The sequence below is a fragment of the Ranitomeya variabilis genome, chromosome 2 (genome assembly GCF_051348905.1).
Source record: "Ranitomeya variabilis isolate aRanVar5 chromosome 2, aRanVar5.hap1, whole genome shotgun sequence".
Taxonomy (NCBI): domain Eukaryota; kingdom Metazoa; phylum Chordata; class Amphibia; order Anura; family Dendrobatidae; genus Ranitomeya; species Ranitomeya variabilis.
The window spans coordinates 354,485,140-355,061,855 of record NC_135233.1 but is presented as its reverse complement, the minus strand read 5'-3'; the positions used below and the strand labels follow the sequence as shown (position 1 = coordinate 355,061,855).

The window sequence follows — 576,716 nt, the reverse complement described above, 5'->3', positions numbered from 1 at the left end:
AACACCAGGGAGCGTCAGACATCGTTAGTAGGCCGTAACCACCAATTTTTTAAAAAACAGCACTTAATGAGAGCCAGAAGGTTGAAGCTCAGATTTAGACAGTGGAGGACAACACCAGGGAGCGGCAGACACCGTTAGTAGGCCGTAACCACCAATTTTTTAAAAAACAGCACTTAATGAGAGCCAGAAGGTTGAAGCTCAGATTTAGACAGTGGAGGACAACACCAGGGAGCGGCAGACACCGATAGTAGGCCGTAACCACCAATTTTTTAAAAAACAGCACTTAATGAGAGCCAGAAGGTTGAAGCTCAGATTTAGAAAGTGGAGGACAACACCAGGGAGCGGCAGACACCGTTAGTAGGCCGTAACGACCAATTTTTTAAAAAACAGCACTTAATGAGAGCCAGAAGGTTTAAGCTCAGATTTATACAGTAGAGGACAACACAAGGGAGCGGCAGACACCGTTAGTATGCCCCAACCACCAAATTTTTTTTAAAAAGCACTTAATGAGAGCAAGAAGGTTGAAGCTCAGATTTATACAGTAGAGGACAACACCAGGGAGCGGCAGACACCGTTAGTATGCCCCAAACACCAAATTTGTTTTAAAAAGCACTTAATGAGAGCCAGAAGGTTGAAGCTCAGATTTAGACAGTGGAGGACAACACCAGGGAGCGGCAGACACCGTTAGTAGGCCGTAACCACCAATTTTTTTAAAAACAGCACTTAATGAGAGCCAGAAGGTTGAAGCTCAGATTTAGACAGTGGAGGACAACACCAGGGAGCGGCAGACACCGTTAGAAGGCCGTAACCACCAATTTTTTAAAAAACAGCACTTAATGAGAGCCAGAAGGTTTAAGCTCAGATTTATACAGTAGAGGACAACACCAGGGAGCGGCAGACACCATTAGTATGCCCCAACCACCAAATTTTTTTAAAAAAGAACTTAATGAGAGCCAGAAGGTTGAAGCTCAGATTTAGACAGTGGAGGACAACACCAGGGAGCGGCAGACACCGTTAGTAGGCCCTAACCACCAATTTTTTTTAAAAAGCACTTAATGAGAGTCAGAAGGTTGAAGCTCAGATTGATACAGTAGAGGACAACAGCAGGGAGCGGCAGACACCGTTAGTATGCCCCAACCACCAAATTTTTTTTAAAAAGCACTTAATGAGAGCCAGAAGGTTGAAGCTCAGATTTAGACAGTGGAGGACAACACCAGGGAGCGGCAGACACCAATAGTAGGCCCTAACCACCAATTTTTTTTAAAAAGCACTTAATGAGAGCCAGAAGGTTGAAGCTCAGATTTATACAGTAGAGGACAACACCAGGGAGCGACAGACACCGTTAATATGTCCCAACCACCAATTTTTTTTTAAAAAGCACTTAATGAGAGCCAGAACGTTGAAGCTCAGATTTAGACAGTGGAGGACAACACCAGGGAGCGGCAAACACCGTTAGTAGGCCGTAACCACCAATTTTAAAAAAAACAGCACTTAATGAGAGCCAGAAGGTTTAAGCTCAGATTTATACAGTAGAGGACAACACCAGGGAGCGGCAGACACCGTTAGTATGCCCCAACCACCAATTTTTTTTAAAAAGCACTTAATGAGAGCCAGAAGGTTGAATCTCAGATTTATACAGTAGAGGACAACACCAGGGAGCGGCAGACACCGTTAGTATGCCCCAACCACCAAATTTTTTTTAAAAAGCACATAATGAGAGCCAGAAGGTTGAAGCTCAGATTTAGACAGTGGAGGACAACACCAGGGAGCGGCAGACACCGTTAGTAGGCCCTAACCACCAATTTTTTTTTAAAAAGCACTTAATGAGAGCAAGAAGGTTGATGCTCAGATTTATACAGTAGAGGACAACACCAGGGAGCGGCAGACACCGTTAGTATGCTCCAAACACCAAATTTGTTTAGAAAGCACTTAATGAGAGCCAGAAAGTTGAAGCTCAGATTTAGACAGTGGAGGACAACACCAGGGAGCGGCAGACACTGTTAGTAGGCCGTAACCACCAATTTTTTTTAAAAAGCACTTAATGAGAGCCAGAAGGTTGAAGCTCAGATTTATACAGTAGAGGACAACACCAGGGAGCGTCAGACATCGTTAGTAGGCCGTAACCACCAATTTTTTAAAAAACAGCACTTAATGAGAGCCAGAAGGTTGAAGCTCAGATTTAGACAGTGGAGGACAACACCAGGGAGCGGCAGACACCGTTAGTAGGCCGTAACCACCAATTTTTTAAAAAACAGCACTTAATGAGAGCCAGAAGGTTGAAGCTCAGATTTAGACAGTGGAGGACAACACCAGGGAGCGGCAGACACCGATAGTAGGCCGTAACCACCAATTTTTTAAAAAACAGCACTTAATGAGAGCCAGAAGGTTGAAGCTCAGATTTATACAGTAGAGGACAACACAAGGGAGCGGCAGACACCGTTAGTATGCCCCAACCACCAAATTTTTTTTAAAAAGCACTTAATGAGAGCAAGAAGGTTGAAGCTCAGATTTATACAGTAGAGGACAACACCAGGGAGCGGCAGACACCGTTAGTATGCCCCAAACACCAAATTTGTTTTAAAAAGCACTTAATGAGAGCCAGAAGGTTGAAGCTCAGATTTAGACAGTGGAGGACAACACCAGGGAGCGGCAGACACCAATAGTAGGCCCTAACCACCAATTTTTTTTAAAAAGCACTTAATGAGAGCCAGAAGGTTGAAGCTCAGATTTATACAGTAGAGGACAACACCAGGGAGCGGCAGACACCGTTAATATGTCCCAACCACCAATTTTTTTTAAAAAAGCACTTAATGAGAGCCAGAAGGTTGAAGCTCAGATTTAGACAGTGGAGGACAACACCAGGGAGCGGCAAACACCGTTAGTAGGCCGTAACCACCAATTTTTAAAAAAACAGCACTTAATGAGAGCCAGAAGGTTTAAGCTCAGATTTATACAGTAGAGGACAACACCAGGGAGCGGCAGACACCGTTAGTATGCCCCAACCACCAATTTTTTTTTAAAAAGCACTTAATGAGAGCCAGAAGGTTGAATCTCAGATTTATACAGTAGAGGACAACACCAGGGAGCGGCAGACACCGTTAGTATGCCCCAACCACCAAATTTTTTTTAAAAAGCACATAATGAGAGCCAGAAGGTTGAAGCTCAGATTTAGACAGTGGAGGACAACACCAGGGAGCGGCAGACACCGTTAGTAGGCCCTAACCACCAATTTTTTTTTAAAAAGCACTTAATGAGAGCAAGAAGGTTGATGCTCAGATTTATACAGTAGAGGACAACACCAGGGAGCGGCAGACACCGTTAGTATGCTCCAAACACCAAATTTGTTTAGAAAGCACTTAATGAGAGCCAGAAAGTTGAAGCTCAGATTTAGACAGTGGAGGACAACACCAGGGAGCGGCAGACACTGTTAGTAGGCCGTAACCACCAATTTTTTTTAAAAAGCACTTAATGAGAGCCAGAAGGTTGAAGCTCAGATTTATACAGTAGAGGACAACACCAGGGAGCGTCAGACATCGTTAGTAGGCCGTAACCACCAATTTTTTAAAAAACAGCACTTAATGAGAGCCAGAAGGTTGAAGCTCAGATTTAGACAGTGGAGGACAACACCAGGGAGCGGCAGACACCGTTAGTAGGCCGTAACCACCAATTTTTTAAAAAACAGCACTTAATGAGAGCCAGAAGGTTGAAGCTCAGATTTAGACAGTGGAGGACAACACCAGGGAGCGGCAGACACCGTTAGTAGGCCGTAACCACCAATTTTTTAAAAAACAGCACTTAATGAGAGCCAGAAGGTTGAAGCTCAGATTTATACAGTAGAGGACAACACAAGGGAGCGGCAGACACCGTTAGTATGCCCCAACCACCAAATTTTTTTTAAAAAGCACTTAATGAGAGCAAGAAGGTTGAAGCTCAGATTTATACAGTAGAGGACAACACCAGGGAGCGGCAGACACCGTTAGTATGCCCCAAACACCAAATTTGTTTTAAAAAGCACTTAATGAGAGCCAGAAGGTTGAAGCTCAGATTTAGACAGTGGAGGACAACACCAGGGAGCGGCAGACACCGTTAGTAGGCCGTAACCACCAATTTTTTTTAAAAAGCACTTAATGAGAGCAAGAAGGTTGAAGCTCAGATTTATACAGTAGAGGACAACACCAGGGAGCGGCAGACACCGTTAGTATGCCCCAACCACCAATTTTTTTTTAAAAAGCACTTAATGAGAGCCAGAAGGTTGAAGCTCAGATTTAGACAGTGGAGGACAACACCAGGGAGCGGCAGACACCGTTAGTAGGCCGTAACCACCAATTTTTTAAAAAACAGCACTTAATGAGAGCCAGAAGGTTTAAGCTCAGATTAATACAGTAGAGGACAACACCAGGGAGCGGCAGACACCGTTAGTATGCCCCAACCACCAAATTTTTTTAAAAAAGAACTTAATGAGAGCCAGAAGGTTGAAGCTCAGATTTTGACAGTGGAGGACAACACCAGGGAGCGGCAGACACCGTTAGTAGGCCGTAACCACCAATTTTTTTTAAAAAGCACTTAATGAGAGCAAGAAGGTTGAAGCTCAGATTTATACAGTAGAGGACAACACCAGGGAGAGGCAGACACCGTTAGTATGCCCCAACCACCACATTTTTTTTAAAAAGAACTTAATGAGAGCCAGAACGTTGAAGCTCAGATTTAGACAGTGGAGGACAACACCAGGGAGCGGCAGACACCGTTAGTAGGCCGTAACCACCAATTTTTTAAAAAACAGCACTTAATGAGAGCCAGAAGGTTTAAGCTCAGATTAATACAGTAGAGGACAACACCAGGGAGCGGCAGACACCGTTAGTATGCCCCAACCACCACATTTTTTTTAAAAAGAACTTAATGAGAGCCAGAAGGTTGAAGCTCAGATTTAGACAGTGGAGGACAACACCAGGGAGCGGCAGACACCGTTAGTAGGCCGTAACCACCAATTTTTAAAAAAACAGCACTTAATGAGAGCCAGAAGGTTTAAGCTCAGATTAATACAGTAGAGGACAACACCAGGGAGCGGCAGACACCGTTAGTATGCCCCAACCACCACATTTTTTTTAAAAAGAACTTAATGAGAGCCAGAAGGTTGAATGTTATGACCCCAATGGCGAGGGTCTCAGAGGAACGTGGAAGTCTGCAGAATACAAAAATGCAGCTCATAGGGCAGTGGTAACTGGGTTGACCATATATCTACTCCTAACGCCAACACTAGAAGTAGCCGGGGATCATTCCTACGTTGATTCTAGATGACACGCGCCAGCCGGAGAATCTAGCTACCCCTAGTAGAGGAAAACAAAGACCTTTCTTGCCTCCAGAGAAGGGGACCCCAAAGCTGGATAGAAGCCCCCCACAAATAATGACGGTGAGGTAAGAGGAAATGACAAACACAGAAATGAACCAGGTTTAGCACAGAGAGGCCCGCTTACTAATAGCAGAATAAAGAAAGGTAACTTATATGGTCAACAAAAACCCTATCAAAATCCACACTGGAAATTCAAGAACCCCCGAACCGTCTAACGGTCCGGGGGGAGAACACCAGCCCCCTAGAGCTTCCAGCAAAGGTCAGGATATAGATTTGCAACAAGCTGGACAAAAATACAAAACCAAAACAAATAGCAAAAAGCAAAAGGCAGACTTAGCTGATATAACTGGAACCAGGATCAGTAGACAAGAGCACAGCAGACTAGCTCTGATAACTACGTTGCCAGGCATTGAACTGAAGGTCCAGGGAGCTTATATAGCAACACCCCTAACTAACGACCCAGGTGCGGATAAAAGGAATGACAGAAAAACCAGAGTCAAAAAACTAGTAACCACTAGAGGGAGCAAAAAGCAAATTCACAACAGTACCCCCCCCTTAGTGAGGGGTCACCGAACCCTCACCACGACCACCAGGGCGATCAGGATGAGCGGCATGAAAGGCACGAACTAAATCGGCCGCATGAACATCCGAGGCGACCACCCAGGAATTATCCTCCTGACCATAGCCCTTCCACTTGACCAGGTACTGAAGCCTCCGCCTGGAGAGGCGAGAATCCAAGATCTTCTCCACCACGTACTCCAACTCGCCCTCAACCAACACCGGAGCAGGAGGCTCAGCAGAAGGAACTACAGGCACAATGTACCGCCGCAACAAGGACCTATGAAATACATTGTGAATAGCAAACGACACAGGAAGATCCAGACGAAAAGATACAGGATTAAGGATTTCCAATATCTTGTAAGGCCCAATAAAACGAGGTTTAAATTTGGGAGAGGAGACCTTCATAGGAACAAAGCGGGAAGAAAGCCACACCAAATCCCCAACGCGTAGTCGGGGACCCACACCGCGGCGGCGGTTGGCAAAGCGCTGAGCCTTCTCCTGTGACAACTTCAAGTTGTCCACCACATGATTCCAGATCTGCTGCAACCTATCCACCACAGAATCCACCCCAGGACAGTCAGAAGGCTCCACATGACCCGAAGAAAAGCGAGGATGGAAACCAGAGTTGCAGAAAAAAGGCGAAACCAAGGTGGCGGAACTAGCCCGATTATTAAGGGCAAACTCAGCCAACGGCAAGAATGTCACCCAATCGTCCTGATCAGCAGAGACAAAACACCTCAAATAAGCCTCCAAAGTCTGATTGGTTCGCTCTGTCTGTCCATTAGTCTGAGGATGGAAAGCAGACGAAAACGACAAATCAATGCCCATCCTACTACAAAAGGATCGCCAGAACCTGGAAACGAACTGGGATCCTCTGTCTGACACAATATTCTCAGGGATGCCGTGCAAACGAACCACGTTCTGGAAAAACACAGGAACCAGATCGGAAGAGGAAGGCAGCTTAGGCAAAGGAACCAAATGGACCATCTTGGAGAAGCGATCACATATCACCCAGATAACGGACATGCCCTGAGATAGCGGAAGATCAGAAATGAAATCCATGGAGATATGTGTCCAAGGTCTCTTCGGGACAGGCAAGGGCAAGAGCAAACCGCTGGCACGAGAACAGCAAGGCTTAGCTCGAGCACAAGTCCCACAGGACTGCACAAATGACCGCACATCCCTTGACAAGGAAGGCCACCAAAAGGACCTGGCCACCAGATCTCTGGTGCCAAAAATTCCCGGGTGACCTGCCAACACCGAGGAATGAACCTCGGAAATGACTCTGCTGGTCCACTTATCCGGGACAAACAGTCTGTCAGGTGGACAAGACTCAGGCCTATCAGCCTGAAATCTCTGCAACACACGTCGCAGATCCGGAGAAATGGCTGACAAGATAACTCCATCTTTAAGAATACCAACAGGATCAGCGACTCCAGGAGCATCAGGCACAAAGCTCCTAGAAAGAGCATCGGCCTTCACATTCTTTGAACCTGGTAAATACGAGACAACAAAATCAAAGCGGGAGAAAAACAATGACCAGCGGGCCTGTCTCGGATTAAGGCGTTTAGCAGACTCGAGATACATCAGATTTTTGTGATCAGTCAAGACCACCACACGATGCTTAGCACCCTCGAGCCAATGACGCCACTCCTCAAATGCCCATTTCATGGCCAACAACTCCTGATTGCCCACATCATAATTTCGCTCGGCAGGCGAAAACTTCCTAGAGAAAAAGGCACAAGGTTTCATAACAGAGCAACCAGGGCCTCTCTGCGACAAAACGGCCCCTGCCCCAATTTCCGAAGCATCCACCTCAACCTGAAAGGGAAGTGAGACGTCAGGCTGGCACAAAACAGGCGCCGAAGTAAACCGGCGTTTCAACTCCTGGAAAGCCTCCACGGCAGCAGGAGCCCAGTTAGCTACATCGGAGCCCTTCTTGGTCATATCCGTCAAAGGTTTCACAATGCTAGAAAAATTAGCGATAAAACGACGGTAGAAGTTAGCGAAGCCCAAGAACTTCTGAAGACTCTTAACTGACGAGGGCTGAGTCCAATCAAGAATAGCTCGGACCTTGACTGGGTCCATCTCCACAGCAGAAGGGGAAAAAATGAACCCCAAAAAGGGAACCTTCTGTACACCAAAGAGACACTTAGAGCCCTTGACAAACAAAGAATTTTCACGCAAAATTTTAAAGACCAACCTGACCTGCTCCACATGCGAATCCCAATTATCAGAAAAAACCAAAATATCATCCAGATAAACAATCAAAAATTTATCCAGATACTTCCGGAAAATGTCATGCATAAAGGACTGAAAAACTGAAGGCGCATTGGAGAGCCCAAAAGGCATCACCAAGTACTCAAAATGACCTTCGGGCGTATTGAATGCGGTTTTCCATTCATCACCTTGCTTAATGCGCACAAGGTTGTACGCACCACGAAGGTCTATCTTGGTGAACCACTTGGCACCCTTAATCCGGGCAAACAAGTCAGACAACAGCGGTAAAGGATACTGAAATTTGACAGTGATCTTATTTAAAAGCCGATAATCAATACAAGGTCTCAAAGATCCGTCCTTTTTTGCCACAAAAAAGAATCCCGCACCAAGAGGGGAAGAAGACGGACGAATATGTCCTTTTTCCAGAGACTCCTTGATATATGAACGCATAGCGGTATGTTCAGGTACCGACAGATTAAACAGTCTTCCCTTAGGAAATTTACTGCCTGGGATCAAATCTATAGCACAGTCACAGTCCCTATGAGGAGGCAGTGCACTGGACTCAGACTCACTGAAGACATCCTGATAATCAGACAAATACTCCGGAACTTCCGAAGGCGTAGAAGAAGCAATAGACACAGGCAGGGAATCCTCATGAATACCACGACAGCCCCAACTTGAGACTGACATAGCCTTCCAGTCCAGGACTGGATTATGGGTCTGTAACCATGGCAGCCCTAAAACGACCAAATCATGCATTTTATGTAAAACCAGGAAACGTATCACCTCGCGGTGTTCAGGAGTCATGCACATGGTAACCTGAGTCCAATACTGCGGTTTATTTGCTGCCAATGGTGTAGCATCAATACCCCTAAGAGGAATAGGATTTTCTAATGGTTCAAGAGTAAATCCACAGCGCTTAGCAAATGAGAGATCCATGAGACTCAGGGCAGCACCTGAATCTACAAACGCCATGACAGGATAAGATGACAGTGAGCAAATCAAAGTTACAGACAGAATAAATTTAGGTTGCAAATTACCAACGGTGACAGGACTAACAACCTTAGCTATACGTTTAGAGCATGCTGAGATAACATGTGTAGAATCACCACAGTAGTAGCACAAGTCATTCCGGCGTCTATGAATTTTCCGCTCATTTCTAGTCAGGATTCTATCACATTGCATTAAATCAGGTGTCTGTTCAGACAACACCATGAGGGAATTTGCGGTTTTTCTATCACATTGCACCGAATTAGATGTCTGTTCAGACAACACCATGAGGGAATTTGCGGTTTTGTGCTCCCGCAACCGCCGGTCAATTTGAATAGCCAGTGCCATAGTATCATTCAGACCTGTGGGAATGGGAAAACCCACCATAACATTCTTAATGGCTTCAGAAAGGCCATTTCTAAAATTAGCGGCCAGTGCACACTCGTTCCAATGTGTCAGCACGGACCATTTCCGAAATTTTTGGCAATACACTTCAGCCTCGTCCTGCCCCTGAGACATAGACAGCAAGGCCTTTTCTGCCTGAATCTCAAGATTGGGTTCCTCATAAAGTAAACCGAGCGCCAGAAAAAACGCATCAAGATCAGCCAATGCCGGATCTCCTGGCGCCAGCGAAAAAGCCCAATCCTGAGGGTCGCCCCGTAAGAACGAAATAACAATTTTTACTTGCTGAGCAGAATCTCCTGATGAACAGGGTCTCAGGGACAAAAACAATTTACAATTATTCACGAAATTCCTAAACTTAAACCTGTCTCTGGAAAACAGTTCAGGAATCGGTATTTTAGGTTCTGACCTAGGATTTCTGATAACATAGTCTTGTATGCCCTGCACACGAGTAGCCAGCTGGTCCACACTTGTAATCAAGGTCTGGACATTCATGTCTGCAGCAAGCATAGCCACTCTGAGGTAAAGGGGAAGAAGAAAAAAAAAAAAAACTCAGAATCTTCTTTCTTATAATCCCTCTTCTGCAATGCATTAAACATTTAATACTGGCCTGGCAAACTGTTATGACCCCAATGGCGAGGGTCTCAGAGGAACGTGGAAGTCTGCAGAATACAAAAATGCAGCTCATAGGGCAGTGGTAACTGGGTTGACCATATATCTACTCCTAACGCCAACACTAGAAGTAGCCGGGGATCATTCCTACGTTGATTCTAGATGACACGCGCCAGCCGGAGAATCTAGCTACCCCTAGTAGAGGAAAACAAAGACCTTTCTTGCCTCCAGAGAAGGGGACCCCAAAGCTGGATAGAAGCCCCCCACAAATAATGACGGTGAGGTAAGAGGAAATGACAAACACAGAAATGAACCAGGTTTAGCACAGAGAGGCCCGCTTACTAATAGCAGAATAAAGAAAGGTAACTTATATGGTCAACAAAAACCCTATCAAAATCCACACTGGAAATTCAAGAACCCCCGAACCGTCTAACGGTCCGGGGGGAGAACACCAGCCCCCTAGAGCTTCCAGCAAAGGTCAGGATATAGATTTGCAACAAGCTGGACAAAAATACAAAACCAAAACAAATAGCAAAAAGCAAAAGGCAGACTTAGCTGATATAACTGGAACCAGGATCAGTAGACAAGAGCACAGCAGACTAGCTCTGATAACTACGTTGCCAGGCATTGAACTGAAGGTCCAGGGAGCTTATATAGCAACACCCCTAACTAACGACCCAGGTGCGGATAAAAGGAATGACAGAAAAACCAGAGTCAAAAAACTAGTAACCACTAGAGGGAGCAAAAAGCAAATTCACAACAGTTGAAGCTCAGATTTAGACAGTGGAGGACAACACCAGGGAGCGGCAGACACCGTTAGTAGGCCCTAACCACCAATTTTTTTTAAAAAGCACTTAATGAGAGCCAGAAGGTTGAATCTCAGATTTATACAGTAGAGGACAACACCAGGGAGCGGCAGACACCGTTAGTATGCCCCAACCACCAAATTTTTTTTAAAAAGCACTTAATGAGAGCCAGAAGGTTGAAGCTCAGATTTAGACAGTGGAGGACAACACCAGGGAGCGGCAGACACCGTTAGTAGGCCCTAACCACCAATTTTTTTTAAAAAAGCACTTAATGAGAGATTATCAGATTTATACAGTGGAGGACAATTTGAATTAGGGACTGCAGACAGACTTAGTAGGCTGTCCCCTGTGGACCATGCATCCACCACATTAACCCATTGCGCCGTAATGGACACGTAACCTTCCGTGGCCATGCCTACAGGTCCATGCGTCTGTTGTCAGGTGCACCTTTGTACTCACAGATTACCAGAGTGCATGGACAATGCGGTCTTTTACATGCTGGTGGAGGGTTGGGATGGTTTTTCTCGCAAAAGAACTGTCGACTGGTTAGCTTGTAGCATGGTACAGCGTAGTCCATCATGGCTTTATTAATATTAAATAAAATATATAAATAGGCTCTATGAACTTTTAACCCCATAAGCCCCGAGGGTGGTTTGCACGTTAATGGCCAGGCCAATTTTTACAATTCTGACCACTGTCCCTTTATGAGGTTATAACTCTGGAACGCTTCAACGGATCTTGGCGATTCTGACACTGTTTTCTCGTGACATATTGTACTTCATGTTAGTGGTAAAATTTCTTCGATATAACTTGCGTTTATTTGTGAAAAAAACGAATATTTGGCGAAAATTTGGAAAATTTCGCAATTTTCCAACTTTGAATTTTTATGCCCTTAAATCACAGACATATGTCACACAAAATACTTAATAAATACCATTTCCCACATGTCTACTTTACATCAGCACAATTTTGGAACCAAAATTTTTTTTTGTGACGGAGTTATAAGGGTTAAAAGTTGACCAGCAATTTCTCATTTTTACAACACCATTTTTTTTTAGGGACCACATCTCATTTGAAGTCATTTTGACGGGTCTATATGATAGAAAATACCCAAGTGTGACACCATTCTAAAAACTGCACCCCTCAAGGTACTCAAAACCACTTTCAAGAAGTTTATTAACGCTTCAGGTGTTTCACAGGAATTTTTGGAATGTTTAAATAAAAATGAACATTTAACTTTTTTTCACACAAAATTTATTTCAGCTCCAATTTGTTTTATTTTACCAAGGGTAACAGGAGAAAATAGACCCCAAAAGTTGTTGTACAATTTGTCCTGAGTACGCTGATACCCCATATGTGGGGGTAAACCACAGTTTGGGCGCATGGCAGAGCTTGGAAGCAAAGGAGCGTCATTTGACTTTTCAATGCAAAATTGACTGGAATTGAGATGGGACGCCATGTTGCATTTGGAGAGCCCCTGATGTGCCTAAACATTGAAACCCCTAACAAGTGACACCATTTTGGAAAGTAGACCCCCTAAGGAACTTATCTAGATGTGTGGTGAGCACTTTGACCCAACAAGTGCTTTACAGAATTTTATAATGCAGAGCCGTAAAAATAAAAAATCATATTATTTCACAAAAATGATCTTTTCACCCCCAATTTTTTATTTTCCCAAGGGTGAGAGAAGAAATTGGACCCCAAAAATTGTTGTGCAATTTGTCCTGAGTACGCTGATACCCCATATGTGGGTGTAAACCATTGTTTGGGCGCAGGGCAGAGCTCGGAAGGGAAGGAGCGCCATTTGACTTTTCAATGCAAAATTGACTGGAATTGAGATGGGACGCCATGTTGCATTTAGAGAGCCCTTGATGTGCCTAAACATTGAAACTCCTAACAAGTGACACCATTTTGGAAAGTAGACCCCCTAAGGAACTTATCTAGATGTGTGGTGAGCACTTTGACCCAACAAGTGCTTTACAGAAGTTTATAATGCAGAGCCGTAAAAATAAAAAATCATATTTTTTCACAAAAATGATCTTTTCACCCCCAATTTTTTATTTTCCCAAGGGTAAGAGAAGAAATTGGACCCCAAAAATTGTTGTGCAATTTGTCCTGAGTACACTGATACCCCATATGTGGGTGTAAACCATTGTTTGGGCGCAGGGCAGAGCTCAGAAGGGAAGGAGCGCCATTTGACTTTTCAATGCAAAATTGACTGGAATTGAGATGGGACGCCATGTTGCGTTTGGAGAGCCCCTAATGTGCCTAAACATTGAAACCCCCCACGAGTGACACCATTTTGGAAAGTAGACCCCTTAAGGAACTTATCTAGATGTGTGTTGAGCACTTTGACCCAACAAGTGCTTCACAGAAGTTTATAATGCAGAGCCGTAAAAATAAAAAATCATATTTTTTCACAAAAATGATCTTTTCACCCCCATTTTTTTATTTCCCCAAGGGTAAGAGAAGAAATTAGACCACAAAAGTTGTTGTGCAATTTGTCCTGAGTACGACGATACCCCATATGTGGGTGTAAACCATTGTTTGGGCGCATAGCAGAGCTCAGAAGGGAAGAAGCGCTATTTTACTTTTCAATGCAAAATTGACTGTAATTAAGATGGGATGCCATGTTGCGTTTGGAGAGCCCCTGATGTGCCTAAACATTAAACCCCCCCACAAGTGACACCATTTTGGAAAGTAGACCCCCTAAGGAACTTATCTAGATGTGTTTTGAGAGCTTTGAACCCCCAAGTGTTTCACTACAGTTTATAACGCAGAGCCGTGAAAATAATTTTTTTTTTTTTTTTCACAAAAATGATTTTTTAGCCCCCAGTTTTGTATTTTCACAAGGGTATCAGGATAAATTGGACCCCAAAAGTTGTTGTCCAATTTGTCTGGAGTACGCTGATACCCCATTTGTGGGGGGGGACCACTGTTTGGGCGCATGACAGAGCTCGGAAGGGAAGGAGCGCCATTTGGAATGCAGACTTAAATGGATTGGTCTGCAGGCGTCACGTTGCATTTGCAGAGCCCCTGATGTACCCAAACAGTACAAACCCCCCACAAGTGACCCCATATTGGAAAGTAGACCCCCCAAGGAACTTATCTAGATGTGTTGTGAGAACTTTGAACCCCAAGTGTTTCACTACAGTTTATAACGCAGAGCCGTGAAAATAATTTTTTTTTTTTTCACAAAAATGAAATTTAGCCCCCAGTTTTGTATTTTCACAAGGGTATCAGGATAAATTGGACCCTAAAAGTTGTTGTCCAATTTGTCCTGAGTATGCTGATACCCCCTATGTGGGGGGGAACCACTGTTTGGGCGCATGACAGAGCTCGGAAGGGAAGGAGCGCCATTTGGAATGCAGACTTAAATGGATTGGTCTGCAGGCGTCACGTTGCATTTGCAGAGCCCCTGATGTACCCAAACAGTACAAACCCCCCACAAGTGACCCCATATTGGAAACTAAACCCCCCAAGGAACTTATCTAGATGTGTTGTGAGAACTTTGAACCCCCAAGTGTTTCACTACAGTTTATAACGCAGAGCCGTGAAAATAATTTTTTTTTTTTTTCACAAAAATGAAATTTAGCCCCCAGTTTTGTATTTTCACAAGAGCCGTGAAAATAAAACATATTTTTTTTCCCACAAAAATGATTTTTAGCCCCCCAAATTTTTATTTTCCCAAGGATAACAAGAGAACTTGGACCCCAGAAGTTGTTGTTCAATTTGTCCCTAGTACGCTGATACCCCATATGTTGGGGTAAACCCCTTTTTGGACGCACGGGAGAGCTCGGAAGGGAAGGAGCACTGTTTTACTTTTTCAACACAGAATTGGCTGGAATTGAGATTGGACGCCATGTCGCGTTTGGAGAGCCCCTGATGTGCCTGAACAGTGGAAACTCCCCAATTCTACCTGAAACCCTACCCCTAACCTCACCCCTAACCGTTTACTGAACATTTTCTGACAGTCATAAGTGCCACGTATATAAGTGCCACGTATATAAGTGCCACGTATTTAAGAGCCACGTATTTAAGTGCCACATATTTAAGTGCCACGTATTTAAGTGCCACGTTATTTCAGTGCCACGATATTTCAGTGCCACGTATTTCAGGCACTGAAAAATACGTGGCACGTAAATACTTCAGTGCCACGATATTTCAGTGCCACGATATTTCAGTGCCACGTATTTCAGTGCCACGTATTTCAGGCACTGAAAAATACGTGGCACGTAAATACGTGGCACGTAAATACGTGGCACTGAAATACGTGGCACTTAAATACGTGGCACTTATATACGTGGCCACTGAAATATCGTGGCACTTATATACGTATATACGTATATAAACGTATATTTCAGTGCCACGTATTTCAGTGCCACGTATTTCAGGTTAGGGGTAGGGTTAGGGGTAGGGTTAGGGGTAGGGTTAGGGTTTTTTGTTTTTTTCTTGTTTTCTTGTGTTTTTCTATAAAAACGCATGCGTTTTACCGCGTTTACATGCATTTTTTCACACATGCGTTTTTTTAAAAAAACGCATGCAGATAAGAACGCAAGTGTGAAACCAGACTAAAAGACGCTTTTTATAGCAAAAAAGTTTTTGTGTCTCCACATTTTGAGACCTATAATTTTTCCACATTTTGGTCCACAGAGTCATGTGAGGTCTTGTTTTTTGCGGGACGAGTTGACGTTTTTATTGGTAACATTTTCGGACACGTGACCATTTTTTATCACTTTTTATTCCGATTTTTGTGAGGCAGAATAACCAAAAACCAGCTATTCATGAATTTCTTTTGGGAGAGGCGTTTATACCGTTCTGCGTTTGGTAAAATTGATAAAGCAGTTTTATTCGTCGGGTCAGTACGATTACAGCGATATCTCATTTATATCATTTTTTTATGTTTTGACGCTTTTATACGATAAAAACTATTTTATAGAAAAAATAATTATTTTGGCATCGCTTTATTCTGAGGACTATAACTTTTTTATTTTTTTGCTGATGATGCTGGATGGCGGCTCGTTTTTTGCGGGACAAGATGACGTTTTCAGCGGTAACATGGTTATTTATATCCGTCTTTTTGATCGCGTGTTATTCCACTTTTTGTTCGGCGGTATGGTAATAAAGCGTTGTTTTTTGCCTCGTTTTTTTTTTTTTTTTTCTTACGGTGTTTACTGAAGGGGTTAACTAGTGGGCCAGTTTTATAGGTTGGGTCGTTACGGACGCGGCAATACTAAAAATGTGTACTTTTATTGTTTTTGTTTGTTTTTTTTAGATAAAGAAATGTATTTATGGGAATAATATATTTTTTTTTATTATTATTTATTTAGGAATTTTTTTTTTTTTTTTTTACACATGTGGAAATTTTTTTTTTTACTTTTTTACTTTGTCCCGGGGGGGACATCACAGATCGCAGATCTGATAGTGTGCACAGCACTCTATCAGATCCGCGATCATACTTTCATCGGAGCAGGCTGCAGCTTTCATCTGCAGCCTGCTCCGACCCGGAAGTGCTCCCTGCAGGACCCGGATACAGCCCCTCGGCCATTTTGGATCCGGGGCCTGCAGGGAGAAGACGTTCGGTACGAGGTGAGTACATCACCTTGTACCGATCGTCTCAGGGAAGCACGCAGGGAGCCCCCTCCCTGCGCGATGCTTCCCTGTACCGCCGGTACACCGCGATCATGTTTGATCGCGGTGTGCCGGGGGTTAATGTGCCGGGGGCGGTCCGTGACCGCTCCTGGCACATAGTGCCGGATGTCAGCTGCGATATGCAGCCGACACCCGGCCGCGATCGGCCGCGCTCCCCCCGTGAGTGCGGCCGATCGCGTATGACGTACTATCCCGTCACCGGGAATTAAGGCCCACCCCACCTCGACGGTATAGTACGTCATACGGGCTTAAGGGGTTAAATAGGTTCCAGGGGTACATGGGCAGCATTGGTGTGGTCAGCGGAGGAGGATTGCAAGGAGGGACCGCAGACAGGCTTACTAGACCTAAAATAACTAAAAATAGGCTCTATGCAGTTTTAAATAGGTTACATGGATACACAGGCAGCATTGTGGTCAGTGGAGGAGGATTGCAAGGAGGGACCGCAGACAGGCTTACTAGGCCTAAAATAACTAAAAATAGGCTCTATGCAGTTTTAAATAGGTTACATGGATACACCGGCAGCATTGGTGTGGTCAGCGGAGGAGGATTGCAAGGAGGGACCGCAGACAGGCTTACTAGGCCTAAAATAACTAAAAATAGGCTCTATGCAGTTTTAAATAGGTTACATGGATACACAGGCAGCATTGTGGTCAGCGGAGGAGGATTGCAAGGAGGGACCGCAGACAGGCTTACTAGGCCTAAAATAACTAAAAATAGGCTCTATGCAGTTTTAAATAGGTTACATGGATACAAAGGCAGCATTGTGGTCAGCGGAGGAGGATTGCAAGGAGGGACCGCAGACAGGCTTACTAGGCCTAAAATAACTAAAAATAGGCTCTATGCAGTTTTAAATAGGTTACATGGATACACAGGCAGCATTGTGGTCAGTGGAGGAGGATTGCAAGGAGGGACCGCAGACAGGCTTACTAGGCCTAAAATAACTAAAAATAGGCTCTATGCAGTTTTAAATAGGTTACATGGATACACAGGCAGCATTGTGGTCTGCGGAGGACGATTGCAAGGAGGGACCGCAGACAGGCTTACTAGGCCTAAAATAACTAAAAATAGGCTCTATGCAGTTTTAAATAGGTTACATGGATACACAGGCAGCATTGTGGTCAGCGGAGGACGATTGCAAGGTGTGTCTGACACAGTTAGTACTCACAAAAAATAAATAGATGTTAATGTCTCGCAAATAGTGTTGAGCATTCCGATACCGCAAGTATCGGGTATCGGCCGATACTTGCGGGTATCGGAATTCTGATACCGAGATCCGATACTTTTGTGGTATCGGGTATCGGTATCGAAACAACATTAATGTGTAAAATTAAGAATTAAAATAAAAAATATTGCTATACTCACCTCTCCGATGCAGCCTGGACCTCACCGAGGGAACCGGCAGCGTTCTTTGCTTAAAATGCGCGCTTTTACTTCCATCCGTGACGTCACGGCTTGTGATTGGTTGCGTGCCGCCCATGTGGCCGCGACGCGACCAATCACAGCAAGCCGTGACGTAATTTTCAGGTCCTCAATGCCCAATTCTAGGCATTCAGAAATTTAAAATTACGTTCCGGCTTGTGATTGGTCGCGTCGCGGTCACATGGGCGACGCGACCAATCACAAGCCGTGACGTCACGGGAGGCAGGAGACGCGCGCATTTTTAAAATTACGTAATTACGTGACGTAATTTCAGGTCCTCAATGCAGAAATAGGCATCAGGACCTGAAATTACATCACGGCTTGCTGTGATTGGTCGCGTCGCGGTCACATGGGCGGCACGCAACCAATCACAAGCCGTGATGTAATTTTAAAAATGCGTGCGTCTCCTGCCTCCCGTGACGTCACGGCTTGTGATTGGTCGCGTCGCCCATGTGACCGCGACGCGACCAATCACAAGCCGGAACGTAATTTTAAATTCCTGAATGCCTAGAATTAGGCATTGAGGACCTGAAAATTACGTCACGGCTTGCTGTGATTGGTCGCGTCGCGGCCACATGAGCGGCACGCGACCAATCACAAGCCGTGACGTCATGGAAGGAAGTAAAAGCGCGCATTTTAAGCAAAGAACGCTGCCGGTTCCCTCGGTGAGGTCCAGGCTGCGTCGGAGAGGTGAGTATAGCAATATTTTTTATTTTAATTCTTTATTTTACACATTAATATGGATCCCAGGGCCTGAAGGAGATTTTCCTCTCCTTCAGACCCTGGGAACCATCAGGAATACCATCCGATACTTGAGTCCCATTGTCTTGTATTGGTATCGGGTATCGGTATCGGATTAGATCCGATACTTTGCCGGTATCGGCCGATACTTTCCGATACCGATACTTTCAAGTATCGGACGGTATCGCTCAACACTACTCGCAAAACAACATAAAAAAAAAAAAAGTGTGGCATACTTAGGTACAGGGGTGGGCTCATCTGCTGAGTTTCTGACATAGTAATTTGGCAGTAAGTATTTACTGGTGTCAATATAGGACACTGACCCAGACTACTTTAACTGGCATCATAGATGTCAACAAATTGGTATTGTCAGTGCCAGGCATTGAATGATGTCAGCGCATAGACTAAACATTGGTGGAGCTGTGAGAGATAATTTTGCACGTGGTAGAGCACAGTTTGAGCTGGGGGGGTGAACTCTCTTGTGGCCGGCGGTACCGTCCCAGGGCCCCTCATGTTACAACGGTGTGTCTGACGTTGGGTGCGCGCCACCACCGCCAGAGACACTTTATTGTACTATGAGGGACCCAGTGGCAGTGCCTTCGACCAAAAGCGGGCACACCCACCTCTTCAGACAAACGGCACTCTAACTGGTGCTTGCGCCAAGTGGCGAGACCACGGCCCCATGAGGGGAGTTTTCCCATTGAGGGAGGTGTAACCATGTCATATGCTGGACAAACAGCTGCTGCAAATTAAGAGATTGGAACACTCAGTAAGACCAGTCCACAAGCAAGACCTTTTTATAGGAAAGCTAGGTGTCAGCCGGGAAAGGTGGGGCAAAATAATTTGAAATCCAGGAGTGGTTCATTTTAATGAAGGTTAGATCATCCACATTTTGGGTAGCCAGACGAGTCCTTTTTTCGGTTAATATTGAACCAGCAGCACTGAATACTCTTTCTGATAGCACACTAGCTGCTGGGCAAGCAAGCTCCTGCAATGCATATTCAGCCAATTCAGGCCAGGTGTCTAATTTGGATGCCCAGTAATCAAATGGGAATGACGGTTGAGGGAGAACATCGATAAGGGATGAAAAATAGTTAGTAACCATACTGGACAAATGTTGTCTCCTGTCACTTTGAATAGATGCTGCAGTACCTGTCCTGTCTGCGGTCATTGCGAAATCACTCCACAACCTGGTCAGAAAACCCCTCTGTCCAACGCCACTTCTGATTTGTGCACCTCTAACACCTCTGCCCTGTAGCCTCCTGCAGCTCGTGTGAGAACCATCACCGGCGCTGTGTGCTGGGAATGCCTGAATCAAACGGTCTACAAGAGTAGCTTGTTTGGTTGCTAATATTTGTTCGAGGTTCTCATGTGGCATAATATTTTGCAATTTGCTTTTATAGCGAGGGTCAAGGATGCAGGCCAACCAGTAATCATCATCGCTCATCATTTTAATAATGCGTGGGTCCCTTTTGAGGATACGTAAGGCATAATCCGCCATGTGGGCCAAAGTTGCAGTTGTCAAATCTGCGGTTGTGCTGGTTTGAGGGGCAGTTACAGGCAAATCTACGTCACTTGTCTCCCTTAAAAAAACAGAACCCGGCCTTGCAACACCACTGATTTCTGTTGGCCCAGGAGAAGCTTCCTCATTAAAAAAGTACTCATCCCCATCATCCTCCTCGTCCTCCTCTTTGCCCGCTACCGCGTCCTTTACACGGCCCTGACCAGACAATGGCTGACTGTCATCAAGGCTTTCCTCTTCTTCGGCTGAAGACGCCTGCTCCTTTATGTGCGTCAAACTTTGCATCAGTAGACGCATTAGGGGGAAGCTCATGCTTATTATGGCGTTGTCTGCACTAACCAGCCGTGTGCATTCCTCAAAACACTGAAGGACTTAACACAGGTCTTGTAGCTTCGACCACTGCACACTTGACAACTCCATGTCTGCCATCCAACTGCCTGCCCGTGTATCCTCCCACAAATACATAACAGCACACCTCTGTTTGCACAGTCTCTGAAGCATGTGCAGTGTGGAGTTCCACCTTGTTGCAACGTCGATGATTAGGCGATGCTGGGGAAGGTTCAAAGACCGCTGATAGTTCTGCATAGGGCTGGAGTGTACGGGCGAACGGCGGATATGCGAGCAAAGTCTGCGCTCTTTGAGGAGCAGGTCGGGTAACCCCGGATAACTTTTCAGGAAGCACTGCACCACCAGGTTTAAGGTGTGAGCCATGCAAGGAATGTGTTTCAGTTGGGAAAGGGATATGGCAGCCATGAAATTCCTTCCGTTATCACTCACTACCTTGCCTGCCTCAAGATGTACAGTGCCCAGCCATGACTGAGTTTCTTTCTGCAAGAACTCGGACAGAACTTCTGTGGTGTGTCTGTTGTCGCCCAAACACTTCATTGCCAATACAGCCTGCTGACGCTTGCCACTAGCTGTCCGATAATGGCACACCTGGTGTGCAACAGTGGCAGCTGCAGATGGAGTGGATGTGTGACTGCGGTCTGTGGACGAGCTCTCGCTTCTGCAGGAGGACAAGGAAGAGGAGGAGGGGGGGCGAACGCCTACAGCCAACTCTTTCCTTGACCGTGGGCTAGGCAGAACTGTCCCAATATTGCTGTCCCCTGTGGATCCACCACATTCACCCAGTGTGCCGTGATGGACACGTAACGTCCCTGGCCATGCCTACTGGTCCATGCATCTGTTGTCAGGTGCACCTTTGTAGTCACAGACTGCCTGAGTGCATGGACGATGCGGTCTTTAACATGCTGTTGGAGGGCTGGGATGGCTTTTCTAGAAAAGAAGTGTTGACTGGGTAGCTCGTAGCGTGGTACAGCGTAGTCCATCAGCGCTTTGAAAGCTTCGCTTTCAACTAACCGGTGGGGCATCATCTCCAATGAGATTAGTCTAGCAATGTGGGCGTTCAAACCCTGTGTACGTGGATGCGAGGATGAGTACTACCTTTTCCTAACAAGAGTCTCATGTAGGGTGAGCTGGACTGGAGAGCTGGAGATCGTGGAACTAGCGGTGGTGCCGGTGGACATGGCAGACTGAGAGAGGGTTGGAGATGGTATTCTTGCCGGTGCCCTACATGCAGTGTTTCCTACTACGAACCTGGTGATTCCCTGACTGCTTTGGCCTGGCGACGAAAGCTGCACAGATACTGCAGGTGGTGCGGGAAATGGTGGGCTTACAGTGAGGGAAGGGATGTAGCGTTGCTGACTAGCTTCATTGGTCGAGGGTGCTGCAACCTTTAGGCACGTTTGGTAGTTAGTAGTGTTGAGCGATACCGTCCGATACTTGAAAGTATCGGTATCAGAAAGTATCGGCCGATACCGGCAAAGTATCGGATCTAATCCGATACCGATACCCGATATCAATATAAGTCAATGGGACACCAAGTATCGGACGGTATCCTGTATGGTTCCCAGGGTCTGAAGGAGAGGAAACTCTCCTTCAGGCCCTTGGATCCATATCAATGTGTAAAAGAAAGAATTAAAATAAAAAATAGGGATATACTCACCCTCTGACGCGCCCTGGACTTTACCGCCGTAACCGGGAGCCGTCTTATCTAAGAATGCGCGCTTGAAGGGCCTTAGATGACGTCACGGCGCTCTGATTGGTCCATAGCGGTCGCGTGACCGCTACGCGACCAATCACAAAGCCGTGACGTCACATAAGGTCTTTCAAGCGCTTGAAATACCTTAGAAGACGTCACGGCTTTGTGATTGGTCGCGTAGCGGTCACGCGACCGCTACGGACCAATCAGAGTGCCATGACGTCATCTAAGGCCCTTCAAGCGCGCATTCTTAGGTACAACGGCTCCCGGTTACGGCGGTAAAGTCCAGGGGCCACCGGAGAGGTGAGTATATCCCTATTTTTTATTTTAATTCTTTCTTTTACAAATTGATATTAATCCCGATACCGATTCCCGATACCACAAAAGTATCGGATCTCGGTATCGGAATTCCGATACCGCAAGTATCGGCCGATACCCGATACTTGCGGTATCGGAATGCTCAACACTAGTAGTTAGTCCAGGCTTGCAAATGCATGGTGGATAAATGTCTATGCATGCAACTTGTATTTAGACTTTTAAGATTCTGACCTCTGCTTAAGGTAGTTGAACATTTTTGACAGATGACTTTGCACTGATCATTTGGATGTTGTTTAAAAAAATGCACTCTTTCTACTATCGGATACCTTTTCAGGCATTGCAGACTGAGCTTCTTTAACCGGATGGCCACGCTGTCCTCCAACTGGTTTTGGTTTTGCCACGCGTTTTTGGCCAGATATGGGCCCGGCAGATGGAACCTGTTGTGATGTCGATGCCTGCTGCTGCTCCTCCTCCACTTCAGAACTACTGCCGCCTGCACCCTGTTCCCCCAATGGCTGCCAATCGTGGCCAACAACTGGGTCATCTATGACCTCCTCTTCTATCTCGTGTGCAACTTCGTCTGTGTCACCGTGTAAGCCGGTGGTAGAGCATTCGTGACGGGGCACCATAGTCTCAGCTGGGTTTGATTCTGGCTCAGTACACTGTGAGGGCAATGTTCTGGTCTGAGTCAAAGGAACAGCATAGTAATCTGGCTGTGGCTGTGCATCAGTGCACTCTATGTCCGATTCAACTTCTAATGGGCATGGCCTGTTAACTGTTTCACTGTCTAACCCAGGAACGGTATGTGTAAAGAGCTCCATGGAGTAACCCGTTGTGTCTCCTGATGCATCCTTCTCTCTTGTTCTGGGTGAAGAAGACAAGGAAGCGACTTGTCCCTGACCGTGAACATCCACTAACGACGCGCTGCTTTTACATTTTGCACTTTCAAAAGAGGAGGCAAAAGAGCTAGAGGCTGAGTCAGCAAGGAAAGCCAAAAATTGTTCTTGCTGCTCCGGCTTTAAAAGCGGTTTTCCTACTCCCAGAAAAAGGAGCGTTCGAGGCCTTGTGTAGCCAGACGACGAACCTGGCTCAACAATTCGAGACTTAGGTGCTGTACTTCTTTTACCACGACCACCTGATGCTCCACCACCACTACCATCATTACCAGCTGACAATGACCGCCCACGGCCATGACCTCTTCCACCAGACTTCCTCATTGTTTGCAAAACGTAACCAAAGTAATGGTATTTGTTACTGTAAAACAACTTATAAGGTGAACTCTAACTTCTGTAGGATTTATATACACCTTTATAGGTGGCTGACACTGAAAGGAAAACCAGGCCCAATGTTACACACTAGGTTTTCTGTGCCCCAATAATTTGAGACAGATGGCACACACACGACCGGCACTCAAGCAGAAATGCCAATCTTAATCTTCCACTATTTATTTTTTTCAGGGAGAATTAAAAAAAAAAAAAGGCCCAGTATTACACACTGGTTTTCGGTGGCACACAATGAGAGACAGATGCCACACACAACACTGGCACAGAGGCAGACTTGCCAATCTTTATCTCCCACTATTTATTTATTTTTTTACAGGGAGAATTTAAAAAAAATAAATTATGGCCCAGTATTACACACTGGTTTTCGGTGGCACACAATGAGAGACAGATGCCACACACAGCACTGGCACAGAGGCAGACTTGCCAATCTTTATCTCCCACTATTTATTTATTTTTTTACAGGGAGAATTTACAAAAAAAAAAAAAAAGGCCCAGTATTACACACTGGTTTTCGGTGGCACACAATGAGAGACAGATGCCACACACAGCAATGGCACAGAGGCAGACTTGCCAATCTTTATCTCCCACTATTTAATTTTTTTTTTTTCAGGGACAATAAAAAAAAATAAAAATAAATAAAGGACCAGTATTACACACTGGTTTTCGGTGGCACACAATGAGAGACAGATGCCACACACAACACTGGCACAGAGGCAGACTTGCCAATCTTTATCTCCCACTATTTATTTATTTTTTTACAGGGAGAATTAAAAAAAAAAATTATGGCCCAGTATTACACACTGGTTTTCGGTGGCACACAATGAGAGACAGATGCCACACACAGCACTGGCACAGAGGCAGACTTGCCAATCTTTATCTCCCACTATTTATTTATTTTTTTACAGGGAGAATTTACAAAAAAAAAAAAAAAAAGGCCCAGTATTACACACTGGTTTTCGGTGGCACACAATGAGAGACAGATGCCACACACAGCAATGGCACAGAGGCAGACTTGCCAATCTTTATCTCCCACTTTTTAATTTTTTTTTTTCAGGGACAATAAAAAAAATAAAAATAAATAAAGGACCAGTATTACACACTGGTTTTCGGTGGCACACAATGAGAGACAGATGCCACACACAGCAATGGCACAGAGGCAGACTTGCCAATCTTTATCTCCCACTATTTAATTTTTTTTTTTTTCAGGGACAATAAAATAAAAAAATAAAAAATAAAGGACCAGTATTACACACTGGTTTTCGGTGGCACACAATGAGAGACAGATGCCACACACAGCAATGGCACAGAGGCAGACTTGCCAATCTTTATCTCCCACTATTTATTTATTTTTTTTCAGGGAGAATTAAAAAAAAAAAAAAAAAAAAAAAGGCCCAGTATTACACACTGGTTTTCGGTGGCACACAATGAGAGACAGATGCCACACACAGCACTGGCACAGAGGCAGACTTGCCAATCTTTATCTCCCTGCAGTAATCTCAGAAAAGTATGGCAGGCAGCTATAAAAAGGACTGCTGCACACAAAAGTGTGGACAAACAAACAAGATATCTGTGCAGAAAGGAACAACAGGATTTGTGCTTTGAAAAAAGCAGTTGGTTTGCACAGCGGCGTACACACACAGCAATGCAGCTATCAGGGAGCCTTCTAGGGCAGCCCAATGAGCTACAGCGCTGAGGAAAAAAAAATGTAGCTTCCACTGTCCCTGCAAACAAAAGGTTGTGTTGGACAGTGGAAATCGCTACAGCACAAGCGGTTTGGGGGTGAATGTACCCTGCAAAACACTATCCCTGCTTCTGACGAAGCGGCACCTCTCCCTACGCTCAGATCAGCAGCAGTAAGATGGCAGTCGGCGGGAACGCCCCTTTATAGCCCCTGTGATGTGGCAGAAAGCAAGCCAATCACTGCAATGCCCTTCTCTAAGATGGTGGGGACTGAGATCTATGTCATCACGCTGCCCACACTCTGCGTCCACCTTCATTGGCTGAGAAATGGCGCTTTTAGCGTCATTGAAACGCGACTTTGGCGCGAAAGTCGCGTACCGCATGGCCGACCCCACACAGGGATCGGGTCGGGTTTCATGAGATTCCGACTTTGCCAAAAGTCGGCGACTTATGAAAATGAACGATCCGTTTCACTCAACCCTAGTCATTACTAGTGTTCAGCGATACCTTCCAATATCGAAAAGTATCAGTATCGGATTGGATCGGCCGATATTCAAAAAATATCGGATATCGCCGAAACCGATACCCGATACCAATGCAAGTCAATGGGACCAAAATATCGGAATTAAAATAAACCCTTTCTTTCCTTGTAGGTTCATTCTACAAGAAGGAAAACAATAAGAATAATGTAGGATGTAATGGGGGAGGTGGCGGAGACATGAAAGGCATAGAGGTTTAGCCCAATCAAATAGAATAGCAGGAATTTTTTTTTTTTTAAGACATTCGGAGTTACAAAGATATTGACTGTTAAGATTTTTTTTATTTTGTCAGATATTGATGTTTCACTACTTCCATGCCCTTCACCTTCTTTTTTACTTCTCCGACGCTTTCTTCTTCATCATCCTCAGCAGCAGCATCTTTGACATCAACTTCTTCTTCACCTTATTCATCTTCTTCTTAACCTTCTTCCTATTATTATTTTTGTTACATTCTTCATATTCTTTTTATTAAACTATTATTCTTCTTCATATTCTACTTCTTCATCATATTCTTATTTGTGACAGGCATTCCTGTAGTTGTTATCTATAAAAGTTTGAAGATTACACCTTCCGTTCTGCCTGTCACAAAAGAGTTACAACAGGATTTGTCTGCGTTCAGCTAGGCCTGCAGCAGCAGGCTTTTTCCAGGGGCACCACGAGGAGGAACGGACTCACCCCCATACACTGCTTAGTCTTCTTCTGCTTATAATTTAGATAATATCTTTTGCTCTGATGTTTAGTCTTATGCTTAATGTTCTTCTGCTCTTTGTTCTGCAGCTTCTTGTTCTTCTGCTTCTCGGTCTCCAGGGTCATCGTCTCCAGGGTCATTGTCTCCGGGGTCATCGTCGTCTTTGGGGTGGTCTTCAGAGTCGTCGTCTCCAGGGTCGTCGTCTCTGGGGTCGTAGTCTCTGGGGTTGTCGTCATCTTAGGGGTGGTCTTCAGGGTTGTTGTCTTTAGGGTCTTGAACTTGGAAATGTAGCAGAAGGTACAAGAAGGCTGAGAAAATGCCGAGAACAAGCTGATCGAACTGGAACCCGGATGGCTACCCGAAGGTCCAAGAGCCAATGGAACTACCGAGGACCAGCTGACATTACTGGAACCCGGTTACTAAGCAGGAGGTACCCGTGCCAGAAAGCACTACCAAGGACCACCTGACGTTGGTGGAACTCGGATACCCAGAAGGAGTCCCCTGTCATGATCTCAATGGCAAGAGATCATAGCATCAGCATATATAGGAACTAGCTCTTGGAAGATGGAAACTGAGCTGACCATGAACTAAACCTAACGCACAACTAGCAGTGGCCGGGTAGCATGCCTACGTTGATTCTAGATGCCCAGCACCAGCCGGAGGACTAAATAAAGCTAGCAGAGGAAAATATTAGTCCTAGCTCACCTCTAGAGAAATACCCCGAAAGGAGACAGAGGCCCCCCACATGTATTGGCGGTGAATCAAGATGAAATAACAAACGTAGTATGAAAATAGGTTTAGCAAATTTGAGGTCCACTTACTACATAGCAGAAGACAGAAAGGACACTTTCATGGTCAGCTAAAAACCCTATCAAAACACCATCCAGAAATTACTTTAAAACTCTGGCATTAACTCATAACACCAGAGTGGCAATTCCTGTTCACAAGAGCTTTCCAGACACAGTAACGAAACTACAGCTGTGAACTGGAACAAAAATGCAAAAACAAACATGGACAAGAGTCCAACTTATCTAGTAGTTGTCTAGGAGCAGGAACAAGCACAGAGAGGCTTCTGATAACATTGTTGACCGGCAAGCAACTAACAGAGCAGCAAGGTTATATAGCGACTCCCACATCTTGATGGGAACAGGTGAACAGATAAGATGAAGACACCAGTTCAATTCCACCAGTAGCCACCGGGGGAGCCCAGAATCCAAATTCACAACAGTACCCCCCCCCTCAAGGAGGGGGCACCGAACCCTCACCAGAACCACCAGGGCGATCAGGATGGGCCCTATGAAAGGCACGAACCAGATCAGAGGCATGAACATCAGATGCATTCACCCAAGAATTATCCTCCTGGCCGTATCCCTTCCACTTGACCAGATACTGGAGTCTCCGTCTGGAAACACGAGAGTCTAAGATTTTCTCCACAACGTACTCCAACTCACCCTCAACCAACACCGGAGCAGGAGGCTCAACGGAAGGCACAACCGGTACCTCATACCTGCGCAATAATGACCGATGAAAAACGTTATGAATAGAAAAGGATGCAGGGAGGTCCAAACGGAAGGAAACAGGGTTAAGAATCTCCAATATCTTATACGGGCCGATGAACCGAGGCTTAAACTTAGGAGAAGAGACCCTCATAGGGACAAAACGAGAAGACAACCACACCAAGTCCCCAACACGAAGACGAGGACCAACGCGACGACGGCGGTTAGCAAAAAGCTGAGTCTTCTCCTGGGACAACCTCAAATTGTCCACCACCTGCCCCCAGATCTGATGCAATCTCTCCACCACAGCATCCACTCCAGGACAATCCGAAGATTCCACCTGACCAGAGGAAAATCGAGGATGAAACCCCGAATTACAGAAAAACGGGGACACCAAAGTGGCAGAGCTGGCCCGATTATTGAGAGCGAACTCCGCCAATGGCAAAAAAGCAACCCAATCATCCTGGTCAGCAGACACAAAACACCTCAGATATGTCTCCAGGGTCTGATTAATCCGCTCAGTCTGGCCATTCGTCTGAGGATGGAAAGCGGACGAAAAAGATAAATCTATGCCCATCCTAGCACAGAATGCCCGCCAAAATCTAGACACGAATTGGGTCCCTCTGTCAGAAACGATATTCTCAGGAATACCATGCAAACGAACAACATTTTGAAAAAACAGAGGAACCAACTCGGAAGAAGAAGGCAACTTGGGCAGAGGAACCAAATGGACCATCTTAGAGAAACGGTCACACACCACCCAGATGACAGACATCTTCTGAGAAACAGGCAGATCTGAAATAAAATCCATCGAGATGTGCGTCCAAGGCCTCTTAGGAATAGGCAAGGGCAACAACAATCCACTAGCCCGAGAACAACAAGGCTTGGCCCGAGCACAAACGTCACAAGACTGCACAAAGCCTCGCACATCTCGTGACAGGGAAGGCCACCAGAAGGACCTTGCCACCAAATCCCTGGTACCAAAAATGCCAGGATGACCTGCCAACGCAGAAGAATGAACCTCAGAGATGACTCTACTGGTCCAATCATCAGGAACAAACAGTTTATCAGGTGGGCAACGATCAGGTCTATCCGCCTGAAACTCCTGCAAGGCCCGCCGCAGGTCTGGAGAAACGGCTGACAATACCACTCCATCCTTAAGGATACCTGTGGGCTCAGAGTTACCAGGCGAGTCAGGCTCAAAACTCCTAGAAAGGGCATCCGCCTTAACATTCTTAGAACCCGGTAGGTATGACACCACAAAATTAAACCGAGAGAAAAATAATGACCAGCGCGCCTGTCTAGGATTCAGGCGCCTGGCGGTCTCAAGATAAACCAAATTTTTGTGGTCAGTCAATACCACCACCTGATGTCTGGCCCCCTCAAGCCAATGGCGCCACTCCTCAAAAGCCCACTTCATGGCCAAAAGCTCCCGATTCCCAACATCATAATTCCGCTCAGCGGGCGAAAATTTACGGGAAAAGAAGGCACAAGGCCTCATCACGGAGCAGTCAGAACTTTTCTGTGACAACACTGCCCCAGCTCCGATCTCAGAAGCGTCGACCTCAACCTGAAAAGGTAGAGCAACATCAGGCTGACGCAACACAGGGGCAGAGGAAAAACGGCGCTTAAGCTCCCGAAAGGCCTCCACAGCATCAGGGGACCAATCAGCAACATCAGCACCCTTCTTAGTCAAATCGGTCAATGGCTTAGCAATATCCGAAAAACCAGCAATAAATCGACGATAAAAGTTAGCAAAGCCCAAAAATTTCTGAAGACTCTTAAGAGAAGAGGGCTGCGTCCAATCACAAATAGCTTGAACCTTGACAGGATCCATTTCAATGGAAGAGGGGGAAAAAATATATCCCAAAAAGGAAATCCTCTGTACCCCAAAAACACACTTAGAACCCTTCACACACAAAGAATTAGACCGCAAAACCTGAAAAACCCTCCTGACTTGCTGGACATGAGAGTCCCAGTCATCCGAAAAAATCAGAATATCATCCAGATACACAATCATAAATTAATCCAAATAATCGCGAAAAATATCATGCATAAAGGACTGGAAAACTGACGGAGCATTTGAAAGACCAAAAGGCATCACTAAATACTCAAAGTGGCCCTCGGGCGTATTAAATGCGGTTTTCCACTCATCCCCCTGCCTGATTCGCACCAAATTATACGCCCCACGAAGGTCAATCTTAGAGAACCACTTGGCCCCCTTTATGCGAGCAAACAAATCAGTCAGCAACGGCAATGGGTATTGATATTTAACAGTGATTTTATTCAAAAGCCGATAATCAATACATGGTCTCAAAGAGCCGTCTTTTTTTGACACAAAGAAAAAACCGGCTCCTAAGGGAGATGACGATGGACGAATATGTCCCTTTTCCAAGGACTCCTTTATATATTCACGCATAGCAGCATGTTCAGGCACAGACAGATTAAATAAACGACCCTTTGGGTATTTACTACCCGGGATTAAATCTATGGCACAATCGCACTCTCGGTGCGGAGGTAACGAACCAAGCTTGGATTCTTCAAAGACGTCACGATAGTCAGACAGGAACTCAGGAATTTCAGAGGGAATAGATGATGAAATGGAAACCACAGGTACATCCCCATGAGCCCCCTTACATCCCCAGCTCAACACAGACATAGCTTTCCAGTCGAGGACTGGGTTGTGAGATTGCAGCCAAGGCAATCCTAGCACCAAATCATCATGTAGATTATACAGCACCAGAAAGCGAATAATCTCCTGGTGATCCGGATTAATACGCATAGTTACTTGTGTCCAGTATTGTGGTTTATTATTAGCCAATGGGGTGGAGTCAATCCCCTTCAGAGGAATAGGAGTCTCCAAAGGCTCTAAATCATACCCACAGCGTTTGGCAAAGGACCAATCCATAAGACTCAAAGCGGCGCCAGAGTCGACATAGGCGTCCGTGGTAATAGATGACAAAGAGCAAATCAGGGTCACAGATAGAATAAACTTAGACGGTAAGGTGCAAATGGAAACAGATTTACCAAGCTTTTTAGTGCGCTTAGAGCATGCTGATATAACATGAGTAGAATCACCACAATAGAAACACAACCCATTTTTCCGTCTAAAATTCTGCCGCTCGCTTCGGGACAGAATTCTATCACACTGCATACTCTCTGGCGATTTCTCAGTGGACACCGCCAGATGGTGCACTGGTTTGCGCTCCCGCAAACGCCTATCGATCTGAATAGCCATTGTCATGGACTCATTCAGACCCGCAGGCACAGGGAACCCCACCATAACATCCTTAATGGCATCAGAGAGACCCTCTCTGAAAGTCGCCGCCAGGGCGCACTCATTCCACTGAGTAAGCACAGACCATTTACGGAATCTTTGGCAGTAAATTTCCGCTTCATCTTGCCCCTGAGATAGGGACATCAAAGTTTTTTCTGCCTGAAGCTCCAAATGAGGTTCGTCATAAAGCAACCCCAAGGCCAGAAAAAACGCATCCACATTGAGCAACGCAGGATCCCCTGGTGTCAATGAAAAAGCCCAGTCTTGAGGGTCGCCCCGGAGCAAGGAAATCACAATCCTGACCTGCTGTGCAGGATCTCCGGCAGAGCGAGATTTCAGGGACAAAAATAATTTGCAATTATTTCGAAAATTCTGAAACCCAGATCTATTCCCCGAGAAAAATTCCGGCAAAGGAATTCTCGGCTCAGATACAGGTGCATGACAAACAAAATCTTGCAAATTTTGTACCTTCGTGGCGAGATTATTCAAACCTGCAGTTACACTCTGAAGATCCATTGCAAACAGGTGAACACAGAGCCATTCAAAGGAGAGGAAAAAAAAAGAAAAAAAAAAAATTTCAGCAGACTACTTATTTCTCTCCTTTCTCAGCCAAGGATTTTAACCCTTTAGTGGGCCGGTCAAACTGTCATGATCTCAATGGCAAGAGATCATAGCATCAGCATATATAGGAACTAGCTCTTGGAAGATGGAAACTGAGCTGACCATGAACTAAACCTAACGCACAACTAGCAGTGGCCGGGTAGCATGCCTACGTTGATTCTAGATGCCCAGCACCAGCCGGAGGACTAAATAAAGCTAGCAGAGGAAAATATTAGTCCTAGCTCACCTCTAGAGAAATACCCCGAAAGGAGACAGAGGCCCCCCACATGTATTGGCGGTGAATCAAGATGAAATAACAAACGTAGTATGAAAATAGGTTTAGCAAATTTGAGGTCCACTTACTACATAGCAGAAGACAGAAAGGACACTTTCATGGTCAGCTAAAAACCCTATCAAAACACCATCCAGAAATTACTTTAAAACTCTGGCATTAACTCATAACACCAGAGTGGCAATTCCTGTTCACAAGAGCTTTCCAGACACAGTAACGAAACTACAGCTGTGAACTGGAACAAAAATGCAAAAACAAACATGGACAAGAGTCCAACTTATCTAGTAGTTGTCTAGGAGCAGGAACAAGCACAGAGAGGCTTCTGATAACATTGTTGACCGGCAAGCAACTAACAGAGCAGCAAGGTTATATAGCGACTCCCACATCTTGATGGGAACAGGTGAACAGAGAAGATGAAGACACCAGTTCAATTCCACCAGTAGCCACCGGGGGAGCCCAGAATCCAAATTCACAACAGTCCCCTAAGCCAAAGGCTCTGCCTGGAACCAGCTGACGGTACTGGAACCAGGATGGGGAGCAGAAGGTAGAAGAGCAAAAGACACTGCCGAGAACCAGCTGTCGGTACTGGAACCCGGATGGGTAGCCGAAGGTACAAGAGCCAATGGAACCAGCTGATGGTACTGGAACCAGGGGGACCTATTCAAGATTGTATTCCTACAGCCCCAACTAGCGGTGTTGGAGCCCAGGGTCAGCAGGGGGAGCAGACTCTAGGCCGAAGCCTGCACTTGAGACAGTTTAACATCTGTTGGAGTGTCAGCATGGCGGTCGCAGGACACATTGCCGGATACACAGCTGGGGATCAGCTGACGTTACTGAAACCCAATAACACGGCAGCAAGTGTTGACTGTGCAAACAGCACTTCCAGGCAGCAACTAGCGGTGTTGGAGCCCAGGGGCAGCAGGAGGAGCAGAGTGCAGGCCGAAGTCTGCACTCGAGGATGTTTAATATCTGATGGAGTGTCAGCGTGGCGGTCGCAGGACACATTGTTGGCTACACAGCAGGGGAACAGCTGGTATTACTGAACCCCACTGACACAGTGGCAAGTGTTTTTCTCTGTGCAGCCAGCACTTCCGAGCACCAACAGGTGGTGTTAGAGCCCAGGGTCAGCAGGAGGAGCAGAGTGTAGGCCGAAGCCTGCACTGGATGCAGTTTAATATCTGTTGGAGTGTCAGCGTGGCGGTCGCAGGACACATTGCCGGATACACATCTGGGGATCTGCTGAAGTTACTGAAACCCAATAACACGGCAGCAAGTGTTGACTGTGCAAACAGCACTTCCCGGCAGCAACTAGCGGTGTTGGAGCCCAGGGGCAGCAGGAGGAGCAGAGTGTATGCCTAAGCCTGCACTCGAGGCAGTTTAATATCTGATGGAGTGTCAGCGTGGCGGTCGCAGGACACATTGCCAGCTACACAGCAGGGGAACAGCTGGCGTTACTCAACCCCACTGACACAGTGGTGAGTGTTTTTCTCTGTGCAGCCAGCACTTCCGAGCACCAACTGGCGGTGTTAGAGCCCAGGGTCAGCAGGAGGAGCAGAGTGTAGGCCGAAGCCTGCACTGGAGGCAGTTTAATATCTGATGGAGTGTCAGCGTGGTGGTCGCAGGACACATTGCCAGATACACAGCTGGGGATCAGCTGATGTTGCTGAAACCCAATAACAGAGGAGCAACTGTTGACTGCAGACAGCACTTCCGAGCACCAACTGGCAGTGTTAGAGCCCAGGGAAAGCAGGAGGAGCAGGCTAGAGTTATTGCCGCAACACAGCAGGGGAACAGCTGGCATTACTGAACCCCAATAACCCAGCAGCAAGTGTTGACTGTGCAGACAGCACTTCCAGGCAGCAACTGGCGGTGTTGAAGCCCAGGGAAAGCAGGAGGAGCAGAGTGTAGGCTGAGGCCTAAATGGAGCAAGTGGAAAGGGAACCTTTAACCCCCCCCCAGGTGTTTGTAGCTGAAAGAGACAACTTGTTCAGCACTGATGCTGCAAAAGGAAAAGGTGGCTCTTTTAATTATGCTCCTTGCAAACGCAGAACTAAACACTTATAAAATGTGTCCCCTGATACTGTGAAACCGTCCCGGAGGTAGGACTTTCCTTCCTAATGGTATGCAGCACAGCCGTTATTCCTACCCCCTTGGCGCCATGCACCGCCTCCTCAGCGTTGTTTGAATCTGTCCTGGAGCCTGCGCTGTTAGGTTCAACCTTGGCCATGCGCAGTTACTGCTGCCCGTCTTCTGACATCATTTGTTGTCAGGCTGGCTGCGCCTGTGCGGCCGCGCTGCCCGAGATCCCGCCTCGCAGTGTCATCTAATGTAATCACACTGCAGGCGTGGGATCCATGGGCATACGCAGTGCATATCTTCGCTTCTCACTCATCTCCTTTTGGATTCTTCAGATTGTGCGGCGTCACAACCGTGGCATGCTAGTAGGGATCAGCTGATGGTGCACAGTCTGAAGAAGGCGGAGGGAGATGAGTGAGAGCCTGAGGTGAAGATATGCACTGTGCATGCCCATGGATCCCAGGCCTGCAATATGATTAAACCAGAAGAGACTGCGAGGCGGGATCTCGGGCAGCGCGGCCTGGACTGGCCCACAGGCCCAGTCCGCCTGACACTAAATGATGTCAGAAGACGGGCAGCGTAAACTGTGCATTGCCAAGGTTGAACAAAACAACGCAGGCTACGGGACAGATTCAAACAACGCTAAGGAGGTGGCGCATGGCGCCAAGGGGGTAGGGATGATGGCTGTGCTGCATCCCATTAAGAAGGAAAGTCCCATCTCTGGGACGGTTTTACGGTATCAAGGGACACATTTCATAAGTGTTAAGTTCACAGTGGTGAGTGTTTTCATCTGTGCAGCCAGCACTTCCAAGCACCAACTGGCAGTGTTAGAGCCCAGGGTCAGCAGGAGGAGCAGAGTGTAGGCCGAAGCCTGCACTCAAGGCAGTTTAACATCTGTTGGAGTGTCAGCGGGGCAGTCGCAGGACACATTGCCGGATACACAGCTGGGGATCAGCTGACATTCCTGAAACCCAATAACACTGGGTCATGTGTTTTGACTGTGCAGACGGCACTTCTGAGCATCAACTGGCGGTGTTGGAGCCCAGGGATTACAGTTCAAATGGTAGAAACATGAACGCAACAGGAGACATGGATACTGTAGCCAACCAATTATTTAATCTGGAAGAGGAGTGGCAAATTCCTGTGAGATCCAGGCCTTGTTCATTTTCAGAAAAGTAAGCCGGTCAACGTTATCGGAGGATAGTCGCATTCAACGGTCTGTTAGTACACCACCTGCTTCACTAAAGACGCTTTCCGATAATACACTAGCAGCAGGGCAAGCCAGCACCTCCAATGCATACTGGCTTATCTCTGGCCATGTATCCAGCTTAGAGACCCAAAACTTGAAGGGAAGAGCCGTCTGGGAGTACAGTAAGAGGGCAAGACATGTAGTCTGTCACCATCTGATGGAAACGTTGCCTCCTGCTGACTGGAGCCGCCTGTGATGGTGTAGACATTTGTGGCAGGCACAAAAAAACGATGCCACACTTGAGCCATACTGGTCTTGCCTTGTGCTGAGGCACTGCTTATGCTCCCTCTTTGTGCTGAGCTTCCTCCACTGCCTCGACGCACTGAGCTGCTTTGTAAAGCACTAGCAGCACTGCTCTCAGTTGGACTGGAGAAGATGATGGAATTCATCAGTGTGTCTTGGTACTCCCGCATTTTACGCTCCCGGTTCAACGGTGTTATGAGGCTTTGTAAGTTGTCCCAGTAGCGAGGATCTAGGAGGGTGTACACCCAATAATCAGCCGTGTTGAGAATGTGGGCGATGTGGCGGTCATTTCTCAGGCACTGCAGCATGTAATCAACCATGTGCTGCAGACTGCCAACTGGCCAAGAAACGCTGTCCCCTGCTTGAGGCGTGATCTCTGCCTGCTCTGCATCACCCCACCCTCGCTCTACACACTGACTATTGGAGAATTGTGTAACTCCCTCCTCTGGACCAATGTCTTCCTCCCCCATTGACTCCTCCTCATCCTCCTCACAAAGTGACCACTGACTAGGCCTTTGTGAGGAACCACGTAGCGCTGACTGTCCAGAAGCTGTTGGAATTGGTGACTCCTCATCCTCCAACTCTTCCACAACATCATCCCTTAGCGCTTGCAGTGTTTGTTGAAGCAGGCAGATGAGGGGGACAGTCATGCTGACTAGTGCATCATCTGCACTCGCCATCCGCGTGGAATTATCGAAGGAACACAAAACCTGGCAGACGTCCTTCACAGTGGCACACTCAGTGGTTGTGAAATCTGAACGGCGCAAACTGCAACTTCTTTGTGCCTGATGTAGCTGGTGCTCCATTACTGCTTGCTGCTGCTCACACGACCGCTCCAACATATGTAATGTGGAATTCCACCTGGTGGGTAGGTCACATATGATGCGATGTTCTGGAAGGCGGAATCGGCGCTGCAGAGCTGCAATGCGGGATCTTGCCATGCTGGAACGAAGCAAGTGAGCACACTCTAGGCGGACCGGATAGACCCTCAGAAAACTCTGCACGACCAAGTTGAGCACATGTGCCAGTCATGGGATGTGAGTGAGGTTGCCTAGGGCAAGAGCTGCCACCAGATTTCGGCCATTTTCACACACTGCCATGCCTGGCTGGAGATTCGCTGGCACAAACCACACGTCGCTCTCCTGCTTGATGGCATTCCAGAGCTCCTGCGCTGTGTGGCTTCGATTCCCCAAAGAAATTAATTTCAAGATGGCCTGTTGACGTTTGGCCACAGCTGTGCTCATATCGGTCGTAACAGGAAAACGTTCACGGGTCCATGTGGAGGTGGACTGTGACTGCTCCTGCAGCGATGATTCTGAGGAACTTGTGTATGACGAGGAGTCAATGCGTACAGACTGGATTCCTGCAATCCTTGGAGTTGGCAGAACACGTCCTGCCCCACTCGCACGATCTGTACCCGGCTCAGCAACATTAACCCAATGGGCAGTGAGGGAAAGGTATCGTCCCTGTCCATGGTGACTGGTCCATGCATCGGTGATGAGGTGGACCTTGCTACTGACGGCGTTCAGTAGCATTTGTTTTATGTGTCCCTCCACATGCTTGTGCAGGGCAGGGACGGCTTGCCTGCTGAAATAAAAGCGGCTGGGCACATTTTATCATGGGACTGCCAATGCCATCAAGTTACGGAAGCTGTCAGTCTCCACCAGCCTGAACGACAGCATTTCAAGGGACAGTAGTTTTGCAATGCCAGCATTCAGAACCTGTGCTGGGGGGTGGTTTGCCGAGAATGGCCACCTTTTCTCCCATGCCTGTGCTACCGATGGCTGTAGACTGGGCTGGGAGTGTGAGGATGACTGGGAACGTGGTGCTGTGGGTGGAATTACAATGGGTCTGTGGACAACAGTGCCAGAGGTTCTTCCATGGCGATCTTGTGAGGAATGTTATGATCCTTAGTGGTTGAGGATCACAAATTACTCCAGCTAAGTAACATACATAGTACAAGCTCTAGGGAAGTGGCAAACTGGACTGACCGCAAATCTGAACCTATCCAAACACACTAAAGTAGCCGGTGAACGTGCCTAAAAATCCTAGACGTCTCGAGCCAGCCTGAGGAACTAACTACCCCTAGAGAGAAAGAAAGACCTCTCTTGCCTCCAGAGAAATAATCCCCAAAGAAATAGAAGCCCCCAACATATAATAACGGTGAGGTAAGAGGAAGGCACATACACAGGGGTGAAAACAGATTTAGCAAATGAGGCCCACTAATACTAGATAGCAGAAAATAGTAAAGGGGTCTGTGTGGTCAGTAAAAAACCCTTACAAAATATCCACACTGAGATTTCAAGAACCCCCGCACCAACTAACGGTGTGGGGGGGAGAAACTTAGTCCCCTAGAGCAACCAGCAAGCGAGGAAATCACATTTTAGCGAGCTGGACTAAAAACATAATAAATGCTGATAATCAAAAAATGATCAAACAAAAACTTAGCTTGTCTTGGAGAGACTGGGAGCAAGGTAGTCACAAGGAATCTGAAGAGCACTGAATACATTGAGAGCAGGCAAGGAACTGAGTATCCAGGTGAACTAAATAGGAAACCAACCAAGGATAACGAACCAGCTGATGCTGCCAACCTGCAGAAAGACAACACTACACAGTACCGCTTGTGACCACTAGAGGGAGCCCAGAAACAGAGTTCACAACAGTACCCCCCCCTTGAGGAGGGGTCACCGAACCCTCATCAAGACCCCCAGGGCGATCAGGAAGAGCCGCGTGGAAGGCACGAACCAAATCGGCCGCATGAACATCAGAGGCGACAACCCAGGAATTATCCTCCTGACCATAGCCCTTCCACTTCACCAAATACTGAAGCCTCCGTCTAGAGATACGAGAATCCAAAATCTTCTCCACCACGTACTCCTATTCGCCCTCGACCAGCACCGGAGCAGGAGGCTCAACAGAAGGAACCACAGGTACCACATACCTCCGCAACAAAGACCTATGGAACACATTATGAATGGCAAACGATGCTGGGAGATCCAAACGAAAAGACACCGGGTTAAGGATTTCCAAGATCTTATAAGGACCGATGAAGCGAGGCTTGAATTTAGGAGAGGAGACCTTCATGGGAACATACCGAGAAGACAGCCACACCAAATCCCCAACACGAAGTCGGGGACCCACACCGCGGCGGCGGTTGGCAAAGCGCTGAGCCTTCTCTTTTGACAACCTCAAATTGTCCACCACATGGTTCCAAATCTGCTGCAACCTATCCACCACAGAATCCACCCCAGGACCGTCAGAAGGCTCAACCTGACCCGAGGAAAAACGAGGATGGAAACCAGAATTGCAGAAAAAAGGCGAAACCAAAGTAGCAGAACTAGCCCGATTATTAAGGGCAAACTCAGCCAATGGCAAAAAAGTCACCCAATCATCCTGATCAGCAGAAACAAAACATCTCAAATAAGTTTCCAACGTCTGATTAGTTCGCTTGGTTTGGCCATTAGTCTGAGGATAGAAGGCCGACGAAAAAGACAAATCAATGGCCATCTTAGCACAAAAAGTCCGCCAAAACCTGGACACAAACTGGGATCCTCTATCAGACACAATATTTTCAGGAATGCCGTGCAAGCGAACCACATTCTGAAAAAATAGAGGAACCAAATCGGAGGCAGAAGGCAACTTAGGCAAGGGCACCAAATGGACCATCTTGGAAAAACGATCACACACCACCCAGATGACAGACATTTTCTGAGATACCGGAAGATCCGAAATAAAATCCATGGAAATGTGCGTCCAAGGCCTTTTCGGAATAGGCAAAGGCAAAAGCAAACCGCTGGCACGAGAACAGCAAGGCTTAGCCCGAGCACAAATCCCACAAGACTGCACAAAGGAACGAACATCCCGTGACAAGGAAGGCCACCAGAAGGACCTAGCCACCAAATCTCTGGTACCAAAAATCCCAGGATGACCCGCCAACACCGAAGAATGAACCTCGGAAATAACTCTGCTGGTCCATCTATCCGGGACAAACAGTCTCTCTGGTGGACAACGATCAGGTCTATCCGCCTGAAATTTCTGCAGCACTCGTCGCAAATCTGGGGAAATGGCAGACAAAATCACTCCCTCTCTGAGAATACCAGCCGGCTCAGAAACTCCCGGAGAGTCAGGCACAAAACTCCTAGAAAGTGCATCAGCTTTCACGTTCTACGAACCTGGCAGATATGAGACCACGAAGTTGAAACGGGAGAAAAACAACGACCAACGAGCCTGTCTAGGATTCAGGCGCTTGGCAGATTCAAGGTAAATCAGATTTTTGTGATCAGTCAAGACCACCACACGATGTTTAGCTCCTTCGAGCCAATGTCGCCACTCCTCAAATGCCCACTTCATAGCCAACAACTCCCGATTACCAACATCATAATTCCGCTCGGCAGGCGAAAACTTTCTTGAAAAGAAAGCACATGGTTTCATCACAGAGCCATCAGAGCTTCTCTGCGACAAAACAGCCCTTGCTCCAATCTCAGAAGCATCAACCTCGACCTGGAAGGGGAGAGAAACATCTGGCTGACATAAGACTGGAGCTGAAGAAAACCGGTGCTTCAGCTCCCGAAAGGCCTCCACGGCCGCAGGGAACCAATTAGTCACATCAGAACCCTTCTTGGTCAAATCCGTCAAAGGTTTAACCACGCTAGAAAAATTAGCGATGAAATGACGGTAAAAATTAGCAAAACCCAAGAACTTCTGAAGACTCTTAACAGACGTGGGCTGAGTCCAGTCATGAATAGCCTGGACCTTGACTGGGTCCATCTCCACAGTAGAAGGAGAAAAAATAAAACCCAAAAAGGAGACCTTCTGTACTCCGAAGAGGCATTTTGAGCCCTTCACAAATAAAGCATTAGCACGCAGGACCTGAAACACCATCCTGACCTGCTTCACATGGGACTCCCAATCATCAGAAAAGACCAAAATGTCATCCAGATAAACAATCATAAATTTATCCAGATATTCTCGGAAGATGTCATGCATGAAAGACTGAAACACAGAAGGAGCATTAGAGAGTCCAAAAGGCATCACCAAGTACTCAAAATGGCCTTCAGGCGTATTAAATGCTGTTTTCCATTCATCTCCCTGCTTAATGCGCACAAGGTTATACGCACCACGGAGATCTATCTTGGTGAACCAACTGGCACCCTTAATCCGAGCAAACAAATCAGACAATAGTGGTAAAGGATACTGAAATTTGACTGTGATTTTATTCAGAAGACGATAATCTATACAAGGTCTCAACGAACCGTCCTTCTTGGCCACAAAAAAAAATCCTGCACCAAGAGGGGAAGAGGATGGGCGAATATGTCCCTTCTCCAAAGACTCCTTTATATAACTCCGCATCGCGGCATGCTCTGGTATAGACAAATTAAAAAGTCGTCCCTTAGGGAATTTACTACCAGGAATTAAATTTTTAGCACAGTCACAATCCCTATGAGGGGGCAGGGCACTGGACCTGGGTTCATCAAATACATCCTGGTAGTCAGACAAAAACTCAGGGACCTCAGAAGGAGTGGAAGAAGCAATAGACACCAACGGAACATCGCCATGAATTCCCTGACAACCCCAACTTGACACAGACATAGCTTTCCAATCTAAAACTGGATTATGAGCCTGCAGCCATGGCAGACCCAAAACGACATCATGCAAATTATGCAGAACAAGAAAGCGAATCACCTCCTGATGTACGGGAGTCATGCACATGGTCATTTGCGTCCAATACTGAGGCTTATTCTCAGCCAATGGCGTAGCATCAATTCCCCTCAGAGGAATAGGAAATTCCAAAGGCTCCAGGACAAAACCACAGCGTCTGGCAAACGACAAATCCATCAGATTCAGGGCAGCACCCGAATCCACAAAAGCCATAACCGGGTAGGATGACAAAGAACAAATCAAAGTAACAGACAAAATAAACTTAGGCTGCATAGTACCAATGGTGAAGGGTTTAGCGATTTTTTTTAAGCGTTTAGAGCATGCTGAGATAACATGAGTAGAATCACCACAGTAAAAGCACAACCCATTTTGACGTCTATGACTTTGTCGCTCAATTCTGGTCAGAGTTCGGTCTCATTGCATAGACTCAGGTCTCTGTTCAGAAAATACCGCCAAAGGATGAGCAGATTTGCGCTCCCGCAAACGCCGATCAACCTGAATGGCTAAAGCCATAGAATCACTCAGACTTGTAGGGGTGGGAAACCCCACCATAACATTCTTAACGGCCTCAGAAAGACCTTCTCTGAAATTTGCAGCCAAGGCACACTCATTCCATTGAGTAAGCACCGACCATTTCCGAAATTTTTGACAATACACCTCTGCTTCATCCTGACCTTGAGAGATAGCCAGCAACGCTTTTTCTGCCTGATTCTCAAGATTAGGCTCCTCATAAAGCAGTCCAAGAACCAGAAAAAATGCATCTACATTAAGCAATGCAGGATCTCCTGGCGCCAGAGAGAAAGCCCAATCTTGAGGGTCGCCATGCAACAAGGAGATAACAATTTTAACTTGCTGAGCGGAATCACCAGAGGAACGAGGTCTCAGAGATAGAAATAACTTACAATTATTCTTAAAGTTTAGAAACCTAGATCTATCACCAGAAAACAATTCAGGAATGGGTATCTTTGGTTCTGACATAGGGCTATGAATAACAAAATCCTGAATACTTTGCACCCGTGCAGTCAGATGATCCACACTAGAAGTCAGAGTCTGAAAATTCATGTCTGCAGCTGAGCTCAAAACCACCCAGAGTTCAAGGGGATGAAAGAAGCTAAACAGACTGCAGCAAAGGAAAAGCGGGAGGAAAAAAAAAATGTACTCAGGTATTCTTTTTATCCCACTTCTGCGATGCATTAAACACTTTTGTGGCCTGCTCTACTGTTATGATCCTTAGTGGTTGAGGATCACAAATTACTCCAGCTAAGTAACATACATAGGACAAGCTCTAGGGAAGTGGCAAACTGGACTGACCGCAAATCTGAACCTATCCAAACACACTAAAGTAGCCAGTGAACGTGCCTAAAAATCCTAGACTTCTCGAGCCAGCCTGAGGAACTAACTACCCCTAGAGAGAAAGAAAGACCTCTCTTGCCTCCAGAGAAATAATCCCCAAAGAAATAGAAGCCCCCAACATATAATAACGGTGAGGTAAGAGGAAGGCACATACACAGGGGTGAAAACAGATTTAGCAAATGAGGCCCACTAATACTAGATAGCAGAAAATAGTAAAGGGGTCTGTGTGGTCAGTAAAAAACCCTTACAAAATATCCACACTGAGATTTCAAGAACCCCCGCACCAACTAACGGTGTGGGGGGGAGAAACTCAGTCCCCTAGAGCAACCAGCAAGCGAGGAAATCACATTTTAGCGAGCTGGACTAAAAACATAATAAATGCTGATAATCAAAAAATGATCAAACAAAAACTTAGCTTGTCTTGGAGAGACTGGAAGCAAGGTAGTCACAAGGAATCTGAAGAGCACTGAATACATTGAGAGCAGGCAAGGAACTGAGTATCCAGGTGAACTAAATAGGAAACCAACCAAGGATAACGAACCAGCTGATGCTGCCAACCTGCAGAAAGACAACACTACACAGTACCGCTTGTGACCACTAGAGGGAGCCCAAAAACAGAGTTCACAACAGAGGAAGCTGTGTGCGAGCTGGAGGAAGAGGCTACAACACGAGCTGAAGAGGTGGTTGGTGCCGCTGTAGGTTGGCCTAGGTCTTCAGTGTGTTTTTGTAACTCCACCCGTGCTTGGTCCGCACATGTTTCCACATATTTGTGGTATTGAGGTTGCTGACATTTCTCCCTCTTTTGACTTTGTGATGACACATCTTGCACTTGACAAAACAAATGTCATCTGCAACTGTGTCAAAAAAGGACCAGGCACTGCAAGACTTGGGAGCGCCCGTTTTGGCTTTTGGAAGAGGCATGCTCCTAACGGGTGCCAAAGTGGAGGCTACAGGCTCCGCAGTCTTCCCCCTCCCTCTCCCTCTTTGGGCCGTTTGGGGAATCTCTTCCTCAGAGATGCTTCCACCACCTTCCTGTACCTCACGCCATGACGGGTCAAGGACCTCATCGTCAACACTACCCTCTTTCACCAACTGCTTCCCCTGGGTAGTCTCGGCAGCACAGTACGCACCTAAAAGTGGCACCTGAGTCTCATAATCAGATGCGTACTGAGGTGTGCTGACCGGAGGCAGTGGTCCACCAGTCTCTTCAGAGTCAGAGAGACAAAGCTGTTGGGCATCACTGCATACTGCCTCTTCCATTTCTCCAATGCTGCTTGGCTGGCCCTCTCTTTCCAAGCCAAGAGATTCAGAGAACAGAAGTAGAGATGGCTCCTCTCCTGGGCTCTATGACTGCCTGGACAATTTGGCAGGTGGTGAACAGACAGATGGGTGCTCTCCAGTCCTCTGTGCCCGAGAGGATGTGGCACTAATTGAAGTCGGTGCGTTAGCTGCCATCCATCCGGCAACGACTTCAATTTGTTCTTCACGCAGCAGCGGTGTACGGCGATCTCCTACAAAGCTGCACATGAAGGACTGTTCCCTGATGAAACTGGGTGATGATGAGTCATCGGTGACCGCAGCAGGCACAGAATCCCCATGTCCTCTCCCTGCTCCAAGCCCATGCCCACGTGCCTTACTCCCTGCCTTCTTCATCTTGGTTGACTGATAAAGATAAGCAGAAAAGTACTAAGGGCTAAGTGTGCTTATTCCTGAACAGCTCCTAACAGGTATAAGAAACACTAATTTTCTAAAGTGTGGACTAGACTTTAATATGAGCTAATGTGGCCTACACAACTGTAAAGTGGTGTGTTTGGTGAACTTTATTATTATTTTTTTTTTTTGCAGAACTGACTACAGAGTGAGCTGCACTCACACGGAGACCATGCAGACAGCCGTAAACGGCGCTGCAAGGCCAAAAAAAGCTCCTCTATGTAATCCTATATAGTGTTTTTCCACAATCTAGTTGGATACGGATGGAAAGCCACTAATAGGAAATATTTGAAAAAATTTTCAGCAGGCTCCACTAATTGCAAAAAAGGACAATGGATTGAACAGTATGAGGCAGTGACGCACCCTGAGCTGATGACAACCGGCTGTGGCTGCGGACAGACTACAGAGCTATGTGCACTCACACAGAGACCGTGCAGACAGCCGTAAACGGCGCTGCAAGGCCAAAAAAACCTCCTCTGTGGTATCCTATGTAGTGTTTTTCCACAATTTAGCTGGATATGGATGGAAATCCACTTATAGGAAATATATTAGAAAACATTTTCAGCAGGCTGCGCTAATTGCAAAAAAGGACAATGGATTGAACAGTATGAGGCAGTGACACACCCTGAGCTGACTACAACCGGCTGTGGCTGCGGACAGACTACAGAGCAATGTGCACTCACACAGAGACCATGCAGACAGCCGTAAACGGCGCTGCAAGGCCAAAACAAGCTCCTCTATGTAATCCTATGTAGTGTTTTTCCACAATTTAGCTGGAAATGGATGGAAAGCCACTAATAGGAAATATTTGAAAAATTTTCAGCAGGCTGCACTAATTGCAAAAAAGGACAATGGATAGAACAGTATGAGGCAGTGACGCACCCTGAGCTGACTACAACCGGCTGTGGCTGCGGACAGACTACAGAGCAATGTGCACTCACACACACAGAGACCTTGCAGACAGCTGTGAACTGCGCTGCAAGGCAAAAGCAAGGTTCTCACAAAGCGGTTGCTAAATTAGCCTGGGTAAAGCACAATGAAGTAAATCGCTATCTCTAAACTGGCCCTCAGTCAGAACACAGCGTCCTGTCCCTAACTGAATTCACAGCAGAGTGAGCCCAAAATGGCAGCGGCGACTTTTATAGTGCATCATGACATCATTTCAGCAGCCAATCACAGCCATGCCAGTAGTTACATGCCCACCATGCAGAACAGGATGGGCCCACACTTCTAATCATTCCTCATTGGCTGAATTCGGGCACATTTAATTATGGGAATTTCTGATTCCGGTATCCGATATACTGAAAGTATCGGAACTCGGTATCGGAATTCCGATACCACAAATATCGGCCGATACCCGATACTTGCGGTATGGGAATGCTCAACACTAGTCATTACGAGCTCATATGCACCAAAAATGTCTAGGTTCTTGTTTATTTAGGTGGCGGAAAAAATTCCAAAGTTTCTTTAAGAAAAATTGCGCCATTTTCCGAGACCCAGAGCATCTCTATTTTTTGTGATCTCGGGTTGGGGGAGGGCTTATTTTTTTGCGTGCCGAGCTGATGTTTTTATTTATATCATTTTGGTGAAGATACGATGTTTTGATTGCTCGTTATTGCATTTTATTGCAGTATCGCGGAGACCAAAAAATGTAATTTAGGCATTTTGACTTTTTTCTCACTATGCCATTTATTGATCAGGTTAATCCTTTTTATGGATAGATCATGCGATTCTGAATATGGCAATACCAAATATGTGTATGTTTGATTTTTTTGCATTGTTTTATTTTGAATGGGGCAAAAGGGGGTGATTTAAACTTTTATATTTTTAAATTTTTGAAACCATTTTTTTTAAACTTTTGGCATGCTTCATGTTAGGTGTCAAGTTCCTCTGCACAGGGGGAATCTTGAGCCATCTCCGCTGCGGTCTCCCATTCTTCTCCTGCTGCAGAGGAGCTTGCTCAGCAGAGACCTCAGTCCCAGCGTCTGGCTCAGCCTGATATGGTGCGGATGGTTATTGCTACCTTTCCAGGCTCAGACATTGTAGCCAGTACTGGTCAGCGGCGAGCAGACATCGCTGGGACTAAGTCCTGCTTTTCCCCTTCTGAGCATGCCCAGGATAAGACCTCTCCTTGGAGGTCGGGGGTCACATGCTCAGGTACTGCAACAGCTCCCATTGGTCCTCTAGGAAGGTCCTGAAGTTGCTGCAGCTATAAAAGGTTCACATGGCCGCATGGCCATGCGCTAGTATCAACTAACTTATGTGTTCTGTGCCAGTGTGATCATAGGGTTCGGCTGAAATAAGCCCCTAGCGTGTGCTATTCTGACTGCATGACCACTGTTCGCTTTATTTGGTAGCTGTGTTTCTCTGTGAGGTTAACAGGGCACAGCGTTCTCTTGTCTTTAGTGACTCTGTGAAGTAACAGAGTTCACTTATACCACCATATAGTACCATCAGCTACTAGCAGCGGGTTTTACTCCTGCACGGTGGACCCCGGGTTGCGAACGCACCGATTATTCTATAAATATATATTTGGTGCATTCTGCCAAACCCTAACACTTTAATAGTCTCCATGTGAGACTAGAAGCTACCATAACCCGATCGGCTCTGTTACATACATACAGGCGATGGTCAAATCACTTGTATGTAGCAGAATACCTCACTTTCTATGAGCGCCAACCACCGGGCGGTGCACACAGCAAGCCGGCAGTGACAACCATAGTGGTCTCCATGAGACCTCTGGTTGTCATGCCAACCTATCAGTGACCCGCGATCAAGTGACGGGGGTCACCGATGGCCCGGAAGCACCCATTAAATGCCACTGTCAGAGTTTGAAAGCGGCATTTAATGGGTTAACAGCCATGGGTGGATCGCGATTCCAGCCGCGGATGTTCTGAGCACATGTCAGCTGTTCAAAACAGCTGACATGTGCCAGAAACATGTGGGCTCACCGCCAGAGCCGACATCAAAGCAGGAGACACGACATGTGCCGTGCTAATAGGGCGCATGTCGCAAAGTGGTTAAAGGCATAGTAATCTTAGTGTATGCAAACTTTTAACTTTGCAGCAAGTAATAAAAATGCCTTAAAATATTTTTTCTCTCTCATTATTCTGGTATATTGCAAAAATAATAATTATGGTAATTGACCTAATACGGGAAAGGTTTATTCTGATTTCATTTCAGATATTGAGGAGGGCAACTGTTGTGAATTCCGCTCTTGGGCTCCCTCCGGTGGTTATAAGTGGTAATGTTGTGAGTTCTGATCTTGGGCTCCCTCCGGTGGTTATAAGTGGTACTGCTGCTCCTTTGGATTTCAGCAATTATCAGGTGCGTCCACTTATTACCAGTTCTGATTGGGCTATTTAATCTGGCTAGACCCTTTCCTTAGTGCCAACTGTCAATTGTTCTTTGGTGGATTCACATCTCTGCTTGGATTCTCCTGCTATTCTGACCAAATCATCAAAGATAAGTCCTGGCTTGGTTTTTTGCAGTCCACATGCTGTGGACTTAATAGTTCAGTGCATTTTATGTTTTCTCTTGTCCAGCTTTGTCAGTATGGATTTAATCAGTTAAGCTGGAAGCTCTGGAGAAGCAGATTTACCCTCCACACCTTTAGTCAGGTGTGGAGATTTTTGTAATCTCTGTGGTGGATTTTTCTAGTATTTTAATACTGACCGCACAGCATTCTGTCCTGTACTTTCTATTTAGCTAGAGTGGCCTCCTTTGCTAAATCCTGGTTTCATTCTGCGTTTGTTATTTTCCTCTCCTCTCACAGTCAATATTTGTGGGGGGCTGTCTATCCTTTGGGAATTTTCTCTGAGGCAAGATAGCTTTCCTGTTTCTATCTTTAGGGGTATTTAGTCCTCAGGCTGTGACGAGGTGTCTAGGCAGTGTTAGGAACATCCCACGGCTACTTCTAGTTGTTGTGTTAAGTTCAAGGTCTGCGGTCAGTACAGGTACCACCTCCTCCAGAGCACGTCCCATGTTGCTCCTAAACCACCAGATCATAACAGTATAACTGGCCAACAATGAGTTAAATGCATCTCAAAAGAAGGAAAGAAAAGTTCTGAGCCATTTTTTTTTCTGCAGTCTGTTATGTCTTTCCTTTCCTCTTAATCTCTGGGTAGTTCAGGACTTTGGCGCTGGCATGGATGTTCAGGGTTTGTCTTCTCGTGTGGATCAACTTGCTGCAAGAGTACAGGGTAGTCTAGATTATGATGTTCAGACTCCGGCTTTAGAGCCTAGAATTCCTACTCCTGATTTGTTTTTTGGGGACAGGTCCAAGTTTTTGAACTTTAAAAATAACTGCAAACTGTTTTTTGCTCTGAAACCCCGTTCCTCTGGTGATCCCATTCAGCAGGTTAAAATTGTCATATCTCTGCTGCGTGGTGATCCTCAAGACTGGGCATTCTCCCTTGAATCAGGGAATCCGGCATTGCTTAATGTAGATACATTTTTTCAAGCGCTAGGATTATTGTATGACGAACCTAATTCAGTGGATCATGCAGAAAAGACCTTGTTAACCCTGTGTCAGGGTCAGGAAGCGGCAGAATTATACTGCCAGAAATTTAGAAAATGGTCTGTGCTCACTAAATGGAATGAGAATGCTTTGGCAGCAATTTTCAAAAAGGGTCTTTCTGAAGCCGTTAAAGATGTTATGGTGGGGTTCCCCACGCCTGCTGGTCTGAGTGATTCTATGTCTCTGGCCATTCAGATTGATCGGCACTTGCGCGAGCGCAGAGTTGTGCACACTATGGCGTTGTCCTCTGAGCAGAGTCCAGAGCCTATGCAGTGTGATAGGATTTTGACTAGAGCTGAGTGGCAGGGATTCAGACATCAGAATAGGCTGTGTTTTTACTGTGGCGATTCTGCTCATATTATTTCTGGTTGCCCTAAGCGTACTAAGAGAGTCGCTAGGTCTGTTACCATCAGTACTGACCAGCCTAAATTTCTCTTATCTGTGACCTTGATCTGCTCATTATCGTCATTTTCTGTCATGGCATTTGTGGATTCAGGCGCTGCTCTGAACTTAATGGACTTAGAATTCGCCAAGCGTTGTGGTTTCTCCTTGCAGCCTTTGCAGAACCCTATTCTTTTGAGGGGTATTGATGCTACACCTTTGGCCAAAGATAAACCTCAGTTTTGGACACAGCTGACCATGTGCATGGCGCCAGCACATCAGGAAGATTGCCGTTTTCTGGTGTTGCATAATTTGCATGATGTTGTTGTACTGGGTTTTCCATGGTTACAGGTACATAATCCGGTGCTGGATTGGAAATCTATGTCTGTGACTAGTTGGGGTTGTCAAGGGGTTCATAGTGACGTTCCTTTGATGTCAATTTCCTCTTCCCCCTCTTCTGAAGTTCCTGAGTTTTTGTCGGATTTCCAGGATGTATTTGATGAGCCCAAGTCCAGTTCCCTTCCTCCACATAGGGACTGTGATTGTGCTATTAACTTGATTTCTGGCTGTAAGTTCCCTAAGGGCCGACTTTTCAATCTGTCTGTGCCAGAGCATGCCGCCATGCGGAGTTATGTTAAGGAGTCTTTGGAGAAAGGGCATATTCGGCCATCTTCGTCACCATTGGGAGCGGGATTCTTTTTTGTTGCCAAGAAGGATGGCTCCTTGAGACCCTGTATTGATTACACTGGTCAACAGCATTTTTGGTGCCAAAGATATTTCATCGAATTTAGGGTATTTTGGGGGTGCTGATTCTGAATATGTCATCAGTTTTGCCAGATTGGCTCAAGTTTTTGAGATTTTTGGTATCTTATTTATAGCACTTGTTGGTAAATGCGACGCATCATCTCATTAATTTCTTTGGATTAGTGCTTGAACTGAGCAGTTCTCAATATAGTTTTGTGTTAATTAGTGTTCTAAAAGTTTGTTCATAGCTTGATTTTTGCACTAACTTTATGTTGTTGTCTGTTTTCCAGTGAAAAGCATGAACTCATCAAGAAGAAGTTGTCTTAACGATCCAGACTCATTCTGTTACATTTGTGGTGAATACACACTGCCAAAACATAGAAGAAACATAATAGACTTCGTAAAAAAAGTGTATTTTGCCTATTTTGGGGTTATGCTTGGGGACCAAGACAAGTTTTGGGCACCACACATAGTGTGCAAAGCATGTATCGAATTATTACGAAAATGGAGCAAAGGACAAAGAAAAAGCTTCAAATTTGGTGTTCCAATGGTGTGGAGAGAGCCAAAAAATCATCATGATGACTGTTATTTATGGTAAACACAGGTACAGGCACATCTTCACAATGATGGACAGTGTCATGTTCTCAATGGCAAGAGAACATAGCATCAGCATATATAGGAACTAGCTCTTGGAAGATGGGAACTGAGCTGACCATGAACTAAACCTAACACACAACTAGCAGTGGCCGGGTAGCATGCCTACGTTGATTCTAGATGCCCAGCACCAGCCGGAGGACTAAATAATGCTAGCAGAGGAAAATATTAGTCCTAGCTCACCTCTAGAGAAACCCCGAAAGGAGACAGAGGCCCCCCACATGTATTGGCGGTGAATTAAGATGAAATAACAAACGTAGTATGAAAATAGGTTTAGCAAATTTGAGGTCCACTTACTACATAGCAGAAGACAGAAAGGACACTTTCATGGTCAGCTGAAAACCCTATCAAAACACCATCCAGAAATTACTTTAAAACTCTGGCATTAACTCATAACACCAGAGTGGCAATTCCTGTTCACAAGAGCTTTCCAGACACAGTAACGAAACTACAGCTGTGAACTGGAACAAAAATGCAAAAACAAACATGGACAAGAGTCCAACTTATCTAGTAGTTGTCTAGGAGCAGGAACAAGCACAGAGAGGCTTCTGATAACATTGTTGACCGGCAAGCAACTAACAGAGCAGCAAGGTTATATAGCGACTCCCACATCTTGATGGGAACAGGTGAACAGAGAAGATGAAAACACCAGTTCAATTCCACCAGTAGCCACCGGGGGAGCCCAGAATCCAAATTCACAACAGTACCCCCCCCTCAAGGAGGGGGCACGGAACCCTCACCAGAACCACCAGGGCGATCAGGATGGGCCCTATGAAAGGCACGAACCAGATCAGAGGCATGAACATCAGATGCATTCACCCAAGAATTATCCTCCTGGCCGTATCCCTTCCACTTGACCAGATACTGGAGTCTCCGTCTGGAAACACGAGAGTCTAAGATTTTCTCCACAACGTACTCCAACTCACCCTCAACCAACACCGGAGCAGGAGGCTCAACGGAAGGCACAACCGGTACCTCATACCTGCGCAATAATGACCGATGAAAAACGTTATGAATAGAAAAGGATGCAGGGAGGTCCAAACGGAAGGAAACAGGGTTAAGAATCTCCAATATCTTATACGGGCCGATGAACCGAGGCTTAAACTTAGGAGAAGAGACCCTCATAGGGACAAAACGAGAAGACAACCACACCAAATCCCCAACACAAAGCCGAGGACCAACACGACGGTGGCGGTTGGCAAAAAGCTGAGTCTTCTCCTGGGACAACCTCAAATTGTCCACCACCTGCCCCCAGATCTGATGCAATCTCTCCACCACAGCATCCACTCCAGGACAATCCGAAGATTCCACCTGACCAGAGGAAAATCGAGGATGAAACCCCGAATTACAGAAAAACGGGGACACCAAAGTGGCAGAGCTGGCCCGATTATTGAGAGCGAACTCTGCCAATGGCAAAAAAGCAACCCAATCATCCTGGTCAGCAGACACAAAACACCTCAGATATGTCTCCAGGGTCTGATTAGTCCGCTCGGTCTGGCCATTCGTCTGAGGATGGAAAGCGGACGAAAAAGATAAATCTATGCCCATCCTAGCACAGAATGCCCGCCAAAATCTAGACACGAATTGGGTCCCTCTGTCAGAAATGATATTCTCAGGAATACCATGCAAACGAACAACATTTTGAAAAAACAGAGGAACCAACTCGGAAGAAGAAGGCAACTTGGGCAGAGGAACCAAATGGACCATCTTAGAGAAACGGTCACACACCACCCAGATGACAGACATCTTCTGAGAAACAGGCAGATCTGAAATAAAATCCATCGAGATGTGCGTCCAAGGCCTCTTAGGAATAGGCAAGGGCAACAATAATCCACTAGCCCGAGAGCAACAAGGCTTGGCCCGAGCACAAACGTCACAAGACTGCACAAAGCCTCGCACATCTCGTGACAGGGAAGGCCACCAGAAGGACCTTGCCACCAAATCCCTGGTACCAAAAATGCCAGGATGACCTGCCAACGCAGAAGAATGAACCTCAGAGATGACTCTACTGGTCCAATCATCAGGAACAAACAGTTTATCAGGTGGGCAACGATCCGGTCTATCCGCCTGAAACTCCTGCAAGGCCCGCCGCAGGTCTGGAGAAACGGCTGACAATACCACTCCATCCTTAAGGATACCTGTGGGCTCAGAGTTACCAGGCGAGTCAGGCTCAAAACTCCTAGAAAGGGCATCCGCCTTAACATTCTTAGAACCCGGTAGGTATGACACCACAAAATTAAACCGAGAGAAAAATAATGACCAGCGCGCCTGTCTAGGATTCAGGCGCCTGGCGGTCTCAAGATAAATCAAGTTTTTGTGGTCAGTCAATACCACCACCTGATGTCTGGCCCCCTCAAGCCAATGGCGCCACTCCTCAAAAGCCCACTTCATGGCCAAAAGCTCCCGATTCCCAACATCATAATTCCGCTCAGCGGGCGAAAATTTACGGGAAAAGAAGGCACAAGGCCTCATCACGGAGCAGTCAGAACTTTTCTGCGACAACACTGCCCCAGCTCCGATCTCAGAAGCGTCGACCTCAACCTGAAAAGGTAGAGCAACATCAGGCTGACGCAACACAGGGGCAGAGGAAAAACGGCGCTTAAGCTCCCGAAAGGCCTCCACAGCGTCAGGGGACCAATCAGCAACATCAGCACCCTTCTTAGTCAAATCGGTCAATGGCTTAGCAATATCCGAAAAACCAGCAATAAATCGACGATAAAAGTTAGCAAAGCCCAAAAATTTCTGAAGACTCTTAAGAGAAGAGGGCTGCGTCCAATCACAAATAGCTTGAACCTTGACAGGATCCATTTCAATGGAAGAGGGAGAAAAAATATATCCCAAAAAGGAAATCCTCTGTACCCCAAAAACACACTTAGAACCCTTCACACACAAAGAATTAGACCGCAAAACCTGGAAAACCCTCCTGACTTGCTGGACATGAGAGTCCCAGTCATCCGAAAAAAATCAGAATATCATCCAGATACACAATCATAAATTTATCCAAATAATCGCGAAAAATATCATGCATAAAGGACTGGAAAACTGACGGAGCATTTGAAAGACCAAAAGGCATCACTAAATACTCAAAGTGGCCCTCGGGCGTATTAAATGCGGTTTTCCACTCATCCCCCTGCCTGATTCGCACCAAATTATACGCCCCACGAAGGTCAATCTTAGAGAACCACTTGGCCCCCTTTATGCGAGCAAACAAATCAGTCAGCAACGGCAATGGGTATTGATATTTTACAGTGATTTTATTCAAAAGCCGATAATCGATACATGGTCTCAAAGAGCCGTCTTTTTTTGACACAAAGAAAAAAACGGCTCCTAAGGGAGATGACGATGGACGAATATGTCCCTTTTCCAAGGACTCCTTTATATATTCTCGCATAGCAGCATGTTCAGGCACAGACAGATTAAATAAACGACCCTTTGGGTATTTACTACCCGGGATTAAATCTATGGCACAATCGCACTCTCGGTGCGGAGGTAATGAACCAAGCTTGGATTCTTCAAAGACGTCACGATAGTCAGACAGGAACTCAGGAATTTCAGAGGGAATAGATGATGAAATGGAAACCACAGGTACATCCCCATGAGCCCCCTTACATCCCCAGCTCAACACAGACATAGCTCTCCAGTCGAGGACTGGGTTGTGAGATTGCAGCCAAGGCAATCCTAGCACCAAATCATCATGTAGATTATACAGCACCAGAAAGCGAATAATCTCCTGGTGATCCGGATTAATACGCATTGTTACTTGTGTCCAGTATTGTGGTTTATTATTATCCAATGGGGTGGAGTCAATCCCCTTCAGAGGAATAAGAGTCTCCAAAGGCTCTAAATCATACCCACAGCGTTTGGCAAAGGACCAATCCATAAGACTCAAAGCGGCGCCAGAGTCGACATAGGCGTCCGTGGTAATAGATGACAAAGAGCAAATCAGGGTCACAGATAGAATAAACTTAGACGGTAAGGTGCAAATGGAAACAGATTTATCAAGCTTTTTAGTGCGCTTAGAGCATGCTGATATAACATGAGTAGAATCACCACAATAGAAACACAACCCATTTTTCCGTCTAAAATTCTGCCGCTCGCTTCGGGACAGAATTCTATCACACTGCATACTCTCTGGCGACTTCTCAGTGGACACCGCCAGATGGTGCACTGGTTTGCGCTCCCGCAAACGCCTATCGATCTGAATAGCCATTGTCATGGACTCATTCAGACCCGCAGGCACAGGGAACCCCACCATAACATCCTTAATGGCATCAGAGAGACCCTCTCTGAAAGTCGCCGCCAGGGCGCACTCATTCCACTGAGTAAGCACAGACCATTTACGGAATCTTTGACAGTAAATTTCCGCTTCATCTTGCCCCTGAGATAGGGACATCAAAGTTTTTTCTGCCTGAAGCTCCAAATGAGGTTCGTCATAAAGCAACCCCAAGGCCAGAAAAAACGCATCCACATTGAGCAACGCAGGATCCCCTGGTGTCAATGAAAAAGCCCAGTCTTGAGGGTCGCCCCGGAGCAAGGAAATCACAATCCTGACCTGCTGTGCAGGGTCTCCGGCAGAGCGAAATTTCAGGGACAAAAATAATTTGCAATTATTTCGAAAATTCTGAAACCCAGATCTATTCCCCGAGAAAAATTCCGGCAAAGGAATTCTCGGCTCAGATACAGGTGCATGACAAACAAAGTCTTGCAAATTTTGTACCTTCGTGGCGAGATTATTCAAACCTGCAGTTACACTCTGAAGATCCATTACAAACAGGTGGACACAGAGCCATTCAAAGATTAGAAGGAGAAAAAAAAAAAAAAATTCTCAGCAGACTTCTTATTTCTCTCCTTTCTCAGCCAAGGATTTTAACCCTTTAGTGGGCCGGTCAAACTGTCATGTTCTCAATGGCAAGAGAACATAGCATCAGCATATATAGGAACTAGCTCTTGGAAGATGGGAACTGAGCTGACCATGAACTAAACCTAACGCACAACTAGCAGTGGCCGGGTAGCATGCCTACGTTGATTCTAGATGCCCAGCACCAGCCGGAGGACTAAATAATGCTAGCAGAGGAAAATATTAGTCCTAGCTCACCTCTAGAGAAATACCCCGAAAGGAGACAGAGGCCCCCCACATGTATTGGCGGTGAATTAAGATGAAATAACAAACGTAGTATGAAAATAGGTTTAGCAAATTTGAGGTCCACTTACTACATAGCAGAAGACAGAAAGGACACTTTCATGGTCAGCTGAAAACCCTATCAAAACACCATCCAGAAATTACTTTAAAACTCTGGCATTAACTCATAACACCAGAGTGGCAATTCCTGTTCACAAGAGCTTTCCAGACACAGTAACGAAACTACAGCTGTGAACTGGAACAAAAATGCAAAAACAAACATGGACAAGAGTCCAACTTATCTAGTAGTTGTCTAGGAGCAGGAACAAGCACAGAGAGGCTTCTGATAACATTGTTGACTGGCAAGCAACTAACAGAGCAGCAAGGTTATATAGCGACTCCCACATCTTGATGGGAACAGGTGAACAGAGAAGATGAAAACACCAGTTCAATTCCACCAGTAGCCACCGGGGGAGCCCAGAATCCAAATTCACAACAGGACAGGCCTTCTTGCAGATTCCATGTTACTCCCATTTTCGTTTCTTATGCTTATTGAATCCTTGCACTTGCACTGCACAGAAATAACAGTCATCATGATGATTTTTTGGCTCTCTCTACACCATTGGAACACCAAATTTGAAGCTTTTTCTTTGTCCTTTGCTCCATTTTCGTAATAATTAGATACATGCTTTGCACACTATGTGTGGTGCCCAAAACTTGTCTTGGTCCCCAAGCATAACCCCAAAATAGGCAAAATACACTTTTTTTACGAAGTCTGTTATGTTTCTTCTATGTTTTGGCAGTGTGTATTCACCACAAATGTAACAGAATGAGTCTGGATCGTTAAGACAACTTCTTCTTGATGAGTTCATGCTTTTCACTGGAAAACAGACAACAACATAAAGTTAGTGCAAAAATCAAGCTATGAACAAACTTTTAGAACACTAATTAACACAAAACTATATTGAGAACTGCTCAGTTCAAGTACTAATCCAAAGAAATTAATGAGATGATGCGTCGCATTTACCAACAAGTGCTATAAATAAGATACCAAAAATCTCAAAAACTTGAGCCAATCTGGCAAAACTGATAGCATATTCAGAATCAGCACCCCAAAAATACCCCAAATTCATTAAAATATTTTGGACACCAGAAAAAATTTTTTTTTTTGTTGACCTGTGTTATCGCCTTCTTAATAAGATCACGGTCAAATTTCAATACCCTTTGCCTTTGCTTTCTGATTTGTTTGCTAGGATTAAGGGTGCTAGTTGGTTTACTAAGATTGACCTTCGAGGGGCGTATAATCTTGTTCGTATTAAACAGGGTGACGAATGGAAAACTGCATTTAATACGCCCGAAGGCCATTTTGAATACCTTGTGATGCCTTTCGGGCTTTCTAATGCTCCATCTGTATTTCAGCCCTTCATGCATGATATCTTCCGGAATTATCTTGATAAATTCATGATTGTACTGTATATTTGGATGATATTTTGATTTTTTCCGATGATTGGGAGTCTCATGTGAAGCAGGTTAGGATGGTATTTCAGATCCTTCGTGATAATGCTTTATTTGTGAAGGGGTCTAAGTGCCTATTTGGAGTTCAGAAGGTTTCTTTTTTGGGTTTCATTTTTTCTCCCTCGTCTATAGAAATGGATCCTGTTAAGGTCCAGGCCATTCATGATTGGATTCAACCCACATCTCTGAAGAGCCTTCAGAAATTTTTGGGCTTTGCTAATTTTTATCGCCGTTTCATTGCCAACTTTTCCAGTGTGGTTAAGCCCCTGACCGATTTGACAAAGAAAGGCGCTGATGTGACGAATTGGTCCTCTGCGGCGGTTGCTGCCTTTCAGGAGCTTAAACGCCGATTTACTTCTGCCCCTGTGTTGTGTCAGCCGGATGTTTCTCTTCCTTTTCAGGTTGAGGTTGACGCTTCTGAGATTGGGGCAGGGGCCGTTTTGTCTCAGAGGAATTCTGATGGTTCTTTGATGAAACCGTGTGCCTTCTTTTCCAGAACGTTTTCGCCTGCTGAACGCAATTATGATGTCGGCAATCGGGAGTTGTTGGCTATGAAGTGGGCATTTGAGGAGTGGCGACATTGGCTTGAGGGAGCCAAGCACCGCATTGTGGTCTTGACCGATCATAAGAATCTGATTTACCTCGAGTCTGCCAAGCGGCTGAATCCTAGACAGGCTCGATGGTCCCTGTTTTTCTCCCGTTTTGATTTTGTGGTCTCGTATCTTCCGGGTTCTAAGAATGTTAAGGCTGATGCCCTCTCTAGGAGTTTTTTGCCTGATTCTCCTGGAGTCCTTGAGCCAGGTGGCATTCTCAAGGAAGGGGTGATTCTTTCTGCCATCTCCTCTGATTTACGGCGGGTTCTTCAGGAATTTCAGGCTGATAAACCTGACCGCTGTCCAATGGGGAAACTGTTTGTTCCTGATAGATGGACTAGTAAGGTAATTTCTGAGGTTCATTGTTCTGTGTTGGCTGGTCATCCTGGGATTTTTGGTACCAGAGATTTGGTTGCTAGGTCCTTTTGGTGGCCTTCCTTGTCACGGGATGTGCGTTCTTTTGTGCAGTCCTGTGGGACTTTAGCGCGGGCCAAGCCTTGCTGTTCCCGCGCTAGTGGGTTGCTTTTGCCTTTGCCGGTCCCTGAGAGGCCTTGGACGCATATTTCCATGGATTTTATTTCAGATCTTCCTGTTTCCCAGAAGATGTCTGTTATCTGGGTGGTTTGTGATCGGTTTTCTAAGATGGTCCATTTGGTACCTTTGCCTAAATTGCCTTCCTCCTCTGATTTGGTTGCGTTGTTTTTTCAGCATGTGGTTCGTTTGCATGGCATTCCAGAGAATAGTGTGTCTGACAGAGGTTCCCAGTTTGTTTCTAGGTTTTGGCGGGCCTTTTGTGCTAGGATGGGCATTGATTTGTCTTTTTCTTCAGCATTTCATCCTCAGGCAAATGGCCAAACTGAATGAACTAATCAGACCTTGGAAACGTATTTGAGATGCTTTGTGTCTGCTGATCAGGATGATTTCTTGCCGTTGGCCGAGTTTGCCCTTAATAATCGGGTTAGTTCGGCTACTTTGGTTTCGCCCTTCTTTTGTAATTTTGGTTTTCATCCTCCTTTTTCTTCAGGGCAGGTTGAGCCTTCTGATTGTCCTGGTGTGGATTCTGTGGTGGACAGGTTACAGCAGATTTGGACTCATGTGGTAGACAATTTGACGTTGTCTCAGGAGAAGGCTCAACGTTTTGCTAACTGTCGTCGATGTGTTGGTCCCCGGCTTCGGGTTGGGGATTTAGTCTGGTTATCTTCTCGTCATGTTCCTATGAAGGTTTCTTCCCCTAAGTTCAAGCCTCGGTTTATTGGTCCTTATAAGATTTCTGAGATTATCAATCCTGTGTCTTTTCGTTTGGCCCTTCCAGCCTCTTTTGCCATCCATAATGTTTTCCATTGATCTTTGTTGCGGAGATATGTGATGCCTGTTGTTCCCTCTGCTGATCCTCCTGCCCCAGTGTTGGATGAGGGGGAGTTGGAATATGTGGTTGAGAAAATTTTGGATTCTCGTTTTTCGAGGCGGAGGCTTCAGTATTTTGTCAAATGGAAGGGTTATGGCCAGGAGGATAATTCTTGGGTTGTTGCCTCCGATGTTCATGCTGCCGATTTGGTTCGTGCTTTTCACTTGGCTAGTCCTGATCAGCCTGGGGGCTCTGGTGAGGGTTCGGTGACACCTCCTCAAGGGGGGGGTACTGTTGTGAATTCCGCTCTTGGGCTCCCTCCGGTGGTTATAAGTGGTAATGTTGTGAGTTCTGATCTTGGCCTCCCTCCGGTGGTTATAAGTGGTACTGCTGCTCCTTTGGATTTCAGCAATTATCAGGTGCATTCACTTATTACCAGTTCTGATTGGGCTATTTAATCTGGCTAGACCCTTTCCTTAGTGCCAGTTGTCAATTGTTCTTTGGCGGATTCACATCTCTGCTTGGATTCTCCTGCTATTCTGACCAAATCATCAAAGATAAGTCCTGGCTTGGTTTATTGCAGTCCACATGCTGTGGACTTAAGGGTATGTGCACACGTCCGGATTTCTTGCAGAAATTTCCTGAAGAAAACCGGAAATTTTCTGCAAGAAATCCGCATTTTTTTTGCTGTTTACTGTTTGACAAGTGTGACCAACTTTTTACTATAGATGCAGCTTATGCAGCATCTGTAGTAAAAGATAGAATGTTTAAAAATAATAAAAAAAATGGTTATACTCACCCAGACATCTCATCAGCGGCGTCCGTTTCTCTTCCTATAGCTGGTGTGTGCGCGCAGGACCTTCCATGACTTCGCGGTCATGTGAGCGGTCACGTGAGCGGTCACATGACCACTCACGACCAATCACAAGACAGTGACGTCATCGGCAGGTCCTTCACCACACAGCAGCTATAGGAACCGAAGCGGCAGCATGCAGCGGTGAGGCAGGAAGACATCGAGGGTGAGTATAGGACTATTTTTTATTTTAATTCTTTTTTTTTTACCAATTATATGGTGCCCAGTGCGTGGAGGAGAGTCTCCTCTCCTCCACCCTGGGTACCAACCGCACATAATCTGCTTACTTCCCGCATGGTGTGCACAGCCCCGTGCGAGAAATAAGTAGATCAATGGACTCCTAGGTGTGCGGAATCCTCGCAATTCCGCATTTTTAATGAACATGTTGCTTTTTTTTCCGCGATGCGATTTTTTCGTGGAAAAAATCGCAACATTTGCACAAAAAATGCGGAATACACTGTAAATAATAGGAGGCATATGTTAGCGTTTTTTTCGCGTTTTTATCACGTTTTTATAGCGAAAAAACACGAAAAAACGCTAAAAATCCTGAACATGTGCACATGGCCTAATAGTTCAGTGCATTTTATGTTTTCTCTTGTCCAGCTTTGTCAGTATGGATTTATTCAGTTAAGCTGGAAGCTCTGGAGAAGCAGATTTACCCTCCACACCTTTAGTCAGGTGTGGAGATTTTTGTAATCTCTGTGGTGGATTTTTCTAGTATTTTAATACTGACCGCACAGCATTCTGTCCTGTACTTTCTATTTAGCTAGAGTGGCCTCCTTTGCTAAATCCTGGTTTCATTCTGCGTTTGTTATTTTCCTCTCCTCTCACAGTCAATATTTATGGGGGGCTGTCTATCCTTTGGGGATTTTCTCTGAGGCAAGATAGCTTTCCTGTTTCTATCTTTAGGGGTATTTAGTCCTCAGGCTGTGACGAGGTGTCTAGGCAGTGTTAGGAACATCCCACGGCTACTTCTAGTTGTTGTGTTAAGTTCAAGGTCTGCGGTCAGTACAGGTACCACCTCCTCCAGAGCACGTCCCATGTTGTTCCTAAACCACCAGATCATAACAGGCAACTTGCATATGTATTTTTTTATATAGTGTATGTAAACTTCTGGTTTCAACTGTATGTAGGATTTCTATCTTTTTTGATAACCTGGGACCTACTTCATTTAATTGGACTTTACATCCACATCTTGATCAGCACTGTAGCACTATTGGCACCTTATCATAGGCATTGACACTTTATAAATTTGTTTTGTGAATATTTTACCTATACCTCTGCAAATGTTGGAGATGCCCATGATGCAGTATAATTCATATTTGTGTTCTATGGATTATTACTTTGTTTATGGATATCTCAGCTTTTTTTCATATTATTTGCCAAATCTACATTTGGTCTGTTATTTTTCTTCCTGTGAGGGGTTGTAGTACCTAGGATCACCTAGGGATTATCAGGGTGAGACGACGGTGAGCAGGGGCACCATAAATTGCGTGCTTGATTTAGGGTGCCAACCTCTGAGGTTGGGAAGGGTAATTAATGAGTGACATTACTAGGGGAGGTATTAAGGTTCCATTCCCTCCCAATGAAACAAAAAGTGAAATATTTAAAGGGGTCTGAATACTTTCTGCACCTACTGTATGGCCTAGTACATTTATTTATTTGGTTATTTTTGTAGTTGCACTTATTTACAATTTTTGTGTTTGATCTGGAACATATATCAAAGTTCCTTTTTAATAAAGGTATTAATAAAGTACTGTATTTATTTTTAATGAATGAGATTGTTTCCAGAATAGTGATGGGAATGAAGTGCGAGCACTTGTTTCCTTTCATTCATAGCTAAAGAAGTTGTACACTATTTGAACATCCCCTTCTCATATCCCATGCTTGGCCCTGATAAAATAAAAAAGCTTATACTCACCTCCTGTGCCGGCGCCATTTCAGCGGTGTTGGCACTCACGTTCCTGGGGCTCTTGTGCAGTTGCTATGTAAAGTCAGCCTGGCACCCAATCAGCGCTGGCCTCACTGGCCCCGCCTACGGACAAATTGAACATCACGAGGAAGTCAGGGCTGCGGCTGCTCTCTCACTTCCTCTTGATGTTTGATTTATACATAGGCAGAGACAGTGAGGACAGCGCTGATTGGACACAAGGATCACCTATCATAACAATCGCACAAGACCCCCAAGAACACGAATGCTGACACTGCTGGAATGGCACCGGCACAGGAGGTGAATATAAGCTTTTTTATTTAATTGGTGCCAAACATTTAGATCAAGAAGGGGTTTGTTATGATCCTTAGTGGTTGAGGATCACAAATTACTCCAGCAAGGTGACTAAACAAAGGACAAGCTCTAGAGAGGTGGAAAACTGGACTGACCGCAAAACTGAACCTATCCAACCACACTAGAGGCAGCCGGTGAATGTGTCTAAAATCCTAGACGTCTCGAGCCAGCCTGAGGAACTAACTACCCCTAGAGAGAAAGAAAGACCTCTCTTGCCTCCAGAGAAATAATCCCCAAAAGATATAGAAGCCCCCAACAGATAATAACGGTGAGGTAAGAGGAAGGCACATACACAGAGGTGAAAGCAGATTCAGCAAAAGAGGCCCACTAATTCTAGATAGCAGAAAATAGAAAAGGGGTCTATGCAGTCAGTAAAAAACCCTTACAAAATATCCACACTGAGATTTCAAGAACCCCCACACCAACTAACGGTGTGAGGGGAGAAACTCAGTCCCCTAGAGCAACCAGCAAGTAAGAAATCACATTTTAACAAGCTGGACAAAAAACATGATGAACGCTGATAATCAGAAACTGAACAAAAACTTAGCTTGTCTTGGAGAGACTGGGAGCAAGGTAGTCACCAGGAAACTGAAGAGCACTGAATACATTGATAGCAGGCAAGGAACTGAGTATCCAGGTGAGCTAAATAGGAAACCAACCAAGGATAACGAACCAGGTGATGAAGCCAACCTGCAGAAAGACAACACTACACAGTACCGCTTGTGACCACTAGAGGGAGCCCAAAAATAGAGTTCACAACAGGGGTTGTCCTAGTAGAGGACAACCTCTTTAAGCCATGCTTTAATCCTCAATGTGAGGGTGACACTTTCCTTCTTAAGAGATGGCTTTATGAATTTTAATTACCATAACCTCTATGATAATAGGTGACTATTATGATTTACAGGGTTTTCTGAGGAATAGTTAGCCAAGTAATGGTTTCAGTAAGTGAAACATGGCAGGTTCAATGACCAATGAACTTTTAGGATGCCTTATTTAAACCTCCAGTTTCTATGATAATGAGCTCATCTTCTATGATTCTGACCTGGCTCCTTTCCTAACAGTATATTTAATTAACCTCTGGATGCCATACTGGATTGACCCAAGGTCTGACTTTTCTCTCTTCCTATTGTTACTGCCTGGCCTCCGGTTCTCAGACTCAATTTTCTGCCTTGGCTATTGATTCCTATTTTGTCCTTCCAATCTCTCTGATTCTGACCTGGCTTTTTAAATATTTCCTTCAACTCGCTCCACCAGCCATCAGCTACTTTGTAAATTTCACTGAATCCCTGTATCTGTGAAAGACCAGGTTGGTCCTGCATCCTGCTGAACAAAATGGTTTGTGCAATGTCTGTCCATGAAAGTCCACTCGTCGTAAAGTACATAGAAGGCTAGCCAAGTTTTTATAAGTAAACAGTTAAAGCTATCTTGGGTTCTATATATTTCATCTGCAATTTATTTTTTATTTCTTCATTGCAGTTGTTTGATATCTTTCCTGGAATAATGTATTATTTACCTGGGCCACACAAAAAAATATTTAGTCTTCTCAAACCTCTTGGAGATGCTGTGGAAGAATCAGTTAGAAGCCACCAAAAAACAGCTTGCCCTCGAGATTATATTGATTGCTTTCTTCTTTGCATGAAGCAAGTAAGTGGACACCTAAAAATGACTGTAAATTAAATTTTTATGTTTTTTGAAAACTCATATGTAAAGAATCTACTATAAAATTGTCTAAGGGTCACTTCCGTCTGTCTGTCCTTCTGTCTGTCTGTCACGGTTATTCATTCGCTGATTGGTCTCGCCAGCTGCCTGTCATGGCTGCCACGACCAATCTGCGACGCTCACAGTCCGGAAGAAAATGGCCGCTCCTTACTCCCCGCACTCACTGCCCGGCGCCCGCATACACCCCTCCGCTCACCGCTCACACAGGGTTAATGCCGGCGGTAACGGACCGCGTTATGCCACAGGTAACGCACTCCGTTACCGCTGCTATTAACCCTGTGTGACCAAGTTTTTACTATTGATGCTGCCTATGCAGCGTCAATAGTAAAAGTGTCTAATGTTAAAAAAAATAAAAAATCATTATATACTCACCTTCTGCTGCCTTCCCCGCTCCTTGCCACCCTCCGGTAACCGCTCTGTGCAAGCGGCAGGTTCCGGTACCAATTATCGTATGGCAGAAGGACCTGCCATGACGTCACAGTCATGTGACCGCGACGTCATCACAGGCCCTGCGCAAGCAGGACCTGTCATTACGTCACGGTCATGTGACCGCGACGTCATCACACCCTGGGACCAGAAGCTGCCGCCTGTACCGCGCACAGGCGACAGAACTACAAGTATGGTGAGTATGTTCGAACTACAAGGGGACTTCGGATCGGAAGGTGAGTATGTTTATTTTTTATTTTTTACCCTGTCACTTACGTGGCTGGGCAATCTACTACATAGCTAGGCAACATACTATGTGGCTGGGCAATATACTACGTGGCTCTGTGCTGTATACTACATCGCTGTGCAATATACTACGTCACTGGGCAATATACTACATGGCTGGGCAATATACTACGTGACTGGGCAATATACCACGTGACTGGGCAATATACTACATGGCTGGGCAATATACTATGTGGCTGGGCAATATACTACGTGGCAGGGCAATATACTACGTGGCTGGGCAATATACTACATGACTGGGCAATATTCTATGTGGCTGGGCAATATACTATGTGGCTGGGCAATATACTACATGGCTGGACTACATTCTACGTGACTTGGCATTATACTACATGGCTGGGCTATATACCACGTCGCTGGGCAATATACTATGTCACTGGGCAATATACTACATGGCTGGGCAATATACTACGTGGCTCTGTGCTGTATACTATGTCACTGGGCAATATACTAAGTCACTCGGCAATATACTACGTGGCTGGGCAATATACTACGTGGCTGGGCAATATACAAAGTCACTGGGCAATATACTACGTGGCTGGGCAATATACTACGTCACTGGGCAATATACTACGTGACTGGGCAATATACTACGTGGGCTGTGCAACATACCACGTGGACATGCATATTCTAGAATACCCGATGCGTTAGAATCTAGTTATATTATAATAGGTTAGTCAAGATAGATATGCAATATACTGCTAATTGAAACTTATATATAAACAGATAGGTAAGTCAGTGCTATTTATCGGACTATCATACAGAGAGATCAAGGTACTGCTATGAAGTCCAAGATAAGGGGAGTGACCTGACACTAACACTTTTCCATAGTGACAACCGCTGTCAATATTTCATACTTACTTATTCCCAAGGAACCTATGGAGGCTTCTGGAAAATATAGATACAGTACTTCACAGACTTGGAAAAGATCTAATTTGATGCCTCAGAAGCCTTCCAGTACCTCTGGAAAACCATCTCCCCCAAACATTTTTCATTTCATTTTGTAAAATTGAGCTTTGCCATCCAGATTCACCTTTTGTGAACAGTAAAGGAGCATTGTGGGGCTTGACCTGCCAGAAAGTGTTGAGACTATGTAAGTTAAAAAAATAATCTTATGAAGCTAATTTGAAAAGTTGGCAAGTGTGTTACATGGTATAGTAGGAGGGATATAGACAGGGACAGTTTAGGCAAATTGTGGCCCTAGGCAAAATTCAAATTGGGGTCACAGATTCTGAACTATTGCACTAACAACAGCATTACAGTCAATTCAGTGAATTGAAGTGAGTTTTGAGCTAGTATCAACATTTTTAAGAGCCAAGAAGCCATTCACATAACAAAGACAACATTTCTGTCCAAGGAGGGGACCATGCACACCCGGATGGGGATGAGGGGGCCATATATACCAGGATGGGGATGAGGGGGCCATGCGTACCAGGATAGGGGAGAGTTGATCATGTATACCAGGATGAGGATGAGGGGCCATGCATATCAGGATTGGGGACATATATATACCAGGATGGGGGATATTAGTACAGAATTGACCACATTTTTTGCATCCCATTTTTTCTGTTTTCCTTTTCTAAAACCTAGGGACATGACTACAATATGGGGACCAGGATATGGGGCCATAAATACAATATTGGGACATAACTACAATATGATGCACATTTGTTATCACCACATCATAACGACCCAAGCTCTAAATAAATAAAAAAAACATAGCAAACATGTTCAAAAGGTGTGCAGAAAAAAAAATGGTACCACTAAAAATGTCACTTTGTCCTTCAAAGAATGCGGCCCCCCAAATTAATTTTTTTTCTATATGCGGCCTATGTACCCTTTGAATTTGAGACAATTGGTCTAATAGGAGGTCAGCCAAGCACTGTGCTCAGCAACCTCTGGTGCTCCCATTAAGAATGAATGGACTGATGGTGCACACGATCGATCTCCGCTCCATTCAGCTGGGTCTTTGCTCTGATTCTTGGGATTGGTGTGGGCCATGGCAGTTGGACCCCGGAGATCTGAAAATAATCCCGCGGATAAGTGATGTTTTCTAATCTTGAGAACCCCCTTGAACAGGGTTGTCTGGGCTAAATATAATATTACATGGTGGCTTGGATTCACTACAAATAACTAAATGATTGATACTTGCTGTCACTCATCACGAACCTGCACAGGCCACTCTGTGATGTGCGCTGGCATCAAGAGTGATGACGTCACTGATCAGGATCCTGCACAGGCCACTCTGTGGTGTGCGCTGGCACCAGGAGTGATGATGTCACTGATCAGGATCCTGCACAGGCCACTCTGTGGTTCGCGATGGCTTCAGGAGTGATGATGTCACTGATCAGGATCCTGCACAGCCCGCTCTGTGGTGTGCGCTGGCACCAGGAGTGATGACATCACTGTTATCTCTGACCACAGGACCACTGCGTTCTGTAATAAGCTGCAGAAGTCAGATGACTTGAGCAGAGCGCCATTATGAAAATATACGAAGATAGATCATACAAGTCACCTGGCTGATGCAGCTTATGGTCTTGCTCACATTAGCGCATAATCTAAAGTTATACTATGGGTTAACATAGACCTGAATAAGAAGACAATGGCAGGGTCCAGCGAGTGCTCCACAAATTGGACCATATGCACCTGTACAAGTCTATGGATGCATGTAAGATGTTATCCGAGTGCAGTCTGATGTACGCACACAGAGACTATGGAGAAGATGGAGAAATTAAGTTCTCTGTCTTCACTGCATCTGCATCTGTGATACCATTCTCTCATGTGAGAGAATCGGATCACAGGAACTGACACTCTGCTTAAACTCTGATGAGAGATTGTGTTGAGTGTCATTAGGATAATCGGTGCAATTCTCTCGCTAGTGTGAATGAGTCCTAAAACGCAGTGTTCCTGTGGCTAGCGATCACAGTGACGTCATCAGTCCCGGAGCCAGCGCACACCACAGAGCGGCCTGTGCAGGATCCTGATGATTGACAGCAGGTATCAATCATTTGTTTTATATTATTTTGTGGGGGGGGGGTTGTCATTTTTGTTATGTTTATTACATTGGAGGTTTGTGTTGCTGTGCAGTGTGTGACTGGTGTGGAGGTGCAGTGAAAAAGCTCATCAGTGATGTAGCGTTGTCTACATGGGAAAACTTCTCCTGGGTGGCAGCACAGCTATTGTAATGTGTACTGTCAGGCGCTGCTGTACAGCCTCAGGACTACGTCAGTGGTCAGGTGTCACATAGTAAGGTCCTGATGCTGAACAGCAGCCATCAGGACACAGTATAAATGATAACCCTGAAGCCTGCAGCAGTGAGGATGGATGGCCATAGCAGAAGAACAAGAGAACATGCAGAGCGCAGGTCAGGTCAGTATAACATGCCTGACTGCTTCTACCTCCAAGATCGCAGCCGACATTACAATAAATAACACAAGGCAGCGCACGGAAAGGCTTGCATTGAAAAACAGATTAGATGCACTTATATCTGCCTCTTCTGCAAAGCAAAGAACTGCCTTGTGCTCCATTGTGGAACCAGCAGGGGGCCCTTTCTGTGCCTGGGATCCTTAGGCAGCTGCCTGGTCTGCCTGCCCATAACGCCATCCCTGGATATAGATATCTCTTTTAGCGGTCATCTGTACAGAACTGGACCACAGTGAAGGAACCACTGCAAACAATAGCTCTCACTCTGGTGGATCAGGCCTGACCATTACACAGCCATTCATTTGATGTCATTCTACATCTTCTCTCCATAGTTTTATCATGTTACTTATCAGACTATGAATATGTAGAGGTAGACACCACTGTATCAAAGGAAAATCTCAGAACAAAGTAAGATTTGGAATAAAAATATGTATATATGTAGTAATTGAATATTTACATGCCTATTTATGGTGGAGCTTCATTGAGACCCAAATTTCTAGCAACAACAAAGAAGAATCTAGAGGTGATCACATTTTCCCAAGATTCAAATTTGCCAAAATGCACAGATTTTATAATTAAATTAAAATTTACAGCAAAGTTACGCTTTGCAAATGTAATGTCTGTACAGACCCCAAAGCATAATGACCATTGGGAGTAGGGTTGAGCGAAACGGGTCGTTCATTTTCAAAAGTCGCCGACTTTTGGCAAAGTTGGGCTTCATGAAACCCGATCCGACCCCTGTGCGTGGTCGGCCATGCGGTACGCGACTTTCGCGCCAAAGTCGCGTTTCAATGACGCGAAAAGCGCCATTTCTCAGCCAATGAAGGTGAACGCAGAGTGTGGGCAGCGTGATGACATAGGTCCTGGTCCCCACCATCTTAGAGAAGGGCATTGCAGTGATTGGCTTGCTGTCTGCGGCGTCACAGGGGCTATAAAGGGGCGTTCCCGCCGACCGCCATCTCACTGCTGCTGCTCTGAGCTTAGGGAGAGGTTGCTGCCGCTTCGTCAGAAGCAGAAATAGCGTTAGGCAGGGTCCATTAACCACCAAACCGCTTGTGCTGTAGCGATTTCCACTGTCCAACACCACCTTCAGTGTGCAGGGACAGTGGAAGCTACATTTTTTTTTTTTTTCCTCAGCGCTGTAGCTCATTGGGCTGCCCTAGAAGGCTCCCTGATAGCTGCATTGCTGTGTGTACGCCACTGTGCAAACCAACTGCTTTTTTCAAAGCACAAATCCTCTTGTTCCTTCCTTTCTGCACAGCTATCTTTTTTGTTTGTCCACACTTTTTATTTAATTTGTGCATCAGTCCACTCCTTATTGCTGCCTGCCATACCTGGCTGAGATTACTGCAGGGAGATAGTAATTGTAGGACAGTCCCTGTTTTTTTTTTTTGTGGGAGATTAAGATTGGCATTTCTGCTAGAGTGCCATCCCTGTGTGTGCCATCTCTCACTCAGTGGGCCATAGAAAGCCTATTTATTTTTTTGCTTGATTTGGGTTCTAAAATCTACCTGAAAAAAAATCACTACATCAATCAGTGGGAGAAAAATATTGGCCTCAGGGCTTGTGTGCCACTCCTTACTCCTCTGTGTGCCATCTCTCACTCAGTGGGCCATAGAAAGCCTTTTTTTTTTTTTATTATTTGGTTTCTAAATTGTCCCTGAAAAAATCATTTTATCTTATTTGGTTTCTAAAGTCTCCCTGAAAATAAATAAATAAATAAAACAGTGGGAGATTAATATTGCCCTTTCTGCTTGTGTGCCAGTCTTGACTCCTGGGTGTGCCATCTCTCTCTCTCAAATTATGGGCCATAGAAAGCCTATTTATTTTTTTGCTTGATTTGGGTTCTAAAATCTACCTGAAAAAAAATCACTACATCAATCAGTGGGAGAAAAATATTGGCCTCAGGGCTGGTGTGCCACTCCTGACTCCTGTGTGTGCCATCTCTCACTCAGTGGGCCATAGAAAGCCTTTTTATTTTTTTGCTTGATTTGGGTTCTAAAATCTACCTAAAAAAAATCACTACATCAATCAGTGGGAGAAAAATATTGGCCTCAGGGCTTGTGTGCCACTCCTGACTCCTGTGTGTGCCATCTCTCACTCAGTGGGCCATAGAAAGCCTTTTTTTTATTATTTGGTTTCTAAATTGTCCCTGAAAAAATCATTTTATCTTATTTGGTTTCTAAAGTCTCCCTGAAAAAAAAAAAAAAATAAAACAGTGGGAGATTAATATTGCCCTTTCTGCTTGTGTGCCACTCCTGACTCCTGTGTGTGCCATCTCTCACTCAGTGGGCCATAGAAAGCCTATTTATTTTTTTGCTTGATTTGGGTTCTAAAATCTACCTGAAAAAAAATCACTACATCAATCAGTGGGAGAAAAATATTGGCCTCAGGGCTTGTGTGCCACTCCTGACTCCTGTGTGTGCCATCTCTCACTCAGTGGGCCATAGAAAGCCTTTTTTTTTTATTATTTGGTTTCTAAATTGTCCCTGAAAAAATCATTTTATCTTATTTGGTTTTTAAAGTCTCCCTGAAAAAAAAAAATAAAATAAAACAGTGGGAGATTAATATTGCCCTTTCTGCTTGTATGCCAGTCTTGACTCCTGGGTGTGCCATCTCTCTCTCAAATTGTGGGCCATAGAAAGCCTATTTATTTGTTTGCTTGATTTGGGTTCTAAAATCTACCTGAAAAAAAATCACTACATCAATCAGTGGGAGAAAAATATTGGCCTCAGGGCTTGTGTGCCACTCCTGACTCCTGTGTGTGCCATCTCTCACTCAGTGGGCCATAGAAAGCCTATTTAGTTTTTTGCTTGATTTGGGTTCTAAAATCTACCTGAAAAAAAATCACTACATCAATCAGTGGGAGAAAAATATTGGCCTCAGGGCTTGTGTGCCACTCCTGACTCCTGTGTGTGCCATCTCTCACTCAGTGGGCCATAGAAAGCCTTTTTTTTTATTATTATTATTTGGTTTCTAAATTGTCCCTGAAAAAATTATTTTATCTTATTTGGTTTCTAAAGTCTCCCTGAAAAAAATAAAAAAAAATAAAACAGTGGGAGATTAATATTGCCCTTTCTGCTTGTGTGCCACTCCTGACTCCTGTGTGTGCCATCTCTCACTCAGTGGGCCATAGTAAGCCTATTTATTTTTTTGCTTGATTTGGGTTCTAAAATCTACCTGAAAAAAAATCACTACATCAATCAGTGGGAGAAAAATATTGGCCTCAGGGCTTGTGTGCCACTCCTGACTCCTGTGTGTGCCATCTCTCACTCAGTGGGCCATAGAAAGCCTTTTTTTTTGTATTATTTGGTTTCTAAATTGTCACTGAAAAAAATCATTTTATCTTATTTGGTTTCTAAAGTCTCCCTGAAAAAAAAAGAAAAAAAAAAAAAATAGGTGGGAGATTAATATTGACATTTGTGCTTGAGTGACAGTCCTGCGTGTGTGGCATCTCTGTGATTTGGTGCCACAGAAAACAGAGTGTGTAACGTTGGGCCTGATTTTCCTTGTGGTCTCACCAACCTGTAAAGGGATATTGAAATCATACTGAAGTTATAGCTCATCGTGTAAGTTGTTTGACAGCAACAAATAAAGTTACTTTGGTTAAGTTTTTAAAACAATGAGGAAGTCTGGTGCAAGAGGTCATGGCCGTGGGCGTTCATTGTCAGCTGGTAATGATGGTAGTGGTAGTGGAGCATCAGGTGGTCGTGGGGATAAAAATATTCCACCTAAGTCTGGAGCTGTGGAGCCAGGTTCGTCGTCTGGCTACACAAGGCCTCGAACACTCTCTTTTCTGGGAGTAGGAAAACCGCTTTTAAAGCCGGAGCAGCAACAGCAAGTTTTGGCTTACCTTGCAGACTCAGCCTCTAGCTCTTTTGCCTCCTCTTCTGAAACTGGTAAATGTAAAAACAGCGCGTCGCTTGTGGATGTTCACGGTCAGGGACAAGTCGCTTCCTTGTCCTCTTCAGCAAAAACAACAAGAGAGAAGGATGCAGCAGGCGACACAACGGGTTACTCCATGGAGCTCTTTACACATACCGTCCCTGGCTTAGAAAGTGAAACACTTAACAGGCCATGCCCATTACAAGTAGATTCTGACATGGAGTGCACTGATGCACAGCCACAGCCAGAGTACTATGCTGCTCCTTTGACTCAGACCACAACATTGCCCTCTCAGGGTACTGATCCACAATCAGACCCTGATGAGACTATGTTGCCCCGCCACGAACGCTATACCACCGACCGACACGGTGACACAGACGAAGTTGCACACGAGCTCGAAAAGGAGGTAATAGATGACCCAGTTGTTGACCCCGATTGGTAGCCATTGGGGGAACAGGGTGCAGGTGGCAGTAGTTCAGAAGCGGAGGTGGAGGAGGGGCTGCAGCAGGCATCAACATCGCAACAGGTTCCATCTGCCGGTCCCATATCTGGGCCAAAACGCGTGTCAAAGCCAAAACCTGTTGGAGGACAGCGTGGCCATCCGGTTAAAGCTCAGTCTGCAATCCCTGAAAAGGGATCCGATGCTAGGAAGAGTGCAGTCTGGCATTTTTTTAAACAACATCCAATTGATCAGCGCAAAGTCATCTGTCAAAAATGTTCAACTAGCTTAAGCAGAGGTCAGAATCTGAAAAGTCTCAATACTAGTTGCATGCATAGACACTTAACCACCATGCATTTTCAAGCCTGGACTAACTACCAAACGTCCCTTAAGGTGGTAGCACCCTCGGCCAATGAAGCTAGTCAGCAACGCAACATCCCTTCTGTCACTGCAAGGCCACCATTTTCCGCACCACCGGAAGTATCTGTGCAGGTTTCTTTGCCAGCCAAAAGCAGTCAGGGTCAGGGAATCACCAGTATTGTAGGAGGAAATATTGCATCTAGGGCACCGGCGGAAACAATACCGTCTCCAACCGTCTCTCAGTCTGCCATGTCCACCGGCACACCCGAAAGTTCCACGATCTCCAGCTCTCCAGTCCAGCTCACCCTACATGAGACTCTGGTTAGAAAAAGGAAGTACTTATCCTCGCATCCGCGTACACAGGGTTTTAACGCCCACATAGCTAGACTAATCTCGTTAGAGATGATGCCCTACCGGTTAGTTGAAAGCGAAGCTTTCAAAGCCCTGATGGAGTACGCTGAACCACGATACGAGCTACACAGTCGACACTTTTTTTCCAGAAAAGCCATCCCAGCCCTGCACCAGCATGTTAAACAGCGCATCGTCCATGCACTCAGGCAATCTGTGAGTACAAAGGTGCACCTGACTACAGATGCATGGACCAGTAGGCATGGCCAGGGACGTTATGTGTCCATCACGGCACACTGGGTGAATGTGGTGGATGCAGGGTCCACAGGGGACATCAATTTCGGGACAGTTGTGCCTAGCCCACGGTCTAGGAAACAGTTGGCTGTAGGCGTACGCACCCCCTCCTCCTCCTCCTCGTCCTCCTGCAGAAGCGACAGCTCTTCCACAGACCGCAGTCGGCCAACCACTCCATCGGCAGATGACACTGTTGCACACCAGTGGTCCCATTATGGGTCAGCTACTGGCAAGCGTCAGCAGGCTGTATTGGCTATGAAGTGTTTGGGTGACAACAGACACACCGCGGAAGTTCTGTCCAAGTTCTTGCAACAAGAAACGCAGTCGTGGCTGGGCACAGTAGATCTTGAGGCAGGCAAGGTAGTGAGTGATAACGGAAGGAATTTCATGGCTGCCATCTCCCTTTCCCAACTGAAACACATTCCTTGCCTGGCTCACACCTTAAACCTGGTGGTGCAGTGCTTATTGAAAACTTATCCTGGGTTCTCCGACCTGCTCCTCAAAGTGCATGGACTTTGCTCACATATCCGACGTTCGCCTGTACACTCCAGCCGTATGCAGACCTATCAGCGGTCTTTGAACCTTCCCCAGCATCGCCTAATCATAGACGTTGCAACAAGGTGGAACTCAACACTGCACATGCTTCAGAGACTGTGCCAACAGAGGCGGGCTGTTATGTTTTTGTGGGAGGATACACATACACGGGCAGGCAGTAGGATGGCAGACCATGGAAGATGGAGTTGTCTGGTGTGCAGTGGTCGAAGATACAAGACATGTGTCAAGTCCTTCAGTGTTTTGAGGAATGCACACGGCTGGTTAGTGCAGACAACGCCATAATAAGCATGAGCTTCCCCCTAATGTGTCTGCTGATGCAAAGTTTGACGCACATAAAGGATCAGGCGTCTGCACCAGAGGAAGAGGAATGCCTTGATGACAGTCAGCCATTGTCTGGTCAGGGCAGTGTACAGGACGAGGTAGCCGGCGAAGAGGAGGTGGAGGACGAGGAGGATGATGGGGATGAGTATATTTTTAATGAGGAAGCTTTCCCGGGGCACTGGAAATTGGTTGCGTTGCAAGGCCGGGTTCTGGTTTTTTGAGGGACACAAGGGACGTAGATTTGCCTGAAACTGCCCCTCAACCAATCACAACCAGAGATTTGACAACTGGAACTTTGGCCCACATGGCGGATTATGCCTTACGTATCCTAAAAAGGGACACACGCATTACGAAAATGATGAACGATGACGATTACTGGTTGGCCTGCCTCCTTGATCCACGCTATAAAGGCAAATTGCAAAATATTATGCCACATGAGAACTTGGAACTAATATTAACAACCAAACAATCAACTCTTGTTGACCGTTTGCTTCAGGCATTCCCAGCACACAGCGCACGTGATCGTTCTCACACGAGCTCCAGGGGCCAGCAGACTAGGAGTGTTAGGGGTGCACACATCAGAAGTGGCGTTGGACAGAGGGGTTTTCTGACCAGGTTGTGGAGTGATTTTGCTATGACCGCAGACAGGACAGGTACTGCTGCATCAATTGAAAGTGACAGGAGACAACATTTGTCCAGTATGGTTACTAACTATTTTTCATCCCTTATCGATGTTCTCCCTCAACCGTCATTCCCATTTGATTACTGGTTAGACACCTGGCCAGAATTGGCAGAATATGCATTGCAGGAGCTTGCTTGCCCGGCAGCTAGTGTCCTATCAGAAAGAGTATTCAGTGCTGCAGGTTCAATATTAACCGAAAAAAGGACTCGTCTGGCTACCCAAAATGTTGATGATCTAACATTCATTAAAATGAACCACAACTGGATTTCGAAATCTTTTGCCCCACCTTGCCCGGCCGACACCTAGCTTTCCTATGAAAAGCTCTTGCCTGTGGACTACTGTGAATTACTTTTCTAATGTCTAATTTGCTGCAGCTGATTGTCCAGCATACGACATGTTTACACCTCCCTAAATGGCCAAACTCCCCACACGGGGCCGTGGTATCGCGACTTGGCGCAAGCACCCGTGAGACTGCTGTTTGTCTGAAGAGGTGGGTGTGCTCGCTTTTGGTCGACGGCATTGCTACTGGGTCCCTCATAGTACAATAAAGTGTCTCTGGCGGTGGTGGTGCGCACCCAACGTCAGACACACTGTTGTAACATGAGGGGCCCTGGACCTGTACCGCCGGCCACAAGAGAGTTCACCCACCCCCAGGTCAAACATTGCTCTACCACTTCCACAGTTATCTCTCACACTTCCACCAATGTTTAGTCTATGCGCTGACATCCTTCCATACCTGCCACTGACAATACCATTGTGTTGACATGTATGATGGTACTTAACATAGTCAGGGGCAGTGTCCTCTATTTACCACAGTAAATACTTTGCGCTAAATTAGTAGGTCTGAAACAACGCAGAGGATCCCACCCCTGAACCTAATGATTGCACCCTTTAGTGTTTTTGTTTTGTTTTAATGCGAGACATTCACATTTATTTGTTGTTTTGGACTACTAACTGGCAGACACTCATTACAATCGGCCTCCGTTGACCAGACCACTGCTGCCCGTGTACCCCTGGAACCAATTATAAAGTGCCTACAGCCAGCCCATTTTATTATGTTAGGCCTTTGAAGCCTGTCTGCGGTCCCTCCTTCCACTAGGCCTCCACTGACCAGACCACTGCTGCCCGTGTACCCCTGGAACCTATTTTACAGTGCATAGAGCCTGGCCATTTTATTATGTTAGGCCTTCGAAGCCTGTCTGCGGTCCCTCCTTCCACTAGGCCTGCACTGACCAGACCACTGCTGCCCGTGTACCCCTGGAACCTATTTTACAGTGCATAAAGCCTGCCCATTTTATTATGTTAGGCCTTCAAAGCCTGTCTGCGGTCCCTCCTTCCACTAGGCCTCCACTGACCAGACCACTGCTGCCCGTGTACCCCTGGAACCAATTATAAAGTGCCTACAGCCTGCCCATTTTATTATGTTAGGCCTTCGAAGCCTGTCTGTGGTCCCTCCTTCCACTAGGCCTCCACTGACCAGACCACTGCTGCCCGTGTACCCCTGGAACCAATTATAAAGTGCCTACAGCCTGCCCATTTTATTATGTTAGGCCTTCGAAGCCTGTCTGCGGTCCCTCCTTCTACTAGGCCTCCACTGACCAGACCACTGCTGCCCGTGTACCCCTGGAACCAATTATAAAGTGCCTACAGCCTGCCCATTTTATTATGTTAGGCCTTCGAAGCCTGTCTGCGGTCCCTCCTTCCACTAGGCCTCCACTGACCAGACCACTGCTGCCCGTGTACCCCTGGAACCAATTATAAAGTGCCTACAGCCAGCCCATTTTATTATGTTAGGCCTTCGAAGCCTGTCTGCGGTCCCTCCTTCCACTAGGCCTCCACTGACCAGACCACTGCTGCCCGTGTACCCCTGGAACCTATTTTACAGTGCATAGAGCCTATTTTTTTTATTTTATTTAATATTAATAAAGCCATGATGGACTACGCTGTACCACGCTATGAGCTACCCAGTTGACAATTCTTTTGCGAGAAAAGCCATCCCACCCCTCCACCAGCATGTTAAAGACCACATTGTCCTTGCATTCTGTCAATCTGTGAGTCCAAAGGTACACCTGACAACAGACACATGGACCTGTAGGCATGGCCACGGAAGGTTACGTGTCCTTTGTGGTGCAATGGGTTAATGTATTGGATGCATGGTCCACACAGGGGACAGCCTGGTAAGTCTGTCTGCAGTCCCTAATTCAAGTTGTCCTCAAATGAATAAATCTGAGCTTCCACCTTCTGGCTCTCATTAAGTGCTGTTTTTTAAAAGATTGTTGGTTCCGGCCTACTAACGGTGTCTGCCCCTGCCTGGTGTTGTCCTCCACTGAACAAAGCTGAGCTTCCACCTTCTGGCTCTCTTTAAGTGCTGTGTTTTTAAAAATAGGTGGTTATGGGCCTACTAACGGTGTCTGCCCCTGCCTGGTGTTGTCCTCCACTGAACAAAGCTGAGCTTCCACCTTCTGGCTCTCATTAAGTGCTGTTTTTTAAAAAATTGGTGGTTCCGGCCTACTAACGGTGTCTGCCCCTGCCTGGTGTTGTCCTCAACTGAATAAAGCTGAGCTTCTACCTTCTGGCTCTCATTAAGTGCTGTTTTTTAAAAGATTGTTAGTTCCGGCCTACTAACAGTGTCTGCCCCTGCCTGGTGTTGTCCTCCACTGAACAAAGCTGAGTTTCCACCTTCTTGCTCTCTTTAAGTGCTGTGCTTTTAAAAATAGGTGGTTATGGGCCTACTAATGGTGTCTGCCCCTGCCTGGTGTTGTCCTCAACTGAACAAAGCTGAGCTTCTACCTTCTGGCTCTGATTAAGCTATTTTATAAAAAAAATGGTGTTTAGGGCCTACTAACGGTGTCTGCCCCTGCCTGGTGTTGTCCTCAACTGAATAAAGCTGAGCTTCTACCTTCTGGCTCTTATTAAGCTTTTTTTTTTTTTTTTTTTAATTGCTGGATGGGGCCTAATACCTCTGTTTGCTGCTCCCTGGTGTTTGTCCTCAACTGAATAAAGCTGAGCTTCTACCTTCTGGCTCTCATTAAGTGCTGTTTTTTAAAAAAATTGGTGGTTCCGGCCTACTAACGGTGTCTGCCCCTGCCTGGTGTTGTCCTCAACTGAATAAAGCTGAGCTTCAACCTTCTGGCTTTTGGCCTACAGTAGCAAATATTAAACTGCATTTGGCCTATTAGTGTGTTTGGGCCCTTAAAACAGTGTCTGCTGCTCCTGGGTTTGCTACTCCACTCAACAAAGCGATGCCGCCTGTTTAGTCCTGTTACCAATTTTGAACTGCATTTAGCCTACTTTATTCTTTGGCCCTATATCTGTTTCCTCCTCATCCTGCCCATTCCCCAGCCACTGCTAGATGAGTCTGCTGGTACATTGACCTAGACCACTACATTCCCCTTGCACTCTACACAGCCAGAATCTGACCCTGCTGAAAGTAAGGTTCCCCTTCCCGCATGTTATACCACCTTACACAGGGACAAAGAGGAAGGTGCAGATGAAAGTGCAGGTTCCTTCATCAGGTGGGGGGGCATACTCGTTGGCGACGTCACTGGCACAGGGCCCCTCAGAGTACGCAAAAGTGTCGCTGCTGGTGGGAGGCGCCCCCGCCGTGCAAACACACCGCTGTACTTTGAGGGGCCCTGTGCCAGTGCCAATGCCAACGAGGGGGCCTCCCTGCTTGCTTAGGATCACAGCACTTGCAAACTTGACATACTTACCTCTCCCTGCTCCACCGCCGTGACGTAGTCCACGTTTCCTGGGCCCACTAAAAGCTTGAACCAGCCCTACCCTCAACAACTTTTGCAAAATGACCCCCAAGTTCCAATGCCCAACTATTATTATAAAGTTAATTAAGATTGACAAGCTTCAGAAACAAGAGTGGATTTTTTAGCATTAAAATGGGCACTGTAGGTGTTTTCCTGGCCTCCACTCACTGCCGACTATGCTTCCCCATTGACTTGCATTGGGTTTCGTGTTTCGGTCGATCCCCGACTTTTCGCGATAATCGGCCGACTGCACTCGACTCGACTCTGGACAAAATCGGGTTTCACAAAACCCGACTCGATCTTAAAAAAATGAAAGTCGCTCAACCCTAATTGGGAGTAAATAAAAAAAATAATTATTCACTAGAGGTGCTGTCTCCAGAGCCTGCAGTTTGGTCCTCAGCTCCTCTTCTTTTCCTCTGTTCTGTGTCCTCTTCAGTTTCTTCAGTCCTGGCTGTGGCTCCACTTCAGCTATACATCTGAATGAAAACACTGTGTGTTGAGACATCATAGGGAGAGATCAAGATGGAAGCCATGGACTGGATTGAAGACAACAGGATGCATGCAATGGGATAAGGGGAATAGAGAAGGAGAAAAATGAGGCTATGGGGACAGGTGAGCAAAGACGTGTGTTCTATTTTTTTTATGGTTTTGCCTTGCTGTCTGCTGATCAGCAAAATGGCAGCTGAAGCTTGGTGCCATTTTCCTGAATTCACGTAGAGTGAATTGAAAAAAATCTATGTTCTAAGAATGCAAATTTTTGTAATTGAGAATTAAATTAGACATGATTATAGTGTTGAGCATTCCGATAACGCAAGTATCGGGTATCGGCCGATATTTGCGGTATCGGAATTCCGATACTGAGTTCCGATATTTTTGCGAAATCGGGAATCGGGATCGGAATGCATATTCATGTGTAAAATAAAGAATAAAAATAAAAAATAGGGATATACTCACCCTCTGACGCGCCCTGGTAGTAACCGCTGCAACCGGCAGCCTCCATTCCTAAGAATGAGCGAGTGAAGGACCTGCGATGACGTCGCGGTCTTGTGATTGGTCGCGTGAGCGGTCACATGAGTGGTCACGCGACCAATCACAAGCCGCCACGTCATCGAAGGTCCTTCACTCGCTCATTCTTAGGAACGGAGGCTGCCGGTTGCAGCGGTTACTACCAGGGCGCGTCAGAGTGTGAGTATATCCCTATTTTTTATTTTTATTCTTTATTTTACACATGAATATGGATCCCAGGGCCTGAAGGAGAGTTTCCTCTCCTTCAGACCCTGGGAACCATCCAGGATCACTTCGATATTTGTGTCCCATTGACTTGTATTGGTATCGGCGATATCCGATATTTTTCGGATATCGGCCGATACAATCCGATACCGATACTTTCAAATATCGGAAGGTATCGCTCAACACTAGACATGAATAAATTTGTTCATCTCCAACCACAACCATTGTTTTATGTCTATATGGACAGAACTATAAAAAACAGCCCATCATCCTTATTCAGTCTCAATGCAAAATCTGAAACACATGATAGCACTGTTGGGTCTCCTCAGGCACCAGGGCCCAATTGCGACTGCTTTCTCTTCACTCTGTAGAACTTTGTTCTGGGTCCAAGATCCAAAATATGATTATATTACATATGAAGTAAAATATATTGACACATTACAGCATTACTTAAAAACTTTTAGGGTAGCATCGCATTCAAAACTAATAGTGATGAGCGAGTGTACTCTTTGCTCGGGTTTTCCCGAGCATGCTCGGGTGACCTCCGAGTATTTATGACTGCTCGGAGATTTAGTTTTCATTGGGGGCAGCTGAATGATTTACAGCTGCTAGACAGGCTGAATACATGTGGGGGTTGCCTGGTTGCTAGGGAATCCCCACATGTAATTAAGCAGGCTAATAGCTGTAAATCATTCAGCTGCCGGGATGAAAACTAAATCTCCGAGCAGTCATAAATACTCGGAGGTCACCTGAGCGAGTGCACTCGCTCATCACATCAGTGCACCTTTTGCATGGCTAGCAGTTCAGTGAACCTTCACATCTACTTGTTTTGTATCCAACTCCACCCCTGTCCTCCTTCATTGACAACTGTGGTGTGGAGGTGCACTCTCCTGGTCTACCATGCCAAAGATGGGCTGACCGACTGCACTTGATTTACATAGTCAAATTTTGCTTACAGACTCCCTTTACAGACTCCCTTTATGTTCTCCATGGTCAAGTTGTACTCAAGAAAAATGAATTGAAAGATTGAAACCTTTGGGTTGTTTTTTTACAGGAAGAGAAGAATGACAATACAGCTTTTACCATACCAAATCTTGTTGCAACTATATATAACATGTTCCCTGGTGGTGTTGAGACTACTGCAATTACAGTAAACTTTGGTTTCTTAATACTTGCAAAGTATCCTGAGATACAAGGTAAGTAGTCAGGTGTATATTATCTGGATCTGGTAACTCCATATATTCCCTTTAAATGTTCAAGATGGCCTTTCGAAACAGATTCAGGACAACCCAATATGTCCCTAGAAAACTCCTCACAGTGGTAATTGTCATTCACATGGCTGCAATATATTTTCAGGTTATGACATATTATTTCAAAGACATTAATAGATTTTTGCAAAATAGGAGGATAAAATGAAAAATGAAAAATTCATATCTATAATTTGGAGATGATGTATTGGCTAACTCACCATTCCCCCTCAAAGAGTTGAGTGCCTGAACTGAGAATTAGACTCTCATTGATCTGATATTGAGGACTTATATTTATGATATGCTAACAATATTGTAATCCTGAAAACCCTTCAACCTTTCCATTCTTTTATGAATACCATACAGTAAATAATATCCAACTGATATTGCATAACCATTTTTGAGTTGCCGAAGTGAAAATCATCTTCAATTATTATTGCTAATTTCAGATGAGCAAATCATATCTTGATTAATAAAATTTGAGCCAAAGTTGCTAAAAACTTCAGATTCCATGAAATGTTTAACGTTTTTCGCTTTAATTTGCATGAATCCAGCAAAATGCTGGCCGACTGGACAAAATTTTTACTGATTAAAGTGAATCTGCCCAAAACTAATTATCTGATATTGATTCCTTTTCATTTTGTATCTATCTCCATCGGTTTTCATTTCTATGCAAGACATTGTAGAAGCTTGAAACAGCATAAGCCGACTATCTGTACATTTTATTTATTAACCTACAGATAAAGCACATAAGGAGATTGACAAAGTGATTGGACGAGAGAAGGAGCCCAGGGCAGATGACAGGAACCATATGCAGGGCCGTATTTAGAGTTTATGCTGCCCTAGGAACTTTTATTTCTGCCTCCCACTTTGGTGAGTATGACACTATCGACAGTGACTTTGGAAAGAATCCCTGATGTGAAAGTCGCCTTTTGCAGCAGATCGGGCAGTTTTTCTGCATCTGCCGCGTAACGGATCACTTACAGCAACACTGCGTTTGGCTTCATTCATTCCCTATGGAATTTGCGGCACTTGCTGTGGTCTGGTAAATGCGGTACCATACCTCCCAACTTTTGAAGAAGGGAAAGAGGTATAAGTTTGCGGCGCACGTAGTGCGCCGCTGCAAATTTTAGGCCACACCTCTGACCACACCCATTTCACAACTAGTTGCACCGATATCCACGTCCCAACCACACCCATTTAGCACTGCTGATCACACTGCTTCATAAACAATAATTATAAACAAAAAAATTTGGGCACACAGTGCTCGATACTGTATAATGGCCACACATGATGCTCCATACTGTATAATGGCTATGCAGTGCTCCACATGCTGTATAATGGCCCTACATGATGCTCAATACTGTATAATGAATAGACAGGGTATGGGTGCACCGCCATATAACAATAAGACAAATGATGGGTGCAAAATCAGTAGTTAAACTGAGACAGAAAACAAGAAAAAGCCTACTGGTAAATATGCACACCAATAATATAAGTAACATGAATAAAATACAAAACTGCTTTTATTTAGACAATCCAATAACATCACATACAGTTAAAACACAATTAAAAAAATTACATCATCCATAATACACAAAGGTAGAGATCAAATGACAATATGTGCTGTGTGAAGGTCCCCCCACATAAAGCGTACCCTTACCCCAAACTACTGGCTCATGGGAGAATGCAAGCCGAAAAAAGGGGGCCTATATACCGTGCTGAATGGCCACACGCCGAAAGGCTATGTAAAACTGATGTGTAGCCATGACCCTAATGGCACAATGCAGGGCCAGACAGAATGGGGAAGGGAAAGGAAAAAGGGAAATAAAGGGTTAAAAATAACCCATGCAATGAAAGGACCAGCTAGATCTCAGAACTGTAAGAGGAGGAAACCCTCCATACAAATACAACCTGGTGTAATATGGCGATGCCGACGCGTATCGCCTGGCAAGCAGGCTTCCTCAGGGAAGATGTCCCTGAGGAAGCCTGCTTGCCAGGCGATACGCGTCGGCATCGCCATATTACACCAGGTTGTATTTGTATGGAGGGTTTCCTCCTCTTACAGTTCTGAGATCTAGCTGGTCCTTTCATTGCATGGGTTATTTTTAACCCTTTATTTCCCTTTTTCCTTTCCCTTCCCCATTCTGTCTGGCCCTGCATTGTGCCATTAGGGTCATGGCTACACATCAGTTTTACATAGCCTTTCGGCGTGTGGCCATTCAGCACGGTATATAGGCCCCCTTTTTTCGGCTTGCATTCTCCCATGAGCCAGTAGTTTGGGGTAAGGGTACGCTTTATGTGGGGGGACCTTCACACAGCACATATTGTCATTTGATCTCTACCTTTGTGTATTATGGATGATGTAATTTTTTTAATTGTGTTTTAACTGTATGTGATGTTATTGGATTGTCTAAATAAAAGCAGTTTTGTATTTTATTCATGTTACTTATATTATTGGTGTGCATATTTACCAGTAGGCTTTTTCTTGTTTTCTGCCAATACTGTATAATGGCCACACATGATGCTCAATACTGTATAATGGCCACACATGATGCTCCATACTTTATAATGGCCACACATGATGCTCTATACTGTATAATAGACACACATGATGCTCCATACTGTATAATGGCCACACATGATGCTCAATACTGTATAATGGCCACACATGATGCTCTATACTGTATAGTGGCCACACATGATGCTCCATACTGTATAATGACCCCACATGATGCTCCATACTGTATAATGGCCACACATGATGCTCCATACTGTATAATGGCCCCACAATGCTCCATACTGTATAATGGCCACACATGATGCGCCATACTGTATAATGGCCACACATGATGCTCAATACTGTATAATGGCCACACATGATGCTCTATACTGTATAATGGCCACACATGATGCTCCATACTGTATAATGAACCCACATGATGCTCAATACCATATAATGGCCACACATGATGCTCTATAGTGTATAATGACCCCACATGATGCTCAATACTGTATAATGCCCCCTCCCATCTTGTATGCATGGCCCATCTCCCCCGATCCTGTATGCATGGCTCATCTACCTCCCATCCCATCCTGTATGCATGGCTCATATCCCCCCTCCTGTATGCATGGCTCATCTCCCTCCCATCCCATATGCATGGCTCATATCCCCACCCACCTCTTCTCTATGCATGGCTCATCTCCCCCCCATCCCATCCTATATGCGTGGCTCATATTCCCCCCTCCTGTATACATGGCTCATATTCCCCCCTCCTGTATGCATGGCTCATATTCCTCCCTCCTGTATTCATGGCTCATCTCTCAACCCCCCCCGCTCCTGCTCCCATCTTGCATGGCTTGGCTCCCTGTCCTCCTTCATCCCCCCATCCCTTGTCCCCCATCCCCCCGTCCTTCATACTCACTTTTCCCACACCGCATGGTCGCGCCGAACAACCCTCTATCACTGTCCCGACTCCAGGCGCAGCACCTTCTTCGTGCATGAGCGGTCATGTGGTACCGCTCATATGCCCATATTCATGATCTTAATGAGCGGTACCATGTGACCGCTCACTCAGGACGAGCTGCAGGCGCTGAGACCAGGCATTGCTGGAGCAGGGTGAGTATGACGTCTTCAAGGAGGGTGGGAGGCATGCAGGCGGGCGAGCGGATGGCCGGTGGGCGGTCGGTCGGGAGGTGCCCTCAAGTGCCTAGTGGCAAATACGGCTGTGACCATATGCCTTATACAAATACTTTCCTACATGAGATACAGAGATATAGTGATGTCCTCCCAATGGGTGTAGTTCGATCCACCGCAAGGCATGTGAACTTTCATAACCACGACATCCCCAAGGTAAGCCTATGCTATTAATGTAGTGACATCAAGAATAAGAATGGATTTTTCAAGAGGGCTTCCAACTGTGTTAGTTTCAACAATGGGGAAACATAATTGGGCAACGTTCACCAAGTTATATAGATCTTCCTAAATTTTGAAACTACTAACACATTTTTTGCATTTGAAAGATAAGTTGTTATGACCCCAATGGCGAGGGTCTCAGAGGAACGTGGAAGTCTGCAGAATACAAAAATCCAGCTCATAGGGCAGTGGTAACTGGGTTGACCATATATCTACTCCTAACGCCAACACTAGAAGTAGCCGGGGATCATTCCTACGTTGATTCTAGATGACACGCGCCAGCCGGAGAATCTAGCTACCCCTAGTAGAGGAAAACAAAGACCTTTCTTGCCTCCAGAGAAGGGGACCCCAAAGCTGGATAGAAGCCCCCCACAAATAATGACGGTGAGGTAAGAGGAAATGACAAACACAGAAATGAACCAGGTTTAGCACAGAGAGGCCCGCTTACTGATAGCAGAATAAAGAAAGGTAACTTATATGGTCAACAAAAACCCTATCAAAATCCACACTGGAAATTCAAGAACCCCCGAACCGTCTAACGGTCCGGGGGGAGAACACCAGCCCCCTAGAGCTTCCAGCAAAGGTCAGGATATAGATTTGGAACAAGCTGGACAAAAATACAAAACCAAAACAAATAGCAAAAAGCAAAAGGCAGACTTAGCTGATATAACTGGAACCAGGATCAGTAGACAAGAGCACAGCAGACTAGCTCTGATAACTACGTTGCCAGGCATTGAACTGAAGGTCCAGGGAGCTTATATAGCAACACCCCTAACTAACGACCCAGGTGCGGATAAAAGGAATGACAGAAAAACCAGAGTCAAAAAACTAGTAACCACTAGAGGGAGCAAAAAGCAAATTCACAACAGTACCCCCCCCTTAGTGAGGGGTCACCGAACCCTCACCACGACCACCAGGGCGATCAGGATGAGCGGCATGAAAGGCACGAACTAAATCGGCCGCATGAACATCAGAGGCGACCACCCAGGAATTATCCTCCTGACCATAGCCCTTCCACTTGACCAGGTACTGAAGCCTCCGCCTGGAGAGGCGAGAATCCAAGATCTTCTCCACCACGTAATCCAACTCGCCCTCAACCAACACCGGAGCAGGAGGCTCAGCAGAAGGAACTACAGGCACAATGTACCGCCGCAACAAGGACCTATGAAATACATTGTGAATAGCAAACGACACAGGAAGATCCAGACGAAAAGATACAGGATTAAGGATTTCCAATATCTTGTAAGGCCCAATAAAACGAGGTTTAAATTTGGGAGAGGAGACCTTCATAGGAACAAAGCGGGAAGAAAGCCATACCAAATCCCCAACGCGTAGTCGGGGACCCACACCGCGGCGGCGGTTGGCAAAGCGCTGAGCCTTCTCCTGTGACAACTTCAAGTTGTCCACCACATGATTCCAGATCTGCTGCAACCTATCCACCACAGAATCCACCCCAGGACAGTCAGAAGGCTCCACATGACCCGAAGAAAAGCGAGGATGGAAACCAGAGTTGCAGAAAAAAGGCGAAACCAAGGTGGCGGAACTAGCCCGATTATTAAGGGCAAACTCAGCCAACGGCAAGAATGTCACCCAATCGTCCTGATCAGCAGAGACAAAACACCTCAAATAAGCCTCCAAAGTCTGATTGGTTCGCTCCGTCTGTCCATTAGTCTGAGGATGGAAAGCAGACGAAAACGACAAATCAATGCCCATCCTACTACAAAAGGATCGCCAGAACCTGGAAACGAACTGGGATCCTCTGTCTGACACAATATTCTCAGGGATGCCGTGCAAACGAACCACGTTCTGGAAAAATACAGGAACCAGATCGGAAGAGGAAGGCAGCTTAGGCAAAGGAACCAAATGGACCATCTTAGAGAAGCGATCACATATCACCCAGATAACGGACATGCCCTGAGATAGCGGAAGATCAGAAATGAAATCCATGGAGATATGTGTCCAAGGTCTCTTCGGGACAGGCAAGGGCAAGAGCAAACCGCTGGCACGAGAACAGCAAGGCTTAGCTCGAGCACAAGTCCCACAGGACTGCACAAATGACCGCACATCCCTTGACAAGGAAGGCCACCAAAAGGACCTGGCCACCAGATCTCTGGTGCCAAAAATTCCCGGGTGACCTGCCAACACCGAGGAATGAACCTCGGAAATGACTCTGCTGGTCCACTTATCCGGGACAAACAGTCTGTCAGGTGGACAAGACTCAGGCCTATCAGCCTGAAATCTCTGCAACACACGTCGCAGATCCGGAGAAATAGCTGACAAGATAACTCCATCTTTAAGAATACCAACAGGATCCGCGACTCCAGGAGCATCAGGCACAAAGCTCCTAGAAAGAGCATCGGCCTTCACATTCTTTGAACCTGGTAAATACGAGACAACAAAATCAAAGCGGGAGAAAAACAATGACCAGCGGGCCTGTCTCGGATTAAGGCGTTTAGCAGACTCGAGATACATCAGATTTTTGTGATCAGTCAAGACCACCACACGATGCTTAGCACCCTCGAGCCAATGACGCCACTCCTCAAATGCCCATTTCATGGCCAACAACTCCCGATTGCCCACATCATAATTTCGCTCGGCAGGCGAAAACTTCCTAGAGAAAAAGGCACAAGGTTTCATAACAGAGCAACCAGGGCCTCTCTGCGACAAAACGGCCCCTGCCCCAATCTCCGAAGCATCCACCTCAACCTGAAAGGGAAGTGAGACGTCAGGCTGGCACAAAACAGGCGCCGAAGTAAACCGGCGTTTCAACTCCTGGAAAGCCTCCACGGCAGCAGGAGCCCAGTTAGCTACATCGGAGCCCTTCTTGGTCATATCCGTCAAAGGTTTCACAATGCTAGAAAAATTAGCGATAAAACGACGGTAGAAGTTAGCGAAGCCCAAGAACTTCTGAAGACTCTTAACTGACGAGGGCTGAGTCCAATCAAGAATAGCTCGGACCTTGACTGGGTCCATCTCCACAGCAGAAGGGGAAAAAATGAACCCCAAAAAGGGAACCTTCTGTACACCAAAGAGACACTTTGAGCCCTTGACAAACAAAGAATTTTCACGCAAAATTTTAAAGACCAACCTGACCTGCTCCACATGCGAATCCCAATTATCAGAAAAAAACAAAATATCATCCAGATAAACAATCAAAAATTTATCCAGATACTTCCGGAAAATGTCATGCATAAAGGACTGAAAAACTGAAGGCGCATTGGAGAGCCCAAAAGGCATCACCAAGTACTCAAAATGACCTTCGGGCGTATTGAATGCGGTTTTCCATTCATCACCTTGCTTAATGCGCACAAGATTGTACGCACCACGAAGGTCTATCTTGGTGAACCACTTGGCACCCTTAATCCGGGCAAACAAGTCAGACAACAGCGGTAAAGGATACTGAAATTTGACAGTGATCTTATTTAAAAGCCGATAATCAATACAAGGTCTCAAAGATCCGTCCTTTTTTGCCACAAAAAAGAATCCCGCACCAAGAGGGGAAGAAGACGGACGAATATGTCCTTTCTCCAGAGACTCCTTGATATATGAACGCATAGCGGTATGTTCAGGTATCGACAGATTAAACAGTCTTCCCTTAGGAAATTTACTGCCTGGGATCAAATCTATAGCACAGTCACAGTCCCTATGAGGAGGCAGTGCACTGGACTCAGACTCACTGAAGACATCCTGATAATCAGACAAATACTCCGGAACTTCCGAAGGCGTAGAAGAAGCAATAGACACAGGCAGGGAATCCCCATGAATACCACGACAGCCCCAACTTGAGACTGACATAGCCTTCCAGTCCAGGACTGGATTATGGGTCTGTAACCATGGCAGCCCTAAAACAACCAAATCATGCATTTTATGTAAAACCAGGAAACGTATCACCTCGCGGTGTTCAGGAGTCATGCACATGGTAACCTGTGTCCAATACTGCGGTTTATTTGCTGCCAATGGTGTAGCATCAATACCCCTAAGAGGAATAGGATTTTCTAATGGTTCAAGAGTAAAACCACAGCGCTTAGCAAATGAGAGATCCATAAGACTCAGGGCAGCACCTGAATCTACAAATGCCATGACAGGATAAGAAGACAGTGAGCAAATCAAAGTTACAGACAGAATAAATTTAGGTTGCAAATTACCAACGGTGACAGGACTAACAACCTTAGCTATACGTTTAGAGCATGCTGAGATAACATGTGTAGAATCACCACAGTAGTAGCACAAGCCATTCCGGCGTCTATGAATTTTCCGCTCATTTCTAGTCAGGATTCTATCACATTGCATTAAATCAGGTGTCTGTTCAGACAACACCATGAGGGAATTTGCGGTTTTGCGCTCCCGCAACCGCCGGTCAATTTGAATAGCCAGTGCCATAGTATCATTCAGACCTGTGGGAATGGGAAAACCCACCATAACATTCTTAATGGCTTCAGAAAGGCCATTTCTAAAATTAGCGGCCAGTGCACACTCGTTCCAATGTGTCAGCACGGACCATTTCCGAAATTTTTGGCAATACACTTCAGCCTCGTCCTGCCCCTGAGACATAGCCAGCAAGGCCTTTTCTGCCTGAATCTCAAGATTGGGTTCCTCATAAAGTAAACCGAGCGCCAGAAAAAACGCATCAAGATCAGCCAATGCCGGATCTCCTGGCGCCAGCGAAAAAGACCAATCCTGAGGGTCGCCCCGTAAGAACGAAATAACAATTTTTACTTGCTGAGCAGAATCTCCAGATGAACAGGGTCTCAGGGACAAAAACAATTTACAATTATTCACGAAATTCCTAAACTTAAACCTGTCTCCGGAAAACAGTTCAGGAATCGGTATTGTAGGTTCTGACCTAGGATTTCTGATAACATAGTCTTGTATGCCCTGCACACGAGTAGCCAGCTGGTCCACACTTGTAATCAAGGTCTGGACATTCATGTCTGCAGCAAGCATAGCCACTCTGAGGTAAAGGGGAAGAAGAAAAAAAAAAAACTCAGAATCTTCTTTCTTATAATCCCTCTTCTGCAATGCATTAAACATTTAATACTGGCCTGGCAAACTGTTATGACCCCAATGGCGAGGGTCTCAGAGGAACGTGGAAGTCTGCAGAATACAAAAATCCAGCTCATAGGGCAGTGGTAACTGGGTTGACCATATATCTACTCCTAACGCCAACACTAGAAGTAGCCGGGGATCATTCCTACGTTGATTCTAGATGACACGCGCCAGCCGGAGAATCTAGCTACCCCTAGTAGAGGAAAACAAAGACCTTTCTTGCCTCCAGAGAAGGGGACCCCAAAGCTGGATAGAAGCCCCCCACAAATAATGACGGTGAGGTAAGAGGAAATGACAAACACAGAAATGAACCAGGTTTAGCACAGAGAGGCCCGCTTACTGATAGCAGAATAAAGAAAGGTAACTTATATGGTCAACAAAAACCCTATCAAAATCCACACTGGAAATTCAAGAACCCCCGAACCGTCTAACGGTCCGGGGGGAGAACACCAGCCCCCTAGAGCTTCCAGCAAAGGTCAGGATATAGATTTGGAACAAGCTGGACAAAAATACAAAACCAAAACAAATAGCAAAAAGCAAAAGGCAGACTTAGCTGATATAACTGGAACCAGGATCAGTAGACAAGAGCACAGCAGACTAGCTCTGATAACTACGTTGCCAGGCATTGAACTGAAGGTCCAGGGAGCTTATATAGCAACACCCCTAACTAATGACCCAGGTGCGGATAAAAGGAATGACAGAAAAACCAGAGTCAAAAAACTAGTAACCACTAGAGGGAGCAAAAAGCAAATTCACAACAATAAGTGATCTATGGTGGTTTGAGGTTAATACTAGTGATGAGTGAATGTGCTCGCCGCTATTCGTTACTCGCGCGAGTATCGGGGAACTCGCCAAGCAGCGAGACTTTCCGGCATTATTTGGCGGTAACTACAGTCTCCACCCAGCAGTTTTGGCAGACTTTAAAGACACAATCACGGTGCAGGGATTGTCTGCCAGGCCATGAAATGCCGCAGCCATCTTTGTTGTGGTCGTGCAGTGATTGGCTGGGCTGTACAGCATCATCCCGAGTGTAAGAGGCCTGACGCTGCACTGCTTGCCGCATTCTGTTCCTGTTTTAGCGAGAGTAGGGAGAGCTGCTGCCGAGATAGGGTCAGAATCATGGTTTTTAGAGGTAGTGTAGGTCTGCAACTCTTACATCCACAACTCCTGAGAAACCAACAGTCCTTTTTAGGGCTAATTCGTGGGTCCCGATATTGCAGCTTTAGGCATGCAGGGCACAGCATATCCACATCAGTGCAAGGCCTGCAGGCACTGTATGTGCGTCCATTGCTTCCACTGCATCCTTCCCAAAGCTCCATAACTGCCTGCTGCCTGTGGATGTGGAAGACGAGGTGGTGGATGACATAGTGACTAACCCAACCTGGAAGAAGGACATGCATAGCGAGGACTGCAGCACAAATGGGGAAGGAGGCATCTCCACCCAACAGGCAGAAAGAAGCAGTATGGTGATCACAGACAGAAGGCGTGCATCCGTTCCCCGTAACACCAACATGAGTGAAGTTGCCATTCCACCTGTGAGATCTTCCCGAGTCTGGCTATTTTTTAAAGACTCTGCTGATAACCCCAAACAGGCCATTTGCAGCACCTGCCATGCCCGCACCAGCGGGGGTAGCAAAACAAACTGCCTGACCACCACCAGCATGATCAGGTACATGTAAGCAATGCACCCGACTTTGTGGGCTGAACCACAGGCTCCAGGAACACTGCCTGCTGGTCACACCATTGCTTCTTCCACTGTTTTACGTAGAAGCCAATCCCCAGTACACCGTGCATGTGAAGATGCCTCTAGCCCTGCACCTGTTGTGGCCCACAGTCAAGCAGCACCATCAGGAAGCGCGTTCACATCCTTGTCCCAGCACAGCATTCAGTTGTCTATAACCCAGTCTTTGGAACGCAAGCGGAAATACCCAGCCAACGCCCCACAGGCCACAGTCCTCAATTCTAATATTTCCCTTCTTCTTGCACTAGAAATGCTGCCTTTTAGGCTTGTTGAGACAGAAGCTTTCCGCAACCTGATGACGGCGGCCGTCCCAAGGTACTCGGTCCCTAGTCACCACTATTTCTCCCGGTGTGCCGTACCTGCATTACACCAGCATGTGTACCACAACATTACCCGTGCCCTCAACAATGCTGTTACCGGGAAAGTCCACCTAACCACGGACACATGGATAAGTGCTTGTGGGCAGTGACAGCACATCTCAATGATGGCACACTGGGTTAACATAGTGGAAGCCGGGACCCAGTCGGAACTTGGGATGGAACACATCCTCCCCATGCCGAGGATTGCTGGCCCTACATCAATCAGGGTTGCCCCCACAGTCTACAGCTCCTGCACCTCCTCCTCTTCATCCTCCATCTCTGAAATCAACACATCAGTCAGAAGCTGGAAGCACTGCAGCACTGCCTCAGCCAAGCGGCAACAGGCTGTGCTGAAGCTAATCTGCATAGGTGACAAACCGCACAATGCAGAAGAGTTGTGGACAGCGCTGAATGAGCAGTCAGATGTTTGGATGACACCGCAAGGTGAGCTCACACACGTACCTTGCTTGGCCCATGTGCTTAACCTCGTGGTTCAACGTTTTCTGAAAAGCTACCCGGAGCTGCCGGATCTGCTAGTGAAAGTACGCCATCTGTCTGCCCATTTTAGAAAGTCAGCCACAGCTTCAGACGCCCTTGCCATGCTTCAGCAGCGGTTTCAGCTTCCAGCTCACCAACTGTTGTGTGATGTCCCCATGCGCTGGAACTCTACGCTGCATATGTTGGAAAGGATTTCTGAACAGAAGAGGGCCGTTGTTGACTACCAACATCAACAAGGCCGTCGAATTTCTGGTTAGACTCCACACATAAGACCTCAGGAGTGGACATGGATGTCAGACATATGTAACATCCTCTAAAACTTTGAGGACTGCTCCAATATGTGAGCGGCGATGATGCCATAATTAGCATCACCATCCTGCTTCTAAGCATTCTGAAAAACTCTCTGCTCACAATCAAGGAGGATGCCTTGCAGGCGGAGCACGAGGACATGGAGCAAGGAAACATACAGGGGGATTACACTCAGCCCAGCCTCATGTCTTCTCAATGTGGATTGGTAGGCAATGAGGAGGAGGAGGAGGAAGAACAGGAGCTACTTTCATGCGCTATAGACGGTACATCTGTATTAGCTTCTGTTCAGCGGGGATGGCTTGAGGACAGGGAGGAGGAGGATGAGGAGGAGGAGGACAGCATGGTCTGTCATCCTGTTGGTGAGGACACAGAAGTCTTGCCTATTAGCAGTCTGGTATGCATGGCTGACTTTATGTTGCGCTGCATTTCACGTGACCCTCGTATTATCAAAATTTTGGATGACACTCATTACTGATAGGTGACACTTCTAGACCCATGCTGCAAGGAGAACTTTCAATCTCTTCTGCCTGAGGCAGAGAGGTGTACTAAAATGCTGCAGTACCACAGGGCCCTTGTAGCAGAATTACTTCGAAAATTCCCATGTGAGAACACTGGCAGCAGACATCAGAGTTTGTTGTACAACCAAGGACTCCAAGCGAGAGACACAGAAGTACAATCTAGCTCAGGCAGGGGAACAATGGCCAAGTTTTGGGACAGTTTTCTCAGACCCTCCCATCATGGCAGCACAGAGGCAAGGGGTGCTGTCAAAAGAAGTGCAATGTTTGGGAAGATGGTGAGGGAGTACCTTGCAGATCGGACAAACGTCCTCCGTAATCCCTCTGTGCCTTTTAATTACTGGGAATCCAAGCTGAACACATGGCATGAACTGACTCTCTTCGCCTTGGAGGTCCTGGCCTGCCCTGCTGCTAGCATTCTGTCAGAGAGTGTTTTTAGTGCCGCTGGTGGAATTATAACAGATAAGCGCATCTGCCTGTCAACTGAAAATGCTGACAGGCTGTCTCTTATAAAAATGAACAAGGCCTGGATTGGGAAAGACTTCTGTACACCACTAAGTGAAACCAGTGAAACATAACCTCAAATACATTCTCTCTTTTGGGGAGGTGTATTCTCATGCACCTCTTCACAACCACACATGGGTATACGCTTCCAAATTTCATCTGTTTGTTCTTATCCTCCTCCTTATCCTCATCCTCCTCTTCCAGAACCACTATATCACCAGCATGAACGTGCTCTGTACGGTGCATTTTGGCCAAGGGTGCTGTGATGGCACTCTTTTATTTTTTAAATAAAGGACAACACATTGGGGAATTGGGCAGGACATTACATTGGGCCTACTTCATAACTCTGTCTCCTGCAATCTGTCCTGTACCTGCCAGTAGATCACCAGGGTGAATGTGGTCTGTACGGTGCATTTTGGCCAAGGGTGCTCTGATGGCACTCTTTTATTTTTTTAGAATATGACAGCACATTGGGGAAATGTTCATGTAATTACATAGAGCCGACTTCTTAACTCTGTCTACTAGTGTTGAGCATTCCGATGCTGCAAGTATCGGGTATCGGCCGATACTTGCTGTATCGGAATTCCGATACCGGGATTCCGATACTCTTGTGGTATCGGGTATCGGGTATCGGAACAACATTAATGTTAAAATGTGTAAAATAGAGAATTAAAATAAAAAATATCGCTATACTCACCTGTCCGACGCAGCCGGGACCTCAGCGCAGGAACCGGCAGCGTTGTTTGTTTAAAATTCCCGCTTTTACATGGTTACGCGAAGTCCCGGCTTGTGATTGGTCAGGGCGGCCATGTTGCCGGGCCGCGGACCAATCACAGCAAGCCGTGACGAAAATACGTCACGGCTTGCTGTGATTGGTCCGCGTCCCGGCAACATGGCCGCCATTAACCAATCACAAGCCGTGACGTCACGGGAGGCTGGAAACGCGCTCATTTTAAAAAGGGCGCGTGTCCAGCCTCCCGTGACGTCACGGCTTGTGATTGGTTGCGTCGCGGTCAACCAATCACAAGCCGGGAGGCTGGACACGCGCCCATTTCAAAATGAGCGCGTCCAGCCTCCCGGCTTGTGATTGGTTGATCGCGGCGCAACCAATCACAAGCCGTGACGTCACGGGAGGCTGGACACGCGCCCATTTCAAAATGAGCGCGTCCAGCCTCCCGGCTTGTGATTGGTTGATCGCGGCGCAACCAATCACAAGCCGTGACGTCACGGGAGGCTGGACACGCGCCCATTTTAAAATGAGCGCGTGTCCAGCCTCCCGTGACGTCCCGGCTTGTGATTGGTCAGGGCGGCCATATTGCCGGGACGCGGACCAATCACAGCAAGCCGTGACGTAATTTCGTCACGGCTTGCTGTGATTGGTCCGCGTCCCGGCAACATGGCCGACCTGACCAATCACAAGCCGGGAATTCACGTAACCAAGTAATAGCGCGATTTTTAAACAAACAACGCTGCCGGTTCCCTCGCTGAAGTCCCGGCTGCGTCGGACAGGTGAGTATAGCGATATTTTTTATTTTAATTCTTTCTTTTACACATTTATATGGTTCCCAGGGCCTGAAGGAGAGTTTCCTCTCCTTCAGACCCTGGGAACCATCAGGGATACCGTCCGATACATGAGTCCCATTGACTTGTATTGGTATCGGGTATCGGTATCGGATTGGATTCCGATACTGTGACGGTATCGGCCGATACTTTCCGATACCGATACTTTCAAGTATCGGACGGTATCGCTCAACACTACTGTCTACTGCAATCTAAAATGTACCTGCCACTAGATCACCAGGGTGAACGTGCTCAGTACTGTTATAGGCCGTTGAAGTTTGGGCTAGGGGCATGCGATGGCACTAGTGTATTTTTAAAAAAGGTACCCCATTGGGGAATTGTTTGGCAGATCATGCACTGCATTAAAAGTCTCAGAGACCCACACCACTACATTGGCCCTAATGTTGTGAATTCTGTTCTCGGACTCCCTCCTGTGGTCATGAATGGTACTTTGGTTGGTTCTGCTCTTGGACTCCCTCTGGTGGCTTCGAGCGGAACTGCTGGTCACTGAGGTTGGCTTTATCAGCTGCTCTCGTTTATTGCTATGCTGCTTCCCTATTTAACTCCACTCAGATCGTTACTTCATGCCAGCTGTCATTGTTTCAGTATTTGTTCAGATCTCTCTTGGACTTCTCTGAGGACCTGTCTACTCCAGCAGAAGCTAAGTCTTTGCTAGTTCATTTGTTGTTACTACTAATTTCTAGTCCAGCTTACTATCATGATGTTCCCTTGCTAGCTGGAAGCTCTGGGGTGCAGAGTGGCACCTCCACACCGTGAGTCGGTGTGGGGAGCCTTTTTGCTTACTCTGCGTGGTTTTTTGTAGTCTTTTGTGCTGACCGCATAGATCCCTTTTCTATCCTCTGACTATTTAGTGAAATCTGGCCTCCTTTGCTAAAACCGGTTTCATTCCTGTGTTTGTGACTTTCCTCTTAACTCACAGTCAATATATGTGGGGGTCTGCCTTTACCTTTGGGAATTTCTCTGAGGCAAGGTAAGGCTCTATTTATATCTTTAGGTGTAGTTAGCTCTTAGGCTGTGAAGAGGTGTCTAGGAAGAGTTAGGTACACTCCACGGCTATTTCTAGTTGTGTGTGATAGGAGTAGGGTTGCGGTCAGCAGAGTTCCCACTTACCCAGAGCTAGTCCTGTTTTTGAATTTACTCATCAGGTCATTCCGGGTGCTCCTAACCACCAGGTCCATAACACCCTAATTCTTAACTCTGTCTCCTGCAATGTCTCTTCCTTATCACCGACGATATGACCAGGGTGCACGTACTTAGTACTTTTATAGGCCGGAGATTTTTGGGCATGGGTGCTGTGGAGGCACTATTTCATTTTGTAAAAGCAGGATCCCACATTGGGGAATTGGGCATTACATTACATTGGGCCTACTTCTTAAGTCTGTTTCCTGCAATGTGTCCTTTAACTGCCACTAGATAACCAGGGTGCACGTGCTCAGTACTGTTATAGGCCAGTGAATTTTGGGCAAGTGGGATGTGATGGCACTATATTTTTAAGTCCAAAAAGGACAACACATTGGGGAATTGGGCATGGCATTTCTTTGGGCCTACTTCTTAACTCGGTCTCCTGCAATCTGTCCTGTACCTGCCAGTAGATCATAAGGGTGAACGTGGTCTGTACTTGGCATTTAGGTCTAGGGGCTGAAATGGCACTATATTTTTAAGTCTAAAAAGGACCCCACATTGGGGAATCGGTCATGGCATTCCATTGAGCCTACTTCTTAACCCTGTTTCCTGCAATGTCTCTTGTGTAACTGCCACTAGATCACCAGGGTAAACGTGCTTTGTACTGTTATAGGCCGGTGAAGTTTGGTAAAGGGAGGCTGTGGTGGCATTAGTCTATTTTTACAAAAGGTACCCCCATTGGTGAAACCACATCCTTGATGGAAAACACTTCATAACATTTGTGTACCTTAAAGAGCTCACTTGAAAAGCTCCTTTTTGTGTTGCCTGGTTGCGAACATTGAACACAATACACCTCATATAAATTTGATAAAACAATGCTGTTACTTTGCCTCAGTAGTTCATTAAAAATATAGCTTTGTCCACTATATTTGTTTCTCTCCTTGTGAGACCTTAACTTTGTCTGCCTCAAATGTACAAATGGAGAATATACAAATGGTGATTTGTATACATGATTGAAATACTGTATACCGAATGCATTCAGACAATCACATAGCTGCAGTTCTTGTAAAACATTTAGAGATGTGACAGACAATGCTCATAGTGACACAATCTTGATAAATGTTTGTTTATTCACTTCACAAACAGTTCTAAGCCTCTTTATATTTGCTGTTTGTCATTGTAAAACATTAAGGATTACTGAAACTATGCCGGTGGTGATTTGATCTAAATCGTTGTGGCTTTTATTTTGTAGGAGTTTATGGCCCCTCGTTTGATGACTCCATATCATCTCATTTTCATCCAATTTTGAAAAGTGGCCACTTTAAGGTGAGGGTGAAACTAGAGTTACTACATAGTGTTATTCACTATATGAGACCAGAGAAACATGACTAAGACAGATGCCAAAACTGGGGTACCTGTGCATGTACAGTGTGCTGATACCTGCATAATTGGGGACGCCCATGCAGTGTAAGTAATCTCCCAGGGGTTCTCTGTCTTGGTGTTGCTTCTCTGATATTCCAGACAGATGATGTTTAAAAGCCTCTTAGTGACGATCTAGCTATACTGTATGTAGTTAATCTTCATATATACGTAATCACTATATTTATTTAATCCTTATATGTACCATATATACTCGAGTATAAGCCGACCCGAGTATAAGCCGACCCTCCTAATTTTGCCACAAAAAAACTGGGAAAACTTAATGACTCGAGTATAAGCCTAGGGTGGAAAATGCAGCAGCTACTGGTAAATTTCAAAAATAAAAATAGATACCAATAAAAGTAAAATTAATTGAGACATCAGTAGTTTAAGTGTTTTTGAATATCCATATTGAATCAGGAGCCCCAAATAATGCTCCATACAGTTCATGATGGCCCCATAAGATGCTCCATACAAAATACGCCCCATAAAATGCTCCAAGCAGTTTATGATGGACTCCATAAGATGCTCCATATTAAAATATGCCCCATATAATGCTACAAAAATGTTGATTACGACCCCATAAGATGCTCCACACAGACATTTGCCCCATACAATGCTCCACAAATGCGGATTATGGCCCCATAAGATGCTCCATAGAGATATTTTGCCCCATATAATGCTGCACATGGCCCCATAAGATGCTCCATAGAGATATTTGCCCCATATAATGCTGCACATGGCCCCATACAGATATTTGCCCCATATAATGCTGCACACGGCCCCATAAGATGCTCTATACAGATATTTGCCCCATATAATGCTGCACATGGCCCCATACAGATATTTGCCCCAAATAAAACTGCACATGGCCCCATACAGATATTTGCCCCATATAATGCTGCACATGGCTCCATAAGATGCTCAATACAGATATTTGCCCCATATGCTGTTGCTGCGATTAAAAAAATAAAAAATTACATACTCACCTCTCAGGCCGCTGGCACTTGCTATATTCACCTGCTCCCCGTACCAGCGCTGACCACTGGTGTGTCTTCCCCGTCCTCTGCACTGACTGATCAGGCAGAGGGCGGCGCGCATTAATCGAGTCATCGCGCCCTCTGACCTGAGCGTCAGTGCAGAGGACGGGGAAGACGCAGCGGCGCCGACGGTGGAATGGGGAGCAGGTGAATATCGCGCACTGCCCCCATCATACTCACCTGCTCCTGGCGCTATCCCTTCACGTCTGTTCCCCGGCGCCGGCAGCTTGTTCCTGTAGTGAGCGGTCACATGGTATCGCTCATTACAGTAATGAATATGCAGCTCCACCCCTATGGGAGTGGATTCGGGTCCATATTCATTGCTGTAATGAGCGGTACCATGTGATTGCTCACTACAGGAACAAGCTGCCAGCGCTGAGAAACCAGGGACACCGCGCCAGGAGCAGGTGAGTATTATTACACAGCTGCCGCTCCCCCTCCCCTGCAGACCCCTGGGTATGACTCGAGTATAAGCCGAGAGGGGCAATTTCAGCCTAAAAAAATAGGCTGAAATTCTCGGCTTATACTCGAGTATATACGGTACTTATTAACCTGTGTATGTTAACACATACAAAAGTGTACACACTCACACTATTCAATCTTACAATTCCCAGAATTTTGTAGTTTGCAATAAAATTGCCTTGTATTGCAAGTATTTGCCTTTTTTAAAGCCGTATCTGAACCTTAGTGTTAAAAAACATGTCAAATAAAATTGCAAAATTCTCCTGTAAATAATTGTGAAAAGAGGGAACCAGCATACTATTAAAAAATAAGAGTGAATTTTCCTGGGCCCATCCAGTATGTGGGTTCCAAGGCCTAATGGAGTGCATATGACTGACTATGCAGCAGGGCTGCCCTTGCCGCCAATGTATAAAACAAAGAAGTATGGAGCTCAAAATGCATATTGTAAAGTGGATTTTCCTGGGCCCATCCAGTATATGGGTTCAAAGGCTTATTGGGGTGCATATGAATTGGTAGCAGGGCAGGCCTTGAATTCAATGTGTGCTCCATACTCCTTTGTTTTATACATTGGTAGGAAGGCCAGCCTTGCTGCATAGTCAGTCATATACACCCCTTTAGGCCTTGGAACCCAAATAATAATAATAATAATTTTATTTATATAGCGCCAACATGTTCCGCAGCGCATTACAAATTATAGAGGGGATTTGTACAGACAATAGACATTACAGCATAACAATAATCCCAGTTCAAAATAGATACCAAGAGGAGTGAGGGCCCTGCTTTCAAGCTCACAAACTATGAGGAAAAAGGCGAGACACAAGAGGTGAATGGTAACAATTGATTTGTTGTTCGGACCAGCCACAGTGAAGGATCGAGTGTTCATGTAAAGCTGCATGAACCAGCTAACAGCCTAAGTATGTAGCAATGCAGACACAGAGGGCTATTAACTGCATAAATTGTATGAGAACATGATGCGAGGAACCTGATTTTGGTTTAACTTATATGAATGGGCCACACAGGAGTAATTAGGTTAATGCGTTGAGGCTTTAGGCCACTCTGAACAAATGCGTTTTTAGGGCACGCTTAAACCTGTTGTGATTGGGGATTAATCGTATTAACCTGGGTAGTGCATTCCAAAGAATTGGTGAAGCACGTGATAAGTCTTGGAGACGGGAGTGGGAAGTTCTGATTATTGAGGATGCAAACCTCAGGTCATTATCAGAACGGAGAGCACGGGTAGGGTGGTAGGCTGAGCCGAGGGAGGAGATGTAGGGTGGTGCTGAGCCATAGAGCGCTTTATGAATGAGGGCAATAGTTTTGTACTGGATTCTGGAGTGGATGGGTAACCAGTGTAATGACTGGTGCAGGGTAGAGGCATTGGTAGATAGGGCCCAGGAAAATCCACTTCACAATATACATTTTGTGCTCCATACTCCTTTGTTTTATACATTGGGAGCAAGGCCAGCCCTGCTGCATAGTCAGTCATATGCACCCCATTAGATCTTGGAACCCACATACTGGATGTGCCCATGAAAATCCACTTCACAATATGCATTTTGTACTCCCGTACACCTTGGTTTTATACATTGGCGGCAAGGCAAGCCCTGCTGCATAGTCAGTCAAATGCACCTTAATAGGCCTTGGAACCCACATACTGGTTGGGCCCAGGAAAATCCACTTCAGAATATGCATTGTGTGCTCCATACTCCTTTGTTTTATACATTGACAGGAAGGCGAGTCCTGCTGCATAGTCATATGCACCCCATTAAGCATTGGAACCCACATACTGGATGGGCCCAGGAAAATTCACTCGTATTTTTAATAGTATGATGTTTCCCTCTTTGCACAATTATTTACAGGAGAATTTTGCAATTTTATTTGACATGTTTTTAGCATTAAGGTTCAGATACGGCTTTAAAAAAGGCAAATACTTGCAATACAAGGCAATTTTATTGCAAACTACAAAATTCAAGGAATAATATGATTGAATACTGTGAGTGCGTACACTTTTGTATGTGTTAACATACACAGGTTAATAAGTACATATAAGGATTAAATAAATATAATGATTATAATAATAATAATAATTTTATTTATATAGTACCAACATATTCCGCAGCACTTTACAAATTATAGAGAGGACTTGTACAGACAATAGATATTACAGCAATTACAGTGATTATGTATATATGAAGATAAACTACATACAATATAGTTAGATCATCACCAAGAGGCTTTTAAACATCATCCGTCTGAAATATCAGAGAGCAACACCAAGACAGAGAACACCTGGGAGCTTGCCTACACTGCATGGGCATCCCCAATTATGCAGGTATCAGCACACTGTACGTGTACAGGTACCTCAGTTTTGGCATCTGTCTTAGTCATGTTTCTTATATAGTGAATAACTGTCATGTCGGACACTGTTCAGACCAGGTCGCCCGACAGACAGCGGTAATTCCGCTTTTGACCACTATTTGCTCATTGACGTCTGCTAGATTTTATCTAGCTGTTCTGGGGTTAATTTACCTAATCCTTGGGTTGGAAGCTGGGCCATTCCCATGGCCTTTAAATAGTTCTCCTGTTCATTGGGCGTCGCCGATTATAGCTTCTGTCTTGTGCGTTGTTATCTCGGTCTGGAGTGGAGAGCTGGTTGTTGGAGATTCGTTGCTGGTGGTGTATTTTCCTCTGTCTTATTTACTCCTTCCTATATTTGTATTTATTTTCCCCTGCACATTTATAGTGTATTCCTGAGTGACTGCGGCGTGGTGTATATTTTCCTTTATCCTTGTCTGTGCTAACTGTGGGTATTGGAATATTACCTCTTCACTGGGTGGAGGTCGGAGGTATCAGCCTAGGGTTAAAACAGGAGTCAGGGTGAGGTTCGAGGCCTGGACATGCACACCATCAGTGTAAACTCCAGGTAGAGGGTCAGTCCGGATTTCCCTAGTCTGAGGGAAACTGCAGGGGCCCGGGTTTTTAGCTCTCGCTCACCTAGCATCCCCGTGACATTCCCCGAGACATTATAACCGGCCCAACAACAAAAAAAGGGTTTGTTTTTTTTGTGTTTTGTCATGGATCCCATGACTTCCATAACCCGCCAGTTGGAGGCGCTGTCCCTACAGGTCACTGAGTTGAGGGGGGCAGTGCAGCAACAGGGACTAGCAGTATCTAATGTGCAGGCTGGAGCGACAGGTAGAGTTGCTGAGCCTAAATTTCCTTTGCCTGAAAGATTTACTGGGGAACGCAGTAAATTTGTTTCTTTTCATGAAGCTTGCAAACTATATTTCCGCATGCGCCCGATCTCCTCGGGTAATGAGGCTCAGCGTGTGGGCCTGGTGTTGTCATTGCTAAGCGGGGATCCCCAAGCATGGGCGTTTTCTTTGCCATCTGATTCTGTTGCATTTGACTCTGTGGAGAGTTTTTTTTCTTCTCTTGGGAAAATCTACGATGAACCTGACAGAATGGCTCTAGCAGAATCTAAGATACGCACTATTCACCAGGGGGAGCGAGTTGCAGAGGATTACTGTTCTGAATTTCGTCGCTGGGCGATCGATACACAATGGAATGATCCAGCATTGCGGTGTCAGTTTATACATCGGATTTCTGGAAGGGTTAAAAAAGCCCTTCTGATGTACGAGACTCCTGTTTCTCTAGATTCCGCCATGAATCTGGTTGTCTGCATTGATCGTCGTTTGCGTCAGGGGGAGCATGAGACGCCGCCTGTGTGAGAAGTTTTAGGTTCACGTGAGGTTGCTGCAGGTGAGCCCACGGAACCTATGCAAATCGCAGGGGTGTCACATGTCAAGCGTCAAGCCCCTGAGCTCAGGAGGCAGGGAGCCTGTTTTTACTGTGGTAAAACTGGTCATTTTATTAACATCTGTCCTCTGCTGTCTAGGAAAAACGCCACGGTGGAAAACTTCTAAGCTCAGAGGGTGTGGAGTTGACCAATCTGAGCTTATGTATATCCTCCATGGTGGTTTCTCAATGCATGCTCCCTGCTAAGGTTTTTATTGCTGGCAGTGAGCTGCCAATTACTGTTTTTGTGGATAGTGGTTCAGCCACAAATCTCATTGATGAGGAGTTTGCGCGCACAGCAGGTTTTAGGATTGAAAAACTGTCTCATCCTATCCGCGTGGTCGCCATCAATGCTGCTCCTCTCTCTCAGGGGGAGATAACTGAATTTGTGGCTGAGGTGAAACTCCACATAGGAGTTCTACATTCCGAGTGGGTTACATGTAAGGTGCTCAGGAATCTTCCTGCTCAGGTGGATTTGGGTTTTCCTTGGTTGTCTATGCACAACCCGGTAATTGACTGGAAAACTCAGGACATAATTCGGTGGAGCGAGTTCTGCCAGGAGAATTGCCTGGCCACATGTGTGGCTGCGGTGACTTCAAGCGTTCCGGAGTCACTTCTGGATTTTGTGGATGTGTTCTCTGAGAAGGGTTGTTCAGAGTTGCTGCCACATCTTCCTTATGACTGTTCTATCAGGTTTAAACCAGGGGCCAAATTGCCTAAAGCAAGGATGTTTAACATCTCCGGTCCGGAGAGACAAGCGTTAAAAGATTACATTGCTGAAAACTTGAGCAAAGGGCACATCAGGCCGCCATCCTCGCCGGTGGCAGCAGGGTTCTTCTTCGTGAAGAAGAAAGATGGCGGATTACGCCCGTGTTTGGATTTCAGGGAGTTGAACCAGATTACGGTTCGTGATCCATACCCCTTGCCTCTGATACCAGATTTGTTCAACCAGGTGGCAGGTGCTAAGTGGTTTACCAAACTTGACCTCAGGGGGGCGTACATCCTCATAAGAGTCCGTCAAGGTGATGAGTGGAAGACGGCTTTTAATACCCCTGAGGGTCATTTTGAAAATTTGGTGATGCAGTTTGGGTTGACTAATGCACCTGCAGTGTTCCAACATTTCATTAATGATGTGTTCTCGCATGTTTTGGGGAAATTCGTTATCATGTATCTAGATGACATTCTCATATATTCTTGCGACCGTGATGCTCATTTAGATTATGTCAGGCAGGTGTTACAGCTTCTCAGAGAGAATAAGCTGTATGCTAAACTTGAGAAATGTGTATTTTCTGTTCAAGAGTTGCCTTTCTTGGGTTATATTGTGTCTGCTTCTGGGTTTAAAATGGATGCCGCTAAGGTGCAGGTGGTGCTGCATTGGGAACGTCCTGATAACCTGAAAGCACTTCAGCGGTTCCTTGGGTTTTTTAACTACTATAAGAAATTTATCAAGGATTTTTCCATCATTGCTAAACCGCTAACTGACATGACTAAAAAGGGTACCAATTTCTCCGTTTGGCCTGAGGCTGCTGTGCGCGCATTTGAATTTCTTAAGAACAGTTTGTTTCAGCCCCCATTCTTGTGCAGCTAGACGTATCTAAACCCTTTGTTGTGGAAGTCGATGCGTCTGAGGTTGGTGTGGGGGCGGTACTATCTCAAGGCTCATCTTTGAGTGGTTTACATCCGTGTGCCTATTTCTCCAAGAAACTGTCGTCCGCCGAACGTAACTACGATATTGGCAACAGGGAGTTGTTGGCAATTAAGTTGGCCTTTGAGGAATGGCGACACTTCTTGGAGGGGTCGGTACATCAGGTTACTGTTATTACCGATCATAAGAATCTGCTGTATTTGGAGTCAGCCAAGCGTCTGTCCCCCAGGCAGGCTCGCTGGGCATTGTTTTTCACGCGGTTCAATTTTGTGGTCACTTTCAGACCGGGGTCTAAAAAACACTAAGGCGGATGCTCTGTCCAGGTGTTTTCCGGGGGGAGAACCTCGGGAGGATCCAGTACCCATCCTCCAAAAGGGTGTTGTGGTTTCGGCTCTCACTACTGAGGTTGAGGCTGAGATTGCCGAGGCTCAGGAGGAGGTACCATCTGAGCTTCCCATCAACAAATCTTTTGTACCACTTCATCTCCGCCTAAAGGTTTTGGCGGAGCATCATGATGCTGTCCTGGCTGGCCACCCAGGGGTTAGAGGTACTTTGGAGTTGGTGTCACGTCGGATTTGGTGGCCCAAGATCCGACAGGACGTGGTCTCATATGTGTCAGCTTGTACCACGTGCGCTAGGGCTAAGACGCCCCGCTCCTGTCCTGTTGGCACACTACTTCCTCTTGAAGTACCTAGTAAGCCATGGACGGAAATTTCTATGGATTTCATCACTGATTTGCCCTCATCAGCTGGGAACACGGTCATCTTGGTGATTGTTGATCGGTTTTCTAAAATGTCACACTTTGTGTCTGCCTTTGTTGCCTAACGCTAAGACTCTGGCTCAGGTATTTGTGCAGGAGGTGGTCAGACTTCATGGGGTTCCATCTGACATCATGTCTGATAGGGGGTCTCAGTTTGTGGCAAAATTTTGGAGAGCATTTTGCTCACGGCTGGGGATCAAGTTATCTCATTCTTCGACGTTTCATCCTCAGTCAAATGGTCAGACTGAGCGTATGAAAAAAAAAATTTGGAACAGTACTTATGCTGCTTTGTCTCTGATAACCAGGAGGAGTGGTCTACCTTTCTTCCTTTGGCTGAGTTTGCCATCAATAATCACCGCCAGGAGTCGTCTGGGGAGTCTCCGTTTTTTTGTGTTTATGGGCTACATCCTCAATTTTGTACCTTGAGTCAGAGGGGCTCTTCTGGCATTCCGGAGGAGGACCAGTTGGGGACACAATTGTCATCAGTCTGGAGGAGAGTTAAGCAGCGCCTGTTAAGTGTGGGTGCTAGGTACAAGAGTGTGGCTGACAGTAGGCATGTGCCAGGTCCGGACCTGAGTGTGGATGACTAGGTGTGGTTATCCACAAAAAACAAGACTCAAAATACCGTCCCTTAAATTGGGTCCACGGTTTATTCGTCCATTTAGGGTCACCGCCGTCATTAACCCAGTAGCGTACCGATTGGAGCTCCCTGCGGTGTATAAGATACACAACGTGTTCCACAGGTCTCTTCTAAAGAAGGTGGTGGGTTCTGTGGACGCAGCGCCTATGCCACCTCCAGTCTTGGTGGATGGCAATTTGGAATTTGAAGTCTCCAAGGTGGTTGACTCTCGTGTAGTGCGTCGCACTTTACAGTACTTGGTAAACTGGCGTGGTTATGGGCCTGAGGAGAGGTCCTGGGTACCAGCCTCAGACATTCATGCAGATCGGCTGGTCAGGTTTTTTCATCGTCGCCATCCAGACAAGCCGTGAGGGCTCTGGGGTCCCTCGTAGAAGGTGGGGTACTGTCATGTCGGACGCTGTTCAGACCAGGTCGTCCGACAGACAGCAGTAATTCCGCTTTTGACCACTATTTGCTCATTGGCATCTGCTAGATTTTATCTAGCTGTTTCGGGGTTAATTTACCTAATCCTTGGGTTGGAAGCTGGGCCATTCCCATGGCCTTTAAATAGTTCTCCTGTTCATTGGGCGTCGCCGATTATAGCTTCTGTCTTGTGCGTTGTTATCTCGGTCTGGAATGGAGAGCTGGTTGTTGGAGATTCGTTGCTGGTGGTGTATTTTCCTCTGTCTTATTTACTCCTTCCTATATTTGTATTTATTTTCCCCTGCACATTTATAGTGTATTCCTGAGTGACTGTGGCGTGGTGTATATTTTCCTTTATCCTTGTCTGTGCTAACTGTGGGTATTGGATTATTACCTCTTCACTGGATGGAGGTCGGAGGTATCAGCCTAGGGTTAAAACAGGAGTCAGGGTGAGGTTCGAGGCCTGGACATGCACACCATCAGTGTAAACTCCAGGTAGAGGGTCAGTCAGGATTTCCCTAGTCTGAGGGAAACTGCAGGGGCCCGGGTTTTTAGCTCTCGCTCACCTAGCATCCCCGTGACATTCCCCGTGACAATAACACCATGTTGTAACTCTGGTTTCACCAACACCTTCAAGTGGCCTCTTTTCAAGGTTGGATGAAACAGATATCATGGAGTCATCAGACGAGGGGCCATAAACCCCTAAAAAATAAAAGCCACAAGGATTTAGATCAAATCACCACCGTCATATTTTCAGTAAACCTTAATGTTTTACAATGACAAACAGCAAATATATAGAGGCTTAGAACTGTTTGTGAAGTGAATAAACAAACATTTATCAAGATTATGTCACTATGAGCATTGTCTGTCACATCTCTAAATGTTTTACAAGAACTGCAGCTATGTGACTGTCTGAATGCATTCGGTATACAGTATTTCAATCTTGTTTACAAATCGCCATTTGTATATTCTCCATTTGTACATTTGAGGCAGACAAAGTTAAGGTCTCACAAGGAGAGAAACAAATATAGTGGACAAAGCTATATTTTTAATGAACTACTGAGGCAAAGTAACAGCATTGCTTTATCAAATTTATATGAAGTGTATTGTGTTCAATCTTAGCAACCAGGCAACACAAAAAGGAGCTTTTCAAGAGAGCTCTTTAAGGTACAAAAATGTTATGAAGTGTTATCCAACAAGGATGTGGTTTCACCAATGGGGGGTACCTTTTGTAAAAATAGACTAGTGCCATCACAGCCCCCCTTGACCAAACTTCACCGGCCTATAACAGTACAAAGCACGTTTACCCTGGTGATCTAGTGGCTGTTAAACAAGAGACGTTGCAGGAGACAGAGTTAAGAAGTAGGCCCAATTTAATGTAATGCCCAATTCCCCAATGAGGGGTCTGGTTTTTACAAAATGAAATAGTGCATTCACAGCCCCCATGCCCAAAAATCACCGGCCTATAACAGTACTGGGCACGTGCACTGTTGTGAAATTGGATTCTGGGCTCCCCCGGTGGCCACTTGTGGAATTTAACTTGTGTGCATCATCCCCTCTGTTCACCTGCTCCTATCAGGATGTGGGAGTCGCTATATAACCTTGCTCCTCTGTCAGTTTCATGCCGGTCAACAATGTAATCAGTAGCCTTTCTGTGCATGTTCCTGCTACTAGACAACTCCCAGCTAAGTTGGACTTTTGTCCTTGTGTGTTTTTGCATTTTGTTCCTGTTCACAGCTGCTGTTTCGTTACTGTGTCTGGAAAGCTCTTGTGAGCGGAAATTGCCACTCTGGTGTTATGAGTTAATGCTAGAGTCTTAAAGTAATTTCTGGATGGTGTTTTGATAGGGTTTTCTGCTGACCATGAAAGTGCCCTTTCTGTCTTCATGCTATCTAGTAAGCGGACCTCGATTTTGCTAAACCTATTTTCATACTACGTTTGTCATTTCATCTTAAATCACCGCCAATATATGTGGGGGCCTCTGTCTGCCTTTTGGGAAAATTTCTCTAGAGGTGAGCCAGGACTGTCTTTTCCTCTGCTAGGATTAGGTAGTTCTCCGGCTGGCGCTGGGCATCTAGGGATAAAAAAACGTAGGCATGCTACCCGGCCACTTCTAGTTGTGCGGCAGGTTTAGTTCATGGTCAGCATAGTTTCCATCTTCCAAGAGCTAGTTCTCATATATGCTGGGCTATGTTCTCTCGCCATTGAGAATCATGACAGTGCACCCTGGTCATCCAGTGGCAGTTAAAGGACACATTGCAGGAGACAGACTTAAGAAGTAGGCCTAATGTAATGTAATGCCCAATTCCCCAATGTGGGGTCCTGTTTTTACAAAATGATATAGTGCCTCCACAGCCCCCAGTGCATTCATAGCCCCTGTACCCAAAAACCACCGGCCTATAACACTACTGAGCACATGCACCCTGGTCATGTCGTCGGAGATAAGGAAGAGACATTGCAGGAGACAGAGTTAAGAATTAGGGCCAATGTAGTGGTGTGGGTCTCTGAGACTTTTAATGCAGTGCATGATCTGCCAAACAATTCCCCAATGGGGGTACCTTTTTAAAAAAATACACTAGTGCCATCGCTTGCCCCTAGCCCGAACTTCAACGGCCTATAACAGTACTGAGCACGTTCACCCTGGTGATCTAGTGGCAGGTACATTTTAGACTGCAGGAAACCGAGTTAAGAATTCAGCCCAACGTAATGCGATGCCCAATTCCTCAATGTGTTGTCCTTTTTTAAAAAAATAAAAGAGTGCCATCACAGGCCCCTTGGCCAACATGCACCGTACAGAGCAAGTTCACCCTGGTGATCTACTGGCAGGTACAGGACAGATTGCAGGAGACAGAGTTAAGAAGTAGGCCCAATGTTATGTCATGCCCAATTCCCCAATGTAAAATCCTTTTTTTTTTAAAAAATCAAAGAGTGCCATCACAGGCCCTTTGGCCAACATGCACCATACAGAGCACGTTCACCCTGGTGATCTACTGGCAGGTACAGGACAGATTGCAGGACATCGAGTTAAGAAGATGGCCCAAAGTAATGTCATGCCCAATTCCCCAATGTGTTGTCCTTTTTTAAAAAAATAAAAGAGTGCCATCACAGCACCCTTGGCCAAAATGCACCATACAGAGCACGTTCACCCTGGTGATATACTGGTTCTGGATGAGGGGAATGAGGATAAGGAGGAGGATAAGAACAAACAGACCAAATTTGGAAGCGTATACCCATGTGTGGTTGTGAAGAGGTGCATGAGAATACACCTCCCCAAAAGAGAGAATGTATTTGAGGTTATGTTTTGCTGTTTTCACTTGGTGGTGTACAGAAGTCTTTCCCAATCCAGGCCTTGTTCATTTTTATAAGAGTCAGCCTGTCAGCATTTTCAGTTGGCAGGCGGATGCGCGTATCTGTTATAATTCCAACAGCGGCACTAAAAACTCTCTGACAGAACGCTAGCAGTAGGGCAGGCCAGGACCTCCAAGGCGTAGAGAGCCAGTTCATGCCACATGTTCAGCTTGGATACCCAATAATTAAAAGGCACAGAGGAATCACGGAGGACTTTTGTACGATCTGCAAGGTACTCCCTCACCGTCTTCCTAAATAGCACCCCTTGCCTCTGTGCTGCCACGATGGGAGGGTCTGAGAAAACTGTCCCAGAAATAGGCCATTGTTCCCCTGCCTGAGCTGGATTGTACTTCTGTCTCTCTCGCTTGGAGTCCTTGGTTGTACAACAAACTCTGGCGTCTGCTGCCAACGTTCTCACATGGGAATTTTCGAAGTAATTCTGCTACATGGGCCCTGTGGCACTGGAACATTTTAGTACACCTCTCTGCCTCAGTCAGAAGAGATTGAAAGTTCTCCTTGTAGCATGGGTCTAGAAGTGTCAGCAACCAGTAATGAGTGTCACCCAAAATTTTTATAATCCGGAGGTCACGTGAAATGCAGCGCACCATAAAGTCAGCCATGCATGCCAGACTGCTAACAGGCAAGACTTCCATGTCCTCACCAACAGGACGACTGACCATGCTGTCTTCCTACTCCTCATCCTCCTCCTCCCTGTCCACAGGCCATCCCTGCTGAACAGAAGCTAATACAGATGTGTTTGAAGTACCATTTATAACGCATGAAAAGTAGCTCCTGTTCTTCCATCTCATCCTCCACATTGCCTACCAATCCACGTTGAGAAGACATGAGGCTGGGCTGAGTTTAATCCCCCTGTATGTTTCCTTGCTCCATGTCCTCGTGCTCCGCCTGTAATGCATCCTCTTTGATTGTGAGCAGAGAGTTTTTCAGAATGCTTAGAAGCTGGATGGTGATGCTAATTATGGTGTCATCGCCGCTCACCATATTGGTGCAGTCCTCAAAGTTTTGAAAGATGTTACATATGTCTGACATCCATGTCCACTCCTGAGGTCTTATGTGTAGAGTCTGACCTGCAATTCAACGGCCTTGCTGATGTTGGTAGTCAACAACGGCCCTCTTCTGCTCGCAAATCCTTTCCAGCATATGCAGCATAGAGTTCCATCGCGTGGGGACATCACGCAACAGTCGGTAAGCTGGAAGCTGAAAGCGCTGCTGAAGCACGGCAAGGGTGGCTGAAGCTGTAGCTAACTTTCTAAAATGGGCAGATAGATGGTGTAGTTTCACTAGCAGATCCGGCAGCTCTGGGTAGCTTTTCAGAAAATGTTGAACCACGAGGTTAAGCACATGGGCCAAGCAAGGTACGTGTGTGAGCTCACCTTGCCTCAGAGCCGCCACCAGTTTACGGCCATTGTCACACACGACCATGCCTGGCTGTAGGTTCAGCGGTGTCATCCAAACATCTGACTGCTCTTTCAGTGCTGTCCACAACTCTTCTGAATTGTGTGGTTTGTCACCTATGCAGATTAGCTTCATCACAGCCTGTGAAGGAGGATCAGGGTGAGGAATATCCTGGCCACATTCATGGCTACTCAGACTTGATCATGTGGAAGACAAGGTGGTGGTGGTGGTGGCTAAGTGACTGGAAGCATTATTCGCTATCCAACCAACTACAGTTTCACACTGCTCTGGCTTCATTAGTGATGTGCTGCGGTCCCCTAGAAACTGGGACAGGAAGGTTGAGCGAGAAGATGTGGGTCTTTGTTGTTGCCCACTTTCACCTTGCCCACGGCCTCGTGCTCTGGATGCACCATCCCTTGCCCCTTGCCTTAACCATTTTAAATGGACTACTGCACTATTTCAAATGCTCAACACAAATGTCTTTATTACTAGCGAAATAATATGTGATCAGTATGCCTGCAAATCTACAATTTTTCAAACCAAACACCAGGCAGGCCTCAGCCTGACCTAACAGACTGTATAAAATGTTTAGTTTTTTTTTTTTTTTTAAAGTTAATTTATGTGAAATAGTGCTGTATAGAAATTGAGTATCACACAGCCAAAAAATAAGTACACCGGCCTCCAATGAATGCCAAACTTAGAGCACAGAGATATATGATGGCTGTAACGGAAATACCACACTGGTAAATCTGTGGCCTTTCAATTTTTTGGGATGCTAAATAGCACTGTATAGAATTTGAGCATCACACAGCCACAAAGTAAGTATACTGACCTCCAATGCCCAAATATAGAGCACAGAGATTTATGACGGCTGTAACGGAAATACCACACTGGCAAATCTGTGGCCTTTCAATTTTTTTGGATACTAAATCGCGCTGTATAGAATTTGAGTATCACACAGCCACAAAATAAGTGCACCGACCTCCAATGCCCAAACTTAGAGCACAGAGATATATGACGGTTGACGGCTGTAACGGAAATACCACACTGTTAAATCTGTGGCCTTTCAATTTTTTTGTATGCTAAATAGCGCTGTATAGAATTTGAGTATCACACAGCCACAAAATAAGTACACCAGCCTCCAATGCCCAAACTTGGAGCACAGAAATATATGACTGCTGTAACGGAAATACCACACTGGCAAATATGTGGCCTGTCTTTTTTTTATAAAATGTAAAATACTGCTGTATAGAATTAGAGTATCAGACAGCAAAATAAAAGAGGTACACCGGCCTACAATGCACAAACTTGAAGCACACAGATGTATGAGGGCTGTCACGGAAATGCCACACTGGCAAATATGTGGCCTGTCTTTTTTTTATAAAATGCAAAATACTGCTTTATAGAATTAGAGTATCACACAGCAAAAAAAGAGGTACACCGGCCTACAATGCACAAACTTAGAGCACACAGATATATGAGGGCTGTCACAGAAATGCCGCACTAGCAAATATGTTGTTAGGGCTAGCGGAGCGCACTGAGTAATGAGAGATAGATACGAGGTGCGTTCGCAGCCTGGGGGCCACCATGCAGAGATACCTGCTGCTAAGTAATGGCGAATGGACACTAAGCTCACACGTAGGTTAACCTCACCCTGTTTGAAATGTAAGCAACCTCTATTGCTTCACAGGGTCGAGCTGTACACAGAAAACTATTACCCTAACTAGGGTTGTGCTTGCTCTTAACTCTTCTGTGCTCACCGCACACATGAAGGAACCAGATGCTAAGCCTAGGATAATTGCCCCCACTGACGCTAGCTGCCTGCCTGAGTGTACAGCCCCAGAACTAAACAGACTCTCCACATATGACTGAGTGGTAGAGTATCCACTGGCAACAGCCAAACACAATTGATACTAGCGCATGGCCGTGCGGCCATGCAAACCTTTTACATAGCTCCCAACCGTCCCTCATTGTGCGGGATTGTCCCGGTTTTCAGCCTCTGCCCCGCACTCCCGCATGGGACGCTCTAATCCTGCGGCGCAGACAGCAGGACCGACACGCCCCCTTGTATAGTTAAGCCATGCCCCGGGCCCTTACCGTCTGTATGGCTGCCTGCTTTCTGCGCACAGGACCTGTGATGAGGTCACAGGAGGGGAGGAGTCAGCGGTCACATGATCGGCAGATCGGGACCTCCATGGATTGCAAGACTTGCTGCCACCTTGCCACATGGTCTTGCAGGAGGTAAGTAATGCCTTTTATGGGGTCAGGAGGTGTACAGTGTGGATGTAGCAGAGCCGTGTGTGTACGAGGTGTGCGGAGCGGAGCTGTGTGTGCGCGAGGTGTGCGGAGCGGAGCCGTGTGTGTGCGCGAGGTGTGCGGAGCGGAGCCGTGTGTGTGTGTGTGCGCGAGGTGTGCGGAGCGGAGCCGTGTGTGTGTGTGTGCGCGAGGTGTGCGGAGAGGAGCCGTGTGTGTGCGCGAGGTGTGCGGAGCGGAGCCGTGTGTGTGCGCGAGGTGTCTGGAGTGGAGCAGTGTGTGTACGAAGTGTCTGGAGCGGAGCCACGTGTGTACGAGGTGTATTGAGCGGAGCGCGTGTGTACAGAGCGGAGCCGTGTGCAAAGTGTACGGAGACTTGCTGCCACCTTGCCACATGGTCTTGCAGGAGGTAAGTAATGCCTTGTATGGGGTCAGGAGGTGTACAGTGTGGATGTAGCAGAGCCGTGTGTGTACGAGGTGTGCGGAGCGGAGCCGTGTGTGTACGAGGTGTGCGGAGCGGAGCCGTGTGTGTACGAGGTGTGCGGAGCGGAGCCGTGTGTGTACGAGGTGTGCGGAGCGGAGCCGTGTGTGTACGAGGTGTGCGGAGCGGAGCCGTGTGTGTACGAGGTGTGCGGAGCGGAGCCGAGTGTGTACGAGGTGTGTGGAGCGGAGCCGTGTGTGTACGAGGTGTGCGGAGCGGAGCCGTGTGTGTACGAGGTGTGCGGAGCGGAGCCGTGTGTGTACGAGGTGTGCGGAGCGGAGCCGAGTGTGTGCGAGGTGTGCGGAGCGGAGCTGTGTGTGCACGAGGTGTGCGGAGCGGAGCCGTGTGTGTGCGCGAGGTGTGCGGAGCGGAGCCGTGTGTGTGTGTGCGCGAGGTGTGCGGAGAGGAGCCGTGTGTGTGCGCGAGGTGTGCGGAGCGGAGCCGTGTGTGTGCGCGAGGTGTGCGGAGCGGAGCCGTGTGTGTGTGCGAGGTGTCTGGAGTGGAGCAGTGTGTGTACGAGGTGTCTGGAGCGGAGCCACGTGTGTACGAGGTGTATTGAGCGGAGCGCGTGTGTACGGAGCGGAGCCGTGTGCAAAGTGTACGGAGTGCAGCCGCGTGTGTAGGAGTAGCTATGTGTGGCCATTATATGGTACGAAGTATCATGTGCAGCCATTATACAGTATGGAGCATCATGTGCGGCCATTATACAGTATGGAGCATCATGTGCGGCCATTATACAATATGGAGCATCATGTGCGGTCATTATACAGTATGGAGCATCATGTGCAGCCAATATACAGTATGGAGCATCATGTGCAGCCAATATACAGTATGGAGCATCATGTGTGGCCTTTATACAGTATGGAGCATCATGTGCAGTCATTATACAGTATGGAGCATCATGTGCGGTCATTATACAGTATGGAGCATCATGTGCAGCCAATATACAGTATGGAGCATCATGTGCAGCCAATATACAGTATGGAGCATCATGTGCAGTCATTATACAGTATGGAGCATCATGTGCAGTCATTATACAGTATGGGGCATCATGTGCAGTCATTATACAGTATGGAGCATCATGTGCAGTCATTATACAGTATGGGGCATCATGTGCAGTCATTATACGGTATGGAGCATCATGTGCGGTCATTATACAGTATGGAGCACTGTGTGGCCATATTTTTTTGTTTATAATTATTGTATATGAAACAGTGTGATCAGCAGTGCTAAATGGGTGTGGTTGGGACATGGATATGGGTGTGGCTAATTATGAATGGGTGTGGTCAGAGGCGTGGCCTAAAACTTTATCCCTCTTTCCCATCTTCAAAAGTTGGGAGGTATGCCTTTTATAGTTGTAGCTCTTCAGGACCTTTCTAGAGGACCAATAGAAGCGGCTACAGGACCTGAGCGTGTGACCCCCGACCTCCAATTGAGAGGTCTTCCCTTGGGCATGCTCAGAAGGAGAGAAGCAGGACTTAGTCCCAGGAGCGCCTGCTCACCGCCGAACTGTACTGGTTACAATGGCTGAACTTGGAAGGGCAGCAGTAACCAAATGTGTAGTATCTGTCCAAGCCAGGCGCTGAGAACGACATCTCCGCTTAGCAGGCTGCACTGCGGTTGGAGAAGAATGGGAGACTGCAGTGGACAGGGTTCGAGATTCCCCCCGTGCAGTAGCAGGAACTCGACTCCTAACATTACCCCCTCTCCTAGGGCCTCGCTATGCTCAAAGGCCGCAATGAGCAACGGAGCCCGAATGTGCTCCCCAGGTTCTGTCCTCAGGGCCGTGACCCTTCCAGCCCACCAGATGGTATTTTTTGCCACGCACCACCTTGCACCACAAGATAGAGTTCACCTCGTACTCATCCATGGACTAACCTGATGTCCCGGCAGATGACTCGGAAAACCAGGACATATAGACGGGCTTTAAGAGGGATACATGAAAAGTTTCGGTGATACCTAGGCATGGAGGAATAGCCAGATAGTAGACCACAGGGTTAACCTGTTCCAGAACCTTGAAAGGGCCTATGTAGCAAGGCGCAAACTTAGTGGACTCAACTCGCAGCCTGATGTTACGGGCGGAGAGCCACACTAAGTCGCCTGGAGCAAAGGTCGGAGTGAGGCGCCGGTGTGCATTGGCAGAAACCCTCATTCTCTCCTTGGAGGCCCGGATGGCATCCTGTGTGCGGTCCCAAAAGTCACTACCTCCACCGCCCAGTCTGCTACCCTAGAATCGGTGGATGACACGGGCATGGGCACATGGACACGTAGATGCTGGCCGTAATTGAGGAAAAATTAACTCTGCCCGGTGGAGTCGGCTGCGGCGTTGTTCAAAGCAAATTCCGCCCAAGGTAACAAAGATGCCCAGTCATCCTGCCTGGTGGAGACAAAATGTTGCAGGTATGTGACCAGAGTCTGGTTGGCCCTCTCTACCAAACCCATTTGTCTCGGGATGGTACCCAGAAGAGAGGTTCAGCTCAATGCTGAGTAAACCACAGAGCTCTTTCCAAAACCGAGACGCAAAATGGGGACCCCGGTCACTGGCAATTTTGTCAGGAATGCCATGTAGACAGAAAACATGTTTAATGAACAATGCTACCAAGGCCCATGCAGAAGGTAACTGTGGAAGCGGCACCAAGTGCACCATTTTAGAAAAATGATCGGTTACTACCCAGATAATGGTGCAGCTACGAGACCTGGGTAAGCCCACTACGAAGTCCATCCCGACCATCTCCCAGGGCCTGTCTGCCACCGACAGGTGATAAAGTAGCCCAGCAGGCCGTTGCTGAGAAGACTGATTCTTGGCGCAGGAGATGCACACCTGAATATAGTCTCTAACGTCACGGGCCATATGCGGCCACCACTACGTCCTCGCCAGAAGCTCAGATGTACTTTTGATCCCAAAATGTCCACCCACCCTGGACGAATGAGCCCAAGAGAGAACCTCTGGTCGCAACTTGGTTGGCACGAAAGTCTTTCCCAGAGGGACAGACTCTAGCGACACTGGAGCCACAGTTCTCAGACTCTCAGAGGGAACAATAAGCCGAGGCTCCTCCGACGACGACGATACCACCGAGCAGGAAAGAGCATCAGCACGAATGTTCTTCTCCCCAGATGGGAAATGAAGGGTGAAGTGGAAACGGGAGAAGAACAGGGACCATCTGGCCTGGCGAGAATTCAGCCCCCGGGCTGTCTGCAAATATACCAAATTCTTCTGGTCGGTGTAGACTTGGAAGGGATAGCAAGCCCCTACCAGAAGGTGTCTCCATTCTGAAAAAGCCAACTTCATAGCTAGCAACTCCCTGTCCCCGATGGAGTAATTCCTCTCTGCGGGTGAGAAGGTCTTAGAGAAAAAGAAGCAAGGTTGCTTCCGACCTTGAGCATCCTTTTGGAAGAGGACTGCTCCTGCACCGACAGATTAGGCATCCACCTCCATTATGAAAGGTTTATCTACATCGGGGCGTTGTAGAATGGGAGCGCTAGCAAAATGGGACTTAATAGAGAGGAAGACCTTGGAGACCTCCTCCGACCACAATTTGGGATTTGCTCCTTTTTTGGTGAGGACAACCAAAGGAGCTACCAAAGTTGAGAAGTGGGGAATGACTTGGTGATAGTAATTAATGAACCCCGTAAAGCGCTGCACCGCTTTGAGAGAATGGGGTTCCTGCTAGTCCATCACAGCCTGTAGCTTGACAGGATCCTTAGCCAATCCCTGGGTGGAGATGATATAGCCAAGGAAAGGCAAGGACTCCTGCTCAAACACATACTTCTCCAACTTGACATAGAGGGAGTTTTCCCATAGGAGGTCGAAGACTTTGCAAACATCTCTCCGGTGGGAGTCTATATCTAGATGAGAATATCATCCAGATAGACTCTGGAGAGTAGATGAGAATATCATCCAGATAGACTACAATCGAGGTGAAGAGCATATCTGGGAAGATATCGTTCACAAAGTCTTGGAAAATGGCTGGGGCATTACAGAGTCCGAAGGGCATCACCAGGTATTCATAGTGCCCATCCCTGGTGTTAAAAGCCACCTTCCATTCATCCCCCTCATGGATGCAAATCAGGTTGTAAGCACCCCGCAGATCTAGTTTAGTAAATACCCTTGCTCCCTGAAGCCTATCAAAGAGCTCAGATATCAGGGGCAGTGGGTATTTGTTCTTAACGTTGATGGCGTTAAGACCCCTGTAATCAATGCATGGTCGTAATTCTCCGTTGTTCTTCTTCTGCACAAAGAAGAACTCTGCCCCTGCAGGTGACACTGACTTCCTAATGAATCCTCTTGCCATATTCTCCTGTATGTACTGAGACATTGCCTCCATCTCTTGGAGAGATAATGGGTAGACTTAACCCCGGGGAGGCTCAGCACCAGGCAAGAGGTCAATAGGACAATCATAGGGGTGGTGAGGCGGAAGGGTCTCTGCAGCCCTTTTGGAGAACACATCCGCATAGGGCCAATATTGCTTGATGAGAGAGGAAAGATATGCGGGTACCTCAGTAGTAGCAACCTGAACGCACTCCCTCTGGCATCTACCCTCACAAGATTCACTCCATCCCAAAATTCTGCCTGTGGACCACTCAATATGAGGGGAGTGGTACCGTAGCCAAGGTATCCCTGACAGGACCTCGATCAATTCCCTTGGGAATGACTAGCAGGGAGATAATCTCCTGATGGGATGGAGACATGGATAAAGTAAATGGGATGGTCTGGTGTGTAATCTGTGAGGGCAGTGTCGACCCATTCACCACTCGTACGGTCACTGGTTTGGCGAGCGTTACCAGGGGTATTGCGTGTCGTTGGGCGAAGGCAGATGACATAAAATTCCCTCCGCCCCGGAATCCATGCAAAGCTCTACCAAAAGAGTGGATGAGCCTATAGTAATTGTGCCCTTAAAAGGACAGTTTGGAGGAAAACGTTGCCGTGTCTAGTGTACCTCCTCCTACAACCACTAGAAGCTGACGTTTTCCCGACCACTGAGAACATCTGGAGGCAAGATGTCCTGACTGCCGGCAGACATAACAGACCTTGAGTGCACGAGCGATTCGGAACTTAGATACCGCTCATGACACCTCCATGGCCTCATGTGACTCGGGCACCTGGACCGGAGATCTCAAAGTTTTGGCGAAAGTGGGAGCAAGCCGAAACCTCTGCCTACACTGGGCTCGCTGTTGTGAATTCTGCTCTTGGGCTCCCTCCGGTGGTTGTAAGTGGTAGCGCTGCTGTCTCTGAATCGCAGCATTTATCAGGTGTGTTCATTTTTGCAATTTTGACTGGGCTATTTAGTCTTGCTTCACCCTTTAGTCAGTGCCAGTTGTCCATTGTTCCTGGAGGATTCACATCCCTGCCTGGTCTCTTCTGCTTTGCAGTTCATTTCAACAAAGATAAGTTCTGGCCTTGATTTTTGCTGTCCACATGCTGTGGCCTTATTGTTCAGTGCTTTTCCATGTTTTAGTCTTGTCCAGCTTGGTCTGTATAAGGATTTGTTTAGCCAAGCTGGTATCTCTGGAGATGCAGATATACCCTCCATATCTTTAGTTAGCTGTGGAGATTTTGTATTTTCTGTGGTGGATATTTTCTAGTGTTTTAATATTGACCGCATAGTACTCTGTCCTATCCTTTCTATTTAGCTAGAAGTGGCCTCCTTTGCTAAATTCTCATTTCAGTCTGTGTATGTTTTTTCCCTCTCCTCTCACAGTCAATATTTGTGGGGGGCTGTCTATCCGAGATGTCTAGGGAGCGCTAGGTACATTCCACGGCTACTTCTAGTTGCGGTGTTAAGTTCAGGGTCTGCGGTCAGTACAGGTACCACCTTCTCCAGAGTACGTCTCATGCTGCTCTTAGGCCACCAGATCATAACAGTACAACTGGCCAACAATGAGTTAACCGCATCTCAAGAAGGGAAGGAAAGTGCTGAGCCATTTTTTTTTCTGTAGTCTGTTGTGTTTTTTTTTTTTTCTTCCCTCTTTACCTCCGGGTGGCTCAGGAGTTCGGCGCTGGCATGGATGTTCAGGGATTGGCTTCTCATGTGGATCAACTTGCTGCTAGAGTACAGGGTATTTCCGATTATTTCGTTCAGACTCCGGTTTTAGAGCCTAGAATTCCAACTCCGGTTTTTTTTTTTGGAGATAGGTCCAAATTTCTGAGCTTTAACAATAACTGTAAACTGTTTTTTGCTCTGAAACCCCGTTCCTCTGGTGATCTGTTGTGAATTCTGTTGTGGGTTCTGCTCTTGGGCTCCCTCCGGTGGTTATAAGTGGTAGTGCTGCTGTTTGTCCTTCACAGCAGTCATCAGGTGCATCCACTTCGGAGGGGGCTATTTAGTCTGGCTTCACCCTTTAGTGAGTGCCAGTTGTTCATTGTTTCTGGAGGATTCACATCCCTTCCTGGTCGCTCCTGCTTGCAGTTCATTTCTACAAGTTCTGCTTGTTTTTCTGCCCACATGTTGTGGGTCTCATTGTTCAGTGCTTTGCATGTTTTTTCTTGTCCAGCTTTATCTGTGTAAGGATTTATACAGCCAAGCTGGAAAATCTGGAGAGGCAGATTTACCCTCCATGTCTCTAGTTAGATGTGGAGTTTTTTGTATGATCTGTGGTGGACATTTCATAGTATTTTAATACTGACCGCATAGTTTTCTGTCCTATCTTTTCTTTCTAGCTAGATTGGCCTCCTTTGCTAAATTCTGTTTTCAGCCTGTGTATGTTTTTTCCTCTCCTATCACAGTCAATATTTGTGGGGGGCTGCCTATCCTTTGGGAATTTTCTCTGAGGCAAGATAGCTTTCCCTTTTCTATCTATAGGGTTAATTAGTCCTCCGGCTGTGTCGAGGTGTCTAGGATTGGTAGGTACATCCCACGGCTACTTCTAGTTGCGGTGTTAAGTCCAGGGTCTGCGGTCAGTACAGTTACCACATTCTCCAGAGTACGTCTCATGCCGCTCCTAGGCCACCAAATCATAACAGTGATCCCATCCAGCAGGTTAAAATTGTTATATCTCTGCTGCGTGGTCACCCCCAGGATTGGGCATTTGCCCTGGAACCTGGGAATCCGGCGTTGCTTAATGTAGACGCCTTTTTTTTAGGCACTTGGGTTATTGTATGACGAACCTAATTCAGTGGATCATGCTGAGAAGACCTTGTTGGCCCTGTCTCAGGGTCAAGAAGTGGCAGAATCATATTGCCAGAAGTTTAGAAAATGGTCTGTACTGACTAAATGGAATGAGGATGCCTTGGCGGCAATCTTCAGAAAGGGTCTTTCTGAATCCGTTAAAGATGTTATGGTGGGGTTCCCCACGCCTGCTGGTCTGAGTGATTCTATGTCTCTGGCCATTCAGATTGATCGGCGCTTGCGCACGCGCAGAGTTGTGCACACTATGGCATTGTCTTCCGAGCGGAGTCCTGAGCCTATGCAGTGTGATAGGATTGTGTCTAGAGCTGAACGACAAGGATTCAGACGTCAGAATAGGTTGTGTTTTTACTGCAGCGATTCTGCTCATGTTATTTCTGATTGCCTTAAGCGTACCAAGAGAATTGCTAGTTCTGTTACCATCAGTACTGTACAACCTAAATTTCTGTTATCTGTGACCCTGATCTGCTCATTATCGTCATTTTCTGTCATGGCATTTGTGGATTCAGGTGCCGCTCTAAACTTAATGGACTTAGAATTTGCCAGACATTATGGTTTTCCCTTGCAGCCTTTGCAGGGTCCTATTCCTTTGAGGGGCATTGATGCTACACCGTTGGCTAAAAATAAACCTCAGTTTTGGACACAGCTGACCATGTGCATGGTGCCAGCCCATCAGGAAGATTGTCGTTTTCTGGTGTTGCATAATTTGCATGATGCTATTGTGCTGGGTTTCCCATGGTTACAGGTGCATAATCCGGTATTAGATTGGAAATCTATGTCTTTGACTAGTTGGGGTTGTCAGGGGGTTCATGGTGACGTTCCTTTGATGTAAATTGCCTCCTCCCCCTCTTCTGAAATTCCTGAGTTTTTGTCAGATTTCCAGGATGTATTCAATGAGCCCAAGTCCAGTTCCCTTCCACCGCATAGGGACTGTGATTGTGCTATTGACTTGATTCCAGGCTGTAAGTTCCCTAAGGGCCGACTTTTCAACCTGTCTGTGCCAGAACATACCGCCATGCGGAGCTATGTTAAGGAGTCCTTGGAGAAGGGGCATATTCGGCCATCTTCTTCACCATTGGGAGCAGGTTTTTTTTTTTTGTCAAAAAAGATGGCTCCTTGAGACCCTGTATTGATTATCGCCTCTTGAATAAGATCACGGTCAAATTCCAATACCCTTTGCCTTTGCTTTCTGATCTGTTTGCTAGGATTAAGGGGCTAGTTGGTTTACTAAGATTGACCTTCGAGGGGCATATAATCTTGTTCGTATTAAGCAGGGTGACGAATGGAAAACTGCGTTTAATACGCCCGAAGGCCATTTTGAATACCTTGTGATGCCATTCGGACTCTCTAATGCTCCATCTGTGTTTCAGTCCTTCATGCATGATATATTTTGGAATTATCTTGATAAATTCATGATTGTATATTTGGATGATATTTTGATTTTTTCAGATGATTGGGAGTCTCATGTGAAACAAGTCAGGATGGTATTTCAGATCCTTCGTGATAATGCCTTGTTTGTGAAGGGGTCTAAGTGCCTCTTTGGAGTACAGAAGATTTCTTTTTTGGGCTTCATTTTTTCTCCCTCATCTATAGAAATGGATCCGGTTAAGGTTCAGGCCATTCATGATTGGATCCAGTCCACTTCTGTGAAGAGCCTTCAGAAATTTTTGGGCTTTGCTAATTTTTATCGCCGTTTCATTGCCAACTTCTCCAGTGTGGTTAAACCCCTGACCGATTTGACGAAGAATGGCGCTGATGTGACGAATTGGTCCTCTGCAGCTGTTTCTGCCTTTCAGGAGCTTAAACGCCGATTTACTTCTGCCCCTGTGTTGCGTCAGCCGGATGTTTCTCTTCCTTTTCAGGTTGAGGATGACGCTTCTGAGATTGGGGCAGGGGCCGTTTTGTCTCAGAGGAATTCTGATGGTTCCTTGATGAAACCGTGTGCCTTCTTTTCTCAAAAGTTTTCGCCTGCGGAACGCAATTATGATGTCGGCAATCGTGAGTTGTTGGCTATGAAGTGGGCATTTGAGGAGTGGCGACATTGGCTTGAGGGGGCCAAGCACCGTATTGTGGTCTTGACCGATCATAAGAATCTGATTTATCTCGAGTCTGCCAAATGGCTGAATCCTAGACAGGCCCGATGGTCCCTGTTTTTCTCCCGTTTTGATTTTGTGGTCTCGTATCTTCCAGGTTCTAAGAATGTTAAGGCTGATGCCCTCTCTTGGAGCTTTTTGCCTGATTCTCCTGGGGTCCTTGAGCCGGTCGGTATTCTGAAGGAAGGGGTGATTCTTTCTGCCATCTCCCCTGATTTACGACGGGTTCTTCAGGAATTTCAGGCTGATAAACCTGACCGCTGTCCAGTGGGGAAATTATTTGTTCCTGACAGATGGACTAGTAAAGTGATTTCAGAGGTTCATTGTTCTGTGTTAGCTGGTCATCCTGAGATTTTTGGTACCAGAGATTTGGTTGGTAGGTCCTTTTGGTGGCCTTCTTTGTCACGGGATGTGCGTTCTTTTGTGCAGTCCTGTGGGACTTGTGCGTGGGCCAAGCCTTGCTGTTCCCGCGCTAGTGGGTTGCTTTTGCCTTTGCCGGTCCCTGAGAGGCCTTGGACGTATATTTCTATGGATTTTATTTCGGATCTTCCGGTTTCCCAGAGGATGCCAGTTATCTGGGTGGTTTGTGACTGGTTTTCTAAGATGGTTCATTTGGTACCTTTGCCTAAGTTGCCTTCCTCTTCTGATTTGGTTCCGTTGTTTTTTCAGCATGTGGTTCGTTTGCATGGCATTCCGGAGAGTATTGTGTCCGATGGAGGTTCCCAGTTTGTTTCTAGGTTTTGGCGGGCCTTTTGTGCTAGGCTGGGCATTGATTTGTCTTTTTCTTCTGCATTTCATCCTCAGACAAATGGCCAAACAGAGCGAACTAATCAGACTTTGGAAACTTATTTGAGATGCTTTGTGTCTGCTGATCAGGATGATTGGGTGGCTTTCTTGCCATTGGCTGAGTTTGCGCTTAATAATCGGGCTAGTTCTGCTACCTTGGTTTCACCCTTCTTTTGTAACTCTGGTTTTCATCCTCGTTTTTCTTCGGGGCAGGTTGAGCCTTCTGATTGTCCTGGGGTGGACTCTGTGGTTGACAGGTTGCAGCAAATTTGGGCTCATGTTGTTGACAATTTGGTGTTGTCTCAGGAGGGGGCTCAGCGTTTTGCTAACCGTCGTCGGTGTGTTGGTTCCCGGCTTCGGGTTGGGGATTTGGTCTGGTTGTCTTCCCGTCATGTCCCTATGAAGGTTTCTTCCCCTAAGTTTAAGCCTCGGTTTATTGGCCCTCATAGGATTTCTGAGATTATCAATCCAGTGTCTTTTCGTTTGGCCCTTCCAGGTTCTTTTTCCATCCATAATGTTTTTCACAGATCTTTGTTGCGGAAATATGTGGTGCCCGTTGTTCCCTCTGTTGATCCTCCTGCCCCGGTGTTGATTGATGGGGAGTTGGAGTATGTGGTTGAGAAGATTTTGGATTCTCGGTTTTCGAGGCGGAAGCTTCAGTATCTTGTCAAATGGAAGGGTTATGGTCAGGAGGATAATTCTTGGGTTGTTGCCTCCGATGTTCATGCTGATGATTTGGTTCGTGCCTTTCATTTGGCTCGTCTGGATCGGCCTGGGGGCTCTGGTGAGGGTTCAGTTCAGGGGGGGGGTACTGTTGTGAATTCTGCTCTTGGGCTCCCTCTGGTGGTTGTAAGTGGTAGCGCTGCTGTCTATGAATTGCAGCATTTATCAGGTGTGTTCACTTTTTGCAATTTTGACTGGGCTATTTAGTCTTGCTTCACCCTTTAGTCAGTACTAGTTGTCCATTGTTCCTGGAGGATTCACATCCCTGCCTGGTCTCTTCTGCTTTGCAGTTCATTTCAACAAAGATAAGTTCTGGCCTTGATTTTTGCTGTCCACATGCTGTGGCCTTATTGTTCAGTGCTTTTCCATGTTTTTGTCTTGTCCAGCTTGGTCTGTATAAGGATTTGTTTAGCCAAGCTGGTATCTCTGGAGATGCAGATATACCCTCCATATCTTTAGTTAGCTGTGGAGATTTTGTATTTTCTGTGGTGGATATTTTCTAGTGTTTTAATACTGAACGCATAGTACTCTGTCCTATCCTTTCTATTTAGCTAGAAGTGGCCTCCTTTGCTAAATTCTCATTTCAGTCTGTGTATGTTTTTTCCCTCTCCTCTCACAGTCAATATTTGTGGGGGGCTGTCTATCCTTTGGGGATTTTCTCTGAGGCAAGATAGTTTTCCCTTTTCTATCTCTAGGGGTAATTAGTCATCCGGCTGTGTCGAGATGTCTAGGGAGCGCTAGGTACATTCCACGGCTACTTCTAGTTGCGGTGTTAAGTTCAGGGTCTGCGGTCAGTACAGGTACCACCTTCTCCAGAGTACGTCTCATGCCCGCTCTTAGGCCACCAGATCATAACAGCTCGCTCCAACCTTCGTTCATTAAAACGAAGATCTATACAAGTAGATACGGCTATTAGCTCCTCCAGTGTGGCAGGGAACTCCCTAGTGGCCAAAGCGTCCTTCACATGGTCAGCCAGCCCCCTCCAAAATACAAGGATGAGGGCTTTATCCAACCACTCCAGCTCAGATGCTAAAGTCCAAAAGTGGACGGCAAAATGGCTGACCATGGATGAGCCCATAGTCAATGCCAACAGTTGGAGCGCCGTGTCATGGGTGACTCGAGGTCCTAAAAAGACCTGCTTCAGAGTGCTCAAGAACAGCAGAGCATTCTGCACCACATGATTGCCACACTCCCACAAAAGTGTAGCCCACTCCAACGCCCTGTCCGACAGGAGAGATATAATAAATCCCACCTTTGCCTGCTCTGTGGGAAAGCGTGCAACCAGGAGCTCGAGGTGTATTGCGCCCTGGCTCACAAAACCCCTACAAGATTTACTATCACCAGAGCATTTATCTGGCAGCGGAAGGCGAGATAAAGTCGGAACAGGGGTGGCAGTGGACAAACATGCTGCAGCCACACTAGCAGCCTGAACAGCTACGGCGGTAACATCCACAGCTGAGGTTGTACGCTCGAGAGCCGCCAACCTGCCCTCCAGCTGCTAGATGTTCCGCAGCAGTTGCTGTTTGTCTGCCATTACTAGCTAGACCCTGGTGCTAGTATACTGTTAGGGCTAGCGGAACGCACCGAGTAATGAGAGTTAAAAACACAGATACACCCCCAAAAAATACTCAAGATAAAATATAGTGTTTTTCATAAAAAAATATTTTTAGATATAAAGTCGTAGTGTACTGTGAACGATAGTGGATACAACTAAAAAATGAGAGAACAATCAAAGCAACATAGAGCATGAAACACCAAAGAGCATACAGGCTGGAATACGATTAAAAAATGACTTTATTAATAAAAAGTGGCAAATAATTAATTTTAAGATACTTATGTGCACAAGACAGGACAAAAGAAATCATAAAATATATAGATGGTATATAATGTAATCAAATAGCAGCAACCCAGATTCACAAAAATATATATATACTACTCAGCTGTGCATATCATAGTGTACAATAGATAAAAATTCATAATATAGCGTGCATAAAATATAAATAACTCATTTAATGTGTGGCTAATGAATTGCCAAGAATATGTGCAAAGATAAGTGATATGTGCAAAGACAGCAAGACAAAAAGACTTAACAAAGGTCACTATATCCAAATCCACAGTAGGAAATAAAGTGCAAAGTGGTACAAAAAATTCTAGGGTTGCTGAGTCCCGTGGCTGCGCACCCCGACGTGCGTTTTGGAACAACTTCCTGACGAAGTGGATTTGGATATAGTGACCATTGTTAGGTCTTTTTGTCTTGCGGTAGCGCCCAAGGGTAGCGCCCAATTCAGGGGTCCTCAGTACCGGGTAAGATCCTGCTCCTAGTGGTGTCTCAGTGGGGGGATATTTTTTGACGCCAGTGGGTTTTTTACTCATGTCTCTCCACGAACATTCCACATATTAATCCCCACTCTGGGCTGTGTGTTAGCTAGACTTTTATAGTAAAATCCATAATTGGCATGATTGTGACAAATAGGTTATTGTCGTAGGCTTCACAGCTTGGTGTTTCTGTAGGGGGCTTCTGGAGATTATGGATCCTTCACTTATGCACAATTACATGTACTGATGTTACCTTTTGGTGTCTTTGTTTGGTGTGTTTTTTTAATGTGTGTAAATTTTAATGAACTTTTCTAATAAACTTTGAATAAATAGTTTTATAATGCTCCTGCTGTCCTCCTGTGTTGGCATAGATACGAGGTGCGTTCGCAGTCCGGGGTCCACAGTGCAGAGATACCTGCTGCTAAGTAGTGGCGGATGAACACTGAGCTCACACGTGGGTTAACCTCACCCCGTGTGAAATGTAAGCTACCTCTGTTGCTTCACAGAGTCGTGCTGTACACAGAAATGTATTACTCTATCTAGGGTTGAGCTTGCTCTGGAACTCTTCTGTGCTAACCGCACACATGAAGGAACCAGATGCTAAGCCAAGGATAATTGCCCCCACTCATGCTAGCTGCCTGACTGAGTGTACAGCCGCAGAGCTAAACAGACTCTCCACATACAGTATGACTGAGTGGTAGAGTATCCACTGGCAACAGCCAAACACAATTGATACTACCGCATGACCGTGCGACCATGCGAACCTTTTATACTTGTAGCTCTTCAGGACCTTCCTAGTGGACCAATAGAAGCCGCTACAGGACCTGAGCATGTGACCCCCGACCTCCAATGAGAGGTCTTCCCTTGGGCACGCTCAGAAGGAGAGAAGCAGGACTTAGTCCCAGGAATGCCTGCTCGCCACCGAACAGTACTGGTTACAATGGCTGAACTTGGAAGGGCAGCAGTAACCAAATGTGCAATATCTGTCTGAGCCAGGCGCTGAGAACGGCGTCTCCGCTGAGCAGATTCCACTGCGGCTGGAGAAGAATGGAAGACCACCGCAGACATGGTTCAAGATTCCCCCCGTGCAGTGGCAGGAACTCGACTCCTAACATATGTGGCCTCTTTTTTTTATAAAATGCAAAATACTGCTGTATAGAATTAGAGCATCACACAGCAAAAAAAGAGGTACACCGGCCTACAATGCCCAAACTTGGAGCACGCAGATATGTGAGGGCTGTCACGGAAATACCACTCTGGCAAATATGTGGCCTGTTTTTTTTTATAAAATGCAAAATATTGGTATATAGAATTAGAGTATCAGACAGCAAAAAAAAGAGGTACACTGGCCTACAATGTACAAACTTGGAGTACGCAGATATAAGAGGCCTTTTACGGTGAATTTAACCCCTTAGTGACAGAGCCAATTTGGTACTTAATGACCGAGCCAATTTTTACAATTCTGACCACTATCACTTTATGAGGTTATAACTCTGGAACGCTTCAACGGATCCTGCTGATTCTGAGACTGTTTTTTTGCGACACATTGTACTTCATGTTAGTGGTAACATTTCTTCGATATTACTTGCGATTATTTATGAAAAAAATGGAAATATGGAGAAAATGTTTAAAATTTTGCAATTTTCAAATTTTTTATTTTTATGCCCTGAAATCAGAGAAATATGTCACAAAAAAGAGTTAATAAATAACATTTCCCACATGTCTACTTTACATCAGCACAATTTTGGAGAATTTTTTTTTTTTGTTAGGGAGTTATAAGGGTTAAAAGTTGACCAGCAATTTCTCATTTTTACAACACCATTATTTTTTTAGGGACCACATCACATTTGAAGTCATTTTGAGGGGTCTATATGATAGAAAATAACCAAGTGTGACACCATTTTAAAAACTGCACCCCTCAAGGTGCTCAAAGCCACATTCTAGAAGTTTATTAACCCTTTACGTGCTTTACATGAACTGAAACAATGTGGAAGGCAAAAATGAACATTTAACTTTTTTTTGCAAACATTTTACTTCAGAACCATTTTTTTTATTTTCACAAGTGGAAAACAGAAATGTAACCATAAATTTTGTTGTGCAATTTCTCCTGAATACGCCGATACCCCATATGTGGGGGTAAACCACTGTTTGGGTGCACCGCAGAGCTTGGAAGAGAAGGAGTGCCGTTTGACTTTTTCAATGCAGAATTGGCTGGAATTGAGATCGGATGCCATGTCACGTTTAGAGAGCCCCTGATGTGCCTAAACAGTAGAAACCCCCCACAAGTGACACCATTTTGGAAACTAGACCCCTTAAGGAACTTATCTAGGTGTGTGGTGAGCACTTTGAGCCCCCAAGTGCTTCACAGAAGTTTATAAAGTAGAGCCGTGCAAATAAAAAATCGCATTTGTTTACACAAAAATGATCTTTTTGCCCCCAAATTTTTATTTTCACAAGGGTAACAGGAGAAATTAGACCACAAAAGTTGTTGTGAAATTTCTCCTGAGTACGCCGATACCCCATATGTGGGGGTAAACCACTGTTTGGTCGCACTGCAGAGCTTGGAAGAGAAGGAGTGCCGTTTTACTTTTTCAATGTAGAATTGGCTGGAATTGAGATCGGACGCCATGTCGCGTTTGGAGAGCCCCTGATGTGCCTAAACAGTGGAAACCCCCCACAAGTGACACCATTTTGGAAACTAGACCCCTTAAGGAACTTATCTAGGTGTGTGGTGAGCACTTTGAGCCCCCAAGTGCTTCACAGAAGTTTATAAAGTAGAGCCGTGCAAATAAAAAATCGCATTTGTTTACACAAAAATGATCTTTTTGCCCCCAAATTTTTATTTTCACAAGGGTAACAGGAGAAATTAGACCACAAACGTTGTTGTGAAATTTCTCTTGAGTACGCCGATACCCCATATGTGGGGGTAAACCACTGTTTGGTCGCACTGCAGAGCTTGGAAGAGAAGGAGTGCCGTTTTACTTTTTCAATGTAGAATTGGCTGGAATTGAGATCGGACGCCATGTCGCGTTTGGAGAGCCCCTGATGTGCCTAAACAGTGGAAACCCCCCACAAGTGACATCATTTTGGAAACTAGACCCCTTAAGGAACTTATTTAGATGTGTGGTGAGCACTTTAAACCCCCAAGTGCTTCACAGAAATTTATAAAGTAGAGCCGTGAAAATAAAAAATCCTTTTTTTCCCCTCAAAAATGATTTTTAGCCTGCAATTTTTAATTTTTTCAAGGGTAACAGTAGACATTGGACCCCAAAATCTGTTGACCAGTTTGTCCTGAGTACGCTGATACCCCATATGTGGGAGAGGCACTGTTTGGTCACTCATCGGGGCTCGGAAGGGAAGGAGCGCCGCTTGGAATGCAGACTTTGATGGGATGGTCTGCGGGCGTCATGTTGCATTTGCAGAGCTCCTGATGTACCTAAACAGTAGAAACCCCCCACAAGTGACCCCATTTTGGAAATTAGACCCCCAAAGAAGCTTATCTTGATGTGTGGTGAGCACTATGAACCCCCAACTGCTTCACAGAAGTTTATAATGTAGAGCCATGAAAATAAAAAAATCATATTTTTCCACAAAAATGATTTTTCACCCACAAATTTTTACTTTCACAAGGGTAACAGGAGCAATTGGACCCCAAAATTTATTGTGTAATTTATGCTGAGTAGGCTGGTACCCCATATGTCGGGGTAAACCACTGTTTGGGCGCATGGCAGAGCTCGGAAGGGAAGGAGCGCCGTTTTGGAATGCAGACTTTGATAGAATGGTCTGCGGGCGTTATGTTGCGTTTGCAGAGCCCCCGATGTACCTAAACAGTAGAAACCCCCCACAAGTGACCCCATTTTGGAAACTAGACCCCCCAAGGAACTTATCTAGATGTGTGGTGAGAACTTTGAATGCCCAAGTGCTTCACAGAAGTTTATAATGCAGAGTCGTGAAAATACAAATAAAAAATTTTTTCCACAAAAAAGATGTTTTAGCCCCCAAATTTTTATTTTGACAAGGGTAACTAGAGAAATTGGACCCCAAAAGTTGTTGTCCAATTTGTCCTGAGTACACTGATACCCCATGTGTGGTGGGAACAACTGTTTGAGCGCATGGCAGAGCTCGGAAGGGAAGGAACACCATTTTGGAATGCAGACTTTGATAGAATGGTCTGCTGGCATTATGTTGCGTTTGCAGAGACCCTGATGTACCTAAACAGTAGAAACCCCCCAAAAGTGACCCCATTTTGGAAACTAGACCCCCCAAGGAACTTATCTAGATGTGTGGTGAGAACTTTGAATGCCCAAGTGCTTCACAGAAGTTTATAATGCAGAGTTGTGAAAATAAAAAATATTTTTTTTTCCACAAAAAAGATTTTTTAGCCCCCAAGTTTTTATTTTCACAAGGGTAACAGGAGAAATTGGACCCCAAAAGTTGTTGTCCAATTTATCCCAAGTATGCTGATGCCCCATATGTGGGTGTAAACCACTGTTTGGGCGCACGGCAGAGCTCAGAAGGGAGGGAGCACCATTTGACTTTTTCAGCGCAAAATTGGCTGTGGCGTTTTGAGACCCCCTGATGTACCTAAACAGTGGAAACCCCCCAAATCTAACTCCAACCCTAATCCCAACACACCCCTAACCCTAATGCCAACCCGATCCATAATCCTAATCACAACCCTAACGATAATCACAACCCTAACCCCCAAAAAAACATAACCCTAATCAGAACCCTAAATCCAACACACCCCTAATCCTAATCTCAACCCTAACCTCAAACCTAACCCTAATCCCTATACACCCCTAATCCCAACCCTAACCTTAACCCTAATCCCAAACCTAACCCTAATCCCAAACGTAACCCTAATGCCAACCCTAATCCAAACCCTAATCCCAACTCTAACCCTAACTTTAGCCGCAACACTAGTCCTAATTTTAGCCCCAACCCTAGCCCTAACTTTAGCCCCAACCCTAATCCTAACTTTAGCCCCAACCCTAACCCTAAATTTAGCCCCAACTCTAACCCTAGCCAGCAGATCATGGCGGGCGCACTGCGCATGCTCCCACCATTTTCTTACCGAAGGAAGAAGCCAGCGGCCAGGAGAGGACACAGAAGGACCCAGGGACACCGGTAAGTATGATAGGGTCCCCGAATCCCCCTATTTCTCTGTCCTCTGATGTGCGATCACATCAGAGGACAAAGAATTACACATCGCTCTTTTTTTTTTTTTTTTGCGGTCACCGGTAAACAGTTAATTACTGGCGATCGCAAAACAGGGGTCGGTAAAAACCAACCCCGATCATGTTCTTTGGGTCTCGGCTACCCCCGGCAGCCGAGACACCAAAGATCTCCCGGGTGCCGGCCGGCGCATGTGCCCGCCATTTTTTTGCCAGGAGAAAATGGCTGCGGCCATCAGGAGCCACGAGGAGCACCAGGGGTGACAGGTGAGTATGGGGGGGCTATCTGGGGCGATCGGTGACCCCATTTCTCTGTCCTCTGATGTCCGATCACATCGGAGGACAGAGAAATTAAATGGGAAATCGTGGTTTTTTGGTTTTTTTTGCGACCGCCGGTAAACGGTTAATTACCAGCGATCGCAACTCGGGGGTCGGTAAAAAAAAACCAGAATCATGTTCTCTGGGGTCTCGGCTACCCCTGGTAACCGAGACCCCAGAGAAAATCCCACTCTGGGGGGCGCTAATCACTTTTTCCACAGCGCCGTTAATTAACGGCGCTGTGGTTTAAGTACCCTTAACTGCCGCTGTTAAAAGGTGTATAGGCGGTCGTTAAGGGGTTAAAACAAACAAAAAAAGTGGCGCAAGGCTAGCACACACAACTATGCTATGTATGCCTGACAAACTAGGATTTTTCAACAGGCCTCAGTCTGACAGAACAGACTGTATATTTTTGTTTTTTGGGGCTGAATTTTTTTTTTTTTTTAAAGTATATAGTAATGAAGCTGCAGCTGCAGAAGCAGCAGCAGACAGTTATGGAGCTTTGGGAGGGATGCAGTGGCAGCAATGGACGCACATACAGTGCATGCAGGCCTTGCACTGATGTGCATATGCTGTGCCCTGCCTATCTAGCGCTGCAATATCGGGACCCACGAATTAGCCCTAAAAAGGACTGTTAGTTTCTCAGGAGTTGTGGATGTAAGAGTTGCAGACCTACACTTCCTCGAAAATCCACGATTCTGAACCTATCTTGGCACCAGCCCTCCCTACTCTCGCTGAAACCGGAACAGAATGTGGCGAGCAGGGCGGCGCCAGGTCTCTTATACTCAGGATGATGCTGTACAGCCAAGCCAATCACTGTACAACCACAACAAAGATGGCTGCGGCGTTTCATGGCCTGGCAGACAATCCCTGCACCATGATAGGGTCTCTAAAGTCTGCCAAAAACGCGGGGTGGAGACTGCAGTTACCGCCGAATAATCCCGGAAATGCTTGCTGTTCGCCGAGTACACCGAGCATAGTGATACTCTGGCGAGTAACGAGTAGTGGCGAGCACGTTCGCTCATCACTAGTGCAAACTCAATATTTCTGAACTTTTTAAGCACAGCCATCTTTTAGATTTTGTAAACTATCCAGAGAAATTTCCACTTTCTGCCCATGTACATAATGTACAGTGAAGGATACAATATATAGTGGCGTTTCCACAAGTTGTAACATACAGTATATCTACAGGTGCCCAATGTCTACATATCAATTCTCTCTACTGAGGCAGTTATAGGATTCCTTATAAGTGTCCAATTAGGTCCTCCCACACTAGTGTGGACTATGTAGACCACTGACTTCAAGTGTACAGGATGGAAATGGTCCTCCAAGAGTTTCCCTGTCAACGTGACACAAAAGACATCCGGTAAGGAATTGAAACGTTGTAAAAACCACCCATTCTGGGGTGAATATCGGAGTCTGTAAACTGTGTCTGTGAGGTCAGAAGGAAATTTTGAAGAATGGATGTAAAGAACAGGAAGAGCTCCATGCCGGCCAAACCTTCTCCAATACATAATCTCTTCCCTGTGGGGAGAAAGAAGAAATAGCATCAAATATACAGAAGACCTTTGTATTTTGATATGTATAAAATCTCTCATAACTCCTAGCATTGGGCAATATCCTTCTACTAATCACCACGGCCGACTGCCGTATTTTGCTGTCATCAGCATTGTCATGGCTTGTCACACATGGACAAGTCACCATAACAGACAAACACCGAGTTATTCCACATGGGGGACATTCCTCACGAATTGATATCACCACTCTGGCCCATCACGGTCACTTATCCATCTATGGTCACAATTCCATTCATATTTTAACACGAGCTGAGAGGTTTCCTGTCCATTCAATGGATAATATCTTATATGTAGGATTTTATTAGTTATTTCCTTTGTTTACCAGTAATGAAGGAGTTTTATTAAAATTTGTACACATGACAGGAGTGCACTAATATATCTCCTCTAAGCAGGTAGCACTTAGATCATCAACTGTGTGGACCTCAGCTAATATAGTCTAAAAACAACACCAAGTGGAACATATTGCATATAATTGAGTAAATTAGCTACTTTCTTTATAGCCCATAGTCATACATGTACTTTAATGCACAGCACATAGTCAACCATGTAGCATTATGACTATGGGCACCGTGTACTCACTGATTTAAAAATATATAAATACTCACCTTCCCTCTGCTCCTCCATCCGTGTGATGTCCTCTTCAGAAGTTTGCAGCTGACTTCACCGTGCAAGCAACAGGAACGTATGATGTCACTGCCATGCACCCCCAGTCACATGCATGTCAAAGTCAGATACTGCCCTCTGATTAGCCAGCCACGTATATTGTGGTGCACAGAGCTAATGGGTCTGTGCACTGCAATATACTCCAGCTGAATGTGCATCTGATGACGTACATCCAGCTGAAGTAGGAGCTTGTGATGGCGGGTCCTTCACACCTGACTAAAACAGATTGGTGGATCAAATTGAATTAAAATTGATACGATGACTTCTACTTATTATAATTCCCCTTACCCTTATTAGTTTTTGCATACTCCATATGTCTACTAATTTGCATGCTGCCATTTTTCCATTTTATAAGTCAGAAAAACATTTAGTAAGAAAATCTTGCCAATTCTGCATGGAAAGCAAGAAATATGTAGTACTGTTTTTACTTGACTTTTGGATATGGGATGGACCCCACTCCTTCTTAAAACCACCATAACTACTGTAAACCTAGGTACTAAAATAAATACACAAACACATTATTTTGGTTGTCAAAATGGCCACAGCTTTTATTCAAATCACAGGATTAAATAATCACAGTAGGAGTCAGGTGGAGTGCTAGTACATTGGGATTCACAAGTACTGCGATATCCCCATCTGTCTGACATACAGCACCAGGACAGACAGCCATAAAGGGGCGGCACGCACTGGCTTGCCATTCAAGCAGAGCCAGTAAACTTTCAGGGCACCAATGACCCTATTATCCTCACTCCTGTGCTTAACCACTGTGCCCGCCCCTGATTGATGTTACCATTACAACGTCCTTGAGGCTGGCCACCAAAGCCGAGCCTGCTCACCACCATGAGGTTTTACATCCTCTATTAGTTAAAATGAGTCCACCTTAACTTGTCTGCAACTTCCACCTGACTCCTAAACCACAAAGCCGTGACGGGTTAAATATTCCAAGTCTCATTTGACACCTTTTTTTTTTTTTTTTTTATAAATAATTAAATCATTTTTGTAAACTTAAAAACTAGAAGTCCCTGCAAAAGCATTAATGGGACTAAACTTGGCAAACCCCCGACTCACAAAGAGTCATCCTACAGCGCTCAGGAGAGGAAAAACCCCCTGTGGAGGAAACCTCCAGGGAACCATGGCTGAAGGATTGCCCTTCCCTTGGGCTTAGAAGGTTACCACAAATAATAACTCTTTATAGCCAATATACAATTGAACATGGTACAAGATATACAATGACAAATTCAAAAATACAATGAAAAATTTATCATTATACAAGCAATAATTAAAAAGTTTAAGGACAAAGATTATAAACAGGGCGGGAGGGCGGGTAATGTTTCCTCCTGTCCATCCTGTGAGAGAGAGAGGGAGAGCCAGAGTTGCCTCCCCTATATAAGCCCCACCCTCCTCACAGTAATACACCAGGCACAAACATCTAAACTTCCTCTTAAAGCAACAACACTCTTGTTTAAAATCTACACCGCAATACAAACAAAAGCTGCAGGAGTTCTCGGTCCACCCATCCCCAAGTCATGTCCACCTCCATCTAGTCTCCGGTGGTTTCTTTTCAGCAAGAACGTGAACATCCTAAGAATTGAAAGTCTGACGCATGATCGTGTGCTCATGCTGAATTTTAATTTTTAATGTAAGGATGGGGTTTTAGAAACCCATAGAAATTCTTCCTTGTGCATATTTACCTAAAGAAAAGGGTACAAAGGCCTCATTTCTTTTAAAATTTCCCTCAGAATCCAAGAAATGGTTAGTATTAAATTTGCCCGGGGGAGCGAAATACGTGGGATCTTCAAGTACAGAACATAACAAGGTACAGACTCCTGTACCGTACAACATAAAAATAGGAAAACTCATGAACTTTTTGCATTCTTGAATTCTAAGTCGTTAAATAAGTCTGGATCAAAATGTACAGTATACTAAATAAAAAATACAATATTTACTTTATGTGATACCATTGTAATGGGTAATTGTGGAAGGTAGACTAGAAAATGTCATACATTTACAAAAAATATGCCAGAGCTCTGGTCAAGCTGGAAGACAGAAAAAGAGCCAGGACAGTTTCCCAGCATGCCTGACTCAACCAAATCACTAATTATTTCATCATGGAATTCCAAACTATCATGTGTTAGGGCTAGCAGAACGCACCAAATAATAAAGAGGTAGATATGAGGTGCGTTCGCAGCCCGGGGTCCACCGTGCAGAGATGGTAACTGCTGCAGAGTAATGGCGGATGGACACTTGCTCACACGTGGGTTAGACTTCCCCCAGTGTGAATGGAAGTGAACTCTGTTGCTTCACAGAGTCGCCAAAATACACTGCGCCCTGTTAACAGTCACAGGGTGCAGCTGCAAGACACTAGTGGGATCCCTATGAATTACCCCCAGTAAGCTGGTGATTGGACTCGCTCTGACCCTCGGTGGTTTTTGAGCCCGCGTCTGAGGACACCCCGAGTCAGATGCAGAGTCCAAGCGGGAATTCCCACCCTACACTGACAGGCTGTCAGGAAAGCGCACTGATTACGCACGGTATCGTACAGACGGGCACTGCAAAAAGGCACTGTAATGTGTGCTACATGTGCAGGTAGCACTTTCGGGCGCTATATAGCTTCCACCATTCGCGAGCAGTCAACAACACAAGGAATGGGAATGATTAAGGAGTTTTCATCCATTGACAGTAATTCATCTACACACACACATTATCAAGTTTATACTAGCGCATGGCCGTGCGGCCATGCAAACCCTTTATAGCGGAAGCTCTCCGGGACCTTCCTAGTGATCCAATAGGAGCTGCTACAGGACCTGAGCATGCGACCCCCGACCTCCAATGAGAGGTCATCCCTTGGGCATGTTCAGTAGAGGAAAAGCAGGACTTAGTCCCAGGAGTGTCTGCTCGCTGCTTATCAGTGCTGGTTACAACAGCTGGACCTGGATGGGCAGCAGTAACCAAGCGCACAGTATCTGACTGAGCCAGACGCTGGGACCGATGTCTCTGCTGAGCAGGCTCCACTGCGACTGGAGAAGAATGGGTGACCGCAGTGGACATGGTTTGAGATTCTCTCTGTGCAGCGGTGGGAACTCAACACCTAACATCATTTTTGCTCTTGCTCTGTTTATTACTTTCTTTTGCCAGATCCAATCATTATGCAAGTTCTGCAAACTCAGAGCCAGATGCAAAGCACAGCCTCGGGAAACTTCACACAATATTTGTGATGATCCAATGTATTTTCCCTGTATCCAACATATCAGCACATACTGAACAAAGAGAGAGAGCACCAAGTAGATGCAAGGAATTGTAGAGGCATGGTTGACCAGCAGAATGCCTTGACCATCTTGGTCGGTGTCATTACTTTTATGCTCACCTTATTTTTCTGTAAGCATTTATGGAAGAGGAGAAGGATGCCACCTGGACCTCTCCCATTGCCAATTTTGGGTAACTGTCTCCTGATCTGGTCAGGGGGATTGGTGCAATGCTTAAAAAAGGTAAGTTTGTTCCCAGTATCAGCTTCTTCTTACAGTTTGTCATGTGAGGTTGCAATGTGATAATCACCATAACCTATATGTTGATATTCGAAATTACTGCTGGCATGGACACTATAACATATTAGACCTCCATTTATTCAGTGGTGTCACCTAGTCAAATATCAGTCTGTTCCCATTGAAGACGGATCTATTGCAGATAGATACATAGTAGACCAACACCACTATAAAAAGACCAACTAATACCTCTATATCAAGAATATTACTGCCAACCTTTCTGGTAGGATCATCAGTTACATCTGCTAAGCTTAGAGCCACAGATGATTTTGCATTTGAGGCTTATGACTACCATAAATCTTACATTTATAGCAATATTGTTACATTATTTTAAGTATATAATCTGGCTTTAGTCACTGTAACACAGTGTTAACTTAGGTATTGTGACATTGCTTTTGTGGAACTGTGCAGGATGTTTCTTGTAGTCTATGATGGTGGCCACTAAGTCTAAAATTGTTATTTGGCCAACTGTAAAAAAGTTCTTGAAAAACATGTCCATAACTTTGCAGAGTGATAGTCTATGGACAGGTGTCCCCAGTGGAAATCCCACAAAATATTACAATTTTCTCTGCAACCCCCAACAATGCGCTACCCTGACACTAGAATCAATTGTTTGTGCATTTTAATCATTTATAAACATGAGACAACTCCTTGTACTATGGACAATGCAAAAGTATGCAATAGTAAAATAGAAAAGTTACCTTCTAAGAAGGATTCTGATACTTACTTTCACAGTTGGCTGAGAAGTTTGGCCCCGTTTATACTTTCTACTTTGGCTCAAGACCTACGCTTGTTCTGACTGGATACACGACAGTAAAGGAGGCACTAGTTGAATTGGGAGATGCTTTTACTAATCGACCCAGTTTAGCACTTTTAGATCGTATGTTTCGCAATGGAGGTAAGTTTACTGGGAATAAATTTGTTGCTAATGGTGGTTATTAGTGATGAGCGAGCTTACTCGGTACTGCTGGTTACTCACCCAAGCGTCGCTATACTCGCGGTACTCACTGAGCACCGAGCATTTCTTTGACTATTCGGCGGGAGTTAGGGTCTCCGTTCTGCATTTTAGGTGCTCTTTAGAAAGATAAAAAAATGAAGAATCCAGCTCAACGAGGTAGTGAAAAAACCTTTTCTTTATTCACTTAGAAAATGTGCTCTGTGGAGGATAAATACGTCAGCAATAAAAAGGAGTAAAATGCGATATCAAAGCATTTCTGGTGACCAAGCACCGTTATTCATGATATTCATCATCCAACAAGCACATTTTCTAAGTGAATAAAGGTTTTTTCACTACCTCGTTGAGCTAGATTCTTCATTTTTTTCATTCCTCCACGCCCTGATACAGCGGCTCCGTGCTCCGAGCTTCCAAGGATGTCGATTATGGTGAGCTGGACTTTGTTTAAGCTCTTTAAAGCGCCAATCAACGTGTAGGGATTGTGTGCCATGCACTGTAATGCCGCAGCCATCTTTGTTGTGGTATTATTGTGATTGGCTGGCCGCACAGCATCATCAGCTCTATAAGAGACTGGATGCCTCCCTGCTCGGCGCATTCAGTTCCGGAATCATACAGTGAAAGGACAGCTGCTGCTGAGATAGAGACAGATTTGTGCTTTTATTAATGTGGGTAAAGCATCATTGAATCCACATATCCAGCTAAACCAATAGTCCTTCTAAGGACTAATTAAGGAGTATATAGATTGCAGTGCTAGGTAGGCAGGGGAGTGTATGTGCATATATACACATCGGTGCAAGGCATGCAGGCACTGTATGTGTAATAATTATAGGGGATAACTCAGGAGACTCTTTGCGTGGAACAAGACAACTACAGGACACAGTTTTATAAGTGGTAAAGTCTATATTATCACACTGTGATTCAAACAGGTGCAGAGAGAAACTCAAGTCCACAACACTTGGTGCAAATAATAAACGCAGCTTAGCAGTCTATAGGAAACGTCAGAGGAAAATGCAATCAAGCAAAAAGTCTATGAAGCACAGTTATTCTTGAGGAAACTTGACACGAATAAATCCTTGTCTTAGTCCAAACACAGATAGATATGCTTATAAGGCAGTTCAAATCATATCTTAGGTAAACCAGGGAGGCCTGGTTAATAGTCTCAGGTTATTGCAGAGCAGAAGCAGCTTACATGTCCAGCAAATGCAGATGAAGTAAACACGAGCAGCAGATGAAGGAGGATTACTGGAAACTTGTGTATGCAGTTCCTAGTGCAGTTCCTACTCAGAGCAGAGTAGCAGGATCACCACACAGGTTCACAGGAGCAGGTGTATAGCCAGGGATTAATCAGAGGTCAGGAGCTGGATGCAAGGCAGAATACTCTAGCACAGACTGAAGGCTGGGGTGGAGTTTTATAGCAGGAAGACAGTGCACATGAGACCAAAGACGCCATCTTGGAAAAGGGCAGTAATGCGCAAAAGGTAAAAAATGTTCAGAGTCCTGACAGTCTGTGGATATACAGTATAAATATCATTGCATATATCAAAAGGGCCCATTACTGTCTGCTGCTGCCTATTACATATATATGTAGCTCCAGGTATCAGTGGCTAGAAATTTTTTTGCATCTTAACCCCTTTACCCCCAAGGGTGGTTTGCACGTTATGGATCGGGCCAATTTTTACAATTCTGACCACTGTCCATTTATGAGGTTATAACTCTGGAACGCTTCAACGGATCCCGGTGATTCTGGCACTGTTTTCTCGTGACATATTGTACTTCATGATAGTGGTAAAATTTATTTGATATTACCTGCATTTATTTGTGAAAAAAACGGAAATTTGGCGAAACTTTTGAAAATTTCGCAATTTTCCAACTTTGAATTTTTATGCAATTAAATCACAGAGATATATCACACAAAATACTTAATAAGTAACATTTCCCACATGTCTACTTTACATCAGCACAATTTTGGAACCAAAATTTTTTTTTGCTAGGGAGTTATAAGGCTTAAAATTTGACCAGCAATTTCTCATTTTTACAACACCATTTTTTTTTAGGGACCACATCTCATTTGAAGTCATTTTGAGGGGTCTATATGATAGAAAATACCCAAGTGTGACACCATTCTAAAAACTGCACCCCTCAAGGTGCTCAAAACCACATTCAAGAAGTTTATTAACCCTTCAGGTGTTTCACATAAATTTTTGGAATGTTTAAATAAAAATGAACATTTAACTTTTTTTCACAAAAAATTTACTTCAGCTCCAATTTGTTTTATTTTACCAAGGGTAACAGGAGAAAATGGACCCCAAACATTGTTGTAAAATTTGTCCTGAGTACGCCGATACCCCATATGTGGGGGTAAACCACTGTTTGGGCGCATGGGAGAGCTTGGAAGGGAAGGAGCGCCGTTTGACTTTTCAATGCAAAATTGACAGGAATTGAGATGGAACACCATGTTGCGTTTGGAGAGCCACTGATGTGCCTAAACATTGAAACCCCCCACAAGTGACACCATTTTGGAAAGTAGACCACCTAAGGAACTTATCTAGATGTGTGGTGAGCACTTTGACTCACCAAGGGCTTCACAGAAGTTTATAATGCAGAGCCGTAAAAATAAAACAAACATTTTTTCCCACAAAATGACGCTTTCAGTGGTACCATGGTTATTTTTATCTGTCTTTTTGATCGCGTTTTATTCCACTTTTTATTCGGCGGTATGATAATAAAGCGTTGTTTTTTGCCTCGTTTTTTTTTTTCTTACGGTGTTTACTGAAGGGGTTAATTAGTGGGACAGTTTTATAGGTTGGGTCATTACGGACGCGGCGATACTAAATATGTGTACTTTGGTTTTTTTTATTTCGATAAAGAAATGTATTTATGGGAATAATATATATATTTTTTTCTTTATTTTGGAATTTTTTATTTATTTTTTTTTTTACACATGTGGAAATTTTTTTTTAAACTTTTTTACTTTGTCCCAGGGGGGGACATCACAGATCGGTGATCTGACAGTTTGCACAGCACTCTGAGCAGGCACTCGGTAAGCCACCTCCCTCCCTGCAGGACCCGGATGCCGTGGCCATCTTGGATCCGGGACCTGCAGCGAGGAAGGAGGTAGAAGACCCTCGGAGCAACGCGATCACATCGCGTTGCTGCGGGGGTCTCAGGGAAGCACGCAGGGAGCCCACTCCCTGCGCAATGCTTCCCTATACCGCCGGCAGACCGCGATCATGTTTGATGTTTGTGCCGGGGGTTAATGTGCCGGGGGCGGTCCATGACTGCTCCTGGCACATAGCGCCGAATGTCAGCTGCGATAGGCAGCTGACACCCGGCCGCGATCGGCCGCAGTCCCCCGTGAGCGCGGCCGATCGCGCTGGACGTACTATTCCGTCCTTGGGAAATAGGGCCCACCCCACATGGACGGAATAGTACGTCCAATGACAGAAAGGGGTTAATACTGCTTATTTTATTCCAAAGCAATCCATACCCCCTTTTTCTCCATTTGCTTATTGACACTACACACTACAGCCAGATCATTTTAATACTATAGTGTGAAAATCCAGCAATTTTAAACGGCTTTGGCTGTCGCATCTGAGTGCGCAGAAAATTCTGGCATTGCGCTAAATATTTTACAATTTTAGTCCTCCGAAGAATTTTTTGGGTAGCGTCATAAGCCTACTTATTGACACAATTTTAGTGCTCCCCCTAAAAAAAAAAATCCAGGCCACATATTTAACAGTGTGCTATCTCTGTCAGAAGCCTGATAAATCTGTGGGCTACAAATTGTGGCATTTCAAGGCTACATTCCCCTTTTTTGCCGTGTCTTACCCTAGTTCAATAAACTATTTTGGGGTAAAAAATGTACAAATAAAGGCCACATTTTGAAGAGTCTGATATCTGTGTCACGTGCCAGATCCAGCTGTGGGCCACAAATTGTGGCATTTCAGGGCTACATTCTCCTTTTTTGCCTGTGTCTTACTGTAATTCTATACAGTATTTTTTGTTAAAAAAAACAAACATACAGGCCACATATTGAATAGTGTGGTATCTCCATCAAATGCCTCCTCTATCTGTGGGCTAAAAAATTGTGGCATTTGAGGTCTCCTGTGAACTGGTTTTCCCGTGTCTTACCCTAGTTATTAACAACATTTTTAAAAAAAAGCTACATTCCAGATAATTAAAACTGTGGTTTTTAGGGACACTGATCACATATAAGTTTCCTCCAAATTCAGCCATTGGTAGTGAATAGGGTTGAGCGAAACGGGTCGCCCATTTTCAGAAGTCGCCGACTTTTGGCAAAGTCGGGTTTCATGAAACCCGACCCGACCCCTGTATGGGGTCGGCCATGAGGTCGGCGATCTTCTGAATCTGGTATCGGAATCCATATTTAAGTGTTAAATAAAGAATCAAAATAAAAAATATTGATATACTCACTCTCGGACGCGCCCTGGTACTAACCGGCAGCCTTCCTTCCTAAGAATGAGCGCGTGAAGGACCTGCGGTGACGTCGCGGCTTGTGATTGGTCGCGAGCGGTCACATGGGCGGTCACGCGACCAATCACAAGCCGCGACGTCATCTAAGGTCCTTCACGTGCTCATTCTTAGGAAGGAAGGCTGCCGGAAAGAAGCAGGCGCGTCCGAGGGTGAGTATATACCGAATAGGAATATACTCACCCTCGGAGCCTTCAGTTCCGAGCACAGCCTTCAGTTGTCCATACCCCAGTCATTGGAACGCAAGCGGAGATATGCAGCCAAGACCCCACAGTCCACAGTACTTAATTCACACATTTCTCATCTGCTAGGCTCAAAATGTTGCCTTTTAGCTCGTGGAAATGGAAGTTTTCCGCAGCCTGATGGGGGCGTCCGTCCCAGGGTACTCAGTTGCCAGCCACCACTATTTCTCCCGGTGTGCCATACCGGCATTACACCAGCATGTGTCCCACAACATTAGCCATGCCCTCATCAATGCTGTTATTGGGACAGTCCACCTATCCACGGACAGGACACAAGTGCTTGTGGGCAGGGACAGTACATTTCACTGACGGCACACTGGGTTAACATAGTGGAAGCCGAGACCCAGTCGGACCTTGGGATGGAAGACGTTCTTCCAACGCTGAGGATTGCGGGCCCTACGTCAATCATGGTTGCCCCCACAGTCTACAGTTCCTGCACCTTCTCCTCCTCCTCTTCATCCTCCATCTCTGAAATGAGCACATCAGTCACAAGCTGGAAGCACTGCAGCACTGCCTCAGCCAAGTGGCAACAGGCTGTGCTGAAGCTAATTTGCTTAGGTGAAAAACCGCACAATGCTGAAGAGTTGTGGACAGCTCTGAAAGAGCAGTCAGATTTGTGTCTGACACCACTGAACCTACAGCCAGGCATGGTCGTATGTGACAATGGCTGGAACTTGGTGGCGGCTCTGAGGCGAGGTGAGCTCACACACATTCCATGCCTGGCCCATGTCCTTAACCCCATCGTTCAATGGTTTCTCAAAGCTACTGCTAGTGAAAGTACGCTATCTGTGTGCCCATTTTAGAAAGTCAGCTACATCTTCAGCCGCCATTGCTGTGTTTCAGCAGTGTTTGCAGCTTCCAGCTCATTGACTGGTGTGTGATGTCCCCACGCATTAGAACTCTACACTGCATATGTTGGAAAGGATTTGTGAGCAGAAGAGGGCAGTTGTTGACTACCAGCATCAACAAGGATGTAGATAATCAGTTCAGACTTCACACATAAGACCTCAGGAGTGGACATGGATGTCAGACACATGTACTGTACCATCCTACAAAACTTTGAGGACTACACCACTTCTCTGCATTCTGAAAAGCTCTCTGCTCACAATGAAAGAGGGTGCATGCAGGCGGAGCACGAGGACATGGAGCAAGGAACCATAAAGGGTGATTACACAGAGCCCAGCCTCATGTCGTCCCAACTTGAACTGGTAGACAATGAGGAGGAGGAGGTGAAGGAGGAGGAGGACAGCATGGTCAGTCATCCTGTTGATGAGGACACGGAAGTCTTGCCTGTTACCAGTCTGGCACATATGGCTGGCTTTATGTTGCACTGCCTTTCCCATGACCCTCGCAATTTTTGGTGACACTCATTACTGGTTGGTGACACTTCTAGACCCATGCTACAAGGTCGACTTTCAATCTCTTCTTCCAGAGGTAGACAGGTGTACTAAAATGGTGCAGTACCAGAGGGCCATTGTTGCGGAATTACTTAAAAAATTCCCATCTTGTTTCTAGTTTTGAACAAAAATGTATCAGTGATCCAATGGGAAGAGGAACAATATATTTAATCTATTCGATTATTAACCCACCTCATGATCGAGAAAAATTAAAATTCATGATGCAGTGGGAGGAGGAGATGGGATTTGAATTGGCACTGGAGGACTGGGGATTTTGCTGCGACACATTGTCCAAGGGTAGTCACCAATCTTCCCTTGTGGAGACCTCATTAAAAGTTCTCCCTCGATAGAACTTATCTAGTGCCAACTAAACTCCATAGTATACATCCACACGTCTCAAACTTGTGTTTTTGAGGCTGTAACCTACCTGGGGATATGAAACACATATGGTGGATGTGTCCAACAGTTTTGACTCTATGGCATCAGATAAATCTCTTGGTGAACCAATTACTTGGTAAAAACATCAATCCAGATGTCTCCATTTTCCTCCTTGGGACAAGACATTCATCTCTTCCTAAAAGTCTTTATAAATTAGTAAACTTTCTCTTTATGGCTACCAAAATACATGTAGCAATGAAATGGAATCTCCAACACTATCATTACTGTCTGTTAAAGAAAGGATGAATAAAATGATGCTGTATGAACGCATTGAAGCTACTAGAAATGATGTGTGGGATCAATTTTTCAAGATTTGGTGTCAATGGATGGACTTGGAGCCTAACCTACATATGGACCAGACGCTTCATCTATCTCCATAACAACTTGGGACTGAGGAGATGAAGATCTATGCATAGAATCTTTTTGCTTCTTCAACCATCATTTACCCCTGTTTCACAGCCCGGATGGGAATCTAACGGCGATGGGTACTGTGGTTTTTGAAAGGTTAATAATTCGTTATAATGTTCGCTGTGGATTTACTACTTCCCTTCCCTACTGTTTTACCCTTTTGTTGTCTTTGTAATATCTTTCCCCCTGTCAGTTATAAGATTGTGTTCTTCTTTTTTTTTAAGCTATAAACTCCCCTGTGAGGGAGTGTATCTTTATTATATAATGTTCTTGTTATAGTTAAAACTTCAATAAAAACTTCTTGAAATTAAAAAATTCCCATCTGAGAACGTTGGCGGCAGACATCATAGTTCATTGGATAACCAAGGAGTACTAGTGAGAGAGACACAACTCTAATCCAGCAGAGGCAGGGGAACACTTGCAAAGTTCTGGTAGAGTTTTCTCAGACCCTCCCATCGCCCAGGCACAGAGGCAAGGGGTACTGTACAAGGAGTGCAATGTTTGGGAAGATGCTAAGGGAGTACCTTGCTGACCGTACCAACATCCTCCGTGATTCCTCTGTGCCTTTTAATTATTGGGTATCCAAGCTGGACACACGGCAATTAACTGGCTCTCTACGCCTTGGAGGTCCTGGCCTTCCCTGCCACTATTGTTTTGTCAGAGTGGGTTTTTAGTGCCGCTGATGGAATTATGACTGATAAGCGCATCTGCCTGTCAACTGAAAATAGAATGAGACTTACTGGTAATTCGGTTTCTAGTAACCCACTACAACAGCACACCTGGAGGATGTTACCTCTTTCCTAATAGGGACAGGAAAAGAAAAAAGGTTAAATAACCTCTCCCTCATCCTCCCCTTAGTGTTATTATTAAGGACCACAGGAGAAGGAATGCTTCAAATTGTATTTTATTATATTATATATTATATTATATATCCCTACTTACACCCGCCAGCCAGCAGCCTCCAAGCTCCTGACCCTTACCTCATCCTTTGGACTTACTCAGTGGTCCTCCACAGCCACCCACACAGATGGACATACACTAGACCTCATCTTCACCCGCCTCTGTTTCTTATCTAATCTCACAACCTCTCCCTTCCCCCTATCTGACCACCATCTACTCACCTTCTCATCATTGTCCTCCTCACCCACCCCCCATGTCGAGCTAGTACCACATCCTCGCAGAAACCTTGCACACCTAGACATTCACAGACTCTCAGACTCTCTTCTACCCCTGTCCTCCATATCTTCACTCGACGACACGGATAGCACCACCGCTTTCTATAACTGCACCCTCAGCCGTAGACTCAGTTGTCCCTCTCATACATGTCAAAGTGTGACAAATCAATAGGCAACCCTGGCATAACAACCTCACCGAAAAAACTCCGACAAGCATCCAGGGTTGCGGAGCAGCGTTAGAAAAAAAACACGCCTGCCAGATGACTTCACCGCTCTCAAACAAGCTACACTTGCCTTCAAACTAGTCCTCACTTCTGCTAAACAGATCTATTTCAGTAACCTTGTATCTTCACTATCCTACAACCCAAAACAACTGTTCAGCACATTTAACTCTCCCCTCTGCCCGCCACTGCCACCTCCAACTCCCCTCATCTCTTCTGAGGACTTTACCACCTACTTCAAAAACAAGATCGACCAAGCAAGGCCAACCGTTACTGTTCTGCCACCCCAACCACTCCATATACCAGACCTCTGCCCTTCCCCAATAACTTCCCTCTCCAACGTCACTGAAGGAGAACTTACTCGCCTCCTTTCCAAATCACACCTCACCACCTGTGCACTTGACCCCATCCCTTCCCACCTGCTCCCCACCCTCACTAACACGCTCATTCCAGCCCTAACCCATCTCTTCAACCTATCGCTATCTTCTGGTTCTTTCCCCTCTGCCTTCAAACATGCCACCATCACACCCATCCTCAAAAAAGCTAACTTTGACCCAACTGCTATGCCCAGCTATCGCCCCATATCACTGCTCCCGTTTGCTTCCAAACTCCTTGAGCAGCATGTGCATGGTCAACTTTCCTCCCACCTCTCATCTAACTCTGGCTTCTGCCCCCACCACACCAACGAAACTTCTCTGACCAAAATAACTACAGTAATGACTTACTCACAGCCAAAGCTAACAGACAGTTCTCCATCCTCCGCCTTCTCGACCTGTCCTCTGCTTTCGACATAGTCAACCACTGCCTACTACTACAGTTTCTTTCTTCCCTTGGCAACAAAGGCCTTGCCCTGTCTTGGATTTCCTCATACCTTTCTGACCGCATATTTAGCGTTTCCCACTCCCACACTACCTCCTCACCCCGCCCCCTCTCTGTTGGAGTCCCTCAAGGCTCTGTTCTAGGGCCCCTACTTTTTTCCATCTATACCTTTGGCCTAGGACAACTCATAACATCCCATGGCTTCCAGTACTACCTATATGCGGACGACACTCAGATCCACCGCTCTGGCTCAGATGTCGCCTCTCTTCTGTCCAGAATCCCGGAGTGTCTGTCAACCATATCCTCCTTCTTCAACTTGCGATTCCTAAAACTCAATGTGGACAAAACCAAACTCATCATCTTTCTCCCATCTCGTGTATCTCCCCTACCTGATCTATCTATTATGGTAAACGGCATCACACTCTCCCGCACCTGAAATCCACTGCCTCGGGGTAAATCTCGATTCTGCCCTGTCCTTCAAACCACACATCCAAACTCTTGCCCCCTCCTGTCGCCTCCAACTCAAAAATATTGCCAGAATATGTCCCTTCCTCAGCCCACAATCTACTAAAACTCTTGTGCATGCCCTCATCATCTCCCAACCTCGATTACTGCAACACTCTCCTCTGTGGCCTCCCCGCTAACTCCCTTGCACCACTCCAGTCTGTCCTCAACTCTGCTAATCCACCTCTCTCCTCACTACTCCCCTGCTTCTCCCCTCTGCAAATCCCTCCACTGGCTCCCAATTCCCCAACAAATCCAGTTCAAACTACTTACACTGATCTATAAAGCCATCCACAACCTATTCCCTCCCTATATCTCTGAACTAATCTCCCACCATCTTCCCTCACGTAATCTTCGATCCTCCCAAGATCTCCTACTCTCCTCCACACATCTATTCAATCCTCACACAACCGCCTCCAAGATTTCTCCCGAATATCCCCCATCCTCTGGAATTCCACGCCTCAACACGTTCGATTATCCACCACCATCGGATCCTTCAGACAGAACCTGAAAACCCATCTCTTCAGAAAAGCCTACAGCCTGAAATAACCATTCTACCGCTTCTCCAACCACCTGCGCTGCCACCTCACCAACCACCCGAGCTGCCTCCCCACTAACCACCCAAGCTGCTACCTCACCAACCACCCGAGCTGCTGCCTCACCAACCATCTGAGCTGACTCCTCACCAACCACCCGAGCTGCTGCCTCACCACCACCAGAGCTGCCGCCTCACCACCACCAGTGCAGCATCACACCGACCTCCTGTCTCTCCCCCATTATCCCAAAGAATGTAAGTCCGCAAGGACAGGGTCCTCTCCCCTCTGTACCAGTCTGTCATTGTAAATTTGTTTACTGTTAAAGATATCTATAACCCTGTATATAACCCCTTTTCACATGTACAGCACCATGGAATTAATGGGGATATATAAATAAATTATAATAATAATATTTATTCATTAAAGAACGTAAAGTAAAGGGAGGGATTACTCCTGCTGTCGTGGTGGTTACTAGAAACCGAATTACCGGTAAGTCTAATTCCATTTTCTCTAGTAACCCCCCACGACAGCACACCTGGAGCAGTACCCAAGAGTAATATTTAGGGAGTGACTATAGCTCTAAGGACTTTTTCTCCGAAGGCCAAGTCCTCTTTTGACATCAAGTCTAGCCTGTAATGTTTGGTAAATGTATGGACCGAGGACCATGTAGCAGCTCTGCATATTTGCGCCATAGAAACACTGCCTTTCTCAGCCCACGAGACAGCTGTTGCTCTGGTAGAATGGGATGTAAATTTCTCTGGCGGTGGAAGGTCCTGGAATTGATAAGCCTCCAAGATTGCTCTCTTGATCCAGTTGGCGATCGTAGACTTGGAAGTCTTCTTCCCTTTATTTTGACCTTGAAGATGAATGAACAAGTTCTGATCCTTCGTAATTTTCTCCGAAGCTTGGAGATAATGAAGTACTATTCTTTGAACATCCAAAGTGTGGAACTGTTCTTCTTCCTCATTTCTTGGCTCTTGATAGAAGGAGAAGAGAATTATCTCCTGTACTTGTGGAATTCAGAGACGACCTTTAGAAGAAAGGATGGATCCGTGATCCGAGCTTCCAAGGATGTCGATTATGGTGAGCTGGACTTTGTTTAAGCTCTTTAAAGCGCCAATCAACGTGTAGAGATTGTGTGCCATGCACTGTAATGCCGCAGCCATCTTTGTTGTGGTATTATTGTGATTGGCTGGCCGCACAGCATCATCAGCTCTATAAGAGACTGGATGCCTCCCTGCTCGGCGCATTCAGTTCCGGAATCATACAGTGAAAGGACAGCTGCAGCTGAGATAGAGACAGATTTGTGCTTTTATTAATGTGGGTAAAGCATCGTTGAATCCACATATCCAGCTAAACCAATAGTCCTTCTAAGGACTAATTAAGGAGTATATAGATTGCAGTGCTAGGTAGGCAGGGGAGTGTATGTGCATATATACACATCGGTGCAAGGCATGCAGGCACTGTATGTGTAATAATTATAGGGGATAACTCAGGAGACTCTTTGCGTGGAACAAGACAACTACAGGACACAGTTTTATAAGTGGTAAAGTCTATATTATCACACTGTGATTCAAACAGGTGCAGAGAGAAACTCAAGTCCACAACACTTGGTGCAAATAATAAACGCAGCTTAGCAGTCTATAGGAAACGTCAGAGGAAAATGCAATCAAGCAAAAAGTCTATGAAGCACAGTTATTCTTGAGGAAACTTGACACGAATAAATCCTTGTCTTAGTCCAAACACAGATAGATATGCTTATAAGGCAGTTCAAATCATATCTTAGGTAAACCAGGGAGGCCTGGTTAATAGTCTCAGGTTATTGCAGAGCAGAAGCAGCTTACATGTCCAGCAAATGCAGATGAAGTAAACACGAGCAGCAGATGAAGGAGGATTACTGGAAACTTGTGTATGCAGTTCCTAGTGCAGTTCTTACTCAGAGCAGAGTAGCAGGATCACCACACAGGTTTACAGGAGCAGGTGTATAGCCAGGGATTAATCAGAGGTCAGGAGCTGGATGCAAGGCAGAATACTCTAGCACAGACTGAAGGCTGGGGTGGAGTTTTATAGCAGGAAGACAGTGCACATGAGACCAAAGACGCCATCTTGGAAAAGGGCAGTAATGCGCAAAAGGTAAAAAATGTTCAGAGTCCTGACAGTCTCTGGATATACAGTATAAATATCATTGCATATATCAAAAGGGCCCATTACTGTCTGCTGCTGCCTATTACATATATATGTAGCTCCAGGTATCAGTGGCTAGAAATTTTTTTGCACCTTAACCCCTTTACCCCCAAGGGTGGTTTGCACGTTATGGACCGGGCCAATTTTTACAATTCTGACCACTGTCCATTTATGAGGTTATAACTCTGGAACGCTTCAACGGATCCCGGTGATTCTGGCACTGTTTTCTCGTGACATATTGTACTTCATGATAGTGGTAAAATTTATTTGATATTACCTGCATTTATTTGTGAAAAAAACGGAAATTTGGCGAAACTTTTGAAAATTTTGCAATTTTCCAACTTTGAATTTTTATGCAATTAAATCACAGAGATATATCACACAAAATACTTAATAAGTAACATTTCCCACATGTCTACTTTACATCAGCACAATTTTGGAACCAAAATTTTTTTTTGCTAGGGAGTTATAAGGCTTAAAATTTGACCAGCAATTTCTCATTTTTACAACACCATTTTTTTTTAGGGACCACATCTCATTTGAAGTCATTTTGAGGGGTCTATATGATAGAAAATACCCAAGTGTTACACCATTCTAAAAACTGCACCCCTCAAGGTGCTCAAAACCACATTCAAGAAGTTTATTAACCCTTCAGGTGTTTCACATAAATTTTTGGAATGTTTAAATAAAAATGAACATTTAACTTTTTTTCACAAAAAATTTACTTCAGCTCCAATTTGTTTTATTTTACCAAGGGTAACAGGAGAAAATGGACCCCAAACATTGTTGTAAAATTTGTCCTGAGTACGCCGATACCCCATATGTGGGGGTAAACCACTGTTTGGGCGCATGGGAGAGCTTGGAAGGGAAGGAGCGCCGTTTGACTTTTCAATGCAAAATTGACAGGAATTGAGATGGAACACCATGTTGCGTTTGGAGAGCCACTGATGTGCCTAAACATTGAAACCCCCCACAAGTGACACCATTTTGGAAAGTAGACCACCTAAGGAACTTATCTAGATGTGTGGTGAGCACTTTGACTCACCAAGGGCTTCACAGAAGTTTATAATGCAGAGCCGTAAAAATAAAACAAACATTTTTTCCCACAAAATGACGCTTTCAGTGGTACCATGGTTATTTTTATCTGTCTTTTTGATCGCGTTTTATTCCACTTTTTATTCGGCGGTATGATAATAAAGCGTTGTTTTTTGCCTCGTTTTTTTTTTTCTTACGGTGTTTACTGAAGGGGTTAATTAGTGGGACAGTTTTATAGGTTGGGTCATTACGGACGCGGCGATACTAAATATGTGTACTTTGGTTTTTTTTATTTCGATAAAGAAATGTATTTATGGGAATAATATATATATTTTTTTCTTTATTTTGGAATTTTTTATTTATTTTTTTTTTTACACATGTGGAAATTTTTTTTTAAACTTTTTTACTTTGTCCCAGGGGGGGACATCACAGATCGGTGATCTGACAGTTTGCACAGCACTCTGAGCAGGCACTCGGTAAGCCACCTCCCTCCCTGCAGGACCCGGATGCCGTGGCCATCTTGGATCCGGGACCTGCAGCGAGGAAGGAGGTAGAAGACCCTCGGAGCAACGCGATCACATCGCGTTGCTGCGGGGGTCTCAGGGAAGCACGCAGGGAGCCCACTCCCTGCGCAATGCTTCCCTATACCGCCGGCAGACCGCGATCATGTTTGATGTTTGTGCCGGGGGTTAATGTGCCGGGGGCGGTCCATGACTGCTCCTGGCACATAGCGCCGAATGTCAGCTGCGATAGGCAGCTGACACCCGGCCGCGATCGGCCGCAGTCCCCCGTGAGCGCGGCCGATCGCGCTGGACGTACTATTCCGTCCTTGGGAAATAGGGCCCACCCCACATGGACGGAATAGTACGTCCAATGACAGAAAGGGGTTAATACTGCTTATTTTATTCCAAAGCAATCCATACCCCCTTTTTCTCCATTTGCTTATTGACACTACACACTACAGCCAGATCATTTTAATACTATAGTGTGAAAATCCAGCAATTTTAAACGGCTTTGGCTGTCGCATCTGAGTGCGCAGAAAATTCTGGCATTGCGCTAAATATTTTACAATTTTAGTCCTCCGAAGAATTTTTTGGGTAGCGTCATAAGCCTACTTATTGACACAATTTTAGTGCTCCCCCTAAAAAAAAAAAATCCAGGCCACATATTTAACAGTGTGCTATCTCTGTCAGAAGCCTGATAAATCTGTGGGCTACAAATTGTGGCATTTCAAGGCTACATTCCCCTTTTTTGCCGTGTCTTACCCTAGTTCAATAAACTATTTTGGGGTAAAAAATGTACAAATAAAGGCCACATTTTGAAGAGTCTGATATCTCTGTCACGTGCCAGATCCAGCTGTGGGCCACAAATTGTGGCATTTCAGGGCTACATTCTCCTTTTTTGCCTGTGTCTTACTGTAATTCTATACAGTATTTTTTGTTAAAAAAAACAAACATACAGGCCACATATTGAATAGTGTGGTATCTCCATCAAATGCCTCCTCTATCTGTGGGCTAAAAAATTGTGGCATTTGAGGTCTCCTGTGAACTGGTTTTCCCGTGTCTTACCCTAGTTATTAACAACATTTTTTTAAAAAAGCTACATTCCAGATAATTAAAACTGTGGTTTTTAGGGACACTGATCACATATAAGTTTCCTCCAAATTCAGCCATTGGTAGTGAATAGGGTTGAGCGAAACGGGTCGCCCATTTTCAGAAGTCGCCGACTTTTGGCAAAGTCGGGTTTCATGAAACCCGACCCGACCCCTGTATGGGGTCGGCCATGAGGTCGGCGATCTTCTGAATCTGGTATCGGAATCCATATTTAAGTGTTAAATAAAGAATCAAAATAAAAAATATTGATATACTCACTCTCGGACGCGCCCTGGTACTAACCGGCAGCCTTCCTTCCTAAGAATGAGCGCGTGAAGGACCTGCGGTGACGTCGCGGCTTGTGATTGGTCGCGAGCGGTCACATGGGCGGTCACGCGACCAATCACAAGCCGCGACGTCATCTAAGGTCCTTCACGTGCTCATTCTTAGGAAGGAAGGCTGCCGGAAAGAAGCAGGCGCGTCCGAGGGTGAGTATATACCGAATAGGAATATACTCACCCTCGGAGCCTTCAGTTCCGAGCACAGCCTTCAGTTGTCCATACCCCAGTCATTGGAACGCAAGCGGAGATATGCAGCCAAGACCCCACAGTCCACAGTACTTAATTCACACATTTCTCATCTGCTAGGCTCAAAATGTTGCCTTTTAGCTCGTGGAAATGGAAGTTTTCCGCAGCCTGATGGGGGCGTCCGTCCCAGGGTACTCAGTTGCCAGCCACCACTATTTCTCCCGGTGTGCCATACCGGCATTACACCAGCATGTGTCCCACAACATTAGCCATGCCCTCATCAATGCTGTTATTGGGACAGTCCACCTATCCACGGACAGGACACAAGTGCTTGTGGGCAGGGACAGTACATTTCACTGACGGCACACTGGGTTAACATAGTGGAAGCCGAGACCCAGTCGGACCTTGGGATGGAAGACGTTCTTCCAACGCTGAGGATTGCGGGCCCTACGTCAATCATGGTTGCCCCCACAGTCTACAGTTCCTGCACCTTCTCCTCCTCCTCTTCATCCTCCATCTCTGAAATGAGCACATCAGTCACAAGCTGGAAGCACTGCAGCACTGCCTCAGCCAAGTGGCAACAGGCTGTGCTGAAGCTAATTTGCTTAGGTGAAAAACCGCACAATGCTGAAGAGTTGTGGACAGCTCTGAAAGAGCAGTCAGATTTGTGTCTGACACCACTGAACCTACAGCCAGGCATGGTCGTATGTGACAATGGCTGGAACTTGGTGGCGGCTCTGAGGCGAGGTGAGCTCACACACATTCCATGCCTGGCCCATGTCCTTAACCCCATCGTTCAATGGTTTCTCAAAGCTACTGCTAGTGAAAGTACGCTATCTGTGTGCCCATTTTAGAAAGTCAGCTACATCTTCAGCCGCCATTGCTGTGTTTCAGCAGTGTTTGCAGCTTCCAGCTCATTGACTGGTGTGTGATGTCCCCACGCATTAGAACTCTACACTGCATATGTTGGAAAGGATTTGTGAGCAGAAGAGGGCAGTTGTTGACTACCAGCATCAACAAGGATGTAGATAATCAGTTCAGACTTCACACATAAGACCTCAGGAGTGGACATGGATGTCAGACACATGTACTGTACCATCCTACAAAACTTTGAGGACTACACCAAAATGGTGAGCGGTGATGACGCCATAATTAGCGTCACCATCCCACTTCTCTGCATTCTGAAAAGCTCTCTGCTCACAATGAAAGAGGGTGCATGCAGGCGGAGCACGAGGACATGGAGCAAGGAACCATAAAGGGTGATTACACAGAGCCCAGCCTCATGTCGTCCCAACTTGAACTGGTAGACAATGAGGAGGAGGAGGTGAAGGAGGAGGAGGACAGCATGGTCAGTCATCCTGTTGATGAGGACACGGAAGTCTTGCCTGTTACCAGTCTGGCACATATGGCTGGCTTTATGTTGCACTGCCTTTCCCATGACCCTCGCAATTTTTGGTGACACTCATTACTGGTTGGTGACACTTCTAGACCCATGCTACAAGGTCGACTTTCAATCTCTTCTTCCAGAGGTAGACAGGTGTACTAAAATGGTGCAGTACCAGAGGGCCATTGTTGCGGAATTACTTAAAAAATTCCCATCTTGTTTCTAGTTTTGAACAAAAATGTATCAGTGATCCAATGGGAAGAGGAACAATATATTTAATCTATTCGATTATTAACCCACCTCATGATCGAGAAAAATTAAAATTCATGATGCAGTGGGAGGAGGAGATGGGATTTGAATTGGCACTGGAGGACTGGGGATTTTGCTGCGACACATTGTCCAAGGGTAGTCACCAATCTTCCCTTGTGGAGACCTCATTAAAAGTTCTCCCTCCACAGAACTTATCTAGTGCCAACTAAACTCCATAGTATACATCCACACGTCTCAAACTTGTGTTTTTGAGGCTGTAACCTACCTGGGGATATGAAACACATATGGTGGATGTGTCCAACAGTTTTGACTCTATGGCATCAGATAAATCTCTTGGTGAACCAATTACTTGGTAAAAACATCAATCCAGATGTCTCCATTTTCCTCCTTGGGACAAGACATTCATCTCTTCCTAAAAGTCTTTATAAATTAGTAAACTTTCTCTTTATGGCTACCAAAATACATGTAGCAATGAAATGGAATCTCCAACACTATCATTACTGTCTGTTAAAGAAAGGATGAATAAAATGATGCTGTATGAACGCATTGAAGCTACTAGAAATGATGTGTGGGATCAATTTTTCAAGATTTGGTGTCAATGGATGGACTTGGAGCCTAACCTACATATGGACCAGACACTTCATCTATCTCCATAACAACTTGGGACTGAGGAGATGAAGATCTATGCATAGAATCTTTTTGCTTCTTCAACCATCATTTACCCCTGTTTCACAGCCCGGATGGGAATCTAACGGCGATGGGTACTGTGGTTTTTGAAAGGTTAATAATTCGTTATAATGTTCGCTGTGGATTTACTACTTCCCTTCCCTACTGTGTTACCCTTTTGTTGTCTTTGTAATATCTTTCCCCCTGTCAGTTATAAGATTGTGTTCTTCTTTTTTTTTAAGCTATAAACTCCCCTGTGAGGGAGTGTATCTTTATTATATAATGTTCTTGTTATAGTTAAAACTTCAATAAAAACTTCTTGAAATTAAAAAATTCCCATCTGAGAACGTTGGCGGCAGACATCATAGTTCATTGGATAACCAAGGAGTACTAGTGAGAGAGACACAACTCTAATCCAGCAGAGGCAGGGGAACACTTGCAAAGTTCTGGTAGAGTTTTCTCAGACCCTCCCATCGCCCAGGCACAGAGGCAAGGGGTACTGTACAAGGAGTGCAATGTTTGGGAAGATGCTAAGGGAGTACCTTGCTGACCGTACCAACATCCTCCGTGATTCCTCTGTGCCTTTTAATTATTGGGTATCCAAGCTGGACACACGGCAATGAACTGGCTCTCTACGCCTTGGAGGTCCTGGCCTTCCCTGCCACTATTGTTTTGTCAGAGTGGGTTTTTAGTGCCGCTGATGGAATTATGACTGATAAGCGCATCTGCCTGTCAACTGAAAATAGAATGAGACTTACTGGTAATTCGGTTTCTAGTAACCCACTACAACAGCACACCTGGAGGATGTTACCTCTTTCCTAATAGGGACAGGAAAAGAAAAAAGGTTAAATAACCTCTCCCTCATCCTCCCCTTAGTGTTATTATTAAGGACCACAGGAGAAGGAATGCTTCAAATTGTATTTTATTATATTATATATTATATTATATATCCCTACTTACACCCGCCAGCCAGCAGCCTCCAAGCTCCTGACCCTTACCTCATCCTTTGGACTTACTCAGTGGTCCTCCACAGCCACCCACACAGATGGACATACACTAGACCTCATCTTCACCTGCCTCTGTTTCTTATCTAATCTCACAACCTCTCCCTTCCCCCTATCTGACCACCATCTACTCACCTTCTCATCATTGTCCTCCTCACCCACCCCCCATGTCGAGCTAGTACCACATCCTCGCAGAAACCTTGCACACCTAGACATTCACAGACTCTCAGACTCTCTTCTACCCCTGTCCTCCATATCTTCACTCGACGACACGGATAGCACCACCGCTTTCTATAACTGCACCCTCACATCAGCCGTAGACTCAGTCGTCCCTCTCATACATGTCAAAGTGTGACAAATCAATAGGCAACCCTGGCATAACAACCTCACCGAAAAAACTCCGACAAGCATCCAGGGTTGCGGAGCAGCGTTAGAAAAAAAACACGCCTGCCAGATGACTTCACCGCTCTCAAACAAGCTACACTTGCCTTCAAACTAGTCCTCACTTCTGCTAAACAGATCTATTTCAGTAACCTTGTATCTTCACTATCCTACAACCCAAAACAACTGTTCAGCACATTTAACTCTCCCCTCTGCCCGCCACTGCCACCTCCAACTCCCCTTATCTCTTCTGAGGACTTTACCACCTACTTCAAAAACAAGATCGACCAAGCAAGGCCAACCGTTACTGTTCTGCCACCCCAACCACTCCATATACCAGACCTCTGCCCTTCCCCAATAACTTCCCTCTCCAACGTCACTGAAGGAGAACTTACTCGCCTCCTTTCCAAATCACACCTCACCACCTGTGCACTTGACCCCATCCCTTCCCACCTGCTCCCCACCCTCACTAACACGCTCATTCCAGCCCTAACCCATCTCTTCAACCTATCGCTATCTTCTGGTTCTTTCCCCTCTGCCTTCAAACATGCCACCATCACACCCATCCTCAAAAAAGCTAACTTTGACCCAACTGCTATGCCCAGCTATCGCCCCATATCACTGCTCCCGTTTGCTTCCAAACTCCTTGAGCAGCATGTGCATGGTCAACTTTCCTCCCACCTCTCATCTAACTCTGGCTTCTGCCCCCACCACACCAACGAAACTTCTCTGACCAAAATAACTACAGTAATGACTTACTCACAGCCAAAGCTAACAGACAGTTCTCCATCCTCCGCCTTCTCGACCTGTCCTCTGCTTTCGACACAGTCAACCACTGCCTACTACTACAGTTTCTTTCTTCCCTTGGCAACAAAGGCCTTGCCCTGTCCTGGATTTCCTCATACCTTTCTGACCGCATATTTAGCGTTTCCCACTCCCACACTACCTCCTCACCCCGCCCCCTCTCTGTTGGAGTCCCTCAAGGCTCTGTTCTAGGGCCCCTACTTTTTTCCATCTATACCTTTGGCCTAGGACAACTCATAACATCCCATGGCTTCCAGTACTACCTATATGCGGACGACACTCAGATCCACCGCTCTGGCTCAGATGTCGCCTCTCTTCTGTCCAGAATCCCGGAGTGTCTGTCAACCATATCCTCCTTCTTCAACTTGCGATTCCTAAAACTCAATGTGGACAAAACCAAACTCATCATCTTTCTCCCATCTCGTGTATCTCCCCTACCTGATCTATCTATTATGGTAAACGGCATCACACTCTCCCGCACCTGAAATCCACTGCCTCGGGGTAAATCTCGATTCTGCCCTGTCCTTTAAACCACACATCCAAACTCTTGCCCCCTCCTGTCGCCTCCAACTCAAAAATATTGCCAGAATATGTCCCTTCCTCAGCCCACAATCTACTAAAACTCTTGTGCATGCCCTCATCATCTCCCAACCTCGATTACTGCAACACTCTCCTCTGTGGCCTCCCTGCTAACTCCCTTGCACCACTCCAGTCTGTCCTCAACTCTGCTAATCCACCTCTCTCCTCACTACTCCCCTGCTTCTCCCCTCTGCAAATCCCTCCACTGGCTCCCAATTCCCCAACAAATCCAGTTCAAACTACTTACACTGATCTATAAAGCCATCCACAACCTATTCCCTCCCTATATCTCTGAACTAATCTCCCACCATCTTCCCTCACGTAATCTTCGATCCTCCCAAGATCTCCTACTCTCCTCCACACATCTATTCAATCCTCACACAACCGCCTCCAAGATTTCTCCCGAATATCCCCCATCCTCTGGAATTCCACGCCTCAACACGTTCAATTATCCACCACCATCGGATCCTTCAGACAGAACCTGAAAACCCATCTCTTCAGAAAAGCCTACAGCCTGAAATAACCATTCTACCGCTTCTCCAACCACCTGCGCTGCCACCTCACCAACCACCCGAGCTGCCTCCCCACTAACCACCCAAGCTGCTACCTCACCAACCACCCGAGCTGCTGCCTCACCAACCATCTGAGCTGACTCCTCACCAACCACCCGAGCTGCTGCCTCACCACCACCAGAGCTGCCGCCTCACCACCACCAGTGCAGCATCACACCGACCTCCTGTCTCTCCCCCATTATCCCAAAGAATGTAAGTCCGCAAGGACAGGGTCCTCTCCCCTCTGTACCAGTCTGTCATTGTAAATTTGTTTACTGTTAAAGATATCTATAACCCTGTATATAACCCCTTTTCACATGTACAGCACCATGGAATTAATGGGGATATATAAATAAATTATAATAATAATATTTATTCATTAAAGAACGTAAAGTAAAGGGAGGGATTACTCCTGCTGTCGTGGTGGTTACTAGAAACCGAATTACCGGTAAGTCTAATTCCATTTTCTCTAGTAACCCCCCATGACAGCACACCTGGAGCAGTACCCAAGAGTAATATTTAGGGAGTGAATATAGCTCTAAGGACTTTTTCTCCGAAGGCCAAGTCCTCTTTTGACATCAAGTCTAGCCTGTAATGTTTGGTAAATGTATGGACCGAGGACCATGTAGCAGCTCTGCATATTTGCGCCATAGAAACACTGCCTTTCTCAGCCCACGAGACAGCTGTTGCTCTGGTAGAATGGGATGTAAATTTCTCTGGCGGTGGAAGGTCCTGGAATTGATAAGCCTCCAAGATTGCTCTCTTGATCCAGTTGGCGATCGTAGACTTGGAAGTCTTCTTCCCTTTATTTTGACCTTGAAGATGAATGAACAAGTTCTGATCCTTCCTAATTTTCTCCGAAGCTTGGAGATAATGAAGTACTATTCTTTGAACATCCAAAGTGTGGAACTGTTCTTCTTCCTCATTTCTTGGCTCTTGATAGAAGGAGAGGAGAATTATCTCCTGTACTTGTGGAATTCAGAGACGACCTTTAGAAGAAAGGATGGATCCAGGTGCAGAATAAGTCGGTCTTCTAGGATTTTCATGTAGGGCTCATTGATTGAGAATTATTGAAAACGATAAGTCGGTATAGTAATCTAACACTTTATTCACAAAAACTAATACCTAAAAATATTTCTTTATTAATGAAAACTACTAAAAGCTTGTTAGACAAATAACCACAAACCCACAACTAAAAAAATGACAATGACTCCTAATGTACCCTATCACTCCCTAATATACCCTTCCTGACAGCGGAGGTTGGCACCCTACCTTGTTCGAAAATTGGCGCCCCCACTCACCGGCGGCTCACCCTAGATCCACTCTATTGAACCCTAAATAGAAGATTGCTATGTAGTCCATAAAATGAGATAAACCGGTACAACCATAAGCGTGCCGCACAGAAGAAGAAAGTGAAGGGTAATCAAGGAGAAAAATATTAACTAGATTTACAGAAGCAGATCCAATTTATCTTGCCTCTTACACATGGAGCCAATAATACCTTAAATATAAATACATGACTTATAAATGAAAATCCAGAAAAGTGGCTAGTAGCTAAGGTGAAAATATTGATAAGAACTTGGGGAGACCTAATCTAGCTAACCCTTACAAACCCTAGTGTCACTGCCCCTGCCTGACAGCGGAGGTTGACACCCTACAAATACACGCCAGTGGCGCCCCCGCTCCCGTCGGCTGACCCTTGGTCACCCTACACATTTACCCTATCACCTCCTAAGATAACAGGGGTGGTGGGAGTACCACGTGTGTGTGGAAAAATAAGGGGGGGGAGAAAAAAGAGGTGCAAAGGACAGCGTAACAGATAAATAAATAGGACAGGCCAAAAGGAATAGTCAATAGCGGTATCTCATATTATATCGGTAATTGCATGGTGTATACATGTGTCAGACCAATTATGGATTGCAAAAAAAAAAAAAAAAAAGGGCAACCCTTTTAAAGTCAAAAACTAGGGATGATACCCTGGCTGACAAAGCCTAAGTCGGTTTGTATAGACCGCACTAGTTTGATATTATTACACAGTCGCTCAATAGGTGTATGAATCCTCTTGAAAACTGCGTACTGTTATCTGGGGTCAGAGAGTCATACACAGGTGCCTCAAAAAGACAATAATAATAGCTTTTAAGTCTAAGTGGGTTTAGATAAACCACCCTAGTTTGATATTATTGCACAATCGCTCAGCACGTGTATGAATCCTTTGAAAAACTGCGTACTGTTATCTGGGGTCAGAGAGTCATACACAGGTACCTCAAAAAGACATTAATGATAGTTTTTAAGCCTGATTTTTAACCATTAGAGGTACGTCACACTCTGCCTTTGGAGACATTAGTTTACTGAATCTGTGTGGGGATTGCTGGTTACTGTCATCTTATGAATGTAGAGTGTGACGTACCTCTAATGGTTAAAAATCAGGCTTAAAAACTATCATTAATGTATTTTTGAGGTACCTGCGTATGACTCTCTGACCCCAGATGACAGTACGCAGTTTTTCAAAGGATTCATACACGTGCTGAGCGATTGTGCAATAATATCAAACTAGGGTGGTTTATCTAAACCCACTTAGACTTAAAAGCTATCATTATTGTCTTTTTGAGGCACCTGTGTATGACTCTCTGACCCCAGATAACAGTACGCAGTTTTCAAGAGGATTCATACACCTATTGAGCGACTGTGTAATAATATCAAACTAGTGTGGTCTATACAAACCGACTTAGGCTTTGTCAGCCAGGGTATCATCCCTAGTTTTTGACTTTAAAAGGGTTGCCCTTTTTTCTTTTTTTTTTTGCAATCCATAATTAGTCTGACACATGTATACACCATGCAATTACCGAAATAATATGAGATACCCCTATTGACTATTCCTTTTGGCCTGTCCTATTTATTTATCTGTTACGCTGTCCTTTGCACCTCTTTTTTCTCCCCCCCCCTTATTTTTCCACACACACGTGGTACTCCCACCACCCCTGTTATCTTAGGAGGTAATAGGGTAAATGTGTAGGGTGACCAAGGGTCAGCCGACAGGAGCGGGGGCGCCACTGGCGTGTATTTGTAGGGTGTCAACCTCCGCTGTCAGGCAGGGGCAGTGACACTAGGGTTTGTAAGGGTTAGCTAGATTAGGTCTCCCCAAGTTCTTATCAATATTTTCACCTTAGCTACTAGCCACTTTTCTGGATTTTCATTTATAAGTCATGTATTTATATTTAAGGTATTATTGGCTGCGTGTGTAAGAGGCAAGATAAATTGGATCTGCTTCTGTAAATCTAGTTAATATTTTTCTCCTTGATTACCCTTCACTTTCTTCTTCTGTGCGGCACGCTTATGGTTGTACCGGTTTATCTCATTTTATGGACTACATAGCAATCTTCTATTTAGGGTTCAATAGAGTGGATCTAGGATGAGCCGCCGGTGAGTGGGGGCGCCAATTTTCGAACAAGGTAGGGTGCCAACCTCCGCTGTCAGGAAGGGTATATTAGGGAGTGATAGGGTACATTAGGAGTCATTGTCATTTTTTTAGTTGTGGGTTTGTGGTTATTTGTCTAACAAGCTTTTAGTAGATTTCATTTATAAAGAAATATTTTTAGGTATTAGTTTTTGTGAATAAACTCATTGATTGAGAGCCTGTAGTTCATCCACTCTCCTGGCTGTAGTTATTACTACCAGGAAGGTGGTTTTCCAGGCATGTTTGTCCATGCTTATTGACGATAAGGGCTCCCAAGGTGGAAGTGTGAGTCCTTTCAAGACTATATTTGAGGTCCCAGGATGGAACTAGGTTCATAGCTCTTGGAGATATGCAGGATGCTGCCATCATAAACTTTCTTATCCATCTGTGGTCGGCTAAATACTGGTCAAAATATGAGCTTAGGGCCGCCACCAGGACCTTGAGGGTGCTGAGTCTGAGACCCTTCTCCAGCCCATACTGTAAAAAATCCAAGATTCAGGCTAAGTTCGGCTGGTGTGGGTTAGGCCGTTCGAGAGCACTCCATGTGATAAATGTCTTCCATATCTTCTGGTAGATGGAGTTGGTCACTGCCTTTCAGCTTTTTTGTAGAGTCCTAATTACTTTTTCTGACAGCCCTCTGGTCCTCAGAATTGAGAATTCAGAAGCCAGGCCTTCAGTTGTAATCTCTCGGGATCCGGATGAAGTATTGGCCCTTGAAAGAGAAGGTCGTTGACCGGAGGTAGTTCTATCAGTCAATCTACTCTTAGGTTGGTAAGGGTTCCGATTAAGTTTCTTTTGGGCCAGAATGGAGCCACCAGGATTACCTTGACCCTTTCTCGCCTTATTTTTTGTAGGACTCTTGGTAGAGTTGGTAATGGAGGGAAGGCATAAGCCAGCTTGAATGTCCATGGTTGGGCTAACGCGTCTACCCCTAGGCCGGGATCGGATGGAACTAGTGAGTAATACTGGTCCACATTTGTGTTCTGACCGCTTGCGAACAGGTCCACCTCTAGCTGACCCCACCTTCTGGTCAGTATCTGAAAGAACTCTGGGTCTAGACCCCATTCTCCTGCATGGATCTTTGTTCTGCTCAGGAAATCGGCCTGTATATTTATTTCCGCTTTTATGTGTAGAGCAGACAGTGAGAGAAGGTGTTCTTCTGTCCACGAAAATATTCTGGCTGATATTGCTTTCAGATCCCTGTGTCTTGTACTTCCCTGATGGCGAAGGTGTGCAACTGTTGTCATGTTGTCCGATTATATCTTTTAGAAAAGCCGCGGAGACACCATCATGTGTTTCTCAACGCAAGCAATGAATTGCCAGGTCTTTCACCGGGAAGGAACAACCACGGGAAGGGCAGCATCCAATAAAGGAAAACCACCTATGCCAAAACATGGTATCCATCCACAGACAGCTGTTTCTGGGTATTTGCCCCTCATCAGTGTGGAGTAGGAAACTGGCTATTAGGAGCAGTGCCTAGTGAAAAGGCTATGAACATAAGGATGAATGACCTCGGGGAGATGAAAACATCCAACACCGTGGAGACACCATCACGTGTTTCTCAATGCAGTGATCCAGAACACTGCCCCCATCCCTTATGGGAAATATGCAAATGCATGTAGGAAAGCCGCGGAGACACCATCACGTGTTTCTCAACGCAAGCAATGTAGCCAGGTCTTTCACTGGGAAGGGACAACCACGGGAAGGGCAGCATCTAATAATGGAAAACCACCTATACCAAAACATGGTATCCATTAACAGACAGCTGTTTTGGGGTATTTGCCCCTCATCAGTGTTGAGTAGGAAACTGGCTATTAGGAGCAGTGCCTAGTGAAAAGGCTATGAACAGAAGGATGAATGACCTCAGGGAGATCAAAACATCCAACACCACGGAGACACCATCACGTGTTTCACAACGCAGTGATCCAGAGCACTGCCCCATCCCTTATGGAAAATATGCAAATGCATGTAGAAAAGCCGCGGAGACACCATTACGTGTTTCTCAATGCAAGCAATGAATAGCCTGGTCTTTCACCGGGAAGGAACAACCACGGGAAGGGCAGCATCTATTAAGGGATGGGGCAGTGTTCTGGATCACTGCGTTGAGAAACACGTGATGGTGTCTCCACGGTGTTGGATGTTTTGATCTCCCCGAGGTCATTCATCCTTATGTTCATAGCCTTTTCACTAGGCACTGCTCCTAATAGCCAGTTTCCTACTCCACACTGATGAGGGGCAAATACCCAGAAACAGCTGTCTGTGGATGGATACCATGTTTTGGCATAGGTGGTTTTCCTTTATTGGATGCTGCCCTTCCCGTGGTTGTTCCTTCCCGGTGAAAAACCTGGCTATTCATTGCTTGCATTGAGAAACACGTAATGGTGTCTCCGCGGCTTTTCTACATGCATTTGCATATTTCTCATAAGGGATGGGAGCAGTGTTCTGGATCACTGTGTTGAGAAATACATGATGGTGTCTCTGCGGTGTTGGATGTTTTGATTTCCCCGAGGTCATTCATCCTTATGTTCATGTCCGATTATATCTTGACATGGGAATCGTGGACCAAAGTCACTGCTGCTTTGAAGTCCTCCTCTATCGCTTTTAGTTCTCTAAAGTTTGAGGATCGTTGGCTTATTTCGTTTGACCAGCATCCTTGTAGCATGTGCTGGTATACCATGGCTCCCCATCTTCTCCTGCTGGCATCTACTCTTATAGTGATCGCTGGGTCTTGCGACCAGGGAACTCCTCTAGTTAAGTTCTTCTTTTGTAGCCACTAGGGTTGAGCGAAACGGATCGGTCATTTTCATAAGTCGCCGACTATTGGCAAAGTCGGCGTCTCATGAAACCCGACCCGATCCCTGTGTGGGATCGGCCATGCGGTACGTGACTTTCGCGCCAAAGTCGCGTTTCAATGATGCTAAAAGCGCCATTTCTTAGCCAATGAAGGTGGACGCAGAGTGTGGGCAGCGTGATGACATAGATCTGAGTCCCCACCATCTTAGAGAAGGGCATTGCAGTGATTGGCTTGCTTTCTGCTGCGTCACAGGGGCTATAAAGCGGCGTTCCCGCCGACCGCCATCTTACTGATGCTGATCTGAGCGTGGAGAGAGGTTGCTGCCGCTTCGTCAGAAGCAGGGATAGTGTTAGGCAGGGTACATTCACCCCCAAACCGCTTGTGCTGTAGCGATTTCCACTGTCCAACACCACCTTTTGTTTGCAGGGACAGTGGAAGCTACATTTTTTTTCCTCAGCGCTGTAGCTCATTGGGCTGCCCTAGAAGGCTCCCTGATAGCTGTGTTGCTGTGTGTGTACGCCGCTGTGCAAACCAACTGCTTTTTTCAAAGCACAAATCCTGTTGTTCTTTCCTTTCTGCACAGCTATCTTGTTTGTTTGTCCACACTTTTGTGTGCAGCAGTCCTTTTTATAGCTGCCTGCCATACTTTTCTGAGATTACTGCAGGGAGATAAAGATTGGCAAGTCTGCCTCTGTGCCAGTGCTGTGTGTCGCATCTGTCGCTCATTGTGTGCCACAGAAAACCTAGTGTGTAATACTGGGCCATTTTTTTTATTAATTCTCCCTGAAAAAAATAAATAAATAGTGGGAGATAAAGATTGGCAAGTCTGCCTCTGTGCCAGTGCTGTGTGTGGCATCTGTCTCTCATTGTGTGCCACAGAAAACCTAGTGTGTAATACTGGGCCATGTTTTTTTTAATTCCCTCTTAAAAAAATAAATAAATAGTGGGAGATAAAGATTGGCAAGTCTGCCTCTGTGCCAGTGCTGTGTGTGGCATCTGTATCTCATTGTGTGCCACAGAAAACCTAGTGTGTAATACTGGGCCATTTTTTTTATTCTCCCTGAAAAAAAAAAAATAGTGGGAGATAAAGATTGGCAAGTCTGCCTCTGTGCCAGTGCTGTGTGTGGCATCTGTCTCTCATTGTGTGCCACAGAAAACCTAGTGTGTAATACTGGGCCATTTTTTTTAAATACTCCCTGAAAAATATAAATAAATAGTGGGAGATAAAGATTGGCAAGTCTGCCTCTGTGCCAGTGCTGTGTGTGGCATCTGTCTCTCATTGTGTGCCACAGAAAACCTAGTGTGTAATACTGGGCCATTTTTTTTTAATTCCCTCTGAAAAAAATAAATAAATAGTGGGAGATAAAGATTGGCAAGTCTGCCTCTGTGCCAGTGCTGTGTGTGGCATCTGTCTCTCATTGTGTGCCACAGAAAACCTAGTGTGTAATACTGGGCCATTTTTATTTTTTTTTTAATTCTCCCTGAAAAAAATAAATAAATAGTGGGAGATAAAGATTGGCAAGTCTGCCTCTGTGCCAGTGCTGTGTGTGGCATCTGTCTCTCATTGTGTGCCACAGAAAACCTAGTGTGTAATACTGGGCCATTTTTATTTTATTTTTTAATTCTCCCTGAAAAAAATAAATAAATAGTGGGAGATAAAGATTGGCAAGTCTGCCTCTGTGCCAATGCTGTGTGTGGCATCTGTCTCTCATTGTGTGCCACAGAAAACCTAGTGTGTAATACTGGGCCATTTTTTTTTTTATTCTCCCTGAAAAAAAATAAATAAATAGTGGGAGATAAAGATTGGCAAGCCTGCCTCTGTGCCAGTGCTGTGTGTGGCATCTGTCTCTCATTGTGTGCCACAGAAAACCTAGTGTGTAATACTCGGCTGTTTTTTTTTTTTTTAATTCTCCCTGAAAAAACAAAAAATAGTGGGAGATAAAGATTGGCAAGTCTGCCTCTGTGCCAGTGCTGTGTGTGGCATCTGTCTCTCATTGTGTGCCACAGAAAACCTAGTGTGTAATACTGGGCCATTTTTTTTTAATTCTCCCTGAAAAAAAAAAAATAAATAGTGGGAGATAAAGATTGGCAAGTTTGCCTCTGTGCCAGTGCTGTGTGTGGCATCTGTCTCTCATTGTGTGCCACAGAAAACCTAGTGTGTAATACAGGGCCATTTTTTTTTTTTTTTTAATTCTCCCTGAAAAAAAATAAAATAGCTGGAGATAAAGAATGGCAAGTCTGCCTCTGTGCCAGTGCTGTGTTGAATCTGTCTCACATTGTGTGCCACAGAAAACCTAGTGTGTAATACTGGGCCATTTTTTTTTTTTTAATTCTCCCTGAAAAAAATAAATAAATAGTGGGAGATAAAGATTGGCAAGTCTGCCTCTGTGCCAGTGCTGTGTGTGGCATCTGTCTCTCATTGTGTGCCACAGAAAACCTAGTGTGTAATACTGGGCCATTTTTTTTTTTTAATTCTCCCTGAAAAAAATAAATAAATAGTGGGAGATAAAGATTGGCAAGTCTGCCTCTGTGCCAGTGCTGTGTGTGGCATCTGTCTCTCATTGTGTGCCACAGAAAACCTAGTGTGTAATACTGGGCCATTTGTTTTTTTTTTTAATTCTCCCTGAAAAAAAATAAATAAATAGTGGGAGATAAAGATTGGCAAGTCTGCCTCTGTGCCAGTGCTGTGTGTGGCATCTGTCTCTCATTGTGTGCCACAGAAAACCTAGTGTGTAATACTGGGCCATTTTTTTTTTAATTCTCCCTGAAAAAAAAAAATAAATAGTGGGAGATAACGATTGGCAAGTTTGCCTCTGTGCCAGTGCTGTGTGTGGCATCTGTCTCTCATTGTGTGCCACAGAAAACCTAGTGTGTAATACTGGGCCATTTTTTATTTTTTTTTAATTCTCACTGAAAAAAATAAATAAATAGTGGGAGATAAAGATTGGCAAGTCTGCCTCTGTGCCAGTGCGGTGTGTGGCATCTGTCTCTCATTGTGTGCCACAGAAAACCTAGTGTGTAATACTGGGCCATTTTTTTTTAAATTCTCCCTGAAAAAAAAAATAAATAGTGGGAGATAAAGATTGGCAAGTCTGCCTCTGTGCCAGTGCTGTGTGTGGCATCTGTCTCTCATTGTGTGCCACAGAAAACCTAGTGTGTAATACTGGGGCATTTTTTTTAATTCTCCCTGAAAAAAAAAATAAATAGTGGGAGATAAAGATTGGCAAGTCTGCCTCTGTGCCAGTGCTGTGTGTGGCATCTGTCTCTCATTGTGTGCCACAGAAAACCTAGTGTGTAATACTGGGCCATTTTTTTTAATTCTCCCTGAAAAAAAAAATAAATAGTGGGAGATAAAGATTGGCAAGTCTGCCTCTGTGCCAGTGCTGTGTGTGGCATCTGTCTCTCATTGTGTGCCACAGAAAACCTAGTGTGTAATACTGGGCCATTTTTTTTTTTAATTCTCCCTGAAAAAAATAAAATAAATAGTGGGAGATAAAGATTGGCAAGTCTGCCTCTGTGCCAGTGCTGTGTGTGGCATCTGTCTCTCATTGTGTGCCACAGAAAACCTAGTGTGTAATACTGGGCCATTTTTTTTTTAATTCTCCCTGAAAAAAAAAATAAATAGTGGGAGATAAAGATTGGCAAGTCTGCCTCTGTGCCAGTGCGGTGTGTGGCATCTGTCTCTTATTGTGTGCCACAGAAAACCTAGTGTGTAATACTGGGCCATTTTTTTTTTAATTCTCCCTGAAAAAAATAAATAAATAGTGGGAGATAAAGATTGGCAAGTCTGCCTCTGTGCCAGTGCTGTGTGTGGCATCTGTCTCTCATTGTGTGCCACAGAAAACCTAGTGTGTAATACTGGGCCATTTGTTGTTTTTTTTAATTCTCCCTGAAAAAAAAAAAATAAATAGTGGGAGATAAAGATTGGCAAGTCTGCCTCTGTGCCAGTGCTGTGTGTGGCATCTGTCTCTCATTGTGTGCCACAGAAAACCTAGTGTGTAATACTGGGCTGATTTTTATTTTTTTTAATTCTCCCTGAAAAAAAAAAATAGTGGGAGATAAAGATTGGCAAGTCTGCCTCTGTGCCAGTGCTGTGTGTGGCATCTGTCTCTCATTGTGTGCCACAGAAAACCTAGTGTGTAATACTGGGCCATTTTTTTTTTAATTCTCCCTGAAAAAAAAAAAAAATAGTGGGAGATAAAGATTGGCAAGTCTGCCTCTGTGCCAGTGCTGTGTGTGGCATCTGTCTCTCATTGTGTGCCACAGAAAACCTAGTGTGTAATACTGGGCCATTTTTTTTTTTAATTCTCCCTGAAAAAAAAAAATAAATAGTGGGAGATAAAGATTGGCAAGTCTGCCTCTGTGCCAGTGCTGTGTGTGGCATCTGTCTCTCATTGTGTGCCACAGAATACCTAGTGTGTAATACTGGGCCATTTTTTTTTTAATTCTCCCTGAAAAAAATAAATAAATAGTGGGAGATAAAGATTGGCAAGTCTGCCTCTGTGCCAGTGCTGTGTGTGGCATCTGTCTCTCATTGTGTGCCACAGAAAACCTAGTGTGTAATACTGGGCCATTTGTTTTTTTTTTAATTCTCCCTGAAAAAAAAAATAAATAGTGGGAGATAAAGATTGGCAAGTCTGCCTCTGTGCCAGTGCTGTGTGTGGCATCTGTCTCTCATTGTGTGCCACAGAAAACCTAGTGTGTAATACTGGGCCATTTTTTTTTTAATTCTCCCTGAAAAAAAATTAATAAATAGTGGGAGATAAAGATTGGCAAGTCTGCCTCTGTGCCAGTGCTGTGTGTGGCATCTGTCTCTCATTGTGTGCCACAGAAAACCTAGTGTGTAATACTGGGCCATTTTTTTTTTAATTCTCCCTGAAAAAAAAAATTAAATAGTGTGAGATAAAGATTGGCAAGTCTGCCTCTGTGCCAGTGCTGTGTGTGGCATCTGTCTCTTATTGTGTGCCACAGAAAACCTAGTGTGTAATACTGGGCCATTTTTTTTTTAATTCTCCCTGAAAAAAAAAAAAAATTAGTGGGAGATAAAGATTGGCAAGTCCGCCTCTGTGCCAGTGCTGTGTGTGGCATCTGTCTCTCATTGTGTGCCACAGAAAACCTAGTGTGTAATACTGGGCCATTTGTTTTTTTTTTTAATTCTCCCTGAAAAAAAATAAATAAATATTGGGAGATAAAGATTGGCAAGTCTGCCTCTGTGCCAGTGCTGTGTGTGGCATCTGTCTCTCATTGTGTGCCACAGAAAACCTAGTGTGTAATACTGGGCCATTTTTTTTTTAATTCTCCCTGAAAAAAATTAATAAATAGTGGGAGATAAAGATTGGCAAGTCTGCCTCTGTGCCAGTGCTGTGTGTGGCATCTGTCTCTCATTGTGTGCCACAGAAAACCTAGTGTGTAATACTGGGCCATTTTTTTTTTTTTAATTCTCCCTGAAAAAAATAAATAAATAGTGGGAGATAAAGATTGGCAAGTCTGCCTCTGTGCCAGTGCTGTGTGTGGCATCTGTCTCTCATTGTGTGCCACAGAAAACCTAGTGTGTAATACTGGGCCATTTGTTTTTTTTTAATTCTCCCTGAAAAAAAATAAATAAATAGTGGGAGATAAAGATTGGCAAGTCTGCCTCTGTGCCAGTGCTGTGTGTGGCATCTGTCTCTCATTGTGTGCCACAGAAAACCTAGTGTGTAATACTGGGCTGTTTTTTATTTTTTTTTAATTCTCCCTGAAAAAAATAAATAAATAGTGGGAGATAAAGATTGGCAAGTCTGCCTCTTGGCCAGTGCGGTGTGTGGCATCTGTCTCTCATTGTGTGCCACAGAAAACCTAGTGTGTAATACTGGGCCATTTTTTTTTTAATTCTCCCTGAAAAAAAAAATAAATAGTGGGAGATAAAGATAGGCAAGTCTGCCTCTGTGCCAGTGCTGTGTGTGGCATCTGTCTCTCATTGTGTGCCACAGAAAACCTAGTGTGTAATGCTGGGCCATTTTTTTTTTTTAATTCTCCCTGAAAAAAAAAAAAATAGTGGGAGATAAAGATTGGCAAGTCTGCCTCTGTGCCAGTGCTGTGTGTGGCATCTGTCTCTCATTGTGTGCCACAGAAAACCTAGTGTGTAATACTGGGCCATTTTTTTTTTAATTCTCCCTGAAAAAAAATAAATAAATAGTGGGAGATAAAGATTGGCAAGTCTGCCTCTGTGCCAGTGCTGTGTGTGGCATCTGTCTCTCATTGTGTGCCACAGAAAACCTAGTGTGTAATACTGGGCCATTTTTTTATTTTTTTTTAATTCTCCCTGAAAAAAAAAAAATAGTGGGAGATAAAGATTGGCAAGTCTGCCTCTGTGCCAGTGCTGTGTGTGGCATCTGTCTCTCATTGTGTGCCACAGAAAACCTAGTGTGTAATACTGGGCCATTTTTTTATTTTTTTTTTAATTCTCCCTGAAAAAAAATAAATAAATAGTGGGAGATAAAGATTGGCAAGTCTGCCTCTGTGCCAGTGCTGTGTGTGGCATCTGTCTCTCATTGTGTGCCACAGAAAACCTAGTTTGTAATACTGGGCCATTTTTTTTTCTTTTAATTCTCCCTGAAAAAAAAAATAGTGGGAGATTAAGATTGGCATTTCTGATTGAGTGCCGGTCCTGTGTGTGCCATCTGTCTCAAATTATTGGGTCACAGAAAACCTAGTGTGTCATACTGTTAATTTTTTTTTTTTTTTCAATTCTCCCTGAAAAAAAAAAATAGTGGGAGATTAAGATTGGCATTTCTGATTGAGTGCCGGTCGTGTGTGTGCCATCTGTCTCAAATTATTGGGGCACAGAAAACCTAGTGTGTCATACTGTTAATTTTTTAGTTTTTTTTTTAATTCTCCCTGAAAAAAAAATAGTGGGAAATTAAGATTGGCATTTCTGCTTGAGTGCCGGTCCTGTGTGTGCCATCTGTCTCAAATTATTGGGGCACAGAAAACCTAGTGTGTCATACTGTTAATTTTTTTGTTTTTTTTTTAATTCTCCCTGAAAAAAAAATAGTGGAAGATTAAGATTGGCATTTCTGCTTGAGTGCCGGTCCTGTGTGTGCCATCTGTCTCAAATTATTGGGGCACAGAAAACCTAGTGTGTCATACTGTTAATTTTTTTTTTTTTTAATTCTCCCTGAAAAAAAATAGTGGGAGATTAAAGATTGGCATTTCTGCTTGAGTGCCGGTCCTGTGTGTGCCATCTGTCTCAAATTATTGGGGCACAGAAAACCTAGTGTGTAACATTGGGCCTGATTTTCCTTTCAGTGTCAGCCACCTATAAAGGTATATATAAATCCTACAGAAGTTTGAGTTCACCTTATAAGTTGTTTTACAGTAACAAATACCGTTACTTTGGTTACGTTTTGCAAACAATGAGGAAGTCTGGTGGAAGAGGTCATGGCCGTGGGCGGTCATTGTCAGCTGGTAATGATGGTAGTGGTGGTGGAGCATCAGGTGGTCGTGGTAAAAGCAGTACAGCACCTAAGTCTCGAGTTGTTGAGCCAGGTTCGTCGTCTAGCTACACAAGGCCTCGAACGCTCCCTTTTCTGGGAGTAGGAAAACCGCTTTTAAAGCCGGAGCAGCAAGAACAAGTTTTGGCTTTCCTTGCTGACTCAGCCTCTAGCTCTTTTGCCTCCTCTTCTGAAAGTGCTAAATGTAAAAGCAGCGCGTTGTTAGTGGATGTTCACGGTCAGGGACAAGTCGCTTCCTTGTCTTCTTCACCCAGAACAAGAGAGAAGGATGCGTCAGGAGATACAACGGGTTACTCCATGGAGCTCTTTACTCATACCGTTCCTGGGTTAGACAGTGAAACAGTTAACAGGCCAGGCCCATTAGAAGTTGAATCGGACATGGAGTGCACTGATGCACAGCCACAGCCAGATTACTATGCTGTTCCTTTGACTCAGACCAGAACATTGCCCTCGCAGTGTACTGAGCCAGAATCAAACCCAGCTGAGACTATGGTGCCCCGTCATGAACGCTATACCACCGGCTTACACGGTGACACAGATGAAGTTGCACATGAGATAGAAGAGGAGGTCATAGATGACCCAGTTGTTGACCCCGATTGGCAGCCATTGGGGGAACAGGGTGCAGGCGGCAGTAGTTCTGAAGTGGAGGAGGAGGAGGAGCCGCAGCAGGCATCAACATCACAACAGGTTCCATCTGCCGGGCCCGTTTCTGGCCAAAAACGCGTGGCAAAACCAAAACCAGTTGGAGGACAGCGTGGCCATCCGGTTAAAGAAGCTCAGTCTGCAATGCCTGAAAAGGTATCCGATAGTAGAAAGAGTGCAGTCTGGCATTTTTTTAAACAACATCCAAATGATCAGCGCAAAGTCATCTGTCAAAAATGTTCAACTACCTTAAGCAGAGGTCAGAATCTTAAAAGTTTAAATACAAGTTGCATGCATAGACATTTAACTAACATGCCTTTGCAAGCCTGGACTAACTACTAGTGTTGAGCGATACCGTCCGATACTTGAAAGTATCGGTATCGGAAAGTATCGGCCGATACCGGCAAAGTATCAATTCTAATCCGATATGATACCCGATACCAATACAAGTCAATGGGACTCAAGTATCAGACGGTATCCCTGATGGTTCCCAGGGTCTGAAGGAGAGGAAACTCTCCTTCAGGCCCTGGGATCCATATTACTGTGTAAAATAAAGAATTAAAATAAAAAATATTGCTATACTCACCTCTCCGACGCAGCCTGCACCTTACCGAGGGAACCGGCAGCCTTCTTTGCTTAAAATGCGCGCGTTTACTGCCTTCCGTGACGTCACGGCTTCTGACTGGTCGCGTGCCGCCCATGTGACCGCGACGCGACCAATCACAACAAGCCGTGACGTAATTTCAGGTCCTGAATGCCTAATTCTAGGCATTCAGGATTTGAAAATTACGTCACGGCTTGTGATTGGTCGCGTCGCGGTCACATGGGTGGCACGCGACCAATCACAAGCCGTGACGTCACGGAAGGCAGTAAACGCGCGCATTTTAAGCAAAGAAGGCTGCCGGTTCCCTCGGTAAGGTGCAGGCTGCGTCATAGAGGTGAGTATAGCAACACTTTTTATTTTAATTCTTTATTTTACACATTGATATTAATCCCGATACCGATTCCCGATATCACAAAAGTATCTGATCTCGGTATCGGAATGCTCAACACTACTAACTACCAAACGTGCCTAAAGGTTGCAGCACCCTCGGCCAATGAAGCTAGTCAGCAACGCTACATCCCTTCCCTCACTGTAAGCCCACCATTTCTCGCAACACCTGCAGTATCTGTGCATCTTTTGTCTCCAGGCCAAAGCAGTCAGGGAATCACCAGGTTCGTAGTAGGAAACACTGCATGTAGGGCACCGGCAAGAATACCATCTCCAACCCTCTCTCAGTCTGCCATGTCCACCGGCACCACCGCACGATCTCCAGCTCTCCAGTCCAGCTCACCCTACATGAGACTCTTGTTAGGAAAAGGAAGTACTCATCCTCGCATCCGCGTACACAGGGTTTGAATGCCCACATTGCTAGACTAATCTCATTAGAGATGATGCCTTACCGGTTAGTTGAAAGCGAAGCTTTCAAAGCGCTGATGGACTACGCTGTACCACGCTACGAGCTACCCAGTTGACACTTCTTTTCTAGAAAAGCCATCCCAGCCCTCCAACAGCATGTTAAAGACCGCATCGTCCATACACTCAGGCAGTCTGTGACTACAAAGGTGCACCTGACAATCAGATGCATGGACCAGTAGGCATGGCCAGGGACGTTACGTGTCCATCACGGCACACTGGGTGAATGTGGTGGATGCAGGGTCCACAGGGGACAGCAATATTGGGACAGTTCTGCCTAGCCCACGGTCATGGAAACAGTTGGCTGTAGGCGTTCGCCCCCCCTCCTCCTCTTCCTCGTCCTCCTGCAGAAGCGAGAGCTCGTCCACAGACCGCAGTCGCACATCCACTCCATCCGCAGCTGCCACTGTTGCACACCAGGTGTGCCATTATGGGACAGCTAGTGGCAAGCGTCAGCAGGCTGTATTGGCAATGAAGTGTTTGGGCGACAACAGACACACCGCGGAAGTTCTGTCCGAGTTCTTGCAGAAAGAAACTCAGTCATGGCTGGGCACTGTACATCTTGAGGCAGGCAAGGTAGTGAGTGATAACGGAAGGAATTTCATGGCTGCCATAGCCCTTTCCCAACTGAAACACATTCCTTGCCTGGCTCACACCTTAAACCTGGTGGTGCAGTGCTTCCTGAAAAGTTATCCGGGGTTACCCGACCTGCTCCTCAAAGTGCGCAGACTTTGCTCGCATATCCGCCGTTCGCCCGTACACTCCAGCCGTATGCAGAACTATCAGCGGTCTTTGAACCTTCCCCAGCATCGCCTAATCATCGACGTTGCAACAAGGTGGAACTCCACACTGCACATGCTTCAGAGACTGTGCGAACAGAGGCGTGCTGTTATGTATTTGTGGGAGGATACACGGGCAGGCAGTTGGATGGCAGACATGGAGTTGTCAGGTGTGCAGTGGTCGAAGCTACAAGACCTGTGTCAAGTCCTTCAGTGTTTTGAGGAATGCACACAGCTGGTTAGTGCAGACAACGCCATAATAAGCATGAGCATCCCCCTAATGCGTCTGCTGATGCAAAGTTTGAAGCACATAAAGGAGCAGGCGTCTGCAGCCGAGGAAGAGGAAAGCCTTGATGACAGTCAGCCATTGTCTGGTCAGGGCCGTGTAGAGGACACGGTAGCGGGCGAAGAGGAGGAGGAGGAGGATGGGGATGAGTACTTTTTTAATGAGGAAGCTTCTCCTGGGCCAACAGAAATTAGTGGCGTTGCAAGGCCGGGTTCTGGTTTTTTAAGGGAGACAAGTGACGTAGATTTGCCTGTAACTGCCCCTCAAACCAGCACAACCGCAGATTTGACAACTGGAACTTTGGCCCACATGGCGGATTATGCCTTACGTATCCTCAAAAGGGACCCACGCATTATTAAAATGATGACCGATGACGATTACTGGTTGGCCTGCATTCTTGACCCTCGCTATAAAGGCAAATTGCAAAATATTATGCCACATGAGAACCTCGAACAAATATTAGCAACCAAACAAGCAACTCTTGTAGACCGTTTGATTCAGGCATTCCCAGCACACAGCGCCGGTGATGGTTCTCACACGAGCTGCAGGGGGCTACAGGGCAGAGGTGTTAAAGGTGCACAAATCAGAAGTGGCGTTGGACAGAGGGGTTTTCTGACCAGGTTGTGGAGTGATTTCGCAATGACCGCAGACAGGACAGGTACTGCAGCGTCTATTCAAAGTGACAGGAGACAACATTTGTCCAGTATGGTTACTAACTATTTTTCATCCCTTATCGATGTTCTCCCTCAACCGTCATTCCCATTTGATTACTGGGCATCCAAATTAGACACCTGGCCTGAATTGGCAGAATATGCATTGCAGGAGCTTGCTTGCCCAGCAGCTAGTGTGCTATCAGAAAGAGTATTCAGTGCTGCTAGTTCAATATTAACCTAAAAAAGGACTCGTCTGGCTACCCAAAATGTGGATGATCTAACCTTCATTAAAATGAACCACTCCTGGATTTCAAATTATTTTGCCCCACCTTTCCCGGCTGACACCTAGCTTTCCTATAAAAAGGTCTTGCTTGTGGACTGGTCTTACTGAGTGTTCCAATCTCTTAATTTGCAGCAGCTGTTTGTCCAGCATACGACATGTTTACACCTCCCTCAATGGGAAAACTCCCCCACACGGGGCCGTGGTCTCGCCACTTGGCGAAAGCACCCGTTAGAGTGCCGTTTGTCTGAAGAGGTGGGTGTGCCCGCTTTTGGTCGACGGCACTGCCACTGGGTCCCTCATAGTACAATAAAGTGTCTCTGGCGGTGGTGGCGCGCACCCAACGTCAGACACACCGTTGTAACATGAGGGGCCCTGGGACGGTACCGCCGGCCACAAGAGAGTTCACCCCCCCAGCTCAAACTGTGCTCTACCACGTGCAAAATTATCTCTCACAGCTCCACCAATGTTTAGTCTATGCGCTGACATCATTCAATGCCTGGCACTGACAATACCAATTTGTTGACATCTATGATGCTAGTTAAAATAGTCTGGGTCAGTGTCCCATATTGACACCAGTAAATACTTCCAAATTACTATGTCAGAAACTCAGCAGATGAGCCCACCCCTGTACCTAAGTATGCCACACTTTTGTTTTTTTGTTTTGTTGTTTTGCGAGGCATTAACATCTATTTATTTTTTGGGAGTACTAACTGTGTCAGACACTCCTTGCAATCGTCCTCCGCTGACCACACCAATGCTGCCTGTGTACCCATGTAACCTATTTAAAACTGCATAGAGCCTATTTTTATTTATTTTAGGCCCAGTAAGCCTGTCTGCGGTCCCTCCTCGCAATCGTCCTCCGCTGACCACACCAATGCTGCCCGTGTACCCATGTAACCTATTTAAAACTGCATAAAGCCTATTTTTATTTATTTTAGGCCCAGTAAGCCTGTCTGCGGTCCCTCCTTGCAATCGTCCTCCGCTGAACACACTAATGCTGCCTGTGTACCCATGTAACCTATTTAAAACTGCATAGAGCCTATTTTTATTTATTTTAGGCCCAGTAAGCCTGTCTGCGGTCCCTCCTCGCAATCGTCCTCCGCTGACCACACCAATGCTGCCCGTGTACCCCTGGAACCTATTTAAAAGTTCATAGAGCCTATTTATATATTTTATTTAATATTAATAAAGTCATGATGGACTACGCTGTACCACGCTACAAGCTAACCAGTCGACACTTCTTTTGCGAGAAAAGCCATCCCAACCCTCCACCAGCATGTAAAAGACCGCATTGTCCATGCACTCTGGCAATCTGTGAGTACAAAGGTGCACCTGACAACAGACGCATGGACCTGTAGGCATGGCCACGGAAGGTTACGTGTCCATTACGGCGCAATGGGTTAATGTGGTGGATGCATGGTCCACAGGGGACAGCCTACTAAGTCTGTCTGCAGTCCCTAATTAAAATTGTCCTCAATTCAGGTTTTCGGGCTTTTATGAAAAATAGGAAACTGCATTTGGGCTACTAGTTTGGTTGGGGCCTACTAACGGTGTCTGCCGCTCCCTGGTGTTGTCCTCCACTGTATAAATCTGAGCTTCAACCTTCTGGCTCTCATTAAGTATTTGTTGGTAAAAATTGGTGGTTGGGGCCTACTAACGGTGTCTGCCGCTCCTGGGTGTTCTCCTTCTCCTGAGTGTTCTCCTCCTCCTTGGTGTTCTCCTCCAGGTTTCCTTGTCTGAGCTTCAACCTTCAGGCTCTCCTTAAGTATTTTTAAATGTAACACTACAGTTGCCATACTACTTGGGTTGGGGCCTATGTTATGGTTCTCAATGGCAAGAGAACATAGCCCAGCAAACATAAGTACTAGCTCTTGGAAGGATGGAAACTAAACTGACCATGAACTAAACCTGCCGCACAACTAACAGTAGCCGGGTAGCGTTGCCTACGTTTTTTATCCCTAGATGCCCAGCGCCGGCCGGAGGACTAACTAATCCTGGCAGAGGAAAATATAGTCCTGGCTCACCTCTAGAGAAATTTCCCCGATAGGCAGACAGAGGCCCCCACATATATTGGCGGTGATTTTAGATGAAATGACAAACGTAGTATGAAAATAGGTTTAGCAAAATTGAGGTCCGCTTACTAGATAGCAGGAAGACAGAAAGGGCACTTTCATGGTCAGCTGAAAACCCTATCAAAATACCATCCTGAAATTACTTTAAGACTCTAGTATTAACTCATAACATCAGAGTGGCAATTTCAGATCACAAGAGCTTTCCAGACACAGAAACGAAACTACAGCTGTGAACTGGAACAAAATGCAAAAACAAACGAGGACTAAAGTCCAACTTAGCTGGGAGTTGTCTAGCAGCAGGAACATGCACAGAAAGGCTTCTGATTACAATGTTGACCGGCATGGAAGTGACAGAGGAGCAAGGTTAAATAGCGACTCCCACATCCTGATGGAAACAGGTGAACAGAGGGGATGATGCACACCAGTTCAATTCCACCAGTGGCCACCGGGGGAGCCCAAAATCCAATTTCACAACAGTACCCCCCCCCCCCAAGGAGGGGGCACCGAACCCTCACCAGAACCACCAGGGCGATCAGGATGAGCCCTATGAAAGGCACGGACCAGATCGGAGGCATGAACATCAGAGGCAGTCACCCAAGAATTATCCTCCTGACCGTATCCCTTCCATTTGACCAGATACTGGAGTTTCCGTCTGGAAACACGGGAGTCCAAGATTTTTTCCACAACATACTCCAACTCGCCCTCAACCAACACCGGAGCAGGAGGCTCAACGGAAGGCACAACCGGTACCTCATACCTGCGCAACAATGACCGATGAAAAACATTATGAATAGAAAAAGATGCAGGGAGGTCCAAACGGAAGGACACAGGGTTAAGAATCTCCAATATCTTGTACGGGCCGATGAACCGAGGCTTAAACTTAGGAGAAGAAACCCTCATAGGGACAAAACGAGAAGACAACCACACCAAGTCCCCAACACAAAGCCGAGGACCAACCCGACGCCGGCGGTTGGCAAAAAGCTGAGTCTTCTCCTGGGACAACTTCAAATTGTCCACTACCTGCCCCCAAATCTGATGCAACCTCTCCACCACAGCATCCACTCCAGGACAATCCGAAGATTCCACCTGACCAGAAGAAAATCGAGGATGAAACCCCGAATTACAGAAAAAAGGAGACACCAAGGTGGCAGAGCTGGCCCGATTATTGAGGGCAAACTCCGCTAAAGGCAAAAAAGCAACCCAATCATCCTGATCTGCAGACACAAAACACCTCAAATATGTCTCCAAGGTCTGATTCGTCCGCTCGGTCTGGCCATTAGTCTGAGGATGGAAAGCAGACGAGAAAGACAAATCTATGCCCATCCTAGCACAGAATGCTCGCCAAAATCTAGACACGAACTGGGTTCCTCTGTCAGAAACGATATTCTCCGGAATACCATGCAAACGGACCACATTTTGAAAAAACAGAGGAACCAACTCGGAAGAAGAAGGCAACTTAGGCAGGGGAACCAAATGGACCATCTTAGAGAAACGGTCACACACCACCCAGATGACAGACATCTTCTGAGAAACAGGAAGATCCGAAATAAAATCCATCGAGATGTGCGTCCAGGGCCTCTTCGGGATAGGCAAGGGCAACAACAATCCACTAGCCCGAGAACAACAAGGCTTGGCCCGAGCACAAACGTCACAAGACTGCACAAAGCCTCGCACATCTCGAGACAGGGAAGGCCACCAGAAGGACCTTGCCACCAAATCCCTGGTACCAAAGATTCCAGGATGACCTGTCAACGCAGAAGAATGAACCTCAGAAATGACTTTACTGGTCCAATCATCAGGAACAAACAGTCTACCAGGTGGGCAACGATCAGGTCTATCCGCCTGAAACTCCTGCAAGGCCCGCCGCAGGTCTGGAGAAATGGCAGACAATATCACTCCATCCTTAAGGATACCTGTAGGTTCAGAGTTACCAGGGGAGTCAGGCTCAAAACTCCTAGAAAGGGCATCCGCCTTAACATTCTTAGAACCCGGCAGGTAGGACACCACAAAATTAAACCGAGAGAAAAACAACGACCAGCGCGCCTGTCTAGGATTCAGGCGTCTGGCGGACTCAAGATAAATTAGATTTTTGTGGTCAGTCAATACCACCACCTGATGTCTAGCCCCCTCAAGCCAATGACGCCACTCCTCAAAAGCCCACTTCATGGCCAAAAGCTCCCGATTCCCAACATCATAATTCCGCTCGGCGGGCGAAAATTTACGCGAGAAAAAGGCACAAGGTCTCATCACGGAACAATCGGAACTTCTCTGCGACAAAACTGCCCCAGCTCCGATTTCAGAAGCGTCGACCTCAACCTGAAAAGGAAGAGCAACATCAGGCTGACGCAACACAGGGGCGGAAGAAAAGCGGCGCTTAAGCTCCCGAAAGGCCTCCACAGCAGCAGGGGACCAATCAGCAACATCAGCACCCTTCTTAGTCAAATCAGTCAATGGCTTAACAACATCAGAAAAACCAGCAATAAATCGACGATAAAAGTTAGCAAAGCCCAAAAATTTCTGAAGACTCTTAAGAGAAGAGGGTTGCGTCCAATCACAAATAGCCTGAACCTTGACAGGATCCATCTCGATGGAAGAGGGGGAAAAAATATATCCCAAAAAGGAAATCTTTTGAACCCCAAAAACGCACTTAGAACCCTTCACACACAAGGAATTAGACCGCAAAACCTGAAAAACCCTCCTGACCTGCTGGACATGAGAGTCCCAGTCATCCGAAAAAATCAAAATATCATCCAGATACACAATCATAAATTTATCCAAATAATCACGGAAAATGTCATGCATAAAGGACTGAAAGACTGAAGGGGCATTTGAAAGACCAAAAGGCATCACCAAATACTCAAAGTGGCCCTCGGGCGTATTAAATGCGGTCTTCCACTCATCCCCCTGCTTAATTCGCACCAAATTATACGCCCCACGGAGATCTATCTTAGAGAACCACTTGGCCCCCTTTATGCGAGCAAACAAATCAGTCAGCAGTGGCAACGGATATTGATATTTAACCGTGATTTTATTCAAAAGCCGATAATCAATACACGGTCTCAAAGAGCCATCTTTCTTAGCCACAAAGAAAAAACCGGCTCCTAAGGGAGATGACGAAGGACGAATATGTCCCTTTTCCAAGGACTCCTTTATATATTCTCGCATAGCAGCATGTTCAGGCACAGACAGATTAAATAAACGACCCTTAGGGTATTTACTACCCGGAATAAAATCTATGGCACAATCGCACTCCCGGTGCGGAGGTAATGAACCAAGCTTAGGTTCTTCAAAAACGTCACGAAATTCAGTCAAGAATTCAGGAATCTCAGAGGGAATAGATGATGAAATGGAAACCACAGGTACGTCCCCATGCGTCCCCTTACATCCCCAGCTTAACACAGACATAGCTTTCCAGTCAAGGACTGGGTTATGAGATTGCAGCCATGGCAATCCAAGCACCAACACATCATGTAGGTTATACAGCACAAGAAAGCGAATAATCTCCTGATGATCCGGATTAATCCGCATAGTTACTTGTGTCCAGTATTGTGGTTTATTACTAGCCAATGGGGTGGAGTCAATCCCCTTCAGGGGTATAGGAGTTTCAAGAGGCTCCAAATCATACCCACAGCGTTTGGCAAAGGACCAATCCATAAGACTCAAAGCGGCGCCAGAGTCGACATAGGCATCCGCGGTAATAGATGATAAAGAACAAATCAGGGTCACAGATAGAATAAACTTAGACTGTAAAGTGCCAATTGAAACAGACTTATCAAGCTTCTTAGTACGCTTAGAGCATGCTGATATAACATGAGTTGAATCACCGCAATAGAAGCACAACCCATTTTTTCGTCTTTAATTCTGCCGTTCACTTCTGGACAGAATTCTATCACATTGCATATTCTCTGGCGTCTTCTCAGTAGACACCGCCAAATGGTGCACAGGTTTGCGCTCCCGCAGACGCCTATCGATCTGGATAGCCATTGTCATGGACTCATTCAGACCCGCAGGCACAGGGAACCCCACCATAACATCCTTAATGGCATCAGAGAGACCCTCTCTGAAATTCGCCGCCAGGGCGCACTCATTCCACTGAGTAAGCACAGCCCATTTACGGAATTTCTGGCAGTATATTTCAGCTTCGTCTTGCCCCTGAGATAGGGACATCAAGGCCTTTTCCGCCTGAAGCTCTAACTGAGGTTCCTCATAAAGCAACCCCAAGGCCAGAAAAAACGCATCCACATTGAGCAACGCAGGATCCCCTGGAGCCAATGCAAAAGCCCAATCCTGAGGGTCGCCCCGGAGCAAGGAAATCACAATCCTGACCTGCTGAGCAGGATCTCCAGCAGAGCGAGATTTCAGGGACAAAAACAACTTGCAATTATTCTTAAAATTTTGAAAGCAAGATCTATTCCCCGAGAAAAATTCAGGCAAAGGAATTCTAGGTTCAGATATAGGAACATGAACAACAAAATCTTGTAAATTTTGAACTTTCGTGGTGAGATTATTCAAACCTGCAGCTAAACTCTGAATATCCATTTTAAACAGGTGAACACAGAGCCATTCCAGGATTAGAAGGAGAGAGAGAGAGAGAAAGGCTGCAATATAGGCAGACTTGCAAGAGATTCAATTACAAGCACACTCAGAACTGAAGGGAAGGGGAAAAAAAAAAAAAAAAAATCTTCAGCAGACTTCTCTTTTCTCTCCTTTCTCTGTCAATTAATTTAACCCTTTTTGGCCGGTCAAACTGTTATGGTTCTCAATGGCAAGAGAACATAGCCCAGCAAACATAAGTACTAGCTCTTGGAAGGATGGAAACTAAACTGACCATGAACTAAACCTGCCGCACAACTAACAGTAGCCGGGTAGCGTTGCCTACGTTTTTTATCCCTAGACGCCCAGCGCCGGCCGGAGGACTAACTAATCCTGGCAGAGGAAAATATAGTCCTGGCTCACCTCTAGAGAAATTTCCCCGATAGGCAGACAGAGGCCCCCACATATATTGGCGGTGATTTTAGATGAAATGACAAACGTAGTATGAAAATAGGTTTAGCAAAATTGAGGTCCGCTTACTAGATAGCAGGAAGACAGAAAGGGCACTTTCATGGTCAGCTGAAAACCCTATCAAAATACCATCCTGAAATTACTTTAAGACTCTAGTATTAACTCATAACATCAGAGTGGCAATTTCAGATCACAAGAGCTTTCCAGACACAGAAACGAAACTACAGCTGTGAACTGGAACAAAATGCAAAAACAAACGAGGACTAAAGTCCAACTTAGCTGGGAGTTGTCTAGCAGCAGGAACATGCACAGAAAGGCTTCTGATTACAATGTTGACCGGCATGGAAGTGACAGAGGAGCAAGGTTAAATAGCGACTCCCACATCCTGATGGAAACAGGTGAACAGAGGGGATGATGCACACCAGTTCAATTCCACCAGTGGCCACCGGGGGAGCCCAAAATCCAATTTCACAACAGTACCCCCCCCCCAAGGAGGGGGCACCGAACCCTCACCAGAACCACCAGGGCGATCAGGATGAGCCCTATGAAAGGCACGGACCAGATCGGAGGCATGAACATCAGAGGCAGTCACCCAAGAATTATCCTCCTGACCGTATCCCTTCCATTTGACCAGATACTGGAGTTTCCGTCTGGAAACACGGGAGTCCAAGATTTTTTCCACAACGTACTCCAACTCGCCCTCAACCAACACCGGAGCAGGAGGCTCAACGGAAGGCACAACCGGTACCTCATACCTGCGCAACAATGACCGATGAAAAACATTATGAATAGAAAAAGATGCAGGGAGGTCCAAACGGAAGGACACAGGGTTAAGAATCTCCAATATCTTGTACGGGCCGATGAACCGAGGCTTAAACTTAGGAGAAGAAACCCTCATAGGGACAAAACGAGAAGACAACCACACCAAGTCCCCAACACAAAGCCGAGGACCAACCCGACGCCGGCGGTTGGCAAAAAGCTGAGTCTTCTCCTGGGAAAACTTCAAATTGTCCACTACCTGCCCCCAAATCTGATGCAACCTCTCCACCACAGCATCCACTCCAGGACAATCCGAAGATTCCACCTGACCAGAAGAAAATCGAGGATGAAACCCCGAATTACAGAAAAAAGGAGACACCAAGGTGGCAGAGCTGGCCCGATTATTGAGGGCAAACTCCGCTAAAGGCAAAAAAGCAACCCAATCATCCTGATCTGCAGACACAAAACACCTCAAATATGTCTCCAAGGTCTGATTCGTCCGCTCGGTCTGGCCATTAGTCTGAGGATGGAAAGCAGACGAGAAAGACAAATCTATGCCCATCCTAGCACAGAATGCTCGCCAAAATCTAGACACGAACTGGGTTCCTCTGTCAGAAACGATATTCTCCGGAATACCATGCAAACGGACCACATTTTGAAAAAACAGAGGAACCAACTCGGAAGAAGAAGGCAACTTAGGCAGGGGAACCAAATGGACCATCTTAGAGAAACGGTCACACACCACCCAGATGACAGACATCTTCTGAGAAACAGGAAGATCCGAAATAAAATCCATCGAGATGTGCGTCCAGGGCCTCTTCGGGATAGGCAAGGGCAACAACAATCCACTAGCCCGAGAACAACAAGGCTTGGCCCGAGCACAAACGTCACAAGACTGCACAAAGCCTCGCACATCTCGAGACAGGGAAGGCCACCAGAAGGACCTTGCCACCAAATCCCTGGTACCAAAGATTCCAGGATGACCTGTCAACGCAGAAGAATGAACCTCAGAAATGACTTTACTGGTCCAATCATCAGGAACAAACAGTCTACCAGGTGGGCAACGATCAGGTCTATCCGCCTGAAACTCCTGCAAGGCCCGCCGCAGGTCTGGAGAAATGGCAGACAATATCACTCCATCCTTAAGGATACCTGTAGGTTCAGAGTTACCAGGGGAGTCAGGCTCAAAACTCCTAGAAAGGGCATCCGCCTTAACATTCTTAGAACCCGGCAGGTAGGACACCACAAAATTAAACCGAGAGAAAAACAACGACCAGCGCGCCTGTCTAGGATTCAGGCGTCTGGCGGACTCAAGATAAATTAGATTTTTGTGGTCAGTCAATACCACCACCTGATGTCTAGCCCCCTCAAGCCAATGACGCCACTCCTCAAAAGCCCACTTCATGGCCAAAAGCTCCCGATTCCCAACATCATAATTCCGCTCGGCGGGCGAAAATTTACGCGAGAAAAAGGCACAAGGTCTCATCACGGAACAATCGGAACTTCTCTGCGACAAAACTGCCCCAGCTCCGATTTCAGAAGCGTCGACCTCAACCTGAAAAGGAAGAGCAACATCAGGCTGACGCAACACAGGGGCGGAAGAAAAGCGGCGCTTAAGCTCCCGAAAGGCCTCCACAGCAGCAGGGGACCAATCAGCAACATCAGCACCCTTCTTAGTCAAATCAGTCAATGGCTTAACAACATCAGAAAAACCAGCAATAAATCGACGATAAAAGTTAGCAAAGCCCAAAAATTTCTGAAGACTCTTAAGAGAAGAGGGTTGCGTCCAATCACAAATAGCCTGAACCTTGACAGGATCCATCTCGATGGAAGAGGGGGAAAAAATATATCCCAAAAAGGAAATCTTTTGAACCCCAAAAACGCACTTAGAACCCTTCACACACAAGGAATTAGACCGCAAAACCTGAAAAACCCTCCTGACCTGCTGGACATGAGAGTCCCAGTCATCCGAAAAAATCAAAATATCATCCAGATACACAATCATAAATTTATCCAAATAATCATGGAAAATGTCATGCATAAAGGACTGAAAGACTGAAGGGGCATTTGAAAGACCAAAAGGCATCACCAAATACTCAAAGTGGCCCTCGGGCGTATTAAATGCGGTCTTCCACTCATCCCCCTGCTTAATTCGCACCAAATTATACGCCCCACGGAGATCTATCTTAGAGAACCACTTGGCCCCCTTTATGCGAGCAAACAAATCAGTCAGCAGTGGCAACGGATATTGATATTTAACCGTGATTTTATTCAAAAGCCGATAATCAATACACGGTCTCAAAGAGCCATCTTTCTTAGCCACAAAGAAAAAACCGGCTCCTAAGGGAGATGACGAAGGACGAATATGTCCCTTTTCCAAGGACTCCTTTATATATTCTCGCATAGCAGCATGTTCAGGCACAGACAGATTAAATAAACGACCCTTAGGGTATTTACTACCCGGAATAAAATCTATGGCACAATCGCACTCCCGGTGCGGAGGTAATGAACCAAGCTTAGGTTCTTCAAAAACGTCACGAAATTCAGTCAAGAATTCAGGAATCTCAGAGGGAATAGATGATGAAATGGAAACCACAGGTACGTCCCCATGCGTCCCCTTACATCCCCAGCTTAACACAGACATAGCTTTCCAGTCAAGGACTGGGTTATGAGATTGCAGCCATGGCAATCCAAGCACCAACACATCATGTAGGTTATACAGCACAAGAAAGCGAATAATCTCCTGATGATCCGGATTAATCCGCATAGTTACTTGTGTCCAGTATTGTGGTTTATTACTAGCCAATGGGGTGGAGTCAATCCCCTTCAGGGGTATAGGAGTTTCAAGAGGCTCCAAATCATACCCACAGCGTTTGGCAAAGGACCAATCCATAAGACTCAAAGCGGCGCCAGAGTCGACATAGGCATCCGCGGTAATAGATGATAAAGAACAAATCAGGGTCACAGATAGAATAAACTTAGACTGTAAAGTGCCAATTGAAACAGACTTATCAAGCTTCTTAGTACGCTTAGAGCATGCTGATATAACATGAGTTGAATCACCGCAATAGAAGCACAACCCATTTTTTCGTCTTTAATTCTGCCGTTCACTTCTGGACAGAATTCTATCACATTGCATATTCTCTGGCGTCTTCTCAGTAGACACCGCCAAATGGTGCACAGGTTTGCGCTCCCGCAGACGCCTATCGATCTGGATAGCCATTGTCATGAACTCATTCAGACCCGCAGGCACAGGGAACCCCACCATAACATCCTTAATGGCATCAGAGAGACCCTCTCTGAAATTCGCCGCCAGGGCGCACTCATTCCACTGAGTAAGCACAGCCCATTTACGGAATTTCTGGCAGTATATTTCAGCTTCGTCTTGCCCCTGAGATAGGGACATCAAGGCCTTTTCCGCCTGAAGCTCTAACTGAGGTTCCTCATAAAGCAACCCCAAGGCCAGAAAAAACGCATCCACATTGAGCAACGCAGGATCCCCTGGAGCCAATGCAAAAGCCCAATCCTGAGGGTCGCCCCGGAGCAAGGAAATCACAATCCTGACCTGCTGAGCAGGATCTCCAGCAGAGCGAGATTTCAGGGACAAAAACAACTTGCAATTATTCTTAAAATTTTGAAAGCAAGATCTATTCCCCGAGAAAAATTCAGGCAAAGGAATTCTAGGTTCAGATATAGGAACATGAACAACAAAATCTTGTAAATTTTGAACTTTCGTGGTGAGATTATTCAAACCTGCAGCTAAACTCTGAATATCCATTTTAAACAGGTGAACACAGAGCCATTCCAGGATTAGAAGGAGAGAGAGAGAGAGAGAAAGGCTGCAATATAGGCAGACTTGCAAGAGATTCAATTACAAGCACACTCAGAACTGAAGGGAAGGGGAAAAAAAAAAAAAAAAAATCTTCAGCAGACTTCTCTTTTCTCTCCTTTCTCTGTCAATTAATTTAACCCTTTTTGGCCGGTCAAACTGTTATGGTTCTCAATGGCAAGAGAACATAGCCCAGCAAACATAAGTACTAGCTCTTGGAAGGATGGAAACTAAACTGACCATGAACTAAACCTGCCGCACAACTAACAGTAGCCGGGTAGCGTTGCCTACGTTTTTTATCCCTAGACGCCCAGCGCCGGCCGGAGGACTAACTAATCCTGGCAGAGGAAAATATAGTCCTGGCTCACCTCTAGAGAAATTTCCCCGATAGGCAGACAGAGGCCCCCACATATATTGGCGGTGATTTTAGATGAAATGACAAACGTAGTATGAAAATAGGTTTAGCAAAATTGAGGTCCGCTTACTAGATAGCAGGAAGACAGAAAGGGCACTTTCATGGTCAGCTGAAAACCCTATCAAAATACCATCCTGAAATTACTTTAAGACTCTAGTATTAACTCATAACATCAGAGTGGCAATTTCAGATCACAAGAGCTTTCCAGACACAGAAACGAAACTACAGCTGTGAACTGGAACAAAATGCAAAAACAAACGAGGACTAAAGTCCAACTTAGCTGGGAGTTGTCTAGCAGCAGGAACATGCACAGAAAGGCTTCTGATTACAATGTTGACCGGCATGGAAGTGACAGAGGAGCAAGGTTAAATAGCGACTCCCACATCCTGATGGAAACAGGTGAACAGAGGGGATGATGCACACCAGTTCAATTCCACCAGTGGCCACCGGGGGAGCCCAAAATCCAATTTCACAACAGGCCTAGTAACGGTGTTCTCCTCCTCCTTGGTGTTCTCCTCCTCCTTGGTGTTCTCCTCCAGGTTTCCTTGTCTGAGCTTCAACCTTCAGGCTCTCATTAAGTATTTTTAAATGTAACACTACAGTTGCCATACTACTTGGGTTGGGGCCTAGTAACGGTGTTCTCCTTCTCCTTGGTGTTCTCCTCCTCCTTGGTGTTCTCCTCCAGGTTTCCTTGTCTGAGCTTCAACCTTCTGGCTCTCATTAAGTATTTGTTGGTAAAAATTGGTGGTTGGGGCCTACTAACGGTGTCTGCCGCTCCTGGGTGTTCTCCTCCTCCTGAGTGTTCTCCTCCTCCTTGGTGTTCTCCTCCAGGTTTCCTTGTCTGAGCTTCAACCTTCAGGCTCTCATTAAGTATTTTTAAATGTAACACTACAGTTGCCATACTACTTGAGTTGGGGCCTAGTAACGGTGTTCTCCTCCTCCTTGGTGTTCTCCTCCTCCTTGGTGTTCTCCTCCAGGTTTCCTTGTCTGAGCTTCAACCTTCAGGCTCTCATTAACCCCTTTCTGACATCTGACGTACTATCCCGTCGAGGTGGGGTGGGCCCGTATGACAACCGACGGGATAGTACGTCATACGCGATCGGCCGCACTCACGGGGGGAGCGCGGCCGATCGCGGCCGGGTGTCAGCTGCCTATCGCAGCTGACATCCGGCACTATGTGCCAGGAGCGGTCACGGACTGCCTCCGGCACATTAACCCCCGGCACACCGCGATCAAACATGATCGCGGTGTACCGGCGGTATAGGGAAGCATCGCGTAGGGAGGGGGCTCCCTGCGGGCTTCCCTGAGACCCCCGCAGCAACGCGATGTGATCGCGTTGCTCCAAGGGTCTCCTACCTCCCTCCTCGCCGCAGGTCCCGGATCCAAGATGGCCGCGGCATCCGGGTCCTGCAGGGAGGGAGGTGGCTTACCGAGCGCCTGCTCAGAGCAGGCGCTGGTAAGCCTGCAGCCCTGCACAGCAGATCGCCGATCTGTAATGTCCCCCTCTGGGACAAAGTAAAAAAGTTAAAAAAAAAAATTTCCACATGTGTAAAAAAATAAATAAAAAATAAATTCCTAAATAAAGAAAAAAATATATATATTATTCCCATAAATACATTTCTTTATCAAAAAAAAAAACAATAAAAGTACACATATTTAGTATCGCCGCGTCCGTAACGACCCAACCTATAAAACTGTCCTACTAGTTAACCCCTTCAGTAAACACCGTGAGAAAAAAAAAAAAAAAAGTGGCAAAAAACAACGCTTTAATACCATACCGCCGAACAAAAAGTGGAATAACACGCGATCAAAAAGACAGATATAAATAACCATGGTACCGCTGAAAACGTAATCTTGTCCTGCAAAAAACGAGCCACCATACAGCATCATCAGCAAAAAAATAAAAAATTTATAGTCCTGAGAATAAAGCGATACCAAAATAATTATTTTTTCTATAAAATAGCTTTTATCGTATAAAAGCGCCAAAACATAAAAAAATGATATAAATAAGGTATCGCTGTAATCGTACTGACCCGAAGAATAAAACTGCTTTATCAATTTTACCAAACGCGGAACGGTATAAACCCCTCCCCCAAAAGAAATTCATGAATAGATGGTTTTTGATCATTCTGCCTCACAAAAATCGGAATAAAAAGCGATCAAAAAATGTTATGTGCCGGAAAATGTTACCAATAAAAACGTCAACTCGTCCCGCAAAAAACAAGACCTCACATGACTCTGTGGACTCAAATATGGAAAAATTATAGCTTTCAAAATGTGGTAACGCAAAAAATATTTTTTGCAATAAAAAGCGTCTTTCAGTGTGTGACTGCTGCCAATCATAAAAATCCGCTAAATAACCCGCTATAAAAGTAAATCAAACCCCCCTTCATCACCCCCTTAGTTACGGAAAAATAAAAAAATAAAAAAAATGTATTTATTTCCATTTTCCCATTAGGGTTAGGGCTAGGGTTAGGGTTAGGGCTATGGTTAGGGCTAGTTTTAGGGTTAGGGCTAGGGTTATTGCTAGGGTTAGGGTTAGGGCTAGGGTTAGGGCTAGGGTTATTGCTATTGTTAGGGCTAGGGTTAGGGCTAGGGTTAGGGCTAGGGTTATTGATAGGGTTAGGGCTAGGGCTATGGTTAGGGCTAGGGTTATTGCTAGGGTTAGGGCTAGGGTTAGGGCTAGGGTTAGGGCTAGGGTTGAGGCTACAGTTAGGGTTGGGGCTAAAGTTAGGGTTAGGGTTTGGATTACATTTACGTTTGGGAATAGGGTTGGGATTAGGGTTAGGGGTGTGTCAGGGTTAGGGGTGTGGTTAGGGTTACCGTTTGGATTAGGGTAAGGGGTGTGTTTGGATTAGGGTTTCAGTTATAATTGGGGGGTTTCCACTGTTTAGGCACATCAGGGGCTCTCCAAACGGGACATGGCATCCGATCTCAATTCCAGACAATTCTGCGTTGAAAAAGTAAAACAGTGCTCCTTCCCTTCAGAGCTCTCCCGTGTACCCAAACAGGGGTTTACCCCAACATATGGGGTATCGGTGTACTCAGGACAAATTGGACAACATCTTTTGGGGTCCAATTTCTCCTGTTACCCTTGGGAAAATACAAAACTAGGGGCTAAAAAATAAGTTTTGTGGGAAAAAAAAGATTTTTTATTTTCACGGTTCTGCATTGTAAACTGTAGTGAAACACTTGGGGGTTCAAAGTTTTCACAACACATCTAGATAAGTTCCTTGGGGGGTCTAATTTCCAATATGGGGTCACTTGTGGGGGGTTTCTACTGTTTGAGTACATCAGGGGCTCTGCAAATGCAACGTGACGCCGGCAGACCAATCCATTTAAGTCTGCATTCCAAATGGCGCTCCTTCCCTTCTGAGCTCTGTCATGCGCCCAAACAGTGGTTCCCCCCCACATATGGGGTATCAGCATACTCAGGACAAATTGGACAACAACCTTTGGGGTCCAATTTATTATGTTACTCTTGTAAAAATACAAAGCTGGGGGCTAAAAAATCATTTCTGTGAAAAAAAAGAGGAATTTTTATTTTCACGGCTCTGCGTTATAAACTGTACTGAAACACTTGGGGGTTCAAAGCTCTCAAAACACATCTAGATAAGTTCCTTTGGGGGTCTACTTTCCAAAATGGTGTCACTTGTGGGGGGTTTTAATGTTTAGGCACATCAGGGGCTCTCCAAACGCAACATGGCGTCCCATCTTAATTCCAGTCAATTTTGCATTGAAAAGTAAAATAGCGCTCCTTCCCTTCCGAGCTCTGCTATGTGCCCAAACAGTGGTTTACCCCCACATATGGGGTATCGTCGTACTCAGGACAAATTTCACAACAACTTTTGTGGTCTAATTTCTTTTCTTACCCTTGGGAAAATAAAAAAATGGGGGCGAAAAGATCATTTTTGTGAACAAATATGATTTTTTATTTTTACGGCTCTGCATTATAAACTTCTGTGAAGCACTTGTTGGGTCAAAGTGCTCAATACACATCTAGATAAGTTCCATAAGGGGTCTACTTTCCAAAATGGTGTCACTTGTGGGGGGTTTCAATGTTTCGGCACATCAGGGGCTCTCTAAACGCAACATGGCGTCCCATGTCAATTCCAGTCAATTTTGCATTGAAAAGTCAAATGGCGCTCTGCTATGCGCCCAAACAGTGGTTTACCCCCACATATGGGGTATTAGTGTACTCAGGACAAATTGTACAACAACTTTTGGGGTCCATTTTCTCCTGTTACCCTTGGTAAAATAAAACAAATTGGAGCTGAAATAAATTTTGTGTAAATAAAAATGAACATTTAACTTTTTTTCAAACATTCCAAAAATTCCTGTGAAACACCTCAACAATTTCTTGAATGTGGTTTTGAGCACCATGAGGGGTGCAGTTTTTAGAATGGTGTCACACTTGGGTATTTTCTGTCATATAGACCCCTCAAAATGACTTCAAATGAGATGTGGTCCCTGAAAAAAAATGGTGTTGTAAAAATGAGAAATTGCTGGTCAATTTTTAACCCTTATAACTCAATAACAAAAATAAAATTTGGTTCCAAAATTGTGCTGATGTAAAGTAGACATGTGGGAAATGTTACTTATTAAGTATTTTGCGTGACATATCTCTGTGATTTAAGGGCATAAAAATTCAAAGTTGGAAAATTGCGAAATTTTCAAAATTTTCGCCAAATATCCATTTTTTTAACAAATAAACGCAAGTTATATCGAATAAATTTTACAACTATCATGAAGTACAATATGTCACGAGAAAACTTTGTCAGAATCGCCAAGATCCGTTGAAGCGTTCCAGAGTTATAACCTCATAAAGGGACAGTGGTCAGAATTGTAAAAATTGGCCTGGTCATTAACGTGCAAACCACCCTTGGGGGTGAAGGGGTTAAGCATTTTTAAATGTAACACTACAGTTGCCATACTACTTGGGTTGGGACCTAGTAACGGTGTTCTCCTCCTCCTTGGTGTTCTCCTCCTCCTTGGTGTTCTCCTCCAGGTTTCCTTGTCTGAGCTTCAACCTTCTGGCTCTCATTAAGTATTTGTTGGTAAAAATTGGTGGTTGGGGCCTACTAACGGTGTCTGCCGCTCCTGGGTGTTCTCCTCCTCCTGAGTGTTCTCCTCCTCCTTGGTGTTCTCCTCCAGGTTTCCTTGTCTGAGCTTCAACCTTCAGGCTCTCATTAAATTTTTTTAAATTTAACACTACAGTTGCCATACTACTTGGGTTGGGGCCTAGTAACGGTGTTCTCCTCCTCCTTGGTGTTCTCCTCCTCCTTGGTGTTCTCCTCCAGGTTTCCTTGTCTGAGCTTCAACCTTCTGGCTCTCATTAAGTATTTGTTGGTAAAAATTGGTGGTTGGGGCCTACTAACGGTGTGTGCCGCTCCCTGGTGTTGTCCTCCACTGTATAAATCTGAGCTTCAACCTTCTGGCTCTCATTAAGTATTTGTTGGTAAAAATTGGTGGTTGGGGCCTACTAACGGTGTCTGCCGCTCCCTGGTGTTGTCCTCCACTTTATAAAGCTGAGCTTCAACCTTTTGGCTTTCGGCCTATAGTAGCAGATATTAAACTGCATTTGGCCTTCAACTTTGGTTGGGCCCTACTAACGGTGTGTGCCGCTCCCTGGTGTTGTCCTCCACTGTATAAAGCTGAGCTTCAACCTTCTGGCTCTCATTAAGTATTTGTTGGTAAAAATTGGTGGTTGGGGCCTACTAACGGTGTCTGCCGCTCCCTGGTGTTGTCCTCCACTGTATAAATCTGAGCTTCAACCTTCTGGCTCTCATTAAGTATTTGTTGGTAAAAATTGGTGGTTGGGGCCTACTAACGGTGTGTGCCGCTCCCTGGTGTTGTCCTCTACTGTATAAATCTGAGCTTCAACCTTCTGGCTCTCATTAAGTATTTGTTGGTAAAAATTGGTGGTTGGGGCCTACTAACGGTGTCTGCCGCTCCCTGGTGTTTTCCTCCACTTTATAAAGCTGAGCTTCAACCTTTTGGCTTTCGGCCTATAGTAGCAGATATTAAACTGCATTTGGCCTTCAACTTTGGTTGGGCCCTACTAACGGTGTGTGCCGCTCCCTGGTGTTGTCCTCCACTGTATAAAGCTGAGCTTCAACCTTCTGGCTCTCATTAAGTATTTGTTGGTAAAAATTGGTGGTTGGGGCCTACTAACGGTGTCTGCCGCTCCTGGGTGTTCTCCTCCTCCTGAGTGTTCTCCTCCTCCTTGGTGTTCTCCTCCAGTTTTCCTTGTCTGAGCTTCAACCTTCAGGCTCTCATTAAGTATTTTTAAATGTAACACTTCAGTTGCCATACTACTTGGGTTGGGGCCTAGTAACGGTGTTCTCCTCCTCCTTGTTGTTCTCCTCCTCCTTGGTGTTCTCCTCCAGGTTTCCTTGTCTGAGCTTCAACCTTCTGGCTCTCATTAAGTATTTGTTGGTAAAAATTGGTGGTTGGGGCCTACTAACGTTGTGTGCCGCTCCCTGGTGTTTTCCTCCACTGTATAAATCTGAGCTTCAACCTTCTGGCTCTCATTAAGTATTTGTTGGCAAAAATTGGTGGTTGGGGCCTACTAACGGTGTCTGCCGCTCCCTGGTGTTGTCCTCCACTTTATAAAGCTGAGCTTCAACCTTTTGGCTTTCGGCCTATAGTAGCAGATATTAAACTGCATTTGGCCTTCAACTTTGGTTGGGCCCTACTAACAGTGTGTGCCGCTCTAGGGTGTTGTCCTCCACTGTATAAAGCTGAGCTTCAACCTTCTGGCTCTCATTAAGTATTTGTTGGTAAAAATTGGTGGTTGGTGCCTACTAATGGTGTGTGCCGCTCCATGGTGTTGTCCTCCACTGTATAAAGCTGAGCTTCAATCTTAAAGCTCTCGTTAAGTAGTTGTTTTTAAAATGTGTGGTTGGGCCCTTAAAACGGTGTCTGACGCTACTGGGTTTTCTCCTGTTTTGTTGTCCCGACCTTCAATGTTCAGGCTTTCGGCTTACATTTTAAATAATTAAACTACAGTTGGCCTACTACTTTGGTTGGGCCTAGTAAAGGTGTGTGCCGCACCTTGGGGTTGTCCTGTGTTATTTTCCTGACCTTTAATCTTCAGGCTTTCGGCCTTCATTTGTAATATTAAACTGCATAGGGCCTACTAGTGTGGTTCGGCCCTACTAATGGTGTCTGTCTGCCGCTCATGGGTTTTCTTGCAAAGTTGAAATACTTACCTCTCACTGCTCCACCGCTGTGACGTAGTCCACGTTTCCTGGGCCCACTAAAACCTTGAACCAGCCCAACCCCCCACAACTTTTGCCAAATGACCCCCAATTTCCAATGCCCAACTATTATTATAAAGTTAATTAAGATTGACAAGCTTCAGAAACAAGAATGGATGTTTTTGGCATTAAAATGGGCACTGTAGGTGTTTTCCTGGCCTCCACTCACTGCCGACTATGCTTCCCCATTGATTTGCATTGGGTTTCATGTTTCGGTCGATCCCCGACTTTTCGCGATAATCGGCCGACTTCACTCGACTCGACTTTGGACAAAGTCGGGTTTCGCGAAACCCGACTCGATCTTAAAAAAATGAAAGTCGCTCAACCCTAGTAGCCACCATGTCAATGAGGACTTTACATGCAGTGGTATTCGGATCTTGTTGTCTTTAGATTCTGGGGTCCATCCCAGTTTGCCAAGACATGAGTCTGAATTGTCCTGGTGTGGGCTTGTGCCCATGCTACCATCTGGACGCAGAATGTCATGGATCCGAGAACCGACATAGTTCATCATAATGATACTATTTATTTTTCCCACGACATCTTTATCTTTGCTGTTAGCAATATTTTTTTTTTCTGGGCAAGAAAGATGTTTGGCTGTGTGAGTCTAGTATGACTTCTAAAAATGTTTTTGTTGTTGATGGAACCATATCCGATTTTTTGTGATTCACTATCCAGCCTAGGGATGATAAGATCTGGACTGTCGTCTGAAGATGTTCTTGTAGCATGGGTACTGAGGGAGCCACTACCAAGAGGTTGTCGAGGTATGGGATTATGCAAATACAATATGTTGACCTCTGATGTAAGCCATAACCTCGGCCATGATCTTTGTGAAGATCCTTAGGGCTGAGGATAGTCCAAAAGGGAGGACGCTGAACTGGAAATGGTCTATGTCTTTTCCCCTGGCGACTGCAAATCTTAGGAATTTTTGATAAGTTGGATGGATTGGGACGTGATAATATGCGTTCTGTAGATGTATAGTCACCATGACAAAATTTTGTCCTTTCAGAGGTACTGTTAACCTGACAGATTCCATCTTGAATCTTCTGTATGCTACATATCGATTTAGGTGCTTCAGGTTGATTATGATCAGAAGAGACCCGCTTGCTTTTTTTTTATCAGGAATAGGTTTGAATAATGTCCCCTGTTCCTTTCGTTCTTCGGGACTATGGAGTTTACATTGGCGATTAATAGGTCTTCTACTCCTAATCAGGGTGGATTGTAGTCTTGGCATGGATACACATGTTGTTTTTAATGTTCTTTGAGGATATGAGACAAACTCTATCTTTATCCCCTCTCTGACTGATCTTAGGGTCCATTGATCATAGCAGATTTTTTGCCAGTATGGGAGGAAGTTTGAGATAGGACCCCCCACTGTGATGGCCTCATTGTTTTCTTTGTTTTTGGGGGTGGGGAAGAAAAAGATTCCTGTCTTTTCCCCCTTTTGGATAGCTCTAATGCAACTGACTTGCCCTTCCACCTGTACTGAGGAGCATGCTCTTGTTAAGAGCGGAAGGGTCTTTTCCTAGGGTTTCTAGGCTCTGGTAATGTTTTCTTTTTGTCTGAGGCCTTTTCTAATATTTCATATGAGGCCCAACCAAACATATATTTCCCCTTGAAAGGAACAGAGCACAAAGTCATATCCCCAGACCAAGATCTTAGCCAAAGTGCTCGCCTCACTGAGTTTGATAACCCTGATGATCTCGCTGCCACTCTCACTGACTCTGCAGAGGCATCTGCTAGAAAGCCTGTCACATTCTGGAAGAGAGGTAGGGAAGCTAGAATATCTTCTCTGGGAGTACCTGAGGACAGGTGCTCCTCCAGTTGTCCCAGCCAGCGGTACATTTATCTAGTCACACAGGTAGATACTGCATTGGTATACCAACAACAGAAACGTTGATCTCTGTGTTGAAAATATTTTACTGTATTATAAACCCATGTTTAAATCAGCATATAATTCAGAGATCTCAATAAAAGAGTAAGGGGATTTTTTAGTGAAAAAATATACAATTTGTATTATACATATTTAAAATAATAAACAGACAAAATTACCAATGGCATTCATGTGAGAAGCAGCTAAAACTCACTTGCACTGTAAAAGTTTAAAAATATAGTGCCAGGCCATAGAGAAACAATGGTGTCTCAGTGGGCACTATTATGCACTATTGTATCGGGTGGTGAACAAAAAGGCACTATATTTTTTACTAAAAAAAAAAGAGGCTCCTGCGTGTGTCACGGACACTGTAGCACAGGGTGATCATCATGTCTCAAGGTAAATTCATATATACTTAAACTTTGGGTTATCTCCTAGACATCGTGAATGAATCGGCTTACTAATGACAACTGCTCTATTGGGTCATGACGGGGAGCAACTGGAAGCCATATAAGGCAGACCTAGGCTATACTATACTATATAGAGCTTCTGATTGCTTTAGTGTTATAGCGTGTGACTATTTTTCACACAGCTAGTACACTAACCCCTGAATCTGACCTACTAATCAGTGTCATATGATATAAATGATACATCATATTCATGCCTTTTTGTTCACCACCCGATACAATAGTGCATAATAGTGCCCACTGTGACACCATTGTTTCTCTATGTCCTGGCAATATATTTTTCAACTTTTACGGTGCCAGTGAGTTTTAGCTGCTGCTCACATGAATACCATTGGTAATTTTGACGCATCAAAAAAAAGGGGGAAAACTGCCTAGATCAATGGCAAAGCTTCAACAATAATATTAACATCAAAAAACGGACATAGAAGCAACTAGCCATGAAATTACAAATCTTTATTTAGAACATATATAAAAACAATTTTTATTAAATATGCAAAAAACTGGGTCTTATGTGTTGCTTTGCATTGTCTCACTTGCTTCATACAAAGTGTCATATTCCCTTATTATATCTGATTCCCTGAATAGCCCGTTTTTTTAGGGTACTTTCACACTAGTGTTTTTTTCCTCCGTTGCAATGCGTCGTTTTGGAGAAAAAACGCATCCTGCAAAAGTGCTTGCAGGATGCGTTTTTTCGCCATAGACTTACATTAGCGACGCAGTGCGACGCATTGCCACACGTCGCAACCGTCGTGCGACGGTTGCGTCGTGTCACGTCGGTCCGTCGTCAGCAAAAAAACGTTGCTTGTAACGTTTTTTGCAGCGTCGAGACCGTCTTTTCCGACCGCGCCTCACAATGGGGCAGCGGATGCGTTGTAATAATGCATCCGCTGCCCCCGTTGTGCAAAATAATCACACTGTCCGTCGGCACGTCGGGCCGACGCATGGCGACGGCCCCGTGCCTACGCCAGTGTGAAAGTAGCCTTACATCTATCCCTTTGCGTTTATTGTGAACTATTTATCCTGGGATACGCATTGTTAAGAAATATACTTGGATCCATTAGCATGTGCATGTTGCCTTTGTTACATGATTTACATAATAGGTAGGCTTTTTTTGGGCTCCCTCAAATGCACTGTCATAATACCATAAGGCTTTGTGCTTGGCATATACTTACCTTTTGTACCCAATTATGAACTGTTCGGATATTTAATGATACTATAACTTATTACCTCTTCTGGTGGTTTCTTTTGCATATTTCTATCCCCACTTTTTTGCATATTTGATAAAAATTGTTTTTATGTATGTTCTAAATAAAGATTTGTAATTTTATGGCTAGTTGCTTCTATGTCCGTTTTTTTATGTCAACATTGGTAATTTTGTCTGTTTATTATGTTAAATGTGTATAATAAAAGTTGTATATTTTTTCACTAAAAATCCCCTTACTCTTTATTGAAATCTCTGAATTATATGCTGATTTAAACATGGGTTTATAATACAGTAAAATATTTTCACCACAGAGATCAAACTTTCTGTTGTTGGTATAGTATATTGGGCCTAAAGTGGTAGAATTCCGTCTTGGCCACGGTAATCGTGTTGTAGGTTATATATAGATACTGCATTGTTGTTTAATAAAGATGCCGACATTTCCCATGACTTTCTCAGTAGTCCATTAGTCTTACATTCCAGAGGGTCCTTCAACTGGGAGGCATCCTCAAATGGCAGTGCGGTCTTTTTGGCTACCCTAGCAATCTGGACGTCCACTCTTGGAATTTCCAATCAGCATGAAGCTGTCTCATCATCTACCGGGAATCTGTACTTCATCTCTGCTGGAGTGGTCAGCCTCTTCTCTGGGGATTCCCACTCTTCTAGGACCAGGTCCCGGATATTCTTATGAATGGGAAACACATACTTTTTCTTAGAAGGGAGACTCCCCGAACATCTCTTCCTGTACTGACTGGACAGTCCTCTCTTCCTCAATTTCCATAGTCTTGCTTACTGCTATGAGGAGTTGCTCTATATCACTTGATGAGAAGTAATATCTCTCTTGCTGGGAAGCCTCTGGGTCTAGAGATATTTCACCCTCTTCTGGAGGCTCGTCTGATGTTTCCTCCAGAGAGTCCTAATATCATTCTTCCTCTGGATTAAGCTTCCTCCTCTTAGCTTCAGGAGGGGCACTAGGAGAGGGTGTGGGCTGGGAAAGGGCCAGGGAGATTTTATTCTTGTGCTGGATTAAGCCCTTAATCTTTTCCATCAAGGATGGTTGCTCTTCCCTGATGACTTTTCTGTGCACTCTTTGCATAATGTTTTCTTATACGAAGAGGACAATCTTTTCGTACAGACTGCGCATTTGCGTGAAGTCTTAGGTTTGCTTCCTGATGCATGTTCTTTGTCCCCCTGCAATAAAGGGGAGAAGGAATTATAAGATTGCAACCTGCATCAGGAAGTGGACTATTTACTGGGGTCGGGATGGTGCTGGGATCTGCAGATGCAGTGCGAGGTAGCTGACACAGTGGTCCTACCTGAGATGTCTTCCTGTCCGGGGCTCTTATATAGGTGACCGGACTGCAGCACCTGTCTTCTTGATCTTCTTGATCAGAGGACCTCCTCCCTCTGATGTCCAGGTGTGCGGCGGGGAGCCCGCCGACACCATCCGCGCTGTATTCATTATGCGTTCCAGTATGGAACACAAAAGGACATTTCTTGTATGCCAAAGCCGGCTGGCGTCTGACGTCACATCATGCTGCCAGCTTCAGATCGGAAGTCTCCGAGCACCGCGCGACATGCTGTCCACAACGCCGAAGGAGGAGAGGGACTGGAGACCTTTGAGGCCCTCCAGCCGAAGAATGCCCGGCTTATGAGTTTTTCTTCCCCTCGGTGATCGTTACCGGCACAGTACACCTGGGATTACCTCTTCATCCCTAGTAAGGACAGGAAAGAACACTGAGGGAAAGATGAGGGAGGGGTTATTTAACATCTTTGTCATTTTCTGTCCCTATTAGGAAAGGGGTAACATCCTCCAGGAGTGCTGTCGTGTGGGGTTGCTAGAGAAAATGCTGACAGGCTGACTCTTACAAAAATAAACAAGCGCTGGATTGGGCCAGACTTCTCTACACCACCGAATAATAACAGCGAAATATAACCTCCAATACAGTGTATTTTTTGGGGAGGTGTATTCCAATGCACCTCTTTACACCCACACATGCGTATATGATTCCTGATTTTGCCGATTTCGTGTTATCTTCCTCCTTCTCCTCATCCTCATCATCCATCACCACTAGAATACCATGGTGAATGTATTACGTGATGCTACAGCCACTCTATTTTTTGGCAAGAGTGGTTATTAGTGTTGAGCGATAACTTCCGATATTCAAAAGTATCGGTATCGGATTGGATCGGCCGATATCCAAAAAATATTGGTTATCGCAGATACTGATACCCGATACCAATGCAAGTCAATGGGACACAAATATCGGAATGTAAATAAGCCCTTTCTGTCCTTCTACATCCTCTTCCGGAGGGGGGAAGAGTGTGGGCAATGCGTGGGCGGTGCGTGGGCGGACATTGTGAGTGTCTGTGTGTGAGGGCGGGGTCTGTGCGGGCCTGCCAGGGATGTGTACCTGCCTACTGGGGCTCTCTGGGGTCTGTGCAGCGTGCTGGGGCTCTGTGCGGCGTGCGGGTGTCTTTGCGGCATGCGGGGTGTCTCTGTGCTGCGTGCGGGGTCTCTGTGTGGTGTGCGGGGTCTCTGTGCAGCGTGCGGGGTGTCTCTGCGGTGTGCGGGGTGTCTCTGCGGCATGCGGGGTGTCTCTGCGGCATGCGGGGTGTCTGTGCGGCGTGCGGGATGTCTCTGCGGTGTGCGGGGTGTCTCTGCGGCGTGCGGGGTCTCTGTGTGGCGTGCAGGGTGTCTCTGTGCGGCGTGTGGGGGTCTCAGTGCAGGTATCGTCCGATGGGACTACAAGTTCCATCGGACGATGCCTGCTACACTGACAGTGATTGACACATTAGCCAATGATGGGACAGTAGTAGTCCCATCATCCGGCTAATGTATTGAATGAAAAAAAAAAAAATACTCCATACATACATACACTATGTTCCAAATTATTATGCAAATTACATTTTTATCAGATTTTCCTAAATGGTCAGTGCAAATGACAGTCAGTCTCATAAAAGTCATCACCCGTTAGATTATACATCGAATTTTATTGAAAAAACCTCCCAATGATAACAGTATAATCTCCAAAATGAATAAAAACTCAAAATGCACTGTTCCAAATTATTATGCACAGTAGAATTTCTAAACATTTGATATGTTTTAAAGAACTGAAAATGCTCATTTGTGGAATTTGTAGCATTAGGAGGTCACATCCACTGAACAAAAAAGCTATTTAAGGCCAAAACATCCCAACAGGCCAAGTTACATGCTAACATAGGACCCTTCTTTGATGTCACCTTCACAATTCTTGCATCCATTGAACTTGTGAGTTTTTGGAGAGTTTCTGCTTGTATTTCTTTGCATGAAGTTGGAATAGCTTCCCAGAGCTGCTGTTTGGATGTGAACTGCCTCCCACCCTCATAGATCTTTTGCTTGATGATCCTCTAAAGGTTCTCTATAGGGTTGAGGTCAGGGGAAGATGGTGGCCACACAATGAGTTTCTCCTTTTATGCCCATAGCAGCCAATGACTCAGAGGTATTCTTTGCAGCATGAGATGGGGCATTGTCAGCATGAAGATGATTTTGCTCCTGAAGGCACGTTTCTGCTTTTTAGACCATAGAAGAAAGTTGTCAGTCAGAAACTTTATATACTTTGCAGAGGTCATTTTCACACCTTCAGGAACGTTAAAGGGCCTTACCAGCTGTTTCCCATGATTCTGGCCCAAAACATGACTCCTCCACCTCCTCGCTGATGTTGCAGCCTTGTTGGGACATGGTGGCCACCCACCAACCATCCACTACTCTATCCATCTGGACCATCCAGGGTTGCTCGACACTCATCAGTAAACAAGACTGTTTGGAAATTAGTCTTCATGTATGTCTGGGCCCACTGCAACCATTTCTGCTTGTGAAAACTGTTTAGGGGTGGCCGAATAGTAGGTTTATGCACCACAGCAAGCCTTTGAAGGAGCCTACACCTTGAGCTTCAAATATCTGTTTGCTGCTTTGTAATGGCTTTTTAGCAGCTGCTCTCTTTATCCGATGAACTTGCCTGGCAGAAATCTTCCTCATTATGCCTTTATCAGCACAAACACATTTGTGCTCAGATACAGCCACAAATCTCTTAACAGTACGATGATCATGCTTATGTTTTTGGAAAATTTCTAATGTTTTCATCTCTTCACCAAGGCATTGCACTATTTGATGCTTTTCAGCAGCAGAGAGATCCTTTTTCTTTCCCATGTTACTTGAAAACTGTGACCTGCTTAATAATGTGGAACATCATTTTTAAGTAGTTTTCCTTTAATTAGAATCACCTGGAAAACCAATTATCACATGTGTTTAAGATTGATTTCAGTGTTCCATTGAGCCCTGAGACACAATACCATCCACAAGTTTATTTGAAAAACAAAACAATTAAATCTTTATGACACTTAAATCCAATTTGCATAATAATTTGGAACACAGTGTACATACATACTACATACATACATACTACATACACACTACATACAGTACATTCATACATTACATACATGACATACATATAGACATACAGTACATTAAACATAGATTACATACTCACCATTACTTGTCATTTTGATCCCCGAAGCCAGTGTCATCTGTAAAAAAGATGAAAAAAACAAACAACCAATATACTCCCTGTCCACAGAAATCTACGAGTGTCCGACGACGATCTCCCGTGGAGAACGGCAGCAACAGCTGTTGCAACCGCTCTCCAGGGGCCCCAGAAACACAATGACAGGAGGAAAGTATTCCTCTGCCGCTGTAAAAAAAAGTCCCTAGTCTCACTTTATGGAATTGCTGGCTGAGAAATTTTCCCAGGCAGCAATTGCCATAAAGTGAGACTTTGAACTTTAGTAACCTCAGTGATACACTGCAGGAGCCATTGTCTCCTGTCAGTGTGTCACTGAAGGTCCTATTGAGCAGTGACATCACCCGATGTCACTGTTCTATAGGGGAGATCATCGTGGGACTCTCGTTATTAATTGGACTACGGCGGACAGGTAGTATGCTGTTTATTATTTTACGTTTTTTGCAGGCACTGAAGTATGGTAAGTATGGTGAAATGAAGAATAATAAAATACTTTTTCCTAATGTGTGCATGTTTTATTAACCATTTACTACTATTGGATTAATAATGGATCGGTGTCTTATTGACGCCTCTCCGTTATTAACCCTGCTTAATGTCACCTTACAATAGCAAGGTGACATTAACCCCTTATTACACCATATCCCACCGCTACACGGGAGTGGGAAGAGAGGGGCTAAGTGCCCCTTACAGATGCGCCATTTCTGGGGTAGCTGCGGACTGGTATTTGTAGCCTGGGGGGGCAATATCCATGGCCCCTCTCTAGGCTATGAATATCAGCCCGCAGCTGCCTGCATAGCCTTTCTGGCTATAACATATAGACAGCTGCGGGCTGATATTCATAGCAGGCTACAAATATTGGCCCCCGGCCGTCGGCTTTCCCCCTCTGGCGCAGAAAGTTGCGCGGGAGCCCACGCCGTTTTTTTCCGTTTTTTTTTTCTTAATTCTACGCTCATAAAGGCCTGTTTCACACTTGCGTCGGTACGGGTCTGTCGCTATGCGTCGGGCCGATGTACCGAAGCACGTTGTGAAATTTGTGTACGACATGGGCAGCGGATGCAGTGTATTAAACGCATCCGCTGCCCCTTCTGAAGTGCGGGGAGGAGGGGGCGGAGTTTCGGCCACGCATGCGCGGTAGAAAATGGCAGATGGGATGGACAAAAAAAGTTCACTTGAAACGTTTTTCCGTGCCGACGGTCCACCAAAACACGACGGATCCGTTGCACAACGGACGCGACGTGTGGCCATCCATCGCTAATACAAGTCTATGGGAAAAAACGCATCCTGCGATCACATTTGCAGGATCTGTTTTTTTTCCGCCAGATCTGTTTTTTTCCGCCAGATCCGTTTTTTCCACCGGATCCGTTTTTTCCACCAGATCCGTTTTTTCCGCCGGATCCATTTTTTCCGCCGGATGTGTTTTTTCCACCGGATTCGGTTTTTCCGCCAGATCCATTTTTTTCCGCCGGATCCGTTTTTTCCGCCGGATCCGTTTTTTCCGCCAGATCCGTTTTTTCCACCGGATCCGTTTTTTACGCCAGATCCGGGTTTTTTACGCGAAATCCTTTTTTTTCTGCCAGATCCTTTTTTTTTCTCATAGAGTTGTATTAGCACCGGATTGGGCCTGATGGCCACACGTTTCATCCGTTTTTTGCAGGATCCGTCAAAAAAGCTGTTTCCGCTGGACGGAAAACACATACAAAGAAACGATTTTTCTGTCCGGCGAAAAAACGCACAGCGACGGATCCAGCAAAAAGCAGATGAAACAGATGTGAAATGATGAATCCGGCCTCCGAATCCATTTTTTCATGCATGTTTCCATTCAAATCATGAACATTTTCCATTTATTTATTTCCAAAAAATGCATCAAAACCGGTAAAAAAACGGAACGAAAACTGCATCAAAAACAGCATCAAAAACCGCATCAAGCATCAAAAACAGCATCTAAAACCGCATCAAAAACGGCACCAAAACCTGCACCAAAAACTGCACTAAAAACTGCATAAAAAACTGCACCAAAAACTGAACCAAGAACCAGCATCAAAACCTGCACCAAAAACTACATGTCGTGTTTTGGCGGACCGTTGGCACGAAAACAACGTTCAAGTGAACTTTTTTGTCCATTGCGTCCGCCATTTTCTACCGCGCATGCGTGGCAGAAACTCCGCCCCCTCCTCCCAGGACTTCAGAATGGGCAGCGGATGCGTTGAAAAACTGCATCCGCTGCCCATGTTGGGCACAAATTTCACAACGTGCGTCGGTACGTCGGCCCGACGCATAGCGACGGACACGTACCAAGTGCAAGAGGCCTTTATGAGCGTTGAATTAAAAAAAATGGAAAAAAACGGCGTGGGCTCCCGTGCAATTTTCTGCGCCAGAGAGGGAAAGCCGACGGCCGGGGGCCAATATTTGTAGCCTGCTATGAATATCAGCCCGCAGCTGTCTGCGTAGCCTTTACTGGCTATTAAAATAGGGGGACCCCCAAAAAAATGACGTGGGGTCCCCTATATTTTATAGCCAGAAAGGCTATGCAGACAGCTGCGGGCTGATATTCATAGCCTAGAGAGGGGTCATGGATATTGCCCCCCCGGCTACAAATACCAGTCTGCAGCTGCCCCGGAAATGGCGCATCTGTAAGATGCGGCAATTCCGGCACTTAGCCCCTCTCTTCCCACTCCCGTGTAGCGGTGGGATATGGGGTAATAAGGAATTAATGTCACCTTGCTATTGTAAGGTGACATTAAGCCGGGTTAATAACGGAGAGGCGTCAATAAGGCGCCTATCCGTTATTAATCCAATAGTAAGAAAGGGTTAAAAAAACACGCACACATTAGGAAAAGGTATTTTCATATTCTTCATTTCACCATACTTACCATAATTCAGCGCCTGCAAAAAACTTAAAATAATAAACCGCATACTACCTGTCCGCCGTAGTCCAATTAATAACGAGTGTCCCACGACGATCTCCCCTATAGAGCAGTGACATCGGGTGATGTCACTGCTCTATAGGACCCTCAGTGACACACTGACAGGAGACAATGGCTCCTGTAGTGCATCACTGAGGTTACTATAGTTCAAAGTCTCACTTTATGGCAATTGCTGCCTGGGAACATTTCTCAGCCAGCAATGCCATAAAGTGAGACTAGGGACTTTTTTTTTACAGCGGCGGAGGAATACCTTCTTTCCGTCATTGTGTTTCTGGGGCCCCTGGAGAGCGGTTGCAACAGCTGTTGCTGCCGTTCTCCTTGGGAGATCGTCATGAGACACTCGTGGATTTCTGCTGACAGGGAGTATATTGTTTGTTTGTTTTTTCATATTTTTTACAGATGACACTGGCTTCGAGGAACAAAATGACAAGTAATGGTGAGTATGTAATCTATGTTTAATGTACTGTATGTCTATATGTATGTCGAGTATGCAATGTATGAATGTACTGTATGTAGTACGTATGTAGTATGTATGTATGCAGTATGTATGTAGTATGTATGTAGTATGTATGCATGTAGTATGTATGTATGTAGTATGTATGCAGTTATGTAGTATGTATGCAGTATGTATGTATATAGTATGTATGTAGCATGTATGTATGGATGTATGCAGTATGTAGTATGTATGTATGTAGCATGTATGTAGCATGTATGTAGCATGTATGCAGGATGTATGTAGCAAGTATGTAGCATGTTTGTAGCATGTATGCAGCATCTATGCAGCATGTATGTAGCATGTATGCAGTATGTATGTAGCATGCATGCAGCATGTATGTAGCATGTATGCAGCATGTATGTAGTATGTATGTAGCATGTATGCATTATGTATGTATGTAGTATGTATGTATGTAGTATGTATGTTTGTAGTTTGTATGTATGTATGTAGTATGTATGTAGTATGTATGTATGTATGTAGTATGTATGGAGTATGTATGGATTATGTATGGAGTATTTTTTTTTTCATCACTCAACACATTAGCCGGATGATGGGACTACTACTGTCCCATCATTGGCTAATGTGTCAATCACTGTCAGTGTAGCAGGCATCGTCCGATGGGACTTGTAGTCCCATCGGACAATGCCCACACTGAGACCCCTCACGCCACACAAAGACCCCTCATGCCGCACAGAGACCCCGCACAGAGACACCCCGCATGTCGCAGAGACACCCGCATGCCGCACAGAGACCCCGCACGCTGCACAGAGACACCATGCACACCGCAGAGACACCCCGCACACCGCACAGAGACCCCACACACCACACAGACACCCTGCATGCCGCAAAGACACCCTGCATGCTGCAGAGACAACGCACACCGCACAGAGACCCCGCACGCCACACAGAGACCCCACACGCCGCAGAGACACCCCGAATGCCGCACAGAGACCCCGCATGCCACACAGAGACACCCCGCACGCCGCACAGAGACACCCGCATGCTGCACAGAGACACCGCACGCCGCACAGACACCCTGCACAGAAACACGCCACACAGAGACAACCCGCATGCCACATAGAGCCCCGGCACACACGCAGAGAGCCCCACGGTCCCGCAGAGACACCGCCCGCAACGCACACATGCAGTCTCCGCCCACGCACCGCCCACACTTCATTATACTGCATAATTTCACTATAGGAACTTCCGATTCCGATTTCCGATATCGCAAAAATATCGGAATTAGGAATCGGAATTCCGATACAGCAAATATCGGCCGATACCCGATATTTGCAGTATCGGAATGCTCAACACTAGTGGTTATGATGCCCGTAAATAATTAAAAAAAATGTGTACCCCCCATGGGGAATTGTTTGTCAGCCCATACACTTAGTGTATAGGCATTCAAAATATAGGAGACCCGCTCCTTTAAATTGGCAATCGATTCTTAGGAGGACATCCTCCACTTGTCTTCAGACACAACCAGTAGAACACGAGGCTGAACATATTCGGTGATGCTGCAGCCACTCTATTTTTTGGCAAGGGTGTTTATGATGCCCATAACTAATTTTAAAAAAATAAAACATTGGACACCCCATGGGGAAATGTTTGCCAGCCCATACACTTAGTGTATAGACATTCAAAATATAGGAGACCCGCTCCTTTAACTTGGCAATAGATTGTTAGGAGGACATCCTCCACATGTCTTCAGACACCACCATTGGAACACAAGGGTGAATGTATTCTGTGATGCTGCAGCCACTCTATTTTTTGGCAGGGGTGTTTATGATGCCCGTAGCTGATTTTTTTTTTTTTTTTAATTGGACACCCCTTTGGGAAATGTTTGTCAGCCCATACTCTTAGTGCATGAGCATTCAAAATATAGGAGACCCGCTCCTTTAAATTGGGAATGGATTCTTATGAGGACATCCTCCACGTGTCTTCAGACACCACCATTGGAACACGAGGGTGAACGTATTACGTGATGCTGCAGCCACTCTATTTTTTGGCAAGGGTGTTTATGATGCCCATAACTGATTTAAAAAGAAAAATTGGACACCCCTTTGGGAAATGTTTGCCAGCCCATACAATTAGTGCATGGGCATTCAAAATATAGGAGACCCGCTCCTTTAAATTGGGAATAGATTCTTAGGAGGACATCCTCCACGTGTCTTCAGATACCGCCACTAGAACACGAGGGTGAACGTATTCCGTGATGCTGCAGCCACTCTATTTTTTGGCAAGGGTGTTTATGATGCCCGTTAATACTTTATATAAAAAATTAAAATGTGTACCCCCGAGGGAAAAGTTTGTCAGTCCACACACTTAGTGTATGGGCAATACAACTATAGTAGACCTGCTCCTTTATAATAGGAAAAAAAATTATTAGGCCCTCCTCCACATCTCTTTCAAGGGGCATTAGAGTTCCTCCAAATTTTTGGCAGACCTTGCATTCAATGCATAGGACAACAATATGGGAGGCCACTTTCTTAGAATGGGAAAATATTTTCAGGAGGCCCACTTCTACATCTCTTCCAAGGCTTATTGGAGTGTTTGTAACTTTGGGGCAGGTAAGGCCTTGCATTCAATGCATAAGCAAACTGTATGGAAGTACCAAATGAATAATGTGAACTTGGTTTTCTTGTGGCCATGCAGTATGTGGGCTCCAAAGGCTTATTGGGATGTGTGTAACTTTGGGGCAGGGCAGGCCTTGCATTCAATGCATAGGTAAACACTATGGAAGACCAACTTTCTTATAATGGGAACATTTTTTCAGGAGGCCCTCCTGTACATCTCGTGAAATAGATATTGGGGTGTGTCTTAATTTTTGGCAGCCCAGCCACTCACTGCATAGGCAATAACAGTATAGGAGACCCACTGTATAATAATGGCCATTTAAGAATATTAATGCTGCCTGATTCCCCAATAAAAATAGGCTTTGTGACTTTAAGAGTCCCTCTTTCATAAATGAAGCAAGACGTGTCTCCTGTGTCAAACACCACATGGTCAGCTAAGGTTGTTAAATGAAACAATTACATTTCCCAGTGAATGCCTTTGTCTTGGTTGAAAGCAATGCTAAAGTTGAAAAACGTATTAAAAACGCTAAAGCCCAAGTGGTGAAGGAACATTTTTGTTTTGGGTTAATTATTTTGCCTTATGTAAAATTCATTACCCTGGAAAGGATGTTCCTTAACATATTTCACAGGAAAATCTGTTTTGCTTTAGTTTTTGTATGTTTTTGGGTGCGCCTATAAAAATGGTGTAAGACTCTGACCACATTGCTCAAACCTGTGATCTGGGTGTTAGAAATGCTTCCAGGGGCATTTCCCATGATATTCCCATGTCATTTGAGTATTGTTTCCATCCTTGTCAGATGTTTTTATACCTTAAAAGAACCCCCGGGGGAATCACAGTAAAAATGCTCGGATTGTCCATAGACTTCCATTGGGCTCTTTGTTCTGGCCGAGTACCAGAGTATTACAAATTGCTTGACCCGAGCAACGAGCACCCGAGTATTTTAGTGCTCGCTCATCACTAGTGGTTATATCATACGAGTTTCTTAGTAGATTTATACCTTATACCTATAACTAAGGAATATCAAATGAACTTTTCATTGGCAAATTGAGCCATATTATGTACATTTCATATTTGTCCTTTTCTTTTAAGGATTGACGCTCGCCAATGATGAAACCTGGAGTCAACTGAGACTTTTTTCTCTCACAACCCTCAAAGATTTTGGAATGGGTAAAAAGAGTTTAGAAGAACCTCTACAAGAAGAGGCAAAGCACCTTGTGGATCATTTCACAAGATTGAATGGTAGGTTTGTCAAATGTAGTGTCACCGGGCAGTAATGGGAAAGCAGAAGATGAGGAATCTGGGTCCCTGAGCTGCTCCTCAGGCTAGGGGGAGCCCTGTCTTTCATTAACTTGGGGGTACCCTTGAAGGTAGGGAGGCACAAGTCACCGACGTGTCTCTATCTCCTTTTAAACCCTGAGCTAAACCCCCACCCCAGGAGGAGAACAATGTAAACAGCACTACAAAACAAATAAGCAGGATAACACAATATGAGAGTGAGGGGAACACAATACCAAAAGGGGAATGCGCAAATAACAAAGGGACAAGGTAACTCAGCACTTAGCTTGTGCACACTGCAGCTAAACTCCACACCACAGATAGCACAGCAACAAGACTCCAAACACCAGACTTGGCTAACACCAGGGAGCTGCTCCTGCTAGGTTGGTCTCCAGAAAAGACCTGTATAACCAACAGTCAGCTGATGCATCAGGTGAACTTTTGAAGGAAAGTGGGGGTGGTCACCAACTGCATCAGCAAAATCAGCAGCAATGTAATTACACCAGCGGCCACCGGGGGGGGACTGAGATCAACCCCCGATAGCCTGAAAGGAAAAATGTTTTAATCTGAGAGGCCAGATCTGCCACAGATCCAAACATGGATTGTGACAGTACCCTCCTTTTAATGAGGGACCTCTGAACCCTCAACACCGGACCTCACCAGACAACAACCTATGGTGAGGATGCCTCGATCCACCAGAGTTCACCTCAGTGGTCACCTGATCCTCGGGTTTATGGCAAATGTGGCCTGATGGAAATGCCAACAACGTAGGCTCTGGAGGCACCTCAAATCTCCGGAGCGCCGACCTGGGGAATAAGTTGTGTACATGCATAACTGGGGGTAAGTCCAACTGAAAAATCCCCAGACTGAGAATGGCTGACACCCGATATGGCACAATCACCCTGGAACTCTAGGTCCCAGTTACCCACTTCCATCTGAAGTTTTTGGTGGACACCCATATGTACTCATTTACACACAGGTCCGGACCTGAACGTTTATTGCCATGCATACATTTGCCACAAGACGGTAAATTCTTTGAGGAATTGACAAAAGAAGTGTCCCCCTGTGTCACCACACTCACACCCCACAATGCTCAGAGGGAACCACCACCCTCCCCTGACCCCTCCTCCTAAGGGGACTCTGACACTCAGGGTAAGCATGTGGTGAGTGTTAAGTAAAAATGGAGGAAATATACACTCACTGGTCGCCTCCCTCCACACAACCAGGGGGACGCGGCTTCTTAGGTGGTACAGGTATTTTGGCGTGAGCTGGGCAGACACGATGAAATGACCAGTCTGCCCACAGTGAAAACATGCCCCCACACCATGGCAAACCACAGGCAACCCTGGGGCACATTTGGTGTATGTCTCTCCCTCAAGTGTCTATCTACCCAGATAGCAAGAAACATGGCAGCTTCCAGCGACCAGGGGGAGGCGTACTGCACAAGAGTATCAAGCAACCTTGGAGACAGACCCTGCCTAAAATGGCTCCTAAAAGCAGGGTCATTCCACTGCGTGTCGGTGGCCCACCTCCTGAACTCCGAGCAGTACTCCTCAGCCGGCCAACCCCCTTGCTTGATTTTACGCAGTCTGGATTCCCCATCGGGATCCCCATACACAAGCGCCAAAGCTGCAAAAAACTCGTCCACCGACCGTAATGATGGAGAACCGGCCAGCAGGGAGAAAGCCCAGGATTGGGTATCACCCTTAAGAAAGGAAGATTATAATCCCCACACACTGTTCCTCACTCCCTGATGAACAAGGGCAGAGCCTGAAGTACAATTTACGGGCTTCCTGAAAAAACAAAAATTTATCTCTACTTCCAGAGAACCTGACAGGAAGAGATATCTTGGGTTCTTGTTGAACATGCACCTGGGCCGAAGCCTAAAAACCCACCAACTGCTGCAGCTGCTGCACCACCTCACAAAGGACCCCCTAAACTCCTTGGTGAGGGTCTGAAGCAGTTGAGCAAAGGCCTGCATTTGAGCCATGGCTCACCAGAAAAAATGGGATGGTTGGTTATAATGTCACAAAAGTGACTGACCAGGTATGAAACAACCCAACCATAGGTCGGTCACCAACAGCCTAACAAACAAGGGAACACCGGGGACACAGTAACAATGGTAGGCCCTGACAATAGGGAATGGGGAAATGGACACCTCCTGCACTCACCTGAGGTTGTTCCCTAATCTCCCTAAGCATCCCTATATGGGTTCTTTCACCCCGTCACCGAGCAGAATACCTAATCCCTCACTTGCCCCTGCTCCTATCCCCGAGTAGGGAATTAGCAAGTGAAGACACTGGTCCCACTGCTGCACTAAGACAACACAAGGTAAGGTAAGATAAACACCACGGGGAAAAAGAAACACAAAACAACACTTAGCTTTTCTCTGCTGAATTGCACCGCACAGCAGAGTAAGGCACCAAATTACAGCATTCAGCTGAAGCACCACTGAATCAGCAACCTACAGACTTCAGCATTGCTGGTATCCAAAAGGACCTGTATTACCAACAGTCAGCTGATGCATCAGGTGACCTTTTGAAGAAAGGTGGGAGTGGTCACCATCTGCATCAGCAAACTCAGCAGCAATGTATTTACACCAGCGGCCACCAGGCAGAACTGACATTAACCCCCAATAGCCTGAAAGAAAAAAATCTTTAATCTGAGAGGCCAGATATGCCATAGATCCAAACATTGATCGTGACATGTAGTTAAGACCATAGCTATGCGTAGGAGGTTAAACTATTAAAGACATAGAAACATTGGAATCAAGAATAGATTTCTTAATTTTAGAGAAGGGTTGCATGGAGACAATATGGGCAACTGAAGTTCCTACAGCTTCATAGTATCTTAAAAAAACAAATTATTCCATAGCCAAGAAGTATTGAATAAGTGTCAGAGACAATCCCAAATAATCAAATTAAACCAAAACAGTAAGAGGTGCAAAGAATTTCTCACTAAGAAAAAATACTTTAATAATATAAAGAAAATATATAATGCCATTTAATGTTTCATTTAAAATGACAGAGTAACTCTGTGGAGGGCTACAGACACAAGCTCAGTTTGCACTGTACGACTGTTATACCTTACACATGCCTAAATTCTGTGTTCCTGTGGAAAATAAAAGGCCAAACATAAGTGTTGAAAAGACTTACAAAGTGCTAGTGTAGCGGAGCTTGGCTGTGGTGATGCCCTAATATCCCAAAGCGCGTTTTACCCAGCTTTGTCAGGTGGCATGTTTTAAAGGAACAGAAAGGTAAGTATATAGGTGGACTCAATTGACCAGCAACCTAGTGCATAATAAAACAATTAGTGCACTGAATGTCATAGATATCACAGGTGCAGGATGGAGCATATGTTGAGATGACATGGGCAACACATACGTTGTCCAAACCATCACTATAGTAAGAAGCCTTTGCCCACCGGGACTTTGGTTTCATTACCATGGGAAATGTGTCCCTGGAAACATGGACAACGCCATGATGATAGTATGGACATTTTTCTACCAAAAACATTTGTTTTTAGTAAATGATCAATCTGCTTTCTGCTGTATTGTTGTTATTCACATGCAAAATTACTGCGTAATTAAAACATTCCATTCAAGGCTAACATTATTTCTTCCTTTAGAGCAGCCTGTTGACCCCAGCAACACTCTGATGTTTGCATCTTCTAATGTCATTGCAAACCTAGTATTTGGATCACGCAAATGCTATGATGACAAAAGGTGGAAGAAAATTCTACAGAATATTCGTGATTCTTTTCAACTCATCTCATCCATTTGGGGACAGGTGGGAATTTAATTTTGCAACTATAAATGCACTAAGAAGAGGCTGTCATTAAGGAGGACCTGACATGTCCATGGATTATGTGGATGTTCCAATGATTTCTGTAAAAACTGTGTTATGCTTTAGTACCATCTTTTGATCTTATTTTTATATATTCTTGTTCAAAAATATTCCTCTACTGTTCTTGTCACCTCTGCCAGAGGAAGTCACTCTGTCCCTCTTTGCAGAGTTGAGGTATTGACAGTACTTGATGATGACACAGATATCCCTCCCCCGCTGTTACCACATTGTCACAAGCCTGAACTCTACAGTCTCCAATTGTCAGAACAATTTTTGCAATTGACTGACAGTTGATGGATGAGTACACAATTGCTTTCTCTACTAGGTCGGATATTGGGGATATATGAGAATAAATGTATAGATTAATACATATCCAATTTAAATCCAAGGAATATATATAATCCTTTACAGTCACTGCCAAGCTCCATAATAACTCAAGAAAACTAGTTGCCACCACCAATTGATTATATAGGCTTTTTCGACTCCCCATTTTACATAGTAACATAGTTAGCAAGGCCAAAAAAAGACATTTGTCCATCCAGTTAAGCCTATATTCCATCAGAATAAATCCCCAGATCTACGTAATTCTAAATAACCTACCGTATATACTCGAGTATAAGCCGAGATTTTCAGCCCAAATTTTTGGGCTGAAAGTGCCCCTCTCGGCTTATACTCGAGTCATGATCGGTGGTGGGGTCGGCAGGTGAGGACTGTCATATACTCACCTAGTTCCGGCGTTCCTGTCGCTCCCCCTGCCCGTCCCACGGTCTCCGGGTCCCGCAGCTCTTCCCCTGAGCAGTCACGTGGGACCGCTCATTAGAGAAATGAATAGGCTGCTCCACCTCCCATAGGGGCGGAGCCGCCTATTCATTTCTCTAATGAAGCGGTGCCGGTGACCGCTGATAGAGGAAGAGGCTGCGGCACCGAAGACCAGCTGTCCGGGGGAAGGAGCGGGTCGCCGGGAGCAGGTAAGTATCGCATATTTACCTTCCCTCGTTCCACACGCCGGGCGCCGCGCCATCTTCCCGGCGTCTCTCTCTCCGCACTGACTGTGCAGGTCAGAGGGTGCGATGACGCATATAGTGTGCGCGGCGCCCTCTGCCTGATCAGTCAGTGCAGAGAGACTCCGGGACGGGACGCTGAGGAGCTGCAAGCAAGAGAGGTGAGTATGTGTTTTTTTTTTTTTTTATTGCAGCAGCAGCAATGGCACAGGTTTATGTGGAGTATCTATGGGGCAACGGTGCAGAGCACTATATGGCACAGCTATGGGGCAACGGTGCAGAGCACTATATGGCACAGCTATGGGGCAACAGTGCAGAGCATTATATATATGGCACAGCTATGGGGCAACGGTGCAGAGCACTATATGGCACAGCTATGGGGCAACGGTGCAGAGCATTATATATATGCCACAGCTATGGGGCAACGGTGCAGAGCACTATATGGCACAGCTATGGGGCAACGGTGCAGAGCATTATATATATGGCACAGCTATGGGGCAACGGTGCAGAGCATTATATGGCACAGCTATGGGGCAATGGTGCAGAGCATTATATATATGGCATAGCTATGGGGCAACGGTGCAGAGCACTATATGGCACAGCTATGGGGCAATGGTGCAGAGCACTATATATATGGCACAGCTATGGGGCAACGGTGCAGAGCACTATATGGCACAGCTATGGGGCAATGGTGCAGAGCATTATATATATGGCACAGCTATGGGGCAACGGTGCAGAGCACTATATGGCACAGCTATGGGGCAATGGTGCAGAGCATTATATATATGGCACAGCTATGGGGCAACGGTGCAGAGCATTATATATATGGCACAGCTATGGGGCAATGGTGCAGAGCATTATATATATGGCACAGCTATCTATGGGGCAACGGTGCAGAGCATTGTATATATGGCACAGCTATGGGGCAACGGTGCAGAGCATTATATATATGGCACAGCTATGGGGCAATGGTGCAGAGCATTATATATATGGCACAGCTATCTATGGGGCAACGGTGCAGAGCATTGTATATATGGCACAGCTTTATGTGGAGCATCTATGGGGCCATAATGAACGGTGCAGAGCATTATATGTGGCACAGCTGTTGTGAAATTGGATTTTGGGCTCCCCCGGTGGCCACTGGTGGAATTGAACTTGTGTGCATCATCCCCTCTGTTCACCTGTTCCCATCAGGATGTGGGAGTCGCTATTTAACCTTGCTCCTCTGTCACTTCCATGCCGGTCAACATTGTAATCAGAAGCCTTTCTGTGCATGTTCCTGCTACCAGACAACTTCCAGCTAAGTCGGACTTTTGTCCTTGTTTGTTTTTTGCATTTTGTTCCAGTTCACAGCTGCAGTTTCGTTTCTGTGTCTGGAAAGCTCTTGTGATCTGAAATTGCCACTCTGATGTTATGAGTTAATACTAGAGTCTTAAAGTAATTTCAGGATGGTGTATTGATAGGGTTTTCAGCTGACCATGAAAGTACCCTTTCTGTCTTCCTGCTATCTAGTAAGCGGACCTCGATTTTGCTAAACCTATTTTCATACTACGTTTGTCATTTTCATCTTAAATCACCGCCAATATATGTGGGGGCCTCTGTCTGCCTTTCGGGGAAATTTCTCTAGAGGTGAGCCAGGACTATATTTTCCTCTGCCAGGATTAGTTAGTCCTCCGGCCGGCGCTGGGCGTCTAGGGATAAAACGCAGGCTACGCTACCCGGCTACTGTTAGTTGTGCGGCAGGTTTAGTTCATGGTCAGTTTAAGTTTCCATCCTTCCAAGAGCTAGTTCCTATGTATGCTGGGCTATGTTCTCTTGCCATTGAGAACCATAACAGTTTGACCGGCCCACAAAGGGTTAAATTAATTGGCAGAGAAAGGAGAGAAAAAAAAGAAGTCTGCTGAAAAATTTTTTTTTTTTTTTTTCCTTCAGTTCTGAGTGTGCTTTCAATTGTATCACTTGCAAGTCTGCCTATATTGCAGCCTTCCTCTCTCTCTCTCCTTCTAATCCTGGAATGGCTCTGTGTTCACCTGTTTAAAATGGATATTCAGAGTTTAGCTGCAGGTTTGAATAATCTCACCACGAAAGTTCAAAATTTACAAGATTTTGTTGTTCATGTTCCTATATCTGAACCTAGAATTCCTTTGCCTGAATTTTTCTCGGGGAATAGATCTTGCTTTCAAAATTTCAAAAATAATTGCAAGTTGTTTTTGTCCCTGAAATCTCGCTCTGCTGGAGATCCTGCTCAGCAGGTCAGGATTGTGATTTCCTTGCTCCGGGGCGACCCTCAAGATTGGGCTTTTGCATTGGCTCCAGGGGATCCTGCGTTGCTCAATGTGGATGCGTTTTTTCTGGCCTTGGGGTTGCTTTATGAGGAACCTCATTTAGAGCTTCAGGCGGAAAAAGCCTTGATGTCCCTATCTCAGGGGCAAGATGAAGTTGAAATATACTGCCAAAAATTCCGTAAATGGTCTGTGCTTACTCAGTGGAATGAGTGCGCCCTGGCGGCGAATTTCAGAGAGGGTCTCTCTGATGCCGTTAAGGATGTTATGGTGGGGTTCCCTGTGCCTGCGGGTCTGAATGAGTCCATGACAATGGCTATCCAGATCGATAGACGTCTGCGGGAGCGCAAACCTGTGCACCATTTGGCGGTGTCTACTGAGAAGACGCCAGAGAATATGCAATGTGATAGAATTCTGTCCAGAAGCGAACGGCAGAATTTTAGACGAAAAAATGGGTTGTGCTTTTATTGTGGTGATTCAACTCATGTTATATCAGCATGCTCTAAGCGTACTAAGAAGCTTGATAAGTCAGTTTCAATTGGCACTTTTCAGTCTAAGTTTATTCTATCTGTGACCCTGATTTGTTCTTTATCATCTATTACCGCGGATGCCTATGTCGACTCTGGCGCCGCTTTGAGTCTTATGGATTGGTCCTTTGCCAAACGCTGTGGGTATGATTTAGAGCCTCTTGAAACTCCTATACCTCTGAAGGGGATTGACTCCACCCCATTGGCTAGTAATAAACCACAATACTGGACACAAGTAACTATGCGAATTAATCCGGATCATCAGGAGATTATTCGCTTTCTTGTGCTGTATAATCTACATGATGTGTTGGTGCTTGGATTGCCATGGCTGCAATCTCATAACCCAGTCCTCGACTGGAACGCTATGTCTGTGTTAAGCTGGGGATGTAAGGGGATGCATGGGGACGTACCTTTGGTTTCCATTTCGTCATCTATTCCCTCTGAGATTCCTGAATTCTTGTCTGACTATCGTGACGTTTTTGAAGAACCTAAGCTTGGTTCATTACCTCCGCACCGGGAGTGCGATTGTGCCATAGATTTGATTCCGGGTAGTAAATACCCTAAGGGTCGTTTATTTAATCTGTCTGTGCCTGAACATGCTGCTATGCGAGAATATATAAAGGAGTCCTTGGAAAAGGGACATATTCGTCCTTCGTCATCTCCCTTAGGAGCCGGTTTTTTCTTTGTGTCTAAGAAAGATGGCTCTTTGAGGCCGTGTATTGATTATCGGCTTTTGAATAATATCACGGTTAAATATCAATATCCGTTGCCACTGCTGACTGATTTGTTTGCTCGCATAAAGGGGGCCAAGTGGTTCTCTAAGATAGATCTCCGTGGGGCGTATAATTTGGTGCGAATTAAGCAGGGGGATGAGTGGAAAACCGCATTTAATACGCCCGAGGGCCACTTTGAGTATTTGGTGATGCCTTTTGGCCTTTCAAATGCCCCTTCAGTCTTTCAGTCCTTTATGCTTGACATTTTCCGTGATTATTTGGATAAATTTATGATCGTGTATCTGGATGATATTCTGATTTTTTCGGATGACTGGGACTCTCATGTCCAGCAGGTCAGGAGGGTTTTTCAGGTTTTGCGGTCTAATTCCTTGTGTGTGAAGGGTTCTAAGTGCGTTTTTAGGGTTCAAAAGATTTCCTTCTTGGGATACATTTTTTCCCCCTCTTCCATCGAGATGGATCCTGTCAAGGTTCGGGCTATTTGTGATTGGACGCAACCCTCTTCTCTTAAGAGTCTTCAGAAATTTTTGGGCTTTGCTAACTTTTATCGTCGATTTATTGCTGGTTTTTCTGATGTTGTTAAACCATTGACTGATTTGACTAAGAAGGGTGCTGATGTTGCTGATTGGTCCCCTGCTGCTGTGGAGGCCTTTCGGGAGCTTAAGCGCCGCTTTTCTTCCGCCCCTGTGTTGCGTCAGCCTGATGTTGCTCTTCCTTTTCAGGTTGAGGTCGACGCTTCTGAAATCGGAGCTGGGGCGGTTTTGTCGCAAAGAAGTTCCGACTGCTCCGTGATGAAACCTTGTGCTTTTTTTTCTCGTAAATTTTCGCCCGCCGAGCGGAATTATGATATTGGGAATCGGGAGCTTTTGGCCATGAAGTGGGCTTTTGAGGAGTGGCGTCATTGGCTTGAGGGGGCTAGACATCAGGTGGTGGTATTGACCGACCACAAAAATGTAATTTATCTTGAGTCCGCCAGACGCCTGAATCCTAGACAGGCGCGCTGGTCGTTGTTTTTCTCTCGGTTTAATTTTGTGGTGTCATACCTACCGGGTTCTAAGAATGTTAAGGCGGATGCCCTTTCTAGGAGTTTTGAGCCTGACTCCCCTGGTAATTCTGAACCTACAGGTATCCTTAAGGATGGAGTGATATTGTCTGCCGTTTCTCCAGACCTGCGGTGGGCCTTGCAGGATTTTCAGGCGGATAGACCTGATCGTTGCCCACCTGGTAGACTGTTTGTTCCTGATGATTGGACCAGTAAAGTCATTTCTGAGGTTCATTCTTCTGCGTTGGCAGGTCATCCTGGAATCTTTGGTACCAGGGATTTGGTGGCAAGGTCCTTCTGGTGGCCTTCCCTGTCACGAGATGTACGAGGCTTTGTGCAGTCTTGTGACGTTTGTGCTCGGGCCAAGCCTTGTTGTTCTCGGGCTAGTGGATTGTTGTTGCCCTTGCCTATCCCGAAGAGGCCTTGGACGCACATCTCGATGGATTTTATTTCGGATCTTCCTGTTTCTCAGAAGATGTCTGTCATCTGGGTGGTGTGTGACCGTTTCTCTAAGATGGTCCATTTGGTTCCCCTGCCTAAGTTGCCTTCTTCTTCCGAGTTGGTTCCTCTGTTTTTTCAAAATGTGGTTCGTTTGCATGGTATTCCGGAGAATATCGTTTCTGACAGAGGAACCCAATTCGTGTCTAGATTTTGGCGGGCATTCTGTGCTAGGATGGGCATAGATTTGTCTTTCTCGTCTGCTTTCCATCCTCAGACTAATGGCCAGACCGAGCGGACGAATCAGACTTTGGAGACATATTTGAGGTGTTTTGTGTCTGCAGATCAGGATGATTGGGTTGCTTTTTTGCCTTTAGCGGAGTTTGCCCTCAATAATCGGGCCAGCTCTGCCACCTTGGTGTCTCCTTTTTTCTGTAATTCGGGGTTTCATCCTCGATTTTCCTCCGGTCAGGTGGAATCTTCGGATTGTCCTGGAGTGGATGCTGTGGTGGAGAGGTTGCATCAGATTTGGGGGCAGGTGGTGGACAATTTGAAGTTGTCCCAGGAGAAGACTCAGCTTTTTGCCAACCGCCGGCGTCGGGTTGGTCCTCGGCTTTGTGTCGGGGACTTGGTGTGGTTGTCTTCTCGTTTTGTCCCTATGAGGGTTTCTTCTCCTAAGTTTAAGCCTCGGTTCATCGGCCCGTACAAGATATTGGAGATTCTTAACCCTGTGTCCTTCCGTTTGGACCTCCCTGCATCTTTTTCTATTCATAATGTTTTTCATCGGTCATTGTTGCGCAGGTATGAGGTACCGGTTGTGCCTTCCGTTGAGCCTCCTGCTCCGGTGTTGGTTGAGGGCGAGTTGGAGTACGTTGTGGAAAAAATCTTGGACTCCCGTGTTTCCAGACGGAAACTCCAGTATCTGGTCAAATGGAAGGGATACGGTCAGGAGGATAATTCTTGGGTGACTGCCTCTGATGTTCATGCCTCCGATCTGGTCCGTGCCTTTCATAGGGCTCATCCTGATCGCCCTGGTGGTTCTGGTGAGGGTTCGGTGCCCCCTCCTTGAGGGGGGGGTACTGTTGTGAAATTGGATTTTGGGCTCCCCCGGTGGCCACTGGTGGAATTGAACTTGTGTGCATCATCCCCTCTGTTCACCTGTTCCCATCAGGATGTGGGAGTCGCTATTTAACCTTGCTCCTCTGTCACTTCCATGCCGGTCAACATTGTAATCAGAAGCCTTTCTGTGCATGTTCCTGCTACCAGACAACTTCCAGCTAAGTCGGACTTTTGTCCTTGTTTGTTTTTTGCATTTTGTTCCAGTTCACAGCTGCAGTTTCGTTTCTGTGTCTGGAAAGCTCTTGTGATCTGAAATTGCCACTCTGATGTTATGCGTTAATACTAGAGTCTTAAAGTAATTTCAGGATGGTGTATTGATAGGGTTTTCAGCTGACCATGAAAGTACCCTTTCTGTCTTCCTGCTATCTAGTAAGCGGACCTCGATTTTGCTAAACCTATTTTCATACTACGTTTGTCATTTTCATCTTAAATCACCGCCAATATATGTGGGGGCCTCTGTCTGCCTTTCGGGGAAATTTCTCTAGAGGTGAGCCAGGACTATATTTTCCTCTGCCAGGATTAGTTAGTCCTCCGGCCGGCGCTGGGCGTCTAGGGATAAAACGCAGGCTACGCTACCCGGCTACTGTTAGTTGTGCGGCAGGTTTAGTTCATGATCAGTTTAAGTTTCCATCCTTCCAAGAGCTAGTTCCTATGTATGCTGGGCTATGTTCTCTTGCCATTGAGAACCATAACACACAGCTTTATGTGGAGTATCTATGGGGCCATAATGAACTGTGCAGAGCATTATATGTGGCACAGCTTTATGTGGAGCATCTATGGGACCATAATGAACGGTATGGAGCATCTATTTTTAATTTTGAAATTCACCGGTAGCTGCTGCATTTTCCACCCTAGGCTTATACTCGAGTCAATAAGTTTTCCCAGTTTTTTGTGGCAAAATTAGGGGGGTCGGCTTATACTTGGGTCGGCTTATACTCGAGTATATACGGTAATAACTGTAAGATACAATATTGTTACACTCCAGGAAGAAATCCAGGCCTCTCTTGAAACCCTCAACTGAGTTCGCAATCACCACCTCCTCAGGCAAGGAATTCCAGATTATCACTGCCCTAACAGTAAAGAATACTCTTCTATGTTGGTGAAAAAACCTTCCCTCCTCCAGACGCAGAGAATGCCCCCTTGTGACTGTCACATTCCTTGGTATAAACAGATCCTTGGAGAGATATTTGTATTGTCCCCTTATATGCTTATACATAGTTATTAGATCGCCTCTCAGTCGTCTTTTTTCTAGAATAAATAATTCTAATTTTGCTAATCTCTCTAGATATTGTATTTCCCCATCCCCTTTATTAATTTTGTTGCCCACCTTTGTACTCGCTCTAGTTCTATTATATCCTTCCTGAGCACTGGTGCCCAAAACTGTACACAGTACTCCATGTGTGGTCTAACCAGGGATTTGTACAGATGCAGTATAATGCTCTCATCATGTGTATCCAGACCTTTTTTAATGCACCCCATGATCCTGTTTCCTTGGCAGCTGCTGCCTGGCACTAGCTGCTCCAGGTAAGTTTATCATTAACTAGGATCCCCAAGTCCTTCTCCATGTCAGATTTACCCAGTGGTTTCCCGGTAAGTGTGTAATGGTGATATTGATTCCTTCTTCCCATGTGTTTAACCTTACATTTATCATTGTTAAACCGCACCTGCCACCTTATTGCCCAAGTTTCCAACTTATCCAGATCCATCTGTAGCAGAATATTATCTTCTGTTGTATTGATTGCTTTACATAGTTTTGTATTATCTGCAAATATCGATATTTTACTGTGTAAACCTTCCACCAGATCATTAATACATATGTTGAAGAGAATAGTTCCAAGCACTGACCCCTGCAGTACCCCACTGGTCACAGCGACCCAGTTATAGAATATACCATTTATAACCACCCTCTGCTTTCTATCACTAAGCCAGTTACTTACCCATTTACACAAATTTTGCCCCAGGCCCATCATTCTCATTTTGTGTACCAACCTCTTGTGTGGCACGGTCTTAAACGCTTTGGAAAAATCAAGATATACCACGTCCAATGACACACCTTGGTCCAGTCTATAGCTTACCTCTTCATAAAAACTGATTAGATTGGTTTCACAGGAGTGATTCACCATAAACCCATACTGATATGGAGTTAAACAGTTATTTTCAATGAGATAATCCAGAATAACATCCCTCAGAAACACTTCAAATAATTTGCCAACAGAGTTTAGACTTACTGGCCTATAATTTCCAGGTTCACTTTTAGAGCCCTTTTTGAATATTGGTACCACATTTGATATGCGCCAGTCCTGTGGAACAGACACCATCGCTATAGAGTCCCTACATATAAGAAATAATAGCTTGTCTATTACATTACTTAGTTCTCTTAGTACACGTGGGTGCATGCCATCTGGACTCAGAGACTTATCTGTTTTAATCTTATTTAGCCGGTTTCGCACCTCTTCTTGGGTTTGATTGGTGACCCTTAATATAGGGTTTCCTTTGTCTCTCAGCACTTCACCTAGCATTTTATTTTCCACCATGAATACCATGGAGAAGGTGTTTAATACATTAGCTTTTTCCTCATCATCTACAACCATTATTTCCTCACAAGTTTTTAAGGGCGTACACTTTCACTTATGATTCTTTTACTATTGATATAGTTGAAGACCAGTTTGGAATTAGTTTTACTCTCCTTAGCAATGTGTAAAGATTATAAGGGATAACTCAGGAGACTCTTTGCATGGAACAAGAAAACTACAGGACACAGTTTTATAAGTGGTAAAGTCTATATTATCACATTCATAATTCAAACAGGTGCAGAGAGTAACTCAAGTCCACAACACTTGGTGTAAATATTAAACGCAGCTTAACAGTCTATAGGAAACTTCAGAGGAAAATGCAATCACGCAGAAAGTCTATGAAGCACAATTATTCTTGAGGATACTTGACACGAATAAGTCCTTGGTAGTCCAAACACAGATAGATATGCTTATAAGGCAGTTCAAATAATATCTTAGCACAACCAGGGAGGCCTGGGTAAAAGTCTCAGGTTTAAGCAGAGCAGCAACAGCTTACATGTCCAGCAAATGCAGATGGAAACAAACACAAGCAGCCAGATGGAGGATTACTGGAAACCGATGTATGCAGCAGAAACTCAGAGCTGAGTAGCAGGATCTCCACACAGGTTCACAGGAGCAGATGCAGGTGCAAAGCCAGGGAGTCATCAGGAGCTGGATGCAAGGCAGAATACTCTAACACAGACTAAAGGCTGGGGTGGAGTTATATAGCAGGAAGACACAGTGCGCATGAGACCAAAGATGCCATCTTGGAAAAGGGGAGTAATGCACAAAACGTAATCAAAATGTTCAGAGTCCTGACACAAAGTGTGACTCTGTTTCCTTCTTTGCAGCTTTAATTAGCTTTTTAGGTAAAGTATTTTTCTCCCTATAGTTTTTTAGTGCTTCAATGGTGCCATCCTGCTTTAGTAGTTTAAATGTTTTCTTTTTGCTGTTAATTGCCCCTCTTACTTCTTTGTTTAGCCACATTGGGTTTTTCCTATTTCTTGGCCTTTTATTCCCACAAGGTATAAATGGCTTACGGTGTTTATTTAGGATGTTCTTAAAAATTTCCCAAATAGTATCTGTATCCTTATTTCTGAGGACATTGTCCCAGTCAACCAGATTAAAGGCATCTCTAAGCTTCTCCAACTTTGCCTTCCTAAAGTTCAGTGTTTTTGTGACTCCCTGACAAGTCTCCCTAGCGAAAGACGAGAAATTGTACAATATTGTAGTCGCTGTTTCCTAGATGCCCGACGACCTGCAGATCTGTTATTCTGTCAGGTCTATTAGATAGTATTAGGTCTAAAAGTGCTGTTCCTCTGGTTGGATACTACAACAATTGTGAAAGATAATTTTTCTTGGTTATTTCTAGAAATCTGTTGCCTTTATGGTTTTCGCAGGTCTCTGTTTTCCAGTTAATATCCGGGTAGTTAAAGTCCCCCATAACAAGGACCTCTTTATGGGTTGCAGCTTCACCTATCTGCCTTAGTAGTAGACTTTCCATGATTTCTATTATATTTGAGGGTTTGTAGCAGACCCCAATGAGAATTTTTTTATTATTTTTCCCTCCATTTATTTCTACCCATATCGACACGACATCCTCATTTCCTTCGCTAATATCCTCCCTTAAAGTGGACTTTAGACAAGACTTTACAAAAAGACAAACCCTTCCTCCTCTCTGATTTTTACGATCCTTTCTAAACAGACTGTAACCCTCTAAGTTAACTGCCCAGTCATATTTTTAATCTAACCATGTCTCGGTTATTCCCACTATGTCATAGTTAGCTGTAAATATTTCTGCTTCTGGTTCTTCCATCTTGTTTGTCAGGATTCTGGTGTTTGTGAGCATGCAGTTAAAAGGATTTTGTTTTGTTCCAATCTCCTTCCTGTTGATTGTTTTAGAAATTTTCTTACCTCCCTTGTGAGTATGTTGTCTTGGGTCTTCTTTGCCGCACCTCATAACCTTCATCAGTATATTTCTGCCTTCATGTTCGAGTCTAATGTTTTTCTTCCTGTCCCCTCTTCTTCCAGTTTAACACCTTTCTGACATCTGATGTACTATCCTGTCCATGTGGGCTGGGCCCGTATGACCATGGACAGGATACTACGTCGAAGTCGATCAGCCGCGCTCATGGCCAATCGGGTGTCACACTAAGTGCCAGGAGCTGTCACGGACCACTCTCGGCACATTAACTGTTGTGAATTCCGTTCTTGGGCTCCATCCTGTGGTTGCGAATGGTATTTTTGGGAGTTCTGCTCTTGGGCTCCCTCTGGTGGTTTCAAGTGGAACTTAGCAGCTGTGTTCACTAATCGGTTTCCTGGCCTTGTTATTTAACTGGGCTTTTGGCTTTAGTGGATGCCAGCTGTCAATGTATTTCCTGTGGATTCAGTCCTTTCCTGGAAGTTCTCTGTTGGCCAGTCCATTTTCAGCTTAAGATAAGTCTGCTACTTTTGGGGTGTTTCCCTGCTTATGACCTTCTGTTCAGTTCAATTTATGTCTCTTTTGTCCAGCTTGTCATTATGAAATATTCCGGCTAGTTGGAAGCTCTGGGGTCGCAGATTTGCCCCTCCACACCGTGAGTCGGTGTGGTGGTTATTTTTGTAAACTCTGCGTGGACTTTTAGTTTTTATACTGACCGCACAGTAGCCTTTTCTATCTCTGTCTATTTAGATAGTTTGGCCTCCTTTGCTAAAAAATCTATTTTCATTTCTGAGTTTGTCATTTTCCCTCTCCACTCACCGTCAATATTTGTGGGGGGCTATCTTCCTTTGGGGGTTTCTCTGAGGCGAGATAGCTTTCCGTTTCCATCTTCAGGGGTAGTTAGTTCTTAGGCTGTGCAGAGGCGTCTAGGCAGAGATAGGAACGCTCCACGGCTATTTCTAGTGTTGGTTTTAGGAGTAGGGATTGCGGTCAGTAAAGTTACCACCTCCTCAGAGCTAGTCCTATTTTTGTTTTACCCACCAGGTCATTTCAGCGCTGCTCCTTAGCGAGTCCATGATTGGTTTTGCCCACCAGGTCATCTCAGTACCGCTCCGTACCCACCAGGTCATAACAGTACAGCTGGCCCACAATGTGTTAAATGCATCTCAAAAGAGGGAAGAGAAAGTTCTGAGTCATTTTTTTTTGTGTTGCTTGTTTTGTCCTTTTTTTCCCTTGATTTTTGGATGGTGCAGGAGCTTGGTGCTGATATGGAGGTTCAGGGTTTGTCTGCGCGTGTTGATCATCTCGCTGCAAGGGTACAGAGTATCCAAGACTATGTTCTTCAAACTCCTGTTTCTGAGCCTAGAATTCCTATTCCTGATTTGTTTTCTGGGGATAGATCTATGTTTTTGAATCTTAAATATAATTGCAGATTATTTTTTGCTCTGAGACCCCGTTCCTCTGGTGACCCCATTCAGCAGGTGAAGATTGTTATTTCTGTTACGTGGCGACCCGCAGGACTGGGCATTCTCCCTTAAGCCAGGGAATCCTGCATTGCTCAATATAGATTCGTTTTTTCAAGCACTTGGACTGCTTTATGACGAACCCAATTCTGTGGATCAGGCAGAAAAAATTTTGCTGGCTCTGTGTCAGGGTCAGGAAGCAGTAGAGATATATTGTCAGAAATTTAGAAAGTGGTCTGTGCTTACAAAATGGAATGAGGATGCCCTGGCGGCTATTTTCAGAAAGGGTCTTTCTGAAGCTCTTAAAGATGTTATGCTGGGGTTTCCCACGCCTGCTGGTTTGAACGAATCAATGTCTCTGGCCATTCAGATTGATCGGTGCTTATGTGAACGTAAGGAGATGCACCATATGGCGGTGTCCTCTGGGCAGAGTTCTGAGCCTATGCAATGCGATAGGGTTTTGACGAGAGCAGAACGGCAGGAGTTCAGACGTCAGAATGGGCTGTGTTTTTACTGTGGTGACGCTGCTCATGCTATCTCTGACTGCCCGGAGCGAGCTAAGAGGGTTGCTAAGTCAGTTACCATCGGTACTTTACAGCTTAAATTTCTCTTGTCTATTACCCTGATTTGCTCATTGTCGTCCTTTTCTGTAATGGCATTTGTGGATTCTGGCGCTGCCCTGAATTTAATGGACCTGGAATTTGCCAAGCGCTGTGGTTTTTCCTTGGAGCCGTTGCAGAGTCCTATTCCCTTGAGGGGGATTGATGCTACGCCATTGGCCAAGAATAAACCTCAGTACTGGACACAGTTAGCCATGTACATGGCTCCAGCACATCAGGAAAATATTCGCTTTTTGGTGTTGCATAATTTGCATGATGTGGTTGTGCTGGGGTTTCCATGGTTACAGGTACATAATCCAGTGCTGGATGGGAAATCTATGTCTGTGACTAGTTGGGGTTGTCAGGGGATACATAGTGATGTTCCTCTGATGTCAATTTCCTCATCCCCTTCTTCTGAAGTTCCTGAGTTTTTGTCAGATTTCCAGGATATATTTGAGCAGCCTAAATCCAGTCCTCTGCCTCCTCATAGGGACTGTGATTGCGCTATTAATTTGATTCCTGGCTGTAAGTTCCCTAAGGGTCGACTTTTCAATCTGTCTGTGCCAGAGCAAACCGCTATGCGGACTTATGTAAAAGAGTCCTTGGAGAAGGGGCATATTCGCCCGTCTTCGTCACCGTTGGGAGCAGGGTTCTTTTTTGTTGCCAAGAAGGATGGCTCCTTGAGGCCCTGTATAGATTATCGCCTTCTCAATAAGATCACGGTCAAATTCCAGTACCCTTTGCCTTTGCTCTCTGATTTGTTTGCTCGGATCAAAGGGGCTAGCTGGTTTACCAAGATTGACCTTCGAGGGGCGTATAATCTGGTCCGCATCAAACAGGGTGATGAATGGAAAACAGCATTTAATATGCCCGAAGGCCATTTTGAATATCTTGTGATGCCTTTCGGGCTCTCTAATGCTCCATGTGTGTTTCAGTCCTTTATGCATGATATTTTCCGGGAGTATTTGGATAAATTTATGATTGTATATTTGGATGATATTTTGGTTTATTCCGATGATTGGGAGACTCATGTGAAGCAGGTCAGGATGGTATTTCAGATTCTTCGTGCTAATACACTGTTTGTGAAGGGGTCTAAGTGCCTTTTTGGAGTTCAGAAGGTTTCTTTTCTGGGGTTCATTTTTTCTCCCTCGGCTATTGAAATGGACCCTGTTAAGGTCCAGGCTATTTATGATTGGACTCAGCCCACATCTGTGAAGAGCTTTCAGAAATTTTTGGGCTTTGCTAATTTTTATCGCCGCTTCATTGCTAATTTTTCTACTGTGGTTAAACCTCTGACCGATTTGACCAAGAAAGGTGCAGATGTGGTGAATTGGTCCTCTGCGGCTGTGGAGGCCTTTCAGGAGCTTAAGCGTCGTTTTACTTCTGCCCCTGTGTTGTGTCAGCCAGATGTTTCTCTCCCTTTTCAGGTTGAGGTTGACGCTTCTGAGATTGGGGCAGGAGCTCTTCTGTCTCAGAGAGGCTCTGATGGCTCTGTGTTGAAGCCGTGTGCTTTCTTCTCCAGAAAGTTTTCGCCTGCTGAGCGTAATTCTGATGTCGGCAATCGGGAGTTGTTGGCTATGAAGTGGGCAGTCGAGGAGTGGCGACATTGGCTTGAGGGAGCCAAGCATCGTGTTGTGGTCTTGACCGACCATAAGAATCTGATTTACCTTGAGTCGGCCAAGTGCTTGAATCCTAGACAGGCTCGGTGGCCTTTGTTTTTCTCCCGTTTTGATTTTGTGGTCTCGTATCTTCCGGGATCTAAGAATGTGAAAGCTGATGCCTTGTCTAGGAGTTTTTTGCCTGATTCTCCTGGAGTCCGTGAGCCGGCTGGTATTCTCAAGGAGGGGGTGATTCTTTCTGCTATCTCCCCTGATTTGTGGCGGGTGCTTCAGGAGTTTCAGGCTGATAGACCCGACCGCTGTCCTGTGGGGAAATTGTTTGTTCCTGATTGATGGACTAATAAGGTGATTTCTGAGATCCATTGTTCGGTGTTGGCTGGTCATCCTGGGATCTTTGGAACCAGAGATTTGGTTGCCACGTCCTTTTGGTGGCCTTCTTTGTCACGGGATGTGCGTTCCTTCGTGCTTTCCTGTGGGATTTGTGCCCGGGCTAAGCCCTGCTGTTCTCGTGCTAGTGGGTTGCTTTTGCCCTTGCCTATCCCTGAGAGGCCCTGGACGCATATTTCCATGGATTTTATTTCCGATCTTCCTGTGTCTCAGAAGATGTCTGTCATCTGGGTGGTTTGTGACCGGTTTTCGAAAATGGTCCATTTGGTACCTTTGCCTAAGTTGCCTTCCTCCTCTGATTTGGTTCCTTTGTTTTTCCAGCATGTGGTTCGTTTGCATGGTATTCCGGAGAATATTGTGTCCGACAGAGGTTCCCAGTTTGTTTCTAGGTTTTGGCGGTCCTTTTGTGGTAGAATGGGCATTAATTTGTCTTTTTCTTCGGCATTTCACCCTCAGACAAATGGACAGACGGAGCGAACCAATCAGACCTTGGAAACCTACTTGAGATGCTTTGTGTCTGCTGATCAGGATGATTGGGTTACCTTCTTGCCGTTGGCCGAGTTTGTCCTTAATAATTGGGCTAGTTCGGCTACTTTGGTTTCGCCTTTTTTTTGCAATTTCGGTTTTCATCCTCGTTTTTCTTCAGGGCAGGTTGAGCCTTCGGACTGTCCTGGGGTGGATTCTGTGGTGGACAGGTTGCAGCGGATTTGGACTCATGTGGTGGACAATTTAACATTGTCTCAGGAAAAGGCTCAACGTTTTGCTAACCGCCATCGGTGCGTTGGTCCCCGGCTTCGGGTTGGGGATTTGATCTGGTTGTCTTCTCGTCATGTTCCTATGAAGGTCTCTTCCCCTAAGTTCAAACCTCGTTTTATTGGTCCTTATACGATTTCGGAAATTATCAATCCGGTGTCTTTTCGTTTGGCCCTTCCAGCTTCGTTTTCCATTCATAATGTGTTCCATAGATCCTTGTTGCGGAGATATGTGGTGCCCATGGTTCCCTCCGTTGACCCTCCTGCTCCGGTGTTGGTTGAGGGGGAGCTGGAATATGTGGTGGAGAAGATTTTGTATTCTCGTCTTTCAAGGCGGAAACTTCAGTATCTGGTCAAGTGGAAGGGTTATGGCCAGGAGGATAACTCTTGGGTTTTTGCCTCTGATGTCCATGCTGCCGATTTGGTACATGCTTTTCATTTGGCTCGTCCCGATCGGCCTGGGGGCTCTGGTGAGGGTTCGGTGACCCCTCCTCAAGGGGGGGGTACTGTTGTGAATTCCGTTCTTGGGCTCCATCCTGTGGTTGCGAATGGTATTATTGGGAGTTCTGCTCTTGGGCTCCCTCTGGTGGTTTCAAGTGGAACTTAGCAGCTGCGTTCACTAATCGGTTTCCTGGCCTTGTTATTTAACTGAGCTTTTGGCTTTAGTGGATGCCAGCTGTCAATGTATTTCCTGTGGATTCAGTCCTTTCCTGGAAGTTCTCTGTTGGCCAGTCCATTTTCAGCTTAAGATAAGTCTGCTACTTTTTGGGTGTTTCCCTGCTTATGACCTTCTGTTCAGTTCAATTTATGTCTCTTTTGTCCAGCTTGTCATTATGAAATATTCCGGCTAGTTGGAAGCTCTGGGGTCGCAGATTTGCCCCTCCACACCGTGAGTCGGTGTGGTGGTTATTTTTGTAAACTCTGCGTGGACTTTTAGTTTTTATACTGACCGCACAGTAGCCTTTTCTATCTCTGTCTATTTAGATAGTTTGGCCTCCTTTGCTAAAAAATCTAGTTTCATTTCTGAGTTTGTCATTTTCCCTCTCCACTCACCGTCAATATTTGTGGGGGGCTATCTTCCTTTGGGGGTTTCTCTGAGGCGAGATAGCTTTCCGTTTCCATCTTCAGGGGTAGTTAGTTCTTAGGCTGTGCAGAGGCGTCTAGGCAGAGATAGGAACGCTCCACGGCTATTTCTAGTGTTGGTGTTAGGAGTAGGGATTGCGGTCAGTAAAGTTACCACCTCCTCAGAGCTAGTCCTATTTTTGTTTTACCCACCAGGTCATTTCAGCGCTGCTCCTTAGCGAGTCCATGATTGGTTTTGCCCACCAGGTCATCTCAGTACTGCTCTGTACCCACCAGGTCATTACAATTAACCTTCGGAACACTCATCATGTACGATTGCAGCGTTTCAGTGGCAAAGAGAAGCATCGGTCAGGGAGGGGGCTCCCTGCGTGCTTCCCTGAGACCCTCAGAACAACGCGATGTGATCACGTTGTTCCGAGGATCTCCTTCCTGCAGGCCACCAGATCCAAGATGGCTACGGGGTCCTTCCGGGTCCTGTGAGGAGGTGGCTTCTCAGTGCCTGCTGAGAGCAGGCACCGACAAGCCTCCTTCACTACCTGTCAGATCGCTAATCTGACACAGTGCTGTGCAAAGTGTCAGATCAGCGGTCTGACTTCATACAGTCATTTACCACTCTTGGACAATATAAAAAAGTAGAAAAAAAATATTTTACTGTGTAAAAGTATTTTTAAAAACATTCCTAAATAAAGAAAAAAAATATTCTTCCAAAAATAAATTTCTTTATGTAAATAAAAAACAATAAAAGTACACATATTTAGTATCGCCGCATCCGTATCGACCCGACCTATGAAACTGTCACACTAGTTAACCCCTTCAGTGAACACCGTAAAAAAAAACAGGGCAAAAAACAATGCTTTATCATTATACCGCCGAGTAAAAAGTGGAATAACACGCGATCAAAAAGACGGATATAAATAAACATGGTACCGCTGAAAATGTAATCTTGTCCTGGAAAAAACGAGCCACCATACAGCATCATCAGCGAAAAAATACAAAAGTTATAGCTCTCAGAATAAAGCAATGCAAAAACTATTATTTTTTATATAAAATAGTTTTTATTGTATAAAAGCGTCAAAACGTAAAAAAGATATAAATGAGGTATCACTGTAATCACACTGACCCGAAGAATAAAACTTCGCTATCAATTTTACCACACGCGGAACAGTATTATTGCCCCACCCAAAAGAAATTCATGAATTGCTAGTTTTTGTTCATTCTGCCTCCCAAAAATCATAATAAAAAGCTATGAAAAAATTTAATGTGCCTAAAAATGGTACCAATAAAAATGTCAACTCGTCCCACAAAAAACAAGACCTCATAAGACTCTGTGTGCAAAATGGAAAAATTATACAGTACAGACCAAAAGTTTGGACATGGCATATATATCATTACCAGCTGTTTCCAGCCAGCTAACGCTCGGCACGCTCATTGCTATCTAATTAACGCTGCTGGTGATTAAACTAAAGTAAATAATGACAACATTCAATAGTGGTTACTAGGGTTGAGCGACTTTCATTTTTTTAAGATCGAGTCGGGTTTTGCGAAACCCGACTTTGTCCAAAGTCGAGTCGTGTGCAGTCGGCCGATTATCGCTAAAAGTCGGGGATCGACCGAAACACGAAACCCAATGCAAGTCAATGGGGAAGCATAGTCGGCAGTGAGTGGAGGCCAGGAAAACACCTACAGTGCCCATTTTAATGCCAAAAACATCCATTCTTGTTTCTGAAGCTTGTCAATCTTAATTAACTTTATAATAATAGTTGGGCATTGGAAATTGGGGGTCATTTGGCAAAAGTTGTGGGGGGTAGGGCTGGTTCAAGGTTTTAGTGGGCCCAGGAAACGTGGACTACGTCACGGCGGTGGAGCAATGAGAGGTAAGTATGTCAAGTTTGCAAGTGCTGTTATCCTAAGCAAGCAGGGGGGGCCCACTCGTTGGCATTGGCACTGGCACAGGGCCCCTCAAAGTACAGCGGTGTGTTTGCACGGTGGGGGCGCCTCCCACCATCAGCGACACTTTTGCGTACTCTGAGGGGCCCTGTGCCAGTGACGTCGCCAACGAGTATGCCCCCCCACCTGATGAAGGAACCTGCACTTTCATCTGCACCTTCCTCTTTGTCCCTGTGTAAGGTGGTATAACATGCGGGAAGGGGAACCTTACTTTCAGCAGGGTCAGATTCTGGCTGTGTAGAGTGCAAGGGGAATGTAGTGGTCTAGGTCAATGTACCAGCAGACTCATCTAGCAGTGGCTGGGCAATGGGCAGGATGAGGAGGAAACACAGATATAGGGCCAAAGAATAAAGTAGGCTAAATGCAGTTCAAAATTGGTAACAGGACTAAACAGGCGGCATTGCTTTGTTCAGTGGAGTAGCAAACCCAGGAGCAGCAGACACTGTTTTAAGGGCCCAACCACACTAGTAGGCCAAATGCAGTTTAATATCTGCTACTATAGGCCAAAAGCCTAAAGACTGAAGCTCAGCTTTATACAGTGGAGGACAACACCAGGGAGCGGCACACACCGTTAGTAGGCCCCAACCAAAGGTGAAGGCCAAATGCAGTTTAATATCTGATACTATAGGCCGAAAGCCTAAAGATTGAAGCTCAGCTTTATACAGTGGAGGACAACACCAGGGAGCGGCACACACCGTTAGTAGGCCCCAACCAAAGTTGAAGGCCAAATGCAGTTTAATATCTGATACTATAGGCCGAAAGCCTAAAGACTGAAGCTCAGCTTTATACAGTGGAGGACAACACCAGGGAGCGGCAGACACCGTTAGTAGGCCGTAACCACCAATTTTTTAAAAAACAGCACTTAATGAGAGCCAGAAGGTTGAAGCTCAGATTTAGACAGTGGAGGACAACACCAGGGAGCGGCAGACACCGTTAGTAGGCCGTAACCACCAATTTTTTGTTAAAAAAGCACTTAATGAGAGCCAGAAGGTTGAAGCTCAGACAACGCAACCTGGAGGAGAACACCAAGGAGGAGGAGAACACTCAGGAGGAGGACAACACCCAGGAGCGGCAGACACCGTTAGTAGGCCCTAACCACCAATTTATTTAAAGAAAGCACTTAATGAGAGCCAGAAGGTTGAAGCTCAGATTTAGACAGTGGAGGACAACACCAGGGAGCGGCAGACACCGTTAGTAGGCCGTAACCACCAATTTATTTAAAGAAAGCACTTAATGAGAGCCAGAAGGTTGAAGCTCAGATTTAGACAGTGGAGGACAACACCAGGGAGCGGCAGACACCGTTAGTAGGCCGTAACCACCAATTTTTTGTTAAAAAAGCACATAATGAGAGCCAGAAGGTTGAAGCTCAGACAACGCAACCTGGAGGAGAACACCAAGGAGGAGGAGAACACTCAGGAGGAGGACAACACCCAGGAGCGGCAGACACCGTTAGTAGGCCCTAACCACCAATTTATTTAAAGAAAGCACTTAATGAGAGCCAGAAGGTTGAAGCTCAGATTTAGACAGTGGAGGACAACACCAGGGAGCGGCAGACACCGTTAGTAGGCCGTAACCACCAATTTATTTAAAGAAAGCACTTAATGAGAGCCAGAAGGTTGAAGCTCAGATTTAGACAGTGGAGGACAACACCAGGGAGCGGCAGACACCGTTAGTAGGCCGTAACCACCAATTTTTTGTTAAAAAAGCACTTAATGAGAGCCAGAAGGTTGAAGCTCAGACAAGGCAACCAGGAGGAGAACACCAAGGAGGAGGAGAACATTCAGGAGGAGGACAACACCCAGGAGTGGCAGACACCGTTGGTAGGCCGTAACCACCAATTTATTTAAAGAAAGCACTTAATGAGAGCCAGAAGGTTGAAGCTCAGATTTAGCCAGTGGAGGACAACACCAGGGAGTGGCAGACACCGTTAGTAGGCCGTAACCACCAATTTATTTAAAGAAAGCACTTAATGAGAGCCAGAAGGTTGAAGCTCAGATTTAGACAGTGGAGGACAACACCAGGGAGCGGCAGACACCGTTAGTAGGCCCTAACCACCATTTTATTTAAAGAAAGCATTTAATGAGAGCCAGAAGGTTGAAGCTAAGATTTAGACAGTGGAGGACAACACCAGGGAGCGGCAGACACCGTTAGTAGGCCCTAACCACCAATTTTTTGTTAAAAAAGCACTTAATGAGAGCCAGAAGGTTGAAGCTCAGACAAGGCAACCTGGAGGAGAACACCAAGGAGGAGGAGAACACTCAGGAGGAGGACAACACCCAGGAGCGGCAGACACCGTTAGTAGGCCCTAACCACCAATTTATTTAAAGAAAGCACTTAATGAGAGCCAGAAGGTTGAAGCTCAGACAACGCAACCTGGAGGAGAACACCAAGGAGGAGGAGAACACTCAGGAGGAGGACAACACCCAGGAGCGGCAGACACCGTTAGTAGGCCCTAACCACCAATTTATTTAAAGAAAGCACTTAATGAGAGCCAGAAGGTTGAAGCTCAGATTTAGACAGTGGAGGACAACACCAGGGAGCGGCAGACACCGTTAGTAGGCCGTAACCACCAATTTATTTAAAGAAAGCACTTAATGAGAGCCAGAAGGTTGAAGCTCAGATTTAGACAGTGGAGGACAACACCAGGGAGCGGCAGACACCGTTAGTAGGCCGTAACCACCAATTTATTTAAAGAAAGCACTTAATGAGAGCCAGAAGGTTGAAGCTCAGATTTAGACAGTGGAGGACAACACCAGGGAGCGGCAGACACCGTTAGTAGGCCGTAACCACCAATTTTTTGTTAAAAAAGCACTTAATGAGAGCCAGAAGGTTGAAGCTCAGACAAGGCAACAAGGAGGAGAACACCAAGGAGGAGGAGAACACTCAGGAGGAGGACAACACCCAGGAGCGGCAGACACCGCTGGTAGGCCGTAACCACCAATTTATTTAAAGAAAGCACTTAATGAGAGCCAGAAGGTTGAAGCTCAGATTTAGACAGTGGAGGACAACACCAGGGAGCGGCAGACACCGTTAGTAGGCCCTAACCACCAATTAATTTAAAGAAAGCACTTAATGAGAGCCAGAAGGTTGAAGCTCAGATTTAGACAGTGGAGGACAACACCAGGGAGCGGCAGAAACCGTTAGTAGGCCATAACCACCAATTTTTTGTTAAAAAAGCACTTAATGAGATCCAGAAGGTTGAAGCTCAGACAAGGCAACCAGGAGGAGAACACCAAGGAGGAGGAGAACACTCAGGAGGAGGACAACACCCAGGAGCGGCAGACACCGTTGGTAGGCCGTAACCACCAATTTTTTTAAAGAAAGCACTTAATGAGAGCCAGAAGGTTGAAGCTCAGATTTAGACAGTGGAGGACAACACCAGGGAGTGGCAGACACCGTTAGTAGGCCGGTACCACCAATTTATTTAAAGAAAGCACTTAATGAGAGCCAGAAGGTTGAAGCTCAGATTTAGACAGTGGAGGACAACACCAGGGAGCGGCAGACACCGTTAGTAGGCCGTAACCACCAATTTATTTAAAGAAAGCACTTATTGAGAGCCAGAAGGTTGAAGCTCAGATTTAGACAGTGGAGGACAACACCAGGGAGCGGCAGACACCGTTAGTAGGCCGTAACCACCAATTTATTTAAAGAAAGCACTTATTGAGAGCCAGAAGGTTGAAGCTCAGATTTAGACAGTGGAGGACAACACCAGGGAGCGGCAGACACCGTTAGTAGGCCGTAACCACCAATTTTTTGTTAAAAAAGCACTTAATGAGAGCCAGAAGGTTGAAGCTCAGACAAGGCAACCTGGAGGAGAACACCAAGGAGGAGGAGAACACTCAGGAGGAGGACAACACCCAGGAGCGGCAGACACCATTAGTAGGCCCTAACCACCAATTTATTTTAAAAAAGCATTTAATGAGAGCCAGAAGGTTGAAGCTCAGATTTAGACAGTGGAGGACAACACCAGGGAGCGGCAGACACCGTTAGTAGGCCGTAACCACCAATTCATTTAAAGAAAGCACTTAATGAGAGCCAGAAGGTTGAAGCTCAGATTTATACAGTGGATGACAACACCAGGGAGCGGCAGACACCGTTAGTAGGCCGTAACCACCAATTCATTTAAAGAAAGCACTTAATGAGAGCCAGAAGGTTGAAGCTCAGATTTAGACAGTGGAGAACAACACCAGGGAGCGGCAGACACCGTTAGTAGGCCCTAACCACCAATTTTTTGTTAAAAAAGCACTTAATGAGAGCCAGAAGGTTGAAGCTCAGACAAGGCAACCTGGAGGATAACACCAAGGAGGAGGAGAACACTCAGGAGGAGGACAACACCCAGGAGCGGCAGACACCGTTAGTAGGCCCTAACCACCAATTTATTTAAAGAAAGCACTTAATGAGAGCCAAAAGGTTGAAGCTCAGATTTATACAGTGGAGGACAACACCAGGGAGCGGCAGACACCGTTAGTAGGCCGTAACCACCAATTTATTTAAAGAAAGCACTTAATGAGAGCCAGAAGGTTGAAGCTCAGATTTAGACAGTGGAGGACAACACCAGGGAGCGGCAGACACCGTTAGTAGGCCGTAACCATCAATTTATTTAAAGAAAGCACTTAATGAGAGCCAGAAGGTTGAAGCTCAGATTTAGACAGTGGAGGACAACACCCGGGAGCGGCAGACACCGTTAGTAGGCCCTAACCACCAATTTATTTAAAGAAAGCACTTAATGAGAGCCAGAAGTTTGAAGCTCAGATTTAGACAGTGGAGGACAACACCAGGAGCGGCAGACACCGTTAGTAGGCCCTAACCACCAACTTTTTTTTAAAAAGCACTTAATGAGAGCCAGAAGGTTGAAGCTCAGATTTATACAGTGGAGGACAATTTGAATTAGGGACTGCAGACAGACTTAGTAGGCTGTCCCCTGTGGACCATGCATCCACCACATTAACCCATTGCGCCGTAATGGACACGTAACCTTCCGTGGCCATGCCTACAGGTCCATGCGTCTGTTGTCAGGTGCACCTTTGTACTCACAGATTGCCAGAGTGCATGGATAATGCGGTCTTTTACATGCTGGTGGAGGGTTGGGATGGCTTTTCTCGCAAAAGAAGTGTCGACTGGTTAGCTTGTAGCGTGGTACAGCGTAGTCCATCATGGCTTTATTAATATTAAATAAAATATATAAATAGGCTCTATGAACTTTTAAATAGGTTCCAGGGGTACACGGGCATCATTGGTGTGGTCAGCCGAGGATGATTGCAAGGAGGGACCGCAGACAGGCTTACTAGGCCTAAAATAAATAAAAATAGGCTCAATGCAGGTTTAAATAGGTTACATGGATACACAGGCAGCATTGTGGTCAGTGGAGGAGGATTGCAAGGAGGGACCGCAGACAGGCTTACTAGGCCTAAAATAAATAAAAATAGGCTCAATGCAGTTTTAAATAGGTTACTGTTATGGACCTGGTGGTTAGGAGCACCCGGAATGACCTGATGAGTAAATTCAAAATCGGGACTAGGTCTGGGTAAGTGGGAACTCTGCTGACCGCAAACCTATTCCTATCACACACAACTAGAAATAGCCGTGGAGCGTACCTAACTCTCCCTAGACGCCTCTTCACAGCCTAAGAGCTAACTACACCTAAAGATAGAAATAGAAGCCTTACCTTGCCTCAGAGAAATTCCCCAAAGGTAAAGGCAGACCCCCACATATATTAACTGTGAGTTAGGAGGAAAGTCACAAACATAGGGATGAAACAGGTTTAAGCAAAGGAGGCCAGATTTCACTAAATAGTCAGAGGACAGAAAAGGGATCTATGCGGTCAGCACAAAAGACTACAAAAAACCACGCAGAGTAAGCAAAAAGACTCCCCACACCGACTCACGGTGTGGAGGTGCCACTCTGCACCCCAGAGCTTCCAGCTAGCAAGGGAACATCATGATAGCAAGCTGGACTAGAAATTAGCAGTAACAACAAATGAACTAGCAAAGACTTAGCTTCTGCTGGAGTAGACAGGTCCTCAGAGAAGTCCAAGAGAGATCTAAACCAATACTGAAACAATGACAGCTGGCATGAAGTAACAATCTGAGTGGAGTTAAATAGGGAAGCAGCATAGCAATAAACGAGAGCAGCTGATAAAGCCAACCTCAGTGACCAGCAGTTCCGTTCGAAGCCACCAGAGGGAGTCCAAGAGCAGAACCAACCAAAGTACCATTCATGACCACAGGAGGGAGTCCGAGAACAGTATTCACAATAGTACCCCCCCCTTGAGGAGGGGTCACCGAACCCTCACCAGGGCCACCAGGCCGATCAGGACGAGCCAAATGAAAGGCACGAACCAAATCGGCAGCATGGACATCGGAGGCAACAACCCAGGAATTATCCTCCTGACCATAGCCCTTCCACTTAACCAGGTACTGAAGCTTCCGTCTCGAAATACGAGAATCCAAAATTTTTTCCACCACATACTCCAACTCCCCCTCAACCAACACCGGAGCAGGAGGATCAATGGAGGGAACCATAGGCGCCACGTACCTCCGCAACAACGACCTATGGAACACATTATGGATGGCAAAAGAAGCTGGAAGGACCAAACGAAATGACACAGGGTTGAGAATTTCAGAAATCTTATAAGGACCAATGAAACGAGGCTTAAACTTAGGAGAAGAAACCTTCTTAGGGACATAACGAGAAGACAACCAAACCAAATCCCCAACACGAAGTCGGGGACCAACACAACGACGGCGGTTAGCGAAACTTTGAGCCTTTTCCTGGGACAACGTCAGATTGTCCACTACGTGAGTCCAAATTTGCTGCAACCTGTCCACCACAGAATCCACACCAGGACAGTCAGAAGGCTCAACCTGCCCCGAAGAAAAACGAGGATGAAAACCAGAATTGCAAAAAAAAGGCAAAACCAAAGTAGCCGAACTAGCCCGATTATTAAGGGCGAACTCAGCCAATGGCAAGAAGGTCACCCAATCATCCTGATCAGCAGAAACAAAGCATCTCAGATAGGTTTCCAAAGTCTGGTTGGTTCGTTCGGTTTGGCCATTTGTCTGAGGATGGAAAGCCGAAGAAAAAGACAAATCAATGCCCATCTTAGCACAAAAGGACCGCCAAAACCTAGAGACAAACTGGGAACCTCTGTCCGACACAATGTTCTCCGGAATTCCATGCAAACGAACCACATGTTGAAAAAATAATGGCACCAAATCAGAGGAAGAAGGTAATTTAGGCAAGGGTACCAAATGGACCATTTTAGAAAAGCGATCACAAACCACCCAGATGACAGACATCCTTTGAGAGACAGGAAGATCTGAAATAAAATCCATGGAAACATGTGTCCAAGGCCTCTTCGGGACTGGCAAGGGCAAAAGCAATCCACTGGCACGAGAACAGTAGGGCTTAGCCCGAGCACAAGTCCCACAGGACTGCACAAAAGAAAGCACATCCCGTGACAAGGAAGGCCACCAAAAGGACCTAGCCACCAAATCTCTGGTACCAAAAATCCCAGGATGACCAGCCAACACCGAGCAATGAACCTCAGAAATAACTCTGCTAGTCCATCTATCAGGGACAAACAATTTCTCCGCTGGACAACGGTCAGGTCTATCAGCCTGAAACTCCTGCAGCATCCGCCGCAAATCAGGGGAGATGGCAGACAGAATTACCCCCTCTTTGAGAATACCAGCCGGCTCAGGGACTCCCGGAGAATCAGGCACAAAACTCCTAGAAAGGGCATCCGCCTTCACATTCTTAGAACCTGGAAGGTATGAGACCACAAAATCGAACCGGGAGAAAAACAGCGACCATCGAGCCTGTCTAGGATTCAACCGCTTGGCAGACTCGAGATAAGTCAGATTTTTGTGATCCGTCAAGACCACCACGTGGTGCTTGGCTCCCTCAAGCCAATGTCGCCACTCCTCGAAAGCCCACTTCATAGCTAGCAGCTCCCGATTGCCAACATCATAATTACGCTCAGCAGGCGAAAACTTTCTAGAAAAGAAGGCACATGGCTTCATCACAGAGCCGTCAGAACTTCTTTGAGACAAAACAGCCCCTGCTCCAATCTCAGAAGCATCAACCTCAACCTGAAAAGGGAGCGAAACATCTGGCTGACGCAACACAGGGGCCGAAGAAAAACGACGTTTCAGCTCCTGAAAAGCCTCAACGGCCGCAGAGGACCATTTCACCACATCAGCACCTTTTTTGGTCAAATCAGTCAAAGGTTTAACCACACTAGAAAAATTAGCGATGAAGCGACGGTAAAAATTAGCAAAGCCCAGGAATTTCTGGAGACTCTTCACAGATGTAGGTTGAGTCCAATCATAAATGGCCTGAACTTTAACAGGATCCATCTCGATAGTAGAAGGGGAAAAAATGAAGCCCAAAAAGGAAACCTTCTGACCTCCAAAGAGACATTTAGACCCCTTCACAAACAAGAAATTAGCACGAAGGACCTGAAACACCATTCTGACCTGTTTCACATGAGACTCCCAATCATCCGAAAAGACCAAAATATCATCCAAATATACAATCATGAATCTATCCAGATACTTTCGGAAGATGTCATGCATAAATTACTGAAACACAGATGGAGCATTTGAAAGCCCGAATGGCATTACCAGGTACTCAAAATGGCCCTCGGGCGTATTAAATGCTGTTTTCCATTCATCGCCCTGTTTAATACGCACAAGGTTATACGCCCCTCGAAGATCTATCTTGGTGAACCAACTAGCCCCCTTAATCCGAGCAAACAAATCAGACAGCAGAGGCAAAGGGTACTGAAATTTGACCGTGATTTTATTGAGAAGGCGGTAATCTATACAGGGTCTCAGAGAACCATCCTTCTTGGCCACAAAAAAGAACCCTGCTACCAACGGTGATGAAGACGGGCAAATATGCCCTTTCTCCAAGGACTCCTTTATATAACTACATAGCGGCGTGCTCTGGCACAGAAAAATTAAAAAGTCGGCCCTTAGGAAACTTACTACCAGGAATCAAATTTATAGCACAATCACAATCCCTATGAGGGGGTAGGACACTGGATTTGGGCTCATCAAATACATCCTGGTAATCCGATAGAAACTCAGGGACTTCAGAAGGAGTGGAAGCAGAAATTGACACCAACGGAACATCGCCATGTACCCCTTGACAACCCCAACTAGACATAGACATTGATTTCCAATCCAATACTGGATTATGAACCTGTAGCCATGGCAAACTCCAAGTCCATCAAATTCAGGGCAGCGCCTGAATCCACAAATGCCATAACCGAGTAGGATGACAAAGAGCAAATCAGAGTAACAGACAAAAGAAATTTAGGCTGTACAGTACCAATGGTGACAGACCTAGCGAACCGCTTGGTGCCCTTAGGACAATCAGAGATAGCATGAGTGGGGTCACCACAGTAAAAACACAGCCTATTCTGACGTCTGTGTTCTTGCCTTTCAGTTCTGGTCAAAGTTCTATCACATTGCATAAGCTCAGGCCTCTGCTCAAAGGGCATCGCCAAATGGTGCACAATTTTGCGCTCACGCAAACGCCGATCAATTTGGATGGCCAAGGACATTGATTCATTCAAACCAGCAGGCGTGGGGAACCCCACCATAACATCCTTAAGGGCTTCAGAAAGACCCTTTCTAAAAATTGCTGCCAGGGCACACTCATTCCATTGAGTAAGCACAGACCATTTTCTAAACTTCTGACAATATATCTCCGCTTTATCCTGACCCTGAGAAAAGCTAGCAAGATTCTCTCTGCCTGATCCACTGAATTCAGTTCGTCATAAAGCAATCCAAGCGCCAGAAAAAACGCATCTACATTAAGCAATGCAGGATCTCCTGGTGCAAGGGAGAATGCCCAGTCTTGAGGGTCGCCACGCAACAAAGAAATAATAATTTTTACTTGCTGAATGGGGTCACCAGAGGAGCGGGGTTTCAAAGCAAGAAACAGTTTACAATTATTTTTGAAATTCAGAAACTTAGATCTATCCCCAGAAAACAAATCAGGAATTGGAATTCTAGGTTCTAACATCGGATTCTGAACTACATAATCTTGAATGCTTTGTACCCTTGTAGTGAGATGATCCACACAAGAGGACAGACCTTGAATATCCATATCTACACCTGAGTCCTGAACCACCCAGAGATTAAGGGGAAAAGAGAGACAAAACACACTGCAAAGAAAAAAAAATGGGTTCAGAACTTCTCTTATCCCTCTTTTGAGATGCATTAACACTTTCGGGCCAGCTGTACTGTTATGGACCTGGTGGTTAGGAGCACCCAGAATGACCTGATGAGTAAATTCAAATTCGGGACTAGCTCTGGGTAAGTGGGAACTCTGCTGACCGCAACCCTACTCCTATCACACACAACTAGAAATAGCCGTGGAGCGTACCTAACTCTCCCTAGACGCCTCTTCACAGCCTAAGAGCTAACTACACCTAAAGATAGAAATAGAAGCCTTACCTTGCCTCAGAGAAATTCCCCAAAGGTAAAGGCAGACCCCCACATATATTGACGGTGAGTTAAGAGGAAAGTCACAAACACAGGAATGAAACAGGTTTAAGCAAAGGAGGCCAGATTTCACTAAATAGTCAGAGGATAGAAAAGAGATCTATGCGGTCAGCACAAAAGACTACAAAAAAACACGCAGAGTAAGCAAAAAGACTCCCCACACCGACTCACGGTGTGGAGGTGCCACTCTGCACCCCAGAGCTTCCAGCTAGCAAGGGAACTGTCATGAATCCCCAATGGCTAGGGATAGCACAGGACAAGCAAAGTATAACAAATATCGGACGAGCTCTAGGGTGATGGAACCTGGGCTGACCGCTGCCCTACGCCTGACAAACGCAACTAGAGATAGCCAGGGAGCGTTCCTACGTTGGTTCTAGACACCACGCACCAGCCTAAGAGCTAACTAGTACTGCAGAGAAAACAAGACCTCACTTGCCTCCAGAGGAATTAACCCAAAGGTATAGTTGCCCCCCACATGTATTGACGGTGAAATGAGAGGAAGGCACACACATAGAGATGATGTATATAGCTTTAGCAAATAGAGGCCCGCTGAAAACTAGAAAGCAAAATGATACAAAAGGGGACTGAGCGGTCAGCAAAAAACCCTAATTAAAAAAACCATCCTGAGATTACAAGAACCCATGTGCCAACTCATGGCACATGGGGAGAACCTCAGTCCACTAGAGCAACCAGCTAGCATAGAGACATTCTAAGCAAGCTGGACCAAAAACCAAACAACTGAAAACCAGCACTTAGCTTATCCTGAAAGATCTGGGAGCAGGTAGGCAGGAACCAAACAGAGCACATCTGAACACATTGATAGCCGGCAAGGGAAATGACAGAAAGGCCAGGTAAAATAGGAAACACCCAGCCTCTGATGGACAGGTGGAAACCAAAGGCCGCAACCCACCAAAGTCACCCAGTACCAGCAGTAACCACCAGAGGGAGCCCACCAACAGAATCCACAACAGTACCCCCCCCTTGAGGAGGGGTCACCGAACCCTCACGAGAACCCCCAGGGCGATCAGGGTGAGCTCTATGGAAGGCGCGGACCAAATCAGTCGCGTGAACATCGGAGGCGACCACCCAGGAATTATCCTCCTGACCATAACCCTTCCACTTAACCAAATACTGGAGTTTGCGTCTGGAAACACGAGAATCCAAGATCTTTTCAACAACATACTCCAATTCTCCCTCCACCAGCACCGGAGCAGGAGGCTCGACCGAAGGAACAACGGGCACCTCATACCTCCGCAACAACAACCGATGGAACACATTATGAATAGCAAACGATGCTGGGAGATCCAAACGAAAAGATACAGGGTTAAGAATCTCCGAGATCCTATAAGGACCGATGAACCGAGGCTTGAACTTAGGAGAAGAGACCTTCATAGGGACAAAACGAGAAGACAACCACACCAAGTCCCCAACAAGAAGTCGAGGACCCACGCGGCGACGGCGATTAGCAAACTGCTGAGTCTTCTCCTGAGATAACTTCAAATTGTCCACCACCTGATTCCAAATCTGATGTAGCCTGTCCACCACCACGTCCACTCCAGGACAATCCGAAGATTCCCCCTGACCAGAGGAAAAACGAGGATGAAACCCCGAATTACAAAAAAAAGGAGAGACCAACGTGGCAGAACTAGCCCGATTATTAAGAGCAAATTCGGCCAGTGGCAAAAAAGCAACCCAGTCATCCTGATCAGCAGAAACAAAACACCTCAAATAAGTTTCCAAGGTCTGATTAGTTCGCTCCATCTGGCCATTCGTCTGAGGATGGAATGCAGACGAGAAAGACAAATCAATGCCCATCTTGGCACAAAACGTCCGCCAAAATCTAGACACAAACTGGGATCCCCTGTCAGAAACGATATTCTCCGGAATCCCATGCAAACGAACCACGTTCTGAAAAAACAAAGGAACCAACTCAGAGGAGGAGGGTAACTTAGGCAAGGGCACCAAATGAACCATCTTAGAAAAGCGGTCACACACAACCCAGATAACGGACATTTTCTGTGAAACCGGGAGATCCAAAATAAAATCCATGGAAATGTGCGTCCAAGGCCTCTTCGGGATGGGCAAAGATAACAACAACCCACTAGCCCGTGAACAGCAAGGCTTAGCTCGAGCACACACTTCACAAGACTGCACAAAGGTACGCACATCCCTAGACAAGGAAGGCCACCAAAAAGACCTGGCCACCAAATCTCTTGTACCAAATATTCCAGGATGACCAGCCAACACAGAAGAATGGACCTCGGAGATGACTCTACTGGTCCAATCATCCGGAACAAACAGTCTTTCTGGTGGACATCGATCCGGTTTATCCACCTGAAACTCCTGCAATGCGCGTCGCAAGTCTGGGGATACGGCGGACAATATTACCCCATCCCTAAGGATACCAGCAGGCCCAGTGTCTCCAGGAGAATCAGGCACAAAACTCCTGGAAAGAGCATCTGCCTTCACATTCTTTGAACCTGGCAGGTATGAAACCACAAAATTGAAACGAGAAAAAAATAATGACCAACGAGCCTGTCTAGGATTCAAACGCCTGGCAGACTCAAGGTAAATGAGATTCTTGTGATCAGTCAAGACCACCACTCATCACCCTGTTTTATCCGCACCAGATTATACGCACCACGAAGATCTATTTTAGTGAACCACCTAGCCCACTTAATGCGAGCAAACAAATCAGAAAATAATGGCAATGGATACTGGTATTTGACTGTAATCTTATTCAGAAGGCGATAATCTATACAAGGCCTCAGGGAACCATCTTTTTTTGCCACGAAAAAAAAACCTGCTCCCAGAGGGGACGAAGATGGACGAATATGTCCCTTTTCCAAGGACTCCTTAATATAATTCCGCATAGCAGTATGCTCTGGCAGTGACAGATTAAATAAACGACCCTTAGGGAACTTACTGCCAGGAATAAATTCTATAGCACAGTCACACTCTCTATGAGGAGGGAGCGAATTGAGCTTAGGCTCCTCAAAAACATCCTTATAATCTGACAAAAACGCAGGGATCTCCGAAGGAGTCGATGAAGCGATAGAAATCGGAGGTGCATCATCATGAACCCCCTGACATCCCCAGCTCCGCACAGTAATTGTTTTCCAGTCCAGGACAGGATTATGAGTTTGTAACCATGGCAGACCAAGCACTAGTACATCATGTAAATTATACAGTACAAGGAAGCGAATCACCTCCTGATGAACGGGAGTCATGCGCATGGTCACTTGTGTCCAATACTGCGGTTTATTCATAGCCAATGGTGTAGAATCAATTCCCTTCAGAGGAATAGGAACTTCCAGAGGCTCTAGACTAAAACCGCAGCGTTTAGCAAATGACCAATCCATAAGACTCAGGGCAGCGCCTGAATCCACATAGGCATCGACGGAAATGGAAGACAGTGAAAAAATCAGAGTCACAGACAAAATGAACTTAGACTGCAGAGTATCAATGGCAAAAGATTTATCAACCCTTTTTGTGCGTTTAGAGCATGCTGATATAACATGAGCTGAATCACCACAATAAAAACACAAACCATTTTTCCGCCTATAATTTTGCCGTTCACTTCTGGACTGAATTCTATCACATTGCATAGTCTCAGGTGCCTGTTCAGAAGACACCGCCAACTGGTGCACGGGTTTGCGCTCCCGTAAACGCCGATCAATCTGAATGGCCATAGCCATAGACTCATTCAGACCTGTAGGCGCAGGGAACCCCACCATAACATCCTTAATGGCCTCAGAAAGACCATTTCTGAAGTTTGCAGCCAGGGCGCACTCATTCCACTGAGTAAGCACCGACCATTTCCGAAATTTCTGACAATATATTTCCGCTTCATCATGCCCCTGAGAGAGGGCTAATAAAGCCTTTTCAGCCTGAATCTCTAGGTTAGGTTCCTCATAGAGCAATCCCAATGCCAGAAAAAACGCATCCACACTGAGCAACGCAGGATCCCCTGGTGCCAATGCAAATGCCCAATTCTGAGGGTCGCCCCGTAGGAACGATATAACAATCTTGACCTGTTGAGCAGGGTCTCCAGAGGAGCGAGATTTCAAAGAGAGAAACAATTTACAATTGTTCCTGAAATTCAGGAAGGTAGATCTATCTCCAGAAAAAAACTCTGGAATAGGAATTCTAGGTTCAGACATGGGAGTGTGAACAACGAAATCCTGTATGTTTTGAACCTTAGCCGCGAGATTACTCAGGCTGGAAGCCAAACTCTGGACATCCATGATAAACAGCTAAGATCAGAGCCATTCAAGGGTTAAGAGGAGGTAAGAAGCAGCTAGACAGCAATTAAGGGCTAGGCAGCAAAACTCTGAAGGAAAAAAAAAAAATTTTTCCTTGAACACTTCTTTTCCTCCAGCTTCAGCCCAAACAATTAACACTTTGTGGGCCGGCTATACTGTCATGAATCCCCAATGGCTAGGGATAGCACAGGACAAGCAAAGTATAACAAATATCGGACGAGCTCTAGGGTGATGGAACCTGGGCTGACCGCTGCCCTACGCCTGACAAACGCAACTAGAGATAGCCAGGGAGCGTTCCTACGTTGGTTCTAGACTCCATGCACCAGCCTAAGAGCTAACTAGTACTGCAGAGAAAACAAGACCTCACTTGCCTCCAGAGGAATTAACCCAAAGGTATAGTTGCCCCCCACATGTATTGACGGTGAAATGAGAGGAAGGCACACACATAGAGATGATGTATATAGCTTTAGCAAATAGAGGCCCGCTGAAAACTAGAAAGCAGAATGATACAAAAGGGGACTGAGCGGTCAGCAAAAAACCCTAATCAAAAAAACCATCCTGAGATTACAAGAACCCATGTGCCAACTCATGGCACATGGGGAGAACCTCAGTCCACTAGAGCAACCAGCTAGCATAGAGACATTCTAAGCAAGCTGGACCAAAAACCAAACAACTGAAAATCAGCACTTAGCTTATCCTGAAAGATCTGGGAGCAGGTAGGCAGGAACCAAACAGAGCACATCTGAACACATTGATAGCCGGCAAGGGAAATGACAGGCCAGGTAAAATAGGAAACACCCAGCCTCTGATGGACAGGTGGAAACCAAAGGCCGCAACCCACCAAAGTCACCCAGTACCAGCAGTAACCACCAGAGGGAGCCCACCAACAGAATCCACAACAGGGAACATCATGATAGCAATCTGGACTAGAAATTAGCAGTAACAATAAATGAACTAGCAAAGACTTAGCTTCTGCTGGAGTAGACAGGTCCTCAGAGAAGTCCAAGAGAGATCTAAACCAATACTGAAACAATGACAGCTGGCATGAAGTAACGATCTGAGTGGAGTTAAATAGGGAAGCAGCATAGCAATAAACGAGAGCAGCTGATAAAGCCAACCTCAGTGACCAGCAGTTCCGCTCGAAGCCACCAGAGGGAGTCCAAGAGCAGAACCAACCAAAGTACCATTCATGACCACAGGAGGGAGTCCGAGAACAGAATTCACAACAGGTTACATGGATACACAGGCAGCATTGTGGTCAGTGGAGGAGGATTGCAAGGAGGGACCGCAGACAGGCTTACTAGGCCTAAAATAAATAAAAATAGGATCAAGGCAGTTAGAGTTATCTCGCAGGGGTACACAGGCAGCATTGTTGTGGTCAGTGGAGGAGGATTGCAAGGAGGGACCGCAGACAGGCTTACTAGGCCTAAAATAAATAAAAATAGGCTCAATGCAGTTTTAAATAGGTTACATGGATACACAGGCAGCATTGTGGTCAGTGGAGGAGGATTGCAAGGAGGGACCGCAGACAGGCTTACTAGGCCTAAAATAAATAAAAATAGGCTCAATGCAGTTTTAAATAGGTTACATGGATACACAGGCAGCATTGTGGTCAGTGGAGGAGGATTGCAAGGAGGGACCGTAGACAGGCTTACTAGTTATCTCGCAGGGGTACACAGGCAGCATTGGTGTGGTCAGCGGAGGATGATTGCAAGGAGTGTCTGACACAGTTAGTACTCACAAAAAATAAATAGATGTTAATGTCTCGCAAAACAACAACAACAAAAAAAAAGTGTGGCATACTTAGGTACAGGGGTGGGCTCATCTGCTGAGTTTCTGACATAGTAATTTGGCAGTAAGTATTTACTGGTGTTAATATAGGACACTGACCCAGACTACTTTAACTAGCATCATAGATGTCAACAAATTGGTATTGTCAGTGCCAGGCATTGAATGATGTCAGCGCATAGACTAAACATTGGTGGAGCTGTGAGAGATAATTTTGCACGTGGTAGAGCACAGTTTGAGCTGGGGGGGGTGAACTCTCTTGTGGCCGGCGGTACCGTCCCAGGGCCCCTCATGTTACAACGGTGTGTCTGACGTTGGGTGCGCGCCACCACCGCCAGAGACACTTTATTGTACTTTGAGGGACCCAGTGGCAGTGCCGTCGACCAAAAGCGGGCACACCCACTTCTTCAGACAAACGGCACTCTAACGGGTGCTTGCGCCAAGTGGCGAGACCACGGCCCCGTGGGGGGAGTTTTCCCATTGAGGGAGGTGTAAACATGTCGTATGCTGGACAAACAGCTGCTGCAAATTAAGAGATTGGAACACTCAGTAAGACCAGTCCACAAGCAAGACCTTTTTATAGGAAAGGTAGGTGTCAGCCGGGAAAGGTGGGGCAAAATAATTTGAAATCCAGGAGTGGTTCATTTTAATGAAGGTTAGATCATCCACATTTTGGATAGCCAGACGAGTCCTTTTTTCGGTTAATATTGAGCCAGCAGCACTGAATACTCTTTCTGATGGCACACTAGCTGCTGGGCAAGCAAGCTCCTGCAATGCATATTCTGCCAATTCAGGCCAGGTGTCTAATTTGGATGCCCAGTAATCAAATGGGAATGACGGTTGAGGGAGAACATCGATAAGGGATGAAAAATAGTTAGTAACCATACTGGACAAATATTGTCTCCTGTCACTTTGAATAGATGCTGCAGTACCTGTCCTGTCTGCGGTCATTGCGAAATCACTCCACAACCTGGTCAGAAAACCCCTCTGTCCAACGCCACTTCTGATTTGTGCACCTCTAACACCTCTGCCCTGTAGCCCCCTGCAGCTCGTGTGAGAACCATCACCGGCGCTGTGTGCTGGGAATGCCTGAATCAAACGGTCTACAAGAGTAGCTTGTTTGGTTGCTAATATTTGTTCGAGGTTCTCATGTGGCATAATATTTTGCAATTTGCCTTTATAGCGAGGGTCAAGGATGCAGGCCAACCAGTAATCGTCATCGCTCATCATTTTAATAATGCGTGGGTCCCTTTTGAGGATACGTAAGGCATAATCCGCCATGTGGACCAAAGTTCCAGTTGTCAAATCTGCGGTTGTGCTGGTTTGAGGGCAGTTACAGGCAAATCTACGTCACTTGTCTCCCTTAAAAAAACAGAACCCGGCCTTGCAACGCCACTAATTTCTGTTGGCCCAGGAGAAGCTTCCTCATTAAAAAAGTACTCATCCTCATCATCCTCCTCGTCCTCCTCCTCCTCTTCGCCCGCTACCGCGTCCTCTACACGGCCCTGACCAGACAATGGCTGACTGTCATCAAGGCTTTCCTCTTCCTCGGCTGCAGACGCCTGCTCCTTTATGTGCGTCAAACTTTGCATCAGCAGACGCATTAAGGGGATGCTCATGCTTATTATGGCATTGTCTGCACTAACCAGCCGTGTGCATTCCTCAAAACACTGAAGGACTTGACACAGGTCTTGTAGCTTCGACCACTGCACACCTGACAACTCCATGTCTGCCATCCAACTGCCTGCCCATGTATCCTCCCACAAATACATAGCAGCACGCCTCTGTTCGCACAGTCTCTGAAGCATGTGCAGTGTGGAGTTCCACCTTGTTGCAACGTCGATGATTAGGCGATGCTGGGGAAGGTTCAAAGACCGCTGATAGTTCTGCATACGGCTGGAGTGTACGGGCAAACGGCGGATATGCGAGCAAAGTCTGCGCACTTTGAGGAGCAGGTCGGGTAACCCCGGATAACTTTTCAGGAAGCACTGCACCACCAGGTTTAAGGTGTGAGCCAGGCAAGGAATGTGTTTCAGTTGGGAAAGGGTTATGGCAGCCATGAAATTCCTTCTGTTATCACTCACTACCTTGCCTGCCTCAAGATGTACACTGCCCAGCCATGACTGAGTTTCTTTCTGCAAGAACTCGGACAGAACTTCCGCAGTGTGTCTGTTGTCGCCCAAACACTTCATTGCCAATACAGCCTGCTGACGCTTGCCACTAGCTGTCCCATAATGGCACACCTGGTGTGCAACAGTGGCAGCTGCGGATGGAGTGGATGTGTGACTGCGGTCTGTGGACGAGCTCTCGCTTCTGCAGGAGGACGAGGAAGAGGAGGAGGGGGGGCGAACGCCTACAGCCAACTCTTTCCTTGACCGTGGGCTAGGCAGAACTGTCCCAATATTGCTGTCCCCTGTGGACCCTGCATCCACCACATTCACCCAGTGTGCCTTGATGGACACGTAACGTCCCTGGCCATGCCTACTGGTCCATGCATCTGTTGTCAGGTGCACCTTTGTAGTCACAGACTGCCTGAGTGCATGGACGATGCGGTCTTTAACATGCTGTTGGAGGGCTGGGATGGCTTTTCTAGAAAAGAAGTGTCGACTGGGTAGCTCGTAGCATGGTACAGCGTAGTCCATCAGCGCTTTGAAAGCTTCGCTTTCAACTAACCGGTAGGGCATAATCTCTAATGAGATTAATCTAGCAATGTGGGCGTTCAAACCCTGTGTACGCGGATGCGAGGATGAGTACTTCCTTTTCCTAACAAGAGTCTCATGTAGGGTGAGCTGGACTGGAGAGCTGGAGATCGTGGAACTAGCGGTGGTGCCGGTGGACATGGCAGACTGAGAGAGGGTTGGAGATGGTATTCTTGCCGGTGCCCTACATTCAGTGTTTCCTACTACGAACCTGGTGATTCCCTGACTGCTTTGGCCTGGAGACAAAAGCTGCACAGATACTGCAGGTGTTGCGGGAAATGGTGGGCTTACAGTGAGGGAAGGGATGTAGCGTTGCTGACTAGCTTCATTGGCCGAGGGTGCTGCAACCTTTAGGCACGTTTGGTAGTTAGTCCAGGCTTGCAAATGCATGGTGGATAAATGTCTATGCATGCAACTTGTATTTCGACTTTTAAGATTCTGACCTCTGCTTAAGGTACACATAAATTAGAGCGTCAGTAAATAACTGCACATTACGACTCAATATATCATGGCTAACTAGGAGGAACAAGAGTCAAATGAACTAAACAAAAAAGGTACCATAAAACTGTATTTATTAGAAAATATGTAAAACACTAAAAGACATCATATATATTGTATCACAAAAGTGAAATGGTGACTAAATCAAAGTGCGCCAAAAGTTCCAGATACATAGGACAGTACTCTCATATCCTAATTATTGCGGTAACTGCAGTTTATATCACATGTGTGACAGCCATTGCTTAGTATGTGTGCTCACATGTGTGAAATAGTGGCAACACATCCTCCACTATACAGCACACTATACATTGCCATGCCGCATTTACCGTATCACATCCAAAGACATAACCATATTAAAGTGCAGGGATTGATTTACCCATAGATGTCAGTGGAGGTCCGTCCTAGTCCTGGATACGTGCCCCGACGCGCGTTTCGCGTTGGTATGTGACCGCTTCCTCAGGGGGTGTGGCTAATAAGGCATCCTAGCCCATCTTATATAGTGACTAAATTAAGTCATGTGACAATATTATTAATTACCGGTGCGCTAGTGTGAGCCGCAGGAAGACGCCGCCGCCGTATCCAAGCCCTACACCATGTGACTAGATCCCCGTCACGTGAGCGGGTCGGCGCCACGCCCACAACACGCAACAAGGAATCGTCAGCAGGAGATGGGCGCAGAGCGGCAAGCAACATGCGCCTGCGCATAAGATGACAAGTGCTTTGTGCGAACGTAAGTATATCAAAAATAAAAGTAAACAATTACATACATAACAAGTGCTGGGTAACTGCGCATGCGTATGACACCTGTATATTGCATGAAATTATCAAAACCTGGTGTCCCACCGGACAGCATCCACATACTCCAGGAGAATGACAAAGGGAGCGCGCAGTTACACAGCAAAAGTGAGTGAAAATAAAAAATGATAACATACCATAAATATGATGTAATACCACTTTAACAAACAACATCAAAACACTAAAACATGCTGAAGATATGAATAGAAAGACTTTACTGGAGGACCATACATTAAAGAATATATATAAGTTCCATAACCCATATATAAATATATCATAGTTAAGATCGTTGGGACAGGTCCATACGTTGATGTTTTCCAGACAGGGGAATTTTTATACTTCATAGTCTCATATTAGTCCACCCCAATGTTCAGATGTTCATCTCGTCTCAAGACCTTAGTTGTGGTTATCCATATTCTGTTCTTACTCCGTCCATTCCCAGTCTCAAGAGTCTCATAGGCATAATCAAAAGCATGAACCAACTAAAAAATATATGGACAAAAATACCAAATTAAAAGCTGACAGGCAGATGGCAAAGAAAACAGGATAGGCAATTCCTGGACTCAAATTTTTAAAGGAAGGAAGAAAATCCATGTGTCTCATTAAGGCCATTAGGTGTAAGGGTACCAAGGGTGGTGATCCAGCGACACTCACGTTGTGCCAAAATGTGTTTGATATCACCACCCCTGATACCACCACCCCTGATACCACATTGAATATGATCAATCCCACGTGCCATAAATGATTTGGGATTACAGTCATGATACTGCTTATAGTGGCGTGGTATGGTCTTCAATTTTAATGGGTCCATTACCCCTTTTGCCGCCACTATATCACGTACGTGTTCTCGCACCCGTGTGCCAAGTCGGCGTGATGTTAGTCCGATATAGACCTTCGGACATCCACATACAGCGTAGTATATGACCTGTGTGGTGTTACACGTAATGTGATGGTTGATAGTGAAAATCCTTTCACTATCCACAGATTCAAAAGTGGTAATACGGCTAATATTGGGACACGATATACAACCACCGCATGGAAAACAGCCCCTAGGTGGCCCACTGGATCCAAAATTAAATCCCACACGTTTAGGAACATAGTGGCTGGACACTAGTAAGTCCCTCAAACTTTTACTCCTCCTAGCGGTCATGGAGGGGTATTCATGCAGATATTTGGAGAGTAAAGGATCACTCTTGAGGATCCCCCAATGTTTCTGGAGGCAACTCCTCATCGTATTCCACTCTCCATTAAAAGTAGAGATAAACCTTACAGTGTCCTGTTGTTCACACTTTTTCTTATTAAGGTTACCTTTGGAGCACAATAGTTCGTCACGTGAAGTGGATTTGGCTCTCAGGTACCCCTTTCTAATGTTCCTGTTGCTGTATCCCCTATTTTGAAATCTAACCTTGAGATCTGCCGCCTGGATCTCAAATTTAGTATCAGAAGAGCAGATCCGCTTCATTCTGAGATGCTGGCCAACTGGGATGGCTGAGATGGTACTATAAGGGTGACCCGAGTCCGCATGTAACAGGGAGTTGACCGAGGTGGACTTCCTGAACACATCAGTTTGTAAATTACGTTGACCATCAACCTCAATTTTGATGTCCAGGAAGTCCACATCGGTCTTACTCATCTGATAAGTTAATTTGATGTTAAGTGAATTACTATTCAATTGTTTCATGAATTCATGTAGCGTGTCCTCGGGCCCCTGCCATATCATGAACAGGTCATCGATATAGCGCAGCCAGCACTGCACATGGTCCGCGGCCTGCGGCCCCCCCTCCCCAAAAATTCCCCTCTCCCAGTACCCCAGAAAGAGGTTAGCGAAGGAGTGCGCACAGGCCGCGCCCATGGCAGTGCCACGCTGCTGCAAATAAAAAACATCCTTGAATACAAAGAAATTCTTAGTCAGAATGAAAGTCAAAAGATCCATGACCAGGTCACACATGGCACCATCCCAGTTGCTGGCATCCAGAAAGAAGCGGACAGCTTCCAAGCCATCACTGTGGCCGATGGAAGTGTACAAGGATTGTACATCTGCAGTGACAAGATACATGTTGTCCTCCAATTGAATCCCATTGATCCTACGGAGGACGTCCGATGTGTCCCTGGCATAGGAGGGGAGTGACTCAACCAAAGGTTTCAAATAATAATCAACAAATTTGCATATAGGGTCACTCAAGCCTCCCATACCAGAGACAATCGGACGCCCTGGTGGGTCAATGGGATTCTTGTGAATTTTGGGGATAAAGTAAAGGGTGGGAATCTTGGGGAATTTAGTCAGTAGGCCATCAAACACCTTTTTAGGAATGATACCCCTATCAAGAGCATCCACCAAAATGCTCTCCAGTTCATGAGAGAACTTAGTCACTGGATTAGAATCCAATTTTTTATATGTATCTCTATCTCTAAGATGCTTAGACGCCTCTTTCTCATAAAGAGCACTGGGCCAGATAACCACATTTCCCCCCTTGTCCGCTGGTTTTATCACTATATCGTCATAGTTCCTAAGTTGTTCAAGGGCTATTCTTTGATTGGCCGTTAGATTATCACATTTACGTCTGGTGGATATCCTTTGAAAGTCCCGAACAACCATTTTAGTAAAGATATCCACCGCTGGGCTTAAGGACAAAGGGGGAAATGTGGTAGATCTGGGGCGACAATCATGAGGGAAAGTGCTTACTGTGCCAGTGGTTTGCTCATCCAGGAGATCCTCAAGCGCCATCAACGCCTCCCTCTCAATTTCATCAGTTTTAGGTTCCGCATCACCTTTCTCAAATAATTTTTTAAGGATCAATTTCCTTGAGAACAGGTATAAGTCTTTGGTGGCTGTAAAAAGATCAAATTTATTAGTAGGGGAGAAGGTTAAACCCCTTTGTAATACATCCAGTTGATGACCGGTGAGGACATGGTGGGAAAGATTAATTACCTCAAGGCCTTTTTTGTCCTTCTTTTGCTGTTGGTTCCCTTGAGGATTTTTACGTCTCCCACCATTTCTCTCACGGTTAAATCCAGAATTGCGTAGATCATAAAATCTTGGTTGTGACTTATTAGATTCCTCACTAGAGGTTATAGAGACCACAGAGGCAGATCTGGAGCGAGAGGATCCCCTGGACTGACGGGCTCTCCTGTTCCATCTATACATGGTATTAGACTGATGATCATTCATGTCTCTCTGGAACTTCCTAGATTTAGTGTCACAGATCATCTTTTCCCACTTGGCAAATTCGTTTTCTAACTCTGTATTAAACTGAGCCAGAGCCTCATGAGACAGATCATGCTTGAGTTTAGTCTGGAGCTCTTCAATATCTTTATCAAGAGTCTCTAAATTCGTGTGGTTGTTTTGGGCCAATAGTTGCATAAACCCTCTAGAACACCCAGTGGCCAATTCCTCCCATTTGTGTTTAAAACTGGCATCATCCACCTCAAAAGAGGGGAATACTTGTATCCTGAGTCCCCTAGGTATAAGGCCTTTCTCCAAATACTTATTCAAAAACGCCCGATTCCACCATATCCTCAGGCGTTTGTTGAGAAGGTCTTTCAATTGCCTGAAAATCTCCTGTTTATCTCTGCCACTGCCCGTCAAGGACGCACCAGGATCGTCACAGAAAACATCATTAAGTTGTGTCAGCCACGTTAATTCACGGGCTTTGTAATCCATATTGACACTGACTTTGGTTGCTGTAAAACATACAGAAATGAGCATATACATAAATTAGAGCGTCAGTAAATAACTGCACATTACGACTCAATATATCATGGCTAACTAGGAGGAACAAGAGTCAAATGAACTAAACAAAAAAGGTACCATAAAACTGTATTTATTAGAAAATATGTAAAACACTAAAAGACATCATATATATTGTATCACAAAAGTGAAATGGTGACTAAATCAAAGTGCGCCAAAAGTTCCAGATACATAGGACAGTACTCTCATATCCTAATTATTGCGGTAACTGCAGTTTATATCACATGTGTGACAGCCATTGCTTAGTATGTGTGCTCACATGTGTGAAATAGTGGCAACACATCCTCCACTATACAGCACACTATACATTGCCATGCCGCATTTACCGTATCACATCCAAAGACATAACCATATTAAAGTGCAGGGATTGATTTACCCATAGATGTCAGTGGAGGTCCGTCCTAGTCCTGGATACGTGCCCCGACGCGCGTTTCGCGTTGGTATGTGACCGCTTCCTCAGGGGGTGTGGCTAATAAGGCATCCTAGCCCATCTTATATAGTGACTAAATTAAGTCATGTGACAATATTATTAATTACCGGTGCGCTAGTGTGAGCCGCAGGAAGACGCCGCCGCCGTATCCAAGCCCTACCCCATGTGACTAGATCCCCGTCACGTGAGCGGGTCGGCGCCACGCCCACAACACGCAACAAGGAATCGTCAGCAGGAGATGGGCGCAGAGCGGCAAGCAACATGCGCCTGCGCATAAGGTGACAAGTGCTTTGTGCGAACGTAAGTATATCAAAAATAAAAGTAAACAATTACATACATAACAAGTGCTGGGTAACTGCGCATGCGTATGACACCTGTATATTGCATGAAATTATCAAAACCTGGTGTCCCACCGGACAGCATCCACATACTCCAGGAGAATGACAAAGGGAGCGCGCAGTTACACAGCAAAAGTGAGTGAAAATAAAAATAAAAAAAATTAAAAAAAACGTGACGGGGATCTAGTCACATGGGGTAGGGCTTGGATACGGCGGCGGCGTCTTCCTGCGGCTCACACTAGCGCACCGGTAATTAATAATATTGTCACATGACTTAATTTAGTCACTATATAAGATGGGCTAGGATGCCTTATTAGCCACACCCCCTGAGGAAGCGGTCACATACCAACGCGAAACGCGCGTCGGGGCACGTATCCAGGACTAGGACGGACCTCCACTGACATCTATGGGTAAATCAATCCCTGCACTTTAATATGGTTATGTCTTTGGATGTGATACGGTAAATGCGGCATGGCAATGTATAGTGTGCTGTATAGTGGAGGATGTGTTGCCACTATTTCACACATGTGAGCACACATACTAAGCAATGGCTGTCACACATGTGATATAAACTGCAGTTACCGCAATAATTAGGATATGAGAGTACTGTCCTATGTATCTGGAACTTTTGGCGCACTTTGATTTAGTCACCATTTCACTTTTGTGATACAATATATATGATGTCTTTTAGTGTTTTACATATTTTCTAATAAATACAGTTTTATGGTACCTTTTTTGTTTAGTTCATTTGACTCTTGTTCCTCCTAGTTAGCCTCTGCTTAAGGTAGTTGAACATTTTTGACAGATGACTTTGCGCTGATCATTTGGATGTTGTTTAAAAAAATGCTAGACTGCACTCTTTCTACTATCGGATGCCTTTTCAGGCATTGCAGACTGAGCTTCTTTAACCGGATGGCCACGCTGTCCTCCAACTGGTTTTGGTTTTGCCATGCGTTTTGGCCAGATACGGGCCCGGCAGATGGAACCTGTTGTGATGTTGATGCCTGCTGCGGCTCCTCCTCCTCCGCTTCAGAACTACTGCCGCCTGCACCCTGTTCCCCCAATGGCTGCCAATCGGGGTCAACAACTGGGTCATCTATGACCTCCTCTTCTGTCTCGTGTGCAACTTCGTCTGTGTCACCGTGTAAGCCGGTGGTATAGCGTTCGTGACGGGGCACCATAGTCTCAGCTGGGTTTGATTCTGGCTCAGTACACTGCGAGGGCAATGTTCTGGTCTGAGTCAAAGGAACAGCATAGTAATCTGGCTGTGGCTGTGCATCAGTGCACTGCATGTCCGATTCAACTTCTAATGGGCATGGCCTGTTAACTGTTTCACTGTCTAACCCAGGAACGGTATGTGTAAAGAGCTCCATGGAGTAACCCGTTGTGTCTACTGACGCATCCTTCTCTCTTGTTCTGGGTGAAGAAGACAAGGAAGCGACTTGTCCCTGACCGTGAACATCCACTAACGACGCGCTGCTTTTACATTTAGCACTTTCAGAAGAGGAGGCAAAAGAGCTAGAGGCTGAGTCAGCAAGGAAAGCCAAAACTTGTTCTTGCTGCTCCGGCTTTAAAAGCGGTTTTCCCACTCCCAGAAAAGGGAGCGTTCGAGGCCTTGTGTAGCCTGACGACGAACCTGGCTCAACAACTCGAGACTTAGGTGCTGTACTGCTTTTACCACGACCACCTGATGCTCCACCACCACTACCATCATTACCAGCTGACAATGACCGCCCACGGCCATGACCTCTTCCACCAGACTTCCTCATTGTTTGCAAAACGTAACCAAAGTAACGGTATTTGTTACTGTAAAACAACTTATAAGGTGAACTCTAAATTCTGTAGGATTTATATACACCTTTATAGGTGCCTGACACCGAAAGGAAGACCAGACCCAATGTTACACACTAGGTTTTCTGTGCCCCAATAATTTGAGACAGATGGCACACACTATTTTTTTTTACAGGGAGAATTTATAAAAAAAAAAAAAATGGCCCAGTATTACACACTGGTTTTCGGTGGCACACAATGAGAGACAGATGCCACACACAGCAATGGCACAGAGGCAGACTTGCCAATCTTTATCTCCCACTATTTATTTATTTTTTTACAGGGAGAATTTACAAAAAAAAAAATGGCCCAGTATTACACACTGGTATTCGGTGGCACACAATGAGAGACAGATGCCACACACAGCAATGGCACAGAGGCAGACTTGCCAATCTTTATCTCCCACTATTTATTTATTTTTTTACAGGGAGAATTTACAAAAAAAAAATGGCCCAGTATTACACACTGGTTTTCGGTGGCACACAAGGAGAGACAGATGCCACACACAGCACTGGCACAGAGGCAGACTTGCCAATCTTTATCTCCCACTATTTATTTATTTTTTTACAGGGGGAATTTACAAAAAAAAAAATGGCCCAGTATTACACACTGGTTTTCGGTGGCACACAATGAGAGACAGATGCCACACACAGCACTGGCACAGAGGCAGACTTGCCAATCTTTATCTCCCTCTATTTAATTTTATTTTTTTTTCAGGGAGAATTAAAAAAAAAAAAAAAAAAGACCCAGTATTACACACTAGGTTTTCTGTGGCACACAATGAGAGACAGATGCCACACACAGCACTGGCACAGAGGCAGACTTGCCAATCTTTATCTCCCTGCAGTAATCTCAGAAAAGTATGGCAGGCAGCTATAAAAAGGACTGCTGCGCACAAAAGTGTGGACAAACAAACAAGATAGCTGTGCAGAAAGGAAGGAACAACAGGATTTGTGCTTTGATAAAAGCAGTTGGTTTGCACAGCGGCGTACACACACAGCAACGCAGCTATCAGGGAGCCTTCTAGGGCAGCCCAATGAGCTACAGCGCTGAGGAAAAAAAAATGTAGCTTCCACTGTCCCTGCAAACAAAAGGTGGTGTTGGACAGTGGAAATCGCTACAGCACAAGCGGTTTGGGGGTGAATGTACCCTGCAAAACACTATCCCTGCTTCTGACGAAGCGGCACCTCTCCCTACGCTCAGATCAGCAGCAGTAAGATGGCAGTCGGCGGGAACGCCCCTTTATAGCCCCTGTGACGCAGCAGAAAGCAAGCCAATCACTGCAATGCCCTTCTGTAAGATGGTGGGGACTGAGATCTATGTCATCACGCTGCCCACACTCTGCGTCCACCTTCATTGGCTGAGAAATGGCGCTTTAAGCGTCATTGAAATGCGACTTTGGCGCGAAAGTCGCGTACCGCATGGCCGACCCCACGCAGGGATCGGGTCGGGTTTCATGAGACGCCGACTTTGCCAAAAGTCTGCGACTTATGAAAATGAACGATCCGTTTCGCTCAACCCTAGTGGTTTTGCAGGTGGTAAATTAACTTAAAATGAAGTTAATAATAATTGAGGTAATGGGTGGGGGGGCGGGATTATGTGTGGTAATGTGGTGGGGGCGGGATTATGTGTGGTAATGTGGTGGGGGCGGGATTATGTGTGGTGATGTGGTGGGGGGCGGGATTATGTGTGGTGATGTGGTGGGGGCGGGATTATGTGTGGTGATGTGGTGTTAGGGAGGGATTATGTATGGTGATATGGTGGGGGCGGAATTATGTGTGGTGATGTGGGGGGGCAGAATTGTGTGTGGTAATGTGGTGGGGTACGTGATTATGTGTGTTAATGGGGTGGGGGCGGGATTGTGTATGGTAATGTGGTGGGGGGGCTGGATTTTGTGTGGTAATGGGGTGGGGGGCGGGATTGTGTGTGGTAATGTGGTGGGGGGTGGGATTATGTGTGGTAATGGGTTGGGGGGAGGTATTGTGTGTGGTAATGTGGTGGGGGGGTGGGATTATGTGTGGTAATGGGGTGGGGGGCGGGATTGTGTGTGGTAATCTGGTGGGGGGCGGGATTATGTGTGGTGATGTGGTGGGGGCAGGATTGTGTGTGGTAATGTGGTGGGGGCGGGATTGTGTGTGGTAATGTGGTGGGGGGCGGTATTGTGTGTGGTACTGTGGTGGGGGCAGGATTGTGTGTGGTAATGGGGTGGGAGGCGGGATTGTGTGTGGTAATGTGGTAGGTGTGGGATTGTGTGGTAATGTGGTGGGGGGTGGGATTATGTGTGGTAATGTGGTGTGGGTGGGATTATGTGTGGTAATGTGGTGGGGGGCAGGATTTTGTGTGGTAATGTGGTGGGGGGCGGGATTATGTGTGGTAATGTGGTTGGGGGCAGGATTGTGTGTTGTAATGTGGTGGGGGGGATTGTGTGTGGTGATGTGGTGGTGGGGCGGGATTGTGTGTGGTAATGTGGTGGGGGCAGGATTATGTGTGGTAATGTGGTGAGAGCGGGATTATGTGTGGTAATGTGGTGGGGGGCGGCATTATGCGTGGTAATGTGGGGGGGCATGACTGTGTGGTAATGTGGTGGGGGGCGGGATTGTGTGTGGTAATGTGGTGGTGGGGTGGGATTATGTGTGGTAATGTGGTGGGGGCAGGATTGTGTGTGGTAATGTGGTGGGGGGCGGGATTGTGTGCTAATGTGGTGGGGGGTGAGATTATCTGTGGTATTGTGCAGGGGCGGTGTTATGTGTGGTAATGTGATGGGGGCGGGATTATGTGTGGTAATGTGGTGGGGGGAAGGATTATGTGTGCTAATGTGGTGGGGGGCTGGATTATGTGGGGTGATGTGGTGTAGGGGCTGGATTATGTGTGGTGATGTGGTGGGGGGATTATGTGTAGTGATGTGGGGGGGCGGGATTATGTGTGGGGATGTGGTGGGGGCGGGATTATGTGTGGTAATGTGGTGGGGGGCGGGATTATGTGTGGTAATGTGGTGGGGGCTGGATTATGTGTGGTAATGTGGTGGGGGGCAGGATTATGTGTGGTGATGTGGTGGGGTCGGGATTATGTGTGGTGATGTGGTGGTGGGGCGGGATTGTGTGTGGTAATGTGGTGGGGGCAGGATTATGTGTGGTAATGTGGTGAGGGCGGGATTATGTGTGGTAATGTGGTGGGGGGCGGGAATATGTGTGGTAATGTGGTGAGGGGCGGCATTATGTGTGGTAATGTGGGGGGGCATGACTGTGTGTGGTAATGTGGTGGGGGGCGGGATTGTGTGTGGTTATGTGGTGGTGGGGCGGGATTATGTGTGGTAATGTGGTGGGGGCAGGATTGTGTGTGGTAATGTGGTGGTGGCGGGATTGTGTGCTAATGTGGTGGGGGGTGGGATTATCTGTGGTATTGTGCAGCGGCGGTGTTATGTGTGGTAATGTGATGGGGCGGGATTATGTGTGGTAAAGTGGTGGGGGGAGGGATTGTGTGCTAATGTGGTGGGGGGCTGGATTATGTGGGGTGATGTGTGTTGTGAATTTACCTTTTGGCTCCCTCTAGTGGCTACTAGTGATTTGACCCTGGGTATGTCATTCATCCCTTGTATGCTCACCTGGGTCGTTAGGTCAGGGGTGTTGCTATATAAGCTCCCTGGACCTTCAGTTCAATGCCTGGCAACGTTGATATCAGAGCTAATCTGTAGTGCTCTTGTCTACTGATCCTGGTTCCTGCTTGATTAAGCTAAGTCTGCTTTCTTGCTTTTTGCTATTTGTTTTGGTTGCATTTTTGTCCAGCTTGTATATTATCTGTTTCCTGACCTTGCTGGAAGCTCTAGGGTGGCTGGTGTTCTCCCCCCGGGCCGTTAGACGGTTCGGGGGTTCTTGAATCTCCAGCGTGGATTTTGATAGGGTTTTTGTTGACCATATAAGTTATCTTACTACATTCTGCTATTAGTAAGTGGGCCTCTCTTTGCTAAAATCTAGTTCATCTCTGTGTTTGTCATTTCCTCTTAACTCACCGTTATTATTTGTGGGGGGCTACTATCCTACTTTTGGGGTCTATTCTCTGGAGGCAAGAGAGGTCTTTGTTTTCCTCTTCTAGGGGTAGTTAGTCCTCCGGCTGGCGCGAGACATCTAGCGACCAACGTAGGCATGTTCCCCGGCTACTGCTAGTGTTGGCGTTAGGAGTAGATATATGGTCAACCCAGTTACCACTGCCCTATGAGCTGGATTTTTGTACGTCGCAGACTTACTTGTTTCTCTGAGACCCTCGCCATTGGGGTCATAACAGTTTGCCAGGCCTTGAACTGAAGGTCCAGGGAGCTTATATAGCAACACCCCTGACCTAACGACCCAGGTGAGCATACAAGGGATGAATGACATACCCAGGGTCAAATCACTAGTAGCCACTAGAGGGAGCCAAAAGGTAAATTCACAACAGTGGTGTTGTCTGAACAGACACCTGATTTAATGCAATGTGATAGAATCCTGACTAGAAATGAGCGGAAAATTCATAGACGCCAGAATGGCTTGTGTTACTACTGTGGTGATTCTACACAAGTTATCTCAGCATGCTCTAAACGTCTTACTAAGGTTGTTAGTCCAGTCGCCATTGGTAATTTGCAACCTAAATTTATTCTATCTGTAACTTTGATTTGCTCACTGTCATCGTATCCTGTCATGGCGTTTGTGGACTCGGGTGCTGCCCTGAGCCTTATGGATCTGTCATTTGCCAAGCGCTGCGGATTTGTTCTTGAGCCATTGGAAAATCCTATCCCTCTTAGGGGTATTGATTCTACGCCATTGGCAAAAAATAAACCGCAGTTTTGGACACAGGTTACCATGTGCATGACTCCCGAACATCGGGAGGTAATACGTTTTCTTGTTCTGCATAAAATGCATGATTTGGTTGTTTTGGGTTTGCCATGGTTACAGACCCATAATCCAGTCTTGGACTGGAAGGCTATGTCAGTGTCAAGTTGGGGCTGCCATGGAATTCATGGAGATTCCCTGCCCTTGTCTATTGCTTCTTCTACGCCTTCGGAAGTTCCGGCGTATTTGTCTGATTATCAGGATGTCTTCAGCGAGTCTAAGTCCAGTGCACTGCCTCCTCATAGGGAATGTGACTGTGCAATAGATTTGATTCCTGGCAGTAAGTTTCCTAAGGGGAGACTGTTTAATCTGTCGGTACCTGAACATACCGCGATGCGTTCATATATCAAGGAGTCTCTTGAGAAGGGGCATAGCCATCCTTCTTCTTCCCCTCTTGGTGCGGGATTCTTTTTTGTGGCCAAAAAGGACGGATCTTTGAGGCCTTGTATTGACTATCGGCTTTTAAATAAGATTACTGTCAAATTTCAGTATCCTTTGCCGCTGTTGTCAGATTTGTTTGCCCGGATTAAAGGTGCCAAGTGGTTCACCAAGATAGACCTTCGTGGTGCGTACAACCTTGTGCGCATTAAGCAGGGCGATGAATGGAAAACCGCATTCAATACGCCCGAAGGTCATTTTGAGTACTTGGTGATGCCATTCGGTCTCTCTAATGCACCTTCAGTTTTTCAGTCCTTCATGCATGACATTTTCCGGAAGTATCTGGATAAATTTTTGATTGTTTATCTGGATGATATTCTGTTTTTTTCTGATGATTGGGACTCGCATGTGGAGCAGGTCAGGATGGTTTTTGAGATTCTGCGTGAAAATTCTTTGTTTGTAAAAGGCTCAAAGTGTCTCTTTGGTGTACAGAAGGTTCCCTTTTTGGGGTTCATTTTTTCCCCTTCTGCTGTGGAGATGGATCCAGTCAAGGTCCGAGCTATTCATGATTGGACTCAACCCTCGTCAGTTAAGAGTCTTCAGAAGTTCTTGGGTTTTGCTAACTTCTACCGTCGTTTTATCGCAAATTTCTCTAGCGTTGTTAAACCGCTGACGGATATGACCAAGAAAGGCTCTGATGTAGCTAACTGGGCTCCTGCTGCCGTGGAGGCTTTCCAGGAGTTAAAACGCCGGTTTACTTCGGCGCCTGTTTTGTGCCAGCCTGACATCTCACTTCCCTTTCAGGTTGAGGTGGATGCTTCGGAGATTGGGGCAGGGGCCGTTTTGTCGCAGAGAGGCCCTGGTTGCTCTACTATGAGACCTTGTGCCTTTTTCTCTAGGAAGTTTTCGCCGGCAGAGCGAAATTATGATGTGGGCAATCGGGAGTTGTTGGCCATGAAGTGGGCATTTGAGGAGTGGCGTCATTGGCTCGAGGGTGCTAAGCATCGTGTGGTGGTCTTGACTGATCACAAAAATCTGATGTATCTCGAGTCTGCTAAATGCCTGAATCCTAGACAGGCCCGCTGGTCATTGTTTTTCTCCCGTTTTGACTTTGTGGTCTCGTATTTACCAGGTTCTAAGAATGTGAAGGCCGATGCTCTGTCTAGGAGCTTTGTGCCTGATGCTCCTGGAGTCGCTGAACCTGTGGGTATTCTTAAGGAAGGAGTTATCGTGTCTGCTATTTCTCCAGATCTGCGACGTGTGTTGCAGAGATTTCAGGCTGGTAGGCCTGACTCTTGTCCACCTGACAGATTGTTTGTGCCTGCTAGATGGACCAGCAGAGTCATTTCCGAGGTTCATTCCTCAAGGTTGGCAGGGCACCCGGGAATTTTTGGCACCAGAGATCTGGTGGCCAGGTCCTTTTGGTGGCCTTCCTTGTCAAGGGATGTGCGGTCATTTGTACAGTCCTGTGGTACTTGTGCTCGAGCTAAGCCTTGCTGCTCTCATGCCAGCGGGTTGCTCTTACCCTTGCCTGTCCCGAAGAGACCTTGGACACACATCTCTATGGATTTCATTTCTGATCTTCCGGTGTCTCAGGGCATGTCTGTCATCTGGGTGATATGTGATCGTTTCTCCAAGATGGTCCATTTGGTTCCTTTGCCTAAGCTGCCCTCCTCTTCTGATCTGGTTCCTGTGTTCTTCCAGAACGTGGTTCATTTGCACGGCATTCCTGAGAATATTGTGTCGGACAGAGGATCGTTTGTTTCCAGGTTCTGGCGATCCTTTTGTGGTAGGATGGGCATTGAGTTGTCGTTTTCATCCGCTTTCCATCCCCAGACTAACGGACAAACGGAGCGAACTAATCAGACTCTGGAGGCTTATTTGAGGTGTTTTGTCTCTTCTGATCAGGATGATTGGGTGACCTTCTTGCCGTTGGCTGAATTTGCCCTTAATAATCGGGCTAGTTCCGCCACCTTGGTTTCGCCATTTTTCTGCAACTCTGGTTTCCATCCTCGTTTTTCCTCGGGACATGTGGAGCCTTCTGACTGTCCTGGGGTGGATTCCGTGGTGGATAGGTTGCAGCGGATCTGGGGGCATGTGGTGGACAACTTGAAGTTGTCACAGGAGAAGGCTCAGCGTTTTGCCAACCGCCGCCGCGGTGTGGGTCCCCGACTTCGCGTTGGGGATTTGGTATGGCTGTCTTCTCGATTTGTTCCTATGAAGGTCTCCTCTCCCAAATTTAAGCCTCGCTTCATTGGTCCTTACAAGATATTGGAAATCATTAATCCTGTATCCTTTCGCCTGGATCTTCCGGTGTCGTTTGCCATCCACAACGTATTTCATAGGTCCTTGTTGCGGCGGTACGTTGTGCCTGTGGTTCCTTCTGCTGAGCCTCCTGCTCCGGTGTTGGTTGAGGGCGAGTTGGAGTACGTGGTGGAGAAGATCTTAGATTCTCGTCTCTCCAGGCGGAGGCTTCAGTACCTGGTCAAGTGGAAGGGCTATGGTCAGGAGGATAATTCCTGGGTGGTCGCCTCTGATGTGCATGCGGCCGATTTAGTTCGTGCCTTTCACGCCGCTCATCCTGATCGCCCTGGTGGTCTTGGTGAGGGTTCGGTGACCCCTCACTAAGGGGGGGTACTGTTGTGAATTTACCTTTTGGCTCCCTCTAGTGGCTACTAGTGATTTGACCCTGGGTATGTCATTCATCCCTTGTATGCTCACCTGGGTCGTTAGGTCAGGGGTGTTGCTATATAAGCTCCCTGGACCTTCAGTTCAATGCCTGGCAACGTTGATATCAGAGCTAATCTGTAGTGCTCTTGTCTACTGATCCTGGTTCCTGCTTGATTAAGCTAAGTCTGCTTTCTTGCTTTTTGCTATTTGTTTTGGTTGCACTTTTGTCCAGCTTGTATATTATCTGTTTCCTGACCTTGCTGGAAGCTCTAGGGTGGCTGGTGTTCTCCCCCCGGGCCATTAGACGGTTCGGGGGTTCTTGAATCTCCAGCGTGGATTTTGATAGGGTTTTTGTTGACCATATAAGTTATCTTACTACATTCTGCTATTAGTAAGTGGGCCTCTCTTTGCTAAAATCTAGTTCATCTCTGTGTTTGTCATTTCCTCTTAACTCACCGTTATTATTTGTGGGGGGCTACTATCCTACTTTTGGGGTCTATTCTCTGGAGGCAAGAGAGGTCTTTGTTTTCCTCTTCTAGGGGTAGTTAGTCCTCCGGCTGGCGCGAGACATCTAGCGACCAACGTAGGCATGTTCCCCGGCTACTGCTAGTGTTGGCGTTAGGAGTAGATATATGGTCAACCCAGTTACCACTGCCCTATGAGCTGGATTTTTGTACGTCGCAGACTTACTTGTTTCTCTGAGACCCTCGCCATTAGGGTCATAACAGTTGTGGTGTAGGGGCTGGATTATGTGTGGTAATGTGGTGGGTGGTGGGATTATGTGTGGTAATGTGTGGGGGAGGGATTATGTGTGGGGATGTGGTGGGGGGGCGGGATTATGTGTGGTAATGTGGTGGGGTGCGGGATTATGTGTGGTATTGTGGTGGGGGCTGGATTATGTGTGGTAATGTGGTGGGGGCGGGATTATGTGTGGTAATGTGTTGGGGTCGGGATTATTTGTAGTGATGTGGTGGGGGGCGGGATTATGTGTGGTGATGTGGTGGGGGGGCGGGATTATGTGTGGTGATGTGGTGGGGGGGCGGGATTATGTGTGGTGAAGTGGTGGGGGGGCGGGATTATGTGTGGTGATGTGGTGGGGGCGGGATTGTGTGTGGTAATGTAGTAGGTGTGGGATTGTGTGAGTAATGTGGTGGGGGGCAGGATTGTGAGTGTTAATGTGGTGGGGGGGATTATGTGTGGTAATGTGGTGGGGGGCGGGATTATGTGTGGTAAAGTGGTGGGGGCGGGATTTTGTGTAGTAATGTGGGGGGATGACTGTGTGGTAATGTGGTGCAGGGGCGGGATTGTGTGTGGTAATGTGGTGGTGGGGCGGGATTATGTGTGGTAATGTGGTGGGGGCAGGATTATGTGTGGTAATGTGGTGGGGGTGGGATTATGTGTGGTAATGTGGTGGGGGCAGGATTATGTGTGGGGATGTGGTGGGGGGGCGGGATTATGTGTGGTAATGTGGGGGGCGGGATTATGTGTGGTTATGTGGTGGGGGCTGGATTATGTGTGGTAATGTGGTGGGGGGCGGGATTATGTGTGGTTTTGTGATGGGGTTGGGATTATGTGTGGTGATGTGGTGGGGGGCGGGATTATGTGTGGTAATGTGGTTGGGGCTGGATTATGTGTGGTAATGTGGTGGGGGGCGGGATTATGTGTGGTAATGTGTTGGGGTCGGGATTATGTGTGGTGATGTGGTGGGGGGCGGGACTATGTGTGGTAATGTGGTAGGGGGTGGGATTGTGTGTGGTAATGTGGTGGGGGGATTGTGTGTGGTAATGTGGTGGGGGGCGGGATTATGTGTGGTGATGTGGTGGGGCGGGATTGTGTGTGGTAATGTGGTGGGGGCGGGATTGTGTGTGGTAATGTGGTGGTGGGCTGTATTGTGTGTGGTAATGTGGTGGGGGCAGGATTGTGTGTGGTAATGGGGTGGGGGCGAGATTGTGCGTGGTAATGTGGTAGGTGTGGGATTGTGTGTGGTAATGTGGTGGGGGGTGGGATTATGTGTGGTAATGTGGTGTGGGTGGGATTATGTGTGGTAATGTGGTGGAGGGCAGGATTTTGTGTGGGAATGTGGTGTGGGTGGGATTATGTGTGGTAATGTGGTGGGGGGCAGGATTTTGTGTGGGAATGTGGTGGGGGCTGGATTATGTGTGGTAATGTGGTGGGGGCGGGATTATGTGTGGTAATGTGGTGGGGTCGGGATTATGTGTGGTGATGTGGTGGGGGCGGGATTATGTGTGGTAATGTGGTGGGGGGCGGGATTATGTGTGGTAATGTGTTGGGGTCGGGATTATGTGTGGTGATGTGGTGGGGGGCGGGACTATGTGTGGTAATGTGGTAGGGGGTGGGATTGTGTGTGGTAATGTGGTGGGGGGATTGTGTGTGGTAATGTGGTGGGGGGCGGGATTACATGTGGTAATGTGGTGGGGGGCGGGATTGTGTGTGGTTATGTGGTGGGGGCGGGATTGTGTGTAGTAATGTGGTAGGGGCCGGATTATGTGTTGTACTGTGGTGGGGGGTGGGATTATATGTTGTAATGTGGTGGGGGCGGGATTATGTGTGGTGATGTGGTGGAGCGGCGGGAGTATGTGTGGTGATGTGGTGGCGGCGGGATTATGTGTGATGATGTGGTGGGGGGCGGGCTTATGTGTGGTAATGTGGTAGGGGGCGGGATTGTGTGTGGTAATGTGGTGGGGGGATTGTGTGTGGTAATGTGGTGGGGGGGTGGGATTATGTGTGGTAATGTGGTGGGGAGGCGGGATTGTGTGTGGTAATGTGGTGGGGGCAGGATCGTGTGTGGTGATGTGGTGGAGGGGCGCCACTCTGGGTCCGATTTGGCAGGCGGCGCCACTCTGGGTCCGATTTGGCGGGCGGCGCCACTCTGGGTCCGATTTGGCGGGCGGCGCCACTCTGGGTCCGATTTGGCGGGCGGCGCCACTCTGGGTCCGATTTGGCGGGCGGCGCCACTCTGGGTCCGATTTGGCGGGCGTCGCCACTCTGGGTCCGACTTGACGGGCGGCGCCACTCTGGGTCCGATTTGGCGGGCGGGGGCACTCTGGGTCCGATTTGGCAAGCGGGGGCACTCTGGTCCGATTTGGTGGGCTGGGTCCGATTTGGTGAGCGGGGCAATAATGATAAGACTACAGATAGTGCTTTGTAATTGTGCTGTACTGTCACTTTAAGAGCTGATATTATCTGACAAAACTTGTGACCTGGTGGGCTGGTAGAGTTTATAGGCGTTGGCATAGTAACTGGGTCTCACTGCACATATCAATGAGGTAATCAGCCAGGTGGCAGTTATTTTTAGAAATTGCCTCAGAAATCAGGCCCATTATAAACGTATTGGAAAATTTCCCTATTGAAATGCATTGAGACACTTTTTTCAAACGCAAATTGCGCCAAAACTACAAATCCGATCGACACAAAAAATACTTAGCACACCTCTCAGGAACGCTGGCTTCGAAATGACACCTCACTGGAGTCTGTGAGTTTAGCGGTTCGGGCCGCATTACGTGCGGACTGAATAATAATAATAAGAATAAGAAGTTTACCACGGTGGAATAACAGTATAGTGCTTTGTTCCAAAGCACTATAAATAAGAAGTTTACCACGGTGGAATAACAGTATAGTGCTTTGTTCCAAAGCACTATAATTATACTAGACTATAATGTCAAACCTTAAATCAACAGCTCAAAATCAGACGGGAAGTACCTCATATTCCCTATTCATACCTAGGGGAAAAAGAGTTTGAAGTGTGAAAATCCAAAAGGATTCTCGCTCTTTCAGCTTAGCGACTCTATTTCCACCCCGTCTAAGTGGAGGAATACTCTCAAGGATTTGGAATCTCAGTTGAGAAATTGAATGTCCCGCTGATATAAAATGTGCGGGGACCGGTAACAGTGTGTATCCACAACGAATCGTAGATTTATGCTTAGAAATGCGGTCTCGGATATGTTGGGTAGTTTCTCCAACATATCCGAGAACGCAAGGACATTTAATCAAATAAACGACGTATGAAGAATCACATGTGAAAAACCCTCTGATGGGGAATGATTTACCAGACCGTGGATGTGAGAAGGTTTCACCTTTTGTGACGTTTGAACACTGCGAGCAATGTAGACACGGAAATGTGCCCCTTCTTTGTGTCATCAGTGTGGTTTGTCTAAGATCCCTCCTATTAATACCAACATCTGCTTTCACCAAGATATTGCTAATATTTTGTGACTTCTTATAGCATAATAGTGGTGGTGTCATAAATTCAGGGATAGTGGGGTAAGCTTTCTGTAATAATGGCCAATGTTCCAAAATGGAACCTTTCAAATAGTTCGTATAAGGATGATAAGTAGTAACACAAGCCACTCTCTTCGTCTTTTGGGGACGCATTTCAACTTGGTCAGTGGCTCTATTCAAAACCGAGGGGGGGTAACCACGTACCCTAAATTTAGTTTGCATCTCCTGAATCCGTTGTTGTCTCACATCTGGTCTGGTGACAATACTTTTAATGCGTTCAATTTGTGACTTAGGTAAAGATCTTTTTACATGAATGGGATGACAACTAGAAAATTCCAATAAACTATTCCTGTCAGTACTTTTCGTATATAAATCAATGTCTAGTGTCCCATCCTCCTTCAGAATCACCAATGTATCCAAAAAGCTCACTTTCTCGACATCCTTTACCATGGTGAATGTCAAATTGGGTATCATAGAGTTCATATCAAAGAGAAATTGTGTAAGGGATGACTCATCACCGCTCCATATCAAGAAGACATCGTCTATAAATCTCTTCCAACACACTGAGTGTTGGATATACAAATGATGTGTCTAGACAAATTTTTCTTCAAAAAAAGCCATAAAGATATTTGCATATGGAGGCGCGACATTGGACCCCATCGCGGTCCCGACCTTCTGGAGGAAGAACTGATCAGCAAACATAAAGAAATTCTTAGATAAAACTAGATCTAGCATGGTCAGGCAAAATTCCTTTTGCATCACAGAAAAATCAGTATATGTATCAAGGAACCATTGGATAGCATGGAGACCTTTAGTATGATCAATACTGGTATACAAATTGTTCACGTCCATGGTGACGAGAAAACATCCCTGTGATATGGTACCCATTGATTTGAGATACTGTAAGAAATCAGTAGTGTCCCTAATAAAGGAGACAATATGTGTAAGTAAAGGAGTTAGAATTTTTTCAATTGTTCTAGCTATTGGTGATAATAAGGACCCAGTGGATGCCACAATCGATCGCCCTGGGGGATGTGTTGGATGTTTGTGAATTTTGGGTAACACATAAAAAACCGGGATTACCGGATGCATATTACACATGAATTCGCCAAGTTTAGAATCAATCACATTTTGATCTTTATACACTTTTACCAACTGTTGGATCTTTAGAAAGATCTCTGGAGTAGGGTCTCTGTCCACAGGTAAATAAGTCACCTTGTCATTTAAATGTTGGAAAACAATAGTGTTGTAATATGAACTGTCCATGACAACAATCGCACCCCCCTTGTCAGCCGGTTTGATAGTAATAGACTTGTTATTCTTCAAACTGTCCAAAGCTCTCTTTTCAAGGGGGGTGCAATTTCTCTTAATGGGCATAAGACCCTGACTAATTTGAGCACATTTATTTTGAATGTCCTGTGTTACCAATGAGATGTATGTCTCCACCGGGTGATTGGATTTAGGTGGATTGTAACTGCTTGGTACAGACAGATTCAAACCTCTAAGGCTAAATGCACTGTGTGTTGTACCAGAGGAAAAGTTCAAGTTGCGATTGCTGGAATCAGCCGTAGAGAAGTGTACTTTCAATCTGAGGTTTCTAAAGAAACGTTGAAGTTCCTGATGTAGTTGAAATTCGTTAAATGATGGGGTAGGACAAAAGGAAAGCCCCTTTTGTAGGACAGCTAGTTCAGGCGGTGAGAGATTGTATGAGGAGATGTTATAGACCAATTGGTCCCTACCTGAGACCGGGTTCTGATTCTGGAGCTGACGTCGACTGATTCCGGAACCCCTCCTCGTCGGTCTCTGTTGGACCGACCTCGCCTTTGCTCTAAAAAAGGAAAGGTATCACGAGGGTTAGAGTCGTTATCAGAGCTGGAGGAGGCAGTAGAGTATCCACGTCTAAATTGTCGACGATCCCTCTGAGCGTTATAATCACGCCATTTGTATACAGTTTTGCGGTGATAATCCTCAGTGTCCCGTAAGAATTTTAAACGTTTCCTGTCCTGCAGTTGATTCCTAAATTCATCAATAGTTTTCTCAATTTTCTGTTTCATACCATCGAATTTCTCAGTGGATAATGTATCACGTAGTTGTTGATGAGTAACTTCTAATTGTTTCTCTACCTCAGAGATCTCTTTCTGAAGATATTCTATGGTTAGAATCATAATGTCCATCGAACACTTATTAAGGATACCTTCGAATTTGGAACAAAAATCTGGTTTATCTGAAAAAAGAGTCGGGCGTAAGGCTACGCGTAGTCCCCGTGGTATGCGTTTCACCTTATGATATTCTGCCAGAGTCACATAATGCAGTTCAAGCGCTGTTTTCTTTCTAAGTTCACGTTCCCAATCTCTTGTACGTATCTATTCAACCGGAGTATGTAAAAATTCACCAGGGATATTAACACGGGAGATGATTTCATCGGCCTCCACTTGGCCATATGAAAGTGTGCTAAATGCCATAATAAGAAAAAATCCTAAGGTGCTGCCCTCTCAAAAATATCAAAGTATTATGGAAACAGGAGGGGCGCACTCTCTATATAAGTAGAAGGTGCTCAGAGAGACAAATATTCAATATTTCTATGAAAAACCTCTGGCACTCAAAAAACGAACGACTTTATTTAGGTTTTTGAAAAAAATGGATTTATTCACTACCGGTCATATTAAACAGACAATCTCCAACGTTTCGGCTATATATAAGCCTTTTTCAAGGAAATCTAAAATAATAAACAATAAACCATCATTCAACAAATGATATATCATACAGTACAATTTAGCTCATTATCTGTATATATTAGGTGTCGAATCATGCCGCAGAGTAGTGAGAAATCCTAAGGAAAGAAACACACTGAAAGTGAGTAAAAAGATATCTATAATTCACATGAGGAAAGTGAAACAAGTATAGATAAAACGACCATAAGCCATATGCACCCCATGGAGGCTTCAGAAAATCAAGCTGCAAGAAAACAGATGAAAAAAGTAAAAAAGTAAAAAACAAAGAAACCACGTGCAGTGATAAGTAGTTATGTCCAGTGAACAAACCGGGTGTACACCATACACTGTGTCCTAGATGATACCTGAATACTGGTCAAGAACGTTTAGAAGCTCAAAGGGAATCAGCCAATCCTATTGTACAAAGTAAACAGGAACGCTCTAATAGACAATGGGGTAATAGAAATAACAAAGAGATCCTGGGGCATAGATACCTTAATCCATGAATGTCCTAGGGAGACCTGTGTGCGTGCTAGCCTGTAGTGAAGAGTAGTGCCGTAAAGCAGGTATAAATGCTGTAAGTGCCGGTACGTCACTTCCGGTCACAGCAAATGCTCTATGTGAAGCTAAATTCAAAGCGAAAGCTAGCGCATGCGCAGTATGAATAAAGGTGAGACATTACAAACGAGGATTGCAAGATACGGCCTAATGCTATATATAGCCGAACGGCTAGGTAAAATAGCGTTACAGTGATATGGGAGACTACCAGCATCATATGAAATCATACCCTAGGAACACAAATGTTCCTAGAACTGAAATATGAACTAAGAAACTACAGGGGTCAAAGATAACTAAGGTAATGGTTTATGAATAAAAAGAAAAAAGAAAAAAGAGGAACGCATACACTATTAGTACATACCTGAGTCAAAGATATAAAAGGAGAAAATGAAGAACACCCATACTACAGTGTGATGGGAGGCCCAGATGAGTAGAAAAGGATATATTAGGAAAGAAAATAACAAGAAAACAAGGAAAAAACATAAAAATCCAAATATCAAGTATAAACAGCAGTTATGCAACTATAAACATATCATGGTGAATCCTTATATATGAACAGTGGTATACAATTTAGGGACCGTGTCCTCAAGTAAGAAAACAAATTGAGTAGAAGAAAATTCGGATCAAGAAGGCATCTAAAAGAGAATTAGAGATATGATTATACTAGACTATAATGTCAGACTTTAAATCAACAGCTCAAAATCAGATGGGAAGTACCTCATATTCCCTATTCATACCTAGGGGAAAAAGAGTTTGAAGTGTGAAAATCCAAAAGGATTCTCGCTCTTTCAGCTTAGCGACTCTATTTCCACCCCGTCTAAGTGGAGGAATACTCTCAAGGATTTGGAATCTCAGTTGAGAAATTGAATGTCCCGCTGATATAAAATGTGCGGGGACCGGTAACAGTGTGTATCCACAACGAATCGTAGATTTATGCTTAGAAATGCGGTCTCGGATATGTTCGGTAGTTTCTCCAACATATCCGAGACCGCAAGGACATTTAATCAAATAAACGACGTATGAAGAATCACATGTGAAAAACCCTCTGATAGGGAATGATTTACCAGACCGTGGATGTGAGAAGGTTTCACCTTTTGTGACGTTTGAACACTGCGAGCAATGTAGACACGGAAATGTGCCCCTTCTTTGTGTCATCAGTGTGGTTTGTCTAAGATCCCTCCTATTAGTACCAACTAGTGTTGAGCGATACCGTCCGATACTTGAAAGTATCGGTATCGGAAAGTATCGGCCGATACCGGCAAAGTATCGGATCCAATCCGATACCGATACCCGATACCAATACAAGTCAATGGGACTCAGGTATCGGACGGTATTCCTGATGGTTCCCAGGGTCTGAAGGAGAGGAAACTCTCCTTCAGGCCCTGGGAACCATATTAATGTGTAAAAGAAAGAATTAAAATAAAAAATATCGCTATACTCACCTGTCCGACGCAGCCGGGACCTCAGCGAGGGAACCGGCAGCGTTGTTTGTTTAAAATTCGCGCTTTTACTTGGTTACGTGAGGTCCCGGCTTGTGATTGGTCAGGGCGGCCATGTTGCCGGGACGCGGACCAATCACAGCAAGCCGTGACGAAATTACGTCACGGCTTGCTGTGATTGGTCCGAGTCCCGGCAACATGGCCGCCATTAACCAATCACAAGCCGTGACGTCACGGGAGGCTGGACATGCGCGTATTTTGAAAAGCGCGCGTGTCCAGCCTCCAGTGACGTCCCGGCTTATGATTGGTCACGGCGCCATGTTGCCGGGACGCGGACCAATCACAGCAAGCCGTGACGAAATTACGTCACGGCTTGCTGTGATTGGTCCGCGTCCCGGCAACATGGCCGCCATTAACCAATCACAAGCCGTGACGTCACGGGAGGCTGGACACGCGCGCTTTTCAAAATACGCGCATGTCCAGCCTCCCGTGACGTCCCGGCTTGTGATTGGTTAATGGCGGCCATGTTGCCGGGACGTCACTGGAGGCTGGACACGCGCGCTTTTCAAAATACGCGCATGTCCAGCCTCCCGTGACGTCCCGGCTTGTGATTGGTTAATGGCGGCCATGTTGCCGGGACGTCACTGGAGGCTGGACACGCGCGCTTTTCAAAATACGCGCATGTCCAGCCTCCCGTGACGTCACAGCTTGTGATTGGTTAATGGCGGCCATGTTGCCGGGACGCGGACCAATCACAGCAAGCCGTGACGTAATTTCGTCACGGCTTGCTGTGATTGGTCCGCGTCCCGGCAACATGGCCGCCCTGACCAATCACAAGCCGGGACTTCACGTAACCAAGTAAAAGCGCGAAATTTAAACAAACAACGCTGCCGGTTCCCTCGCTGAGGTCCCGGCTGCGTCGGACAGGTGAGTATAGCGATATTTTTTATTTTAATTCTCTTTTTTACACATTATTACATTAATGTTGTTGCGATACCCGATACCCGATATCACAAAAATATCGGATCTCGGTATCGGAAATTCCGATACAGCAAGTATCGGCCGATACCCGATACTTGCAGTATCGGAATGCTCAACACTAGTACCAACATCTGCTTTCACCAAGATATTGCTAATATTTTGTGACTTCTTATAGCATAATAGTGGTGGTGTCATAAATTCAGGGATAGTGGGGTAAGCTTTCTGTAATAATGGCCAATGTTCCAAAATGGAACCTTTCAAATAGTTCGTATAAGGATGATAAGTAGTAACACAAGCCACTCTCTTCGTCTTTTGGGGACGCATTTCAACTTGGTCAGTGGCTCTATTCAAAACCGAGGGGGGGGTAACCACGTACCCTAAATTTAGTTAGCATCTCCTGAATCCGTTGTTCTCTCACATCCGGTCTGGTGACAATACGTTTAATGCGTTCAATTTGGCGGGCGGCGCCACTCTGGGTCCGACTTGACGGGCGGCGCCACTCTGGGTCCGATTTGGCGGGCGGGGGCACTCTGGGTCCGATTTGGCAAGCGGGGGCACTCTGGTCCGATTTGGTGGGCTGGGTCCGATTTGGTGAGCGGGGCAATAATGATAAGACTACAGATAGTGCTTTGTAATTGTGCTGTACTGTCACTTTAAGAGCTGATATTATCTGACAAAACTTGTGACCTGGTGGGCTGGTAGAGTTTATAGGCGTTGGCATAGTAACTGGGTCTCACTGCACATATCAATGAGGTAATCAGCCAGGTGGCAGTTATTTTTAGAAATTGCCTCAGAAATCAGGCCCATTATAAACGTATTGGAAAATTTCCCTATTGAAATGCATTGAGACACTTTTTTCAAACGCAAATTGCGCCAAAACTACAAATCCGATCGACACGAAAAATACTTAGCACACCTCTCAGGAACGCTGGCTTCGAAATGACACCTCACTGGAGTCTGTGAGTTTAGCGGTTCGGGCCGCATTACGTGCGGACTGAATAATAATAATAAGAATAAGAAGTTTACCACGGTGGAATAACAGTATAGTGCTTTGTTCCAAAGCAGATTCAAACCGCTAAGGCTAAATGCACTGTGTGTTGTACCATTTGTATATCCAACACTCAGTGTGTTGGAAGAGATTTATAGACGGTCTTCTTGATATGGAGCGGTGATGAGTCATCCCTTACACAATTTCTCTTTGATATGAACTCTATGATACCCAATTTGACATTCACCATGGTAAAGGATGTCGAGAAAGTGAGCTTTTTGGATACATTGGTGATTCTGAAGGAGGATGGGACACTAGACATTGATTTATATACGAAAAGTACTGACAGGAATAGTTTATTGGAATTTTCTAGTTGTCATCCCATTCATGTAAAAAGATCTTTACCTAAGTCACAAATTGAACGCATTAAACGTATTGTCACCAGACCAGATATGAGACAACAACGGATTCAGGAGATGCAAACTAAATTTAGGGTACGTGGTTACCCCCCCTCGGTTTTGAATAGAGCCACTGACCAAGTTGAAATGCGTCCCCAAAAGACGAAAAGAGTGGCTTGTGTTACTACTTATCATCCTTATACGAACTATTTGAAAGGTTCCATTTTGGAACATTGGCCATTATTACAGAAAGCTTACCCCACTATCCCTGAATTTATGACACCACCACTATTATGCTATAAGAAGTCACAAAATATTAGCAATATCTTGGTGAAAGCAGATGTTGGTATTAATAGGAGGGATCTTAGACAAACCACACTGATGACACAAAGAAGGGGCACATTTCCGTGTCTACATTGCTCGCAGTGTTCAAACGTCACAAAAGGTGAAACCTTCTCACATCCACGGTCTGGTAAATCATTCCCCATCAGAGGGTTTTTCACATGTGATTCTTCATACGTCGTTTATTTGATTAAATGTCCTTGCGTTCTCGGATATGTTGGAGAAACTACCCAACATATCCGAGACCGCATTTCTAAGCATAAATCTACGATTCGTTGTGGATACACACTGTTACCGGTCCCCGCACATTTTATATCAGCGGGACATTCAATTTCTCAACTGAGATTCCAAATCCTTGAGAGTATTCCTCCACTTAGACGGGGTGGAAATAGAGTCGCTAAGCTGAAAGAGCGAGAATCCTTTTGGATTTTCACACTTCAAACTCTTTTTCCCCTAGGTATGAATAGGGAATATGAGGTACTTCCCGTCTGATTTTGAGCTGTTGATTTAAAGTCTGACATTATAGTCTAGTATAATCATATCTCTAATTCTCTTTTAGATGCCTTCTTGATCCGAATTTTCTTCTACTCAATTTGTTTTCTTACTTGAGGACACGGTCCCTAAATTGTATACCACTGTTCATATATAAGGATTCACCATGATATGTTTATAATTGCATAACTGCTGTTTATACTTGATATTTGGATTTTTATGTTTTTTCCTTGTTTTCTTGTTATTTTCTTTCCTAATATATCCTTTTCTACTCATCTGGGCCTCCCATCACACTGTAGTATGGGTGTTCTTCATTTTCTCCTTTTATATATTTGACTCAGGTATGTACTAATAGTGTATGCGTTCCTCTTTTTTCTTTTTTCTTTTTATTCATAAACCATTACCTTAGTTATCTTTGACCCCTGTAGTTTCTTAGTTCATATTTCAGTTCTAGGAACATTTGTGTTCCTAGGGTATGATTTCATATGATGCTGGTAGTCTCCCGTATCACTGTAACGCTATTTTACCTAGCCGTTCGGCTATATATAGCATTAGGCCGTATCTTGCAATCCTCGTTTGTAATGTCTCACCTTTATTCATACTGCGCATGCGCTAGCTTTCGCTTTGAATTTAGCTTCACATAGAGCATTTGCTGTGACCGGAAGTGACGTACCGGCGCTTACAGCATTTATACCTGCTTTAAGGCACTACTCTTCACTACAGGCTAGCACGCACACCGGTCTCCCTAGGACATTCATGGATTAAGGTATCTATGCCCCAGGATCTCTTTGTTATTTCTATTACCCCATTGTCTATTAGAGCGTTCCTGTTTACTTTGTACAATAGGATTGGCTGATTCCCTTTGAGCTTCTAAACGTTCTTGACCAGTATTCAGGTATCATCTAGGACACAGTGTATGGTGTACACCCGGTTTGTTCACTGGACATAACTACTTATCACTGCACGTGGTTTCTTTGTTTTTTACTTTTTTTACTTTTTTCATCTGTTTTCTTGCAGCTTGATTTTCTGAAGCCTCCATGGGGTGCATATGGCTTATGGTCGTTTTATCTATACTTGTTTCACTTTCCTCATGTGAATTATAGATATCTTTTTACTCACTTTCGGTGTGTTTCTTTCCTTAGGATTTCTCACTACTCTGCGGCATGATTCGACACCTAATATATACAGATAATGAGTTAAATTGTACTGTATGATATATCATTTGTTGAATGATGGTTTATTGTTTATTATTTTAGATTTCCTTGAAAAAGGCTTATATATAGCCGAAACGTTGGAGATTGTCTGTTTAATATGACCGGTAGTGAATAAATCCATTTTTTTCAAAAACCTAAATAAAGTCGTTCGTTTTTTGAGTGCCAGAGGTTTTTCATAGAAATCGTGTTTGTCACTGTCCCCTGTGTTGTTCCATCTGCAGTGGTGAAGCTATCGCTCTTGCCGGCCAGTGCCCTCGCCATGGCAGTGCTAGGTGACGGTGAGGGATGAGGTTCCTGATGGTGGTGGGAGGAAGAACTCAGTGCTTTAGGAGAGTGCAGGGTCAGGCTCAGTTTTGAGCAGGAGGTGTCCATCCATCGTTTCCCTATCAGTAGGGCCTTCCTCTCCCCTTTTCCATTCCATTGTGTGTGTCGTGCCATCTGCCGACTTACCCCCCCTCCCCCGGGTCGTTATATGGTTATTAGTGTTGAGCGATACCGTCCGATACTTGAGAGTATCGGTATCGGAAAGTATCGGCCGATACCGGCAAAGTATCGGATCTAATCCGATACCGATACCCGATACCAATACAAGTCAATGGGACTCAAGTATCGGACGGTATTCCTGATGGTTCCCAGGGTCTGAAGGAGAGGAAACTCTCCTTCAGGCCCTGGGATCCATATTAATGTGTAAAATAAAGAATTAAAATAAAAAAATATTGCTATACTCACCTCTCCGACGCAGCCTGGACCTTACCGAGGGAACCGGCAGCGTTGTTTGCTTAAAATGCGCGCTTTTACTTCCGTGACGTCACGGCTTGTGATTGGTCGCGTGCCGCCCATGTGGCCGCGACGCGACCAATCACAGCAAGCCGTGACGTAATTTTCAGGTCCTGGATGCCTAATTCTAGGCATTCAGGATTTTAAAATTACGTTCCGGCTTGTGATTGGTCGCGTCGCGGTCACATGGGCGACGCGACCAATCACAAGCCGTGACGTCACGGGAGGCAGGAGACGCGCGCATTTTTAAAATTACGTCACGGCTTGTGATTGGTTGCGTGCCGCCCATGTGACCGCGACGCGACCAATCACAGCAAGCCGTGACGTATTTTCAGGTCCTGAATGCAGAAATAGGCATCAGGACCTGAAATTATGTCACGGTTAGTTAAGCTGGAAGCTCTGGGGAAGCAGATTTGCCCTCCACACCGTTAGTCAGGTGTGGAGATTTTTTGTGTAAACTCTGTGATGGATTTTTCTAGCTTTTAATACTGACCGCACAGTATCCTTTCCTATTCTGTCTATCTAGTTAGAAGTGGCCTCCTTGGCTAAATTCTGTTTTCATTCTGTGTATGTCATTTCCCTCTCCACTCACAGTCCATATTTGTGGGGGGCTGTCTGTCCTTTGGGAGCTTTCTCTGAGGCAAGATAGCTTTCCTGTTTCCATCTTTAGGGGTAGCTAGTTCTCCGGCTGTGATGAGATGTCTAGGGAGTGACAGGAACATTCCACGGCTACTTCTAGTGTTGTGTTAGGTTCAGGAACTGCGGTCAGTAAAGATACCATCTCCTCAGAGCTTGTCCCATGTTGCTCCTTAACCACCAGGTCATAACAGTACATCTGGCCAACAGTGTATTGAATGCATCTCAAAAAAGGGAAAAACAAAGTTCTGATCTATTTTTTTTTCTCTGCAGCCTGTTTTGTCTTTTTTTTCCCCTTAATCTCTGGGTGGTTCAGGATTTTGGCGCTGACATGGATGTTCAGGGTTTGTTTTCTCGTGTGGATCAACTTGCTGCAAGGGTACAGAGTATCCAAGATTATGTTGCTCAGACTCCGGTTTTGGAGCCTAGAATTACTACCCCTGATTTGTTTTTTGGGGATAGATCTAAGTTCTTGAACTTTAAAAATAACTGCAGATTGTTTTTTGCTTTGAGACCCCGTTCCTCTGGTGACCCCATTCAGCAGGTGAAAATTGTCATCTCTCTGCTGCATGGAGACCCTCAGGATTGGGCATTCTCCCTTGAGTCAGGGGATCCGGCATTACTTAATGTAGACGCATTTTTTCAAGCGCTCGGATTACTGTATGATGAACCTAATTCTGTGGATTAGGCAGAAAAAACATTGTTGGCCCTGTGTCAGGGTCAGGAAGCGGCAGAAGTATACTGCCAGAAATTTAGAAAATGGTCTGTGCTCACTAAATGGAATGAAGATGCTCTGGCTGCAATTTTCAGAAAGGGTCTTTCTGAAGCCCTTAAAGATGTTATGGTGGGGTTCCCCACGCCTGTTGGTTTGAACGAATCTATGTCTCTAGCCATTCAGATTGATCGGCGCCTGCGCGAGCGCAAGGTTGTGCACCATATGGCGGTGTCCTCTGAGCAGAGTCCTGAGCCTATGCAATGTGATAGGATTTTGACTAGAGTAGAACAGCAGGAATTCAGACATCAGAATAGGCTGTGTTTTTACTGTGGTGATTCTGCTCATGCTATTTCTGATTGCCCTAAGCGTACTAAGAGGGTCGCTAGGTCTGTTACCATTAGTACTGTGCATCCTAAATTTCTCTTGTCTGTTACCCTGATTTGCTCATTATCGTCCTTTTCTGTCATGGCATTTGTGGATTCAGGCGCTGCACTGAATTTAATGGACTTAGAGTTCGCCAGACGCTGTGGTTTTTCCTTACAGCCTTTGCAGAGCCCTATTCCCTTAAGGGGAATTGATGCGACACCATTAGCCAAGAATAAACCTCAGTACTGGACTCAGCTGACCATGTGCATGGCTCCAGCACATCAGGAAGATTGTCGTTTTCTGGTGTTGCATAATTTGCATGATGTGGTTGTACTGGGTTTTCCATGGTTACAGGTACATAATCCAGTGCTGGATTGGAAATCCATGTCTGTGACTAGTTGGGGTTGTCAAGGGGTACATAGTGACGTTCCTTTGATGTCAATCTCCTCTCCCCCCTCTTCTGAAGTTCCTGAGTTTTTGTCGGATTTCCAGGATGCATTTGATGAGCCCAAGTCCAGTTCCCTTCCTCCTCATAGGGACTGTGATTGTGCTATTAACTTGATTCCTGGCTGTAAGTTCCCTACGGGCCGACTTTTCAATCTGTCTGTGCCAGTGCATGCCGCCATGCGGAGTTATATTAAGGAGACCTTTGAGAAGGGGCATATTCGGCCCTCTTCGTCACCGTTGGGAGCGGGATTCTTCTTTGTTGCCAAGAAGGATGGCTCCTTGAGACCCTGTATTGATTATCGCCTTCTTAATAAGATCACGGTCAAATTCCAATACCCTGTACCTTTGCTTTCTGATTTGTTTGCTCGGATTAAGGGGGCTAGTTGGTTTACTAAGATTGACCTTCGAGGGGCGCATAATCTTGTTCGTATTAAACAGGGTGACGAATGGAAAACTGCATTTAATATGCCCGAAGGCCATTTTGAATACCTTGTGATGCCATTCGGGCTCTCTAATGCCCCATCTGTGTTTCAGTCCTTCATGCATGATATCTTCCGGAATTATCTTGATAAATTCATGATTGTATATTTGGATGATATCTTGATTTTTTCCGACGATTGGGAGTCTCATGTGAAACAGGTCAGGATGGTATTTCAGATCCTTCGTGCTAACACTTTATTTGTGAAGGGGTCTAAATGCCTATTTGGAGTTCAGAAGGTTTCTTTTTTGGGTTTTATTTTTTCTCCCTCGGCTATAGAAATGGATCCTGTTAAGGTCCAAGCCATTCATGATTGGATTCAACCCACTTCTGTGAAGAGCCTTCAGAAATTTTTGGGCTTTGCTAATTTTTATCGCCGTTTCATTGCCAACTTTTCCAGTGTGGTTAAGCCCCTGACCGATTTGACGAAGAAAGGCGCTGATGTGATGAATTGGTCCTCTGCGGCTGTTGAGGCCTTTCATGAGCTTAAACGTCGATTTACTTCTGCCCCTGTGTTGCGTCAGCCGGATGTTTCTCTTCCTTTTCAGGTTGAGGTTGAAGCTTCTGAGATTGGGGCAGGGGCTGTTTTGTCTCAGAGAAGTTCTGATGGTTTTTTGATGAAACCATGTGCATTCTTCTCCAGAAAGTTTTCGCCTGCGGAGCGTAATTATGATGTCGGCAATTGGGAGTTGTTGGCTATGGAGTGGGCATTTGAGGAGTTGCGACATTGGCTTGAGGGAGCCAAGCACCGCATTGTGGTCTTGACCGACCATAAGAATGTGATTTACCTCGAGTCTGCCATGCGGATGAATCCTAGACAGGCTCGATGGTCCCTGTTTTTCTCCCGTTTTGATTTTGTGGTCTCATATCTTCCGGGATCTAAGAATGTTAAGGCTGATGCCCTCTCTAGGAGTTTTTTGCCTGATTCTCCGGAAGTCCTTGAGCCGGTTGGTATTCTCAAGGAGGGGGTGATTCTTTCTGCCATCTCCCCTGATTTACGGCGGGTACTTCAGGAATTTCAGGCTGATAAACCTGACCGCTGTCCAGTGGGGAAACTGTTTGTTCCTGATAGATGGACTAGTAAGGTAATCTCTCAGGTTCATTGTTCGGTGTTGGCTGGTCATCCTGGGATTTTTGGTACCAGAGATTTGGTTGCTAGGTCCTTTTGGTGGCCTTCCTTGTCGCGGGATGTGCGTTCTTTTGTGCAGTCCTGTGGGACTTGTGCCTGGGCCAAGCCTAGCTGTTCCCGCGCTAGTGGGTTGCTTTTGCCTTTGCCAGTCCCTGAGAGGCCCTGGACGCATATTTCCATGGATTTTATTTCGGATCTTCCTGTTTCCCAGAAGATGTCTGTTATCTGGGTGGTTTGTGACCGGTTTTCTAAGATGGTCCATTTGGTACCTTTGCCTAAATTGCCTTCCTCCTCTGATTTGGTTCCATTGTTTTTTCAGCATGTGGTTCATTTGCATGGCATTCCGGAGAATATTGTGTCTGACAGAGGTTCTCAGTTTGTTTCTAGGTTTTGGCGGTCCTTTTGTGCTAGGATGGGCATTGATTTGTCTTTTTCTTCGGCGTTTCATCCTCAGACAAATGGCCAAACTGAGCGAACCAATCAGACCTTGGAAACTTATTTGAGATGCTTTGTGTCTGCTGATCAGGATGATTGGGTGGCCTTCTTGCCGTTGGCCGAGTTTGCCCTTAATAATCAGGCTAGTTCGGCTACTTTGGTTTCGCCTTTTTTTTGTAATTTTGGTTTTCATCCTCGTTTTTCTTCAGGGCAGGTTGAGCCTTCTGATTGTCCTGGTGTGGATTCTGTGGTGGACAGGTTACAGCAGATTTGGACTCATGTGGTGGACAATTTGACGTTGTCTCAGGAAAAGGCTCAACGTTTTGCTAACCGCCGTCGGTGTGTTGGTCCCCGGCTTTGTGTTGGGGATTTAGTTTGGTTATCTTCTCATGTTCCTATGAAGGTTTCTTCCCCTAAGATCAAGCCTCGCTTTATTGGTCCCTATAAGATTTCTGAGATTATCAATCCGGTATCTTTTCGTTTGGCCCTTCCTGCCTCTTTTGCCATCCATAATGTTTTCCATAGATCTTTGTTGCGGAGATATGTGGTGCCTGTTGTTCACTCTGTTGATCCTCCTGCCCCGGTGTTGATTGAGGGGGAGATGGAATATGTGGTGGAGAAGATTTTGGATTCTCATTTTTCGAGGCGGAGACTTCAGTATCTTGTCAAGTGTAAGGGTTATGGCCAGGAGGATAATTCTTGGGTTGTTGCCTCCGATGTCCATGCCGCCGATTTGGTTCGTGCCTTTCACTTGACTCGTCCTGATCGGCCTGGGGGCTCTGGTGAGGGTTCGGTGACCCCTCCTCAAGGGGGGGGTACTGTTGTGAATTCCGTTCTTGGGCTCCCTCTGGTGGTTGTAAATGGCACTTTTGTGAATTCTGCCCTTGGGCTCCCTCCAGTGGTTTTAAGTGGAACTGCTGCTCCTTGTATTTAGTTTAGCAGCTGCTTCCACTGATCGTCTCTCCTGCTCTGCTATTTAGCCTGGCTCTGATCTTCAGCCAGTGCCAGCTGTCAATGTTTCTTGGTTGGATTCAGATCTCTCCTTGGATTTCCTTGATAGTCGGTCCTGTTCAGCAAAGATAAGTCCTTGCATGTTCATTTGTTGTCCTCTTGCTGTGGACTTAATCATTCAGCTAATTTTATGTTTGCTCTAGTCCAGCTTGTCAGTATTCTATATTCAGTTAAGCTGGAAGCTCTGGGGAAGCATATTTGCCCTCCACACCATTAGTCAGGTGTGGAGATTTTTTGTGCAAACTCTGTGATGGATTTTTCTAGCTTTTAATACTGACCGCACAGTATCCTTTCCTATTCTGTCTATCTAGTTAGAAGTGGCCTCCTTTGCTAAATCCTGTTTTCATTCTGTGTATGTCATTTCCCTCTCCACTCACAGTCCATATTTGTGGGGGGCTGTCTGTCCTTTGGGAGCTTTCTCTGAGGCAAGATAGCTTTCCTGTTTCCATCTTTAGGGGTAGCTAGTTCTCCGGCTGTGATGAGATGTCTAGGGAGTGACAGGAACATTCCACGGCTACTTCTAGTGTTGTGTTAGGTTCAGGAACTGCGGTCAGTAAAGATACCATCTCCTCAGAGCTCGTCCCATGTTGCTCCTTAACCACCAGGTCATAACAGTCAACCATACAGAAAGAACACCTGCTGCTCGGTAATGGCAGACTATATGGCGGCATAATGAGAATACACACGGGTTAGCTTTACCCGGTATGAAGGAAGCGAACCCTGTTGCATCACAGGACCACCATACCTGTTATGATCCTTAGTGGCTGAGGATCACAGAAAGAACTAGCTAAGTTACTGAACATAGAACGAGCTCTAGGGAGGTGGTAACTGCACTGACCGCAAAACCTGATCCTAACCAAACACACTAAAGGCAGCCGGTGAACGTGCCTAAATTCCTGGACGTCTCGACGCAGCCTGAGAAACTTGCTACCCCTATAGAGAAAGTAGGACCTCACTTGCCTCAGAGAAATGACCCCAAAGATATAGTAAGCCCCCAACAAATATTAACGGTGAGGTAAGGGGAAAATACAAAACGTAGAAATTAAAACAGATTCAGCAAATGAGGCCCACTAATACTAGATAGCAGAAGACAGGCAGGGAACTGTGCGGTCAGTAAAAAACCCTATACAAAATATCCACGCTGAGAATACAAGAACCCCCACACCAACTAATGGTGTGAGGGGAGAAACTCAGCCCCCTAGAGCTACCAGCAAGCAAGGAAATCACATATTAGCAAGCTGGACAAGAACAAGTAAATAACCAAACAGAAAACTTAGCTTCTCTTGAAGAGACTGATAGCGAAGGAATTCAGGAGAGATCAAGATAGCACTGAATACATCGACAGCAGGCAAACACTGAAAGTCCAGGTGAGCTAAATAGGAAACCAGCTAACAGATAACGAGACAGCTGATCCGCCTCAGACCTGCAGAAAGACACAAAGAGCCACCAGAGGGAGCCCAAAGACAGCACTCACACAGTACCACTTGTGACCACAAGAGGGAGCCCAAAAACAGAGTTCACAACAGTACCCCCCCTTGAGGAGGGGTCACTGAACCCTTATCAAAACCCCCAGGGCGATCAGGATGAGCCACATGGAAGGCATGAACCAAATCGGCCGCATGAACATCAGAGGCGACAACCCAGGAATTATCCTCCTGACCATAGCCCTTCCACTTAACCAAATACTGAAGCCTCCGTCTAGAAATACGAGAATCCAAGATCTTCTCCACCACGTACTCCAATTCGCCCTCAACCAGCACCGGGGCAGGGGGCTCAACAGAAGGAACCACAGGCACCACATACCTCCGCAACAAAGACCTATGGAACACGTTATGAATGGCAAACGACGCTGGGAGGTCCAAACGAAATGACACCGGGTTAAGGATTTCCAAAATCTTATAAGGACCGATGAAGCGAGGCTTGAACTTAGGAGAGGAGACCTTCATAGGAACATACCGAGAAGACAGCCATACCAAATCCCCAACACCAAGTCGGGGACCCACACCGCGACGGCGGTTGGCAAAGCGCTGAGCCTTCTCCTGTGACAACTTCAAATTGTCCACCACATGGTTCCAAATCTGCTGCAACCTATCCACCACAGAATCCACCCCAGGACAGTCAGAAGGCTTAATCTGACCCGAGGAAAAACGAGGATGGAAACCAGAATTGCAGAAAAAAGGCGAAACCAAAGTAGCAGAACTAGCCCGATTATTAAGGGCAAACTCGGCCAATGGCAAAAAAGTCACCCAATCATCCTGATCAGCAGAAACAAAACATCTTAAATAAGTTTCCAAGGTCTGATTAGTTCGGTTTGGCCATTCGTCTGAGGATGGAAGGCCGACGAAAAAGACAAATCAATGCCCATCTTAGCACAAAAAATCTGCCAAAATCTGGACACAAACTGGGATCCTCTGTCAGACACAATATTTTCAGGGATGCCGTGCAAGCGAACCACATTCTGAAAAAATAGAGGAACCAAATCGGAGGAGGAAGGCAACTTAGGCAAGGGCACCAAATGGACCATTTTGGAAAAACGATCACACACCACCCAGATGACAGACATTCTCTGAGAGACTGGAAGATCCGAAATAAAATCCATGGAAATGTGCGTCCAAGGCCTCTTCGGGACAGGCAAAGGCAAAAGCAAACCGCTGGCACGAGAACAGCAAGGCTTAGCCCGAGCACAAATCCCACAGGACTGCACAAAGGAACGCACATCCCGCGACAAGGAAGGCCACCAGAAGGACCTAGCCACCAAATCTCTGGTACCAAAAATCCCAGGATGGCCTGCCAACACCGTAGAATGAACCTCGGAAATAACTCTGCTGGTCCATCTATCTGGGACAAACAGTCTCTCTGGTGGGCAACGGTCAGGTCTATCCGCCTGAAATTTCTGCAGCACTCGTCGCAAATCTGGGGAAATGGCAGACAAAATCACTCCCTCTCTGAGGATACCAGCCGGCTCTGAAACTCCCGGAGAGTCAGGCACAAAACTCCTAGAAAGAGCATCAGCCTTCACGTTCTTCGAACCAGGCAGGTACGAGACCACGAAATCGAAACAGGAGAAAAATAACGACCAACGAGCCTGTCTAGGATTCAGCCGCTTGGCAGACTCGAGATAAATCAGATTTTTGTGATCAGTCAAGACCACCACACGTTGCCTAGCTCCCTCGAGCCAATGTCGCCACTCCTCAAATGCCCACTTCATAGCCAACAACTCCCGATTACCAACATCATAATTCCGCTCGGCAGGCGAAAACTTTCTTGAAAAGAAAGCACAAGGTTTCATCACAGAGCAATCAGAGCTTCTCTGCGACAAAACAGCCCCTGCTCCAATCTCAGAAGCATCAACCTCGACCTGAAAAGGAAGAGAGACATCAGGCTGACACAAAACTGGAGCCGAAGAAAACCGGCGCTTCAGCTCCCGAAAGGCTTCCACGGCCGCAGGAGACCAATTAGTCACATCAGAACCCTTCTTGGTCAAATCCGTCAAGGGTTTAACTACGCCAGAAAAATTAGCAATGAAGCGACGATAAAAATTAGCAAAACCCAAGAACTTCTGAAGACTCTTAACAGATGTAGGCTGAGTCCAGTCATGAATAGCCTGGACCTTGACTGGGTCCATCTCAATAGTAGAAGTGTTATGGAAATATTAGGGTTGGATAAATATATCCCTGTGTGTGCTGCGGCCGCTCCCAATTAGACTGAGTATTTTGAGCGCTCATCAAGAATGGACTGTACACAACTGTGACAGAACAACATTCCATCAATACTGATACTTTATTGTACATACATAGTTTTATATTTTCACATAGAAATGAGTGGTTAGGGGTTGTCAGGGGTGTTTAGTTAATTATCATATTGTCTAGCTCCTCTGTCATTGGTCATCTAAACATATATGGAATATTGTGATTAATGCTCATATGACTGCTGATTAAGCAACCGAACTTGAGTTCTGTGTCTAGGACAAAGTGGAGAGACTTGATCAGCAGTCACCAAACATCTGACTCTCTTCTGCTTTTAGGGGTGGAAAACCCCATATGATCTGTCTGGGTTTTATCAGGCTTATATCAGTTCAGTTCGTGTCAGCCATTTTAAACCATTGATTATAATATATATATTAGCTGTGAGCATATAAGTATATATTTGATTATAGAGGAGTATACATGCAAGTGAGATCTACATGATATATATATTTCTATCACAAGCCCCCCTTAGATATCACTTGCCCTAATCCTAGCCTCCTGTCCCAAAGCGCTGCAACTCTTTTGTGCTGTTGGCGAACTGACACAAGCCTAACGCCTGTGCCCCACTCCATACAGACTTTTCGCAAATGGGCGGTCAGGAGATCTGTCCCTAACGGGGGTTCGTTGCAATCAGTCTCTTAGTCAATAGCATGTGTAGTGAGCGATGTGCAGTCTTTATCAGGTAGGTCATCTCTTCGGTCAGGCAGGGCATCCACGACATCATTCTGGCTTGGGTGTCATCTTCTGGTAGGGGAGCTTTCTTGCCATGCGATGAGTGGATCCAAGTGGGTCTTCCCTCCAGTTTCACAGAGTTTGGTGTCATCAGCAGCACTTGAGCAGGACCATCAAATCTGGGATCGAGTGGTGTTCTCCTTACAAGCTTTTTCACCAACACCCAGTCTCCTGGCTTCTAGGAGTGCATACCGGACACTGAATCTGGATCTGGCAATGAAGAAAAAAACTCGAGAATGGATGTTAGCAAGTTTCTTGGTGATTTCAATTACATAAGCAGACAAAGTATCATATTGCATAATCAGCTGCTAAGGGAAAGGATACCCCTAACCTGGGACTAGACACAAACAAAATTTCATATGGTGACAGCTTTTCTGGGCCTCTGGGAGTGTGCCTAACACTGAGTAGTGTGATTGGGAGTGTGTAGGCCTAAGTCTGACCTTACTGCTGACTAGATCTCTCATGTGAGGTCTGCTGTGAATGCAGGTCCCTGGTCACTCTCTATCACTTCTGGGACCCCATAGCTGCATTTCTCGTCTCTGAGAGTAGCTTCTTTGCAGTAGTCTTTGCTGACTGGTTCCTCACGGGGAAAGCTTCTGGCCATCCTGAGAACACGTCCACGACCACAAGGGCATATTCGAATCCTCCACTTGGCGGCATCTGGATGTGGTCTATCTGGATCCTCTGGAAGGGGTACAGTGGTCTGGCAAGACGATGTGTGGGAACTTTCTTCATTCTCCCAGGGTTGCATTTGCCACAGGTCAGACAGCTGTTTATGAACTTGGCTGTTAGGGTGGAGATTTCTGGAGTGAACCAGTAAGCACCAATCGGATCATTCATCTGTGTCTTTAATCTGTGTGTGGGCCCATGTGCCCACTGGACCACCATAGGGTACATGCTTCGGGGTAAACAGGGTTTGTAGTCCATTTAGTATACCCTTTCTTCTTCATGTGTTGCTCACTTCTGCATCCAGCATTCCTTCTTGTCCTTTGGGGCTTGCTCTTGCAACTTTTTTGAGCAGATCCCAGGATGTCATCTTGTCAGGTTTCCTGTCTTCAGCCGTCCTGTAGTAGCCGTCCGGCTCTACGACCTCTTTCACTTGTCCATATTGTCTTTCCTTGACTGTTTCTTTGGCTGCCATATCCGCCATGTTGTTGCCTCGTGCCCCTACTGTGTTCAGTTTTCCATGCGCTTTGACTTTTAGCATTGTCACCACTTTTGGAAGTTGAAGTGTGTTCAGCAGGTCCTTAATGGCTCCATTGATGCTTCACGGTTGTTCCGCTGGCTGTTATGAAGTCCCTTGCAGCCCAGATGGGTCCGAAGTCGTGTGCTATGCCATGCAAGTACCTTGAATCGGTATACATTTTCTCAGTCTTGTCTTCTGCCATCTGGTAGGCCTTCATCAGCGCTATCAGTTCTGCTTCCTGGGCTGACAGACTGGGCGGCAGACTTCTGGACCACAGGATCTCTTGATTGCTGGTCGCTGCACCTCCCGTGTGGAATCTTCCTTCATCATCTGCAAATCTGGAGCCATCCACATAGAGGATCAACTCTGGGTTGGTCAGTGGCTCTTCTGCCACCTTGGGTAGTCCTGCTGTTTCCTCTTGCATGATGCTGAAGCAATCATGGTCTTCCGTCCGGAGCAAATTCAGATCCCTGCAGAAGGTATCATGCAGATTTTGATCAGACTTTTTATCTGAGGATCCGTATCTGTATCCCCCCTTGGGAGTGGGAGTAGAGTGGGCGGATTTAGGACTGTGCATCTGGAGATGGTGACATTGTTGGGCAGGAGTAGAGAGCACTGGAGGCGAAGATGCCTGGCGGTGGAGAGATGTTTTAGCTGGGTTTGGTTGAGGATTGCTGAGATGTCATGCAGAGCCAGGATTTCCAATGGTTTTTCCACTGATGTCAGTAGTCCTGTCCAGGAGGGCGTGTGCTGCAACTGCTGCTCTCATGCGGGAGGAAGAGGCTTCCCTTGCACCTGGATCCAGGCAAGCTGAAAAGTAGTCCGAAAGTCTCTTCTTTCCCCCCTGAAGCTGTGTCAGGACTCCAGTAGCAAGGCCTTCTTTTCTCATTAAGTAGAGACGGAATGGCTTCTCGTAGTCAGATATGCCTAGTGCTGGCAGAGACTACAGAGCCTTTTAACTTCTTGAACGAACTGAAGGCCACATCTCTCTGGAGGAACGGGGTCACGCTGACGTATTCACACAGAGGCTGCATTAGGACGGAAGCATCAGGGATCCAGGCTCTGCAATACGAAACTAGACCAAGGAAGGCCTGTAGCACCTTTGGAGTTGTTGGAGGAACCATCTTCTCCACTGTGGTCCTCCGGTCATCTGTCAGGTGTTTCGCCTGGTGAGCAATACAGTGTCTCTGGAACGTAACTTGCTTCAGACACCACTGGACTTTGTTCTTTGAGATCTTGCAGTGCTGCTCCGCCAGGTAGAGTAGGAGATACAAGGAATGGGCTTTATTTACACGTGTCAAAGTCAACTGCACAAAGGAGTAGATTGTCCATGTATTGTAGCAGGGTTACTTCTGCTTGTTCTGTGACTCAGTTGGTGAGAACTGTGGACATTGCTTTGGTGAACTGTGAAGGGCTGTTCTGGGCCCACTGTGGCATCACTGTCCATGTGTGGTGTCCCCCCTGGTGCATTAAGGCAAACAGGAACTGGTCATCCGGGTGAAGGGGGAACACTGGAGAAAACCTTAGTCAGGTCGGTCACTGTGAACACTTTTGCTGTGGCAGGCACATTCGAGAGCAGAGTGTGCGGATTCGGCATAATTGTTTCAAACTCTGTGGCGTCATTCAAAGCTCTCAGGTTATATACCATTCTGAACTTGGCTGGCTCTCCTTTTACAGTCTTTTTCTTGACGGGGAAAAGCGGGGTATTGCAAGGCGATGTGCGAGGAACAATGATTCCTATTTCCAGGTAGACCTTCAGTTGGTCAGAGGCAGCTTGACTCTATGCCTGGCCTGGGCCTTACGAGGGTACGGGGTACATGGCTTGAGTGACACCCGTACTGGGGCAACTTGAGGTTTTCTCATGTGCTGGGGTCCCTTAGACCATAGACTTTCTGGTACTACATCCAGTACCTCCTTGGGTAGGCCTCATCAATTGTTTAATGTTCTTGTAGGGCCGCCAGCATGACTCTTCTCGGGTCAGGGATGAAGAAAGTGTCACTGTCCCATCTTCCTGGAACACTGTGGTTGCCTTCAGCTTCTGCAGTAGGTTCGCTCCCAGCAGGTTGAGTGGCAGGTCCTTTACACCACAAACTGGGACAGGATAGAGTGTCCTGGCTGAGTGCACACGCTCAGTGGCTTTGTAAGCTGAGAATGTCTGACTTGACCATCAATGCCCATGCGAGACACAGAGGATTCTGATAGGCAGGTGGGATCAGCGAGTTCCACAGGTGTCATCACACTTCTGGCTGCACCACTTTGGATCTGACAACGCCATCCACTTTTAAAGGTAATTTGAGGTATTGGTCCTGCAGATGAAGTTTTACATGTCAGGAGCATAGTGTCTTGCGGGCCTGGCTTGCTTGCCTTTGTCCTATGGACGGGGTACTTCACTGCTTTCTGCACTTCCTCCTTGACCTGTTTCTCTGGACCAACTCTTGGGTTGCATGAGTCCAGTCTCTTCGGGGGCGTGAGTGCTTTGCACTGGTTCTGGAAATGGCCAAACTTGCCACAGATGTAACACTTGACACTTCTTCTGTCTTTGTAGGGTGGTTGCACTTCCAGGTTAGTAGTCACCATGAGAGGGGCTGTCTTCTGCACCCCTGGTTGGGACTCAATCCCTTTGGCTACTGTGGACAACGGCATGATGGGTACTGTAGCGGCAGCGGGGTCCGGCCTGCTGATTGAAGCTGCGGTGGTAAGACGGGGCCTGCAGGTGCATTCGTGACAAGGCCCGGGGTGCCATGGGACCGGTGGCTGCATCCAACCCAAGGTCTTGGGGCGTTACAGGGGCTGTGGCTGCATCTGCCGTCACTTCTTACCCCTGGTCTGACATAGCTTCTCCCCTTTGCTAACCTTATTGAGGTCGGTGTCTCCTCTCTGGAGTCTGCAGCGGTTCTTCTGGTGTGTTGGTCGGCACTTTGCAGCGTCTTCACCTCTGGCTCCCCTTCTGGTGTTCTCAGCAGCACGGCACCCTTTTCCTTCTTTGTGCTCTTTTGTGGTGCTATAATGGTGGCAATTTTGGTGACAATCGGCAATAAACAGTCTCCTAGGCGCACATAAAACATTTTTTCTGGGTCAGTCCACTGCTATTGACCTGTTCCTAGGCCTAGCCACTATCAGTGGTTTCCTGATTGGCTGTCTCAGTCCATGCCCAAAGGCCTGTGTATCTGGTCATGAATGGTAAAGCCCAAGTCTTGGGATACTTGCATTACTCTGCAATTAAACTTCTTTACAGACTCTGTCTTTTCTTGGCTCATGTCATGTAAGCTGAGGGCCTGTCCGGCCAGCCTGCCTTTGGCCCACTCTCTGAGTTGTTCAATTAGCTGTGGCCCTGACTTCCAAGCATGTACGTCTGATTCTGCTGGAAGTTTGAATTGTTCCTTCATGATTGGCCAGAGTGCATCACCTGCTTCTATTTTCATTCATGGCCCAGAGATCATTCCAGATGGCTGCATATGTTTGCTGCTTCTGCTACTCTCTTCGGTAAAATGGCATGGGATGCATCCCTGGGTCTGGAAGATTGTCATCTGACTTGAAGTGCAGTGCACATAGTGTAATGGTGGTGCCTCTATCTGCCCCTGCATTCTTGGTGCCTGTGGGTTTCTTTTCTAGTACTAGACAGCATGTATGATGTTCCCTCTTCATCTTCATCAGAGGAATAGTTGTGATAGCTTGTACTGGGGTCGTACACTGACTGATTTTGGACTTAGAAGTTGCTTTTTTATGTGAGGATGTCTCCCCCCTTGCTGAAGCTATGATGGATTAGGCTTATAGTTTCATGTTGGTGTGAATGTAGGCAGCTCTGACCGGTGCAGAAGCTGTACATTATCAATACATAGTGATATCAATGTTCATGTAAAACCTTAGGGGTTACAATATTGTTGACTGTGAAATGAGGTAACGGAGGATCTGTCAGTGAGCTCGTTCTGATATCACTCCACCCCCTCTGCACCCAGGGCTGAGCTGACTGCTGCCTGACGTGTCTGGGGCTGCCCACTGTAGGGGGGGCTTTCACCTTCTCTCCCCGATATCACAACTGGCAATGGCTGGACTGTGCCAGGGACACCTTGTGCTGTAAGCACCATGTTGTTTGAATTGGGCGTTGGCCCAGCCGGCAACAAGGAGGGAAAAAGAGGAAGAAGGAGGGGGAGGGGTTGAGGAGTGAGACAAAGGAATAGTAGGAGGGGAGAGAGAATGTGGAGAGAGAGGGAGGAGAAGAGAGGAGAGAGAGAGAGAGGGGAGAAAGGTGTGGTGGGGGAGTGGAGAAGGAGGGAGGAGAAGATGGAGGGTGGAGAAGGAGGGGAAGAGAGAGAAGAGAAAAAATGTGGAGGAAGAGGAGAGGAAAGGAGAGAGAATGCGGACAAGAAAAGACTGACAGGGAAAAAAAAAAAAAAAAGAGGATAGATGAGAACAACAAGAATAATAGAGAGGAGCAATTATGCCTTCTCCCTGTAGGGAGAGACGGGGCGCACCACATACTGTGCAAAAATAACTACCTATACCATGGATTCTGCTAAAAGCAGACTGTGCAGATTCTCCCATCTCATACCCACAAAAATCACTTCCTGGTTTGCTCACATAACTTTCTGTATCACCTAAACGATGTAAGCTCTGCTGCCACTTCATACCATGTATTAGTATTCAGCAATCTAACATCAGCTACTGTAACTTCCCTTATTTTCCTTCTACGTCATGCCATTCCGCAGCTTGAAATCTGCCATTCTAATGAATTTCACGTACTTTATACCTTCCAAAATCTACACATACTTAATACCTTCGTGTTCTGTCACTTTCTACTGACTTTCCTGTTGCTCGGCCACTCTATTCCCCATGGCAAAAGCAAAAAAAAAAAAAAAAAAAAAAAACACATAAAAATGAAAAAAAACAGTGCTAAATAATAAAAAACTTCTAAAAATGAGTATATAAAACACTAAGAAAAACTCAAAACTTTGATACAAGAGGAAAAAATTTTTTTTTTTTCAAAAATAAAATAAATAAAAAAATAAAAAGGTAAAGAGATTGAAGATTGAGGAAAACTTAATTAAAAAACTTTAAAATGCCGCAAAAAGAAAGACCCTTTAAGAGAGTAAAAAAAAAATTAAAAATTAAAACGGCTTTTCTCTTTTTTTTTTTTTCCTTTAGAATCTCTGCGCTCAAATGCAGTCAGAGACACACTTCCTCTTTTACTCCGTATGCCATTGCAATAATATCAAATGTCACTAAAATCACGTTTCTGAAAACACTTATGTCACATCAAAAATGATAGATACAACTTAAATTTCACTTCTTCACAAAAAAAACTACACATACCCAGCATTGCAGCTGAAAACAGTCCGGAAAAAAAATGTGACAGTTTGATTTACAATGCATATCTCTCTGCTAAACAGCACGGAGAAAGAGGAAGTTCGGACAAGAGAACTATTTCTGCTTCTTAAAGCGGCAATAGTACATGACACAAACAGACAGATAGACAATCCGAGAGATGCCCTTTTAAATTCTGTGACACATGCAGGTTGCGCTGGGAACAGACTACTGCCAATCGCACTGGACGCACCTGCGCCCGGGCCACCTGAGTGCTTGAGAAGCACAACAAGCGGGAAATCTACCACCCCGGTCCGGACGTCCTGACTGGATCGCCGGCACTACGGGAATCTGCAGTAGCCCTCTTAAGTTATCACTACCCGTGCCTGGAACATGGGACTACCTGCCCCGGAACTCTGCGTGTTCCTCCTATGCACGGGAATCCTGCAATAACTTATCGAGCGATTTGACCTCCTGCGGTCTGTTTCTCAGCAATCACAAACAAAAGTCACTTTTCCTTCCTCTCTCGGATTTTACACAAAACATATACACGGTCCACAGCAGACACCTCCCAGGGTGGATTCGTGGCTATGGATTTTTTACACTACCTGGGAATTTGTGACCACATCTTACCGGCAAGAGGCATAGACAAGGACTGGGCACAGGGGACTTTCAGGTAAGATGATAACATTTTCTTACCTTACTTATGGAGCTGCGCAGTCTCCTGCCCCTGTGCCAGGCCACGCTACAGCTTCCGTATCTCCGGTTAGAAGGATCCCGTGCGTTTCATCCGAGCCGTTGGGCGCCATTTGTTATGGAAATATTAGGGTTGGATAAATATATCCCTGTGTGTGCTGCGGCTGCTCCCAATTAGACTGAGTATTTTGAGCGCTCATCAAGAATGGACTGTACACAACTGTGACAGAACAACATTCCATCAATACTGATACTTTATTGTACATACATAGTTTTATATTTTCACATAGAAAGGAGTGGTTAGGGGTTGTCAGGGGTGTTTAGTTAATTATCATATTGTCTAGCTCCTCTGTCATTGGTCATCTAAACATATATGGAATATTGTGATTAATGCTCATATGACTGCTGATTAAGCAACCGAACTCGAGTTCTGTGTCTAGGACAAAGTGGAGAGACTTGATCAGCAGTCACCAAACATCTGACTCTCTTCTGCTTTTAGGGGTGGAAAACCCCATATGATCTGTCTGGGTTTTATCAGGCTTATATCAGTTCAGTTCGTGTCAGCCATTTTAAACCATTGATTATAATATATATATTAGCTGTGAGCATATAAGTATATATTTGATTATAGAGGAGTATACATGCAAGTGAGATCTACATGATATATATATTTCTATCACAGAAGGAGAAAAAATAAAACCCAAAAAGGAAACCTTCTGTACTCCGAAGAGACATTTTGAGCCCTTCACAAATAAGGCATTAGCACGCAGGACCTGAAATACCATCCTGACCTGCTTCACATGGGACTCCCAGTCCTCAGAAAAGACCAAAATGTCATCCAGATACACAATCATAAATTTATCCAGATATTCTCGGAAGATATCATGCATGAAGGACTGGAACACAGAAGGAGCATTAGAGAGTCCAAAAGGCATCACCAAGTACTCAAAATGGCCTTCGGGCATATTAAATGCTGTTTTCCATTCATCCCCCTGCTTAATACGCACAAGGTTATACGCACCACGAAGACCTATCTTGGTGAACCAACTGGACCCCTTAATCCGAGCAAACAGATCAGATAATAATGGCAAAGGATACTGAAATTTGACCGTGATTTTATTTAGTAGACGATAATCTATACAAGGTCTCAGAGAACCATCCTTTTTGGCCACAAAAAAGAATCCTGCACCAAGAGGGGAGGAGGATGGGCGAATATGTCCCTTCTCTAAAGACTCCTTTATGTAACTCCGCATCGCGGCATGTTCTGGTACAGACAAATTAAAAAGTCGTCCCTTAGGGAACTTACTACCAGGAATCAAATTTATAGCACAATCACAATCCCTGTGAGGAGGCAGGGCACCGGATCTGGGCTCATCAAATACATCCTGGTAGTCCGACAAAAACTCAGGAACCTCAGAAGGAGTGGAAGAAGCAATTGACACCAAAGGAGCATCGCCATGAATCCCCTGGCAACCCCAACTTGAAACAGACATAGCTTTCCAATCCAGAACTGGATTATGGGCCTGCAGCCATGGTAGACCCAAAACGACAACATCATGTAAATTATGCAGCACAAGAAAACGAATCACCTCCTGATGTACAGGAGTTATGCGCATGGTCACTTGAGTCCAATACTGAGGCTTATTCTCAGCCAATGGTGTAGCATCAATTCCCGTCAGTGGAATAGGGAATTCTAAAGGCTCCAGAACAAAACCACAGCGCCTGGCAAACAACAAATCCATCAGGTTCAGGGCAGCACCTGAATCCACAAAAGCCATAACCGAGTAGGATGACAAAGAACAAATTAAAGTAACAGACAAAATGAATTTAGGCTGTATAGTACCAACGGTGACAGATTTAGCGATTTTTTTTACGCGCTTAGAGCATGCTGAGATAACATGAGTTGAATCACCACAGTAAAAGCACAACCCATTTTGACGTCTATGATTTTGCCGCTCAATTCTGCTCAGAATTCGGTCACATTGCATAGACTCAGGTCTCTGTTCAGAAAACACCGCCAGATGGTGCGCAGATTTGCGCTCCCGCAAACGCCGATCAATCTGAATGGCCAAAGCCATTGAGTCATTCAGACTTGCAGGCATGGGGAACCCCACCATAACATTCTTAATGGCTTCAGAAAGACCTTCTCTGAAATTGGCAGCCAGGGCACACTCATTCCATTGAGTAAGCACCGACCATTTCCGAAATTTTTGACAATACACCTCAGCTTCATCCTGGCCCTGAGAGAGAGCCAGCAAGGCCTCTTCTGCCTGGTTCTCAAGATTAGGTTCCTCATAAAGCAAACCAAGCGCCAGAAAAAATGCATCCACATTCAGCAATGCAGGATCTCCTGGCGCCAGGGAGAAAGCCCAATCTTGAGGGTCGCCACGTAACAGGGAGATAACAATTCTAACTTGCTGAGTGGAATCACCAGAGGAACGAGGTCTCAAAGAAAGAAATAATTTACAATTATTCTTAAAATTCAGAAACCTAGATCTATCTCCAGAAAACAACTCAGGAATAGGTACTTTTGGCTCAGACATAGGACTGTGAACAACAAAATCCTGAATGCTTTGCACCCTTGCAGCAAGATGATCCACACTAGAAGTCAGACTCTGAATATCCATGTCTGCAGCTGAACTCAAAGCCACCCAGAGATTAAGGGGATGAAAGAAGCTGGACAGACTGCAGCAAAGGGAGAGGGAAAAAAAAATTGTACTCAGGACTTCTCTTATCCCACTTCTGCGATGCATTAAACACTTTCAGGCCTGCTGTACTGTTATGATCCTTAGTGGCTGAGGATCACAGAAAGAACTAGCTAAGTTACTGAACATAGAACGAGCTCTAGGGAGGTGGTAACTGGACTGACTGCAAAACCTGATCCTAACCAAACACACTAAAGGCAGCTGGTGAACGTGCCTAAATTCCTGGACGTCTCGACGCAGCCTGAGAAACTTGCTACCCCTATAGAGAAAGTAAGACCTCACTTGACTCAGAGAAATGACCCCAAAGATATAGTAAGCCCCCAACAAATATTAACGGTGAGGTAAGGGGAAAATACAAAACATAGAAATGAAAACAGATTCAGCAAATGAGGCCCACTAATACTAGATAGCAGAAGACAGGCAGGGAACTGTGCGGTCAGTAAAAACCCTATACAAAATATCCACGCTGAGAATACAAGAACCCCCACACCAACTAACGGTGTGAGGGGAGAAACTCAGCCCCCTAGAGCTACCAGCAAGCAAGGAAATCACATAGTAGCAAGCTGGACAAGGACAAGTAAATAACCAAACAGAAAACTTAGCTTCTCTTGAAGAGACTGATAGCGAAGGAATTCAGGAGAGATCAAGATGGCACTGAATACATCGACAGCAGGCAAACACTGAAAGTCCAGGTGAGCTAAATAGGAAACCAGCTAACAGATAACGAGACAGCTGATCCACCTCAGACCTGCAGAAAGACACAAAGAGCCACCAGAGGGAGCCCAAAGACAGCACTCACACAGTACCATTTGTGACCACAAGAGGGAGCCCAAAAACAGAGTTCACAACACATACCGCACAGAGAGCGCAAGGAAAGAGTCACAGAACTCTGTCCCAAGGCTCAGGGAAGGAGTTCCTCTAGACCTCTTGCGCTTGACACTGCTACTGTGGTGTAAGGGATAGAGCTAAGCTAATAATTTACCGCACAAAAGTGCGTACAGCGCCACTCTGGCGGACACCACTAACTACCCTAACTAGGGCCAGGAAAGCGCACTATTTGCGCACGGAGCCGCACTGGCAGTCGCTGCTAAGAGAGGCAGTATTGTGTGCTAGATGTGCAGGATGCACTGTCAGGCCCTAGGTAGATACCACCATTCACGAGCAGGCAACAACTCAAGGGATGGGTATGATTAGAAGCTTTCATCCATCGACAGGCATACATCCTCACAAACACAATAGCAAGTTTGCACTAGCGCATGGCCGAGCGACCATGCAAACCTTTTGTAGTAGTAGCGCTCTGGGACCTTCCTGATGGTCCAATAGGAGCCTCAACAAGATCTGAGCATGTGACCCCCGACCTCCAATGGGAGGTCGTCCCATGGGCATGCTCAGTATGGGAAAAGCAGGACTTAGTCCCTGAAATGCCTGCTTGCTGCTGATCAGTGCTGTCTACAAAGGCAGAGCCTGGAAAGGCAGCAGTAATCAAGTGCACAGTATCAGCTTGAGCCAGATGCTGGGATCTACGTCTTTGCTGAGCAGGTTCCACTGCAGCTGGAGGAGAATGGGCAGTGGACATGGTTTGAGATTCCCCATGTGCAGTGGCAGGAACTCGACACCTAACATTACCCCCCTCCTAGGGCCCACCTCCTTGGGCCTCACTACGTTCAAAGGCTGCAATGGGTAGCGGAGCCCGAATGTGTTCAGCAGGCTCCCAGGACCTGTCCTCTGGGCCATGACCCTTACAATCCACAAATAGAATCTTTTGCCACGCACCACCTTACACCCCATGATGGCGTTCACCTTGTAATCATCTGTGGACGAACCCGATGTCCTGGCAGATGACTCAGAAAACTGGGACATGTGAACGGGCTTTAGGAGGGACACATGAAAGGTGTTGGTGATGCCTAGACGTGGAGGAAGGGCCAGACGGTAGCCCAAACTGTTAACCCATTCCAGGACCTTGAAGGGACCCAAGTAGCGAGGTACAAACTTAGAGGACTCAACTCGCAGCCTGATATTACGGGCGGAGAGCCACACGAAGTCGCCAGGAGCAAAGGTCGAAGCAGGGCACCGATCTGCATCAGCAGAGGACCTCATTCTCTCCTTGGAATCCCAGATGGCATCTTGAGTGCGGTCCCAAATGTCACGTGCCTCCACAGCCCAGTCTGCCACCCTGGAATCGGCGAAAGACACGGTCATAGGCACAGGAACCCACGGATGCTGGCCGTAGTTAAGGAGGAATGGGGTCTGTCTAGTGGAGTCGGCTACGGTGTTGTTTAGCGCAAACTCCGCCCATGGTAGCAAGGATGCCAAGTCATCCTGCTTGGCTAAAACAAAATGTCACAGGTATGTGATCAGGGTCTGGTTGGCCCTCTCTACCAACCCATTCGTCTCGGGATGGTACGCTGAAGAGAGGTTGATCTAGATGCTGAGTAAATGACAAAGCTTTCTCCAGAACTGAGATGCAAACTGGGGACCCCCGTCACTGACAATTTTGTCTGGCAAACCGTGTAGGCGAAAAACATGCTTGATAAACAACGCCACCAAGGCCCGTGCAGAAAGTAGATGTGGAAGAGGCACCAAATGCACCATTTTGGAAAAATGATCGGTGATTACCCAAATGATGGTGCAGCCACGGTACTTGGGTAAGCCCACCACAAAGTCCATCCCGGCCATCTCCCAGGGCCTGTCCACCACTGGCAGGGGGTAAAGTAACCCAGCAGGCTGTTTTCAAGGAGACTTATTCTTGGCGCAGGAGACACACGCCCAAATATAGTCTCCAACGTCACGGGCCATCTGTGGCCACCAGTACGTCCTAGCCAGAAGCTCAGATGTCCTTTTGATCCCAAAGTGTCCACCAAGCCTGGAATAGTGAGCCCAAGAGAGAACCTCTGGTCACAAATTTGATGGCACAAAACTCTTGCCCGGGGGCACAGACTCCAGAGAAACTGGGGCCACGGTCATTAGGCTCTCAGAAGGGATAATAAGCCAAGGTTCCTCCTCCTCTGCTGACGATACTATGGAGCGGGAGAGAGTGTTGGCACGAATGTTCTTCTCCCTGGAGAGAAAATGAAGGGTGAAATGGAACCTGGAGAAGAACAGGGACCATCTAGCCTGGCGAGAATTTAGCTGCTGGGCAGTCTGTAAATACACCAAATTTTTGTGGTCAGTGTAAACTTGGAAGGGAAAGCGAGCCCCCTCCAGGAGGTGTCTCCACTCCAAGAAGGCCAACTTCATAACTAGCAACTCCCTGTCCCCGATGGAATAATTCCTCTCTGCTGGTGTGAAGGTCTTGGAGAAGAAGAAGCAAGGATGCTTCAGACCCTGAGCATCCTTCTGGGAGAGGACTGCTCCAGCACCAACGGAAGAGGCATCCACCTCCATGATAAATGGTTTATCAACAGGGTGATGTAAAATGGGAGCGCTAGCAAAATGGGACTTAATAGAGAGAAAGGACTTGGAGACCTCCTCCAACCACAATTTGGGATTTGCTTCCTTCTTGGTGTTGGCAAGGTACCTAAATTGAGAAGTGGGGAATGAACTGGCGATAATAATTAATGAACCCCACAAAGCGCTGCACCGCTTTGAGAGAATGGGGTTCCTGCCAGTCCAACACAGCCTGCAGCTTGGCAGGATCCATGGCCAATCCCCGGGCGGAGATGATATAGCCCAGGAAAGGCAAGGACTCCTGCTCAAACACACACTTCTCCAACTTGGCATAGAGGGAGTTTTCCCGTAGGAGGTTGAAGACTTTGAAAACATCTCTCCGGTGGGAGTCTATATCTGGAGAGTAGATGAGAATATCATCCAGATAGACTACGACCAAGATGGTGAGCATATCCCGGAAGTTATCATTCACAAAGTCTTGGAAAATGGCAGGGGCATTACAGAGCCCGAAGGGCATCACCAGGTATTCATAGTGCCTGTCCCTGCTGTTAAATGCCATCTTCCATTCCTCCCCCCACAGATGCGAATCAGGTTGTAAGCACTCCGCAGATCAAGTTTAGTAAATACCCTCGCTCCCAGCAACCTATCTACTACCTCTGATATCAGAGGCAGAGGGTATTTGTTCTTAACAGTGATGGCGTTGAGGAAAGATCTGCGGGTATTTCAGTAGTAGCAACCTGAACGCACTCCCTCAGACATCTACCCCCACAAGAATCACACGATCTCAAAATTCTTCCTGTGGACCACTCTATATGTGGGGAGTGGCAACGTAACCAGGGTATCCCAAGTAGGATCTCATCTATCCCCTCAGGATATACTAGTAAAGAAATAATCTCCTGATGGAATGGAGACATAGAAAGAGTAAATGTGATGGTCTGGTGTGTTATCTGTGAGGGCAGTGTCGACCCATTCACCACTCTTACGGTCATTGGTTTGGCAAGCCAAGGGTTATTGCGTGCCGTTGGCGAAGGCAGAAGACATGTAGTTGCCCTCCGCCCTGTATTCCATGCAAAGCTCTACCATATGAGTGGATGAGCCTATAATAATTGTCCCCTTGAAGGACAGTTTGGAGGTAAACGTTGCCGTGTCTAGTGTACCTCCTCCTACAACCACTAGACACTGATGTTTTCTCAACTGCTGTGGACATTTCCTAGCATCATTTCCAGACTACTGGCATACAGGACAGATCTTGGGTGCATGAGCGGTTCGGGACTTAGACCCCGCCGTGACACCTCCATGGCCTCAGGTGGCTCGGACACCTGGACCGGAGATTCCAGAGGTTTGGTGAAGGTGGGAGCCAGGCGAAACCTCTGCCTACAATGGGCTCGCTCCAACCTTCGCTCTTTAAAACGAAGGTTGGTGCGGGTAGATATAGCTATTAGCTCCTCTAGTGTGGCAGGAATCTCCCTAGTGGCCAAAGCGTCCTTCACATGGTCAGCCAGTCCCCTCCAGAACACTGGGATAAGGACTTTATCCGACCACTCCAGCTCAGATGCCAATGTCCGGAAGTGGATAGCAAAATGGCTGACCATGGACGAACCCTGTATCAATGCCAGCAGTTGGAGCGCCGAATCGTGGGTGACACGAGGTCCCATAAAGACCTGTTTCAGAGTGTCCAGTAACCTTGGAGCACTCTGCACCACATGATTGTCACGCTCCCACAGCGGCCTTGCCCACTCCTTCGCCCTGCCCGATAGAATGGATATAATAAATCCCACTCTAGCCCTTTCTGTGGGAAAACATGCAGCCAGGAGCTCAATATATATGGCACACTGGCTCACGAATCTCTGACACAACTTACTGTCACCAGCAAACTTATCCGGTAACGGGAGACCGGACAATGTCGGAGCAGCGGTGGCAGTGGACAAACTGGCTGCAGCCACGCTGGCAGCCTGAACAGTGACTGCGGTGATATCCACGGCCGAGGTTGTGTGCTCAAGAGCCGCCAACCTATCCTCCAGCTGCTGGATGTACCTTTGCAATCGCTGATCGTCCGCCATTACAAGCCAGACCTTGGCGCTAGTATAATGTTAGGACTGGCGGAATGCACCAAATAATAATTATTCGGCACTTCAGCGTGGAGGGAGCTTAGTCGCAGCTTCCCTTCAGCTCTTCCTCTCCTTTGCTTCTTCTCCCCTATCAGTCTCCTACAGACTGCTCTGTTTCCCTCCCTGTTTCAAGGAGCTGTAGAAATACTTGTCTGCATGGCCTCAGCTTTCCACTCCTCATTCTCCTCTCACAGACTGACCTCTAACTCCTCCTCCAGCAAGAATATATAGGGAAGTTCCCCTGAATCAGGGTCTAGAGCTCCCCTTTCTGGCCTGGAGTCAGAACAGTGCTGCATGTACTAGTTACCAGTTAAAGGGATCCTTCCTCACTTCCAAGCATGGCATCCCCAAGAGGAAAGCAATGCCACTGTAAAAACTGGTTACCTGGGGTGTTACATGTGGCTTAAAGACTTTTTCAATAGCAGTAACCTTGAGGTGATTAGTGTTGCCAGGATGTGTTGTTTTGCAATGATTAGACACTGATATTAAGGGTCACGGGGCTTGCCGCTTCTAAGAGGTGTTTTCTGATCCTTCTTTTTAATGGACCTATGGTGAATCCCACATACTGAAGATTACACATGACACCATTCCACAAGATAAATAAGTCCCTTTCCGAGACCCCTAGCATCTCTATTTTTCATGATCTTGGGTTGGTTGAGTGCTTGCTTTTTGGATGCCAAGCTGCCATTTTTATTTATATCATTTTGGTGCAGATACACTCTTTTGATCGCTCATTATGGCATTTTAATGCAATATCGAGGCGACCAAAAAAAAGTAATTCTGGCATTTTGACTTTTTTTCTCGCTACGCCGTTTAGCGATCAGGTTAATCCTTTTTTAATGATACATCGGGCGATTCTGAATGCAGCGATACCAAACATGTGTATGTTTGACTTTTTTTATTGTTTTATTTTGAATGGGATGAAAGGGGGGTGATTTAAACACCGTAAATACTCGAGTATAATCTGAGATTTTCAGCCCATTTTTTAAGGCTTTTTTAGGCTGAAAGTGCCCCTCTCAGCTTATACTCGAGTCAACCCCACCAGTAGCACTATATGGGACAAATGTTTCTATGGAGCATCTTATGGGGCCATATTCAACCTTTATGCAGCATTGTATGGGGCAAATGTTTCTATGGAGCATCTTATGGGGCCATAATCAACCTTTGAGCAGCATTATATGGGGCATATTTTTGTATAGAGCATCTTATGGGGCCCATCATATACTTTATGGAGCATTATATGGGGTGTATTTTGTATGGAGCATTATATGGGGCCCATCATGAACTGTATGGAGCGTCATATGTGGAGTATTTTGTATGGAGCATCTTATGAGGCTCCTGATTCAATATGGGTATTCAAAAACACTTAACCTACCGATGTCTCAATTAATTTTACTTTTACTGGTATCTATATTTATTTTTGAAATTTATCAGTTGCCGCTGCATTTCCCACCCTAGGCTTATACTCGAGTCATTAAGTTTTCCCAGTTTTTTTGGCAAAATTAGGGGTCTATGCTTATACTTGGGTAGGCTTATACTCGAGTATATACAGTATATATATTTTTTTATTTTTTTTAATGTTTTTATAAACTTTTTTTTTTTACTTTTGGCATGCTTCAATAGTCTTCATGGGAGAGTAGAAGCTGCCATAACCCGATTGGCTCTGCTACTGTACATACAGGTGATGATCAGATCACCTGTATGTAGCAGAATATCTCACCACTTGCTATGAGCGCCGACCACAGGGCGGTGCACACAGCAAGCCAGCAGGGACAATCATAGAGGTCTCCAGGAGACCTCTGGTTGTCATGCCAACCCATCAGTGACCAGTGATGATGGGTGAAAGATTTGGGCGGATTCCATCCGTGGCTGTTCCGGGCACATGTCAGCTGTTGCAAACAGCTGACATGCTGGGAAAGAAGTGGGCTCACTGCCAGAGCCCATATCAAAGTGGGAGACACGACATGCGCCGTACTAGTACAGCACATGTCTCAAAGTGGTTAAAGGCATAGTAATCTTAGTGTATGTAAATTTTTGACTTTGCAGTAAGTAATAAAAATGCCTTAAAACATTTTGTCTCTCATTATTCTGGCATTTTGCAAATATTAATAATTATGGTAATTGACCTAAAACAGGAAAGGTTTATACTGATTTCATTTCGGATGTTGATAAAAACATGCAGATGTAGCTTTTTATATAGTGTATGTAAACTTCTGTTTCAACTGTATGTGGGGTTTCTATATTTTTTGATAAGCTGGGACCTACTGCATTTAATTGGACTTTATAACCACATCTTGATTAGCACTGTAGGACTATTGGCACCTTATTAGAGGCATTGACACTTTATAAATTTATTTTGTGAATACTTTACCTAAGCCTCTGCAAATGTTGGAGATGCCCATTATGTAGCATAATTCATATTTGAGTTCTATGGATTGTTACTTTGTTTATGGATATCTCAGCTTTTTGTCAAATTATTCGCCAACGCAATGTCTGGTCTGATATTTTTGCCTCCTGTGAGGGGTTGTAGTACCTAGGATCACCTAGGGATTATCAGGGTGAGACGACGGTGAGCAGGGGCGCCATAAATTGCATGCTTGATATAGGGTGCCAACCTCTGAGGTTAGGAAGGGTAATTAATGAGTGAAATTACTAGGGAAGATATTAAGGTTCCCTTCTCTCCCCACCTACCTACAAACTCTAATTTGATATATGGCTTAGGATATTTATTTATTTGGTTAATTTTGTAGTGAAACTTATTTACAATTTTTGTGTATGATCTGTAACATACATCGTAGTTCCTTTTTAATAAAAGTATGAATAAAATACATGTTTTTAATGGATGAGGTTGTTTCCAGAATAGCGATGGGAATGAAGTACGAGCCCTTGTTTCCTTTAATTTGAGAGCAGACTGCGGGATGCAGTGACAAGAGACACAGCAAGGGTTACCAATTTTACTTAGCACAGGTATACTCCATGCATGGAGGTAAACAGATAAATGGGGGCAATAAGCAGTTCAGAAGTAAAGGATATACTGGTTGAAGGAACAACGGGTACAATAGAACCAATAATCCGGGTAGGATTAACTTATCCAGTCAGTCGGTTCTCAGGCTGTGGGGTTGCAAGACATGGCATCAACAACGGCTGATGCAGGGTTGTTTCGGCGGAGTCCTACAGATAACGATGATCCGTCTTCTGGTGGCAGCGGTTAAGGTACCGTTACACTAAACGACTTACCAACGATCACGACCAGCGATACGACCTGGCCGTGATCGTTGGTAAGTCGTTGTGTGGTCGCTGGGGAGCTGTCATACAGACAGCTCTCTCCAGAGACCAACGATCAGGGGAATGACTTCGGCATCATTGAAACTGTCTTCAACGATGCCGAAGTCCCCGGGTAACCAGGGTAAACATCGGGTTACTAAGCGCAGGGCCGCAGGGTGCTTTGCTTTACGGCCGGCGCTGACAGTCAGTGCGGGAAGCTGACTGCGGGGGACGTGACAGACATCGGAATGTGAGTATGTACTGTTTTTTTTTTTTTACTTTTACAATGGTAACCAGGGTAAATATCGGGTTACTAAGCGCGGCCCTGCACTTAGTAACCCGATATTTACCCTGGTTACAAGTGAACACATCGCTGGATCAGCGTCACACACGCCGATCTAGCGATGACAGCGGGTGATCAGCGACCAAAAAAAGGTCCTGATCATTCCCTACGACCAACGATCTCCCAGCAGGGGCCTGATCGTTGGTCGCTGTCACACATAACGAGATCGTTAAGCGGGATCGTTGCTACGTCACCAAAAGCGTGACGTTGCAACAATATCGTTAACGAAATCGTTATGTGTGAAGGTACCTTTAGTCTCTGATATCTTCCACTGAGCTGCTAGTCCATATACGGATGCGGTGGAGAGGATACGGGTCACAGCATGGCTTGAGCCTAAAATGGCTCAGCAAATATAGACTGGAGGGTCAGAGCACAGATGACAGTCACACACCCGGTCGTTGTCAGTCAGCACACGCTCGGTACTCACGTGCCCGAAGTGTTCTGCACCTTGCTCTGTGAAGGCGGGAACGCTGTCTGTCTCTGTGCACAGTCGTTTGCAGGCCCCAGTTCCTTGGGAGTGGTATGTAGTAGTCCGGGATTTCTCAATGTGATACAGGCAACACAATTTTTCCATCACTCGTCCCTGAAAACAGACGCCCTGGTCAGAATGAATTCTCTTTGGTCAGCCGTACACTTGAATGAAGTCTCTGCAAATGGCCTGCGCCACCAATTCAGCAGTCTGGTCCCGTGTCGGGGTCACCACAGCAAATTTGAAGAAGTGGTCGGTCATCACCAGACAGTGTTCATATCCAAGATGAGCCGGGCCTGCAGTCTAGTAGTCAATCATCAATACCTCTAAGGGAGCAGAAGTCATGATGGTCTGTGTAGGAGCCCTCTGTTCCAGAGGTTTAGCTAGCTCACAGCTTCTTCATTACCGACAGGCCTCATCTACCACAGCTTTCAGCCGAGGATGATGGACTAACTTCTGCAGCAACCAGAACATCTTCTCCGGGCAAAAGTGAGCCTCTCTTTTGTGAGCCTCTGTGCCCGCCTGGTGATGCAGTGTTTCGGGTAGCACCATTTGCCACGTGATTACCAGTTCTTGGGTCAACTGGACTTTCTGATACAATAGACCATCTTCCAGTTGGAGCCTTTCCCACTGCCGAAGGATCGGCAGAGTTCCTTGAGACAGGGTGTCCCTCTCCTTTTGGTTGGGAAGTTATTTCAGAGCTACCCATTGCCTGATTCGAGCAAGTTCCCTATCTACCTGCTGATGTCGTACCCAGTTTTCATGGGATCATCCCAGGGTGCATCTTCTAGGCATCTCCTCTTCTGTCCCTGCATAGCAACCACCATCCTGGTGGAATTACGGAATTCAGGGATTTCTTCAGCTTCCAGTTCCTCATCTTGGTTAGGTCCAGGTCGCTCTTGCATCACTCGGGATAAAGCGTCGGCATGTGGGTTCTCAGATTCTTTCCGATAGGCGATCTTATATCTTTACTTGGCCATGCAGGCCAACCATCGCTGCTCCACAAAAGCTGGCCCTATCTGGACTTCAACTCCTTCGAGTGGGATACAGACTCGGATAGGCAGAGTGAGCACATTTTGACAAGGTGGGACGACAAGGTTATCGGTGGCCAGGACGATCACCTTACCCAATGTTTTTCCTTTACTCGAGGTCTCTTGGGCCTGGGCCATCCGGATTAACTGCTGAAACACTTTCTTCTGAGGGGTGCAAGGGCTCCACCGATTCAGGAACACATCTGTTGTCTCATTGACCAGGATGTTTCCAAGTTCTTTCAACACGTTCATCCCTAAAGTCACAGCGGGGCTATTGCCAGGGTCCTGAATCGTCAACACGACTTTCTTGCCCACATTTTTCCCACACACAGTGATTTGCATCCAGACCACCTCTGCGACCGGGATGAGCAACTGATTAACCGCTGTCAACTTGATCACGGGGCCTCATTCAGGTGGCATCGTCTGGGGAAAATGACTTCTGAAGTAGGTCTCAGGCATAGTGGTCACTTGAGAACAGGTATCAACTAAACAACGGATGGCCCCACCATTCATTTCAGCCCAAATGAGAGGACTCAGGGAAACTAAACCGTTGGGTCATCTTGCTCTCCTCCTTGACTTTTCAGGTTCCGGGCCATCTCACCCAGCCACGAAGCCTCCTAGTTTAATGGATGATGGTGGAGAAGTCTTCCCCATCGTGCACATCCCCAAGCAAAATGGCCAGTGCCTCCACAGTTGTAACAGGTCGGCTGCTCTTCTAGGCGGAGGCGTTCTCATTTCCCAGTGAGGCTTGGGGTCATTTCTGCCCCCAGAGGGGTTCAGGGGTGCTGAAGGTTTCTTCTTCAAATCAGACCATTCCTCTCGCATATCCTGGATCTCTTTCTGAAGCTCTCACCCAACTTGGTTTGGTGGCTAGTGAAATGGAGACCTCCCCACTCTGGACCTTCCCCATTTGGACTATCAGCCCCTGCTCTTGCTCAGGTGCACGCGCTTCGGCCACAACTTCTAAAAACGACAAACGTGGATTTACCCACAAGCGCTCTCGCAAAGCTTGTTTAAGCAGCACATCTCCAAAGCCTGTCACTAACTGATCCTGCAGAACTATATCAGGGAATTTCTACATTTACGCCCTATCGTTTAGCGATCGCAGCATGGATCGCATTCTTGTAGTGTGTCATGGTCTCCCCCTCCCTTTGGACATGGCTAAACAAGCACATGCAAAATTCTCCAATGTTTGTGGGGTCTCCGTGCATTTCCTCTAAGATTTGTAACACTTTGTTGAAGGTGTCTTGCTTATGGGGGGCCGGAACATGACAGAGCTTCTCGCCTCTCTGTCCAAGGTCATCATTGCAATCTCTGCCTCTATTGCAGGGGTCATGGGGTGTATCCTCAACATACCCCTGACCCATTCTGTCTAGTCCCATAGTATGGTGTTGTTCCCTTTAAATTTTGGGAGGTTACTCAACATTGTCCCCAATGAGATGCTGGCCCTTGGGGCACCCCCAACCGCTTGGTCTGTCTCCTGGGTGCCAGTGGACTGCATCCTATTGACTACACCAAGTGAAAGCAGGTTGACGGACAAGAGACAGAGCAAGAGTTAAGAATTTTACTTAACACAGGGATATTCAATGCAGGAAGGCTGACGTGGGGTTGTTCTGGTAATGTCATGCAGATAACAATGATCCTGTCATGCTCACGCCCTGACTGGTGGGCGTGAGCTCAGGGGGTTTGTGGCCCCACTGTGCCACAAACCAGACTACCCTGGAAGGGGCGTGACTATGACAGCTGCCAGGGTTTTTGCTGGAGCCTCTGATGGTGAGGTCAGGCTTTTGCAGCAGGCAGCTGCCAGGTGCTACTCCAGGGTGGTGTCTGGCTGTGGCTGCTGATCCCACTTGAGAGACAGGAACACTATCAGGAACACTATGACAGGTGCCGGCGACTGGCAGATGAGCACTGCTGAAACTTGGATGAGTAGGCAAGCAGGCATGGCAGAGAACACAGGGCTGGCAGGCACGGCAGAGAACACAGGGATGGCAGGCATGGCAGAGAACACAGGGATGGCAGGCATGGCAAAGAACACAGGGCTGACAGCCACGGCAAAGAACACAGGGCTGGCAGGAATGGCAGAGAGAGGGCTGGCAGGCATGGCAGAGAACACAGGGCTGGCAGGCATGGCAGAGAACACAGGGCTGGCAGGCAAGGCAGAGAACACAGGGCTGGCAGGCATGGCAGAGAACACAGGGCAGGCAGGCACAGCAGATAACACAGGGCTGGCAGGCACGGCAGAGAACACAGGGCTGGCAGAAACAGTGTATGAAGGTGTGGTGTATGAAGGAACAGGTAGGGACCTGTTCACACAGAAGTCGCATGTATGGAAACAAGCAGGAAGGAATGGAGTGGAAAGGAACAGGTTGGGACCTGTTCGTACAGGAGATGCAGGTACGGAAACAAGCAGGAAGGAATGGAGTGTGAAGGAACAGGTTGGGACCTGTTCACACAGGAAGAGAACGGCAAGGCTGCGGATAGGAATAGTAGAGCAGCAAGAGATGGGGCAGCAACAGAAGCTAAGCAGAGCAGAACCACAAGGAATGTGGAGAGGAGCTGCAGCAAGAGGTTTCTGCAGCAGCAAAAGCTAAGCAGAGCGGAACCGCAAGGAATGCGGAGAGGAGCTGCAGCAAGAGGTCTTTGCAGCAGCAGAGCAGAGTAGAACGGAGCAGAACCACAGGAGAGCGGAGCAGAGGCAAAGCTGCAAGAGAGCGGAGCCCAGGCAAAGTCACAAGGGTTCAGAGCAGGCAGAGCTGCAAGAGTGCGGAGCATAAGCAGACTGAGAAGACAAGGAAAAACACAGCAGGGAAGGAAGACACAGACAAGGAGAAAGAGATAGGACTAAGTTCAGACAAGGTAATGGAACAAGACAAGGAACAAGAACAAAGACACAGGGACCAGGATATTCTGCCTCCTGGAGGGTGGACAACAAGATCAAGGCAAGAACACTGAGAAAAGCCTCTAGAGAGGGAGTAACACAGAGCAAGGCCTGGCAAACTCAGACGCTAAACACAAACTGAACAAACAGATTGCACAGGCCCAGTCCACTGGGTGGAGCTGCACTAAATACTGGAGGTCTCTTGGTAATTGGTCAGGAACAGATTAGATTCCTATAAGAACCAGAGAGTTCAGGCGACACCCCCCTATGCACACAGCCAGGAAGCATGCAAAGAGCAGAGGCACAGAATATGGAGCTGGCAAGAAACAGAAACCACATCATGACCTGGAGCAGTGGGTAAGATAGTGTGAGAGATGAGAGGCTATGCCGTGATGCCAGCAGAGTTGTTACAGATCCGTCTTCTGGCGGCAGTGGTTAATCTCTGATATCTTCTGCTGAGCTCCTAGTCCATATACTGGTGCAGTGGAGAGGATAACAGGTCGCAGCAAACCTAATGTGGCTCGGCAAATATAGACTGGAGGGTCAGATTGCAGATAACGGTCACACAGGCAGCACATGAGCGGTACTCACGGGCCCGAAGCGTTCTGCACCTTGCTCTGTGAAGGACAGCGGGGACTCTGCCCATCTCTGTGCACAGTCTCTGTGGGTGGTAGCGAGGATGCTCGGGCTTGGGACGTGCTGCTGCAGGGTTCGAAGGCTGGAGCACTCAATTCTCTCTGCTGCGCTCTGTCTGTTCCCGCCAAATCTGACCGCTTCCACACACACGGAGTACACATAAAATGCAAGGGATACATCGCAACTACAAAAGCATTTACCCAAAGGCAATCAAAAAAACCGCTCTGCAGCAACCAATCACATTCAGCAAACGGGAAAAGTTTCTCTAGCGCAATCTGTCCTACCTCCATGTCTCTCTCTCATATGTGAGATGAACCGCGGAGGTGCCGTGTCACATGTAGTCAATGACTTCATTACCTGTAAGACTGACCATATTGTTTTTTGTCCTTGTAGGCGCTTTTACATCGGCAAAACTATCCGGCCGATGTACGTCCGTTTTCGAGAACATTGCAGGTCGGTAGTAACGGGAAAAGGGGTCCTGCGGTTCATCTCACATATGAGAGAGAGACATGGAGGTAGGACAGATTGCCTTACCTTTGCCGGTGTAGAAAGAGTTGTTCTGCCGATCCAGGGTGGCGATTTGGATAATCTGCTCCTGAGGTGTGAAGCCAGGTGGATCCTGCGCAGTAGCGCTATGGGTCCGCTTGGCTTCAATGATAGAGTCGACATGTCTATTTTCCTGTAGGTGGCGCTAGAGAAACTTTTCCAGTTTGCTGAATGTGATTGGTTGCTGCAGAGCGGTTTTTTTGATTGCCTTTGGGTAAATGCTTTTGTAGTTGCGATGTATCCCTTGCATTTTATGTGTACTCCGTCAATTTGTTTACTGTTTTTAAAAATGTTTTTAATATGTGCTTTTTGTAGTTTTTGGTTTGTGGGAGGGACTGAGCGGTGGGGTGTGTCCAGGCTGGTGCACTATATCCGCTGCTGGGTCCTGAGCACAAATCGACCCGTAGAAGCGCAGGACTAGCGCGAAACGGCCGTTGTCCACCCCTGCTCCCTCTCTCCCCCGGCCTCCTACCTTTCTCTGGATGTTACGTTGTTAATAAAGAAGTGATTTTACAGAAGACCGGTGAGTGCCTTCGTTACTCTCTCTCATTAAGACTATTTGGATATGGACTTGGTTTCAACAGAGGAGCACCCGAGGTCATGTGTGTTGGTGTACTGAGGAGTTACATCGGGTATCCCCACAAAAAGTTTTTCTTTGGTTTTTGGACTGCGGGTCAGTGCCGCTCTTTCTTTAATTTTGCGTGTATATATGTATATATACACTCACCGGCCACTTTATTAGGTACACCATGCTAGTAACGGGTTGGACCCCCTTTTGCCTTCTGAACTGCCTCAATTCTTCGTGGCATAGATTCAACAAGGTGCTGGAAGCATTCCTCAGAGATTTTGGTCCATATTGACATGATGGCATCACACAGTTGCCGCAGATTTGTCGGCTGCACATCCCAAAGATGCTCCATACAAGGCAGGATGGATCCATGCTTTCATGTTGTTTACGCCAAATTCTGACCCTACCATCCGAATGTCGCAGCAGAAATCGAGACTCATCAGACCAAGCAACGTTTTTCCAATCTTCTACTGTCCAATTTCGATGAGCTTGTACAAATTGTAGCCTCAGTTTCCTGTTCTTAGCTGAAAGGAGTGGTACCCGGTGTGGTCTTCTGCTGCTGTAGCCCATCTGCCTCAAAGTTCGACGCACTGTGCGTTCAGAGATGCTCTTAGGCCTACCTTGGTTGTAACGGGTGGCGATTTGAGTCACTGTTGCCTTTCTATCAGCTCGAACCAGTCTGCCCATTCTCCTCTGACCTATGGCATCAACAAGGCATTTCCGCCCACAGAACTGCCGCTCACTGGATTTTTTTTCTTTTTCGGACCATTCTCTGTAAACCCTAGAGATGGTTGTGCGTGAAAATCCCAGTAGATCAGCAGTTTCTGAAATACTCAGACCAGCCCTTCTGGCACCAACAACCATGCCACGTTCAAAGGCACTCAAATCACCTTTCTTCCCCATACTGATGCTCGGTTTGAACTGCAGGAGATTGTCTTGACCATGTCTACATGCCTAAATGCACTGAGTTGCCGCCATGTGATTGGCTGATTAGAAATTAAGTTTTAACAAGAAGTTGGACAGGTGTACCTAATAAAGTGGCCAGTGAGTGTATATATATTTGTATATATTTAGGTAATGGTATTGCTACATGATTATATGTATTACCTCCTGGTACTGCTACACTAATGAGTGTATAACTGTTTTCTGTATAACAATTTATTTCTATATATTGTATTTTGTACTTTTGATAGGGAAAATGTAATGTTCATGTTTGGCCACTAGATGGGGGCATTATAGTGTACAGAGCTTCCAGCTAGCATATAGTGTAGGAAAGGGTTAACTGTAGGAGGGGCTGCTGAGTAGTAAGTCTAGAGAGATGTTTAGATAGAGGAGAGAAGGGTCCGAGCGCCTGCACCATCCACATGGGTCTTAGGCCCAGTATGCATCAGCAGGCCCATAATGTTTGAAGAAGCAGTGAAGTCCAGTCATCCGGGTGTCTCTAGAAGAGAAGCACAGTGTCAAGTGGCAGTGTTGCAGCAGTGTGAAAGAGAAGGAAGGAAACAGTCCGTGAAGAATACAGGGGCACAGATTGTCCAATATGTGGCAGGTTATTGCGTGGGCAGATGCCTTTAGATCTGGGTCAAAACAGACGAGGGAATTCCCAAATACAGTGAGTCTGGACACTGTCTGGATGTGAAAAGGATTTGAAAAGAAGCACAGGGAAAGCTGGAAATGTATGTGATGTGCAACCTGATGTAAATGCTGTGACGCTTGGATGTAGTGAGAAATGAAGACAGTAAAGTTGCCCAGTTTCAAGTTGAAATGGACTGTGTCTCTAGTCTTACAAAATCGTCTGCAGACAGCCTTCAGTGACACAGAGGATAATCTAGCAATGCTAGACTTGAAGACACAGGTATGTTGACTAAGAAGCTATATATTCAAGTGAGGGAAGGCCAGGGTGTGTAGGAGCAGCAGTCCTCAGCCACGACTACCGCCCTTCCGGACCCTTACACTTGTCGTAGTCAGCAGGATGCTGACAACATGCAGCGTGGGAATGCTATGTATAATGACATTGATGTGACAAGAAAGGATGCGACTACCTGGCCATGCGGAGAAACCGCAAAGAAAGAAAAAGTGCAAGTAATTGCTATGCTTAAAGATGAAGATTTTGTGGATGCTTTTGAAATGCCGGATGTGACTAACAAACAGGACTTGACTTATATTGTGGAAAAGACTGACATAGTGGTGGCCAAGATGACGGCCATGAAGATGGCAGGAAATGGCGCCAAAACAGAAGAAAAAAAATTGACCTTCCATTTCGTGGGCATTTCAGTACGCTAATGGCGCTAAAATCCACCTGTCAATGTCCCCAGGTCCGCCCCTGGTGAGTGCAGATGAAGAAAAGAAGACCTCGCCCTCCTCTACAGAATTCCAAAAAATGGTTGGAGCAGTCAGGGACATCCCCATCTGGAAATGGGTGGAGCCCAGAAGAGAACTGTGGGTGCTGCTGCACAGCACCATATTGTGATCTGGGACCAGCAGCGATGGAACACTCATGCACCCGTAGCTGTCAAGGCATAGGCCGCATAGAGTGGAGTTGGCAGCAGGAGGAACAGAGGAACCAGCCTGGCAGAGCGTGGGAAGACAGTGTTGGGTTTCCTACTCACCAGCTCCCGAAGTGGTCTTCAGTAGGGTTGAGCGAAACGGATCGGTCATTTTCATAAGTCACCGACTTTTGGCAAAGTCGGGTTTCGTGAATCCCAACCCGATCCCAGTGCGGGGTCGGCCACGCGGTCGGCGATCTTTGCGACAAAGTCGCGTTTCGTATGACGCTTTCAGCGCCTTTTCTCAGCCAATGAAGGTGGACGCAGAGTGTGGGCAGCGTGATGACATAGGTCTCAGTCCCCACATCTTAGAGAAGGGCATGGCAGTGATTGGCTTGCTCTCTGCAGCGTCACAGGGGCTATAAAGGTGCGTGCACACCGACTGCCATCTTACTGCTGCCGAGCTGAGCATAGAGAGAGGTTGCTGCCGCTTCGTCAGAAGCAGGGATAGCGTTAGGCAGGGTACATTAACCCCCAAACCGCTTGTGCTGTGGCGATTTCCACTGTCCAACACCACCTTTTCTTTGCAGGGACAGTGGAGGCTAGATTTTTCTTCATCACCTCTGTAGCTTATTGGGCTGCCCTAGAAGGCTCCCTGATAGCTGCATTGCTGTTTGTACGCCGCTGTGCAAACCAACTGCTTTTTTAAAAGCGCAAATCCTGTTGCTCCTTCCTTTCTGCACAGCTATCTTGTTTGTTTGTCCACACTTTTGTGTGCAGCAGTCCTTTTTATTGCTGCCTGCCATACTTTTCAGAGAATATTGTAGGGAAATAGTGATTGTAGTACAGTCCCTATATATATATATATATATATATATATATATATATCTTCCAGTCACTTTCTGCCAATGAAACTGTGTAGTGTAAAACAGTGGGCTTGTATTTTTCTGCACTGTCCCACACCTAAAAAGGGAGATTTATATTGCCAATCAGAGCATCTGTGCCATTCCTGTCTGTGGTATCTCTGTCAGTCATTTTCTGCCACAGAAACTATACTGTAATACAGTGGGCCTGATTTATTCACTAGTCTCCCATATAAAAAAAAGGGAGATTAATATTGCCAAATCTGTGCAACTGTGCCAGTCCTGTCTGTGGTATCTCTGTCAGTCATTTTCTGCCACAGAAACTATACTGTAATACAGTGGGCATGATTTATTCACTAGTCTCCCATATAAAAAACAAAAAGGGAGATTAATATTGCCAAATCTGTGCATCTGCGTCAGTCCTGTTATCTCTGCCAGCCTCTTTCTGCCAATCAAACTGTGTAGTGTAATACAGTGGGCCAGATTTTTCTGCTGTCTCCCACACATAAAAAGGGAGATTTCTATTGCCACTGAGTACATCTGCGTCATTCCTGTTTGTGGCATATCTGCCAGCCACTTTCTGACACTCAAACTCAGTAGTGTAATACAGTGGGCCTGATTTTCCCAGCAGTCTCCCACACCTATAAAGGGAGATTTAAATTCACAACAAGTTTACGTACACCTTCTACCTGGTTTTACAGTACCATATAATGGTTGTTAGTTAAGTTACATTTTTCCAAGAATGAGTAAGTCTGGTGGAAGAGGTCATGGCCGTGGGCGGTCATTGCCAGCTGGTAGTGATGGTAGTGGTGGTAGTGGTCGTGGAGCATCAGGTGGTCATGGGAAAAGCAATATAGCACCTAAGTCTCGAGTTGTTGAGCCAGCGTCATCGTCTGGCTACACAAGGCCTCGAACGCTCCATTTTCTGGGAGTAGGAAAACCGCTTTAAAAGCCGGAGCAGCAGGAAAAAGTTTTGGCTTTCCTTGCTGACTCTGCCTCTAGCTCTTTCGCCTCCTCTTCTGAAAGTGCAAAATTTAAAAGCAGCACGTCGTCAGTGGATGCTCCCGGTCAGGAACAAATTGCTTCCTTGTGTCCTTCACCCAGAACAACAGTGAAGGATGCATAAGGCGACACAACAGGTTACTCCGTGGAGCTCTTTACACATACCGTGCCTGGGTTAGAAAGGGAAATTGTTAACAGGCCATGCCCATTATAAGATGAATCGGACATGGAGTGCACAGATGCACAGCCACAGCTAGATTGTTCTGCTGTTCCATTGACTCAGATCACAACATTGCCCTCGCAGTGTACCGAGCCAGAATCTGACCCTGATGAGACCATGATGCCCCGTCCCGAACGCTATAGCACCGGCTTACACGGTGACACAGAGGAAGGTGCACAGGACATAGAAGAGGAGGTGATAGATGACCCAGCTGTTGACCCCGATTGGCAGCCATTGGGGGAACAGGGTGCCGCTGGCAGTAGCTCTGAAGGGGAGAAGGAGGAGCCACAACAGGCATCAACATCGCAACAGCTTTCATTTGGCAGGCCCGTATCTGGCCAAAAAGTAGTACAGTGTGCAATGCCTGAAAAGGTATTCAATAGCAGGAAGATTGCAGTCTGGCAATTTTTTAACCAAGATCCGAATGATCAGTGCAAAGTGATCTTTCAGAAATGCTCAAGGACCTTTAGCAGAGGTCAGAATGTCAAAAGTTTAAATACAACTTGCATGCGCAGACATTTAACCACCATGCACTTGCAAGCCTGGACTAGCTACCAAACGTCCCGTAACATTGTTGCACCCGCTCAGAATGAAGGTAGTCAGCAACGCTACAGTGCTTCCCTCACTGTAAGCCCACCGGTTAGGACACCACCAGCAGCAAATGTGGAGGTATCGTCGCAAGGCCAAAGCAGTCAGGGAATCAACAGGTTCTTGGTAAGAAACATTGTATGTAGGCCAACAGCAAGAATAACATCACCAACCCTCTCTCAGTCTGCCATGTCCACCACCACCCCTGCTAGTTCCACCATATGCAGCTCTCCAGTCCAGCTCACCCTACAAGAGACTCTCGTTAGGAAAAGGAAGTACTCATCCTCTCATCCGTGTACACAGGGTTTGAATGCCCACATTGCTAGACTAATCTCGTTAGAGATGATGCCCTACCGGTTGGTTGAAAGTGAAGCTTTCAAAGCCCTGATGGCCTACGCAGTGCCACACTATGACCTACCCAGTCACCACTTCTTTGCGAGAAAAGCCATCCCAGCCCTCCACCAGCATGTCAAAGACCGCATTGTCCATGCAGTCAGGCAATCTGTCAGTAGAAAGGTGCACCTCACAACAGATGCATGGACCAGGGGGCTACAGGGCGGACCACTGCACTCTCTGAGACCTACAATGGGTAAGCATTGATGTCAGCGATATATATTACATATTATTAAGATCTGGGTGGTGTCTCTTTTTGTACTGTTGAGATAAGAGCTGGATTCTGTCTGTATTTAAGCACCAGCAATAATGGAATCCCCCCTTATACTATATACTGACAAATGCCATACCAAGTCTTACATATGCTAGCAGTGTTCCTTCCTTTGAGTGCTCAACTGTTGTTCCTCTAGATATTTGTTTTCTGTATGTTATTACAATAAATGTTTAATAAAAATTATTTCTTTAAGTAGACGTGTTGGTGATATTTGTACTCTTTCTCTTCTGTGGAAAAAAAGATGCATGGACCAATAGGCATGGCCAGGGATGTTACGTGTCCATCACGGCACACTGGGTTAATGTGCTGGATGCAGGGTCCACAGGGGACAGCCATATTGGGACAGTTCTGCCTAGCCCACGGTCTAGGAAACAGTTGGCTGTAGACGTTCGCCACCCCTCCTCCTCCTCCAGGAGAAGCGAGAGCTCGTCCACAGACCGCAATTGCAAGACCACTCCATCCGCAGCTGCCAGTGTTGCACACGAGGTGTCCCATTATGGAACAGCTAGTGGTAAGCGTCTGCAGGCTGTGTTGGAAATGAAGTGTTTGGACGACAACAGACACACCGCGGAAGTTCTGGCCGAGTTCTTGCAGAAAGAAACTCTGTCATGGCTGGGCAGTGTACATCTTGAGGCAGGCAAGGTAGTCAGTGATAACGGAAGGAATTTTATGGCCGCCACAGCCCTTTCACAACTGAAACACATTCCTTGCTTGGCTCACACCTTGAACCTGGTGGTGCAGTGCTTCCTGTAAAGTTATCCGGGGTTACCAGCCCTTCTCCTGAAGGTGCAAAGACTTTGCTTGCACATCCGCCATTCGCCCGTACACTCCAGCAGTATGCAGAACCATCAGCGATCTTTGAAGCTTCCCCAGCACCGCCTAATAATCGATGTTGCAACAAGGTGGAACTCCACACTGCACATGCTTCAGAGGCTGGGCGAACAGAGTCGTGCTGTTATGTATTTGTGGGAGGATACACATACACGGGCAGGCACTTGGATGGCAGACATGGAGTTGTCAGGTGTGCAGTGGTCGAAGCTACAAGACCTGTGTCAAGTCCTTCAGTGTTTTGAGGAATGCACACACCTGGTTAGTGCAGACGACGCCATCATAAGCATGAGCATCCCCCTAATGGGTCTGCTGATGCAAAGTTTGACGCACATAAAGGAGCAGGCGTCTGCAGCTGAGGACGAGGGAAGCCTTGATGACAGTCAGCCATTGTCTGCTCAGGGAAGTCTCCTGGACGAGGTGGCGGATGAAGAGGAGGAGGACGAGGAGGATGATGGGGATAAATATTTATGGGAGGAGGAAGCTTCTCAGGGGGCAATAGAAACTGGTGCAAGGTCAGGGACAGGGTTTTTGAGGGAGACAAGTGATGTTGATTTTCCAGAAAGTGCTCCTCAACCCAGCACAAGCAGTGAATAGACACTTGGAACATTGGCCGACATGGCGGATTATGCCTTGCGTATCCTAAAAAGGGACCCCCGCATTATCAAAATGATGACCGATGACGATTATTGGTTGGCCTGCCTCCTGGTCCACGCTATAAAGGGAAATTGCAAAATATCATGCCACATGAGAACCTTGAGCAAATATTGGCTACCAAACAAGCAACTCTTGTAGACCGCTTGGTTCAGGCATTCCCAGCACACAGCGGCAGTGATGGTTCTCACACAAGCTGCAGGGGGCAACATGGCAGAGGTGTTAGAGGTGCACAAATCAGAAGTGGCGTTGGACAGAGGGGTTTTATGACCAGGTTGTGGAGTGATTTCGCAATGACCACAGACACGACAGGTACTGCAGCATCAATTCAAAGTGACAGGAGACAACATTTGTCCAGTATGGTTACTAACTATTTTTCCGCCCTTATCGATGTTCTCCCTCACACGTCATTCCCATTTGAATACTGGGCATCCAAAATAGACACCTGGCCTGAATTGGCAGAATATGCTTTACAGGAGCTTGCTTGCCCAGCTGCTAGTGTGCTATCAGAAAGAGTATTCAGTGCTGCTGGTTCAATACTAACCGAAAAAAGGACTCGTCTGGCTACCCAAAATGTTGATGATCTAACCTTCATTAAAATGAACCAATCATGGATTTCTAATTATTTTGCCCCACCTTTCCCTGCTGACACCTAGCTTTCCTGTAAAAAGGTCTTGCTTGTGGACTCGTCTTACTGACTGCTCCAATTTCTCCATTTGCAGCTGTTGTATGTCCACCATAGGTCTTTTTTACACCTCCCTAAATGGGCTGACTCCCCCCACGGGGCCGTGGTCACCACTTGGCAAAAGCACCCATGCGAGGTGGTTGTGCCCACTTTTGGGCGACGGCACTGGCACAGGGTCCCTCATAGTACAATGAAGTGTCTCTGGCGGTGGTGGTGCACACCCAACGTTAGACACACCGTCGTAACATGAGGGGCCCTGGGCCAGTACCGCCGCCCACGAGAGAGTGTTCCCCCCCCTAGCTCAAACAGTGCTCTACCACTTGCAAAATTACCTCTCACTGCTCCACCACTGTTTAGTCTGTGCTGTTAAATCCTTCAATGGCACTGCCAATACCAATTTGTTGACATGATTGATGCTAGTAAAAATATTCAGGGGCCCTGTCCTACATTTACACCAGTTAATACTTTGCGCCAACTACCACTGTCTGCAAGTAAGCAGAGGAGCCCACCCCTGTACCTAGGTATGCCACCTGTTTATTTGTGAAATTTTTTTTTTGCCAGACATTAACCTCACTTTATTATTTTGGCCTACTAACTGTGTCAGACACTCCTTACAGTTGTCCTCCACTGAACAAAGCTAGGCCGCCTGCTTACTCCTGTAACCTATTTTTAACTGCATTTTGCCTATTACTTTTTTGGCCCTACTAACTGTGTCTGCCCATCGGTGCAATCGTCCTCCGCTGACCACACCAATGCTGCCTGTGTAATCCTGTAACCTATTTAAACCTGCATAGAGCCTACTTTTTTGTTTTAGGCCTAGTAAGTCTGTCTGCGGTCCCTCCTTGCAATCGTCCTCCGCTGACCACACCAATGCTGCCTGTGTACCCCTGTAACCTATTTAGACCTGCATAGAGCCTACTTTTTTGTTTTAGGCCTAGTAAGTCTGTCTGCGGTCCCTCCTTCCAATCGTCCTCCGCTGACCACACCAATGCTGCCTGTGTACCCCTGTAACCTATTTTAACCTGCATAGAGCCTACTTTTTTATTTTAGGCCTAGTAAGTCTGCGCCACTCCTTCCAATTGTCCTCCGCTGACCACAGCAATGCTGCCTGTGTACCCCTGTAACCTATTTAAACCTGCATAGAGCCTACTTTTTTATTTTAGGCCTAGTAAGTCTGTCTGCGGTCCCTCCTTTCAATTGCCCTCCGCTGACCCAACCAATGCTGCCTGTGTACCCCTGTAACCAATTTAAAACTTCATAGAGCCAACTTTTTTATTTAACGCATACTACCTTTGTCTGTCTGCGCCACTCAATACCGCTGTCCTCCACTGAAAAACCTGAGCTTCAATCTTCAGGCTTTCGACCTGTATTTAGAATTTTACACTGCATTTGGGCTACTAGTTTGGGTGGGCCTACTAACGGTGTCTGCTGCTCCTTGGTGTTCTCCTGCGCTTTTCTCCTGAGCTTCAATCTTCAGGCTTTCGGCCTGTATGTAGAATTGTAAACTGCATTTGTGCTACTAGTTTGGGTTGGCCTACTAACGGTGTCTGCCGATCCTTGGTGTTGTCCTCCACGGAAAAAAGCTGAGCTTCAATCTTCAGGCTTTCGGCCTGTATTTAGAATTTTAAACTGCATTTAGGCTACTAGTTTGGTTGGGCCTAGTAACGGTGTCTGCCGCACCTTGGTGTTGTCCTGTGTTATTTTCCTGAGCTTCAATTTTCAGGCTTTCGGCCTACATTTTTAATATTAAACTGCATTTGGCCTACTAGTGTGGTTGGGCCCTACTAACGGTGTCTGCCGCTCCTGGGTTTTCTACTCCACTGAACTAAGCAATGCCGCCTGGTTTGTCCTGTTACCAATTTTGAACTGCATTTAGCCCACTTTATTATTTGGGCCTATATCTGTGTTTCCTCCTCATCCTGCCCATTGCCCAGCCAGTGCTAGATGAGTCTTGTGGTACATTGACCCAGACGACTACATTCCCCTTGCACGCTACACAGCCACAATCTGACCCTGCTGAAAGTCAGGCTCCCATTCCCGCATACTATACCACCTTACACGGTGACAAAGAGGAAGGTGCAGATGAAAGTGCAGGTTCCTTCATCAGGTGAGGGGGCATACTCGTTGGCGACGTCACTGGCACAGGGCCCCTCAGAGTACACAAAAGTGTCGCTGCCGGTGGGAGGCGCCCCCCCGTTCAAACACACCGCCGTACTTTGAGGGGCCCTGTGCCAGTGACAATGCGAACGAGTGGGCCCCCCCTGCTTGATCAGGATCATAGCACTTGCAAAGTTGAAATACTGACCTCTCCCTGCTCCACCACCGTGATGTACTCCGCGTTTCCTGGGCCCACGAAAAACTTAGCCAAATCACCCCCAATTTCCAATCCCTAACTATTGTTATAAGGTAAATATAGATTGACAAGCTTCAGTAACAAGAATTAATGTTTTTGGCATTAAAAGGGCACTGTAGGGGTTTTCCTGTCCTCCACTCACTGCCGACTTTGATTCCCCATTGACTTGCATTGGGTTTCGTGTGTCGGTCGATCCCCGACTTTTCGCGATAATCGGTCGATTTCACTCGACTCGACTTTTGACAAAGTCGGGTTTTGCGAAACCCGACTCGATCCTAAAAAAGTAAAAGTCGCTCAACCCTAGTCTTTAGCGCGGGAGTGGCGGCTGCTGGAGCCTGTGTTGCGGCACAAGAAGGAGGAACCTTTGCTGGAGCTTAATCCACCACTGGTGGAGTGTGCAGGCACAGCTGCTGAAGAATATGGTGGGCCCAGGACGAGCCCAGTCAGCAACAGCCAGCAGGAGAGGGTGAGTGTAACTCAACCCCTGACCCCATATGGATGGTCCCTGCCATGGGCGTCGACATCGGGGGCTGTTGTCCATCCCAGTGTACTTGAAGGGGGGTCTGTGACTTGGCCTTATTCATCAGAGGGCCGTCCTGTGCCCCACGTTGCTATGTCCTTGGGTGCCTCTTAATTCCATCGTCCCGTAGAGGGTCCCTTCCCAACTCCTGGGCAGGCTGCCTGGATTGAAGGAGTAATAGAGCAAAAGAAGCAGCGAGAAAAGGAGTTGTGGGCTGAATTGCGTCAACCTGGAGGGGGCGCTCTGGCTGGTCGACGCACCTGTGGCAGGCTAGTGTACACCGACGTTAGCCAGGGATTTGGATTCATCCGTGAGGACAGGACTGACGCAAAGATATGCGTCAATGCTGCGTCAGTAAAATTTGGGAAACCTTTACGGGAAGGTGACCGAGTGACAATTTTCAAGGAGGACTGCCCCCGAGGGTATTATGCAATTGTGGTCACCCTTGAGGAGCTAGATGACCTGGGATTTTGTCCAGGACCAGAGCGGGCTCAGTTAACACCTGACACTCAGGCAACTACAATGCCTACTCAGTCCTTCATTGCTTCATTGCAACCCACGACTTCTGCAGAGTCTTCCTCAGCCCAAAACAGGGCATGGAACTCAGTTTCTTTTGGAGCGGCATGGGATGCATGCTGTTGATCTGGGAAGACTTTGTTCTTGTACTTATGAAAACATATTGTGCACGCTGCACCTGTAACAAAAATGGCACTGTTCTGCGTTCCTGGGGGCGATGGAGCCCTGGACTGCTCACCAAAGTAAGGGAGTAATGTGGCCGGAAGACCAGAACTGAACTTTGTTTTCCTATTTGTTTTCGTTGCGCCTGTTGCACCCTTTCTACTTGAATGCAGGACTAGATCCCTGGACTAACGGACCAGGTGCGGCTTCAGAACAGACTGTGGATCAGGCAGCACTCACAAGGTACACAAGACAGAGCCATTCTCAAAGGAAGGGGGAACACCCTTTTCAAAGACTGTAGACCTCATGGCAGGGTCTACTCTTATCTTACACATAAGAGATTTAACTGTTCTATATAAGAAGAACTTTGCTCACATTGAGCTATTGTACATATAGTCTCCTACCTCAGTTTCCTTCCCTGCATGGAATATTACTTGTATATAATAAAAGGTGTTGGGTCAATGGTCAGGGATAACCATTCTGGAAGGGGGCATGTAGTAGGGTTGGGGTAAGCCATCCTAAACGCCGCCCCTTAAGCACGTTCCGGCTGGGTGTGTATATATGTATATATATATATTTGTATATATTTAGATAATGGTATTGCTACATGATTATATGTATTATCGCCTGTAAGTAATGGTACTGCTACACTAATGAGTGTATGACCGTTTTCTGTATAACAATTTATTTCTATGTATGGTATTTTGTACTTTTGATAGGGAAAATGTAATGTTCATGTTTGGCCACTAGATGGGGCATTATAGTGTACAGAGCTTCCAGCTAGTGTATAGTGTAGGAAAGGGTTAACTGTAGGAGGGGCTGCTGAGTATTAAGTCTAGAGAGATGTTTAGCTAGAGGAGAGAAGGGCCCGAGCGCCCGTACCATCCACATGGGTCTTAGGCCCAAGACGTCTCAGAAGGCCCGTAACGTATCAAGAAGCAGTGAAGCCCAGTCATCTGGGTGTCTTTAGAAGAGAAGCACAGTGTCAAGCAGCAGTGTTGCAGCAGTGTGAAAGAGAAGGAAGGGAAGGAAACGATCCAGGAAAAGTACAGGAGTGCAAATTGTCCAATATGTGGCAGGTCATTTCGTGGGCAGATGCCATTAGATCTGGTGTGAAACAGAAGAGGGAATCCCAAATACAGTGAGTCTGGACAAGGAGGACACTGCGCACCACCTAAGGTGTTATTACCCCATTAGATACCGGAGGATGTGAAAAGAAGTGCAGGGAAAGCTATATATGTATGTGATGTGCAACCTGATGTAAATGCTGTGACACACTTGTATGTAGTAGAAAATCAAGACAGTAAAGATGCCCAGTTTCAAGTTGGAATGGACTGTGTCTCTATTCTTACAAATTAGTCTGCAGACAGCCTTCAGTGGCACAGAGGAGAATCTGGCGATGCTGGGCCTGAAGACACGGGTATTTTGACTAAGAAGCTTTATATTCAGGTGAGGGAAGGCCAGGGTGTGCAGGAGCAGCAGTCCTCGGCCACGGCGACAGCCCTGCCCGACCCTTACACTAGGTCTGACTTTTATCTCTACCTACTGTTACTGCTTGGCTTCCAATTCTCAGACTCATTTTTTTCTGCCTTGGCTATTGATGGTTTGTGCAATGTGTGTCCATGAAAGCCCACTCATTGTAAAGTACATACAGTTGTGGCCAAAAGTATTGACACCCCTGCAATTCCGTCAGATAATACTCAGTTTCTTCCTGAAAATGATTGCAAACACAAATTTTTTGGTATTATTATCTTCACTTATTTGTCTTAAATGAAAAAAAACAAAAGAGAATGAAGCAAAAAGCTAAACATTGATCATTTCACACAAAACTCAAAAAATGGGCCAAACAAAAGTATTGGCACCCTCAGCCTAATACTTGGTTGCACAACCTTTACCCAAAATAACTGTGACCAACCGCTTCCGGTAACCATCAATGAGTTTCTTACAATGCTCTGCTGGATTTTTAGACCATTCTTCTTTGGCAAACTGCTCCAGGTCCCTGATATTTGAAGGGTGCCTTCTCCAAACTGCCATTTTTAGATCTCTCCACAGGTGTTCTATGGGATTCAGGTCTGGACTCATTGCTGGCCACCATAGAAGTCTCCAGTGCTTTCTCTCAAACCATTTTCTAGTGCTTTTTGAAGTGTGTTTTGGGTCATTGTCCTGCTGGAAGACCCATGACCTATGAGGGAGACCCAGCTTTCTCACACTGGGCCCTACATTATGCTGCAAAATTTGTTGGTAGTCTTCAGACTTCATAATGCCATGCACACGGTCAAGCAGTCCAGTGCCAGAGACAGCAAAGCAACCCCAAAACATCAGGGAACCTCCGCCATGTTTGACTGTAGGGACCGTGTTCTTTTCTTTGAATGCCTCTTTTTTTCTCCTGTAAACTCTATGTTGATGCCTTTGCCCAAAAAGCTCTACTTTTGTCTCATCTGACCAGAGAACATTCTTCCAAAATGTTTTAGGCTTTTTCAGATAAGTTTTGGCAAACTCCAGCCTTGCTTTTTTATGTCTCGGGATAAGAAGTGGGGACTTCCTGGGTCTCCTACCATACAGTCCCTTTTCATTCAGATGCCGACGGATAGTACGGGTTGACACTGTTGTACCCTCGGACTGCAGGGCAGCTTGAACTTGTTTGGATGTTAGTCGAGGTTCTTTATCCAACATCCGCACAATCTTGCGTTGAAATCTCTTGTCAATTTTTCTTTTCCGTCCACATCTAGGGAGGTTAGCCACAGTGCCATGGGCTTTAAACTTCTTGATGACACTGGGCATGGTAGACACAGGAACATTCAGGTCTTTGGAGATGGACTTGTAGCCTTGAGATTGCTCATGCTTCCTCACAATTTGTGTTTGCAATCATTTTCAGGAAGAAACTGAGTATTATCTGACAGAATTGCAGGGGTGTCAATACTTTTGTCCACAACTGTAGAAGGCTAGCCAAGTTTTTATAAATAAACTGTTAAAGCTATCTTGGGTTCTATATATTTAATCTGCAATTATTTATTTTTTATTTCTTCATTTCAGTTGTATACTATCTTTCCTGGAATCATGTATTATTTACCTGGGCCACACAATAAAATATTTAGTCTTCTCAAACCTCTTGAAGATGCTCTGGAAGAAATGGTTAGAAGCCACCAAAAAACACTGGATCCAGCTTGCCCTCGAGATTTTATTGATTGCTTTCTTCTCCGCATGAAACAAGTAAGTGGACACCTGAACATGACTGTAAATTCAATTTTTATGTTTTCTGAAAACTCATATGCAAAGAATTATATTATAACTACATGGTAGCTCGATTCTAACGCATCGGGTATTCTAGAATATGTATGAAGTTTATTTATGAAGATTTTAGAATAATACATTGATTGAATGAATGATTGAATGATTGATAATACATTGACCAATTAGCGAAGCGTGGTTCAAATCCTGCGCCAAATCGCAGCCGGACTGCACCTGTCGCTGATTGTTCGCGGCTGGCCATGTAGTATATAACAGGCCACGTAGTATATTGCACAGCCACATAGTATATTGCACAGCCACGTAGTATATAGGAAAGCCAAATAGTATATAGCACAGCCCACGGAGTATATAGCACAGCCCAAGGAGTGTATAGCACAGCCACGTAGTATATAACACAGCCCACGGAGTATATAGCACAGTCACGTAGTATATAGCACATCCCATGGAGTGTATAACAGCCCACAGAGCATATAACACAGCCACGAAGTTTATAACAGCCCACGTAGCATATAACACAGCTCATGTAGTACATAACAACCCATGCACGCAGTATATAACACAGCCCACGTAGTGTATAACACAGCCCACGTAGTGTATAACACAGCCCACGAAGTCTATAACACAGCCCACATAGTGTATAACACAGCCCATGTAGTGTATAACACAGGCCACATAGTGTATAGCACAGGCCACGTAGTGTATAGCACAGCCCACGTAGTATATTGCACAGCCCACGTAGTATATTGCACAGCCCATGTATTATATTGCACAGCCCACATATTATATTGCACAGCCCACGTAGTATATTGCACAGCCCACGTATTATATTGCACAGCTCACGTATTATATAGCACAGCCCACATATTATATTGCACAGCCCACGTATTATATTGCACAGCCCACGTAGTATATTGCACAGCCCACGTATTATATTGCACAGCCCACGTATTATATTGCACAGCCCATGTAGTAGATTGCACAGCCCACGTATTATATAGCACAGCCCACATATTATATTGCACAGCCCACGTATTATATTGCACAGCCCACGTATTATATAGCACAGCCCACATATTATATTGCACAGCCCACGTATTATATTGCACAGCCAACGTATTATATAGCACAGCCCACGTAGTATATTGCACAGCCCATATAGTATATAGCACAGCCCACGTATTATATTGCACAGCCCACGTATTATATTGCACAGCCCACGTGTTATATAGCACAACCCACATAGTATATTGCAGAGCCCACGTATTATATTGCACAGTTCATGTAGTATATTGCACAGCCCACGTAGTATATAGCACAGCCCATGCAGTATATAGCAATGTGGGCATCATATCCCTGTTAAAAAAAATAAATAAAAAATAGTTATATACTCACCTTCCATTGGCCCCGCATCCAGGCAAAGCGGTTACCGACGCTCCGGTGACCGCTCCATCATATCCCTGTTAAAAAAAATAAATAAAAAATAGTTATATACTCACCTTCCATTGGCCCCGCATCCAGGCGAAGCGGTTACCGACGCTCCGGTGACCGCTCCATGCATTGCGGTCTCGCGAGATGATGACGTAGCAGTCTCGCGAGACCGCTATGTCATCATCTCGCGAGACCACAATGCATATAGCGGTCACCGGAGCGTCGCGAGGAGCGGGGAAGGCCTGTTCCTGATCCGGGGGCCGACGGACGTTGAGTATATAACAATTTTTTTTTTTTTTATTATTTTTAACATTAGATCTTTTAACTATTGATGCCGCATAGGCAGCATTAATAGTTAAAAATTGGTCACACAGGGTTAATAGCAGTGGTAACGGAGTGTATTACACCGCGGCATAATACGGTCCATTACCGCTGCCATTAACCCTGTGTGAGCGGTGACTGGAGGGGATTATGGAGCGGGCACTGACTGAGGGGAGGAAGGAGCGGCCATGTTGCCGCTGGACTGTGCCCGCCGCTGATTTGTCGTGGGCGTTTTGCCACGACCAATCAGCGACTTGGATTTCCATGACAGACAGAGGCCACGACTAGGGTTGAGCATTCCGATACTGCAAATATCGGGTATCGACCGATATTCGTTGTATCGGAATTCCGATACCGAGTTCTGATATTTTTGCGATATCGGAAATCGGAATCGGAAGTTCCTATAGTGAAATTATGCAGTATAATGAAGTGTGGGTGGTGCGTGGGCGGAGACTGCGTGTGTGCGTGTGTGCGTGTGCGGGTGGTGTCTGTGCGTGACCGTGGGGCTCTCTGCGTGTGTGCCGGGGCTCTATGCGGCGTGTTTCTGTGTGGCATGCAGGGTCTCAGTGCGGGGTGTCTCTGTGCGGCGTGAGGGGTCTCTGTGTGGCGTGCGGGGTCTCTGTGCGGTGTGGGGGTGTCTCTGTGTGGTGTGCTGGGTGTCTCTGTGCGACGTGCGGGTTGTCTCTGTGCGGGCATCGTCCGATGGGACTACAAGTCCCATCGGACGATGCCTGCTACACTGACAGTGATTGATACATTAGCGAATGATGGGACAGTAGTAGTCCCATCATCCGGCTAATGTGTTAAATGATGGAAAAAAATACTACATACATACTACATACATACTGCATATATACATACTACATACATACATACTACATAAATACTACAAACATACTACATACATACTACATACATACTGCATACTACATACTACATACATACATACATACTACATACATACTACATACATACTACATACATACATACTACATGCATGCATACTACATGCATAATACATACTACATACATACTACATACATACATACTACATGCATACATACTACATACATGCTACATGCTACATACATGCTACATACATGCATACTACATACATACTGCATACATACTACATACATCCATACATACTACATACATGCTACATACATACTACATACATACATACATACTGCATACATACTACATACATACTGCATACAGTACATTCATACATTACATACATGACATACATATAGACATACAGTACATTAAACAAAGATTACATACTCACCATTACTTGTCATTTTGATCCCCGACGCCAGTGTCATCTGTAAAAAATATGAAAAAAACAAACAACCAATATACTCCCTGTCTGCAGAAATCCACGAGTGTCCCACGACGATCTCCCGTGGAGAATGGCAGCAACAGCTGTTGCAACTGCTCTCTAGGGGCTCCTGGAACACGATGACGGAGGAAGGTATTCCTCCGCCGCTGTAAAAAAAAAGTCCCTAGTCTCACTTTATGGAATTGCTGTATGAGAAATTTTCCCACGCAGCTTTTTGCCATAAAGTGAGATTTGTCCTAAGGTAACCTCAGTGATGCACTGCAGGAGCCATTGTCTCCTGTCAGTGTGTCACTGAGGGTCCTATAGAGCAGTGACATCACCCGATGTGACATTAACAGCAAGGTGACATTAACCCCTTATTACCCCATATCCCACCGCTATACGGGAGTGGGAAGAGAGGGGCTAAGTGCCCCCCGGCTACAAATACCAGTCCGCAGCCGCCCCGGAAATGGCACATCTGTAACATGCGCCAATTCCGGCACTTAGCCCCTCTCTTCCCAGTCCCGTGTAGTGGTGGGATATGGGTTAATAAGGGGTTAATGTCACCTTGCTATAGTAAGGTGACATTAAGCCGGGTTAACAAAGGAGAAACGTCAATAAGACGCCTAACTGTTATTATTCCAATAGTAAGAAAGGGTTAATAAAACATGCACACATTAGGAAAAAGTATTTTAATATTCTTAATTTCACCATACTTACCATACTTCAGCGCCTGCAAAAAAACGTAAAGTAATAAACCGCATACTACTTGTCGCCGTAGTCCAATTAATAACGAGTGTCCTGTTATGACCTGGTGGTTTAGGAGCAACATGGGACGTGCTCTGGAGGAGGTGGTACCTGTACTGACCGCAATTCCTGAGCTTAACACACACACTAGAAGTAGCCGTGGGATGTTCCTGTCACTCCCTAGACACCTCGTCACAGCCGGAGGATTAATTAACCCTAAAGATAGAAACAGGAAAGCTATCTTGCCTCAGAGAAAATCCCCAAAGGTTAGACAGCCCCCCACAAATATTGACTGTGAGTAGAGAGGGAAATGACATACGCAGAATGAAACTAGGATGTAGCAAAGGAGGCCAGTCTAGCTAGATAGATAGAACAGGACGGAATACTGTGCGGTCAGTATTAAAACTAGAAAAATCCACCACAGAGTTTACAAAAATCTCCACACCTGACTAAAGGTGTGGAGGGTAAATCTGCTTCCCAGAGCTTCCAGCTTAACTGAATAAATCCATACTGACAAGCTGGACAAGAAAAAACATAGAAAGTGCAGAACGATTAAGTCCACAACAAGTGAACTGCAAAAGAACAAAGCAAGGACTTATCTTTGCTGAACAGGTCAGAATATCAGGAAAATCCAAGCAGAGATGTGAATCCAAGCAGGAACCATTGACAACTGGCACAGGCTGAAAGATAGAACCAGGTTAAATAGCCGAGCCAGAAAGACAATCAGTGGAAGCAGCTGCCGACTACTAATTCCAAGGAGCAGCAGTACCACTTAAAACCACCGGAGGGAGCCCAAGAGCAGAACTCACAAAAGTGCCACTAACAACCACCGGAGGGAGCCCAAGAGCGGAATTCACAACAGTACCCCCCCCCTTGAGGAGGGGACACCGAACCCACACCAGAGCCTCCCGGCCGATCAGGGAGAGCCAAGTGAAAAGCACAAACCAAATCGGCGGCGTGAACATCGGAGGCAACAACCCAAGAATTATCCTCCTGGCCATAACCCTTCCACTTGACAAGATACTGAAGCCTCCGCCTCGAAAAACGAGAATCCAAAATTTTCTCAACCACATATTCCAACTCCCCCTCAACCAACACCAGGGCAGGAGGCTCAACCAAGGGAACAACGGGCACCACATATCTCCGCAACAAAGATCTATGGAAAACATTATGGATGGCAAAAGAGGCTGGAAGGGCCAAACGAGAAGACACCGGATTGATAGTCTCAGAAATCTTACAAGGACCAATAAACCGAGGCTTGAACTTAGGGGAAGAAACCTTCATAGGAACATGACGAGAAGATAACCAGACTAAATCCCCCACCCGAAGCCGGGGACCAACACACCGACGGCGGTTAGCAAAACGTTGAGCCTTTTCCTGAGACAACGTCAAACTGTCCACCACATGAGTCCAAATCTGCTGCAACCTGTCCACCACAGAATCCACACCAGGACAATCAGAAGGCTCAACCTGCCCCGAAGAAAAACGAGGATGAAAACCAAAATTACAAAAGAAAGGCGAAACCAAAGTAGCCGAACTAGCCCGATTATTAAGGGCAAACTCGGCCAACGGCAAGAAAGCCACCCAATCATCCTGATTAGCAGATACAAAGCATCTCAAATAGGTTTCCAAGGTCTGATTAGTTCGCTCAGTTTGGCCATTTGTCTGAGGATGAAACGCCGAAGAAAAAGACAAATCAATGCCCATCCTAGCACAAAAGGACCGCCAAAACCTAGAAACAAACTGGGAACCTCTGTCAGACACAATATTCTCCGGAATGCCATGCAAACGAACCACATGCTGAAAAAACAATGGAACCAAATCAGAGGAGGAAGGCAATTTAGGCAAAGGTACCAAATGGACCATTTTAGAGAACCGGTCACAAACCACCCAAATAACAGACATCTTCTGGGAAACAGGAAGATCCAAAATAGAATCCATGGAAATGTGCATCCAGGGCCTCTCAGGGACCGGCAAAGGCAAAAGCAACCCACTAGCGCAGGAACAGCAAGGCTTGGCCCGGGCACAAGTCCCACAGGACTGCACAAAAGAACGCACATCCCGCGACAAGGAAGGCCACCAAAAGGACCTAGCAACGAAATCTCTGGTACCAAAAATCCCAGGATGACCAGCCAACACTGAACAATGAACCTCAGAAATTACCTTACTAGTCCATCTATCAGGAACAAACAGCTTCCCCACTGGACAGCGGTCAGGTTTATCAGCCTGAAATTCCTGAAGTACCCGCCGTAAATCAGGGGAGATGGCAGAAAGAATCACCCCTTCTTTAAGAATGCCAACTGGCTCAAGAACTCCAGGAGAATCAGGCAAAAAACTCCTAGAGGGCATCAGCCTTAACATTCTTAGATCCCGGAAGATACGAGACCACAAAATCAAAACGGGAGAAAAACAGGGACCATCGAGCGTGTCTAGGGTTCAGCCGCTTGGCCGACTCGAGGTAAATCAAATTCTTATGATCAGTCAAGACCACAACGCGGTGCTTGGCTCCCTCAAGCCAATGTCGCCACTCCTCAAATGCCCACTTCATAGCCAACAACTCCCGATTGCCAACATCATAATTGCGCTCCGCAGGCGAAAACTTTCTTGAAAAGAAAGCACACGGTTTCATCAAAGAACCATCAGAATTCCTCTGAGACAAAACGGCCCCTGCCCCAATCTCAGAAGCGTCAACCTCAACCTGAAAAGGAAGAGAAACATCCAGCTGACGCAACACAGGGGCAGAAGTAAATCGGCGTTTAAACTCCTGAAAGGCCTCTACAGCCGCAGAGGACCAATTCGTCACATCAGCGCCTTTCTTCGTCAAATCGGTCAGGGGTTTAACCACACTGGAAAAGTTGGCAATGAAACGGCGATAAAAATTAGCAAAGCCCAAAAATTTCTGAAGGCTCTTCACCGATGTGGGTTGAATCCAGTCATGAATGGCTTGGACCTTAACAGGATCCATTTCTATAGACGAGGGAGAAAAAATAAAACCCAAAAAAGAGACCTTCTGAACTCCAAATAGGCACTTAGACCCCTTCACAAATAAAGCATTATCACGAAGGATTTGGAATACCATCCTGACCTGCTTCACATGAGACTCCCAATCCTCGGAAAAAATCAAAATATCATCCAAATACACAATCATGAATTTATCAAGATAATTGCGGAAAATATCATGCATGAAGGACTGAAATATAGAAGGAGCACTAGAAAGCCCGAAAGGCATCACAAGGTATTCAAAATGGCCTTTGGGCGTATTAAATGCAGTTTTCCATTCGTCACCCTGTTTAATACGAACAAGATTATATGCCCCTCAAAGGTCAATCTTAGTAAACCAACTAGCCCCCTTAATCCGAGCAAACAAATCAGAAAGCAAAGGTAAAGGGTATTGTAATTTGACCGTGATCTTATTCAAGAGGCGATAATCAATACAGGGTCTCAAGGAGCCATCCTTCTTGGCAACAAAAAAAAATCCCGCTCCCAATGGTGACGAAGACGGCCGAATATGCCCCTTCTCCAATGACTCCTTGACATAACTCCGCATGTCGGCATGCTCTGGCACAGACAAATTGAAAAGTCGGCCCTTAGGGAACTTACAGCCAGGAATCAAGTCAATAGCACAATCACAGTCCCTATGTGGAGGAAGGGAACTGGACTTGGGCTCATCAAATACATCCTGGAAATCTGACAAAAACCCAGGGACCTCAGAAGAGGGAGAAGAGGAAATTGACATCAAAGGAACGTCACTATGTACCCCTTGACAACCCCAACTAGTCACAGACATAGATTTCCAATCCAGCACCGGATTATGTTCCTATAACCATGGAAAACCCAGTACAACAACATCATGCAAGTTATGCAACACCAGAAAACGGCAATCTTCCTGATGTGCTGGAGCCATGCACATGGTCAGCTGAGTCCAATACTGAGGTTTATTCTTGGCCAACGGTGTAGCATCAATGCCCCTCAAAGGAATAGGACTCTGCAAAGGCTGCAAGGAAAAACCACAGCGCCTGGCGAATTTCAAGTCCATCAAGTTCAGGGCAGCGCCTGAATCCACAAATGCCATGACAGAAAAGGACGATAATGAACAAATCAGGGTCACAGATAAGAGAAATTTAGGCTGTACAGTACTGATGGTAACATACCTAGCTACCCTCTTAGCACGCTTAGGGCAATCAGAAATAACATGAGCAGAATCACCACAGTAAAAACACAGCCTATTCTGACGTCTGAATCCCTGCCGTTCTGCTCTAGTCAAAATCCTATCACATTGCATAGGCTCAGGACTCCGCTCAGAGGACACTGCCATATGGTGCACAACTTTGTGCTCGCGCAGGCGCCGATCAATCTGAATGGCTAGAGACATAGATTCGCTCAAACCAGCAGGCGTGGGGAACCCCACCATAACATCTTTAAGGGCTTCAGAAAGACCCTTTCTGAAAATTGCTGCCAGAGCATCCTCATTCCATTTAGTGAGCACAGACCATTTTCTAAATTTCTGGCAGTATAATTCTGCCGCTTCCTGACCCTGACATAGGGCCAACAAGATTTTTTCTGCATGATCCACAGAATTAGGTTCGTCATACAATAATCCGAGTGCTAGAAAAAATGCGTCTACATTAAGCAATGCCGGATCCCCTGATTCAAGGGAGAATGCCCAGTCCTGAGGGTCACCACGCAGCAGAGAGATGACAATTTTAACCTGCTGAATGGGATCACCAGAGGAACGGGGTTTCAAAGCAAAAAACAATTTGCAGTTATTTTTAAAGTTCAAAAACTTGGATCTATCCCCAAAAAACACATCAGGAGTAGGAATTTTAGGCTCTAAAGCCGGAGTCTGGACAACATAATCTTGGATACTCTGTACTCTTGCAGCAAGTTGATCCACACGAGAAAACAAACCCTGAATATCCATGCCAGGGCCAAAATCCTGAACCACCCAGAGATTAAGAGGAAAAAAAAGACCAAACAGACTGCAGAAAAAAAAATGGCTCAGAATTTTTTTTTCCTTCTTTTGAGATGCATTTAATTCATTTTTGGCCAGTTGTACTGTTATGACCTGGTGGTTTAGGAGCAACATGGGACGTGCTCTGGAGGAGGTGGTACCTGTAGTGACCGCAATTCCTGAGCTTAACACACACACTAGAAGTAGCCGTGGGATGTTCCTGTCACTCCCTAGACACCTCGTCACAGCCGGAGGATTAACTAACCCTAAAGATAGAAACAGGAAAGCTATCTTGCCTCAGAGAAAATCCCCAAAGGTTAGACAACCCCCCACAAATATTGACTGTGAGTAGAGAGGGAAATGACATACGAAGAATGAAACTAGGATGTAGCAAAGGAGGCCAGTCTAGCTAGATAGATAGAACAGGACGGAACTATTAAAACTAGAAAAATCCACCACAGAGTTTACAAAAATCTCCACACCTGACTAAAGGTGTGGAGGGTAAATCTGCTTCCCAGAGCTTCCAGCTTAACTGAATAAATCCATACTGACAAGCTGGACAAGAAAAAACATAGAAAGTGCAGAACGATTAAGTCCACAACAAGTGAACTGCAAAAGAACAAAGCAAGGACTTATCTTTGCTGAACAGGTCAGAATATCAGGTAAATCCAAGCAGAGATGTGAATCCAAGCAGGAACCATTGACAACTGGCACAGGCTGAAAGATAGAACCAGGTTAAATAGCCGAGCCACAAAGACAATCAGTGGAAGCAGCTGCCGACTACTAATTCCAAGGAGCAGCAGTACCACTTAAAACCACCGGAGGGAGCCCAAGAGCAGAACTCACAAAAGTGCCACTTACAACCACCGGAGGGAGCCCAAGAGCGGAATTCACAACAGTGTCCCATGAAGATCTCCCCTATAGAACAGTGACATCGGGTGATGTCACTGCTCTATAGGACCCTCAGTGACACACTGACAGGAGACAATGGCTCCTGCAGTGTATCACTGAGGTTACATGAGTTCAAAGTCTCACTTTATGGCAAAAAGCTGCCTGGGAAAATTTCTCATACAGCAGTGCCATAAAGTGAGACTAGGGACTTTTTTTTTACAGCGGCAGAGGAATACCTTCCTCCGTCATTGTGTTCCTGGAGCCCGTAGAGAGCGGTTGCAACAGCTGTTGCTGCCGTTCTCCATGGGACATCGTCGTGGGACAGCGGACTGAAATATATAAGTCAAAAAGATTAAGGTTTGCACCATAACTTACCAAGAATGATTACTCTAGGGCAGTGTTCCTCAACTCCGGTCCTCAAGAGCCACCAACAGGTCATGTTTTCAGGATTTCCTTAGTATTGCACAGTAGGGTTGAGCGACTTTCACTTTTTTAGGATCGAGTCGGGTTTAGCAAAACCCGACTTTGTCAAAAGTCGAGTCGAGTGAAATAGTCTGATTATCGCCAAAAGTCGGGGATCGACCGAAACACGAAACCCAATGCAAGTCAATGGGGAAGCATAGTCGGCAGTTAGTGGAGGCCAGGAAAACACCTACAGTGCCCTTTTTAATTGCAAAAACATCCATTCTTGTTACTGAAGCTTGTCAATCTTAATTTACTTTATAATAATAGTTAGGCATTGGAAATTGGGGGTCATTTGGCTAAAGTTGTGGGGGGTAGGGCTGGTTCAAGTTTTTTGTGGGCCCAGGAAACGCGGACTACGTCATGGAGGTGGAGCAGTGAGAGGTAAGTATTTCAACTTTGCAAGTGCTGTGATCCTGAGCAAGTGGGGGGCACACTCGTTCGCATTGGCACTGGCACAGGGCCCCTCAAAGTATGGCGGTGTGTTTGCATGGCGGGGGCGCCTCCCACCGGCAGCGACACTTTTGCATACTGTTCTGTCCTCACTAAATGAGGCAGGCTCATGTAGCTATCCAGTCAGCTAAACCGCTATACCGGGGTCCAATAAGGAGACTGTGGTTGAGTCTGTGCTTTATTAAACGTAGTGGTATATTGATGCGGTGAAACTGTGAACAATGATATACATAGAATCAGTGCATGGTAGGGAACAAATACATAATACACATGATATACATTATGCATAACATTTAGAAGGCTAGTAACTGAACTAGGAGTGCAACTGGTTAAGCTAGGCTAATATAGAGCAGAAATATCTACAGAGAGGATAAAGACATACCGGCAATGCAATCGCAAGGGGGATGAAGTGTAAGCGTCTTCCCTGGAAGGCAAACTAGAGGAAGTGAATGAAACTGGAGGGAAATGTGGGCTGAGCTACCATAATGCATTGCAAGGGAGAATCAGACATAAAAAATACATAACAGAAAAATACAACTGTCAACATGACTCTGACCGCTAGAGGGAGCCAAAGCACTACAAATAAAGGTATGAATATATATCAAGTCCTGTATACTGGCTGAGAAACTGCAAATTATGCAAACACATAATTGGAGGTAACAAATTAGATGGCGGAGACAGAACACATACTATGAGGGGCCCTGTGCCAGTGACGTCGCGAAGAGTATGCCCCCCCACCTGATGAAGGAACCTGCACTTTCATCTGCACCTTCCTCTTTGTCCCTGTGTAAGGTGGTATAATATGCGGGAAGAGGAATCTGAATTTCAGCAGGGTCAGATTCTGGCTGTGTAGAGTGCAAGGGGAATGTAGCGGTCTGGGTCAATGTACCAGCAGACTCATGTAGCACTGGCTGGGCAATGGGCAGGATGAGGAGGAAACAGATATAGGCCCAAAATTGTTAACAGGAGTAAACAGGCGGCACTACTTTGTTCAGTGGAGGAGAACACCAAGGAACGTCAGACACCGTTAGTAGGCCCAACCAAACTAGTATCCCAAATGCAGTTTCATCTTAAAAATATAGGCCGAAAGCCTGAAGATTGAAGCTCAGGAAAAAAAAAAACAGGAGAACAGCAAGGAGAGGCAGACACCGTTAGTAGGCCCCAACCAAACTAGTTTCCCAAATGCAGTTTCAAATTAAAAATATAGGCCGAAAGCCTGAAGATTGAAGCTCAGCTCTGTTCAGTGGAGAACACCAAGGGAAGGCAGACACCGTTAGTAGGGCCCAACCAAACTAGGAGACCAAAAGCAGTTTAAAATTTTTAAATATAGGCCAAAAGCCTGAAGATTGAAGCTCAGCTCTGTTCAGTGGAGGAGAACACCAAGGAGAGGCAGACACCGTTAGTAGGCGCCAACCAAACTAGTAGGCCAAATGCAGTTTAAAATCTGATATAGGCCGAAAGCCTGAAGATTGAAGCTCAGCTATATTCACTGGAGGAGACAAGCAAGGAGCGGCAGACACCGTTAGTAGGCCCAACCAAACTAGTATCCCAAATGCAGTTTCATCTTAAAAATATGGGCCGAAAGCCTGAAGATTGAAGCTCAGGAAAAAAAAAACCAGGAGAACACCAAGGTGCGGCAGACACCGTTAGTAGGCCACAACCAAACTAGTATCCCAAATGCAGTTTCATATTAAAAATATAGGCCGAAAGCCTGAAGATTGAAGCTCAGCTCTATTCAGTGGAGGAGAACACCAAGGAGAGGCAGACACCGTTAGTAGGGCCCAACCAAACTAGGAGGCCAAAAGCAGTTTAAAATTTTTAAATATAGGCCGAAAGCCTGAAGATTGAAGCTCAGCTCTGTTCAGTGGAGAACACCAAGGAGCGGCAGACACCGTTAGTAGGGCCCTACCAAACTAGGAGGCCAAATGCAGATTAAAATTTTTAAATATAGGCTGAAAGCCTGAAGATTGAAGCTCAGCTCTGTTCAGTGGAGAACACCATGGAGAGGCAGACACCGTTAGTAGGGCCCAACCAAACTAGGAGGCCAAAAGCAGTTTAACATTTTTAAATATAGGCCGAAAGCCTGAAGATTGAAGCTCAGCTCTGTTCAGTGGAGGAGAACACCAAGGAGAGGCAGACACCGTTAGTAGGGCCCAACCTAACTTGGAGGTCAAAAGTAGGGTTGAGCGAAACGGATCGTTCATTTTCATAAGTCGCCGACTTTTGGCAAAGTCGGCGTCTCATGAAACCGACCCGATCCCTGTGTGGGGTCTGCCATGCGGTACGCGACTTTCGCGCCAAAGTCGCGTTTCAATGACGCTAAAAGCGCCATTTCTCAGCCAATGAAGGTGGACACAGAGTGTGGGCAGCGTGATGACATAGATCTCAGTCCCCACCATCTTAGAGAAGGGCATTGCAGTGATTGGCTTGCTTTCTGCCGCGTCACAGGGGCTATAAAGGGGCGTTCCCGCCGATCGCCATCTTACTGCTGCTGATCTGAGCGTAGGGAGAGGTTGCTGCCGCTTCTTCAGAAGCAGGGATAGTGATAGGCAGGGTACATAAAGCCACAAACCGCTTGTGCTGTAGCGATTTCCACTGTCCAACACCACCTTTTGTTTGCAGGGACAGTGGAAGCTACATTTTTTTTCCTCAGCGCTGTAGCTCATTGGGCTGCCCTAGAAGGCTCCCTGATAGCTGCGTTGCTTTGTGTGTACGCCGCTGTGCAAACCAACTGCTTTTTTCAAAGCACAAATCCTGTTGTTCCTTCCTTTCTGCACAGCTATCTTGTGTGTTTGTCCCCACTTTTGTGTGCAGCAGTCCTTTTTATAGCTGCCTGCCATACTTTCCTGAGATTACTGCAGGGAGATAAAGATTGGCAAGTCTGCCTCTGTGCCAGTCCTGTGTGTGGCATCTGTCTCTCATTGTGTGCCACCGAAAACCACTGTGTAATACTGGCCTTTTTTTTTTTTTTTCTAAATTCTCCCTTTTAAGAAAAAAATAATTAGTGGGAGATAAAGATTGGCAAGTCTGCCGCTGTGCCAGTCCTGTGTGTGGCATCTGTCTCTCATTGTGTGCCACCGAAAACCACTGTGTAATACAGGCCTTTTTTTTTTTTTTTCTAAATTCTCCCTTTTAAAAAAAAAATGCTTAGTGGGAGATAAAGATTGGCAAGTCTGCCGCTGTGCCAGTCCTGTGTGTGGCATCTGTCTCTCATTGTGTGCCACCAAAAACCACTGTGTAATACTTGGCCATTTATTTTTTTGGGTAAATTCTCCCTTTTAAAATAAAAAATAATTAGTGGGAGATAAAGATTGGCAAGTCTGCCTCTGTGCCAGTCCTGTGTGTGGCATCTGTCTCTCATTGTGTGCCACCAAAAACCACTGTGTAATACTTGGCCATTTTTTGGGGGGGGGGTAAATTCTCCCTGTAAAAAAAAATAATTAGTGGGAGATAAAAATTGGCAAGTCTGCCTCTGTGCCAGTCCTGTGTGTGGCATCTGTCTCTCATTGTGTGCCACCAAAAACCACTGTGTAATACTTGGCCATTTATTTTTTTGGGTAAATTCTCTCTTTAAAAAAAAAATAATTAGTGGGAGATAAAGATTGGCAAGTCTGCCTCTGTGCCAGTCCTGTGTGTGGCATCTGTCTCTCATTGTGTGCCACCAAAAACCACTGTATAATACTTGGCCTTTTTTTTTTTTGGGGTAAATTCTCCCTGTAAAAAAAAAAAATTAGTGGGAGATAAAGATTGGCAAGTCTGCCTCTGTGCCAGTCCTGTGTGTGGCATCTGTCTCTCATTGTGTGCCACCGAAAACCACTGTGTAATACTTGGCCATTTTTTTTTGGGGGGGGGTAAATTCTCCCTGTAAAAAAAAAAAAAATTAGTGGGAGATAAAGATTGGCAAGTCTGCCTCTGTGCCAGTCCTGTGTGTGGCATCTGTCTCTCATTGTGTGCCACCGAAAACCACTGTGTAATACTTGGCCATTTTTTTGGGGGGGGGGTAAATTCTCCCTGTAAAAAAAAAATAATTAGTGGGAGATAAAGATTGGCAAGTCTGCCTCTGTGCCAGTCCTGTGTGTGGCATCTGTCTCTCATTGTGTGCCACCGAAAACCTAGTGTGTAATATATATATATATATATATATATTTTTTTTTTACATTCTCCCATAAAAAAAAAAAATAGTGGGAGATTAAGATTGGCATTTCTGCTTGAGTGCTGGTCCTGTGTGTGCCATCTGTCTCAAATTATTGGGGCACAGAAAACCTAGTATGTAACATTGGGCCTGATTTTCCTTTCAGTGTCAGGCACCTATAAAGGTATATATAAATCCAACAGAAGTTTGAGTTCACCTTATATGTTGTTTTACAGTAACAAATACCGTTACTTTGGTTACGTTTTGCAAACAATGAGGAAGTCTAGTGGAAGAGGTCGTGGCCGTGGGCGGTCATTGTCAGCTGGTAATGATGGTAGTGGTGGTGGAGCATCAGGTGGTCGTGGTAAAAGCAGTACAGCACCTAAGTCTCGAGTTGTTGAGCCAGGTTCGTTGTCTGGCTACACAAGGCCTCAAACGCTCTCTTTTCTGGGAGTAGGAAAACCACTTTTGAAGCCGGAGCAGGAGGAACAAGTATTGGCTTTCATTGCTGACTCTGCCTCTAGTTCTTTCGTCTCCTCCTCGGAAAGTGCAAAATGTCAGAGCAGTGCATCGTCAGTGGATGCTCCCGGTCAGGAACAAGTCGCTTCCTTGTGTCCTTCACCCAGAACAACAGTGAAGGATGCGTCAGTCGACAGAACAGGTTACTCCATGGAGCTCTTTACACATACCGTTCCTGGGTTAGACAGTGAAACAGTTAACAGGCCATGCCCATTCGAAGTTGAATCGGACATGGAGTGCACAGATGCACAGCCACAGCCAGATTACTATGCTGTTCCTTTGACTCAGACCAGAACATTGCCCTCGCAGTGTACTGAGGCAGAATCAAACCCAGCGGAGACTATGGTGCCCCGTCACGAACGCAATACCACCGGCTTACACGGTGACACAGACGAAGTTGCACACGACATAGAAGAGGAGGTCATAGATGACCCAGTTGTTGACCCCGATTGGCAGCCATTGGGGGAACAGGGTGCAGGCAGCAGTAGTTCTGAAGCGGAGGAGGAGGAGCCGCAGCAGGCATCAACATCACAACAGGTTCCATCTGCCGGGCCCGTATCTGGCAAAAAACGTGTGGCAAAACCAAAAGCAGTTGGAGGACAGCGTGGCCATCCGGTTAAAGAAGCTCAGTCTGCAATGCCTGAAAAGGTATCTGATAGTAGAAAGAGTGCAGTCTGGCATTTTTTTAAACAACATCCAAATGATCAGCGCAAAGTCATCTGTCAAAAATGTTCAACTACCTTAAGCAGAGGTCAGAATATTAAAAGTCTAAATACAAGTTGCATGCATAGACACTTATCAACCATGCATTTGCAAGCCTGGACTAACTACCAAACGTCCCTAAAGGTTGCAGCACCCTCGGCCAATGAAGCTAGTCAGCAACGCTACATCCCTTCCCTCACTGTCAACCCACCATTTCCAGCACCACCTGCAGTATCTGTGCAGCTTTCGTCGCCAGGCCAAAGCAGTCAGGGAATCACCAGGTTTGCAGTAGGAAACACTGCATGTAGGGCACCGGCAAGAATACCATCTCCAACCCTCTCTCAGTCACCCATGTCCACCGGCACCACCGCTAGTTCCACGATCTCCAGCTCTCCAGTCCAGCTCACCCTACATGAGACTCTTGTTAGGAAAAGGAAGTACTCATCCTCGCATCCGCGTACACAGGGTTTGAACGCCCACATTGCTAGACTAATCTCATTAGAGATGATGCCCTACCGGTTAGTTGAAAGCGAAGCTTTCAAAGCGCTGATGGACTACGCTGTACCATGCTATGAGCTACCCAGTCGGCACTTCTTTTCTAGAAAAGCCATCCCAGCCCTCCAACAGCATGTTAAAGACCGCATCGTCCATGCACTCAGGCAGTCTGTGACTACAAAGGTGCACCTGACAACAGATGCATGGACCAGTAGGCATGGCCAGGGACGTTACGTGTCCATCACGGCACACTGGGTGAATGTGGTGGATGCAGGGTCCACAGGGGACAGCAATATTGGGACAGTTCTGCCTAGCCCACGGTCAAGGAAAGAGTTGGCTGTAGGCGTTCGCCCCCCCTCCTCCTCGTCCTCCTGCAGAAGTGAGAGCTCGTCCACAGACCACAGTCGCACATCCACTACATCCGCAGCTGCCACTGTTGCACACCAGGTGTGCCATTATGGGACAGTTAGTGGCAAGCGTCAGCAGGCTGTATTGGCAATGAAGTGTTTGGGCGACAACAGACACACTGCGGAAGTTCTGTCCGAGTTCTTGCAGAAAGAAACTCAGTCATGGCTGGGCAGTGTACATCTTGAGGCAGGCAAGGTAGTGAGTGATAACGGAAGGAATTTCATGGCTGCCATAGCCCTTTCCCAACTGAAACACATTCCTTCCCTGGCTCACACCTTAAACCTGGTGGTGCAGTGCTTCCTGAAAACTTATCCAGGGTTACCCGACCTGCTCCTCAAAGTGCGCAGACTTTGCTCGCATATCCGCCGTTCGCCCGTACACTCCAGCCGTATGCAGAACTATCAGCGTTCTTTGAACCTTCCTCAGCATCGCCTAATCATCGATGTTGCAACAAGGTGGAACTCCACACTGCACATGCTTCAGAGAGTGTGCGAACAGAGGCGTGCTGTTATGTATTTGTGGGAGGATACACGGGCAGGCAGTTGGATGGCAGACATGGAGTTGTCAGGTGTGCAGTGGTCGAAGCTACAAGACCTGTGTCAAGTCCTTCAGTGTTTTGAGGAATGCACACGGCTGGTTAGTGCAGACAACGCCATAATAAGCATGAGCATCCCCCTAATGCGTCTGCTGATGCAAAGTTTGACGCACATAAAGGAGCAGGCGTCTGCAGCTGAGGAAGAGGAAAGCCTTGATGACAGTCAGCCATTGTCTGGTCAGGGCCGTGTAGACGACGCGGTAGCGGGCGAAGAGGAGGAGGAGGACGAGGAGGATGATGGGGATGAGTACTTTTTTAATGAGGAAGATTCTCCTGGGCCAACAGAAATTAGTGGCGTTGCAAGGCCGGGTTCTGTTTTTTTAAGGGAGACAAGTGACTTAGATTTGCCTGTAACTGCCCCTCAAACCAGCACAACCGCAGATTTGCCAACTGGAACTTTGGCCCACATGGCGGATTATGCCTTACATATCCTCAAAAAGGACCCACGCATTATTAAAATGATGAGCGATGACGATTACTGGTTGGCCTGCATCCTTGACCCTCGCTATAAAGGCAAATTGCAAAATATTATGCCACATGAGAACCTCGAACAAATATTAGCAACCAAACAAGCTACTCTTGTAGACCGTTTGATTCAGGCATTCCCAGCACACAGCGCCGGTGATGGTTCTCACACAAGCTGCAGGGGGCTACAGGGCAGAGGTGTTAGAGGTGCACAGATCAGAAGTGGCGTTGGACAGAGGGGTTTTCTGACCAGGTTGTGGAGTGATTTCGCAATGACCGCAGACAGGACAGGTACTGCAGCATCTATTCAAAGTATTATTGAAATCCACCGCACTCCCTGTGTGGAATATATTAGAAACAAAAGGATTTTTTTGAAATTTGCTAATTTATTCAAGTGAAAAACAGAAAATCAAATGTGACAGATCAAATAGTAGGCAGTATAAGCGACTGAGTGATTGACGTTTCGACCCTCCCGGGTCTTAAGGTACTGTCACACAGTGCAATTTTCGTCGCTACGACGGCACGATCCGTGACGTCGCAGCATCGTATGATTATCGCTCCAGCGTCGTAGACTGCGGTCACACTTTGCAATCACGGCGCTGGAGCGATGCCGAAGTCCCCGGGTAACCAGGGTAAACATCGGGTAACTAAGCGCAGGGCCGCGCTTAGTAACCCGATGTTTACCCTGGTTACCAGCGTAAACGTTAAAAAAACAAACAGTACATACTTACATTCCGGTGTCTGTCCCCGGCGTCTCAGCTTCTCTACACTGTGTAAGCACCATAGCCGGAAAGCAGAGCGGTGACGTCACCGCGTCACCGCTGTGCTCGCTTTCCGGCCGGCAGGCGCTCACACAGTGCAGAGAAGCTGAGACGCCGGAGGACAGACACCGGAATGTGAGTATGTACTGTTTGTTTTTTTTAACGTTTACGCTGGTAACCAGGGTAAACATTGGGTTACTAAGCGCGGCCCTGCGCTTAGTTACCCGATGTTTACCCTGGTTACAAGCGAACACATCGCTGGATCGCTGTCACACACAACGATCCAGCGATGTCAGCGGGTGATCAAGCGACGAAAGAAAGTTCCAAACGATCTGCTACGACGTACGATTCTCAGCAGGGTCCCTGATCGCTGCTGCGTGTCAGACACTGCGATATCGTAACGATATCGCTAGAACGTCACGAATCGTACCGTCGTAGCGATCAAAATTGCACTGTGTGACAGTACCCTTACTCTAAAGTCGCACTTAATCCAGGATTTATGAGTGGCTCTTATGGTAATGAGGATGTTATCCCTGTAGTGTCAAGGGGCAGGTACAGTCTTTTTGATACCAGGTATGGCCTGATAGTTGATTTTTCTCTGAGTATGACCTTGCTGAGGAATAGCAGCGGTGCATCAGCGTCTTGCTGTTGTTTGTATATGCGATTCAAATAGAAAGTTGGTATGTCACTGGAGACAACCTTTTTTGCAGGTGCCAATGTATCAGCCTTAAATTGCTGGTAAGTTGTATGTGGTTTAATGGATTTGCCAGTTCTGGATAAAGCCTTGAAGAGGGGTAACAGCGGCGCATCTGCGTCTTGCTGGTGGACATGTAGGCTTAGTACCCTTAGTCGATGGGGGATAGCGCTCCTGCGTCCTGTGGGAAGGTCTATTCAAAGTGACAGGAGACAACATTTGTCCAGTATAGTTACTAACTATTTTTCATCCCTTATCGATGTTCTCCCTCAACCGTCATTCCCATTTGATTACTGGGCATCCAAATTAGACACCTGGCCTGAATTGGCAGAATATGCATTGCAGGAGCTTGCTTGCCCAGCAGCTAGTGTGCTATCAGAAAGAGTATTCAGTGCTGCTGGTTCAATATTAACCGAAAAAAGGACTCGTCTGGCTACCCAAAATGTGGATGATCTCACCTTCATTAAAATGAACCACTCCTGGATTTCAAATTATTTTGCCCCACCTTTCCCGGCTGACACCTAGCTTTCCTATAAAAAGGTCTTGCTTGTGGACTGGTCTTACTGAGTGTTCCAATCTCTTAATTTGCAGCAGCTGTTTGTCCAGCATACGACATGTTTACACCTCCCACAATAGGAAAATTCCCCCCACGGGGCCGTGGTCTCACCACTTGGCGCAAGCACCCGTTACAGTGCTGTTCGTCTGAAGAGGTGGGTGTGCCCACTTTTGGTCGACGGCACTGCCACTGGGTCCCTCATAGTACAATGAAGTGTCTCTGGCGGTGGTGGTGCGCACCCAACGTCAGACACACCGTTGTAACATGAGGGGCCCTGGGACGGTACCGCCGGCCACAAGAGAGTTCCCCCCCCCCCAAGCTCAAACTGTGCTCTACCACGTGCAAAATTATCTCACTCAGCTCCACCAATGTTTAGTCTATGCGCTGACATCATTCAATGCCTGGCACTGACAATACCAATTTGTTGACATCTATGATGCTAGTTAAAGTAGTCTGGGTCAGTGTCCTTTATTGACACCAGTAAATACTAGCTGCCAAATTACTTTGTCAGAAACTCAGCAGATGAGCCCACCCCTGTACCTAAGTATGCCACACTTTTTTTTTTTGTTGTTTTGTGAGACATTAACATCTATTTATTTTTTGTGAGTACTAACTGTGTCAGACAATCCTTGCAATCCTCCTCCGCTGACCACAATGCTGCCTGTGTATCCATGTAACCGATTTAAAACTGCCATGAGACTAATTTTTGTTATTTGAGGCCTTCGTTAGCCTGTCTGCGGTCCCTCCTTGCAATACTCCTCCACTGACCACAATGCTGCCTGTGTATACATGTAACCGATTTAAAACTGCCATGAGACTAATTTTTGTTATTTGAGGCCTTCGTTAGCCTGTCTGCGGTCCCTCCTTGCAATACTCCTCCACTGACCACAATGCTGCCTGTGTATCCATGTAACCGATTTAAAACTGCCATGAGACTAATTTTTGTTATTTGAGGCCTTCGTTAGCCTGTCTGCTGTCCCTCCTTGCAATACTCCTCCACTGACCACAATGCTGCCTGTGTATCCATGTAACCGATTTAAAACTGCCATGAGACTAATTTTTGTTATTTGAGGCCTTCGTTAGCCTGTCTGCGGTCCCTCCTTGCAATACTCCTCCACTGACCACAATGCTGCCTGTGTATCCATGTAACCGATTTAAAACTGCCATGAGACTAATTTTTGTTATTTGAGGCCTTCGTTAGCCTGTCTGCGGTCCCTCCTTGCAATACTCCTCCACTGACCACAATGCTGCCTGTGTATCCATGTAACCGATTTAAAACTGCCATGAGACTAATTTTTGTTATTTGAGGCCTTCGTTAGCCTGTCTGCGGTCCCTCCTTGCAATACTCCTCCACTGACCACAATGCTGCCTGTCTATCCATGTAACCGATTTAAAACTGCCATGAGACTAATTTTTGTTATTTGAGGCCTTCGTTAGCCTGTCTGTGGTCCCTCCTTGCAATACTCCTCCACTGACCACAATGCTGCCTGTGTATCCATGTAACCGATTTAAAACTGCCATGAGACTAATTTTTGTTATTTGAGGCCTTCGTTAGCCTGTCTGCGGTCCCTCCTTGCAATACTCCTCCACTGACCACAATGCTGCCTGTGTATACATGTAACCGATTTAAAACTGCCATGAGACTAATTTTTGTTATTTGAGGCCTTCGTTAGCCTGTCTGCGGTCCCTCCTTGCAATACTCCTCCACTGACCACAATGATGCCTGTGTATCCATGTAACCGATTTAAAACTGCCATGAGACTAATTTTTGTTATTTGAGGCCTTCGTTAGCCTGTCTGCGGTCCCTCCTTGCAATACTCCTCCTCTGACCACAATGCTGCCTGTGTATCCATGTAACCGATTTAAAACTGCCATGAGACTAATTTTTGTTATTTGAGGCCTTCGTTAGCCTGTCTGCGGTCCCTGTTGTGAATTCTGTTTTTGGCTCCCTCTGGTGGCTACTGGTGGTACTGGCTTACTTTTGTCTTTTATTTCCAGTGCACCTGTTCCCATCAGGTATTGGGAGTTTCCTATTTAGTCTGGCTTTTCAGTCATTCTAGTGCAGGCTGTTACCTGCTCCAAGTCTGCAATTCAGCTAAGTTGGATCTTCTGCATTTTTTGTGTTTGTTTGTCCAGCACGCATTTATATTCTCTTGCTGCTGGAAGCTCTAGTGATCTGAAATTACTACTCCGGTGTCATGAGTTGATATCAGAGTTAAAGTAATTTCAGGATGGCTTGTGAGGGTTTTTAGGTGACCGCGAAGTCCTCTTTTGTATCTTCTGCTATATAGTCAGAGGGCTTCTCTTTGCTGAACCTATATTCATACTACGTACGTGTTTTCCTCTTACCTACCCGTTATTATATGTGGGGGGCTACTATCACTTTTGGGGTTTCCCTGGAGGCAAGCCAGGTCTGTGTATTCCTCTACTAGGGGTAGCTAGATCTCCGGCTGGTGCGAGACGTCTAGGGATAAAACGTAGGCACGCCCCCCGGCTACTATTAGTTGTGTGTTAGGTTCAGTATCGCGGTCATCTGAGATTCCATCATCCTAGAGCTAGTCCGTTTTTGCCTAAGTCCCTGCCATTGGGAATCATGACAGTATTGCCGGCCTGAATGTATTAAAGGTATTGGCTGAAGAAAGAGAGAAAAAAGAAGTTTCTGACACCTTTTTTTTTTTACTCAGAAGTTCTGTCTAGCCATAATTGCAATCTGCTGGTTTTTTTTTTTTTTTTTTCTCTCCTCTTAATCCCTGAATGGCTCAGATCTCAGCTGTTGAGAAATGGATATCCAGAGTTTAGCTTCAAACCTGAATACTCTTGCTTCTAAAGTTCAAAATATCCAAGACTTTGTTATACATGCTCCTATGTCTGAACCCAAGATTCCTATACCTGAGTTTTTTTCTGGAGATAGATCTCGTTTTTTGAATTTTAAGCACAATTGTAAATTGTATCTTTCTTTGAGGCCTTCGTTAGCCTGTCTGTGGTCCCTCCTTGCAATACTCCTCCACTGACCACAATGCTGCCTGTGTATCCATGTAACCGTTTTAAAACTGCCATGAGACTAATTTTTGTTATTTGAGGCCTTCGTTAGCCTGTCTGCGGTCCCTCCTTGCAATACTCCTCCACTGACCACACCAGTGCTTCCCGTGTACCCCTGGAACCTATTTAAAAGTTCATAGAGCCTATTTATATATTTTATTTAATATTAATAAAGCCATGATGGACTACGCTGTACCACGCTACAAGCTAACCAGTAGACACTTCTTTTGCGAGAAAAGCCATCCCAACCCTCCACCAGCATGTAAAAGACCGCATTGTCCATGCACTCTGGCAATCTGTGAGTACAAAGGTGCAACTGACAACAGACGCATGGACCTGTAGGCATGGCCACGGAAGGTTACGTGTCCATTACGGCGAAATGGGTTAATGTGGTGGATGCATGGTCCACAGGGAACAGCCTACTAAGTCTGTCTGCAGTCCCTAATTCAAATTGTCCTCAACTCTCTAAATCTGAGCTTCAACCTTCTGGCTCTCATTAAGTGCTGTTTTTTTAAAAAATTGGTGGTTAGGGCCTACTAACGGTGTCTGCCCCTCCCTGGTGTTTGTCCTCAACTGTATAAAGCTGAGCTTCAACCTTCTGGCTTTCGGCCTATAGTATCAGATATGAAACTGCATTTGGCCTTCAACTTTGGTTACGGCCTACTAACGGTGTCTGCCGCTCCCTGGTGTTTTCCTCAACTGAATAAATCTGAGCTTCAACCTTCTGGCTCTCATTAAGTGATGTTTTTTAAAAAATTTGGTGGTTAGGGCCTACTAACGGTGTCTGCCCCTCCCTGGTGTTTGTCCTCAACTGTATAAAGCTGAGCTTCAACCTTCTGGCTTTCGGCCTATAGTATCAGATATTAAACTGCATTTGGCCTTCAACTTTGGTTACGGCCTACTAACGGTGTCTGCCGCTCCCTGGTGTTTTCCTCAACTGAATAAATCTGAGCTTCAACCTTCTGGCTCTCATTAAGTGATGTTTTTAAAAAAATTTGGTGGTTAGGGCCTACTAACGGTGTCTGCCCCTCCCTGGTGTTTGTCCTCAACTGTATAAAGCTGAGCTTCAACCTTCTGGCTTTCGGTCTATAGCATCAGATATTAAACTGCATTTGGCCTTCAATTTTGGTTACGGCCTACTAACGGTGTCTGCCGCTCCCTGGTGTTGTCCTCCACTGTATAAAGCTGAGCTTCAGTCTTTAGGCTTTTGGCCTATAGTAGCAGATATTAAACTGCATTTGGCCTACTAGTGTGGTTGGGCCCTTAAAACAGTGTCTGCTGCTCCTGGGTTTGCTCCTCCACTGAACAAAGCAATGCCGCCTGTTTAGTCCTGTTACGAATTTTGAACTGCATTTAGCCTACTTTATTATTTGACCCTATATCTGTGTTTCCTCCTCATCCTGCCCATTGCCCAGCCACTGCTAGATGAGTCTGCTGGTACATTGACCTAGACCACTACATTCCCCTTGCACTCTACACAGCCAGAATCTGACCCTACTGAATGTAAGGTTCCCCTTCCCGCATGTTATACCACCTTACACAGGGACAAAGAGGAAGGTGCAGATGAATGCAGGTTCCTTCATTAGGTGGGGGGGCATACTCGTTGGCGACGTCACTGGCACAGGGATCCTCAGAGTACGCAAAAGTGTTGCTGCTGGTGGGAGGCGCCCCCGCCGTGCAAACACACCGCTGTACTTTGAGGGGCCCTGTGCCAGTGCCAATGCCAACGAGTGGGCCCCCCCTGCTTGCTTAGGATCACAGCACTTGCAAACTTGACATACTTACCTCTCACTGCTCCACCGCCGTGACGTAGTCCACGTTTCCTTTGCCCAATAAAACCTTGAACCAGCCCTACCCCCCACAACTTTTGCCAAAAGACCCCCAATTTCCAATGCCCAACTATTATTATAAAGTTAATTAAGATTGACAAGCTTCAGAAAACAAGAATGGATGTTTTTTGCATTAAAATGGGCACTGTAGGTGTTTTCCCGGCCTCCACTCACTGCCGACTATGCTTCCCCATTGACTTGCATTGGGTTTCGCGTTTCGGTCGATCCCCGACTTTTAGCGATAATCGGCCGACTGCACTCGACTCGACTCTGGACAAAGTCAGGTTTCACAAAACCCGACTCGATCTTAAAAAAATGAAAGTCGCTCAACCCTAGTCAAAAGCAGTTTAAAATTTTTAAATATAGGCTGAAAGCCTGAAGATTGAAGCTCAGCTCTGTTCAGTGGAGGAGAACACCAAGGAGCGGCAGACACCGTTAGTAGGGCCCAACCAAACTAGGAGGCCAAATGCAGTTTAAAATTTTTAAATATAGGGCGAAAGCCTGAAGATTGAAGCTCAGCTCTGTTCAGTGGAGAACACCAAGGGGAGGCAGACACCGTTAGTAGGGCCCAACCAAACTAGGAGGCCAAAAGCAGTTTAAAATTTTTAAATATAGGCCGAAAGCCTGAAGATTGAAGCTCAGCTCTGTTCAGTGGAGGAGAACACCAAGGAGAGGCAGACACCGTTAGTAGGCGCCAACCAAACTAGTAGGCCAAATGCAGTTTAAAATCTGATATAGGCCGAAAGCCTGAAGATTGAAGCTCAGTTTTGTTCAGTGGAGGAGAACACCAAGGAGCGTCAGACACCGTTAGTAGGCCCCAACCAAACTAGTAGGCCAAATGCAGTTTAAAATCTGATATAGGCCGAAAGCCTGAAGATTGAAGCTCAGCTTTGTTCAGTGGAGGAGAACACCAAGGAACGGCAGACACCGTTAGTAGGCCCCAACCAAACTAGTAGGCCAAATGCAGTTTAAAATCTGATATAGGCCGAAAGCCTGAAAATTGAAGCTCAGCTATATTCAGTGGAGGAGACAAGCAAGGAGCGGCAGACATCGTTAGTAGGCCCAACCAAACTAGTAGCCCCAATACAGTTTTCAAATTCCGATAGGCTGAAAACCTGACAGTTGAAGGTCAGCTTTTTTCAGAGGAGAACAGCTGTATTGAGTGGCGCAGACAGACACAGGTAAAAGGCCTTAAACAAAAAAGTAGGCTCTATGCAGGTTTAAATAGGTTACAGGGGTACACAGGCAGCATTGGTGTGGTCAGCGGAGGACGATTGCAAGGAGGGACCGCAGACAGACTTACTAGGCCTAAAATAAAAAGGTAGGCTCTATGCAGGTTATTATATGTTACAGGGGTACACAGGCAGCATCGGTGTGGTCAGTGGAGGATGATTGCAAGGAGGGACCGCAGACAGACTTACTAGGCCTAAAATAAAAAAGTAGGCTCTATGCAGGTTAAAATAGGTTACAGGGGTACACAGGCAGCATTGGTATGGTCAGCGGAGGACGATTGCAAGGAGGGACCGCAGACAGACTTACTAGGCCTAAAACAAAAAAGTAGGCTCTATGCAGGTTTACATAGGTTACAGGGGTACACAGGCAGCATTTGTGTTGTCAGCGGAGGACGATTACAAGGAGGGACCGCAGACAGACTTACTGGGCCTAAAACAAAAAAGTAGGCTCTATGCAGGTTTAAATAGGTTACAGGGTTACACAGGCAGCATTGGTGTGGTCAGCGGAGGACGATTGCACCGAGGGGCAGACACAGTTAGTAGGGCCAAAAAAGTAATAGGCAAAATGCAGTTAAAAATAGGTTACAGGAGTATGCAGGCGGCTTAGCTTTGTTCAGTGGAGGACAACTGTAAGGAGTGTCTGACACAGTTAGTAGGCCAAAATAATAAAGTGAGGTTAATGTCTGGCCCCCCCAAAAATTCACAAATAAACAGGTGGCATACCTAGGTACAGGGGTGGGCTCCTCTGCTGACTTGCAGACAGTGGTAGTTGGCGCAAAGTATTAACTGGGGTAAATGTAGGGCAGGGCCCTTGAATATTTTTACTATCAACAATCATGTCAACAAATTGTATTGGCAGTGCCATTGAAGGATTTAACAGCACAGACTAAACAGTGGTGGAGCTGTGAGAGGTAATTTTGCAAATGGTAGAGCACTGTTTGAGCTGGGGGGGAACACTCTCTCGTGGGCGGCAGTACTGGCTCAGGGCCCCTCATGTTACGACGGTGTGTCTGACGTTGGGTGTGCACCACCACCGCCAGAGACACTTCATTGTACTATGAGGGATTCTGTGCCAGTGCCGTCGCCCAAAAGTGGGCACACCCACCTGTTTAGCCAAACGGCACTCGCATGGGTGCTTTTGCCAAGTGGTGACCACGGCCCCGTGGGGGGAGTCAGCCCATTTAGGGAGGTGTAAAAAAGACCTATGGTGGACATACAACAGCTGCAAATGGAGAAATTGGAGCAGTCAGTAAGACGAGTCCACAAGCAAGACCTTTTTACAGGAAAGCTAGGTGTCAGCTGGGAAAGGTGGGGCAAAATAATTAGAAATCCATGATTGGTTCATTTTAATGAAGGTTAGATCATCAACATTTTGGGTAGCCAGATGAGTCCTTTTTTCGGTCAGTATTGAACCAGCAGCACTGAATACTCTTTCTGATAGCACACTAGCAGCTGGGCAAGCGAGCTCCTGTAATGCATATTCTGCCAATTCAGGCCAGGTGTCTATTTTAGATGCCCAGTAATCAAAGGGTAATGACGTGTGAGGGACGACATCGATAAGGGAGGAAAAATAGTTAGAAACCATACTGGACAAATGTTGTCTCCTGTCACTTTGAATCGATGCTGCAGTACCTGTCGTGTCTGCGGTCATTGCAAAATCACTCCACAACCTGGTCATAAAACCCCTCTGTCCAACACCACTTCTGATTTGTGCCCCTCTAACACCTCTTGCATGTTGCCCCCACCTCTTGCATGTTGCCCACTTCTGATTTGTGCCGCTCTAACACCTCTTGCATGTTGCCCCCCCTGGGAATGGCTGAACCAAACGGTCTACAAGAGTTGCTTGTTTGGTAGCCAATATTTGCTCAAGGTTCTCATGTGGCATGATATTTTGCAATTTCCCTTTATAGCGTGGATCCAGGAGGCAGGCCAACCAGTATTTGTCATCGGTCATCATTTTGATAATGCGGGGGTCCCTTTTTAGGATACACAAGGCATAATCAGCCATGTGGGCCAATGTTCCAGGTGTCAAATCAATGCTTGGGCTGGGTTGAGGAGCACTTTCTGGCAAATCCACAACACTTGTCTCCCGCAAAAAAACTGTACCTGACCTTGAACCACCAACATTTTATATTCCCCCCTGAGATGCTTCCTCCTCCCATAAATAATCATTCCCATCTTCCTCCTCCTCCTCCTCTTTGTCCGCAACCTCATCCCCGAGACTTCCCTGAGCGCACAATGGCTGACTGTCATCAAGGCTTCTCTCCTCCTCGGCTGCAGACACCTGCTCCTTAATGTGCATCAAACTTTGCATCAGCAGACGCATTAGTGGAATGCTCATGCTTATGATGGCGTTGTCCGCACTGACCAGCCGTGTGCATTCCTCAAAACACTGAAGGACTTGACAGAGGTCTTGGAGCTTCGACCACTGCACAGCAGACAACTCCATGTCTGCCATCCAACTGCCTGCCCATGTATGTATATCCTCCCACAAATACATGACAGCACGCCTCTGTTTGCACAGCCTCTGAAGCATGTGCAGTGTAGAGTTCCACCTTGTTGCATCGTCGTCGATTATTAGGCGGTGCTGGGGAAGCTTCAACGATCGCTGATGGTTCTGCATACGGCTGGAGTGTACGGGCGAATGGCGGATGTGAGAGCAAAGTCGTCGCACCTTGAGGAGCAGGGCTGGTAACCCCGGATAACTTTTCAGGAAGCACTGCACCACCAGGTTCAAGGTGTGAGCGAGGCAAGGTATGTGTTTCAGTTCTGAAAGGGCTATGGCAGCCATAAAATTCCTCCCGTTATCACTGACTACCTTGCCTGCCTCAAGATGTACACTGCCCAGCCATGACTGAGTTTCTTGCTGCAAGAACTCACCCAGAACTTCCACGGTGTGTCTGTTGTCGCCCAAGCACTTCATTTCCAACACAGCCTGCTGACGCTTACCACTAGCTGTTCCATAATGGGACACCTCGTGTGCAACACTGGCAGCTGCGGATGGAGTGGTCGTGTGACTGCGCTCTGTGGATGAGCTGTCGCTTCGGCTGGAAGAGGAGGAGGAGGAGGAGGAGGAGGAGGGGTGGCAAACGTCTACAGCCAACTGTTTCCTAGACCGTGGGCTAGGCATAACTGTCCCACTGTCGCTGTCCCCTGTGGACCCTGCATCCACCACATTAACCCAGTGTGCCGTGATGGACACGTAACATCCCTGACCATGCCTACTGGTCCATGCATCAGTTGTGAGGTGCACCTTTCTACTGACTGATTGCCTCAGTGCATGAAGAATGCGGTCTTTGACATGCTGGTGGAGGGCTTTGATGGCTTTTCTTGAAAAGAAGTGTCGACTGGGTAGCTCATAGCGTGGTACTGCGTAGGCCATCAAGGCTTTGAAAGCTTCGCTTTCAACCAAGCGGTAGGGCATCATCTCTAACTAAGTCTAGCAATGTGGGCGTTCAAACCCTGTGTAAACGGATGAGAGGGTGAGTACTTTCTTTTCCTAATGAGAGTTTCTTGGAAGGTGAGCTGGACTGGTAAGGTGCATATGGTGGGACTTGCGGTGGTTGTGGTGGTGGACATGGCGGATTGAGAGAGGGTTGGTGATGGTATTCTCGATGTAAGCCTACATGCTGTGTTTCCTACCAATAAACTTGTGATTCCCTGACTGCTTTGCCCTAGCGACGACACCTCCACATTTGCTGCTGTTGTTGTTCTAACCGGTGGGCTTACAGTGAGGGAAGGAATGTAGCGTTGCTGACTAGCTTCATTGTGAGCGGGTGCAACAACGTTACGGGACGTTTGGTAGCTAGTCCAGGCTTGCAAGTGCATGGTGGTTAAATGTCGAAGCATGCAAGTTGTATTTAAACTTTTGACATTCTGACCTCTGCTAAATGTCCTTGAGCATTTCTTACAGATCACTTTGCACTGATCATTCGGATCCTGGTTAAAAAATTGCCAGACTGCACTCTTCCTACTATTGAATACCTTTTCAGGCATTGCACACTGTGCTACTTTAACCAGATGGCCACGCTGTCCGAAAAATGGTTTTGGTTTTGCCAAACTTTTTTGGCCAGAGACGGGCCTGCCAGATGAATGTAAATGTGATGTAGATGGCTGCTGCTGATCCTCCTCCTCCGCTTCTCAGCTACTGCCAGCGGCACCCTCTTCCCCCAATGGCTGCCAATCTGGGTCAACAACTGGGTCATCTATCACCTCCTCTTCAATCTCATGTTCAGCTATCTCTGTGTCACCGTGTAAGGTGCTATAACGTTCGGGAATGGGCACCATCGTCTCATCAGGGTCAGTTTATGGCTCAGTACACTGCGAGGGCAATGTAGTTATGTGAGTCAATGGAACAGCATGACAATCTAGCTGTGGCTGTGCATCAGTGCACTCCATGTCCGAATCATCTTCCAGTGGGCTGTTAACTATTTCCCTTTCTAACCCAGGCACCGTATGTGTAAAGAGCTCCATGGAGTAAACTGTTGTGTCGCCTGATGCATCCTTCACTGTTGTTTTGGGGGAAGGACACAAGGAATCAACTTGTTCCTGACCGGGAGCATCCACCGATGACTGGCTACTTTTTAATTTGAACTATCCGAAGAGGAGGAGAAAGAGCTAGACGCAGAGTCATCAAGGAAAGCCAAAACTTTTTCCTGCTGCTCCGGCTTTAACAGCGGTTTTCCTACTCCCAGAAAAGGTAGCATCAGAGGCCTTGTGTAGCCAGACGATGACGCTGGCTCAACAACTCGAGACTTAGGTGCTATTTTGATTTTCCCTCTCCCACCCGATGCTCCACCAGCACCACCATCAGCATTACCAGATGGCAATGACCGCCCACGGCCATGACCTCTTCCACCAGCCTTCCTCATCCTTGGGAAAATGTAACCAAACTAACAACCGTTATATGGTACTGAAAAACAAGGTAGAAGGTGTATGTTAACTTGTTGTGAATATAAATCTCCCTTTTTATGTGTGGGTGAGTGCTGAATAAATCAGGCCCACTATATTACAGTATAGTTTCTGTGGCACAAAATGACTGACAGAGATACCACAGACACGACTGGCACAGATGCACAGATTTGGCAATATTATTCTCCCTTTATTTTTATTTTTTTGGAGGAGACTAGTGAATAAATCAGGCCCAATGTATGACAGTATAGTTTCTGTGGCACAAAATGACTGACTGAGATACCACAGATACGACTGGCACAGATGCACAGATTTGGCAATATTATTCTCCCTTTTTTCTTTATTTTTTTACTAGCTGAAGAGCCCGGCGTTGCCTGGGCATAGTAAATATCTGTGGTTAGTTATAGCACCTCACTTCTCTTATTTTCCCTTCACGCCTGTCATTTTCCCCATCACATCTTTCATTTTCCCCCACACATCACTCATTTTCTCCCTCACACCTCTCATTTTCCCCCTCACTCCTCTTATTTTCCCCCTCACTCCTCTCATTCCCCCCTAACACTTGTCATTTCGACCTCACATCTGTCATATTCCGATCACTCCACTATATTCCCTCACTCCTCTCATTTTGCACTCACACCTTTTCATTTTCACCTCACACCTCTCATTTTCACCTCAGTATATACATGTTTGTCATCTCCCTTATATATAGTATACACCTGTATGTCATCTCCTGTATATAGTATATACCTGTATGTCATCTCCCCTGTATATAGTATTTACCTGCTGTGTGTCATGTCCTCTGTATATAGTATATACCTGTATGTCATCTCCTCCTATATATAGTATATACCTGTATGTAATCTCCTCCTGTATATAGTATATACCTGTGTGTCATCTCACCTATATATAGTATATATCCGTGTGTCATCTCCTCCTGTATATAGTATATACCTGTATGTCATCTCCTCCTATACATAGCATATACCTGTATGTCATCTCCTCCTGTATATACTATATACCTGTAGGTAATCTGCTCCTGTATATAGTATATACCTGTGTGTCATCTCCTCCTGTATATAGTATATACCTGTATGTCATCTCCTGCTGTATGTAGTTTGTACCTGTATGTCATCTCCTCCTGTATATAGTATATACCTGTGTGTCATCTCTCCTGTATATAGTATATATCTGTGTGTCATCTCCTCCTGTATATAGTATATATCTGTGTGTCATCTCCTCCTGTATATAGTATATACCTGTGTGTCATCTCCCCTGTAAATAGTATATACCTGTATGTCATCTCCTCCTGTATATAGTATATATCTGTATGTCATCTCCTCCTGTATTAGACCTCGTTCACACGTTATTTGGTCAGTATTTTTACCTCAGTATTTGTAAGCTAAATTGGCAGCCTGATAAATCCCCAGCCAACAGTAAGCCCACCCCCTGGCAGTATATATTAGCTCACACATACACATAATAGACTGGTCATGTGACTGACAGCTGCCGGATTCCTATATGGTACATTTGTTGCTCTTGTAGTTTGTCTGCTTATTAATCAGATTTTTATTTTTGAAGGATAATACCAGACTTGTGTGTGTTTTAGGGCGAGTTTCGTGTGTCAAGTTGTGTGTGTTGAGTTGCGTGTGGCGACATGCATGTAGCGACTTTTTGTGTGTCGAGTTGCATGTGACAGGTTAGTGTAGCAAGTTGTGTGCAGCAAGTTTTGCGCATGGCGAGTTTTGCGTGTGGCGAGTTTTATGTGTGGTGCCTTTTGAGTATGTGCAAGTTTTGTGTGAGGCAACTTTTGCATGTGTTGCAACTTTTCTGCATGTGGCAATTTTTCCGCGTGTGCAAGTTTTGCGTGTGGCGAGTTTTCCATGAGGTGAGTTTTGCACGTGTGGCGAGTTTTGCATGTGGAGAGTTTTGCGCGTGGCGAGTTTTGAGCGGCGACTTTTGTGTTTCGACTTTTATGTGGCGAGGTTGGTGTATGTGTGGTGAAATGTGCGCTGAGGGTGGTATATGTGTTCGAGCACGTGGTAGTGTGTGGCGCATTTTGTGTGTGTGTTCATATCCCCGTGGTGGTGTGGTGATTATCCCATGTTGGGGCCCCACCTTAGCAACTGTACAGTATATACTCTTTGGCGCCATCGCTCTCATTCTTTAAGTCCCCCTTGTTCACATCTGGCAGCTGTTAATTTGCCTCCAACACTTTTCCTTTCATTTTTTCCCCATTATGTAGATAGGGGCAAAATTGTTTGGTGAATTGGAAAGCGCAGGGTTAAAATTTCACCTCACAACATAGCTTTGACGCTCTCGAGGTCCAGACGTGTGACTGTGCAAAATTTTGTGCCTGTAGCTGCGACGGTTCAGATGCCAATCCCGGACATACATACATACATACACACACACACACACACACACACACACACACACACACACACACACACACACACACACACACACACACACACATACACACATACATACACACACACACACACACACACACACACACACACACACACACATACACACATTCAGCTTTATATATTAGATATGGGAGACTAATGAATAAATCAGGCCCTCTATATTACAGTATAGTTTCTGTGGCACAAAATGACTGACAGAGATACCACAGACACGACTGGCACAGATGCACAGATTTGGCAATATTATTCTCCCTTTATTTTTATTTTTTGGGAGGAGACTAGTGAATAAATCAGGCCCACTATATTACAGTATAGTTTCTGTGGCACAAAATGACTGACAGAGATACCACAGTCACGACTGGCACAGATGCACAGATTTGGCAATATTATTCTCCCTCTTTTTTTTTTATATACAGGTCCTTCTCAAAAAATTAGAATATAGTGTTAAATTTCATTATTTACCATAATGTAATGATTACAATTAAACTTTCATATATTATAGATTCATTATCCACCAACTGAAATTTGTCAGGTCTTTTATTGTTTTAATACTGATGATTTTGGCCTACAACTCCTGATAACCCAAAAAACCTGTCTCAATAAATTAGCATATTTCAACCGTCCAATCAAATAAAAGTGTTTTTTAATAACAAACAAAAAAACCATCAAATAATAATGTTCAGTTATGCACTCAATACTTGGTCGGGAATCCTTTGGCAGAAATGACTGCTTCAATGCGGCGTGGCATGGAGGCAATCAGCCTGTGACACTGCTGAGATGTTATGGAGGCCCAGGATGCTTCAATAGCGGCCTTAAGCTCATCCAGAGTGTTGGGTCTTGCGTCTCTCAACTTTCTCTTCCCAATATCCCACAGATTCTCTATGGGGTTCAGGTCAGGAGAGTTGGCAGGCCAATTGAGCACAGTAATACCATGGTCAGTAAACCATTTACCAGTGGTTTTGGCACTGTGAGCAGGTGCCAGATCGTGCTGAAAAATGAAATCTTCATCTCCATAAAGCATTTCAGCCGATGGAAGCATGAAGTGCTCCAAAATCTCCTGATAGCTAGCTGCATTGACCCTGCCCTTGATGAAACACAGTGGACCAACACCAGCAGCTGACATGGCACCCCACACCATCACTGACTGTGGGTACTTGACACTGGACTTCAGGCATTTTGGCATTTCCTTCTCCCCAGTCTTCCTCCAGACTCTGGCACCTTGATTTCCGAATGACATGCAAAATTTGCTTTCATCAGAAAAAAGTACTTGGGACCACTTAGCAACAGTCCAGTGCTGCTTCTCTGTAGCCCAGGTCAGGCGCTTCTGCCGCTGTTTATGGTTCAAAAGTGGCTTTACCTGGGGAATGCGGCACCTGTAGCCCATTTCCTGCACACGCCTGTGCACGGTGGCTCTGGATGTTTCCACACCAGACTCAGTCCACTGCTTCCTCAGGTTCCCCAAGGTCTGGAATCGGTCCTTCTCCACAATCTTCCTCAGGGTCCGGTCACCTCTTCTCGTTGTACAGCGTTTTCTGCCACATTGTTTCCTTCCAACAGACTTACCATTGAGGTGCCTTGATACAGCACTCTGGGAAGAGCCTATTTGTTGAGAAATTTCTTTCTGGGTCTTACCCTCTTGCTTGAGGGTGTCAATGATGGCCTTCTTGACATCTGTCAGGTCGCTAGTCTTACCCATGATGGGGGTTTTGAGTAATGAACCAGGCAGGGAGTTTTTAAAAGCCTCAGGTATCTTTTGCATGTGTTTAGAGTTAATTAGTTGATTCAGAAGATTAGGGTAATAGGTCGTTTAGAGAACCTTTTCTTGATATGCTAATTTATTGAGACAGGTTTTTTGGGTTATCAGGAGTTGTAGGCCAAAATCATCAGTATTAAAACAATAAAAGACCTGACAAATTTCAGTTGGTGGATAATGAATCTATAATATATGAAAGTTTAATTGTAATCATTACATTATGGTAAATAATGAAATTTAACACTATATGCTAATTTTTTGAGAAGGACCTGTATATGGGAGACTAGTGAATAAATCAGGCCCAATGTATGACAGTATAGTTTCTGTGGCACAAAATGACTGACAGAGATACCACAGACACGACTGGCACAGATGCACAGATTTGGCAATATTATTCTCCCTTTATTTTTATTTTTTGGGGGGAGACTAGTGAATAAATCAGGCCCACTATATTACAGTATAGTTTCTGTGGCACAAAATGACTGACAGAGATACCACAGACAGGCGCAGATGCACAGATTTGCCAATATTAATCTCCCTTTTCAGGTGTGGGACAGTGCAGAAAAATACAGGCCCACTGTTTTACACTACACAGTTTCAGGGGCAGAAAGTGGCTGGAAGATATATAAAAAAAAAATAAAAGGGACTGTACTACAATTACTATCTCCCTACAATAATCTCAGAAAAGTATGGCAGGCAGCAATAAAAAGGACTGCTGCACACAAAAAGTGTGGACAAACAAACAATATAGCTGTGCAGAAAGGAAGGAGCAACAGGATTTGTGCTTTTAAAAAAGCAGTTGGTTTGCACAGCAGCATACAAACACCAATGCAGCTATCAGGGAGCCTTCTAGGGCAGCCCAATAAGCTACAGAGCTGATGAAGAGAAATCTAGCCTCCACTGTCCCTGCAAAGAAAAGGTGGTTGTTGGATAGTGGAAATCGCTACAGCACAAGCGGTTTGGGGGTTAATGTACCCTGCCTAACGCTATCCCTGCTTCTGACGAAGCGGCAGCAACCTCTCCCTATGTTCAGCTCAGCAGCAGTAAGATGGCGGTCGGCTTGCATGCCCCTTTATAGACCCTGTGACGCCGTAGAGAGCAAGCCAATCACTGCCATGCCCTTCTCTAAGATGGTGGGGACCGAGAGCTATGTCATCACGCTGCCCACACTCTGCGTCCACCTTCATTGGCTGAGAAAAGGCGCTGAAAGCGTCATACGAAACGTGACTTTGGCGCGAAGATCGCCGACCGCGTGGCCAATCCCACGACTTTTGAAAATGTTCGATCCGTTTCGCTCAACCCTATTGCACAGGTGATTGAATACTTGCCTGTCCAGGTGATGCAATTATCACCTGTGCAATACTAAGGAAATCCTGAAAACAAGACCTGTTGGTGGCTCTTGAGGACTGGAGTTGGGGAACACTGCTCTAGAGCATAGTAACTGCATTGCTGCCATAGAAAATGGGAGAAAAAGTTGAAAAAAAGCACTATATAGTGTATATATGAAATATGCATCTGCAAAAATTGCTATAAAAAAAAAGGTTCTTAACCCATAGACCTGCCAATATATGCATGCCCAATTGCCACATCAAGGCATCCTTTTTAAATTAGGTCTCTGTCCTGTAATGTCACCTCTCTTGGGCAAAAAGGCCTACAATTTATGGGGCAGGAATAGACCAGCTAATCTGCTTAAAATCACCTGTGAGTAGTGTTGAGCATTCCGATACTGCAAATATCGGGTATCGGCCGATATTCGCTGTATCGGAATTCCGATACCGAGTTCCCAGGCATGTGCGGTGCGTATGGTTCCCACGGTCTGGAGGAGAGGAGACTCTCCTTCAGGCCCTGGGATCCATATTCATGTAAAAAATAAAGAATAGAAATAAAAAATTTGGATATACTCACCTCTCCGACGGACCTTGGCTCTCACCGGTGCAAGCGTCTGCCTCCGTTCCTAAGAGTGCAGTGAGAGAGTGAGTTTCCTCTCCTTCTGACCCTGGGAACCATCCAGGATAGCTTCCGATATTTGTGTCCCATTGACTTGTATTGGTATCGGGTATCGGTATCGGCGATATCCGATATTTTTTGGACTAGCTATTGAACCCGTTCTATGCCCGGGTGGCGAGCATTTATATTGGTATATGGTCACCATCCTGGTATGTGCTGCTCCCATCTTGCTCTCCCATCCTGTCATGTGCTGCTCCATCCTGCGTCCCCATCCTGTCATGTGCTCCCATCCTGCGCCCCCATCCTGTCATATGCTGCTCCATCCTACACCCCCATCCAGTCATGTATGTGCCCCCATTCTGTCATGTGCTCCCATCCTGTGCCCCATCCTTTCATGTGCTGCTCCCATCGTGCACAATCATTCTGTCATGTGCTGCTCCCATCCCGCGCCCCCATTCTGCCTGTTCCTGTTTCCATTCTGCCATATGTTGCTCCCATCTTTCTCTCTCCGGCTCTACTGCCCGAGTGCGGCTGTGCTGAGTGCGGGCGGCTGTGCTGAGTGCGGGCGGCTGTGCTGAGTGCGGGCGGCTGTGCTGAGTGCGGGCGGCTGTGCGTGGCTGTGCTGAGTGCGGGCGGCTGTGCGTGGCTGTGCTGAGTGCGGGCGGCTGTGCGTGGCTGTGCTGAGTGCGGGCGGCTGTGCGTGACTTTGCTGAGTGCGGGCGGCTGTGCGTGGCTCTGCCGAGTGCGGGCGGCTGTGCTGAGTGCGGGCGGCTGTGCGTGGCTGTGCTGAGCGCGGGCGGCTGTGCGTGGCTGTGCTGAGTGCGGGTGGCTGTGCTGAGTGCGGGCGGCTGTGCGTGGCTCTGGTGAGTGCGGGCGGCTGTGCGTGGCTGTGCTGAGTGAGGTCGGCTGTGCGTGGCTGTGCTGAGTGCGGGCGGCTGTGCTGAGTGCGGGCGGCTGTGCTGAGTGCGGGCGGCTGTGCTGAGTGCGGGCGGCTGTGCGTGGCTGTGCTGAGTGCGGGCGGCTGTGCGTGGCTGTGCTGAGTGCGGGCGGCTGTGCGTGGCTCTGGTGAGTGCGGGCGGCTGTGCGTGGCTCTGGTGAGTGCGGGCGGCTGTGCGTGGCTCTGGTGAGTGCGGGCGGCTGTGCGTGGCTCTGGTGAGTGCGGGCGGCTGTGCGTGGCGGTGGTGAGTGCGGGCGGCTGTGCGTGGCTCTGGTGAGTGCGGGCGGCTGTGCGTGGCTCTGGTGAGTGCGGGCGGCTGTGCTTGACTGTGGTGGTGCGGGCGGCTGTGCGTGGCTCTGGTGAGTGCGGGCGGCTGTGCGTGGCTGTGCTGAGTGAGGTCGGCTGTGCGTGGCTGTGCTGAGTGCGGGCGGCTGTGCTGAGTGCGGGCGGCTGTGCGTGGCTGTGCTGAGTGCGGGCGGCTGTGCGTGGCTGTGCTGAGTGCGGGCGGCTGTGCGTGACTCTGCTGAGTGCGGGCGGCTGTGCGTGGCTCTGCTGAGTGCGGGCGGCTGTGCTGAGTGCGGGCGGCTGTGCGTGGCTGTGCTGAGTGCGGGCGGCTGTGCGTGGCTGTGCTGAGTGCGGGTGGCTGTGCTGAGTGCGGGCGGCTGTGCGTGGCTCTGCTGAGTGCGGGCGGCTGTGCTGAGTGCGGGCGGCTGTGCTGAGTGCGAGTGGCTGTGCGTGGCTGTGCTGAGTGCGGGCCGCTGTGCGTGGCTGTGCTGAGTGCGGGCGGCTGTGCGTGGCTGTGCTGAGTGCGGGCGGCTGTGCGTGGCTCTGGTGAGTGCGGGCGGCTGTGCGTGGCTCTGGTGAGTGCGGGCGGCTGTGCGTGGCTCTGGTGAGTGCGGGCGGCTGTGCGTGGCTCTGGTGAGTGCGGGCGGCTGTGCGTGGCGGTGGTGAGTGCGGGCGGCTGTGCGTGGCTCTGGTGAGTGCGGGCGGCTGTGCGTGGCTCTGGTGAGTGCGGGCGGCTGTGCTTGACTGTGGTGGTGCGGGCGGCTGTGCGTGGCTCTGGTGAGTGCGGGCGGCTGTGCGTGGCTGTGCTGAGTGAGGTCGGCTGTGCGTGGCTGTGCTGAGTGCGGGCGGCTGTGCTGAGTGCGGGCGGCTGTGCTGAGTGCGGGCGGCTGTGCTGAGTGCGGGCGGCTGTGCGTGGTTGTGCTGAGTGCGGGCGGCTGTGCGTGACTCTGCTGAGTGCGGGCGGCTGTGCGTGGCTCTGCTGAGTGCGGGCGGCTGTGCTGAGTGCGGGCGGCTGTGCGTGGCTGTGCTGAGTGCGGGCGGCTGTGCGTGGCTGTGCTGAGTGCGGGTGGCTGTGCTGAGTGCGGGCGGCTGTGCGTGGCTCTGCTGAGTGCGGGCGGCTGTGCTGAGTGCGGGTGGCTGTGCTGAGTGCGAGTGGCTGTGCGTGGCTGTGCTGAGTGCGGGCGGCTGTGCGTGGCTCTGGTGAGTGCGGGCGGCTGTGCGTGGCTCTGGTGAGTGCGGGCGGCTGTGCGTGGCTCTGGTGAGTGCGGGCGGCTGTGCGTGGCTCTGGTGAGTGCGGGCGGCTGTGCGTGGCGGTGGTGAGTGCGGGCGGCTGTGCGTGGCTCTGGTGAGTGCGGGCGGCTGTGCTTGACTGTGGTGGTGCGGGCGGCTGTGCGTGGCTCTGGTGAGTGCGGGCGGCTGTGCGTGGCTGTGCTGAGTGAGGTCGGCTGTGCGTGGCTGTGCTGAGTGCGGGCGGCTGTGCTGAGTGCGGGCGGCTGTGCTGAGTGTGGGCGGCTGTGCTGAGTGCGGGCGGCTGTGCGTGGCTGTGCTGAGTGCGGGCGGCTGTGCGTGGCTGTGCTGAGTGCGGGCGGCTGTGCGTGACTCTGCTGAGTGCGGGCGGCTGTGCGTGGCTCTGCTGAGTGCGGGCGGCTGTGCTGAGTGCGGGCGGCTGTGCGTGGCTCTGCTGAGTGCGGGCGGCTGTGCGTGGCTGTGCTGAGTGCGGGTGGCTGTGCTCAGTGCGGGCGGCTGTGCGTGGCTCTGCTGAGTGCGGGCGGCTGTGCTGAGTGCGGGCGGCTGTGCTGAGTGCGAGTGGCTGTGCGTGGCTGTGCTGAGTGCGGGCGGCTGTGCGTGGCTGTGCTGAGTGCGGGCGACTGTGCGTGGCTGTGCTGAGTGCGGGCGGCTGTGCGTGACTCTGCTGAGTGCGGGCGGCTGTGCGTGGCTCTGCTGAGTGCGGGCGGCTGTGCTGAGTGCGGGCGGCTGTGCTGAGTGCGAGTGGCTGTGCGTGGCTGTGCTGAGTGCGGGCGGCTGTGCGTGGCTGTGCTGAGTGCGGGCGGCTGTGCGTAACTGTGCTGAGTGCGGGCGGCTGTGCGTGACTCTGCTGAGTGCGGGCGGCTGTGCGTGGCTCTGCTGAGTGCGGGCGGCTGTGCTGAGTGCGGGCGGCTGTGCGTGGCTGTGCTGAGTGCGGGCGGCTGTGCGTGGCTGTGCTGAGTGCGGGTGGCTGTGCTGAGTGCGGGCGGCTGTGCGTGGCTCTGCTGAGTGCGGGCGGCTGTGCTGAGTGCGGGCGGCTGTGCTGAGTGCGAGTGGCTGTGCGTGGCTGTGCTGAGTGCGGGCGGCTGTGCGTGGCTGTGCTGAGTGCGGGCGGCTGTGCGTGGCTCTGCTGAGTGCGGGCGGCTGTGCGTGGCTCTGCTGAGTGCGGGCGGCTGTGCTGAGTGCGGGCGGCTGTGCTGAGTGCGAGTGGCTGTGCGTGGCTGTGCTGAGTGCGGGCGGCTGTGCGTGGCTGTGCTGAGTGCGGGCGGCTGTGCGTGGCTGTGCTGAGTGCGGGCGGCTGTGCATGGCTCTGGTGAGTGCGGGCGGCTGTGCGTGGCTCTGGTGAGTGCGGGCGGCTGTGCGTGGCTCTGGTGAGTGCGGGCGGCTGTGCGTGGCTCTGGTGAGTGCGGGCAGCTGTGCGTGGCGGTGGTGAGTGCGGGCGGCTGTGCGTGGCTCTGGTGAGTGCGGGCGGCTGTGCGTGGCTCTGGTGAGTGCGGGCGGCTGTGCTTGACTGTGGTGGTGCGGGCGGCTGTGCGTGGCTCTGGTGAGTGCGGGCGGCTGTGCATGGCTGTGCTGAGTGAGGTCGGCTGTGCGTGGCTGTGCTGAGTGCGGGCGGCTGTGCGTGGCTCTGGTGAGTGCGGGCGGCTGTGCGTGGCTCTGGTGAGTGCGGGCGGCTGTGCGTGGCTCTGGTGAGTGCGGGCGGCTGTGCGTGGCTGTGCTGAGTGCGGGCGGCTGTGCTGAGTGCGGGCGGCTGTGCGTGGCTCTGGTGAGTGCGGGCGGCTGTGCGTGGCTCTGGTGAGTGCGGGCGGCTGTGCGTGGCTCTGGTGAGTGCGGGCGGCTGTGCGTGGGTCTGGTGAGTGCGGGTGGCTGTGCGTGGCTCTGGTGAATGCGGGCGGCTGTGCGTGGCTCTGGTGCGTGCGGGCGGCTGTGCGTGGCGGTGGTGAGTGCGGGCGGCTGTGCGTGGCTCTGGTGAGTGCGGGCGGCTGTGCGTGGCGGTGGTGAGTGCGGGCGGCTGTGCGTGGCTCTGGTGAGTGCGGGCGGCTGTGCGTGGCGGTGGTAAGTGCGGGCGGCTGTGCGTGGCTCTGGTGAGTGCGGGCGGCTGTGCGTGGCTCTGGTGAGTGCGGGCGGCTGTGCGTGGCTGTGCTGAGTGCGGGCGGCTGTGCTGAGTGCGGGCGGCTGTGCGTGGCTCTGGTGAGTGCGGGCGGCTGTGCGTGGCTCTGGTGAGTGCGGGCGGCTGTGCGTGGCTCTGGTGAGTGCGGGCGGCTGTGCGTGGCTCTGGTGAGTGCGGGCGGCTGTGCGTGGCTCTGGTGAGTGCGGGCGGCTGCGTGGCTCTGGTGAGTGCGGGTGGCTGTGCGTGGCTCTGGTGAGTGCGGGCGGCTGTGCGTGGCTCTGGTGAGTGCGGGCGGCTGTGCGTGGCTCTGGTGAGTGCGGGCGGCTGTGCGTGGCTCTGGTGAGTGCGGGCGGCTGTGCGTGGCTCTGGTGAGTGCGGGCGGCTGTGCGTGGCTCTGGTGAGTGCGGGCGGCTGTGCGTGGCTCTGGTGAGTGCTGGCGGCTGTGCGTGGTTGTGGTGAGTGCGGGTGGCTGTGCGTGGCTCTGGTGAGTGCGGGCAGCTGTGCGTGGCTGTGCTGAGTGCGGGCGGCTGTGCTGAGTGCGGGCGGCTGTGCGTGGCTCTGGTGAGTGCGGGCGGCTGTGCGTGGCTCTGGTGAGTGCGGGCAGCTGTGCGTGGCTCTGGTGAGTGCGGGCGGCTGTGCGTGGCTCTGGTGAGTGCGGGCGGCTGTGCGTGGCTCTGGTGAGTGCGGGCGGCTGTGCGTGGCTCTGGTGAGTGCGGGCGGCTGTGCGTGGCTCTGGTGAGTGCGGGCGGCTGTGCGTGGCGGTGGTGAGTGCGGGCGGCTGTGCGTGGCAGTGGTGAGTGCGGGCGGCTGTGCGTGGCTCTGGTGAGTGCGGGCGGCTGTGCGTGGCGGTGGTGAGTGCGGGCGGCTGTGCGTGGCTCTGGTGAGTGCGGGCGGCTGTGCGTGGTGGTGGTGAGTGCGGGCGGCTGTGCGTGGCTCTGGTGAGTGCTGGCGGCTGTGCGTGGCGGTGGTGAGTGCGGGCGGCTGTGCGTGGCTCTGGTGAGTGCGGGCGGCTGTGCGTGGCTCTGGTGAGTGCGGGCGGCTGTGCGTGGCTCTGGTGAGTGCGGGCGGCTGTGCGTGGCGGTGGTGAGTGCGGGCGGCTGTGCGTGGCTCTGGTGAGTGCTGGCGGCTGTGCGTGGCGGTGGTGAGTGCGGGCGGCTGTGCGTGGCTCTGGTGAGTGTGGGCGGCTGTGCGTGGCTCTGGTGAGTGCGGGCGGCTGTGCGTGGCTCTGGTGAGTGCGGGCGGCTGTGCGTGGCGGTGGTGAGTGCGGGCGGCTGTGCGTGGCTCTGGTGAGTGCGGGCGGCTGTGCGTGGCGGTGGTGAGTGCGGGCGGCTGTGCGTGGCTCTGGTGAGTGCGGGCGGCTGTGCATGGCGGTGGTGAGTGCGGGCGGCTGTGCGTGGCTCTGGTGAGTGTGGGCGGCTGTGCGTGGCGGTGGTGAGTGCGGGCGGCTGTGCGTGGCTCTGGTGAGTGCTGGCGGCTGTGCGTGGCGGTGGTGAGTGCGGGCGGCTGTGCGTGGCTCTGGTGAGTGCGGGCGGCTGTGCGTGGCGGTGGTGAGTGCGGGCGGCTGTGCGTGGCTCTGGTGAGTGCGGGCGGCTGTGCGTGGCGGTGGTGAGTGCGGGCGGCTGTGCGTGGCTCTGGTGAGTGCTGGCGGCTGTGCGTGGCGGTGGTGAGTGCTGGCGGCTGTGCGTGGCTCTGGTGAGTGCGGGCGGCTGTACGTGGCAGTGGTGAGTGCGGGCGGCTGTGCGTGGCGGTGGTGAGTGCGGGCGGCTGTGCGTGGCGGTGGTGAGTGCGGGCGGCTGTGCGTGGCGGTGGTGAGTGCGGGCGGCTGTGCGTGGCTCTGGTGAGTGCGGGCGGCTGTGCGTGGCGGTGGTGAGTGCGGGCGGCTGTGCGTGGCTCTGGTGAGTGCGGGCGGCTGTGCGTGGCGGTGGTGAGTGCGGGCGGCTGTGCGTGGCTCTGGTGAGTGCTGGCGGCTGTGCGTGGCGGTGGTGAGTGTGGGCGGCTGTGCGTGGCTCTGGTGAGTGCGGGCGGCTGTGCATGGCGGTGGTGAGTGCGGGCGGCTGTGCGTGGCTCTGGTGAGTGCGGGCGGCTGTGCGTGGCTCTGGTGAGTGCGGGCGGCTGTGCGTGGCGGTGGTGAGTGCGGGCGGCTGTGCGTGGCTCTGGTGAGTGCTGGCGGCTGTGCATGGCGGTGGTGAGTGCGGGCGGCTGTACGTGGCTCTGGTGAGTGCGGGCGGCTGTGCGTGGCTGTGCTGGGGGCCTGAGCAGGCGGGGACACCGGCGCGCTGTGGGGGTCAGGTGCCGGAGTCGCCGCTAGCTCAGGCCCCCGGCACTTGCTATATTTACCTGTCCCCCCGTTCCACTGCTGCGCGTGGCTCCATCTTCCGGGTCCTGTCCTCTGGCTGTGACTGTTCAGTCAGAGGGCGGCGCGCATTAAGCGCGTCATTGTGCCCTCTGAACTGAACGTCTCAGGCAGAGGATGTGGAGGACGGAGGCTCGCGCAGCGGTGGAACGGAGGACAGGTAAATATACTCACCCTCCTGGCTCCGTGGCTCGTCCCTGCTTCTCAGTTGGAGATCGCGGTGTGCGTTCAGTGCTTACGCATACCGCGATCTCCTGGGAGCGTCACTCTGTGGGGTCCAGACTGCGCCGGCGCTTGCGCTTGCGCAGTCTATAAAGGCTTCGGACAGAGTGACGCTCCCAGCGTTATATTATAGATATCGGCCGATCCAATCCGATACCGATACTTTTGAGTATCGGAAGGTATCGCTCAACACTACCTGTGAGTAATGGGAGCGGAAGTGCACATGTCCAAAAGGCTTTGATACAAATAGACAAAAAGAAGGACCAGCACATCAAAAAGAAGGACCAGCACATCTAAGCTAGTGTGAATAGGTGCCAACCAAAGAATGCATATGAGTCAAAAAGATTAAGGTTTGCACCATAACCTACCAAGAATGATTACTAGAGCATAGGAACTGCATTGCTGCCATAGATAATGGGAGAAAAAAATGAAAAAAGCGCTATATAGTGTATATATGAAATATGCATCTGCAAAAAATTGCTATGAAAGAAAGAAGGTTCTTAGCGCATAGATTGGCCAATACATTGGCAAAAAAACCTACAATTTATGGGGCAGGAATGAACCAATTTGCCCAAGAGAGGTGACATTACAGGACAGGGAGCCAATTTACGAAGGACGCCTTGACGTGGCATTTGGGCACATATATTGGCCAATCTATGCGCTAAGAACCTTCATTTTTTCACAGCAATTTTTGCAGATGCGTATTTCACATATACATTATATAGCGCTTTTCTCAATTTTTTCTCCCATTTTCTATGGCAGCAATGCAGTTCCTATGCTCTAGAGCAGAGGTGTCAAACTGCATTCCTCGAGGGCCACCAACAGGTCATGTTTTCAGGATTTCGTTAGCATTCCACAAGGTGCTGGAATCATTCTGTGCAGGTGATTAAATTATCACCTGTGCAATACAAGGAAATCCTGAAAAAATGACCTGTTGGCGGCCCTCGAGGAATGCAGTTTGACACCTCTGCTCTAGAGTAATCATTCTAGGTAAGTTATGTTGCAGAACTTAAACTTTTTTACTTATATGCTTTCTTTGGTTAGCTTAGATGTTCTGGTCCTTCTTTTTGTCTATTTGTATCAAAGCGGACTGAAATAGTCAGACAGATCCCAAAACAAGGCAGGGAAGATTAACCCCTGCATGTAAGTAATGCACGCCAGGGCCGTGGGGTACCGGGCACCGGGTCCGGTGTTCACAGGAGACGTCACGGTGGCAACCCGGTCCGTGGCCCTGGGCACCCATGTAAAAGGGGATAGTTGAATAAAGTTTATATCAAAGCCAATAGTAGAAAGAACGCCAAAGCACTCACCGATCTTGCAGTTGCAGAAATGCTTTATTACTTCATACAAAAATCATCTTCACGGCATACGGGAGGACGGGCAAAGTGCAGGAGTGCAGCGGACGAGACAACGGCCGTTTCGCGCCCACTAACGGAGCTTCAACGGGTCTAAGTCAGGAGGGAAGTGACGCGGTATACATAGGTGAGTATGATTAATCTCCACCTGCGTCAAGTCTCTGCCTGACCACAGAAAAGTGCATAGTGTGTTTAAAAACAATATAAAAACATGTCTAAAGCACAGACCTGACTATAGCAAAGTCAATTCATTAATCGGAATCGAGAAATAAATGTACAATTCTATTTCTATCATACAACATATAGGATCAAGCATATTGGCGTCATAAGCGACGTCAATTCTAGATGGAATTATTCTTCTTATTATCACGTTTCGCAGACTCTGTGGGAGAGGGGAAGAAAAAACATGCAAAAACATATGAATTACTATTATAATGCAATGTATAACTGCTGATGAATAAAGCCATAGAGCAACACAAAACGAAAAGGAGGGGAATGATATTTCAAAGAAAAATGGACATATCTATTTTATCATTCATACCGGCTGGGCCAGTGGCTCGGGTGCGCATGATCCACTTGGCCTCAGTACGTAATAATGTTTTATGGAGGTCACCTCCCTGGACTGGAAGTGAAACTCTTTCCACTCCTGCAAAGGTTAAAACATCGGAGTTCCCTCCATGACTCTCTCTGACATGCTGAATAAGTCTGGGGACGCCTTTCCCTGATGAAATTGACTTAAGATGTTCTCTGAACCGTATGTACAATTTACGGATGGTTTTACCAATGTAAAATCTTCTGCAAGGACAGAACAAAACGTACACGACATGATCTGTCTTGCAGGAAATGAATTGCTGCACAGTATGCGTAATGGGGCCGATGTTTATGATTTGGCCTGTGGCATGGAACCTACAATATCGACAATGGCCACATTGAAAATTACCTTTAGGGACAGAACGTTCCAACCAAGTGGTGTGATTATTGGTTAGACCCGTTGAAGCGCCGTTAGTGGGCGCGAAACGGCCGTTGTCTCGTCCGCTGCACTCCTGCACTTTGCCCGTCCTCCCGTATGCCGTGAAGATGATTTTTGTATGAAGTAATAAAGCATTTCTGCAACTGCAAGATCGGTGAGTGCTTTGGCGTTCTTTCTACTATTGGCTTTGATATGGACTTTCATGTTTCCACGCTAGCACCGCCGGTCTCCACCGCTCAGTCTGGCACCTTCTGACATACTCCACGCTGCTGTGTTCTCTCATTTAGTGGAGCTGTGCTGCTCTTACTCTCCCTCCTCTCTTGAATAAAGTTTATGTTCGTGACGCCACCTGTGGTATTCGGTCAGTGGGGACCGACGCTGCTTTAAGGGGTTCGCTGGGGTGATGTTATGGCAGCTAGATGGTATAACTTCCCACAGGTTAAGTATATCCCCAGGGCTCCCGGTGTGTAGATGGTGAATGGTGCAGTAAAGAACGAGGACACAGGTTTGCAGTCTCTTTACCTGGTTTACTGAAGACTTCAGGCAGCCACAGTCCAGGGCACCAGATCACAGGGCAGCAGGGTCCGGCCGGCTTGAAAGCGAATCCAGAGTCGCCTTTACCAGGAGCAGTTAAAAGCCTTCCTCTAGTGGTGTTGTAGTCCCTTGCTGCCTATGGCTTCAGATAAGGTCCTCACAGTTATTCTCTCTGTGCCCCGTATACAACCCCTGGCAAAAAAATGTGGAATCACCGGCCTTGGAGGATGTTCATTCAGTTATTTAATTTTGTAGAAAAAAAGCAGATCACAGACATGGCACAAAACTAAAGTCATTTCAAATGGCAACTTTCTGGTCCATGACAAGGCTCCAACCTGCAAAGCTGATCTGGCAACAGCAATCAGAGAAAGTTGGAGCCAGATTGTTGAAGAGTGCTGTTTGAAACTCATTAAGGCTACTTTCACAGTAGCATCGTGCACTGCACGTCGCAATGCGGCGCACCGACGCATAATGTGGAAGCGCCGCACAACGGGGGAAGCGGATGCTGTTTTTCAATGCATCCGCTGCCCGATTGTGAGGTGCGGGGAGGCGGGGGCGGTGTTCCGGCCGCGCATGCACGGTCGGTAATGCTGCAGACGTCGCACCAAAAAACGTTACATGTAACGTTTTTGGTGGCGACGGTCCGACGCAACACCTGGGTCTGTTTCTTTGTTCCTCAGTTTATCAGGGCATACTTTGAGGTGGTCTCTGGATACTGCAGTTGAAGTTTCTCCTCCATCTTTACTTATAAGGCATTCTTTTGTGTTGTCAAAGTTTGAAGGAAGGATAGTATACGGTTCTGCTTCTCATTGATCATCAAGTTTGTGCAGTCTTTTACGTTTTAGCACTTGTTCACCTGGTGACAAGGGAATTGCAGGGGCACGTTGGTTATAGTCTCTCTCTTGCTTTTGTCTCACTTGTGATAAACTTCTTTCAACGCACCCTTGTACTTGGCGATACTTTTGTTACCTCTCGGTATCCCAATCTGTATCAGGTGAGGTATTTTCTGGGGTTAGGACTCCCATGTCTAGATCAACTGGTAGTTTGCTAGATCTTCCTCTCATCAGGTATGCTGGAGTGCACTTGGTGGGATATGGTTATAAAAGTCTACCAAGTCTGGCAACATTTCTGGCCATTAGTTCCTTTCATGTAGAGGCAATGTCTTCAGTAGGTCATTCACTAAACATGGTGGTAAACATCCCACCTCTACCCTCCCTTATCCTCCCTTCTTTTGAAGTCCACACTGTCCCCATCTACTCCCCCTACAATCTCCAAATGGCCGTCATATACTGACCTCCGGGCCCGAACACTGCCTTTATTGATCAATTCTCCACCTGGCTCCTTCACTTTCTCTCTGCTGACATTCCCACCATCATCATGGGTGATTTCAGCATCCCCATTGACACGCCCCAGTCAACAGCCTCCAAACTCATGTCCCTTACTTCATCCTTTGGACTTACTCAGTGGTCCTCCTCAGCCACCCACACAGACGGACACACATTAGACCTTGTCTTCACCCGTTTCTGCTCTCTATCTAACTTCACAACCTCCCCTCTCCCTCTATCTGACCACCATCTACTCACTTTCTCATCCCTGTCCTCCTCACCTATCACTAGTGTTGAGCGATACTGTCCGATACTTGAAAGTATCGGTATCGGAAAGTATCGGCCGATACCGGCAAAGTATCGGATCTAATCCGATACCGATACCCGATACCAATACAAGTCAATGGGACACCAAGTATCGGACGGTATCCTGTATGGTTCCCAGGGTCTGAAGGAAAGGAAACTCTCCTTCAGGCCCTGGGATCCATATCAATGTGTAAAAGAAAGAATTAAAATAAAAAATAGGGATATACTCACCCTCTGATGCGCCCTGGACTTTACCGCCGTAACCGGGAGCCGTTGTACCTAAGAATGCGCGCTTGAAGGGCCTTAGATGACGTCACGGCGCTCTGATTGGTCCGTAGCGGTCGCGTGACCGCTACGCGACCAATCACAAAGCCGTGACATCACCTAAGGTCTTTCAAGCGCTTGAAATACCTTAGAAGACGTCCGCAGCTTCTGATTGGTCGCTTAGCCCTTAGGTGACGTCATGGCTTTGTGATTGGTCGCGTAGCGGTCACGCGACCGCTACGCGACCAATCAGAAGCTGCGGACATCTCCTAAGGTATTTCAAGCGCTTGAAAGACCTTAGGTGACGTCACAGCTTTGTGATTGGTCGCGTAGCGGTCACGCGACCGCTACGGACCAATCAGAGCGCCGTGACGTCATCTAAGGCCCTTCAAGCGCGCATTCTTAGGTACAACGGCTCCCGGTTACGGCGGTAAAGTCCAGGGGCCGCCGGAGAGGTGAGTATATCCCTATTTTTTATTTTAATTCTTTCTTTTACACATTGATATTAATCCCGATACCGATTCCCGATACCACAAAAGTATCGGATCTCGGTATCGGAATTCCGATGCCGCAAGTATCGGCCGATACCCGATACTTGTGGTATCGGAATGCTCAACACTACCTATCACCCATGTCCAGCAACATGCGCACCCATGCAGGAACCTCGCACACCTAGACACCCACACACTCTCTGACTCTATCCTACCACTAGCATCCATATCCTCACTCCACAACAAAGACACTGCCACTGCTTTCTACAATGCCACTTTTGCATCAGCTATTGACATGGTCGCCCCTGTCATGCATAGCAGAGTGCGACAAACCATTAGACAACCCTGGCACAATAACATCACTAAAAAGCTTTGGCAAGCATCCAGAATTGCAGAACGACGTTGGAAGAAAACTCATTCGCGAGATGATTTCACTGCACTCAAACAAGCAAAACTCGCATTCAAATCAGCTCTCACCTCTGCTAAACAGGCCTACTTCACAACCCTCATATCTTCCCTATCCCACAACCCCAAACAGTTGTTCAACACTTTTAACTCCCTCCTCCACCCACCACTGTCCCCTCCGAGTTTCCAAATCATTGCTGAGGACTTTGCCACGCACTTCAAAAATAAGATCGACCAATCAAGGCAAATCTTTGTCGTCAAACCACCACAACCCCTTTGTATTACCAGACCAATGCTCAAACCCCCTAACTTCCCTCTCCAAAATCACTGAAGGGGAGCTTGCTCATCTTCTCTCAAAATCATACCTCACCACTTGTGCACTTGACCCCATCCCATCCCACCTCCTCCCCAACCTCACCACCACACTAATCCCATGTTTAACCCATCTCTTCAACCTATCACTAACTTCTGGTACCTTCCCCACTGCTTTCAAACATGCCACAATCACACCTATCCTCAAAAAGCCATCCCTAGACCCAAGCGCTATATCCAGCTATGCCCCATATCTTTGCTCCCATTTGCATCCAAACTCCTTTGAGCAGCACGTCCAAGCTGAACTTTCCCCTCACTTTGCATCTATCTCTCTCTTCGACAACCTACAATCTGGCTTCCGTCCCCACCATTCCAATGAGACTGCCCTGACCAAAATTACTAACAACTTACTTACAGCCAAAGCTAACAGACAATTCTCTATACACCTCCTTATAGACCTGTCCTCTGCCTTTGACACAGTTGACCACTGCCTCCTACTACAGATCCTCTCTTCCTTTGGGGTCAAAGACCTTGCCCTATCTTGGATCTCCTCATACCTTACCAACCACACATTTAGCATTTCCTACTCCCTTGCCACCTCTCCACCTCACCCCCTCTCTGTTGGTGTCCCTCAAGGCTCTGTCCTTGGGCCCTTACTCTTCTCAATCTATACACTCGGCCTGGGACAACTCATAAGGTCTTATGGCTTCCAGTACCATCTATACGCTGGTGACACTCATATGTATCTCTATGGCCCAGATGTCACCTCTCTGCTCTCCAGAATCCCGGAGTGTATATCAGCCATATCCTCCTTCTTCTCTTCTCGCTTCCTCAAGCTCAATGTGGACAAATCTGGACTAATTATCTTTCCTCCATCTCGCATATCTTCCCTACCTGATCTATCTATCAAAATAAATGAAATTACACTTTCCCCTGTCCCCAAAATCCGCTACCGCAGAGTAACCCTGGACTCTGCCCTGTCCTTCAAACCGCACATCCAATCTCTCGCCACCTCCTGTCGTCTCCAGCTCAAAAATATTTTCAGAATCCGTCCTTTCTTCAACCCTCACTCTACCAAAATGCTTGTGCATGCCCTAATCATCTCCCGCCTCGACTATTGCAAAATCCTCCTCTGTGGCCTACCTTCTAGCACTCTAGCTCCCCTCCAGTCCATCCTTAACCCCTTTACCCCCAAGGGTGGTTTGCACGTTAATGACCAGGCCAATTTTTACAATTCTGACCACTGTCCTTTTATGAGGTTATAACTCTGGAACGCTTCAACGGATCCCAGTGATTCTGACACAGTTTTTTCGAGACATATTGTACTTCATGATAGTGGTAAAATTTCTTTGATATTACCTGTGTTTATTTGTGAAAAAAAAATGGAAATTTGGCGAAAATTTTTAAAATTTCGCAATTTTCCAAATTTCAATTTTTATACAATCAAATTACAGAGATATGTCACACAAAATACTTAATATGCAACATTTCCACATGTCTGCTTTACATCAGCTCAATTTTGGAACCAAAATGTTTTTTTGTTAGGGAGTTATAAGGGTTAAAAGTTGACCAGCAATTTCTCATTTTTACAACACCATTTTTTTTAGCGACCACATCTCATTTGAAGTCATTTTGAGGGGTCTATATGATAGAAAAAAACCCAAGTGTGACACCATTCTAAAAACTGCACCCCTCAAGGAGCTCAAAACCACATTCAAGTTTATTAACCCTTCAGGTATTTCACAGGAATTTTTGGAATGTTTAAATAAAAATGAACATTTAACTTTTTTTCACAAAAAATTTACTTCAGCTCCAATTTGATTTATTTTACCAAGGGTAACAGGAGAAAATGGACCCCAAAAGTTGTACAATTTGTCCTGAGTACGCCGATACCCCATATGTGTGGGCGCATGACAGAGCTCAGAAGCGAAGGAGCGCCATTTGACTTTTCAATGCAAAATTGACAGGAATTGAGAAGGCACGCCATGTTGCGTTTGGAGAGCCATTGATGTGCCTAAAACATTAAAACCCCCCACAAATGACACAATTTTGGAAAGTACAACCCCTAAGGAACTTATCTAGATGTGTGGTGAGCACTTTGACCCATTAAGTGATTCACAGAAGTTTATAATGCAGAGCCGTAAAAATAAAAAATCATATTTTTTCACAAAAATGATATTTTCACCCCCAATTTTTTATTTTCCCAAGGGTAAGAGAAGAAATTGGACCTCAAACGTTGTTGTACAATTTGTCCTGAGTATGGTGATACCCCATATGTGGAGGTAAACCACTGTTTGGGCGCATGGGAGAGCTTGGAAGGGAAGGAGCGCCGTTTGACTTTTCAATGCAAAATTGACAGGAATTGAGATGGGACGCCATGTTGCGTTTGGAGAGCCACTGATGTGCCTAAACATTGAAACCCCCCACAAGTGACACCATTTTGGAAAGTAGACCCCCTAAGGAACTTATCTAGATGTGTGGTGAGCACTTTGACCCATTAAGTGATTCACAGAAGTTTATAATGCAGAGCCGTAAAAATAAAAAATCATATTTTTTAATAAAAATTATCTTTTCGCCCCCAATTTTTTATTTTCCCAAGGGTAAGAGAAGAAATTGGACATCAAAAGTTGTTGTACAATTTGTCCTGAGTACGCTGATACCCCATATGTGGGGGTAAACCACTGTTTGGGCGCATGGGAGAGCTCGGAAGGGAAGGAGCACTGTTTTACTTTTTCAACGCAGAATTGGCTGGAATTGAGATCGGACGCCATGTCACGTTTGGAGAGCCCCTGATGTGCCTAAACAGTGGAAACCCCCCAATTATAACTGAAACCCTAATCCAAACACACCCTAATCCCAACGTTAACCCTAACCACACCCCTAACCCTGACACACCCTTAACCCTAATCCCAACCCTATTCCCAACCGTAAATGTAATCCAAACCCTAATCCTAACTTTAGCCCCAACCCTAACTGTAACCTTAAACCTAGCCCCAACCCTAACCCTAGCCCTTACCCTAGCCCTAACCCTTGTCCTAACCCTAGCCCTAACCCTAGCCCTAACCCTAGCCCTAACACTTGCCCTAACCCTAGCCCTAACCTTAGCCCTAACCCTAACCCTGTTATGACCCCAGTGGACAGGGTCTCAGAGGAACGTGTAAGTCTGCAAGATACAAAAATCCAGCTCATAGGGCTGTGGTAACTGGGTTGACCAAATAGCTACTCCTAACGCCAACACTAGAAGTAGCCGGGGATCATGCCTACGGTGATCGCTAGATGACTCGCGCCAGCCGGAGAATCTAACTACCCCTAGGAGAAGAAAACAAAGACCTCTCTTGCCTCCAGAGAAAGGGACCCCAAAGCAAGATACAAGCCCCCCACAAATAATAACGGTGAGGTAAGAGGAAATGACAAACACAGAAATGAACCAGGTTCAGCAAAGAGAGGCCAGCTTACTAATAGCAGAATATAGCAAGATAACTTATCTGGTCAACAAAAACCCTATAAAAATCCACGCTGGAGATTCAAGAACCCCCGAACCATCTAACGGTCCGGGGGGAGAACACCAGCCCCCTAGAGCTTCCAGCAAAGGTCAGGATACAGATAGGAACAAGCTGGACAAAAATACCAAACAAAACAAAAGCAAAAAGCAAAGAAGCAGACTTAGCTTGAAAAACAGGAACCAGGATCAGAGGACAAGAGCACAACAGATTAGCTCTGATTTCAACGATGCCAGGCATTGAACTGAAGGTCCAGGGAGCTTATATAGCAACGCCCCTGAACTAACGGCCCAGGTGAGGATATAGAAAAAGACAGACGCTCCAGAGTCAAATCACTAATGACCACTAGAGGGAGCAAAAAGCAAAATCACAACAGTACCCCCCCCTTAGTGAGGGGTCACCGAACCCTCACCACGACCACCAGGGCGATCAGGATGAGCGGCGTGAAAGGCACAAACTAAATCGGCCGCATGAACATCAGAGGCGACCACCCAGGAATTATCTTCCTGACCATAGCCCTTCCACTTGACCAGGTACTGAAGCCTCCGCCTGGAGAGACGAGAATCCAAGATCTTCTCCACCACGTACTCCAACTCGCCCTCAACCAACACCGGAGCAGGAGGCTCAGCAGAAGGAACCACAGGCACAACGTACCGCCGCAACAAGGACCTATGAAACACGTTGTGGATAGCAAACGACACAGGAAGATCCAGGCGAAAGGATACAGGATTAAGAATTTCCAATATGTTGTAAGGACCAATAAAACGAGGTTTAAATTTGGGAGAGGAAACCTTCATAGGAACAAAGCGGGAAGAAAGCCACACCAAATCCCCAACACGTAGTCGGGGACCCACACCGCGGCGGCGGTTGGCAAAGCGCTGAGCCCTCTCCTGTGACAACTTCAAGTTCTCCACCACAAGATTCCAGATCCGCTGCAACCTATCCACCACAGAATCCACCCCAGGGCAGTCAGAAGGTTCCACATGACCCGAAGAAAAACGAGGGTGGAAACCAGAGTTGCAGAAAAACGGCGAAACCAAGGTGGCGGAACTAGCCCGATTATTAAGGGCAAACTCAGCTAACGGCAAGAAGGTCACCCAATCGTCCTGATCAGCAGAGACAAAACACCTCAAATAAGCCTCCAAAGTCTGATTAGTTCGCTCCGTCTGTCCATTAGTCTGAGGATGGAAAGCAGACGAAAACGACAAGTCAATGCCCATCCTACTACAAAAGGATCGCCAGAATCTGGAAACGAACTGGGATCCTCTGTCTGACACAATATTCTCAGGGATGCCGTGCAAACGAACCACGTTCTGGAAAAACACAGGAACCAGATCGGAAGAGGAAGGCAGCTTAGGCAAAGGAACCAAATGGACCATCTTGGAGAAGCGATCACATATCACCCAGATAACAGACATGCCCTGAGACACCGGAAGATCAGAAATGAAATCCATGGAGATATGTGTCCAAGGTCTCTTAGGGACAGGCAAGGGCAAGAGCAACCCGCTGGCACGAGAACAGCAAGGCTTAGCTCGAGCACAAGTCCCACAGGACTGTACAAATGACCGCACATCCCTAGACAAGGAAGGCCACCAAAAGGATCTGGCCACCAGATCTCTGGTGCCAAAAATTCCTGGGTGACCTGCCAACACCGAGGAATGAACCTCGGAAATGACTCTGCTGGTCCACTTATCAGGCACAAACAGTCTGTCAGGTGGACAAGAATCAGGCCTATCAGCCTGAAATCTCTGCAACACACGTCGCAGATCTGGAGAAATAGCTGACAAGATAATACCATCCTTAAGAATACCAACAGGTTCAGCGACTCCAGGAGCATCAGGCACAAAGCTCCTGGAAAGAGCATCGGCCTTCACATTCTTTGAACCTGGTAAATACAAGACAACAAAGTCAAAACGGGAGAAAAACAATGACCAGCGGGCCTGTCTAGGATTCAGGCGTTTAGCAGACTCGAGATACATCAGATTTTTGTGATCAGTCAAGACCACCACACGATGCTTAGCACCCTCGAGCCAATGACGCCACTCCTCAAATGCCCATTTCATGGCCAACAACTCCCGATTGCCCACATCATAATTTCGCTCCGCAGGCGAAAACTTCCTAGAGAAAAAGGCGCAAGGTCTCATAACAGAGCAACCAGGGCCTCTCTGCGACAAAACGGCCCCTGCTCCAATCTCTGAAGCATCCACCTCAACTTGAAAGGGAAGCGAGACATCAGGCTGGCACAAAACAGGCGCCGAAGTAAACCGACGTTTCAACTCCTGGAAAGCCTCCACGGCAGCAGGAGCCCAATTAACCACATCGGAGCCCTTCTTGGTCATATCCGTCAAAGGTTTCACAATGCTAGAAAAGTTAGCGATAAAACGACGGTAGAAGTTAGCGAAACCCAAGAACTTCTGAAGACTCTTAACTGACGAGGGCTGAGTCCAATCAAGAATAGCTCGGACCTTGACTGGGTCCATCTCCACAGCAGAAGGGGAAAAAATGAACCCCAAAAAGGGAACCTTCTGTACACCAAAAAGACACTTTGAGCCCTTGACAAACAAAGAATTTTCACGCAAAATTTTAAAGACCATCCTGACCTGCTCCACATGCGAGTCCCAATTATCAGAAAAAAACAGAATATCATCCAGATAAACGATCAGAAATTTATCCAGATAGTTCCGGAAAATGTCATGCATAAAGGACTGAAAAACTGAAGGGGCATTAGAGAGCCCAAAAGGCATCACCAAGTACTCAAAATGACCTTCGGCGTATTGAATGCGGTTTTCCATTCATCCCCTTGCTTAATGCGCACAAGGTTGTACGCACCACGAAGGTCTATCTTGGTAAACCACTTGGCACCTTTAATCCGGGCAAACAAGTCAGACAACAGCGGCAAAGGATACTGAAATTTGACAGTGATCTTATTTAAAAGCCGATAGTCAATACAAGGCCTCAAAGATCCGTCCTTTTTAGCCACAAAAAAGAATCCCGCACCAAGAGGGGAAGAAGACGGACGGATGTGTCCTTTCTCCAGAGACTCCTTGATATATGAACGCATAGCGGTATGTTCAGGTATCGACAGATTAAACAGTCTTCCCTTAGGAAATTTACTGCCTGGAATCAAATCTATTGCACAGTCACATTCCCTATGAGGAGGCAATGCACTGGACCTGGACTCGCTAAAGACATCCTGATAATCAGACAAGTACTCCGGAACTTCCGAAGGCGTAGAAGAAGCAATAGACACAGGCAGGGAATCCTCATGAATACCACGACAGCCCCAACTAGACACTGACATAGCCTTCCAGTCAAGGACTGGATTATGGGTCTGTAACCATGGCAGCCCCAAAACAACCAAATCATGCATTTTATGTAGAACGAGAAAACGTATCACCTCGCGGTGTTCAGGAGTCATGCACATGGTAACCTGTGTCCAATACTGCGGCTTATTTTCTGCCAATGGCGTAGCATCAATACCCCTAAGAGGGATAGGATTTTCTAATGGTTCAAGAATAAAACCACAGCGCTTAGCAAATGAGAGATCCATAAGACTCAGGGCAGCACCTGAATCTACAAACGCCATGACAGGATAAGATGACAGTGAGCAAATCAAAGTTACAGACAGAATAAACTTAGGATGCAAATTACCAACGGTGACAGGACTAACAACCTTAGATATACGTTTAGAGCATGCTGAGATAACATGTGTAGAATCACCACAGTAGTAACAAAAGCCATTCCGGCGTCTATGAATTTTCCTCTCATTTCTAGTCAGGATTCTATCACATTGCATCAAATCAGGTGTCCGTTCAGACAACACCATGAGGGAATTTGCGGTTTTTCTATCACATTGCATCACATCAGGTGTCTGTTCAGACAACAACATGAGGGAATTTGCGGTTTTGCGCTCCCGCAACCGCCGGTCAATTTGAATAGCCAGGGACATGTGTCATGATCTCCATGGCCAGAGAACTAGCATAAGCCTCTATAGGAACAAGCTCTTGGAAGATGTAACTGTACTGACCATGAACTAAACCTACCGCATCATCTAGAAGTAGCCAGGTAGCATGTCCTACTTTTTATCCCTATATGCCCAGCGCCGGCCGGAGAACTAAATAATGCTAGCAGAGGGAAATATAAGACCTGACTCACCTCTAGAGAAATGCCCAAAAGGAGACAGAAGCCCCCCACATATATTGGCGGTGATATGAGATGAAACAACAAACGCAGCAGGAAAATAGTTTTAGCAAATTTGAGGTCCGCTTTCTAGATAGCAGAAGACAGAAAGCATACTTTCATGGTCAGTAGAAAACCCTAACAAAACACATCCAGAAATTACTTTAGGACTCTGGCATTAACTCATAATACCAGAGTGGCAATTCCTGATCAACAAGAGCTTTCCAGACACAGTAACGAAACTGCAGCTGTGAACTGGAACCAAAATACAAAAACAAAACATGGACGAATGTCCAACTTATCTAGTAGATGTCTGGGAGCAGGAACAAGCACAGAGAGGCTTCTGATAACATTGTTGACCGGCAAGCATCTAACAGAGAAGCCAGGTTATATAGCGACACCCAGATCTAATCAGAACAGGTGAACAGGGAAGATGATGTCACAAGTTCAATTCCACCAGTAGCCACCGGGGGAGCCCAGAATCCAAATTCACAACAGTACCCCCCCCTCAAGGAGGGGGCACCGAACCCTCACCAGAACCACCAGGGCGATCAGGATGGGCCCTATGAAAGGCACGAACCAGATCAGAGGCATGAACATCAGATGCAGTGACCCAAGAATTATCCTCCTGGCCGTATCCCTTCCACTTGACCAGATACTGGAGTCTCCGTCTGGAAACACGGGAGTCTAGGATTTTTTCCACAACGTACTCCAACTCACCCTCAACCAACACCGGAGCAGGAGGCTCAACGGAAGGCACAACCGGTGCCTCATACCTGCGCAATAACGACCGATGAAAAACGTTATGAATAGAAAAGGATGCAGGGAGGTCCAAACGGAAGGAAACAGGGTTAAGAATCTCCAATATTTTATACGGACCGATGAACCGAGGCTTAAACTTAGGAGATGAGACCCTCATAGGGACAAAACGAGAAGACAACCACACCAAATCTCCAACACAAAGCCGAGGACCAACACGACGGTGACGGTTGGCAAAAAGCTGAGTCTTCTCCTGGGACAACTTTAAATTGTCCATCACCTGCCCCCAGATATGATGCAATCTCTCCACCACCGCATCCACTCCAGGACAATCCGAGGATTCCATCTGACCGGAGGAAAATCGAGGATGGAACCCCGAATTACAGAAAAACGGGGAAACCAAGGTGGCAGAGCTGGCCCGATTATTGAGGGCGAACTCCGCCAATGGCAAAAAAGCAACCCAATCATCCTGGTCAGCAGACACAAAACACCTCAGATATGTCTCCAGGGTCTGATTAGTCCGCTCGGTCTGGCCATTAGTCTGAGGGTGAAAAGCAGACGAAAAAGACAAATCTATGCCCATCCTAGCACAAAATGCCCGCCAAAATCTAGACACAAATTGGGTTCCTCTGTCAGAAACGATATTCTCAGGAATACCATGCAAACGAACAACATTTTGAAAAAACAGGGGCACCAACTCGGAAGAAGAAGGCAATTTGGGCAGGGGAACCAAATGAACCATCTTAGAAAAACGGTCACACACCACCCAGATGACAGACATCTTCTGAGAAACAGGCAGATCTGAAATAAAATCCATCGAGATGTGTGTCCAAGGCCTCTTAGGAATAGGCAAGGGCAACAATAATCCACTAGCCCGAGAACAACAAGGCTTGGCCCGAGCACAAACGTCACAAGACTGCACAAAGCCTCGCACATCTCGTGACAGGGAAGGCCACCAGAAGGATCTTGCCACCAAATCCCTGGTACCAAAAATTCCAGGATGACCTGCCAACGCAGAAGAATGCACCTCAGAGATGACTTTACTGGTCCAATCATCAGGAACAAACAGCCTATCAGGCGGACAACGATCCGGTCTATCCGCCTGAAACTCCTGCAAGGCCCGCCGCAGGTCTGGAGAAACAGCTGACAAGATAACTCCCTCCTTAAGAATACCTGTGGGGTCAGAGTTGCCAGGTGAATCAGGCTCAAAACTCCTAGAAAGGGCATCCGCCTTAACATTCTTAGAACCTGGTAGGTACGATACCACAAAATTAAACCGAGAAAAAAATAATGACCAGCGCGCCTGTCTAGGATTCAGGCGCCTGGCGGTCTCAAGATAAATCAAATTTTTGTGGTCAGTCAATACCACCACCTGATGTCTGGCCCCCTCAAGCCAATGGCGCCACTCCTCAAACGCCCACTTCATGGCCAAAAGCTCCCGATTCCCAACATCATAATTCCGCTCAGCGGGCGAAAATTTACGGGAAAAGAAGGCACAAGGCCTCATCACGGCGCAGTCAGAACTTTTCTGCGACAACACTGCCCCAGCTCCGATCTCAGAAGCGTCGACCTCAACCTGAAAAGGAAGAGTCACATCAGGCTGACGCAACACAGGGGCAGAAGAAAAACGGCGCTTAAGCTCCTGAAAGGCCTCCACAGCATCAGGGGACCAATTAGCAACATCAGCACCCTGTCTAGTCAAATCGGTCAATGGCTTAACGACATCCGAAAAACCAGAAATAAATCGACGATAAAAGTTGGCAAAGCCCAAAAATTTCTGAAGACCTTTAAGAGAAGAGGGCTGCGTCCAATCACAAATAGCTTGAACCTTGACAGGATCCATCTCAATGGAAGAGGGAGAAAAAATATATCCCAAAAAGGAAATTCTCTGAACCCCAAAAACGCACTTAGAACCCTTGACACACAGAGAATTAGACCGCAAAACCTGAAAAACCCTCTTAACTTGCCGGACATGAGAGTCCCAGTCATCCGAAAAAATCAGAATATCATCCAGATACACTATCATAAATTTATCCAAAAAATCGCGGAAAATATCATGCATAAAGGACTGGAAGACTGAAGGGGCATTAGAAAGACCAAAAGGCATCACCAAATACTCAAAGTGGCCCTCGGGCGTATTAAATGCGGTTTTCCACTCATCCCCCTGCCTGATCCGCACCAAATTATACGCCCCACGGAGATCAATCTTAGAGAACCACTTGGCCCCCTTTATGCGAGCAAACAAATCAGTCAGCAACGGCAATGGGTATTGATATTTAACCGTGATTTTATTCAAAAGCCGATAATCAATACATGGTCTCAAAGAGCCGTCTTTTTTTGACACAAAGAAAAAACCGGCTCCTAAGGGAGATGACGATGGACGAATATGTCCCTTTTCCAAGGACTCCTTTATATATTCTCGCATAGCAGTATGTTCAGGCACAGACAGATTAAATAAACGACCCTTTGGGTATTTACTACCCGGAATTAAATCTATAGCACAATCGCACTCACGGTGCGGAGGTAGTGAACCCAGCTTGGGTTCTTCAAAGACGTCACGATAATCAGACAGGAACTCAGGGATTTCAGAGGGAATAGATGATGAAATGGACACCAAAGGTACGTCCCCATGAGTCCCCTTACATCCCCAGCTCAACACAGACATAGCTCTCCAGTCAAGGACTGGGTTGTGAGACTGCAGCCATGGCAATCCCAGCACCAAATCCTCATGTAGATTATACAGCACTAGAAAACGAATAGTCTCCTGGTGATCCGGATTAATACACATAGTCACTTGTGTCCAGTATTGTGGTTTATTATTAGCCAATGGGGTGGAGTCAATCCCCTTCAGAGGAATAAGAGTTTCCAAAGGCTCTAAATCATACCCACAACGATTGGCAAAGGACCAATCCATAAGACTCAAAGCGGCGCCAGAGTCGATATAGGCGTCAGTAGTAATAGATGACAAAGAGCAAATCAGGGTCACAGACAAAATAAATTTAGACTGTAAAGTGCCAATGGAAACGGATTTATCAAGCTTTTTAGTACGCTTAGAGCACGCTGATATAACATGAGTAGAATCCCCACAATAGAAACACAACCCATTTTTCCGTCTAAAATTCTGCCGCTCGCTTCTGGACAGAATTCTATCACACTGCATGCTTTCTGGCGTCTTCTCAGTGGACACCGCCAGATGGTGCACAGGTTTGCGCTCCCGCAGACGCCTATCGATCTGAATGGCCATTGTCATGGACTCATTCAGACCCGCAGGCACAGGGAACCCCACCATAACATCCTTAATGGCATCAGAGAGACCCTCTCTGAAAGTAGCCGCCAAGGCACACTCATTCCACTGAGTAAGCACAGACCATTTACGGAATCTTTGGCAGTAAATTTCAGCTTCATCTTGCCCCTGCGATAGGGACATCAAAGTTTTTTCTGCCTGAAGTTCCAAATGAGGTTCCTCATACAGCAAGCCCAAGGCCAAAAAAAACGCATCCACATTGCGCAACGCAGGATCCCCTGGTGCCAATGCAAAAGCCCAGTCTTGAGGGTCGCCGCGGAGCAAGGAAATCACAATCCCAACCTGCTGTGCAGAGTCTCCAGCAGAACGAGATTTCAGGGACAAAAATAGCTTACAATTATTTCTAAAATTCTGAAAGCTAGATCTATTCCCTGAGAAGAATTCCGGCAAAGGAATTCTCGGCTCAGATACCGGAGCATGAATAATAAAATCTTGCAAATTTTGTACTTTCGTGGTGAGATTATTCAAACCTGCAGTTACACTCTGAAGATCCATTATTAACAGGTGAACACAAAGCCATTCAAAGATTATAAGGAGAGAGAAAAAAAAGAAAGACTGCAGCATAGACAGACTGGCAAGTGATCCAATTAAGAGCACAGAGGAAAAGAAAAAAAAAAAAAAAAAACTCTCAGCAGACTTCTTATTTCTCTCCTTTCTCAGCCAAGGATTTTAACCCTTTAGGGGGCCGGTCAAACTGTCATGATCTCCATGGCCAGAGAACTAGCATAAGCCTCTATAGGAACAAGCTCTTGGAAGATGTAACTGTACTGACCATGAACTAAACCTACCGCATCATCTAGAAGTAGCCAGGTAGCATGTCCTACTTTTTATCCCTATATGCCCAGCGCCGGCCGGAGAACTAAATAATGCTAGCAGAGGGAAATATAAGACCTGACTCACCTCTAGAGAAATGCCCAAAAGGAGACAGAAGCCCCCCACATATATTGGCGGTGATATGAGATGAAACAACAAACGCAGCAGGAAAATAGTTTTAGCAAATTTGAGGTCCGCTTTCTAGATAGCAGAAGACAGAAAGCATACTTTCATGGTCAGTAGAAAACCCTAACAAAACACATCCAGAAATTACTTTAGGACTCTGGCATTAACTCATAATACCAGAGTGGCAATTCCTGATCAACAAGAGCTTTCCAGACACAGTAACGAAACTGCAGCTGTGAACTGGAACCAAAATACAAAAACAAAACATGGACGAATGTCCAACTTATCTAGTAGATGTCTGGGAGCAGGAACAAGCACAGAGAGGCTTCTGATAACATTGTTGACCGGCAAGCATCTAACAGAGAAGCCAGGTTATATAGCGACACCCAGATCTAATCAGAACAGGTGAACAGGGAAGATGATGTCACAAGTTCAATTCCACCAGTAGCCACCGGGGGAGCCCAGAATCCAAATTCACAACAGACATGGTATCATTCAGACCTGTGGGAATGGGAAAACCCACCATAACATTCTTAATGGCCTCAGAAAGGCCATTTCTAAAATTAGCGGCCAGTGCACACTCGTTCCAATGTGTCAGCACGGACCATTTCCGAAATTTTTGGCAATACACCTCAGCCTCGTCCTGGCCCTGAGACCTAGCCAGCAAGGCTTTCTCTGCCTGAATCTCAAGATTGGGTTCCTCATAAAGTAAACCGAGCGCCAGAAAAAACGCATCAATATCAGCCAATGCCGGATCTCCTGGCGCCAACGAAAAAGCCCAATCCTGAGGGTCACCCCGTAAGAATGAAATAACAATTTTTACTTGTTGAGCAGAGTCTCCAGACGAACAAGGTTTCAGGGAAAAAAATAATTTACAATTATTCCTGAAATTCCTAAACTTAAATCGGTCTCCTGAAAACAGTTCAGGAATCGGAATCTTGGGTTCAGACCTAGGATTTCTGGTAACATAATCTTGTATACCCTGCACACGAGCGGCAAGCTGGTCCACACTTGTAATCAAGGTCTGGACATTCATGTCTGCAGCAAGCTTAAGCCACTCTGAGGTAAAGGGGAAAAGAAAAAAAAAAAAATGAGAGAGGGAAAAAAAAAAATCAAAATTTTCTTTCTTATAATCCCACTTCTGCAATGCATTAAACATTTAATACTGGCCTGGCATACTGTTATGACCCCAGTGGACAGGGTCTCAGAGGAACGTGTAAGTCTGCAAGATACAAAAATCCAGCTCATAGGGCTGTGGTAACTGGGTTGACCAAATAGCTACTCCTAACGCCAACACTAGAAGTAGCCGGGGATCATGCCTACGGTGATCGCTAGATGACTCGCGCCAGCCGGAGAATCTAACTACCCCTAGGAGAAGAAAACAAAGACCTCTCTTGCCTCCAGAGAAAGGGACCCCAAAGCAAGATACAAGCCCCCCACAAATAATAACGGTGAGGTAAGAGGAAATGACAAACACAGAAATGAACCAGGTTCAGCAAAGAGAGGCCAGCTTACTAATAGCAGAATATAGCAAGATAACTTATCTGGTCAACAAAAACCCTATAAAAATCCACGCTGGAGATTCAAGAACCCCCGAACCGTCTAACGGTCCGGGGGGAGAACACCAGCCCCCTAGAGCTTCCAGCAAAGGTCAGGATACAGATAGGAACAAGCTGGACAAAAATACCAAACAAAACAAAAGCAAAAAGCAAAGAAGCAGACTTAGCTTGAAAAACAGGAACCAGGATCAGAGGACAAGAGCACAACAGATTAGCTCTGATTTCAACGATGCCAGGCATTGAACTGAAGGTCCAGGGAGCTTATATAGCAACGCCCCTGAACTAACGGCCCAGGTGAGGATATAGAAAAAGACAGACGCTCCAGAGTCAAATCACTAATGACCACTAGAGGGAGCAAAAAGCAAAATCACAACAAACCCTAACCCTAGCCCTAACCCTAACCCTAATGGGAAAATGGAAATAAATACATTTTTTAAATTTTTTAATTTTTCGCTAACTAAGGGGGTGATGAAGGGGGGTTTGATTTACTTTTATAGCGGGTTTTTTAGTGGATTTTTATGATTGGCAGCCATCACACACTGAAAGACGCTTGTTATTGCAAAACATATTTTTTGCGTTACCACATTTTGAGAGCTATAATTTTTCCATATTTTGGTCCACAGAGTCATGTGAGGTCTTGTTTTTTGAGGGACGAGTTGATGTTTTTATTGGTGACATTTTCAGGCATGTGACATTTTTTGATCGCTTTTTATTCAGATTTTTGTGAGGCAGAATGACCAAAAACCAGCTATTCAAGAATTTCTTTTGGGGGAGGCATTTGGTAAAATGGATACATCAGTTTTATTCTTCGGGTCAGTACGATTACAGCGGTAACTCATTTATATCATTTTTTTATATTTTGGCGCTTTTATACGATAAAAACTATTTTATAGAAAAAATAATTATTTTTGCATCGCTTTATTCTGAGGACTATAACTTTTTTATTTTTTCTTTGATGACGCTGTATCATGGCTCTTTTTTTTGCGGGAAAAACGTGAAAAAAACGCAGAATTAATGAACATGCTGCGTTTATTACCGCGATGCATTTTTTTTTGCGGAAAAAACGCATCATGTGCACAAAAATTGCAGAATGCATTCTAAATGATAGCATGCATAATGGATGCATTTTTAATTAGTTTTTATAGCGTTTTTATCATGAAAAAATGCGAAAAAAGCGCGAAAAACCTGAACGTGTGCACATACCCTCACTCTGCTGCCTGACTAATTAATCTCTCTCCTCGCTACACTCCTGCTTCCCCTCTTTGCAAATCCCTTCACTGGCTCCCAATTTCCCTAACACTGACCTACAAAGCTATCCATAACCTTTCTCATCCGTATATTTCCAAACTAATCTCTCAATATCTTCCCTCACGTAATCTCTGGTCCTCCCAAGTAGAGTTGAGCGACTTTTACTTTTTTAGGATTGAGTTGAGTTTCGCGAAACCCGACTTTGTCAAAAGTCGAGTCGAGAGAAATCGGCCGATTATCGCGCAAAGTCGGGATCGACTGAAACACGAAACCCAATGCAAGTCAATGGGGAAGCATAGTCAGCAGTGAGTGGAGGACAGGAAAACACCTACAGTGCCCATTTTAATGTCAAAAACATCAATTCATGTCACTTAAGCTTGTGAATCTTAATATATCTTATAATAATAGTTAGGCATTTAAAATTGGGGGTCATTTGGCTAAAGTTGTGGGGGGGTAGGGCTGGCTCAAGATTTTCGTGGGCCCAGGAAACGCGGCCTACGTCACAGCGGTGGAGCAGGGAGAGGTCAGTATTTCAACTTTGCAAGCGCTGTGATCCTGAGCAAGCAGGGGGGGGCACACTCGTTCGCATTGGGACTGGCACAGGGCCCCTCAAAGTATGGCGTTGTGTTTGATGGCGGGGGCGCCTCCCACCGGCAGGGACACTTTTGCGTACTATGAGGGGCCCAGTGACAGTGACGTCGCCAACGAGTATGCCCTCCCCACCTGATGAAGGAACCTGCACTTTCATCTGCGCCTTCCTCTTTGTCCCCTTGTAAGGTGGTATAGTATGCGGGAAGGGGAACCTGACTTTCAGCAGGGTCAGATTCTGGCTGTGTAGAGTGCAAGGGGAATGTAGTGGTCTGGGTCAATGTACCAGCAGACTCATGTAGCACTGGCTGGGCAATGGGCAGGATGATGAGGAAACACAGATATAGGCCCAAATAATAAAGTGGGCTGAATGCAGTTCAAAATTGGTAACAGGACTAACCAGGCGGCATTGCTTTGTTCAGTGGAGGACAACTGTAATGAGAGGCAGACACAGTTAGAAGGCCCAAATAATAAAGTGGGCCAAATAAAGTTCAAAATTGGTAACAGGAGTAAACAGGCGGCACTGCTTTGTTCAGTAGAGGACAACACCAGGGAGCCGCAGACACCGTTAGTAGGCCCAACCCAACTAGTATCCCAAATGCAGTTTCATATTAAAAATATAGACCGAAAGCCTGAAGATTGAAGCTCAGCTTTGTTCAGTGGAGGACAACACAAAGGAGTGGCAGACACCATTAGTAGGGCCCAACCAAACTAGTCGGCCAAATGCAGTTTAAAATTTGTAAATATAGGCCGAAAGCCTGAAGATTGAAGCTCAGCTTTGTTCAGTGGAGGACAACACCAGGGAGCGGCAGACACCGTTAGAAGAGCCCAACCAAACTAGTAGGGCAAATGCAGTTTAATATCTGATAATATAGGCCGAAAGCCTGAAGATTGAAGCTCAGCTTTGTTCAGTGGAGGACAACACCAGGGAGCGGCAGACACCATTAGTAGGCCCAACCAAACTAATATCCCAAATGCAGTTTCATTTTAAAAATATAGGCCAAAAGCCTGAAGATTGAAGCTCAGCTTTGTTGAGTGGAGGACAACACCAAGGAGCGGCAGACACCGTTAGTAGGCCCAACCAAACTAGTATCCCAAATGCAGTTTCATATTAAAAATATAGGCCGAAAGCCTGAAGATTGAAGCTCAGGAAAAAAACCAGGAGAACAACAAGGAGCAGCAGACACCGTTAGTAGGGCCCAACCAAACTAGTAGCCCCAATGCAGTTATCAAATTCCTATAGGCTGAAAACCTGACAATTGAAGTTCAGCTTTTTTCAGAGGAGGACAGTTGCATTGAGTGGCGCAGACAGACACAGGTAGTAGGCCTTAAACAAAAAAGTTGGCTAAATGCAGTTTAAAAAAGGTTACAGGGGTACACAGGCAGCATTGGTGTGGTCAGCGGAGGACAGTTGGAAGGAGTGGCGCAGACTTACTAGGCCTAAAATAAAAAAGTAGGCTCTATGCAGGTTTAAATAGGTTACAGGGGTACACAGGCAGCATTGGTGTGGTCAGTCAAGGACAATTGCAAGGAGGGACCGCAGACAGACTTACTAGGCCTAAAATAAAAAAGTAGGCTCAAAGCAGGTTTAAATTGGTTACAGGGGTACACAGGCAGCATTGGTGTGGTCAGCGGAGGACAATTGGAAGGAGTGGCGCAGACTTACTAGGCCTAAAATAAAAAGTAGGCTCTATGCAGGTTTAAATAGGTTACAGGGGTACACAGGCAGCATTGGTGTGGTCAGCAGAGGATGATTGCAAGGAGGGACCGCAGACAGACTTACTAGGCCTAAAATAAAAAAGTAGGCTCTATGCAGGTTTAAATTGGTTACAGGGGTACACAGGCAGCATTGGTGTGGTCAGCGGAGGACAATTGGAAGGAGTGGTGTAGACTTACTAGGCCGAAAATAAAAAAGTTGGCTCTATGCAGGTTTAAATAGGTAAAAGAAGTACACAGGCAGCATTGGTGTGGTCAGCGGAGGACAATTGGAAGGAGTGGTGCAGACTTACTAGGCCTAAAATAAAAAGTAGGCTCTATGCAGGTTTAAATAGGTTACAGGGGTACACAGGCAGCATTGGTGTGGTCAGCAGAGGATGATTGCAAGGAGGGACCGCAGACAGACTTACTAGGCCTAAAATAAAAAAGTAGGCTCTATGCAGGTTTAAATTGGTTACAGGGGTACACAGGCAGCATTGGTGTGGTCAGCGGAGGACAATTGGAAGGAGTGGTGTAGACTTACTAGGCCTAAAATAAAAAAGTTGGCTCTATGCAGGTTTAAATAGGTAAAAGAAGTACACAGGCAGCATTGGTGTGGTCAGCGGAGGACGATTGAAAGGAGTGACCGCAGACAGACTTACTAGGCCTAAAATAACAAAGTAGGCTCTATGCAGGTCTAAATATGTTACAGGGGTACATAGGCAGCATTGGGGTGGTCAGCAGAGGACAATTGCACCGAGGGGCAGACACAGTTAGTAGGGCCAAAAAAGTAATAGGCAAAATGCAGTTAAAAATAGGTTACAGGAGTACGCAGGCGGCCTAGCTTTGTTCAGTGGAGGACAACTGTAAGGAGTGTCTGACACAGTTAGTAGGCCAAAATAATAAAGTGAGGTTAATGTCTGGCCAAAAAACTGGTGTAAATGTAGGACAGGGCCCCTGAATATTTTTACTAGAAACAATCATGTCAACAAATTGGTATTGGCAGTGCCATTGAAGGATTTAACAGCACAGACTACACAGTGGTGGAGCAGTGAGAGGTAATTTTGCAAGTTGTAGAGCACTGATTGAGCTGGGGGGGGAACACTCTCTCGTGGGCGGCGGTACTGGCCCAGGGCCCCTCATGTTACGACGGTGTGTCTGACGTTGGGTGTGCACCACCACCGCCAGAGACACTTCATTGTACTATGAGGGACCCTGTGCCAGTGCCGTCGCCCAAAAGTGGGCACACCCACCTGTTTAGCCAAACGGCACTCGCACGGGTGCTTTTGCCAAGTGGTGACCATGGCCCCGTGGGGGGAGTCAGCCCATTTAGGGAGGTGTAAAAAAGACCTATGGTGGACATACAACAGCAGCAAATGGAGAAATTGGAGCAGTCAGTAAGACGAGTCCACAAGCAAGACCTTTTTACAGGAAAGGTAGGTGTCAGCAGGGAAAGGTGGGGCAAAATAATTAGAAATCCATGATTGGTTCATTTTAATGAAGGTTAGATCATCAACATTTTGGGTAGCCAGATGAGTCCTTTTTTCGGTCAGTATTGAACCAGCAGCACTGAATACTCTTTCTGATAGCACACTAGCAGCTGGGCAAGCGAGCTCCTGTAATGCATATTCTGCCAATTCAGGCCAGGTGTCTATTTTGGATGCCCAGTATTCAAATGGGAATGACGTGTGAGGGAGAACATCGATAAGGGAGGAAAAATAGTTAGAAACCATACTGGACAAATGTTGTCTCCTGTCACTTTGAATTGATGCTGCAGTACCTGCCGTGTCTGCGGTCATTGCGAAATCACTCCACAACCTGGTCATAAAACCCCTCTGTCCAACGCCACTTCTGATTTGTGCACCTCTAACACCTCTGCCATGTTGCCCCCTGCAGCTCGAGTGAGAAACATCACCGCCGCTGTGTGCTGGGAATGCCTGAACCAAACGGTCTACAAGAGTTGCTTGTTTGGTAGCCAATATTTGCTCAAGGTTCTCATGTGTCATGTGGCATGATATTTTGCAATTTCCCTTTATAGCGTGGATCCAGGAGGCAGGCCAACCAGTAATCGTCATCGGTCATCATTTTGATAATGCTGGGGTCCCTTTTTAGGATACGTAAGCCATAATCCGCCATGTGGGCCAATGTTCCAGGTGTCAATTCACTGCTTGTGCTGGGTTGAGGAGCACTTTCTGGAAAATCAACATCACTTGTCTCCCTCAAAAACCCTGTACCTGACCTTGCAACACCACCAGTTTCTATTGCCCCTTGAGAAGCTTCCTCCTCCTATAAATATTCATCCCCATCATCCTCCTCATCCTCCTCCTCTTCGTCCGCCACCTCATCCAGGAGACTACCCGGACCAGACAATGCCTGACTGTCATCAAGGCTTCCCTTGTCCCCGGCTGCAGATGCCTGCTCCTTTATGTGCGTCACACTTTGCATCAGCAGACGCATTAGGGGGATGCTCATGCTTATGATGGCGTCGTCTGCACTTACCAGGCGTGTGAATTCCTCAAAACACTGAAGGACTTGACACAGGTCTTGTAGCTTCGACCACTGCACACCTGACAACTCCATGTCTGCCATCCAACTGCCTGCCCGTGTATGTGTATCCTCCCACAAATACATTACAGCACGCCTATGTTCGCACAGCCTCTGAAGCATGTGCAGTGTGGAGTTCCACCTTGTTGCAACGTCGATTATTAGGCGGTGCTGGGGAAGCTTCAACGATCACTGATGGTTCTGCATACGGATGGAGTGTACGGGCGACCGGCGGATGTGCGAGCAAAGTCTTCACACCTTCAGGAGCAGGGCGTTTAACCCCGGATAACTTTTCAGAAACCACTGCACCACTAGGTTCAAGGTGTGAGCCAGGCAAGGAATGTGTTTCAGTTGTGAAAGGGCTATGGCAGCCATAAAATTCCTTCCGTTATCACTGACTAACTTGCCTGCCTCAAGATGTACACTGCCCAGCCATGACTGAGTTTCTTGCTGCAAGAACTCAGACAGAACTTCCGCGGTGTGTCTGTTGTCGCCCAAACACTTCATTTCCAACACAGCCTGCTGACACTTACCTCTAGCTGTTCCATAATGGGACACCTCGTGTGCAACACTGGCAGCTGCGGATGGAGTGGTCGTGCGACTGCGGTCTGTGGACGAGCTCTCGCTTCTGCTGGAGGACAAGGAGGAGGAGGAGGGGTAGCGAACACCTACAGCCAACTGTTTCCTAGACCGTGGGCTAGGCAGAACTGTGCCACTATGGCTGTCCCCTGTGGACCCTGCATCCACCACATTAATCCAGTGTGCCATGATGGACACATAACGTCCCTGGCCATGCCTACTGGTCCATGCATCTGTTGTGAGGTGCACCTTTCTACTGACAGATTGCCTGAGTGCATGGACAATGCGGTCTTTCACATGCTGGTGGAGGGCTGGGATGGCTTTCCTCGCAAAGAAATGTCGACTGGGTAGGTCATAGCGTGGTACTGCGTAGGCCATCAGGGCTTTGAAAGCTTCGCTTTCAACCTACCGGTAGGGCATCATCTCTAATGAGATTAGTCTAGCAGTGTGGGCGTTCAAACACTGTGTATGCGGATGAGAGGATGAGTACTTCCTTTTCCTAATGAGAGTCTCTTGTAGGGTGAGCTGGACTGGATAGCTGCATATGGTGGAACTAGCAGGAGTGGACATGGCAGACTGAGAGAGGGTTGGTGATGGTATTCTTGCTGTTGGCCTACATACAGTGTTTCCTACCAAGAACCTGGTGATTCCCTGACTGGTTCGGCCTTGCGACGATACCTCCACATTTGCTGGAGGTGTTGTCATAACCGGTGGGCTTACTGTGAGGGAAGGAATATAGCGTTGCTGACTAGTTTCATTGTGAGTGGGTGCAACAACATTACGGGATGTTTGGTAGTTAGTCCAGGCTTGCAAGTGCATGGTGGTTAAATGTCTATGCATGCAACTTGCATTTAAATTTTTGACATTCTGACCTCTGCTAAAGGTCCTTGAGCATTTCTTACAGATCACTTTGCACTGATCATTCGGATCTTGGTTAAAAAATTGCCAGACTGCACTCTTCCTACTATCGAATACCTTTTCAGGCATTGCACACTGTGCTACTTTAACCGGATGGCCACGCTGTCCTACAACTGTTTTTGGTTTGGACACACAATTTTGGCCAGATACGGGCCTGGCAGATGAAAACTGTTGCGATGTTGATGCCTGCTGCGGCTCCTCCTCCTCCGCTTCAGAGCTACTGCCAGCGGAACCCTGTTCCCCCAATGGCTGCCAATCGGGGTCAACAACAGGGTCATCTATCACCTCCTCTTCTATGTCCTGTGCACCTTCCTCTGTGTCACCGTGTAAGCCGGTACTATAGCGTTCGGGAGGGGGCACCATAGTCTCATCAGGGTCAGATTCTGGCTCAGTACACTGCGAGGGCAATGTTGTGATCTGAGTCAATGGAACAGCATAATAATCTAGCTGTGGCTGTGCATCTGTGCACTCCATGTCTGATTCATCTTGTAATGGGCTGTGAACTATTTCCCTTTCTAACCCTGGCACGGTATGTGTAAAGAGCTCCATGGAGTTAACTGCAGCGTCACCTGCCGCATCCTTCACTTTTGCTTTGGGTGAAGTACACAAGGAAGCGACTTGTTCCTGACCGGGAGCATCCACTGACGACGTGCTGCTTTTAAATTTTGTACTTTCCGAAGAGGAGGCGAAAGAGCTAGAGGCAGAGTCAGCAAGGAAAGCCAAAACTTTTTCCTGCTGCTCCGGCTTTAAAAGCGGTTTTCCTACTCCCAGAAAAGGGAGCGTTCGAGGCCTTGTGTAGCCAGACGAAGACGCTGGCTCAACAACTCGAGACTTAGGTGCTATATTGCTTTTCCCACGACCACCTGATGCTCCACGACCACCACCACTACCATCATTACCAGCTGGCAATGACCGCCCACGGCCATGACCTCTTCCACCAGACTTCCTCATTCTTGGAATAATGTAACCAAACTAACAACCATTATATGGTACTGTAAAACCAAGTAGAAGGTGGACGTAAACTTGTTGTGAATTTAAATTTCCCTTAATAGGTGTCGGAAAGTGCTGGGAAAATCAGGCCCACTGTATTACACTACACAGTTTCAGTGGCAGACAGTGGATGGCAGATATGCCACAAACAGGACTGAAGCAGATGCACTCAGTGGCTGTATAAATATCCCTTTTTATGTGTGGGAGAATGCAGAAAAAAATCAGGCCCACTGTATTACACTACACAGTTTCAGTGGCTGACAGTGGCTGGCAGATATGCCACAAACAGGGCCGACGCAGATGCACTTTGTGGCAATATAAATCTCCCTTTTTATGTGTGGGAGACAGCAGAAAAAATCAGGCCCACTGTATTACACTACACAGTTTCAGTGGCTGACAGTGGCTAGCAGATATGCCACAAACAGGACGAACGCAGATACACTTTGTGGCAGTATAAATCTCCCTTTTTATGTGTGGGAGACAGCAGAAAGAAATCAGGCCCACTGTATTACACTACACAGTTTGAGTGGCAGAAAGTGGCTTGCAGATATGCCACAAACAGGACTGACACAGATGTACTTTGTGGCAGTATTAATCTCCCTTTTAATTTGTGGGAGACAGCAGAAAAAATCAGGCCCACTGTATTACACTATACAGTTTCAGTGGCAGAAAGTGGCTGGCAGATATGCCACAAACAGGACTGACGCAGATGTACTTTGTGGCAGTATTAATCTCCCTTTTAATTTGTGTGAGACAGCAGAAAAAATCAGGCCCACTGTATTAGACTACACAGTTTCAGTGGCAGACAGTGGCTGGCAGATATGCCACAAACAGGACTGACGCAGATGCACACAGTGGCAGTATAAATCTCCCTTTTAATTTGTGAGAGACAGCAGAAAAAATCAGGCCCACTGTATTACACTACACAGTTTGAGTGGCAGAAAGTGGCTTGCAGATATGCCACAAACAGGACTGACGCAGATGTACTTTGTGGCAGTATTAATCTCCCTTTTAATTTGTGGGAGACAGCAGAAAAACTCAGGCCCACTGTATTACACTACACAGTTTCAGTGGCAGAAAGTGGCTGGTAGATATGCCACAAACAGGACTGACGCAGATGTGCTTTGTGGCAGTATTAATCTCCCTTTTAATTTGTGTGAGACGGCAGAAAAATCAGGCCCACTGTATTACACCACACAGTTTGAGTGGCAGAAAGTGGCTTGCAGATATGCCACAAACAGGACTGACACAGATGTACTTTGTGGCAGTATTAATCTCCCTTTTAATTTGTGGGAGACAGCAGAAAAAATCAAGCCCACTGTATTAAACTACTCAGTTTGAGTGACAGAAAGTGGCTGACAGATACGCCACAAACAGGACTGACGCAGATGCACTCAGTGGCAGTGTAAATCTCCCTTTTTATGTGTGGGAGAATGCAGAAAAAATCAGGCCCACTGTATTACACTACACAGTTTCAGTGGCAGAAAGTGGCTGGCAGATATGCCACAAACAGGACTGACGCAGAAGCACTCAGTGGCTGTATAAATATCCCTTTTTATGTGTGGGAGAATGCAGAAAAAATCAGGCCCACTGTATTAGACCACACAGTTTGAGTGGCAGAAAGTGGCTTGCAGATATGCCACAAACAGGACTGACGCAGATGTACTTTGTGGCAGTATTAATCTCCCTTTTAATTTGTGGGAGACAGCAGAAAAAATCAGGCCCACTGTATTACACTACACAGTTTCAGTGGCAGATAGTGGCTGGCAGATATATTAAAAAAAAAAAAAGGACTGCACTACTATAACAATCTCCCTACAATGATCTCAGTCAGGACAAGTATGGCAGCCAGCAATAAAAAGGACTGCTGCACACAAACGTGTGGACAAATAAACAAGATAACTGTGCAGAAAGGAAAGAGCAGCAGGATATTTGCTTTTAAAAAAGCAGTTGGTTTGCACAGCGGCGTACACACAGCAACGCAGCTATCAGGGAGCCTTATAAGCTGCAGAGCTGATGCACAGAAATCTAGCCTCCACTGTCCCTGCAAAGAAAAGGTGGTGTTGGACATTGGAAATCGCTACAGCACAAGCCCACACTCTGCGTCCACCTTCATTGGCTGAGAAATGGCGCTGAACTCGTCATATGAAACGCGACTTTGGCGCGAAGATCGCCGACCACGTGGCTGATCCCACACTGTGATAGGCTCGAGTTTCACGAAACCCAACTTTGCCGAAAGTCGGCGACTTATGAAATTGACCGATTCGTTTCGCTCAACCCTACTCCCAAGTCCTCCTTCTCTCCTCCATGCTTATTCGCTCCTCACCCAATCGCCTCCAAGACTTCTCCCGAATATCCCCCATCCTCTGGAATTCTGTGCCCCAACACGTCCGGTTATCCACCATATTTGGATCCTTCAAAAGAAACCTGAAAACCCACCTCTTCAAAGAAGCTTACAGCCTGTAATGACCACATGGCCACCTCAACACCATTGGAGCTACTGCAACCCTCGACCTACTGTCTCTTTCCCCATAATCCTGTAGAATGTAAGCCCACGAGGGCAGGGTCCTCTCCCCTCTGTATCAGTCTGTCATTGTTAGTTTTGTTTACTGTAAGTGATATTTGCATTTTGATGTAACCCCTTCTGATGTACAGCACCATGGAATTAATGGTGCTATATAAGTAAATAATAAATAAAAAAAATCACTACTTGGTTCATCTTTTCGCACATTCCGTTGGTTTGCGGGTGATACGGATTTGTTCTGATTTTTTTGCATCCATACAGGTAGCAGAATTCTTGAAATACTTCCGCTTCAAAGCCTGGTCCTTGATCAGTGAGTACTTTTTCAGGATATCCATGGGGTCTGCAAAAGTGTTGCTTGAAGGTTTTGGCTGCTGTCTTTGCTGTCTGGTCCTTGACAGGTACTACTACCAGGAATCTGGAGTAATGGTCTACAGTGGTCAGAGCATAGACATAACCTGACCGGTTTGGTGTTAGCTTCACGTAGTCTAAGGCAACCAGTTCAAATGGCTGTTTGGTCACTATGGGCTGTAGGGGAGCCCTCTGGCTGTCACGGTCCTAACTGCGCAGGCTACATGGGCCACACTCTCGGCACCACTTTTCGATGGCTTTCCTCATGCTCATCCAGTAGAACCTTCCACGAAATAGGATCGCTAACTTCTTCCATCCAAAGTGTCCTGCTCCATTGTGGTATGCTTCCAGAACCATTGGCACATCTTGTCTTGGGACCACTATCTGCCAGACCAGCTCGTGAGTGTGTGGGTCAATACTCCTCTGACACAGCTTACCATCATACATAAACAGTCTGCCTTTCTCTTTCCACAGCTGTTGAGTCTCTTGTGGAGCATCTGGACTAGGGTGCGAACTGGCTTGCGCCAGCAGCTCCTTGACCAGATGGACCATGGGGTCACTGTCCTGTGTCTCTGCCCACCCATGGTGGGACAATGGGTTCAGAGTGGCTTCTTGCTTGTTTATGTGCCTGTTCCTCACATAATGGGAATACTGAGTTGCCTTAGGGCGATGGAAAGCTGGCAACTCTATTTCTTTGATTGTTTCTGAATCTTCTCCTATCTCTGGCAAGTTGGGCATCCTGGACAAGGCATCGGCATTCCCATTCTTGTGCCCTGCATGGTACTTGATGGTGAACTCATAATTGGACAACCGGGCCATCCTTCGCTGCTCAAAGGCAACTAGTTTTGCAGTCTCCAGTGAGTCAGCGGATTGTTGTCCGTGTAGACCTTGAATCTTGCTGAGGCCAGGTAGTGCTTGAACCTCTCTGTCACTGCCCAGACGATAGGGAGGAACTCCAGCTTAAAGGAAATGTAGTTCTCGAGGTTCCTTTCAGTGGGGCGAAGTTTCCTGCTGGCCTAGGCAATTGCCCTTTCTTTGCCTTTCTGTACCTGGGACAACACGGATCCCAGTCCCATGTTGCTGGCGTCCTGGTACAGCACAAATGGTTGGTCATATTCAGGGTAAGTCAGTACCTCATCTCCCGTGAGAGTCAACTTCAATCAAGTGAAGGTTCTCCTCAGCCCGTCGTCCCAGTCAAATGGAGCATTCATACCCTTCATTTTCTTGGATTGGCCCACTAACAGGTCTTGCAGTGGTGCGGCTTTCTTAGTGAAGTCTTTGATAAATCTTCTGTAGTAGCCTACCAACCCAGAGGAACTGCTGGACTTCATGGAGGTTGCTGGGCTTTGGCCAGTTTCTGATCACAATAACCTTGTCAGGGTCTGGTGCCACTCCTTCGGGGCTCACCACATGGCCCAGGTACTGTACGTTGGGCTTTAACAGGTGACATTTAGATGGTTTTACCTTCAAGCCAAAGTTGGACAGAGCTTCAAACACCTCAGCCAGGTGCTTCAGATGGTCCTCATAAGTCTTGGAGAAGACATCGTCCAGGTACAGCAAGATGGTTTCGAAATTCTTGTGCCCAAGACAGCACTTCATCATTCTCTGAAATGTTCCTGGGATGTTGCACAGTCCGAGCGGCATGTAGTTGAATTTACAGAGACCCATCGGTGTGGTGAAGGCCGTCTTTTCCTTATAAGCCTCTGCCTCGGGATCCTGCCAGTACCCACTGGTGAGATCCAAGGTAGAGAAGCAGTTAGCAGATTTTAAGGCAGCTAATGACTCTTCTATTCTGGGCAATGGGTATGCGTCTTTGTGTGCAATGCGGTTTATCTGCCTATAATCTACACACATTCTCCTGGTGCCGTCCTTTTTTCTGACAAGGACTAATGGAGCTTCCCAGGGGATACTGTTATGATCGAACTGGTGGTTAGGAGCACTAGAAATGACCAGATGAGCAAACTAGTAATACAGGACGAGCTCTGGGAAGTGGGAGCTCTGCTGACCGCAACCCCTAATCCTATCACAACAACTAGAAATAGCCGTGGAGCGTTCCTGACTCTGCCTAGACGCCTCTTCACAGCCTAAGAGCTAACTACCCCTAAAGATAGAAAATACAGCCTACCTTGCCTCAGAGAAATTCCCCAAAGAAATAGGCAGCCCCCCACACATATTGACTGTGAGTTAAGATGGAAGTTACAAACACAGGAATGAAATAGGTTTCAGCAAAGGAGGCCAGACTTGAACTAAACAGACTGAGGATAGAAAAGGTATCTTTGCGGTCAGCATAAAAAACTAACAAAAAAACCACGCAGAGTATGCAAAAGAAAGCACCGCACCGACTCACGGCACGGTGGTGCCACTCTGCATCCCAGAGCTTCCAGCTAACAAGACAAAATCATAATAGCAAGCTGGACAAAAACACAGTGGTAACAAATAAGCTAGCGGGGACTTAGCTTTTGCTGAAGTAGACAGGTCATCTGAAAAATCCAAGAGAACTGAACCAGTACTAGGACATTGACAGCTGGCATCAAGTAACGATCTGAGTGGAGTTAAATAGAGCAGCCAGCCAAGGCCTGAACGAGGTCAGCTGGGGAAGGAACCTCAGAACCAGCAGCTCCACTCACAACCACCAGAGGGAGTCCATGGACAGAACTCGCCGAAGTACCATTCATAACCACAGGAGGGAGTTCGAGAACAGAATTCACAACAGGATACAACTATCTCTGATTACCCCAGCCTCTTTCATCTGTCATAACATGTCTTTGGAACACTGATAATGAGCTGGAGGTACAGGCCAGTATCTCTCCTTAATGGGCAGATGATCCCCCCTGGGGATATGATGTTGTATCCCTTTTACCTGCCCAAAATCTAGTGGGTGTTTGCTGAATACCCGCTCATACTCATGGACCACTCGGTAAGCCCCTTGTTTTTGGTGTGAAGGTGTAGAATCAGTGCCCACGTGTAATTTCTAACACCAATCTTCCATTTGTCCTGCAGAGCCATTGTCCTAGGCCTGATTGGACGGGACCAAGGGTTCTTTTGCCTGTATTACACTATTATCAACAGTAAACAGTTTGGCAAGTGTGGCATATCTGGTTAGGTGGACCTCCTTCTCCTCACAGTTAAGGACACGTACTGGTACCCTCCCCTTGCGGACTTCAACCACCCCTCTGGCTGTCAAAATTGTGGGCCTACTATCTGAATACACAGGCTCTACCAGGGCCTGGTAGTCTTTATTTCTGAGGCCTATTGCTGCCCGACACTATATTAACAGTTCACTCCTGGGGGGTATTGCGATGGGGATCGAATCACTCACTGTGGCACGGCCAATTTCTTCACCAGATAGTTCTATCTGCTGTCTCTGCACCAGAGCTCTGATTTCTTTCTGCAGGACACGTTGTTCACTGGAACCAGCAGTTTTGGCCACCTGTTGCAATAAGACAATAACCTCTGCATGACAATTTTCTAGGACATTAATACCAATGGTCATTATGGGGTTACGTTCACGTCGGTCAGTATCAATAATCAACTTTCCTTGGGCCTTTAATTCTACCCGCCCCACCTTAATGGTGACCTATTTGTACCCCACCTGTGGCAACGATTGACCATTACGGGCTACTATTATCAAATCATCATCTGGGCCATGGGTAATGTCTGTGTCAGCCCAGTACCGTTCATATAGAATGTAAGGCATTGTCTTCACCTGAGAACCGGTGTCCAATAAAGCGTTCATCGGGATGCCGTTGATCACAAAAGGGAGGACCGGTCGTCCTCCAATGTATTTGACTCCCAAATTTTGTGGGCCTAGTCCTCTTATTCCTGGGGGTTGGCCCTCTGCCCCAGGGGTCGCTCGTTGAAATGACAGTACCTTGCGATGCATCCTGCCTGGTCGCACCGGCATCAGATGGGTCGTCCGTCCTGATGATAACGATCTTAGTCTCTGCCTCAGGCTGGCGGGATCCTCTTCTGTCGTCGCCAGGGGAAATCCTCCAGTCTAGAAGCCAGCTTGATCTTCTCTTTTGGCGATTCCTGTAGGGACTGCACGGTTTTAACTAGTGCAGCTGCGCTTTTAGTCAGTTCCTTAACCTGGAGGCGTAGTCTTGTCAAAGAATCATTATCCAGGATCTGTGCATCAGCCTCAACTGAGACCTGATGGCAGGGCTCCACCTCCTGATGGCTCTCTGCTCAGGTCACCTGACTGCTGTAGCTTATTACATAATGCAGCAGTCCTGTGATCAGAAATCACAGTGACATCATCACCAGAGATTTGCGAATGTGGATTTAGATTCGGTTGCAAATACGATCGGACTCGAATATTGTTTTTGCAATATTCGTTGAACACAGCCAAACTTCATTAGAGTCAATGGGAATAGAAATTACCGAACATGTTTGGAACCGAACATAAGACATACATTTGGCCCTAGTAGTGTTCAAATATGGCCCGAATATGTCAAAATCAAATTCGGGTCCAAAATCTGAACAAATTCGCTCATCTATAGTCATCACTCCCAGTGCCAGTGCACAGCACAGAGCGGCCTGTGCAGGATCCTGATAAGTGACAGCAGGTATCAATCTTTTTTTTAATATAATTTTGTGTGTGTTTGTTTTTTCAATTTTTGTTATGTTTATTACATTGGAGGTTTGTGATGCTGTGCATTGTGTAACTGGTGTGGAGGTGCAGTGAAAAAAACTCACCAGTGATGTAGCGTTTGTCTACATGGGAAAAATTCTACTGGATGGCAGCACAGCTACTGTACTGTGTCCTGACAGGCACTGCTGTACAGCCTCAGGACTACGTCATTGGTCAGGTGTCACATAGTAAGGTCCTTACGCTGAACAGCAGCCATCAGGACACAGTATAAATGATAACTCTGAAGTCTGTAGGAATGAGGATGGATGGCCATATATCAGAAGAACAGGAGAACATGCAGAGCGCAGGTCAGGTCAGTATAACACGCCTGACTGCTTCTGCCTTTAAGAGCCTTGTGCTCCATTGTGGAACCAGCAGGGGGACCCTTCTGTGCCTGGGGGTCCTAGGCAGCGGCCTAGTCTGCCTGCCCATAACGCTGGCCCTGGATATAGATATCTCTGGTGGCGGTCATCTGTACAGAACTTGACCATAGTGAAGGAACCACTGCAAACAATAGCTCTCACTCTGGTGGAACAGGCCTGTTCAAACATTACACATCCATTCATTTGATGTAATTTTACATCTTCTCTCCATAGTTTTATCATGTTACTTACTATCAGACTATTAATATGTAGAGAGACCTGTTGTGAATTTGGATTCTGGGCTCCCCCGGTGGCTACTGGTGGAATTGAACTGGTGTCTTCATCTTCTCTGTTCACCTGTTCCCATCAAGTTGTGGGAGTCGCTATATAACCTTGCTTCTCTGTTAGTTGCTTGCCGGTCAACAATGTTATCAGAAGCCTCTCTGTGCTTGTTCCTGCTCCTAGACAACTACTAGATAAGTTGGACTCTTGTCCATGTTTGTTTTTGCATTTTTGTTCCAGTTCACAGCTGTAGTTTCGTTACTGTGTCTGGAAAGCTCTTGTGAACAGGAATTGCCACTCTGGTGTTATGAGTTAATGCCAGAGTTTTAAAGTAATTTCTGGATGGTGTTTTGATAGGGTTTTCAGCTGACCATGAAAGTGTCCTTTCTGTCTTCTGCTATGTAGTAAGTGGACCTCGAATTTGCTAAACCTATTTTCATACTACGTTTGTTATTTCATCTTAACTCACCGCCAATACATGTGGGGGGCCTCTGTCTCCTTTCGGGGTATTTCTCTAGAGGTGAGCTAGGACTAATATTTTCCTCTGCTAGCTTTATTTAGTCCTCCGGCTGGTGCTGGGCATCTAGAATCAACGTAGGCATGCTACCCGGCCACTGCTAGTTGTGCGTTAGGTTTAGTTCATGGTCAGCTCAGTTTCCATCTTCCAAGAGCTAGTTCCTATATATGCTGATGCTATGTTCTCTTGCCATTGAGATCATGACAGTTTGACCGGCCAACAAAGTGTTAATTGTTTGGGCTGAAGCAGGAGATAGAGAAGTGTTTAAGGGAAATTTTTTTTTTTTTTTTCCCTTCAGAGTTTTGCTGCCTAGCCCTTAATTGCTGTCTAGCTGCTTCTTACCTCCTCTTAACCCTTGAATGGCTCTGTGTCCACCTGTTTGTAATGGATCTTCAGAGTGTAACTGCAGGTTTGAATAATCTCGCCACGAAAGTACAAAAATTGCAAGATTTTGTTTGTCATGCACCTGTATCTGAGCCGAGAATTCCTTTGCCGGAATTTTTCTCGGGGAATAGATCCGGGTTTCAGAATTTTCGAAATAATTGCAAATTATTTTTGTCCCTGAAATCTCGCTCTGCTGGAGACCCTGCACAGCAGGTCAGGATTGTGATTTCCTTGCTCCGGGGCGACCCTCAAGACTGGGCTTTTTCATTGACACCAGGGGATCCTGCGTTGCTCAATGTGGATGCGTTTTTTCTGGCCTTGGGGTTGCTTTATGACGAACCTCATTTGGAGCTTCAGGCAGAAAAAACTTTGATGTCCCTATCTCAGGGGCAAGATGAAGCGGAAATTTACTGCCAAAGATTCCGTAAATGGTCTGTGCTTACTCAGTGGAATGAGTGCGCCCTGGCGGCGACTTTCAGAGAGGGTCTCTCTGATGCCATTAAGGATGTTATGGTGGGGTTCCCTGTGCCTGCGGGTCTGAATGAGTCCATGACAATGGCTATTCAGATCGATAGGCGTCTGCGGGAGCGCAAACCAGTGCACCATCTGGCGGTTTCCACTGAGAGGTCGCCAGAGAGTATGCAGTGTGATAGAATTCTGTCCCGAAGCGAGCGGCAGAATTTTAGACGGAAAAATGGGTTGTGTTTCTATTGTGGTGATTCTACTCATGTTATATCAGCATGCTCTAAGCGCACTAAAAAGCTTGGTAAATCTGTTTCCATTTGCACCTTACCGTCTAAGTTTATTCTATCTGTGACCCTGATTTGCTCTTTGTCATCTATTACCACGGACGCCTATGTCGACTCTGGCGCCGCTTTGAGTCTTATGGATTGGTCCTTTGCCAAACGCTGTGGGTATGATTTAGAGCCTTTGGAGACTCCTATTCCTCTGAAGGGGATTGACTCCACCCCATTGGCTAATAATAAACCACAATACTGGACACAAGTAACTATGCGTATTAATCCGGATCACCAGGAGATTATTCGCTTTCTGGTGCTGTATAATCTACATGATGATTTGGTGTTAGGATTGCCTTGGCTGCAATCTCACAACCCAGTCCTCGACTGGAGAGCTATGTCTGTGTTGAGCTGGGGATGTAAGGGGGCTCATGGGGATGTACCTGTGGTTTCCATTTCATCATCTATTCCCTCTGAAATTCCTGAGTTCCTGTCTGACTATCGTGACGTCTTTGAAGAATCCAAGCTTGGTTCGTTACCTCCGCACCGAGAGTGCGATTGTGCCATAGATTTAATCCCGGGTAGTAAATACCCAAAGGGTCGTTTATTTAATCTGTCTGTGCCTGAACATGCTGCTATGCGAGAATATATAAAGGAGTCCTTGGAAAAGGGACATATTCGTCCATCGTCATCTCCCTTAGGAGCCGGTTTTTTCTTTGTGTCAAAAAAAGACGGCTCTTTGAGACCATGTATTGATTATCGGCTTTTGAATAAAATCACTGTTAAATATCAATACCCATTGCCGTTGCTGACGGATTTGTTTGCTCGCATAAAGGGGGGCCAAGTGGTTCTCTAAGATTGACCTTCGGGGGGCGTATAATTTGGTGCGAATCAGGCAGGGGGATGAGTGGAAAACCGCATTTAATACGCCCGAGGGCCACTTTGAGTATTTAGTGATGCCTTTTGGTCTTTCAAATGCTCCGTCAGTTTTCCAGTCCTTTATGCATGATATTTTTCGCGATTATTTGGATAAATTTATGATTGTGTATCTGGATGATATTCTGATTTTTTCGGATGACTGGGACTCTCATGTCCAGCAAGTCAGGAGGGTTTTTCAGGTTTTGCGGTCTAATTCTTTGTGTGTGAAGGGTTCTAAGTGTGTTTTTGGGGTACAGAGGATTTCCTTTTTGGGATATATTTTTTCCCCCTCTTCCATTGAAATGGATCCTGTCAAGGTTCAAGCCATTTGTGATTGGACGCAGCCCTCTTCTCTTAAGAGTCTTCAGAAATTTTTGGGCTTTGCTAACTTTTATCGTCGATTTATTGCTGGTTTTTCGGATATTGCTAAGCCATTGACCGATTTGACTAAGAAGGGTGCTGATGTTGCTGATTGGTCCCCTGATGCTGTGGAGGCCTTTCGGGAGCTTAAGCGCCGTTTTTCCTCTGCCCCTGTGTTGCGTCAGCCTGATGTTGCTCTACCTTTTCAGGTTGAGGTCGACGCTTCTGAGATCGGAGCTGGGGCAGTGTTGTCGCAGAAAAGTTCTGACTGCTCCGTGATGAGGCCTTGTGCCTTCTTTTCCCGTAAATTTTCGCCCGCTGAGCGGAATTATGATGTTGGGAATCGGGAGCTTTTGGCCATGAAGTGGGCTTTTGAGGAGTGGCGCCATTGGCTTGAGGGGGCCAGACATCAGGTGGTGGTATTGACTGACCACAAAAATTTGATTTATCTTGAGACCGCCAGGCGCCTGAATCCTAGACAGGCGCGCTGGTCATTATTTTTCTCTCGGTTTAATTTTGTGGTGTCGTACCTACCGGGTTCTAAGAATGTTAAGGCGGATGCCCTTTCTAGGAGTTTTGAGCCTGACTCGCCTGGTAACTCTGAGCCCACAGGTATCCTTAAGGATGGAGTGGTATTGTCAGCCGTTTCTCCAGACCTGCGGCGGGCCTTGCAGGAGTTTCAGGCGGATAGACCTGATCGTTGCCCACCTGATAAACTGTTTGTTCCTGATGATTGGACCAGTAGAGTCATCTCTGAGGTTCATTCTTCTGCGTTGGCAGGTCATCCTGGCATTTTTGGTACCAGGGATTTGGTGGCAAGGTCCTTCTGGTGGCCTTCCCTGTCACGAGATGTGCGAGGCTTTGTGCAGTCTTGTGACGTTTGTGCTCGGGCCAAGCCTTGTTGTTCTCGGGCTAGTGGATTATTGTTGCCCTTGCCTATTCCTAAGAGGCCTTGGACGCACATCTCGATGGATTTTATTTCAGATCTGCCGGTTTCTCAGAAGATGTCTGTCATCTGGGTGGTGTGTGACCGTTTTTCTAAGATGGTCCATTTGGTTCCTCTGCCCAAGTTGCCTTCTTCTTCCGAGTTGGTTCCTCTGTTTTTTCAAAATGTTGTTCGTTTGCATGGTATTCCTGAGAATATCATTTCTGACAGAGGGACCCAATTCGTGTCTAGATTTTGGCGGGCATTCTGTGCTAGGATGGGCATAGATTTATCTTTTTCGTCCGCTTTCCATCCTCAGACGAATGGCCAGACCGAGCGGACTAATCAGACCCTGGAGACATATCTGAGGTGTTTTGTGTCTGCTGACCAGGATGATTGGGTTGCTTTTTTGCCATTGGCGGAGTTCGCTCTCAATAATCGGGCCAGCTCTGCCACTTTGGTGTCCCCGTTTTTCTGTAATTCGGGGTTTCATCCTCGATTTTCCTCTAGTCAGGTGGAATCTTCGGATTGTCCTGGAGTGGATGCTGTGGTGGAGAGATTGCATCAGATCTGGGGGCAGGTGGTGGACAATTTGAGGTTGTCCCAGGAGAAGACTCAGCTTTTTGCCAACCGCCACCGTCGTGTTGGTCCTCGGCTTTGTGTTGGGGATTTGGTGTGGTTGTCTTCTCGTTTTGTCCCTATGAGGGTCTCTTCTAAGTTTAAGCCTCGGTTCATCGGCCCGTATAAGATATTGGAGATCCTTAACCCTGTTTCCTTCCGTTTGGACCTCCCTGCATCCTTTTCTATTCATAACGTTTTTCATCGGTCATTATTGCGCAGGTATGAGGTACCGGTTGTGCCTTCCGTTGAGCCTCCTGCTCCGGTGTTGGTTGAGGGTGAGTTGGAGTACGTTGTGGAGAAAATCTTAGACTCCCGTGTTTCCAGACGGAGACTCCAGTATCTGGTCAAGTGGAAGGGATACGGCCAGGAGGATAATTCTTGGGTGAATGCATCTGATGTTCATGCCTCTGATCTGGTTCGTGCCTTTCATAGGGCCCATCCTGATCGCCCTGGTGGTTCTGGTGAGGGTTCGGTGCCCCCTCCTTGAGGGGGGGGTACTGTTGTGAATTTGGATTCTGGGCTCCCCCGGTGGCTACTGGTGGAATTGAACTGGTGTCTTCATCTTCTCTGTTCACCTGTTCCCATCAAGTTGTGGGAGTCGCTATATAACCTTGCTTCTCTGTTAGTTGCTTGCCGGTCAACAATGTTATCAGAAGCCTCTCTGTGCTTGTTCCTGCTCCTAGACAACTACTAGATAAGTTGGACTCTTGTCCATGTTTGTTTTTGCATTTTTGTTCCAGTTCACAGCTGTAGTTTCGTTACTGTGTCTGGAAAGCTCTTGTGAACAGGAATTGCCACTCTGGTGTTATGAGTTAATGCCAGAGTTTTAAAGTAATTTCTGGATGGTGTTTTGATAGGGTTTTCAGCTGACCATGAAAGTGTCCTTTCTGTCTTCTGCTATGTAGTAAGTGGACCTCGAATTTGCTAAACCTATTTTCATACTACGTTTGTTATTTCATCTTAACTCACCGCCAATACATGTGGGGGGCCTCTGTCTCCTTTCGGGGTATTTCTCTAGAGGTGAGCTAGGACTAATATTTTCCTCTGCTAGCTTTATTTAGTCCTCCGGCTGGTGCTGGGCATCTAGAATCAACGTAGGCATGCTACCCGGCCACTGCTAGTTGTGCGTTAGGTTTAGTTCATGGTCAGCTCAGTTTCCATCTTCCAAGAGCTAGTTCCTATATATGCTGATGCTATGTTCTCTTGCCATTGAGATCATGACAGAGACCCCATTGTATCAAAGGAAAATATCTGAACAAAGTGAGATTTGGACTAAAATGTATACATGTAGTAATTGAATATTTACTTGCCTATATATGGTGGAGCTTCATTGAGAAACACATTTCTAGCAACAACAAAGAAAAATCTAGAGGTGATCACATTTTCCCAAGATTCAAATTTGCCAAAGTGCACAGATTTTATAAGGAAATTAAATTTACAGCAAAGTTACTCTTTGCAAATTGAATGTCTGTGCAGATCCCAAAGCATAATAACCAATGGGAGTAAATAAAAAAAATAATTATTCATTGGTGGCGCTGTCTCCACAGCCTGCAGTTTGGTCCTCAGCTCCTCTTCTTTTTCTCTTTTCCCTATCCTCTTCAGTTTCTTCAGTCCTGGCTTTGGCTCCATTTCAACTATACATCTGAATGAAAACACTGTGTTGAGACATCTTGGGGCAAGATCAAGATGGAAGCCATGGTCTGGATTGAAGAGAACAGGATGCATGCAATGGGATATGGGGAAAAGAAGAAGGACAAAAAAAAAAGGTCTATTGGGACAGAAAGACAGGTGAGCAAAGAGGTGTGTACTATTTTTTTTACGGTTTCGCCTTGCCGTCTGCTATTCAGCAAAATGGCAGCCGAAGCTTGAGCCATTTTTCTGAATTCGCGTAGAGTGAATTGAAAAAATCTATGTTCCAAGGAATGCAAATTTTTGTAAATGAGAATTAAATTAGACATGAATAAATTTGTCCATCTCCAACCACAACCATTGTTTTATGTCTATATGGACAGAATCATAAAAAACAGCCCATCATCCTTATTCAGTCTCAACGCAAAATCTGGAACACATGATAGCACTTTCGGGTCTCCTTGGGCACCAGGGCCAATTGCGTCAGCTGTCTCTTCACTCTGTAGAACTTTGCTCTAGGCCCAAGATCCAATTATGATTATATTACATATGAAGTAAAATATATTGATGCATTACAGCCTTATGTAAACACATTTCGAGTAACATCTAAATTCATAGCAAAGTACCTGCACATCAGTGCACCTTTTGCATGGCTAGCAGTTTAGTGAACCTTCTGACCTAGTAATTTTGCATCTAACTCCACCTGTCTTCTTTGATTGACAATTGTCGTGTGGAGGTGCGCTATACTGGTCTACCATGCCAAAGATGTTGTGACCACCTGCACTTTTGCTTACAGACCCCCTTTATGTTCTCCATGGCCAAGTTGTACTCAAGAAAAATGATTAATACCTTTGGGGTTTTTTTTTCAAAGGAAGAGAAGAATGTCAATACAGTTTTTACACTACCGAATCTCAAATCAACTATATATGACATGTTTCTGGCTGGTGCTGAGACTACTGCAATTACAATAAGTTTCGGTTTCTTAATACTTGCAAGGTATCCTGAGTTACAAGGTAAGTAGTCAAGTGTATACTTTCTGGTACCTCCACATATTTTCTTTAAATGTTTCAGATGGCCTTTCAGAAACAGTTTCATGGCAACCCAATGTGCCCCTAGAAAATTTCTCACAGTGATAAGTGTCATTCACATGGCTGCAATATGTTTTCCGGTCATGGCATATTACTTCCAAGACATTAATAGATTTTTGCAAAACAGGAAGATAAAATGCAAAATGAAAAATTTATATCTATAATTCAGAGATGATGTATTGGCCATCTCACTATTCCCCCTCAAAGAGTCGAGTGCCTAAACTGAGAGTTAGACTCTCATTAATCTGATATTGAGGACTTACACATGTGGTCAAAATTGTTGGTACCTCTCGTTTAATGACAGAAAAACACACAATGATCACAGAAATAACTTGAATCTGACAAAAGTAATAATAAATAAAAAAAATCTATGAAAATTAACAAATGAAAGTCAGACATTGCTTTTCAACCATGCTTCCATAGACATTTTTAAAAATAAAACTCATGAAATAGGTTTGGACAGAAATGATGGTACCCTTAACTTAATATTTTGTTGCACTACCTTTTGAGACAATCACTGCAATCAAACGACTTCTGTAACTGTCAATGAGACTTCTGCACCTTTTGACAGGTATTTTGGCCCACTTCTCAACTGCAGACTGCTCCAGTTGTCTCATGTTTAAATTTGCCTTTTCCAGATGGCATGTTTCAGCTCTTTCCAAAGGTGCTCAACAGGATTTAGGTCACGGCTCATAGAAGGACACTTCAGAATAGTCCAATGTTTTCCTGTTAGCCATTCTTGGGTGTCTTTAGCTGTGAGTTTTGGGTCATTATCCTGTTGCAAGACCCATGACCTACGACTGAGACCAAGCTTTCTGACACCCTGTGCCAGATGCAGCAAAGCAGCCCCAGAACATAACAGTGCCTCCTCCATGTTTCACAGTAGGGACAGTGTTCTTTTCTTGATATGCTTCATTTTTCAGTCTGTGAACATAGAGCTGATGTGCCTTGCCAAAAAGTTCAATTTTTGTCTCATCTGTCCATAGGACTTTCTCCCAAAAGCTTTGTGGCTTCTCAACATGTAGTTTGGCAAATTCCAGTCTGGCTTTTTTATGATTTTTTTCCAACAATGGTTGCATAGTAACATAGTTGGCAAGGCCAAAAAAATACATTTGTCCATCCAGTTCAGCCTTTATTCAGTCAGAATAAATCCCCAGATATACGTCCTTCTAAAGAACCTAATTACTGCAAGATACAATATTGTTACACTCCAGGAAGACATCCAGGCCTCTCTTGACTCCCTCGACTGAGTTCGCCATCACCACCTCCTCAGGCAAGGAATTCCAGATTCTCACTGCCCTAACAGTAAAGAATCCTCTTCTATGTTGGAGGAAAAAAAATTCTCTCCTCCAGAAGCAGAGAATTCCCCCTTATGACTGTAACATTCCTTGGTATAAACAGATCCTCAGAGAGATATTTGTATTGTTCCCTTATATACTCATACATGGTTATTAGATCGCCCCTCAGTCATCTTTTTTCTAGACTAAATAATCTTAATTTTGCTAATCTCTCTGGGTATTGTAGTTCCCCCATCCCCTTTATTAATTTTTTTGCCCTTCTTTGTACTTGCTATAGTTCCATTATATCATTCCTGAGCACCAGTGTCCAAAAGTTTACACAGTACTCCATGTGCGGTCTAACCAGGGATTTGTACAGAGGCAGTATAATGCTCTCATCATGTGTATCCAGACCTTTTTAATGCACCCCATGATCCTGTTTGCCTGGCTCTGGCTGCTCCAGATAAGTTTATCATTAACTAGGATCCCCAAGTCCTTCTCCATGTCAGATTTACCCAGTGGTTTTCTATTCAGTGTGTAATGGTGATATTGATTCCTTCTTCCCATGTGTATAACCTTACATTTATCATTGTTAAACCTCATCTGCCACCTTTCGACATTTCAGCTAGCATTTTATTTTCCACCGTGAATACCGTGGAGAAGAAGGTGTTTAATACATTAGATTTTTCCTGGTCATCTACAACCATTCTTTCCTCCCAAGTTTTTAAGGGGCCTACACTTTCACTTGTGATTAGTGTTGAGCATTCCGATACCGCAAGTATCGGGTATCGGTCGATACTTGCGGTATCGGAATTCCGATACCGAGATCCGATACATTTGTGGTATCGGGAATCGGTATCGGATCCATATTACTGTGTAAAATAAAGAATTAAAATAAAAAATATTGATATACTCACCTCTCCGGAGGCCCCTGGAAATCACCGCTGGTAACCGGCAGCCTTCTTTGCTTAAAATGAGCGCGTTTAGGGCCTTCCATGACGTCACGGCTTCTGATTGGTTGCGTGCCGCTCATGTGACCGCCACGCAACCAATCACAAGCCGTGACGTCATTCTCAGGCCCTAAACTCCTCATTCTAGGAATTTAGGACCTGAGAATGACGTCGTGGCTTGTGATTGGTCGCGTGGCGGTCACATGAGCAGCACGCGACCAATCAGAAGCCGTGACATCATGGAAGGCCCTAAACGCGCTCATTTTAAGCAAAGAAGGCTGCCGGTTACCAGCGGTGATGTCCAGGGGCCTCCGGAGAGGTGAGTATATCAATATTTTTTATTTTAATTCTTTATTTTACACAGTAATATGGATTCCAGGGCCTGAAGGAGAGTTTCCTCTCCTTCAGACCCTGGGAACCATCAGGATACCTTCGGATACTTGGTGTCCCATTGACTTGTATTGGTATCGGGTATCGGTATCGGCGATATCCGATACTTTTCGGGTATCGACCGATACTATCCGATACCGATACTTTCAAGTATCGGACGGTATCGCTCAACACTACTTGTGATTCTTTTACTATTGATATAGTTGAAGACCAGTTTGGGATTAGTTTTACTCTCTTTAGCAATGTGTTTCTCTGTTTCCTTTTTGGCAGCTTTAGTTAGTTTTTTAGAGAAAGTATTTTTCTCCCTATAGTTTTTTTAATAGCTTCAACGATGCCATCCTGCTTTAGTAGTTTAAATGCTTTCTTTTTACTGTTGATTGCCCCTCTTAGGCTACGTTCACATTTGCGTTGCGTCGGGCGCAGCCGCGGCGACGCATGCGTCATGCGCCCCTATATTTAACATGGGGGGCGCATGGACATGCGTTGCACTTGCGTTTTGTGACGCATGCGTCACTGTGGTGCATGCGTCAGGGCGCAGAGGACGCAGCAAGTTGCAGTTTTTTCTGCGCCCAAAACCATGCAAAAGTGGACGCATGCCTCACAAAACGCTGCGTTGTGCATGCGTTTACATTTGCGTTGGGTGTTGCGTCGCCGACGCTGCGGCGCACAACGCAAATGTGAACTTAGCCTTACTTCTTTGTTTAGCCACATTGAGTTTTTCCTTTTTCTTGTCCTTTTATTCCCACAAGGTATAAATGGCTAACAGTGTTTATTTAGGATGTTCTTAAACATTTCCCATTTATTATCTGTATTCTTATTTCTGAGGACATTGTCCCTGTCAACTAGATTAAGGGCATCTCTAAGGCTACGTTCACATTTGCGTTGTGCGCCGCAGCGTCGGCGACGCAACGCACAACGCAAATGTGAACGCATGCACAACGCAGCGTTTTGTGACGCATGCGTCCTTTTTTTGCTTGATTTTGGACGCACAAAAAATGCAACTTGCTGCGTCCTGTGCGCCCTGACCCGTGCGCCGCAGTGACGCATGCGTCACAAAACGCAAGTGCAACGCATATCCATGCGCCTCCATGTTAAATATAGGGGTGCATGACGCATGCGTCGCCGCAGCGGTGCCCGATGCTGCGTCGCACAACGCTAATGTGAACGTAGCCTAAGCTGGTCAAGCTTTGCTTTCCTAAAGTTCAGAGTTGTTGTGACTCCCTGACAAATCCCATTGCGAAAGACAACTGAAACTGTACAATATTGTGGTCGCTATTTCCTAGATGCCAGAACACCTGTAGATTTGTTTTTCTGTCAGGTCTTTTAGATAGTATTCGGTCTAAAAGTGCTGCTCCTCTGGTTGGATTCTGCTCCAATTGTAAAAGATAATTTTCCTTGGTTATTTGCAGAAATCTGTTGCCTTTATGGGTTTTGCAGGTCTTTTTTTCCTAGTTAATATTCAGGTAGTTAAAGTCCCTCATAACAAGGACCTCTTTATGGGCTGCAGCTTGATCTATCTGCCTTAGTAGTAGATTTTCCATGGTTTCTGTTATATTTGGAGGTTTTTAACAGACCCCAATGAGAATTTTATTATTTTTCCCTCCACGTATTTTGACCCATATGGACTCGACATCCTCATTCCCTTCACTAATATCCTCCCTTAAAGTGGACTTTAGACAAGACTTTACGTAAAGACAAACGCCTCTTCCTCTCCGATTTTTACGATCCTTTCTAAACAGACTGTAAGCCTGTAAGTTAACTGCCCAGTCATAGCTTTCAGCTAACTATGTCTTGGTTATTCACACTATGTCATAGTTACCTGCAGATATTTCTGCTTCTAGTTCCTCCATCTTGTTTGTCAGGCTTCTGGCATTTGCAAGCATGCAGTTTAGAGGATTTTGTTTTGTTCCAATCTCCTCCCTGTGGATTGTTTTAGAAATTTTCTTACCTCCCTTCGGAGTATGTTGTCTAGGGTCTTTTTTGCCACACATCATATCCTTCATCTGTATATTTTCTGGCTTCATATTTGTGTCTAACGTTTTTCTTCCCGTCCCCTCTTCTTCTAGTTTAACGCCTTCCTGATGAGTGAAGCGAGTCTTCTGGCAAATGTGTGTTTCCCAGGTTTGTTGAGGTGAAGTCTGTCGTACAGGTAATTCACACCAAGGTCCAGGAATGCGAATCCTTGTTGTCTGCACCATTGTCTTAGCCAGTTGTTTGCATCAAGGATCCTGTTCAATCTCCTGGTGCCATGCCCGTCTACTGGAAGGATAGATGGAAAGATAAAATTACCTGTGCATCCAGTTCCTTTACTTTCTTCTCCAACTCATCAAAGTCCTTGCAGATTGTCGGTAGGTCCCTCCTTGCCATGTCATTGGTGCCATTATGTATCAGAAGAAATGGCTGGATGTCCATGGAACTGATGAGCTTTGGAATCTTATCGGTCACATCCTTGATCTTCGAACATGGGAGGCAGCATACTTCTTTCGTGGTTATGTCTGGTCTGCAGCTGGCTGCTTCCGTGTCTCTCAGTAGTGAGTCTCCCACCACTACCACTCTTCTTCACTTCTTGGCTGTACTTTTTGTTGTCACTTCTGGGTGTTGCTGTGTGCACTTTTCTTCTTTACCTTCTGGTAGTGCCTCATCCTTAGGTGTGCCATCTTCATCCTCCACAAGGCCTTGATATCCGTTTCTCAGTTGCGTGGTTGGTGATGTCTCCATGGTCTTCTTGCTTCTTTTATTCACATGCTTCCACTAGTCTGCTTTTGGAGGTTCGCTGCCACTTTCATCACCTTCTGTGACCAGTAGAGATGCTTCTGTTCTATCTAGGAAGTCTTCATTTTCTTTCATGGGTTTCAAAGTTGCAATTGTTTCTTCCAGACCCCGCACCTTTTCTTATAAAAAGGCCAGTAGTCTACACTTCTAGCAGGTGAAGTTGGATTCTTCAAGTCGATCTATGAACATGTAGCATGTAGCACATGTTGCAGACCACCATGTAGTTTTCACATCTGCCATGTTGCTCCTAGATCCTGCTGACTTGCTGTGTGTCTTCCTTCTTGTGTAATAAACTATGCGTAACCTTCTTGTGTAATCTGCTGTGTCTTTTCCTTCTTGTGTAATCTACTCAATCAGCCAAGCTTTTTTGCAATAATGTACGAAAGGCAAAAATTCAAGCTCCGTACGGCGTGTGGTTTGGCGATGCTTTCCAAGCAGCTGGTCCTGGTTGTACCCATGATCTTCTTGCTGAAGGAGACTCTTCGCTTTTCCCAGAAGGCACCTGGAATATGGAAATTGGCCTCCTCAAGCTTCAATCCCTGGTTTGGCGATGCTTCCAAGCAGCTGGTTTTGGCTGTACTAATCAATCTTCTTGCTGTGGGAGACTCTTTGCTTTTCTCAGAAGGCTCCTGGAATATGCAAATTAGCCTCAAGTTTCAATCCCTGGTTTAAGACGATGCTTTCCAAGCAGCCGGTCCCGGCTGTACCCAACAATCTTCTTGCTGAGGGAGACTCTTCGCTTTTCCCAGAAGGCACCTGGAATATGCAAATTAGACTCCTCAAGCTTCAATCCCTGGTTTGGCGATTCTTTCCAAGAAGCTGGTACTGACTGTACCCAATGATCTTCTTGCTGAAGGAGACTCAGTGTCCTCCTTGGTCATCAGCCATGAAGTCCACTTTGGCTCATACAAGGACAGATGTTGTGATCTGACACTGATGTTCCTTGAGCTTGAAGTTCACTTTTAGTCTGTTGGGTTAGGGTTAGGGATAGGGTTTTCTTGGTTTTTTTTGTTTTTTTCTTGTGTTTTTCTATAGAAACGCATGCAAACGCATGTGCTTAAAAACGCATGCATTTACATAGACAGCAATACATTTTTTTGCCGCGAATAAACGCGGCAAAAAAAAACGCCGCTAGAAATTACTACAGGTTGCATTTCTGCAACTAAAAACACGCATTAAAAAACGCATGCGTTGCAAAAAACACGTCAAAACGCATGCAAAAAAACACATTCGTTTTTAATGTTAAGTATAGAAAAAAAAACGCATGCGTTTTTTAGCGCTAAAATGCAGCGGCAAAATATGCAAGTGTGAAACCAGCCTTAGAGAGATTGATAAGATGTGCATTCGCAGCCCGGGGTCCACCTTGCAGAGATACCTGCTGCAAAGTAATGGCGGATGGACACTGAGCTCACACGTGGGTTAAACTTCACCCCGTATGAAATGTAAGCTAACTCTGTTGCCTCACAGAGTCGCGCTGTACACAGAAACTAATACCCTAACTAGGGTTGTGCTTGATCTGGAACTCTTCGGTGCTAACCGCACACATGAAGGAACCAGATGCTAAGCCAAGGCTAATTGCCCCCACTGACGCTAGCTGCCTGCCTGAGTGTACAGCCCCAAAGTTAAACAGACTCACACCACATATATACTGAGTGGTACAGTATCCACTGTCAACAGCCAAACACAAATGATACTAGCACATGGCCGTGTGGCCATGTGAACCTTTTATAGTTGTAGCTCTCCAGGACCTTCCTAGTGGACCAATAGGAGCTGCTACAAGACCTGAACGTGTGACTCCCGACCTCCAATGAGAGGTCTTCCCTTGGGCATGCTCAGAAGGAGAAAAGCAGGACTTGGTCCCAGGAGCCAGTGCTCGCCGCCGAACTGTACTGGTTATAATGGCTGAACCTGGAAGGGCAGCAGTTACCAAACGTGCAGTATCTGTCTGAGCCAGGTGCTGGGACTGATGTGTCCGCTGAGCAGGCTCCACTGCGGCTGAAGAAGAATGGGAGACCGCGGCAGACATGATTCAAGATTCCCCCTGTGCAGCGGCAGGAACTCGACACCTAACAATGTATGACGTCCATTTTCATAGATTTTTGATTTATTACTACTTTTGTCAGATTCAAGTTATTTCTGTGACCATTGTGGGATTTTCTGTCATTAAACGAGAGGTACCAACAATTTTGACGATGTGTATATATTTATGATATGCTAACAATATTGTAATCCTAAAAAAACTTCAACCTTTCTATTATTTTATGAATACTATATAGTAAATAGTACCCAACAGCTATTGCATTACCATTGCATTATTATTATTATTACTACTATTATTGCATTGTTCTGGATTAAAGCAAATTAAAGCACAACACATTTAACATTTCACGGAATCTCAAATTTTTAGCAACTTTGGCTAAAATTTTATTAATCAAGAAATTATTTTATTATTGGAGATGATTTTCACATCAGCAACTCAAAGTTGCTGATGTGAAAATCATCTCCAACAATTATTGCTTATTTCAGATGAGCAAATCATTTCTTGATTAATAAAATTTTAGCCAAGTTGCTAAAAATTTGAGATTCTGTGAAATGTTAAATGTGTTGCACTTTAATTTGCTTTAATCCAGAACAATGCTGGCCAACTGGACAAAATTTCTACTGATTCGAGTGAATCTGGCCATTCTAATTTTGGGATATTCATTCCTTTTTATTTCATATCTATTTCCTTCGGTGTTCATTTCTATACAAAACATTGCAGAAGCTTAAAACAGCAAAAGCCAACTATCTGTACATTTTATTTATTGACCTACAGATAAAGTACATAAGGAGATTGACCAAGTGATTGGACGAGAGAAGGAACCCAGGGCAGATGACAGGAAACATATGCAATACACAAATGCTTTCATACATGAGCTACAGAGATATGGTGATGTCATGCCATTGGGTGCACCTCGATGCACCACAAAGCATGTGAACATTAATGGCTACAGCATCCCCAAGGTAAGCCTGTGCAATTAATTTAGTGACATCAAGATTAAGGATGGATTTTTTAAGAGGGCTTCCAACTGTTTTTGTTTCAACAATGGGGAACATAACTGGGCAATATTCACCCAGTTATGTAGATCTTTCAAAATTTCTGGGATGGATTTTGGTAACGGCAAGGATTTGTGTACTGCGAAGGATTTTGGCACTGGGAAGGATTGGTAGGAGGGACAGTGGCTGGGGGGGAGGTGTGGGAGGAACTACTGGGGTAGGTGGAGGAGCTTGGGAGGTAGCCTGCGCTAGAGCAACATGGCAGCCTTGGATTACATGCATCTGCTGGTCAGGAGTTAGATTTTCCATGTGTGCGAGGACTGCCTGAAAAAAAATATGATTCGGCGACCTACTTGCATCTGAATGCATCCTATCCAGACGAAAGCCGAGTTCAAGAATGCTTTTGTTCAACATGTTGGACCCAGCAGTCATTTGATCAGCCAAAAGTTTGATTGAGTTCTGGAAGGCTACATTCAGATGAAGAACTCGGGCACATAGCTCCTTTCCTCACGCCTCTAGCACTGCCGCCCAGAACCTACAAGTGTTCTAGAGGTGGCGGCAGTGTCAGAGGGGTGGGGTAAAGGGAAAGCTAACTCATCACCAGCAGCTTCATGTGACGAAGTCTGACATGATGCTCCAGTGCTGGTGGATGGGGCCGAGGAACCAGAAGTGAGGGAAGGGTCAGACAAAGGGTCAGAGGAGTTGGGTCTATCAACGTGGTCCCTGGTGGCAGACTCCTGTCGGATCGCTCCAGAGGGGTCCAACTCAGCAGCAGGCTCCCAAGTGCTGCAAACGGTGCTGTCAAAGAAAAGAAAGCAAAAAAAATAATATTTTGATATTGCATAACCCTGGCTGAAACTAAAAAATAAGGTTAGACATGTAAACATTGTGACTTCAAAAATGGGTTGCGGAGTATTTACTTTCTGCTCACCATCGTCGACCGGAGGAACGACAGGGCTCTTGCGTACTTGTAGTGGCTCCTGCATCCTCCTGATCCACTTGGGGCCTGCATCTCCTTTTTGAACTCCCTCTTGAAGCGATCCCTGAGTGACCGCCACCGGTTCATTACCCTTTCACATGTAAAGTGAAAAAACACATTTTGGTTACAACACATTCCATCCTGCAACCTAAATTCCTGAAATGTGAATACTTACGCGCTTGAGTCTGCTACCGAGGTTCGAGGTCCTCCCAGTTGTCCACTATGATAAAACATACTTGCTCCCAGAGCCAACGGGTGATAAATTGATCGCCATGGCTGCGGTCAGCAATGTTCCACAGTGGCTCCCGCTCGCGTACCTCTTCGATGAGGCGGTCCACATCCAGACCCCCCTCTTCATCATCCGAGTCATGAGCACGCTGTGAAGACTGTTAAAACAAAACAAGAAAAACATTAAACTGAAATCCACATCTAATATAAAAAAATAAATAAATAAGTACTAATTGTAGGCTGACCGCAGCGGCGATCGCGACGCCGTCCCTGGGAGGTGCTGGGAGGACCTTGACGGCAATGGCCAAAATGTGCAGCAGACTAGAAAAAAAAACATTATGTAGGATGTAGGCATATGTTTTGTGTGTACTGTGATGTATGATGATCCGTTTCTGCAACACTTACACTCTGTGCGGCCGCTCCGGGCATTTCTCCACCCACCCGGTCTCCTTCTGGGAGGCCCCTCAGCTGCTTCAGCTTTCTGTGAAAACATAATTAATGCATATAGTGTTAACCAAAAATTTTACCTAGAACAAAAAGAAAATAATAATTTTTAAATTACCTCTATTCGCCGACGCTGTGAGGGAGGAATCCCAGAAGAAGATATAATGGCTGGTTTTGGATCTGCAAGTATAAAGACAATTGTTAGTAACATACAGATTATATGCAAAGCTTTGTGTCCTTTAATACTTACATCAGGAGTTTTTATGCTGGCCTGGTCCCTGCTGGCTGGCCTGGTCCCTGCTGGCTGGCCTGGTCCCTGCTGGCTGGCCTGGTCCTGCTGGCTGGCCTGGTCCCTGCTGGCTGGCCTGGTTCCTGTTTGGATCTGAAAGTAGAAAAACACTTTGTAGCTATTATAAAATTATGTGTAGGCAGCTGAATTAGAAAATAAAAAGTTGCTCCAGAGCTAGTAGGATTTCAAAACATCCCCCCTAAAATAATCCCCATAGGCCCCCCACCCCCAAAAAATGCTAAGCAATTTAATAGGTTTATAAACCACCCCGCTTAAATTTTATATCTGAGTAATGTGCAAGCAGGCAAACCATCACCCTTCTGTAACCCCCAAAAATCTACCCCTATCCACATTTTAATAGACCCTCAACCAACTCTGTATTGCATGTTGTGTTTTCCTGATTTTCATAAACCACACTGTAAAACTTACCTTGGTGAAATTATACTACGGACAGTTTTAGGATAAATTTGTATTATTTTTTTTGTTTGTTTTAATTTAACAAAAAAAAAAACAAGAAGGAGCTACACTGCTCTATATTTTAAATACAAGTACAGTTAATGCAAATTTGAAAAAAAAAAGGAACAAACTCTCCGCGCACACATGCCACACACACACACACACCACGCTACACAGACACACACACCGCAGAACTTTGTTTGAAATACATGTACAGTATTACAAAAAACAAACAAGCCTGGACACACAGACACGCAGCACTTACACACACGCCGCCATTACACACACGCTACACACGCCGCACTCACACACACGCCGCACTACTTTGTTGGAAATACATGTACAGTATTTAAAAAAAAAACAATGGCTGGACACTCACACACTCACACGCACACACTCACATACTTGGAAATATATGTATCGTATTAAAAAAATACACGCCACACACACAAACACACACACACTTGCTGCACACACGCTGACAGGACTCACGCTGGCTGGCAGGCCTCTGGCTGGCTGTCCTCTGGCTGGCAGGCCTCTTGCTGGTTGGCTGGCAGGACTCTTGCTGGCTTCTTGGTGGCTTCTATGATTCTTGCCGGCACATTGAGGAATGAAGCCACATGGCAGGTTTATATAGATTTGGGGCTGTCTGGCCAATTGGCTACTAAATACAGATTTGGAGCATGAGCAGTGTGTAAAAAAATGGAATCCGTCGTTGGAGTCCGTCATTTGATGGGCAGAAATGGATCCTGCGCCCATAGGCTTCCATTCTAGCCGCCGCTAAATCCGTCGCTGGCCGATTTTTCGACGCAGACAAAAAAAATTTTTTGTATGTCTTCTCCACACGACGGATAAACAAATTCCGACGGATCCAGCGCATGACGGATGAAACGTGAGGCCATCTGTCATAATCCGTTGCTAATACAAGTCTAGGAGAAAAAGACGGATCCAGCGGGCAAATTCGCTGGATCCGTTTTTTAAAAAAAAACAACAGATTTTGAGAGAAACAAAAAGACTGAAGTGTGAAAGAGGCCTAACACATTTTTTGCATTTGAAATATTAGTCATCTATGGTGATTTGAGGTTAATACCTAGTATAAATGAAACATTTGTTATCATTATATTTGTGGCAAATTGACCTGTGTTGCCTAGCCCTTCATTAAAGAAGCGCTCCCATCAAAGTAGTTATCATCTTAATATATTGCAGTCACCATATTATATAGCACTGTGTACTTACAATTAGTTATGAGCAAGCATGCTGGCCACTATTCGATACTTGCCCGAGCATCTCACTGCTTGAGATGCTCGAAGCTCGCCGAGTATTTTCGGGGTTGCTCGGTGGGAGCTTGGGTCCCCGCCCTGCATGTTTGGCGCTCTTAAGAGAGCCAATGAATATGCAGGGATCGTCTGCCACACACTGTAATGCCGCAGCCTTGTTGCTTGTGGCATTACAGTGATTGACTGGCCGCACAGCGTCATCAGGTCTATATCAGACCTGGCACCGCCATGCTCGTCACAGGCTACTTCGGAATCAGGCAGTGTAGGGAGAGGTGCTGCTGAGCTAGGGAGAGATTTGCTTGTTTTTAATTAGTGTAGGTATATCACAGTATATTCTAGAATCAAAGCATGGCTAGGGAAATTGTTTTTAAACCTTAGCCTTTACTAAATACCTTTAAAAGGTCAATATATCCTTAGAAGAAACATGCAAAAAATAGGTTTTCATGTTTAACAGTGCTCAGGTAAAAAATGGTTCGATCTCACCAGCGTGTATTCTTGTTCAATCCCTCCATGGTTTGTCCATTATAATGGAGGATCCAGCACAGGGGGGAGAAGGGGAAGGAATCACAATAATAAGGTAATCTCTCTGATACTCCTTGTCATGCCCCTGTTTAACTCCCGCCCTGACATGGGCAGTACCCAAGTGTGAGCCTATTTACAAGTGCCCATAAAATATGAAGCCTCCCAACACGTTTCTTCCCCTGTTTAGGGGTTCATCAGGGGAGAAAAGAAGCTACATGGGTGCTTGCAGTGGCAAGTCAAACCCAGCTAACTGGCTAGTAGTGTCACTGCCTCTGTCGGCAATATACTGAGACAGTATGATGAACCCCCTAAACAGGGGAAGAAACGCATTGGGAGGCTATGTAGGAAGATGGACCGGGTTAGGGCAGCTTCTTGTGTGCCCGGGCTCGAACCATCGGGGCTGTCACCAGTGTTGCTGGGGGAAGGGCTTTCTGACTGACATAGACCTAGGCACCTGACTGTAGGGAGCGGGTTGGACATAAAAGGAGAGGAGCGCGCCAAAATGGGGCTTCTGGTGGGAAGACAGTGTGCACGTAAGGAGAAAGTTGACTCCATCTCCACTGCTCCTGACCAACCGCTACCTTTCTTGGCGGCCAGTCTGCCTCTGCGTGCACAACCTGTGCACAGATAGAATTGAGCACCACGCAGACTACTGTACCCGTGAGTCCTGAGTGGCAGCACCCTTGACACTAATGGAAGACTGACACTGTTCTGACTGCCCAGTTCATGCCTATTCTGAGGGTTCTTCAGTAGCCTCCTCCCCAAGACCTTGTGTGACATTTGCTGTGCCACCTCTTACCTCTCGGATGACACCGTGTTCCGGGAACGGAAGACCATGTCTGGAAAGGCCAGGATTCACCACTTCAGCCCAGAGACATTGCCTCAACTTTATTCGGGATCATTTCAGAGATGTCTCACGCCATCTCCGTCGTCATCATGGGAGCTTTCAACCTCATCCTTCCTGGTGTTAAAATCGATTTTGTTTTTGACTATCCGCCATTTTGATGTTGCTTTCTGGCTGCTGGTCTTTTTCCCCTGGTGCTGGGTTTGTCTTAGGTCAGGTGATTGTATCACCCTTTATTACCCAGCACCTGCCTCCCAGTCTTTGCTGGACAACAGTGTTAATCCACTAGAGTTCTGGCTAGGTGCTTTGATAGCTTTCTTTGTTTGATTTTGTGCTGTTCTGGGACCTCTGGTTCTGCTAGTCTTAGTTTCTGTTTTCAGTTGGTTTCTGCAGCCTTCTCTGTGTTTTCTATTAGGAGGTCACCTGTTTTTGTACCCAGTCCTTAGATCTTTTAGGGACCTCCTTCCCCCTATCTATAGGTCTTGGCTTGAGAATTACCTAGGATCGTCGGTGGGTCTATTCGCAAGGAATGGGTCTCCCACTCCATCGTAGGGTATCAGCCTAGTTTTAGTGCAGGGTCAGTTTTCCCCCTTCTTCCCTAGTTCTGTGTTGCAGATCTGTAACACCTGGAGCCAAAGACTAATAAGTAGTGTTGAGCGATACCGTCCGATACTTGAAAGTATCGGTATCGGAAAGTATCGGCCGATACCGGCAAAGTATCGGATCTAATCCTATACCGATACCCGATACCAATACAAGTCAATGGGACACCAAGTATCGGACGGTATCCTGTATGGTTCCCAGGATCTGAAGGAGAGGAAACTCTCCTTCATGCCCTGGGATCCATATCAATGTGTAAAAGAAAGAATTAAAATAAAAAATAGGGATATACTCACCTCTCCGACGCAGCCTGGACTTTACCGCCGTAACCGGGAGCCGTTGTACCTAAGAATGCGCGCTTGAAGGGCCTTAGATGACGTCACGGCGCTCTGATTGGTCCGTAGCGGTCGCGTGACCGCTACGCGACCAATCACAAAGCAGTAACGTCACCTAAGGTCTTTCAAGCGCTTGAAATACCTTAGAAGACGTCCGCAGCTTCTGATTGGTCGCGTAGCGGTCGCGTGACCGCTACGCGACCAATCACAAAGCAGTGACGTCATCTAAGGTATTTCAAGCGCTTGAAAGACCTTAGGTGACGTCACTGCTTTGTGATTGGTCGCGTAGCGGTCACGCGACCGCTACGGACCAATCAGAGCGCCGTGACGTCTGTTGTGATTCGGTTCGTGGGCTCCCCCGGTGGTCTCTTGTGGTACTGGTGTCCTGCAAGCTTTGCCTTCTCAGTTCACCTGTTCCTATCAGGATGTGGGAGTATCCTATTTAACCTTGCTCCTCAGTCATTCTAATGCTGGCCATCAATGTATCCAGAGTGATTCTGTTGCATGTTCCTGCTCCCAGTTTTCTGCTCAGCTAAGTTGGACACTTTAGTCCTTAAGTCTATTTTTGTATGTTTTGTCCAGTTTGCACTTATGTGAATCTCTGCAGCTGGAAGCTCTTGTTGGGCTGAAATTACCACTCCAGTGGCATGAGTTGTCACATGAGTTAAGGTAATTTCAGGATGGTGTTTTGAAGGGTTTTGCAGCTGACCACAAAGTCCTCTGTTGTATCTTTCTGCTATTTAGTTAGCGGGCCTCTCTGTGCTAAATCTGCTTTCATACTACGTGTGTCTTTTCATCTGCTCTCACCGTTATTATATGTGGGGGGCTGCTATCTCCTGTGGGGACATTCTCTGGAGGCAAGCCAGGACTGTGTTTTCTTCTACCAGGGGTAGTTAGTTCTCCGGTTGGCGCGCGGCATCTAGAGACAACGCAGGAATGCCCCCTGGCTACTTCTAGTGTGGTGTGTAGGTTTAGCATCGCGGTCAGCTCTAGTTTCCATCACCCGAGAGCTTGTCCGTTTATTCTATGCTTCTGATGTTTCAATCATTGGAAACCATAACAGACGTCATCTAAGGCCCTTCAAGCGCGCATTTTTAGGTGCAACGGCTCCCGGTTACGGCGGTAAAGTCCATGCTGTGTCGGAGAGGTGAGTATATCCCTATTTTTTATTTTAATTCTTTCTTTTACACATTGATATTAATCCCGATACCGATTCCCGATACCACAAAAGTATCGGATCTCGGTATCGGAATTCCGATACCCGCAAGTATCGGCCGATACCCTATACTTGCGGTATCGGAATACTCAACACTACTAATAAGTTGAATCATTGTTTTACTGTCCGTTGTTAACAGTTATCTTTCTTTGCATTCGTATAATTTGCTTGCTGCAAACTTCCTGCGTGGAGTATTAATTTAAACAGTTCTCGCTGCTTAAAGCACCTGTTAACTCTTGTTCTGCCTCCTGCTCCTCACTACATGCGGCGTGCCTGCTAGTATCTTACATCTACATGGGAGGCTACATATTTTATGGGCATTTGTAAATAAGCTCACACTTGGATACTACCCTTGTCAGGGCGGGAGTTAAACAGTAGCACGACATGGAGTATTAGAAAGAGTAACTTATTATTGTGATTCCTTCCCCTCCTCCCCCTGCGCTGGATCCTCCATTATAACGGACAAACCATGGAGAGATTGAATAAGAATATATGCTGGTGAGATCGAACCATTTTTTACCTGAGCACTGTTAAACATGAGCACCTATTTTTTGTGATTTTTTTTGCATATTTGTTCTAGGTATATATTGACCTTTTAAATGTATTTAGTAAAGGTTAAGTTTTAAAAACAATTTCCGTATCCATGCTTTGATTATGTTTTCCTTGATAGGTTAGGTATTTGTTGGATTAGATATACTGATCCTATATGCTGGCTTTTGTCACATTATATGCTACACATATCCAACTCAACTAGCAGTCCTTATGAGGACTAAGCCAGCTGCATAGATATCAGTGCTAGGCAGGCAGGCAGTGCATGTGGCACACTGCAGTGCATATAGCAAAAGGGTATATTAGAGTTCTGTCTGCTGCTGCTTTTACACATATTTCTAGACATAGCCCCAGGTATCAAGGGCCTGGAATCATTTTTTTTTTTAACTGAGTCCTGATTATTTGCTTAAAAAGCAATCCAGAGAACACCGTTTTTCTGCTCCATTTGCTTGTTGGCGCTGCAGCATACAGCTAGATCTTTCATATTATAGTGCTAAAAATCCATCTATTTAAAACTGTGGTTTGTCCATCACACAGATCACATATAAGTGTGGTCAAAATTCAGCCATTTCTGTCCTCCATTTAAATTTTGTTGCAGTGTGTTAGCGAAGTTATTGACACCAGTTTGCTGGTAAAAATAGTTACCTACAGGCCAGCTATTTAAAACTGTGGTTTGCCTGTCAAACGGATCACATATCAGTTCGCTCCAAATTCATCCATTTGTAAGATGGCGAACTGGACGTGATGGTGCATGCAGAGGCCGAAAGAGTGAGCAAGCTGAAATTGTGCCACAACAAATACCCACATCTTCTTGCCCGACCTTCCTGTCCCAATTAAAAGGGGACCACAGCACACCACTATTGAACCCAGAACAGTGTCAAAACATTGTTGGTTGGATAGCAGATAATGCTTCCAGTCACTTTGCCACCACCACCACCCTGTCTTCCACACGGTCAAGTCTCACTAGCCGTGAGTCTGGACCACATATTCCTCACCCAGAACCTCCTTCTTCCCACTATGTCAAGTGTCCGGAGGCAACTGATCCCACACTTGGACACTCCAAAGAGCTGTTCACTTTTCCATTTATAGATTTGGACTTCTCGCCCGGTCCACTTGAAGCGGGCAAGAGGAGATTGCATGTAGCAAAGCCCAAATATTTGAGCAGACTCCGGTTTGCTAGCTGAGCCTTGTAGTTCCTCCACTAGTCTGGGGCCGGTCCCCTACTGTGACCTGGTCCCTCCACCTGACTACAGTTGGTGAATTCGGGCACCATGGGTGGATTCTTCACTTCCCGTGCCCCTAGGACCCCTTCTTTCTCTTCTCTCAGGAGCTTCTCTCTCCACGTCTGCTCTCATCCACTTCTCCTCACAGACTCTCTAACTCCTCCCTCCTGTCTCCACAACAACTCCTCCTCTTCTCTACTTTCTCCACCCACACCTTCTACCTAGTCCCTCCCTGGCCTGGAGAGGTCTAGTGTTGGATGCTAGTGTGTGGGTACCACACCTCTGGCTGAGGTGCAGTACCTCTGTGGCAACTGGACCCTGAGGGGTGCCACATCTGTGGGTGATACCACTGGTTTTTCCACTGTTGTGCATGCCAATACGATGTCCATGGTGCAAACAATAATGCCTCCTGCCCTGCACCTATCATTGCACACACTCAACTAGCACCATCATCAAGCTTGTCCTTGTCCCAGTGCAGCGTTTAAATGTCCATACCCCAGTCCTTGGAAGTCAAGTGCAAATAAGCAGCCAGCGCCCCACAGGCCACACTACTAAATTCCCACATTCGGTCTCTAGCCACCACTATTTCTCCCGGTGTGCCGTCCCCGTATTACACAAGCACGTGTCCCGCAATATTAGCCGTGCCCTCAACAATGCAGTTACTGGGAAAGTTCACCTAACCACGGACACGAGGACAAGTGCTTGTTGGCAGGGACAGTACATCTTGCTGACAGCACACTTGGTTAACATAGTGGAAGCCGGGACCCACTCAGACTTTGGGATGGAACACATCCTCCCGACCCCGAGGATTGCAGGCCCTTGGTCATTCAGGGTTACTCAAACAGTCTACAGCTCCGGAACCTCCTCCTCCTCTTCAGCCTCCATGTCCAAAATAACCACATCAGTCACAAGCTGGAAGCACTGAAGCACTGCCTCAGCCAAGTAGCAACAGGCTGTGCAGAAGTTAATATGCTTAGGTGACAACCCGCACACTGCTGAAAAGTTGTGGCAGATCTGTGGCTGACACCGCTGAACTTACATCCAGGCATGGTCGTGTGTGACAATGGCCGGAACCTGGTGACGGCTCTGAGGTGAGCTCAAACACGTAACATGCCTGGCCCATATGCTTAACCTCGTGGTTCAGCGGTTTCTTAAATCCTACCTGGAGCTGCCAGATCTGCACATATGATTTGGCCAAATTATGTGAGCCCATCCACCATCATCAAGGTAATCTCATGAATTGTAAAGTCAGTCAATCAAGAAACAGCTGACCGCACCACCAAGATGCTGAACTCATGAACCCACAGGCTGTCAGCATGAGCCGGCCACTAGATCTCGGGTGCTGGACCGAGAAAACATCACAATGCAGCTGCGAGTAAGGAAGGAGACGGCATCACTCACCGATCTTCAGTGCAGGTAAAACTTTATTGCAGTAAGATCTTCGCGGCTCGGGGGTGCATATACAGCAGAGTGTACAGGTTTGACCTTTCCCGTGACCCTCGCATTCTCAATCTTTTGGGTGATAGTCATTACTGGTTGGTGACACTTCTAGACCCACACTACAAGGAGAACTTTCAATCTCTTATTCCCGAGGCGGACAGGTCTGCTAAAATGGGGCAGTACCAGAAGGCAATTCTTGCAGAATTATTAAAAAAATTTCCATCTGAAAACGCTGGCGGCGAGAACACAGTTTGGTGAAAAACCAAGGAGTCCAGGCGAGAGAGACACAACTCCAATCCAGCAGAGGAAAGAGAACACTGTCAAAGTCCTGAGAGAGTTTTCTCAGACCCTCCCATCGCACAGGCCCTGAGGCGTGGGGTACTCTCACAAGGAGTGCAAAGATTGGGAAGATGCTAAGAGAGTACCTTGCTGACTGTACCAACGTCTTCCTTGATTCCTCTGTGCCTTATAATTATTGGATATCCAAGCTGGACACGTGGAATGAACTGGATCTCTATGCCTTGGAGATACTGGCCTGGCATGCTCAGCTGCTAGCGTTTTGTCAGAGCGGGTTTTTAGTGCTGCTGATCGAATTATGTGACAAGTGCATCCGCCTGTCAACTGAAAATACTGACAGGCTGACTCTTATAAAAATGAACAAGGGCTGGATAGGGCCAGACTTCTCAACACCACCGAATGATAGCAGTGTAACATAAACTCAAATCCAGTGTCTTTTTTTGGGAGGTCTATTCCCATGCACCTCTTCAAACCCACACATGGGTATACGCTTCCTGATTTTGGCTATTTGCCATTGTCCTCCTCCTCATCATCATCCACCATCATATCACCAGGGTGACTGTGGTCCATGATGCAACACCCACATACATTTTTTAAAGGGTGTTTATGATGCCCGTAAAAAAAATTGGTATACAGTATGTTTAGGTATACCCCCAGGGGTAAATGTTTGTCAGCCCATGCACTTAGTGCATGGGCATTACATGTACAGGAGACCCGCTCCTTTCTAATGGGAACATTTTTTTATGAGGCCCTCCTCCACATCTCTTCTAAGTAGCATTGTAGTTCCTCCACATTTTTGGCAGCTCTTGCATTCACTGCATAGGCAAACACTATGGGAGACCCGCTCCTTTCTAATGGGAACTTTTTTTCATGAGGCCCTCCTCCAAGTCTCTTCCAAGGGGCATTGTAGTTCCTCCACATTTTTGGCAGCTCTTGCATTCACTCCATAGGCAAACACTATGGGAGACCCGCTCCTTTCTAATGGGAACTTTTTTTTCATGAGGCCCTCCTCCACGTCTCTTCCAAGGGGCATTGTAGTGCCTCCAAATTTTTGGCAGCCCTTGCATTCACTGCATAGGAAAACACTATGGGACACCAGCTCCTTTCTAATGGGAACATTTTCATGAGGCCCCACTCCACTTCTCTTCCAAGCGGTATTGTAGTACCTCCAAATTTTTGGCAGCCCTTGCATTCACTGCATAGGCAAACACTATGAGAGACCCGCTCCTTTCAAATGGGAACTTTTTTCTTGAGGCCCTCCTCCACTTCTCTTCCAAGGGGCATTGTAGTACCTCCAAATTTTTGGCAACCCTTGCATTCATTGCATAGGAAAACATTATAGGAGACCAGCTCCTTTCTAATGGGAACATTTTTTTATGAGACCCTCCTCCACTTCTCATCCATGCAGCATTGTAGTGCCTCCAGATTTTTGGCAGCCCTTGCATTCACTGCATAGGCAAACACTATGGGAGACCCGCTCCTTTCTAATGGAAACATTTTTTATGAGGCCCTTCTCCACGACTCTTCAAAGGGGCATTGGAGTGCCTCCAAATTTTTGGCAGCCCTTGCATTCACTGCATAGGCAAACACTATGGGAGACCCACTTCTTTCTAATGGGAACATTTTTTTACGAGGCCCTCCTCCACATCTCTTCCAAGGGGCATTGTAGTGCCTCCAAATTTTTGGCAGCCCTTGCATTCACTGAATAGGAAAACAGTATAGGAGGCCCAATTCCTAATAATGGGAGCATTATTTTCAGGAGGCCCTCCTGTATGTTTCTTCAAAGGAGTATTGGGGTGCGTCCAAATTTTGGGCAGCCCTACCACTCACTGCATACGCAATAACAGTATAGGAGACCCCCTGTTTAATAATGGGATTAACAAAGCATAGCTGACTGATGGCTCTCTAAGAATAGAAAAGGCCCTATAAAAATAGGCTTTGTGACTTTCAGAGTCCCTCCTTCATATGTGAAACAGGATGTGTCTGATGATGTGTCACACACCACAAGGCCAGATAAGGTTGTAAAATGTTAAAATGATATTTCGCAGTGAATGCATTTGTCTTGGTTGAAAGCAATGCTAAAGTTCAAAAACGCTACGTGTGAACATAGCCCAAGGTGTGGAGGAGCATTTTTGTTTTTGGCTATTTCTTTTGCCTTATATACAAGTCATTACCCTGAAAAGGGCTTTCCTTAACATATTTCCCAGGAAAATCCATTTTGGTTTTGTTTTTGTATTTTTTATTGTGAGTGTGTAAAAGTGGCGTAAGACTCTGACAACATTGTTCGCAGTAGTGACCTGGGAGTCAGAAATGCTTCCAGGGTTCTTCCCCATGCTGTTCCCATGTTATTTGAGCACTGTTCCCATCTGTTTCTGCAATTTCTAGTCCCTCTATAGACCGCCAGGGGGGGTAGCAGCCGGAAAAAATGCTCGAGTTTCCTATAGACTTACATTGGGCTTGTTGCTCGGGTCGAGCACCCGAACATTCCAATTTGCTTGACTTGAGCAACGAGCACCCAAGCAATTTGGTGCTCACCCATCACTACTTACAATTGCTCATTTTGCCTTTCTACCCAGGTAATTATTCTCTTTTCTCTGCTGTATGTAGAACCAGGAATTCTTTTGTCCCAGCATCACTCATTACCCTCTTCAACTCCTGACCCATCTGCTCCCTCGTCCACCTTGCCATAGACTTTTGTTGGTTGTGAGAAGTTAAAGGGTCACTTAGTTTTGAAAACTTCTTCATGTGTAGTAGCCATTTAAAAGTTCAATAGTCCTACTCCTTACCAATCTGTCAAAGCACCCAGTGGAGAAGATCGTGGTGCTGTTCAGACTCAATAGACCACCCTCGACCTACCTACAGGGTCTTTAGCTTCAAATGAGTTGGATGCTCTGTGTACTGTGTATTCTTTACAAATGTTTGGAAAATAGGGATGGAATTTCATAGTTACATTGCTACATAGGTTGAAAAAAGACCTAGGTTCATCAAGTTCATCCTTCCTCCACCAATTGTACATTTTGTCACAAATCTAACTACAACCAGACGTGTTATGTGTATCAAGGAAATCATCCAGCTATTTTTTAAAAGCTGTTATAGTGTCTGCCATTACTACCTCTTGTGATAGTGCAGTTAGACTGTGAAATGCCCTAAGTGTAAAGAATAGTGATGAGTGAACGTGCTCGCCACTACTTGTTACTCGCCCGAGTATCACTATGCTCGGTGTACTCGGTGGGCAGTGAGCATTTACGGGATTAGTCAGCGGTAACTGGTGTCTCCACCCAGCAATTTGGTGAACTTTAGAGACCCAATCATGGTGCAGGGATTGTCTGCCAGGCCATGAAACGCCACAGCCATCTTTGTTGTGGTTGTGCAGTGATTGGCTTGGCTGTACAGCATCATCCCGAGTATAAGAGACCAGGCGCCGACCTGCTCGCCACATTCTGTTCCTGTTTCAGCAAGAGTAGGGAGAGTTGGTGCCTAAATAGGGTCAGAATCGTGGATTTTAGACAAAGTGTAGGTCTGCAACTCTTACATCCACAACTCCTGAGAAACCAGCAGTCCTTTTTAGGGCTAATTCGTGGGTCCCGATATTGCAGCGCTAGGTAGGCAGAGCAAAGCATATCCACATCAGTGCAAGGCCTGCAGCACTGTATGTGCGTCCAATGCTCCCACTGCATCCCTCCCAAAGCTTAATAAATGTCTGCTGCTGCAGCTGCTTTACTATATACCTTTTTTTTCCCAAAAAATTCACTCCCAAAAAACATAAATATACAGTCTGTTCTGTCAGACTGAGGCCTGTTGAAAAATCCTAGTTTGTCAGGCATACGTAGCATAGTTGTGTGTGCTGGCCCTGTACCACTTTTTTTGTGTTTTAAATTCACTGTAAAAGACCTCATATATCTGTGTGCTCCAAGTTTTTGCATTTTATTCCGTTTTGCCACTGTTTTTGCTGACTACTACTCAAATTCTATACTTCTATACAGCACTATTTAGCATCTTAAAAAAAAAGGCCACATATTTGCCAGTGTGGTATTTCCGTGACAGCCCTCATATATCTGTGTGCTCCAAGTTTGTGCATTGTATGTTGTGTACCTCTTTTTTTGCTGGCTGATACTTTAATTCTATACAGCAGTATTTTGCATTTTATAAAAAAATCAGGCCACATATTTGCCAGTGTGGTATTTCCGTGACAGCCCTCTTATATCTGTGTGCTCCAAGTTTGAGCATTGTAGGCTGGTGTACCTCTTTTTGCTGTCTGATACTCTAATTCTATACAGCACTATTTAGCATACATTTACTTCACCAAAAAGCCCCCCAAAATTGAATACACTGAGGCCTGCCTGGTGTTTGGGTTAGAAAAATCATAGATTTGCAGGCATACTGATCAGATATTATTTCGCTACTAATAAATATATTTTTGTCGTGCATTTGAAATAGTTTAGTAGTCCAATTTAAAATGAGCAAGGCAAGGGGCAAGAGACGGGGAAGTGGACTTCATGATGATGGTTCATGCAGAGGACGAGGCCGTGGCCAATGTGAAAGTGGGCAACAATAAAGACCCACATCTTCTTGCTCGACCTTCCTGTCCCAGTTTCTAGGGGACCACAGAACACCACTATTGAAGCCAGACCATTGTGAAACGGTTGTTGGTTGGATAGCGGATAATGCTTCCAGTCACTTAGCCACCACCACCAACACCATGTCTTCCACACGGTCAAGTCTAAGAAGCCGTGAGTGTGGCACGGATTTTCTTCACCCTGATCCTCCTTCTTCCCACCATGCCGAGAGCCCTGAGACAACTGATCCCACACTTGGACACTCTGAAGAGCTGTTCAGTTTTCCATTTCAAGATTCTGGACTCTCTGTCAGTCAACATCAAGTGTGGCCAGATGATATCACATGTAGAGCTGCCCAAAGCTTTGACCAGCCCCGGTCACACGAAGGCATGGAGGGAAAGTGTCACAGGAGGTGGACGATGATATGACACAATTGCCAGAAAGTCAGGAGGAGGATCAGGGTGTGGATGTGGAAGACGAGGTGTTGGATGACATAGTGAGTGACCCAACCTGGCAGGAGGACATGCATAGCGAGGACAGCAGCATACAGGGGGAAGGAGCCATATCCCCCCAACAGGCAGGAAGAAGCAGTGTGGTGAAGGCATGCATCTGTTCCCCGTAACACCAACATGAGTGAAGTTGCCATTCCACCTGTGAGATCTTCTCGAGTCTGGCTATTTTTTAAGTACTCTGCTGATAACCCCAAACAGGCCATTTGCAGCACCTGCCATGCGCGCATCAGCATGGGTAGCAAAACAAACAGCCTGACCACCACCAGCATGATCAGGCACATGGCAGCAAAGCACCTGACTTTGTGGGTCGAAACCAAGGCTCCAGGACCACTGCCTGAAGGTCACACCACTGCTTCTTCCACTGTTTTGCAGAGAAGCCAATCCCCAGTACACTGTGCATATGAAGATACCTCTACCCCTGCACATGTTGTGGCCAGTCAAGCAGCACCATCATCAAGCCCGTCCACGTCCTTTTCCCAGCACAGCCTTCAATTGTCTATAACCCAGTCTTTGGAACGCAAGCGGAAATACCGCGCCAACGCCACACAGTACACAGCCTAATATTTCTCTTCTGCTTACGCTAGAAATGTTGCCATTTAGGCTTGTTGAGACGGAAGATTTCCGCAACCTGAAGCGGCGGCGGTCTCAATGCACTCGGTCCCCAGTCGCCGCTATTTCTCCCGGTGTACCGTATCGGCATTACACCAGCATGTGTCCCACAACATTACCCGTGCCTTCAACAATGCTGTTACAGGGAAAGTCCACCTAACCACGGACACGTGGACAAGTGCTTGTGGGCAGGGATGGTACATCTCACTGATGGCACACTGGGTTAACATAGTGGAAGCTGGGACCCAGTCGGACCTTGGGATGGAACACATCCTCCCCACACCGAGGATTGCTGGCCCTACATCAATCAGGGTTGCCCCCACAGTCTACAGCTCCTGCACCTCCTCCTCCTCTTCATACTCCATCTCTGAAATCAACACATCAGTCAGAAGCCGGAAGCACTGCAGCACTGCCTCAGCCAAGTGGCAACAGGCTGTGCTGAAGCTAATCTGAATAGGTGACAAACCGCACAATGCAGAAGAGTTGTGGAACTTGTGAAAGAGCAGTCAGATGTTTTGATGACACCGCTGAATCTACAGCCAGGCATGGTCATGTGTGACAATGGCCGTAACCTGGTGGCGGCTCTGAGGCATGGTGAGCTCACACATGTACCTTGCTTGGCCCATGTGTTTAACCTCGTGGTTCAATGTTTTCTGAAAAGCTACCCGGAGCTGCCGGATCTGCTAGTGAAAGTATGCCGTCTGTCTGCCCATTTTAGAAAGTCAGCTACAGCTTCAGCCACCCTTGCCGTGCTTCAGCAGTGTTTTCAGCTTCCAGATCACTGACTGCTGTGTGATGTCCCCACACGCTGGAATTCTAAGCTGCATTCTGTATGTTGGAAAGGATTTGTGAGCAGAAGAGGGCAGTTGTTGACTACCAACATCAACAAGGTCATCAAATTTCAGGTCAGACTCCACACATGAAACCTCAGGTGTGGACATGGATGTCAGACATATGTAACATCCTCCAAAACTTTGAGGACTGCACCAAGATGGTGAGCGGAGATGACGCCATAATTAGCATCACCATCCGCTTCTCAGCATTCTAAAAAACCTCTCTGCTCACAATGAAAGAGGATGCATTGCAGGCAGACCATGAGGACATGGAGCAAGGAAACATGCAGGGGGATTACGCACAGCCGAGCCTCATGTCTTCGCAACGTGGATTGGTAGGCAATGTGGAGGAGATGGAAGAATAGGAGCTACTTTCATGCACTATAGATGGTACTACAAACACATCTGTATTAGTGTCTGTTCAGCAGGGATGGCCTGAGGACAGGGAGGAGGATGTGGAGGAGGAGGACAGCTTGGTCAGTTGTTCTGTTGGTGAGAACACGGAAGTCTTGCCTGTTAGCAGTCTGGCATGCATGGCTAACTTTATGTTGCGCTGCATTTCACATGACCCTCGCATTATCAAAATTTTGGGTGACACTCATTGTTGGTTGGTGACACTTCTAGACCCACGCTACAAGGAGAACTTTCAATCTCTTCTGCCTGAGGCAGAGAGGTGTACTAAAATGTTGAAGCACCAGGGGGCCCTTGTAGCGGAATTACTTAGAAAATTCCCATGTGAGAACGCTGGCAGCAGACGTCAGAGTTTGTTGTACAACCAAGGAGTCCAAGCGAGAAAGACAGAAGTACAATCCAGCTCAGGCAGGGGAACAATGGCAAAGTTCTGGGACAGTTTTCTCAGATCCTCCCATCATGACGGCATAGAGGCAAGGGGTGCTGTCACAAGAAGTGGAATGTTTGGGAAGATGGTGAGGGAGTACCTTGCAGATTGCACTAACATCCTCCGTGATTCCTCTGTGCCTTTTAATTACTGGGTATCCAAACTGGACATGTGGCATGAACTGGCTCTCTACGCCTTGGAGGTCCTGGCCTGTCCTGCTGCTAGCGTTCTGTCAGAGAGGGATTTTAGTGCCGCTGGTGGAAATATAACAGATAAGCGCATCCGCCTGTCAACTGAAAATGCTGACAGGCTGACTCTTATAAAAATGAACAAGGGCTGGATTGGGAAAGACTTCTGTACACCACGAAGTGAAAACAGTGAAACATAACCTCAAATACATTCTTTCTTTTGGGGAGGTTTATTCTCACGCACCTCTTCAGAACCACACATGGGTATATGCTTCCATATTTGGTCTGTTTGTTCTTATCCTCCTCCTTATCCTCATCCTCATCATCCAGAACCACTAGATCACAAGGGTGAACGTCCTCTGTACTGTTATAGGCCTGTGCATTTTATGCAATGGGGCTGTGATGGCACTATTTTTAAGTCCAAATAGGACAACACATTGGGTTGGGCATGACATTACATTGGACTAAAGTCTTAACTCGGTCTCCTGCAATCTGTCCTATACCTGCCACTGGATCACCAGGGTGAACGTGATCTGTACTGTTATAGGCCAGTTAATTTTGGGCAAGGGGGCTGTGATGGCACTATTTTTTTAAGTCCCAAAAGGACAACTCTTTGGGGAATTGGGCATGACATTACATTGGGCCTACTTCTTAACTTGGTCTCCTGCAATCTGTCCTGTACCTGCCAGTAGTTTACCAGGGTGAACGTGCTCTGTACTGTTATAGGCCAGTGAATTTTGGGCAAGGGGGCTGTAATGGCACTATTTTTTTAACTCCAAAAAGGACAACACATTGGGGATTTTGGAATGACATTACATTGGTCCTACTTCTTAACTCGATCGCCTGCAATCTGTCCTGACCTGCCACTGGATCACCAGGGTGAACGTGATCTGTACTGTTATAAGCCAGTGAATTTTGGGCAAGGGGGCTGTGATGGCACTATTTTTTTACTCCAAAAAGGACAACACATTTTGGAATTGGGCATGACATTACATTGGACCTACTTCTTAACTCGGTCTTCTGCAATCTGTCCTGTACCTTCCACTAGATCACCAGGGTGAACGTTCTTTATACTGTTATAGGCTGGTGAAGTTTGGGCAAGGGGCCTGCGATGGCACTAGTCTATTTTTAAAAAAGGTACCCCCATTGGAGAATTGTTTGGCAGATCATGCACTGCATTACAAGTCTCAGAGACACACAACTGTTGTGAATTCCGTTCTCGAACTCCCTCCTGTGGTCATGAATGGTACTTCGGCGAGTTCTGTCTGTGGACTCCCTCTGGTGGCTGTGAGTGGAACTGCTGGTTCTGAGGTTGCTTCCTCAGCTGCCCTCGTTTGCGGCTAGGCTGGCTTCTCTATTTAACTCCACTCAGATCGTTACTCCATGCCAGCTGTCAATGTATCAGTACTGGTTCAGATCTCTCTCGGATCTTTCTGATGACCTGTCTACTCCAGCAAAAGCTAAGTCCCTGCTAGTTCATTTGTTGTTCATTGTGTACTGAATATGTTTCTTAGTGCTTGCTAAGTTCTAGTCCAGCTTGCTAACATGATATTGCCTTGCTAGCTGGAAGCTCTGGGTTGCAGAGTGGCACCTCCGCACCGTGAGTCGGTGCGGGGGTCTTTTTGCACACTCTGCGTGGCTTTTTGTAGTTTTTTGTGCTGACCGCATAGATCCCTTTCCTATCCTCAGTCTATCTAGTAAGTCTGGCCTCCTTTGCTGAAACCTGTTTCATCCCTGTGTTTGTGACTTTCCTCTTAACTCACAGTTAATATATGTGGGGGGCTGCCTTTACCTTTGGGGAATTTCTCTGAGGCAAGGTAAGGCTTATTTTCCTATCTTTAGGGGTAGTTAGCTCTTAGGCTGTGAAGAGGCATCTAGGGAGAGTTAGGTACGCTCCATTGCTATTTCTAGTGTGTGTATTAGGATTAGGATTTGCGGTCAGCAGAGTTCCCACTTCCCAGAGCTTGTCCTGTCTTCTAGTTTAACCATCAGGTCATTCCAGGTGCACCTAACCACCAGGTCCATAACAGTACAGCTGGCCCACAAAGCGTTAATGCATCTCAATAGAGGGATAAGAGAAGTTCTGAGACCATTTTTTTTTCTCTGCAGTGTGTTTTGTCTTTCTTTTCCCCTTAACCTCTGGGTGGTTCAGGACTCAGGTGTAGATATGGACATTCAAGGTCTGTCCTCTTGTGTTGATCACCTCACTGCGAGGGTACAAAGCATTCAAGATTATGTAGTTCAGAATCCTATGTTAGAGCCTAGAATTCCAATTCCTGATTTGTTTTTTTGGAGATAGATCTAAATTTCTGAATTTCAAAAATAATTGTAAACTGTTTCTTGCTTTGAAACCCCGCTCCTCTGGTGACCCCATTCAGCAAGTAAAAATCATTATTTCTTTGTTACGTGGCGACCCACAAGACTGGGCATTCTGCCTTGCGCCAGGAGATCCTGCATTGCTTAATGTAGATGCGTTTTTTCTGGCGCTTGGATTGCTTTATGACGAACCTAACTCTGTGGATCAGGCAGAGAAAATCCTGCTGGCTTTGTGTCAAGGTCAGGATGAAGCGGAGGTATATTGCCAGAAGTTTAGAAAGTGGTCTGTGCTTACTCAATGGAATGAGTGTGCCCTTGCAGCAATTTTCAGAAAAGGTCTTTCTGAAGCCCTTAAGGATGTTATGGTGGGGTTTCTCACGCCTGCTGGTCTGAATGAATCAATGTCCTTGGCCATTCAGATCGATCGGCGTTTGCGTGAACGCAAGGTTGTGCACCATTTGGCGGTGTCCTCTGAGCAGAGGCCTGAGCCTATGCAATGTGATAGGACTTTGACCAGAGCTGAACGGTAAGAACACAGACATCAGAATGGGCTGTGTTTTTACTGTGGTGACTCCACTCATGCTATCTCTGATTGTCCTAAGCGCTCTAAGCGGTTCGCTAGGTCTGTCACCATTGGTACTGTACAGCCTAAATTTCTTTTGTCCGTTACTCTGATTTGCTCTTTGTCGTCCTACTCTGTTATGGCATTTGTGGACTCAGGCGCTGCCCTGAATTTGATGGACTTGGAGTTTGCCAGGCACTGTGGTTTTTTCTTGGAGCCCTTGCAGTATCCTATTCCATTAAGGGGAATTGATGCTACGCCTTTGGCCAAGAATAAACCTCAGTACTGGACTCAGTTGACCATGTAAACCTATAAAGAGGGCACTACAAATAAATGCTCAGCCATCAAAATATATAATAAACCAAAGAAAAAGATGGACTCCAAAGCTAAAAATTACAGTTTATTGAAGCACTATTAAAACAATACAAGATATAAATAAAGTATATAATGAAGAAAAAGATAAAAAGTAGACAGGCAACACTAGTGCCGCATACACATATATCCTGCTCTTAAGATAGAATAAGGGAAAGGGAGATATACCATAACACAACATAACACAAGTGCAAGATAAATATTCTGATAATATTATAAGATGAAAGATAGTAACTCACAACTAGTAACCAGTCAAATAATATAGTACTAATTCACATATAAAAAGCAGGTATAAAGAGACAAGGCATGTGAGTCAAAAAAGATATTAATTAAAGTGCCTAATGCAAGTTTAAGTATGGCAAAAACACCCTAAAAGGAGACCTAATTATAATATTTGTATGCAAATATGCTAGCAGCAATACAGTGATAGTTCACACATAGGGAGCAGGTACAGGGGGACAAAAGGTGTGCATATAAGTCATAGTGGATAATAATAAGGTGCCTCATGCAAATCCAAAAGTGTCTGTTCACCCCCGAGGAAGCAATATCTGTGAAACGCGCGTCGGGGCTCCTCTTTCCCGCATACGGCTGCAGGGTGTGACTCTACGTGTGCATATACCCTCTTATTTGTAAGTATATTATAGCTTGATTGATGTATGTGCTTGGGACTCTTCCCTATTATATTTGCACACAGATACCATGATTTGCTTTTTGGATTTGCATGAGGCACCTTATTATTATCCACTATACAAATATTATAATTAGGTCTCCTTTTAGGGTGTTTTTGCCATACTTAAACTTGCATTAGGCACTTTAATTAATATCTTTTTTGACTCACATGCCTTGTCTCTTTATACCTGCTTTTTATATGTGAATTAGTACTATATTATTTGACTGGTTACTAGTTGTGAGTTACTATCTTTCATCTTATAATATTATCAGAATATTTATCTTGCACTTGTGTTATGTTGTGTTATGGTATATCTCCCTTTCCCTTATTCTATCTTAAGAGCAGGATATATGTGTATGCGGCACTAGTGTTGCCTGTCTACTTTTTATCTTTTTCTTCATTATATACTTTATTTATATCTTGTATTGTTTTAATAGTGCTTCAGTTGACCATGTGCATGGCTCCTGCACATCAGGAAGATGTTCGCTTTTTGGTGTTGCATAATTTGCATGATGTGGTCGTGTTGGGTTTGCCATGGCTACAGGTCCATAATCCAGTATTGGATTGGAAATCAATGTCTGTGTCCAGTTGTGGTTGTCAAGGGGTACATGGTGACGTTCCATTGTTGTCAATTTCTCCTTCTACTCCTTCTGAAGTCCCTGAGTTTTTGTCGGATTACCGAGATGTATTTGATGAGCCCAAATCCAGTGCCCTACCTCCTCATAGGGATTGTGATTGTGCTATTAATTTGATTCCTGGTAGCAAATTTCCTAAGGGACGGCTTTTCAATTTATCTGTGCCGGAACACGCCGCTATGCGGAGTTATATAAAGGAGTCCTTGGAGAAAGGGCATATTCGCCCGTCGTCGTCACCGTTGGGAGCAGGGTTCTTTGTTGTGGCCAAGAAGGATGGTTCTCTGAGACCATGTATAGATTACCGCCTTCTCAATAAAATCACGGTCAAATTTCAGTACCCTTTGCCTCTACTGTCTGATTTGTTTGCTCGGATTAAGGGGGCTAGTTGGTTCACCAAGATAGATCTTCGAGGGGCGTATAATCTCGTGCGTATTAAACAAGGCGATGAATGGAAAACAGCATTTAATACGCCCGAGGGCCATTTTGAGTACCTGGTGATGCCATTCGGGCTTTCTAATGCTCCATCTGTGTTTCAGTCCTTTATGCATGACATCTTCCGAAAGTATTTGGATAGATTCATTATTGTATATTTGGATGATATTTTGGTCTTTTCGGATAATTGGGAGTCTCATGTGAAGCAGGTCAGAATGGTGTTCCAGGTTCTTCGTGCTAATTCTTTGTTTGTGAAGGGGTCTAAATGTCTCTTCGGAGTTCAGAAGGTTTCCTTTTTGGGCTTCATTTTTTCCCCTTCTACTATCGAGATCGATCCTGTTAAAGTTCAGGCCATTTATGATTGGACTCAGCCTACATCTGTGAAGAGCCTTCAGAAATTCCTGGGCTTTGCTAATTTTTACCGTCGCTTCATCGCTAATTTTTCTAGTGTTGTTAAACCAGACTGATTTGACCAAGAAAGGTGCTGATGTGTTGAATTGGTCCTCTGCGGCCGTTGAGGCTTTTCGGGAGTTGAAACGTCGTTTCTCTTCGGCCCCTGTGTTGTGTCAGCCAGATGTTTCGCTCCCTTTTCAGGTCGAGGTTGATGCTTCTGAGATTGGAGCAGGGGCTGTTTTGTCTCAAAGATCTTCTGATGGCTCTGTGATGAAGCCATGTGCTTTCTTTTCTAGAAAGTTTTCGCCTGCTGAGCGTAATTATGATGTTGGCAATCGGGAGTTGTTGGCTATGAAGTGGGCATTCGAGGAGTGGCGACATTGGCTTGAGGGAGCCAAGCATCGCGTAGTGGTCTTAACTAGTGTTGAGCATTCCGATACCGCAAGTATCGGGTATCGGCCGATATTTGCTGTATCGGAATTCCGATACCGAGATCCGATACTTTTGTGGTATCGGGTATCGGTATCGAAACAACATTAATGTGTAAAAGAAAGAATTAAAATAAAAAATATTGCTATACTCACCTCTCTGACGCAGCCTGGACCTCACCGAGGGAACCGGCAGCGTTGTTTGCTTAAAATGCGCGCTTTTCCTTCCTTCCGTGACGTCACGGCTTCTGATTGGTCGCGTGCCGCCCATGTGGCCGTGACGCGACCAATCACAGCAAGCCGTGACGTAATTTTCAGGTCCTTCTAGGCATTCAGTATTTGAAAATTACGTTCCGGCTTTGTGATTGGTCGCGTCGCGGTCACATGGGCGACGCGACCAATCACAAGCCGTGACGTCACGGGAGGCAGGAGACGCGCGCATTTTAAAATGCGCGCGTGTCCAGCCTCCCGTGACGTCACGGCTTGTGATTGGTCGCGTCGCCCATGTGGCCGCGACGCAACCAATCCCAGCAAGCCGTGACGTAATTTCAGGTCCTTCAGGATTTTAAAATTACGTTCTGGCTTGTGATTGGTCGCGTCGCGGTCACATGAGCCACGCGACCAATCACAAGCCGTGACGTCACGGGAGGCTGGACACGCGCGCATTTTAAAATGCGCGCGTCTCCTGCCTCCCGTGACGTCACGGCTTGTGATTGGTCGCGTTGCCCATGTGACCGCGACGCGACCAATCACAAAGCCGGAACGTAATTTTAAAATACTGAATGCCTAGAAGGACCTGAAGATTACGTCACGGCTTGCTGTGATTGGTCGCGTCGCGGCCACATGGGCGGCACACGACCAATCAGAAGCCGTGACGTCACGGAAGGAAGGAAAAGCGCGCATTTTAAGCAAACAACGCTGTCGGTTCCCTCGGTGAGGTGAGTATAGCAATATTTTTTATTTTAATTCTTTATTTTACACATTAATATGGTTCCCAGGGCCTGAAGGAGAGTTTCCTCTCCTTCAGACCCTGGGAACCATCAGGAATACCGTCCGATACTTGAGTCCCATTGACTTGTATTGGTATCGGGTATCGGTATCGGATTAGATCCGATACTTTGCCGGTATCGGCCGATACTTTCCGATACCGATACTTTCAAGTATCGGATGGTATCGCTCAACACTAGTCTTAACTGATCACAAGAATCTGACTTATCTCGAGTCTGCTAAGCGGTTGAATCCTAGACAGGCTCGATGGTCGCTGTTTTTCTCCCGTTTCAATTTTGTGGTTTCATACCTTCCAGGTTCTATGAATGTGAAGGCCGATGCCCTTTCAAGGAGTTTTGTGCCTGATTCCCCGGGAGTTCCTGAGCCGGCTGGTATTCTCAAAGAGGGGGTAATTCTGTCTGCCATCTCACCTGATTTGCGGCGGGCGCTGCAGGAGTTTCAGGCTGATAGACCTGACCGTTGTCCAGCAGAGAAACTGTTTGTCCCTGATAGATGGACTAGTAGAGTTATCTCTGAGGTTCATTGTTCGGTGTTGGCTGGTCATCCTGGGATTTTTGGTACTAGAGATTTGGTGGCTAGGTCCTTTTGGTGGCCTTCCTTGTCACGGGATGTGCGTTCTTTTGTGCAGTCCTGTGGGAATTGTGCTCGGGCTAAGTCCTGCTGTTCTCGTGCCAGTGGGTTACTTTTGCCCTTGCCAGTCCCGAAAAGGCCTTGGACGCATGTTTCCATGGATTTTATTTCAGATCTCCCTGTCTCTCAAAGGATGTCGGTCATCTGGGTGGTTTGTGATCGCTTCTCTAAGATGGTCCATTTGGTACCCTTGCCTAAATTACCTTCCTCCTCTGATTTGGTTCCACTATTTTTCCAGCATGTGGTTCGTTTGCATGGCATTCCGGAGAACATCGTGTCGGACAGAGGTTCCCAGTTTGTTTCAAGGTTTTGGCGGTCCTTTTGTGCTAAGATGGGCATTGATTTGTCTTTCTCTTCGGCTTTCCATCCTCAGACAAATGGCCAAACCGAACGAACTAATCAGACTTTGGAGAGCTATCTGAGATGCTTTGTTTCTGCTGATCAGGATGATTGGGTGACCTTCTTGCCATTGGCTGAGTTCGCCCTTAATAATCGGGCCAGTTCGGCTACTTTGGTTTCGCCTTTTTTTTGTAATTCTGGTTTTCATCCTCATTTTTCTTCAGGGCAGGTTGAGCCTTCGGACTGTCCTGGTGTGGATTCTGTGGTGGACAGGTTGCAGCAAATTTGGACTCATGTAGTGGACAATTTGACATTGTCCCAGGAGAAGGCTCAACGTTTCGCCAACCGCCGTCGCTGTGTTGGTCCCCGACTTCGTGTTGGGGATTTGGTTTGGTTGTCGTCTCGTCATGTCCCTATGAAGGTTTCTTCTCCTAAGTTTAAGCCTCGTTTCATTGGTCCTTATAAGATTTCTGAAATTCTCAATCCTGTGTCGTTTCTTTTGGCCCTTCCAGCTTCTTTTGCCATCCATAATGTGTTCCATAGGTCGTTGTTGCGGAGATATGTGGCGCCTATGGTTCCCTCCGTTGACCCTCCTGCTCCGGTGTTGGTCGAGGGGGAGTTGGAGTATGTGGTGGAGAAGATTTTAGATTCTCTTATTTCGAGACGGAAACTTCAGTACCTGGTCATGTGGAAGGGCTATGGTCAGGAGGATAATTCCTGGGTTTTTGCCTCCGATGTCCATGCGGCCGAGTTGGTTCGTGCCTTTCATTTGGTTCATCCTGATTGGCCTGGGGGCTCTGGTGAGGTGTTCGGTGACCCCTCCTCAAGGGGGGTACTGTTGTGAATTCCGTTCTCGAACTCCCTCCTGTGGTCATGAATGGTACTTCGGCGAGTTCTGTCCATGGACTCCCTCTGGTGGCTGTGAGTGGAACTGCTGGTTCTGAGGTTGCTTCCTCAGCTGCCCTCGTTTGCGGCTAGGCTGGCTTCTCTATTTAACTCTACTCAGATCGTTACTCCATGCCAGCTGTCAATGTATAAGTACTGGTTCAGATCTCTCTCGGATCTTTCTGATGACCTGTCTACTCCAGCAAAAGCTTAGTCCCTGCTAGTTCATTTGTTGTTCATTGTGTACTGAATATGTTTCTTAGTGTTTGCTAAGTTCTAGTCCAGCTTGCTAACATGATATTGCCTTGCTAGCTGGAAGCTCTGGGTTGCAGAGTGGCACCTCCGCACCGTGAGTCGGTGCGGGGGTCTTTTTGCACACTCTGCGTGGCTTTTTGTAGTTTTTTGTGCTGACCGCATAGATCCCTTTCCTATCCTCAGTCTATCTAGTAAGTCTGGCCTCCTTTGCTGAAACCTGTTTCATCCCTGTGTTTGTGACTTTCCTCTTAACTCACAGTTAATATATGTGGGGGGCTGCCTTTACCTTTGGGGAATTTCTCTGAGGCAAGGTAAGGCTTATTTTCCTATCTTTAGGGGTAGTTAGCTCTGTGAAGAGGAGTCTAGGGAGAGTTAGGTACGCTCCACAGCTATTTCTAGTGTGTGTTAGGATTAGGATTTGCGGTCAGCAGAGTTCCCACTTCCCAGAGCTTGTCCTGTCTTCTAGTTTAACCATCAGGTCATTCCAGTTGCACCTAACCACTAGGTCCATAACACACAACACTACATTGGGTCTTATTCATAACTCTGTCTCCTGCAATGTCTCTTGTTTAACTGCCACTAGATCACCAGGGTGAACATGCTGTGTACTGTTATAGGCTCGTGAAGTTTGGGAAGAGGGGCTGTGATGGCAATAGTATATTTTTTTAAAAAGTACCCCACATTGGTGAAACCACATCCTTGTTGGCAAACACTTCATAACATTTGTGTACCTTAAAGAGTTCACTTGAAAAGCTCCTTATTGTGTTGTCTGGTTGCTAACATTGGACACAATACTATTATGATTTTCCCAATGGCAGGGAAATCAAAATAACAACGGACTAGCTCTCGGGTGATGGGAACTAAAGTGACCGTGTCCTGAACCTGACACGACACTGGAAGTAGCCGGGGAGTGTTTCCTACGATGCCCTAGACACCACGCGCCAGCCGGAGATCTAACTACCCCTATCAGAGGAATATACAGGCCTGCCTTACCTCCAGAGATGAACCCCAAAAGGAGATAGCAGCCCCCCACAGATATTGACGGTGAGTCAAGAGGAAAAGACATACGTAGGATGAACAGCAGATTTAGCACAGTGAGGTCCGCTTACTAGATAGCAGAAGTACAGGAAAGAGTCACTTCACGGTCAACTTCAAAACACTACTCAAAAACACCATCCTGAAATTACTTTAAAACTCCAGTGACAACTCATGCCACTGGAGTGGCAATTCCAGTCCACGAGAGCTTCCAGCTACAGAGAGTCACATTGCAAATAGCTGGACAAAAATAGAATAAACTAGAAACAAAATTCAACTTAGCTGAACAGGATCTTGAGGCAGGAGAATGCAACAGAATGCTACTGATACATTGTTGGCCGGCATCAGACCAGCAGCCAAGCAGCCTTAAATAGGAAACTCCCCTAATGGGTGTCAACAGGTGATCAAGGATAGAAGAAGGCAAATAAGTGGCACTACCATAAAACACCACCGGGGGAGCCCACAAACAGAATTCACAACACAATACACTTCATATAAATTTGATAAAGCTATGCTGTTAGTTTGGCTCAGTAGTTCATTAAAAATATCACGGTGGCTCAGTGGATAGCTCTGCAGCCTTGCGGCGCTGGAGTCCTGGGTTCTAATCCCACCTTGGACAACATCTGCAAGAAGTTTGTATGTTCTCCCCCTGTTTGGGAGGGTTTCCTCCAGGTACTCCAGTTTCCTCCCACATTCCCAAGACATACTGATAGGGAATTTAGATTGTGAGCCCCATCGGGGACAGTGATGATAATGTGTGCAAAACTGTAAAGCTCTGCGGAATATGCTAGCGCTATATAAAAATAAAGATTATTATTAAGATTATTATTAAAATATTTATTTGTCCACTATATTAGTTTCTCTCCTTGAGAGCCTTAACTTTGGCTGCCTCAAATGTACAAATGGTGAATATACAAACGGCGATTTGTAAACAAGTTTGAAATACTGTATACTGAATGCATTCAGACAATCAGATAGCTGCATTTCTTGTAAACATTTATAGATGTGACAGACAAGGCTCATAGTGACACAATCTTGATAAATATTTGTTTATTCACTTCACAAACAGTTCTAAGCCTCTATATGTTTGCTGTTTGTCATTGTAAAACATTAAGGTTTTCTGAAACTATGCCTGTGGTAGTTTGATCTAAATCCTTGTGGCTTTTATTTTCTAGGGATTTATGGCCCCTCGTCTGATGACTCCATGATATCTCAGTTTCATCCTACCTTGAAAAGTGGCCATTTGAAGGTCTGGGTGAAACTAGAGCGACTACATAGTGTAAATCACTATATAAGACCAGAGAAATATGACTAAGACAGATGCCAAAACTGGGGTACCTGTACATGTACAGTGTGCTCATACCTGCATAGTTGGGGACGCCCATGCAGTGTAGGTAATCTCCCATAGGTTCTTTGTCTTGCAACTCTGATATTCCAGACGGATGATGTTTAAAAGCCTCTTGTTGATGATCTAAGTATACTGTATGTAGTTAATCCTCATATATAAGTAATCACTATATTTATGTAATCCTTATATGTACTTATTAACCTTTGTAAGTTAACATATACAAAGTGTTCGCACTCACATTATACAATCATATTATTCCCTGAATTTTGTAGTATGCAATAAAATTGCATTGTATTGCAAATATCAGCCTTTTCTAAAGCCGTTTCTGAACTTTAGTGTTAAAAACATGGCAAATAAAATTCACAAATTCACCTGTAAATAATTGTGCAAAGAGGTAACCATCATACCATTAAAAATACTAATGGATTTTCATGGGCCCATCCAGTATGTGGGTTCCAAGGCGTAATGGGGTGCATATGTGTTGTGAACTCTATTTTTAGGCTCCCTCTAGTGGTCACAAGCGGTACTGTGTAGTGTTGTCTTTCTGCAGGTTGGCTGCATCAGCTGGTTCGTTATCCTTGGTTGGTTTTCTATTTAGCTCACCTGGATACCCAGTTCCTTGCCTGCTATCAATGAATTCAGTGCTCTTCAGATTCCTTGTGACTACCTTGCTCCCAGTCTCTCCAAGACAAGCTAAGTTTTTGTTTGTTCCTTTTTTGATTATCAGCATTCATCATGTTTCTTGTCCAGCTTGCTAAAATGTGATCTCCTCGCTTGCTGGTTGCTCTAGGGGACTGAGTTTCTCCCCCCACACCGTTAGTTGGTGCGGGGGTTCTTGAAATCTCAGTGTGGATATTTTGTAAGGGTTTTTTACTGACCGCACAGACCCCTTTCCTATTTTCTGCTATCTAGTATTAGTGGGCCTCATTTGCTGAATCTGCTTTCACCCCTGTGTATGTGCCTTCCTCTTACCTCACCGTTATTATATGTTGGGGCTTCTATATCTTTGGGGATTATTTCTCTGGAGGCAAGAGAGGTCTTTCTTTCTCTCTAGGGGTAGTTAGTTCCTCAGGCTGGCTCGAGACGTCTAGGATTTTTAGGCACGTTCACCGGCTACCTCTAGTGTGTTTGGATAGGTTCAGTTTTGCGGTCAGTCCAGTTTACCACCTCCCTAGAGCTTGTCCTATGTTTGTTACTTAGCTGGAGTAATTTGTTATCCTCAACCACTAAGGATCATAACAGTATAGCAGGCCAAAGAGTGTTTAATGCATCGCAGAAGTGGGATAAAAAGAAGACCTGAGTACATTTTTTTTTTCTCCCGCTTTTCCTTTGCTGCAGTCTGTTTAGCTTCTTTCATCCCCTTGAACTCTGGGTGGTTTTGAGCTCAGCTGCAGACATGAATGTTCAGACTCTGACTTCTAGTGTGGATCATCTTACTGCACGGGTGCAAAGTATTCAGGATTTTGTTATTCATAGCCCTATGTCAGAGCCAAAGATACCCATTCCTGAGTTGTTTTCTGGAGATAGATCTAGGTTTCTGAATTTTAAGAATAATTGTAAGTTATTTCTATCTCTGAGACCTCGTTCCTCTGGTGATTCCGCTCAGCAAGTTAAAATTGTTATCTCCTTGTTGCGTGGCGACCCTCAAGATTGGGCCTTCTCTCTGGCGCCAGGAGATCCTGCATTGCTAAATGTAGATGTATTTTTTCTGGCTCTTGGATTGCATTATGAGGAGCCTAATCTTGAGGATCAGGCAGAAAAAGCGTTGCTGGCTATCTCTCAAGGTCAGGATGAAGCAGAGGTGTATTGTCAAAAATTTCGGAAATGGTCGGTGCTTACTCAATGGAATGAGTGTGCCCTGGCTGCAAATTTCAGAGAAGGTCTTTCTGAAGCCATTAAGAATGTTATGGTGGGGTTTCCCACCCCTACAAGTCTGAGTGATTCTATGGCTTTAGCCATTCAGGTTGATCGGCGTTTGCGGGAGCGCAAATCTGCTCATCCTTTGGCGGTATTTTCTGAACAGAGACCTGAGTCTATGCAATGTGACCGAACTCTGACCAGAATTGAGCGACAAAGTCATAGACGTCAAAATGGGTTGTGCTTTTACTGTGGTGATTCTACTCATGTTATCTCAGCATGCTCTAAACGCTTAAAGAAAATCGCTAAACCTGTCACCATTGGTACTATACAGCCTAAATTTATTTTGTCTGTTACTTTGATTTGTTCTTTGTCGTCTTACCCGGTTATGGCTTTTGTGGATTCGGGTGCTGCCCTGAATCTGATGGATTTGTCGTTTGCCAGGCGCTGTGCTTTTGTCCTGGAGCCTTTGGAATTTCCTATTCCTCTGAGGGGAATTGATGCTACGCCATTGGCTGAGAATAAGCCTCAGTATTGGACGCAAATGACCATGTGCATGACTCCCGTACATCAGGAGGTAATTCGCTTTCTTGTTTTGCATAATTTGCATGATGTTGTCGTTTTGGGTCTGCCATGGCTGCAGGCTCATAATCCAGTTTTAGATTGGAAAGCTATGTCTGTGTCAAGTTGGGGTTGTCAGGGAATTCATGGCGATACTCCGTTGGTGTCTATTGCTTCTTCCACTCCTTCTGAGGTCCCTGAGTTTTTGTCTGACTACCAGGATGTATTTGATGAGCCCAGGTCCAGTGCCCTGCCCCCTCATAGGGATTGTGACTGTGCTATAAATTTAATTCCTGGTAGTAAATTCCCTAAGGGATGACTTTTTAATTTGTCTATACCAGAGCATGCCGCGATGCGGAGTTATATAAAGGAGTCTTTGGAGAAGGGACATATTCGCCCATCCTCTTCCCCTCTTGGTGCAGGATTTTTTTTTGTGGCCAAGAAGGACGGTTCTTTGAGACCTTGTATAGATTATCGTCTTCTGAATAAAATCACAGTCAAATTTCAGTATCCTTTACCATTATTGTCTGATTTGTTTGCTCGGATTAAGGGTGCCAGTTGGTTCACCAAGATAGATCTCCGTGGTGCGTATAACCTTGTGCGCATTAGGCAGGGAGATGAATGGAAAACAGCATTTAATACGCCCGAAGGCCATTTTGAGTACTTGGTGATGCCTTTTGGACTCTCTAATGCTCCTTCTGTGTTTCAGTCCTTCATGCATGACATCTTCCGAGAATATCTGGATAAATTTATGATTGTTTATCTGGATGACATTTTGGTCTTTTCTGATGATTGGGAGTCCCATGTGAAGCAGGTCAGGGTGGTGTTTCAGGTCCTGCGTGCTAATGCTTTATTTGTGAAGGGCTCAAAATGCCTCTTCGGAGTACAGAAGGTCTCCTTTTTGGGTTTTATTTTTTCCCCTTCTACTGTGGAGATGGACCCAGTCAAGGTCCAGGCTATTCATGACTGGACTCAGCCCACGTCTGTTAAGAGTCTTCAGAAGTTCTTGGGTTTTGCTAATTTTTACCGTCGTTTCATCGCTAATTTTTCTAGCGTGGTTAAACCTTTGACGGATTTGACCAAGAAGGGTTCTGATGTGACTAATTGGTCTCCTGCGGCCGTGGAGGCCTTTCGGGAGCTGAAGCACCGGTTTTCTTCAGCTCCAGTCTTATGTCAGCCAGATGTCTCTCTCCCCTTCCAGGTCGAGGTTGATGCTTCTGAGATTGGAGCAGGGGCTGTTTTGTCGCAGAGAAGCTCTGATGGCTCTGTGATGAAGCCATGTGCTTTCTTTTCAGGAAAATTTTCGCCTGCCAAGCGGAATTATGATGTTGGTAATCGGGAGTTGTTGGCTATGAAGTGGGCATTTGAGGAGTGGCGACATTGGCTCGAAGGAGCTAAACATCGTGTGGTGGTCTTGACTGATCACAAAAATCTGATTTACCTCGAATCTGCCAAACGCCTGAATCCTAGACAGGCTCGTTGGTCGTTGTTTTTCTCCCGTTTCAACTTCGTGGTCTCATACCTGCCTGGTTCGAAGAACGTGAAGGCTGATGCACTTTCTAAGAGTTTTGTGCATGACTCTCCGGGAGTTTCTGAGCCGGCTGGTATTCTCAGAGAGGGAGTGATTTTGTCTGCCATTTCCCCAGATTTGCGACGAGTGCTGCAGAAATTTCAGGCGGATAGACCTGACCGTTGTCCACCAGAGAGACTGTTTGTCCCGGATAGATGGACCAGCAGAGTTATTTCCGAGGTTCATTCTTCGGTGTTGGCGGGTCATCCTGGGATTTTTGGTACCAGAGATTTGGTGGCTAGGTCCTTCTGGTGGCCTTCCTTGTCGCGGGATGTGCGTTCCTTTGTGCAGTCTTGTGGGATTTGTGCTCGGGCTAAGCCTTGCTGTTCTCGTGCCAGCGGTTTGCTTTTGCCTGTCCCGAAAAGGCCTTGGACGCACATTTCCATGGATTTTATTTCGGATCTTCCAGTATCTCAGAAAATGTCTGTCATCTGGGTGGTGTGTGATCGTTTTTCCAAGATGGTCCATTTGGTGCCCTTGCCTAAGTTGCCTTCCTCCTCCGATTTGGTTCCTCTATTTTCTCAGAATGTGGTTCGCTTGCACGGCATTCCTGAAAATATTGTGTCTGATAGAGGATCCCAGTTTGTGTCCAGGTTTTGGCGGACTTTTTGTGCTAAGATGGGCATTGATTTGTCTTTTTCGTCGGCCTTCCATCCTCAGACTAATGGCCAAACCGAGCGAACTAATCAGACGTTGGAAACTTATTTGAGATGTTTTGTTTCTGCTGATCAGAATGATTGGGTGACTTTTTTGCCATTGGCCGAGTTTGCCCTTAATAATCGGGCTAGTTCTGCTACTTTGGTTTCGCCTTTTTTCTGCAATTCTGGTTTCCATCCTCGTTTTTCCTCGGGTCAGGTTGAGTCTTCCGACTGTCCTGGGGTGGATTCTGTGGTGGATAGGTTGCAGCAGATTTGGAACCATGTGGTGGACAATTTGAGGTTGTCACAGGAGAAGGCTCAGCGCTTTGCCAACCGCCGCGGTGTGGGTCCCCGACTTCGTGTTGGGGATTTGGTGTGGCTGTCTTCTCGGTATGTTCCTATGAAGGTCTCCTCTCCTAAATTCAAGCCTCGCTTCATCGGTTCTTATAAGATCTTGGAAATCCTTAATCCGGTGTCTTTTCGTTTGGATCTCCCAGCATCGTTTGCCATTCATAATGTGTTCCATAGGTCTTTGTTGCGGAGGTATGTGGTACCTGTGGTTCCTTCTGTTGAGCCTCCTGCTCCGGTGCTGGTCGAGGGCGAATTGGAGTATGTGGTGGAGAAGATTTTGGATTCTCGTATCTCTAGACGGAGGCTTCAATATTTGGTTAAGTGGAAGGGCTATGGTCAGGAGGATAATTCCTGGGTTGTCGCCTCTGATGTTCATGCGGCCGATTTGGTTTGTGCCTTCCATGCGGCTCATCCTGATCGCCCTGGGGGTCTTGATGAGGGTTCGGTGACCCCTCCTCAAGGGGGGGGGTACTGTTGTGAACTCTATTTTTAGGCTCCCTCTAGTGGTCACAAGCGGTACTGTGTAGTGTTGTCTTTCTGCAGGTTGGCTGCATCAGCTGGTTCGTTATCCTTGGTTGGTTTTCTATTTAGCTCACCTGGATACTCAGTTCCTTGCCTGCTATCAGTGAATTCAGTGCTCTTCAGATTCCTTGTGACTACCTTGCTCCCAGTCTCTCCAAGACAAGCTAAGTTTTTGTTTGCTCCTTTTTTGATTATCAGCATTCATCATGTTTCTTGTCCAGCTTGCTAAAATGTGATCTCCTCGCTTGCTGGTTGCTCTAGGGGACTGAGTTTCTCCCCCCACACCGTTAGTTGGTGCAGGGGTTCTTGAAATCTCAGTGTGGATATTTTGTAAGGGTTTTTTACTGACCGCACAGACCCCTTTCCTATTTTCTGCTATCTAGTATTAGTGGGCCTCATTTGCTGAATCTGCTTTCACCCCTGTGTATGTGCCTTCCTCTTACCTCACCGTTATTATATGTTGGGGCTTCTATATCTTTGGGGATTATTTCTCTGGAGGCAAGAGAGGTCTTTCTTTCTCTCTAGGGGTAGTTAGTTCCTCAGGCTGGCTCGAGACGTCTAGGATTTTTAGGCACGTTCACTGGCTACCTCTAGTGTGTTTGGATAGGTTCAGTTTTGCGGTCAGTCCAGTTTACCACCTCCCTAGAGGTTGTCCTATGTTTGTTACTTAGCTGGAGTAATTTGTTATCCTCAACCACTAAGGATCATAACAGTATAGCAGGCCAAAGAGTGTTTAGTGCATCGCAGAAGTGGGATAAAAAGAAGACCTGAGTACATTTTTTTTTTCTCCCGCTTTTCCTTTGCTGCAGTCTGTTTAGCTTCTTTCATCCCCTTGAACTCTGGGTGGTTTTGAGCTCAGCTGCAGACATGAATGTTCAGACTCTGACTTCTAGTGTGGATCATCTTACTGCACGGGTGCAAAGTATTCAGGATTTTGTTATTCATAGCCCTATGTCAGAGCCAAAGATACCCATTCCTGAGTTGTTTTCTGGAGATAGATCTAGGTTTCTGAATTTTAAGAATAATTGTAAGTTATTTCTATCTCTGAGACCTCGTTCCTCTGGTGATTCCGCTCAGCAAGTTAAAATTGTTATCTCCTTGTTGCGTGGCGACCCTCAAGATTGGGCCTTCTCTCTGGCGCCAGGAGATCCTGCATTGCTAAATGTAGATGTATTTTTTCTGGCTCTTGGATTGCATTATGAGGAGCCTAATCTTGAGGATCAGGCAGAAAAAGCGTTGCTGGCTATCTCTCAAGGTCAGGATGAAGCAGAGGTGTATTGTCAAAAATTTCGGAAATGGTCGGTGCTTACTCAATGGAATGAGTGTGCCCTGGCTGCAAATTTCAGAGAAGGTCTTTCTGAAGCCATTAAGAATGTTATGGTGGGGTTTCCCACCCCTACAAGTCTGAGTGATTCTATGGCTTTAGCCATTCAGGTTGATCGGCGTTTGCGGGAGCGCAAATCTGCTCATCCTTTGGCGGTATTTTCTGAACAGAGACCTGAGTCTATGCAATGTGACCGAACTCTGACCAGAATTGAGCGACAAAGTCATAGACGTCAAAATGGGTTGTGCTTTTACTGTGGTGATTCTACTCATGTTATCTCAGCATGCTCTAAACGCTTAAAGAAAATCGCTAAACCTGTCACCATTGGTACTATACAGCCTAAATTTATTTTGTCTGTTACTTTGATTTGTTCTTTGTCGTCTTACCCGGTTATGGCTTTTGTGGATTCGGGTGCTGCCCTGAATCTGATGGATTTGTCGTTTGCCAGGCGCTGTGCTTTTGTCCTGGAGCCTTTGGAATTTCCTATTCCTCTGAGGGGAATTGATGCTACGCCATTGGCTGAGAATAAGCCTCAGTATTGGACGCAAATGACCATGTGCATGACTCCCGTACATCAGGAGGTAATTCGCTTTCTTGTTTTGCATAATTTGCATGATGTTGTCGTTTTGGGTCTGCCATGGCTGCAGGCTCATAATCCAGTTTTAGATTGGAAAGCTATGTCTGTGTCAAGTTGGGGTTGTCAGGGAATTCATGGCGATACTCCGTTGGTGTCTATTGCTTCTTCCACTCCTTCTGAGGTCCCTGAGTTTTTGTCTGACTACCAGGATGTATTTGATGAGCCCAGGTCCAGTGCCCTGCCCCCTCATAGGGATTGTGACTGTGCTATAAATTTAATTCCTGGTAGTAAATTCCCTAAGGGATGACTTTTTAATTTGTCTATACCAGAGCATGCCGCGATGCGGAGTTATATAAAGGAGTCTTTGGAGAAGGGACATATTCGCCCATCCTCTTCCCCTCTTGGTGCAGGATTTTTTTTTGTGGCCAAGAAGGACGGTTCTTTGAGACCTTGTATAGATTATCGTCTTCTGAATAAAATCACAGTCAAATTTCAGTATCCTTTACCATTATTGTCTGATTTGTTTGCTCGGATTAAGGGTGCCAGTTGGTTCACCAAGATAGATCTCCGTGGTGCGTATAACCTTGTGCGCATTAGGCAGGGAGATGAATGGAAAACAGCATTTAATACGCCCGAAGGCCATTTTGAGTACTTGGTGATGCCTTTTGGACTCTCTAATGCTCCTTCTGTGTTTCAGTCCTTCATGCATGACATCTTCCGAGAATATCTGGATAAATTTATGATTGTTTATCTGGATGACATTTTGGTCTTTTCTGATGATTGGGAGTCCCATGTGAAGCAGGTCAGGGTGGTGTTTCAGGTCCTGCGTGCTAATGCTTTATTTGTGAAGGGCTCAAAATGCCTCTTCGGAGTACAGAAGGTCTCCTTTTTGGGTTTTATTTTTTCCCCTTCTACTGTGGAGATGGACCCAGTCAAGGTCCAGGCTATTCATGACTGGACTCAGCCCACGTCTGTTAAGAGTCTTCAGAAGTTCTTGGGTTTTGCTAATTTTTACCGTCGTTTCATCGCTAATTTTTCTAGCGTGGTTAAACCTTTGACGGATTTGACCAAGAAGGGTTCTGATGTGACTAATTGGTCTCCTGCGGCCGTGGAGGCCTTTCGGGAGCTGAAGCACCGGTTTTCTTCAGCTCCAGTCTTATGTCAGCCAGATGTCTCTCTCCCCTTCCAGGTCGAGGTTGATGCTTCTGAGATTGGAGCAGGGGCTGTTTTGTCGCAGAGAAGCTCTGATGGCTCTGTGATGAAGCCATGTGCTTTCTTTTCAGGAAAATTTTCGCCTGCCAAGCGGAATTATGATGTTGGTAATCGGGAGTTGTTGGCTATGAAGTGGGCATTTGAGGAGTGGCGACATTGGCTCGAAGGAGCTAAACATCGTGTGGTGGTCTTGACTGATCACAAAAATCTGATTTACCTCGAATCTGCCAAACGCCTGAATCCTAGACAGGCTCGTTGGTCGTTGTTTTTCTCCCGTTTCAACTTCGTGGTCTCATACCTGCCTGGTTCGAAGAACGTGAAGGCTGATGCACTTTCTAAGAGTTTTGTGCATGACTCTCCGGGAGTTTCTGAGCCGGCTGGTATTCTCAGAGAGGGAGTGATTTTGTCTGCCATTTCCCCAGATTTGCGACGAGTGCTGCAGAAATTTCAGGCGGATAGACCTGACCGTTGTCCACCAGAGAGACTGTTTGTCCCGGATAGATGGACCAGCAGAGTTATTTCCGAGGTTCATTCTTCGGTGTTGGCGGGTCATCCTGGGATTTTTGGTACCAGAGATTTGGTGGCTAGGTCCTTCTGGTGGCCTTCCTTGTCGCGGGATGTGCGTTCCTTTGTGCAGTCTTGTGGGATTTGTGCTCGGGCTAAGCCTTGCTGTTCTCGTGCCAGCGGTTTGCTTTTGCCTGTCCCGAAAAGGCCTTGGACGCACATTTCCATGGATTTTATTTCGGATCTTCCAGTATCTCAGAAAATGTCTGTCATCTGGGTGGTGTGTGATCGTTTTTCCAAGATGGTCCATTTGGTGCCCTTGCCTAAGTTGCCTTCCTCCTCCGATTTGGTTCCTCTATTTTCTCAGAATGTGGTTCGCTTGCACGGCATTCCTGAAAATATTGTGTCTGATAGAGGATCCCAGTTTGTGTCCAGGTTTTGGCGGACTTTTTGTGCTAAGATGGGCATTGATTTGTCTTTTTCGTCGGCCTTCCATCCTCAGACTAATGGCCAAACCGAGCGAACTAATCAGACGTTGGAAACTTATTTGAGATGTTTTGTTTCTGCTGATCAGAATGATTGGGTGACTTTTTTGCCATTGGCCGAGTTTGCCCTTAATAATCGGGCTAGTTCTGCTACTTTGGTTTCGCCTTTTTTCTGCAATTCTGGTTTCCATCCTCGTTTTTCCTCGGGTCAGGTTGAGTCTTCCGACTGTCCTGGGGTGGATTCTGTGGTGGATAGGTTGCAGCAGATTTGGAACCATGTGGTGGACAATTTGAGGTTGTCACAGGAGAAGGCTCAGCGCTTTGCCAACCGCCGCGGTGTGGGTCCCCGACTTTGTGTTGGGGATTTGGTGTGGCTGTCTTCTCGGTATGTTCCTATGAAGGTCTCCTCTCCTAAATTCAAGCCTCGCTTCATCGGTTCTTATAAGATCTTGGAAATCCTTAACCCGGTGTCTTTTCGTTTGGATCTCCCAGCATCGTTTGCCATTCATAATGTGTTCCATAGGTCTTTGTTGCGGAGGTATGTGGTACCTGTGGTTCCTTCTGTTGAGCCTCCTGCTCCGGTGCTGGTCGAGGGCGAATTGGAGTATGTGGTGGAGAAGATTTTGGATTCTCGTATCTCTAGACGGAGGCTTCAATATTTGGTTAAGTGGAAGGGCTATGGTCAGGAGGATAATTCCTGGGTTGTCGCCTCTGATGTTCATGCGGCCGATTTGGTTTGTGCCTTCCATGCGGCTCATCCTGATCGCCCTGGGGGTCTTGATGAGGGTTCGGTGACCCCTCCTCAAGGGGGGGGGTACTGTTGTGAACTCTATTTTTAGGCTCCCTCTAGTGGTCACAAGCGGTACTGTGTAGTGTTGTCTTTCTGCAGGTTGGCTGCATCAGCTGGTTCGTTATCCTTGGTTGGTTTTCTATTTAGCTCACCTGGATACTCAGTTCCTTGCCTGCTATCAGTGAATTCAGTGCTCTTCAGATTCCTTGTGACTACCTTGCTCCCAGTCTCTCCAAGACAAGCTAAGTTTTTGTTTGCTCCTTTTTTGATTATCAGCATTCATCATGTTTCTTGTCCAGCTTGCTAAAATGTGATCTCCTCGCTTGCTGGTTGCTCTAGGGGACTGAGTTTCTCCCCCCACACCGTTAGTTGGTGCAGGGGTTCTTGAAATCTCAGTGTGGATATTTTGTAAGGGTTTTTTACTGACCGCACAGACCCCTTTCCTATTTTCTGCTATCTAGTATTAGTGGGCCTCATTTGCTGAATCTGCTTTCACCCCTGTGTATGTGCCTTCCTCTTACCTCACCGTTATTATATGTTGGGGCTTCTATATCTTTGGGGATTATTTCTCTGGAGGCAAGAGAGGTCTTTCTTTCTCTCTAGGGGTAGTTAGTTCCTCAGGCTGGCTCGAGACGTCTAGGATTTTTAGGCACGTTCACTGGCTACCTCTAGTGTGTTTGGATAGGTTCAGTTTTGCGGTCAGTCCAGTTTACCACCTCCCTAGAGGTTGTCCTATGTTTGTTACTTAGCTGGAGTAATTTGTTATCCTCAACCACTAAGGATCATAACAGTATAGCAGGCCAAAGAGTGTTTAGTGCATCGCAGAAGTGGGATAAAAAGAAGACCTGAGTACATTTTTTTCTTCTCCCGCTTTTCCTTTGCTGCAGTCTGTTTAGCTTCTTTCATCCCCTTGAACTCTGGGTGGTTTTGAGCTCAGCTGCAGACATGAATGTTCAGACTCTGACTTCTAGTGTGGATCATCTTACTGCACGGGTGCAAAGTATTCAGGATTTTGTTATTCATAGCCCTATGTCAGAGCCAAAGATACCCATTCCTGAGTTGTTTTCTGGAGATAGATCTAGGTTTCTGAATTTTAAGAATAATTGTAAGTTATTTCTATCTCTGAGACCTCGTTCCTCTGGTGATTCCGCTCAGCAAGTTAAAATTGTTATCTCCTTGTTGCGTGGCGACCCTCAAGATTGGGCCTTCTCTCTGGCGCCAGGAGATCCTGCATTGCTAAATGTAGATGTATTTTTTCTGGCTCTTGGATTGCATTATGAGGAGCCTAATCTTGAGGATCAGGCAGAAAAAGCGTTGCTGGCTATCTCTCAAGGTCAGGATGAAGCAGAGGTGTATTGTCAAAAATTTCGGAAATGGTCGGTGCTTACTCAATGGAATGAGTGTGCCCTGGCTGCAAATTTCAGAGAAGGTCTTTCTGAAGCCATTAAGAATGTTATGGTGGGGTTTCCCACCCCTACAAGTCTGAGTGATTCTATGGCTTTAGCCATTCAGGTTGATCGGCGTTTGCGGGAGCGCAAATCTGCTCATCCTTTGGCGGTATTTTCTGAACAGAGACCTGAGTCTATGCAATGTGACCGAACTCTGACCAGAATTGAGCGACAAAGTCATAGACGTCAAAATGGGTTGTGCTTTTACTGTGGTGATTCTACTCATGTTATCTCAGCATGCTCTAAACGCTTAAAGAAAATCGCTAAACCTGTCACCATTGGTACTATACAGCCTAAATTTATTTTGTCTGTTACTTTGATTTGTTCTTTGTCGTCTTACCCGGTTATGGCTTTTGTGGATTCGGGTGCTGCCCTGAATCTGATGGATTTGTCATTTGCCAGGCGCTGTGCTTTTGTCCTGGAGCCTTTGGAATTTCCTATTCCTCTGAGGGGAATTGATGCTATGCCATTGGCTGAGAATAAGCCTCAGTATTGGACGCAAATGACCATGTGCATGACTCCCGTACATCAGGAGGTGATTCGCTTTCTTGTTTTGCATAATTTGCATGATGTTGTCGTTTTGGGTCTGCCATGGCTGCAGGCTCATAATCCAGTTTTAGATTGGAAAGCTATGTCTGTGTCAAGTTGGGGTTGTCAGGGAATTCATGGCGATACTCCGTTGGTGTCTATTGCTTCTTCCACTCCTTCTGAGGTCCCTGAGTTTTTGTCTGACTACTAGTGTTGAGCGATACCGTCCGATACTTGAAAGTATCGGTATCGGAAAGTATCGGCCGATACCGGCAAAGTATCGGATCCAATCCGATACCGATACCCGATACCAATACAAGTCAATGGGACTCAGGTATCGGACGGTATTCCTGATGGTTCCCAGGGTCTGAAGGAGAGGAAACTCTCCTTCAGGCCCTGGGAACCATATTAATGTGTAAAAGAAAGAATTAAAATAAAAAATATTGCTATACTCTCCTGTCCGACGCAGCCTGGACCTCAGCGAGGGAACCGGCAGCGTTGTTTGTTTAAAATTCGCGCTTTTACTTGGTTACGTGAGGTCCCGGCTTGTGATTGGTCAGGGCGGCCATGTTGCCGGGACGCGGACCAATCACAGCAAGCCGTGACGAAATTACGTCACGGCTTGCTGTGATTGGTCCGCGTCCCGGCAACATGGCCGCCATTAACCAATCACAAGCCGTGACGTCACGGGAGGCTGGACATGCGCGTATTTTGAAAAGCGCGCGTGTCCAGCCTCCAGTGACGTCCCGGCTTATGATTGGTCACGGCGCCATGTTGCCGGGACGCGAACCAATCACAGCAAGCCGTGACGAAATTACGTCACGGCTTGCTGTGATTGGTCCGCGTCCCGGCAACATGGCCGCCATTAACCAATCACAAGCCGTGACGTCACGGGAGGCTGGACACGCGCGCTTTTCAAAATACGCGCATGTCCAGCCTCCCGTGACATCCCGGCTTGTGATTGGTTAATGGCGGCCATGTTGCCGGGACGTCACTGGAGGCTGGACACGCGCGCTTTTCAAAATACGCGCATGTCCAGCCTCCCGTGACGTCACGGCTTGTGATTGGTTAATGGCTGCCATGTTGCCGGGACGCGGACCAATCACAGCAAGCCGTGACGTAATTTCGTCACGGCTTGCTGTGATTGGTCCGCGTCCCGGCAACATGGCCGCCCTGACCAATCACAAGCCGGGACTTCACGTAACCAAGTAAAAGCGCGAAATTTAAACAAACAACGCTGCCGGTTCCCTCGCTGAGATCCCGGCTGCGTCGGAGAGGTGAGTATAGCGATATTTTTTATTTTAATTCTCTTTTTTACACATTATTACATTAATGTTGTTGCGATACCCGATACCCGATACCACAAAAGTATCGGATCTCGGTATCGGAAATTCCGATACAGCAAGTATCGGCCGATACCCGATACTTGCAGTATCGGAATGCTCAACACTACTGACTACCAGGATGTATTTGATGAGCCCAGGTCCAGTGCCCTGCCCCCTCATAGGGATTGTGACTGTGCTATAAATTTAATTCCTGGTAGTAAATTCCCTAAGGGATGACTTTTTAATTTGTCTATACCAGAGCATGCCGCGATGCGGAGTTATATAAAGGAGTCTTTGGAGAAGGGACATATTCGCCCATCCTCTTCCCCTCTTGGTGCAGGATTTTTTTTTGTGGCCAAGAAGGACGGTTCTTTGAGACCTTGTATAGATTATCGTCTTCTGAATAAAATCACAGTCAAATTTCAGTATCCTTTACCATTATTGTCTGATTTGTTTGCTCGGATTAAGGGTGCCAGTTGGTTCACCAAGATAGATCTCCGTGGTGCGTATAACCTTGTGCGCATTAAGCAGGGAGATGAATGGAAAACAGCATTTAATACGCCCGAAGGCCATTTTGAGTACTTGGTGATGCCTTTTGGACTCTCTAATGCTCCTTCTGTGTTTCAGTCCTTCATGCATGACATCTTCCGAGAATATCTGGATAAATTTATGATTGTTTATCTGGATGACATTTTGGTCTTTTCTGATGATTGGGAGTCCCATGTGAAGCAGGTCAGGATGGTGTTTCAGGTCCTGCGTGCTAATGCTTTATTTGTGAAGGGCTCAAAATGCCTCTTCGGAGTACAGAAGGTCTCCTTTTTGGGTTTTATTTTTTCCCCTTCTACTGTGGAGATGGACCCAGTCAAGGTCCAGGCTATTCATGACTGGACTCAGCCTACATCTGTTAAGAGTCTTCAGAAGTTCTTGGGTTTTGCTAATTTTTACCGTCGTTTCATCGCTAATTTTTCTAGCGTGGTTAAACCTTTGACGGATTTGACCAAGAAGGGTTCTGATGTGACTAATTGGTCTCCTGCGGCCGTGGAGGCCTTTCGGGAGCTGAAGCACCGGTTTTCTTCAGCTCCAGTCTTATGTCAGCCAGATGTCTCTCTCCCCTTCCAGGTCGAGGTTGATGCTTCTGAGATTGGAGCAGGGGCTGTTTTGTCGCAGAGAAGCTCTGATGGCTCTGTGATGAAGCCATGTGCTTTCTTTTCAAGAAAATTTTCGCCTGCCGAGCGGAATTATGATGTTGGTAATCGGGAGTTGTTGGCTATGAAGTGGGCATTTGAGGAGTGGCGACATTGGCTCGAAGGAGCTAAACATCGTGTGGTGGTCTTGACTGATCACAAAAATCTGATTTACCTCGAATCTGCCAAACGCCTGAATCCTAGACAGGCTCGTTGGTCGTTGTTTTTCTCCCGTTTCAACTTCGTGGTCTCATACCTGCCTGGTTCGAAGAACGTGAAGGCTGATGCACTTTCTAAGAGTTTTGTGCATGACTCTCCGGGAGTTTCTGAGCCGGCTGGTATTCTCAGAGAGGGAGTGATTTTGTCTGCCATTTCCCCAGATTTGCGACGAGTGCTGCAGAAATTTCAGGCGGATAGACCTGACCGTTGTCCACCAGAGAGACTGTTTGTCCCGGATAGATGGACCAGCAGAGTTATTTCCGAGGTTCATTCTTCGGTGTTGGCGGGTCATCCTGGGATTTTTGGTACCAGAGATTTGGTGGCTAGGTCCTTCTGGTGGCCTTCCTTGTCGCGGGATGTGCGTTCCTTTGTGCAGTCTTGTGGGATTTGTGCTCGGGCTAAGCCTTGCTGTTCTCGTGCCAGCGGTTTGCTTTTGCCTTTGCCTGTCCCGAAAAGGCCTTGGACGCACATTTCCATGGATTTTATTTCGGATCTTCCAGTATCTCAGAAAATGTCTGTCATCTGGGTGGTGTGTGATCGTTTTTCCAAGATGGTCCATTTGGTGCCCTTGCCTAAGTTGCCTTCCTCCTCCGATTTGGTTCCTCTATTTTCTCAGAATGTGGTTCGCTTGCACGGCATTCCTGAAAATATTGTGTCTGATAGAGGATCCCAGTTTGTGTCCAGGTTTTGGCGGACTTTTTGTGCTAAGATGGGCATTGATTTGTCTTTTTCGTCGGCCTTCCATCCTCAGACTAATGGCCAAACCGAGCGAACTAATCAGACGTTGGAAACTTATTTGAGATGTTTTGTTTCTGCTGATCAGAATGATTGGGTGACTTTTTTGCCATTGGCCGAGTTTGCCCTTAATAATCGGGCTAGTTCTGCTACTTTGGTTTCGCCTTTTTTCTGCAATTCTGGTTTCCATCCTCGTTTTTCCTCGGGTCAGGTTGAGTCTTCCGACTGTCCTGGGGTGGATTCTGTGGTGGATAGGTTGCAGCAGATTTGGAACCATGTGGTGGACAATTTGAGGTTGTCACAGGAGAAGGCTCAGCGCTTTGCCAACCGCCGCGGTGTGGGTCCCCGACTTCGTGTTGGGGATTTGGTGTGGCTGTCTTCTCGGTATGTTCCTATGAAGGTCTCCTCTCCTAAATTCAAGCCTCGCTTCATCGGTTCTTATAAGATCTTGGAAATCCTTAACCCCGTGTCTTTTCGTTTGGATCTCCCAGCATCGTTTGCCATTCATAATGTGTTCCATAGGTCTTTGTTGCGGAGGTATGTGGTACCTGTGGTTCCTTCTGTTGAGCCTCCTGCTCCGGTGCTGGTCGAGGGCGAATTGGAGTATGTGGTGGAGAAGATTTTGGATTCTCGTATCTCTAGACGGAGGCTTCAATATTTGGTTAAGTGGAAGGGCTATGGTCAGGAGGATAATTCCTGGGTTGTCGCCTCTGATGTTCATGCGGCCGATTTGGTTTGTGCCTTCCATGCGGCTCATCCTGATCGCCCTGGGGGTCTTGATGAGGGTTCGGTGACCCCTCCTCAAGGGGGGGGGTACTGTTGTGAACTCTATTTTTAGGCTCCCTCTAGTGGTCACAAGCGGTACTGTGTAGTGTTGTCTTTCTGCAGGTTGGCTGCATCAGCTGGTTCGTTATCCTTGGTTGGTTTTCTATTTAGCTCACCTGGATACTCAGTTCCTTGCCTGCTATCAGTGAATTCAGTGCTCTTCAGATTCCTTGTGACTACCTTGCTCCCAGTCTCTCCAAGACAAGCTAAGTTTTTGTTTGCTCCTTTTTTGATTATCAGCATTCATCATGTTTCTTGTCCAGCTTGCTAAAATGTGATCTCCTCGCTTGCTGGTTGCTCTAGGGGACTGAGTTTCTCCCCCCACACCGTTAGTTGGTGCAGGGGTTCTTGAAATCTCAGTGTGGATATTTTGTAAGGGTTTTTTACTGACCGCACAGACCCCTTTCCTATTTTCTGCTATCTAGTATTAGTGGGCCTCATTTGCTGAATCTGCTTTCACCCCTGTGTATGTGCCTTCCTCTTACCTCACCGTTATTATATGTTGGGGCTTCTATATCTTTGGGGATTATTTCTCTGGAGGCAAGAGAGGTCTTTCTTTCTCTCTAGGGGTAGTTAGTTCCTCAGGCTGGCTCGAGACGTCTAGGATTTTTAGGCACGTTCACCGGCTACCTCTAGTGTGTTTGGATAGGTTCAGTTTTGCGGTCAGTCCAGTTTACCACCTCCCTAGAGCTTGTCCTATGTTTGTTACTTAGCTGGAGTAATTTGTTATCCTCAACCACTAAGGATCATAACACATATGACTATGCAGCAGGGCTTGCCTTGCTGCCATTGTGTGAAACAGAGGAGTGCGGGAGTACAAGATGAATATTGTGAAGTGGATTTTCATGGGCCCATCCAGTATGTGGGTTCAAAGGCCTAATGGGGTGCATATGACTGACTATGCAGCAGGGCTGGCCTTGCTGCCAATGTGTAAAACAAAGGAGTACGGGAGCACAAAATGAATATTGTGAAGTAGATTTTCATGGGCCCATCCAGTATGTGGGTTCCAAGGCATAATGGGGTACATATGACTATGCAGCAGGGCTGGCATTGCTGTCACTGTAAAACAGAGAAGTACTGGAGTACAAACTGAATATTGTGAAGTGGATTTTCATGGGCCCATCCAGTATGTGGGTTCAAAGGCCTAATGGGGTGCATATGAATTGGTAGCAGGGCAGACCTTCAATTCAATGCAACACTTTTTCAGGAGTCCCCCTGGACATCTTATGACAGGGGAACTATTGTGCGTTGTAATTCTTGGCAGCCCATCTACTCACAGCATAGGCTACAACAGCTTAGGAGACCCACTGTTTCATAATGGCCCTATAAGAAGATTAATGCCGCCTGATGCATCAGTAAAAATAGGCTCTGTGACTTTAAGAGTCCTTCCTTCATAAATGAAACAAATGACCCAGGAGGTCCCTTCCAACTCTACCATTCTATGAAGATGGGTCTGCTTATGTGTCACACACCATATGGCCAGCTAGGGTTGTTAAAGGGAACCTGTCACCCCCAAAATCGAAGGTGAGCTAAGCCCACCGGCATCAGGGGATTATCTACAGCATTCTGGAATGCTGTAGATAAGCCCACGATGTATCCTGAAAGATGAGAAAAAGAGGTTAGATTATACTCACCTGGGTGGGCGGTCCGATCCGATGGGCATCTTCTTACGATGACGTCCTCTTCTTGTCTTCACGCTGCGGCTCCGGCGCAGGTGTACTTTGTCTGCCCTGTTTAGGGCAGAGCAAAGTACTGCAGTGCGCCGGCGCCGGGCCTCTCTGACCTTTCCCGGCCTTCCATCCCTTGTAATAATCTAGTTGCACGTCTTTGAACTGATTTTAACTTCTGGATATCCTTTTTAAAATGTGGATCCCAAAACTGGATCTCATATTCTAGATGTGGCCTCACTAGTGATTTATAAAGGGGTAACAATACGTTGAGATCGTGGGAATTTATCTCTCTTTTTATACACCCTAAAATCTTGTTTGCTTTTACAGCTACTCAGCTGCTCAGCTTACTTGAAACTAAAATACTCGAGTCCTTCTCCTATTCTGTAGTCCCAAGTATGCTGCCAGTTAACCCCTTAATCCCATATGACACACTATCCCGTCGAGGGAAATGACCACTGGGATACTTCTGGGTCCTGAAGGGAGGGGCCTGCAAGCTCCTGCTCAGAGCAGGCACTTGGAAGCCTCCCTGCAGTACCTGCCAGATCGCTGATCTGACACAGTGCATTGCAAAGTATACTGTACTGTGATGTCCCCCCCGGGGCAATGGTATAAAGTAAAAAAAATATATACTTACATGTGTAAAAAAAAAAAATCCTAAATAAAGAAAAAAAAATATTCTTCCAATAAATATATTTCTTTATCTAAATAAACAAACAATAAAAGTACACATATTTAGTATCCGTAACGACCCGACCTATAAAACTGTCCCACTAGTTAACCCCTTCAGTGAACACCGTAAAGAAAAAAAAAACTAGGCAAAAAACAACGCTTTATTATCATACCGCCGAACAAAAAGTGGAAAAACACGCGATCAAAAAGACGCATATAAATAACCATGGAACCGCTAAAAACGTCATCTTGTCCCGCAAAAAACGAGCTGCCATATAGCATCATCAGCAAAAAAATTAAAAAGTTATAGTCCTCAGAATAAGGCAATGCAAAAATATTTATTTTTTATATAATAGTTTTTATCGTATAAAAGCGCCAAAACATAAAATAATGATATAAATGAGGTATCGCTGCAATCGTACTGACCCGAAGAATAAAACTGCTTTATCAATTTTACCAAACGTGGAACAGTATAAACGACCCTCCCAAAAGAAATTCATGAATGGCTGGTTTTTGGTCATTCTGCCTGACAAAAATAGGAATAAAAAGTGATCACAAAATGTCATGTTCCCAAAAATGGTACCGATAAAAGCATCAACTCATCCCGCAAAAACAAGACCTCACATGACTCTGTGGACCAAAATATGGAAAAATTATAGGTCTCAAAATGCGGAGACGCTAAAACTATTTTTTGCAATAAAAAGCGTCTTTTAGTGTGTGACAGCTGCCAATCATAAAAATCCACTGGAAAAAAATGCTATAAAAGTAAATCAAACCCCCCTTCATCACCCCCTTAGTTAGGGAAAAATAATAAAAAAATTTAAAAATGTATTTATTTCCATTTTCCCATTAGGGTTAGGGTTAGGGTTGGGGCTAAAGTTAGGGTTAGGGCTATAGTTAGGGTTAGGGTTGGGGCTAAAGTTAGGGTTAGGGCTAAAGTTAGGGTTAGGGTTGGGGCTAAAGTTAGGGTTAGGGCTACAGTTAGGGTTGGGGTTACACTTAGGGTTATGGTTGGGGTTAAAGTTAGGGTTAGGGCTGAGGCTAAAGTTATGGTTAGGGTTGGGGCTAAAGTCAGGGTTAGGGTTGGGGCTAAAGTTACGGTTAGGGTTGGGGCTAAAGTTACGGTTAGGGTTGGGGCTAAAGTTAGGGTTAGGGTTGGGGCTAAAGTTAGGGTTTGGATTACATTTACGGTTGGGATTAGGGTTGGGATTAGGGTTAGGGGTGTGGTTAGGGTTATGGTAGGGATTAAGGTTAAGGGTGTGTTGGAGTTAGGGGTGTAGTTAGGGTTGGGATTAGGGTTAGGGGTGTGTTGGAGTTAGGATTGTGGTTGGGATAAGGGTTAGGGGCATGTTCGGGTTAGGGGAGTGGTTAGGGTTATGGTTAGGGTTGGGATTAGGGATAGGGGTATGTTTGGGTTAGGGTTTCAGTCAGAATTGTGGGGTTTCCACTATTTAGGCACATCACGGGCTCTCCAAATGTGACATGGCGTCCGATCTCAATTCCAGCCAATTCTGCGTTGAAAAAGTAAAACAGTGCTCCTTCCCTTCTAAGCTCTTGCGTGCTCCCAAACAGGGGTTTACCCCAACATATGGGGTATCAGAGTACTCAGGATAAATTGGAAAACAACTTTTGGGGTCCAATTTCTCCTGCTACACTTGGGAAAAAACCAGGGTGCTAAAAAATAATTTTTGTGGGAAGAAAAAGATTTTTTATTTTCACGGCTCTGCGTTATAAACTGTAGTGAAACACTTGAGGGTTCAAAGTTCTCACAACACATCTAGATAAGTTAACTAGGGGGTCTAGTTTACAATATGAGGTCACTTGTGGGGGGTTTCTACTGTTTAGATACATCAGGGGCTCTGCAAATGCAACGTGACGCCTGCAGACCAATCCATCTAAGTCTGTTCCAAACGGCCCTCCTTCCGAGCTCTGCCATGTGCCCAAACGGTGGTTCCCCCCCACATATGGGTTATCAGCGTTCACAGGAAAAATTGGACAACAACTTTTGGTGTCCAATTTCTCCCATTACCCTTGGGAAAATACAAAACTGGGGGCTGAAAAATAATTTTTGTGGAAAAAAAAAAGGATTTTTTTATTTTCACAGCTCTGCGTTATAAACTGTAGTGAAACACTTGAGGGTTCAAAGTTCTCAAAACACATCACAACACATCTAGATCAGTTAATTAGGGGGTCTAGTTTCCAATATGGGGTGATTTGTGGGGGGTTTCTACTGTTTAGGCACATCAGGGGTTCTCCAAACGCAAAATGGTGTCCTATTCTCAAATCCAGTCAATTTTGCATTGAAAAGTCAAATGGCGATCCTTCCATTCCGAGCTCTGCCATGCACCCAAACAGTGGTTTACCCCCACATATGGGGTATAAGCATACTCAGGACAAATTGCACAACAACTTTTGTGGTCCAATTTCTTCTGTTACCTTTAGGACAATAAAAAATTAGGGGCGAAAAGATCATTTTTGTGAAAAAAAAGACTTTATTTTTACGGCTCTACATTATAAACTTCTGTGAAGCACTTGGTGGGTCAAAGTGCTCACTACCATCTAGATAAGTTCCCTAGGGGTCTATTTTTCATAGTGGTGTTACTTGTGGGGAGTTTCAATGTTTAGGCACATCAGGCTCTCCAAACGCGACATGGCGTCTAATCTCAATTCCAGTCAATTTTGCATTGAAAAGTCAAACGGCGATCCTTCCCTTCCGAGCTCTGCCATGCGCCCAAACAGTGGTTTACCCCCACATATGGGGTATCAGCATACTCAGAACAAATTGTACAACAACTTTTGGGGTCCAATTTCTCCTGTTACCCTTGGTAAAATAAAACAAATTGGAGTTGAAATAAATTTTTTGTGAAAAAAAGTTAAATGTTCATTTTTTTTTAAACATTCCAAAAATTCCAGTGAAACACCTGAAGGGTTAATAAACTTCTTGAATGTGGTTTTGAGCACCTTGAGGCGTGCAGTTTTTAGAATGCTGTCACACTTGGGTATTTTCTATCATATAGACCCCTCAAAGTGACTTCAAATGTGATGTGGTCCCTAAAAAAAAATTATGTTGTAAAAATGAGAAATTGCTGGTCAACTTTTAAGCCTCATAACTGCCTAACAAAAAAAAATTTGGTTCCAAAATTGAGCTGATGTAAATTAAACATGTGGGAAATGTTGCTTATTATGTATTTTTTGTGACATATCTCTGTGATTTAAGGGCATAAAAATTCAAAGATGGAAAATTGCAAAATTTTCAAAATTTACGCCAAACTTCCGTTTTTTCCACAAATAAATGCAGGTAATATCAATGAAATTTTACCACTATCATGAAGTACTGTACAATATGACATGAGAAAACATTGTCAGAATCATCAGGTTGAAGCGTTCCAGAGTTATAACCTCATAAAGGGACAGTGGTGAGAATTGTAAAAATTGGCCCGTCATTAACGTTCAAACCACCCTTGGGAGTTAAGGGGTTAATGTGTATGCATCAATAGGATTAGTCCGTCCTAGGTGCATTACTTTACATTTATCTACATTAGATCTCATTTGCCAATGTTTGCCAATTCAGTCATCTTATTCAGATGGTTTTGCAATATTGTAATGTCAAGGTAAGATTTTAATATCCTACATTGCTTGATGTCATCATCACCAAAGACTGACACTTTACTCTCAATCCCATCCACAAGGTCATTAATAAATAGGTTGAAAAGAATTGGTCCTAGCACAGATTCCTGCGGTCCCCACTGCTGACTATATCCCATTTATGACAACTCTTTGTTTCCTGCCATTTTGCCAATTCCTTAACTAACAGCATATACTGTAGTTTCCCCCAGTAGTTGGCTGGATCCACCTTCTTACCTTTCTTAAATATTGGTACCATGTGAGCCATCTTCCAATCCTGTGGCACCACTACTGTTACAAGAAAGTCTAAGAATATGAGATACATCAGTCTGTCAATTATTGAACTAAATTCCCTCAGTATCTGGGATGAATGCTATCTGGGTCGGGGAATTTGCCAATATTTAAATTGCCCTGATGTAGGTGTATTTATTTTTGTGTTAAACTAGTTATATCAGGTAGTGAACTTTGATTTTTGCCTTGTTGAATGATCCCTGTAACAGAAAAGTGTCTGTTGCACATCTCAGCCTTTTCTTTGTCTTCAGTAAATCTGTTCTTAATCATCTTTTAACTGGTTGATATTTTATCACCAGAGGATAAGTTTTCCGCAGGATTATAGTAGTATTTCCTTAAAAATGCCCCATTTATGTTCTGTATCCCCAGTCACCATGACATGGTCTCAGTCTACACGATTAAGCTCTTCCCTTAATTTGTTGAAATCAGTTCTCCTAAAGTTTCAAGTTTTGACATTTCCCGTTTTGAATGTTTGAGTTAAAATTACATTGAAACTTACCATGTTATGGTAATTGCTTCCCAAATGCTCCCTGACCTGTAGTCCTGAAAATGAATCTGGCCTATTTGACAGAACCAGATCCAGCAGATTACCTCGCCTGATTGGTTCATCTACCAGCTGAGAGAGGCAATTGTCCTGAACTGTGGATAAGAACTTGTAGCTTTTAGCACAACCAGAAGATTCTATGTCCCATTGAATGTCTGGACAGTTAAAATCCCCCATTATAATAACTCTATTACTGTTTGCTGCCTTTTTTATTTGTTGCAGCATTTCATCCTCTACCTGTTCAGCAGTATTAGGAGGCTTGTAGCCAACTCCAATCAGCAGCTTTCCATTATTGCCATCCTCATGTACATTTACCCATAGTGACTCTACATGGCTGTAACTCCCCCAATGTTTTCCTAGAGCTCAGATTTTAAGTTGGATTTTACGAAGATACACACCCATCCACCAAACTGCTGAGTGGTTTCAAGGCAACCGATGATGACAAGTTATGACAAATAAATAGCAGAAGTTTACAAAAAATTACTATGCCTTAAAGGAACATTATCATCCATCTTGACATATGCATTTTTTATAGAGATTGTAAAAATACAAGTCATTCCTCTGCTATTCCACCAGAATAATATGTGAATTTTCTATCATCTGGGGGTTAACATTCCCATTGTCAAAGGAGTGTGCACCTACACAGTCTAATGTTGCCATCATTCATTGGACAATGTCAGATAACGGAGGGACATGTCCCCTGCTGGAAACACCCAATTTATCAATTCATTCAAACATACCTAAGAGAAATTACCGATTAACAGTATTCCACTGAGATCTAAGAAAAGACGCTTCACATTTTTTACGCTAATGATAATTCAAGTAGTTCCTAGAATAGAGATGGAAAAAGTCCTCAGATCACAAATATATTAGCAAATACACTCCAAAATTTGCTAAGCTTACCTTGCAAACCTGTCGGCTGAAAGGGTAATTTGAACATGATAAATGGCTAAAATTCCAAACTGTTTGTAAAATCAAAAACAATTTACCTTTAATTGTATATTTTATCGCTTGTTGTCTAAGCTACCGGCCATCTCTGCAGTCTATCAGTAGTGGACAATCTGCTAGGCAAGTAAAATAGCTCATACAAGCTCTTTGCCACAGAGGTTGTAATCACTGGTCTAATGCTAAATCGATCACTAGATTTCTCATGTGCTCCTCTGATGCTGCAAAGGTAAAACTGTGTTTGCTTGCAGCATTGGAAAGTGCACAGTTTGGGCTAGTTGCACGAACTGTCAATCATCAGGAGGGCATCTTGCCCCACAGGAAAGCAAAAGGCAGAGGAACAGCATGCTCCTGAAGATGAGTCAATCACTTTAAAGTGAATCCATCACCAGGAGTTTATTATATACCTAGATGGAGGCCCGATACTATCGCATTGGGAGGGCGGTAATGTCACGATGGGGGCAGGCATTGCAGCGTTGAGAATGTCTCCCCCCCCATGTGCTCACCCACCTATCCACTCTCTCTTTCCCCATGTGCTGACTTCTCCAGTCTGTGCTCTCTTCTTTGAACTGCCTACCCCATGTGCTATCCCCCTTGTCTGCTGTCTCTCTCCTTCCTGTGCTGTGTTCTCCCCTCATGTGCTGTCCCGTTTGAGCTGTCTCCCCTCTGTGTTCTGTCTCTCACCCGGTGCGCTTTCTCTCTCCCCTATCTGCTGTCTTCTCCTCTCATGTCATCTCTTCTTTGACCTTTGTACCCCATGTGCTCTCCCCCTTGTCTGCTCTGTTTCTCTCCACCACTGTGCTGTTTTCTTCCTTCCTGTAGACACGTGGCGCATCTGCCGCCGGGATCTGCCAAATGATTCACTGCACCTGCGCGGAATTTGTGCAGGCACAGTAAATCAGACCACCGCCATCTTTATGCAGACAAATAGCGGTGGTCACATTAGCACTGTGCATGCCCTCCTTCTGTACAAATATGGCGGCGGTCAGTGAATCATTTACTGATCCCGGTGGCGGCGTGTTCGCAGAATGTTCGCGACGGTCTTCTGCTGGTGGTACCGCGCAAGAGGCTGCGTACGGCGTATACAGTGTGTGTGTGGTGCGTATGGTGTATACAGTGTGTGTGTGTGTGTGGTGCATACTGTGTACACAGTGCGTGTGTGTGGTGTGTGCGGCATATACAATGTGTGTTTGTGTGTGTGTTCCGCTGGTGGTCCCGCGCAAGAGGCTGGTACCACCAGCAGTTTCCATATTGAGACACCAATCACTTGGGTGTCCCAATATGGAGGTCGTGAACTTCTGCCTCTTGGAATTCTGGGATCTGGACATATCTGGATGGAGCAGCATGTGAAAACATTGCAAGGTAAGTATATATTAAGATTTGAGAACAGCATAGTGTGGGGACCGAGACCCTCATTTCAGAGATGCATCACTTACTGGGCTACATGCTTTCATTTTTTATAAAATCCAGTTTTCTCTGTCTCAAATCTATCAAACCTATGAGCTCTGTGTAACCCTACCCACACTACTGATTAGCAGTTTTCTGTGCACACTGTTTATTGGCAGAAATCTGCCAATCAGTGGTGGGGCAGGGTTAGACAGAGCAGGAGAACTAGGAGGCATGAGAAACCTAATCTTCTAGTGATAATCTAATGTTGATAAAACAGTGATTGTATTGAAACAACAACACACAGTCCAGTAAGTGACATATCACTGAATCAGCATCTCTGTCCCTACATTATGCTGCTCTCAGATTACATAGCAAAAACTTGAAGATAGATTCCATTTAAGGAGCAGCTTATGGCAGCCTTTAGTCTGTTGAATGACATAAAACGCATTCCATGACACAACCAATCAGCAGATGACAGCTCATGTGTTACGTGTATTCTTCCTTTCTATCTTTTTTCTCAGGGTACAGAAGTTATTGCCATGTTGACGACTGTATTGCGGGACCCTTCACAATTCGAAAAACCAGAAGAGTTCTATGTCAATCACTTTTTGGATGAAAACAATACATTTAAGAAAAATAATGCATCTATGCCATTGTCTGCAGGTTTGTATATTTTATACTTACAGTACTCCTCTTACAGGTGCTGATATAATATGCTATGTCTTCAATCCCCTACAAAATCTCCATGCAAAGAATCTCCTCATGCTTTTTTGAAAGCAATTAGCAGCCAACCAAATACATGCCACTGACTAGTATTCAGTCCACCCCCTCCTATCTCTATACTGAATACAGTTGAAATATTTTCATTATTTTAATCTAAAAAATATTTTTCTACAAGCTATGTGTGGCTCTTAATCATGATTCAATTGAATCAAGGTGAATCAAATTCACTTTGAATTTCATGAATTTTTTGGGCAAAATTAATTCACTAAAATTAAATAAAATGGCAGCCGTGATTGTTTTTAGGGAAAAGCAGGGATAAAAACAAAACCCATAACACTTGCCTTATGGATTTTCACCTAGTCATCCGCAGTTAGTTTCCTCTCTAAGGATCTGGTGTTCTTTTCCATTCTCATTCTTTGGCTCTTCGGGCACTGAATGGGTCTCATGTGACGTCATGATGTCGTGGGGTGACTCACATAAGACCCAGACAGGAGCTCAAGAGGGAAGAAGACTGAAGATGGAAGAACAAAGAGGAGCTAGAGCTAATTTGGCTAATCTTATTTCTGCTAATTAGCTCATCTCTATTGGGTGATGTCCAGACCTCAGAGAACTTTTGTGAACATAGGAGAACACTAGGAACTTTCCGTTTTTTTATCTCTCCTTTTGTGGCATCTTGACATAATTGATGGAGGTTCCCTGGTTTAGGGTTGCTGCCAGAATGTATCTTGCAATTCTGAATTATATACAGGTGCTTCTCACAGAATTAGAATATCATCAAAAAGTTAATTTATTTCAGTTCAATACACAAGGGAAACAGATATAATATATAGAGTCATTACAAACAGAGTGATCTATTTCAAGTGTTCATTTCTGTAAATGTTGATGAACCTACTGAACTGCCGCACAACCAGCTCTACCCTCTCCTAGTGTATCATCACCCATCCCCTGCAGACTGTAAGCCCTCGCGGGCAGGTTCCTCCCTCCTTATGTACCCGTATGCCTTGTTTTTTGCTCATGTTTAATGTATTTGTCTATATTTGCCCCGTATTTCACATGTAAAGCGCCGTGGAACAAATGGCGCTATAAAAATGTATAATAATAATCAAAATAATAATTATGGTGTACAGCCAATGAAAACCCAAAAGTCATTATCTCAGTAAATTATAATCTATAATATAACGGTAGGAGCGTCACTCTGTCCGAAGCCTTTATAGACTGCGCAAGCGCGACGCTCCTAGTATTAGATTATAGCCAGTGTCCGTATTCTAGAAAAAAAAATGGCGCCGGAAAGCGCAGGTGCCGATTCCGGGAGCAGGGGGACATTTAGGAAATGTAAACAGGGGACGTGGGGACACGGTGGACATGATCCCGCCCTCATGATGCTGTGGCAGTTCATGCCACAGCAATTTCTTACTTACGCCACCTGATTCCGGGCCATGAATGTCCCCCTACTCCCGGAATCAGCACCTGCGCAGTCCGCGCTTTCCGCCGCCATTTTCTTGGATACTGCAGTGTGTCTTCAAGAAAATGGTGCCGGAAGATGACAGAAAATGAGCGCAGGATAAGAGCAGCATATGACAGGATGGAGGTGCAAGATGGTAGCAGCACATAAAGTTAAGACATAGGATGGAAGCAGCACATACCAGGATGGAGACCAAATACCAATATAAAGTCTCGCCACCCGGGCGTAGAACGGGTTCAATAGCTAGTGAAGATATATTGCCGAATGCACTAGTGCATAGAAAACACTGGTACCTGGTCTAGGAAAAAGAAAAGGCCCACTGACTCTAATAAGTACGGTACTATTTGACAGTTAATGTCTGGACCCCTTGTACTTTATAACACCAGCTTGAAAAATGATTTTAAAATCTGAAATGTTGGCCTACTGAAATGTATGTTCAGTAAATGCGCTCAATATTTGGTTAGGGCTCCTTTTGCATCAATAACTGCATCAATGCCGCGTGGCATGGAGGCGATCAGCCTGTGGCACTGCTGAGGTGTTATGGAAGCCCAGGTTGCTTTGATAGCAGCCTTCAGCTCGTCTGCAATGTTGAGTCTGGTTTCTCTCATCTTCCTCTTGACAACACCCCATAGATTGTCTATGAGGTTAAGGTGAGGCGAGTTTGCTGGCCAATTAAGCACAGTGATACTTTTGTTTTAAAATCAGGTATTGGCACTTTTGGCAGGGTGGACAGGTGCCAAGTCCTGCTGGAGAATGGAATTTCCATCTCCATCACTGTGTCAAGCCACTCATGACCAACACATTTCAGTAAACCAAGATTTCAGATTTTACAATCATTCTTCAAGCTGGTGTTATAAAATATTCTAATTTACTGAGATAATGACTTTTGGGTTTTCATTGGCCATAATCATCAACATTAATAGAAATAAACACTTGAAATAGATCACTCTGTTTGTAATGACTCTATATAATATGAGTTTGACTTTTTGTTTTGAAGAACTGAAATAAATTATATTTTTGACGATATTCTAATTTTGTGAGAATCACCTGTATTTACTATTAAGAAGCCAAGTTGTAGAAGTTGGACTATCCCATAAATTGTGACTCTGTAGCATGGCATCTGCATATAAATTATAAAGCTACAAAGGAAATAACTTGACTTCCCTTTCAAAATAATATTGGCTGTTACATAGCATAGTCTACATCTTCTGAACATCAATCTTAAAGGGATTCTGTCATCTGATTCATGCTGTTCAAATCTTAGATAGCCGCTGACCAGACAAGTCCAACACTGCTCCAGCCTTCTCCTCCCAGCACTGCACCAGGTGACTAACAGGTCTCTCCATATGTATACGCAAAGGAGAGACCTGTCAAGTACTTGAAACAGCCAAGGAAAGAACTGGATCTTCAACTGTTAATTTCTCTAAAACACTGAATTGTTTTAGAAGAAAATATACAGGAGTGCAATTGTTCTGACAGTCTCTGATTTATGCTGCCAGTGGTTTGGGCAGCATGGATCAAATGACAGTTTCTCTTTAAAGAGGTCTGATAGCCTAGCCTTAATGAAGGTCATGCAAATCAATTTGATGTAGCCCTCACCTATCAGCTGTTTGCAGCTCCCATGTCACATGGATGTGTGAAGTACACAGAGCTGAGCAGTTCTAGCTTTGTTCACTGCTTACATGCAGCCACCATGGAAGCTGCAAACAGCAGATCGATGAAGGTGCTGGATGTCAGAGCACCGTTGATTTCATATTGATAAGGTTTCCTAAAAATCAATATGTTAGCTCTTAAAAACCTCTTTAAGCCCATATATATTACCAATGTTGCAAATTCTCCATAGTCTTGTATGTCAATATTTCAATGCATTCTTATCTGAGCGATTTATTCAGCTAATTTACTGTACCTTACATTCCCATAATTGCAGGAAAGAGAGCATGCGTCGCCGAAAGGTTGGTGATCCAGGAACTTTTTATTTTCTTTACCGTCATCCTGCAAAAATTCACTGTGAAGCCTACAGTGGACCTCAAGGACTTTAATATCACTCCAACAGAAAGTAGTTTTGAAAGGATTCCTCCAAACCATAAAATTAAATTCATTGCTCGTACCCAGGAAAACTAGGTCAAGTTGGGTCAATGTAATTGCATGAACAGACCAAATTGCCATTAACAGTGCCTTCATACCCCGTGAACTTTTCCAATTTTTTTCAAGTTATACCTTCAAACATAAATGTATTTTATTAGGATTTTATGTGTAGCAGGTATTTGTGAAGTGTAAGGAAATTGATACATGGTTTTCTAAGTATTAAAAAAAATGTATATCAGAAAATAAGACATTCATTTGTATTCAGCCTCCTGTACCTCTACATGAAATCCCAAGTAACCAATTGCCTCTAGAAATCACATAATTAGTCAATTGAGTCCACCTGGGTATAATTCATTCTTGGTATAACTAAAGCTGTTATGTGAAGGCCTCAGAGGTTTGTATAAGAATATATTAGGGATCAAGTCGCATCAGGAAAACCAAGGAACACACCAGCCAGGTTAGGGATAAAGTTGTAGAGAAGAATAGAGCAGGTTTAGGTTATAAAAAAAATAGCCCGAGTTCTGAACATTCGATAAAGCACTGTTAATCTCAACACCCAAAAATTTAAGCAGTATGGACTGCAAACCTACCAAGACATGGCTGTCCACCTAAACTGATATCCCAAGAAAGGAGAGCACTAATTAGAGACATAACCAAGAGACCCATAGTCACCCTGAAGGAGCTGCAGAGATCCACATCTCAGGTGGTAGACTCTGTCCACAGGACACATATTGTGCTCCACAAACCTGGGCCTTATGGAAGACTGGAAAAAAGAAAGACATTTTTAAAAGCACGCCATAAAAAGTCCCACTTGCATCTTGCAAAAATTCATGTAGAGGAAACAGCTAGCATGTGGAAAAAGGTTTTCTGGTCAGGTGAGACCAAGGTAGAGCTTGTTTGGCCAAATGAAAAATGCTATGTTTGGAGGGAAACCTAGCACTGCACATCGCCCTGAAAACACCATCCCACCTTCACACATGGTGGTGGCAGGATCATGCTGTGAATTTAATTTCCTTCAGCAGGGATAAGAAAGCAAGTCTAGTTAGAGTAGATGGGAATATAGATGGAGCAAAATACATGGCAATCCTGGAGGAAAATCTGTTACAGGCTGCAAAAGACTTGAGACTGGGACATAGGTTCAACCTCCAGTAGGACAACGAATCTAAACACTCTGCCACAGCTACAATGGATAGTTTAGATCAAAATACGTTTATGTGAGTGAATGTGAGTGAATGCCTTAAGCACAGTTCAGACCTAAATCCTGCTGAGAATCTGTGATAAGACTTGTAAATTGAGTATTGTCTCGGGGGGAGGGGGCTAAATATAAATGAACGCAACAATTTTCAGATTTATCATTTTAAAATAATTAGCAACCATGTGTAATTTTCTTTACACTTCACAGATACTTGCTACTTAGTGTTGGTATCACATACAATGTAAAAAAAAACATTTAAGTTTTTGGGGGTGTAACTGAAGTATTGTGGAAAAGTTTATTGGTTATGAATAGTGTTGAGCAATACCATCCGATACTTGAAAGTATCGGTATTGGATAGTATCGGCCGATACCCGAAAAGTATCGGATATCGCCGATACCGATACCCGATACCAATACAAGTCAATGGGACACCAAGTATCGGAAGGTATCCTGTATGGTTCCCAGGGTCTGAAGAAGAGGAAACTCTCCTTCAGGCCCTGGGATCCATATTAATGTGTAAAATAAAGAATAAAAATAAAAAATATTGATATACTCACCTCTCCGACACAGCATGGACCTTACCGATGTAACCGGCAGCTTCCGTTCCTAAGAATGAGTGCTTGAAAGACCTTAGATGACGTGGCGGCTTGTGATTGGTCGCGTGAGCGGTCACGTGACCGCCACGCGACCAATCACAAGTTGCCACGTCATCTAAGGTCTTTCAAGCGCTCATTCTTAGGAACGGAAGCTGCTGGTTACATCGGTAAGGTCCAGGCTGCGTCGGAGAGGTGAGAATATCAATATTTTTTATTCTTTATTTTACACATTAATATCGATCCTGATACCGATTCCCGATATCACAAAAGTATCGGATCTCGGTATCGGAATTCCGATACCACAAATATCGGCCGATACCCGATACTTGCGGTATCGGAATGCTCAACACTAGTTATGAATACTATTTCAAGACAATGTATAAACATTCAACCTATTTTTAAAGATTTAATACTAATTGTTATGAGAAATTTAATTTCTGGGGTTAGATTCTTCGGTTCCTGTTGCTTTGGGAATGCAATTGTCTAAGTATGTCTTCCATCAAGCCGCTGTGGATTCTTTTAGGTCACACATACTGTTAATTATTAGTAGTTATGGAACTTTCAACTTCCCACTTTTGCTGTGCCAAAAACTATTGTCAGAAAACCAACGTATTATGAATAGGAATTGAAGCTTTGTACACCTTACACATCATTTTACATATGAACTACTTTGGAACACAATACACGGTTCTTCTGTAAACTTTGCATCCAGTGTTTCTCATTTCTACTCCAAGCCTCAACTGTATAAATGCTCAACTGAAGAATTTGTGGTGAAGCACAGCACTATAGGCCAAAGTATGTAACTGCCTACAATTCTGCAACTGTTCCCCCATTCATCCATTCAAAAATATTTCCAAATTTGAGATAAATTGTCATGTATATTGTACCATTTACTGTGACTGTAACCATCAAGCTGTTGTACCTCTGCGTGAGAAAAATAAATATTTTTGCTTTACACCAAAAAGGATGGGTCTGTGATATTCCAGGGTGAGTAACCTCATTGATGTCCACATCACAATTTTTGAAAAATAATTGACAAAATAGTTTTTCCCCTAGCCAAATTGTATCTGAAATTCTAAAAGGAGTGATAATTTCCCCATAAAGTCTTGCCCCAAGGCTCATGCAAACACGAGACCACAAATCTCTCAAATCTCTGAATTTTAAAAAACCTATTACACCACAATTGTCATTTTCCCTCAATCCTGTTGTCCTATAAATTAAAGTATGATGGCGGGTTGTTTAAAACTGCACAATCTCTGCCTCTGTATCACTCTCAAAACGGTCTCTTATGTGTTGGTTATTGTCCATGACAACTACTCCAAAACATGATAACAGCCTTGGAGAACAGCCACTATGTATGTAGCGCAGGGTTTATTGTTTTATAGGGCAGTGGCCAGGGTTGTAGGGACAGAGTTAAAGGGAACCTGTCACCCCGTTTTTTGAAGATGAGCTAAAAATACCGTTAAATAGGGGCAGAGCTGGGCATTACATTAGTGTCTTTGTGTGCCTTTATAACCTACCTAAGCTGCCGAAATACCTTTGTAAAGTCGCCGTTTTCTGCTGTCACTCACGCTGGTCTGGTCATATGGGTGTGGTGACAGCGCTGTTTCTCCACCAGAAACCTGCTCATCATTACGTTGGTGGCGTAGTGGTGTGCGCATGTCCAAAGCGAAGATCCACTGCCCAGGAGATTCAAAACAGCGCGGTCTTCGCTATTCGCCGTTTACCGGTGGGCGTGGCCATCTTTCCTGTGGCCGCGCGTGCGCAGATGGAGCGCTCTGCTGCCCGGGGCTTCAGGAAAATGGCCGTGGGATTCCGCGCGTGCGCAGATGGAGATCGCGGCGGCCATTTTCCTGAAGCCCCGGGTAGCAGAGCGCTCCATCTGCGCACGCGCGGCCACAGGAAAGATGGCCGCGCCCACCGGTAAACGGCGAATAGCGAAGACCACGCTGTTTTGAATCTCCTGGGCAGTGGATCTTCGCTTTGGACATGCGCACACCACTACGCCACCAATGTAATGATGAGCAGGTTTCTGGGGGAGAAACAGTGCTGTCACCACACCCATATGACCAGACCAGCGTGAGTGACAGCAGAAAACGGCGACTTTACAAAGGTATTTCGGCAGCTTAGGTAGGTTATAAAGGCACACAAAGACACTAATGTAACGCCCAGCTCTGCCCCTATTTAACGGTATTTTTATCTCATCTTCAAAAAACGGGGTGACAGGTTCCCTTTAAGGACAGAGAATAACCGTAACATTAAAGAAAGACTACAAGAGTTTTGCTCAGGTTTATTGTCAGTAACAACCAAATAAAGTTGCATTCTGTAGTGATAAAGCAAGTAAATATCAAATATGAATAGCATTACTGCTCTAGATAATAAGAAAAAATGGAGATGCTTAGCACATAATTTGGCCAATTCATGCATGCCCAGCAGCCAACGACAAGGTGATCTCCTGTTTGCTGGGAACCTACGTATCTATTGTGAATAGCTTTCTTAGGTTAAAGCTTCAATTTATGGGTCAGTAGGATCCTGCTGCAATTAAAACGGTGGCACCCCATGAATCCGGATGCCACAGTGGTATTGCCTGCCTCCCAGGGAGGGTGATGCCATGCCTGGAAGCGAAAAGGAATTCCCTTAGCAGGTAACATTAGCATACAACACTTACTTGACTCCAGGCCAGAAGCGGGAGCTCTAGACCCAGTTTCAGGGTAACTTCCCTATATGTTCTTGTCTGGAGGAGGATATAGGGGTCAGTCTGTGTGAGAAAGTGAAGGGAGAGGAAGCAGAGGAGGAGAGAGAAACTCCAGGATTGAAAGCAAGAAACCAGACACAGGAGTCCAAAGTTGTGTGAGAACTGTATGCCCCACAGCAGAAACTGGAGTGCAAGATATTGCAGGTCTCCTGGCCACCACTGACACCTGAAGGCACAGCAGTAGATTAGAGCCCGAAGTCACCGCGAGAGAAGAGACACCTGTAAAAAGGCTTTAGCTGCTTGCTATGCAGGTAGTGTTCCACCTGAGGGACAGATTAAGAGAGGGACTTGAGTAAAGCTAAAGCATCAAGAACCTAGCATACAGCGCAGAAGGGAAGGCTTCCAACCCCACCTGGCTAGGGGGATTCCGAACTGCTTCCAGACTGCCCGGATTTCAAGATCACCTGTAATCTGTGCCCTGAACTGCAATTCCACCAGTAAGAGATAAAGAGACTGCAACCCTCTGTCCTCCAATTTTTTTCTGCACCTTAACCTCTACAACCCCTCTTAGACTGCCCTGTTAGCCCTGTGGCCATATATCAGTTATCAGTCACTTCTACTTGCTGACCTGTAAATAGTTAATAATTCAGTTGTTGCACTCTATCTCCGAGTCTGCATTCTGTGTCACTGTGCAAGTTCTGCTTAATCAGAGCCAGCTGAAGAGCACAGCTCCAGGAAAAGTTCCCACAGAATTTGGGAATGATCCAGTGGAACCTAACAATATCAACATATTAGCACATACAAGACAAAGAGGATGATCACCAAGTAGATGCAGGCAATTCCAAAGTCATGGTTGACCAGCAGAATGCCTTGGCCATCTTTGTTGGTGGTATTATTTTTCTGGTTGCCTTAATTTAGTGTAAACATTTATGGGAGAGAGGAAGGATGCCACCTGGACTTCTCCAATTGCCAATTTTGGACAACATTCTCCTGATCGATTATGAGAGATTGATGCCATATTTGACATACCGTATATACTCGAGTATAAGCCGACCCGAGTATAAGCCGACCCCCCTAATTTTGCCACAAAAAAATGGGAAAACTTATTGACTCGAGTATAAGCCTAGGGTGGAAAATGCAGTAGGTACCGGTGAATTTCAAAATTAAAAATAGATACTCCATACCGTTCATTATGGCCCCATAGATGCTCCACATAAAGCTGTGCCACATATAATGCTCAGCACCGTTCATTATGGCCCCATAGATGCTCCACATAAAGCTGTGCCATATATACAATGCTCTGTACCGTTATTGCCCCATAGCTGTGCCATATAGTGCTCGGCACCATTATTGCCCCATAGCTGGGCCATATAGTGCTCTGCATCGTTATTGCCCCATAGCTGTGCCATATAGTGCTCGGCACCATTATTGCCCCATAGCTGGGCCATATAGTGCTCTGCATCGTTATTGCCCCATAGCTGTGCCATATAGTGCTCGGCACCATTATTGCCCCATAGCTGTGCCATATAGTGCTCGGCACCGTTATTGCCCCATAGCTGTGCCATATAGTGCTATGCACCGTCCATTATTGCCCCATAGCTGTGCTGCTGCAATAAAATAATAAAACACATACTCACCTGTCTTGCTTGCAGCTCCTCGGCGCCATCTTCCCGGCGTCTCCCTGCACTGACTGATCAGGCAGAGGGCGGCGCGCACACTATATGCGTCATCGCGCCCTCTGACCTGCACAGTCAGTGCAGAGAGACGCCGGGAAGATGGCGCGACGCCCGGTGTATGGAACGAGGACAGGTGAATATGTCATACTTACCTGCTCTCGGCGTCCCGCTCCTTCCCCCGGAGAGCTGGTCTTCGGTGCCGCAGCCTCTTCCTCTATCAGCGGTAACCGGCACCGCTGATTAGAGAAATGAATTATGCGGCTCCACCCCTATGGGGGGTGGAGCAGCCTATTCATTTCTCTAATGAGCGGTCCCACGTGACCGCTCAGGGGAAGAGGCTGCTGCACCCGGAGACCGTGGGACGGGCAGGGGGAGCGTCAGGATCGCCGGGACTAGGTGAGTATGCCTCAGCGCCCTCTCCCCCTCACGCGCCGACCCCACCACCGATCATGACTCGAGTATAAGCCGAGAGGGGCACTTTCAGCCCAAAAATTTGGGCTGAAAATCTCGGCTTATACTCGAGTATATACGGTAGGTACGTTTCTTACCATTGTCAGTTTCCTCTTTGTAGAGTTGCAATGTAATAATCACCATATAACACAATAACAGACAGATCCATGTTCAAAATAAATGCTATCCTTATAATGCTAAACTTATTATGCCACCAATTATTCCATGGTAACACTTAGTCATGTATCAATTTGTATCCATTGTAAATGGATCTATTACAGATGGATTCATGGTAGGCCAAATAATACCCCTATACCGAGAATATTACTTCTAATCCATCTAGTAGGACCCATCAGTCACATCTGCTGATCTTGGAGCCACAGATTATTTGGTACCTGAGGCTTATGACTACCACAAATCTTATAGCAATATAATTATATTACTTTATGTATAGAGTTTGGGCTTTAGTCTCTGTAAGGCAGTATCAACTTAGGTATTGTGACATTGCTATTGTGAAATTGTACAGTATGTATTTGTAGTCTTTTGTGGTGGCCACTCAGTGTAACTTTGATTTTGAAATACATGTCCATAACTTTGCAGGGTGACCTCTATGGACAGCTGTCAGTGCTCTTTCTCCAGGTGGAAAATCCTCAAATAATTCTGAAGGCTTCTTTATGCTCTCTACCTACTAAAAGTCACATCTCGAGAGAGAGGGTGAAGGGTGCAGGAAGCGCCTGTTCACATGGAAATCGATAGGAGAACTGAATAGTCGGTGCAACCCGGACTGTAGGCAAGAGAAAGTTTTGGACCCCCCACTTTACTTCAACAGTAACCGATGATGTTGCAATGGTGTTGAGAGTGGTGGATTGCTGCTTATGTTGTTGTAACACCATCATGCCCCAGTCAGCCTGGGAACAAGGCTTGGCTACACTGCGGAAATGCAACCTGCTCCCCAGAGGACACAAAACTCCTTTACAAGACAATATAAGTTGCAGCATTCCATTTGAGGTTTAATATGGGAGACTTCCAAATATATACCTCCATAAGAAAGCTCACAAATTGATTTGAACAGGGACTTAATACTGTATGGTGCTGCTTATCATTAGGCACAATATTTTATATTTATTTATACATCATACGGTGGCAAAACAAGGTATCACAAATGGCACCAGCCAACATTAGCTCAGCTTTGGACCATAAACAAACTACAGACACATAATAACTAAATAATATAATCATATTATAACTGCTTAAAGGAAAACTTACAAAGACTAATATTACAAACATACATTTATTTATACAGAGAATATGTCTCACTCAATTCTTTGATTGTAGTTGTTCCCTTTTCTTTTCTATTTATCTCAGACCAACATAATGACTTTTTCAGATCAAGCAGAAAGATAAGAAAGGACACATCTGTAAGCCATTTTGCCACCCACCCTCCCTACTAAACCGTAATATATGAAGCTATAATTTTAACTGCAATCCACAAAAATGCATCACCCTGGAACTAGACACAAAAGTTTGTGCAGTTTACAATTTTAACAATTTACGAACATTAGACAACTATGCACAATGTTAAAATATGAAATTGTAAAAAAAAAAAAAAATTGATCCTTTAAGAAGATCTCTGGTACTAGATGAATTGGGAGATGCTTTTACTAATCGGGGCACTGTACCAGTTTGTGATGATTTATTTCACAGTAGAGGTAAGTTTATAACCAAAAGAATATTTGCTGGCAATAGTGGATATATTGTAGGTGGTTAGCAGGTGTGAATCGCCCGCCAGCTACTCGGTACCGGAACCGGAACTTAAAGGGGGTGTCACGGTGGCTGCGACCCGGCCCGTGGCCCTGGGTGCCCAAATAAAGGGAAAGGTCTTTTAAGGGTTTAATAAAGTTTGTGTTTGTGACACCACCTAAAATTAAACAAGAAGGGGCACACTGTTATCCTGTACAGAAATAATGACCAAGGGGTGCAATACCTAGTCTATATATGGCAATATGCAAAACAAGAACAAGGTAGACTCATATGGTATTAATAACAGTACAGCCACCACACACCCCAAAGAATTGAAGCCCCTTATAATTGTAAAGAAGATCATACAAAACAAGACAATACACTATGATGCATATATGAAACCCTGCATATACAAAAGCACCAGCCCTACATTTGATGCCAATTGGAGCTGAACCTCATAAATGATGTACTCGTATGTCCGCTGCCTGAATATTCCTGGGGGTTTAGAGAATAAATGTCCAAAAAATGATACACATGTACAAAGTCCCCAAGAGAAAATGACGTCAATAATCCAGGTGAATACAACCTGTAAGTAGACAGACTGGACCAAAAGAGTGCAGCAGGGATATATAAAGCAGGATTTCAAAAGAGCAATTAGTTCCCCATCAAAAGGGAAATACACCAGGCATAATAGCCTAGAAGTATGGGGGAGTGTGTCGGGAACAGGCCCCACGCGTATCGCTGCCGCAGCAGCTTCATCAGGGGAAGTGGCCTGAAGATCCATGTGACAAGGTTAAATAGTATAATCAAGCAGAATAATAACATACTGCTGTGTGCAGAGTTGTATGGCCAGAAAGTCAGGAAGGCGTGACGCCATGCAGGCCAACATGGTGGCCAGAGCCGGCTCAGCGTTCATGGTATAAAGTACTCGTGCGCACACCATGGTTCCTGATAGGGTCGCGTTGCGCATGCGCAATACCAGATGGCAAGTTCAGCCGGAGAGGGAAAGTACGGGATACATGATTATAAAAAAGAGAAGCAACACCGGTGCCAACAAATAGAGAAAAAATGGAGAAAAGCCTGGCTAGATAGAGGAAGAGAAATAAGATATAAGATATAAGCAATAAGTATGGCACCGCAAATACCCGCTAAGGGGGGCAACCTAATATCCATGAGCGAATATGTGATAAAACCATTTGGCAAATAGGTCATGGTACCTAGAGGAGGGAGAGTCCATTAATGATCAGATGATAATGATAAATAAAACATCCTAATGAAATCATACCCACACATCCCAAGATACATGTCATGTCTCATAATGTGTACATAAATAAACAAGTGCACATATGTATTTTTATTCGTTAAATATGTATTCAAGACATGTATTTAAACCATGATACATAATACATAATCAAAGGGACTGGGTAAAAAATGTCCGAATATAGACTACATAAAGCACCCATAATTCAGAGGTTTCCATTTTGCTCCCTCGTATAATCTCCTCTCCACTATAGTGGATCTTAATAAGACTGACCATATCAATGTCCTTAGTTAAGGGCAAGTATTGACATAAGACCCCAGGGGAATTGCTTAAATCGTTCTATCCACATCCGATGTCTTTGGATTTCAATCCTCTTTGGTAGCCACCTACATCCACCTTCCATGGGATCTCCTGTCCACTTCCAACCTTCCAGGGTTTTTCGTAGACTGATATTATTGACTTCAAGAGTGGGCAGGTCATTCCCAACATTCAAGGCATCCATTATGTATCCACACCAACTCGCCATATATGAAATTCACTTTCCTAATGGAAATAGGGAACAAGTGATAAGATGACAACAACATCTTATGAAAGTTCCACCCAAGAACCAACAGACTATCCCAGGAACCCCGTGAAGAGTAACTCTTCATTAAGTCCCATTGGTGTGACCGCCTGAAGAGCAAAAATCCAAGGGCCCTACCTTGCTTTTGCTCCGTGGCCGCCAAATGTATGGTGGATATATGTTTTTGCGCTCTTTTTCTTAGTTCTTGGGAGGTTTGCCCTACGTAAACCATATTACAAGGACATATTAAAGCGTAGATTACATTTCTGGTTTTACAATTTATATAAGCTTTTAAGGCATGTCTGCTAGAGTTGGTGGGATGAATAAATGTGTTCTGAGTAGGTACCATGAAGGGGCAAACATTACAGTCCCCACAGGGGAATGACCCCTTGAGGACAATACCCCTACTAAGCTTGACTGTGGGTCTGGAAAAATGGCTCCTGGTTAACAACTGTCTCAGATTTGGGGCTCTTCTAGCCATCAGCAGTGGCCTGCTACTAACAATTTCTGTTGTCTGTATATCTGTTTGCAGTATCGGCCAGTGTCTGGCAAGAATGTCTCTTACCTTTCCCCAACTGTTGTTATAGTCTGTGATAAATCTCGTCTGCGATTCCCGAGGCTGTTCTGCGGAGGTCAAAAGTGAGGTCTGATCCTGTCTTCTTGCTTGCTGGAAAGCTGTGGAAATCACATGTTTTGGGTAGCTCCTTTGTCTAAAACGATCCGTCAAATCACGCGCTTGTGATAGAAAATCCTGGTCCAGGGTGCAGTTGCGCCTAATGCGCAGGAATTGCCCCATGGGGACACCCACCTTGGTATGCCAGGGGTGAAAACTGTTGAACTCCAAAATGGCATTAGTAGCAGTGGGTTTCCGAAAGAGGTCCGTCGCCAACCGATTCCCCCTCTCAAATATTCTTAGATCCAAGAAGGTGATAGAACTGTTAGAAATAGAATGGGTGAGAAAGATGTTATGGGGGCTAGAATTGAGTCCATCAATGAACTCAACACAGCCTTCTTTTGTGCCCAGCCATACAAAGAACATGTCATCAATATATCGATGCCAATTCCGGACCTGGTTTTTAAAAATCACGGATGGGTACACAAACATCTCCTCCCACCAGCCTAAAAAGATATTTGCATAGGTCGGTGCGCATTTCGCCCCCATTGCCACTCCTGCCGTTTGTAAATAAAACATCCTATCAAACAAAAAGAAATTATGATGGAGTACGAACCTAAGCAAATCCAAGAGGAAATAATCATGCTCCCGGTCCGTGTGTGTATTCTTGTCCAGGAAAAAGGCAACCGCATCAAGACCATCCCCATGGTCGATGTTGGAGTACAAGGACTCCACATCACAAGTCACTAGATAAAATTCCACCAGCAGTTCTATCCGTTCACAAACCTCAATAAAATGGGCAGAGTCCCTGACGAAGGAGGGCAAGGTAGTGACTAATGGCTGAAAGAAGAAATCTAGATACTCACTTGCCTTCTCACAGATGCTACCGATACTGGACACAATCGGTCTACCAGGTGGTTTCTTGTCATCCTTGTGTATTTTTGGCAACATATAAAATGTTGCAGTGACCGGATGTTCCACCCATAGATATTTTTTCTCTCGAGGCGAGATGATTCCAAATCATTGCGCCCTGCAAAGTAAAGATTCAAATTTAGATGAAAAAACTTCCGTAGGATCAGATGGTAATTTTTGGTAGCGCCTGGGGTTAGTGAGCTGTCTACCGGCCTCAACCAAATATGCTTCCACAGACCACAGCACCACATTGCCCCCTTTATCCCCCTCTTTGATGATAAATTCTTTATTGTTTTGTAAGTCCCGCAACGCTCGTTTTTCCACCTGGCTAAGATTTGGAAATATACCCACCTGTGTCGGCATGGCTAGAATGTCTCATTTGACCAATTCAAAAAATATCTTGATGGCGGGAACCAACGAAAAAGAAGGTGTTCTCAGGGATCTGTTTCTACCCGGGAATCTTCTCCTAATACACCCAGATTCATTTTCCTCCAACAATTCTAGTAAGTCCTGGAAGGTTTGACGCTCATCCAGAGGCATTGATTGCAGGAGATCCGGTTTCTTATAAATGACCTGGAATGTGAGGTTCCTACAAAATAGATTAAGGTCCTTGACCAGGGTAAATTTATCAACCATATGCGTGGGGACAAAAGTTAAACCCTTTTTTAGGACAGAGAGTTCCGCAGTGGTAAGTACATGATTTGAAAGATTGATCACCTGTAGAGTAGATGTAGAGGATCCTGAGGCCTGTTCCATGTGGGGGAGGGAGTCTGCATGATTTAATTCCACCTGGTTGAATATTTGTGATGGTAAGGCGGATTGCGGCCCTTGTAGCGTGCCGTCCGTTTTTTTATGCCTCCTCCGTCCTCTCCCATGTCTGGTCCGTGGTCTGTCTCGCTTCCGGTGGAAGATAAAAAATCACTAGAGCTCTCCTCACCATGGAACGGCGCGGTGGATGTGGTGGCTACCGTTGGAGAGCTATTTCCATTAAATCTGGGGTGGCGTAAATTGCCCCTGTGAATCCATCTATACACCGCATGTCGTTCATAATCAGTCTTATCCCTAAAAAACTTTTTCCGTTTCCTACATGTCACCTCTGCCTCATATTTATCCAGAGTGTCCTTAAGTTTAGTTTTAAAGACATGCACTTGTGTCTCCTCAAACGTACCCAATTTAGTTTCCAATTCCTTGATTAAAATCTAAGTGGAAGCAAAAAGATCCTTATCATGATCCAACAATAGATTTATCAATATATTTGAGCAACGTGTCAGGCCCTGTTCCCAAGTCTGTTTAAATGACACTGAGGGCTCCCAAGCCAGGAATATGGGCACATGTAGGCCACGGGGTATCAAGCCTGATCTTAAATACTCCTCTAAGCTTCTCATATTCCACCAGAGTCTAATCCCTGTCTTATGGGCCCTCATCAAATCCGAACAAAGTGTGGAGAAACCCGAATCAGACTGCAGAGCCAGATGATTCAAAAACATTGGATGGCTTAGCTAGCCACGCCGCCTCCCTGGCTTCCCAATCCATAATCCGACACACAAAAAAGCGATATCACAAATCAAATTATTATACCGAAGGACGCTATAGTAAGCGTGTGCAACCCCTAGAGAAAGCCCCGGAACACGGAGCAAACAACTAGCACATAAAATTAAACAAGAAGGGTGGCACTGTTATCCTGTACAGAAATAATGACCAAGGGGTGCAATACCTAGTCTATATATGGCAATATGCAAAAAGAACAAGGTAGACTCATATGGTATGCACAACCACAACAATTGAAAAAGTAACAAAAGACCTTTATTAACACCTCACATAAAAACATTTAAAACATAGTACTAATTACAGTACAGCCACCACACACCCCAAAGAATTGAAGCCCCTTATAATTGTAAAGAAGATCATACAAAACAATACAATACACTATGTTGCATATATGAAACCCTGCATATACAAAAGCACCAGCCCTACATTTGATGCCAATTGGAGCTGAACCTCATAAATGATGTATGTCCGCTGCCTGAATATTCCTGGGGGTTTAGAGAATAAATGTCCAAAAAATGACACACATGTACACAGTCCCCAAGAGAAAATTACGTCAATAATCCAGGTGAATACAACCTGTAAGTAGACAGACTGGACCAAAAGAGTGCAGCAGGGATATATAAAGCAGGATTTCAAAAGAGCAATTAGTTCCCCATCAAAAGGGAAAGACACCAGGCATAATAGCCTAGAAGTATGGGGGAGTGTGGTGGGAACAGGCCCCACATGTATCGCTGCCGCAGCAGCTTCGTCAGGGGAAGTGGCCTGAAGATGCATGTGACAAGGTTAAATAGTATAATCAATCAGAATAATAACATACCACTGTGTGCAGAGTTGTATGGCCAGAAAGTCAGGAAGACGTGACGCCATGCAGGCCAACATGGTGGCCAGAGCCGGCTCAGCGTTCATGGTATAAAGTGCGCGTGCGCACACTGCGATTCCTGATAGGGTCGCGTTGTGCATGCCCAATACCAGACGGTAAGTTCGGCCGGAGAGGAAAAATACTGGATATATGATTATAAAAAAGAGAAGCAACACCGGTGCCAACAAACAGAGAAAAAAACGGAGAAAAGCCTGGCTAGATAGAGGAAGATAAATAAGATATAAGCAATAAGGATGCACCGCAAATACCCGAGCCATGGCTAAGGGGGGCAACCTAATATCCATGAGCGGATATATGATAAAGCCACTTGGCAAATAGGTCATGGTACCTAGAGGAGGGAAAGTCCATTAATGAGCAGATGATAATGATAAATAAAACATCCTAATGAAATCATACCCACAAATCCCAAGATACATGTCATGTCTCATAATGTGTACATAAATAAACAAGTGCACATATGTATTTTTATTCGTTAAATATGTATTCAAGACATGTATTTAAACCATGATACATAATACATAATCAAAGGGACTGGGTAAAAAATGTCCGAATATAGACTACATAAAGCACCCATAATTCAGAGGTTTCCATTTTGCTCCCTCGTATAATCTCCTCTCCACTATAGTGGATCTTAATAAGATTGACCATATCAATGTCCTTAGTTAAAGGCAAGTATTGCCATAAGACCCCAGGGGAATTCCTTGAATCGTTCTATCCACATCCGATGTCTTTGGATTTCAATCCTCTTTGGTAGCCACCTACATCCACCTTCCATGGGATCTCCTGTCCTCTTCCAACCTTCCAGGGTTTTTCGTAGACTGATATTATTGACTTCAAGAGTGGGCAGGTCATTCCCAACATTCAAGGCATCCATTATGTATCCACACCAACTCGCCATATATGAAATTCACTTTCCTAATGGAAATAGGGAACAAGTGATAAGATGACAACAACGTCTTATGAAAGTTCCACCCAAGAACCAACAGACTATCCCAGGAACCCCGTGAAGAGTAACTCTTCATTAAGTCCCATTGGTGTGACCGCCTGAAGAGCAAAAATCCACCTGGACTCTGTCCGTAAGAGATGGCTCCGTACATCACCACCCCTTTCACCACAAAGGACCTTTTGCTACCCCACAAACTTAAGATTAGTGGAGGAGCCCCTGTGCATCGACAAAAAGTGAGCCACCACAGGGATAAGGACCCTACCTTTCTTTTGCTCCGTGGCCGCCAAATGTATGGTGGATATATGTTTTTGCGCTCTTTTTCTTAGTTCTTGGGAGGTTTGCCCTACGTAAACCATATTACAAGGACATATTAAAGCGTAGATTGCATTCCTGGTTTTACAATTTATATAAGCTTTTAAGGCATGTCTACTAGAGTTGGTGGGATGAATAAATGTGTTCTGAGTAGGTATCATGAAGGGGCAAAGATTACAGTCACCACAGGGGAATGACCCCTTGAGGACAATACCCCTATTAAGCTTGACTGTGGGTCTGGAAAAATGGCTCCTGGTTAACAACTGTCTCAGATTTGGGGCTCTTCTAGCCGTCAGCAGTGGCCTGCTACTAACAATTTCTGTTGTCTGTATATCTGTTTGCAGTATTGGCCAGTGTCTGGCAAGAATGTCTCTTACCTTTCCCCAACTGTTGTTATAGTCTGTGATAAATCTCGTCTGTGGTTCCCGAGGCCGTTCTGCAGAGGTCAAAAGTGAGGTCTGATCCTGTCGTCTTGCTCGCTGGAAAGCTGTGGAAATCACATGTTTCGGGTAGCTCCTTTGTCTAAAACGATCCGTCAAATCACGCGCTTGTGATAGAAAATCCTGGTCCAGGGTGCAGTTGCGCCTAATACGCAGGAATTGCCCCGTGGGGACACCCACCTTGGTATGCCAGGGGTGAAAACTGTTGAACTCCAAAAGGGCATTAGTAGCAGTGGGTTTCCGAAAGAGGTCTGTCGCCAGCCGATTCCCCCTCTCAAATATTCTTAGATCCAAGAAGGTGATAGAACTGTTAGAAATAGAATGGGTGAGAAAGATGTTATGGGGGCTAGAATTGAGTCCATCAATGAACTCAACACAGCCTTCTTTTGTGCCCAGCCATACAAAGAACATGTCATCGATATATCAATGCCAATTCCGGACCTGGTTTTTAAAAATCACGGATGGGTACACAAACATCTCCTCCCACCAGCCTAAAAAGATATTTGCATAGGTCGGTGCGCATTTCGCACCCATTGCCACTCCTGCCGTTTGTAAATAAAACATCCTATCAAACAAAAAGAAATTATGATGGAGTACGAACCTAAGCAAATCCAAGAGGAAATAATCATGCTCCCGGTCCGTATGTGTATTCTTGTCCAGGAAAAAGGCAACCGCATCAAGACCATCCCCATGGTCGATGTTGGAGTACAAGGACTCCACATCACAAGTCACTAGATAAAATTCCACCAGCAGTTCTATCCGTTCACAAACCTCAATAAAATGGGCAGAGTCCCTGACGAAGGAGGGCAAGGTAGTGACTAGTGGCTGAAAGAAGAAATCTAGATACTCACTTGCCTTCTCACAGATGCTACCGATACTGGACACAATCGGTCTACCAGGTGGTTTCTTGTCATCCTTGTGTATTTTTGGCAACATATAAAATGTTGCAGTGACCGGATGTTCCACCCATAGATATTTTTTCTCTCGAGGCGAGATGATTCCAAATCATTGCGCCCTGCATAGTAAAGATTCAAATTTAGATGAAAAAACTTCCGTAGGATCAGATGGTAATTTTTGGTAGCGCCTGGGGTTAGTGAGCTGTCTACAGGCCTCAACCAAATATGCTTCCACAGACCACAGCACCACATTGCCCCCTTTATCCCCCTCTTTGATGATAAATTCTTTATTGTTTTGTAAGTCCCGCAACGCTCGTTTTTCCACCTGGCTAAGATTTGGAAATATACCCACCTGTGTCAGCATGGCTAGAATGTCTCATTTGACCAATTCAAAAAATATCTTGATGGCGGGAACCAACGAAAAAGAAGGTGTTCTCAGGGATCTGTTTCTACCCGGGAATCTTCTCCTAATACACCCAGATTCATTTTCCTCCAACAATTCTAGTAAGTCCTGGAAGGTTTGACGCTCATCCAGAGGCATTGATTGCAGGAGATCCGGTTTCTTATAAATGACCTGGAATGTGAGGTTCCTACAAAATAAATAAAGGTCCTTGACCAGGGTAAATTTATCAACCATATGCGTGGGGACAAAAGTTAAACCCTTTTTTAGGACAGAGAGTTCCGCAGTGGTAAGTACATGATTTGAAAGACTGATCACCTGTAGAGTAGATGTAGAGGATCCTGAGGCCTGTTCCATGTGGGGGAGGGAGTCTGCATGATTTAATTCCACCTGGTTGAATATTTGTGATGGTAAGGCGGATTGCGGCCCTTGTAGCATGCCGTCCGCAAATCCAAGAGGATATGGTGTTCGGGAAGTGAGGACCGACACCGCTTAAAGGGGTCCTCTGGTGTGATGTTACAGCAGCTAGATGGTATAACTTCCCACAGATTAAGTAGGTCCCCAGGGCTCCCGGTGTATAGATGAGGATGGTGAGTGGTACAGTAAAGAACGTAGGACACAGGTTTGCAGTCTCTTTACCTGGTTTACTGAAGACTTCAGGCAGCCACAGTCCAGGGCACCAGATCACAGGTACAGGCAGGGTCCCCTTTACCAGGTGGAGTTAAAAGCCTTCCTATTAGAGTGGTAATGTTGTAGTCCCTTACTGCCTTTGGCTTCTGGTAAGGTCCTCACAATTCTCTCTGTCCTCCATGAAGGTTAGGACACAAACCCGTATGACAGGTGGCTCGAGCCTTTTTATAGGGTCTAGTCCCGGGCTCTATGTGCCACTGTGCCTCCTGGGTATTAGGGCAGACAGGTGATGTGTAATCCAACTGTCCAGCCGGTTTCTTCTGTGCCTCCTACAGTCCAACAAAACCTCCGTCTTCCGGCTACCGGAATCTGCTCTCGGCCAGGGAAGTAGCTCAAACGCTGCTATACTCCCCTGGTGTCTCTCTCCTGTGCTTCGTTCCCCTGCATGCTCACTAAACACTGTTATTTAGTTTGTCATATATCAGCCAGCCACTTTCTGCCACTTACATTGCGTTGTTTTATAAACTGGGCCTCAGTTGTGGTTCAGTCCCCCCCAAAAAAAGTGAGATTCAAATTCTCACAAAGTAGATATATTTCAGTCCTGATAGTTTGTCGTATATCAGCCAGCCACTTTCTGCCACTTACATTGTGTTGTTTTATACACTGGGCCTCAGTTGTGGTTCAGTCCCCCCCCCAAAAAAAAGTGAGATTCAAATTCTCACAAAGTGGATATACCTCAGTCTTCTTAGTTTGTCGTATATCAGCCAGCCACTTGTTGCCACTCACATTGCATTGTTTTATACACTGGGCCTGAGTTTGTGTTCAGTCTCCCCCCAAAAAAAGTGAGATTCAAATTCTCACAAAGTGGATATACCTCAGTCCTCTTAGTTTGTCGTATATCAGCCAGCCACTTTTTGCCACGTCCATTATGTTATTTTATACACTGTGCCTGAGTTTTGGTTCCGTGTCCCAAAAAAAAAATTGAGATTGAAATTCTCACAAAGTGGATATATTTCAGTCCTGTTAGTTTGTCGTATATCAGCCAGCCACTTTCTGCCACTTACATTGTGTTGTTTTATACACTGGGCCTCAGTTGTGGTTCAGTCCCCCCCCCCAAAATAGTGAGATTCAAATTCTCACAAAGTGGATATACCTCAGTCCTCTTAGTTTGTCGTATATCAGCCAGCCACTTTCTGCCACTTACATTGCGTTGTTTAATAAACTGGGCCTCAGTTGTGGTTCAGTCCCCCCCAAAAAAGTGAGATTCAAATTCTCACAAAGTAGATATATTTCAGTCCTGTTAGTTTGTCGTGTATCAGCCAGCCACTTGCTGCCACTCACATTGCGTTGTTTTATACACTGGGACTGAGTTTGGGTTCAGTCTCCCCCCAAAAAAAGTGAGATTCAAATTCTCACAAAGTGGATATACCTCAGTCCTGTTAGTTTATGGTATATCAGCCAGCCACTTTCTGCCACTTACATTGCGTTGTTTTATAAACTGGGCCTTAGTTGTGGTTCAGTCCCCCCCAAAAAAAGGGAGATTGAAATTCTCACAAAGTGGATATATTTCAGTCCTGTTAGTTTGCCGTATATCAGCCAGCCACTTTCTGCCACTTACATCGCGTTGTGTTATACACTGGGCGTGATTTTTGGTTCAGTCTCCCCCCAAAAAAAGAAGATTCAAATTGTCACAAAGTGGATGTACGTCAGGTTTGTTAGTTTGTCGTAAATCAGCCAGCCACGTTTTTCCAATTACATTGTGTTGTGTTATACACTGGGCCTGAGTTTTGGTTCAGTCTCCCCCAAAAAAAGGGAGATATAAATTCTCAACAATTTTATATACACCTTCTACCTTGTTTTACAGTACCATATAACGGTTGTTATTTTGGTTAGATGTTCCCAAAAATGAGGAAGTCTGGTGGAAGAGGCCGTGGGCGGTCGTTGCCAGCTGGTACTGATGGTGGTGGTGGTGGTGGAGCATCTGGTGGTAGTGTGAAAAGCAAATTAGCACCTAAGGTTGGAGGTGTTGAGCCAGCGTCATCGTCTGGCTACACAAGGCCTCGAAGGCTCCCTTATCTGGGAGTAGGAAAAAAGCTTTTAAAGCCGAAGCAGTAGGAAAAAGTTTTGGTTTTCCTTGCTGACTCAGCCTCTAGCTATTTCGCCTCCTTTGCAGAAAGTTCCAAATATAAAAGCAGCGAGTCGTCAGTGGATGCTCCCGGTCAGGAACAAGTCGCTTCCTTATGTCCTTCACCCAAACCCAAACTGAAGGATGCGTTAGGCGACACTACAGGTTACTCCATAGAGCTCTTTACACATACCGTGCCTGGGTTAGAAAGGGAAATTGTTAACAGCCCATTACAAGATGAATCGGACATGGAGTGCACTGATGCACAGCCACAGCTAGATTATTATGCTGTTCCATTGACTCAGATCACTACATTGCCCTCGCAGTGTACTGAGCCGGAATCTGACCCTGATGAGACTATGGTGCCCCGTCCCGAACGCTATAGCACCTTACACGGTGACACAGAGGAAGGTGCACATGACATTGAAGAGGAGGTGATAGATGACCCAGTTGTTGACCCAGATTAGCAGCCATTGGGGGAAGAGGGTGCCGCTGCCAGTAGCTCAGAAGCGGAGGAGGATGATCCGCAGCAGCCATCTACATCGCAACAGCTTTCATCTGGCTGGCCCGTATCTGGCCAAAAACGTTTGTCAAAAACAAAAACAGTTTTAGGACAGCGTGGCCATCTGGTGAAAGTAGCACAGCGTGCAATGCCTGCAAAGGTATTCCATAGTAGGAAGAGTGTAGTGTGGCAATTTTTTAACCAAGATCCGAATGATCAGTGCAAAGTTATCTGTAAAATATGCTCAAAGACCTTTAGCAGAGGGAAGAATCTACAAAATGTAAATACAACGTGCATGCTTAGACATTTAACCAGCATGCACTTGCAAGTCTTTACTAACTACCAAACGTCACGTACCGTTGGTGCACCTGGTGAGAATGAAGGTAGTCAGCAACGCTACATTGCTTCCCTCACTGTAAGCCCACCTGTTAGGACACCACCAGCAGCAAATGTGGAGGTATCGTCGCAAGGCCAAAGCAGTCAGGGAATCACATGGTTTTTGGTAGGAAACACTGTATGTAGGCCAACATCAAGAATACCATCACCAACCCTCTCTCAATCCGCCATGTCCACCACCACCACCACTGCTAGTTCCACCATATGCTGCTCTCCATTCCAGCTCACCCTACAAGAGACTCTCGTTAGGAAAAGAAAGTACTCATCCTCTCATCCGCGTACACAGGGTTTGAATGCCCACATTGCTAGACTAATCTCGTTAGAGATGATGCCCTACCGGTTGGTTGAAAGCGAAGCTTTCAAAGACCTGATGGCCTACGCAGTACCACGCTATGACCTACCCAGTCGGCACTTCTTTGCAAGAAAAGCCATCCCAGCCCTCCACCAACATGTCAAAGACCGCATTGTCCAAGCACTGAGGCAATCAGTCAGTGGAAAGGTGCACATCACAACAGATGCATGGACCAGTAGGCATGGCCAGGGACATCACGTGTCCATCACGGCGCACTGGGTTAATGTGGTGGATGTAGGGTCCACAGCGGACAGCCATAGTGGGACAGTTCTGCCTAGCCCACGGTCTAGGAAACAGTTGGCTGTAGGCATTTGCCACCCCCTCCTCCTTCTCCTCCTCCTTCTCCAGAAGCGAAAGCTCGTCCACAGAGCGCAGTCGCATGACAACTCCATCCGCAGCTGCCAGTGTTGCACACGAGGTGTCCCATTATCGAACAGCTGGTGGTAAGCGTCAGAGGCTGTGTTGCAAATGAAGTGTTTGGGCGACAACAGACACACCACAGAAGTACTGGCCGAGTACTTGCAGCAAGAAACTCAGTCATGGCTGGGCAGTGTACATCTTGAGGCAGGCAAGGTAGTCAGTGATAACAGAAGGAATTTTATGGCTGCCATAGCCCTTTCAGAACTGAAACACATAACTTGCCTGGCTCACACCTTGAACCTGGTGGTGCAGAGCTTCCTGAAAAATTATGCGGGGTTACCAGCCCTGCTCCTGAAGGTCGGAAGACTTTGCTCGCACATCCGCCGGTCGCGCGTACACTCCAGTCGTCTGCTGAGCCATCAGTGATCGCTGAATCTTCCCCAGCACCGCCTAATAATCGACCTTGCAACAAGGTGGAACTCCACACTGCACATGCTTCAGAGGCTGTGCGAACAAAGGCGTGCTGTAATTTATTTGTGGGAGGATACATGCAGTGCCCCAGAGTCCTGGTCATTGCAGTACTGATGCTCCGCCGCTAAGGGGGGCTATGGTACGTCTGATGGCACTGAAGGAGTTCACCTTACCAGGTATCACAGACACCAATACACTTCACAGTCTGGCCTCCAGGGGGAGCTAAGGGTGCTATGTATTAGGCCACTCCTCACAATCTGGTAAAACTGGGGGTTAGATAGGAAGTTAGTCAGAAGCTGACTGGGTTGGAACCAGGCAACATCCTGTGGCATAGGGTGTTGCAGGGGAAGATTCAGGGGGGTCCCTGTCAGGGGTGGGATCCTGACAGAGGCCTAGCAAACAGAAAGAACGTTACGGGACAACGCCTGCACTTCATTGCGGCGGTACCTCAAGAAAGGACAAGAAGCGAGGTTTATTGTGCTGAGTGAGAAACGAGATCAACGCAACAAGGAGAATTACCAGTAGGAGTCGTGCTGTAAGACGAGGCAACATCCTGGTGGCCGGAACGCCGAGGAAGTATTGAGCTCCAGGCCTTACTTCAAACCTATGGCAGGACAGTCAGTTATAGGCGGGCTGTCTCACCCAAATCACCTAAGCAGACACAGGGGGCAACATCTGGAGAGGGGCGACTCTAGGGTCCCGGAAGACCTCCGAGCCTACCCGTCATACGGGTGCGTCCTAGCCATATCATCTGGGGGACGAAACAGAACATCATAATCGAGTTGTGAGGGAACTTCAGAAACAGACACAACAGTTGTGAAGACTATCCTGTAAGCACAGCAGGGAAGGACTACAACACACAAGCGCTAGAAGGTAGGCACAGATTTCCACCTGCAAAGGGAACTCTGGAGGTGCCATCGGACCGGCCGGACTCACGCAGCCGGTTAACCGTATTCCGGACTGAGGATCCTGAAGCCTTCAGTAAAGAGGTAAATAGACTGCAACCTGGTGTCCTTGTTATTTACTGCGACCGGCACCACACCACAACAGCATCACTCTCCACTTTCATTGGATGCTCCTCAACAGGGTCACGGGCCGGGTCTAGCCACCATGACAACCCCAGAACTGAGACAGAGAGGCCCGGTACCAGGTACCCCTCGGCCCTGCGGCAGTGGGGGCGCTCCAACTTGGCGTCACGAACAGGATCTACTTAAGCCTGAAGAATCAGGTCATGTGTGCCTTGGAACTGTGATTTATTATACTTGGACTGTGACTTATTGCAAAGACTGTGCATTGCCACTTGCCGCCAAAAGTTCCCGCCAAAACCGCCGTCATTGCGGCACCATGTGGCGTGCCGGAAGAGCGGGGCGTGTTGTCGTGGGAGTAGGTTGGAAGAATGGCGTGAAAGTTGAGCCAGCCCCCCACAAGTACTACTATGTTCGGGAGATATCCCCTTCAACGAGGGAGGTCCACCTCCTAGTCTGGGACGGCGGCGGGAAGAGGAACCGCCCTCCGGATGGGAGAAGACCGGAAGCCCTGGACGACGCGGGGCAGAACCAGAATGGCAAGATGACGAGTGAAGGTCGCCCAGAAGGGGGGGAGAAGGCCCGCACAAGCCCCAGCCAATGGGAGCTGAGCAAACTTTCACCAGGCTGCGAGGACCGGGAAATTCTCGGGGCGGAAGTGGAGGAGCTCTACCGTCAGCTTCGGAGTCTGTGTCGGCGAAAAGCCGCTACCAGTGAGGAGCCGCGCCACCCCCAAGTGCTGGCACCGCAAGCTGAGGAGAAGAGGGCTGACGCCGGGGATATCGCGGAGGCGGATGGCGCCATTAATCCGGCCCGGGCGGCCGAAGAGCCCCTGCTGGTGGACATAGACTCCCCTCCACCCAGACCACCCGGACGGGTGTGTAGCCGCCTTGAATGCGAGCGGCCGTGGGAGATGCTAAAGACCGCCGATGTCCCCTTACGGCCCGCCGCACAGCCCGTGAACCTCCAGGGTGAGTGGATGACCTTCAAGTGGACCCGCGCTACCACCAACTTGATCGGGTTCCCTGGAGAGGCTCAGCCCGAGGGGGAGAGCATCCCCCAAAGGGAACCAAAGGGAATATCGCCAGCAGCTACGCCGACAGGAGGAAGAGTGGGCCCGAAAGAAGGAGCTCCGCCGACGGGCCGAGCGGGAACAGGACCTCCAGGCCAAAATCCAGGTTAGGCGGGCGGCTGAGGAGGACTGGGGCCCGCAGCGCTATGGAGTCATCAGCACTTTCCGGATGCAGGGAGGTTGGGGCTTCATCAAAGAGCCCGGTCTCGCCTTGGAGGTATTCGTGAACCGGCGGGATGTGGAGGCGCACCTCATCGAGGGACACCCAGGCCGGGATCTTTACCCGTGGGACCGCGATCGGTACACCCGCCACTGGGGAGACAAAGGGTGGTATGCTTTGCACGTGCGCAAGTACAAGCCAGAAGTGACTGTGCTACCTTCCTGCGATTCCCCGGGACCAGCGGTCATGGCTCCAATCTCCTTGTGTGCCAAATGCCTGCAGACTATCACCCCGAGGAGATCCGTGAGTACACAGACCCCCATTAAGGGTGCGGATGCACTCTATGTGGTAGCCGGTGGTGGGCAGTACTCACGGAAGCCACCCCCAGACTTAGAGGGATAAACCTCGATACCCCGGAGATGTATATAGTTAACTGCTTATCTCTTGCGTTCCTCTGCTGTTACAACCCGATTAGGGTTAACTCTTAAAGGGATCCCTTAGTTTACCCGGGATCCCTACTTTTGCCTTTTTGCTTTTGTTTCTCCTTCATCATTGTTGAAAAGAACTGCTGGATCATGAACACTGCATGATTACAAACTTATTGCAAATAGTTTGCACCTTCTTAAAGGTGCCCTCTACTGGTTTTACAAGGAAAAGTGTTATGATCCGGTGGTAGGATCTCAAACTGACCTGACACATATACCCTGAATATATAGGACAAGTTCTGGGGATGTGGAAGCTATACTGACCGCGATCCTGATCCTATCCAAACACACTAAAGGCAGCTGTGGAGCGTTACCTGAAAACCTAGATGCCTCGTCACAGCCTGAGAAACTGACTACCCCTCGAGAGAAAGCAAAGACCTCACTTGCCTCAGAGAAATATCCCCAAAGTTTTAGATAGCCCCCCACAAATAATAACGGTGAGTTAAGGGGAAAACACAAACGTAGAGATGAAACAGGTTTAGCAAATGAGGCCCGCTAATACTAGATAGGCAGATAATAGATAGGTGTCTGTGCGGTCAGTACAAAAACTATCAAAAATAAACCACGCAGAGATTACAAGAACCCCCACACCGACTCACGATGTGAGGGGCGCACTCTGCACCCCAGAACTAACCAGCAAGCGAAAAATCACATAAAAGCAAGCTGGGCTGAACTCATCATATACTGAGAAACGTTTTCAAGGAAATAATGAGAAAATGAACAAGCAAACTTAGCTTCTCCTAGCAGGAGACTGGTCACAAGGAATATTCAGGAGAGCACAGAATCAGGACTGAATACACCGACAGCAGGCGACAAGTAAAGGTCCAGGTGAGTTAAATAGGCCCAGCCTAGCAGGAAATGAAACAGCTGAGCCCAGCCAAGACCAGCCATATCGCTAAAGGCCACCAGAGGGGGCCCAAGAACAAACTCACACAGTACCACTCATGACCACAGGAGGGAGCCCGAGAACGGAATTCACAACAGAAAAGGACTCTTTGCGAAGAAACTGTTCTTGGAAACAGCACCGGAGTCCTTGCTGTATACGAACTTGCAGCTTGAGGAGTTGCACTACCTCCAAGAGACTTGGTCCCCTCTTAAAGGGGACGTTCACCAATAGCACTTAAAGTCAAATAATGCTTACATGTCAAAGTTATATGTAGACAGCTAGTTAATTGTAAGAAATGTTTAATAATGTGTTAGAGAATGAGGACAGTAAGTGAACCCGTATGGGGTTAGTCGGTGAGTCCTCCTAGGAGCCATACAGAGATGGCTCAGAGATCTTGAACTGAGAGAAGGATGATAAGTTCTATACTGTGTATAGTAGCAGAAAGGCAGTAGGCCCGGATGAGAGATGGGGCGGTCCTGCAACAGAGCGAGAGGCAGTAGGCCTGGGGCAGATAGACAGGCGGTCCTGCAGATGTAAAGGTGGAAAATGAAGAAAAGTTGATTAGCCTTATAGTGTTTTATAAGAAGGTCTTTAGTGGATTCAGTGTGTATGTCCTTAAAGGCAACGTTAAATTATTGTTCAGAAATTGCACTAAGTAGAATACCCAGTTGGGAAAGAGAAGTTATTTATAGTATGTTATTTAAAATATTTAACCATGTTTGTAACGTTCAAGTGTCCTCACCTCCCATAAAGGGAAGCTCTGTTAAAGTTTACTTGTTATTGCATTTCAAAATTGTATGTCTTTTTGCTGACATGTATTGTTGTTTTCTTCCCAGTCCAGGAGTACTGGATTTAACCGGGGGGGAGTGCAGCGCCCCAGAGTCCTGGTCGTTGCAGTACTGATGCTCCGCCGCTAAGGGGGGCTATGGTACGTCTGATGGCACTGAAGGAGTTCACCTTACCAGGTATCACAGACACCAATACACTTCACAGTCTGGCCTCCAGGGGGAGCTAAGGGTGCTATGTATTAGGCCACTCCTCACAATCTGGTAAAACTGGGGGTTAGATAGGAAGTTAGTCAGAAGCTGACTGGGTTGGAACCAGGCAACATCCTGTGGCAGAGGGTGTTGCAGGGGAAGATTCAGGGGGGTCCCTGTCAGGGGTGGGATCCTGACAGAGGCCTAGCGAACAGAAAGAACGTTACGGGACTGCGCCTGCACTTCATTGCGGCGGTACCTCAAGAAAGGACAAGAAGCGAGGTTTATTGTGCTGAGTGAGAAACGAGATCAACGCAACAAGGAGAATTACCAGTAGGAGTCGTGCTGTAAGACGAGGCAACATCCTACTGAGGCGCGTAGCCGGTGGCCAGAACGCCAAGGAAGTATTGAGCTCCAGGCCTTACTTCAAACCTATGGCAGGACAGTCAGTTATAGGCGGGCTGTCTCACCCAAATCACCTAAGCAGACACAGGGGGCAACATCTGGAGAGGGGTGACTCTAGGGTCCCGGAAGACCTCCGAGCCTACCCGTCATACGGGTGCGTCCTAGCCATATCATCTGGGGGACGAAACAGAACATCATAATCGAGTTGTGAGGGAACTTCAGAAACAGACACAACAGTTGTGAGGACTATCCCGTAAGCACAGCAGGGAAGGACTACAACACACAAGCGCTAGAAGGTAGGCACAGATTTCCACCTGCAAAGAGAACTCTGGAGGTGCCATCGGACCGGCCGGACTCACGCAGCCCAGTTAACCGTATTCCGGAGTGAGGATCCTGAAGCCTTCAGTAAAGAGGTAAAGAGACTGCAACCTGGTGTCCTTGTTATTTACTGCGACCGGCACCACACCACAACAGCATCACTCTCCACCTTCATTGGACGCCCCTCAGCAGGGTCACGGGCCGGGTCTAGCCACCGTGACAACCCCAGAACTGAGACAGAGAGGCCCGGTACCAGGTACCCCTCGGCCCTGCGGCAGTGGGGGCACTCCATACACATGCACGGGCAGGCACTTGGATGGCAGACATGGAGTTGTCTGGTGTGCAGTGGTCAAAGCTACAAGACCTCTGTCAAGTTTTTCAGTGTTTTGAGGAATGCACACGGTTGGTAAGTGCAGACGACGCCATCATAAGCATGAGCATCCCACTAATGCGTCTGCTGATGCAAAGTTTTACGCACATTAAGGAGCAGGCGTTTGCAGCCGAAGAGGAGGGAAGCCGTGATGACAGTCAGCCATTGTCAGCTCAGGGAACTCTCCTGGATGAGGTGGCGGTGAAGAGGAGGAGGAGGAGGATGATGGGGATGAATATTTATGGGAGGAAGATGCTTCTCAGGGGGCAATAGAAACTGGTGGCGTTGCAAGGTCAGGTACAGGGTTTTTGCGGGACACAAGTGATGTTGATTTGCTAGAAAGTGCTCCTCAACCCAGCACAAGCAGTGAGTTGACACCTGGAACATTGGCCCATATGGCTGAGTATGCCTTGCGTATCCTAAAAAGGGACCCCCGCATTATTAAAATGATGACCGATGACGATTACTGGTTGGCCTGCCTCCTGGATCCACGATATAAAGGAAAATTACAAAATATCATGCCACATGAGAACCTTGAGCAAATATTGGCTACCAAACAAGCAACTCTTGTAGACCGTTGGTTCAGGCATTCCCAGCACACAGCGGTGAGCGGTTCTCACACGAGTCATAGTGGGCAACAGGGCAGAGGTGTTAGAGGTGCACAAATCCGAAGTGGCGTTGGACAGAAGGGTTTTATGACCAGGTTGTGGAGTGATTTCTCAACGACCGCTGACACGACAGGTACTGCTGCATCGATTCAAAGTGACAGGAGACAGCATTTTTCCAGTATGGTTACAAACTATTTTTCCGCACTTATCTATGTTCTCCCTAACAGGTCATTCCCCTTTGATTACTGGGCATCTAAAATAGACACCTGGCCTGAATTGGCAGAATATGCATTACAGGAGCTCGCATGCCCTGCTGCAAGTGTGCTATCAGAATGAGTATTCAGTGCTGCTGGTTCAATACTGACCGAAAAAAGGACACGTCTGGCTCCCCGAAATGTTGATGATCTAACCTTCATTAAATTGAACCAATCATGGATTTCAAATTATTTGGCCCCACCTTCCCCTGCTGACACGTAGCTTGTCTGAAAAATGTCTTGCTTTTAGCCTCCTCTTACTGACTTCTCCAATTCCTCCATTTGCAGCTGCTGAATGTCCACAATAGGCCATTTTTATACCTCCCTAAATGGGCTGACTCCCCCCGCAGGGCCGTGGTCACCACCTGGCGCAAGCACCCGTGCGAGTGCCGTTTGCCTGGACAGGTGGGTGTGCCCACTCTTGGGCGACGGCACTGGCACAGGGTCCCTCATAGTACAATGAAGTGTCTCTGACGGTGGTGGTGCACAACCAACGTCAGACACACCATCGTAATATGAGGGGCCCTGGGCCAGTACCGCAGCCCACGAGAGTGTACCCCCCCAGCTCGAACAGTGCTTTACCACTTGCAATACTTACTCTCCCTGCTCCACCACTGTGTAGTCTGATGGATGATAGATGATAGTTAAAATATACAGGGGCCCTGGCCTCCATTTACACCAGTTAATACTTTGCACCTACTACCACTGTCTGCTACTCAGCAGGGGAGCTCACCCTTGCACCTAGCTATGCCACCTGGTTCTTTATGAAAAAATATTTGGCAGACATTTAGCCTACTTTATTATTAGGGCCTACTCACTGTGTCAGCCACTCCTTACAATTGTCCTCCGCTGAACAAAGCAACGCCACCAGTTTAGTCCTGTTACCAATTTTGAACTGCATTTAGCCTACTTACTTATTTGGGCCTGCTCACTGTGTCAGCCACTCCTTACAATTGTCCTCCGCTGAACAAAGCAATGCCGCCAGTTTAGTCTTGTTACCAATTTTGAACTGCATTTAGCCTACTTACTTATTTGGGCCTACTTACTGTGTCAGCCTCTCATTACAGTTGTCCTCTGCTGAACAAAGCAATGCCACCTGGTTAGTCCTGTTACCAATTTTGAACTGCATTTAGCCTACTTACTTATTTGGGCCTACTCACTGTGTCAGCCACTCCTTACAATTGTCCTCCGCTGAACAAAGCAATGCCGCCAGTTTAGTCTTGCTACCAATTTTGAACTGCATTTAGCCTACTTTATTATTTGGGCCTACTAACTGTGTCTGCCACTCATTACAGTTGTCCTCCACTGAACAAAGCAATGCCGCCTGTTTAGTCCTGTTACCACATTTGAACTGCATTTACCCCACTTTATTATTTGGGCCTATATCTGTGTTTCTTCCTCATCCTACCCATTGCCCAGCCACTGCTAGATGAGTCTGCTGGTACATTGACTCAGACCACTACATTCCCCTTGCACTCTACACAGCCAGAATCTGACCCTGCTGAAAGTCAGGTTCCCCTTCCCGCTTACTATACCACCTTACACGGGGACAAAGAGGAAGGTGCAGATGAAAGTGCAGGTTCCTTCATCAGGTGGGGGGCATACTCGTTGGCGACGTCACTGGCACAGGGCCCCTAATAGTACACAAAAGTGTCTCTGCCGGTGGGAGGCGCCACCCGCCGTCAAACACACCACCGTACCATGAGGGGCTCTGTGCCAGTGCCAATGCCAATGAGTGGGCCCACCCCTGCTTGCTCAGGAGCACAGCACTTGCAAAGTTGAAATACTTACCTCTCCCTGCTCCACCGCCGTGACTTATTCCGCGTTTCCTGGGCCCATGAAAATCTTGAGCCAGCCCTACCCCCCACAACTTTATCCAAATGACCCCCAGCTTTCAATGCCTAACTATTATTATAAAGTAAATTAAGATTGACAAGCTTCAGTAATAAGAATTTATGTTTTTGGCATTAAAATGAGCACTGTAGGTGTTTTCCTGTCCTCCATTCACAGCCGACTTTGATTCCCCATTGACTTGCATTGGGTTTCGTGTTTCAGTCGGCCCCCGACTTTTCGCAATAATCGGCCGATTTCACCCGACCCGACTTTTGACAAAGTCGGGTTTCGCGAAACCCGACTCGATCCGAAAAAAGTAAAAGTCGCTCAACTCTATGCACCAGTCCAGTGGAACAGAGCCTGCTGCTATAGAGTCCCTAGATATAAGAAAAAAAATGGCTTGTCTATTACATTACTTAGTTCTCTTAGTACTCGTGGGTGTATGCCATCCGGACGCAAAGATTTATCTATTTTAATCTTATTTAGCCGGTTTTGCATCTCTTCTTGGGTTAGATTGGTGACCCTTAATATAGGGTTTTCTGTGTCTCTCAGCATTTCACCTGGCATTTCATTTTCCACCGTGAATACAGTGGAGAAGAAGCTGTTTAATATATTGTTTTTTGCCTCCTCATCTACTACCATTCTTTCCTCACATTTTTTAAGGGGCCTACACTTTCACTTATGATTCTTTTACTATTGATATAGTTGAAGAACAGTTTGGGGTTAGATGCATCTACATGCAGCAGTTTCTTATTGTGACTGCTGCTTCCCTTTCACCACCCCATCCTTGTATTTCATATTTGCAAAGAGATAAGGAATGCACAAGACAATCTTGGGAAACAAATATAATATGTTAGGGCTAGCGGAATGCACCGAGTAAATACAGATGATGTTATTGGTGCGTTTGCAGCCCCGGGTCCACCGTGCAGGAGGAACCTGCTGCTAGTAAATGGCACTATATGGCGGTAAACGCGAACTCTGTTACCTCACAGAGTCGCTGATATAGAAAAGGACTGCGTCCTGATAAGCTCACAGGAGCACACGGATAACTGCTGAGCAGATAGCAGTCAGTGGTCATGCAGACAGGAAAGCACACAACCAATTCCTCACCAGAGGAGCTGGTATTCTAGTGGCTTATTTCAGCCGGGCCCTGAATACATGCAACCAAACTCCTGACTGGAGGTGCTGGCATTCTAATGGCTTTTACAGCCGACCCTGACCACAGGCATACATGACCACACTGGCGAAAAGCACATAACAAGGATTAATACTAGCGCATGGCCGTGCAGTCATGTGAACCTTTTATAGCTGCAGCACCTACAGGACCTTCCAAGAAGGACCAATGGGAGGCTGCCACAGAACTTGAGCAACTTCAGGACCTTCCTAGAGGACCAATGGGAATTGCTGCAGTACCTGAGCATGTGACCCTTGATCTCCAATGAGAGATCTTACCCTGGGCATGCTCAAAAGGGGAAAAGTAGGACTTGGTCCCAAAGACGTCTGCTAGCCGCTGACCAGTACTGGCTACAATGGCAGACGCTGGAAAGGAAGCAGTAACCCTTTGCACAGTGTCAGACTGAGCGAGATGCTGGGATTGACAACTCCACTGAGCAGGCTCCACTGCGGCAGGAGAAGAATGGGAGACCAGAGAATGGGAATCTCAAGAGATGGCTCGAGATTCCCCCTGTGCAGAGGCGGGAACTCAACCCCTAACATAATATGCTTTGATTTTAACTTATTGCAGGACAGGATGTTTAATAGATGGAAAGTCAATAACACGAATGTTTGCATGCACAGTAATAAAGGAACCTGATACATTTTGGTATATATGGTATGCTTGATACACATGGTGCAGTATACTGTACCTTGTTTCTACTGTTAACCCCTTTCTGCCATTGGACGTACTATTCCGTCCATGTGGGGTGGGCCCTACTTCCCAAGGACGGAATAGTACGTCCAGCACGATCGGCCGCGCTAACGGGGGGAGCGCGGCCGATCGCGGCAGGGTGTCAGCTGCCTATCGCAGCTGACATCCGGCACTATGTGCCAGGAGCGGTCACGGACCGCCCCTGGCACATTAACCCCCGGCACACCGCGATCAAACATGATCGCGGTGTGCCGGCGGTACAGGGAAGCATCGCGCAGGGAGGGGGCTCCCTGCGTGCTTCCCTGAGACCCCCGCAGCAACGCGATGTGATTGCGTTGCTCCGAGGGTCTCCTACCTCCTTCCTTGCTGCAGGTCCCGGAACCAAGATGGCCGCGGCATCCGGGTCCTGCAGGGAGGGAGGTGGCTTACCGAGTGCCTGCTCAGTGCAGGCGCTGGTAAGCCTGCTTTGCTCTAAGTCAGATCGGTGATCTGACAGAGTGCTATGCAAACTGTCAGATCACCGATCTGTGATGTCCCCCCCTGGGACAAAGTAAAAAAGTAAAAAAAAAATGTCCACGTGTAAAAAAAAAAAAAAAAAATTCCTAAAAAAATAAATAAAAAAATAAAATTATTCCCATAAATACATTTCTTTATCTAAATAAAAAAATCAAACAATAAAAGTACACATATTTAGTATCGCCGCGTCCGTAACGACCCCACCTAACTATATCACTAGTTAACCCCTTCAGTGAACACCGTAAAAAAAAAAAAAACCGAGGCAAAAAACAACGCTTTATTCTCATACCGCCAAACAAAAAGTGGAATAACACGCGATCAAAAAGACGGATGGTACTGCTGAAAACGTCATCTTGTCCCGCAAAAAACGAGTCACCATACACCATCATCAGCGAAAAAATATAAAAGTTATAGTCCTCAGAATAAAGCGATGCCAAAATAATTATTTTTTCTATAAAATAGCTTTTATCGTATAAAAGCGCCAAAACATAAAAAAATGATATAAATGAGGTATCGCTGTAATCGTACTGACCTGAAGAATAAAACTGCCTTATCAATTTTACCAAACGGGAACGGTATAAACGCCTTCCCCAAAAGAAATTAATGAATAGCTGGTTTTTGGTCATTCTGCCTCACAAAAATCGGAATAAAAAGCGATCAAAAAATCTCCCATGCCCGAACATGTTACCAATAAAAACGTCAACTCGTCCCGCAAAAAACAAGACCTCACATGACTCTGTGGACTCAAATATGGAAAAATTATAGCTCTCAAAATGTGGTAACGCAAAAAATATTTTTTGCAATAAAAAGCGTCTTTCAGTGTGTGACGGCTGCCAATCATAAAAATCCGCTAAAAAACCCGCTATAAAAGTAAATCAAACCCCCCTTCATCACTCGCTTAGTTAGGGAAAAATTAAAAAAAATTAAAAAATGTATTTATTTCCATTTTCCCATTAGGGTTAGGGTTAGGGCTATGGTTAGGGCTAGGGTTAGGGCTAGGGTTAGGGATAGGGTTAGGGCTAGGGCTAGGGTTAGGGCTAGGGTTAGGGCGAGGGTTAGGGCTAGGGTTAGGGCTAGGGTTAGGGTTATGGTTAGGGTTAGGGTTAGGGTTGGGGCTAGGGTTGGGGCTAGGGTTAAGGCTACATTTAGGGTTGGGGCTAAAGTTAGGGTTAGGGTTGGGGCTAAAGTTAGGGTTAGGGTTTGGATTACATTTACGGTTGGGAATAGGGTTGGGATTAGGGTTAGGGGTGTGTCTGGGTTAGAGGTGTGGTTAGGGTTACCGTTGGGATTAGGGTTAGGGGTGTGTTTGGATTAGGGTTTCAGTTATAATTGAGGGGTTTCCACTGTTTAGGCACATCAGGGGCTCTCCAAACGCGACATGGCGTCCGATTTCAATTCCAGCCAATTCTGCGTTGAAAAAGTAAAACAGTGCTCCTTCCCTTCCAAGCTCTCCCGTGTGCCCAAACAGGGGTTTACCCCAACATATGGGGTATCAGCGTACTCGGAACACATTGGAGAACAACTTTTGGAGTCCAATTTCTCCTGTTACCCTTGGGAAAATACAAAACTAGGGGCTAAAAAATAATTTTTGTGGAAAAAAAAAATATTTTTTATTTGCATGGCTCTGCGTTATAAACTGTAGTGAAACACTTGGGGGTTCAAAGCTCTCACAACACATCTAGATGAGTTCCTTAGGGGGTCTACCTTCCAAAATGGTGTCACTTGTGGGGGGTTTCTACTGTTTAGGTACATTAGGGGCTCTGCAAACGCAATGTGACGCCTGCAGACCATTCCATCTAAGTCTGCATTCCAAATGGCGCTCCATCCCTTCCGAGCCCTCCCATGCGCCCAAACGGTGGTTCCCCCCACATATGGGGTATCAGCGTACTCAGGACAAATTGGACAACAACTTTTGGGTAGGGTTGAGCGACTTTTATTTTTATAGGATCGGGTCGGGTTTCACGAAACCCGACTTTTGAGAGTGAAATCGGCCGATCCTATACAAAAGTCGGGGTCAGGGTCGGCCGAAACACGAAACCCAATGCAGTGCAATGGGGTACTATGGTTCCCAGGGTCTGAAGGAGAGGAAACTCTCCTTCAGGCCCTGGGATCCATATTAATGTGTAAAATAAAGAATCAAAATAAAAAATATTGATATACTCACCCTCGGACGCGCCCTGGTACTAACCGGCAGCCTTCCTTCCTAAGAATGAGCGTGTGAATGACCTGCGGTGACGTTGTGGCTTGAGATTGGTCGCGTGAGCGGTCACATGGGCGGTCACGCGACCAATCACAAGCCGCGACGTCATCTAAGGTCCTTCACGAGCTCATTCTTAGGAAGGAAGGCTGCCGGAAAGAAGCAGGGCGCGTCCGAGGGTGAGTATATACCTAATAGGAATATACTCACCCTCGGACGCAAAATGCTTCTTTCCGGCAGCCTTCCTTCCTAAGAATGAGCGCGTGAAGGACCTTAGATGACGTCGCGGCTTGTGATTGGTCGCGTGACCGCCCATGTGACCGCTCACGCGACCAATCACAAGCTGCGACATCACCGCAGGTCATTCACGCGCTCATTCTTAGGAAGGAAGGCTGCCGGTTAGTACCAGGGCGCGTCCGAGGGTGAGTATATCAATATTTTTTTATTTTGATTCTTTATTTTACACTTAAATATGGATTCCGATACCGATTCCCGATATCGCAAAAATATCGGAACTCGGTATTGGAATTCCGATACCAGATTCAGAAGATCGCCGACCTCATGGCCGACCCCACACAGGGGTCGGGTCGGGTTTCATGAAACTCGACTTTGCCAAAAGTCGGCGACTTCTGAAAATGGCCAACCCGTTTCGCTCAACCCTACTTTTGGGGTCCAATTTCTCCTATTACCCTCGGGAAAATACAAAACTGGGGGCTAAAAAATAATTTTTGTGGGAAAAAATTTTTGTTTTATTTTTACGGCTCTGCATTATAAACTTCTGTGAAGCACTTGGTGGGTCAAAGTGCTCACCACACCTCTAGATAAGTTCCTTAGGGGGTCTACTTTCCAAAATGGTGTCACTTGTGGGGGGGTTTCAATGTTTAGGCACATCAGTGGCTCTCCAAACGCAACATGGCGTCCCATCTCAATTCCTGTCAATTTTGCAGTGAAAAGTCAAACCGCGCTCCTTCCCTTCCGAGCTCTCCCATGCACCCAAACAGTGGTTTACCCCCACATATGGGGTGTCAGCGTACTCAGGACAAATTGTACAACAACTTTTGGGGTCCAATTTCTTCTCTTACCCTTGGGAAAATAAAAAAATTGGGGGAGAAAAGATAATTTTTGTGAAAAAATATGATTTTTTATTTTTACGGTTCTGCATTATAAACTTCTGTGAAGCACTTGGTGGGTCAAAGTGCTCACCACACCTCTAGATAAGTTCCTTAGGAGGTCTAGTTTCCAAAATGGTGTCACTTGTGGGGGGTTTCAATGTTTAGGCACAGCAGTGGCTCTCCAAACGCAACATGGCGTCCCATCTCAATTCCAGTCAATTTTGCATTGAAAAGTCAAATGGCGCTCCTTCGCTTCGGAGCTCTGTCATGTGCCCAAACAGTGGTTTACCCCCACATATCGGGTATTGGTGTACTCAGGACAAATTGTACAACAACTTTTGGGGTCCATTTTCTCCTGTTACCCTTGGTAAAATAAAACAAATTGGAGCTGAAGTAAATTTTGTGTGAAAAAAAAGTTAAATGTTCATTTTTATTTAAACATTCCAAAAATTCCTGTGAAACACCTGAAGGGTTAATAAACTTTTTGAATGTGGTTTTCATCACATTGAGGGGTGCAGTTTTTAGAATGGTGTCACACTTGGGTATTTTCTATCATATAGACCCCTCAAAATGACTTCAAATGAGATGTGGTCCCTAAAAAAAATGGTGTTGTAAAAATGAGAAATTGCTGGTCAACTTTTAACCCTTATAACTCCCTAACAAAAAAAAATTTTGGTTCCAAAATGGTGCTGATGTAAAGTAGACATGTGGAAAATGTTACTTATTAAGTATTTTGTGTGACATATCACTGTGATTTAATTGCATAAAAATTCAAATTTGGAAAATTGCGAAATTTTCAAAATTTTCGCCAAATTTCCATTTTTTTCACAAATAAACGCAGGTAATATCAAAGAAATTTTACCACTATCATGAAGTACAATATGTCATGAGAAAACAGTGTCAGAATTACCAGGATCCATTGAAGCGTTCCAGAGTTATAACCTCATAAAAGGACAGTGGTCAGAATTGTAAAAATTGGCCTGGTCATTAACGTGCAAACCACCCTTGGGGGTGAAGGGGTTAATTTTCACCTTACAGTTTGGCGTTATGTCTTTTTATATCAGGAGTTCAAAGCAGAGAATGGCTACAAAAATCAGTTATGAACAAACAAGAACCAGTACTAATGTTTTCTCCTTTTCATTGCTGCTGTATAGCAAATGTCAAAATCACAGTATGCACTTCTTCTGTACAAATATGCAATGGAAAATTCCATCAGTATTCAATTTAGACAGTGTAAATGGCTTCATTCCATTCCAGCAGAGATCAAGCAGGGGGGCCCACTCGTTCGCATTGGCACTGGCACAGGGCCCCTCAAAGTACGGCGGTGTTTGACGGTTAACTACACAGTTAGTAGACATAACTAAGAAAGTAGGCAAAATGCAGTTCAAAATTGGTTAGTGGAGTACACTGGCGGCATAGCTTTGTTCAGCGGAGGACAACTGTAATATAGTTACATAGTTACATAGTTAGTAAGGCCGAAAAAAGACATTTGTCCATCCAGTTCAGCCTATATTCCATCATAATAAATCCCCAGATCTACGTCCTTCTACAGAACCTAATAATTGTATGATACAATATTGTTCTGCTCCAGGAAGACATCCAGGCCTCTCTTGAACCCCTCAACTGAGTTCGCCATCACCACCTCCTCCTCAGGCAAGCAATTCCAGATTCTCACTGCCCTAACAGTAAAGAATCCTCTTCTATTTTGGTGGAAAAACCTTCTCTCCTCCAGACGCAAAGAATGCCCCCTTGTGCCCGTCACCTTCCTTGGTATAAACAGATCCTCAGCGAGATATTTGTATTGTCCCCTTATATACTTATACATGGTTATTAGATCGCCCCTCAGTCGTCTTTTTTCTAGACTAAATAATCCTAATTTCGCTAATCTATCTGGGTATTGTAGTTCTCCCATCCCCTTTATTAATTTTGTTGCCCTCCTTTGTACTCTCTCTAGTTCCATTATATCCTTCTTGAGCACCGGTGCCCAAAACTGGACACAGTACTCCATGTGCGGTCTAACTAGGGATTTGTACAGAGGCAGTATAATGCTCTCATCATGTGTATCCAGACCTCTTTTAATGCACCCCATGATCCTGTTTGCCTTGGCAGCTGCTGCCTGGCACTGGCTGCTCCAGGTAAGTTTATCATTAACTAGGATCCCCAAGTCCTTCTCCATGTCAGATTTACCCAGTGGTTTCCCATTCAGTGTGTAATGGTGACATTGATTCCTTCTTCCCATGTGTATAACCTTACATTTATCATTGTTAAACTTCATCTGCCACCTTTCAGCCCAAGTTTCCAACTTATCCAGATCCATCTGTAGCAGAATACTATCTTCTCTTGTATTAACTGCTTTACATAGTTTTGTATCATCTGCAAATATCAATATTTTACTGTGTAAACCTTCTACCAGATCATTAATGAATATGTTGAAAAGAACAGGTCCCAATACCGACCCCTGCGGTACCCCACTGGTCACAGCGACCCAGTTAGAGACTATACCATTTATAACCACCCTCTGCTTTCTATCTCTAAGCCAGTTACTAACCCATTTACACACATTTTCCCCCAGACCAAGCATTCTCATTTTGTGTACCAACCTCTTGTGCGGCACGGTATCAAATGCTTTGGAAAAATCGAGATATACCACGTCCAATGACTCACCATGGTCCAGCCTATAGCTTACCTCTTCATAAAAACTGATTAGATTGGTTTGACAGGAGCGATTTCTCATAAACCCATGCTGATATGGAGTTAAACAGTTATTCTCATTGAGATAATCCAGAATAACATCCTTCAGAAACCCTTCAAATATTTTACCAACAGTAGAGGTTAGACTTACTGGCCTATAATTTCCAGGTTCACTTTTAGAGCCCTTTTTGAATATTGGCACCACATTTGCTATGCGCCAGTCCTGCGGAACAGACCCCGTCGCTATAGAGTCCCTAAAAATAAGAAATAATGGTTTATCTATTACATTACTTAGTTCTCTTAGTACTCGTGGGTGTATGCCATCCGGACCCGGAGATTTATCTATTTTAATCTTATTTAGCCGGTTTCGCACCTCTTCTTGGGTTAGATTGGCGACCCTTAATATAGGGTTTTCATTGTTTCTTGGGATTTCACCTAGCATTTCATTTTCCACCGTGAATACCGGTGAATACCGTAATAAGTGGTTCAGACAGACAGAGTAGGCCTACAATTAAAAAAGGTGGCAAATTGCAGTTCAGTTGTAATAGGAGTACACAGTCGGCATAGCGAGGTTCAGCGGAGGAGGACAAGTGTAATTAGTGCCTCTGACACACTGAGTAGGCGTAAAATAAAAAAGAAGGCTATATACAGTTCACAATTGTAGAACCAGAAACACATGGGCTACTTGCACACTGAACAAGTCTGTAGGAACCTGTTCACACCACCAGAAAACTTGAAGACACAAAAAAGCACAGTGAGGTCAAAAATACTCTGTTGTAAAAAAATCACAGTAATAAGCAAGTGCTAGTCAAAAGATGTAAAGAAAACAGGGTATTTAGTTGATACGTTTTTTTGCAAAAAAATGTATACTAAGCTGCTCCACCAAATCGCCAAGGTATACCCATTATAGAGCAGTCCTAACTAATGTATGCAATCCCTATCTGATGTATTTAAAACCTGATTATCTGTATAGTACCTGTATAAGCAGGGTTCAGAGAGAAAAAAAAAAAGTCAGGTTCCTACAGACTTGTTCAGTGTGCAAGTAGCCCATGTGTTTCTGGTTCTATAATTGTTCTCTTGTTTCTACAAGACTGGGGAGTCCACCACTCCCCTGTGGGTCATTTGCATTTAAGCTGTTCCATCCTGCATGTCCACATGTATATTTTTTTCTCTCTGAACCCTGCTTATACAGGTACTATACAGATAATCAGGTTTTAAATACATCAGATAGGGATTGCATACATTAGTTAGGACTGCTCTATAATGGGTATACCTTGGCGATTTGGTGGAGCAGCTTAGTATACATTTTTTTGCAAAAAAACGTATCAACTAAATACCCTGTTTTCTTTACATCTTTTGACTAGCACTTGCTTATTACTGTGATTTTTTTACAACAGAGTATTTTTGACCTCACTGTGCTTTTTTGTGTCTTCAAGTTTTCTGGTGGTGTGAACAGGTTCCTACAGACTTGTTCAGTGTGCAAGTAGCCCATGTGTTTCTGGTTCTATAATTGTTCTCTTGTTTCTACAAGACTGGGGAGTCCACCACTCCTCTGTGGGTCATTTGCATTTAAGCTGTTCCATCCTGCATGTCCACATGTATATTTTTTTCTCTCTGAACCCTGCTTATACAGGTACTATACAGATAATCAGGTTTTAAATACATCAGATAGGGATTGCATACATTAGTTAGGACTGCTCTATAATGGGTATACCTTGGCGATTTGGTGGAGCAGCTTAGTATACATTTTTTTGCAAAAAAACGTATCAACTAAATACCCTGTTTTCTTTACATCTTTTGACTAGCACTTGCTTATTACTGTGATTTTTTTACAACAGAGTATTTTTGACCTCACTGTGCTTTTTTGTTTCTTCAAGTTTTCTGGTGGTGTGAACAGGTTCCTACAGACTTGTTCAGTGTGCAAGTAGCCCATGTGTTTCTGGTTCTATAATTGTTCTCTTGTTTCTACAAGACTGGGGAGTCCACCACTCCTCTGTGGGTCATTTGCATTTAAGCTGTTCCATCCTGCATGTCCACATGCATATTTTTTTCTCTCTGAACCCTGCTTATACAGGTACTATACAGATAATCAGGTTTTAAATACATCAGATAGGGATTGCATACATTAGTTAGGACTGCTCTATAATGGGTATACCTTGGCGATTTGGTGGAGCAGCTTAGTATACATTTTTTTGCAAAAAAACGTATCAACTAAATACCCTGTTTTCTTTACATCTTTTGACTAGCACTTGCTTATTACTGTGATTTTTTTACAACAGAGTATTTTTGACCTCACTGTGCTTTTTTGTGTCTTCAAGTTTTCTGGTGGTGTGAACAGGTTCCTACAGACTTGTTCAGTGTGCAAGTAGCCCATGTGTTTCTGGTTCTATAATTGTTCTCTTGTTTCTACAAGACTGGGGAGTCCACCACTCCTCTGTGGGTCATTTGCATTTAAGCTGTTCCATCCTGCATGTCCACATGTATATTTTTTTCTCTCTGAACCCTGCTTATACAGGTACTATACAGATAATCAGGTTTTAAATACATCAGATAGGGATTGCATACATTAGTTAGGACTGCTCTATAATGGGTATACCTTGGCGATTTGGTGGAGCAGCTTAGTATACATTTTTTTGCAAAAAAACGTATCAACTAAATACCCTGTTTTCTTTACATCTTTTGACTAGCACTTGCTTATTACTGTGATTTTTTTACAATTGAGTATTTTTGACCTCACTGTGCTTTTTTGTGTCTTACAGTTCACAATTGGTAAGAGGAGTACACAGGTGGCATTGCTGGGTTCAGCGGTGGAGGACAACTGTTGTGAGAGTCTGACACAGTACCTAGGACAAAATAAATAAGTTGACTAAATGCTGTTCTAGATTGGTAAGAGGAGTACACAGGCTGCATAGCTTAGGAGGAGGACAACTGTAATAAGTGGCTCAAACAGACTGAGTAGTCCTAAAATAAAACAGTTGGCTGAATGCAGTTCCAAATTGGTAACAGGAGTACACAGGCGGCATAGCTGGGTTCAGCGGAGGACTACTGTAATAAGTGGCTCAGACAGACAGACAGACAGACAGAGGTCTAACCTAAAAAAAGGTGTCTAAATGCAATTCAAAACTGCTAGCAGGACTAACCAGGCGGCTAGCTTTTTTCGGGGGGGGGGAACAGTTGTAATGTGTGGCGAAGACAGACAGACAGACAGACAGAGGCCTAACCTAAAAAAAGGTGGCTAACTGCAGTTCAAAACTGCTAGCAGGACTAACCAGGCGGCCTAGCTTTTTTCAGGGGGGGACAGTTGTAATGTGTGGCGAAGACAGACAGATAGACAGAGGCCTAACCTAAAAAAAGGTGGCTAAATGCAGTTCAAAACTGCTAGCCGGACTAACCAGGTGGCCTAGCTTTTTTCAGGGGGGGACAGTTGTAATGTGTGGCGAAGACAGACAGACAGAGGCCTAACCTAAAAAAAGGTGGCTAAATGCAGTTCAAAACTGCTAGCAGGACTAAGCAGGCGGCATAGATTGTTTCAGCGTGGGAGGACAACAGTTATGAGAGGCTGACACAGTTACTAGGCACAAATAAGTAAGTAGGCTACATGCAGTTCACAATCGGTAACAGGAGTACAGAGGTGGCATAGCTTTGTTCAGCGGAGGTCAACTGTTAGAAGTGGCTGACACAGTTAGTAGGTCAAAATACTAAAGTGGGCTAAATGTCAGGCAAGGAATTGGTCATAAATAAACTGGTGGCATAGCGAGGTACAGGGGTGGGCTCCTCTGCAGAGTTGCAGACAGGGGTAGTTGGAGCAAAGTATTAAGGGGTCTAAATGGAGGCCACGGCCCCTGTATTTTTTTACTATCATCTATCATTGCAACAAATTTGTTATGGCAGTGCCATTTAAGGATGTTACAGCACAGACTACACAGTGGTGGGGCAGGGAGAGGTAAGTTTTGCTAGTGTTAGAGCACAGTTTGATCTGGGGGCGAACACTCTCTCGTGGGCGGCGGTACTGGCCGAGGGCCCCTCATATTACGATGGTGTGTCTGACGTTGGTTGTGCACCACCACCGTCAGAGACACTTCATTGTACTATGAGGGACCCTGTGCCAGTACCGTCGCCCAAGAGTGGGCACACCCACCTGTCCAGGCAAACGGCACTCGCACGGGTGCTTGCGCCACGTTGTGACCACGGCCCTGTGGGGGGAGTCAGCCCATTTAGGGAGGTATAAAAATGGCCTATGGTGGACATTCTGCACCTGCAAATGGCGGAATTGGAGCACTCAGTAAGGCTACGTTCACATTTGCGTTGTGCGCCGCAGCGTCGGCGCCGCAGCGCACAACGCAAACAAAAACGCAGCAAAACGCATGCACAACGCTGCGTTTTGCGCCGCATGCGTCGTTTTTTTCATTGAATTTGGACGCAGCAAAAATGCAACTTGCTGCGTCCTCTGCGCCCCGACGCGGGCGCCGCAGCGACGCATGCGGCGCAAAACGCAAGTGCGCCGCATGTCCATGCGCCCCCATGTTAAATATAGGGGCGCATGACGCATGCGGCGCCGCTGCGGCGCCCGACGCTGCGGCGCTGGCCGCAAATGTGAACGTAGCCTAAGAGGATGCCAAAAACAAGAAATTTTTCAGGCAAGCTACATGTCAGCAGGGGAAGGTGGGGCAAAATAATTCGAAATCCATGATTGGTTCATTTTAATGAAGGTTAGATCATCAACATTTCGGGGAGCCAGACGTGTCCTTTTTTCGGTCAGTATTGAACCAGCAGCACTGAAGACTCTTTCTGAGAGCACACTAGCGGCTGGGCAAGCGAGCTCCTGTAATGCATATTCTGCCAATTCGGGCCAGGTGTCTAGTTTAGATGCCCAGTAATCAAAGGGGAATGACCTGTAAAGGGAGAACATCGATATTGGCGGAAAAATAGTTAGTAACCATACTGGACAAATGTTGTCTCCTGTCACCTGGAATTGATGCAGCAGTACCTGTCGTGTCTGCGGTCATTGCGAAATCACTCCACAACCTGGTGAAAAATCCCCTCTGTCCAACGCCACTTCGGCTTTGTGCACCTCTAGCACCTCTGCCATGTTGCCCCCTACAGCTCGTGCGAGAACCATCAGCGCCGCTTTGTGCTGGGAATGCCTGAACCAAACGGACTACAAGAGTTGCTTGCTTGGTAGCCAATATTTGTTCAAGGTTCTCATGTGGCATGATATTTTGTAATTTGCCTTTGTATCGTGGATCCAGGAGGCAGGCCAACCAGTAATCGTCATCGGTCATCATTTTGATAATGCGGGGGTCCCGTTTTAGGATACGCAAGGCATACTCTGCCATGTGGGCCAAAGTTCCAGGTGTCAATTCACTGCTTGTGCTGTGTTGTGGAGCACTTTCTTGAAAATCTACCTCACTTGTGGCCCGCAAAAAAACTGTACCTGACCTTGCAATGCCACCAGTTTCTATTGCCCCTGAGAAGCATCCTCCTCCCATAGATATTCAGCCCCATCATCCTCCTCCTCCTCCTCTTCATCCGCCACCTCGTCCCGGAGAATTCCCTGACCAGACAATGACTGACTGTCATCAAGGTTTCCCTCCTCCTCGGCCGCAGACGCCTGCTCCTTGATGTGCGTCAAACTTTGCATCAGCAGACGCATTAGTGGGATGCTCATGCTTATGATGGCGTCGTCCGCACTGACCAGCCGTGTGCTTTCCTCAAAACACTGAAGGACTTGACAGCGGTCTTGGAGCTTCGACCACTGCACACCAGACAACTCCATGTCTGCCATCCAACTGCCTGCCCGTGTATGTGAATCCTCCCACAAATACATGACAGCACGCCTCTGTTCGCACAGCCTCTGAAGCATGTGCAGTGTGGAGTTCCACCTTGTTGCAACGTTTATTATTAGGCGGTGCTAGGGAAGATTCAGCGATCGCTGATGGTTAAGCATACGGCTGGAGTGTACGGGCGACCGGTGTATGTGCGAGCAAAGTCTGCGCACCTTCAGGAGCAGGGCTGGTAGATAGGATAATTCTTGAGGAAGCACTGCACCACAAGGTTCAAGGTGTGAGCCAGGCAAGGTATGTGTTTCATTTCGGAAAGGGCTATGGCAGCCATAAAATTCCTTCCGTTATCACTGACTACCTTGCCTGCCTCAAGATGTACACTCCCCAACCATGAATGAGTTTCTTGCTGCAAGAAATCGGCCAGAACTTCCGCGGTGTGTCTGTTGTCGCCCAAACACTTCATTTCCAACACAGCCTGCTGACGCTTACCACTAGCTGTTCCATAATGGGACACCACGGGTGCAACACTGGCAGCTGCGGATGGAGTGTTCGTGCGACTGAGCTCTGTGGACGAGCTTTCGCTTCTGGAGGAGGAGGAGGAGGAGGTGCAAACCCCTACAGCCAACTGTTTTCTAGACCGTGGGCTAGGCAGAACTGTGCCACTATGGCTTTCCCCTGTGGACCCTGCATCCACCACATTAACCCAGTGTGCCGTGATGGACACGTAACGTCCCTGGCCATGCCTACTGGTCCATGCATCAGTTGTGTTGTCGCAGGTCTCGACCTACTCTCTGATGAGTCCACTGTAGAGATGAAGTCACGGTACCGGAGAGACAAGACACAGTACGCCAGGGCTGTATCTGAAATATCTCTAGTTTTTAATGAGCTTACACACACTTTTATGCATTCTTGTGTTGGAGGCGGATTCCCCATGTATTGGCTAAGCGTCGGAGTGTATTACTCCCTACCTCCCTACGATTTCGCAAACATATTTTACACAGTACATCATTCTTTATCTTACCAAGGACATTCACTCCTTCAGCTACATTTGTAGGGGGGTAGCCCAGCGCCAGTGTGTCTGTCTGTATTTTGCACTCCTTCCATTAGTTCTTAGGAATTCACGATAACAGCACAATGAAGAATAGTGAATTATATCTTACTTTTCTGACCTCTAATAACACTTATACAAAATGGAGGCAAGCAAGATAAAATGGATCCTGCTCTAACAAATTCCCCCATTTTATTCACTATTCTGAATAAGCTGTACCCCTTTTTTTTTTTTTTTTTTTTTGTATATATCATCATCTATGTGAGTGCAGAATTTCCCAGTACATACAGAGATACACTTAAAAAATATTTTAAACACTATATATGCAATAAGGACAATCACTACTATATGCAACAGGCTTTGCAAAACCCCAGCTACCCAGCCCCCGATCCCCTTAAACCAATTGGCTGGGTTTAGGAAAGAGAAAGTATCTGACCACCAGCTGTCCTTAGTGCGATCATTATCTTTGTCATATCGGTCTCTGAGTCTTTGAATATCTTCTAACTTTAGCTTCATCCTTATAGTACTATTTGGATCTATATAATGACAGCAAGCAGGTCCAATAACCTGACACATACCACCCTGTGCTGCTGTTAGATAGTCTAGTACTATAGTATGCTGGTTGGTTACTATAATGTGTTGATTTTGGACAGCAATGGTGGTATTTAGTATATCCAATATATCCCAAATTTGGTCATCAAGATAGTCTGTGGCCCTAACCAATTTATCCCACATTTGTGTAATCATAGGGTAAATAAAAATAGAACTGACAATTTTATTGGCTATACCAATTTGCACTATGTGTGGTCTCCCTGAAGGGCGGGGCATGTTATGTATCATTCTTTCTAACAGTATTGGTTTGAAAGCATCAGTAGAGTATGAAGTCACATCAAAACTAATTTGCAACTCATGAGTTGGAACTTGCCCTAAGTCAGTTAGTCTAGTCTTATTCCTAGGTACCCAGGCCCCACCCTCATAGGCCAAATATTGTAGATGTGTACTGCTTCCTGAGAGATTACCTTGCCACCACGGGTATCCCACCCATCCTACAATTGGTATACCGACTGTAGTGTTCCATAACTTAACATTATTTGTGGCATTGTTGGCGAGTGTGTCAGAACAATCAGTCTAGGCAAACAGTTCCTCAGGTGACACAGGGATAGCTAGGAAGGGGATACTTGTGGCTGACGTGGGTGAGTGCGTACAGGTCCAACAGTCTGATAAGGGCTGGGAATTTTTCAACAAGTCATCTATCAGTTTTCGGTGATGTTGCACAAACTTATTATTCAAGGATGTTGGAGAATTCAGACTGTCCCATGCGATTACGCATAATATCATGGAAATCGAAACCAGCCAAAACATTATGTTTCCTTTATCGGCTGTCCGGTTCTTTAACTCGCTTGCAGTGTGATGCGTGGATCCAACTAGGTTTTCCTTCGAGCTTGACAGCTGTGGCTGTGGTCAGGAGCACTTGGTATGGTCCGTCAAATCTTGGATCCAGGCTCTTCCGGACGTGCCGCTTTATCACTACCCAGTCTCCTGGCTCTAAGGGATGGTGTCCAGGAACCTTGTCTGGGTCTGGAAGAGAACTGAAGACAGTTAAATGCACTTTGGCAAGGTGTCCATGTAAGGCCTGCACATAGCTAGTCAAGTCCTGGTACTTGAGCTGCAACTGTTGTGGAAAGAAACATCCAAGATTGGGGCCCCTGCCAAACAGAATCTCATACGGTGACAGTCCTGTCTTCCTGTTTGGGGTATATCTTACTAAAAACAAAACTAGAGGAAGGCATTCTGTCCATGGTTTACCAGTCTCTGCCATTGCCTTCTGGATTTTAAGCTTAAGAGTTCCATTTAGTCTCTCCACTTTTCCACTGCTCTGTGGATGGAGTATGCAATGCTTGACTTACCCCCAGTGCTGCCATTACCTCTGACATGATCTCTCCAGTAAAATAGGAACTCCAATCGCTTTCAATGACTTCAGGAACTCCATACCTGCATATGATCTCAGCCATCAGTTTCTTCGCCGTTGTCTTAGCCGTAGCTTTGGCAACTGGGTAGGCTTCTGGCCAACCTGAAAATAAATCAATGCAGACCAACACATACTCATACGTCCCTACCCTAGGCAACTGAATATAATCAATCTGCAGTCTCTGGAATTGGTTAAAGGGCCGGGGAGTGTGTTTGGATGGGGTTTTCACTGTCCTACCCTGATTATGTGTGGCACATATCATGCAGCTCTGTACCTGCCTTTCTGCGCAGGTGGAAAACCCGGGAGCAATCCATTGTTTCTGTAGGGTGTCACACATGGCCGTCTTCGAGTGGTGCACATTCCCGTGCAGAACCTGTGCCATCATTGGGTACAGTACCTGTGGTAGGCAGACCTTTTCACCCCTCCCCCATAGTCCAGTGACGGTATCAGAGCAAGCCCCTATCTCTTGCCACTTATCTTTCTCCTCCTTACTTGCCTGTTCTTGTAACCGGGCTAAGATGTCTTTCGACACAAGTGGAGATGGTGGGGTGTCTAGGTGATGTACTCTAGAGGCTACAGGAGTGCTTGCTGCTTTCTTGGCAGCCTGGTCTGCCAGTGCTTACCCTTTGCCTGTTCATCAGTGCCTTTGGTATGTGCCTTTACCTTTATGATGCCTGCTTGGGTGGGAAGCTGTAGTGCATTTATAAGTTGCTGGACTGCCTCAGCACGTTTAAAGGGGTGGCCATTTGCTGTCAGGAAGGCCCTGGCTCTCCAGATAGGCCCATAACCGTGTGTAATGCCAAAAGCATACCTGGAATCAGTGTAGATATTTACAGTCTTACCTTCTGCTAGTTTACACGCTTCTGTAAGCGCCTTGAGCTCTGCTTCTTGTGCAGACATATGAGCTGGCATTGACTCTGCCTTGATTACTTCATGTTCTGAGACCACAGCATATCCGGTACGGAAGCGTCCTTGGTCATCTTGGTGACGGGATCCATCTACAAAAAGCTCAAAATCAGCATTAGGCACTGGCACACTAGAGACAGTAGGGAGACCAGCCGTCTCCTGAGACATCAATTCCAGACAATCATGTGGTTTAGATATCTGATCTTTTTCCTCTGGATCCATTCTGGAAAGAAAAAGAGTGTCCTTTTCCATGTCACCTACCCCTCCCCCATTTGGATCCATAGGAACTGGGAGAAGAGTAGCGGGGTTTAGGACAGTGCACCTTTTCAAAGTCACATTAGTAGGCATGAGAATAGCACACTGAAGTCGCAGCTGTCCAGCCATGGACATGTGGCTAGGTTGTACTTGGTTAAGGATACTATGTACATCATGTGGGGTATGGACCATCAGTGGGTGATCCAAAACAATCTCTGAAGACTTGTGTAGCAACTAGTGTTGAGCATTCCGATACCGCAAGTATCGGGTATCGGCCGATACTTGCGGTATCGGAATTCCGATACCGGGATTCCGATACTTGCCGCGTATCGGATACCGGAATCGGAAGTTCTAAGATTCAAAAAGCAGAAATTCAGCCAATGAGATTGATTCCAAGTGTGGGCACATCCTGTTTAGCATGGAGGGCATGAAACTACTGGCAAGGCTGTGATTGGCTGGTGTAATGATGTCATGATGCAGTTTAAAAGTCGCTGGCGCCATTTTGCGATCACTCTGCTGTGAATTCAGTTAGTGACAGGACGCTGTTTGCTGACTGAGGGACAGTTTAGAGATAGCGATTTGCTTCTTTGTGCTTTCCAAAGGCTAATTTAGCAACCGCTGTGTTCACCTACTATTCACCTTGCTTTTGCCTTGTAGCGCTGTTTTCACAGCGATCTGCAGGGTCTGTGTGTGTGTGTGTGTGTGAGTGCAGCCCAGTCTCCAGTCTGAGTGCAGCCACATAGGCCATCCATAGTTGGTTGTATTCAGTTCAGGGAGGGTGGTTCATTGCCTCATACTGTTCCTTTTTTTTTTTTTTTTCCCAAGTAGTGTAGTCTGCTGCTAATTTATTCAAAAAAATCCTATTAGTGTCTTTCCACCCGTCTCCAGCTAATTTGTGGAAAAACACTACATAGGATAAAGTAGAGGAGGGTTTTTGGGCCTTGCAGCGCCGTTTACGGCTGTCTGCACGGTCTCCGTGTGACTGCAGCTCGCCCTGTAATCTGTGAGCAGCTGTAGCCTGGTTGTCTCCAGCTCAGGGTTTTTCACTGCGTCATACCGCCAAATCAATTTTCTTTTTTTTCAAAGTAGTGTAGTCTGCTGCTAATTAATTTAAAAAAATCCTATTAGTGTCTTTCCACCCGTCTCCAGCTAATTTGTGGAAAAACACTACATAGGATAAAGTAGAGGAGGGTTTTTGGGCCTTGCAGCGCCGTTTACGGCTGTCTGCACGGTCTCCGTGTGACTGCAGCTCGCCCTGTAATCTGTGAGCAGCTGTAGCCTGGTTGTCTCCAGCTCAGGGTTTTTCACTGCGTCATACCGCCAAATCAATTTTCTTTTTTTTCAAAGTAGTGTAGTCTGCTGCTAATTAATTTAAAAAAATCCTATTAGTGTCTTTCCACCCGTCTCCAGCTAATTTGTGGAAAAACACTACATAGGATAAAGTAGAGGAGGGTTTTTGGGCCTTGCAGCGCCGTTTACGGCTGTCTGCACGGTCTCCGTGTGACTGCAGCTCGCCCTGTAATCTGTGAGCAGCTATAGCCTGGTTGTCTCCAGCTCAGGGTTTTTCACTGCGTCATACCGCCAAATCAATTTTCTTTTTTTTCAAAGTAGTGTAGTCTGCTGCTAATTAATTTAAAAAAATCCTATTAGTGTCTTTCCACCCGTCTCCAGCTAATTTGTGGAAAAACACTACATAGGATAAAGTAGAGGAGGGTTTTTGGGCCTTGCAGCGCCGTTTACGGCTGTCTGCACGGTCTCCGTGTGACTGCAGCTCGCCCTGTAATCTGTGAGCAGCTATAGCCTGGTTGTCTCCAGCTCAGGGTTTTTCACTGCGTCATACCGCCAAATCAATTTTCTTTTTTTTCAAAATAGTGTAGTCTGCTGCTAATTTATTCAAAAAAATCCTATTAGTGTCTTTCCACCCGTCTCCAGCTAATTTGTGGAAAAACACTACATAGGATAAAGTAGAGGAGGGTTTTTGGGCCTTGTAGCGCCGTTTACGTCTGTCTGCACGGTCTCCGTGTGACTGCAGCTCTATCTGTTGTCAGTTCAGCCCCCAAAAAATAAATAAATAATAAAGTTCACCAAACACACCAGTTACACCACTTTACATTTCTGTAGGCCACATTAGCTCATATTTGTGTCTAGTCCACACTTTAGATAATTAGTGCTTCTTATACCTGTTAGGAGGAGTTGCTCAGGAATAAGCACACAAATCCGTTAGTACTTTTCTGCTTATCTTTATCAGTCAACCAAGATGAAGAAGGCAGTGAGTAAGGCACGGGGGCGTGGGAGCCGTCGCGGAGCAGGGAGGGGACGTGGGGATTCTGTGCCTGCTGCGGGCACCGGTGACTCATCAGCACCCACTTTCACCAGGCAACAGTCGTTCATGCGAAGCTTTGTGTCCGAGCGCCGTACACCGCTGCTGCGTGAAGAACAAATTGAAGCTGTTGTCGGATGGATGGCAGCTAATGCATCAACTTCCATTAGTGCCACATCCTCTCAGACACAGAGCACTGGAGAGCAGCCATCTGTCTCTTCACCACCTGCCAAATTGCCCAGGCAGACAGAGAGCCCAGGACAGGAGCCGTCTCTACTTCTGTTCTCTGAATCTCTTGGCTTGGAAACAGGGGGCCAGCCAAGCAGCATTGGAGAAATGGAAGAAGAGGCAGGGTGCAGTGATGCCCAACAGCTTTTTCTGTCTTCCTCTGAAGAGGCGGGTGGGCCAGTGGCTCCGGTCACCACATCGCAGGCCGCATCAGCTGATGATGACACTCAGGTGCCACTTACTGGTGCGTGCTCTGCTGCTGAGACTACCCAGGAGGAGCAGTTGGGGGCAGAGGGTAGTGTAGATGATGAGGTCCTCGACCCATCTTGGCGTGAGGGACAGGAAGGTGGTGGGAGCAGCTCTGAGGAAGAGATTCCCCGTACGGCCCAAAGAGGGAGAGGGAGGGGGAAGACTGCGGATCCTGCAGCCTCCGCTTTGGCACCCGTTAGGAGCATGTCTCTTCCAAAAGCCAAAAAGGGCGCTCCCAAGACTTGCAGTGCCTGGTCCTTTTTTGACACAGTTGCAGATGACATTTGCTATGTCAGATGCAACGTGTGTCATCAAAAAGTCAAAAGAGGTCGAAATGTCAGCAACCTCAATACCTCCAACATGTGGAAACATGTGCGCAACAGGCACCCGGCGGAGTTAGAAAAACACACTGAAGAGGTAGGCCAACCAACAGCGGCAGCTACCACCTCTTCAGCTCGTGTTGCCTCTTCCTCTACCTCACACGCAGCTGGTTCGGCGTCCTCCCAGGATCGCCGTGGAAGAACCTCTGCCCCTGTTGTCCAGAGACCCGCTGTAATTCCACCCGCAGCGCCACTTTCCCAGTCATCCACACACTCCCAGCCCAGTCTACAGCCATCGGTAGTACAGGCATGGGAGAAAAGGCGGCCTTTCTCGTCAAACCACCCACGAGCACAGGCTCTGACTGCAGGCATTGCCAAACTTCTGTCACTGGAAATGCTGTCATTCAGGCTGGTGGAGACTGACAGCTTCCGTGACTTCATGTCATTGGCAGTCCCACAGTACAAAGTGCCCAGCCGCTTTTACTTCAGCAGGCAAGCCGTCCCTGCCCTGCAGAAGCATGTGGAGGGACACATAAAACACGCGCTACTGAACGCCGTCAGTAGCAAGGTCCACCTCACCACCGATGCGTGGACCAGTCAACATGGACAGGGGCGATACCTTTCCCTCACTGCCCATTGGGTTAATGTCGTTGAGCCGGGTACAGACCGTGCGAGTGGCGCAGGACGTGTCCTGCCCACTCCAAGGATTGCAGGAATCCATTCTGTACGCATTGACTCCTCCTCTTACACCAGTTCCTCAGAATCATCGCTGCAGGAGCCGTCACAGTCCACCTCCACATGGACCCGTGATGAACGTGTACCTGTTACGACCGACATGAGCACAGCCGTGGCCAAACGTCAACAGGCCGTCTTGAAATTAATTTTCTTGGGGAATCGTAGCCACACAGCGCAGGAGCTCTGGAATGCCATCAAGCAGGAGAGCGATGTGTGGTTTGTGCCAGCGAATCTCCAGCCAGGCATGGTAGTGTGTGATAATGGCCGAAATCTGGTGGCAGCTCTGGGCCTCGGCAACCTCACTCACATCCCATGTCTGGCACATGTGCTCAATTTGGTCGTGCAGAGCTTTTTGAGGGACTATCCGGATCTTGATGCACTGCTGCACAAGGTCCGCCTAGAGTGTGCTCACTTGCGGCGTTCCAGCACGGCAAAAGCGCGCATTGCGGCTCTGCAGCGCCGACACCGCCTGCCGAAACATCGCATCATATGTGACCTACCTACCAGGTGGAATTCCACGTTACATATGTTGGAGCGGTTGTGTGAGCAGCAGCAAGCTGTAATGGAGTACCAGCTGCTTCAGGCGCAAAAAAGTCGCAGTCAGCGCCGTACAGACTTCACAACCACAGAGTGGGCCACTATGAATGACGTCTGCCAGGTTTTGCGTCCCTTTGATTATTCCACGCGGATGGCGAGTGCAGATGATGCACTAGTCAGCATGACTGTCCCCCTTATCTGCCTGCTTGAAAAATCACTGCAAGCGCTAAGGGATGATGTTGTGGAAGAGGTGGAGGATGAGGATTCACCATTTCCATCATCTTCTGGACAGTCAGCGCCACGTGGTTCCTCACAAACGCGTAGGCAGGGGACCGTTTGTGAGGAGGATGAGGAGGAGTCAATGGAGGAGGAAGACATCCGTCCAGAGGAGGGAGTTACACAATTGTCCAGTACTCAGTGTGTACAGCGAGGGTGGGGTGATGACGAGCGGGCAGAGATCACGCCTCCAGCAGGGGACAGCGTTTCTTGGGCAGTTGGCAGTCTGCAGCACATGGTGCATTACATGCTGCAGTGCCTGAGAAACGACCGCCGCATCGCCCACATTCTCAACATGTCTGATTATTGGGTGTTCACCCTCCTCGATCCTCGCTACCGGGACAACGTAGAAAGCCTCATCACACCGTTGAACCGGGAGCGAAAAATGCGGGAGTACCAAGACACACTGGTCAATTCCATCATCTTCTCCATTCCAACTGAGAGAAGTGCTGCTAGTGCATTCCAAAGCAGCTCAGTGCGTCCAGGCCGTGGTGGAGGCTCTGCACAAAGAGGGAGCAGAAGCAGTGCCTCTGCCCAAGGCAAGACCAGTATGGCCGAACTGTGGCACAGTTTTCTGTGCCCGCCACAAAAGTCTACACCATCACAGACGGCTCCAGTCAGCAGGAGGCAACGGTTCCGTCAGATGGTGACAGACTACATGTCTTGCCCTCTTGCTGTACTCCCAGACGGCTCTTCCCCTTTCAAGTTTTGGGTCTCAAAGCTGGATACATGGCCAGAGCTAAGCCAGTATGCATTGGAGGTGCTGTCTTGCCCTGCGGCCAGTGTATTATCGGAACGTGTCTTTAGTGCTGCAGGTGGTGTACTAACTGACCGTCGCATGCGACTATCCTCCGATAACGTTGACCGGCTTACTTTCCTGAAAATGAACAAGGCCTGGATCTCGCCGGAATTTGCCACTCCTCCTCCTGATTGAATAATTAGGTCACTGTATACGTTATCCAGGTCTCCTGTTGTGTTCATCTTTCTACCACCTGAACTTAAATTCCTGGGCTCCAACACCGCCAGTTGAGGCTCAGACGTGCCGTCTGCACAGTCAAAACATACGACCCAGTGTTATTGGGTTTCAGTAATGTCAGCTGATCCCCAGCTGTGTAGCCGGCAATGTGTCATGCGACCGCCACGCTGACACAACAACTGAAATGTAAGGGAATCTGTCCCCCCCCCCCCAAGGCGTTTGTTACTGAAAGAGCCACCTTGTGCAGCAGTAATGCTGCCCAAGGAAAAGGTAGCTATTTTTGTTTAGCTCCTTGCACACGCAGAACTTAACACTTATAAAATGTGTCCACTGATACCGTAAAACCGTCCCGGAGGTGGGACTTTACTTCGTAATGTGACGCAGCCCAGCCGTCATTCCTACCCCCCCGGCGCCGCGCACCGGCTCCTCAGCGTTGTTTTATTCCGTCCTGGAGCCTGCGCTGTTATGTTATCCCGTGGCCAGGCACACTTAGCGCTGCCCGTCTTCTGGCATCATTTGGTGTCTGGATGGCTGCGCCTGTGCGGCCGCGCTGGCAGAGAGCCCGCCTCGCAGTGTCTTCTGATTTAATCCCACTGGGGGCCTGGGATCCATGGACATGCGCAGTGCATATCTGAACCTCCACCTCTCACTCATTTCCCTATGGCTTCTTCAGACTGTTCGGTGTCAGCTGGTCCCTAACAGCATGCCACGGCCGTGACACCGCACAGTCTGAAGAAGCCATAGGGAGATGAGTGAGAGGTGGAGGTTCAGATATGCACTGCGCATGTCCATGGATCCCAGGCCCCCAGTGGGATTAAATCAGAAGACACTGCGAGGCGGGCTCTCTGCCAGCGCGGCCGCACAGGCGCAGCCATCCAGACACCAAATGATGCCAGAAGACGGGCAGCGCTAAGTGTGCCTGGCCACGGGATAACATAACAGCGCAGGCTCCTTGACGGAATAAAACAACGCTGAGGAGCCGGTGCGCGGCGCCGGGGGGGTAGGAATGACGGCTGGGCTGCGTCACATTACGAAGGAAAGTCCCACCTCCGGGACGGTTTTACGGTTGCAGGGGACACATTTTATAAGTGTTTAGTTCTGTGTTTGCAAGGAGCATGATGAAAAGAGCCACCTTTTCCTTTTGCATCTTTTGTGCTGCACAAGCTGGCTCTTTCAGCTACAAACGCCTTGGGGGGGGGTTAAAGGTTCCCTTTCGACTTTCTCAGGCTTCGGCCTACATTGTGTTCCTCTGCTTTTCCACCTGTCCCTGGGCTCCAACACCGCCAGTTGCCGTCCAGAAGTGCTGTACGCACAGTCAACAGTCCCTCCTCTGTTATTGGGGTTCAGTAACGTCAGCTGTTCCCCTGCTGTGTGTGTGGCAATCCCTCCTACCTCCTCCAACCTCCTCCTCCTCCACCCGTCCCTGGGCTCCAACACCGCCAGTTGCCGTCCAGAAGTGCTGTACGCACAGTCAACAGTCCCTCCTCTGTTATTGGGGTTCAGTAACGTCAGCTGTTCCCCTGCTGTGTGTGTGGCAATCCCTCCTACCTCCTCCAACCTCCTCCTCCTCCACCCGTCCCTGGGCTCCAACACCGCCAGTTGCCGTCCAGAAGTGCTGTACGCACAGTCAACAGTCCCTCCTCTGTTATTGGGGTTCAGTAACGTCAGCTGTTCCCCTGCTGTGTGTGTGGCAATCCCTCCTACCTCCTCCAACCTCCTCCTCCTCCACCCGTCCCTGGGCTCCAACACCGCCAGTTGCCGTCCAGAAGTGCTGTACGCACAGTCAACAGTCCCTCCTCTGTTATTGGGGTTCAGTAACGTCAGCTGTTCCCCTGCTGTGTGTGTGGCAATCCCTGCTACCTCCTCCTACCTCCTCCAACCTCCTCCTCCTCCACCTGCCCCTGGGCTCCAACACCGCCAGTTGCCGTCCAGAAGTGCTGTACGCACAGTCAACAGTCCCTCCTCTGTTATTGGGGTTCAGTAACGTCAGCTGTTCCCCTGCTGTGTGTGTGGCAATCCCTCCTACCTCCTCCTACCTCCTCCAACCTCCTCCTCCTCCACCTGCCCCTGGGCTCCAACACCGCCAGTTGCCGTCCAGAAGTGCTGTACGCACAGTCAACAGTCCCTCCTCTGTTATTGGGGTTCAGTAACGTCAGCTGTTCCCCTGCTGTGTGTGTGGCAATCCCTCCTACCTCCTCCTACCTCCTCCAACCTCCTCCTCCTCCACCTGCCCCTGGGCTCCAACACCGCCAGTTGCCGTCCAGAAGTGCTGTACGCACAGTCAACAGTCCCTCCTCTGTTATTGGGGTTCAGTAACGTCAGCTGTTCCCCTGCTGTGTGTGTGGCAATCCCTCCTACCTCCTCCTACCTCCTCCAACCTCCTCCTCCTCCACCTGCCCCTGGGCTCCAACACCGCCAGTTGCCGTCCAGAAGTGCTGTACGCACAGTCAACAGTCCCTCCTCTGTTATTGGGGTTCAGTAACGTCAGCTGTTCCCCTGCTGTGTGTGTGGCAATCCCTCCTACCTCCTCCAACCTCCTCCTCCTCCACCCGTCCCTGGGCTCCAACACCGCCAGTTGCCGTCCAGAAGTGCTGTACGCACAGTCAACAGTCCCTCCTCTGTTATTGGGGTTCAGTAACGTCAGCTGTTCCCCTGCTGTGTGTGTGGCAATCCCTCCTACCTCCTCCTACCTCCTCCAACCTCCTCCTCCTCCACCTGCCCCTGGGCTCCAACACCGCCAGTTGCCGTCCAGAAGTGCTGTACGCACAGTCAACAGTCCCTCCTCTGTTATTGGGGTTCAGTAACGTCAGCTGTTCCCCTGCTGTGTGTGTGGCAATCCCTCCTACCTCCTCCTACCTCCTCCAACCTCCTCCTCCTCCACCTGCCCCTGGGCTCCAACACCGCCAGTTGCCGTCCAGAAGTGCTGTACGCACAGTCAACAGTCCCTCCTCTGTTATTGGGGTTCAGTAACGTCAGCTGTTCCCCTGCTGTGTGTGTGGCAATCCCTCCTACCTCCTCCTACCTCCTCCAACCTCCTCCTCCTCCACCTGCCCCTGGGCTCCAACACCGCCAGTTGCCGTCCAGAAGTGCTGTACGCACAGTCAACAGTCCCTCCTCTGTTATTGGGGTTCAGTAACGTCAGCTGTTCCCCTGCTGTGTGTGTGGCAATCCCTCCTACCTCCTCCAACCTCCTCCTCCTCCACCCGTCCCTGGGCTCCAACATCGCCAGTTGCCGTCCAGAAGTGCTGTACGCACAGAGCCAAACACCTCGCCAATGTGTTAGTGGGGTTCAGCACCGCCAGCTGTTCCCCTGCTGTGTATACGGCAACGTGTACTGCGACCGCCACGCAGGCACAACAAGTTAAATGTAAGGGAACCTGACCCCCCCCCCCCCCAGGCGTTTGTTACTGAAGGAGCCACCTTGTGCAGCAGTAATGATGCAAAGGGAAAAAGTGCCTCTTTTCGTGATGCTCCTTGCACATGCTGAACCAAACACTTATGAAATGTGTCCCCACACAGCGTTAAACCGTCCGGTAGGTGGAACTTTCCTTTGTCGTGTGACGCAGCACAGCCATCATTTTTACCCCCTTGGCGCCGTGCGCCGCCTCCTCAGCGTTGTTTTAATCTGTCCCGGAGCCTGCGCTGTTAGGTTAGCCCTTGGCCATGCACACATGTTGCGCTGCCCGTCTTCTGATCTCATTTGGTGTCAGGCTGGCTGCGCCTGTGCGGGTGCGCTGGCCGAGATCCCGCCTCGCAGTGTCGTCTAATGTAATCCCACCGCGGGCCTGTGATCCGTGCCCGTGCGCAGTGCATATCCTCTCCTCTCACTCCCCTCCCTACGGCTTCTTCAGACTGTGCGATGTCAGCTGGTCCCTAATAGCATGCCACGGCCGTGACACCGCACAGTCTGAAAAAGCCGTAGGGAGGGGAGTGAGAGGAGAGGATATGCACTGCGCACGGGCACGGATCACAGGCCCGCGGTGGGATTACATTAGACGACACTGCGAGGCGGGATCTCGGCCAGCGCACCCGCACAGGCGCAGCCAGCCTGACACCAAATGATGTCAGAAGACGGGCAGCGCAAAATGTGTGCATGGCCAAGGGCTAACCTAACAGCGCAGGCTCCGGGACAGATTAAAACAACGCTGAGGAGGCGGCGCACGGCGCCAAGGGGGTAAAAATGATGGCTGTGCTGCGTCACACGACAAAGGAAAGTTCCACCTACCGGACGGTTTAACGCTGTGAGGGGACACATTTCATAACTGTTAGGTTCCGCATGTGCAAGGACCATAATTAAAAGAGCTAAGTTTACCTTTTCCAGCATTAGTGCTGTACACAATGGCTCTTTCAGCTACAAACGCCTGGGGGGGGGGGGGTTAAAGGTTTCCTTTCAACTTGCTCGAGTGCAGGCTTCGGCCTACACTCCGCTCCCCCTGCTCCTCCTGCTGACCCTGGGCTCCAACACCGCCAGTTGGGGCCCGGTACTGCTAGCTGCACAGAGAAAAACACCTCGCCAATGTGTCAGTGGGGTCCAGCACCGCCAGCTGTTCCCCTGCTGTGTAGCCGGCAACGTGTCCTGCAAAAGTCACGCAGACACAACACACCCAAAGCTGCCGCCTGTGCAGGCTTCGGCCTACACTCCCCTCCCCCTGCTCCTCCTCCTCCTGCTCCTCCTCCTGCTGTCCCTGGGCTCTAACACACCGCCAGTTTTTGCCCAGATGTGCTAGCTGCACAGAGAAAAACACCAGCCAATGTGTCAGTGGGGTCCAGCACCGCCAGCTGTTCCCCTGCTGTGCAGCCGGCAACGTGTCCTGCAAAAGCCACGCAGACACAAGAACTGAAATTGAAGGGAACCTGTCCCCCCTCCCCCAGGCGTTTTTACGTTATCCAGCCACCTTGTACAGCGGTAATGCTGCATGTGTGCAAGGTGGCTCAGAAACGTATTCTCCTCGCACATGTGGAACTGAAAACACGTCTGCAATGTGTCCTCTGTGTGACCATTTAACCGTCCCGGTGGTGTGACTTTCCTTTGTAATGACACGCTGCAACCCCCTTGGTAGCGCTGCCCGTCTTCTGGCATCATGGTTTGGCTGCCTGCGCCTCTGCGGCCGCCCTGACCCACACAACGCCCCTCGGTGTCTTATTTATTGGGACTGCGAGGGTGTGATTGATGGGCAGGATCAGTGCATCAGTTCGCCTGTCCCTCCTCTCCTTCCGCCTTCTTCGGACTGTGCGGCTTCATGGCCGTGGCATGCGATAAGGGATCAGATGACGCCGCATAGTCTGAAGCGGGTGTAAGAACCCAAGCGAGAGGCGAACATATGTACTGCGCCAGGCCATGAATCCAAGCCCCGCAGTGTTTAAACTATGTCAATACACTGCGGGGCTGTGATTCATGGGCATCGCGAACCGCACCGGCCGACATTACATGATGCCAGAAGATGGGCAGCGCTAACGGCGCTAGGCCAGGGGATAACACGACAGCGCAGACTCCTGTACAGCAAATAACAACGCTCGGGAGGCTGCACCCAGCACCAAGGTGGGATTCTTGACACCTGTGCTGCGTCTCATTACAAAGGGAACTCTCGCCTCCATTACACAGTTTGACTGTCTAAAGGGCTGAATGTTATACGTGTTCCATTCAGCGTGTGCAAGGAGAAAAATTACAAGAGCAACCTTTGACTTGCGCAGCACTGCTGCTGCATAAGCTGTGGCTCTTCTACTTTGTAACCCCTGAGGGGGGGTTAAAGGTGACTTTTGAAATCGGTTCAATTAGGCTTCGGCCTACACTCTGCTCCACCTGCAGAGCCCGGGCTCCAACAACGCTAGTTGCTGTCCGGAAGTGCTGGCTGCACAGAGCCAAACACCTCGCCAATGTGTCAGTGGGGTCCAGCACCGCCAGCTGTTCCCCTGCTGTGTAGCCGGCAACGTGTCCTGCAAAAGTCACGCAGACACAACACACCCAAAGCTGCCGCCTGTGCAGGCTTCGGCCTACACTCCCCTCCCCCTGCTCCTCCTCCTCCTGCTCCTCCTCCTGCTGTCCCTGGGCTCTAACACACCGCCAGTTTTTGCCCAGATGTGCTAGCTGCACAGAGAAAAACACCAGCCAATGTGTCAGTGGGGTCCAGCACCGCCAGCTGTTCCCCTGCTGTGCAGCCGGCAACGTGTCCTGCAAAAGCCACGCAGACACAAGAACTGAAATTGAAGGGAACCTGTCCCCCCTCCCCCAGGCGTTTTTACGTTATCCAGCCACCTTGTACAGCGGTAATGCTGCATGTGTGCAAGGTGGCTCAGAAACGTATTCTCCTCGCACATGTGGAACTGAAAACACGTCTGCAATGTGTCCTCTGTGTGACCATTTAACCGTCCCGGTGGTGTGACTTTCCTTTGTAATGACACGCTGCAACCCCCTTGGTAGCGCTGCCCGTCTTCTGGCATCATGGTTTGGCTGCCTGCGCCTCTGCGGCCGCCCTGACCCACACAACGCCCCTCGGTGTCTTATTTATTGGGACTGCGAGGGTGTGATTGATGGGCAGGATCAGTGCATCAGTTCGCCTGTCCCTCCTCTCCTTCCGCCTTCTTCGGACTGTGCGGCTTCATGGCCGTGGCATGCGATAAGGGATCAGATGACGCCGCATAGTCTGAAGCGGGTGTAAGAACCCAAGCGAGAGGCGAACATATGTACTGCGCCAGGCCATGAATCCCAGCCCCGCAGTGTTTAAACTATGTCAATACACTGCGGGGCTGTGATTCATGGGCATCGCGAACCGCACCGGCCGACATTACATGATGCCAGAAGATGGGCAGCGCTAACGGCGCTAGGCCAGGGGATAACACGACAGCGCAGACTCCTGTACAGCAAATAACAACGCTCGGGAGGCTGCACCCAGCACCAAGGTGGGATTCTTGACACCTGTGCTGCGTCTCATTACAAAGGGAACTCTCGCCTCCATTACACAGTTTGACTGTCTAAAGGGCTGAATGTTATACGTGTTCCATTCAGCGTGTGCAAGGAGAAAAATTACAAGAGCAACCTTTGACTTGCGCAGCACTGCTGCTGCATAAGCTGTGGCTCTTCTACTTTGTAACCCCTGAGGGGGGGTTAAAGGTGACTTTTGAAATCGGTTCAATTAGGCTTCGGCCTACACTCTGCTCCACCTGCAGAGCCCGGGCTCCAACAACGCTAGTTGCTGTCCGGAAGTGCTGGCTGCACAGAGCCAAACACCTCGCCAATGTGTCAGTGGGGTCCAGCACCGCCAGCTGTTCCCCTGCTGTGTAGCCGGCAACGTGTCCTGCAAAAGTCACGCAGACACAACACACCCAAAGCTGCCGCCTGTGCAGGCTTCGGCCTACACTCCCCTCCCCCTGCTCCTCCTCCTCCTGCTCCTCCTCCTGCTGTCCCTGGGCTCTAACACACCGCCAGTTTTTGCCCAGATGTGCTAGCTGCACAGAGAAAAACACCAGCCAATGTGTCAGTGGGGTCCAGCACCGCCAGCTGTTCCCCTGCTGTGCAGCCGGCAACGTGTCCTGCAAAAGCCACGCAGACACAAGAACTGAAATTGAAGGGAACCTGTCCCCCCTCCCCCAGGCGTTTTTACGTTATCCAGCCACCTTGTACAGCGGTAATGCTGCATGTGTGCAAGGTGGCTCAGAAACGTATTCTCCTCGCACATGTGGAACTGAAAACACGTCTGCAATGTGTCCTCTGTGTGACCATTTAACCGTCCCGGTGGTGTGACTTTCCTTTGTAATGACACGCTGCAACCCCCTTGGTAGCGCTGCCCGTCTTCTGGCATCATGGTTTGGCTGCCTGCGCCTCTGCGGCCGCCCTGACCCACACAACGCCCCTCGGTGTCTTATTTATTGGGACTGCGAGGGTGTGATTGATGGGCAGGATCAGTGCATCAGTTCGCCTGTCCCTCCTCTCCTTCCGCCTTCTTCGGACTGTGCGGCTTCATGGCCGTGGCATGCGATAAGGGATCAGATGACGCCGCATAGTCTGAAGCGGGTGTAAGAACCCAAGCGAGAGGCGAACATATGTACTGCGCCAGGCCATGAATCCCAGCCCCGCAGTGTTTAAACTATGTCAATACACTGCGGGGCTGTGATTCATGGGCATCGCGAACCGCACCGGCCGACATTACATGATGCCAGAAGATGGGCAGCGCTAACGGCGCTAGGCCAGGGGATAACACGACAGCGCAGACTCCTGTACAGCAAATAACAACGCTCGGGAGGCTGCACCCAGCACCAAGGTGGGATTCTTGACACCTGTGCTGCGTCTCATTACAAAGGGAACTCTCGCCTCCATTACACAGTTTGACTGTCTAAAGGGCTGAATGTTATACGTGTTCCATTCAGCGTGTGCAAGGAGAAAAATTACAAGAGCAACCTTTGACTTGCGCAGCACTGCTGCTGCATAAGCTGTGGCTCTTCTACTTTGTAACCCCTGAGGGGGGGTTAAAGGTGACTTTTGAAATCGGTTCAATTAGGCTTCGGCCTACACTCTGCTCCACCTGCAGAGCCCGGGCTCCAACAACGCTAGTTGCTGTCCGGAAGTGCTGGCTGCACAGAGCCAAACACCTCGCCAATGTGTCAGTGGGGTCCAGCACCGCCAGCTGTTCCCCTGCTGTGTAGCCGGCAACGTGTCCTGCAAAAGTCACGCAGACACAACACACCCAAAGCTGCCGCCTGTGCAGGCTTCGGCCTACACTCCCCTCCCCCTGCTCCTCCTCCTCCTGCTCCTCCTCCTGCTGTCCCTGGGCTCTAACACACCGCCAGTTTTTGCCCAGATGTGCTAGCTGCACAGAGAAAAACACCAGCCAATGTGTCAGTGGGGTCCAGCACCGCCAGCTGTTCCCCTGCTGTGCAGCCGGCAACGTGTCCTGCAAAAGCCACGCAGACACAAGAACTGAAATTGAAGGGAACCTGTCCCCCCTCCCCCAGGCGTTTTTACGTTATCCAGCCACCTTGTACAGCGGTAATGCTGCATGTGTGCAAGGTGGCTCAGAAACGTATTCTCCTCGCACATGTGGAACTGAAAACACGTCTGCAATGTGTCCTCTGTGTGACCATTTAACCGTCCCGGTGGTGTGACTTTCCTTTGTAATGACACGCTGCAACCCCCTTGGTAGCGCTGCCCGTCTTCTGGCATCATGGTTTGGCTGCCTGCGCCTCTGCGGCCGCCCTGACCCACACAACGCCCCTCGGTGTCTTATTTATTGGGACTGCGAGGGTGTGATTGATGGGCAGGATCAGTGCATCAGTTCGCCTGTCCCTCCTCTCCTTCCGCCTTCTTCGGACTGTGCGGCTTCATGGCCGTGGCATGCGATAAGGGATCAGATGACGCCGCATAGTCTGAAGCGGGTGTAAGAACCCAAGCGAGAGGCGAACATATGTACTGCGCCAGGCCATGAATCCCAGCCCCGCAGTGTTTAAACTATGTCAATACACTGCGGGGCTGTGATTCATGGGCATCGCGAACCGCACCGGCCGACATTACATGATGCCAGAAGATGGGCAGCGCTAACGGCGCTAGGCCAGGGGATAACACGACAGCGCAGACTCCTGTACAGCAAATAACAACGCTCGGGAGGCTGCACCCAGCACCAAGGTGGGATTCTTGACACCTGTGCTGCGTCTCATTACAAAGGGAACTCTCGCCTCCATTACACAGTTTGACTGTCTAAAGGGCTGAATGTTATACGTGTTCCATTCAGCGTGTGCAAGGAGAAAAATTACAAGAGCAACCTTTGACTTGCGCAGCACTGCTGCTGCATAAGCTGTGGCTCTTCTACTTTGTAACCCCTGAGGGGGGGTTAAAGGTGACTTTTGAAATCGGTTCAATTAGGCTTCGGCCTACACTCTGCTCCACCTGCAGAGCCCGGGCTCCAACAACGCTAGTTGCTGTCCGGAAGTGCTGGCTGCACAGAGCCAAACACCTCGCCAATGTGTCAGTGGGGTCCAGCACCGCCAGCTGTTCCCCTGCTGTGTAGCCGGCAACGTGTCCTGCAAAAGTCACGCAGACACAACACACCCAAAGCTGCCGCCTGTGCAGGCTTCGGCCTACACTCCCCTCCCCCTGCTCCTCCTCCTCCTGCTCCTCCTCCTGCTGTCCCTGGGCTCTAACACACCGCCAGTTTTTGCCCAGATGTGCTAGCTGCACAGAGAAAAACACCAGCCAATGTGTCAGTGGGGTCCAGCACCGCCAGCTGTTCCCCTGCTGTGCAGCCGGCAACGTGTCCTGCAAAAGCCACGCAGACACAAGAACTGAAATTGAAGGGAACCTGTCCCCCCTCCCCCAGGCGTTTTTACGTTATCCAGCCACCTTGTACAGCGGTAATGCTGCATGTGTGCAAGGTGGCTCAGAAACGTATTCTCCTCGCACATGTGGAACTGAAAACACGTCTGCAATGTGTCCTCTGTGTGACCATTTAACCGTCCCGGTGGTGTGACTTTCCTTTGTAATGACACGCTGCAACCCCCTTGGTAGCGCTGCCCGTCTTCTGGCATCATGGTTTGGCTGCCTGCGCCTCTGCGGCCGCCCTGACCCACACAACGCCCCTCGGTGTCTTATTTATTGGGACTGCGAGGGTGTGATTGATGGGCAGGATCAGTGCATCAGTTCGCCTGTCCCTCCTCTCCTTCCGCCTTCTTCGGACTGTGCGGCTTCATGGCCGTGGCATGCGATAAGGGATCAGATGACGCCGCATAGTCTGAAGCGGGTGTAAGAACCCAAGCGAGAGGCGAACATATGTACTGCGCCAGGCCATGAATCCCAGCCCCGCAGTGTTTAAACTATGTCAATACACTGCGGGGCTGTGATTCATGGGCATCGCGAACCGCACCGGCCAACATTAAATGAGGTCAGAAGATGGGCAGCGCTAACGGCGCTAGGCCAGGGGATAACACGACAGCGCAGACTCCTGTACAGCAAATAACAACGCTCAGGAGGCTGCACCCAGCACCAAGGTGGGATTCTTGACATCTGTGCTGCGTCTCATTACAAAGGGAACTCGCGCCTCCAACACAGTTTGACTGTATAAAGGGCTAAATGTTATACGTGTTTCATTCAGCGTGTGCAAGGAGCGAAATTAAAAGAGCAACCTTTGACTTGTGCAGCACTACTGCTGCATAAGCTGTGGCTCTTCTACTTTCTAACCCCTGAGGGGGGGTTAAAGGTTACCTTTGAAATTGGTTCAAGTAGGCTTCGGCCTACACTCTGCTCCCCCTGCAGAGCCCGGGCTACAACACCGCTCGTTGCTGTCCGGAAGTGCTGGCTGCACAGAGCCAAACACCTCGCCAATGTGTCAGTGGGGTCCAGCACCGCCAGCTGTTCCCCTGCTGTGTAGCCGGCAACGTGTCCTGCAAAAGTCACGCAGACACAACACACCCAAAGCTGCCGCCTGTGCAGGCTTCGGCCTACACTCCCCTCCCCCTGCTCCTCCTCCTCCTGCTCCTCCTCCTGCTGTCCCTGGGCTCTAACACACCGCCAGTTTTTGCCCAGATGTGCTAGCTGCACAGAGAAAAACACCAGCCAATGTGTCAGTGGGGTCCAGCACCGCCAGCTGTTCCCCTGCTGTGCAGCCGGCAACGTGTCCTGCAAAAGCCACGCAGACACAAGAACTGAAATTGAAGGGAACCTGTCCCCCCTCCCCCAGGCGTTTTTACGTTATCCAGCCACCTTGTACAGCGGTAATGCTGCATGTGTGCAAGGTGGCTCAGAAACGTATTCTCCTCGCACATGTGGAACTGAAAACACGTCTGCAATGTGTCCTCTGTGTGACCATTTAACCGTCCCGGTGGTGTGACTTTCCTTTGTAATGACACGCTGCAACCCCCTTGGTAGCGCTGCCCGTCTTCTGGCATCATGGTTTGGCTGCCTGCGCCTCTGCGGCCGCCCTGACCCACACAACGCCCCTCGGTGTCTTATTTATTGGGACTGCGAGGGTGTGATTGATGGGCAGGATCAGTGCATCAGTTCGCCTGTCCCTCCTCTCCTTCCGCCTTCTTCGGACTGTGCGGCTTCATGGCCGTGGCATGCGATAAGGGATCAGATGACGCCGCATAGTCTGAAGCGGGTGTAAGAACCCAAGCGAGAGGCGAACATATGTACTGCGCCAGGCCATGAATCCCAGCCCCGCAGTGTTTAAACTATGTCAATACACTGCGGGGCTGTGATTCATGGGCATCGCGAACCGCACCGGCCAACATTAAATGAGGTCAGAAGATGGGCAGCGCTAACGGCGCTAGGCCAGGGGATAACACGACAGCGCAGACTCCTGTACAGCAAATAACAACGCTCAGGAGGCTGCACCCAGCACCAAGGTGGGATTCTTGACATCTGTGCTGCGTCTCATTACAAAGGGAACTCGCGCCTCCAACACAGTTTGACTGTATAAAGTGCTAAATGTTATACGTGTTTCATTCAGCGTGTGCAAGGAGCGAAATTAAAAGAGCAACCTTTGACTTGTGCAGCACTACTGCTGCATAAGCTGTGGCTCTTCTACTTTCTAACCCCTGAGGGGGGGTTAAAGGTTACCTTTGAAATTGGTTCAAGTAGGCTTCGGCCTACACTCTGCTCCCCCTGCAGAGCCCGGGCTACAACACCGCTCGTTGCTGTCCGGAAGTGCTGGCTGCACAGAGCCAAACACCTCGCCAATGTGTCAGTGGGGTCCAGCACCGCCAGCTGTTCCCCTGCTGTGCAGCCGGCAACGTGTCCTGCAAAAGCCACGCAGACACTTGCTCTTGTACCTTCTGCTCCACATCCTGGTTCCAGTACCGTCAGCTGGTTCCGGGCAGAGCCTTTGGCTTAGGTGCCTCCCTCTGGGTATCCGAGTTCCACCAACGTCAGGTGGTCCTTGGTAGTGCTTTCAGGCACGGGTACCTCCTGCTTAGTAACCGGGTTCCAGTAACGTCAGCTGGTCCTCGGTAGTTCCATTGGCTCTTGGACCTTCGGCTACCCATCCGGGTTCCAGCACCGTCAGCTGGTTCTCGGCAGTGTCTTTTGCTCTTGTACCTTCTGCTCCCCATCCTGGTTCCAGTACCGTCAGCTGGTTCCGGGCAGAGCCTTTGGCTTAGGTGCCTCCCTCTGGGTATCCGAGTTCCACCAACGTCAGGTGGTCCTTGGTAGTGCTTTCAGGCACGGGTACCTCCTGCTTAGTAACCGGGTTCCAGTAACGTCAGCTGGTCCTCGGTAGTTCCATTGGCTCTTGGACCTTCGGGTAGCCATCCGAGTTCCAGTTCCATCAGCTGGTTCTCGGCATTTTCTCAGCCTTCTTGTACCTTCTGCTACATTTCCAAGTTCAAGAGACTAAACACGATGACCCGGAAGAACACCCCTAAGATGACGACGACACCAGAGACGACAACCACCGTGATGACGACGACCCTGGAGACGATGACCCTGAAGACCACCCCGATGACGACGACCCCGGAGACCACCCCGATGACGACGACCCCGGAGACGACGACCCTGGAGACGACGACGACCTGGAAGACCGAGAAGCAGAAGAACAAGAGGCTGCAGAACAAAGAGCAGAAGGACATTAAGCATAACACAAAATATCAGAGCAAAAAAATATTATGTAAATTATAAGCAGAAGAAGACTAAGCAGTGTATGGGGGTGAGTCCGTTCCTCCTCGTGGTGCCCCTGGATAAAGCCTGATGCTGCAGGCCAAACTGAACGCGGACAAATGTAACTGGTTTGTGACAGGCAGAACGGAAGGTGTAATCTTCAAACTTTTATAGATAACAACTACGGGAATGCCTGTCACAAATAAGAATATGATGAAGAAGTTGAATATGATGAAGATAATAGTAAAATAAAAAGAATATGAACAATGTAACCCAAAAAATAATAGGTAGAAGATGAAGAAGAAGATGAATAAGGTGAAGAAGTTGATGTCAAAGAAGCTGATGATGAGGATAATTAAGAAGAAAGCGTGGGAGAAGTAAAAAAGAAGGTGAAGGGCGTGGAAGTAGTGAAACATCAATATCTGACATAAAAAAAAAAAAAAATAACATAGTCAAATTCTTTCTAACGCCGAACTTCATAAAAAAAAATTAAAAATCCTGCTATTCTATTACATTGGGCTAAACCTCTGTCCCTTTAATATCTCCGCCACGTCCCCCAATACATCCTACATTATTCTTAGTTGTTTTCCTTCATGTAGAATGAACCTACAAGTTTATAAAGGGTTTATTTTAATTCCGATATTTTCGTCCCATTGACTTGCATTGGGATCAGGTATCGGTATCGGATTGGATCCGATATTTTGACGGTATCGGCCGATACTTTCCGATACCGATACTTTCCGATATCGGAAAGTATCGCTCAACACTAGTAGCAACAGCTGGACAGAAAACACGGCCCGAACACATAAGGGACTTCCTCTTGCCACCGTATCCAAGCGGCCGCTGTAATAAGCAACAGGTCTCTGTTTGTCTCCATGAAGCTGAGTCAGCACACCCGTAGCATGTCCTGCATTTTCATGAACAAAAAGGTTAAAAGGAAGGGCATAATTGGGGATGCCCAAAGCTGGAGAAGAAACAATGCACAATTTTAGAGAGTAAAAACAGTCAAGTGCCTCTGGTGTAAGACAGAAGGGGACAGGTTGCATTAAGATGGAGGCAGAACGAATCCATGGACAACAGTAGGAAGTTAGTCCTAGAAACACACGGAGGCCCTGCACATTCCGTGGGGGCTGCATGTCCATGATAGCATGTTTTCGCTCAGGGGTGAGGTGCTTCTTCCCTGGAGAGAGACAATGTCCTAGAAACACAACAGTACTTAAGCAAAACTGTAATTTTTGTTTGGATACCTTGCACCCCTGTTCATGGAGGAAAAAAAAGTAAAGAGATTGTGGCCATTTTACAAAGAGAACGAGAAGGAGCACACAGCAATAGGTCATCAACATACTGAATGAGAACTGCTCCTTTAACATGCCAGCCTTGTGATACTGACAAACTAGGTGCAATGGAACACTGAAAAAGGCATTTGCTAAGTCAATCACTGAAAAACAAATACTGTTAACCGGTATGTGTGCCAACAAAGTGTGTGGGTTAGGAACCAAGGGAGCAAGCAGTTCTGTTGCGGCATTGACTGCTCTGAGGTCATGGACCATTCTATAATTCACCGGCTCCCCAGGCCTAACCTTCTTCTTTACTGGATACAGGGGAGTGTTGCAAACGGACTGTGTAGGCACAACAACCCCTGATTCCAGCAATTTTTGTAACTGTGCGTCTATTGCAGCCTCCTCAGCAGCACTCAAGGGGTACTGACGCAATAGGGGTGGTGCTGCCCCTGGTTTCAATGTAACTATTATGGGAGGAACTTTTAGTTTTCCCACATCAGTTTTGCCTTTTTCCCACAGATTAGTGGGGAGTTAATCCAAGGCAGGTGCAGTGAACGGATCACTTTCTGCAGTACTTGCAGCTGCATCCAGGGCCATAATCTTGCAGAGGGTACTGGGTTTGTGCGACAATCTTTCCTAAAATGTCCTGGTTTCTTACATCCGTAACACAATCTAGGACCCGTAGTGGGTCCTCCACCTCTCTGTGAGGGTCCACTCCTCTGAAAGTGAACCTTAGTTTTCTGCTTCTGCGAGTCCAAACTGACTCCATGTGCAATCTTAGCAAGATCGCCTGGGGGGCAGGATCTCCAATCTGGTCTACTTGCCATCACCTTCTCTCTCACATACTTATCAATCCCTTGCATATATGCATGACTTAACAAACGTGTCGCAGTTCTATCATCTTCACCATAACCCATATCAGACCATCGTTGTTGCAACCTGTAGAAATAATCAATGGGGAGCTCCTTCGGGTCCTGGACACAGTCTTCTAAGTGCACTGATACTTCCTCCTGTCTAATCTTACAGGCTTTTTCCAGTGCCTCAACAAAGTCAGACCCTGACCTGGCATTGTTAGGTTCTCCGTCTTGGGGACCATTTCCCCCTGGGTACATTTTAAATGTCTCAGCTGTCAGTCGGGTTGAAGGTGCTTCCCCCAGGGCTGAATGCATTAACTGTTGCACGTCCTGTCTGGTTGCCTGGTAAGTGTGCTGTATCACCCCACACTGTCTGGCAAAAGTCATAGGTCATTGGTTAATGTCTGGTAGCTGTGCAGTCAAAGACATCTGTTCTGTGGGAGACCATGGCTGATACCTACTAGCAACATGGTAAGTCGGAGGTCCACTGTCAGTTGCACCATGTGGGTTTTCATGAAGTCATGCCATTTACCTGAATCTAATTCCCCTGAGGGGTGGAAGCCTCCTGCCTTCAAGAGCACACTAACCTGCTTCTGGGATTCCTTCCCTTCTGGACTATTCTCTGGACTAATTCTCTAGCACTATGGAACCCTGTACTTAGTTCCCAATTCTATTGCTAGTATACGTGCAGGCTGAAAACTATCAGACAGACCTTTCCTCCTCACCGAGAGAAGGCTATGTCATCCTGCGTTAGCCCTAAACATGCAGGCTGAAAACTTATCAGACGGACTTTTCCTCCTCACCTAGAGAAGGCTATGTCCTCCTGCCTTAGTCCTAAACCTAAACTATAGGTTTACTGTGCTTACAGGTTATTGTATTAGCTTGCTTCCAAGATTGATAACACAGGTATATGAACAGACAAACAACAAACACTCCACAAGCACACCATACAAAGATCATGGGGTCAATCATTTTAGTCTAACAGTGGAGTCATCAGTATCCACACAATGAGGGTTAACATCTGGGTTCAAGGGTACCTGAGCCGGGCAAAGCCCGTGATCTTACCTGGTCCCGGTCGAATAGAAGCAGGGGAAAACCCGTCCACAAGTGGAATGACGTAGGCAGAATATAATCAGTATTCTCACCCCAGCGCTGTGTGATGCCACCAGTCCCGGGAAGTCCCCTGGTCCATTACTGGAGTCGGCCGGGTCCCAGATGAAGCACTCAGGTCCCTGTTCGGGCGCCAGAATTGTTGTCGCAGGTCTCGACCTACTCTCTGATGAGTCCACTGTAGAGATGAAGTCACGGTACCGGAGAGACAAGACACAGTACGCCAGGGCTGTATCTGAAATATCTCTAGTTTTTAATGAGCTTACACACACTTTTATGCATTCTTGTGTTGGAGGCGGATTCCCCATGTATTGGCTAAGCGTCGGAGTGTATTACTCCCTACCTCCCTACGATTTCGCAAACATATTTTACACAGTACATCATTCTTTATCTTACCAAGGACATTCACTCCTTCAGCTACATTTGTAGGGGGGTAGCCCAGCGCCAGTGTGTCTGTCTGTATTTTGCACTCCTTCCATTAGTTCTTAGGAATTCACGATAACAGCACAATGAAGAATAGTGAATTATATCTTACTTTTCTGACCTCTAATAACACTTATACAAAATGGAGGCAAGCAAGATAAAATGGATCCTGCTCTAACAGTTGTGAGGTGCACCTTTCTGCTGACCGATTGCCTCAGTGCATGGATAATGCGTTCTTTGACATGTTTGTGGAGTGCTGGGATGGCTTTTTCGCAAAGAAGTGTCGACTGGGTAGGTCATAGCGTGGCACTGCGTAGGCTATCAGGGCTTTGAAAGCTTCGCTTTCAATCAACCGGTACGGCATCATCTCTAACGAGATTAGTCGAGCAATGTAGCCGTTCAAACCCTGTGTACGCGGATGAGAGGAAGAGTACTTTCTTTTCCTATCGAGAGTCTCTTGAAGGCTGAGATGGACTGGAGAGCTGCAAATGGTGGAACTAGCTGGGGTGGTGGTGGACATGGCAGATTGAGAGAGGCTTGGTGATGGTATTCTTGATGTGGGCCTACCTACAGTGTTTCCAACCAAGAACCTTGTGATTCCCTGACTGCTTTGGCCTTGAACAATACCTCCACATTTGTTACTGGTGGTGTCATAACCGGTGGGCTTCCAGTGAGGGAAGCAATGTTGCGTTGCTGACTAACTTCAGTTTGAGCAGGTGCATCAACAGTACGGGAAGTTTGGTAGTTAGTCCATGCTTCCAAGTGCCTGCTGGTTAGATGTCTACACATGCACATTGTATTTAAACTTTGTAGATTCTTCCCTCTGCTAAAGTTCTTGGATCATTTCTTACATATAACTTTAGACTGATCATTCGGATCTTGGTTAAAAAAATGCCACACTGCACTCATCCTACTATGGAACACCTTTTCAGGCTTTGCACGCCGTGCTACTGTCACCGGGTTGCAATGCTGTCCTACACCTGTTGTGGTTTTTGATACACGTTTTGGGCCTGAGGCGGGTCTTCCAGATGAAAGCTGTTGCGATGTTGATGCCTGCTGCTGCTCATCCTCCTCCGATTCAGAGCTACTGCCAGCAGCACCCTATTCCTCAATGGCTGCCAATCGGGGTCAACAACTGGGTCATCTATCACCTCCTCTTCAATGTCCTGTGCACCGTCCTCTGTGACACCGTGTAAGGTGCTATAGCGTTCAGGACGGGGCACCATAGTCTCATCAGGGTCAGATTGTGGCTCAGTACACTACGAGGGCAATGTTGTGATCTGAGTCAATGGAACAGCATAATAATCTAGCTGTGGCTGTGCATCTGTGCACTCCATGTCCGATTCATCTTGTAATGGGCTGTGAACTATTTCCCTTTCTAACCCTGGCATGGTATGTGTAAAGAGCTCCATGGAGTAAACTGCAGCGTCGCCTGCCGCATCCTTCACTTTTGCTTTGGGTGAAGGACACAAGGAAGCGACTTGATCCTGACCGGGAGCATCCACTGACGACTCGCTGCCTTTACATTTGAAACTTTCGGAAGAGGAGGCGAAAGAGCTAGAGGCTGAGTCAGCAAGGAAAGCCAAAACTTTTTCCTGCTGCTCCGGCTTTAAAAGCGGTTTTCCTACTCCCAGAAAAGGGAGCCTTCGAGGCATTGTGTAGCCAGACGATGACGCTGGCTCAACAACTTGAGCCTTAGGTGCTATTTTGCTTTTCTTACTACCACCAGATGCTCCACCACCACCACCACCATCATTACCAGCTGGCAATGACCGCCCACGGCCACGACCTCTTCCACCAGACTTCCTCATTCTTGGGAAAATGTTACCAAACTAACAACCGTTAGATACTACTGTAAAACAAGGTAGAAGGTGTATGCAAACTTGTTGTGAATTTAAATCTCCCTTTCTATATGTGTGGGAGACTGCTGCAAATTTCAGGCCCACTGTATTACACTACACAGTATAAGTGGCAGAAAGTGACTGGCAGATGCAGTACATGCCAAACAGAACAGACGCAGATGCACTTTGTGGCAGTATAAATCTCCCTTTTTTTACGTGTGGGAGACAGCAGAAAAAAATCAGGCCCACTGTATTAGGGTACTGTCACACAGTGCAATTTTGATCGCTACGACGGTACGATTCGTGACGTTCTAGCGATATCGTTACAATATCGCAGTGTCTGACACGCAGCAGCGATCAGGGACCCTGCTGAGAATCGTACGTCGTAGCAGATCGTTTGGAACTTTCTTTCGTCGCTTGATCACCCGCTGACATCGCTGGATCGTTGTGTGTGACAGCGATCCAGCGATGTGTTCGCTTGTAACCAGGGTAAACATCGGGTAACTAAGCGCAGGGCCGCGCTTAGTAACCCGATGTTTACCCTGGTTACCAGCGTAAACGTTAAAAAAACAAACAGTACATACTTACATTCCGGTGTCTGTCCTCCGGCGTCTCAGCTTCTCTGCACTGTGTGAGCGCCTGCCGGCCGGAAAGCGAGCACAGCGGTGACGCGGTGTTGTCACCGCTCTGCTTTCCGGCTATGGTGCTTACACAGTGCAGAGAAGCTGAGACGCCGGGGACAGACACCGGAATGTAAGTATGTACTGTTTGTTTTTTTAACGTTTACGCTGGTAACCAGGGTAAACATCGGGTTACTAAGCGCGGCCCTGCGCTTAGTTACCCGATGTTTACCCTGGTTACCCGGGGACTTCGGCATCGCTCCAGCGCCGTGATTGCAAAGTGTGACCGCAGTCTACGACGCTGGAGCAATAATCATACGACGCTGCGACGTCACGGATCGTGCCGTCGTAGCGACGCAAATTGCACTGTGTGACAGTACCATTACACTACACAGTTTCAGTGGCAGACAGTGGCTGGCAGATATGCCACAAACAGGACTAACGCAGATGCACTTTGTGGCAGTATAAATCTCCCTTTTTTATGTGTTTGAGACAGCAGAAAAAAATCAGGCCCACTGTATTACACTACACAGTTTCAGTGGCTGACAGTGGCTGGCAGATATGCCACAAACAGGACGGACGCAGATGCACTTTGTGGCAGTATAAATCTCCCTTTTTATGTGTGGGAGACAGCAGAAAAAAATCAGGCCCACTGTATTACACTACACAGTTTCAGTGGCAGACAGTGGCTGGCAGATATACCACAAACACGACTAACGCAGATGCACTTTGTGGCAGTATAAATCTCCCTTTTTTATGTGTGGGAGACAGAAGAAAAAAATCAGGCCCACTGTATTACACTACACAGTTTCAGTGGCAGACAGTGGCTGGCAGATATGCCACAAACAGGACGGACGCAGATGCACTTTGTGGCAGTATAAATCTCCCTTTTTATGTGTGGGAGACAGCAGAAAAAAATCAGGCCCACTGTATTACACTACACAGTTTCAGTGGCAGACAGTGGCTGGCAGATATACCACAAACAGGACTGACGCAGATGTACTTTGTGGCAGTATAAATCTCCCTTTTTTATGTGTGGGAGACAGCAGAAAAAAATCAGGCCCACTGTATTACACTACACAGTTTCAGTGGCAGACAGTGGCTGGCAGATATATTAAAAAAAAAGGGACTGTACTACAGTAACAATCTCCCTACAATGATCTCAGTCAGGACAAGTATGGCAGCCAGCAATAAAAAGGACTGCTGCACACAAAAGTGTGGACAAATAAACAAGATAACTGTGCAGAAAGGGAAGAGCAGCAGGATTTTTGCTTTTAAAAAAGCAGTTGGTTTGCACAGCGGCGTACATAAGCTACAGAGCTGATGCACAGAAATCTAGCCTCCACTGTTCCTGCAAAGAAAAGGTGTTGTTGGACAGTGGAAATCGCTACAGCACAAGTGGTTTGGGGGTTAATCTTTCCTCCCTAACAATATCCCTGCTTCTGACGAAGCTGCAGCACCCTCTCCCTATGCTTCGATCGGCAGAAGTAAGATGGCGGTCAGCGTCCACGCCCCTTTATAGCCCCTGTGACGCCACAGAAAGCAAGCCAATCACTGCCATGCCCTTCTCTAAGATGGTGGGGACCGAGACCTATGTCATCACGCTGCCCACACTCTGCGTGCACCTTCATTGGCTGAGAAATGGCGCTTAAAGCGTCATACGAAACGCGACTTTGGCGCGAAGATCGCCGACCACATGGCCGATCCCACAGTAGGATCGGGTCAGGTTTCGCGAAACCCGACTTTGCCAAAAGTCGGCGACTTTTGAAATTGTCCGATCCGTTTCGCTCAACCCTACCCAGCATTAGTCCATTACCATTAATTTATTTTTATTAATATTATTATTATTTATTCCTACATTTTTTTACACAAATGTGAAAGGGGTTACATATGTATTACATATATAGAACATACATGAAATAAAGTAGATAGATTGACAAAGGAGGAGAGGATCCTGCCCTCATGGACCTACAATCTGTAGGGTAATGAGGAGGAGACAGTACTGTAGGTTGGAGGGTTGTAGCAGCTGCCATGGTAGCAAGGTGGCAGCGGAGTTATTGTAGAGTGTAGGCTTTCCTGAAGATATGAGTTTTAAGGTTCCAAATACAGGAGACAATCCGACATGATGAGGTACTGAATTGCAGGTGATTGGGACGTCTAAAATCTTAAAGGCAATTGGTTAGGAATGTATGAGAAAAGATGAGAGAAGAAGGTCTTTTGTGGGGAGAAATTACGTGTGGGGAGATTAGTTTGGAGAATTATGGAGGAGATAGATTATTGACGGCCTTATAATCAGTGATAGTATTTTAAACTGGATTTTCTGGGGAACTGGAACCCAGTGAAGGAATTTTCAGAGGTAAGGACAGACTGGAGAGATGTAAGATTGTTAAACGGGAAGCCACAGAGGAGCATATTGCAGTAGTCAAGGCGAGAACTGCTGAGGGCATGCACTAGCATTTTATTAGATCCAGGGTGAGGTAGGGGCAAATTCTGGAAATATTTTTAAATTCGAGGAGGCAGGAGGTTGTAAGGGCCTGAATCTGCTGTGTGCATGAGTTACACTAATGCAGTGGATTTTTGACACAGGGAAAAGTATGATGCAGTTTATTATGATAGATATGGTTCAGCGTTGAGTGAGATGGAGGAAAAATTATGAGTTTTTTGCCCATATTGGCTTTTAGAATGCTGAAAAGAAAAAGAATATGGTTGACAATCTGGGATTCTGGAGAGCAGAGAGATGACGTTTGTGTAAGAGAGATAAATTTGAGTGCCATCAGCATGTAAATGGTACTGGAAGCCATGAGACTAGCCCATGAGTTGTCCCAGGTGAAACATATAGATAAGAAAGCGAGGACAGGATCAGGAGGTAGTGTGGGAATGGGAGACGCTAAATATGCAGTTAGTGAGTATGAGAAGATCCAGGAAAGGGCAAAGTCTTTGATGTTAAGGGAAAAGGGGATCTATAGTAAGAGGGAGTGGTCAATAGTGTCAAAGATAGAGGACAGATCTAGAAGGGGGAGTATAGAGTACTGTATGATAACTTTGGCAGTAAGTTGTTGGCAATTTTGGTTTAGGGCAGTTTCAGTGGAATAGTGGGGTTGGAAGCTGGATTAAAGATTGACAAAGTGCACATTGGATGAAAGGTGGGAGGAAAGTTCAATGTGGATTTTTGGAGACGAACAAGATTAGATAGCTGTCAGAAAGTTGTTGTATGTCTACTGTCTCTCACATGCACAAGAACACTTCGATTGGCCAACCCTGCATGTGTTCTGTTTGCGGAAAGTTGAGAAAACTGCTGCCAGTGCTTAAGCCGTGGACCAAGGTGGGCTTCCCAGAATACAGCAAAGCCACAGGCAAAGAAAGCAGTAAACACTAAACTTGTCAAATTAACTTTTATTGTTAAACTCAGACTGATTACACTTCCACCAGCCAATAAAATGTAACAGTTTAATTCACACACCGGGTCAGAACAGACCGTACGACTGTGCTATGTCACTCAGTAGGCACGGAAATGTTGACAACGTTGCTATAATTTAGTAAAACAAAAGAAAAAGAGGCTAAGCCTCTGCCAGCTCACCGATACCACAGGTGCGCGGAACTCGTCCTGACCCGATGTGCAGTGGATACAATATATGGAATAAAGTGGTAGTTCCAGCTCCTTAGAATTCAAAGTCTTTATTTTCCAAGTTAAAACTTCATAGTCATCAAAGAATCCTTGTACATCATGGATGCATAGGCAGCGAAAAAGAAAGGTATAAGCAACGCGTTTCAATCAACTAAGATCTTTATCACAGCTGTGATAAAGATCTTAGTTGATCGAAATGCGTTGCTTATACCTTTCTTTTTCGCTGCCTATGCATCCATGATGTACAAGGATTCTTTGATGACTATGAAGTTTTAACTTGGAAAATAAAGACTTTGAATTTTAAGGAGCTGGAACTACCATTTTATTCCATATATTGCTATAATTTACCTTGTGCACTTGCCTAGTATGGCTACCAAGCATTTACCTGGAAAACTGGAACAATCAAATCAATGCCAGGAGTGGCCTATTGGTGATGGAGCACAGCAGCTTACAAACTTAATAACACGACTCTAAACCTACTAGGGAGAACCCAGTTACTGAATTATACCCTGTCGTGTTCACTTTAAGGATCATGTAAGTGCAATGAGCTGCTCCTTGGAACACCTCTGTATACTTCGGTAGATCCCTTTTTACTGCTGTAGTCTCTGCTAGTGGTTCAGCAAGCTGAGTCTGATGGCCACTGATGCTTTCAAGAGCCTGTATTTGCTTGTCTGAATTTGGCACCAAACTAACTCTGTGTGCATGCATGCTCCCACCATAGTGGGCCTGAGCTCAGGACTTTCTAAATAGTGCGAAGTACTCTGTGCATCACAGATGTCAGATCCTGGCGATTTTGGCTCCGTGAATGGTGCTTGACAGACATCACAAGTCTTCCTTCTTCCAGGTATCACCTCTCTCTTCTAAGATGGCCACCGAACCAACCCCTTCCTGTCAGGCATTTCCAACCAATTGCCTGAACTGCCCCCTCAGCTGGGGCTCCATCTGGTTCTGCCCAAATTACAGTTCACACCAGCAGAACAGAGTCTATTTAACATAACACAAGTCTCTGCTAACAGAATCACTGTTTCTATTTCTCCTCAAGGAACCGATTAACTGTCTCTCAATAAAAATCCTGCACAAACCAGTATAAGCCAGAGTCATCAAGCAGTTGCAGGGGAAACAGTGGCCTCCTGTGGCCGGTGATTAGTACTGCAGGCAAGAATGTTGTCAATTGTACATTACTATTAAAACAGAACAGTAATGCAAATTACATTCAAACCGATAATGGTAGGCGGCGGTCAGCAGAATATTTACCATCACCTCATATGCACTTCTGGAAGTGGCTTGTCTAGGACAAATAATGAAAGAATTGGAGATTTAATTTGAAACTGCCTCATCCATACAGATAAAATGGTCCTATGATTTTGACAAAATTAGATGGCTCTTCACTCAGTAGATAACTTACAGGCATGGGCATACTAATAGATCACAGATTGCACATGAGTCAACAGTGTGATGCAGCAGCAAAAAAGGCAAACACAGTTCTAGGATGTATTAAGAGAAGCATACAGTCTAGATCACATGCAGTAATTATCCCTCTCTACTCCTCCTTGGTCAGACCTCACCTGGAATACTGTGTCCAATTCTGGGCACCACATTTTAAAAAAGACATTGAAAAACTGGAGCAAGCTCAGAGAAGAGCTACCAGGAAGGTGACCCGTCTGCAAACTATGTCCCACGATCAACAGTTAAAGCATCTGGGAATGTTTAGCTTGCAAAAAGGAAGGCTAAGAGAAGACTTAATACCTGTCTACAAATATCTGAAGGGATGTCACAGTGTAGCGGGATCATCATTATTCTCATTTGTACATGAAAACACGAAAAGTAATGGATTGAAACTGAAAGGGAGGAGACACAGAGATTAGAAAAATCTTTTTGACAGTGAGGGTGATCAATGAGTGGAACAGGCTGCCACGAGAGGTGGTGAGTTCTCCTTCAATGGAAGTCTTCAGATAGAGGGTGGACGCACATCTGTCTGAGATGGTTTAATGAATCTTGCATCGAGCAAGGCGTTGGACACTATGATCCAGGAGGTCCCTTCAAGCTCTAACATTCTGTGATTCTTTGAATCTATGCTCATTCTTTCTAAATGGACAACCCCTATAATTAAAATTACCATACAGTGAACATCACGGACTTAGGCTAGGTTCACATTGCGTTAGGGCAATCCGTTTAGCGCTAGCGCTAGCGGATTGCGCTAACGCAATGTTTTTTTAGGGGCCGCGTTAGGGGTCGCGTTAACGTCCCCGCTCTCGCAGATCCCTGATCTGCGAGAGCGGGGAACGGACCTCGGGCGCGCCGCGGACGCTGCAAGCAGCGTCCGAGGCGCGTCACAGAAGAACGGCACATCACTAGCGCGAGCCGAAAAAGGCACGCGCTAGTGATGCGCTGCAGGCTAAATTTACATTGCTGTCAATGGGTGCGCTAACGGACCCGTTGCACGGCGTTAATTGCGACATTTTCGCCGTGCAACGCAGTCCGTTAGCGTTAACCCATTAACGCAATGTGAACCCAGCCTAAGGATACTATTTTACAGTATTCAGTCACTTAGGTAAAGGTATTAATGACAATCAGTACTATATGTGATCCATAAAAATATATACATTTCTTTTTCAGAAAAACGTTTCATTTTACCTCTGTTTTTTGTTACTCATTAATACCTTCTGTTTGGCACGGGTCCCATTTTTTTGCTAAAAACAAATGTAAAGATATAAGAATTCAATATGATGTATAGAATTTTATTATTATTATTATTTGAATATGTCACCAGCTAACTAAAGAGATGCCTAATAAAACCCTTATGTAATCAGTATTTGGAAAGGCAAACAGTTAACCCGCCAGCCCCATCACAGGCCCCACTAATCCATTCTTTTGCAATGTATTTCATTTGGAATGTTTGTATAAAATGAACCTCGGCCAAATTAAACTGCCGTCTCAGTAACGCTCTAAGCAAACAGAGATTCTCTCATGAAAAAAGTAAATGTAAGAGGTTATGTAAGGACACAAAATGGTCAAAGATTTAAAAAGAACCCGTCTCTTTGACCTCTTTGATCTCAGTCCGCCTGGCTTGTTATAGAGCTGAGCATTAATTTTATTAATTTGAGAGGGTTCTGTCAGTACAAAAATTGAAAGTGATAGAAACCAAGCTCAGATGCTCGGTGTACCTTTGATGTGGCCAAACCGTTTAGTGCACTGTTCCATCTCTCTCTGTTTTCCACCAGCACCTTTAAAGCCAGAGCTGTCAATCAAGGAAAAGTAGGGTAAAGAGAAATGGAAAACAAGTAGGTGGGAAGATGCGCCAAATTGTTTAGAGAAGCCAAGAATGCAAACTATTAGCACAAGATGACTATTCAAACCAAGAAATGACATTCAAGTGCAAACTTAGCATGGTCGAGCCATTCAGGGCACCTTCCTACCTTCTTGTTTTTCTTCTATCTCCACCCTCCTCTTGCGTTGAGTCACGGCTCAATCTTTGCAGGAGCCAACGATCAGTGCAGATAGATGAAAAACTAGAAAGTGAGATGATACAATGAACTGCTCAATTACAAGGTTGCATCGAGTGCCTGTACTAGGTTTGAACAGTCATTTTGTTCTGATAGCCCTCCTTTAACACCCAGCTCTTTCTGCATTAGGTAACCTAGTCATATCAGTGATTGAGAGGCTTACAGTTATACTGTAGCTGTCAACCGTTGAGTAGCCTGGTCAACTGGCCTCCAAAAACCAGAATGAGCAGTAATCAAAATGAAGTAATAACAAGTTTTACAAAATATTTTCCTACAAAATATCCAGCAGCCGGTATACCACATGGTTCTCTTTATCCACCTCTTTTAACTCTTACATTGCTGACACTAGATGGCTTCAGGTGACATGTTCTTCAGCTCATCAGTTTTTGGCTGATTTCCATGTGCTTATCATAATCCTTTAGTGAACATCTGAAGCGACAACGGCTCCCCTACAGGTGGTGGTCTATTTTTTAGGGGGCCGTGGACCCAATGTTACTCCATTTTAATACTAACCTATGTATACTGCTTTGTACTGAAATGGGAATATCCGTATAGTGACCAGCAAAGCTGGAATATTCTGATGTGTAGATCGGCTTCCGCTATCACAAAACGGTAGGTTGGACACAGACCCATCACTACTGCACTCCGCAGAGATCCATTGACAGGCAGGAAGGAGATGATGGGTTCATTTATGTCTTACACCACTTTGGTAAGTTAAAAATTGAGCTCAGATTATTTGCTATGGGCATCGCGGACATCTTTACGGCTCATGCAGACGTCTGTGTACAAATTGGTTCTATCTCAATGCATGGACTGGACGTGATTCTACTGACCGGAGCGTGACAGCTTCATATGTTTCTATAAGGCTAAGACGTTCAAGTCAGTCCGTGCATTGCGGTCCGAGATCAGACCAATTTGCAAGAACATCTGTATGAGCCATTACTGTTATACAATTCTGATTAATGAATCCTGACAATCACCATGCTGTACAAACCACACAAAGAGAAAAATAGGGGCATTATTTTCGGCATCATCCCATTCAAACACATTGGAGCAAAAAAGATGTTGCAAAATTGTACATTGCCTTTTAGGGCTCGTTCAGATAATTTTGCGTACGTGTAGTGAAATCAGAAAGCACAAACCACAGGGACCAATGTTATGGATTAAGGCTGTTCAGAGGAAAGGGTTTTTTTGCACAGACAAAGTGTGAAAAAAATTCGCAATAATCACTTATCTCTTCCATTTTCTGAATGAGTCTCACTCATTCAAGTCTATGAGTGTGTAAGGTAGTTGTCTAAAGCCAAGAAATGATATGTATATTTAATATTTATTTATGCTTTAAAATATTGTATTGTTGCTAATATGTATTAGGGAGAGCGTAGTACCGAAAGGTGGCCCTCTAGATGGGAGTGGAGAGTTACTCAGCCTGTAAATAGTTATGTGGGAGGAGCTAGTGACAGTTAGGGTTCAGAACAGCTGAGAATTTGAATCAGTTGAGCAGGAGTGCCCTGTCAGGGCAGTCAGGTCTCCAGAAGTCCAAGGTCCAGTCAGGCTGCATCAGGTCCAGGAAGGCTAGCCGAGAGAGAAGAAGGGCATTGAAAGAGTCACTGACAGCGCAGTATAAGTGGGACTCTGGCTTACAGGGAGGAAAGAACTAAGCAGTACGGACAGGTCACAGAGTATGTGGCGGCTTGCTAAATAGATGGTTGTACTCGGGACCAGGGCGAAATGGTTTAGAGGACTGAGCACAGAGGACGCTGGAGGACTGATAGGCATGGTCTGTTCCGGGAAACAAGCTTAGTAAAGATGAAGGAAAGAGAAAGAGAAGAAGCTGTATAAAGCTCCTTACCTGAGAGTTAGGGTACCACACCTCTGGTTGGGAAGCAGTACCTCTGTGGTGACTGGACCTTCAGGGGCGCCACAGCTACCTTATCACCCTGTGTGCATGTGTGCCGCTAATAGCACTGCGAGTGATTATCTAGACAGGCAGCATAGGGTGGGAACTCCAGCTTGAACTTAGCATCTGCACCGGGCATCCTCAGGCACGCGTGCTAAATCACACCGTGTGTCAGTGCAGGGTCAACCATCAGCTTAGTCTTCCCTGGGGGGTCAAGTTATAGAGACCCCAATTAGTATTTTTCTATACGCCTGTGCAGTCTATCAGGGTATAGTCCTTTTTGCTCTGCTGTATGTTATCACTCTGTGGAGTAACAGAACTTGGAACTTAGATTTCTGTTCACACAGTGTGACGGTTAACACTGTGCGTTTCTCATTGCTGCTTCGCTGCCTCTAGTTCACCATTGTTCACATCAGCTGCAGTCATACATCTCTGCATGGTGGACCCGGATTGCAAACGCACTTCATTATTATATTTTATTTAGTGCGTTCCACCAACCCTAACAGTAGGTCTTCATAGTTTTCCATTCCAGTACCAGATTTTATTTTAACCATGATCATCATTGGCATATCTATCAAAGTATAAAACATGGTGTAATTTCAAGGGCAACTGATAAATACAAAATTTCTGGAGTTTCTATGGTATAATAAGACTTGAAGAAGAATTGCAATGTGACATACTGTATGCCTATGAGGCTAATAGTTTGGGTCAGGAGATCCATGGTCAATCCAAGCAATCGCAGTGCCCATACATTGACAGTGAAACAGGGATTTGTGAATCCAGCAAAGTGTGAATCACACATCTGTGTTTCCCAGTCCGATTACAGACTATGATTTTCAGGTTGGCCATGGGTCTCCTGAAGCAGCATATATGTGAGTCGCCCTCAGGGCAGTGGGGTACTCGTTACCAGGTCCGGTCTTGCAGGGGAATGTCACGGTGGCTGAGACCCGGTCCGTGGCCCTGGGCCTCAACAAAAGGAGAAAGGTAAAAGGGGAAAATGTTTAAAGCCTGTTTTGATGCCACCTGTGGTGTTCAGTCAGTTGTGGGACCGACGCTGCGTTGAAGGGGTCCCCTGGGGGTTGTTATTGCAGCACGGATGGTACACTTCTCACAGGTGAAGCGGGGTCCCCAGGGGTCCTAGGTGTATGGCACTGATTGTACATGCTGTTGAATAAAGATAGGACACGAGTTGAAAGTCTTTCCCTGGTTTACTGCAGTTGGCAGGCCACAGTCCAGGAGCACCAGGCATGGGTGGTGGAATGGCCCGGCCAGCTCAGAGGCAATGGAGGGTCCCCTTCTCCAGGTGAGGTCCGTGAGCCTTTTCTTCTAGAGCCATTATAAATGAAGTCCCTGCTGCCTGAAGTTCTCTACAGGATCATGCCTCGGACTCCTC

The 576,716-nt window shown here is 46.3% G+C and overlaps 1 protein-coding gene across 1 annotated transcript; it reads left to right on the top strand.

The window, feature by feature from the left end:
* Nucleotides 1-139,115: 139,115 nt before the first annotated feature.
* Nucleotides 139,116-492,294, top strand: LOC143803753 (cytochrome P450 2G1-like). Its single transcript, XM_077281525.1, has 10 exons — nt 139,116-139,295; nt 140,085-140,247; nt 213,880-214,029; nt 217,693-217,853; nt 335,724-335,900; nt 388,711-388,735; nt 424,039-424,158; nt 432,438-432,625; nt 488,510-488,651; nt 492,101-492,294. Exons 1-10 carry the CDS (start codon nt 139,116-139,118, stop codon nt 492,292-492,294), a joined length of 1,500 nt encoding a protein of 499 aa, XP_077137640.1.
* The last annotated feature ends 84,422 nt before the right edge of the window (nt 492,295-576,716 follow it).

Coding starts and splice junctions, on each gene's coding strand:
- LOC143803753 (XM_077281525.1), top strand. CDS start 139,116: ATGGTTGACCAGCAGAATGCCTTGACCATCTTGGTCGGTGTCATTACT. Junction 214,030..217,692: donor TCATTTCACAAGATTGAATG/GTAGGTTTGTCA, acceptor TTCTTCCTTTAG/AGCAGCCTGTTGACCCCAGC. Junction 335,901..388,710: donor TTCTTCTCCGCATGAAACAA/GTAAGTGGACAC, acceptor CAAGGGTAAGAG/AAGAAATTGGACATCAAAAG.